Below are 492,684 nucleotides of genomic sequence, written 5' to 3'. Positions count from 1 at the left end.
ATTTTCATGTGAGTGCTCACAGGGGGTATTGGTCTCTATTTTTCTTGTGATATCTTTATCTTGCGTTGGTGAAAGGGTAATACTGGTCTCAGAATGAGTTGGAACGTTCCCTTGCCTCTATTTTCTGAAAGAGTTTGTGTAAGATTGGTTCTTTTATAGCCCTTTTAATTTGGCTGGTTATTATGTCCCTTCTTTCATCCCTGATTTTGGTATTCTGTGTCATCTTTTGTTTTTTTCTAAGTCTAGCTAAAGACTTAGCAATTTTGTTATTTTTCCCAAAGAACTTTTGGTTTCTTTGTTTTTCTTTATTTTTCTGTTTGCTATTTCATTGATTTCTTTCCCCTCTGATCTTTATTTCCTTCCTTCTGCTTACTTCAGGTTTGATTTGCTCTTGTCTACTCTTAAAGTAGGGGGTTAGATTATTGATGAGAAACCTTTCATATCTAGTATAGGTATTTAAACTTCTGAATTTCCCACTAAGCACTGAATAAGCTATACCTCATAAATTTTGATATGTTTTTTGTTTTCACTTAATCAAAATATTTTCTAATTTCTCATTCCTTCTTTGAAACCATGGGTTATTTAGGAAATTGTCACTTCATTTCCAAGTATTGGGTATTTTCTGAATTTCTTTATTTTTAATTTATTTGTTGGAGAATATACTTTGAATGATTTGAGTCCTTTCAAGAAATTTCTTGACACTTGTTTTACGTCTTGCATATGGTCTATGCTGGAGAATGTTTCACATGCATCTGAAAAGAATGCATATTCTTCTCCCATTTGATGGAGTGTTAAAAAAATGTCAGGTCACGTTGGTGACAGTGTTACTCAAGTCTACTATCTTCTTGCTGATTTTTTGCCTGTTCTGTTAGCTATTGAGTAGAACATTGTAATTTCTAACTGTAATTGTTAAATTGTCTATTTTTCCTTTCAATTCTGTCAGTTTTTACTTCATGTATCTTGGGGCTCTGTTTTTAGGCATATATACCTTTATATTTGTTATGTCTTTCTAATGTATTGACCTTTTATTATTATAAAATGTCTTGCTATGTCTCTAGTGATATTTCTTAAAGTCCAGTTTGTCTGAAATTAATACAGCCATTTCAACTCTCTCATTATAACAGTTTATGTGGCATATATTTTTCTGTCCTTTTTCTTTTAACTTACATGTGTCTTTTAATTTGAAGTGGGTTTCTGGTAGTCAACATCTTTTTGGATCTTGATTTTTGTTTTCCTATACAATACAGCTTTGCTCTTGGATTGGAGTTTTTAGTCAATAAAATTTAATAAAATTATGGTTGGATTTATGTCTGCCATTTTGCTATTTGCTTTCTCTGTATCTTTTTTTTTTTTTTTTAAGATTTTATTTATTTACTTGAGAGAGGGTGAGCACAATGAGGGGTTCAATCTCAGGACCTGCTAAGCATGGAGCCTGACTGACACGGGGCTCAATCCCAGGACCCTGGGACCATGACCTGAGCTGAAGGCAGATGCTTAACCAACTGAGCCACCCAGGTGCCCCTGCTTTCTCTATATTGTATGTCCTTTTATTATTGGGTTATTCCTTTACTCCTTATTTTGTATTAAACATGTTTATCAGGGTACTGTTTTAATTGCTCTTAAGTTTTTACTATTTTTAAAGTCATTTTCTAAGTCGTTCTGAGTATTATTAGGCATCTTAACTTATTGCAGACTACTTCAGGTTAATATTAACTAACTTCTGGTACAATATAGCAACTTTGTTCCAGCATACCTTTATTTCCTTCCCCTTCCCTTGTGCTATTAATTGTCATATATATTACATTTGTGTTTTATTTTATATATATCTACACACATATTTACCTACATAATACTGTTATTATTACTTTATACAATGTCTTTCAAAGAATTTAAGAGAAGAAAAGAAGATATATAAGGGAATGTATATACATTTTAAAATGTTTACTATTGCTGCTGGTTTTCATTTTTTTCCCATGGATTCAAGTTACTGAGTCTATTTTTATTTCTCTCATCCTAAGGGACTTTTTTTTTTTTTTTTTAAGCATTCCTTGTAAGGTAAGTATGCCAGCAATAAATTCTCTCAGTCTTTATTTTGGAATATACTTCAAATTAGTTTTTGTGGGATAGAGTTTGATGGATTTAGAATTTTTGGTTGTCACCCCTCTACCCCCATCCCTTTGAATATGTCTTTCCACTGTCTTATGACCACCATTGTTTTTGATGAAAAGTTAGCTGTTAATCGTATTGTTCTCCTGTTTGTGATGAGTTGTTTTTCTCCTGCTGCTTTTAAGATTTTTCTCTTTTGCTTTCAACCGTTTGAGCGTAGTGTGTCTAGGTGTTTGTGTTTATCCTACTTGGGATCTGTTGAGATTCAGGGATTTGTGGATTAATATTTTTTTTTCAAATTAGGAGGTTTTTTTGACCGTTATTCTTTCCATTATTTTTTTCTGCCCCTTTCTGGGGCTCATATGTATATTGATATATTTGCTGTTGTGCCATAGGTCTTTGAGGCTCTGTACATATTCCTTTAAAATTTTAAACAAATTTATAATGGCTGCCTTATAGTCCTCTTTTTTTATTGTAGTATGAATACTAACATGAGATCTATTCTCTTAACAGTTAAACTGCACAATACAGTATTGTTAGCTATAGGCACAGTGTTTTACAGCAGATCTCTAGAACTTAATCATCTTGCATAACTAAAATTTTATATCTCTTGAACAGCAACTCCCATTTCTTCCTCCTGTCAATTACCATTCTACTCTGTTTCAATGAGTATTGCTGTTTTAGATCCCTCGTATATGTAGTATCATGCAGTATCTGTTCTGTGAGTTGTAGTTTTTGTTTATTAAATTCAACATCTGAACACAAACATAGTTTCTCTTGATAGCTTTTTTCTTCAGTATGGGTCACACTCTACAATTTCTTTATGTGCTTCACAAATTTGTTGAAGACTGGAGATATTATGTAAGATATTATAGCAACTCTGAATTTGACATTTGTTCCGCTGAGTGTTGTTGCTCCTTCTGTTGTTATTGTTGTTAATTTGTTTGCTTTGTAATTTGCCTGGACTTAATCTGAAAAATCTCTCTCCTGCAGTGTGTCTGCTGATTCCTCTGCTCAGTTATTTTAGTTTGTGTTTTTATTTTTTAAGCCTGGCTTTTAGAGGATGCCCCTGCATATATATAGTTTCATGGTCATCCAATGATTAGTCAGAGATTGTACTCAAAAACCTTGAGTCAGTAGCTCTTCCACCCTCCGCTGATACATCCGCAGGGGTGTGGAGATATGCATTCTAAGTTCAGACAAGTTTTTTGTCTTCCTCCACTTTTACTTCCTCCTGAGCTTTTCCAGGTCTTCTGTGCACATGTGTACATCCTCTTTGTCAGCCAAAGGATATGCGGAGAGCTTGGGCCCTTTACGTCTTCCCTGTATATACATGCAGCCTCCCACTCAGGCACAGATGCATAGAGAGCATATTTAGCCCCTCATTTGCAGTCTTCTTGCCGATTTTTTCATTAGTCTGCTAGATTCTTGTCTCAAATGGGACCACAGGCAAGCAGAACTATACACCTTCCTTGTTTTTGTCCCTCTAACTTTGCTGTTTTTTTTACTAACAATACCGCTGGGTATGAGCTTCTTGCCTTCCGCTCCAGATTAAGTCAGCCCCACTCTGGAAGAGAAGCTATTAATTTTCACTACCATCCTTGTCCTGTTAGCACTACCTAACTCATCAAGGTGGAGAGGAGAATGGGAGTAGCCCCAGGTAACAATGCTTCAGAGTCCTCTTTCCAAGTTATTTCATTTGGGTTTATTTCCAGAGCCCTGAAATGGTGGTTTTTGATAGTTTTTTTTTTTCCTACTGTTATAGTTGTTTTGTGGGGAGGAGAGGAACTGCTGACCTCTTACACTACCAGAAGTTCTCTTATTTTTATCTATTCTCCTAAATTCTTTTCTGTGTACTAATTTTTCCTTTATTTTATCCTGAAAATTTTTTATCTTGACAAACTATAATCTATAGAAAGTAAACACCTGCATACTCTTCATTTAGATTTACCAATTGTTAAATTTCTATATTTGCTCTATATTTATTTGGAAATAGACACATACATGCATATACGTAATATATAAGTTTTTTCTCTGAAAAGTTAGTTGCAGACACCATGGTAATTCATCCTTAAAAACTCCAACATGCATCTCCTAAGAACAAAAACATTTTCCTACATAAGTACAATTGTCATATTTAGGAAATTGTAGATTGATAAACATATACATAGTCTATATTCAGATTGCTCTAATTATCACAATAATGTATTATAACTTTTTTTTTTTTTTGGATTTGTGCTGTCCACCTTCAGACTGAGGACCCACTGCTTTTCTTCCATTATGAAAAATATTCAGCCATTAATTTTCATTCACTAAATATTTATGATGTGTAACAATTGCTTTTTGCTGTTCTAGGGGGTTATAGCACTTATCAAAACATATGAGTTCCTATCTTCATAGCTCTCACATTCTAGTCAGGGGAGACAATAAATACACATAATTTATGTAGTATGTTAGAAACTGGTTAAGTGCTATGGAGATAAATAAGGTCAAGTAAGGGGAAGAAGGAGTGATAGGAGAGAGGTGATCACAAGTTTAAATGGCATACTGGGGGTAGATCACACTGAGAGGCTAACATTTGGGAAAAGATTTGAAGGAATTGAATATAGCTTCACTGTTCCTTATATTCTCTACTTCAGGAACTCTTATTAATCATAACCCCATCCTCTGTGTCTTTTAATTGTTTTTTTGTATATTTTTAGCTGTTTCGTGGAATTCCTCAGTGTGGACTTCCAGTTTGCTAATTCTGTCTTTGTTTATTCCATTTATGGAGTTTTTTTATTTTACTTTCAGGATTTCTAGTTGATGTGTTTATACCTGTATTTTTTGTATAATTTCTGCTTGTTTGGTAATTTAAAAAATAGATTCTATTTATATATTTAGAGACTTAAAAATACTTTAAGTTACTTCTAGAGTAATTATTGATGTCACTTGGGAGTGAGGTCATACCCAAATTGTTACTTCTATTGCATTGCATAGAATTAGTTTCCCCCTGTGTATGGAATTTTAGCTTGCAGTGCAACAATGAAGAGGACTTTTTTTTTTCCTTATGAATTTTCTCCATCCACCCTGTCTAGATTTTTGTGGTTGCCTCTGCCTGGACCCTTGGGTCCCCAGTTCCAGAGCAGGTCTTACGTAGGTGGTTTCTGATCCATTAGGGATATCTTAAATCTGGTCACTGAGCCAGCAGGCAACTTGGCCCAGGTCCTGGCTGCAAGGCTGTGTCTGTATCCTCCAGGCTCTCTAGGTACATAGTTTTTATATAAGCTGTGGCCTCAGGCAGTGATTGTTGTTCTCAGTCACCCTGGGGTAAGGAAGCTCTACCTGGGTGACTAGTTTAAACAGTTAGTTTTTCCTTTATCTCCTTTAGGTAGGACACTTTTAATCCTTGATATTCTGAAGAACTCCTGGCTGCCTGTACTGCTTTTGGATCCAGACCAGGTAGTATCTTACTTTTCAAGTTCTCAGAAATCTCTTGTTTTTTAATGTCTTATCTTTCGATTTTATCCCCCCCCCCCGATCACTGCTATATGTTAGCAGATGTTGGGTACTCCCCAAGTGTTAACTTAAAATGCCATCAGTGACCGAAAATCTGCTTTACTGTTAACTCTGTGGCCTTTGGCTATTTTCTTAGCGTCTCTGGTCCTCAGTGTCTGCTGTTATTAAGATTTAGGCATGTCTCACAACTAGTTAATGACTCAGGTAAACTAGATCTAAGAGTATATGAAGGGGAGTAGTGGGAAATACAGCTGGAAAGGTAAATTGAGGCTACATCGTGGGTGGCTTTGAATGCAAAGCAAAGAATGAGAAGTTTGGTTCATAGAAAATGGAGAGTTATTGGAGGTCAGATAGCATGATGTGGAGAGATTAGTGAGACTGTGCTGCAGGAGGCCTTGGAGGAGCAGAGAAAACAGGCAGAGAAGCCAGGGGGATGATGTTCTGGCACAGTTTAGGCCAGAGCCCAGGTGCAAGTGGTCAGAATGAAGAGGTGACAAGATTGAGAATGGTACAACAGTAGGTTTAACAGGACTTGCTGCCTGATTGAATTTAAGATCAAGGAAAAGAGAAGCACCAGAAGGGATTTTAGAACCCGGGTGATTGTGAAGGTGATTGTTCCAATCTATAGGTATTGAGAAATCAGGAAGAAACTAGGACATGGTGATTTTAAGTGGTTTTGCCTTCCGTTGAATACTGCAACGTGCAGGCCTTTGGTGGGCACACATTAGTGGTTACAGCTGCTTCACACACATTAACTTCATGCCGGGCGTTGTGGCAGGCACTTCATTAGCTCATTGAATCCTCGTGGTAGGCTTTTGAAGTAGGCTTCATACGGGCACTTTTTGGATGGATGAAATTGAGGCTTAGAGGGGTTAAATTATTTGCTCAAGGTTAACACAACTAACACTGGAAGAGTCAGAAGTCACACCCAGGTCTGTTTTTGTTTTTGTTTTTCTAATAAACTTCACTTAATAGTTCTAGATTTACAAAATTTGCAAGTATAGTACAGAGAGTCGCCATACACCTTTCACCCAGATTCCCCTATTGTTAGCATGTTCCATTTGCCACAACTAAGGAACCGATTTCATCCAGGGTTTTTTTTTTTTTTTTTTTTTTTACTCGAGAGCCTACGGTCCTAATCCCTATACTGTCTTTATTTGACTTGGCTTATAGGTGAGCTGGAATTTATTTTAAAGGAGAGTTCTTTCCTTTTCCCTCTCCTTCCACTTCTCCCCATATGCTCCCAAGAAGGAAAATGAGTTCAGCAGACTCCTGCACATGTGAAATCAGTTTAACTTGCTTTCTTGGTAGGATGTAGGGGAAAAAAAACAGGTCTTACTCTTTGGTGAAGGTTTATGGAATAGAACATTATGTGGAGGCTATTTTGAAACTATGAATTTACCAACACAAGCGAAGAGCCTATAATATAATAGGACCATATTTTGTAATTTTAAAATTCAACCAGTAATGGTTCATCTAAAAAGAAAAATTAAAAGACATTTAGAAATTTCTTAGCAGTAAATAGGCCATTCTAAAACTTCTTGATATTATTATAACAACATTTTTCCTTAAGGACCGGATAGCAAATTAATTAGAAATCAAACTGGTAAATGTCATTAAAAAGAAACTTTATTTTTAAAGATAATAGAAATGGAATGGCTTCTTCCTTAAAGTTCAACAATAATATGGAAACTTTGAAATCAAATTAAATTTCGTATTAAAAATGCTGTCTGATGAGTAAGTTGAATAAAACCAACAAAAATGTGGTTTTTAAAATTATTTTGTTTTGGTCCAGGCATAGTCGTCATCTGAAAATTTTGTTTCCTCACAAATTTGGTTTCACAGTTTTATTAATCGTGTTGTGTACATAATGTACTAGATGGCCTTCTTCCTGTGTTTCCCCAACCCTGTAAATCGCAGAAACAGTTCATTTGTGTACGAACATTGGGTGAACCCAGTTGATGCATTATATGGCATATAGGTGTTAATGGTTTCGTTCGCTACCAGTTAGTTTTTCTGAAGATTTTTTTAAAAATGTGGCGCAGTGTCACAATCTACCCTGCAAAGTATCCAAGACTTTGTTCATTAAATAGTTACTTTGATTCTGATCTTCCCATGAATTCAGATTTCTGCTGCAATTGGTTAAAAGTTTTTCAAAATTCTTACCTGTTAGATTTCTTAAGGTTTGGGCTATGCCTAGTAATAGCATATGGTTTTTGGGTTATCTCTAATGGGCCAATTACAGTATTAAACTCCATTTTTCACTTTGGTCCCATCCTTCCAAAGTAGGTTTTTAATCCTCATCTTACAGAAGAGAAAGTGCTGAAGGGACTTACGCAAGGATTCTCGTGCAGCTGATAAAGTATCCAGAGTGACCATGGGGTTATAGCAAGGTGACTGTGAACCCAGATATTCACCAAGCATTGTCCATAAACCCAAACCATATATCTCTAACATTGATTCCGCTTCTTTTCCCCCCAAATATATGTAGATGCTACTGTATCATTGATAAGAGGCCTTCACGCTAAAAACAGTTAGGAGTTGCTGCACTGTCCCAACGAAATGCCTTTTTAAAATCCGATCAGGTCTACGCTGCATGGCTCAAATCCAGTTAGTACAAACCGTACTTTTCTCAGGTGAGAATACTGAGGTAGTGATTAGGGTAGACTTTGGAATCAAGTATGGTTTGAATCTATTACATCACTGAACAGTGAGCCCAAATTCCACCTCTGAAAAATGGGGATACGTGGCTATTGCTTGTGTACACAATGTTATCACCTACTTCTTTTTGGCAGAGCAACGAGGTGGCGCCTGTACCCTCCTCTCGTAACTGTGTTCCAGCTCAAGAGCTAACTCATGTTTAGCATGAGCTAAGCACAGTGGCTCCAATTCCTATTGCCCGTGATTGGTTTAGTGTGGGCATAAGACTCGGTTCTGGACGGTGCGATATAAGGGAAGGGCTGGAGGGCTTCTGGAAAATGTTCCTTCCTAAATAGTATCTGCTACACTGAATAGAACTGATGTACAATGACGAGTGTGTAACTTCTAGATCAAAGGTGAGAGCTACTTTCTAGATGTCTTACATATTAAAAGCAAATTATCTCCTTCAAGTCACCTCCTCCTGAATAAATATTCTATGAAGTTTATTTTCAAAGGTCTTTTCCTTGGAGCAAATAAAATTATTTACATCTGTTTGACCACTCAGAAGCAAAAATAGATACCAGTAAAAATGCTGAACGTGCCCAAATCAGATTATGTAAGGTTAACCAAAGAGGCCTCCTTAGAAGAAATGAAAAGTTTTGTTGTCCTTAAAAGAAGTCTTCAGAAATTTTAGAGCCAGATGCATATGGATATGGGCAGTGTTGTGGGGTTGTGGAGCGCAATGGTCAAGAAAAAATTCTTGAGACATTATATAAACTTAGTTAAGTTTAAGTAGCGCAGGGACAGGACCTGTGGGCAGAAAGAGCTGCACTTTTGCTGTATGAAGCTGGTGGTTATATGCTTAGTGTTCAAGGGGAAGGGGATGTGCAGGAAGTATTAGATCATAAATGTCTTCTTTGAATTTCTACTCTTTTTTTTAATTTAAAATTTTATTATGCTAGTCACCATACAGTACATCCCCAGTTTTTGATGTAGAGTTCCATGATTCATTAGTTGCGTATAACACCCAGTGCACCATGCAGTATGTGCCCTCCTTACTACCCATCACCAGCCTATCCCATTCCCCCACCCCCTCCCCTCTGAAGCCCTCAGTTTGTTTCCCAGAGTCCATAGTCTCTCATGCTTCATTCCCCCTTCTGATTACCCCCCCTTTCTTTATCCCTTTCTTCTCCTACCGATCTTCCTACTTCTTATGTTCCATAAATGAGTGAAACCATATGATAATTGTCTTTCTCTGCTTGACTTATTTCACTTAGCATTATCTCCTCCAGTGCCGTCCATGTCACAGCAAATGTTGAGAAATCGTTCTTTTTGATACCTGAGTAATATTCCATTGTATATATGGACCACATCTTCTTAATCCAGTCATCTGTTGAAGGGCATCTGGCTCCTTCCATGATTCAGCTATTGTGGACAATGCTGCTATGAACATTGGGGTGCATATGGCCCTTCTTTTCGCTATGTCTGTATCTTTGGGGTAAATACCCAGTAGTGCAATTGCTGGATCATAGGGTAGCTCAATTTTTAACTTTTTTTTTTTAAAGTATTTATTTATTTGACAGAGAGAGAGACAGCCAGTGAGAGAGGGAACACAAGCAGGGGGAGTGGGAGAGGAAGAAGCAGGCTCATAGCAGAGGAGCCTGATGCGGGGCTCAATCCCTGAACCGGGATCACACCCTGAGCCGAAGGCAGACGCTTAACGACTGCGCCACCCAGGCGCCCTTCAATTTTTAACTTTTTAAGGGACCTCCACACTGTTTTCCAGAGTGGCTGTACCAACTTGCATTCCCACCAACAATGTAGGAGGGATCCCCTTTCTCTACATCCTCTCCAGCAATTGTTGTTTCTTGCCTTGTCAATTTTTGCCATTCTAACTGGCGTAAGGTGGTATCTTAGTGTGGTTTTGATTTGAATTTCCCTGATGGCTAATGATTTTGAACATTTTTTCATGTGTCTGTTAGCCATTTGTATGTCTTCATTGGAAAAGTGTCTGTTCATATCCTCTGCCCATTTTATGATTTATTTGTTTCTTGTGTATTGAGTTTGAGAAGTTCTTTGTAGATCTTGGATACCAGTCTTTTATCTGTACCATCATTTGCAAATATATTCTCCCATTCTATGGGCTGCCTCTTAGTTTTTTTGACTGTTTCCTTGGCTGTGCAGAAGTTTTTTATCTTGCTGAAGTCCCACAAGTTCATTTTTTCTTTTGTTTCTCTTGCCTTTGGAGATGTGTCATGAAAAAAGTTGCCGTGGCCGATGTAGAGGTTGCTGTCTATGTTCTCTAGGATTTTGATGGATTCCTGTCTCACATCGAGGTCTTTCATCCATTTGGAGTTTATCTTTGTGTATGGTGTGAGAGAGTGGTCAAGTTTCATTCTTTTGCATGTAGCTGTCCACTTTTCCCAGCACCATTTATTGAAGAGACTGTCTTTTTTCCACCGGATGTTTTTTCCTGCTTTATCAAAGATTAGTTGCCCAAAGAGCCGAGGGTCCATTTTGGGTTCTCTATTCTGTTCCATTGGTCTATGTGTCTGTTTTTGTGCCAGTACCATGCTGTCTTTGTGATCACAGCTTTGTAGTACAGCTCGAAATCCGGCAATGTGATGCCCCCAGCTTTGTTTTTCCTTTTCAACAGTTCCTTGGTGATTTGGGGCCTTTTCTGTTTCCATACAAATTTAAGGGCTGTTTGTTCCAGTTCTTTGAAAAATGTCATTGGTATTTTGATCGGGATGGCATTGAAAGTGTCGATTGCTCTGGGTAGCCTGGACATTTTAACTATGTTAATTCTTCCAATCCATAAGTATGGAATATTTTTCCATCTTTTTGTGTCTTCTTCAATGTCTTTCAAGAGTGATTTGTAGTTTCTAGAATATAGATCCTTTACGTCTCTGGTTAAGTTAATTCCGAGATAACGTATGATTTTTGGTGCTATTGTAAATGGAATGGATTCCCTAATTTCTCTTTCTTCAGTCTCATTGTTCGTGTATAGAAATGCGACTGATTTCTGAGCATTGATTTTGTATCCCGCCACATTACTGAATTGCTCTATAACTTCTAGTAGTTTGGGGGTGAAGTCTTTTGGGTTTTCTATATAGAGTATCATGTCATCTGCGAAGAGAGACAGTTTGACTTCTTCTTTGCCAATTTGGATACCTTTTATCCCTTTTCGTTGTCTGATTGCTGTTGCCAGGACTTCTAGTACTATGTTGAATAATAGTGGCGAGAGTGGGCATCCTTGTTGTGTTCCTGATCTTAAGGGAAAGGCTTCCAGCTTATCCCTATTGAGGATGATATTTGCTGTAGGCTTTTCATAGATGGTTTTTATGAGATTGAGGAATGTACCCTGTATCCCTACACTCTGAAGGGTTTTAATCAGGAAAGGATGCTGTATTTTGTCAAATGCTTTTTCTACATCTATTGAGAGAATCATATGATTTTTGGCTTTTTCCTTCTGGAGAAAATCTAAGACACCGATCGATTTGCGAATGTTGAACCACCCTTGCATCCCAGGGATGAATCCCACTTGGTCTTGATGGATAATCCTTTTAATGTACTGTTGGATCCTATTAGCTAGGATCTTGTTAAGAATTTTGGCATCCATATTCATCAGGGAAATCTGTTTGTAATTCTCCTTTTTGATGGGGTCTTTGCCTGGTTTGGGGATCAAGGTAATACTGGCCTCATAGAATGAGTTTGGTAGTTTTCCTTCTGTTTCTATTTTTTGAAACAGCTTCAGGAGAATAAATATTATTTCGTCTTTGAATGTTTGGTAGATTTCCCTGGGGAATCCATCAGTCCCTGGAGTTTTGTTTTTTGGAAGGTTTTTAATCACTGCTTCAATCTCTTCATAATTAATTGGTCTGTTTAAGAAATCAATTTCTTCCTGTTTCAGTCTTGGTAGTTTATAGGTTTCCAGGAAGGCATCCATCTCTTCCAAGTTGCTTATTTATTGGCATAAAGCTGTTGATAAAAGTTTCTAATGATCCTTCCTATTTCATTGGTGTTGGTTGTGACCTCTCCCTTTTCATTCATAATTTTGTTAATTTGGGTCCTTTCTCTATTCTTTTGGATAAGTCTTGCCAGTGGCTTATCTATTTTATTTATTCTTTCAAAGAACCAGCTTCTGGTTCTGTTGATCTGCTCTACTGTGCTCCTGGTTTCTAATTCATTGATCTCTGCTCTAATCTTGATCAACTGCTTTCTTGTGTGTGGATTAGGCCTGTCCTTCTGTTGCTGTTCCAGCTTCTTGAGGTGAGAATATAAAAACTGCATTTTAGATTTTTCTGTTCTTCTGAGTGAGGCTTGGATGGCTATGTATTTCCCCCTTAGGACTGCCTTTGCAGTGTCCCATAGGTTTTGGACCGTTGTGTTTTCATTCTCGTTGGTCTCCATAAATTGTTTAAATTGATTTTTGATTTCCTGGTTTTTCAAATCATTCTTGAGCAGGATGGTTCTTAGTTTCCAAGTGTTTGAGTTTCTTCTAAATTTTTCCCTGTGATTGAGTTCCAATATCAAAGCATTGTGATCTGAGAATATGCAGGGAATAATTTCAGTCTTTTGGTATCGGTTGAGACCTGTTTTGTGACCCAGTACGTGATCTATTCTGGAGAATGTTCCATAGGCATTCGAATAGAATGAGTATTCTTTTGTTCTGGGGTGTAGTGTTCTATATATATCTATGAGGTCCATTCAGAGCTCTTGTTTCTTTGTTGATTTTCTGCTTAGGTGATCTATCTATTGCTGATAGTGGAGTGTTGAGGTTCCCTACTATTAATGTATTTTTATCTATATGTCTCTTTATTCTGGTTAAGAGTTGGCTTGTGTGGGGCGCCTGGGTGACTCAGTCGTTAAGCGTCTGCCTTCAGCTCAGGGCGTGATCCCAGCATTCTGGGATCAAGACCCCCATCAGGCTCCTCTGCTGGGAGCCTGCTTCTTCCTCTCCCACTCCCCCTGCTTGTGTTCCCTCTCTCGCTGGCTGTCTCTCTCTCTGTCAAATAAATAAATAAAATGTTAAAAAAAAAAAAAAAAAGGAAAAAGCTTTTTTTAAAAAAAAAAGAGTTGGCTTGTGTATCTTGCTGCTCCCCTGTTGGGGGCATAGATATTTATAATTGTCATATCCCCTTGTTGGATGCATCCTTTAAGAATAATATGGTGTCCTTCTGTATCTCTAACTACAGTCTTTAAAATCCAATCTGTCTGATATGAGAATTGCTACCCCAGCTTTCTTTTGAGGTCCATTGGCATGAAAAATGGTTTTCCATCCCTTTACTTTCAGTCTGCATGTATCTTTAGGTTCAAAATGAGTCTCTTGTAGACAGCAAATGGATGGGTCATGTCTTTTTATCCAATCTGCAACCCTGTGTCGTTTATGGGAGCATTTAGGCCATTTACATTGAGACTGATTATTGAGAGAGATGATTTTAATGATGCCATGTTGCCAGTAAAGTCTTTGTTTCTATCGATTGTGACTTTCTGTTCTGTATCACTCTTGGGGCCTTTTTACCTTTATAGAACCCCCCCTTAATATCTCCTGTAGGGCTGGTTTCGTGGTTACGAAATTGGTCAGTGACTAGCGATTCTGGAAGGTCCTTATTTCTCCATCAATTCTGAATGACAGCCTTGCTGAATAAAGGATCCTTGGCTGCATGTTTTTCTCTGAAAGAGCTTTAAAAATGCCCCCGCCCCAACCTGTTCTCTCATTCCAGGTCTGTGTAGACAGGTCTGATGTAATCCTGATACTTTTGCCTTGGTACGTGAGAAATTTCTTTGCCCTGGCCGCTTTCGATACTGTATCCTTGGATCTAATATTTGCGAATTGCGCTATGACGTGATGTGGTCTAGGTTTGTCGTTGAATTTGGGAGGGGTCCTCACTGCTTCTTGGACATGAATGCTTGTTTCCCTTGGTAGATTAGGGAAGTTTTCAGCTACAATTTGTTCAAGTATCTCTTCTAGACCACTCTTTTTCTCCACCCCTCGGGGATGCTGATGATTCTGATATTGGAACGTTTCATTGAGTCAGTAATCTCCTGTAACCTACGTTCTTGAGGTTGGATTTTTTTGAGCCAAGTTTCTGTTTTAGCTTTCTCTTCTACCATCCTATCCTCCAATTCGCTGATTTATTCTTCTGCCTCATTGACCCTGGCCATCAGATCATCTAGTTTTGACTGCATTTGATTCATAGCATTTTTAATTTTGCCAGGTTCCCTCTTATTTCCACCCTTAGAGATTCTATATTCTTGTTAATATTTTCATTAATATTTTTTTCAAGTCTGCACACCATCTTGACCATTGTTACTCTGAACTCCATTTCTGACAATTTGGTTATATCCATATCCGTTAGTTCTGTGGCAGAGGCCACAGACTCATTGTCTTTTCTTTGCTGGGGGGGATTTCTCCTTCTCGTCATTCTGATGAGGACAGGTTGCGGGGTTGTCCAGAGCCCAAATTATTGACTAGGACCCAGGCAGTGCGCACTTGTTTTATAGGGATCTTAGGGATGTGGGCTTCTTGATTTTTAGCCTGCCTTCGGGGGGAGGGGCCTGCCGCTCTGATACTTAGGCAACCCTGTTTGGGTAGAGTCTCCGTGTCCCCTGCGAGGGGGGATGGGGAAGGGCACCCTGTGAGCCGGCGTTTCCAGGCTTTTGTTCTCTGGCGGCTTTCCCTGGCGGTTTGCTGTGCCTCTTCTGAGAGTCAGAGCAGCAGCGGCCGAATCTCAGCCTCTTGTCTCAGAACAGAGGGATTGCAGACCGTTCTCCACTGATGTTCTGGCCACTTTAACTCTGTTACTGTTGGTGCTGCTCAACCCTGCAGCATCCCGGGATGTGCGCCCCACACCCGGCATCGCAGCCCTCACTTCCAGGGCCGGCGTGTCTCTGTCCTTTGTGTTTCTAACACCGCCGGCCGCCAGCCACCCCCGCGCGCACTCTGGAGCTCCATTTCAGTGTGGTTTGCGAGCACTCCGGAGCTCCCATTTTTAGTCTAGTCGTGCGTGCCCGCGGTCCCCAGCTCACGGTCTCAGTCTGCTCTCTCGCGGGTGCCGTCCGCGAGTCCGCCCGCTCCCCCGTGCAGGTGGCTACCGCTTCCCGGCGTCCTAACGTGGAGGCTCCCTCCCCCTTCCGTTTATCTTCTGATATCTGTGCGCGGATTCACAGCTCCCCGCTTCGTACCTCAATAGTCAGTGCTGAAGATGTTCATTTTTAGAGATCCAGGTGCATCTTCCTGCGTCTCAGGCTGATTCCGTGGGTGCTCAGGATGGTCTGGTACCTATCCAGCTCGACTTGGGACCAGCTGAAAAAGGGGACCCCTACTCCTTTGCCATCTTAACTCCTCCCGTCTGAATTTCTACTCTTAAAACGTGCCCAAGATTTCTTTGGTGCTTATCATTCAGCTGGATATTCACTAGCGGTGAGATGTATAGACAGTCATGAGACCCTTTAAGAAAGTAGCAGCTAGCCCCTATTTGATCTTTAATTGAAACTGTGCAGGCTATAGGTCAGCCTTCTGGACTAAACGGGAACATTTGTTCTGTCCCTCATCAGGCACCACAAGATTAAAACAAAACTCAAAAAATGAAAATGTTTTGTCTGTAAGTCCCTCAGAATAATTAACATGTTGTTGTAGCTGATGAATTCAATGGCCAGATAGAATCTTGCAAGTAGAAAAATTTGGAATCCTCTGACTTCCCACCTCTGCCTAAGATCATGAGCAAACGGCTGCTCTCCTCCCCCTTCCCATCAGCCTTTCTGGAGTGATGGGGTCATAGTCTCCCAGAAAAGGTGCAAAGTCGGTGGCAAAGGGGCCAAAACTCAATGCCAGACTTAACTTTCAAAATGTTCCTGATGATGGAGGCTCAATTCAGAAGACTCAGCTGGCCAGAGAAAGGCTTTTGGACATGGCAGAGTGATTGGCATTCTTCAGTGCACGTTTTCCAGCAAGGACGAATATTTGATTATATAATGAAGAAGTTATGTCTCCTGGCACCCAAAGAACTGACCTACAATGACAAATGTGCAACTTATTAAGCAAATTCCACTGAGCCTGCAACACGTACTAGTTGTTTTCTCAAGACACGTAGTTGCTTTACCACGAAGAGCCCTTTCTTCAATAGTTCCAGCTGGCAAATCTCACTCTCATTCGGATCTGTTACTTTGTAATCACACAGAGCTTCTCTGTGGGTTTTTTTAAATGTCAAATAATTTGATGTACTCTCATTCCCCTTTGCTGCCATGATCCTAGAGACCATGGATAATTGTTGAAGCTCCAAACCCATAATGCGAGTTTCTACTGGAGAAAGACTGGAGAGTCCCTCCACATCTCATACACTGCCTCCTCTGCGATGGGTGCAGCTTTGTTTTCTTAAGATGCACGTCCTAAGCAGAGATGCCTGCTTTCCATTTAAATGGGTATAAAATGCACTCCCTTTGTTCTGGAGTGCTCACTTAAGTTCATCCAGAAAACTTGGCTCTGTCTGTTATTGGAGTTTCTCCTTTTTCCATAAGGCACATGGGGTGGATGGTTGTGCCAATGGTGAGCATAATCACTGCAGTCGATTAGATTAACTGGCACAAATTGTGTGTTTGCTGAGGAGGGATAGAATCACAAGTGGAAATACCTCCATGGAGAGTATCACATCGCTGTCATAATAGGTTAAGCTTTGGAGAGGCTTAGGAAAGAGATGAAGGCTAGCAGTGGCTGCCTACTCTATGCATTTTACTTAACACCTGAAGACAGTTCGCAGTGTACCAGATAGAATGATCAACATCTATGGTGAAAATTTGTGAGTTTATATTGTTTTTGAATTGTTAATGTATACAAATAGTAAGCTAAACAGTATAAGAAGATGTGCTGTGAAAAGCCTCTTCCCTGTTCTGATCCCCAGATCCTAGTTCTCTAACCTTGAAGCAGAACTGTTACTCTGAATCTGTGCACACAGGTAGAGAAGTACATATAGCCCTTATTTTACGTAAGTGGTAGCATATTTTACCTGTTATTCTGTCCCTTAACTTTTTCATCAAAAAATTTAAAGCAAGTGTGTGAGCCACAAGTTGGCATTTTTTTAATAGTCAAAAGTAGTGAAAACTGAATAAAAAATGGTCAGTCACGTAAGTATGGGGTGGTCTTTCATAGATAATTTATAACTGAAGTGTGAGGTGACCTTCTAGTGGGGACAACCTTCCTTACCCCAAGGAGAAGATGGAGGCAACCTATCAAAAAAGGACAAAGCTAAACACAGGTGTCCCCTGCTACCCTCTCCTCCCTACTGTCTGACTCTGTCCCTTCCTCCAGATCTTCCCCTCTGTGCTATCTTCCCAGACCACCCACCCTGCCTTTCCAACCCTCTTCTTCCTCTTTCTTCTTCTGTAAATCACTCCCAGTTCTTTTCATCCATTCTTTCCACCTCCATCCTTTCCACCCTTTCTGGATTCCCTGACTACTACCCTTCCTTACCTTTGAGTTCTTCCTTCTTTAGCTGGAATGGAGGAACTACCTATGTATTGAACAGTAAGGGTAATAACAGGCGGGGTCTGAAGAGGATGACACTGAGCGGGTGATGGAAGTAGCCCAGGGGCTGGAGTCAAGACTGCCTTCCACTGCATTCCTACCTGCTCAGCCGTAAGAAGTTAGAAGTAGTAGGGTTCAACCAGAGAGGCAGAATCAGTAGGAGGTATAGGTAGATAGGTAGATATTAAGAGATTTATTACAAGGAATTTGCTTATGCAATTGTGGAAGCTGGATAAGCAAGTCCGAAGTCTATAGAATAGGCAATCAAGAAGGGAAGAACACAGATGGGGCTAGATCCCCATGGGCACAGGTTAAAGCTATTGTCCACAGGCAAAGTCTCTGTTTCTTGTAAGGCTTTCCAAACCATTAAGTCAGGCCCGCCCAGGATAATCTCCCTAATTTACATTTTCTCATTAGGGACTTCACTTAAATTTGCAAAATTCATAGCAGCACCTAGATTAGTGTTTGATAGAATAACTGGAAGGAGACATGTGAATGCCAGAAAATGGCTACCATTTTCTTTTCATTCTCCAATTCTTTTTTTTTTAATAATTTTTTATTATGTTAGTCACCATATCATCCTTAGTTTTTGATGTAGTATTCCATGATTCATTATTTGCATATAACACCCAGTGCTCCATGCAATATGTGCCCTCCTTAATACCCATCACTGGCCTATCCCAATCCCCCACCCCCCTCCCCTCTGAAGCCCTCGGTTTGTTTCCCAGAGTCCATAGTCTCTCGTGGTTCATTCCCCCTTCTGTTTACCCCCCTTCATTCTTCCCTTCCTTCTCCTACCAATCTCCCTGCTATTTCTTATGTTCCATAAATGAGTGAAACCATATGATAATTCTTTCTCTGCTTGACTTATTTCACTTAGCATAATCTCCTCCAGTCCCGTCCATGTTGCTGCAAATGTTGGGTAATCGTTCTTTCTGATGGCTGAGTAATATTCCATTGTATATATGGACCACATCTTCTTTATCCATTCGTCTGTTGAAGGGCATCTTGGCTCCTTCCACAATTTAGCTATTTTGGACAAAGCTTCTATGAACATTGGGGTGCATATGGCCCTTCTCTTCACTACGTCTGTATCTTTGGGGTAAATAGCCAGTAGTGCAATTGCTGGATCATAGGGTAGCTCCAATTCTTGTGAGAAAATATGTATTAGAGTCTACCTTATCCAGAAACATACTAGAGAGGGAATTCTGGCTAACACTGTTTAACCCAAACAAGTTGAAACACTACAAAGTCATCACAAATAGTTAATATACTGGGCGGTTGCTGGACAAATGCCCCAGGTCTTGCCGGCCAGATTCATCCTGGAAGAACTCATAGCTAATTACTGTTCCACTGCTGCTTTTGTAATGTCCTTAAAATGGTACAAGCAGAAGTAGGACATTCAGTATGCCCTTTACCCTGCCTCAGAGAGCTCCTCAACCCTTCAGCATAGTTCAAGGGCCATTTATTGAAGGGGAGGAGACTTCTGCTAAAAATACCTATTTTCTTTTCCATGCCAGAATTGGGATATAAGCCAAAGCAGAGATGTTACAGAAATAACTTCAAGTTTCCTTATACTAGACATCTTTGATTTGCTCCTTCAGACCCTCCCTTCATCCTTTTCCACCTGTTCTACCTTGGGGTTCTGACAGGTTTTGGCAGATTTGGACTGTATCAACAGTGCTTCCTTCCAAACCCTTTCTGGCTTCCAGTTGGGTTTGGCCAGTGGATGGCATTTGCAGGAGATTGGGAAAAGAAGAGTGACGTCCAAGTGTTTAATTCCTGGATCCAGCCCTTAGTTTACCCCAGGCTGCCTGTGTCCCTTAACTAAAGGGAATGCTCACCTCAAGGCAGTCTTCTCTATCGAGTGCTTCTCAAACCATACATGGCAAAGGACCAGGTATGGGACAATTAGAATTTAAATTTGAATTTCAGATCGACAATACTTTTTTAGTATAAGTATGTCCCAAATATTGCATGAGACTCACACTAAACCTGTGTTTGTTGTTCATTGGAAATTCAAATTTAGCAGGGCATCCTGTATTTTAACTGGCAATCCTGGTCATTAATCTTTCTTTCTGGCCAAGACTCAAGCTAGGGCAATCAGAGTCTCTCACTAGGATTTTATATATAGTAGTTGAAAGAAAGAGTTGTCTTTCTGGGATGATGTCAGTTTTAAGGTCCTTCATTAGCCAAGTGAAAGAAACAGTGTGGTATTAGAATGAAATACAGGGACTCTGGACTCAAAACATAGATAGACCTGATGATGTTGTATACTTAACCCAATTTGAGTTGGATTTCTGTCTCTTGTAACCAGAGTCCTGTTTCATATATTGTAACTTAGGAAAGTTTACATAAATAGCTGCAGGTCATACAGAAGTCAATTCATTGATCTAGGATTGGTCCAACTGACTCTACAATCAATACTCTTCATACTATATCATTCTCCAACTACTAGGAAACTAAAAAATTATGAAACCCTCAAGATACAGAACTCAAAGTACAAGTATGTGACTGGGTTCTCCTAATACCTGGCCCTCTGACCTGATTTCTCCAGTGGAGCCCTGCCAGGGCACCACCTCCTTTCTCTTGCCTCTGTCTCTCCTTCCCTTCCCCTGAGACTGGTTCCCTGAGAATAGGAACCAGAGGCTCAGATCTCTTTTTAGAACTTAACTCTGAAAGAGAAGAACACGAACTAATTATATTAAATTGTATTTCTTCAAAGTAGTAAACCATTGGGGCAGGGGTCTGTAATCATCTTCTACCCCCACTGAAGGAAACTTTTCTTCAGCCTTCAGGGTACAAAGAACTTGGAAGACAGACAAGATTCTGAGGTCTCTTTAAATATTGAACTACCGAAGGGATGAGAACACAGGAGTTGCTCTGGCCTTGAAGTAAGAATTAGTTGTCAGGATGAAGCATCTCTTCCAATTAAGGTTTAGGGAATCCTTGGTCACTGTAACTCAGTTGTGAATGAGAAGAAAACTAGAAATGGAATGGGCGTGTTTGTTCTAAGGAACTGCTTTTGTTCCATTAGTGAGTGGCCTTAAAGAGTACAAAGACTCTCTAGCCCCAGGCTTGGGCTTTATCCCACAGAGCAGAGGATTTCCACATGGAAATGGTGATTCCCTCACATCTTTGTATTTTAAAGCGATTAAGTGGGATTGATTGGAAACAATAGATATTAGGCAACAGTTGCAAATATAATTTATGCAGGATACCCAAGTTGAGCTGTGGTATACTCTCATCTAATGCTTTACTCCCCTCTAGTGGATTTTTTTTTTTTAATAGTACACGATACCCCAAGTATGATATAGAACAGCAGGTTTTAAATGAAAGAGAATTTAAAAAGATACTTAAAGCATGTTCATGTTCTGTAGAATTTCTGTGCAGTTTTGTAGAATATCAAAGATTAAAAAAAATAAAGTTTGTCAGTTCCCTAATTTTTAGGTGAAGAAACTAAGAGCCAAAAGAGGGAAATGACTCATCCAAGATCACACAGTTGATTTCTAATAGATCATTTCATTACTAGTGGCAATTTTGAATATATAAACCTGTGGTTCTCGGGGAAATAGAAAGCCTATACCTGTCCACTCAGATGCTTATCAAATGAGGAAAGACTTATGCTTTGGAGGAAATTGGAAACAAATTCAGTAAGTGTATTATTGACTAGATACTCTGGGAGGGAAGAGATTTGCACTGGGAAAGGAAGGCTAAGTGTTAATAAGAATACCTCCTGATGAAAATCATGAATAGGTAAGCTCTGGTTTGGCTTCCTCTTGGTGCTGCTAATGGGTGCAATAACTGCTCAGAGGTGTCCTTCGGCCAAGAGATTTTACTGTTTTATATTCTGAATTCTTGCTGTGTAATTTTCAGCTCTGCTTCATTCTCCTAAAATGTTCACTATCATTCTCCAAATCATTTCTACTTCCCTTTATTTTCCGTATAAATTTGAAGTTACGTGTTTTGTATGAAAAGTTTTAATTTGGGATACCTTGCTAATAACAAATCTTTTCTTATTAAAGTAACTCTTGTTCAATATGGACAATATAGGAATGTGTTAAAAGAAAATAATTTCCCACAATGGTTATTCATCTCAGGAGTGTCTGATTAAGCACTTACTAGACTGATTCTCCCACAGATAACCACTATAAACTATGGGCAAAATAAAACAAACAAAAAACAACTACCTGGAGGCAATCAAGCCTGAATAAAATTAAACAGATTATGGAGAGAAGTTGGCATTTGGAAGGAGAAAATGGCAAAGTGTGAGTTTTCTTTGTTTTTTTATAGCTTTTATCCTCAAGGCAGACCACATTTGGCTATATGTGGCAACATAAATGACTACAAAAAATGAATAATTTTTCTGGCCTGAAGAATCAGAACAGAGTTTAAGGCAGCCAAAGCCACTGGAAAGCGAGGGAAGAATCCTTGCAATGAGAAAGCCAGAGAAGGGAACCAAAAATTCTGGTAAAATTCTGTTAAAATCTTTGCTGATTCCTAAACTCTGTATATGTGGGTCAGATTCTAAGGACGAAATAACTAAATTGAGATTTGGGCTAGTGCCCAAGAGACTAGAGTTTAGAGTTTAAGTCCAAATAAATTACTTACCTACTAAACCAGAACAAAAAAACCAAAAAGTAATACTCTTCAGAGGAATGTAACAGAATACAGTCTCACCAGATAATGTTCACAACCAGGATGCAATCCACAATTACTCAACATAATAGAAACAAAAAAAATTATAATCTATTCTGGAGAGAAAATGATAATAAACAAAGGCAAACCCCCATATGATCCAGCTGTTAGAATTGGACAAGAATTTTAAAGCGGTTATTATAGTTATGCACAATGATGTAAAAGAAAATATGCTTACAATGAATGAAAAGATAGGAAATTTCAGCAAGGAAAGAAACCATGAAAAGACTCAAACAAATTATTGAACTGAAAATTGAATTACCTGAAATATAAAATTTACCTGGTGGGCTTAACAGCAGAAAGAGATGAGAGAAGAAAGAACCACTGAACTCGAGGACACATCAATGGAATTGTCTAATCTGAAGTACAGTTAGCAAGAACACTTAAAAATAAAAGAAATAGAATTTCAGGGATTTGTGGTACAATATCAAAAGGTTTAACACATGTATTATTGAAAGCCCAGAAGAGAGAGGAAGAAACAAATGGGACACAAATATTTTTAAAAATAATGGCCCAAATCCTGCCAATTTGGTGTAAATTATAAATTTACAGTTTAGAAAAGCTCAACAAATCCCAAGTCAGGGAACAGTGAAACTGCTGAAAACTAAGGATAAAGACAAAATCCTGAAAGCAGCCAGAAAAAAAAAATTACATATAAGGGAACAATGATTTGATGAGCACTGTAGTCTCAGAAACAATGACAGAAGACAGTTAAGTGACATCTTTAAAGAACTGTAAGAAAAAAAAGCAAGCATAACCTGTGAGCCCCAAATTCTATGTCAACAAAAATATTCTTCAAGAAATGAAGGCAAATAAAGACATTTTCAGACAAAAGAAAACTAAGGAAATTTAAGACTAGATGTATGCATTTTTCAAAATTCAATGAATGTACATTTTAGATATGTACATTTTACTGTATATGAATTTTACCTCAAAAAGTATTACAAATAGTTTTAAGCTCTAGTTAATAACATGTATGTTGAAACATTTAAAGAGAAGTGTACCAATGTCTGCTATTTATTGGGAAAGACATAAAAAAATAAGAGAGATTAATGTATGACTAGAGGAATGGGTAGATAGATATGTGATAAAGCAAGTATAATAAAATGTTATTGGTATAATTTAAATAATAGGTATATCGTTCACTGAAAAATTATTTTAACTTTGCATACATTAGAAAGTGTTTACTAAAAATATTGGAAATAGATTAAAATGCAGTTATAAAGATTTGCATTAATATGCTCTTTTATTTTTTTCAATGTAAAGATGATTATGATTTTAAAGAGGACTTTGCTCATGGCATTCAAACACTATTCCGAACCCAACTCTAAAAATACAGTTTCCAGAAATATACTTGACATAGAAATGTCTCAGCTTGGGTTGCTGTAACAAAATACCATAGACTAAGTGGCTTAAGCAATAGACATTTATTTCTCACTGTTCTGGAGACTGGGAAATCCAAGATTAAGGTCCTGGAAGATTTGGTTCCTGGTTTACAGACAGCTGCCTTTCCCTGTGTTCTCACGTGATGTGGAGAGAATGAACTTTAGTCCCCCTTCTTACAAGAATACTAATGCCATTACGGGGACCCTAGCCTCCTGATCTCATCTAAACCTGATTACCTCCCAAAGACCCTAACTCCACATAGATCACCCTGGGGTTAAAGATTGAACATATGAATTTGGGGGTGGGGGGGGAGACACAAGCATTCAGTCCAGAACAAGAAATTACTAAAAAAGGAGACTCCCAAAATTTTATCATACATCAAATGTCATTTTGCTATTTTGGCAAATTATCTTTCAATATCTTAAAACATTCATATACCATTTTATCAATGTGACCTTATTATAACATTACATGTTTTTCTAAAATATGATTTTAATGGCTAAATTGTATGAAGATGTCAAAATTAAATTAAGTTTTCCTATTATTTGACATACAAGTTTTCGAATTTTCACAGAAATGTTCACATATCAGAGATCACAGAATAAGAATCAAGAGCCAGAAGGACATCAGACCTCCCAGTTGCAATAAAATTAGAAGACAGTGGAATAGTGCTTTTAAAATTATGATGAAAAAAAGGTTTTCAATTCATACTTCAATACTCAGCCTGTCAATATGAATAATGCGATATCTTTTAAAATTTACTTTTTTAAAGGAAAACTATGATGGGATGTGCTTCACCAAAACAAGGTGGCAAATGAAGGAAGTGGAAGACACAGGACCCAGAGAATGAGGATGCAATGCATCACAGAAGAGAAGGAAGGAAATTCCCAGGAAAGAAAGGAAATTCCCAGAATGGTTATGAAGGGAAGTCCCACTGGTACCATAAGCCGAGAGTGCAGCTAATGGAAAATAATGGAAAAGGATAGAAATACCCAAGACAGGTCATTCTTTAAGAAAAACTAAACTTGTAGAGTACCCGATGAGTTTAGACTTGACAGAGTATTTTTAGTTTTGCTGAAGAATAGTGGATGAAGTAGTAAGGTATATAAAAAATGAGAAAATGTTTAAAAAGACAGTATTTCCTCTAGAGAAGACAGAAAGTTGAATGTGGAAATTAATGTTATGATATTATACTATACACTCACCACTAAATAATATTTATTTTGTTATAATAGTATAAACAATTTATACTGATTTAAGCAAAGAAGAATAAAAAGCTATACTGAGATTACAGGCTGGGAAAGTATATAAATGTAAGGGCAGGCAGGTTGTACAGGAGCTAAATCTTAGTTTCTATAGTTGGAAATAAAGAGATGAGATATAAAACTTAAAAAATTAAGAAAAATTAGTGTGAACACATTACTTAGAAATTCAGAGGTAATACTGGCAGACTACAGCTAAAGTAATTGAAAGTTGCTGCTGAAATTGGGAATAGGAAAAGATGGGGCAGAATTGTGCTGTTTTTCATTATGTGTTTTTCTGTATAAGTTTTTTTTTTTTTTTAAGATTATTTATTTATTTATTTATTTATTTATTTATTTATTTATTCGACAGAGATAGAGACAACCAGCGAGGGAGGGAACACAAGCAGGGGGAGTGGGAGAGGAAGAAGCAGGCTCATAGCGGAGGAGCCTGATGTGGGGCTCGATCCCATAACGCCGGGATCACACCCTGAGCCGAAGGCAGACGCTTAACCGCTGTGCCACCCAGGCGCCCCTCTGTATAAGTTTTTAAAACTCTAAATGGGGGATGTATATATATTCCGCTGGTCCAAGCTGGGGTACCTCAAGGTTGCAAGAAGCTCTGAGTGGGGGCTTACAAAGTCTAATTACATTATTCTGAAACTCCACATAATTGCCTTGCATGGGTATACAACTGCTTTTAGTAAGCCTTATCTCCTAGATCTAAGATCTGGGTTCTTGGTAGAATTGTTTACATCATCGCCAGACCTATCCTGGGACACAGACTGTAAGATAATGACTAGTTCGAGGTACAGTTGAATTGCTTTGTGAAAAATGACCCCCTTGCAGACATGCGAGTTGGGGAAAGGCTGGGTAGGGCTGGACATGATAGGGCTTCTCAGGGACCATCACAGTTCCGCATCATGGAGAAATTTAAAGAGAAGCTAGATTAAGGTTTTAGGGGTATGTTGTGGAAACTTTTATATTAGGCATAGGGTTAGAGTAGATGACTCTGAAGTCCCTCCATTCTGAGATTCTCTGAAGGAGTTTCATTCTTACCTAGAATGGCTGCTAGTTAATATTTAGGGCAAGGATTAGACCTCAGGAAGAGGTGTTAATTATCTCTTTTTTTTTTTCTATCAGCATGATTCACACTCAATATTTTCCCAATTTTTGTCAAATATATTATCCATTTTGGAGGTCCACATTCCATTGTGATCATTTGATTAAGACTGACAAATGTGTGTTTAAATTTTTTATGTTCTTACAATTTCTTGTTCACTCATTCTGCTAGCTTAAGAGGTATGTGAGATCTTTGAATAAAACAGTGAATGCATCCATTTCTCATTGTAGCCATTTCCATTTTTCTTTATGTTTTTTGAAGCTGTCTTATGATGTTCAAACACATTTAGAATTCTTATTCCTTCCTGGTTTATTAAAACTTTAAAAAAAAAAGCTACCTAGTGGCCTTTATTATCTTTAGTAAAAATTTCCCTGTCCATTTAAAATTAATATAGCTATTCCAGATTTTTTCATTTCTATTTCCTTGGTATCTTTCATCCTTCTACATTTAACCTTTCTATTTTATGCTTTTTGGTGTACAGAATTTTAATTTACTTAAAAGGTAATTCCACAAGTTATATATTATTGTTTATGCAGTTATTGTTTGTTGAGATTTACCCATATTCTTATTATTTTTCTCATTAGTTCTTCTTTTTGTATTTCAGAACTTTCTTTTGAGATTTTTTTTCTTCCTGATGCAGTCACTTTAGAATTTCCCTTAGTGAAGGTATGTTGGATGGTGCCTGGGTGGCTTAGTCGGTTAAGCGGTTGCCTTCAGGTCAGGTCATGATCCCAGGGTCCTGGGATCAAGTCCCACATTGGGCTCCTTGCTCAGCGGGGAGCCTGCTTCTCCCTCTGCCCCTCCCCCTACTCATGCTTCCCACCCCCAATAGATAAATAAAATCTTTAAAAAAAAAAGATGTGTTGGAAGTTAATTCTTTAGTTTGAAAATGTCTTCCTTTTCTTTTTTATTTCAGTATTAAAAGAGAAGATTTCTGAATTCGTAAATTGATGATTAATTTCATTCAACACTTTGAGACACTATTCCATTGTCTTGCTGTTATTGTTCTTGAGAAATCATCCTTTGGTCTAATCCATGTTCTTTTGAAAGGAATCTGTTCTTTTTTTTTTTTTTTTTTTTCTAGCTGCTCTTTTTAATGTTCTACAGTCTCACTACAGGGAAGCTAGGTGACTTGTTTGTATTTATTCTGCTTGAGATTCATTGGAGGTTCCTGAATATGACATTTCATGAGTTTAATAGATTCTGGAAAAGTCTTGGCCATAAGCTCTACAAAATATTACTTCTCCCGTTATCTCCTTCTGGAAGTCTAGTTTAGGTGTAGTTCAAACTTCTCAAACCATGATCTATGGCTCATGATTTCTTTTTCATATTTTCTATTTCTCTGTTTATTAGAGTTGCATTCTAATCAATTCCTTCAGCTCTATTATTCACTTCACAAAATCTCTTTTCAGCTGTGTTTAATCTGCTGTTTAACCTGTCACTGAATTTCTAATTTCAGTTTCTAAATATTTTATGTATTTTTCAAAAAAATGATTTCTAGCTATTTTTGATAAACTTGTTCTTTGCCAAATGTTTGATAGCCTTCCATTTTCCTTAAGCATATTAAACAAATCTTTTTTTATGTTAATTTTCGATTATTCTAACATAACCAGTCTTTAAAGGTATAGTTCTTTCTTCTTATTTTGTTTTAATTTTTTTATTATATTATGTTAGTCACCATACAGTACATCCCTGGTTTCTGATGTAAAGTTCGATGATTCATTAGTTGCGTATAACACCCAGTGCACCATGCAATACGTGCCCTCCTTACTACCCATCACCAGTCTATCCCAGTCCCCCACCCCCCTCCCCTCTGAAGCCCTCAGTTTGTTTCTCAGAGTCCATAGTCTCTCATGCTTCATTCCCCCTTCTGATTACCCCCCCTTTAAAGGTATAGTTCTGAAGTGTATTGTTCTGCCTCTGCCTCATGGTATTTTGTTTCCTTATGAGTTTGGTGATTTTTTTTTTTTTTTTTGATGAGACCCCAAGTGCCTTCACACTTCATCCTTAGGGATTCACCAAAGCTGGGCTTAATTAAGATTTGCTACTCTGCAAAGAATTCTGTTTTCTTCTGCCAAATGTCTGGGGAGACTTTACAACCTGAGACAAGTTTAAATAAAAAAATAATTTTGGGGGCACCTAATAGAAATTCAACCACAAACCATGATTTTGGTTAGAAATTTCAGGAGACAGTTTCTATTTTCTTTTACCTGGAGCAAGAATGAAATAAGATCCTTTACAATTTCCCTCTTTGGGGCTTTTATATGTTGATTTTCTATTTCACTCACTAAGAGTGCTACCTTCCAGGGGTTTTACTTTATGTGGGAGAGTCTGATCTGACTCACCTTGCATGGGTCCTGGGTTTTTTCTTCTCTGCCCCTTTCCCATACGCTACCAGGGCTTGAGATGTTTTTCAAGCAAATTTTGGCTTCAGTGCTGGCTTACCCTCCAGTTCATCCCTTCTTGTGATCTGGGGCGTTTAAGGATTTTTCTAACTCTCTTGCCATGTCGACTCTTCATTTTATGACTTGTGAGTTAAAAGTAATAATAATAAATAAATAACCTTTTATTCAGTGTTTTAAAGTATATCGTACTAGGAAAAAATTAGGGTTTATATAGTTGAGCATATTGAAATAGAAATAACTTACTTCCTTTCACTCTTGATTTCTTTCTTTTTCTCTCTCTCCCTCTCTTTCTTCTTTGTTGCCTTTGTTTTTTAATTGCTTTTTCATTATTCCATTTTTCTTTCTGTCATTCTATGTTTCTTTTCACTTGTCCTTGATATTTTTTCTTTTTTGTCTCTTTAGTCTTATATTTCTTTACTTTTTTGTTATCTTTCTTGCCCTTCCTTTCCTTTTTCTTTCTGTCATTCATGTAATTTTTTTAACAAACACCAAAAAATTATTCTTGGCCTATGAATAATATTTTAATCTCTTTTTAGAAAATTAGCTTAGCTATCACTAATTAGAACAATGAGGTTTCATGTCATTGGAATGAAATCAAATTTATAATGCCTTTCACATAGTAAGCACTCAATAAATGTTTTTGTTTTTGAATGAAACTTCATTAAAGGTTCTAACTCTACTATGGTGAGCACATTGTGAGATCAGAATATTGCCAAGTAGACTGTACCTGTGACTCAGTCAAGCCTAACCCAAACTGACAGAGAAATTGATGGAATGTTAATTGATAGCAGCTGGATGACTGGCATGAATACAGCCACAGGAAAGGGCCAAGGATCTCTCAGGGAGTATAAAATTTACATTTACTTAAGACCCCAGAGGCTTTTTAATGAGAATGACCTCTGGCTAAAATTAGAGTGAAGGGGGAAATAAAGATAGTAATTTGGAGACTTTGGGTCTTAGCATATTTTCCACTTAATAGCCACTGACTTAGAAAATGAAACTCATGGAATTCTCATAATAGTAATGACTTGGCCTTAATGATTTAAAAAACCCCATTAGGTGGAGAAAACAGGGGATAAGTCCTCAAATTTAAAACACTTATCAGTGTCTCGGCTGATAGAAAACAGGCTGTGTTGATCAGGTCTTGTAACGTAGGCTGAGAGGGTTTGTTTACTCATCGGAATTGAAGGATGCTCCAGATGAACTTGAGGGGAATACGATCAGAATTTTTTGAATCAGCAGCTGACTGTACATCTGTAAAGACGTCCCACTATATGAAGATTCCTGAGTTGATATCTGAATGAAGTGACAAGACCAAACCTTACTTCAGGTTCTAAGATGTTTTAGTGGAAGACCCAGTCACCTTTTGAGCTTTGAGATCTGCCCAAGAGAAATTGGTAATCATCCTGTCCACTAAATGAGGCATCCGGTTTGGTCATATGAAGCTGATAGATGCAACTAGATTGAAAACCACTCGTTTGACTTTGGGAATGTTTGAAATGTTAACTCATCTATACTGATGAGTTGTTTTATTTATTTTTTCCTCTCAATACACATCTTTATTTCCTAGGGCATTTTAAAGCAAATTCCTGACATTATAGTATTTCATCTGTAATGCTTTAGAATCCTGGCTACTCCTGAAAACAGGGTCAAGGTTATACCTAGCTGGTCCAATACATAAAGGAAACCACAAGACATGAACCTGCTCCATGATACTTCCTCCTCACTTACTGATGCTAACATGTGCATAGTAATTTCTATTTGTCTATATGTGAGTTGACACTGGAGGACTTTAGGAAGAAAAAGGAAGAAAAAGCAAATATTCAACTTATATTGGTATATACCTCTGGAGAAGATTAAATTTAGAGCAGTGATATACCCTTGTTGCGCTGTTTCCCTAAACTCTTCTGTGTGGGAAGATTATTGTCCTGGGGTGCGGTGGGGCTGAGGGAGGAGATACTATATATAAAATGTGGAATTTTCTGTAAACAGGTGGATATCAGACGGTTCTGGAATGGGTAAGGCCATCTTGAAGAAAACACAAGTGAGAGTTTGGCATGGAGTTGGCAAGCAACCACACAAAAGAGTAAGTCTTTTCTAAAATGTTCAAGAAAAATTAAACAGGAGCCTGGATCTCTTACAATTACCTGAGAAGGATGTTTCAATTATTTTATTTGCACATCTTAAAAAATATCTTAGGTATTTATCCATTTGTCATATGTATTACAAATATTTTCCTCAATATGTTGTATACATTTTTAATATTTATGGTGGCTCTAGTTTTTTGTTCTTTTCTTTTATGGTTTCTACCTTTGGTGCGTGGTTACTATTTGTATTTTTTCTAGATGAAATTTTTAATCATTTGGTTACATTTTAAAGATGACATTGGAATTCTGTGGGGTTTGTGATTAATTTAGGTAAAATTGACATTTTTGCAGCATTGAATTTTTCACTTTGAGACATACTACATCTGTCCTTTTAATTTTTATGTTTTTCAGAAAATTTTTCTGGTTGTATTGCTTTTGTTTTCTTTACATAGGTCCTGCATATTCCTTAAGTTTCTTTTCTAGATATTTTATATTTCTTGTTCTGTATTTTAATTTCCAATGAACTAATATTGGAATAGAAGGAACTTGTTGGTTTTTATGTATTAATTAGTAAAAGGATGGTTTCTTATTAGTTTTAATATTCTTCCAGTTATTTTCCTTGGTCTTCCAGAAAGACAATCATCAGTAAATAATAATGTTTTTGCCATTTCCTTTTCCAAATATATATCTCCCGTTTTGTTAGCTTCTCTGATTTTACTGGTTAGCACTTCTAGAGTGATTTAAAATCACAATGGTGACAGGATCCATGCTTACCTTATAAACTACTTGAAAAGAGAATCCTTGTTGCAGTATTTCTCAGAGTCCCTTCTGATATTCTTCAAAAAAAAAAAAAAGCGCAGTTGTCAAATACATTTTACAAACACATTAATATATTAAAGGCTCTGAAATATCTGTAGTAAATACACTTATTTAAATTCATTTAATATATGCTTACCATGTCCTAAAAGTATTTAGTAATGAACTGTAAATGTCTCATCCCCTTTTTCTTTCTTTTTTTTTTTAACACAATAACTATAATCTTATCTAACTAGTGCTTTACATGTTTAAGCATGCTCTTGAGTGTTGGCTTGAAACAATTTTTAAAAAGGCTACTTTACATAAATTTCTTTGATTTCTATTTTATTAGTAAGTAAAGAATCTTACCAAATTCATTTTAGTATTTAATTCAGATGATTGAAATGCATTTTTCCTTTGAACAATGTGATAAATTATATTACTAGATATAGAATTATAGATATTGAGCTATCTCTGTGTTCCTAAAATAAACCAGGACCATGGAGTTTCTTTTTGGTGTTCTTCTGTATTTTACTTGCTAATATTTTATTTAATATTTTTCGGATCTATCGTCACAAATGATATTGATCTCTAGTTTTCTTTGACATGATTGGTATCCACCTTATGCCTATTTCATAAAATGAATTAAAGTTTTTTCCACTTTCTCTGCACCGCAGGCCAGTATTGTAGCATAGAAATTTTCTCTTCCTCAAAATCATATCCAGATTTTCTCTTCAGTCGGTTTTTGTGGTAGGTTGATTGCATCGATGGACACAATTAATGACCCTCTCATATTCATGTCCTTTGCAGTGTGGTTTTACAGCTCCTCCCACCAAGATGTAGATTTATTTTCTCTGCATCTTGAATCTGGGTTGACCTCATGTCTTGCTTTGGCCAATAGAATCTGATAGAAATGACAATATATCACTTCTTTTTTTCTTTTTATTTTAGAGAGAGAGAATTTGCATGGGGAGAGGGACAGAAGGAGAGGGCTCGGGAGAATCTCAAGCAGGCTCCCCACTAAGCATGGAGCCTGATGTGGGTCTTGATCTCACGACCCTGAGATCAAAACCTGAGCTGAAACCAAGAGTCAGATACTTAACCAACTGAGCCACCCAGGTGCCTGGACAATGTGTCATTTCTAACCTTGGGCCTTAAGTGGACATGTGTAATTCTACTTTTGTTCTTGGAACCCTGCCACCACTATGTGAATAAGCCTAGGTTAGCCTGCTTGTGAGAGAATACATGGAGGAAACTGCAGTGTCCCATCCAAGATCATCCTAGACAAGCCTGTAGCCAGTCATGTGCAATATCCCAATTAAGATTAGCAGCACTGCCTAATCAACTTGCAGCTGACTGTAAACTAATGAGCAAACCATCCAGCTGACACACAGACTCATGAATAATAATAAATGTTTATTGTCTTAAAATACTGAGTTTGTTATGCTGTGTTAGTTAACGGAACAATCATATTTCCTTAGAAAGTCATCCTTTACAAGATATTTAAATTTATTACAATAGGTTTTTTATTGCAATAGTTTTATTTGGCATTCTCTTATGAAATTTCTATTTCTTCTTATATGTAGTAATACCTTCTTTCTTAATCCTAGTGTTTTTACTTATTACCTGTTGTAAGTGTATGTTTAATTAGTTTTGACAAAATTTTGTCTATTTTATTGGTCCTTTCAAATAATTCACTTCTAAATATACTATAATGCTATTTTAGTGTATGATTCTCTTATTTCTTCTTGTTTTCTTTGTACTTTCCTGGAATTTATTGTGTTGCTTTTTTTCTCTAGATTTTGGGGTTAAATGCTTACTTCGTTTTTGTTATTTTTTTATTTTATGCTATTAAGACTATGAATTTTCCTCTCAGTTCAGTGTTGGCAGAATCTCATGTTTTCCGATGTAACACTGTCATCCTTGTTAGATCTTATTGTATCTAAACTGTTAGTTATAACTACTTTTATTTCTTGTTTTACCAAAAAATTACGTAGAAAATGAATTTTTAGTTTTTAAGTATCTTTGATTTTTTCTACTTATCCTTCAGTTATAAACTTCCAATTTTATGGCACTGTGATCAAAGAATATGATCTTTATCGTTTTGAGAACTTGAGATCTTTTGTGTGTGTGTGTATGACCCGAGATAGTATTACTTTCTGGAAATAAACCCCTTGATTTTTAACCAAAACAAATCCCTTGATTTTGTTTATGGATCAGAATGTGAGACTCTTTATAGGTTGGGTGTTTAGAAATTCTTTGGGTAGTTAATATAATACTATATAGGAAAAGTACACAACAAGAAAGGGATAATGGGAAATGAGCACAAGAAACGTTAATGGAATTGCCAACATGAGCAGAAAGAGAAAAGAAATCCTGGGTAGTCTTAGTCTTGGTTGATAATGTTTTCTTACTGTTTTAGTTTAGTTTAGTTAAAGAAGAAAGTGAGAGCAGGCTTTTCCCCCCCAGTAAGTGGCCTTTTATGCAGAGAGCAAAGACAGGATTGTGTAGATCAAGATACCCTGTATGTTGTTCCATCCCCCACCCCACTTCTATTCATTCCTAGTCCTTGGAAATATATGGAATATAGTTTTTATCACTTGGGGGAAGACAACAATTTTGCCACTAGGTACCAATAGGTATAAAAGTCATGGAATGGACCTGCATATGGGTTCTGTCACCTGCGTAGAAAACTATGGGATTCCCTAATTGGATGACTAACTGGAAAGTCAGAGTTTATAGTGAGAACAGCCAGGCATTAATGATCTAGGATGCATAGGTACAAGTAACCTGTCAACCCCTTCTAATGGCATTACCAACAATAAATAAGATATCTATGCCTAAATTCAAACTACTATATTATATTCAAGTTGTATTCTTGATATATGCTGTGATCCCAGTTAATATATTTGTTTCTATTCACATCTTTTTAAGCAAAAGACTTGATGTGAACTTGATCCAAAAATCAAAAGGAATTTCAGTTCTTTTCACTATCAAAAATACAATTGCTTTTATTTTTAGCTTTGCCATTAAAAAAAATTTTTTTATCTAGTTTCTTTTGCTTTTAAAATTGAAGGTTAGGAGAAGAGAAGGGAATTAGTTATTGTTTGTTAATAAGCATGGGGAAAATCATGCTTGTCAGATTGATGATTTAAAGAAGGAAAAGTACTGGGGCACCCGGGTGGCTCAGTCAGTTAAGTGTCTGCCTTCGGCTCAGGTCATGATCTCAGGGTCCTGGGATTGAGCCCCGCATCAGGCTCCCTGCTCCGCTGGGAGCCTGCTTCTTCCTCTCCCACTTCCCCTGCTTGTGTTCCCTCTCTTGCTGGCTGTCTCTCTCTGTCAAATAAATAAATAAAATCTTAAAAAAAAAATAAAGGAAAAGTACTTTAGGAGAAATAAGTATTGTATAACAGTAAATCCTGACAAGACTCTGAAATAGGTAAACAAAATAAAATTATTCGGATTTCTTTTTTGGAGGAAGAAACACTTTTTTGAACAATCATGGAGGAAACCACCAGGGGGCCCACTGGTGTACAGGCTTGGTAAGTTGGAGTTGGAGGTTAATATGGCTGCATCCTTCCACCATGGCTAGGATGCTAAGATCCCTTAACAACTGTAGATGTTAGGTTTTTTTTTTTTTTTTTTTTTATGGTTTTCTTTTTTCTTGCTAAATGTTTGTGAAAATGAAAAATAACCAAAAGTCAAGGCATTTCAACAAATTCCTTTATCTGAGGTAGCAAATCTAAAGTCCAAAGGGCTGAATCAAGGCCTGTGTCATAATGATTACATAAATGATGGCAACTCTACAAACAGACCTGCTTTAGTTGCAGGTTCAACTTTGATAACACTTTTAGCACAGGTAATTACAACCTACATGACAATGAGCATAAGTAACTAGTAACTTGTGAGCTTTGTTGCTAATTATATTTGTCAGGGTTTGGTGCAAATTACAGAAATCACTCTATAGAGGACCTGTCCTCCATGAACCTTCTATAGGGGTCCCTTCTATAGGGGTCCCTGTGGATCCCTTTTAATGTTTCTGTGTGCTCTTCCCCCACTTTCGATAGGCCTTTGCTTTTAACCACTGAGACCTCTCCAGAGGACTACCCTCATGTTCCTGGAGTCACTTTGTCTATGATCATAGGACATCCCCTATACTGGCCCATAGTCAGTGACAGACCTTATGAGGGTTTGAAAGCCCAGATGCCTTGCCTCAACTTAGATCAACCTCTGAGGTATAATTTATTCCCTGAACACCTCCGGGGGACCTGGCCTAAGACTGGAAATATGCCTAAAATTACACCCTTACTTGGCTTCTTCCCTTTCCCAGTCCCACTTCCCCTGCCACCTTAATGGTTTCTCCTGGAAGCACTTCCTTTATAAATCACTTGCACATAAATCCTCATCTCAGGGCCTGCTTTTGGGAAACCTGACCCACGCTTAAGTATCCTAGGAAAAAAGAGATTAATACAGGGAACTAGGTGCTTTCAAAATCATTGAAAGGGAGTAGAAATCAGAGGCCACCACCATTAAGTTTAAAAATATACCACCATTGTCACAATCCAAGGGAAGCTGCTGTAGCCACAGACACAACTACCTCTCAGCAGCCAAAACTAGTGACTAGACAGTAGAACACTGTACCTGGCTACTATCATGTAGATGCCACATCTTTAAGACCTTGTTCCAGCTGGAACCATCTGAAATCTACAGCCAAGGTGGGTCTGATTCAATTTCAACCTCCTAATCATGATACTGCATCTTACTTGCAGAACTTAGTTCAAATGTAGAACCTAGCTGCAAGGGAGTCTGGGAAACATAGTTTTTATTTCCTAGTCTCTGCAGTATAGGAAGACACCCTAGAAAGAGGTGGAAACAGAAGCTGGTTGCCAGTTGATCATAATCACAACACTAGGGGTGAGAGGAAATAAATTGGTATACATTCATTTCAGGGACATTGTGCATTATATTTTTTTGCCTGGAACATGTGTCTTCTCCTCTCAATCCCTACTCTATCGAGAGTTGGCTAATTGATACTTGTTTTTGGTTTTCACTGTAGATCAGTGTTTTTCAAACTGTGGGTTATCACTAATTAAAGGGTCATAAAATCAATGTAGTAGGTATTTATGAGCAAGGGGGGAAAGCATAGAATTAAGTGAAATGGAATAGAAAAATGTGCTGTTTCATGAAATGTCTGTTTTGGTTTTGTGTTCATATGTATGTGTGTTGCATTGCACTGTAAATTTTATTTCTTAGTGTGGGTCGTGGTCAAAAGGCTTGAAAAATATTTCCTAAATATAACTCCCTCAGTTCCCTGGTATTTTAAGTCAGAGAACTCTGTAATGTAATTCACTTATTATAGCTCTTATTACACACACACACACACACACACACACACTCACTCAATATCTGTGCTCCTCATTAGACTTCAGCTTCCAGAGGAGAGGTCAGATACTGTGCTTCTCTTGCTTTCTGTTACCTTGGCATGAGGTTGGTCACATGGTAGCTTTTTTACACATCTGTTGAATGAATAAAGGGAAAGGGGTTATTATGGACTCTTGTGTCACTTAGTCACTCCTGGGATTAATAAGAAGACTCAAGACTCAGAAAAAACTTGAAGAAGTACATAAGCTAGAAATAAAATTAACAGGAGAACTGAAGCAAAGTAAAAGATATCCTAGCACAAATCAACCAGTAATATAGAACAAGAGCACCATGGAACCCACAGAGGAGAGACTCTGACCATCAGAGCCAGAGATTCCTCCTCTAGACTCGCTGCAAAGGCTTGTCACCAGCTTCTTAATGCAGGGGAATAGGAAACATGTGGGAATCACATTCCAAAAGGGGGGGTGTATACTTCATTGTACAGAGATCTCATCTGAGCGTGGGTTCAGTTATTCTCAACAAGTGTTTACGTACTCCTCAGCAGGTCTTGAATTAATGAACCCCTTGATGGTATTGTACGTAGATTCTGTGCTGGGTGTACCTATGTAACCATAGAGTGAAGAATCTTGTGAGTAGAGCCAATAACCAGTCCCTTACCCCTTAGAGAATTCTGTTGAAGGACGTGTATGTGCAACTGATGATGAGTTGAGTAGTAGTATAATAATATTAAAAATAATAAACAAATAAAGCCAGCATATATTAAATGTTATTATGTGCCTGGGACTATGCTAAGAACATTATGTCATGTAATTTTTACAACTTTGGGAGGCTTTAGCCATATTTTACAGATCAGAAAACTCAGAGAGAGTAACTAACTTGCTCAAGATGGTAGAGCAAGTGCATGGCAGTGAGGACTCAAACCCAGATCTGTCTCACCCCTGAGCCTATGCTCTCAACCACTCTGGCAAAGCAAGTGGTGACTAATTGTCTAATCCTTTTTCTAGCCCTTAATTATTGCTTTCTGCTTCTTTGTGGCCTGAAATTTATTTTAATTTTTCCTGTGGTTGATGGCCCATGGCATAAGATTTCACATTCATATACTATCATTGCAAAAAGCTTATGTGGATGGCCAAGAAAAACTTCCTTTTCAGATTGCAATCACTTGGAAATATTTGCCTTTACTCTCTAAGCTTGCATTTACAGTTGGAATGCATAAGCATTTCTAGTTATTCTGCTTGTCCATTTTTTAAAAAAAATTTGTTGGGTACTTACTATGTGTCAGGCAGAATTGTAGACATTGGGGAAATTGACCAAGTTCCTGCTCTGACAGACTTTTTATTCTGTATAGATATTATCTCACTGGAGGAGATAGACAATTTAAATTTGACATATATAGTATAAAAAGTAATAAAGTGCCAATAAGAGCAATATTGGGAGATAGACAGTGACAGATGTGTGTGTGTATAATGTATTTTTTTCTAGGATTCTCAGGGTAGGCTTTTATGATGACATTTGAGCAAGGACATGAAGAAAATGAGGGAGAGAGTTCTGCAGATATGTGGGGTAGCACTTTCTAGGCAGAGGACCAGCAAGTATAAAGGCCTTGGGGTAGAAGTGCACTTGGCTTGTTTGAGGAACAGCAAGTATGACTTGTGTGTGACTATAATTGAGTGAATGAGGAGAAAATGGTAGAGGTAAGAATAAGGTAATACAGGGTCTTACAGGCTCTTGTAAGGACTTTAATTTTATTTAAAGTGAAACATAGAACGTTGATCAGAGGAGTAACATGATCTCAATTACTTTTCAGAAGGATCACTCCAGTAGCTGGATGGAGTTTGTGATAAAGTGAGGCAGCAATGCAGACTCAAAGCCAGACAAAAGAGGAAGCTCTGGCAGTACCCGAGGTATGACATGGATTAGATTCATATGGTAGTGGCGAGGCTGGAGAAAAGAGCTGGGAACCGAATATAGTTTGAAGATAAGTTTATAAGATACAGAATCCAGATGAGTGGAGAGGGCTGGAGATATTTCAGGGGAGTTGTCAACGTAGAGATGGGATTGACTGAGATATCTGAAGAGGGAATGTAGTTAGAGGGCAGAAGAGGTCCTAGGATTGAACTCTGGGACACCATGGTGTTTAAAGGTTGGAAACAGGAGGAACCAGCCAAAACAGTGGAGACGGAGTGAACAGTGCTGGACCCAAAAGTGTGGCATCCTGGCCAGAGCCAAGCGAAGGAAGTGTTTCATGAAGGAGTATGGGATCAGCCACCTCAAATGCTGTGAGAGATTGAGTAGCATGGGTCGGATGATTGAGGGTTAACCACTGGATCTGACAACTTTGAAATTGTTGACAATTTTGGCAAGAGCTGTTTAGGGGAATAATAGCATTGGATGAACAAGAAAAGAGGGTGTGGAGATAGCAGGCAGAGCCAACTTTCTAGAGGTTGGCTTTCTAGAGCCAACTTTACAGAGAAGTAGGCTGGAGAAGGATATTGATAAAGAAAATTCGCTTTTCATTTTTAAATATGGAAGAAATGACAGTATGTGTGTTGATGTGAATGATCCAGTAGAGAAGAAAATTAGCCTTAAATAGGAGTGTGATTATCCCCCTTTGAAATGGGAGGGAGACAATGTATAAGGACATAGATGCAGGTTAGTGGAGGGGGTGCATGTAGATTTACCCCTCTGATTGCTCCTATTCTCTCAGTAAAATAATAACCAAAGTTAGCGAATTAGAGTTAGGAGGAGAGCAGAGTTTTGGGAATTTGAGAAGGGAGGAGAAAGGGTGAAATTGAATTGAACAGGAAATGTGCCAGGCAGTATGAGGGTTCACTCAAGTTTTGTGGCTGTGAATTCAAATGGAGACAAGTCAATATGGTGGTGGAATTTTCTCCAGCTGTCCTCAGATGCTTGGGTGCAGGCCTGGGGGAGTAGGTGGGGAACTGGATTTGCCAGGATTGTGGTCAGCCGGGCAAGCACAAGAAATTTTTTCCAGGCAGAAAACTTATAGAGGAACAGAAGGGGAAGGGAGTTGGGTGAACGTAAAGGAGTAGTTATAATGATTATTCAAGGTGTCTAAGCTGGGTAAGAGCGGAAATAATAGTTAACAAGCTTTATGGACAAGCAAAGGCTGCCAAGGTTGGATGTCCTGTCCTAGTCCTAGAGAACTAACAGAGTTGAGGTTGTAAAGAGAGGTAGCTGGCTATATGGTTATGTGGTGGTCAAAGAGTAGAATGCTGAAGGCTGAGTTTATAAAAAAGGCTCAATTATTGGCAATGACACATCCTTGTATAAATTGCAACCTGGTGATTCTTGAACAATGGCCCTATAATGTGGGAAGTCGTCAAGCATTCCTTGGTTGCAGATAACCTACCATTTGGTTATTAAAAACTGCTATTTTGTGAAATATTATATTATTGAAATAATGTTAAAAGAACATGAACTTAATATTATTGTATTACTGAGTCTTTTTTTCAAAAAGAATTTTACTTAAAATAATTAAGAAAATATGATGACTCCCTTCAGCCCCAGGAATTCCACATCTAGAAGATAATTAGAGATGTATACTAAATGTGTTTTCATTCTGTTCACCACAAAATTAATTATAATAGCAAAATTGGGGGAAAAGTCTATTGGGCATATATTGATTAAATATGTTATGGAATATTCATATAATGGAATGCTATACAGATATTAAAATATGACCTGGAAAAATATTTTTTGGCATGGAAATATAGTCATCACACATTGCCAAGAGAAAAGCAGTATCTATATTATGATATTTTTGGTAAATAGCATAGGTCTGTTTGAATGAAAGATACTGCACAAAAATAGAGCAGTAATTAACTTTGGTTGGTCATTGTAGATATTCCTTCCTCTTTGTGGAAGAGGTTTTCTCTGGTTTTCAAGGTGTTTTAATTGAGCATGCACTGCTCTTGAAGATAAAGCAAACAATAGTTGCTATATTAAAAATTCTACCTTTTGTAGTAACCTGTATCTGTTAACAATTATTGTCTGTTTATAACTTGGTTCTTTCCTTAAACTTGAGCAGAAGAATTCATCCCAAGTTATTCTTAGTTTGATTAAGGTTCCTAGGCCTATAGGTAGCTAAATTTGACTTTCTTAGAATAGCTATTCAGCTTCTGTTTCATCTGAGAGATTTTTAATGGCTATAAACTTTTTCATTCTTTTAACTGTATCTGTTTCCATCTATCACTTCACATGTAGCCTGAAAAAAATAAGAAAGCAAGAACGATTTCAAGTCAATTCTAAAGGCATATCTAAAGTAAGAAATAATCTTGCTCCTTTTGTAGTCATAAAAAGATGTTTTTTCTTCTTAAAAAAAAAAAACAAAACGTTTCCCTCTATCATCAGATATTTAGCTGATCAGTGTTTACTGATTAATTGCTCAAATATGAATACAACTGGCATCCCTTGCCAACCATGACTACAGGCTTCCAGATCACTTCCAAATCAGGCTCTTAACTTAAGAGATCTGTCCCATTGTCTTTTCTGGAAACAAGCACTTAAAAACCATGTTTAATCAAAACCAACCATAGTTTTATTTTCCATTTAAAGAAAATCTAACAATCTCTTAACATTCTCATTGGGTTGTCATAAGGATCTAGTGCTTTTTGTTAATGGCCTGGTTTGTTTCTGATTTCTCTGTTGCTTAATCTCCTGGGGCGTAGAGCCAAGTCATGTTTTCAACATTCAGCTATTTTCTCTACACCCCAGGAAATGTGAAATGTGTGTCACATTCAATGAAAGCTTGTGCTTCCACCATGGAGTCTTCTTCATTTGAACACCGACTTTTGTTTGTCAGTGTTAAAATTCTAGTTTTTTGCACAATCTGAGGCAATTAAGTAGTTCTTCGGAGTCTCTTACTCTAATACTGGATATTTCCACACCAAATTTCCTCTCACCAATGCACATTTCTAGATTCAAATATAATGGAAAAATTTTACTATCTTTATGGCTTCGTTTGATATTTTTCCTGTTTTATAAGCAAGATTGAAATAGATAATGGCTCGATGGACAAAGAATGAAATTAAATTTGCAGAACATTTACTGGAAAGCCATCCACAATAAGATACTGAACTTTTTATGAAGACGATGTCATATTAATAATTATTTGTTTTGACAGTCTAACTTTTAACTCTGTGTGTGTGTGTGTGTGTGTGTGTGTGTGTGATCTCTACCACCAGCTGTACATGCTCCTATTTTTTTACTTATAAAAAGAATTCCTCACCAACAACCATTTCATTTGTCTGAATTCCCTTCCAATATTTACCCGGATGTATTAACTTTAGCAGAGCTATAATCATACACATATACCTTTTCAATTAAATGTACAGTATGTCATCACTAAACGAAAACAAATTGTGGAAAACACAATTCTGAATGAGAAGAAGGTTTGAATTGCAGGATATTTATGGAACTCATTTCAGAGGCATTGAATCAAGGCAGCTTAGTGTTGGTCCCCAGAGGTTTTGCTTTACTGAACAACCAAGATGGTTATTTATAATCAGTTTCTCAAAGGGCTTGTTAATTGTTGAAAGGTGCTTTAAAAGGCTGTATTTCTTCAGTTGGGATCTGTTGGATCTCTGAAGTATTTATTAAAATGCTGCATGTATTTTCAGTTTTAGTTCTGACATGTAAAGAGCTTGAAAGTTGTCACTCCTGCCTTTACAAAAGGAAAAGCTGAACAAACTGAAAATTAGCATCATTTCTTGGACCCATCAGAGAATTGAGGTTGCAGAATAAATCACCACCCTGAAATCTGGAAAGACCTGCAAATCTAGAGTCATAGCCGAGATCTGCTTACTTGGGAAAGAACTACTAGAATCATAGACTGGTATGGACACGTAAGTGGTCATTTTGACAAATTAGCTGGAGGCTGATTTTGTATTAGCTTGAGAGTGAAAACCTCCTCGGGGCTATAGTCTAGGAAGTGGTGGGGCATCTCTGCATTGCATGGGTTTACCTCTAGGAACCTTACCATGTTCTCATGGTAAAGAACAAAGAAAGATCCCTTCATAGCTCTGGCAGGGAAAAGGGAAAAGCAATTATTATGAAATGTGACTAAGCATCCTCTATCACAAAAGCCTGCTTTCTGTGGGGGAAACGATATAGTCTTAGCCCACCTCCAGGAAGGGCATTTCTCTGATAATAGCCCCCTCTACACTTCCTGTCTCACGTAAGCAGGATGGGGGGAGATAGGAAGCCAACACTGGTGAAGGTTCTAGCCCAGAGATGCAGGCCCACTAAAAGACAGTTTAATCACCTGGCCATCACACCAATGGGGCTCCAGTGCCTCCAGCTAGATTATAGCTTAAAGATCTGCAAGATGCAGACTCCCAGTGGGAGTTCTTAGGGAAACCCAAAGACACCAGGGGAGACATAAATGAGGCACTAGAGGATTTTGAAGCCATTGACACCTATAGTTACAGTACACATTGAACACAGCCCAGATAAAAACCTCACACTGGGCTTGTTTACCTTAGTTCCTATTAATCAGTGTAGCATACTTTCATCAGAAAATTACAACGCATGGTAAAAGTTTAAAAAAAATCACTATCTGAAGAGACAAAGCAGGCATCAGAACAAGACTAAGATATGACAGATTTGAAATGATCAGATAGGACATTTTATTTTTTTAGAGGGGGCGAGGGGGAGAAGGATAGGGAGAAAGAAAATCTTAAGCAGGCCCCATGCACAGCACAGAGTCTGATGTGGGGCTCGATCTCAGGACCCTGAGATCATGACCTGAGCTGAGATCAAGAGTCAGACAGACGCTTAACCGACTAAGCCACCCAGGGATCCCTCAGGTAGGAAATTTTAAATAACCATGACTAATATATTAAGGACTACAATGGTAAAAGTAGAAAACATGCAGGAACAGATGGATAATGTAAGCAGAGAGAAGAAAACTTTAAGGAAGAATCAAAAAGACATGTTTGAAATCAAAAATATTGTATCAAAAGAAGAATGCCTTTTGTGGACTTACCAGTTACTAGACACAGCTAAGGAGAGTCATTGAAAGGGGATGGCAATAGAAAGTTTTCAAACTGATGTGCAGAGAGAAAAAAGAATGGAAAACAAAAACCCAACCAGAACAGAATATCCAAAAACTGTGGGACAATTTCAAAAGGTGTAACATACATGTAACTGGAATATCAGGAAAAAAAAAACACGGAATAAATATTTGAATTAATAATGGCCAAGAATTTTCCAAAACTAATTACAGACAACAAACCACAGAATCAGAAGTCCAGAGAGCAAGTGCGATAAGTAACAAATGACTACACTTATACATATTATATTCAAACTGCAGACAGAGAGGAAAAGAATTCTTACCTATAGAGGAACGAGGATAAGAATTACAACAGCCTTCTCATCAGAAACCATCAAAAGAAGAGTGAAGTACTTAAAGTGATGAAAGAAAAAACTCTACCAACCTAGATTCTCTATCCAGTGAAATTATCCTTCAAAAGTGAAAGAGAAATAAAGCTTTCTTGGGAAATCAAAACTGAGGGAATTCATTGCCAACAGACCTGTCCTGCAAGAAATGTTACAGGAAGTTCTTTAGGGAGAAGGAAATTGATACCGTCAGCAACCGGAATCTACATAAAGAAAGGAAGAGCATCAGAGAAGGAGTAAATAAGGGTATATTAAAATTATTTATTTTTCTTAATTGATCCGAAAGATAGCTGTTTGTTTTAATTAGTAATAGTAACAGTGCACTTATAATTATACCATACAGTAAGTGAAATGAAGGATAGGGGTGTCATAAAGGACAGGCTGGAGGCAGTGGGGTACTTTGTTAAAAGGGACCTGTGTTACATGTGAAGTGCAATAGTGATTTTTAAAGGTGGACTTAGGGGCGCCTGGGCGGCTCAGATGGTTAAGCATCTGTCTTCGGCTCAGGTCATGATTTCCAGGTCCTGGGATTGAGTCCCATGTCAGGCTCCCAGCTCAGTGGGGAGTATGTTTCTCCCTCTCCCTCTGCCTCTTCCCCTGCTTGTGCTCTGTCTCTCTCTCTCATTTATTATGAATAAATAAAATCTTAAAAATAAAAAAATAAAGGTGGACTTAGATTAATTGTAAATGCATATCACAAACTCTAGGTCATATGCTAAAATTGCTTTTTAAAGAGGTATAATTGATAGGTTAAGAAAAGAGATAAAATGGAATTACATAAAGCCTTCAATTAATACCAGAGAAGGCAGGAAAGAAAAGGGAAAAAGGAACAAAGAACAAATACAATGAATCGAAAATAGTTAGAAGTGGTAAATAAGTTTTTACATTGTGCATCTTTGGTTCAAGTAAAATGTTTCAGACTTGGGCCTGCCATGGCCGGTTGGAGACATTTTCGCTAGCTTCCAATTCAGGTGTGAGGGCAGTCGCTGCATTTGTGGGACACTGGGCAACAGTGTCCTCAGTTTGGATTCCTTTGCCTATTCCTGGGCCTCTTTCTCCTTTGCTGCCTTCTTTGTGCAATTGACTTGCATGGAACCCATGGAATGTTAGAACAGAGGAAAACCCTGGACCAGAAGAAGTTTTCTGCCAAGAGGGACCCTGAGCTGGTTGTTCTGCTCATTTCTTTGCCCTGTGGAGCTCTCAGGAAAGATGTCTCGCTCAGAATTTTTGGAAAAGCAAATGTAGGCAGCAATGACAATAAACCCTTGGGGAAATAATCGTACAATTCATGTTCTGGAATTCCATGATACCATCAAATCATGAGAATAACAAGCAAGGTCTGGCTGCCACCTCCCCGACTGGAATAGTCTAACTCCCAGGTGGATTTATCAAATGTCAGTTTTGTAATAAGGCAAATACCATAAAACTTCAAGACTTGGTCTAATAAGTAGTCACTGGATATAGTCAGCTGACATAATATTAAGTTTGGGGATTCTATAGAGTAAGTAAAAGGGCTCTCACCAGTGCATGGCCTTGGAAATATCTCTATGCTTTTACTTACCAAGCATGTCCTTCCCATCATGCCTTTCCACCTCATCTTCCTCTATTAAAATTCTATTTTAATCTTTATTTTTACTGTGAAATTCACATGCTCATTCTGTCACATTAAAATATGCAAATGATTCACTCATGTTTATTTGTCACTGATTTGGGTCCCTTCTGTGTGTCCTATAGAGAATTAGCATTTAACTTGATCATAATAAATATGCTTTCTAGTACTGAAAGACAGTTGCCTAGGGTTACAGCATTCCTGAGTGACAAACAATCAGTTTTCATCGTTCAGTTTTTTCTAGGAATTCCAAGAGACAAAAAATAGGATCTGCCTTTCTTTTCCACACTCAACAAATACTGGCCAGTTTATTTGCCTTCAGAGGTCCATTAGATATTTATATTGTAAATTATCATTGTATATTACTACAGCTTTAAGTTCCTAAGAGGACCTTTAAAATATTTTCCATATTTTAATGTACTCAGAGGCTTTCATACAATTAGACTAACATTTCCTAAATTGACGTTGCATGGATGTTGATAGATTGCCACAAAAGTTTTTTGCTGAAATACTTTTGAAAGAATGTATTAAAGTCACTTTAAAAGGTTTTTAACACACTAATATACATAATGAATTGCTAGAGAGTGGTTTGTTGTTAAATATTTGGACAGTGTTCATTAGGACACTTCCTAGAAATCCCTGCATGACGAATTTAGCAGTTAACAGTCATTTTTATTATTAATTTTGAGTAAACATTTTTCAAGAGAAACCATGAGAAGTCTGAACACACACAAAAAAACTGTAGAACCTTGTTTGTGTTGCTTTGCTTTTGTGCATTGAACCAGTCACTTATCACGTAGGGACTGAGCTTGAGGACGAAATGTTTATGATACAACCAATATACTGGTTTATTAGAAGAGAGGAAGAGATTCTTAGGACAGATCAAGTACTTAAGTAGGAAGCCAGGGGTGGAGGTGAGGGTGGGGGATTCTTGATAAAGAACCTGGAAGTTGGAAATAGGTTAAGGGGTTGGGTAAAGGAAGAAAAGAAGAGATGACATCCTTGAAGCTATGCAAAAGAGAAGCTATGCAGAGAAGCTGGATCTATAGAGAGAACATCCAGGAATGAAGTGCAGCATTCCCTTGCTACAAAAGATTAAGGAGCCTTCCCAGGGGTTGGCAGTTTACGGAATTCTATTTTACCAGCCTAAGGAGGAAGAGACACATCCACGGGAACTGGAGCAGACTTCTTACTGAGAAGGATGGAGGCAGCCCGAGACAGCACACACATAGTAAATAGGGAAGAAAGCATTTCTCCTGGATTACATTTCCAAAACAAGATGGTCAGTGCTAAACCAAGTTACTGCTCTGTGCTTCTGCAGGTTCACGTGGAATGAATTACGTCGCCTCAGGAGACATGGACTGTTTATCTAGTGGTTGCATTCCTGAGAAGGAAGCTAAAGGACATGTAGCAGAAAATAATGAGCTTTGGAGTAAAAAATCTGGATTCAAATCCTAAAACTGTTGCTCACAAGTAGTGTGATTTGGGACACGTTAGCCTTCCTAAATCTTAGTTTCTTTTTTCATTTCTAAAACAAGAATGACCTCCGCTTCTCCAGAACATATTAATATGTGTAGAATAGATCTTGCACATAGAAGCAGAAGCATTTTTTAAAGTTCCGAATCTATTTAATTCAGCTTTGATTAGAGTGAAAACTAGAGGTCCACAAGTTATTTCAAGAAAGAACTTTAGAGACCAAGAGGCAATATTTAAAAAAAAAAAAAAAATCAAAACATGACCTTCTGGAAAAGGGAAAACTATGGAGACAGTTAAAAGAGCAGTGGTTTCCAGGGGTGGAGAGGAAGGAAAGATGAATAAGAGGAGCACAGATGATTTTTAGGGCAGTGAGGATACTCTGTATGACACCACAATGACGGCTACATGCCATCACATGTTTGTCCAGACCCATAGAATGTACAACACCAAGAGTGCACTGGAATGTAACCTATGGAATTCTGGCGATGGTGTGTCCAATGTAGGTTTGTCAATTGTAACAAACATACCACTTGGGCGGGGGGGGGGGGGGGAATGTTGATAGTGGGGAAGGCCACATGTGTCAGCGTAGGGGGCATATGGGAAGTCTCTGTACCTTCCTCTTGATTTTGCCATGAACCTAAAACTGCTCAAAAAAAATTGTCTTAATTTAAAAAATCAAAGTGCTAGGTTAGTCATTAAACTTTAAATGGAGAAAAGATAGCAATTACTTATAAACCAATTACCTTAGAATTTGTGTTAAATCTATAACTTGTCATCATAACGTTGGGTTTCCATTTAAATCTATTTGCAAAAATATTTTTGTTTTAATAATTTAAGGACTATTGTGTTGTGACTATGAGTGCTTGTTATAAGAGACTACAGTTGTTAAACTGTACAGGTGGAAAATATTCTCTTAAAATGATAACCATCTCTTAAGAGGTTGATTTCACCCACCAACCTAGTGAAAATTAATCCATTAACTATTCTTTGAGGGATTTATGGTATGAACTACCAATATAAAAAGACTGTACAGACTCAAAATTATGAACAGATCTAAAGGGTTTTCCTTTCTTGAAAAATGTATCTTACATATAATAAAAAAGTGGCTAAAATGCATTAAGTTTAAAATACAATGCAGAAACTGAATTTTCCTTGACACATACAAATATTTTTCTTAATCAGCTAGGTCTGCAACTGTTCCCTATTCCTTGAAAGCTCATATTCCACATAGCCCACAGTCTGGCCAAACCTCAAGAATTCTAAATTAAATATTTTAAGTTAGAGATTGAGGACAACCCTACCTTTCCTCACTATGACCTTGCTTCCAAGGAGTTCTAACCTACCTGGCTGGCATGCTTGCTGGCTTAAGAGTCATTCTCACTTAGTTGGGAGATGAAGGACAGGGGAGATATGCAAATTCCAGGCAGTCATAGCCATCCTACCCTTTCATAAAGTTTTCATTATCTCTGGGTTGGCTGCCAAGTCTGTTTTGATAGCAGTCTTCTATATTGGCGGGGGGGGGGGGCAGTATATGTGTATACAGCAAGAGAGAGAAAGAGAATATTAAAGCAAATTGGCCAAAATGTTTGCAATTAGTAAATCTAAGGAATATAGGTGTTCTTGATACTATTCTTACAATTTTTTAACATTTAAAACTATTTCAAATCAGAAGTTAAAAATAAAAAAGAAGCATGCCCGGAGTTCTACGGAAGAATCTCTTCACACGTCTCATGCTGGTTGGGAAGTTGGTGTGCACATAGAAAACCTCTAGGAGATGGTGCTGCCTGACTTCCTTTTGTCAGCTCTGACTCAGTTGACACACTGTGTTATATGTAGATGGAGAATTAGTAACCTAGAGGGAAAGATGATTGGCCTAAGGAGGCATACTACATCTCTGGTTTTCAAAAAGGTTGGGTACATAATCTAGGCTTCCTGACCCTGACTCTCTGAAGGTGTAATAACTGACTAGAAAGGTCTGAGAAAGCCAAATGGCCTTTGCCATTCAAATTCAAACCCTAGTGAAATTGTCTTACAGGATAGAGAAAAGTGTGTGTGTGTGTGTGTGTGTGTGTGTGTGTGTGTGTGTGTGTGTGTTGGGGCAGAGGGCAGGGAAGGGGATGGTCTGGAATATCTTTCCACAACAAGCCCAGCCTTGTTCTCTTAGGTTGTAGTCCCAGTGCTCACGTTTCTTCCTGACCTCCCTCATCCCTGCCATACTCTTCTTTTAGAAATGCTTCCTGGCTCTAGAGGATTCCCCACCAACGTGGCTCAGGTCCTTATACTCTGAATGCCATGAAATGTCACTTAGGAGCCAGAGTAAGCCAGGGCCCGGACAAGGACACATGTTGCAGCAGCCCTGATGCTGGAGTGTGGGTGCAATGCAGGGAGTGAGACAGCAGCATGGCAGCAGTGGCCTGATGGGCTGTGTGGATGTTCTGTGTGTGCACACCCGTCTCAGCACCTTGCCAGGGGAGCTCTGGGCAGGACTGCCTCCTTTCTTGGGATGAGTTCCTTGACTGGCAACCAAACTTGGGCTCAAATTTGACCAATGCTTTTAAATATAGTGTATTTGTAGAAAATCTGGGGTATGATAAGACCAATATATCAGGAAGTGATGGCCGTAGAAAAGATAGTTTATTACCCACAGTTCCCAAGAGGAGGGGCCAAGCCATGCCACGGGGTGAGGACACTTGGGGAAGCACCAGGGCCATTTAAGAGGCAGAGGGAAAGGGAGGAACTGTTGTTGGCAAGAACCTTTATTGTGGTTTCTGTAGGGATAGATTTAAAATTTGCATCAAAAGCATTATCACATTCTCCATCTAACTGGACAGTTTGTGTTATATTCCCATTATATCTTGGCTTCTTGGGGCAGCATAATATTAAAAGATAATGTAAAAGATTCTAATGAAAATAGAGTTAGCAACAAACCCAGAGGGAATGGAAACTTTAATGTAAAGGTAAGATGGCTTTGACTGTTCAGAATTGGCATAAAAGCTGACTATGAAGAGAACTCGGAGCTTTCTGTGAAGTTCAAAGCAGGTAGAGTTCAGACTTAAGATGGTAGACTTGATACGTTTGTGGTCCCCAGAGAGTAAAGCTAGATGTGAATGAGAGTTTGAACCAAATGAACTCTATACCCTGTCTAGCTCTAGGGACCATAAGATAATAAATGGAGCAGTTCAAGGAGAGAAGACAATAGGCTAGCAGGATCCCCAGTCCAAGTCTTGGTTTCCATCTCCTGAGTCCCAGGCCACAAAGAGCTAGGCACCACTTCTGGTCACAGTAGAGCCAGAATACTTGCTGTCTTCTCCAAAGAGATAAGTTGCTCCTGACGTCAACCCCAGCATGTCTTAAATCGGGTGCTCAAAGGCATCCAGGACAAGGCTAGGTGGAAAACTGTATGTGAAATGAGCTGCACCGGAAGGCACAGAGGCAATAGAGGAATGCTGTAATAGAACAGAGCATCCCCAAACGATGAGGGAGATGGTTATGTTGGTGTCCCTAACATGGGACATATACTGTGGCTTACTGTCATTTGTGTTACTGCTGCTCTTTCTGCAGCATTTTATAATGAAGAGAAGGCTGAATGGAGTGGTGAGTACCAGCCTAAGCATTTGCAGGCATGACTCTTACTTCTGAGTTTGTGAATCCTTGGCTTAGATCCTTGCCATTTTGCCTTCCTAGGCTGCCTCCTAATGCTTCCCAGTTCCTCATATTTCCCTAATAATGTCTGACTCATAACTGGCTCTCTGGAGAGTTTGAAATGCATTTTATATTGAGTGCCTGCATTGGTCACCTCTGTGAAATCAGTTGGGGGCTTTGCACTATTGGATCATTTGTTTTTATGTTGGGTCACTTTAGAGGGCACTGACTATCCTGAGATTTAAATTTTCCTTTTCTGCTGTGATGTCTGGTTTCAACCTTCTTATGGTACCTCAGGGTGTATCTCCCTTACATGCGTTTTGACCACCCAACTGCCAGCTTGAACCGGGGCTTAGATATCCTGGGTGGCAAGATTTAATGAGTAGCTTTTATTAATTCCTAGGTAATAAAATTTAAAAATAAGTCTTCAGATGCATTTAAAAATGTGTCATGTATTATTTTAGGCATGTGAGCTATGAAATAATGGCAATAATGATGTGTTTAAGCCCATTAAATCATGTAGCTGGCTGAAAGTGTTCCATAAAATAGAGTAGGAGTAATAACTGTGGGTCAAATTGAATTCTGAAAGATGACCACACAGGGACCAGGCAGGCTCAGGAATATGAATATACTTGGAGGCAGAAATCATTTTAATGGAATTTCCTGAGTTTCACAGAGAACACATGCAGTTCATAAGACAAAGATAGCACAAAGGTATAGCTATTCAATGATTGATTCAGACATCAAATAGGACGACCTGCTGGGATAGTCCTCCCACAAGTGCATCAGTGTTCAACAAGTCGTGTGTGTAAAGGAATCTGGGAGGCACTGGGGAATTCACAGTTGATTTGTGCTAAGGTGCTTTTTTATGCATCTCATTGAGTTCTCTCATGAACCCTAGTGAGGCAGGCAGAGCAAATAGTTGTCTCCCCATCTCACAGATGAAGCACTTGAACCTGTTTTTAATGCACGTATGAAGCAACTGGAGCTTCTGTTCAAATGCAGAGTCTGCTACAGTAAGCCTAGAGTGGAGCCTGAAGTGTTGTATTTCTAACAGATTTCCTGATGATACTGATGCTGCTATGTGTGGTGAGATCTTATAGGACATGAACAATTCCATCTGGTCTGGCTAGGAAAAAGCAGTTCAAGGCATAAATAAATGGGCATCACATGTTTGATGAGTTATTTTCCGGATGCTCTTGGCTAATAGTTGAAAAAATATTTAGTGCAGCTCGCCATAATAGAACTTACCATGATGAATTTGTGTTTTACTGCACACTGATCTACTTCCTCAAGCAACCTGTAGGTTCCTTGAGGAGAAGTAATGGTGGTAGTGGTGGTAAGGGGGTGAGGTGTGAATAAGTAATGACGAAGATGATGATCCTGAAAGTAATAGCTGAAATTTATTGAGCACTTACTTTGTGTCCGGCATTGCACTAAGTCCTTCACATTACTGTCCTTAATCTTTACCACCATCTTCCCCATGGGATAAGTACAGTCCTATCCCTAACCTACAAAAGAGGTGTTTAAGGGCTAGAGAAGATAAGTAGCTTAGAGCTGGTTTTCAAACCCAGATCTCTCTTGTTCAGGACAGGGCCCTTATCTTCCTGGTCTTTGTCTTTTGACAGCTGGCATAGAGCTGGTGAGGGGTGGCTTTTGTTTTTGTGAAATGGATATTTTGGACCAAGAAGAGGTTGGGCTTCCTCATAAGTGCCACAGTAACAGAATGGGCTGTCCCAGTGGAGTGACTGTCCTTTAATCTTTAAAAAATAAATAAAAATAAAGTGGTGATACAGAGAATAAAAAGCAGATTGGTAAGCAAGATAATTTCTTTTTTTTTTTTTTTAAAGATTTTATTCATTTATTCGACAGAGATAGAGACAGCCAGCGAGAGAGGGAACACAAGCAGGGGGAGTGGGAGAGGAAGAAGCAGGCTCATAGCAGAGGAACCTGATGTGGGCTCGATCCCATAACGCCGGGACCACGCCCTGAGCCGAAGGCAGACGCTCAACCGCTATGCCACCCAGGTGCCCCAGCAAGATAATTTCTAATAAGAACCACCACACAGGTGGAAAAAAAGTAAAATGGTGAGATCGGACAGGGGAGTGAGAGCTGTGGAACGAGGATCTACCTTGGGCTATAACAGGGGCCCTTGATAAACAGCTCTTTACTTTTCTACCTTCCAACAGGAGGAAAAATTCCCTAAAAAAAAAAAAAAAAAAAAAAAACAAACCCCAAAAAACAAAAACAAGAAACTGAAACAAAACAAGGAGATCCATGTCTCTTCCCAGTTGGAGCCATCCTTTGGTGTTGGGTGACCTGTACTCACTGGGAAGGAGCAGACATATGTCTGTCTTCTGAGACTCCCATCTTCAGAAGTCTTGCCTGGGACACGTAGGCACTCAGCACATGCTTCCGTAGGAAAAAGAAAGCCCCACATGTGGTACCAAGGTGTTCCAGGTCTCCCTCCCCTTTGGTTTTCACGGTCTGCCCAAGCAGTGAGCAAATGTCATAAGAAGCCAACATGGGTTCCCAGGTGTTTTTGCTGTTTCCTCCTTCTGTCTTGTCTTGGCAGGCAGTTTGCATTAGTGAAAAGAAAGAAAGAACACTCTACCAGGAAATCTGAGCTCTCCAGTTAGAGATTTGTCACTAATCAGTCAGGTGACCTTGGGGAGTCTTAGAATTTTAGAGCACAAAAAGATCTTAGGGAAATTCTTCATTTTACAGACAAGGAAATGAGATTCCAGGAGGTCAACCTTAATTCAAGGTCATTTGGTGTATGCGGACAGGTCTAGAACTTCAGGTCTCATGATTTCCAGTGCAGTGCTCTTTCTGTAGAAAAATGTTCTCACTCCATCTCTGGGCCTCAGGTACCTCACATAAAATGAAGGGATTGACATGGCTCAGGGACCTAATCAGTGCACAGATGTGCTTTGTCCGGCTAGCATGGGGCTGTCAAGTCCTTCAATGTGAGTCCATGGGGTGGGTCATCAAGTCTCTGGTTTGACACAGACCCTGTCACTCCCATTCACCATTCTCTGTCATCTACTCGGCTCCTGTTTGCATGAGTTTAGAACCCTGGGCTAGAGGGTCTCTTAGATCCCTTCCAGTCTTGAACACGTCTGATCCTGAGTCTTCTCCCTTCATGCTTTTAGACAGCAGACAAAATTTCTAATGGGAACAGAGAATCTTTTGGACCGACTTTGTCCCTTTCTGGCAGGAATACCACCCATCAGATCAGAGAGGAGTGAGAAATTACAAAAGTTTAGTCATCTCAACCCAAAGAGGCCAAAATCTGACTAAAGGCAGCCTCAGCTTATTATAAATTTAACTCATAGAAAACCACCCGGCAAGATCAAGAGGTGAACCCCTTTGGGCTTAGGAATAAAGGGCCCCTTGTAGCTAAAACTCCACCCTTTCAGGGAGACCCCTGCATCACACATGCAGAAAGTATGTGAGGCTGGAACACCATGTTTTCTGGGATGGCGGTGTCCCAGTGGATCCAGTCTGAAGCTTAGGGCTGGGAGGAGCAATGTTGGCTACAGATATTGGCCTCAAATGAAACAATGACTATGCATGCTTCAGGGAATTTTACTAAGTATGAGATCACCCTGGCTGTGCTGGGCTTTCTTCACACAGCCTGTTATCTATAATTGGGGAGTTAGAAAAGGCAAGGACTTTAAATATCCCAGGGAGCCTATCCCCTGCCCTGCAGAGTGAAGCTCCTTCTCTCACTGTTCTATCCCCCTGCCCACAGAACACTGGCCTCAGATTCAGGGAGGCCTTTACCTCAAGTCATTCTGCAGCAGAAATGCACCTTGCTGCATGGTTTCCTCTGTCAAAGGATGTGTGTGGCTCAAGTGACAAAACATCAATTTTATTATACCTCATCTTCCTGATCTCTTCATTCCCCTATTTGCCCACTTATTCAACAAATATTTATTGAATATTTGCCTACCATGTACCAGACATTATTCTAGTGCGTAGGGTATGTGAATGAACAAATCAAGAAGTTCTTGTGCTTACGGTGCTTACATTCTATCTGTGCAATAGGTGATTTTTCTGGACGGATCCTAAAAAGATCTAAGGTTTTATGAGTACCTTCTTAGTTACCTGACAATCTCTTCAATGGCATTTTAAGGGATGCTGAGGGTCTGAGACACGTTTTCTTCACTCACTTTTCTCCTCACGTCCACAGTGGCTGTGCAGAGCAAAAATATGATTTCTCAGATTCTATGGCTCTTTTTTTCCCTCCAATCCTATAACCAATAGAGAGCCTCAAGGCTTAATTATCATAGCCTGAGCTCCCACTTTAGAATTCTGAATGCTGAAAATGAGCATTTTCAACCCATGCTTAAATCTAGTTTAAAGGCACTTCTTGGATCCCCATGTGAAAACTCAAGATGTCTATAAATGAAATGATCTTTCCACAACTAGCTATCCATCCTGGTTTTGATATCTCTGTCATCAATACCAGTTTTTTTTTTCTTTTCCTCTCATGTTCTCAGTGTAAAACCTTGTCTTCACTCACTTCTGATATCTCTGACACTCAGCTTATCTACTGACTTCTTTCGTCTTATTCCCCATGTCTGTTCATGTCTCTTCACTGTCACTCCCCCCCCCCCCCGCTCATTCTTGGGTGGGTACATCAGCCCCTGCCCCAATCTCTCCTGCAGGTGCACTCCAGACAAATGTACCTCAAACACAGCTTTCAGCTCCCCACTCCTGCTCCTATCAGACATCTAAATCCCTTGCCAGATTTCTGAGGCCCTTCATGACTCCCCTCTACTGATCCAACAGCTTTTTCCATTTTCCTATACATGTACTCTCTGCTTTTAGTCAGGTGAGTCTCTTAACGTTCCTCAAATGCACAAACTCATTCTGTTTATGTTCATGCTTTTTATTCTCAGCCAGGACAGCCTTCTCTTCTTTCCTCCCTTAGCCTAAATGGATCACACACCTGTTATTTGGAAAAACTCAAGTGTTACTTCCTCCATGGAACCTTCGCTGGCCAACGAAGAACCTTCTTCCTGTGGGCTTCCACAGGTCTATAGTTTGCCCATGGCATTTAGCAGTCATTTACATTAGTTGTTAAATGGTTTGTCCATTGTTTCTTATACTAAGATCATCTCTCCAATGAACCAAAGCTCCTTCGTGAGGAACTATAGACTGTGCTGTAACATATAGTCTATTGTACTATACTAGACCACACCACACTATACTATAAAATTTTGTGCCCAAGCTTTTAAGCCTAAGCTTTTTGGTTGATTGTATTTTGGGAGACTCTACCCACATTTCCCCCGTGAAATAGGATGCTATTGCACTTCATGGTCCCTTACACCATTTTGTGTCAAAGATAAATAAAAGTTGGTTTTTATTAAGAAAAAATAACTAGCCATGTTTAGCCTATCTTTGAAAATCCTTATTTATGTCCACAGTTATATGTTTTCAGGCACAGGGTTTATTCTGATTTCTTGGCCATTACTTTTATATTAAATTAAATCCCTCACTTTTTTTTTAATCCCCTACTTACCTGATCTCAAAGGAGACAAAAAATGTTAAGGGATATTAGAGAGGTTCGCGCACCTTCAAGGTAGGTGTTTTTTCTTTCAAAGAGCTAAGGTTTTATAACCATTTACATAGAAGAGAAGTCACTTTATGCCTGTCAACATGAAAAATAATTTGCTTCAAAGAAATGGGAATATGGTTGTTTATCCTCTGGCAATGTATGCAACTTTGAACTCAGTGAGCTAAAAATCTGTTCTTTTCAGAATATAAATCGACTGTCAAGAATCTGTGTACCAAATGATTATGCATTGCATATTTCTCTTAATTCATGCACACCATGCATTGTGTAACATTACCTCATATGCCGTAATCATGTGTCACATGCAAGATACATAAAATACATCATGAATGTCCCACTAGATATCAAAGCCATCCAAGTCTAATTAACTTATTTTACAGACTCTTTCTAGTTCTTGTCCCAGAACATACCAACATCAGAAATCAGAAGTCAGTCTAAATGTTTTAATACCTTACTGTAGTAAATCATTATATCTTCATTTGTTGTTCTTTGGCTATCTGTACATTTAGTCTGGATTTCTTTCAAGTGTACTTCTTGTTTTTTAATGTCATTTTAATGTGATTTAAAAAATGTTATAAACAGGGACCCCTTTTCATATTGAGTAAGTTCATGAACTGTGAATTATGCCATGTGGCTCATTTACCATTTTAATCATCTGTAGGTTTTTCAAGAGTCAGAAGTTTCTATCTTGTTTTACAACAGAGCAAAAATTATAGTCCTTTTAATTCAAGAGAATCCATAGGCCATAGGAAAATCTGCAGAAGAGAATAGAGTTGATTTTCTTCACAAGCCCCATGGACATATTGAAGTTCCTAGGCGTTTGGGATCTGCACTACCTCACAGAAAGGTAATACCCAGAATGTGGAGGGCACAGAAGGAAAGTACGTGGTGCAGCCTGGCCTCTGTTGCCTTTTCGGTGCAGGGTATTGTATCCACAGAGCTCAGACAAAAGAGAATATGAATTCGTGAATGTGCACTCTTCATCAAGGGCACAAGCCTTATGACCATGTGTCAAGAACAGTTATGTACCCCTCGCCTGCCTTGGAAGAAAGAGGAATTTTTCCTCTCAAGAAAACTTGCCACATTCAAACAAAAAGAGGTAAGAGTAAGAAGTAATCCTTACTCCTTAGAGGCCCTCATCCATTAATATTTTTAAAAGCAAGACCTTGTGCTTATTGAAACAGAACCCTCAGTAATGGGTTAAAACTTGTGGGTTCCAGCAATCCAAAGTTCTCAAGTTCGCTTGGATACCTGTTGCCATCAAGGAATCAGTGGCTGTGTCTCAGGGCTCCCCAGTCATCTTCCCTGGGGCAGCTGGCCGTTTCCATATTCATCCTGGTCAGGCCTGCTGGTAAGATCCCCAATCTCAGGGTGGAGGAAGCCCTGAGCCTTCCCAGAAGACCACAAAGGAAAGGAAAATGCTAAGAAATCTTGCCAACTTGGATTGTAATTTCAGCACTTTTATGACAAATTCTTGTAATGTTTACTCATTTTCCCATTTTTTTTTCCCAGAAAAGGGTATATCTCTGCCTCCCAGGGTTTGCAAGTAACGATGACACATTTTTGTAGCAGCTGTCATTAAACAATGCTTACTTTTCTCCTAGTTTTCATCATGAAGTTAGAATTCATTGAAGTGGGACATATGAAATATTGTTTTTCTGTGGTTTTAAGACCATATTGAAGCAGCGGCAATAAAGGAAATGGGTGGGGAATTGCTATTAACTCTATTGGACTTGAGTGTTCCCAAATTGAACACATTATCTTTCTAGAAAATTACTCTGAGCTCCCTAAATACTAAATTCCTTCTTTTTGCTCTCTCCAACTTTATCTCCTCTCTTTTGAACTCATCTGAAATGTGAATTATTTTTCCTGCTAAATGGCATAGAATAACTATGCTTTGCAAATAATAAGTAGTCAATAAATGTTCCAGAATGAAAGAAAATCAATTGTGGTTTTAACGGTCATGCCTAGGAGTGATGAATTCCAACAAATCATTCTTTTCCTACCCTTTAAAATAATGTTTACTTCTTTCTAATGCATATATGGTATAAATGAGAAAATAAAAGATCACTCAAAATTCCCTCATTACAATGATAATATTTTTTTGAAGATTTATTTATATTAGGGATGGGCGTGGAGGGGCAAATGGAGCGAATCCCAAGCAGACTCCCCACAGAGTGCAGAGCCCAGTGTGGGGCTCGATCCCAAGACCCCAAGACCACAGCCTGAGCCAAACTGAGAGTTGGGTGCCCAACCGACTGAGCCACCCAGGCGCCCCTACAATGATAATAATTTGATGTGTATTTTCTTTTGGCATATATATATTTACGTATATATATGTATATATAGAATTTATATATTTAACTTTCTATTATATAGTCAGTATTTTCCAAATTATTAAGGACATGATTTTTAATAGAAATATCATATAATAAATTCATATGATTCTGTCACCATGTGTTTAACTATTACCCTTTTGTTAGTCAACAAGATTGTTTTTAATATTTCAATATTGAGATGAGGATCCTGTGAATATTCTGATACAAAAAATCTGTTTTTTAGTTCTGAATGTTTCCTTAGGGTTGATTTTTGGAACTGAAATCACTAGGTAAAGGTAGATTGGCATGTTAAGACATTTTTATCATGGACAATTTAGAGCATGAGGAAAAGGGATAGAATGGCAAAGTGAACCTCATGCACCCGTCACTCAGCTTCACAATGATCAGTTTATGGTCAGTCTTGCTTCTCCACCACTGCCACCCACACTCCCCTTCCCCTCGGGGGGTATTCTGAAGCAGATACCAGGCATCTGGCCATTTGGTCCCAGAACTCACCTTTGACTTTTTCTCCTGGTCCCCCACAGCCAACTATCAGCAGCAAGTCACACTGCTTTTATCTCCCCAATATACTTTGTGCCTACTCCTCTCCATCTCTGTTGGCATCACTCCAGTTCAGGCCACCACTCTTTCTCACCTGGACAACCCCAATAATCTCCTGATTGGTTTCCCTGCTTCTACTCTTGCCCACTTATTCTAAAGGAAAGATCTAATACTTCTAATAATTATTTTAAGACCAATTAACAACTCATAATAAATTTGTCTAATTCTTTAAGTTTTTGTGTTGAACATGTTCTTTTTTCAAAGGATTGCAAAAAGTGTTCAACCTGTTTCAAAGAGATCATTCTTGGTGTAACACCAACACGTAATCTCTTCATAGAGGAGGTGGGGGAAGGAGGGAGGGAGAGATGTAGGTATAGATACAGATATATTCAGGAATATATAGATGTAATTAAAATTATATATATATGTAAATTATGGAAACAGATATATAGTTAAAATCAGTCACTAAGTGACATCTAAAATTGGTATGTCTGGACATCTTCTAAAAAATCATATATATATATATTTTGATTTCAGTGGTTGAGGGATAGTTCTGCCTGGAGAGAAGAAGTTAAAGTAAATGAATTTTAATTAAAGTTTCTTCTAGCTAATAAGTTCTTTGAGTCTATGAGTTTTTTGTTTTTTTTTTTTTTTTTTAAGTAGGCTCCACACCCAGCATGGAGTCCAGTGCACGGCCTGAACTCATGACCCTGAGATTAAGACTTGAGCCTGAGATGAAGAGTCAGACACTTAACTGACTGAGCCACCCAGGAGCCCCTATGGCATTTCTCAATGTAATATAAACACCCAGGTGAAAATTGAACAGGAAGAAGTGTATTGCTTTTGAAGACATGACAAAGATGAGCTATCAGGTTAAAGTCCAAGAAGAATTTAATAAAGTAAATAATAGTGATGCTTACCTACTTATTAAATACAATATGTCCACTTATATCTTGTCTGTCCTTCAGTTACTGAAGCCACTGTTGTCATGGAAAGTATTGGGGGACTGGGATATGGTAATTTATAACAGTCTGGAAATTTGATTATGCTGAGTCCTCAAGCTAGAAGATCCAGTCCGTCCATCCGTCCCTCCCTCCCTCCCTCCCTCCATTACTTCCTTGATCTCTTTCTCTCTCTCTCCCTCTCTCTTTCTGTGTTTCTGAGATAGAAAGCAGGAGTGAGGATGGGCAGAGGGAGAGAGAATCTTAAGCAGGCTCTACGTCTGGCACAGAGCCTGCTTCTTACAGGGCACTTCTGATCTCTCGGTCTCACCAGTCTGGGGCAACCCACTCCATGCAGACTCCTCCAGCTTCATGCAGATGTCGTGGCACAGCCTCTCCCTCAAGGCGGTCCCAGGGCTGCTTCATGCACCTCTCACCTCCTGCATACACTTTCTTCCCAGGAAAGCCCGTCCTAAGCCTGTACTTGGAGGAATGAGAGTTATTGCCTTGTGGGGCAAAACTTAATGGATCTATGCTCCTTCCTTTCCTTTCCTTTCCTAGGTCCGGCAGCCTCTACACGCCCCCTGGGTTCCTGCCTCATAGTATTCACACCCTCAGGTAATCCTCTCTCCTTGATTGTGGGCTGGACATAGTGACTATTCTAGAAACAGAATATGGCAATGGTGATAGAATGTCACTTCTGAGACTAGATTATAAAGAGACTGACTTCCATCTTGTTTGCCCTCTGTTGCTCTCTTTCTCCCTCTGGGTGTTTGGTTCTGGAGAAAGCAACCTGCCGTGTTGTGAGCCCTGTGGAGAGGCTCATATGGCAAGAACAGATGTCATCGACCAATAGCCAGTGAGGACATGAAGGCTGCAAACACCCGCCTGAGTGAAGATGGAGCAGATCCTCCCCCAATCCACCCCCAAGGGACCTTCATTGCACCTTGTCCCACCACTGCCCCAGCAGATATCTTGTTGCAGCCCTGCAGGGGACTCTGCCTGAGAGGCACTGGGCTCAGCTGCTCCTGGATTCCTGATCCACAGAAACTGTGCGATAATGAACGTGTTCTTTTAAATGGTGAATTTTTGGAGTGTAATGGAGCATCTGTAACAGAGCAATAGATAACAAATGCATCCTACACCCTACATCACCGCTCTTTCACTTCTGCTCCCTGGGCTCACATTCCCCACTGAAGTGCTCACAAATAGGATTTTGTCTCACGTGGCTTTCTGGGGAAACTTGGCTAGGACATATCTTCTTCATGTTCTCTGGTATTTACTTACTCGTTCTCTCTGTGATGTAGCAAGCCTCCTCTTATTTATTTATTTAGCCTAGAATAAGGTAGAGCCTTTTGATTTGCTCACTCCCCTCTTTTTTCAGCTCAGGATAATTTTCCTCAGTGGTATTTTTGGCTGTTATTTCTGTACCAGGTTTTCTCATTTCTCTCTTGGGAGCAGTAACAAGTTTTTGGCATCCATCTCCCTTTCCTGTCCTCCCTGCTTGTTATCTTCTCTCTCATCTCTCTCTCTCTGAAAATTTTCTCCCTTTGCATTCTGAAGTATGTTCTCATGTTGGTTTTTCACATTTCTGAATCAGTTTTCAATTAAGGTATTTCCATTACCAACTCCAAACAATAGTGACTTCTCGAACTGATGAAGACACCTTTTATGAAAAACGCTTAGATATTTTTAATTAAGTTTTACATTGCCCTTTGGTTGATAAATCTATTTTTGAGTTATAGAAGGTTCTGGTAATAGTCTAGAACCCTGAGGGACTCAGGAAACGGACAAATCAGTGCAGGACCAGGGGTGTGGTTATGACTTGCGGACAAGGTAAAGAGAGTGAAGTGGGGAGTGTCTTACCTTGCTTTAGTAACAAGCCCAACTGTATTATAATCAGCCTACATGTTTCCCATGAGAAGTGCCTGCCAGACAATACCATGCGCTCATGTGTTCCCCCGAGGCCGTACATTGCCTTTCTCTGATTTCTTATCTCCTTCAAAGCTACACTTAATATTCATTTGAATTAGGTTTCATCTATATCAGAATATTTAGGGTGGGACCACACTACCATGATTTATTCCAGGAATGGCCTTGGCAGTAAGCAAGCAGTGTCTTTATTTCACAGCTGGGAAAAACTGGTTCACAGAGAAGTTAAATAATTTATCCAAGATCAGAAATCTGGGGAAAGAGCAGAGAACTTTATAACATTCTCCAGTTTTCAGAAATTCATTTTAACAATTGCACTGCTTTGAAATCAGATAGTTACGAATTTTTTTTAAATTTAAATTCTGTCTTATTTTGGTGAAATTCTCAAAATTGGTCTTCAGTACATACAGTCTTCTATTTCTGTGATCTTTTTCTCCTTCCCTCTTCTTTCCATTTCTGCTTATCTGTAATATTTCAGCCAAGGATCCCTTATCAAAACCTGGTCTTAGCAAAGGAGCTGAATCTATACCCTTATACAAGAAAGGTATTTATTAATGTTTAAGATATTACTTCTCCCTATGAATTACAAATAAATGAATCATGTGGAATTTGGGGGACACAAAAAGTTAGAATGGAGGGTTGGAGAAACTGAAGTGAAGAGTAGGGAAACAAGTGTGGAAAAATTTCTTTTCTTGGCCCTTACAACTCAACATCTAGGTTCTACTTACTTCTCCTGTTGTTGGAATGTGCCTTGCAGTGACTAGCAGAATGTGCCAGGCAGAGTACATCAGGAATAGTTATCTTGCTTGCATATTAAAAAAAAAAGATTTTAAAAATTTTATTGTAATTTATTTATTTTTAGTAGGCTCCATTCTCAACGTGGAGCTCAATGCAGGGCTTGAACTCACGACCTTGAGATCAAGACTTGAGCTGATATCAAGAGTTGGACGCTTAACCGACTGAGCCACCCAGGTACCCATAAGACTTTATTTTTGGCAGCAGTTGTTTTTTTTTTTAAGATTTTATTTTTATTTATTTGAAGAGATAGAGACAGCCAGCAAGAGAGGGAACAGAAGCAGGGGAGTGGGAGAGGAAGAAGCACGCTCCCAGCAGAGGAGCCTGATGTGGGGCTCGATCCCAGACTGCCGGGATCACTCCCTGAGCCGAAGGCAGACGCTTAACGACTGCACCACCCAGGCGCCCCTGGCAGCAGTTTTAGATTCATAGAAAATTGAATGAGAAGCCCAGTTTCCATGTACCTCCTAACCCCCCAACTCCCCACAGCCTCCCTTACTACCAATATCCTATACCAAATTGAGATATTTGTTACAATTGATGAGCCTACATTGACATAATGATAATCCGCATAATAATTCTCCAAAGTCCATAGGTTATGTGAGGGTTCACTCTTCGTGTCATACATTCTCTGGGACTGGACAAATGTACAATGACGTGTATCCATCATTATAGTATCACAAAGAATAGTTTCACTGCCCTAAAATTCCTCTATGCTCCACCTATTCATCTCTCTTTCCTCTCTAAACCCTGGAAACCAGTGATCTTTTTACTGTCTCCATAGTTTTGCCTTTTCCAGAATGCCATATAGTTCGAATCCTATAGAATATAGCCTTTTCAGATTGACTTCTTTAACTCAGTAATAACATTGAAGATTTCTCCATGTCTTTCAATGGCTTGTAGCTTATTTCAATTTAGTGATAAATAATAATCCATTGTCTGGATGTACCATGGTTTATCCATTCACCCACCAAAGGACATTTGGTTGCTTCCAAGTTTTGGCCATTATGAATAAAGTTGCTGTAAACATTCATGTGCAGGTTTTTGTGTGGAGTAATGTTCCAAGTGGAGCATGATTGCTGCACTGTATGGTAAGAGTATGTTTAATTTCGTAAGGAACTGCCAAAACATCTTCCAAAGTGGCTGTACCATTTTACATTCCTACCAGCAATGAATGCAAGTTCCTGTTGCTCCACATCCTTAGCATTTGGTGTTGTCAGTGTTTTGGCCAGTCTGAGAGGTGGGTAGCTGTATCCTGTTGTTTTGACTTGCAATTCCCTAATGACAAATGATGTTTAGCATCTTTTCATTACGCTTATTTGCCATCCGTATATCTACTTTGGTGAGATGTCTGTTCAGGACTTACACCTATTTTTTAATTTGTTTGTATGTTTTCTTGCTGTGAAACTTTAGGAGTCTTTTGTATATTTTGGATAACAGTCTTCTATCAGATAGGACATATTTTCTCCTAGTTTGTGGCTTGTCTTCTCATTTTCTTGAGTCTTACCTTCTATACAGGTATCTTCCACTTTTTGAAAGTTTACATTACCCCACTTCACCTTTAGAAAAGACCAACATTAGTACCCACTTTCACTAACTGAAAGAAATCTTAGGATTTTTGCTCTTTTTTTTTTTAAGATTTATTCATTTATTTTAGCACACGAGTGTTGGGTGGAGGGGCAGAAGGAGAAAATCTTCAAGCAGACCCTCCCCACCCCCGGCTGAGCATGGAGCCCATCTTGGGGCTTGATCCCATGACCCATGACATCATGACCTGAGCTGAAACCAAGAGTTGGTCACTCAACAGACTGAGCTACCCAGGCACCCCTTAGGATTTTCGCTTTTATGAAAAAAGGCGAAAAACAAAAACAGTGTTCAGCGTTTGCTTTGTAGTAAGCCATTATAGAGGCAGCACACCCCCAGCAGCAACAGTGGTACTGCCAAACTCCTTTCCTGGGAACTACACCCAGCATCTCAGCATCAAGCTGCCGTAGCTTTGAAATGTGTCTGTGAGCATCTGTGCTTTATCTCAATTTATTTTGTGCATCTGCTAGCAAGATGTGTCCTGAAATATCAGAAAAGCCTAAGAAGTTATTTTTTGGGTCTGGGAATGCTCAATTTTTTTTCTGTATAAGTTAATGGTGATTGCTTCTTTGTTGTACACCATTTCAGCTTTGGAGAAGTTTCATAGGAATACTCTACTTTCAGAGAAGGAGGGCAGCCTGTATATGAAAAAAATAGTTTCTTTTTCATGTTCATTTACTTATTGGTTTCTGAGAAGCAGCCAAAAGAGCTGAAGTGATGAGAAAAGAACATTATGTTCTGGTATCCATGGAGTAGGCAGGTCTAAAAAGGACAGTTAATTTCTGTTTCAGCTGCTGGATTGTATATATCTCATCACTAGAAGCTCTACAGAGATTAAGGAGTGGAGTATGTGCCATCTGGAACTGAGGCTTACCTAGATATTTCTTCTATATTCTTTGGAGCTTTCCGGCCTTGTTGGTCTTGGAAGTTACAGATCCCAAATCTGTGTCGATGTATCATATTGGCTGCAGGATTAGCCCTGTCTCACAGGGTTGCTTATCAATAAAACTAATTAGGTCCTCCAGTGTATAGTGATCTCATTGCGGTTCTAATTTGCATTTCTTTGATAACTAATGATATTGAACATATTTGCATGTGCTATTTATATAATCCTTTGTGAAATTTAAATATCGTGTTCATTTTTAAAAAATGGGTTGTTTTCTTATTGAGTTGTAGAAGTTCATTATATATTTTGATATAAGTCCAATGTCAGGTATCTGTTACGATTTCTCCCTTTGCCTTTTCTTAATAGTGTCTTTGATGTTTTTAGTTTTGATGAAGTCAACTCATCATTTTTTTTCCTTTGCTTTTGTTTTCCCTGTCTAAAAAGATCTTTGCCTAGCCAAAGATCACAGATATATTTCTCTATATTTTTAATCTAAAATTTTTAAATTTTTATCTTTTACATAGGTCCCTTTTAAGATTTTTATGTAGTGTTAGATAAAGTTCAAAGCTTACTTTTATCATATGGCTATCAGTTTTACAGCATCATTTATTGAGAAGACTGTCCTTTCTTCATTGATTTACCTTGGCACTTAGATAAAAAATCAATGGCTTGTATACAAGTGGGTCTGCTTCTGGACTCTCTAATTTATTTCATTGATCCATGAACTATCCTGTCACCAGGACCACAGTGTCTTGATTACTTAGTTATAGTGTAAGTCCTTTAACTTTGTGATTTGTTTCAAATGAACTGGTTCACCTAAATGTGTAGCTCCATTCCTCCCAGCTCCTTCCTCTTACAACTAAAAATTCTTTATCTGTATCCTTTAGGTTAAATCCTTGTGCATTTAACAGAACCATGAGCTTAGGAAGTCTCCGGAAGGTAGAAAAAAGAAGATGGGCTTCCTAGGGACCTCAGGACTTAAGGAAGAATAAGGTGGTGAGTTTCTGGGTTTCCCTACAGCCTCTCCTATATCTTGAACCAGGAGCTGCAGAAATCTCCAACCCAGACAGTCAGCAGGTACAGAAACAAACAGCTCCCAACCTTCCCCTGGCAAGTAAATAACAAGTAACTCTGTTCCCCCTGGCCAAAGTTTGGGAAAAGGATGGCCTAACAACAAAATATTTTAGGCAATGCCAGCCCTACTCCAAACACCAATGGAAAATACACACCTCTCTCCCCTACCCCACGAAAACACACTGTGTTCTTCAGTCCCTGCACTGGGTGTCAGCAGGGCCGAGTAGGAAGCTATTCTTCCATTTCCTGCCCAGTGGAAGCGCATGGTGCTCTGATTTCTACACCAGGGTAGTGTCTACAGAGTACAGTGGTCACCTGCGTCCGCATGCCCACCCAGAAGCCACAAGAAATAAGGAGGCAGTGCCAGTGACCACTAGGCTGAAAGGAGAGTTGGGGATTTCAATACCCCACTCTCAGCAATTGATAAAATTACTGAACAGGTAATTCCTTTGGCTATTCTTAGTCCTTTGTATTTTCCCTAAAAATTTGGAATCAGTCTTTCAATTTTTGAATAAAACTCTATTAGAATTTTAATTGGGATTATGTTTATAGGCTGTACATATCTAGGCCAACTTAAGAAGCACTGACTTACCAATATGGAGTCTTTCAATATATAAATTGATATCTTCCCATTTATTCAGGTCTTTAATTTATTTTAGTAATATTTTATGATTTTAGTGTATGGATATTTCACATTTTATTCAGTTTATTCCTAGTATTTCATATTTTTGATAGTTTTTTAAATGATTTATTTAACAAAAATGTGTTTATTTGGCCTCGGAAAGTATTTTTGTGGATATAGACTTTGGGACTAATGATTTTATTTGTTTCAGCACTCTAAAGATATTATTCCATATTTTTCTTGCCTTCATTGTTTCTGATAAGAGGTCAATATTCACTTGTGTCATTGTTTCCTGGTACATGATGTGTCATTTCTGTATCTCCTTTTAAGATTTTCTCTTCAGCCACCTGGGTGGCTCAGTCATTTAAGCGTCTGCCTTCGGCTCAGGTCATGATCTCAGGGTCCTGGGATCAAGGCCTGCATCAGGCTCCCCGCTCAGCGGGGAGCCTGCTTCTCCCTCTCCCTCTGCCTGCTGCTCCCCCTGCTCAGGTTCTCTCTCTCTGTAATATATTATAAAGATATATATAAATAAATAAAATCTTTTAGAAAATTTAGAAAATATATTTTCTCTTTATCTTTGCTTTTCAGCAGTATCAGCATAGTTTTCTTCATATTTATTCTTCTTGAGATTTTCTGATTACCTTCAATCAGTAAATATTACCTTCTCCAAAATAGGAAAATTTGTGGTCACTATTATTCAAAAATTTTTCTGGTCTCTTCTCTCTCTCTTCTCCTTACATAATTTCAAATACATGCATGTTAGACATTGATAAGGTAAATTCTTCAGGCTCTGTTAATTTTTTTCCAGTCTTTTTTCCTGTGATTTTTATATTGGATGAATTTCTACTGATTAATATTCAAGTTTCTTGACTCTATTCTCTGTCATCTCAATTCTGTTGTTAACCTCATCCAGTACATTTTTAGTTTCATATATATTTACCAGTTTTCAATTTTTTTTTTGGTTCTTTGTTATAGTTTCTATTTCTCTGCCTTTTCATTATGGGCATGTTTTCCTTTACTTCACTGATCAGAATTAAAATACCTGCTTTAAAATTTCTTGTCTGCTAATTCCAACATCTGGAACATCTCAGGGTTTATCTCTACTGATTGTCTTTTCTCTTGAAAATTGCTTGCATTTTTCTGTTTCTTTGTGTTGAATATTTTGGATTGTATCCTGGACACTGTGAATTTTAAGTTGTGAAGACTTTCAATTTTATTGTATTTCTCCAGAGAGAGTTGTGATTTGTTTGATTTAACAGGCAATTAACTTTGCTGGGCTCAAACTATGGACTCCGTCTCTTGGGTAGTAGTTCAAATTGCAGCTCAGTTCCTGTATCCTTAACTGCGTTGGTTGCAGTCTGTCCACCTATGCAAATTGAAGGGTTTGGTAGATATATGGGATGAGTATATACACAAAATTTGTAGCTCCCCACCTCTGTGCTCTCCTTTTGGGATTCCACTCTCATTTCTTGCAACTGAGTTGCTCCAGACTTTGTATTCTTTTCTTTAGTCCTAAAAGACTGACTTTTCTCTTAAAGGTTTAGTCACCCTACACAATGCTGGTTGCAGTCTGTCTTCAGACTCAGAGTTGTAAGAAACAGAATATACACCGTGTGCCATTTTCTTCATTTAGGTGTCATTTTCCCTCCAGAACCTGCTTTTGTTCACGTTCCAGTCATTTAGATAATTTTGTTGTTATTATTGTTTGTTTAGTTTTTATGTTTTTTTTTTCCCTCCAGAGTTTATTGTTATGGTAGAAGGGTCCAATAAGAGGTTATTCAGCCAAACTAAAGGTAGAGTTCCCAACAGCATTGTTTAAAAAATTTTTTTAATCCATTTTACAATATTTTATTGTTTGCAAGTAGAATTATAATGATCTTTTTGTATAATGACCTGTGCCCTGTGCCCTTGCTGAATTTACTTTATTGTTGTAGTCACTTATTTGTGAATTTTTAGTATATTTTATATACACGATCATTTTGTCTGTGGCAGTTTTACTTCTCTATCTCCAGTCTGTATGTCTTTCATTTCTTTTTCTTACCTAATAACATTGGTTGCAACTCCCAGCACAATGTTGAATACAAATGGTGAGATCAATTATTCTCCCCTTGTTTGTTATTTAAAGGTAATGGTATTTTGTTTTTCACCATTAAAGGTGATGTTAGTGTAGTTTTTTTCATAGATCCCCTTCATCAGGACATTCCCTTATATTCCTAGTTTGCTGAAAGCTTTTATAATAGTTTGGTGTTTAATTTTGTTAAATGCTTTTTCTGTATCTCTTGAGACAAGCATATGGGTGTTATCTTTTAATCTATTAATATGGAGATTTACAGGGGCGCCTGGGTGGCTCAGTCATTAAGCGTCTGCCTTCAGCTCAGGGTGTGGGTGATCCCAGCGTTCTGGGATCGAGCCCTGCATCAGGCTCCTTTGCTGGGAGCCTGCTTCTTCCTCTCCCACTCCCCCTGTTTGTGTTCCCTCTCTCGCTGGCTGTCTCTATCTCTGTCAAATAAATAAATAAAATCTTTAAAAAAATAATTAAAAAAATAATGGAGATTTACAATGATTTTTCAAAAATATTTATTTATTTATTTATTTATGTATTTATTTATTTATTTATTATGAGAGAAAGAGAGTGGGGGTAGGAGCACAGGGAGAGAAACTCAAGCGGGCTCCATGCTGAGTGCAGAGCCCAATGTGGGGCTTGATCTCATGACTCTGAGGTAAGAACCTGAGCCTAAATCAAGAGTTGGATGCTCAACTGACTGAGCCACCCAGTTGCCCCTACATTGATTCTTTGAATGTCAAACCAACTTTACATTCTTGGGACAAACTCCACTTGTTCATAATACATTTTCCCTTCTATATATTGCTTGGTTCAATTTACTAAAATTTTCTTGAAGATTATTGTCCCCACAATTCTAAAGAATCTTGACCTGTCCTATATTTTCTTGTAATGTGTTTGTTTGGTATTTGCTCCTCTTTTTTTTTTTTTTCTGAATGAGTTTTTGTAGGATTGTTAATATTTCTCTCATAAATGTTTGATAAAATATACCAATGAAGCTATTTGTACATGACATTTTCCTTGTGGGAATATTTTTAATTGTGAATTTAATTTATTTAATAGCTGTAAAGTCTCTTTAAGTTTTCTATTACTTACATATCAGTTTCATAATTTATGCCTTTCAAGAAATTTTTCCATTTCATTTACGTTGTCAAATTCATCGGCATGAATTTATTCATGATTACCTTTTAATGTCTGTAGGATTTTTAATAATATCCCCTCTTTTATTCCTGATAGTGGTAATTTGTGTCTTCTTTCCTTTTATCTTGGAATGCTGAATTTATCTTATCCATAACAGGCTTTTAGGAATGTGGAAAATATTGGACTATATCCTGGGAAGGATGTGTCACCTTGGGCTGCGTGCTTCTCTGTGGCCAAGGTAATGTTAGTTATGAATACAGCTATGCACTGTTAGCAGTTAACATTCCCAGCAACTGGAGGATGGGTGCATAAGTGCAGAAGAGAAGCTCTTGGCATAGAATAGTATTATCCACTTTGGAAGAGAAAACACATTTTTTAAAAATTTTAATTAAAAAAAGTTTTTAAGTAATCTCTACACCCAGCCATAAAGAGAGTAATTCTAAAGTATTCTCAAATCTTAAGTCAAGAGCTGCAGATTTAACTCTGGAAATGTAAATTTGTTATTGCAGATTATAAACAGGTTTTATTTTGATTTTTTTTTAAGATTTTATTTATTTATGTGACAGAGAGACAGCCAGTGAGAGAGGGAACACAAGCAGGGGGAGTGGGAGAGGAAGAAGCAGGCTCCCAGCCGAGGAGCCCGATGTGGGACTTGATCCCGGAACGCCAGGATCACTCCCTGAGCCGAAGGCAGACGCCTAATGACTGCGCTATCCAGGCGCCCTTATTTTGATTTTTTAAGATTTTTATTTTTTTTCCAAATTTTTATTTAAATTCCAGTTAGTTAATATACAGTATATGTATTCGTTTCAGGTGTAGAATTTAGTGATTCAGCACTTACATACAACATTCAGTGCTCATCACAAGTGCCCTTCTTAATCCCCATCATCTGTTTGACCCATCTCCTAACCCACCTCCCCTCCAGGGACCCTCAGTTTGTTCTCTATAGTTAGGAGTCTGTTTCTTGGTTTGCCTCTCTTCCCCCTCCCCCCATATTCATTTGTGTTGTTTTTTAAATTCCACACGAGTGAAATCATATGGTCTTTTTTTTTTTTTAAAGATTTTATTTATTTGACACAGAGAGAGAGAGACAATGAGAGAGGGAACACAAGCGGGGGGAGTGGAGAGGGAGAAGCAGGCTTCCTGCCGAGCAGGGAGCCCGATGTGGGGCTCGATCCCAGGACCCTGGGATCATGACCTGAGCTGAAGGCAGACGCTTAACAACTGAGCCACCCAGGTGCCCCTGAAATCATATGGTCTTCGTCTTTCTCTGACTGACTAATTTCACTCAGCATAATGCTCTCTAGCTCCATTACATTGTTGCAAATAGCAAGATTTCATTCTTTTTGATGGCTGAGTAATATTACACTGTGTATATATATTTACCACATCTTTATCCATTTATTAGTCAACGGGCATTGGGCTCTTCTCATAACTTGGTTATTGTTGATAATGCTGCTATAAACACTGGAGACAGGTTTTAAATAATTGTCCTCTCTTAAAAAAATAAAAAAAAATTTGCAAAGCTTTCTTTAATCGATGTCATTTGAATATCCACATGCAGTTATAATATTTATCATTCACAAATCATCCAGAAGTAAATGCAATACATGAGTGTAGTTTCTTAGTCATTCCCAAAATTCTGACCACAAATGGAGGTTTGAAGGTCTTTTTTCTCCTCGTATTTGCCAGGAGCAGAGTTTGTTTCTGGTATTTAGAGGGTATCCCTCCTTTCCTCTTTAGTTACTCGAAATTCCTATCAGAATCTGTTCCCAAGAATATATCTGAAACTCAAAGGACAAAAGCTGGTTAACAATAGGGTTATCCCTTCCAGGTCGATTTGCATGTTTATTAGGAATCAAAACTCTATAGGAAAGTGCAATTTTAATTACCTGGTAAATATAATTTCTTACAGGCGCTCACCAGTCTAAACCCCCAGTCTCTCCAAAACAATCCTCTGCATTTCCTTTGCCTACTGGCTACTCCAGCTCAGCTGAGCTGCCTTTAGAACTGCCACACGTAACAAGCATCAAACTCACCACCTTCTTCATACACACACACACACACACACACACACACACACATACCCTCTCATCTTGCCTGTAAGTTCTTTTGGGCCAATATCTTTTACTTCTGATGATTCCATGCAATACCAAGCAGTACTGTGAATATAAGAAACCCACCTGCTAACCTGTTTGTCTTTGGTATTCCTGGACCTTTGTGCCTCTCTTCACCCAATTCCAATAGACTTGTCATAGTCTCCAGTGGGTATCCCAATAAGGTGCATGTGTCCCTGTCACTATGCAAGGAGATCCAGTAGGGTTTTGGAAGAAGATACAATGGGAGAAAGTGGGATTTCATGATTTATAGGAAATATATATTTTGTCATGCAGGTTACCAAAATATATTTCTTATATATATATATATATTTGGTCTTTGTCCACAGTTCCTGGCTCATTGCTTCCAAAACTCTCGGAATTTCCTGAGTGATGAGAGCAGTGGGAGCATCTTCTTTTGTAATATTTGGCCTCTTCTCCTCAGTTCCTGAAAAGCTTCAGAGCCAAAAAGGTAAATGGGTGTCTTGTTACTCATAACAGGTCCTTTTCCACCACAGTTGGGTTTATGTTAATAAGATGACTTTCAGAAATCACCTAAGGATGGGAGCTGGTGGAACCAACCATGAATAGAGGGGTAGAAATGCCAGTCCCACCCCCTGATTCCTGGGGGAGAGGAAATGGGCTGGAGGTTGAATCAATCACCAGTGGCCAATGAATTAATCACTCATGCCTATGTAATGAAGCTTCCATAAAAAGACAAAAAATGGAGAGGATTTGGAGAGGTTCCAGACTGGTGAACATGTTTAGATTTAGGGAGAGTGGTGCACTCTGAAATAGCATAGAAGCTCTGCCCCCTGTCCCACGCATCTCTTCTATCTGGCTGTCCCCAAGTTATCTGTTTTTATAATAAACCTGTCATCTAGTAAGTAGACTGTTTCTCTGAGTTGTGAGCTACTGTAGCAGGTTAATTATACCCAAGGAGGGTAATGGGAACGTCTGATTGATAGCTGTTAGGTCAGAGATACAGGTGACAACCTGGACTTGCGATTGGCACCTGAAGGGGAGGGGCAGTCTTGTAGGAGTGAGCCCTTAACCTGTAACCCAAAAGGGGGGTCGTGGGAATCTCCTGTCTGTAGTTGGTTGGTCAGAAGCACAGATAACAAAGCGGGCGTGTGATTGGTGTCTGAAATGGAGGGCGACCTCATGAGACTGAGTCCTTAGACTGTGGAATATGAGGCTATACCAATAAATAGTGTCAGAACTGAGTTGAATGATGGGACACCTAGCTGGTGTCTAAGAACTGCTCCTTGGTGTTGTGGGGAAACCCCGACCCCACACACCTCGGAAATTGTGCATAGAACCCCTTTATGCATATATGCACATACACAAAGTCATCCTATACATTTTTAATTTTTTGTATGTTTTATAAAGTACATACAAAGTAGAACTGGCATAAAACAGAAACTACTTGGCAATTACAGCACTAGAATTGTAAATTTCCTTTGAGAGGGTAAAGTTAAGGATTTCTTTACCTGGATATACTTCAGGGAGCTGGTCACTTTAGAAATACAGATTCCTAGGCCACATCTCAGACCTACTGAATCAGCATGGTGTGAGTGTTAGGGATGGGAATCTGAAACTTGACAAGCTTCTTAGTTCATCTTGAAGCAACCCACCCACGGCTCTGCTTTCCGCTGAAATTTATCCCCCTCATTTTCTTGAAGAGGCAACTGAGGCTCCTAGAAATAAAGCGAGTTGCCAAGAACACAGCAGATTAGGAGTGAAGCCCAGACCAGGACCCACATGGGTCTTCTAATCCCATGCTTGTCCCATCCCTATTTCTGTCGTTGACGTGCAAGCTACAGGCATTGTTTTCTAGAGTTTCCCAGACTCTCCTTTCTCCCATTCTATCACACTAGACACTTCCCAGGGGCTGATTATCTGTGGAAAGTTACCTAGTATGATGCCATTAATGTTGTTGCTAGCAGAAAATCATGTAGAAATAGAGGCATTTCCTGCTACAGCATGTTAGGTCGCACAAACGGCTTGATTTCCAGATGGGACTCCCAGGAGTCAAATTTTAAGCTTACTAAGTCATGTTGATTGTGATTGAAAAATACAAAAACATTTGAGCTTCTGTAGATATAAGAAACACAAATGAAGGGTGTTTAGTAAACCCATTGTCAGCATAGGTGAGTGGATGCATGGCAGTCCTGTCAATAGAAATAGAGAATTCAGGGGAAGGAACAGGTTTAGGGAGTTTGCTGATATATCAGTTATCTATTTCTCTGGAATGAATTAGCTCAAAATTTAGTGGCTGCAAGCACCACACGTTTATTATCTCCATTTCTGTGGGTCTCTGTAGGCACTGCTCAGCTGTGTGCCTTGTGCTCTGGGTCTCTTGAAGCTGCAATCAAGTTGTTGGCTGGAGTTGTGGTCTCAGTGGAAGGCTTCCAGGCTCACCCATTGTTGTTAGCAGAAGTGGGTTCATCCAGGACTGTTGTACTGAGGGCCTTACGTCTTTGCTGGCTGTTGGGCTCTCTCGGTTCGTTACTGCAGGGCCTCTCTCTAGGGCAGTTCAGAACACAGCAGCTGCTTCCAGCAATGTGAGCAAGCAGGAGAACAGGAAAGGGCAAGCAAGATGGAATCCAGGAGTCTTTCTGTAACTTAATATCACAAGTGACATCTCAGCACCTCTGCCACCCTCTAGCTGCTAGAAGTGAGTCACTAGGTCGAGCCCACACTCAAGGGGAGGAGATTACCCAAGGGCATGAGTATCAAGAGGTGGAGATCTTTGGGGATGATCTTGGAGGCTGCTGCCCAGCTTGTGGGAGGGTGAGGTGGAGACCGAGCAGGAACTTGGGCAGCTAAATTTGAACCTCTAAGGAGATATCTGGCCTGGAGATACAGATCTGGGAGTTAGTAGCATTTTATGAGCAGGAGGTGAAATCATTGGGATAGATAAAGTCAGCCAGGAAGAACATTTTTTTCATAAGGTATCCACTATTTACTAACTTCTTAGAGAAAATGCAGATTGAAAGTAAAAACAAAAACCTGTAGGAAAAAATAAATGTCACTAAGCAAAGCTACTTGTCATTCCTAACTCAATTCAAACCTTGAGATTGGCCATGAAAATTTGGGTTAGGGCATGTGGCATTTATTGGTATGATTAGAATATTATTAAGATCCTGAGAAAAGTTGGTTGTCCACAGAAATTCCTTAAAATAGGTGACTAATTGAAACCTGAACCGTCTCCTGATGAAGAAAAATAAAGTCTAGTTTGTCCTCTATCAATTTTAAACTACCGATCCGATGGATCTCAGTGTTTCCAAAAAGTTTGGGTGATGAATATTGTAAATACTCATACAACATGATTAATCAGGGTCATTTAAAGCCCTCTTCCCACAAGCCCATAGGACCCCTCCCCTCCATCAGTACCCGGACCAGGGCGTGTCACAAAGCCTTGGAGAGCTCAGAGGTATGTCACAGTGAAGGATGGGGAAACACCTCATAGTCTCCTTTGGCCCATGATCTTTCCTCCCTGTGTGCCTTTGTCTCATGCTCTTCGGTTCCGCTGGAATGTTCTCCCAGACTGTCTCAGGCAGCCAAATCCTACCCTCCCTTCAAGGCTCTGCTCAAATCCCATCTCTTCCATTAAGTCTTCCTGACTGGACAAGCCCACCGCACCCCACCCCACCTCTCTCCTCCCCCGACTTCTGTCTTGGTGCCGCCCATTTTGCAGGCTAATCCCCAGCCGTTTTCTGTGCATGCTTTTGTCTTATTCATCAGGGGTTGGCAAACCAAGGCGGCCCATGGGCCTAATCTCATCCCACTGCCTGTTTTTATACAGCCTGCAGGCTGAGAATGGTTATTGAACTTTTAAATTATTGAAAAACTCACGAGAGGACTAGTATTTTGTTTCATGTGAATATTACGTGATATTTAAATTCAGTGTTCATAAATATTAATTTTTGTCAGTAAATTTTGTGGAAATTTGCTTTCTTTCAGCGCTCTGCCCACAAAGCCTAAAATATTTAGTGACTACAATTTTATGGAAAGTTTGCTGGCCTTTGCTATAGACAGTTGATGTCTCTCTCTTGAGAGAGGGTGTAACCCTTCCGGGAGGACCCAGTGCTGACACTTTATGGTGACTCCTGCGGGGTCTACCGTAGTGTGGAGCACGGAGCTGGTGTTTGGCAAATGCTGTTGAATGGAGCTGAGAGAGAAGGTGTTTTTAATTTGTGATGGATACAATGTTCTGTCCTTTCTTGTTGTCCAGGCCTTTTCTCTATTCCCCTCTGCTTTGGGGCTGGTATCCGTTACGTCTGGTAGAAAGAAAAAAATGACAGGGAATACCAGGGTGGGTCACAGAACTCGTGGCAAACACAGATGAAATGAAGTCTGGGAAGCAGAGCTTTTGTTTTGGGTGGGGAGGAACTGTTTGCTTTGGGGGATTGAGGTAATGAAAATTATTTCAGTAACATAATGTAACAGTTGTACATGCTTTCTGCCTGAAGTACAGCTCGGCAAACCTCACCCAGGAACCTCATCTGCAAAATGTGAAGATTAAACACTGCAGTGCTGAACAAATTCTCTTCCCTGCTCGGCAGAACACAAAACTATACACACACACACACACACACACACACACACACACACACCTTGGTTAGACTGTGTAAATTACACCATATGGACACAGACTAGAGAGGGAAGCAAAAAATAAAAATAAAAACAATTGTGTGAGTGTGGTGGGATTATGGGAAAATACTTACAAAAAATGCCTTTTTCTTTAAATAGCTCAAATATTTCTACAATAAAACCTCTGAAAATAATTAAAATGAAAAAAAATCACATTCCTTCTCTAGCATGCATACATTTTAAAGTTTTTTTTTTTCTTTTTCACTTTTCCCCCTCACAAAGCCAGAATTTTACATTGAAGCAGGAATTTTTAGGAGCCCGAGTGTAAATACAGACACAAACATGTACAAATTTTCCTTAAAAGGAGTTATCTATGTCAACTTAAACCGCCCTTCCCTAAACTCAAACTCTCTAAAACTGTAAAATGGGAAGAACATTACTAACTTCCCACTGAACACAGTGCTTCATAACCCAGGCTTACGAAAGGGTAGCTGTCACTAAAGGGGTCTCTTCCAATGCTCTAGACCTTGTGATTCTCACAGGCAGATATGGCAGCTCCTTCAGAGTCAAATCCTCAGCTTCTGGCCATGGCTGGCATACTGTGCCTGACTTTCAACTGAATTTGGTTAAATGAATACATGAACTAAACAACAACAACAAAACAATAATAATAACAAATGGGACATATATAGAAGTACTCTGCTAGCAAGCAGGCAACTTAACTCTACCTTAGTTCTTTTTCAAAGCCAAGACCCTCTCATTTTTATTACCTCCCAAGACAGAAGGCCTAAAGCACAGCCAGGCAATGTGACGTGGCAGGGCTCCATCACTAGCTGGGAGCCTTAAGGCTTTCCTCAACACACAGAGTGCTAAGGGAGAATGGGTAAGGTTTTAAGTTGCCATCGTAACACCATCTTCAAAGGAAGTTAACGTATTCATTTGTGCATTCAACAACTATTCACTGAACACCTGCTGTGTTCACCTGATGTGAGTAGGAACTAGAAACTGAAGCAGAGACACAGGGAAGTTGACTAGAGCGGCTGTTATGATCCCTTCGTTTCCTGGGGAGATCTTAGTGACTGTAGCATGGAGCAAATGGAGCTCTCACATAGGAAGCGGGGTACATTCAGACTGCAGTGAAGCGCAAGGAATGAATTATCTGTAGTAATACCATGTGTTATGGGTTAGTGGGAGTGGCTCCCATCTCCACGAACCCTAGAACTTGACTGGCATTTTTGTGGCAGATGGGCAAGGTAGTGGTGATGAAATGAAAGTACCCTTGACTTGTTGTCAAAGGCATGGTTCTGAACCTAGCCCTGCCTCTAGTACTAGCTTTATGAATGTAAGCGAGTTTCTTGACTTTCCTGAATGTGAATTTATTTATCTATTAAAATCGAGACAACATTTTCCCTCCTAAGTTTGTATTAGTTATCTATTCCTATACAATATACCACCCTAATGATTAAGAGGCTTAAACCTACAATGATATTTTTATTCTGTGCGTTCACTGGGCAATTCTTCTGCTGATCTACTGGACTCACACGCGTAGCTGCGTTTAACTGGCAGCTTGGTGAGGGTCTCCGCTTAGCTGAGACATAGTTTCTCATCCTGGACTTTTTCTTTCTTTTTTTTTTTAAGGTTTTATTTATTTATGTGTGTGTGTGTGTGTGAGAGAGAGAGAGAGAGAGAGATTGAGAGAGTAAGTGGGAAGAGAGGCAGAGGGAGGGGCAGACTCCCTGCTGAGCAAGGAGCTCAACGTGGAACTCAATCCCGGGACCCCAGGATCACGACCTGAGCTGAAGGCAGTTGCTTAACCAACTGAGCCACCCAGGTTACCCCATCCTGGACCTTTTCAAGGCATGGCCATCTTAGGGCCTAACATCTTCAGGCCAACGTTTACCCTCACATCTCAAGGCAAAAGAAAGGGAAGCTTCGACACCTCTTAAGGCCTAGCCTTGGAAGTCGTACAGTGTTACTTCCACATATATCTCTTGGTTAAGGAAAGCCTCAAGACCAACTCAGATTCAAAGGGAAACAGTTGGGAAATGGTCTCCACTTCCTCCTCCTCTTCTTCTTCTTCCTTTTCCTCTTCCTCTTCCTCTTCTTTTTTTTTTTTTTTAAAGATTTTATTTATTTGAGAGGGAGAGAGAAAACGAGCGAGTGAGAGCACTAGAGTGGGGGAAGGAGAAGCAGACTCCCTGCCGAGCAGGGAGCCCTATGCGGGGCTTGATCCCAGGACACTAGGATCACAACCTGAGCTGAAGGCAGACGTTTAACCGACTGAGTCACCCAGGTGCCCAACAGTCTCCACTTCTTGATGGAAGATGATAAGAATTATTGTGCTTATATTTTTCAATCTACCATAAAAGTTGTGGTGACGATTAAATGAGATGATGTATGTGATTTGGTATTGTTTTTCTGATATAAGTGGGTATGGTTTCTGGTAGCTGTCATATATGCATTTTCTTTTTGTAACTTCAAAATTCTACAATGTGAGCGGTATTCCACTCTGAGGCCAAAGCTAGTTTTGGGTTTTTTTTTAAAGATTTTATTTATTTATTTGACAGAGACAGAGACAGCCAGCAAGACAGGGAACACAGGCAGGGGGAGTGGGAGAGGAAGAAGCAGGCTCCCAGCAGAGGAGCCTGATGTGGGGCTCAATCCCAGGACTCTGGGATCACGCTCTGAGCCAAAGGCAGACGCTTAACAACTGAGCCACCCAGGTGCCCCCAAGGCTAGTTTTTGATACTATGACTGATTGCATTATGAAGGATCTATTTGCCACCATCAATGGAGAGAATTGGGGCTTCATGAGAGTCTAGTTAACTCATTTTACAAAGTAATGCTTTAGTTTTCAATAAGAGACCTAGAATCTAATTTTAAAGTATTCTTCTTAGGCTCTTGGAAATGCTTTATCTCAGTAAACTCTAAACATCCTTGAAAGCTCTTGAAGTGGTGGTACAGGGGACATTCAGACATTTTGTGTGTGTGTGTGTGTGTGAGAGAGAGAGAGAGAGAGAGACAGACAGACAGACAGACAAGCATCAATGCCCCCAGTTTTGGGTAATAGTGTTGTGGTCATCCTTTATGGAGTAACCAGTCTCCCATGGCATGCTTGTTAGGACCAAGCATCAGGATTCTCCATCATCCCCTGAGTAGGATTGTGGGCCAGTTCCTTAAACTAGCCAGGCAATTAGACCCTAGCCTTTGAATTCGAACCCTAAGAGAGGTGGCGGAAGGACTAAAATGGTTGGAATTGATTCACGTACACTGTATTACCTGGAAGAGGTTCTCCATTTGTTTTTGCTGCCTCTACCCAGAACTGTATTAGTTCCATTTTATTCCAGAATCAGGTTCAATGAGCCATCTCATAACCTGATAATACATTAAGCAATTTTTTGTTTGTTTAAATTATCCAGAGTCAGTTTTCTTATAGACAGAGACTGCTGACACAGATATTTATTCAGTAGATACAGACTAATGAGAGTGGTCTGGAAGCAAAAATGCCAGAAGATTAAATGATCAAACAGCAGCCAACAAAGTAGTTATCTTTTGTAACAGTTTTCAGGACACTGTACAAATTTCCTTGAATAAGGAATACAGCCTTGTCCTTAAGGATCCATAATCCAGCTAGGGAGAATAAGTACAATAATTACAGAAAAAAATTATAGCTCACCCAAACAATATGTAAATATTCTAATTGTCAGTGCCTGTCATAGTGCTGACACACAGTAAGCATACTATAATTATATATTACAATTAATACTTATTAATTGAAAGATTCAGTTAGGTGCAATGAAGTTTAAACAAGAGAGAGCAAAAATTCCTCACGAACAAGGAGGAATTTGATACAATGGGTAGAATCTTTTGAAGAGGAGGAACAAGGGAATTCTATCTAGCCTGTGGACTTATTTTACAAACAGTGTTATAAACTGTGATAAGTTTAAAGAGAGGTGGCTCCTGGATTAGCTGGCATCAAGAAAATCTTATTGCAAAGACATGATTTTCTGTATTTGTTACCAAATTTTGTGATTGTTAACATGCTGCTTCAGATAATGGGACTATTTCTTACATATTTCTTACATATTTAAAAGTGCATATCTCTTCCAGTGATCAGGTTTTTTTTCCCCTCTTATGTCCTATGGTTAAGCCATGAGACTTATTGCCCAAAAAGGGCAGTTTGTGGGGTGTAGAGCTCCCAACCAATATGAAGAGGTCATAGAAAGTCTTTGCTCTACTGAAGGAGGGGGCCAAGGGAAAAAGAGGAGGAAAAAAAGGGCAAAGGTCAGAAGCGAGCTTTAATCTAAATCTCCCCCTTAGGGGTAAAACCCGGGAAGGCAGTTTGGAGTTCTAATAGAAATGTTCAGAAATGTTAGAAGGGGGGGCACCAAGTTTTGCTCTTTGTTTTGTGGGCAAAAGCCTTAGAAAAGCCTGTGTTTAGCTGCTGCTGTGCAACATGTCTCCGAGTGGAAGAGTCTAAGAGAGATTACTGTGTCTCACATGCTGCTGGAGTGTAGGGAAAGCGGGCAGAGTTTCCAGATTCCTCAGAGGGTGAAGAACAGTCCAGAATACTGTGGGACCTTCCTGGATCTCCAACTACCCTGCTTCTCCTGAGCCACGATTCCTCTGCTTAGATGCTTTTCCTGGTCTGAACAACTCTCTTACCTTTCCGTACATGGAGAGCTTTTTTTAAAAAAAATGCCCACATCCAGGTTCTACCCAAGGCTATTTAAATCAGAACTCCGGGGGCTGGTTCATGCTGTCAGATTTTTTTTTTTTTTTAAGGTTCCAGGTCATTCTGTATGGCCAGGGTTGAGAGCCACTACCATAAGTTAAGTCTAGTTACGTGTTTGGACGTAAGTTAAATATCACTTCCTTCCAGGGAAGGAAAGCCTTCCCTGATCAGTCCCAACCTAAGTCAAATATGCCTGTTATATACCCTCTAAGCAAGCATCCAATATTCCTTCCTCTTGGCATTTAACAATTGGGTCATTATTTTTTCAAGTCAAGTTTCCCTATAGACTATCTGTTGTGTTAGGGAAAACACACTTCTGTCTTGCTCACCAAGGAGCCAGGTTCAATCATGTACCAATTGGTACACAAGTAAATTACATCTTGGATGAATGTCAACCAAGAGTGTGTGACCAAGCCTCCAATTCATAAATCTGCTAAGAGAAGTTTTACAGGTGAGACCTTAAGCTACCACATACTTCTAAGAACTATGACTTTAAATGGGCTCATATTTTTGACACTTTCACTGTTTTCATCTTTCACTTGTCATTGTTCATCAGACTCATCATTGCCATGATAACTCTGTGTGGTCAACATTATTATTTCCATCTGGCAATTGGAAAGAGGTTAAATAACTTGCCCAGGTCCCTATACCCTATTATCTAGGCACAAACAATTGCAAATAAGGAAAGCCCCCTTCAACAGGATTCCTGTTTGTGCTGAGCTCTTACTTCTGGCTTGACAGCTGTGGCTGCTAAACGGGGATTTTCTGGGGTCTCCAGTTCCAGTAGCTGGGGCCAGGGTGTGATTTCCTGCCCTCCTAAGCCTTTGTAGAGTATAAGCAGCACTGGGCCTTATCCACATAGGGATGCCATAAATGCTGTATTCTCCAAAGTTACTGTGCCTTGGTTGTCCTGGAGAGGCAGTCTGTGGGGTGTGTGTGTGTGTGTGTGTGTGTGTGTGTGTGTGTGTGTGTGTGTTTGGGGAAGTGAACTAGAATTGTCTAGGAGAAGCCCAATCTTAGTTAGCTGTAGGCTGGGCAGGAGGACCATGCCTTCACCACCCCCATCCCAAATCTCAGCTTCCAACATTCACAGGCCTCTGAGTCAGATGGATCCCACTCAGGCACTTGCAGCATCTTGGATCAGCCGGGTGGCTTGACCTCTGAGCCTCAGAAGAGCAGTGCCTCGAGTGGGCACTCGACGCCCAAGGGGCAAGTGGCAGTGGTGGAGACCTCTTCCACACCCTCACACCAGCCCCTGCAGCTACCCGTGCCGCGGCCCGCGACGCGCCCTGCCCCAGCCTCCGGGGCTCCGGTCTCCGCTGCGTGCCTGGCCGGAGAGGCGCAGTGAGGCGGCGCCGGGGAGGCGCGGGGAGCGAGGACGCCTCTCCCCTTGCGCTGGGGTCGCCGGGGCCTCTGGGGCCACCGTCTCCAACGCGCATTCTTGGTGCAGGTGGCACAGCTTTCCGCGTCCGCCGGGCTTCCCAGATCACGGGAGAGGCTAATCTCGGGTCTAGACCTCCCAGCGGCAGAGAGAGCTAAACCGCTACTCCACCTCTTCCCATTCCCCCAGCTCCTCACCCCAAAACGAAAAATCCCAGGCCGGGCAGAACCTGATCACCTCTGCCTCCTCCCAACTGCGCTAATCCTGCGAGCGAGGGAGGCCCCAGCTCCGAGGCGGCGGCTGGCAAAGGGGAGTGGAAAGGGAGGATGGATGGGGCCGAGGGGTGGGGTGGCGATGAGGGGGATGTAGGAGGGGGTGTCATTTTCTTTTTCTTTCTTTTTTTTAAAAAAGTATTTCTCTCGCGAGAAACCGCTGCGCAGACGATACTTGAAGAGGTGGGGAAAGGAGGGGGCCGCGGGAGCCGCGGCAGAGACTGTGGGTGCCACAGGCGGACAGGCGGCCACAGCTGGGACAGTTGCGGGCGGAGCGGGGCAGCGGCTGCCGCGGCCAAGACCGAGGAACAGCCGCCGCCGCCTCGGGAGCCGGAGCTGCTACTTCTCCAGTGGGTGCAGCCAGGGTCCCGACAGGGGTCGGGCGGCCACCGGGGCTGGAGCTGCAGCCACGGAGGCTTTTGCGTTTGCGCCGCGCTGAGGGCAGGGACAGGGACTGGGTGAGGGGCTGTCCCGGAACGTCCACAGCTGGCGCTGGCCCTCCCCTGCCTGACAGCTTCCTGGCCCGGGACTCCCGGTGCCGGGCTCCGCGTCAGATGCTCGGGGGGCGGTGGCAGCGCCCGGAGCCGGCCGGGGACGGCGCGGCGGGCTTCCAGCCCCGCGGCTTGGCGGAGAGGACAGTCAGGGAAGCTGGGGCGTTCAAGCGCGCACTGCGCGCATTTCGTGCCATTAAAAAAAATAAACCTAGCGAACTGGCCCCGGGGTTTAGAACCTCTCGGGACATGGGTACTCTGCGGCGCGCTTTTCAGGCGGCGTCCGGGAGGCCGAGAGGTTGGCTGGAGCCGCGGCCGGTGGGGGCCTGGGCTTTTCCGCCAGCTGTGGACCAAACGGTCTTCACTTACCCAAAGTAACTGCGCCACGCTCAGGCGGCGCTCGGGCTGGGCTCGGGAATGGGGACCCCAAGGCTTCAGCATCCCGATGCCCTGAATGTCTCCCCCGCCTCGGCGATTTGTCTGTTGCAGCTGGCAGGGGCCGCCTGAAGTGGGAGCAGCGCCTGGAGAAGGCGGGAGGAGCCCGGCCCGGGGGACGGGCGGCGGGAGAGCGGGACCCCGGCGGCGCGGCGCGCTTCAGGGTGCAGCGGCGACCGCGGATTGAGCCCGGGGCGCAGCAAGAGGCGGCGGGAGCCGGCGGCCGCTCGGCATCATGCGGCGAGGAGGGCTGCTGGAGGTCGTCCTGGGATTTACCGTGCTCTTAGCGTCCTACACGAGCCATGGGGCGGACGCCAATTTGGAGGCTGGGAACGTGAAGGAAACCAGAGCCAGCCGGGCCAAGAGAAGAGGTGGCGGAGGACACGACGCGCTTAAAGGGTAATGGAACGGGCCAGCTCCTTTGGTGTGGGTCTACCTTCCCTATTCTCTCGAGTATCAAGATCCAGAGGGAACTGACAGGGTCTATTCTCCACACCGGAAGAATCCTTGACAAGATCTCCTGGGGGCACTTTAGAAGTGCGAGGGGTGTCCAGCCCTCGCCCCGTTTGAGGCTACACCACTTTGCTTCTGCTCTTTAAAGATTTCTGCTTTAGAGGCTATGTCATGGTTAAAAGGAATCTTGGGCCATTGTCGAGGCCGAATTTTGGAGGCGAGAAGGGTTCTTTGAGGAAGAAGGGGAGGAGCTGCGACTGAGAGACGGAGAGAAGCCCTTTCCTTTCCTTTCATACCAATTCCGGTTGTGTTCAGGGGAAAGTGCTTGCCTTGTGGGCACCTTTGCAGATGCTCTATTGGTAAGGCAGCAAGGAAAGAAAGGAATTCTAATGACAGAGTCAGGGAATACAGAGTCAAGGGTTGGCTCTCCTCTGCGTTATGCTTATTAAAATTGGGGACTGAGTTTTCGGTTGATACTGCCTTTCTGATGTCTACCCTGGAGGCAAAGCAGGGCAAATTTTTTGAGAACTTGGGTTCTTTCGGGTTGTAAGGGGCTCTTCATTTCATTGCGGCAGTAATGCTTCTGTGGCCGGCCGTAAAACGGGTGTTTTTAACCAGTGGTGTATGTGTTACGTACATGCAATTGAGCATTTCACTGGCTTCCCAAGTCCCTATTACAGGAAATGTTTCAGCAGGATATATTTAAATTAGGCAGGTTGACTGTATAAGGACTGTCAGTTCCCTGAATTGAAGAAGGATGAGAATGCATTTTCCTTAAAATTGTTCAGATTGAAAGAAAAATCTGTCTTTGTGAGATTGTTTAAATTCAAGCCTCTGTAGAAGCAGCAGGATAAACTGTAAATGATCCGTTTTATCTCCTTGGAGGAGTCTGTTAAATGGACCCAGACAGTATGCATTCACAGAGGTTTTCTATTAAGTTCTTTTCATTCTCATTGTTGCTCCTTTTTGAGTAGTTCTGTAGCTTGATTATATGATCCTGAGTCACCAGGGGTTGGTGTCCAATCTGATTTTGTGGCTGAACATTTCCTTTATTCCTTTTTGTTATAGGCTGTTTTAACCATATATATGGAGTAGAATTTGTGTGTGTATGGCCCAGGTACAGGAAGAAAAAGTGCAGTAAACTGAATGGACCAGTTTTTGAGTCTTGGTCTAGACCAGGGAGGGACAAGGTGATGGTCAGGGCCAAGTGCTTGGGCTGTGGTTAAATATGCATGATTTTCTGGCCCCAGGAAATAGTTATGATTAATTTAGTTCCATCTTGGCCTTTGTGGAAAATAAATCCAGTACTCCAACAGTGTTGGAAAGGAAATTTGCTTATCATGTTAAGTCTGATTCTGATCAGGCAGCAGACATTCATTGTGTGCAAGGCCCATGCAAGCAAGTTCAACAGATGAACGGAGACCCTGATTTTCATATGTTCTTCAAAGGACCTGAGTTGGTCTAGCATTTTTCCTTAAAAAATATATATTTCTGCTATGTATATTATCTTAATAGCTAAGCTTGATGGCATTGCCCCTATAGAAAGAGTGGAAGTGGGATTTAATTTTGTGGATGAAAGTCTGCAGGGAGACGTTAGGCCCCGCCAGACATTTGTCTCATCTCTGTGTGCTATCACCAACCAGTGTTGTTTCCTCGGGAGGCACCAACTCAATGTGAAAACAGAAACTAAGCTTTACTTTGTTGCTTACAGAATGTCCCTAATTTTACTTACACCAGCATTCATTTCTCTTGGGTTTTACTTTTCTTATGATTATAGGGAAACACCTCTGTGTTCTTCATAGTTTTTGGTCACGAACACATATGTTACGCTATTGCAAACTATTCCTAAAAAGGTGTTATTAGTAGAACAGTAATTATGAGTGTGCCTCACTCACATTATCTGTAAGATTTTACATATATATAAAGATTTAAAAAATAATTATAAACATTTACAGTGTAATATATCATATACTAATATAGTAATGAATTTTTACAATATAAAAGTTTTTATTTTTAGAATTCTCATGTTATCTATAAGGTCATATATACATATATATATGGGGAGATAAAAATATAATAATTTAAAAGGATATGCAATTAAAAAATTTCCCTCTTACCTCTCAGACACCATTTTCATATATATTTTTGTAGACATATTATAGGCATCTATATGTATATGCGAATACATATAATATATACATATACATGTGTATGTGTACGTATAGCATGTGTCCTATTTAATACATGCAATATACTGTACATACTGTTCTGAACTTTGCTCACTTCTATGTATCTTTCATGCATCCAACTTTTAATTCTTATGGATATAACGTGTACATTTTCTTGGTGTATAGAATCCCACAATGTGGCTAGAATAGTTCCCTAATGATGGCTCTCTTGATTATATTAATTTTTTTTTGCTATTCCCAAATTCTACATGCCTGTGTGTGTACATGTGCAAATTTATATGTGGCACAAATTAATAAATGTGGACTCTCTGAATGAAAGGTTTTCCATAGATTTTAAACAAGTACCAATTCTGATTTTGAATTTGAATAGCATTTAAAAGGTATTCTCTCTGCTTATTGCTATTACAGTCTCACATGAATAAGTCTTTTAGCCATGCCCTGCTGTATAAATCATCAGGAAAAGCAGTTGTGTGTAACGTTTTTCCAGTTATTGCTTAAAATTTCTATTTTTTTGCTAGTTAAAATATTACCAGCTTCAAAACTAACCTCTCTGACTATAGTAAAACCTGTTTACCATTTTGATGGAAATGCACAGTTTATGAAGTGAAAGTGATTTGTAACCCCAAGTCTGCCTGATGCCCAGTTGGTGGCAGCAACTTTCAGCGCCTCACTAATATTCCCTCTAGTTAAAAGGTACTCTAAACTCACCAGTGTCCGCCGTGCACTGGTCTCATCTCTTCCACAAATACTGCCTTCTTGTCTTTCTCTGATGTGACAGGTAACTGCAGAGTTTGCCTTGATATTATCCTTCTTGGGATATATATTCCTTTCCCGTCAGCACCCTTGCTTCACAAAGTAGGGACCTGCCTCATTTTTCCCTCTCTGGGAGTGTAGTCCTAGCTTGTCTTCTCCTCCCATCCTGTTGCAGGTGTTTTTTTTTTTCCCTTCCCACTGGGCAGCAGAAGTTGTTCCACAGTGGAAATTTAAGCATCCTCAAGTTTCTTCCCAGCTTTCGCTGTGTTTTCTTAGACTAAATTGCCAATTTCTGTTTTTACAGGAAATCCTTTTTTTATGGAATGAGTGTGGTCCCCATTCACTCTGCAAAAATTGCATTTTTCTGTATTTTGAAATGAAAATTTTGCAAGTTTCAAAAATGTTTTCAAATAATAAATGTATAGTAGTTTTCCTTTGACTGGGCACTGCTTAACATGTGTGAAATGACTTTATGAGAAATAATAAAATCCTAGCTCTACTGTTCAAATTTCAGTTCACAGGAATTTTTCTCAGCTGAATTCTTAACTTCTGTGATTAGGCAAAAACTGTGGGATATAATTCAATTGAAAAACAAACAAATAAACAAACAAACGGCTCTACTTGAATAGCAGTAGTTAGGAATCATTTATTTAAGATAGCCTTAATGCTTTACCTCCCAAATAAGGAAATATTACAGTTTTCTGTCAAAGAGAAAAAATTCTTTGGAGTGAAACCCCTTTTCCCAAAATCTCTGATAAGATGGAGTGAGAATTTCTGTCCTTGTTGCCTGGTTTATAAGTGTATGAGATGGGGTATATTTCACACAATTTGTGTCCTTGTGTGTGATTTTCTTTTTGGTCTTTGTTTATTTGTTTATTTTTCCCAGAGGTCTTGTTACCAGAAAAATACACGTGGAACCGTTCGTACACAGGGTAGATTATATGACGGCAAACTCCAAGGGATTAATTACACAGAAGTCTGTTATTAAAATAAAGAGCTTTAACAGGGAACACAGAAAAAGTTCTGTAGAGTTTATGAAGTCCATTTATTTTACAAAGAGGACTTTAAGACTTCATCTGAAGTCAGGTAGGTTAATAATTAAATACGGGGAAAAGACTCCTGCAGTGGTATGGTTTGTCCTTGTATTTAGTGAAAAGATTAGGCTAAAATATTGCAAAATCATTTTAAAAAAGGTACTCTTTTTTAAAAAGATTTTATTTATTTATTAGAGAGTGAGAGAGAGTGCGAGCGTGTGTGAGTGAGTGGGAAAAGGGGCAGAGGGAGAGGGAGCAGCAGACTCCCTGTGGAGCAGGGAGCCTGAGGCAGGGCTGGTCCTCAGGACCTCAAGATCATGACCTGAGCTGAAGGCAGATACTTAACTGACTGAGCCATCCAGGTGCCCCCCCTCAAAAGATATTCTTAAATGGAAGTTTTTAGCAATTGCACGTTTTAAATGAGAAGATGGAGACAAAGTATATATTTATATGACTCATTTTGTAGCATTTAAGAGAGAGGTTGTTTACAAAAATGCCTAAGTTGTTGGTATCACAAATTAATTAAAACATACATCAGCCTACGGTGAGATGAGGTTGAAGCTGATGGAAATGGATGTACAGACATCCTTCCAAGCTTATTAGACATTTTAAAGAACATTGAAACATTCTTTGTTGTCTTGTGTAGCTGATGCTTAAAAAGATTAGAGTATTATGCCAATGACGCTTATCAAGCAAAATACTGAAGAAGCATTTACAGAGAGTTTGCTTTTTCTTACAATAAACCAAACAACCAATTTCTGAAGTTTAGCCTTTGTTTATAATGTGAAAATAAGATTTTAAATGTTTTCTTGAAATAGAAATAAACTCTACTAATTTCTTAGCTTCTAGAAACTAACCCAACAAATGGGCCTATTCAAGCAACTTAGAATTTTTTTCCATGAAATTTTTTTTTGAGAAAGCTGAGATCAATTAATATAGCAGGCCTGGATTATATGGCAGGCCTTGTTAAGTTTGATATTCCCATTAGATTACAAAATCATCAAAGGCAAGAATCCTATCAAAAGCATTTTCACATTAACTGATCATTAGATGGGATTTCAAAGAGTTCATTAATTCAGGAAGCCTTGATTGAATGCCAGCCCGAATTCAGCTCTGTGGAATGCCAGGGACATCCAGCCTGTAGCCTGTGGGAGCTTCATATTTGGTGGGAGAATCAGATGCATCATGGGAACCAGGAGTCAGTGGAAAGGTAGCAGATGGCATGGGGTGTAGGATTAAGTAAGAACAAATAACAGCAATAATTGTAGCAGCGTTAGGTACTTTTAGATGACATTTATGTGCCAGGTGCTACTCTAGGCGTTTTATATATGATAACTCATTTGAGGTTCACAACATCTCTATGGGATGGGTCTTTTATTAGCTTTTACAGCTAAGAGCTGAGGCGCACAGAGGTTGAGTTTTAAAGACAAATTCCTCATATTAAATTTTCTTTCTCTAGTAATTTTAGTTATGGCTTTGGTTTTTCATTCCACTGGTCAAGAATGCAGGACTAAGACTTTGGTAAACTCCGCTTAAAAGTCCTAATTTTCCTTCATGCTAGTTCACACATCCCAAGTATGGTTAATAATATACTAATATTAGTCAAACAAGAAAATTTCTCTAACATTTCTACAAAGACACTAATAAAACACAGAAGGAATTATAGAATGTCAGTGTTGGTGGGGTCTTTGGATGGCACGTATATTATATTTTAGCATTATACCTTGAACTTTCACTGAGAGTGGCAGGTAACCATCACAGGTACCCTCCTTCTGCATTGCCCATGTCTCTGAGTGGGACGTGTCATTCCTCGTGATGTCATTCAGAATCTCTTGTTGTCATGTCCCGTGTGAAAACTTACTCTCAGACTAGAGTTGCAAGAGATGTTTCTCTTTTCAGGGGAAACCAGTCTGTGTGTTAAGTTTTTACCAACATGCCAAGTTATTTAATTCTTCCTGTTTCATTTTTTTTTTTACCTCAGAGCCATTAATATAATGTAATTTTTACATAATTGCAATAATGATGGTAAAGATTAGCAAGCTCTGATATATCACTCAGTGGTACACTTTACATACATTAATTCATTTAATGTATTACTTCTTTATGAGGAAGATTATACCTGCTTGCCCGTTTAATATGTGAGGAGAGTGAGGGATGCAGAGTTTCAGTAATTCCTGTGGGGACATACACTAGTAAGCATTGGGAAATCTGGTCTCATAATCTGTGCTCTTAAACAATATATCTTACTGCTTCCCAATTATAGTAAATCTTACACCTGGTAAGTTTATTTCTTTCTCCCATACTCTTGGTATCTTCATTTCCCCAGAATCCTCTCCCATAGCTGCTGTGCGAAAAACTCAACATCTTTTGAAGGCAAATGCAGTCACATGACAAGGGAAGCCGCACTGTGGGGATAGGATTCTTCAGAAAAGACTTCATAGTGAAAGTCTATTAGGGTTGGCAAACTGGACCAAGCTGCCTGTTCTTGTAAATGAGGTTTTACTGAAACAAAGCCATGCCCATTGGTTTATATATTATCTGTTTCTGTTTTCATACTGCAGCGGCAGCGTGGAGTAGTTGAGACAAAGTATGGTTGGAGAAACTAAACTATTTGCTACTTGGCCACTACAAAAAATGTTTGCCGATCTCTGGTTTATGTAATAAATAAGTGACCATCTACTAGGACTGAGAACTTGAAGACACAGCTCATGTTTTATTTATCACTAGGGATACTGAGGAACTGGGCACATAGTAATTGTTCAATAGACAATTTTTGGTTGACCAATTTTGGTTGGGTAAGGTAAACGATATAAATTAGAGTTTGGAGGAAATAGAGGAGAGAAATAAGGAAAAATTTGAGTGGAAAAAGCATGAGGCAAAATGTATGAAGGCATTGAGGGCCACTGAGTACAGTTGGGCAGGGTTTGCACTGCACAACTCCAAGTGGAACAGTTCATAATGTAGCCTAGGAATGTAGTGCCCCCTGAGGTTGTGCAATATGCAACTGTGTGTGCCTGTCTATAGATCGTGACACTCTCAGGGGTCGGAGAGGGACTGAAGGACACAGAACATTACTATCTGATTGTTGTGAAAGGTGAGGATGATGATCTCGAAAAGAATTCTAAGGTGGGAACATATTAGACCTTTGCAGCTCTGGCGAAAGGTGTGTGGTTTTAGAGGGTAGGGAGGCCAGAGGCAGGGAGATTGGGAGGCTAATAGAGGAGTCAGGGTGAGAGTGGATGTGACCTGAGCGGTGGAGGGGGTGAAAAGGAGGTTCAAGTAGTGTTCCAGAGGTAACACAAGCAGTACTTGACCACTTGGTTGGTCAAGAGGAGAGACAAAGCAGAGGGTTCACCTAGGATGCCCCCACCCCCATGTACCTTAAATCTTATTATACCTAAAAACATTACAACACCGTGAATGAGAAACTATAGAGAAACAAACCATTCCTAGTCCCTCTACTACAAGGAAACAAGCTATTTTCATTTGTGAGTGTTTTGATTTTCTTATTGCTACGTAACGAATTACCCCAAACTTAGTGGCTTAAAACAACAACAATTTTATTATTTCTTACGATTCTGCAGGCCAGGAATTTGGACAGGGAACAGTGGGGAATCTTGTCTCTGCTTCCCACAATGTATGATGGGGCTGGAGTGAGCAAGATGACTTCTTCACGTGTATTTCTGGTTCCATGGACTGGCGCCTGCAGCCCTGTTTACTTTGGTGTGGTTATTCTTAATGGATGGACAGAGGAGGGGAATAAAGGAAGCAAAGAGCCACTTGTCAGGCTCTGCTGGGCACTTTCCAGGTTTTAAAGCTCTCCTATGCAATCTCTTGCCTGGGCCTGTCCCTGGGGGTGGAGCCAGTGAGTGTTTTTTCAAATGGAGAAACTGAGCCCTGGGTACAGCTACCAGGCCTTGCTCAGGTTAAGTGTCTATTGGAGCAGGATTTTGAACAATAGCCTCTTAACCCCTGGGCACATGCTTTAACCCCATATGTTGACTACAGGACTGACTCAAATGGCTGACGGCTAGCTGGAAGGGCTCAAATGGGCTCCTGTGTTATCAGTGTTGGCTGGGTTCCTCGTTTCTCCTCCATATGTCTCCTCCATATGTCTCAGATTGTCTCTCTCTCCGCGTACGGCCTCCCCACATGGACTCTCCAGCAGTATAGCCACACTTTGTACATGTACATTAGGATCCCAAGAGTGCAAAAGTGGAAGCTACCAGACTTTCTTCCAACATAGCCTGGAGTGGCACGACCTGAAATCCCATGCAAGTCACAGGCCGTCCAGATTCAAGGGCATGGACTAATAAACCCTACCTCTTGCTGTGTGGAGCAGCGTGTGTCTGCAGGGAGGGGAGGCATTTTGAGGGGGACACCTTTGGAGACTAGCTACTACAGTAAGGGGATAGTTTTTTGAGGATAATCAGATGTTTCAGTTCTACCTTGATCCAGTCAGATCGATTTCTGCATTGAAGATGCTGCATTGTATTTTGCTACTGTAACTTCAGAATGAAAAATGCCACATGAACAATGTGTCTTCACGATCTGTTAGGTTAATGTTAAGGACATGGTTCTTGTCCACAGTCCTACATTTAAAGGACTCACAAACCCCATGAATAAGATTATAGTCCCTAAAAACTAGCAAATTTTGTTTTTTCAAATATAAGAATTAGAAAACTCCTAACATTTACCCCCCCTCCCCTTTTTCCTTTAGCTTCTAAGACAGGGACTAGTTTAATGCACAGTCACTTTAATTTATTAACTTAAATATTTGGTGTGTTTTGCCTTCCTTCTGTATGGGATTTTGCTTTCAACTTCTATTAATAGCCTCATATATTTGTTGGTGTAATTTGCCTCAAAAATATTTTGGGGCAGTCAGGGCTTATAATTGATCAATAAAAATAGATATGCAATTGCCAATAGTCAGTATTGTAGTGAACTGAACTCTTTTATTTCTGCCGTAAATGGAGTAGCCACATTGTTAATAGGATAAAACTGGATTAGGAATACAGTCAAAGTGGACTGTGGAGCCAATGCTCTACTGTAACGAATCCTAGTTTTAAGTTCTTGTGACTTTACCACTTCCTCAAGTGGCTTTTTTTTTTTTTTTTTTTTTGGTTGTTGTTGTTGAAATTATCACTGAGTCTATTTATTCAGCCCTTCAGAGTGGAAGGGAGAGAGGAAAATTCCCTATGTCCACCATTCCCAGCCGGAGATGTATTCCAGACGGCAAGCAGGCTCCGAGTTAGGAGAGCTGCTCCATTAGACAAGTGATTTGGTTCAGTGTTTTGAAGGGTTGTGAATTCCTAGACCATCAGTCATACTTACATTCATATATAAGTATCCAAACACATCTAAGTCCAAATATAGTATAACCATTTTATGATGTTGGTGTTGGGAGGCAGGATTTATGGGGGCCCTATGGACACATTATGTCTACTGTTAAGTTCATGGTTTTGAACTGAAGAATAGGAATATCTCTATTAATCAAGGGAATGTATTCCAGGGACGGGGCTTTGTTTTCTTTTGTTTTGTTTTTCTGTTTCCTCTCCTTTTCCTCCTTCCTCTTCCACTTTTTCTTCTCTCTCATCACCATTTTCTCCTTTTTCTTCTTCATCATCATCATCTCATCTTCCTTTTCTTCGTTTTGCAAGTAACTTCAGAAGCTGAGCTATAAATAAAATAGGGATAATAGGAATACCAAATAAGAGTTAAAACATTAAGAAAAATAAATTCTAAGTAAAATGTTAAATTCTTACTTGGCAGTCTCAGGATGTTGGAAAAGGAGAGTGAAAGTAAGGATTTTATTAGGAGAGGGAAGGAGAAAGATTCAAGGAGGTGGGAGGAGAGAATTGGGAGAAAGTTCTAGGGTGGAGAGTCTTATCAGCCAGGGATCTAGGATGGACAGAGCAGGTGATGGGTTCTGACAGATACAAATGACTACCCCCTCAGTCCAGGGGACCTGTAGCCTTAACTAACCTCTTCAGGGAACTGAGGGCTTTTGGAGGAGTCAGGGCACAAAAGAAAGACACTTGGATGTCAGAAAAGATTCCTACAACAACATTTAGAGGAATGCACTGGAAAAGCAGGTGAATCCATAGTGTGTGATGAACCTGTGCATATGGTGCCACGTGAAGTTTAGTGAGTCCCCCTCTTCTCATGGGTAATGGTTTGTTGTCCACCATTTCTCCTACCCACTGGTACTAATTTATAAGATTGTGTAATCAGACCCTAATAGGTTGGTGCCTTTGATGAATTACTTTTAGAGACTCTCCTTATTTGAGTTTTTTTTTTTTTTGCATATGTAATCATGACTCAGATCTTCCTTTATAGTCAGACCATCTATCTTTACAAAAATATTATGCATTAGCATTATAGTGGGACAGACTTCAGAAACTTACAGATGCTGAAACCAAGGCCCAGAAAAAGTTCTTTCAGAAGTGTTCAGGGTACTTATTTTCTTCCACCGTGTGGAAGCTGAGCCACACACAGTGACAAAAGACAATTTAAGTAGAAGTGTGTCGTTGGGCATAAGATTATACCTCCACTTTGTCTTCATTTCTTAGAAAGGGTGACTAGTATTTCCAAGTCCTCACTTGTGCTTCAAATAAGCAAACCCCCTGTACCACGTGGGCACGGACATTTGTCTTGTTCTTGTTTATTTGGTCTCAGGCAGTGCTACCGGCCTCTCAGCGGTCAACCCTGGTGGGAAGCTGGGCATTAGAGTTTTAGCTCTTCAGTGCCACCTTGGTGTCCGCGGAAGCCTCCATATTAGGTGCCATTGAGTAGGATGGAGCTTTCCAAGGGATGTAGTTGCCAGTGAGAGTAGCGGGGAATGAGTGGTAAAATGAGAAGGGGGAATCTTCTCTGAGTGTCTGAAGGGTAACATCCCCTCCCACGATCACCATCACCACCACCACACTCATACTTGTAATTGGCAATTAGAGCGTCAAATGTCCTGGAATAGGCCATGGCAATTCTAGGCGTGGAAGCTCAGACTCTTATAATTGCCTGACTCAGTTATCCACACCACTAATTTATACATTTAGATTCCATGTAAGAAGCATGCCAATGAAGAAAAAAATCTTAAATTCTTGTCTTTTCTTCCATAGCATCTATCCCAATAATTTTGTGGAACATCTGCCTTATCCAAATGACAGCTATTTATTGAGCATTAACTGTGTTTGAGTTGGACCTAATGTCTAACTCTCAGAACGAACTTGATATGATTATATTCTTTCCAGTGGTTTGAGGCAGAACTACATTTGGAGTATGTTTCTCTCCTTTTACGGATGGGGTTAATGTCCAAGGTGATGCGGACAAGTGCTCTGGAAGGAAGGACTTGATATGCAGCGTTCAAGTCGACACATAGTTTTTAATCTTTCACGGGCTGCTGCTGCTTCACACCCCAGAGTTTAGGCCACTGACCTCAAGTTTGCAAATTTTATATCCCATTACCACCCTGTGCGCTCTGTACTCCCCAGGGCCACATAGTTGATGTTTCAGCTGGAATCTGAGAAAGTGTCTGAACATTTCCTGAAGAGTTGGCTAGGAGTGATTTGGCAGTGCAGTCATAAAAACCCGGAGCGAGTGGCTGGGGTATACGTTATAATTACCTCACACTGTTTCCTATTTGAGCCTGGTTGTGGGTAGCTGGGTACAGTGGTATTGCTTGTGAGACTCTATTTTAAAGGACTGAAGAGTCATTTTCAATGAACACTAATAACCATTGGCCATGTTTTTAGGGAGGCTTGGAAGCTGGGATGTAGACATGCCTGGAGGCAAATCCTGGCTTCACCACCTGTTAGGAAGGAACCTCAGACAAGTGGTTTGACCTGTTTGACTGTCAGTTTCTCCACTTGTAAAATGAGATTATAATACTCGCCTTTCTGGGTTGTTCTAAGATTCAAGGAGATAATACATTTCAAGTTCCTAGTATAGCACCTGATGTGTTTAGCTACGGTGATGAGGATGATTAGAATTCTGTTAGGGATAAGGATGAAGAGGGGGTAGAGCCATACAAAGAGGCTGGATTTTTATGGCCAAAGCAAAAAGTTAGATAACCATTAGTATCGGGAGACCGTGGTCTCAATTTTCTCATTTTGGAACTGATTATTTTCAGAAACAGAGGCAGTAAACTTGAACTGCAAACATTTAAAAAATTTAATTTTAATGGAAACTGACTTTGTCTGTGGAGATCTGGTTATATCTAAAGATAGTGTGCTGATAAGACTTTAATTTTTAATTTCCCCTTCCCTCAAATTGTGTTACCTTTATTGGGAAATAAAGTTACCGAATGCGATTCCTTACTTATACACCCCCTCCCCCCACCAACCGCCCCCTCAACTCCTCCAGAGAAGTTTGTACTTTTTTACTGGTAGCTTTGGCAAACAGGCCTTGTCTTCTTCCTGCTCGTCCCGTCTTTTGGCGCTGCTCCTGTCACTGTGCCTATTATCACTGTGGCCAAAGAAATGGGGCACTTGGATGGCCAGGCCTGAGTATGTGGAATGGGTTTAAAGAAGTAGAGGGGTGCTAGATGGTTGAACACAGCATCTGCACCCAAACTGAGAAAGCTCCCTTTCCATCCACACAGAACTCCTTCAACTCACTCTCTCATTACTGTTCCCTCTGGGCGCTTTGTGGGCAGGCCATCTTACGTGATTTGGGGCTGGGCTGACTCACATTGGCCACCTCTGTGAAGAGCCATGGCCTTTGCTCTCCAGCTGAGCGTTCCCTTCCTTTGGCTTCATGCCCTGCAGCAACGTAATGCTCATTCAGTACAAAGGCTTCTTATTTGTTGTTTCTCTTCTGTGCCCAATTTCTCTTGAGAAATTGAAAATCTTCTTATTTTTTCATTTTCTTTTAATGATTCCCATTTCAATTCTAGTGAGAGTTGACTTTTAAGAGATATTAAACTATTGAACATCTGGGAAAATGGAACAAAAACATACATTATCTTAGTTTAGGCAGTGCTTTGGTAGAGTTCCTATACACTGCACCCTTACATACCAACCTCTCATTAACGGATTGGCAATAAACCCTAGGAAGTTGTGGTTGCTTCAAGTTCATTCACAGGCTATAAAAATAAGAGTGCCTTAAATAAGGAATGGTTTAAACAGATAATAGTTATTTTTCTGTTTGTCATTAAAAATGTTCAAATTACCTAATATCTCTCATCTCCTTAGGGTAAGTCACACCATCACCAATACAGTCAACATTTATAAAAAAATGAAAATGCAAAAACAAACGAACAAACAACCAGGTACTTACTCTGCTCTATTAACTTCCCAGAAAAGAAAGAAACCCCAAATAATGAAATAAAATTTTCTTTTTAAACTTTTGAAAACGTTTCAGGAATTTTACAAGAATATGTGAGCCATTTTTTCCTTTTTTTTTTTTTTTTGTCTGCAGTTCTGATTTTGTGTAGACATTTTTGAACAGCTGACCGTTCTAGACAACAGAGTCTAAAATGGGGTTATTTTCTTATTTTTGAGGGTTTCTTTTTTTAAGATTTTGTATTTATATGAGAGAGAGAGAACCTGAGAAGGGGGAGAGGCAGAAGGAGAGAGAGAAGCAGACTCCCTGCTGAGCGGGGAGCCTGACTTGGGGCTCAGTCCCAGATCCCAGGACCCCGAGATCATGACCTGAGCTGAAGGCAGATGTTTAACCAGCTGAGCCACCCAGGCGCCTCTAGACAATAGAGTCTAATTTGACCTTGGACTGACTCCTCTGCCGTTTGCATTTGGGCCCCTCCTTGAAAGTAGGTTAACACACGTTCTCACATTTTGAGGAGTCAGGAAACATACCAGGATTCCTTGTTAAATGATTTTCTCCTTCTGTCTCATATTTCCCATGACTATAAGAATTCTTCCATTTGTGAACCGAAAAGCCAACATTCAGCCCTTTGACTAATCAGATACAAATTAATCCCTTTTCCCTCAAACTCATCTTTTGTTAACTGAAGGGTTTATGTTGCTCATAAGGAAAGACAAGGTATACTTATGAAAATGGATCATGTCAAAAAGCAGTTGTCATGCCCAGGGAAACCCATCCCCTGGGGCTAACATGATAAGTTATTTGCACAAGTGTGGTTAAGTCTTTTGTTCTTGGATTCCTTGTCTAAGGAACATTAACTTTCTTTAGTAGCTGCATAGAAACATTTCGGTTAGTTCTTGCTGCTTGTTTAAGATAATAAACATCTTGGGATTGGACTGTTATTATTTCCAAATGGGGATCCCCATCCCACTCAAGAATGTTGAGTTGCATAATAGTTAAAATTGGGTCTTCAAGTCAATGAAAAAAGAAAGCAACGTGTGTTATTAGGGTGGCATTGTAGGAGAGGATGGTTATCAGAATGAGCTAGACCACATGCTGCTGCAGAGTTGTTTTAACTTTTTTTTTTTTTTAAGATTTTATTTATTTATTTGACAGAGAGACAGCCAGTGGGAGAGGGAACACAAGCAAGGGGAGTGGGAGAGGAAGGAGCAGGCTCCCAGCGGAGGAGCCTGATGTGGGGCTCGATCCCAGAGCACCGGGATCATGTCCTGAGCCGAAGGCAGACGCTTAACGACTGAGCCACCCAGGCACCCCTGTTTTAACTCTTTAATGTGGACAATTTCAAATATGGACAAAACTAGAGAGAATAATGCTGTGAAGCTCCAGGTTTAGCCCTTATCAGTTAATGGTCAATCTTATTTTATACTTCTTTCCCCTGCCACGGATTATTTTGAAGTAAAACCATGAAAGACTAATTTGTTGTGAACATCTCAATATGTACCTCTAAAAAATAAGGACTCTTTAAGAAACATAAGCACAGTACCACTATTACATTGAAAATTAGTGTTCACTTTTTTAATATCCTCAAATATCCAGTGAGCATCCTTTCCTTCTTAGAGGTTGTCACTATGTTGAAGTTTTGTGCTGGCATTGAGATCCCAGTCTGCTTAATTACAGCTTGCAACACGAATACTGTCACAACTTCTCCAGAGCTCAGAAAGTTTGGAGAGGACAGTGCTTGGCATCACTGAGGCTGAGAGGGAAATCTTTTGGGTTGGATTTCAGGGAAGAGATGTGCTGGCAGTTGAAATATGAGTTGCCACGTTCTCCATGTAATGGACAGCATGTCGACTCTGAAGTAAGTCATAGAGACCTGAAATTGGAAGGTTTTTCAGAGCATTGTCTGGGTCACCCAGGCCTTTGTGCAGCTCGTTGTCTTCCTGAGCCAGGCCAGACAGTTGCCTGCATGATCTGACGGTTTTGCTTGAACTGACTTTTAAAAAGACAAGTCACACCCATATTCAATTACATGGCTAAAGTATATTCCAGTGGCAGCTTTGAGTAGGTTTTGAATTGTCTACATTTTGAATCTCTACCTTGCCTCCCACCCACCCGCTCCCCAAACACTGAACATAACAGCTGACTCATATTTTTGCTAGAGGCAATGAGATAGGATTCTCACCAAACAGAAACCCCAGTCTATAGGAATGTTTCCTAAATGTGTTCCTTTTACCATTGCTTTCTTTTTCTAATATGCTTTGGAAGATCTGTATTAAAATGTTTGTTTTTGCAGATCTAAGAAAACCAAAATACAAAAAATTATGCATAAACTAGTTTATATAAATGAACACATTCTTGTTTGGGTATTTATGGAAACATCTTTCTAATCTCTAATCTAAAAATCTCTAGTACTGACTTTGGAATGTTTTAATAATAAATTCTTTTGGTTTTTAATTAGTGATTTATGAAATGTTTCCATTGTGTGACCTTTGAGCAATTACTTCACTTCTCTGAATTTCAGTTTCCTCATCTGAAAATGGGCACAGCAATATATTTTCTTGATAGGATTTGGGGGAAGAGTCACATGATCACTTTGTAAATTATAAAGCTCTCTGAAAATTGCTAATTATTATTTTTAGTCTACAGTGTATCTTCACATGGACTAGATAAATTCCTGATTTAGTAAAATTTCCTCAAATTTAAGTTAGACTATTCTTGTTAAAAATTTTCCAGAGATCTGGGGCACCTGGGTGGCACAGTTGTTAAGCGTCTGCCTTCGGCTCAGGGCATGATCCCAGCGTTCTGGGATGGAGCCCCACATCAGGCTCCTCCGCTGGGAGCCTGCTTCTTCCTCTTCCACTCCCCCTGCTTGTGTTCCCTCTCTCTCTGGCTGTCTCTGTCAAATAAATAAATAAAATCTTAAAAAAAATTTTTTTTTCCAGAGATTTAAATGTTTGGAAATAAATGCTTACAACTTTGCCTCAGTTGCAAAGTTAAAAAAAAGTTATCAAGTTCTTTATCCCTAATACTGTGAATCGTTAATTTCAATGAAAGAATGTCAACGACTTCATGCTTTCAGCTACCTTCTGACTTTTTAGAAACTTAAATTCTATCACTGATTTATTTTCTATTTTTTTGTTCCTTAGCAACAATGTTGCTTCTGTTCTGATGAAGTAGTTTGGCAGATAAATGTTTTAAAAGACCCATTGCCTGTTGACTCCTATGAAATAAAGTTTGAGGCACAAGGTTTCTGAAACTTTTTTTTTTATTATTATGTTCAGTTAGCCAACATATAGTACCTCATTAGTTTTTGATGTAGTGTTCAAGGATTCATTATTTGCACATAACACCCAGTGCTTATGACAACACGTGCCCTCCTTAGTACCCATCACTCGGTTACCCTGTCCCCCCAACCCCCTCCCTTTTGTAACCCTCAGTTTGTTTCCCGGAGTCCAGAGTCTCTCATTATTTGTCTCCCTCTCTGATTTCTTCCCATTCAGTTTTCTCTCCCTCCCCTATGGTCCTCTGTGCTATTCCTTTTGTTCCACATATGAGTGAAACCACATGAGAATTGTCTTTCTCTGCTTGACTTATTTCACTTAGCATAATCCCCTCCTGTTCCATCCATGTCGATGCACATTGTGGGTATTCATCCTTTCTGATGGCTGAGTAATATTCCACTGTATATATGGACCACATCTTCTTTATCCATTCGTCTGTTGAAGGGCATCTCAGCTCCTTCCAGCTTGGCTATTTCTGAAACGTTTGTAGCTGTAGAATGTTTTTAAGTGATTCATCTGAAACATGGAAAAATTTCACTCTCAGACCCCGTGAATTCTATTTATGGGTATCTTATGTATTTTACTTTTCATTTTCAGTTTTTAAAATTAAAGTAGATGAAATGATATTGATTTCTTAGTAGTAATTATCTTTTTCATCACTTTATTTTGTTATTAAATTTCTTATAAACATTTACCTTTTCAACAAATTAAATGCTCACTACTCTGACAGAATTCTCCCCCATTTTTGTCTCAGTCAGGGGTACATTTAAACCCTAAACCTTCATTTACCATTTAAGATTCAGGTCTTTTCCTAGGTGCTGGGTTGTAAAGATAGATCTGAATTTTCTATCTTTAGAAAACTCACATTGCAAAAGAGAGGGTAATTATTGGATTCCAGGGCATCTGAAATGCTTGAGTAACCTGAGTATGAGATTGAGGCCACCAAATAGACTTCAAAACTGACCTGCTTCTTTACTTCATCTGGAAGCCAGTCTTTCTGGAAATGGCTCACGGAACTCTTGGTCTGTGATCTCATGTTATAGTTGCTGGCGGGGTGGAACCTTCTGGTCTCTAAAGAAATCAGGTATATTAAGGTTTAGAATATCCAATTACTCCCCAGTTGTTGTTGTTTTTATTTGAGTATAGTCGACACAAAATGTTACACTAGTTTCAGGTGTATACTCAGTTTTTAAATCCCTGACTTATTGACTTACTGGATCTGCCCTGTTGGCCCTGACAGTCTCATGCAGGGGTGGGGGATGGCACTGGGCCTGGGGCTGGGCAAGCTCCCATCCCAGCTGCCCTCTCAGGACTGTGGAGTGGACTGGGTTTAAGGTGTTCGGTTCTCACAGCTCACTGGGCAGCTTACTGTAGCTGCAGGGACCATGAGTTTGAGTAGCCAAGTTTCCTTCTGGTTGCCTGCCGTGGAATGTGTTTTCCCATAGAAACAACATTTTAAGTTGTGGTCAGGTTCCCAGACCAGCCTACAATAGCCTATTTAGCTGATAGAGACTGCTGTTTGACTAGCCTGGACCCCAAACCACCACCTATTAACATTGTTTCTATTGGAAAAGCCATTCCGAGTTTTAAATACCAATAGAGAAATGACATGTTGGAGCTCTACCTGTTTGTCCAATTGGGAGCTGCCAGTCCTCGGAACTAGAGTATGGGGTCACTGTGCCCTACCAGTTCCTGAAGGACCCCTTTCTTTCCCCTAAGCCTGACCCCATTGGCTGGTTTTCCTGTCTTTCGTGGGATTGCCAGGACATTCAGAAGATATTATTATCTCCCTGGACAGAGTTCTTGGTTTGAGAATTTCTGGGAAGTGGTGAGAATCATGGTTTTTTTCTGTTGGTGGTGAAGACGAGGGAAGGGAGCAGTTGGAACTGAAGGGAGCAGTGAATTCCCCAGACACCACCCGGCTCTGCCTTTCACCATATGGTTTTTAATTAGTAAAATCATAATTTTACTAATTATAGTAGTAAACTAACATAGTATAAACTAATAAACTAATATAGTAGTAAAATCAATATAGTAGGCCTTTCACCATGCCAGGTTCTGGATCACCTCCTTAGTTTACTTGTTTTAGTTGCAGTCATTTCTATAATTTCATCTACCGTTTGGAAAAGTACAACATGACTTTGGCTTGAGTAAATGGAGTAAGAGCCCAGTCAAAGAAAATGTCACCATAATCCTTGAACTCACAGGTAAAGTCAAGGGGTTGCAGAGTTCTGGGAAGCAGTTTTCTGGAAGCACCATGTGTTTTCATGGTGTCATTGGTCAAACCCTCTCAGATGGCTGGCGACATACAAATTTGAAACAGGCTCATTTTTCTGTTTCGAGGCAATCCCTTCTTGTCGTTTTGGAGTCAAATAGTAAAGTTCCAACTTCAGAAACAAATACATCTCTCCCCATGGTAGATGGGAGCACCTTTTATACCACCAGCCAGGGGTTCAGTGATGCCAGCCGGCCAGACACAGCTCTCCCTTCCTTAGAGAGCGGTAGGTTCAGTGCAGACTATGATAGCAAGTTATCCAGCCATTGCCTTTAGAAGCTTGGAGGCCACTTGGGTGGTTTAGTAGCTGTTCAGGCTTCTGTGTTCTAGGGTTGTTTAATCCAGAGGACCAGAAGCAGAAAGTACTTAGTGCATCAGCAGGATTAGGACCTGCTGTGCATAGTGACGCTTCTGGTCTTCATGGTTCAATATCTAGTTTCCTGTTACAGTGTACCCTGTGGCTTTAAATTCTTATTCTTCTCTTTCGCCTTCCTCTCCTTCCTCTTCTTCCTCTTCCTTTCCTTCTTCTAAGAAAACCACACACTCACATACACACACGTTCCAGTCACCTATAAAAGATTCCAACAGGATTTAAGTTGGCTGCCAGTCTAAAATGACCTCCCCGATTTGGGGAACTATCTTTGCACCTTTCTGTTTCCTCAGTTTTCGTAGGCTGTGTGTGTGTGTGTGTGTGTGTGTGTGTGTGTGTGTGTCCCTGTTATGGTGACCTAAATTCTGTGGCTTTTAAGTTCTTGGACTGTTGCTTTTGATCAACACAAAATCCCCACAAAAATACAGTTTAGGGTGCAGAGCAAATTAAACTGTAGTTGCAGCACCCTCTCTGTTGTGCCCATGCTGTGAGTTACCCCACTGAGCAGTGAGGAAAGTGATCCTCCAAGTAGCACCTTCAGGCAGATCTTTCAATGCTGCCCCGAGAACTTCGTGGCGGTTGTCTTTAGGAATTGGCCACATATGGCTCGCGCCGTCTCTGGCCCTGGTCATTTGCAACAACCTGCCACAGTGAAACGTGCACCAATCTGTGAGCTGAAAACCTTTGTTTTGTTGCTTTGGACTTTTTGTTTTCCTTTGCTAAAGAAATAAATAGATATTCATATTTGAGTGTTTTGTCTACATTGAGTTTTTGAAGGAAATATAGTGATCCCTGAACTGTAAATATTGATAACTTCACTGATCACAATAAATTAATGATCAGCACATCAGCAAAATAACCAAGGCGTGAAACCATTATACATTACTGTTTAGCTAATGATAGCCTTTCAAATAGGTATGAAAGATTTTTCTTTTAAATGGATTAATTTGTAAGAAATAGTTCCATTAGGGGCGCCTGGGTGGCTCAGTCATTAGGCGTCTGCGTTCGGCTCAGGGCGTGATCCTGGCGTTCTGGGATCAAGCCCCACATCAGGCTCCTCTGCTGGGAGCCTGCTTCTTTCTCTCCCACTCCCCCTGCTTGTGTTCCCTCTCTCGCTGGCTGTCTCTCTCTCTGTCAAATAAATAAATAAAATCTTAAAAAAAAGGAAATAGTTCTATTATATAGTTTCCATGTTAGTGGCATTTACAGATGACCTATTTAGGACATCAGAGACATAGTATGAATCTTTGTTAATTGTACTTTGTACTTACTAAGGCACTCAATCAATGTTATCTTGTATATTTCTAAATAGACTCCAGGATAGTCTAGGCATGACAGACATTGTTTCTCTGCCTGAAGTTTTGGAACAGAGGGGGTAGGGGCAGGTTTCAGGGGTGAGAATCTAGACATATAATTATTTAAAATATATAATTACAATATAGCATATGTGGGTTTTTGAGAGAGATGTCTGGAATTGTGTTGGTAGGTTGAAAGGTGGTTGGAATTAATTGAGGAGGAGGAAGGATTACCAGTATAGGGGGAAATGAAATTATACACTAAAAAGGAAACATGGAAGAAGCATCTAGATTTAGCATGTGTGTCCTGGAGGAGAAGTGAATGCATGAGTGAGAGCTGAGATGACGAAGGGAAGGAGCGGGACAGGAGGGTGTAATTGAAGGTGTAGGTGAAGATGAGGGTAGGCCGGTTAGACCTACCTGGCAGAGACCTGAAGCTGATAGTGAGATGTTTCACATCTTAGGGAGGGTGAAGGTCTGTGTTTGGAACATAGGAGAACAGAACTTAACATGGTGAATGTGAAGAGATACTTGGCTGCGTTGTCCTAACAAAGTAAAGAGGAAGGAGGAAGGCAGGAAAAAAAGAATGTGATATCAGGCCAGCAGTGAAACACCAAGATTGAAACAAGGGATTTGCCTGAGTGTTGCCGGAAGGAGGTGAACGAGAGATGGGCTAACTGGGTGATGGGCACTAAGGAGGGACCTGTTCTGATGATCACTGAGTGTTATATGTGAGTGATGAATCACTGAATTCTACGCTGAACCAATTTTACTATATGTGTTAACCAGAATTTAAATAAAAACTTGAAATAAAATAATGAGCAAGGGGTTTGCTAGTGGAATTAGAGAATTTAAGAGGAATTTCAGCAGTGGGATGGAATAAAATGAATGAGTCCTCTTATCACGTGGGATACATCAAGTCATAGCTCAGAGAGGTTTCTGCTGAGCCTACCATGGATGATGGGCAAAAGCACCGTTGTTCTGGACTTCTAGCTCTCCAGGCTGACCTTGATGTTCGTGTTTTAACTGCTGTAGTGACACTCTTTGCAGACATGCCTGTCTTCTTCCGAGAGCAAAGGCTGTGTCTTAATCACTATCAAAACCTGGAAGAGTATATTTATAATTTCATGGTTGCAGTATTATTATTTTACTTTTTAAGAAACTTTTCACTGTGGAACAGTTTCAGATTTACAAAAAATCAGGAGGCTAATACTTCATGAAGTAGGTTGGAGAGGTTGGCCGGCATATGCCTTCAAAGGAGAGAACCAGAATTGTCCGGGTCCCAGCCATTGTTGACCCAGACAATCCAGAAAGGAGTCCCTGGGTCTGAAGAGCCCCCACGGAAGCTTGAGGAGGACATGGAAGCCGTTTTCTTTACCAGGGTTTGAAGTTTCATTACTTGAGATGTTGTGACTGGCAGATGGGTTGGAATAGTCGCATGTGGTATTCAAATCACTGCTGGTAGATGTGACATCTGTCTTTAGCAAGAAGGGCCAGAGTAAAGGCACCTAAGGAAGGGGGCAGCTCTTGCAAAGTTTATTGGAGTAGTAGTGGGTCCCCTCATCAGATAGTACTCATAGTTTTTCTTTTGCTTTTTTCTTTTTACTTTGATAACAAAAAAACTGTCAAAAAACTATTAAAGTCATGATGTATCGTTCACAATATATGTAGCTCATTTGTGGATCATAGTTTTTTCATGATCTTTCACATTTTTTGACAGTGAAAATTATTACTTTTAAAAACTGGAACATTGGAATGTTAGGATATTACCTTGAGGCATGTTACATGGACAGTTGGGCACCCTTTATTTTGTGGGGGCATATGCCTTTGATACCCCTCCACACTTAAGAGGACTAAGTCATTATTTTTCCCCTCACAGTTCAAAAAAAGCAGGCAACACATACATGGAGCAGGGTCAGCCTCATTAACCTTAACCTAATGCTTAGTATTCTTCTTGCCCAAGGATTTAATCACGTCACATGCGTATGAAATAAGAGCCCCCTGAACTTGTTTTTATTACCCCAGTCTTGTCTGAAAGGGAATTTGAACTTGGGATAGGAAGCAGAAAGGCTATCTTGCCTGTAAGGGAGGCCAGACTTGCAGAAGTGGATTCTGGCTAAGGAATGTGGACACGCTGCAGACATCTTGCACAGAGGCCAATTCCTGCAGTGATGTGGTCAGACATGGCAAAGCCCAGCTGTTTGCTCCGTTGAGAGGGGCTTTTGCTAGCCCACACAATCTCTGAGTGCTGTCTGAACCAGATCCGAATATTCAGCCTGCTGAGGCTCACCTAGTCCCCAGAGAGACTGGAGGTGGGTTGTTGGAGAGCACTGTATTCAAAGCAATTGGTAAGAGAAGTTACAGATGAAGACTTAGCAATTAAAACAATGTAATACACAGTGCCGAAGTGGACTCTAAATGTATTTTCCTCCTCCCCACGCCCCCCAAACTACTAGAATACAGGTAAAAACAATTTATGCTTAATTGGTGGTTTATTGATGGACATTTTGTAGGCTTTTTTACTCATACTCTCATGAATGCTATTGGGTGGAATTCGATCTTGCCCCCAAATGCATCTCTCCTAACATAGGGGTTAAAAGAGTATACTCTGGCGTCAGGCTTCCTGAGTTTAAATCCCCATTCTTTACTTTCAAGCTGTGGGACCTTGCTGGTTTGTTTAACCTTCCTAAGCCATAGTTTCCTTAGTGTTAAAGACAATAATAATAGAACTTAGCTCAAAGCATTGCTATGAGAATGAAATAAAGCAATGTATCTCTAGCACTTAGCATAAATCTATTTTCTCTTTGAATTTTATTTTTGATTTGCCACATGCTACTGCCACTTGCTCTAAGCTTTAACTTTTGGCTTGTTTTGGTGGTGGGTTGGTGGGTATGGCTGATGAAGTGAAAAGGAAGAGAAAGGTAAGAATTCTGCATTTTCATTTACATACAAAAAAGTTCATTAAAGATTTATCTTCTTCGTTAATGCTTTTTGTGCTGAAACCTTAGAATAAAATCTTTTATAATGGAAATAATCCAGCGTGTCTACTTTAGATTTTACATATCTTTGTGCTTTCCAACTTAAATAAGACATTCATTTATTTCTAGAATTAGAGCTGTTTTTCCTGTGTGTAGGTAGAATAAATGCCACCCAGCTTGTTTGAATGAGTGCTGTTAGTTTGCAGTTCTCAAGATCAAAGTTAGCAGAGGAGAAATCTTGCATCTTTCTACTACCTTGCATTAAGCCACATAACCTGGTAGTATTTAATGGCAACGACATTAGAACAGTCATTGTTTGAGGAGGTTGGTTGAAACACTTGAAATGATATATTACGTACTATAAAGTTATTAAACTCAAAAAAGAGCAGGCAAACAAAAATAAATCACAAGTAGACATTATGTAGAATTTTAGTAGTGCAGTGAAGTAAAAATGTGATCACTAATGAAATGGAACAGTGAATGAACGAAACCATTCATACAATGAAGCAGAAAGTACCCCGTTTATGAGAGAAGTTGTTTATACTTTTAAAGTTATTGCTTTAAATAAAAGAGGATGAGCAAAGTATAACAGCACATATTTTAAAAAATGAGCGTTATGAATGAGTATTAGGTGAGAATGCAAAAGATTTCTCTTCATTTCCCCAGATCCTCATCTCTTGAGGCAACCAATTTTAACCATTTTTGGTTTTGGTTCTTCTCATGTTTATCTTCATGACACCATGCATTGTGCTTGTACCTCTGTTTCTAGATTTACACAGTATCCATTGGCTCCTTGCCATGAAAGATGGGGCCATAGTTTACTGAGATATCGATACCTTTTCTCTCTCTTTTCCTTCCTGCTTTTTTGTTTTTTGTAATAATAGTATGACTTACAGTTATTGGTTATCTTAAAACATTATATAATATACTTCAGCTTCTATTTCTTGGGTCAACTATTTTATTTCTCTCCACGCCTTTCTTCCCAGCTTGTTTTCTGATTTATATTATCTATACCATTACTTTTATAGGCGCAGGTTTAAAACATTTACATTTTGTTTTGTAATCATTGTAAATCATAATGTCTTCCATGTTTTGTCTGTAGGTTGATTGTAAACATTGAAAAAACAATGAGGAATGTTTATATTACTGTGATTTTTCAAACACCTTGGAAAATCTTTGGAATATCTTGTTTTGTAGATACTGGTTCTGGACTCTTCTTTTTTTTTCTTAGTTTTTTTCACCATGTTATGTGTGTTATTACTTCATAAATACACTCATTCTTGTCAGACAATATGTCCTGATTTTTGTTTGAAAACATAGTTACTCTGACCACAGGACACCTACAAAGGCTCAGGGGTCCTCTGAAGCAATTCCAGGATTTGGCTTGGGGTTGGACTGGATCCAGTGGAGTTGTTGTAATGAGCTGTTACTGCGGAAGGTTTGAGGTGGTTGACTCTGGCTTGGATTATCATTTTCAATATAGAGAACTTTTATGGAGTTGGGAGGTTCGATTGCTGCCCCGACCCTAGCTCCTATCCTAACTTCTCATCTCACTCCCCTTGCCAAGATTCTGACTTGCTCTAGGAAGTTCTGGGTACTCTGAACTGAAGTTTGGGGCACTACTTTGTCACAGGTTGGGCACAGGATTGAGAACCCTGGCTTAGAATTTGTGATAAACTCTCTCTTCCTTAACCTTTTATAGTTCCTTTGGTTGAGTCACTAATTTAGGTCAGAAGATAATGCGGCATTGCGTTCATGTCCATTATTTCATCTGATAGATAGACACACATGATGTGTGGCCAAGGCAGACACTTCATTATCCCAATGTGTAGAGACATCAACTGAGGCTCAGAGAGCCCTTCGCATCAGGCACATAGTAAGCCTCTATCCAATCATTTTCTGAGTAGCTTTGGAGATACCTGGGGCTATTGGGTATGGATTTAGGGCCCTTTCCCGAGTTCCTTTAACTTTCTTCCTACTTCTCTCTCTGACTTTGGCATCCGTCAGTCTGCAGTATGCATTTTGCCCTGCAGTGCTCCAGGTCCTCTGGGGCTGTGAGAAGAGCACAGGACAGGGCAAAGACCTTACCTTGGTTCCCTGTCCTGCTTGTGCTTGAAGTAGTGAGTTCAGAGGAGATGCAGGAAGCTTCCGTGCTGTTACACATGGTCTGCACAAACAGGGAAAACGTGCGTGTGCACCCCAACCAGAAGTACATTTTATTTACGCAGTTGTTGTTAAAGGTTTATGCTGATGGGACTGCAGAATTTATACCAGCGAGCCTTGGAATAGCCACTGTTTGTGAAATTGATTGCAAAACATTTGACCTTATTCATCAGCCCCTGAACTTGACGAAGGAGTATCAGTGTTTAGGCCCTAGGATGTGGCATAGTGAAACGCATGGTTTCTTTGGGGTCACTGCGTGTTCAATCCTTGCCTTCATTTCCAGTATAGAACTATTTAGATCCTTACCCTGTGGCTCCCTTAAATTGTTAAATATGGATCATCTGGATTCTGAATGGAGGCTTTGCTCCAGGAAACCTGATGAAATATCTGTAAACAAGAAACCCAAAGTTACATTGACTTTATTTTCCTGTAACTGCCGGTGTCAACTACTGTGTTTCTAAACTTTGGCTAAAGAAATATTTACATTTTTTGGCATTTATTTTTTCTGACTAATGTCAGAGTTTGTATTCCCGTAATTCTAGTGAAAGGAAGAATATGGTCACATTTGAGGGGTGAGTTGGGTCATTGTAAAAAAAAAATACACAGCTTCAATGAGTAGAAATTTAAAACTTTATATGCAGATTTTATAATGACCTTTCTTAACTTGATTGGTAGGAATTTTATTGTTTAAATTAGACTCATTTAGCCCCATAGATTTTTATATCTATGCAGTGCAGTGATAGAACACACTGCATTTGGGATCTCTGGTTTTTATTTTTCTGTGTATGGGTAAGGGATATTAAGGGATATCCTTATTGGTATCATTACGTTAAAGAGTCCTAAACTACTAAGCCAGTGTTAAGTCCCATGAGTTTACCTTTTTTTTTTTTTTTTTTTTTGGTCTGCAAAACTTCATACTGTTCTTGTAACTCAGAGATTTTTTTTTTCCTTTTATTTGGTCATATACATATATTTTTAAAGTATGGAATTCTTGTGATTGGATTTTTTTTTTTTTCCAGACCCAATGTCTGTGGATCCCGTTATAATGCTTACTGTTGCCCTGGATGGAAAACCTTACCTGGTGGAAATCAGTGTATTGTCCGTAAGTAAATAGACGATCTGTCTTTCTTTCATGTTCTTCTTTTGTTGTTTTGGTTGCATGGTCATTCTTAGTACTTGTTTCTTTGTAACTGCATACCATTAATATGTTTATAGCAGAGCCTTCCAGCTCTAAGATTTTCCTACTTCCTCTGAATCCAGATTGGGAAATACGCTAATTTGGTCAAACCACTGTTACACTTTAGTTCAGTGACTTCCTGTAGAATATTTCTGACATAAAGGGAATAGAGCCACAGGGATACTTTGCTCAAGGGTACATGTGACCTGGCTTCATAGACTGTGTAATTACTTTGATGGGATTTTGAAAAAAGGATACCATTGCTGCTTTCCTTATTGTAATCTCTAACTCTGTTGGCCTCCCACAAACCTACTCAAACTTTGTACACTGAATTTGGGTGGTCGAGGCCAAAGACAGACCTAGCTCTTAGAGAGGATAGGAAGTGGATAGAGCATCGGATGCAGATGAGTGGAAAGATGAGGAAAGAACTCAAACGGTACCAGATATTCCTCCATTGACTCAGTGGCCACAGCAAACCTCCAGATTCTCATCATTTCCCACAAATGTGGAGTGACAGACCACGTGCCAGAAAAGGTGCTATTTAATGGAGATACTACGGCAAATTGGTTTTGGCTCTGTCATTTATGAACTTTTACTGTCATCATACCTTTGAAGTAATTTCCAGTTTTCAGGAAACTCTATCCATGTAATGGGGAAATTTAGAGCTGAAAGGACATTAGGGAATCACTTACTCCATTTTCTTTCTTGGCTTAGAGTGGTCTGTAGAAGAATGGAGTATTTCAACCAGCGCTCTCTTGGTGATCTCAAAAAGTTAATTTATTTCCCAATTCTTGATTTTGACCAAAAGTGTCTTATTCATTTGGCTCATTGTGCTTTATTGAAGGATCAAAACTTAATCACTAAGGAGGTATTTAATGGTGTTTGGAGTTTTCTAAATGAACTTGACAATAGAACACTTTCCGGTATTCTATAGAATCTCTGAGAAATGCTGTCTTCAGGTATTTAAATAGATGTTTATAGGATCCTTTGACAGTTTATTTCTTAATAGTTTTCAATCTCTATCCTAAGCTTTTTTGATGTTTGAATGCACTTTCCATCATGGGTATTACTTTTAGCCTTGCACATCTCACTTGCCTCTTGCAAAGTTATGCAGGCATTTGAGGAAGGGATCATGCCTTTGAGTATGGAAAGTAGTGACCTGCTAATATATATAAATCATTTGCCATTTAAACTTATTCTCTTGGCCACCAGCAGAGCATTTGGTACCAGTATATTAGTCTCTCAGTAGCATGAAAGTGTTAATATTTCTCTAAAGGATGAATAGCTTCTTGATAGTAGACTCAGTGCTATGGCAGTGGATTCCAAACTTCTTCTCTCAGACTGTTGGTATCACTGAGAATGGGACTTAAATGTAGGATCAAAGTTGCTCCATTGATTGTACGTTCCCGGTGGGCAGGATCTGATATAGAAAATTAGTCTTGGGGCGCCTGGGTGGCTCAGTCGTTAAGTGTCTACCTTTGGCTCAGGGCGTGATCCCAGAGTCCTGGGATCGAGCCCTGCCTGCATCAGGCTCCCTGCTCCACTGGGAGCCTGCTTCTTCCTCTCCCACTCTCCCTGCTTGTGTTCCCTCTCTTGCTGGCTGTCTCTCTGTCAAATAAATAAATAAAATCTTAAAAAAAAAAAAAAAAAGAAAATTAGTCTTAGCAGGACTCAGGATTTTTATAAAAATTATTAAGCAACAAGGATTTATAATAAAATGGGCTCCCAAGAATCCTGCTGCAATTTTTATATCATTAAATGTTAAAGTTAATATAAACACAAAATGCCTGTAGGCATTTAAATTTATTTAAGTGCAGGACTTTTGTTTGTGCTCTTTTCTCTCTCTCTCTCTTTTTTTTTCTTAAAGATTTTATTTATTTATTTGACAGAGAGAGAGGGACAGCCAGTGAGAGAGGGAACACAAGCAGGGGGAGTGGGAGAGGAAGAAGCAGGCTCCTAGCGGAAGAGCCTGATGTGGGGCTCGATCCCAGAACACCGGGATCACACCCTGAGCCAGAGGCAGACGCTTAAGGACTACGCCACCCAGGCGCCCCTGTGCTCTTTTCTCTCAATAGGATGTCCTGGGCTTTTGATAGATTGGGTGCTGTGTGGTATAAGCAGAGGGAGGTTGAGAAGCCCTGATAGGCAGAAGGGAATTATTGTCTTTTACATCCAGAGCTTATTTAGGCCAACACATTTGCTTTGTAAATGCATAAACCCGAGACCTAAGGGCACATAAGTCATGATGGCAAAAGTAACGAGGAAGCGGAGAGTCCAGATTTCCTCATTTGAGGGTTGGGTTCCTGTAAAGCACCATGCTCTGAAGCCATGTACTAACAGACCTCTGATTTTATTCACAGCCATTTGTCGGCATTCCTGTGGGGATGGATTTTGTTCTAGGCCAAATATGTGCACTTGCCCATCTGGTCAGATATCTCCTTCCTGTGGCTCCAGATCCAGTGAGTATAACATGTTATTATATATAATATTCTTTTATGTGGTTATGCCCTATTTTCTCCTAAATTTGTTTTTGGCTTTTCTCTTGCCTGCAATATATATATATATTTTCTTTCACTAGAACATCTGCCTTCTCTGTTCTGCCCAAAACACTTGGAATGGCTTTCCTCAATCTGGCCTCCCATTTTCCTTCTTCGTTCTTTACAAGGAAATCACCTGTGGGACGTAGTTACTATGAGTAATGTAAAGATTACGACCTCCTTTGTAGGTACTGCCTTATCTATCTTTGTATCTCCAATGTAAACGCCATAAAAGATGCATGGTGGAATGATTGCTAAATGAACATTTTTGGCTCAAGAAAACTAGGCATGTTTCCTTGTGGTACTGAAATATAAGTCTGATTAAACACTTTTTAAAAACCGAAGACCCCTGCCTTTGCAAGAGGAAATGTGAGAAGTCATTATGGCAGTTTTGGAGGTGATTTTTCATGAAGCACAAACGTATTTTCCCTTTCACAATTTTACCACTTCCTTCTGTGATGCCAAATAAACACCCACAGTTCATTCTCCAGAGCCTTTGCTTGCTTGTTCTATTGGTTTTTTATACTTTTTTGGGGAGGGGGTCATTCTTTAAATGTGGGGTCCTCGGCAATGAATTAGGGGAAATACAGGGGTTGGGAAGAAGGTGAGTCATTATTGGTCTTTAAAAAAGTTGACGTTCACACCTATATAAACAGCCCCTCAACACCTTGACCATTATTAAAACAGAAAACTCAGGTTCCTTTTCCATTTCCCATTTCCAGTGAGAAAATGAGTTCCCCATGTAGTGTGTTCCGTTTCTGACAAGGTTTTCAAAAAACGTATTGCGGAATAAATGCATTCTCTTTCGTCTGTTGCAGGTAGAAACTTCAGTATGTTTGAGGTTCATTACCTGTTAAGGGTCCTAATACTAGCCATGGCTCTCAGGAGCTGATTAACAGGGTAGGCCAAGTAGTCCTCATAGACCCTCTTGGTGTCTGCTCACGTACCTTGGCATTCACGGGTGAACATGGGTAACTGTGCCTTAGAGCTCTGTAAAATATTTCTGACAGGGAGCATGCCAGGTCTTCATGCAAGGTGAGCTGGAAGTGCTGGAGGGCGGATGGCCCTAGAAGCAACTATTAACTAGTGACAGACAGCGAGTGTTGAATAAGGGCCCCAGCTTCCTTGCCTCTCAGTTTACAGAGCTATGGAGTGTGTTCTGAACTGTCTGTCGGAGTTGCCTAGTGGACTGAGCCCCAGCTGCACATAATGGTAATAGGCTTGATCTTGTATTAATCATCTTGATCATCTTCCTCGTCTCACCTCCTCACTCTCCTACCAGTGTTTCCTGAGGTTACTTCTAAAACAGACTACTTGCATTTCAGTTATTGTCTCAGAATCTGCTTCTGGTGGAACCCAAACAAACACAGTCTACTACTAAATATAGTCAGTTGTGGATTGGGATAGAAACTTCCCCACGGGCTGGGAGTCATTTGCTTATTGCACTGAGAATAGCATTTTCTTATTTGATCTCAGCTTCATTTTGAATGTGCATCTTCCAAGCAACAGCAGGTTCGTTGCACAAGTCAAGGGCACCTAAGCTGGAGGAAGAGAGAAAGGTAGAGAAGTCAACTGGTGGCACTTCCAGGAGCATGTTGGACATCTCCATCTCCATCAGGCTGCTACTGAGAACTGCCTAAGGGATGGGAAGGAGTCTAGATATCAAGTTGGGAACAGACCCCATCGCTCAGATTGGCCCTTGAGCCAACCAACAACAGTGTACTCCTCTGGAGGGGATAAGATATAGCTGGATGGTAAAACTAGGTATCCAGCTGGGAAGGTCTTCAGTGTGATAGAGCTGCTGCTGATTTCTCTGTCAAGTAAAAATCATCAGATGTAAAGATAGGATGTTAACAGGTTGGTTCTAGTAGATTTCAAGCTCGCCTCGAGACGGCAGTATAGTGGTAGGTGCTGTGGGCCAGATTTAGGTTAGAGACTGATGTCCAAGACTTACGGGTGATGCTCTCTGAAGAGGTTTGGGTCCGCCTATGGTACCCGGACATTGGGCCTGAGTAGCTTGTGGATAAGAGTGGTATGAGGAGGACAGTCTGGTTTCATCAGGATCTTTGAGGCACTTGGAGCCTTTAAAATCATTGGCTTGGACTCTACCTCAATCAATATTTGTCTAAACAGCTTGCAAAATTGAAGATGGCAGAATATTTTAAATTCAGGGTAGCTGCGATAATCAGAATTCATTTCTGATCTTTTGAAGTATTGTTCTAGGGAATAGCTGTTCTGTTGTATAGAACTTCCTGGCCACGGTGTGGTTGACAATAAATATGGAGAGATCACTTTGCTAACTTTCCTGCTAGTAGAGGGATAACTCAACACAGCAAAATATTTGCATTTAGTACCCGTGGTTCTACCAAAAGGGGAGAAATTTAGATCATTTCACCAATATTTCCTATGAGAAATTTTATACTTGTTATGTGATAGGGATCAAGGAGGCCTGGGAAAGTTGTAGAGCCTCTGAGGTCTTACTTTTCTCATTTGAAAATGAAAAGAATGAAAGGAGGATTGTTCTTTCAGGTTGTTTTTTACTTTTGAGTGTCCTGGGACTCCGAGAATCGGAAATGATCTCTTAGTGGACTGAAGGGGAGATTGCATTTCCAGAAGGTGCAGACTGCCGGCCAGCAATTCCTTTGGGCACTAGGAAGACAGATCTTCTATTAACCTATTGGAACTCTTGCCACTGGTAATAGGGGCACCAGGGCAAAAGAGATTGGCTAACCAGAGTCAGAAAAATGGGTTTTCTGGACTTTTTTTTTTTTTTTTTTTTGAGAAAGAGAGAGAGAGAGAAAGAGCAGGGAGGAGGGACAGAGGGAGAGGGAGAGAGAGAGAGAGAATCTTAAGCTGGCTCCACATTGAGCCCGGCACGGGGCTCAGTCTCACCACCTTGAGGTCATGACCTGAACCAAAATCAAGGGTGGGGTTGGGTGTTTAACCCAGGTGCCCCAGGACTTCTGGACTTTAATTTTAGTTCTATTTGGACTGTTCTCAGCTCCATCCATCTCTGAGACTGATGATGGACCCTTAGTAATCCTAATTCTCCTAATTAGGTTATGGTAGACTGATTCATGAATTTACTCAAACTCTTCTTTAAATATATCCATATATATATATATTATGTGTGTGTCTCTCTCTCTATATATATAATATATACATATAATATGAAATATATTATTGTCTTCTTTAATAACATATATTATTATAAAAGTTGTTCCCTGAATTTTATATTTGAGTTTGTAAATCAATTTCATACTCATGTTTTATTTTCCATGCCTTTTTAAAGGATTTTAAAAACTAAACTTCTTTTTAAGATAATTATAGATTCATATTCAGCTGTAAGAAATAATACGGAGAGATCCTGGGTACCCTTCATCCAGTTTTCCCATGTTAACATCCTGTGAAACTATAGCACGATATCACCACCAGGATATTGACATTGATACAGTCAAGATACGGAAGAGGTCTGTCACTACAAGGATCCCTCATGTTGCCCTTTTATAGGCATTTTCCTCCTGTCCCTATGCTCCCCTTAATCCTGGCAACCACTAATCTGTTCTCCATTTCTACGATTTTGTCATTTCAAGAATGTTATATAAATGGAATCACATGACAGGGAACATTTTGGGATTGACTTCTTCCACTCAACGTAATTCTCTGGAGAGTCATCCACGTCATCACATGTATCAACTGTCTGTTCCCTTTTGTGGTTGACTAGTAATACCTGCTGTGGATGTACCACAGTTTGTTTAGCCATTCACCAGTGGAAGGACATCCAGTCTGTCTCCAGTTTTTTTGTTACTAGAGCTGCTCTGAGCATTCGTGTACAGGTTTTGGGGGGTTTTAAAAATATTCTATTTATTTATTTTAGAGAGAGAGAGTGTGTGAGCAGGGAAGGGACAGAGGGAGAGGGAGAGAATCTTAAGCAGATTCCACGCTGAGCGTGGAGTCTGATGTGGGGCTCGATCCCATGACCCTGAGATCATGACCTGAGCTGAAACCAAGAGGTGGATGCTTAACTGACTAAGCCACCCAGATACCCCTCATGTACAGGTTTTTATGTGAACATAAGTTCTTCATTTCTCTGAGATAAAAGCCCAGGAATGGAATTGATGGGTAGTATGGTAGTTGCATGTTTAGTGTTTTAAGAAACTTCCAGACTGTTTTTGGAGTGGCTGTTTCCTTTTATATTCTCACTAGCGGTGCATGAATGATCTAGTTTCTCTGCATCCTTACCAGGTTTTGGTGTTTTCACTATTTTTAATTTTAACTATTCTGATAGGTATGTAGTTGTTATATCTCATTGTGATTTTAATTTGCATTTTTGGCCTGATTTATGATGTTGAACCTCTTTGCCTGTGCTTATTTGCCACCTGTGTATCTTCTTCAGTGAAATTTCTCTTTATGTCTTTTGCCCAGATTCTAATTTGATCGTTTGCTATTTTGAGAGTTCTTTGTATGTTCTAACTCCTAGTCCTTTGCTAGATATATGAGATGCAAACGTTTTCTCCCACTCTGTAACTTGCTCTTTCATGTTCTTAGTTTTTACAGAGCAAATATTTTAAAATTTGATGAAAATCCCCTTTTTCAATTTTTCCTTTAATGGATCATGCTTTTAGTATCAACTCTAAGAGCTCTTTCCCTACCCCTAGATCCTGAAGATTTTCTCCAATTAAAAAAAAAAAGTTACATAGTTTTACATTCTACATTTATATCTGTGATTTAACGTTGAGACCCTTTTTTTTTTTAAATGGGGTATGAGGTTGAGTTCTAGATTCTTTCGTTACTTATAGATGTCCAGCACCATCTGTTTTTGAAAAGATTATCCTTCACCCATTGAATTACTTTTGCACCTTTGTCAAAAATCATATTTGGATAGGACTATTTCTGGGTCTTCGTTTCATTCTGTTGATCTGTAAATCTATCCCTTCTCCAATACTATAGTCTTGATTACTGCAGCTATATGAAAAGTCTTAAAAATTGAGTAGAGTAATTCTTTTCAATTTATTCTTCTTTTTCAAAATCATTTTAGCTGTTCTAGTTCCTTTGCCTTTCCATATATATTTTAGATTAATCTTGTCTATATCTACAAAAAAAATATTTCTAGGATTTTGATAGGAACTATAGTAAGTAAGCCTGTCAGTCAGTTTGGGGAGTATTAACATCTTCCCTATGTGGAATCCCTTACACTTTGAAAATTTTTTTTTCATTTTCAGTGTACTTCAGTTCAGTGAGATTTGGAAGGAGCTTGTATTCCCAACACAAATCCAAGCTCCGAGGGTAGAAGGCGGCCAGGGGAACAATTCTAGAGCAGTGTGTGAGCAAGTTTGGAACAACCACATGCTGAAAGTGTGAGGACACTCAGGATAGGAAGGTGGTGTTATCGCTAGTCTAGAAGAAGTGACCCTTGGAAAGGTTTTTCAGGGAAGTGTGGAATTTATATGAACAGGGAGGAGAGGAGTGGGTGGAACCTGCTCAGACTTTAGAAATAGTTGAGTCCTTCGCTTTCTAATCTGTTCTCAATGAAAGTGCCTTTATCACTGCTATCATTTAACCTTTCTCTGAACTTTTTCCAGCTATGCTAGGGTTTTGTTTTTGCTTTTGTTTCGGGTAGTTCAGTGAAGTTGCTCTTCTGAGTGGTACATCTTTAGGCACCACAGGACATTTATGCACTTAGGGAAAAATGTCATTGCTGTTACCTCTCTGAATGGAAACTATTTTTGTCCTTCAGTGACTCTCCTTGCCCCTGTGGACCTGTCTCAGGTGTAAAGTCCAGGAGTTAGTCTCGCTCTCTAATTTGTCTCTGTGCTTTTCCTAGCCTAAATTAAAATTGCATGCTTGCCGTATAGATGCTTATTTGCAAATTCTTCTCAATGTTCTTCCTGTCCCTTGTGCTTGCCAAGACAATGGCAGGTCTGTAGAATCATTTCCAACCTCATGCATCCCAAAGAAAATGGTTCCTTAGCCCTGCATCTCTTTCATTCCCGTAGCATGCTCAAATTGTTCTCTTCTGGTGCATCATTTTAGGAACTAATTTGTACTGGGCTAAAGGGAGTTTCTTCTTCTCGTCCTGGTGTCTGGCAAATGAAAGATATTCGGTATTTATCGAATGACCAAAATGATTGACTGAATCTGGAAAAAAAACATAACATTTACTTAGAATCCTATATAAATACAGGTAAATGGCAACATTTTCTGCTAGTTCTAGAATGTTGAGCCTTGCTTGAAACCCTTTGAGCCTGTTTGCTCGTTTTCAAGGGGAAGTCCTCATCGGGTCTTAGGACTCTCAGAATTACCTGCATGTAGCAGCTTGGGCGCTGACACTTGAACTCCCCTAGTATTGTCAGTTTCTGGTAAAATCTTAACACAGATTGAGTTTAGGAATATATTCTGACTTGAAGTATTTAGAGCATGTAACAAACTTACAGAATCCTTATGGGTTTAAGTGCAGCTTTGGCTTTTTCTAGAGATATAGAACTTGGTCTTGTAATCATCGGACATCTGGGATGCTTGTTCAAATCAGTGTAAATTTACAATATGCACTAATGGCAGGACTCAAAAAAATAAAGCCAATTTATGTATGTATACTCTCTTGTTCTTGCTGTAGTGAAGCTGTATATCTAGTTCCTTTATTTCCGCACAGAAATCCTGAGTGATTATTCTAAAGAAGTATGTTTCTCCCCTGAGCATCGAAGACTCACAAAGAATGTGAAATTTCTTTGGCAAACGTATTTGTGGCAAAACAGATGGTTAAGATCCAATTATCTGTTGTTAAGGGTGATCCCCCATCCCAAAGATTCATAGTCATTGGTTTATTGGAACCACTGGACTAACTATGCTTTACTGTTTCACAAGTCTGACCAAGGTTTTTATTTTTTTAAAGGAGACCTAATATTTCATGGAAATATTTTAGACCTGGAAAAGGTTTACCTGAAAGGGTAGAAAAAATATAAAAGCATATCAGATAAATTTTTATCATATTGCACTTAAATGTAAACTTATCATTTTTCCTGAAAGAATTCATTCTATTTTTCAATTTGAACAAATAATGTAAAGTCACTATTTGAAATACTGTTAGCTTTTTATCTCAAAGTAGCTAAATGGCTTTGTTGCTCATGTGGGAATGGAAATTAGCTCTTGGCATGAACCGCTTTAATTGAAATCAGTTTGTGGGTTGAGTTCCTATGCTGCTTGACACATGACATCATTTCCTGTGCTTTTCCCAATCCTCTCTGTTTTTCTAAGATAGGACGAAGCTAAGTTTAACTTCACATTTTAAAGCAACTATACACCTTTTCCTGACCTACTTAGAATATTATCCAAATTTTCACCAAATCGTTCCTTTTGTATATTTGTAGATAGTTTTTTAATTCGAAAGCATTTTGGCTGAGACATTTTAATAGAATCAGAGGAGCCTAAAATAACTGTTCTAATCAGTTTCCTGGGTTGCTTGACTTCTGTAACAATGCTCCAACAAGGGATTTATTTCTGCTTTTATAGATGGGGAAATGAAGATAAAATATTTTTAATAGCAACATACTTAGAGCTGTATAATAGCTTAGGGCATAATGGGCAATTTCTCAGTCTTAGTTTTTGAGGATAGCTTTTGATGTCATTATCTGGTGGTGTGAGTTAAGTAAATGGAAATTACCTTAGTAAAGTTTTAAACCACACCTGCAAGTAGGCAAGGTACCACTCTAGGCACTTAGGGGGTGTAATTAATAAGCATGATGCTTTCCACTCAAATGAAGCTTTTAGACAAATGGGTTGGGGATAGGAGAAATAACTTAAAAAAATAGGTTAGGTTATATAATATACATTTCAAAAGAGAATAAAGTACTCTGGAGTCAGAGAAAAGAGGGCTCATATCTAGTGGAAGAAGGAAGAGAGAAGAGAAATCAGGAAAGATTAAAGAAAAGAAAATACATTTGCGGTGGGTCTTAGAGATAGGTAGGGTTTCAGTATTTGGTAACAGCTGTGTGCGACGTATGTTGGGGATTAAGGGTAAGGGGAAAAGATCAGGTTAAAGAGGAGATTCCACCAAGAGACTAGAACAATGTCTTTGGCATTTTGCATGGCACACAGTAGACACTCAGGAATATTTGTTGAGTGAATACTCAGGAATATTTGTTGAGTGAATGAATGAATGAATGAATGATAAGTTGAACGGGGACTGAGCCACAGGGCATACTAGAAGTATGCAGAGGAGCCCTGAAAGGCCCGTGGACATGCTGAGAAAGGGAGCAAGTTCTTAGCATACTAGAGATAGGGAGCCTATCTCTAGACATGTTCTTGAGAAAGTGTGTCACTTTCAGCTTGACTCAATTAACTCTTTGGTCCTCCATGAGGGCATAGAAAGTATTCAGTTCTGACATCTCTTCCCCATTGTCATGCTGAGATTTGTGTAGCTCCTTATGAAAATGGCCCTTTCTCCTGAGGTCCACAGCCACTCAAGAGAATCCTAACCAGGGCTACCAAAGAAGATGGCTGCTGCGAGGCGTCTTCTCTCTACTCATAGCAGATTTGTCCCCTATGCTCCAGGAAGACTGAGCCTAAGAGCAAAGCTGAGCAGCTGATTGCTGTTCTTACACAGAAGGAGGGGCTGTCTTCTCCCTATGTAAAATTGTGGAGCCTTTTTCTATAGGAAATTTCTCCCACAGCTTGGAGGACAGGTTGAAGTAAGCCAACTTCCAGTGCCCAATCCTGGTCTCCCTGTGCAGGGATGCGTCAACAAGGATTAATGACAAATTCAGTCAAGCCTCTTGTCTTCTCCAAGTAGGGTAGTTATTGTTTCCAGAGGACGAAGGGACAGCCTGGGATTCTGAACACTTTGTTTTAGCATCCTAAATTATTCAACTAAAGACAGCCTACATACTAGAGAAAGGAGCCCCCTCACATGCGTCTATTACTCCAGTTTCTTCTAGTGTCTCGTCTCACGTCCAAGGCTGCCCCCCACGGTCCTTTTGCCCCGACCTCCGAAGTCACACTTCGGTAGGTGACAATGTGACACAAAGTAGATTTCAAACACCGTGGGTCTTATTTAGTTTAAGGTTAAAGTTTAAGCAAGCAGCTCTTTCTGAGCCAAAGCTGGCCTCCTCCATTATCAGGCAGCCTTGTTATTAAATGCTCTTGTAGGTATTTTTCTTCTTTTTGCTGCCTCCAGAATTTCTTTTAACAAAATTCCTTGGAATTTCTCACTCAGACCATTTTCCTGGCCACCTACAGTGGGACTCTAAATCTTGTAACAGGAAAACTATTGCCGTTGTAATCTTGTCTCATGTGGTTGCTCAAGGCATTATTTTCTTGTTGGTATAAATTAGAGAAATGACATTGAGTGGGAAGTCCTGCAAAGTTAGGCAAGTCATTTAGCACCATTAAAGTAAATATCAAAGAAACAATTGCATTGTAATCGATTTTATACTCACAAAAAGTAGCACGTTCAGTGTTGTCAATCAGGTTATTTCTGCACAAGTATGTGTATCTTGAGAACCCATTTTATTTTCTCTCCAGATTACTACAAGTCAATTTCTGTGAAGTGTTGCAATCTACCTACTTAAACTGCAAAAGTAAATCATTCTTTTTTTTTTTTTCTTTTCAAGTCCAACACTGTAACATCCGCTGTATGAACGGAGGTAGCTGTAGTGATGATCACTGTCTGTGCCAGAAAGGATACATAGGGACCCACTGTGGACAACGTAAGTAAACCGTACTTACAAGTATCCTGCATGCTCAACTATGTAGACAAATGTCTAGACAGATACGTAGACAAAAAGAATACAGGGATCAGTGCTGATGGATTAATCCTCTTTGGTTGTCTGGGATGTGGCATTTTTACAGATGTCCGGTGAGTCTTATGGATGGTCAGATCACTCACCTAATGCACTTTACACGAGATTTCTTTTTTTCTTTCTTTCTTTCTTTCTTTCTTTCTTTCTTTCTTTCTTTCTTTCTTTCTTTCTTTTTTTCTTTTCTTTTCTTTCTTTCTTTCTTTCTTTCTTTCTTTCTTTCTTTCTTTCTTTCTTTCAAGATTTCATTTATTTATTTGACAGAGAGAATGCACACAAGCAGGGGGAGCCACAGGTAGGGGGAGAGGGAGAAGCAGGCTCCCTGCCAAGCAGGGAGCCCGATGTGGGGCTCAAGCCCAGGACCCTGGGATCATGACCTGAGCTGAAGGCAGATGCTTAACCAACTGAGCCACCCAGGCGCCCCTGCACCAAATTTCTGATTGAAATCTTGGGAGTGCTGGTTTGACTTCTTTTTTTCTCATTTATCTTCAGCAGCCCTGCTTACCTCATCCCCTTACCGTATGATCAGAACCCAAGGTGCAGAATTCTTGTTTTGTTTTTTCCAGATGTATATCTTCCATTTGACTGCTGAATATGTCCACCTGGCTTTTTAAGAAGCATCTCAAAGTATTTCAAAACTCAGCCTCATCTTTCTCCCCAAACATGTCCTTTTTCTCAATTAATGGTATCTGCATCTCTCTAGTTTCCCAACCTAGATTCTGCTACCGTAATACTTACCACATGGTGTTTAGTTTGCCAGTTCATTCATGAACCCTGTTTATTGTGTGTCTACTCTCAGTCAGTCCCTGCAGAAGAAAATTCCTTTAAGAAAGCTTACTTTTTATTACACTATGATGAATATATACACCCCACAGAAAACTTGGAAAAGTTCAAAAAGACAAAACAATAAAATTCTCCATGATCTTGTCATTCTAGATATTACCCTCTCATCTTTTAATGCATATTTGGTACATGAGATCTTATTGTATGCATAATGTCTCATACTCCTTCTTAATATTTTATTAGAAGTATGTTCCACGTTATTAAACATTTTAAATGTCTTAATGGTTGCAGAATACTCCATTACGTAGATGGTTTATTATTTATTTAATGCATCTTTAACGATGAGCATTTATTTGTATTGTTTCCTGTCTTTGCCATTGTATATATATTTGCTATGATGAATAATGTTATTAAAAATAAACCAAAACTTATATAATGCCCCCGTGACTGTCCATGCACTGCAGTGTGGTAAGAATAACGACGGAGCTTTGGGTAGCCCACAACAGCAGCATGAAGAGAGGAGACACAGGACAGCTGCCCAGTGTGGAAGACCCTTAAGCTGAGTCTTGAAGGATGGAGTGGAGTTCACTTGTCAGATGATGGGAGATGGGCCTGTCATACAGCTGCCACAGCTTGGACCAAAGCACGAGATCAGGGCGTAGGATGAGATGTCCGACATAGCACGTGTTTTGGTGCTGCTGAGGGAGGTGATGGGAAGGGAGATAAGGTCAGAATGAAAGTCGTGGGCCAGGGTTTGAGTGCCTTGATGCATACCATGTTTGCATCCACAACAGAGCCAAGGGAGAGGAGTGAGAAGACAACAACAAAGAACACTCCTCAGTTGAATTATTGACTGGACGTTTACCATGTGCTAGGCACATTTTCAAACTCTGCACATGCATTAACTCATTGAATAAAACTGTAGCCTCCTGAGTTAGAGGCTTTTTTACCTCTAACAGATGAGGAGAATGGGGCACAGGGACATCAGTAACTTGTCTAAAGTTATATGGGGAGGGATTGGCAGAGTTAGGATTTGCACCCAAGCAGTCGGACTTTATGGCCCATGCATTTAATGCTATGAAATGCTGGCCTCAGACACTTCACTTACAATGGTTTACAGTGAGAAAGATTGTGGTGACCATAGTGTAGAGGTGTAACTGCAGGAGAAAGAAACAGGAAGCAGGAAGACTGGTACCAAGGCTGTGGCTATAGAGCTGGTGGGAGGGAGTGGAGTCAAAGGCATTTTTGGAAAGGGAATCAGGAGGAGCTGCTGGGAATCGTCCCTTTCCCTTTGGTGCTCCTTCAGGGAGTTTAGCCCCAGATCTACCACACAACGGTCATTTAGTTAACACTTGCAGAGTTAGAAAAACTTCCCTAGACCTCACTTTCCTAATCTATACAATGGGATGGTTGGCTTAGGCCATCTCAAAATTTCTTTTCTGCTTAAAATCTTTTCCTTCTTCCTGACTGTAAATTAAGAGGCAAATCAGAACAATTAATATACATAAGCCTCTCTAATTTTATGATGAGAAATGGGCTCTTGCCATAGTTTTGGCTATAAGGGGTCGTGTCAGTTCAAGTCTTCTGATCCCAAGTGAATGCCAAGACAGAATTGGATATTCAAGAGATTTATTGTGGAAAAAACCTGTAAAAAATAAAGGGAGGAGAAAGCAGGCATAGGAGGGGAGGGCCTTCAGACCACTCAGACCATTCAGAGATGCAGGTCTCACCCTTGTGCAAAGAGAGGGGGACTGTAGATTGTGTAGAAGCTGCCTCAGACTAGAATGCAGCTCTAAGAAAGCCTTGCGCAGGCTGATGGGGAGCCCAGAGCAGAGCTTTCCCATCAGGAGAGTTCCATGATGGGCAGAAATGGCCAGTCTCTGGTACCCCACGAAGCTTGGTCATTGGGTGGCAGCAGCCAGGAGATCTGTGTCCACGGTCTGATCGTGAAGCAGATCTGAAGATGCGGCGGCTGGGGGCTGTCGGCCAGTGAAGTTCCTTACCATAGGTTTTCTGGGAGGGAGATCCGAGTGGCTGAACTCCACGACTGCCGCAAGGATACAGATAAGGTGTGCAGGAAATAGGGAGGAATTAACTCAAAAGAAGGTATTAGGGAAGCCTCATGGAGGAATGAGATGGGAGCTGGGCGTTGAAGAGTGAGTGATACTGGCAAATTTGGCTCAGAAGAGCCCACCACCTGTGGATAAAGATGCCTAGAAAGAGGCCATGCATGAAAGAATCGCAGGAAATCGTACAGAGAAGAGTTGTTCAGGGCATGAGCTCTCAGTTCTTACTTTAATGCCTTTTCTGGCAAGTAGAATGACCCCCCTTCAAGCATCACTGCCCTTATCTCACCAATAGATTCTGTTATAACAGTCAGCTGGGTCTTCATTACGGTCCATAAATATGGTCAGAATTAACGTGTTATTGTTTGCAGTTAACTGTGTGATTTAACATGCCGTATTTCTGTAACGTTGACAGAGGCCAATGTTTTCCCTCATGGGAGCCCTCAAATCGTAAGCAAAAGAGTCAGCTTTGCTAAAATGCAGTTCTCATCCAGTGACATCTCTTATAAACCACCATTTTAGACACAGAACTGAAATCATTGCTCAGATACTTCCCAGAAGGAAACTAGCAGCATTGACACGGGTGTAGACTCACTTATTCCAGGCAATTTAACCTGAGTTGACTGAGGAACACAGGCAGAGCTGGACCTGGAGCGTAACTGTTTTTTGGTTTTTTTTTTTTTTTTTTTATGTCATATTAGTCACCATACAGTACATCCTTAGTTTTTGAGGTAGTGTTCCATGATTCATTGTTTGCGTATAACACCCAGTGCTCCATGCAATATGTGCCCTCCTTAATACCCATCACCAGGCTAGTGCATCCCCCCACCCCCTCCCCTCTAAACCCCTCAGTTTGTTAAAAACGAATAGCAGGATGGTTGTTTAGACTTTTTATTGTTGTCCCCTCAGGGGATGGTGAGTGTAAGTAAAGCCTCTCAGCTTCTGTCTCCTTCCCTTCCAGCTGTCTGTGAGAGTGGCTGTCTCAATGGAGGCAGGTGTGTGGCCCCGAATCGATGTGCCTGCACTTACGGCTTTACTGGACCCCAGTGTGAAAGAGGTAATTTTTGTTTAATGAATAGTATAAATATGTTCTGGTGGCTAAAGCTATTCCTGATTTAAGCCAGCCTTGGGTTTATACCGCTCCTTCATGAATTTTGCTGAGTTTTCAGGGGGTTACTGATTTGTCACTTGGAAGTTTCCTGTGATGACAAGACAGTGGCCCTAAGCCTAGGCATGTTATTCAATAATTCTTGCCAGTGGACTGCAGGACTCACTAGTGAGCCTATGCATAAAAAGAGGCATTAAGATAAAAAGAGAATTTTCCACAAGGGTAAGGATTGAGTTCATTATTGTCCTAGTAAATTAGAGAAGTGGCTCCAGAGGAAACATCTGTATGGAAAGGAAAAAAATTTAGGGTGAAGTAAAATACTCTCAAAGATCTGTGAGAACCTAGTGGGGGGCCGTGTGGCATACAAGCGTAGCTTCCAGAATGCACTAGAAACGTCGATTGCGGAGGAACTGGGCTTTCACGTAGGTGGTTTCTCCAATACTCAGTGCAGCCCTCTGACGTGTGTATACTCCTCACTTTTCCATACAGAAAGACCAAGGCGCGGGGAGGGCAAGGGATCTGCCTAAGTTCACACGCCTAATAATGTGCTTTAATCAGAATGTGGGTTTTCTGTGTTTAAGTCTGATGCTCACTGCTGCTCCTAATTAAAAGAGATGTCCTACCTGATTTGCCTACTTGTAAATGCAAATACAATACTGAGATATATTTAGATGTGTAATATTGTTGAGTTTTTCCTCCAACCCCCTGAACTTTGCTTTATCGATTGTCCTGTCTCTACATTCATACCCCTTTCTCATCATTCCTAGTTTTGTGGTGAAGGTTTGGGAGTTTTATTTCATACAAAACTGTACAAATAGTCATGAAAACACTCATTAAAAATACTCATGGATCTTTTAAACTACAATCATCACTTTTTATCCAAAGTCGTATAAAGATTTTTTTGTATTCTGAGATGGAAAGCTAAGATTCAAGTAGCAGATGTTGAATATATGTTATGTTAAAAACAAAGAGCTGAGATTGGTATGGGAGAAATTATTTTCTGCTTCTATTTTTACAAGTTCATTTAAATTCAGTTATTTGCTGATAAAGCAATAATACCTATTTTAGTAGGTAGTAACTAGGTCAGTAGTAATTGTAACAAGGGTTACAAGGGTGACCTAGAGTTCCTAGGTCAATTACTATTATTACTGGATAGATTATATTGTATCTTAGTTCAGTACACTACAAGGTTTTGATGAGGAATGCCTCATGGGCTCTTGGCATCATTCTGGAGTCCCCCTTTAAAACTGTTTCTCTTTATAACCTTAAGTATTTTTATTGATTTGGAGATAATATATCTCTAATGGTATTCAGAATAATAAAGGTACCTCTTTCGATTAGGTAGTATCATTCTGTGGCCTTATTATTACTCAGTGAAGATGATGTGGGATTTGAATTGCTGAGATCAAAATTGCTAGTGTGTAACTTGGACAGTGGTGTGTGAAAATAGTTCCTCAGATGATAATCCTGGGTTTAATTTATTTTAGAAAAATCACGAATAGGAGGAAGTTACAGGGCATTTTACCTCTAAGAGAGTGGTTAATGATTTACTGTAAAGAATATTGATGCCCATAGTTTCACACAGTCTAAAATAAAGGGGGGGCAGGATGTTTAAGCATTCCACATTTATTTCTTCAAAGACTTCACCTTTGACCAAGATTAAGAAATGAAGTGAATGCATTGAGTTACTGTACTTCTCATCAAGACTGGCATATTTTTCAAGGATTTCTCTACATTTGGAGTGTCTTTAACTGCTCCCTTTCAGATAATGCTGTCCTGAAATTTGCACTAAGGTATAAATGTATTTTGGTCCCATAGATCTTCACGGTGGTGAATATCTAAATAAAATTAGTCTCCAAATGGCAGATTTTCAGGCAAGTGCAGTAGTGGAGGTTGGGGAGGAAGCAGGCTCTCTTTCATTGTTACCCTTTGCTCGTTCTACCCATGAATACCGTCCCAGACCTTCAGTGGGAGAAGGGAAGTACAGGTGCAATTTCCCTCACCACATGGGAGAGGGGAGTCTTTTTGATTCCAGAATTGTATTTCTACTTATAGAGTCTTCACTGTTTCCTGCTTTTATGGAAGTCATCTGCTTACCTCTTTAAAGAACTAGAGGCAATATACCTCTTTACTCAAATGCATGCTCGTGATTTCAAGAATGATTAATAAAAATGTGGGACCGAGTCAGGACAAATCCATCCTGAAGCATAGGGAAATGTTCACTGTGACTTCTGATGGTGGGTTAATATATTGATTAAGTTGTTTATTACCTAGGCTGGTTTATTAAGTTGTTTAACTACCTAGGCTAGTTGTTGCATTACGTTTTAATTCGAATATGGCTTTTTATTTTTAAAAAGAACTTCCAGGAGGTCTTTATTAATCTCCTTCCTCCCTTCCAGGAGGCTGAGCCAAGTGCTCCTGCAATCTCCCTTAGCACACTCTCCACGCATGTTTTGATAGTACTTACCACATTATATTGAAACAGCAGGTTCCCATGCCTCTCTCCCCGACCAGGATATAAGCTCCTCAGCAGCAACTGTGGTTTCATCAGCTTTTTATTTTTTATTTTTTTAATGTCTTATGTTCTCTGGCAATCTTTTTTTAAATGTTTTTTTATTATATTATGTTAGTCACCATACAGTACATCAGCTTTTTAATTCCCACACCAAGTTCAACGCCTCATGCATAGCAATGGCCAATAAATGTTGAACTGGACTTATTTTAAAGCACCAGAAAATCTGGAGATATGATTATCAGATATGAACAAGTGTCTCCTAGAATTGCTGTTTACCTACTTGTGGATACTTTTCACCGGTTTCATTTCAAGCAGAGTTTACAGTGTTGATGACTAATTGAATTTGGCCCCGTCTTTCACAAGTCTGGTCTTTTAGGGCCACAAGACTGTCATTTTTCAGTTGGAAAGGATGCAGAAAGAAAGGTATATTTTGACTAAAACCAGGTGGCAATAAGCAAATAAACAACTTCTGATCATGATGTAACACACATGGAAAGGACCATTTCAAGTGTCAGTTACAAGTACTTCTCAGGGTAAGCAGCTTTGTTCCCGGCAGACCCTGGAACTTCTGTACAACTGTAACTACCTCAGCCAGTGCGAGTGTGGAATACACTTTGGGGGTGACACTGGCAGTATTTGGATCACTTTGAGCCAGTAAGTGAATCTTAATAATCCATGAACATAGTGTTTGGCTTTGTGGTGGTGACAAGCAGTGGATCCACGCTTGAATTGCAAATTAGAACATTCATTCAACAAATGCAACCAGAACATGAAGCAAATTGGTCTCACTTGTAGCTTTTATTTTATTTTATTTTTTTATATTATTACTTTCACCTGCTTTATCACTTGTAGCTTTTAACCAGTAAAACAAATAATGTTCTTAAAGAATATCTTGGCTTATTAGCCTCATCGGGCAGGTGGCAGTGATACTCTTGCCTGGCTCTCTGTACTAAAAGGAAGAAAAGTAGCAACTTAACGATTTGCTTGGCCTGCAGTGTTTACTTTTTAAAAACCGGATGTGAATACGTCTAGTTACATGTTCCAGTTTGTCACAGTCTTTACCACTCCCTATTGTGATGCATTCTGCTCACTTCATTCATTTTTAGTTTGCTTCCATTTAGTTTGCTGCTCAGCCCCTGCAGGCACTTCAGTCTGCCACCTCCTACTACATTTACGTGGAGTGTAAATTTATACTTACGGTTTTTTGGATAGCCTCCTTCCCCTACTCCCCTTCATTTTTGCCTTCACTCTGCTGGGGCCTTGAGCAACTTTGTAAAACTTATCTTGCCTACCCTCAGTGGTATAGTATTTTAAAATTTTCTTTCTTTCTTTCTTTCTTTCTTTGGATTTCTTATTAGAGTATTAAAATGAGATCAGTGCCTATTTTGGCAGTGACAGCACAAGCTAGTTGTGTATTGCATAGTTATTGCCAACAAGAGTATGTGGAATCACATTTTCTCTTGCTGTCTTGCCTCAGAATGCTGACTACTTAAAATCTTGTTAAATGCTCTTCTATTAAACACAGTGAATCATGTGAGGGGATAAGACTTCTCCAGATAATGATAAAAGAGAGAATAATAGGGATAGAGCTGAAGTTGGAGATGGGGAAGGGATAATGATGAATAGGCTTGGGGAAGAAGAGAACAGAAGGTAGATACTGAGAAAACTTGAGGAGAAGCAAGAGAACCGGGGAGCACTGAGCCAAAGAAACTAAAGGCAAGCAGTTCAAGAAATAGCCTGACAATTGTTAGGCTCTTCAAAGGGTCAAGAAAGAATGAGAATCACAAAAGGGCCTTTGACGGAGCAACAGGTGAGTGTACTGTGTAGTTGGAGTGTGCCAGGCAGCGAGCTGAACATTTTACTTGGGCAATTTGCAACAAACTTGTGAGTAAAGTCCTGTAATGAGTCCTGCTTTACAGAGGAGTGAACAGAGGCAGAGGTCAAAGAGCTTGCCCAAGGTCAGACAGCTCGTAAGAGGTGCAATCAAAAACCTGAAACCAGCTAGACTGGCTTAAAAGCCTATGCACATAACCACTGTGCTATGTTTGGGTTTCCCTGGGAAGAGCTCATTAGTAACCAGAGAGAATTTTTCTGAGGAATCATAGAAAGAAATCCAGAACTATGAGTTTTAGCATGGAAGTAATAGATTAAAAAAGAAAAGAAAAGAAAAAAGCACTTCAAGAAATTCATCTAGGTAAGTAGTTTCCCTCCCTGGGAGAGTTGAGCTAAGTTGCTTTTAAGTACCAAGGGAAAGGAGTCTTGAGTATTGCTTGGGTGTATCTAATGTGGAGACTTGGACTATTTCTCTGTTTGCTTGATTTTAATATTTTAAACATAACCCACTCTTGGAGAAGGGATGATTCCTGTCTGTTTATAGTACATGCAGATTGACTCCAAAGGACTGAACCAACATTCTGAAATGTGAACATACAAAATGAATATTGTTGTTTGTGCAGTTACCATGGAAGGTGATATAGTTGTCCTATGATATTACAATTCTTCAGATCATGTTTGGAAACTCTTTTTTGGAATTATCTTTACAGAGTTAGCAAAACGTTCGAATGAGTGTGTGAACATTTTGCTCTCCTCTCTGGGAGGCATTTAAATTTTTTAGAAACAGCCTAAGAAAGGGTCCATTTTAGTGACTGTAGGATAGTCAAACACTTTAGTTGTTTGGGGTAAAAAATGGACTTAGATTAAAAAAGCAGTGAAAAGAATTGGCTTGTGTGACTCTTAAAGCACATGGAATTGGATTAATGTTTTAATGTTAAACTTTGTGCAAGCCAGATGAACCCTTTTGGAAGCATAAATGCTAATAACAAGATATTTTCTATCATTACGCCATCTGGAGATCTTCATTATGTACCGTCTGAATGTAAGCATGGACATGAATTCTTCCCTGTCCCAAATCATTTGTTCAATATTAAATTCCTACCCAAGTCTAAACCGTGAAGACAATGCTTGGATTTTTGCCAAATCAAGAAAGTCTACTGGCTGTTCTGCTGGTTATTATTTAAGTATAGGGGAAAGTATTATAGAACTGAAAGCTCTAAGAAGAAAGAACAATGGGGGGCAAATGAGTAGAATAAAAACGAAAGTGTGGTGGGGCTCCTGGGTGGCTCAGTTGGTTAAGCATCTGCCTTTGGCTCAGGTCATGATCGCAGGGTCCTGAGATCAAGTCCCATATCAGGCTCCCTGCTCAGCTTAAATAAATAAAATCCCTGCTTAAATAAATAAAATCTTTAAAAAAGTTATTAAAAAAGTGAAAGTGTGGCAATAATTCATAGTCCATGAGGAAGTGTGACCAGAGAAGGTGAAATAATCTTTGTTCATCATACTTGCCTCCTTTAGGGAATTCCAGTGTTAATGGAGCCAGGAAAGATGTTTAGTTTTTGTTTGTTTGTTTGTTTGTTTGTTTGTTTGTTTGTTTGGGTCTTTTGTTTGTTTTGAAAACAGTGGAAGAATAGAACAGAAGGCACATAGGTTGGTTGTAATTCCCCTTCGTTCTATTATGTGCAGTTTCTCTGATGATACAAAAATGATGGTTTTGCACAGAGATTGTTTTTAATGATTTCACTGAACAATTTTCAAAAAAACGATCCTGAAAACAGGCCTTTATTTTGTAAATCCAGGAAAGCAGTGCCTGTAGTGTGTTTAGTGAATGGAAAGGACTAACATATAATGACCCAAATACCTAGTAACCAGGTAGTGTATTTTGGATACATTTGCCTTATAACAAGAAAGTAGAAGCATGACCTACTCTTAGAGGATTGCCTAGAATGCTTCACAGAATCAAGAGCTGATTTTCCTGTGCTTTTTCTCCTGGAGTTTTTCTGGAAAGTACTGATGAAATCTAGAGTCTTTTTTTCCCTTCTGTCTCTCTGTTTGGACATATGGTTAACACTGCATTTCTGGCCCTAATTTTACATGTTAGGTGGCTATTATTAAAGTCCCCAGAATAAATGCCACAAGCTAACTCCCATTCTCAAAGTGCCTTTGGAATGCAAAGCTCTGTGAACTATGAATTTCTTTATTCTAAAAGGTAACAGGCAATAAACAGCTCTTACTGAAATATGTTGAGGCCCTTGTGAGCTTTGCCTTTGGGATTTACTCTAAATGGAAAGTAAATACCTATGTGTAGATAGCAGGGGCCAAATGCCCTAAATGTTACTAGGCATCTGAAGTGGTATTGCAATATTTGACAGTTGGTGGATCATTGAATAAACTTGATCTTCCTAGAACATTTCCAGGAAATGCATCTGTTGAGCTAGACATTCAGCTTTTGTGGTTGCGCATAGGGAACGTATGCTCCCGTGCCTCTGGATGCTACATGTGTCTGCTGTGACTGGTGGGGGGCCATCACAAAGCAGTTTAATTTTTGTCTCCCACTTACTGTCCCTCTCAGCCCACTTTATGGGCTAGTTTTCCCCCAGCTGATAGGTGACATTTTCTGGTCCCTTTCAGAATGTCTCCCCTGTGGCCCCCTTATGTGAGCAACGATGTCTGTATTCTTATTGATTGCTTACATTTCCTTCCTCAAGCCCTGGATGTTCAGTGGTCCCTGCAGCCATCTGGGGCCTCTTTGCCACTCCACTCCAGGCAGCCCTCTGAGAGGGATCTAAGCCCAATCCACACCAGCTTTCTCTTGAAGTAGTCCACAGCTACCTGGTGGAAAACACTCATGAGCTTTTTGCCACAACACATTTTCAGAGGGCAGACCAACTTCAACAAGATAGCAACCTCCCCCTTAAACCACATCAAGCATCTGGCCAGCCAGTTGCCAGGCATTAGACGGTTCCCAAGCCACGGTGTCCTCCAAACTGCAGTGGTTACATATCTTGCAGTCTGAGCAGTCTCCTTGAAGCCCCTCTCATGACTTATCATCATACTGTGGTCTTCCACCAGCCTCCTAGAGAGCTAGTGACAGTCCAGCTCTCTCCCAAGTAATCCCCTTCCCATCTCTGACTACCTCAGACATGTTTATATTCCTGTTAGGCATGAGGGTTTAAGAGCCCTATGACCAGATTGTCATTACCTCCTTTGCAAATTCTGCATCATCGTGTCACACTTGACTTAGAATGTGGCATCTTTTATCTTGGTGCTTCAACTGAAATGTTCATTGTAACGCCTGGGTGGCTCAGTTGTTAAGTGTCTGCCTTCGGCTCAGGGCATGATTCCAGCGTTCTGGGATTGAGCCCCACATTAGGCTCCTCTGCTGGGAGCCTGCTTCTTCCTCTCCCACTCCCCCTGCTTGTGTTCCCTCTCTCACTGGCTGTCTCTCTCTCTCTGTCAAATGAATAAATAAAATCTTTAAAAAAATGAATCATTTAATACAGCTCTTAAATTTGAAAAAAATAGTTATGAAACTTGATATAAAGTTTGGTATCATGGTTTCATCTTCCAAGACAGTTTGTTTTCAAATTTAATGTTTTTTTTTCTTTTTTAAAGCTCTTATGAACTTTTAAAAAAGATGAAACTAGTTTTTATAAGTTAGTAGCCACACTTAATAGTTGGATCACTTTTCAGTCTTGGGTACTCAAAATACTATTGCAACACTGACCAGTAGAAATATAATGTGAGCCATATATAGAATTTTAACTTTTCTAGTAGCCACATGAAAAAGTAAAAAGAAACAGATAAAACCAATTTTAATAATATATTTTGTTTAATCCAGTGTATCTAAAAGTTGTATTTTAATAGATACTCAGCACTACAAATTATTGAGATATTTTTGCATTTTTTTTTCTGTACTGAGACTTTGAACCCTGATGCATATTATGCCACATCTCAGTTTGGGCCAGCTAAGAGCCAGATCTAGCTAGTGCTTACCACATTGGACAGCTCAGCTGTAGAGCTTTGCTTCTAATATTACACATCAACACTTCCCCTAAGGTCTCTATTAGGTCTCCAGTTTTCCTTCTTTCCACTGCTTCTTCTTCAACTTTTAAGAAAGCAGCATCTTAGAGAGTCAGAGCCTGTACCGATATTTAAAAATAAACCGATGTTAAAAAAAGTTAGACATTTTAGGTTAGAGTCTAATTTCTCAGGAGTTTCTAAGTTGAATTTTGTTCAAATATAAGTGGATGAGCAAAATCTCTTGTCGTCATGTCAGTTAGGTATAGCAACTATAGCAAATATTTCCTAAAAGCTCAGCCCTAAGCTAGGCACTATGATGGAGTCAGAAGGAAATTTATGCTTCTTGTCATCAGGGACTAAAAATCATTTTTTGAAAAGATAGAAATGCATATAGGAAATGGTAAAATAACCAAGCAGGGCAAATATTTAGTGAGGTAAAGTAAATGAGAAATACTACAGAGGAAGGGAAGAGATAGTATAAAGATGCAGAGACTGAAATTGACCAGGGGAGAATGGAGGGCAAGTCCTTCCTTAGGAAGTCCTTGCTATGCTAGCTTTCTCAGTGTTAGAGACCTCCTATGAGAATAGAGGAGGGGGCATGATGTCAACTTGCTCAGCTCCAAAGAAGGGAAAGTCTACTTCAAGTCTCTCTGTGGTACCTTCCTGTTCTACTGAGCTATGGCTTCTGCACCATTTCTGTATAAGGCAGGGTATTGGGATTTCAAAAAATTCTTTGTATTTATAAATTAGTGGGTGGACTGCTCTATTTCTGAAAATGTCTTCGCTTAATCCCATGGATCGCAGCCTGGAGACCCTTACCAATTTTATATGCTCAATTGAGAGTCCTTGAGAACGCTTGGTGTTTATGTTCCCTAGTAGTTATGGCCTCTAGAGAGTCTGTGCTGTTTTTGGTTTATGAATGTATATTGGACAAATACATGGGACTTCGTGGTGTGGATGATGTGCCAAAGTACTTTTTGTAGAACATTAGTCCCATGGGGGTGCCATGAAATGAAGTTTCCATGGTCAATAGCATTTTGGAAATTCTATACCATGTCCTCTTTTGGAGAGGCAGTGGGTGTCTTAGCATGTTAGCTCTTGGGAGTACTTCAAGAAGGTAACTGTTTTTACTTAGTTTAACGCAGCACTTCTAAATCCCTGAATTTTAGAATCCCCATCCTCCCCCTCTTTTCTCCATTAACACCTTTAGCATCTTTATCCTGAGGATCTAGATTCTGATTCTTTTAGCAATTATTTTGCAAGCCACTTGACATCTCTGACACCTTTGTGTTCGGCATAGGTATTTTAAATCCATAGATGATCCTTATCTGAAGATGAATATTGGTTTACTCCATGTCTAGAGGTTCTTGGAGGAAGATTTTCAACGTGCAGTAACTCACCTTTTGTGTACCTAAGAGGATTCATTTGGCCATAAATCCAAGTGCAGTATAAAACACCCATTCCCAGGGATTTGGTTTTCAAACATTCTAAAGTATTACCTAGGCGAGGGGTGGGTGGGATACTCCCATTAAGTAGGGATAAATACCTGGTTCGTAAAGGTTTGGTGTGATCAGCGTGTACGCCATTTGGTTTTTATCAGCACTTGAGGGTTCTCCTTACCGGAACTGGGAGTATCAGATATTCTTGAAACCAGAGCTTCTTTTTCTAGATTGGTTAAATTTTTTTCTTTCAAGGTCAACTTTAAGGCTTATTCCTTCAGTCCTTTCCTGACCATAGGGAGCGCCACCTCCCAACTCCATCAATTACCATGCAACTTCACTGACATCACTCTCTCGGCAGCCCAGACCTCCTCCATACTTCCACTTGGTGGTTAATGTGCGCATTAAATGTTTGGTCTTTGTCATTCACTTTAAGCCACATTAGCCATTTTAGTATTTTTGTTCCTCTAATGAATTCTTATTTTTCTTGTACTTCATTATATTTTTAAATAATTGGGCGACCCAGCCCTTGTCTTTGGAGATATATATGGTTTTTAATGATGTTTATTAAGAAGTAAGGAATGTGCATGTTTTTCATCTTGTCAGAAACTTTTTTCTCTGTCCATTTATTGATTCCTGTGTTGAGATACTTATATCAGCATAAAAACATCTAGAATCCTGTTCATGCCTTTTAGGAGGCCTTATAAATAAGTTATAATATTTCAAGTTTTCTTAAAATTATTTTCTTCACTGAATGAAACATAAATGACATTAATTTAAAAATATGAATATATATATATATAGGCATGATTATATATGTGAATATACACACACACATTTTTTAACTAGTTATTTTTTTAAATTAAATTTGGCCTATCAGATCCCATGATTTGGAAGTTATCAAATTTGCTGATCTCGTTCTAGTTTGGGGGCTAATAAAATGCCGATTTATGTATAGTGTTCTAGCTGGGCTATGGTGCTTACCGTAGACCAAAGAACAAAAATGATGTCTCATAGAGTACCAAGCCCAGTGCTGTGAGGAGAGTAGGTTTTTATTAAATCTTGGTTGTTTTACTTAATATAACTGTGGGATCTTGAAGTTGATGGGTGATAGCATTTAAATCTTAAATATATTTGTTTACTACAACATTTTTTAAAAAGGTATTCTGAACAATAGCACCTACAAATGCATCTGTGTTTCATGTGGAACTATGAGTACAGATATTGATAATTGAAATGTGTGGGAAGTGAATTATTCTGTGGCACACATGAAAGGAAATGTTCTCCAACTTTCCTACCCTATTCCCTCAGCAGCAATCCCTTTTCTCTGAACTGTTTCAGAAGAGCTTTGTAAGTAAACAGTAGATTGGGATATTTATTTCCTCAGGAAATAAAGAATGTTCTAATGGTGCAAATCATAAAACAGGCCCATTTCTCTCTTTGTCCCTGGAGAGCCCTTACCCTCTTGTCTGCCTCCTCTTAGGATAGATACATTGCTGACCTTCACTGTCTCAGGACACTCAACTAGGTGGAAGAGAAGGCTTACGGGTTTGGGGGCAAATTTTACCCAAATTGAAAATGGTTTTATAAATATGCATTAGCTCTTAGGGATCATTTCTTTCCTAAAGTCCTAATGGAAAATGTCTTACCTTCTGTTAGGGATTCCAGTGATTTATTCTTTAAATTCAAACCAGTGAACTTTAAAAGACAAAGACAAAACCATGGCTCTCCAGAAGTAAATTTTGATTCATTCTTTGTATAATGATTTGTAAGCTTCGTTTGCAAAGTGGGAAATATTTTGGAACTTTCTTGTTGTACTACGGGAAAGATACAAGGCAGAGGCATACATACATTTTAATGATATAAAACTGGCTGTGGATAGCAGTGTGTAATAGAAGTTTGAATTGCCCTCTTTGAGGAAAACAACCCTTAAACACCATAGAAACTTCTTTAAATAAAAAAAAAAAAACCACAATTTGGAGTTGAATAGAGCTATTTCTTTTCAGACCTTATTTAGGCTTCATTTCTTTCAACAGTGTTTTTCCACACTGCCAAGAGAACAAGCTATCAGAAACCCAAACAAAAGGCAATGACTCTGAGAAGTCCTTACAGCCCCTTACTGAGCCAACCTGAAGTGTGCACAGGGCTAGCATGTTCTCATGACTCCTAGATTGTTATTCTTTATTTTTTATGAATGAGAGAAAATGATAGGAAAATTATTTTCAAAACTAAATTTTCTTCCAAAGGAGCCCTCATTCCAACTTGTCAATATCCCATGACAATAATTTCAGTGTTTTAATTTAAGATGCCTAATTAGGAGATGTTATGTTTTTTCAATTGCTTGAGCATTCCTAGAAAACTGGTTAAGAGCTCAGACTCTGGAAAAAATCCTGTTCTCTATTTTTACAGGTCTGATTCTGCTTTTTGTTTGTTTATTCATTTGTTTTGTTTTTTAGATTCCACATTTAAGTGGAATCATAACCATTTGTCTTTCTCTGTCTGACTTATTTCACTTAGCATAACACCCTCTAGGTCTATCCAGGTTGTCTCAAATGGCAAGATTTTATTCCTTCTTATGGCTCAGTAATATTCCATTTTATATACTTGTCACATCTTCTTTATCCATTCATCTGTTGATGGACACTGAGTTGTTTCTATATCTTGGCTATTGTAAATAATGCTGTAATGTTAGGGGCCTGATGGCTCAGGTCATCCCTGAGAATCTGCCCTAAAGAGCCCCCAAATACTGACTCAGTTAAGGTGGGAGACTGCTTTTTGTAGGTTTTCCAATACCCTTTGAAAACAAGGGAATCTTGAGTTTTATGTTACTTATATTGCTTTTCCTCTAATCCTTGTGTTTCTGTTAGAACTCTCATCCCTAGCATTCCCCTAGGAAGTGATTAAACTGGAACTTAGATGCATTTAAAATACATAAAACAAGTACACCATGAAAATGGTTTGCTGAGGCATCAAGCACGTTGAGATAATTCATGCTATTGAGTGGATTTCTCCCCGGGGAACGCCTTTGGATGTCCTAATAGTAGTTCTGGTATCAATAAATCATTTACTGTTTAGACAAGTCATGGCCACCACCTCAGTCACTAGATACATTTGTAATGGTTTATGTGAACAATAACAATAACCACCTAGCAACATACTGTTTGGTCATGTCATTCTTATAATACCACATGTGGTTTTGCCAGCTTTTGATGGATAAAGTCTTGCTGTGTCTAAAATATATATTGCAAATTAAACAGCAAATATTGTTGGAGGCTTACTGTGTACTAAACATGAACTCATGCTTCATGGTGTATGGCTTTACATAAGAATGACACATTGGTGTTTTTTGCTAGTTTTTAAAATACTTTTTCTGCTCCATGAGAGAAGGGGCTGTATCTGTCTTGTTTATCATTTTACCTCCAGTGTTAGACACCTAGTAACTTAGTAAGTATTTACTGACTGGATGAATGACTAAAGGAATAGTTTTTAGGCACATTTTATTTCTCATAACACAAGTAAGAAATGAGTGATGTACCATCTCTACGTTTAATGGATAGTTTTCCACTCGACCTTTTTAAACCATGAACAGTGTCAGCTAGCTAAGTGAGTTCTCTGAAGTGTTAATACCTCAGAAAAGCCAAAGTTATGTGATCTCTTCCACACATGCAGTACTTTATAGACATACACACAGCCTCACTTGGTCCTTGGAGCAATCTTGGGAGAATACTCATGTTTTATAATCAAGGAAATAGATTGGAAGGACCCTCTGTGTCTCATCTAAGGCATGTGTCAAAGAAAGAGATCTTTGTTTTCCACCTCAGCCCAGACTGTGGTGCATCCATATTTTCCAACAAATATTTGCCTGAATTTTAGAATTACAGTTATCTGTAGGATTACGTTTAGCTATTATTAATCATCTTTATTTTAGCTCTACCTTTCTTCCTTTCTCTCCATCCCATGTACCTCTTTGATTCTCAGTTGGCCTGCTGATCCTTGGCTATTTCCATTCTGTCTGTCTCTCAGCCTTTAGATCAAGTTTTAAAATACTAAATTTTATGGGACTAAGCAAATCTTTGTGATTCAATTTGTTGGGGAGAGCTGCTCTTTAATTATAAGCCGATGCTGTGTGATGAAAACATTTTTGCCTAGGCCAAAGACAAATATAGTGATGGATGTGGGAGTTTAGCTGCAACTGAGCTGTGAATGGAATAGGAAGAGACTGTGGTCCCAGTGGAGCCTGTGAACACACAGACGGAGAGAATCTGAATGTATGAATGAATTGCTCTGCTCTGGTGTAATTTATGTAAGCGTGAAATTAGACTAGGTGTAGTGGAGTGTGTGTTCAGGAAGGGCTGAGAATTGGTTTTCTTTTATGATCAGTTTGTTTTCTTCATGCTCATGTCAGGGGATTTGCAGTTTTGTTCTTGTAAAAATAACCGGGGATTTAGAGTAGGAGAATGGTCTCCTCTCTAAGCAGGAGCTCCATGAGAACGGGGATTTCTGCCTGTTTTATCACAATGCCTAGAATAATGGCTGACACATAATAGATGCTCACTAAATATTTGTTGAATAAAAGAATGGATCTGGCATACATCAAGCCTCTCACGTTTAACAATAGGACTGGGTTCAGAGTGGACTGAATGATTTGCAGGAGTGTTGCCGTAACAATGTCTGAACTAACTTAACCCAGTGACAGCTCAAGCTGAATCAGGGTTGGTATTTGATTCTTGTCTGCCCCACTGTACGAGTGCAGGCAGTTTTATTCACTGTTTCCAAGGGGTAGCTTCCTTCCCCTCTGACTCACTGTATTTGATTTTGAAATTATAATTAGCTGTAATTTAACTCTATAGGACAGAATGGTAACTTTAGCTAATCTGTGGCTGAAAATAGGGGGATAAGAATGAAAAGAATTAAAATAGATTGCTTTGGATAGTCTAAAGTGACATGGATTAATATGCTATCAATTTTCTTCCCCTGAGAAACATTTGGTCACAAGGAGACCTGGCTTTCAGAAGAAATTCAAATTTGGGTGTGTGGCTTTTGGCATAGTCTAGAATCACTGGAATGGTCTAAGTAGATTTTGTTTCTTTTTTCCCATGCCTTGCCATAGTTGCTCAAAAAGGCCCAATCCAACGTCTTGACTGTAAGGTTATTTGTCAGCCATAGGCTGAGCATTATCTTGCCAAGTCTCATTGAAAAGCCAGTTAAGAGAGTGCACTTGGGCAGTATATAATACTATGTGAAGCATCTCAGAAAGCTTGAAAAGCTAATGTTAGTGGGGATATAATGTGGAACTCCCATGGAGAAGCTGAGAGAGAAAAAGATTGATTTATTGATTGATAGATTGATCTCCAAAAAACAGGGATATATTTCATGTTTCATAGCTCTAGGAAACTACAGACTTTTAACAGATGCCTTTCGATTGCCCCCAAGAAATATGAATGTCGTGTTTGTTAGATTTTCAGGAACTAATGATCCAGAAGACTCTGTGTTTTCTTTTAGCCATGGTGCATGCATAGTGGCCGTATGTTCTTCTTTGATAGCGTCACGGTATGGGTAGGTTTGAGGATCTGTTGGCTGAAAAGCAACAGGAAAAAATGGAAAGGAAGGAAAAGAAAATTAAAATAAGATGTTGGATTGAGAAATACCAAGAATGGTGGATATTTAAGGCTTTCTTTTTTAACTTCAGTAACTGCCAAAAAAAAAAAAGGAGAAACATGTCATAATCTATCTCTTCAATTTCAAAATTTGTATTTTGTAGCTATTCACTGATTCCTGTTTCTTCTTCAAACTCTATACAATATTAAACATATTTCAGAAACTTCCTCTCCACTAAATAAATGTAAAATGTTAACATGAGATTATGCTATCAAAGCAAGTATTCTCATCCAAAATATTTTAAAGAAATTACAGGGCAAGCCAATTACTGTCTTGAGAAACAAGGAAGAACTTATTCCTTTATCCATCCCAGATTTACCCTTTGATTCTTATTATTTGGGCTCTTTTCTCCTGTTATCTTTTAATTCATTCCATCTTAGAATATCATTCATCTCAATATAGAACTGATTTTAGAATAAATAAATAATTTATTTAATGAGTTCCTTTTTTAACTTCAGGAAGTTAATATGAATGATAACTCTTAGTCCTGATGGTTGTTCAAAGACATATGCACCTTGCCACCCTTAGGGCATTCAGATGAATTGGATCTAAATGTGCATGGGTTTCATTAAGTATGGAAGAGGTACTCATTGATTAGGAGTACTTCCTAGGACAAGGAGCCTGAAAGGACCTGATTTATAACTGAATTTTTCTTTCCCTGACAGTTTGTGAAGGGACAGGACAAAGCATGCTCTTTGCATATGTAGTTCTCTGGATCCATGTGGACTGAGATAAGAGGTAGAGTTAAAAGAACTCTAATGTGTTGTTGAACGCTACATCAAAAACTAATGATGTATTCTATGCTGGCTAACTGAACATAATAAAAAAATAGTTAAAAAAGAACTCTACATCTCAGTCAGAAGATTGCTGAAGTATTCTCCTTGTTCATGTTCTGAGCTGTTCCAAGCATCCATAGCTTTCAGAAAGCTAGCTCCAGGCAACTTGAGACTTAATAGAATATAAAAAATGAAAAAAATACCAACTCTCTTCCTTCCCCTGCTTTTTTGAGAGGGTGGTAGAAATATATGTTCAACTGTATGTAGTTGAAACCCCAATATAAAAAGAAAAAAAGTAGAGCTGTCGTTGTTTTTATTCTTTCTACAAATTTTTATTTAAATTCCAGTTAGTTAACATACAGTGTAATATTAGTTTCGGGGGTAGAATTTAGTGATTCATCACTTACACGCAACACCAGTACTCATCACAACAAGTGCTTTCTTAATAGCCATCACCCATTTAGCTCATCCCCCACCCACCTCCCCTCCAATAACCCTCAGTTTGTTCTCTATAGTTAAGAGTCTGTTTCTTGGTTTGCCTTCCTTCCCCCCTGCCCACCATGTTCATTTGTTTTGTTTCTTAAATTCCACACATGAGTGAAATCATATGGTATTTGTCTTTCTTGGACTGACTTATTTTGCTTAACATAATATTTTCTAGCTCTAGCTATGTCATTGCAAGTGGTAAGATTTCATTCTTTTTGATGGCCGAGTAATATTCCATTGTTTATATACCACATCTTCTTCTTCTTCCATTCATCAGTCAACAGGCACTTGGGCTGTTTCCATCATTTGGCTATTGTAAATAATGCTGCTTTGAACATCAGGGTGCATGTATCCCTTTGAATTAGTATTTTTGTGTTCTCTGGGTAAATTTCTAGTGGTGTAATTGCTGGAGCATAGGGTAGCTTTATTTTCAACTTTTTGAGGAATCTCCATCGTGTTTTCCAGAGAGGCTGCACATGTTTGCATTCCCACTAACAGTGTAAGAGGGTTCCCCTTTCTCCCTGTCCTTGCCAACACCTGTTTTTCCCTGTGTTGTTAATTTTAGCCATTCTGACAGGTGTGAGGTGATATCTCATTGTGGTTTTGATTTGTATTTCCCTGATGATGAATGATGTTGAGCATCTTTTCATGTGTCTGTTAGCCATCTACACATCAAAAAGGGCCATTGTTAAAATTAAGCAATAGACCATTGTTAAAATTAAGCAATAGACTGGTTTGCTTCATACATGGAATTAGCCCAGAGTTCAATGAATATGGTATTTCTAAGAATTTATTTTTGCCAGAAAATTATTCATTATAAGCATGTAAAGAAAAACTTCTCATTCTCTGATATAATTGCTACATTCAGGCATTTATCATGACACCCAACAATACGTTCTAGTGCTCCGGGTGCCATCTCTGGTCCTTACATTGCATTTGCCTTGCCTGCCCTCCCTTCAAAGCTGTGTTCACCACTCAGGTACATAGTCACCGTAAGTGTCTACAAGCTTTAACAAGTTGGAGATGCATTTTTGCAGCTGGCATTTTTCACTTAAAAATAAATCACAGGATGCACTTTGGAGAGCACAGGTCTAGGAATGGAACATTAACAAAGGGTACATCAAACCACAGACACTTTTAGTTGGTCCAGTTCACCGTGTTTCCACACAGCCTGAAAAAATAACATTATTACCAGCCGAGGTATTGTTTTGTCCATAATGTTTAGTCATTATTTCTGTGAACATACTTTTTGAGCACACATGCGGAGGCAGGTACCCTATGCTTCTTAACCTTGGAGATTTGAATTTTCTTCCTTATTTTTCTCTTTTAACAAATGAGCTAAAAATGAATTTGAATCATTTGCCAACCTTAGAAGGTTTGGTTTAAATTTTCTTTTTTTTCTCAAAAACTTGAACCAATAGAATGGCTCTTGATTCTCTGCTCCATCCCTGGCCAAAAATATATACTCTAACCTTCAAGTTCTTCTAGTAAACAGTGTGTTCTAAGTTTGTTTATTGGTATAAAGAGCAATAATATTTTAGTAACAACTACATAATAACAGCTTAATTTTTTAAATTTGAATTGTTAAGCTGCCTAAATCAGTCATTTGGTATCAAATGAAGACTGCTTTTACAGCAAAATATATGTCATAAACATACTAGTTTTAGTGATGTATGCCATCTCAGACCTTATGGGAAGGGGTTGCAAATAGGATGGCCATGCTGTATTAGCCAGCTCACTTCCTAACTTTTATTCATTAATTCATGCATTATGGAGAGTCATCAACACATGAAATATTAAAGTAAAAATGACACTGATGAGTAATCAAAACTGTTGACTGTAGAATCTCCAGGGAAGGAGGGGCAATGGGCATTTTTGGGACCACTTAATTCAAGAAAGTACAGGCTTTGTTTATTTAAGAGGCTAGTTCATCTGTTTCCTGATTGCATTCTTATTGTGAAAATGCCAGAGTATATTATAATGGATAAAATGGGAGAAAAAATAAAGTATAATTTAAGTGGGCCAGGAAAGAGTGGTGGTAGATGTTTGAATGTTCCCTTGGAATTAATCAGTGGTTCATAAACCTAAAATACTTTATCTCAAGAACTGAGTTCCTGACTCAAGTTACACAGGAGAAAATACTAGTTGGATTGAGAATGGAAAAACCTTGGTTCACATAAATTTGTACACAGATTCCTTTATCATGGGAGAATTGTAATTGGGGATTCAAATCTTGAGAACATGATTGTGACCTAGTTATTCCTGTACTGCAAGTGCTCATAGGAGGTACTGGCTAGACCTGAAAATAAAGAATTAAGAGATTCCAGCTGGGATATGATGAAAGCATTTTTGGGAATCTCTGTATCTTGGCTGGACCACATGGGTTATAACTTGGAGAGGCCTAAACTAGTAGTGTAGTATATGACAGATTTATAGCCCAATTGATGCTGGGCATCAGAAAAAAAGACTGAGGTTAAAAACAACGACTTGAAAATTATGAGCTTTAAAAGAATTGCTATTGGAAGAGAGGCTGAAGAAGGAAGCATGCATTCCTTATAAGAAGGAAAATAAAAATAATAAAGGTTGAGGGTGAGGCATTGAATGGGAAGCATGGTGGTTTGTTTTTCATAGCAACCTCCTCTTGTAGGACCCCTCATCCACCTTCTCTGCTTCATGGCTCTCCAGGCCACTCCTTCTACCTAACATATCATATAACTATTTATGCTCTAGCTTTCCCACTATGCTACAGAACTTCATGAGGACAGGGATTACTTTTCTGCGCCACTCCCCCCAGCAACATTGTTGTATCCTCAGCTACCAGAGTGGTGTCTGACACATAGTAGGCTTTCAATGAAAATATACTGAATGAATGAAAGAATGCATGGTGTAACTCTAAGCCAAAAATTCATTCTAGTCTGTCTTTCCTTCATCCCTTCCTCTTTCCCTCCTTCTCTTCCTTCTTCCAGCAAGTACTTATTAGGATGTACCAGTGCACAAAGACCAAGAAAACAAGATTCCTGCATGCCTGGAGCTTACAGTCTGTGGGCACAAATCCAGACATGCAAACGAGGGTGTAAATGAGCAAACAAGGAGGTCCAGTACAGGGTAATGGTGTTGTGATAGACGTATGCCCGAGGTATGATGAGGGTGGAGGAAAAAATGCATATCAACTGAGAGCTCAAGGAACATTTTTTTGGAGGAAGGGAAAGTTAAGGATTTGTAGAACCTAGAAAGATTTGTATGAGTTGATGGGAGGAAAAAAAAAAAAAAGACTTGGCCTACAAGAAAAAAAACCCAGCATTTTCAGGGAAACTGGAGCTAGCTCATTGTGAATGCAGACATGATACCAGAGCAAAGGGAGTTTGGAGGTAAGCAAAATAGGTAATAATTTAAAAATCATTGTCTTTACAAGGTGTTTTGGTGTTTTCACTGGTTAAATATACTGGGACGTCAGAATACTTTAGACAAATAGGTGAGATCGTTTACTCTGATCATGGTGTCTTTTCTATCTCCTAGCTTCCTATTTGATATCGTAGGCTAAGAATGAAGCAGAGCTCTAAAGCAGGGTCCTCGTTTCCCTGCCAGCACGTTCTTTGGCGTGCGGAGACTTCATTTGAACGTAATTACCGGTTGCAAGGCTGTCAAGTCTGTTAGGACAATGGCCCTTTCAGACTAATCTTGTTATCTGTGATTGTGGGCAGGAGCTGTTCTGAGAGAATACTCTTGCCTCCCCTGTTCTTTACACACGAGCTATTTCCAATCTCTGATCTGCAAGTGTTCTCTTCTGGAACCTGTTTTTATGGTTACCTCTAGGAATGCTTACCTGTTGAGTAAAGTGGTAGTTCTGTGTTAATTTGATCTACTGTAACCTCCAAGTTTTAGTAGTTTTAGTATTAATATCTTTACATCTGGTGGATTTGTCATTTAAGTTGGTATTTAGGGGCACCTGGGTGGCTCAGTTAAGCATCTGATTTCAGCTCAGGTCATGATCTCGGGGTCCTGGGATCGACATCTCCCTCTCCCCTTCCCTCTGCTCGTGCTCTTTCTGTCTCTCTGTCTCTCAAATAAATAAATAAAATCTTCAAAAATAAATAAATAAATTGATATTTAAATTAAATTAATAACACAACATAAACTTTTCATAAAATTGGATGCTATTTTGTGTCTTACTTGAGTTTCCAAATGGGAGACTCCTAATTGTCCTGATCTGATGTCATATGGAAACCATTGCATGCTCTTGACCTTTTTCATGTTCTTAATCATGTTAGCATTTCTTAGAATATTTTCTAGCTCACTACATTTATATTTTTCTTATTTTATAATAAAAAGAATGGGAGATGTTTAGGCCATAGATATATCTGTACATGGGGCCTGCACAAAGTAGATGCTTAGTACATATTTGTTGAATGAGTGAATAAGAGATCATTTTAAAACCTACGTCTACTCATGAGCAGCTTCTACTGTCTTTAGGAAAAAGTCCAGGTTCTTTTTTGCAAGAGCTCGAAGGCCATTTGCAATCTGGAGCTGGTAGACCTTTTGGCTTTATCTCTTGCTGTCACAACCAACAGTTCATGTTGTGCATTATGCATTCACCACCCCATGTCTTTACTCATTCTGTCCCATCTGTCTGACACATTCTTGCTGATCCACCAGATGTGAAAGTTTCCCCTAGCTCTTCTGCAGGAGAATGACTTCTTCAGCATTTCCGGAACATCTCATATGTACTTCCATGAGAACCCCCATCATGTCATTTCACTTGATGTACTGGGCTCTTCATCTGGGGTGTGCACTCAAGACAGAGGCTCTATATTATTTACCTTTGTGTCTAAAGGTCTAATATTGTGCTTCTGACCATAGTGAGGACTCAGTAATGTGTTTTAAATGAATAACTGGGGGATTGGGCCAGGGCCAGGGTTTGAAGATCCCCTAGTTCTACAGCCCGCACTCCACACCATGAGGATGGGAGCCCTGTGGTCGGGACAAGGCAGAGGGGCTAGCAGGCTGAAGAGGCCTAACCCCTCGCCAGGGCATCTGCAGGGAGGAGTGACCACGGCCAGCTTCTAGAAAGCTGTGGATTCTGGCCTGTCTGCCCAGCTGGCCCTCCTCAGGGAAGAGTCCTTGAATGGTGCTGCCCTTGCTGCCTTGCCGGCAAAGCCTTTCCCGAGAGATCTGGATCAGTCAGAAGCCTCAAGTCTGGTTCACAGAGTTTCTTTAGTTGTTTGCCAGGCATCTGGTTAAAGGAAGCATGACAGACTTCAAGGGACTGACAAGAATCCGAGATCTCCTTGTTGGGCCACAAAGTGTAATCGAGAGCCATATCTTAGGAGCATAGTAGAGATTATTTTCCTTAGAACGATGATTTTACATTTGCTGACGCTTATTTCATAGTTAACTTTCCATCCTCTTAGCCTTATAACAGCTTTCTGTTTTATAATAATAGGCATTGTGCTTTTTATTTTTATTACATAGTAAGCCACATTGTTTAATTTACGACTCATTGGATTCTGTTAGCATATAATGAGTAATAGTGATGTTTAGTACAGAAATGTAATTAGGTGTCGTTCATTGTGCCATATGAGATAAATGTGCTTCATCATATGAGCCTCAGCTGTGCACTTCCAACATATAATTTGAATTGCTTTGTGTATTCTGGACCATAACTGAGACTTAGATATAAATGTGAAAAATACAAACTTCCAAAAATCATTTGAGACAATCCCAAAAGATAGATCTCAAAGGAGATTCCTTTTTCAGTTGAAATGCTTTGTTAACTTTTGTTTTCAGGTGGTATTCAACACTCCTTACCCTGGCACACAGGCCTCTTTTGACCTGGCCCCTCCCTACCTCCCCAGCTCCTTTAACATTTTATGTATTTTGCTTCTATGTGAAACAAACCATAACATTTTAGATAAAGCTGATGTCTCTCTCCTTTTTTCCTTCCTGGTTCCTTTGCCATTCCTCTCTCCAGAGGCTCCTGTCATTATGAATTTGTCATGTATTTTTTCATCTCTACATTTCAGTATACAGAAGAGCTCTTGGCCATTTGTAAAGGTGTAGATTTTGCTGTACACTTTCCCAGATTTTTAAATGAATGCTAATTAAGACAATCCCAGTGTTACCCCCTGGGATCTCTTTGCTCCCTGTGGTTTGAAGGTTCTTTGGTATGTTTTGTTAGTTGTCTAACAAATTCAATTGTTGCTTTTTTTTTTTTTTTAAGTTTTCTAACATTTCTGGTCTGGTGCTTTTTCAGAGATTTTGTGAAAGTCTTATAAATTTTGAATTTGATTTGTTACTGTATAGGATGGTTGGTTGATCTTTCCACTTACAATCTTTCTGTCCCCACACCACAAAAATGGATATTAATTATGCATAATTTCTTTTTACAGAAATCATATTACCTTTTCATTAACTTGGTAGCCTTAGCAGTGAGAATCTTTCATTTACAATGTTCAGAATTTTTCTTGAAGACCTTTTAAAATTTTAATTCTTTACTTAAAAAATATCCTGGTCTCAAAGTAATACATGTCCATAATACACAATGTGAAAGGTATTTTTTTTTTTTTGAAGTCAGAAAAGTGCAAAGTATTTGGAAAAAAAATACTCATAGGCCCCTGGGCAATTACTATTAGTATTTAATATGCTCATTTAAGAAAATTTGGGAAGTAGGGTCAAAAACTACCTACCATACTAATATAATCATGGTTAATATTTTCTTGATGTTATTTTCTTCTAATTTTATTTTTTTTTACATAGCCATTTATTTTGCAATCAGGACATAAATGCAGTTTGCCTTATATGTTTATTGCACATAAACTTTTAAAAAATATCATATAACCTTGTGTTCCCATTTTGTTGGGCATTTGGGCTCTACCTTTATTTTTTATTTTTTTTTCCTATATCACCATGTGTAACATTTTGTGCATGGAGCTTTTTCTGTATTTGGAGGAAAGTGGAATTATTGAAGCTCTTGAAACTTATTGCCAGTGTGGTCAACATGTGCTTCTGATTGTTTCAGTCCCGCTTTCTCCTTCTTCTTACCATTCTTTCTTTTTGAAATAATCAGAAAGAAAATAAGTTTTTGCTCATCCCTATCAATAGCCATCACCTCTTTATAGAATTAAGTTCTTAAATCTTTATCTTATCTACTTTAGATATTTTTTCAGATATTTCTCTTTTTTATTAGCATACAAATATTTTTGTTTAATATTACCCAGGGATCTTTTCCTTATGGTTTCATCTATGGCTTTGAGATTAAGGAGCCCCCCTACTTCCAAAGATTTGATAAATATTTTCATTTATATTCTTTCAATTTTTTTATGGTTTGATTTTTAAATACATTTAATGCGTTAGTCCAATTTGGACTTGTTGCAGGCTTAGAAGAGACACTACTGAAGTACCGTTGTTCTGCCATGCCTAGTTTAAACCAGGGATAAATGCAGTGGTAGTTAGACACATTCCAGGATTCATCTTGTATTTTTGTTTTGTTTTGTGTCCGACTGACTCTTGTTCGAAGTATTACTTAAATAGATGGGTGTTCCTGAAATGTTGGCCAGCCTTGGACTTCCTCGACTCATGCTGCCCCTCTGTGGCTCAGTGGGGATCTGGCAGTTGTCCCTGAAGGATGCATTGCTCTTACTTTCTGATTGTCCTCCAGCTAGTTCATGCTAGGTCTTCTTGGCCTTTCATTTGGGCTTGTGACTCTGCCTTTCAGCGTTACTCAACAAACCCATTTTCCTTAGACTCTGGAAGGCCTAAAACACAGGGTCATTCATCTGGCGGCAGGATCCTTTCCAATCACCTTCCCCTCCAGGATCTGCTCGCCCATCTCCTGCAGACTGGCCAGCAGATGCAGTTTGCCTGGCCTGACCAGCACACTTGGGCCAGCTCTTCCTTCTTACTGGCTGAAAGGCTTTCTTTTCTAGCTCCCCTGCTTCAGAGTAAACAAACATTCTGTTGATAGCAACAACATTGTGTGTTTTTAAAAGGAATGAGTGCGGAGCAAGTGATTCAATAACTGATCAAAAATTGACTTTAAAATAAGCTAGACTTTGTGGGTAAGACAGCTTTTGCAACTCCGCAGTTTAAATGTGGTGAGCTCCTTATCACTCAAAGTGCTCGACAGAGATGGGAAAACATTTAAGAAATGGTGTATAGGGGAGGCCAGCAGTTCATGAGGAGAACCTCAAGAACCTTCTCACCCTAGGATTCTAAAGTTATATGAGCATCTCACGTCCCACCTCCGCTGTTTTTCTCAAAGTTTTCCCAACATTTATAGTAGCAAAAGCACAAAACAAAATTTTCAGTTCTAGGACCGGCTTGGAAAATACGAAGTTTGAGAAATATAGGAAAAATATTTAAAGATGGGTTCGTTATCTGCCCCAGGTGGTTAAAATTTACGAAGCTTACTTACCTCATAGGTAAAACAAACGACATATACACAAAAAGAGTAGATGCCTGTATAAAGAGTGGTAAGCCTGTATAGCTAAGAAAGAACTAGAACATCTAACCGCAGATTTGTAAGGTTCAATATGTGGAGGTATCAGGTGATACGTGCGTCTTTTAGGTAAAAGTAAGAATTGATGAACCAGTTGGGTTTTTTTTTTTTTTAAAGATTTTATTTATTTATTTGACAGAGATAGAGACAGCCAGCGAGAGAGGGAACACAAGCAGGGGGAGTGGGAGAGGAAGAAGCAGGCTCATAGCAGAGGAGCCTGATGTGGGGCTCGATCCCAGAACGCCGGGATCACGCCCTGAGCCGAAGGCAGGCGCTTAACCGCTGTGCCACCCAGGCGCCCCTGAACCAGTTGGGTTTTTAAAAAACTTTATGGAGGTTTATTTTACATACCATAAAATTCACCTGTTCTTAAATGTACAATGCAATACTTTCTCAAGTTTAGAATTATGCAGCTATTACCACAATCTGTGTTTTAGGACGTTTAGAACATTTCCATTGAAAGATTCCCGTAAAAGATCCTTTGTGCTTATTTGTAGACAGTCCCTTGCTTCCACCCCAACCCCACCCCAGCAACCACGAATCTACTTTATGTCTCTGTAGATTGGCCTTTTCTGGACCTCTTATATAAATGGAATCTTATGTACATAAGACTTATACATAGTCTTTTCTATCTGGTTTTCTTTACTCTGCTTAACATTGTAGTATGTGTAGTACGTATGAGTAGTTTGTTCCTTTTTATTGCTTAAAAATATTCCATTGCATGAATAGACTACATTTTGTTCATCCATTTGCCAGTTAGTTGATGGACATTTGGATTGCTTCCAGGTTGGGGCTATTGTAATAACTCTGCTATGAATATTCATGTACAGGTCTTCATGTGACTGTATGTATTCATTTCTTTTGGGTAGATACCTGGGTATGGAATTGCTGGATTGTATGCTAAGTTTATGTTTAACTATTTATGGAACTGCCAAATTGTTTTCCAAAGTGGTTGTACCATCGCTTCTCGGCCTTTTGGCTAAGATCAAGTGCAAAGTGGTTGTACCATTCTACACTCTCATCCGCAATGTATGAGGGTTTTAGTTTCTCCATACTCTTACCACCATGTTTTATTGTCTTTTACATTGTGGCCATTCTAGTGGGTATGAAATGGTGTCTTACTGCAGTTTTAATTTATAATTTCCTAGTGACTAATGATGTTGAGTACCTTTTCATGTGCTTATTCATATATCTTCTTTGGTGAAATGCCTATTCAGATCTTTTGCCAATTTTAAATTTGGGCTATTTTTTTTCCTCATTATTGAGTTGTAAGAGTTCCTTGTGGGTTTTGATGCAAGTCCTTTATCAGATATTGCAAATATTTTCTCTGTCTACAGCTTGTCTTTATTTTCTTGATGGTGTCTCTTGAAGTATAAGTTGTTTATTTTGATGGTGTCCATTTATCCATCTTTTTCTTTAATGAACTGTGCCTTCGGAATTGTATGTAAGAACTCCTTGCCTAACCCAAGAACCTAAATTTTTTCTTTAATATTTTCTTCTAGCAGCTGCATAGTTTTAGCTTTTATATTTAAATTTTGATCCATTTTGAATTAATTTTTGTGAATGGTGTTAAGTAAGGATCAATTTTGTGAGGGGAGGCATTTGGATATCCAATTTTCTTAGTACCATTTGTTGAAAAACCATTCTTTTCTTGATTTCCTCAGCACTTTTGTTGAAACATCAATTGACCATAATTGGGATTATTTCTGGCCTTACTGTTCTGTCCCATTCATCTATATATCTATTCTTACTCTAATACCACAGTCTATTGATTACTGTAGCTTTATAAGAAAGTTTTATAGTCCTCCAACTTTATTCTTTTTCCAAATTGTTTTGTCTATTCTGGGTCCTTTGTATTTCCATATATATTTAGCTTCAGCTTGTTAAGTTCTGCAAAAAGTCCCGGGATTTTGATAGAAGTTGCATTGAATCTGTGATCAATTTGTGGAGAAATGTTATTTTAACGGCATTAAGGTTTTGATTCCATGAACATGGAATGTCTCTTCAATCTTCAATTTCTTTTAGAAAGGTTTTGTAGTTTTCAGTGTGAAAATTTTGCACTTAAGTTGTTAAATTTATTACTATAAATTTTATTTTTAATATAATTGTAAATGGAATTGTTTTTTAAATTTCATTGTTAGATTGTTCATTGTTAGTATATGGAAGTATGACTGCTCCTCCTATACTGATTTTGTATTCTATGACCTTGCTGAACTTGTTTATTATAGTAATTTTTTTTGTAGATTCTTCAGGATTTCCTACATACAAGATTATGTTGTTGGTGAATAGAGAGAATTTTACTTCTTCCTTTTCAAACTGTATGCTCTTAATTTCTTTTCTTTGCATTACTGGCTAGAAATCCCAATACAGATTGAAAAGAAGACATCCTTGCCTTGTTTCTAATCTCAGGAAGAATATATTTATTATTTCACTGTTATTTATGATGTTAACTGTAGGTTGAGGAAGTTCACTTATATTATTTATATTTTGTTAAGAATGTTATCATGAATGGACAAAGAATCTTGTCAAATTCTTTTCCTGCATTTAGTGAGATCATGATTTTTGTCCTTCATTTTATTAATATGGCATTTATATCAATTGATTTTTCAGATGTTTTAAGCCAAACTTGCATTCCTGGGATAAATCCTACTCGGTCATAGTAGATAATCTTTTTTATATATTGTTAGATTCAGTTTGTTAGTATTGTGTTGAGGGATTTTGTGTCTCTGTTCATAAGGGATATTGGTCTGTAGTGTTCTTTTTTTCTGGTATCTTTGTTTGGCTTTGTGACCAGGGTAATACTGGCTCATAGAATATGTTGAGAAGTGAGCCAAGTGATGTTTGTTTTTTTTTTTTTTTCAATTACAGTCAAGAGGAGGGAAGGATGGTGTAGTGGTGTTTCTTTATCTGTGGTGGAATTTCATCTAAATGTCATTTTTAATCTGTTGTGAACTAACACTTTTATAAAATATAATCAAGTATATCACTAGAAAAATTATACAAAAATATACAGACACAAACTTCATTTATAAAATAGATTTAGCTTATATAAAATAATTGTGTCAAATTGATACAACAGTTTCTAGAGGCTTATTATTTTTTAAAATTGCAATATAATGGACATATAGCTTTATACTGGTTATAGGTGTACAACATAATGATTTGATATTTGTATATATTGCAAAATGATCACAAAAAGCCCAGTAAACATCCCTCACCATGCATAGTTACCATGTTTTTTTCTTGTGATAAGAATTTAAGATTTACTATCTTAGTAACTTTCTCTTCTCTTTTTTTTTTTAAAGATTTTATATGTATTTTTGAGAGAGACAGAGATAGCAAGAGAGAAAGCAGGGAGGAGGGGGAGAAGCAGGCTCCCCACTGAGCAGCGAGCCCGACATGGGGCTCCATGTGGGGCTCCATGTGGGGCTTGATCCCAGGACCCTGGGATCCAAAGGCAGACGCTCAACTGACTGAGCCACCCAGGCACCCCTCTCTTAGTAACTTTTAAGAAGCTTACTGCTACTCTTAATTTCTGTACTTACTACATCACATTCTGGATACAAACAGTTCTCACCAATATGTCAGCCACCTTTGAGTAGCACTTGGGTAGACTTATGCTTCTCAAACATTAATGTGCACAGCAATCACCTGAAGATTCTGGAAAGATGCAGATTCTGATCCAGTAGGTCTGGGACAGAGCCTGAGATTCTTCATTTCTCTCAAGCTCCTAGGTAATGCTGATGCTGCTGGTTCACAGACCACACTTTGAGTACTAAAGCTCTGAAACAGAATGCAGATTGTAAAATAGATGTGATTTTTTTTTATAACCCTGTCATAAATTGCTTTGGGACATATTTTGGTTTTTCACAGACAGTTGGATTGTTGTTCAGTGGTCGTGATACTCTAGAAATCAGTTGTTTTTCTTGGCCTCTAACCTCGAACTGCTCATCTATAAATCGAGGGGGTTGAAGTAGAAGATCTCTGAAGTCCCTTCCAGATCTCACAGTCCGTGACGTTAAGCATGCATGTCAAGGGAAAGTTATGGCTGCATTTGCATTTTCTTTTTATATAAATCTAATAAAACAGGAACCCCGAATCTTATTTTACCACAGTTCTTAACATGATGTTAAAAACTAGCAATAAACATGCTTTCCTAAATTTTGGATGATACAGAAAGATTAATAACATTCAAGGATTTTTCCATGTTGAAGTCTTCAAAAAAGTGGGTGGGGGTCTAGTTTAACCTTATAGTTGGAAATCAAATTAAAAAATAATTGACTTGCCTCAATGGTGGAGAGACAAGTAAAATAGGTGTTTATATTATGAAATTCAAGTTGACACAAAATAGCTGAGAGGCTTCAATTTCAGCCAAGTTGAAATGATCTCATCTTCCTTTATATTTCATTTTATTTACTGAGATACTTGAAACATTTCCCCCTGTTGCTTAAAAGCAAATGGAAAGGGTGCTAAATCAGTGGTAGAAATATGTTGTCAAAGCCTCCAGGGGCTGTATCCTCAGTCTTCAGCACATATTAGTGTGATTCTGCTATTCTTACTACAGATGATTACAGCAAACTCTGCAATGAAGGGTGGAGACACTTGGTCAGCATCCAAAGAAAGTGACTAATAATTGACCTAATGTACAGAGCACTTGAATAACATATTCTTTGGGTAAAAAAAAAAAAAAATATATATATATGGTTTACGGGGTGTGCGAGAGTTCACATCCCTCTTTCAGTTCTTCCAAAAGATTTAAGATACTAAGCTGCTTTATTAAATTTTTAATCCCTCAGTCAAATGCAGATTATGGCACTCAGCAATTCAAGAACACACTCCTGCCCCCAGGGTTTTCTTCAAGTAGTTACTTAGAATTTTGAAGAGAAATAGTATCGATTTTGTTACATTAAAGTTTGCCATGGCCTTACACTGTAAAACAAATTTATTTTAGTTTTACATACCATTAAGCAATCGTTTCCTTTGGTGAAGAGATTTGAAGTCTCTAAAATATATAGGAGTTTTTATTTGCTGAGGAGATGAGTGGAAAGTTTAGAATTTTCCTTTTCTCTTTTCATTTAACACATGAACATCACTTGAATAATATACTTACCGTATTTGTTATTTTTGGCTTGGTTGCAAGATATTTTATTCGGTGGATTTCCTTTTATTCATTTAGTAATAATGGGGTCAGCTCAGCAGACCTTTTTATTTTTAATTAACTAACCCTTGATTGTGTTATGTGCTAAGACACATCCATTAATGTTAGGAAGGACACAGATCAAAACATTTTACAGTGGTTCTTTCTGGGTGGTGAGGTTATAGTTGAATTTTATTTTCTGCATTCCAATTTTTTTAATATTCTACAAAGGCCATTTTTTTTAAAATTAAGAGACCACAAATATAAAAAATTAACAAAACCTAGGGATTTCTAACTTTATTTCTCTAGCAAGAGAACTTTTTGTGTATGTGTTTAACATACGTTGTGCCCCTACTAGATGCCAGGCACTTTGGTGAGTTTGGGGCGATAATGCCGCTGAGACTCCAGTGTTATCCTGGAGGAGCTCAGGCTGTAGTCATCGTCTCACCAAAGTGTGGTCAGGGGGACTGATAAATGGCACCCCCAGTGTATTATTACCACCTATACAGGCGTTAATAATGCCGTGCCTGTCCTCTGGGACTTTAAAGAGGATTAACTGAGATTGTGTATCTTGGGTATTTGGTCTAGTAGCTGGCACATAGGAAGCTTTGGTTATGATTATTGTGCTTTGAACATTCAGTGTGGTGGGAAACTTGTTACCTCTGGAGGCAGCCCAGCCTATGCTTGGACATGGTGGGGAGAAAGTGAGACCCTACACGCAGGTGAAATCAGTCTCTGGAGGGCCTTCACCATTCCTGTAGCCACTGTTCCAAGTGGCATCCCCTTAAATATCACAACTAGCATTTTGGGTTATTACATTAGTTCAAGCCACGTTGTGGCTGTGATTTTTCTGAGAAGTCATCTCTTTTCCTATCGCAGGGGATAGTGAGAAACTAGGATTTATTCTGTTGTTATGCAACTATAGATATTTTATAGATATGTGAGGACTACCTGGGGTTTTTGCTTTTTACTTAACTAAATTAGCTTTGTGTTATTAGTGGAAAATAAGTGTTTGAGAAGACAAAGCTGTAACTGGGAAAAAAATAGGTGCTGGACGTCTGAAGCAGTTCAGCTGAAGACACTGAGTCCAAAGACTTCAACTCTGTTCCCTCCAAAAATATCTTTTCTCTGACCTCACAACAAAGCACACATAAAACCCCATTGGCTTTGCATCACAGAAATGCTTCTCTGTCCCTGCAGATGATTTAATAAGTTTGCCTTATTGATCTGGTTGCAAGGGGTGCTGCCCAACAAATAATCTGACACAATAAAAAGCCTCTGGGGATCATTTAATAGCCAGGGTGGTGTTGGTGTCTGCATGATGACGAGGATTATGGGTGAGCGAAGTTCAGCTAATCACAGGTTTATTGTTCTATAGTAAAGCAGCCACAGTGTCACTTGCGAGCTTTCTGTATGCCTGCCTCCCATACCAAACATTACAGTCTTTCCCTAAAATTTCCAGACCACCCACTGTAACAATATAGTATATAAAAGGATCCAGATGCTCGGAAAGAGAACGGGTGAAGTGTAGAGCACGCGTGATACCTTCTAGATTGTGAGCACTGTTTTTACATAGCTGGCTCACTAAAGATATCAAGCTTCATCTGTAAGTCTCCTTTCCAGAGCATTTACAAATATATATCAGGAGGAAATGTATCACAAAGATATGCATTTTAAGCTTGTACTTGATTCAGGGGTCTCTGTGCCTTTCCCACTTTGCCCCTCTTTTTCAGCATTTCCTGGAGAACAAGGGAGACGCGAATTGTAGGGTGTGCACACACACTGAGTTCTGAAGACAGATAGGACATGGCCAGTAGGATGTAAGAGCGATAACCCTGAGGAAAGTGTACCAGATACCTGTGGAGCATATTACCTGCAGAATGGGAGAAGAGAACTAGCTACATACGGATAACTTGTTACAGTTTAAGGCCTGATTGCTTGCAAGGTTTAGACATGCTTTTATTCTGTATCTGTTTTGGAAATGAATATACATTTGGAACTTAGGCAGCTTTGCAGCCGTTCAGTGGTGGTCTGTGGCTTTGCAAACCTGGTCTGTTCAAAACAGGTTTAATAGATGTGGCTCACCCAGCCCCCAAACACTCCATTCAGGACAGGTGACTTGAAAGAATGAATCTTCACATTGGAGACTCGTGAATTAATTTATTTGTCCTAAACCCCTTATTTCCTCTCACCATTCTGTCTAATGTTTCCCCCATCCCTCGTTATCACATTACTGTATTAAAAAAAAAATACTTACCTAGATTTTTATCTCTTCTTCTAGAAAGGTAGCTTCAGGAAGGCAGGAGCTGGCTGCCTATTTTCTGCTGTATCTTTAGGGCCTATAAAAGTGCCTGATATACAGTAAGTAGGTTCTCAATAAGGACTGATGATAAAACTTGGTCCATCAAGGAACTCTGGACAGGACTATGAGAAAAAGATCTTCTTGGTTCATTTGTTCCTTCATTTATTCCTCAAGCATTTATCGAGGACCTGGTATATGCCAAAGACTGTAGTGCTAACTAACCAGGTAAAGCTTATTCTAAAGGAATTTATAAATAGATAAAAACACATCTATAATGCAGTACAACCTCTTCATTAAAGAAAGCACAAACTAATGAACATGGATTTAAATGTTTCATTAAGAATTTTAGAGTCTTCAAAATCTTTATTAAAACAACAAGTAGGGGCGCCTGGGTGGCACAGCGGTTAAGCGTCTGCCTTCGGCTCAGGGCATGATCCCAGCGTTATGGGATCGAGCCCCACGTCAGGCTCCTCCGCTATGAGCCTGCTTCTTCCTCTCCCACTCCCCCTGCTTGTGTTCCCTCTCTCGCTGGCTGTCTCTATCTCTGTCAAATAAATAAATAAAATCTTTAAAAAAAAAAAAAGTAAAATTTCCCCTTCTAACTTAAATGCTGTAGTCAGATTATGAGCATAGGGCTTGTGTGGGCTGCTCTCTGCCTGATTTAGGTTAGGGGCCCCCACTTGCAGGCAAGATGCTTTCCCCAAACCATGGGCAGAGATTTTCTGCCTTTTTGCAAGTTGGCATGCCAGTGTTTGAGTGGTGATCCACCAGTGGGCCATCACTAAGTGCCATCTCTAAAAATAGCAGAACTTTATCCTTGAAAATGAAAATGCTTTGGTTTTAAAAATATGTTTCTGTTTCTAATGAATCCAAGGCTTGGGTTTGTTTAAAGGCACGCATATTTCCCTTTGCTGATGGCAAAAACCAAAACATTCATGCCCAAGCATGAAGGGCTGTTCCACAAAGAGTCTCCTGACATTGACCCAGTTCCCCATTTGTAATACACAGCCCACCCACCATTTGACAAAATGTGTTATCTGTGGGGGTTGTGTTCCAAGCCCTCCAGTAGATGCCTGAAACCACGGAGAGTACCAATCCCTATACATACTATGTTTTTTTCCTATACATACATACATACATATGATAAAGTTTAATTTAAAAATTAGGCACAAAAAGAGAATAACAACAATAATTATAAACTAGAATAGTTATAACAATATGCTGTAATAAGTTATGTGAATGTAGTCTTTCTCTCTCAAAATATTGTACTGTCCTCACCCTTCTTCTTGTGATGATATCACATGATAAAATGCTTATTTGATGGGATGAAGTGAGAATAGTGATGTAGCATTAGGTTACTAATGACAGAGGAGAATGTGCTTCTGAACCACGCTGACCTTGGGTAAGAGAAGCTGTGGAAAGTGAAACCATAGATGAGGGGGTCTACTGTACGTAAAGTTTCTCCGAAGTCGATGCATCACAGTATCCCTGTCTCTTTGTGCCCTACTGTCCATCCAAGTTGCCCGAGATGTCATAGTATCACAGCATGGGCCTCTACGGAGGAATTTTACGACCACCTGACTCAGGCTCTGCCTTTGTGGGGATGCTATGAAGGCCCAGTGAACCCAAGTTACGAACCAGGGGAGCTAATTGATGGGACTACAGACATAGACTCATTCCCCTAACTTCCAGTTCAACGTTTCCCAAATGTGGTCTGCTGAGCACTTGCATCAGAATTACTAGGGTTGCTTAGTAACAATGTGATTCCCATTCCCCAAAGGAATCAGAATCACTGGGGCTTTGTTCCAGGAATTTGCATTTTAATAAGCTCCTCAGTTGTTCTTATGTACACTAAAGTTTGGGCTTAAACCAAGCAGGCTGCTTGTCCAGAATGACCTGCCTTCATATTTTCACCTGCTCAGTAGGTTAACTGTATCAACCGTTTGAATATTAGTTCTTTTTTTTTTTAAGATTTATTTTAGAGAGAGAGAGAGAGAGAGCAAGCAAGGGGAGGAGTGGAGGGAGAGAGAGAGAGAAAGACTCTCCAGCACACTCCCTGCTGAGCACAGAGCCCTACGTGGGGCTCAATCTCACAACCCTGAGATCATGACCTGAGCTGAAATCAAGAATTGGATGTGTAACCAACTGAGCCACCCAGGTGCCCCAAATATTAATTCTGATAACCTAAGAACATGACTCTAGTTGGTGAGGTAACCCCTAATGTAGAGATTCTTTTTTCATCATGTTATAGTAAGAAAATTTTCATTGGAGGGTTGTTGATTCAGTGGCCCAATTGGAAATTGTTAGTGAAGTCTCTAAAAAGATAAATGTAATGCTTTAAAATTTTGAATTGAATCTGATGAAGCTTGAGTTGACCTTTAATATATTCATATCTGCTTGTGTTTCCATTAAAACCTTCCTGGGTGAATGTTGAGGGCACTAATAAATTGGTTACCTATTTGGTGGGAGAAACTGGGCACAAGGGAAGTGAAAGAGGAAGGAGAAGTGAATACTCTCTGCACTTCTTGAGTTTTGAATCCTGTGACTGTGTTGCCTATTCTGAACTTTAAAATTATATAAAGCTTTAGAGCACTGGCATTTACTGTAGGACCTTAGCCTGGTTCTACCCAGGCTACGTGAACACATGCTCAGGAATCTAGATCTCCCTGTAGCAGAAGGTAATGAACATTCTAAAGGTCAAGGCCAGGAAGGGAAAAACTGCAGATTCAGCTAGTTTAAGGAAATCACTAATTGGCTTGAAAAGATATGTCACTGTGATTGCTCACGTATACCCATGATCTCAAAACCTCTCTCCGCAACAGACCATCCATCCCTGGGAATTTGGATGACCTTGGGAAAATCACTTACCCTCTTGAGATTTTATTTTCTAGTCTGTAATAATAGTGATGAAAACTCATTGCTTTTCAATTTGCCAACTGTTTCTGACTACATTCTTTTATTTAGCCCTTCATGACAAGCTTGTGGGGCGGGTGGTGTGGTGCCATCTCTATTGTTCGGATGAGGAAATTATGGCTCAGAGAGGTTAGTTGGTTTAGGAAGGGTCACATAAGGGTGGGACGTTTAACTTCCATTACTGGATTCCTTTTACTGTTACATGAAGTGGCATGGATTGGACAATTTCTAAGGCCTCTTCCAGCTTTAAAGTCTTTGAGTATATTAGCTATTCGGGCATCAGGCAACTTTTGTTGAAGTATTTTGGAGAAATAAAAAAAAAAAAATCCTGAAGCCATGGGCCTTCAATTGTGGGAACTCCCATTGTGATTAGAGTATCAGAACATGCTCATATGAAGAAGACCAAGGAATACTTACAAATCTAGTATATATCAATTGTAAATTATAAATATACTAGAAGTTCTCATATCACATAGCATACAGTGTGCACCTAACTACCAAGAGGGTTGGGAATTCCAGTTCCCAGGGAATAACATCCAAGTCTCTCATCTCCTCCAATAATAATAATAATAATAATAATAATAATAATAATAATAATATAATAATAATAATAATAATAATGGCAACTGCTCTTTGGTCACCTAGTGGGGTAAGCATTTGCTATGTATTATCTCATTTAATCCTCACCACAGCTCTCTGAGAAAAATGTTATTATCCAGCTTCTATAAATAAGGAAACCAAAACTTAGAGGTCAAGTGATTTGAACATTCATCTTGTAGATGGCAGAGCCAGGTCATTAACCAAGGTCCTTTACTGGTTTTAGGTATGTGAACTTCACCTCATGGCTGTTTAATCTTTATGATTGGGAATGCATGTAGGATGGTTTCAGATAAGGATATATTATAGAGGAAATTTAACTGACCCCTGCCCATACCAAGCAGGCTTGGTTTGAGCCTCACCTCTTCTGCATAGCATCTGTTACCTTGTTTTGCCTCCTACATACATGAAGTAGGAATAGACAAACCTACCCTTGCAGATAATAGATGACTGGAGGCAAATGACAAGCATACTAAACCATTTGACGGGCTTTGTCTCTATAAAAGAAGGGTTTTGTGGACAAAGTACTTGCAGTGTTTCTCTTCAGTAAATTTTGTTCATTATTTTTCTGCTATTAGATATGAAAACTTTACTCTGTCATTCTCACCTTCCTATCTGCCATCATCTCTTTCAGTCCCTCCTTGGCCAGAGCAAATCCATTCTGTAGTTGAATGCTGTGGAAACCTCTTGGCAGTTCAAAGTCTTAGCACTTACCCAGTCATTCTGGGAACCAGGGAGAGTTTACATTGTTTCCTTAGTTCACATGGACGCAGGCAAGGTTCATAGCTTGCCTGGGTTGGCAGACAGTTTTTCAAGATTGTAAAAATTGTGCTTTGCTCGGGACCCTGGCTGCTCACAGAGGTCTGCCTGCCTGTCCTTGGTCTGTGTCCTCGGCAGGCCTTTTACTCAGTCAGACTCCTCTAATGAGAGAGTTCTTGGATTTCAGTCTGGGGGAACCCAGCCTCCACCCACCAGACTTCCTGGAGAGCTCTCTGCCGATGCTGAAAGTGCCTGGGGCCTTGAGGATTGCATCAAGCTCCCTTTCGAAGGGGTCTCAAAATTCCTTAGACATAATTTATTTGTGGCTACACTTTGTTACGAAAGGAACCACGCTATTCCGGCCAATAAATTGTCAAAGGAGCACATACCTAAGATAGAGAAAATGGCTTGCAGTGCAGAATGCTTATTCCCTTTTCTAGTGCTCTGTATTCAGTATTTCCAGTAACTTTAAGTACAGCTTATTTCTGAGTAGACCCTGGTTTCTGCTCTTCGCATTTACCAAACCCCTCGGGGCATATGTTGAGTCAGGGCGGGCCTTTTTACTCACCTGTTTTCCTAGTCTCAACTTCAGATAATCAGCACTTATTTCCAGTGTGAATTCAGAGAGCTCTGAGACAGCTCTCTTTATGGAAAATCAAATAAGTGGATATGTCTCTGCAGTACTCCAAGCTCGCAGAGTAAGCTCTCACCAGGAAGGCGGAGCTGTGTAGCACCTATAGCTGCTCCCACATCACATCAACCATCATCCTGGCTTTGTTTTTTTGTAAAACTAGCTATCAGAAAAACAGACCCAGCTCACAGGCTTTGCTTCCTTGAAAATACATTTGATGTCCATTCTTATTAAGCTTCTCTCTGAATCAGCCTTCTGCTATTCATATATCTGTTTTTGCATTAGTATATACTGTAGCCAGATACTTTGTATGGGTTCTTTGGGATTTTCTTTTTTTTTTTTTTTTTTTGCCTTTTTGTAAAATTTCCTTACCTACTTCTGTGGTATAGAATTAGGTATAGAATTTCCAAAGCTAATTGTCAATGTGCCCAAATCACCTTTACTTTAGCAAAATAGCTTTGTGCTTTGCTTGACTGGGCTATAAGATGACTTAGGTAATTTATACTTCTCTTTACCACACGTTAGGGAGTACCTGCTTAGAAAGGGTTTTATATCCCAGCTTGGAATAGATCTAATAATTAAAACCCTCCTTTCTGGAATTACTAAGATATCAAAAAACTAAACCTTATGGGAGGAATGTTGAAATAATGTTCAAAATGATACTCAAGTATTTACAATTCTTTATATCCTGAACTACGTTATTTAGATTAGCTGGGAGGAGATATTTTGGAATGGGAAATAGTTGAACAAAACAAAGGTGTGTGCATAGAAATACATGAAATGTGTGGTAAGATCAAAGCTTGAGCGGTTTCTTTGGAGCAAAGAGAATTCCAGTAGGGAGGTGAGAAATGAGGTTGGATGCCAACTTAGCCTCACTGAGAGCTTGGGGTGCTATTATTTGTGTCCAGCCTATTTAAGAGTTTTTCTTATAAGAAAGCATATTTGAATGGGGGGGGTGGGGTACCATCCTAACTTGTGACTTAGCCACTGAAAGGGAAGCCTGGCTATTCAGATCTCAAAGCCTTAAAACTAGCAAATTCATGTCCAGGTGGTGGCTTAATTGTATTTTAGGCATAGTGTGTCAGGTGAGTGTTACGTTTTATTTTCAAGTGAGAACCTTGCAAACGCAAGCATATCAAATGACGGTCAATGTTATAAGGACCCACCACAAATAACCGATTATGCTCAGAGCAGCCCCAGTGGAAGAAAGTTGCTGTAGATGCAAACCCAGTTGTCTGGTACCTTTCCTTAAACCTTCACCTGATTCTTTTCTTTTCCCTTCCCCAACCTAGACCCATCTTGCCTAGCCTTCTCAATGAATACTTGGCTTGAGCTTAGTTCACTCAACTTTGTCGCTGACACACCCGTTGTTCTGACGGAATCCTGGCTTGAATGGAGCTTGCTCAGCTGTGCGTTAGACAAACCCTTCTGGCTGACCTGGTTTAAACCTGGCTTTCTTGACGCCATCTCTGGCATGTTCCAAGGTGAAAAAGGACTCTACTGCCCTTTCCATTGCTCCCCTGGAGGGGAAACCAATTGCCACTTGGCACCAGCATTTATCAGGCCCACATCCAGAGTAGTAACATGATTTAGTGAGAATAGTACCGGGCTAGAAGGCAGGAAACTGGAGTTCTAGTGCTGGCTCTGCTTTTTGGTAGCCGTGTGACCTTGGGCAAATCATTTCCCTGCCCCAGCTCAGTTTTTTCATCTGTAAAGAAAAGTCAGGACCTTTCTGATCCTAGGAATCAGGGATGCATGTAACATTAACAAACTCTTGAATGAATGGAGATTTTGGTTCCACATGCTAATTAATCTTTCTGCCTTCCACACTGCCTCTTTGCCCCAAATGCGGGTCCTCTCTATTGTAGTTTTGTAGTGCGCACTCAACTCCCTCTTAGTCTTGGGCTTGGGAACCTCAAGCCCTTCCTTCCTAAGGTGAAAACTATCTACTTGGGACACTTCCAGCTATTTCACATGCAATAGTTTACCTCAACCTTCCTCAACAACGCTGTAAGGGACTGTTATTACCTCCACATGACATATGTAGGAATTGAGGCTCTTTGAGGTTATACAACAGCACAGTGTTGGTAATGGGTGGGATCGGAATTCAGATCAGGCTCTCCTGTTTCCACAGCCTGAGCTCAACCACTATCTTTTCTATGAGAAGTACCTGCCATTGATATACGAAGTACCCAGCATTTTGTGCAAGAGATCTCTGGGAACCCCTCTTGTGAAGGTCTCAAAGAAAATGATTTCTAGCTGCATTTCAGATGCTTGGAATTTATGCTTTGCCAAGCACTTTTCCACTTAATTTTAAATCCATGGGTATTTCAAGGGGAATTTAACCCATATGTTTCTGTTTCCCTTGTACTTAACTCATCAAAGAGGATTGTTTTGTAAACCTTAGCCTCTTCTTATGAGCACTATTGAGCTCATATTTGGCTGGCATTGGCTGGATTTTGAATCTGCCATGGTTGAAGCTTGATGTTAAATCCTTCTTTCCAACCACTATTTCATGGTGGTTTCACCCTGCGAATGGTTAGAAATTGAAGGTGAATTATAAAGACTCTTCCACAACTGCACCAAGATTCCACTGATATAAAAAGAGAGTCACTAACGTTTGAAGTTTGTTGAGCTCACCTAAAACCTCACCACGTTAAGCTGTTGAATTTTGCATGAATATGTTCTATGAGGGTAAAAAATTAAATTCATAGATGTTGCATTTTCTCCTGAAATGATGTAGAGCAAAATTGTCTTTGAGAGATAAGATATTTGAGAAGCTTAGGTGTATTACTGCCTTGGAAAAGCCTCTTAGCTTAGACTCTCCTATTTGGAAATATTTGAGATATACAGCTCGTGCAGAGTTTCTTTCAGAGACCACCATTAGGCAAAAGCCTGTTTATTATCTTAGCATGTAGATTAGTTGGGTACATTCAGTTCTGATATCCTGCTGAGTTGGAGAATTAATTAACTTCACATAAGCTCATCTAAGGAATGTGTATAATTGTTGGTAGTTGTGCATGACCCAAAGGGAAGCAAGAAAAATTTTTGTACCTGGTTAAAAGTTCAGTTCGACAGACGTATATATTGAGTGTCTTCCGTCCCTGGCATTTGGGGATAGAGGTTGAGCGGTCAGAGGCAAACGGGGGACTGTCCCTTCTCCTAGGGAATTTACCATTCAATAGGCTATGACCTGTTTGCTTCTGTCTGTACCATGGGCCAAATGGTGTGAGTGCTAAATAGACAGTGTAAAGGCACTGCACCATAGAAGATGTTGTTCATTTTGACTGATGAAGTTGGACAGGCTCCCTCCAAGATGAAGTGTTTAAGTTTGGGCTTGAAGGATGAGGTCTTTGAAGGGGGAAAGACATTCTGGGATGAGATAACCAGACATGTTCTTGGACAATATAGACAATGCCAAATAGTTTTCCCAGATTTCTGCCCTGTGTGTAGATGTGGGGTGGGGTGAGTCTGGGGAGGTGGATCAGAGCTCTAGAAACTCAGGCTGGGCTAATGGGGATTGTGCACGTTTCTCATTAATGAGCACCTAGGATTAGCATGACAGCCTTTAACTGGGCACAGATTTTCAGTGCTGGGAGCCTTTAGTCGTAGATCAAGGAGAGAACATGAGAAAGTGGTAAGGAAAGGAACAAGACAGTGAAGAAACAATATGTGAAATTTACATAAAATTAACGTAAATACCATGTATAAATGAAATTAGCATAGCACATTAAGTATGGCCATATGTTTGAATAGTGCACAAATGAGGGTCGATTCTTTCTGAGGGAGGAGAAACCAATCAAATGATGTATGTTATGTGAAAAGATCTCTTCTATTCATGGTATCATTGTCATAGAACTATTAGACTCAAGATTAAATATTTTATGTATTTTTTCTCCTATCATTCTTACAAACACCCTATTATTATCCCTATGTATAATTAAGAAAACTTAAGATCAGAGAGTAAATAATTTGCTGATGGCCACATAGGTATATAAGATACAGCCATCTCAGTTTGCAGATAGTTACAAAGGTAATAGAAGAATATACACCACTTAGCATAAGCACTAGAACAATGCTAATACCTATTTGGACTTTCCCATCCCAACTCCTGGAGCTAATTACCTCTGTTGTAAATTTTAACACATGTGTTTTTCAACTGACAGCAAAGTTGCTTTTGTGTTTTCATGGTTTAGGGCGGATATATTTTCAAAAACAAAATTGGAATAATTTGCATTTCATGCAAACACTCCAACACTGCCCTGAGGGTTTACATATAGCTCCAGATTTAGGAGTAGAAGTAGGATCACTGACGCTAATACAAACATTGCTCAAATCTTGAGGGTTGGGATTTAATCCTGATATACAGAAAGACAGAAAAATGGGACCGAAGAGGAGGTGTGAATACGAGGGCCTGAACTAAGGTTTGAGAAGTCTGAGTTCTAATTCCATCTGCTGTTAATTTGATTTGTGACATTGAGAAGAGGACTTCACCTCTCTGAGTTTTAGTTGACCCTTGTAAGTTGTATGATCTCTTTGAGGAAGGCAGAGTAGTATGGGGAAAACACAGATTTTAGAATGAGGAACACCAAAATCAGAATTTTCATTCTGCCACTTAGCCTGTGTATGGCCTTGGGCAAGTGTCTTAACTTTACTTTGAGCCCCAGTTTCCTCTTCTGTAAAATGGGGGGGGGGGGAGGAGAGTCTCCCTCGGAAATGCTGTGAGAGTTAGGTGAGCCAGCATGTGAAAGTAGCCAGCACAATGCTCTATCACTGTGTGCTTTCTTTCCTTCGTCTATAAGCTTCTTTCCAGTTCTAAAATGAGAGATTCCAATGCTCATCTTATACATAAACTTTCGAAGCACAACCAGCTCATAATTATGGAATTTCCTGTATTAAGGGGCTAAGCACTTCTCTCAAATCAGACTTGTCATCAGAAAACTTTCCAAGGTCTGAATGAATCTTTTCTTTTCACATTAACAACAACATCTGGGATTTAAAACAAACAAATAAAAAACCAGCTCCTCTCACACAAGCGTTAGGGGCAGGGAATGGAAAGAAAAGTGTGATAAAGTTCATTTACCACCCTTTTCCTTCCCCTTCTTTGAGCCAAAACAGATTAGAAGGCTAAGACTTTGTTTTTATTGGTCGTAGAGACCATCTGTGTCTGCAGAGGGGATCAGCACTGCTACCCTTTGTAAAGATTGAATAATTCCTCACGTTGATGCAAATGCGGTAATACCGTCCAGTGCCCTTGCAGTCTCTCCCTACCCACGGGCCTCCCTGGCATTTACATCGTCCTTTGCTTTTCAGTACATTCTTATTGACACATAGTTTGAAACTGCCACTGTTTGGCGATAGCTCCAGAATTCCATTAGTTCCAGATGTCCACTGTGTTTGTGTATATTTTTATGATTGTTATGGTAACAAATCAAATACATATAACAATTGGGAACCTGGGGGGGAGGGGCGAGTGGTCTTTATTTTCAGTGAAGGGCAGTATGTGGGACATACCACATTAAAAAATAGCTCCACTGTTTTCGAAAATAGAGAAACAAAGGTATTGGTGACCCTATTTTAAAAAATGGAATGTACTTCACAAATGAGAACTGGCAGTCATGTCGATGCATGTGACTATTTCTATGTTAGTTCATTTAAAAATGTGTATGCATTAAGAGCAGAGTGTTAAGGCCAGTTAGCAGAGGCTAGTCACGTCCCAACATTAGACACCTTATCCAGTTGCCAGGAAGGAAAATTAAGTTGATTTTTAGAAGATGAGTTCATGAAGGAATAATATCTGGAATTCTCCTTTGAATTTGGGTGAAATTTATTTGTTTGTTTATGTTTTTCCTTTTAAAGTTTTTATTATGTTATGTTCGTCACCATACAGTATATCCTTAGTTTTTAATGTAATGTTCCATGATTCATTATTTGCATATAACACCCAGTGCACCATGCAATATGTGCCCTCCTTAATACCCATCACCGGCCTATCCCAATGCCCCACCCCCCTCCCCTCTGAAGCCCTCAGTTTGTTTCCCAGAGTCCATAGTCTCTCGTGGTTCAATTTATGCACTTGATTTGCTTTGCTCGATCTTTTTGCTCTTGATTTTAAAAATACATGCTACATAAAAATTTCAGAAATGCAATATCTTACTCTTGGATCATTCACTGACATATATATCAAATGATAACAAAATCCATGTATTTGGTGTTTCAGTTAGGAATGAGTTTGGATAAAGTAACAGAAACCCCACCACGGGAGCTTGAACAAGTAGGGATTAATTTTTCTTATGTTACAAATGAATTTGGAGATATCAAAAATGTCATCAAGGGCCGACCATTGGCTCTTCTTTCTTAATGCTTTACCATCCTTAGTGCATGGGTTTTTGTCCTTATGACTGCAGGTTGGCTGATGGACTTCCAGGCATCACATCTTTCTAGAAGGACAAAAGAATAAAGGACAAGGGGGTAATCCAGGTGACTGTGTCTCATTTTATCAGAAAATGAAAAGCTTTCCTTGACTCTCCATCTTGTAGGCCTCCACTCGCATCTTATTGACAGACCTGGGCACATGTCTACTACTGACTGGAAGGTAGCTAAGGACAAAGGGACTGTAGAGAGGGGTGAGGCAGCTGTCCACCTGTGCCTTTCACCTTGCTCAGAGCAAGAATCCAGGCTTGACTTGATCTTCATGGTAGCCTTTACTCTTACTCTATTGTGCAAATCCCAACTATTATTCACAAGAGGAGGCCAAGCCAGAGAATAGAGCTGATTCAGAGCAAATCTGTCGGCCCTGCAGAACAGACACATGTCCTGTGGTCTATGGGTCAGTGGCATCATCTGTTTTAAAGAATATCAGAATATCTCAGTAATCTGTTACCATGGTATTTGTGGGAGTAAGGGGAAAAAATGGGGAAAAAATAGGAACTCTGGTAGGTATTTTATATACATGCTTTCATGTACTACTCATTCTGCCTGCCTGGGAAGGCAACCCCAGGGGGGCAGAAGAAACTGACTCAAGGGTAACTGCTCACTGCCACACTGGTCATCGTAGTTTTAGGATTCGAATCAGATGGGATAGATTCAGGGACTCACAAGTAGTTACTTATGGCTTGGCCAAAGGGAATGAATAGTGCGCAAGATTATGGGTTTAGACTAACTTGGGAGATACGTAATTTTTCATATTCATTCATTCATAAATTCTTGAGAACTTATTATGGACCCACAAACTAGTCTAAGCCCTAGGGATACAAAGTTTAATGAGATAAAATATTTATCTTTAAGGGTCACAGTCTGATGAAAAATAATCATATAAATCAGTGATTCTGATGGAGCTTAATTAGTACAACAGAGGAAGGAAGAGGGGAGTGGTCAGGGTAAGACTTCCCGAGGAGGGATTTGCTGGCAAAATAGGGGGAGGAAGAGCAATCCAAGCAGAAGGGACATGAGTTGAGGAGCTACAGTCCCCTTGGTGTCACTAGGCAGGGACTGCACCGAGGGGAATGGCAAGAGATGAAGCTCATAGGAACCATTCCACGGAGTGCCCTAGGTTCTAACCCAGTGAAGTTCACTATTATGTGGTTAGGGGAAATGGGGATCCATGGCAAAGCAGAGACGGTTGGGTTATAGAGGAGGGGCAGATTCAGAAGCTGTCAGGGTGGTAAATTTTACGGGCTTTGCAGGGCTGTCTGAGTGTGGGGTGAGAGGACTTGTATAACACCTCCTCCTAGGTTTGCGGACTAGGTGATCTGAGCCATGGCGATGCCCTTCACCAAAATAAGAAGGATGGGAGGGGCAAGTCTGGTGGAAAAATGAGCTTCTATCAGACACATCTTTCTACTCACACTGCCTTTCTTGGGGGATGAAAGTGACCTTCTCTCCCTAACCTGGCTGCTGTGTCCTGGCTCAGGCCAGCAGAGAGGCCACAAGGGCATCTGAATGGTTCACCGCTTGGCCACTTAAAGTCCATCAGACAGCTGGAGCGTCTGCCCAAGATGCACAGTAGATTAGTTGCTAAACTGAGGCTGAAAAGCAGGCCTCTTGACTGTTTAAGCCGCCTGACTTTCAATCCTACCCCTAGGGTGTATTCTGCTTAAATAGGCAAGGTAAAAGCCTTAGTAAATGCCTGCTGGCATTTGGGGAAAATCGGCTAGAACTTTGTGTGTCACTAAGAATTAGCTACTGACTTATATATGGCTGCGGTAACTTGTCTGCAAGTTTATTTGTTCTTATATGGCCCCTCTCGAGTTACAGTCGAGGTTCGAGGGTAGCTGCTACAAGGGCTGTGTTTGTTTGGGCGTGTGTTCCTACTGGGAAGGGTTTTATATTTTCACTTCTCTTTGAGAATGACAAGTTACGTATTTTATAAAACTCTTTCTGGCTAATCTGGACAAGTTACCTAAATAGTCCCACAGTCTTATTCATTACTTATTAAATGGTGCAGAGGTTTAAGCCTTTTTGGAGCCACAAATGCTTTTAAGAATCTGATGAAAACTGTGGACTCTCTTCCTCCAAAAAGGTATAAATGCACACCGTATATGGGTCAGATCCAATGGGTTGCAAGTAACGAAACTAGTTGAAGCAGAAAGGGAGATTTGTTCCCGGGATGTCCCAGGAACTCGAGGGCAGCAGCGCACCAGAGCTTAATCGAGGCTCTCTCGACCTCTCCCTGAGGCTACATGGTCTCTCTCCTTGCTCCTCTCCTCAGACGTAGTCCTTCCTCCACACAAATGACCTGCTCTGTACTTCTTCAAATACCTACTGGCCTAGAACCCTGGAGGTAACATCACCTGAGGGTCCTGCCCCCTGCAGGGGGGAAGACCAGTACTTCCCAATCCCAGTTCCAGTCCCAGTTCTTGAAGAGAAGATGTGGTTGCCCCACTTGGATCAGGCACTTAGAGACTAGGGCCACTTTACCGTGTCCAGCTGTCAGACACATGACTTACGTGCAATGTTAACTGCGATCGTCAAGTTAAGAATTACGGACCAGAGAAATTGGAATGCTGATAACCCCGAGGCACTCCCTTTTAGCCATAAAACTACCGCAGAAAATGGAACATGCATTTGAGTAGAGGATGTTTGCATGAGCGTAAGACCTGAGAACACTTGCCCCGTGCAGGAGTTGTGGGTTTTGAATATCAGTAGTTAAGTCCCAGGATGGTGAATGTGATGTAGATTGAATTATAACACTCTTCAAGGTCATTGATATTATATTCCTAACTTTTACCCTTAAAGGTTTGGAAATTCAATTTTAATTATTGTTAACATGCTTCGTAAATATCCAAGGGAATACAATATAGACCTGTTCATACTTCCAGAGAGCCAAAATCTGGCTCAAGTTGTTTTTTCTTCCACAGTCGGAGAAAATTGTGGTGTTCGGCTTGCCTCTTGGGGCATGTTAAACCACTTTTAATGCTGTCTCTTATTATTTTCTGACCATATGCACTTTCCACACATATCTAACTAGCTGCCTCCGATGAAACCCAACGTCTGGCCAAGTTGATGTAAATCTTTAGTAAGTGGTAAGAGAGAACAGAGTGACACAGTGCCCCTTTAGTGTTCAGACAGTACACGATTTAATAGTTGTAGACCTCATAGTTTCAGGAGCAACTTGAGATTTTCTTTCCAGTTCTAGAGAATGGAAATTTCCGAGCTGTCTTCCCACTGGCTGCGTGAGGTAGAACTTAGACACAACTGGATTGACCTGTTTGCCTGTATAGCATAGTGTTCCTCCTTAGCTCTTCGGATTACTTACCTGGGGTGTCTGGAACATAATTTTTACTTCCAAAGAGCATGCTGCATGCTGTGCAATTGCTATGTGATGCTTTAAAATCGTTGTCACCTACGAAACATACGTGTCCCAGAACATCCAAACATGTATGTTACCAGTGAAGCTGCCAAGAGGCCAGAAGCTACCATGATTGTCCAGTTGGTAACATGTTCTCAGTCCATGTGGTAGATCTTAAAAATGGATGACTGTGAAATAACAGCAAAAGTGCAGTTCTAAGGTTCTAATACTTTTAGTCTGTGGTTTCTCAGAAAATCAGTGTTCTGCCATGTTTTGATATCTGAGCATGCACAGATTTTTGTCAGGAATCTTCTTTTGTTGATTAATTAAACCAACCTGACTGGGTTTGGAACTGTGGCCTCTCCCATTCCCTCAGCTTCCATGCCTGTCTTCAGCACAGTTCACTCACGTGTTCTGAGTAATGCTCATACTTTCTTCCAACTTGTCTTTCTTCAGTTGAGTTTAGCGCCAGACCCGAGCTGGAAATAGTCTCAGGAAGTTTTCATTCATCAGATATTTTCTTCCAAAGAAAAATTCTGAGACTAAGAAGGTCACCTTGAGAACTACTTGATAATATAGTGTCATAGTTCAGTGATTGTGTGTGTGTGTGTGTGTGAGAGAGAGAGAGAGAGAGAGAAAGAGTCAGAGACAAAGAGAGAGACAAGGGTGGAGGGGATGAGCAACCTGTGTAATCAGTACCCATAAACAAATGCATATTTGGTAAAAAGCCAGTTCTAGAAATAATACTTCTCAACCAATGTATCTAAACTATCTCATAGTCATATATCTGTCTTGATGGTACAGAAAGTCCATATTTATATGAGGTATTTCTCAGTTGTGGTTAAATAGCTGAACTTTTGTGCTCGCCTTAAGTTTTTCACCAGATCTCTAAGAATTGATAATATCATTGGAGTGTGGTATGTATCAATTTCCTGTAGAACGAACTTAGGGCTGGCAGCGAGCTGCTAGTGGTCTTGGATTCCCTTGCCCTGTCATTTCGTAGAAGCAGCAGTGAAGTTCCTCTGGAGGAAATCCCACCCACATGCCAGGATTCCGTCACATATTGTTGGTCTGAGCCATGTGTACTTAACACTCGGATTTCTGTGAGAATTGGCCAAACGTGTTTGAAGGAAGAATTTCAACCATATAGTTTATACATAAATATGTGAATATGATATGACTACATGCTTCTCAAAAAGAGGAAGGGAAGGGCAAGAAATTAAGTGAAAAAGCTGAAATGCACAGACCAAGATTCAATTTCATTATACATAGGTTTTATAGCATCAAGATGTGCAGATAATATTGTTTTATGCAGGGCCAGCCTCATCCATTCAAATCACCTGTACTATACATGGTACTTTGTAAAAGTGTGAAGACCTTTCATACTGGTTATTGATAGTTCGAGCCTAATCTTCTGTCAGATTCCCCATTCTGGTGAGTCGCTGGCCACTTATCCAGATACTGGAGCCAGAAACCCAAAGTCATCCTTGTCTTTTCAGTTTTCCACACCCTTCACATGCAAACCATCTTTAAGTGCTGTTGGTTCTTCCCTGCCCCCCCCCCCCCCCGGGATACCCCTCACCTGCTGGCTGCTCTCCACTTCTGTGCCACCACCTTTGTCTAGCCACCGCCATCTTTCCTCAGATCCTTCAGTAGCCTCCTTGCAAGCCTTCCCATTTCCACTCTTGAACCCTCTACGCAGTACACGTTAAAAATAACACGTTGCGTTTTCAGTGGCTTCCTCTTGAGCTTCGAGCCAAATCCAAACTCTTTACCATGGCCTGGAGTGTGCTGTGTAATCCAGTCCCTGCCCAATGTTCCAGCCCCATGGTATGCCCCTTTCCCCTTGCTCTCTGAGCTCTACTCATAGTGGCCTTCTCTCATTACTGGAGAAGCCAGGCCCTCTCCCAGATCAGAGCCACTGCTCTTGCTGTGTCTTAAACCTTGGAAGCACTTACTCTCACTTTGCACAGCTGACTTGCTCTCATCCTTTAGGCCTCTGTATAAATAACCGCCTTCTCCAAGAAGTCTTCCACGGTGGGTATCCCCAATTATTCTCTATCCTGGCAGCGTGCTTACTTCATTTGTAGACTAAATCACAGCCTCAAATCTAAAATGATTTTAAATGTATTCACCTGTAGGAGGGCACGTATTGCATGGTGCACTGGGTGTTATATGCAAGTAATGAATCATGGAACTTTACATCAAAAACTAGGGATGTACTGTATGGTGACTAACATAACATAATAAAAAATATTATTAAATAAAAAAAAATGTATTCACCTGTTTGCTGACTGCTTCCCCTGCCAGATGGTAAGTTCCATGTGGTCAGGGACTGTTTCTCATGCTGCTCACTGATACAGCACAGTAGCTTGATAAATATTTGTTGAATGAAGTAATTCTTGATTACATTTTACAACTGTAAAGTTTATTCATTGAACCTGATCACTGAAGTCAAAATGTCCGATTTTATTTTATGCAGTAGGATTTTTTAGTTGTAGTAAAATATACATAACACACGATTTATCATTTTAGCCATCTTTAGATGTGTAGTTCAGTGGCACTAAGTGCGTTCATATAGTGTGCAACCATCACCACCATCCGTCTCCAGAACTTTCCACCTTCTTGAACTGAAACTGTACCCATTAAACAATAACTCCCCTCTCCTCCCTTTCCTCAGCCCCTGGCAACCACCATTCTACTTTCTGTCTCTGTAAGTTTGGCTAGTCTAGCTATCTTATATTAGTGGAATCTTCATTGGAATAACACCAGTTAATTTTTATTGCCCCTTTACAAGTATAGGCCTTTATTCTCTGTATGTGAAAATCTCATTTATAATAACGATTTTCCAGTTTTAACAATAAACATTCCATTGGAATCCTTCAGGAACTTAATTCCTTTTGGATAGAATTTGTATTTTAGAAATTAAGCAATATGACAAGGCACTTTTAAGATACATGAGTTGATCTAAGAATATGTTGGCCCTGGAAAGTTTTATGTTTAATATCATTGATCGCAGGGCCCTTTACTCTTATGTTATTAGTCTTGCTTTTGGAATGTAGGGAATGTTTTATACTTGGTGGCTAGGAAGAAAATATAAAAGAACAAATAAGTCAAATTGTTATATAATACTATTGTTTTTGTCTTGCTGTTCAGTAGTTGATGCTCTGTGGTGAAACTGCAGTTTGGTTTTACACGGCATTCATGCGAGCCATTTTCAACGTGCATAAATCAGTGCCAGCTGGTTCTTTAACATGCAATTTGCAGACCATGAAAAATGAAGACCCTGTATAATTTTATTATCTTGATGGTAAATATGTCACCCAACCCAGAATTTGACTTCTATACACTCACCACCCATTTTTTTTTTTCTAGTAAAGGTACTTTGGAGATAATGTTGGGGGAAAGTGAAAATCAGTCATGACTTTTAGGATGTACAGTGAAGGAACAAATAGTGTCAGGTCAACGATTATTCAGACATGAGATATTCTCTTCTCTGGACAAGATTGCTTACTGTTTTCTTCATCATGGAACAGAATAAAATGTGATCACAGTATTTTGTGGTTGAGTTGCTGCTGCACATTATCAGATTCCACAGAACTATGGGCTGCATTTGGTCAACTACTTAGTCTGCATGTTAGAATTAAAAGGTGTACATCACCTTGTTTCTGTAGTTTTGAATGATATTTATATTAAAATTTATAATAGTAATACTTTCATGAATTAAAGAAGGTAAAAGTCAGCAAAATGTTAATAGAAAGAATTTTGTGCTTATTCTTGTGCCCTGTTTCCAAAATGTTTTTTTTTAATTAGTTAGCAGTGAAGCTGTGTCTCAGATACAGTTACTAAAAGGTAAACATTTTGCATAACGTAATTTAGTAAATTTTGCCAAAAGGTCATATTCTTTAAATAACATTGTGGAGGCCATATTCACACTCATATCTTACGTGTAGTATTTTGTAAAAATGTATGGATTGGAAAGTATATTTGAAATTTATTGTGTCATTTAAGAAAAAAAATACGTAGCTTGGATGAGATGGAAGAGACAATATCGCATAGTAAAAGTAGTCCAGGAAGGAATTCTCACCCCCTTAGAACTTTTATTATTAAACATTTCAAACTTACATTTAAGTTGAAATAATAATGTAAAGTGTACCCAGATTCCTTCCACCTACATTAAATATTTGTTCACATTTTTCCACTTTTATACACATAATTCTCTATGTGCTTATTTGTATATGTGTATATATATAATATATATTATTAATATTATGTGCCATATATTAAATATTAGTGTATAATATATATAAATGCAGTTACATATTCATAGCATATAGGTATATATTTTTATATATTTGTTGTCTGTTTGTTTTGTTGAATCATTTGAAAATTAATTTGTATATATCACGACACTTTACCTCATAGATACCAAAATACCATGGCCATATCTAAGAGAACAATTCCACAATATTATGTAATATACAGCCCACATAAAATTTCCCTGGTGTGTCTCTTTTTGAAACAGAATCCAACTAAGGTTTGGTTATTCTGTCTTTAAATAATCACTCTACCATTTTGGGGGGGTCTTTTATTTTTGGAAAAGTTCAGGGCAGTTGCCTTTGAAAATCACACATTCTGGGTTTTCTGAGTGTTTTCTTGTGGTGTCATTTGTCTTGTTCTTCTACCCCATATGTTCTCTCTGCTACAGGTTAGGTCTGGAAGCTTCATTTGATTAAGGTTTGACTATTTTTGACATAAACTTCATGGAGGATGTTTAGTACTTTATATTTAATCAAATCGGGAGTCATAGAGGTATTTCAAGGTGGCCTGTGATAGTGCAATTCTTGAGGAAATTAAATGTTAACTTTTGGTGTTACTGATGCTAAGTTTGATCAATGTGTTTGGAACCTGGGTGGATAATCTCTCTGGCATTTCTCTCAGGTACCACATCTAGCACCGGGCAGGGCAGTTGGAAGTGGGAGTTCATGGTAGTGGAGTGATGTCATGTATATAGATGTGCTTTGTAACACTGGGAGGGGAGAGCTTAGAATCATGATTTCAGTTGACTATTAAGACAGTGAAGGTGATTAGCCTTCTTAAAATTTAATTTGTTGTTTGGTTTAGTGAGCTTGTGGTTCCAGGGGGTGGGAGTGGGGGAGGGAGGAGAAGGGCTGAGGGAGGATGGGGTGAGACCAAGGCATTAGTATTTTGCAAAACTTCCCCAGGTGATTTGGTTATGTCCTAAGGTTAAGAGTAATTGGAGTTAGAAGAAATGGCAGCGGTTATGAGACTAATTATGATCATAGAACTTCTTTGCTTTGATTTTCCCCAGACTGAAAGTTCTCTGAACTCTTTCCTCAGGAGGTTGTATTGAAATTCCGCATGTTAGGAGTCTAATGTGTCCCAGGCCAACCTACCTGAAAGGAAGAAGCATGCTGTGACCCTGTCATGGATAAACTGATATCTCATTCTTTTGTTTGTAATTTTTATGAAAAGAAGCATTTAAAATAATTGGAGCCTACTGCCCCAAATTATATCCTTGTGCCTTCCCTGCAGTTTGTGGTTTAGTGACTGGGCAGGAGTGACAAGAATTCATTGTACCACAGAATAGTCTTTCTCTGTGCATGATGCTTTTGCTTCAGGGTGAAGTCTGATTACAAATGAAAGTGAAGTATTCTCAACATTTGCAGCAACATGGATGGGACTGGAGGAGATAATGCTAAGCGAAAGAAGTCAAGCAGAGAAACACAATTATCATATGGTTTCACTCATCTATGGAACATAAGAAGTAGGAAGATCGGTAGGAGAAGAAAAGGAAGAAGAAGGGGGGGGTAAACAGAAGGGGGAATGAACCATGAGAGACTATGGACTCTGGGAAACAAACTGAGGGCTTCAGAGGGGAGGGGGGTGGGGGAATGGGATAAGCCGGTGATGGGTAGTAAGGAGGGCACGAATCGCATGGTGCACTGGGTGTTATACGCAAGTAATGAACCATGGAACTTTACATCAAAAACTAGGGGTGGACTGTATGGTGACTAACATAATAAAAAATTTTTATAAAAAAAAAAAAAAAGGAAAAGTGAAGTAACACTGTGGGTCACAGCATTCTGAGCTGCAGATCTGGAAAGGGGCCGAGGATCCGGAACTACATGTACACGTTGGTTAGATCCCAAGTCTTGAGTCTAAATCTGTGGGGACTGTGGAACAGTCCTGGAGCCTCACCACTCAGAATGGGGACATGTAGATGGAGAATTTCTCATGAACAAGCCACACTAAAGTGAGCCAGTTAAAAACAATTAAAATTGCATTTTAATTTGGGAAGGGCTTGGCCTCTTGTCCTAGCTCATGGCGTTCTTATAAGGGAATGATTGTGGAGCAATTTGCAAACAGAAAGTATTTTTAATATTGTATTTTAGTTGTATTAGGAGTAACGATTTACGTTGAGGGAAGGAGTCAGACATTACCCAAGCACTGAATTAAGCACCTTCCCGGTCTCGTGCTGGGACTATCTGAAAAAAAGAGTATGTAAATTTAGCCTGGTATCACATAAGTGCTATGGGAATAATTGTAAATAATTGGATTATCAGTAAGGAATTGGGAGTGTGGGCAGATTTTTTCCTGTGGTTAAAATCTTGGACAAAAACCAGCATAACTTTGGCAATCTGATGAAGCACAGGACAAAAGGCACATGCTGCCAAATCAGAATGACCTTTGAAAACCACGTTAATAGAGCATTTACCTTCCAAGGGATTTTTAGATCCAATTCGGTTTCATCCAGATTTTGCCTCTCCCTCCGCACTCAGCAATTTTTATTGAAAATGCGGCCCTACAAATACATTTTATGTCCACTTCCTAATCTGCACTGCCAATGGTTTGGTTCTTTGTCCATAGTGATACGTATTTAGTGTGGAAATGGGTTAAGTCTATAGATTCTGTTACACATACTCCAACTATTTGCAAAATATCCAGTGTATTTAATAAAGACGGGTCCCTATGTCCTCTAGAGATGCCTAATGAAAATTGTCAGAATTAACGGTTGCCATTTCTATTCCATGTGTTTCATATTGAAATGAGGGTAGGAAGTTGCTGACCCTGGAAGAGTCTAAGGATTATTTTCTTTTTACGAGGTCTTCCAATGAGGAATTCATGTCTGAAGTCATGAGGCAGTGTCAGACAGGACTGAATCAGATTGTCTTAGTATTTTGCAGTATGCCTTGATTTTGCTGGTGTCACTCTCAAAACACGTGTTTGCACCTACCCTGAATCTTTGCGATTCATATACAAGACCTTTCCGTAAGGTACCTTGACAAAATGAGCAGCAAAACCAAATCCAAGCAGTGTCGAAGAGAGGATTATAAATTCAAATTCACGTTCCATTATGTTTTTTTAAAGATAGAAAATGACACACCAACATGAATCTATTTGATTTAAGTATTTGCAGTAATTAAGAAGAGAAACAAACCTAAATTTCTTTGTTTACCTAACATAGAAGCTTTTATTTATTTTTCAAATAGAAGATTATGTTGCTGTGATCTTTCTAGTCTCAGAAGTAAAATAAATCTTTTTTTTTTTAAGATTTTATTTATTTATTCGACAGAGATAGAGACAGCCAGCGAGAGAGGGAACACAAGCAGGGGGAGTGGGAGAGGAAGAAGCAGTCTCCTAGCAGAGGAGCCTGACGTGGGGCTCGATCCCAGAACGCCGGGATCACACCCTGAGCCGAAGGCAGACGCTTAACCGCTGTGCCACCCAGGCACCCCAGAAGTAAAATAAATCTTGGTGGCTATTATATAAGACCAAACGTTTTTCAACCTCAAGGAGTTCATCAGTAATGTATGGCGAATGTTGTATGTAATAATGAAGAATCGGAAGCAATTTAAATGACACACAGTAAGGAAATTATTGAATAAATTATGTTATAACTCGATGGAAAATTATCCATCATGTACATCAATTAATGTAGCAATTAAAATCATATTTTGGATTAGTAGTTACATGGGAAAATGCTTTTGGCAATGTTAAGATTCAAAATTATAGATTTAATATAGTTCCTATTTTGTGATAAAGAAAAAGACACATGTAGGGGCACCTGGGTGGCGCAGTCATTAAGCGTCTGCCTTCGGCTCAGGGCGTGATCCCAGCGTTCTGGGATCGAGCCCCACGTCAGGCTCCTCCGCTGGGAGCCTGCTTCTTTCTCTCCCACTCCCCCTGCTTGTGTTCCCTCTCTCGCTGGCTGTCTCTGTCAGATAAATAAATAAAATCATTAAAAAAAAAAAAAAGAAAAAGACACACATAAAATTAGGTTAAGATAATATAACCAATTTGTATCAAAGATTTCTTTAGGTGCAATTACATGTGATTTTTATTTTCTTATGTTGCTACCTTTTCCTTATTATTTGAAATAATTATTTTCAAATCACAAAAATATATTTAATAAAGTGTTAAAATAGAAAGAAAATGCCATATGTTAGGGAAGTATTTATTAAATGCCTATGGGTAATATTTGGAAGAATTGAGCCAAATAATGAACAATTGCAGCCTTTGACTTTGTCCATGCATTTACTGCGTTTAAGAGCACTTCTGCTGCGAACTGTCATGGTGCTGTCATTTTTCTTTGACAGAATGAAATGAGGGTGGAGATCTTATTCAAGAACATTTAATTTTTATGTTCTTGTTTGAATTCAATACTATGGAAGAAGATAGCAGATTTTGAATAGATCTGGTATACTGTGAAAAATATAAATATTGAAACATACCTAAATTTGGCAATATAAAACTAAAAAATAGTAGGGTAAAAAAAATGCATGAACAAAGTAAAAAGACAATAAACTGAGGAAGGGACAGGAGATGAGGCTGGAAAGGTGGGTGGGGCCAGAGCATTAGAGACTTGAGGGGAACAAAGGTAAAAGGTTAGTCTTTTGGAATGGTAACACTGGTGGTGTTTACGTACAATCTAAACAATTTTTCGGACTTTTTGTGTATCCTGAACTAGTATTTACTTAATAGTTTTCTTTAAATTGAATTAAACTTTTTTTTTATTCATCCTCATTACATAGCAAACATAATTGTGAAATCACGAGTCTGTTATGGTTATACTTTTTAATAATACAAATTAGAATTAATAAATGACAATTAAAACCAGACAATCTAAAGCCATCTCGCGTCCCATCAGCGATACACATAGCACACTTTGACAAGCACTTGCGTGGAGAGGGAGATGTGGAGGTGTGGGGACTCGACGTTTAAGCCATCCTGTCCATCTCTCAAGTGCTACCATAATTTGGGCCTAGTCCTTTTGCTGAACTTGACTGGGTGACATTTTGTTTTAGGAACTCCTCAGAAGGCTCATCTTTCCACATGGACATTAGGACAGCGTGGGCCTTAGGGTGGTGCCGTTGAGCACAGGTGGCTCATTCCAGCAAGATAGAAGGAAGAGTGAGGAAGAACGTTTAGTGATAGGGAGCTGCTGGGGTCATAACTGCACCAGAGAAAGCAGGAGAGAATACACAGAACAGAGCATGCCTGCAGGTTGGATACAGCTATTGCCCAAATGTGGTCACGCTCCATCCTGGTCGCCCTTGCTGGTCCTGTAAACGAAGAGTTGTCCTTGGTAAACTGCATATCTATGTCTCCTGAGCTACCTTGAGAAAGAAAGAAGAAAAGAAAGGAAAGAAAGTGAAAAGTGAAAAATGAAAACCTAACCCAGAGGTTTCATCAGCATACACAGTGATTCTCATAAACCGTAGAATTCAGTGGTGAAAGGAACTTACTGGAGTTATTCAGTTATTTATTATTTATTTACTCCATCCCTGGACTCACAGTAAACTATCTATGCACTTCTGAAAATGACATGGGGAAGCATGCAGTTTTGGGTAGTGGGTAGAAGCCCATGGGTCTTGCCACAGCCCAGCCTCCCTTATACATCAAGGTCACTGTAGAACAGAAAGGGATATTATGGTCTCAATGTCTCTCATAGAGAGACGGAGGATAGCCTGACTTTGGTCCTCTGTGCTCAGTACATGTTAATCTTTCTTGTTTTTTGGCTGCTGAATCCAGATTGACTTTCTCCCTTTAGCAAAACAAAACAAAACAGAACAAAAACGGAGGCAGATTTTTGTATCCAGTGAGAGTACTTGGAAATTCTCCTGTGGCCTTCGCTTAGCCCCGTCTGCTTGAAGATGGACTTTTGCCCAAGGGTTACAGTGATTTCAGACCAATGTCCTTACTCTTTTTCTTAAATACCTAATGTCTTTGCATGGGTAGATATTTTAAAATGCTCGCTTATTTGTTTGCTTGCTTGTTTTTTGTAATTGAAATAAGATGGACCCAATCCAAAAGAAATGAGTAATCCATTTCTTTTGTTCAAGGAACTCCCAGGAAGAAGGTGCCATGACTTGCCTCCTTGCAAACTTTGAAATTTTTTGCTTTGTCCAGCCTGAATAATGATAGACTGTAAGCTCCGTGAGGGCAGAGATTTGATCTATTTTAATCATTTAAACATCTACATCAATTGATGTATTGAATTCAATATATATTGAATTCAATGAATCCAATGATGGATTGAATTCAATCCACTTCTATGTATAGCATACAGCACAGGGGCAGAGTCCTAGTAGCCACTGATCCTTTTTTTGGTGAATGAATATATATGAATATCATAACGTTATGTATGTAGAGGACATCACAGTTGTAAAGTGTTTTCCATTATCTCATTTGATCCTTACAACGGTGTCTTCACGGTGGGTAGGAACTGGTGTTTTTATCCCCGTGTCCTAGGGGAGGAGCATGGAGCGGTAGCATGGTCTGCCCAAGGCTTCCCACAGAGTCACTAATGTGTGGTTCCATCCCTGAAGACTGTTTCCCAATTGGGAGTCAAGCAAGATGGGGCACAGCTGTTCCTCTGCGTGATGGTTCCTGCTTTTCCGGACCTTCATGGAATTCTCCTTCTTTCTTTTCAGATTACAGGACAGGCCCTTGTTTTACTGTGGTCAGCAACCAGATGTGCCAGGGACAGCTCAGCGGGATCGTCTGCACAAAAACGCTCTGCTGTGCCACAGTCGGCAGAGCCTGGGGCCACCCCTGCGAGATGTGCCCCGCCCAGCCCCACCCCTGTCGCCGAGGCTTCATTCCAAATATCCGTACAGGAGCCTGTCAAGGTAAGTCTCTGGCCGATGGAGTTATTAATGGATTCATCTTATTTGCTCTGGAGAGCCATTCTCCAGTGAAGTTGGAAAGAATGGAAAAGCGGTGTCAGAGACATAACTTCACGATTTCGCTGACGGCATGATATCCAACTTAGGCATTAGGAGCGTGGCTCAGGAGAGAGCAGCTGGTCTCCCTGGAGTTTTCCTTGCCAGCAGTCCCCCTCCGACCCCAGAGGTGTTTCTAGGGGGTGGTATGGTTCTGTTTGCAGCAATGCTATGCATCGTAGCAGTGCTGTGTGTAAACACTAAGCAAAATTTGTGAACTAGGTAGTTTGTTTTTCTCAATGTTTTCCCTTCGTTTGATATTGTTGGAGTTCCTCTGTCTCATAGGTTGTACTTAGTTGACCTCAAGAAAATTGTTCCTCTCTCCATTTTACATGCTACATTATGCTTTTTTTTTTTTACAAGTCAGAAATAAATTAAGATTTGTTTCACAGTTTTAAATATCCCCAGATGTCGCCTGCTCGCTTCTTCTCCTGCCTCCCATAGAAGCCCTTACTCTGTTTTTTGGCTTTCACTCCTGTTCTTCCAGCTGTACAAATTCTTTTATTGTCTGGATGTCTGGCAGGAAACAGGAGGAAGTGAACGGAGGCAGTTCACCACTAAACTGATGGGATTGAAAACTCCCAGGCTGTATCTGTTTCCTTTAGACATCTTCAGGGCTTTTTTAGCAAGTTGCAATATTTTCAGAAAATTCAGGGTATGCTTTTCTGAGGCAAACAGATGCTAGTTTGGTTTTGTTCTATATGTTAATTCTAAGGCTAATATGCAGTAAAACAGAATTTGAGCTTAATCCCACAGGTCTGTGGGTCTCCATTAAATTACACTTCCACAAATTCCACTTGTGATAAACACTGTTGGTCCTGGCTCCCGACTTCTATGTATAACATACAGCTCCTTTATGTGCCCTTCAACTTGTCCTTCTGAATGTCAGGAGCAGCAAGAAGTCACTTTGAAACAAAGGAATTACAGAGGAGTCTAGTGTGATTTTATGAAATAAAAAGTAAGTTTAGTTCTCCCTTTCTTGGGTATCTTCTTTATTTTTTCTCATCCTTAGGCAGTCCCAGGGAGTTTTGGAAGAAATTCTTGTTCTTGGTGTTCTGAAATAGCTACTGCCCATGAACTTACCAACAGAGACCAGAAAGCCAGATGTGGTGTCCATGAGTCCTTGTCAAAGGCTGAGGCACGAAGAGAATTGGGGTTCAGAGAATGAAGAGGGAAAGGGAAGAGCAACTGCTCTGTGACTTTGCTATGCATTTTATACAATCTAGGCTTTATCAGCATTTTCTTTCTGTCCCTTCCTGACTCTGCTATTAGACATCTGAGGGGGGGGGGGATAAAAAGATTTCTATCAGAAATTTTGTGAAACCCATGAAATCAAAATGGCAGTCATGTTGCCACTTTGAGAATGAAATTCCTCATGTTTGGTTGTGTTTTTTTCCGAGTGATTCTGCTATCGGCTTGGGGCTGTGTCTCTTTGCTGGTGTTTTCAGGCCTTGGGCCAGAAGTGAGGGGCTGGGGGCAAATGGGTTCATAAAAGAGCTTATTCTGTCTTCAGTCTTGGAAGGTATGGCCAGCAGAGAAGTGCCTTCATATATTTCCTCTCGGCCAAAAATTATGACCAACAAGACTATCAAGTTTTGCTTATATGTACCATCAATTTCAAATAGCATTTTAATAACTTATTCAGCGTATCAAGAGAATGGAAACTTCTGGTCTAAGACAAAATTGAGATCAGCTATAAAACATAATCTAATTATACTTCACATATAGTGATTCATTTGTGGGCCAGGATATTCCATTTAAGACAGCGACACTTTTATAGCAAAATAAATTGTTGCTCCTTTAGTAGCTTTTCCTTCCTGCCAACTTTCCGCAAGAACACAGGTTATTGGAGATCTAAAAATTGGTGATTGCTCTCTTGCTTCATACAATGAAGAGTAAAACAAGACAATACACTAAGTTTCCAGATTTCGAAAAGAATATCCAAAGTGAGAGAAAGAAAAGTTAGACTGCCACTCTGGGGGTTCCTTTACTAAAGTAGATTTTTGTGTGTTATATATGAAGAGATGGAAAGAATGTACATGTATTTTTTTTTACAATCTAACTGAACATAATGAGCCTGGAATGATTAATTTTATTCCTAGGAGATTCATATTTGGGACTACATGTGGGACCACAGTTATTAGGTGCCAGGGATACAGCAGTGAACAAGACAGACAAAGAAACTGCTCTCTGAAATTTGCATTGAAGACCATGAATTTATGAAACAAAACAAACAAACATTTAACAGGTCGGCTGGTGATTCATTCTATGGAAAAAATGTAGTGTGGTGAATGACGGGGGGCTGGCTGTTGCTATTAGATTGGCCAGGGAAAGATCCACTGCCAGAGTGGAACAGAGACCGGTGGAGGGACAACATGAACCTCTGTGCAGCTTTATAGAGGGAGAATAGGGCAGGGAGAGGGACCACTACTACAAAACCCCAGGCAGGTGCGTCCTTGGTATCTTTAAGGAACGACAAGGAAGCCAGTGTGGAAGGAGAGGAGTGAGAGAGGGACGAGGCCAGAAGACGAGGTTAGAGAGTAGAGGGGGCAGATAGAATCTTCTAAGATATGGGCTTGAGTTTTGAGCTGGGACGGACACACTCTGACTTACCTTTAAAAAGGTTCCCTCTGGTGGCTGTTCTGCCAGCAAGGTGAGTCTGCAGCTGAGACTGCACATTCATCTAGCGTGTCTCTCACTTCTCAGTCCAGTTTCCTGGGTTGTTTAATTTTTACTGCACAAGACAATTCTACAGAATGGAAGGTGAACATTTCCCATTTCATTTGCATAAAAACATTCACTGTCTCGTGTAGTCCAAGTGATCGTAAGTAAATTCTGCTTTAACCGAACCATTCAATATAAGTCTTAGAGACAGTTTTATTATAGAAATGTGTTGTTCTTTTGATTCTAAGGGTTTCTTGAATAACTCTAGTTATTACTGTCAGCCTTTTAATCATTGTGTCCCTGTAATTTGCAGCATGCATAATAAAACCTGCAAAAATCAGTATAAATACTCCCCTCTACACAAGGGAAGATGAAAGGTGGGAAAATTAACAATATTTGTGACTTCTTATAGAACATTATTGACCAAGTTAAATCACTCAATTTATTTTACATGAAGTAATTGCGAGAAATAGTTTCTCTCATCATATTCCGAATATCATGATGGACAAATAACTCACTGACATAAATATGGTAATATAATTGTAGACAAACTATCACATTTTCTTCTGCAATGACTTATATGAATCTCTCCCTCTCCTCTCTCTGTCTCCTAAAATCTGACAGATGTGGATGAATGCCAGGCCATCCCCGGGCTCTGTCAAGGAGGAAATTGCATTAATACTGTTGGGTCTTTTGAGTGCAAATGCCCTGCTGGACACAAATTTAATGAAGCATCACAAAAATGTGAAGGTAAGAAATATCATGCTTTGCAGTTAAGGGGTGAAAGGGCAGGCAAAACCCAAATCAATGACAAGCTTTATTGCAAATTGTTCCAAAATCCTTCTGTCTTTGTCATTCCTGTGAATGTGTAAATATAAGATTCTTACCAGAAATAATATGCCTTTGTGCTATTGAACCAGAAAAACCCTGCAGCTTTTTCCACTTTTATAGACCCAAAATAAGAGATCCATCTGAATCAAATTAAATATTAAAACATGAAATATTTTTGAACCAATATTTGGGTTAAAACATTCAAGACACATGTTTTTACATAGTTCTAGAGACACGAATTTAAATTTAATCATTACATATCATTCAGAAAGACATATCTTCTGATGTTTTTCTACTTAAAATATATGTTTGATTTTTTTTGAGAGATTAACTCTTATATTTATGCTCCTAGTACAAGTTTAGTATTTTCTTTTCTGCCTGTCAAATGGAATTCTTTTAATGTTAATCAAACAGAAAAATAACTGGAGATAAATTTATATATTTGCATTTAGTTTATAGATTGAACTCCTGAAAATGTGTGTAGAGAGAATGTGTTCATATTCACCACTACTGCTACTTGCCAAAAAGGGGCCTGGCATCCAAGGCCATAATAACTGCTTTTTCCATGAGAGGGAAATAAGTAGGCAGCATCAAAGTCTCTTTTCTTTGATGAGTGCACATATGATGTCTGACAATAATGTAGCCAGGTAGTGCTCATTAGACTCAGCAGAGCAAACTTCTCCCTTCCTTTTCAGCTCTACCTGGCGTGATACAAAGTTTCATTTCGACACATGCACTGCTGTTGTGTCAATAAACCCCAGCAATGAGGAATAGTTCGCTCTAAGTCATTCTTTTGGGATTGGGTCTGGGTTGTTAATCTTCTTTGTAGATAGCCACAGTATATCATATGTGGGAAAGACAGCATCAGATTGGAGGTGGGATTCATAAATTACATAAGAGAAGTTTAGTATCTACTTGCCCTGAAAGTGAACAATCTGAAATTTGACTCTGCTAGAATTATCTTTATGGGTGAGAGTTGTTTTTAAGTTATTAGTCATCGTAGAATTTATGATGATATGTTCTTGAAGATGCTATATACACAGTTGAGGTAGCTGTGAAAAACTCAGGTTCTAAGGAAGTAGGACTTCTTAAAAACATTTTAAGTTTCAAAGAACAATAAAGTTGACTTGTACAGCCCAATGTATTCTAGAGGTTATATTGTAGATCTAAGAAGCTGAGAATGTTGATACTGAACAGGGTAAAGAACTTACCTAGTTGCACCCTTTCACGTTATAAATTAAGGAGCTGGCTATGTTAAGTGCCCTGTTTGAAGTCATTTAGATAGTGCTAGAATTTACTTCTTTTAATTCACGCTCTGGTACTTGTATCATATTATATTGTCTCCTTTCCTGGATCTAAGCCTCTAATGTTAATATTTAATAATTATATTTCCTAATATTTTGAAAATTTTAAAATATGATAGTATGGATTTTCAGGTACCATTGTATGTGTCTCATTTTATGCCATTAAATAAGCTGTTAGGTTTATAATAGCATGCAAAATCCACATCAGCAGTGGGTTGCATCTTATATTTTCAGGCTTTCTCAGCTTGATATATTTAGCTTAGATATAGTCAGCTTTAAGATTTAGGGCAGTATGGTCCATATGATTTGTCCAGTCCTCATCGTTTTCTGGAATTCAGTAGCTTCCAGCTTGGAGCAAGATTGTTTCCCTATGTTCTTTGCCTTTCCCTCAGACCTGTCAGTTAATGTGGGTCAGGATCGATCACTTTGTGTGGTTGTGAACAAGACAGAAGATGCACAGATTCCATACTCAGACTGAAAGGAAACTCATTCAAAATCCTTCTGTTAATGCTAAGAAGCCTATTAGGGTGGTGTGTCCAATGGACAAAAAATTCAGTCTGAGAATTACTTAATCCTTTTTCACAAATATTTTTTTTTCCAGCTGCATATTGAAATCAGTAGCAAGATAAAAACAGCATACTTTTGGCTAGACCTTTTTTTTTTTCCTTAGCCATCTACGGTTACATTAAATTCAGATGATGGGGTTTTTCCCCCTCCCTTTTTATTTTTTTATGCAAAATTGATACTGGAAGAAAATGTCCTGTTAGTACTACATGTACTCTGGCCTGGAAGCTGGTTTGGGCATTGTTGCCCTGTCTTACTGGAGTAGGAGAATAATGAGAAAGTCCTCCAAGAATGCTTGGTGAGCTGAGTCCCCTCCTTCAGCTCTCCCTTGCTTTTCTCTAGCTCCATGCCTCATTATGGGAATGTCGTAACTCTGGGCATAGGATGATTGATAGGGAGGTCAATAGAAGGCATTCCAGAAAATCTAGCCCACACCACTGAAAGGATGAAGAGAACATCTGTGTGCCCTGGGAAGATGGTCAGGCCACAGTGGGATTCTGTGCCCTTGTGAAAATCAGTCTGGCAACTTTGCCATTACTTTGAGTGGCTTTTTGAAATGCATCTTCCTCTTGACTTGGAAAGGAAGGGATTGGGTACCTGGAAGCCCACAGTAATTTATTTAAAAAACCAATTCAATCAAAAATGGGCTTTAGCAAATTTACAAGATGCTAACCTTCACTCCCTCAGTGATGGAAAGAGCAGTTTTTTGTGAGATCTTCCTTTTGCAGAATTCTCCCTTCTTAAAATATCCCCCTTCCCTGAAACTTAAAAAAGTCATGAACCAAGTTTTATATCAATACATGCAATTTAGATTCATTTGAAATGTAAATTAACAAGCTGAAGTGATTAAATAACAATTATTACATTTTCATAAATTTAAGAAGAAAAGATGGAGATTTATAGCTGTGATTTGAGAGAAAGGGAAACAGAGTTCATGCCCACCTTCCTTGTTGATTTTTCCAATGACTCTCGAGTGTGCACACTAAAAGAACACATGAGCCTTTTCTTTTCGGAAACCAAGGCCATATTTGCATAGGTTACTGTGGGAGGAAATTAAGAAATAAAAAGTGTAATTAAAGGATTAAGTTTTATTTCTGGAAGAAGTCCCTTGGATTCCTAATTAACCACTAATATTTTGGGATTTAGATTATCGCCAGCCCAGCCTTTAGCAATTATAATAGCACTGCGTGATGCAAAGGACTTTTTAAAAATGTAGCTCTTAAGTCTGTGCACTCCCTAGTACATGGCCAAAAGCCTTAAGACTTCTCCTTTCTAAAATAATGACATATTTATCTGATGGCTACTTGCTCTTAGGGCTCTTATCCTCTCAAGCACCAAGGAGAATTCCTGGGGCTACTTAACCCACTGCTGTAGACGGGGCTCCGTCCTCTGCAGCTGGTTGTAAGCCCTTGACTCCCGCTGTTCAGGGTCGCCAGCTCCCTACATGTTGCTGAACAAAATCCCTGTGGTTTAGGCATAAGAGCATAGGAGCGAGGTAGACTCGGCCCTAGTCCCATCTTCTGTGTGATCTTGGATAAGTTAGTTACCAGCTGTGAGTGACTTCAGCTTTCAAATGAGGAGCTGAACAGGAGATGATCTCTGGGACTCCTTTCCAGTTCTGCAGTCCAGACTCCATCTTCACATTTCTCATTTGTGCCCAGCTATGATCAGATAGCAGGTGCTGCTTGAGTAGGAAACCACGCAAGCTGGCCTCTGTGGCATGACTATAAAATAGTATGGCTGATGTTTTGTCAACATGACTTGAAGAATTAGCTTGTTTACTTTTTAGTCACATATTTTACACTGGATTTCATGTGCCCAGTAAAGCAAAGTTCATCTCACAGATGAACAAGGGCACCAAAGCTGGAGAGAAAGGGCGTGCCATTCGTGTCCCTTCTTGGGCTCACAGCAAGAGGCCAGTGAGACCACAGGCATGGCAACTTCCCAGCAGGTCTGCCTCTCCCTCCTGCCCCAAGGATCCAGGGAAAAGTATCCAGAGCACAGAAGCAGCTCTTTCCAGGCAAGCCTTACTTCCCACCAGTCCCCCCCCCCCCCGCCCACCAAACTGATTTACTTTTATGACTGGCACGTGATATAGACTAATTTACAGAAATGCTAAGAAATCCACTCATCTCAAATTCTCTTTGTCATGGGATCCCTGAAAGTCTATTAAAAGGAGATAAATACAGTGTGCTAAGAGCGTGGGAAAAATAATAGATTGGTATGAATGGGTTTCCGAGCGTAAGTGGTTTCGATTCCAGTGCTTTATTCTGGCCTTTTACTATTGAGGGACTTCACCCCAACCTGGTCACGAAATCAGAACGGCTACCCCCACCGTTGTTGAAGCAACAGGACTGAGAAGCAAAAAGGCTCAGGAAAGTAGAAGGGCTCTAGACACATGGAGAAAAAGGGGTGTCACTGAGGAGAGAACAGTAAAGGGAATTCACAGCCATTTAAGCTCCTTCAAATTGAGCCATTTAAGCCAGTCCAGTTTCATCTTTATCTGGGTGAAAACTAGAGTGGTGCACGCAACGCTGTGGTTCCTGACTTACTGAACTTTGAGGGGGGACAGGCACGTAAGTGGGATCCCTGCCCTTCTCCCCGCTGCCCAGCCCTGGCACTTGGAGACTCGGATCCACGTCACTTTGTAAATGAGCCTCTTGCTCTTACTTTGAGTTTTACTCTTGCCGGTTTTCTGAAGGCCTCAGTGTAACGCAACAGCTATGCCTGGGCACCAAGATTACAGAAATCAGTCCTGTGCTTATACCTAACTGTGACAGTTAGATGAGCTGACACACATGAAACCTTTAATCAATGCCTGGTGCTCAATACCTGTCAACTCTCATCATTATTATTGTTGCTGTCATCTCAGTAAAGGGGCCAAATCTAACGTAGCCAGCATGGGAAAGGTGTCTCCTCAGTCCTGCCAGTTCATTCTGTTTTTTGAAATAACTTTTTCTGATACATTTTGTGACTTAAATAACCTCTTTGGTTATTGATATAAATGGCATTAATAAGGATGGTAGCAGTCATTTATACTAACAGGTAGAAAAATATTTCTTTTAATAGACACTCTTTCCTCATATGATCTTTGATAGGAGTTCAGTGACCCAGACATTAACTCTTGGGGACACTTTGAGGAGGATAGGTTCTTTTTCATACCTTTGTGTTACAGGAACACATCCTCTTCTATCCTTAAATGAGGTTGTTGAATCCTCTAGGCTGAACTTGTTTGGGTTTTTTGTTGTTGTTTGAGAGAGAGACAGCGTGTGCATGCTGGGGGAGGAGCAGAGGTTAGGAGAGAGAGCATCTTGAGCGGGTTCCACACTCAGCACAGAGCCCAACAAGGGGCTATATCCCAGGAGCCTGAGGTCACGATCTGAGCTGAAATCAAGAGTCCGACACTTACCTGACTGAGCCACGAGGTGCCCCGTGCTAGTTTTTAGTAGGAGTGTGGCTGATCAATGCAGGAGGATTGATGGTAAAGAACTGTCTTAAAATGTGTATGCTGATATTATGTTAGTTCTAGAACCTTAAGCTCCATCCTTGGCTGTTTCTCAGCCTGACTTTCACCAACTCCGGTAAAATGTCTGTCTGTCGGAATAGAATATACATCTTTACCATTATATAACTTCACAAAGACAATGCTGTTTATGTTAGCATTGACTCTAATATAAGCAGGGGAATATTGTTTGCTTTAGCCTCTAGCCTAGCATAGAAGAATGAGGATTTTGCTTTTAAAAAGGTTAAACTGCACATAAACAATGTCACTGTTGCCTTTTTGACTAACAGGGTGAACTTGAATCAGAAGACCCTTGAATCTGGTCCACTCAGAACTCTATTTTGTTTTACAAGTAAAGAGCAGTACTTAAACTGGAGAAGAAATAGTCTTTGTTTTTTTAAATTTAGGGCTTTCCGAGTGCCAACAGTATAGTCTGGTCATTGCAATACTCCCAGGGGGCTTGGGTCAAAACACACCTGTCTCTAGGTGAGTGCAGAAAGCCCACTCCTCTTGGAGTCAAGGTCATGCAGATACCCTGTGCTCTGAGTTTACTGTTAGCCTAAGCAGGAAGGTCTTAATTTCTTTTCTCCCCTCACTGGTGCCACATCTATTGATAAGTGTCAGGGTCTGAAGCTGGGTCTTGAAATGTTCCCCTTGAAGGAAATGGTTGGATTTATCCTAAGGAATCTTTACTACTTCCTTGGAGGAGACCAGTGACCTCAGGCCCTCAGGGCTAACCCTGATTATGGCCTCCACTGACCTCCAGGCTATTTGGGAATTGGAGTGGTTTTCAGAGTTGTCACCACTGGGGCAGATGACCAGACCATTCTCTCTCCTCCACGATCAGTCACTGGGTGTAGTCTCCAGGTGATGTGGCTCTCTGCAGCTCAAGCAGTTCCAGAAGGAGCTGAGAACCAAAGGCTGTCTATCGATAGCACCCCTAATGCTAGGGCAACAAGTCCTCCCTTGAGAGGGATCTGGGTAGAGCATCCCAGTGTCCCCCATGAGTTACCGAACCCACAGAAAACCATCATCATGGCCACTTGGGTGCCCCTGAGAACACCACAATGGCCGAGTCTTGGTCAGCACTCAGACCACATGCTCCTCACTATAGGATTTCAGGATCTGCTTGTGGAAAATCAGATTGAAAAGAAATGCAGGAACTGATGCGGAATATAAAGTAAGCATAAAGGGAGCCTCACTCAATGCGAAACATGGAGAGAACAGGGAAATTAAAATTTTAAACCAAATGACATTTGGAATATTAGCATGCTATCCTTACTTGGTAAAACAGTACATAGTTTTAGATTTTACAGGGGAAGTTTCTATTATTTTGCTCTAATCTCTTGAGCTTTGTAAGTTCTTTGGGTAAGCCTGTGTTGAGAGAAGCAGCACTCACTTTCTGAACTATTTTATATGCAGCTTTTGTTCTGTAGAGATTGGGTTGACTGGCGTTCCATCTGAACCTTGTGATGAGGAACGGTTTTATACTGTGTGCTCTGAATACTAAACTCTTCTTCATGTTCCAGATATTGATGAATGCAGCACCATCCCTGGAATCTGTGAAGGGGGCGAGTGTACAAACACAGTCAGCAGTTACTTTTGCAAATGTCCTCCCGGTTTTTACCCCTCTCCTGACGGTACCAGATGCGTAGGTAGGTTTAATTCTAAACAGCATGCTTATTTCTGTAAATCAGTTCCGTAACAAACAGCTTTCGAAACACATTTGTTCAGGGCTACTAATGATTTCTCACTTGATGTAAAATGTACATTTACATCTTTTTTTTTTAAGATTTTATTTATTTATTCGACAGAGATAGAAACAGCCAGCGAGAGAGGGAACACAAGCAGGGGGAGTGGGAGAGGAAGAAGCAGGCTCCTAGCGGAGGAGCCTGATGTGGGGCTCGATCCCACAACGCCGGGATCACGCCCTGAGCCGAAGGCAGACGCTTAACCGCTGTGCCACCCAGGCGTCCCTGTACATTTATATCTTATTAAACACGCGAGCCCTCTCCTCAAGAAGAGAGGCACCTTGTGGTCTTGTATTAGGATTTTTACCTCCCAGAAAAAGGGATGATCCAAGAGCCCATACAGTTATCCTCAGTCTTTAAATTAACTTTGCAGTTACGCGAGTGTCAAACCTTCCGTCATTTCCTGGGACCTGCGTTAATTTAGGTCTGAAATTTTGCAATAATCTCTTAATTGGTCTCCCTGCTTCCTGGCTTCTCTACGATCCATCTTGTCAGATTTATCTTCCTAAAATAATGCTTTGATTAAATGACTCTCTTGCTCAAAAACCTCTGGTAGTTTTCCATTAGGATTTGGAAATCAGTGGTTTTCAGTCCGTGTCATGTGGATCCTTCAGGTACAGCAGAGGTCTCCAGAGCTGCTGGGGTGGGAGAGGGAAACAGTGAGAAGGGGGAGGCTGAGGGGGGAAAGGACCCCTCCCTCCCACTCCCTGCCCCTCGCATGCACACACTCTAGGCAACTCTGCTTTTACCTGGTGGTGTGTTAGCTTCTATGTAAAGTATCAATTAAAGGAGGGATTTTGTTGTTTAAAAAAAAATAGGTTTGATAACTGCTGGATTTAATGATTGCTAAGACTTCCTTCAAAGTCCGGTTCCCTAGAGTAAAGTTCAAGGTCCACAGTGTGCAGCCTAATAGTTGAAGACCTTCACTCTCTGATCTCTCGCAACCTTGCTGACTTACCAGCACACGCCCTGCTTCTCACCCTCAACCAGCTCCTTTGTTTCAATTCCTTCCTGCCTTGACTCATACCTGTGGTACCACTCAAGATATTCTTCTTCCCAGCTCAAGACCCCTTTCATGCTTCTACTCAGGTTCTCTGTCTTTGAAGATGTCCCAGATCAGCCTACCTGAAAGCAGTTTCTCCCCTACCTGGGATATGCTTCTCGTAAATGGTCTTGTAGGGAAATTTTATGTCTGTATGTTTTTTAACTCCCTAATTAAGTAATAAGCTCTCCTTAAAGGCTAAGTAACTGCTATCCTCCTATATCCCTGGTGGTTCTCGGCATGATTCCTTACATGTCATGGACACTCCATAAGTATTTGTTGAATATGAAAATGAGCACTTCCTTATTATTTGGGCAAAGCTAGGGAAGCCTGTGGCACATGGCCTGGGAGAAAAATGAACACTGTCTTTTGATGTTTGTTTCTGGCCCATATTTTCAAAGACACTCGGCTTCACATCCTCACCACAAGCCATGAATTTCAGACCCAAACGGAGTTGCACTTGAAATTCTGAATTCCTTTGTACTTAGTCACATATAATAAAGCTGAGGGCTGTCTCTTAAGTTGACATTTGAATAAGTACAACCAGTGAGGGAAGTGTATCTGGACTTTTCCTTAGAAACAACGGTGATGCCCTAGTTGCCTGATTTTCCAGGATCTCTCCATACATACTGGCTCTGCAGGGAAAGACTGGCCAGTGCAATTCACGGAGCTCCTTTTTCTCCCCAAACTGTCCCAATTCTCACTTGACATCCTGTGATCATGCTTAGCAGAGAGGTAGATCAGAAGTTCTTTCCTGGCCAAATAATAGGTAATTTTTTTTTTTTAACTTTCAAAGAGAGCTCTGGATTAAAGTGATTAAAACACCTTTATATATCAGATGGTTAACATTTTTATCAGTCTTTTGCCAAATATATCCATTTACAAAGAAAGGGGGTGGGGGGGACTAGGATTCAGGGGTGACGTCCTGCGTGTGAGGTGTTTTGTGGAAATCATCTGACTTCGTGTTCACAACCACACTGTAGATGGGAAGAAGCTGAGGTTTACAGAGCTCAGATAAGTAATTTGGTTCAATTGTTAAAGCAGCTGAGAAGTGAAGGAGCTGGGATCCCAACTTGGGCCTGAGCCCACAGCCCCAAACCCTCTCATTGCTCCCTCCCCAATGACCACCGGGCACAGTAAACCCTTTCTTAGCATACACCTAGGCCAGTACAGTTTCTTCTTCTTTGGAACTTTATTGTACCCATAATTAGGAACTTGTTATATAAAATGCCCCAAGTGACATGTCTGCCTTCCCTAAAAAGCTGATATCTCCTGCCGTGGTAAACCACAGAGACCCCCCAAATTATCCCTAGTGAAAAGAAAATACATATAATCTCCAACTTCTAAACAAATCTAGGATTTGTTGGTAAGTTGGCTGTTTGGAATTAGTCAATCTAACCAATTGAAAACCCCACCTGTAGCTAGGGGTATGTCGTATCTCCTTATACATCTCTTCTAAGCACAAGATTCCACCTGCCATCTTTGGTCACACATTCTGAGGCTCTCAGACCTTCCTGTCCCCAGTATCCCCTTTGATCTATAAGCTCTTGAAGTATTATTTTACTTTATTTTTTTTTTGTTCTATGATCTTCCTTAGGTACTTTATAATATCTTGTGTACGGTGGTCTTTTCACGTTAGTGTGTTCTGTCTCATCAATTCCCAGGAATCCTGACAACCATCCTGTACCTAGTTTGGGCCTCACAGCTCTTAGCTCCTGGTTGGACACAACGATGTTAGTGATTGATTAGGAGAGGCCTATTGATGGGCTAGGAAGACCTGCAAACACTTGTTTAATCCATAATATATATTTTTTGATATGGTATAGTTCCTGGGTTCTGCAAGGAAGGGGGCCAAGGGATTCAGAAGGGGGGAAAGGAGGAAAGCTTCCTACTCCTTTTCTGCCAGATGTCTTGGCCAAAGCAGATTCAAAATAGAGGAAGGTGTCTATGCTTCCTCTTACCTCCACTTACCTCTTACAAATCCTAACATTTTCCCCCCTCAGCTTCCATAGGAAATTAGCAAAATGCTTACGTAGGTGCAGGTGCCATTTTTATACCAGAGCCTGCCTGCAGCCCAAACGTGGCTGGTAAGATTTTTAGCCCCAACATTCGCCATTTTGATCAAGAATTTTCTAACCTACCGATGTAACATGTAAGTACAGCCAGCTGGGCAGTAAACCAGTATCATGGTTAATGTGCAAAATAATAGACATTAGCCCATGAAGAGTTTGTGACTGGCAGCTGTAGGTCCCAGTTTTGCTCTGAAAGATAGCCCACATGGAAAATTATATATACAAATTTTGGTCAAGTGTTTATACTGAGTTTTGACCGCCAAATTCATTTGAAACTGGGATATAAGCCAGTTTTGAACATTTCTTCCCACTCTTAACAGCCTTTGGTTTCCATGCCCCAAACATTTACTAATCGCTGAGGATATAAATTATTAGTGGCTTTAAAGCCACGAAAAGTAGAAAGTGGCAAGTTCTGTTGTTCTTTTCTCTTCATAGGGAAGGTGCCACCTGTGGCTTCACAGAGCCTATCTTGTCTGCACTCCTCCCTCCAGCCATTTACGCTGGACCAAGCTGGAAGGAAACTCGTTCTGCCTCTCTGCTGAGACTAGTAGTCTAACTGGAGGTGTAGGAATGGGGCCACAAAAAGTCTCTAGAAAGCACATTTGTACCTGCTAGTGGTTTTAAGTATTTTTCAGAAATAGTCTTGTATTCTTTAAAGCTGATCCATAATTTTATTTTGTGGTTTGTTTGGGTTTTTTTTTTTTGTAACCTTCTTCATGAGATATTAATAATTTATATGTTTCTAAGTGTCTTATTTTTTATTTCATTTTATTTTATTAATTTATTGCAACCTTCAAGATCCAAGAGCTTCGTGTTCTTAAGAATGATGTAGGTGAAAACAGTCATAGGGGTGACCTTCTCTGATCAAAGTTGAAGTTTAGTGTTTAGACTTACAGGAAATATAAGGATGAGATTTTACTTGTAAAAAAAAATTCGTCATTTTTTGAAAGAATTTACAACTTATATTTCTTCAAATGACAAGCATATTTAAAGTATTATTTACTTTTTACTTTATTATATATGGACTATGCAGTGATATACGTTCCTTAAAGAGAGTTACATCGTCAACATGTCAGGGAGATCAAGGTATTCTGTACTTAGCCACCTGTGTCCCCTATTTCATGGTACTTCCTCAAAGGCCCATGAAGCAGTTAGGTTTCTACTATGTCACAGGCCCTTTTTTGATAGCCTAGACTTGTGCTTCATTGTGTCAATGTTGTCATGACAGTCAGACATGATGTAACCCAATAAAAGTGGTATATAGAAATATGTCTTCCTCTGTTGCTTTGAGAAGATATCCTTCTGCCAAAAAAGAAAAAAAAAAAGGCTTCAGGAACCATTGCATCTTATAGGTCTAAGAACTTGGAATCATATACATTTTGAACTTGTAAATAATTAGCGCCTTATAAAATCTGTTAGGGCCCCAGGACAAAAGGAAATCTCGATTAACAAGCATTGGCTCTGACTGCAAAGTGGTTCACTCCTTTAAAAAAAAAAATCGCAGAAGTCTGACTCACAGTTACAGTCTGAAAAGTAAGAAAGATCTTTTAGAAATGTAGACTATAGTGCAGACTTAATGTTGTTTTAAAATAGATTTATATCAATATTTGCCTAAAGTGGCTTGAATTAAGTAGGTGGAAACCAAGGACAACACAGTCTCCCTTCAGTATAGAGACATGTCTTTATAACTAATTAACTGTCACTGCCAGTGATTTTCTTAGTCTCTCTTTTCCTATGGCACATATGGTTGTAATCATTCGTTCCCACCTTGGGGATGGAATGTGGGACTTTGGCCAAGTGCACCAGCTCGCAGGGGCGAAAGGTGTGAGACGAAGGGAGTTCTGACCGAGCATTGTTCCTGAGCAGCACACGCTGCTTCCCTTCCAGGGCGCGAGAGTGTCCGTGCATCCTGCCAGAGCCCAAGTGTGAAGCATAGAGGCGCTGGGGCAGGAAGGTGTTGTGACGACTTCCATCTCAGTGATGCGTGTGTGGGTGTGTTTCTCTGTGCTCTCAGATGTTCGCCCAGGATACTGTTACACGGCTCTGGCAAATGGGCGTTGTTCTAACCAGCTGCCGCAGTCCATCACGAAAATGCAGTGCTGCTGTGATGCTGGCCGGTGCTGGTCTCCAGGGGTCACCATCGCCCCTGAGATGTGTCCCATCAGAGCAACAGGTAAGAGCCCTTCTGGTTATCTGCAGCATATCCCAGCTCCCCCCGCACAAGCCCAGTGGCAATGTGCGTGAGGCACATCTAGGGGAAGTCCAGGTAAGTGAACAAGATTCTGGAAAATGAAAGAGACGACTCCCAGGGAGATTTCCCCAGACAATGACTTGGGAAACTACAGAGGTCCATACAAATGATACCGTTTTCTGGTACTGCCTCTTATTGAGCTTGCTTATTACCGCCGAATAGCAACCTTCTCAGGAGGGCTTGTCCTCTCTTACTCTCATGTATTTCTGTTGGCTCTCAAGGAGTCCTCAAAAGCTCCACTGAATCAGACTCACTTCTCAGCCTTTCTGAGTTATGCTGGATACATGTTTTCTCCTTCCCTAACGTTTGACACTTTGTTCTTCCTTGGTGCCAAATCTTAACTGACTTTTTTTTTCTTTGTTATACCTCTCGCATCCGTCAGATTCCTTCCGTTTTCACATAAAGCTCCTTGTCTCTTGTCTGCCCTATTGCAGTGGCCTCCTAACTCGTCTCTATGAAATCCACAGCTGCCATATACATTTCCCAAAGCATAATTCATCTGAAGCTTGGTTAAAAAAATTATGGTCGGGGGAAAAGGTAGGGAAAGATAATCCAGAAGAACTTTCCCAAGATGAATTCAGGTGGTATCTAGTGGTCCAAGTCACTCCATTTCTTTTTTTTTTTTTAAAGATTTTATTTAGTTATTTAACAGAGAGAGAGACAGCCAGTGAGAGAGGGAACACAAGCAGGGGAGTGGGAGAGGAAGAAGCAGGCTCATAGCGGAGGAGCCTGATGTGGGGCTCGATCCCAGAACACCGGGATCACGCCCTGAGCCGAAGGCAGATGCTTAACCGCTGTGCCACCCAGGCGCCCCCAAGTCACTCCATTTCTTAAAAATAAAATTTTACTACTTGGCAGAGAATCTAGCATCCTGATACCTGACCCCAGTTCATCTTTTTAATCCTTCTTCTTTACGGTGGCTTTATTTTTCCAGTTAAATTATACAATCAAGCTTTCCTCGAAGCCAGTCTGAAAAATCTCTAAATTCAACTCTTCCCTTTTTTCCTAAAACTTCTCCTCAGTTCATGTTCTTCCCCCTACTTCCTACCCCCTGCCACTTTGCTTGTTACATGCCCTCTTGTCCGGTAGGATCCTAACATGATTCCCGACAGGACCTAATTCCTGGATGTCCCGAGATAACCACAGCTGGAAACTCTGCCTTCTGTCTTGGGCTCCAGGTATTTACTGTTCTTTGGCACAAATCCCATCTACTCTGTTTTGTGCCAATGTGTGTTCATGTATTGCTTTATGACTAGTTGATAAATCTCATTGGGAGATCTCATTCATTCTTCTAGTCCCATATTCCTTATGCTTTCTTACCACTTCCACAGTAGTTAGCAAAATCTGGCTCATAGGAGGCATTCAGGTGGAGGGAACAATTTATTAAGTGACATCTTTCCCACCAGTTCTAAGTGAAAACTGGGGTTATAGCTCCTTCTTAATCTGATTCCTGAACATGTGTTTGACTTAGAGAACTGTAGCAGAGCGAATCAAGGTGAGGAAGGATAAACACAGAGTTAATGGAATACTGCGGAGTGTTATTCGCAGAATGTGAATTTCCCATTATCCTGGGTTCTACACCTGCTCACAGATGTTACTATAAAATTTCTGTTTATGGCTGAGAATTATCTGTGTGGATTAAAGAAGCAATAAAAATCTTTCAATACATTTTAACATATAACAAGTCATATATTTTGTCTGATTTGCTTCGTGTCTTGACCTAAAACTATAACTCACCATCCTTAGTGCACTAGGGGGACCTTTTAGTAGGTCACTGTTTAGAAGTACATGACATCCCACTAAGACACGTGGCTTGGCTACTAGGAGAATGGCTTTTTAAATACATAGCTAATTTAGTAATCAGCAGCATTGATGCAGATTGCTTTCTGTGCTGAGGCCTTGAATAGATGGCAGAGGGACAGCAGGTTGAAGTGCCTGAAGACTGGCCTTGGGATGCATGGAGCGGAAGACCCTGTTTCCCTGTGTGGCTTTGCAGGGAGCTGCTCTCTCGTGTACCACTGAAATACCCGCAATCTAAGATAGGCCCAGGGCAAAGCAGACTGACAAAGAAAAGCTAATTTGCAGATGGGTCTGTTTGCTCACATGTTCTGGTAGCAGTGCTATAGAACTCTGGGCTCTTAACTTATGGAGAGTGATACACACACACACACACACACACATACACACACGAAGGATTATTTTGGACTGGTCAGGTTTTCACCGTGTAAAATAAATCAGTATCATCTCTGGATTAAATGGAAATAGGAAAGATGGACATCAGTTGAACAAAACTAGTCCGTTTGCTGATCCTGAATGTAAATGGGTTCATGGGAAAGTTATGGAGCTGAAGAGAGTAGAAAAAAGTATAGGACCCACTCTGATACACTTTCCTACGGAGGTTAAGATGAATTTAATGGCATGCTTAAAGTCATATACCAACCTGATTAGCAGAAATCCTGATAAGCTATTCAACTTCTTTTATACAAATCCTAAAAGACTAAGGAAAAAGAAAGGCTGAATTGCTTGGAAGCAAAATGAGTCCCGTAATATAATTGCTGTCCAGTTAAATCCAACACATGGTTAATGAGTTCCTCTTATGTGCAATTTGCAGGGCTAGGCTCAGAATGGGAATTAGTCATGAGTTAGATATGATCGTTGACTTCAAAGACGATGCACAGTCTTGGTGATAGAAATTTGGTGGAAAGCAAATAGCCAGGAAATGATAGATATGGCACCTCCAGGTGATACTTCTGTAGGAAGGATCACTGTGGTTTCATAAGAGGGATTGTAGCATCCTGGTTCAGGGAAGCATAAACAATATATAAATCCTTTCCAGATGCAGTCAAGTGCTACAGAATCTGTGTGGGTTAAAATTACACATAAATAATAATTAAAATTCAGTAATAGAATTCTCTGAATACATAATGTTAACCTGAGTTGGAAATGCCAAATATGATTGAAGAAGTTTTAGTAATGGACCAACAAGTAACAACAAGGTACATGGTAGCTAGGTGTATTTAACCACATGTAAATTGGCAGATTTTCCCTATGAGGTTGAATGTGAATGTATTTCTATAAGACCTATTACAGTGCCTTAGAATAAGTCAGATTTAGTGCACAAAGAAAAGAGTAATATTAGCCTAATTTCTACTAGTGGATAAAACTAGTATTGAAAGTATCTGTGGAAGAATCCCTGTGTGGCAGTGATGATAAAATTATCAATATTCTGACAAGAAGGAGAAAAAGAAATTTTAAAAAATCACATGATTAGTTTACATATAGAAGGAACTGTAACAAGATGTGGCTATCTGCAGGAAACATGAAAATGTGCTAGTAGTTAAGTAAATACATCCCTGGCAACCTGGATACTGTCTTAAAACACCTTTTTGGAAGCCCAGGAAAAAACGTGTCTCAAAGGTAAAGATGATTTTTTCTAATACGGACCTGACATGAAAAATAGTAATTGGCCTAGATATGAGGTCGGAGGGAAATCCTTGATTAATTCAGGTGCACAAGTTCAGGGAATCATTGTGCAGCATTAACAACAGACCCACCACCCCCTGGTATTCCTTCTGCCCCATGGGGTGCTGCTTCTCCAACACTTTGTTGTCTTTTTACAAATAGGTATTCCGCAGGGCTCTGTCTCTGCACAGCCTTCTCTTCACTTTCCACACCTTCACTAGGTGAGCTTGTTCATTCTCGTGACTTTAAATACCACCCACCTACTCATTAGTCCAAAACTTACATCCAGACCCTCACTTCTCTGTCAGGCTTCAAACTCTTACATAGCTGCTATGTGGCAAATCTGCTTGGATATCTCCTATCTCAAAATTCACTTATTCAGCATGGAACTTGGCTTCTACCCACCAAACCTGCTCCCATTGCAGTTTTTCCCATTTGGTAAGTGTCACCAACATCTACCCAGTTGCGAAACCAGAAGACTATGTCATTCTTGATTTCCTGTTCCCTCTGCTCTGACATTTACTCCTTCATGAAGCACTACGCACTTATCTCTAAAATATGCTTCAAATTCGTCCACTTCTGCCCAGTTCCATCGCTGCCTCCCTTGTCCAGCCAATGCTTTCTTGCCCTTGGTCTTCTGTAATAGCCTTGTGTCCCTTCACATTCTCCTTGTGTCAGCAAGACTGATCTTCTGAAAATGTTCGGTTGATTACATCCCACATTAGTCTGCTGAAGACTTCCAGTGGCTTAAAATAAAATCCAGGCTTTTTAATGTGCTCTTTAGAGCTCTGTGGGATCCACAAATGGGACTGAATTGAGAAAGTGGGAATGATTCTTCCTTGAGGTAAATCGTGACATAGGTAAAGGCTTCCTAAATTTGGGGAGAGGCGTGTGGTATACACTCTGGGGAGTTTGGTTTTGGCTTTGAATTACTGTTCCAGTATGGTTGCTACTGTAGCTATTAGGATGGGAATGAAGTCAGTTGGCTTTTTCCCTTCTCTCCAATTGATCTAATGTGGTTTGATGATTGATTTTAGTCAAAGTTTCTTTGAAATGTAAGGGTGACTTCCACAGGCATATGAGTTACGCTGTGGCTCAACTTTTGTGTTCTGTTGTGTCGTGTTTTTCCAGAGGATTTCAACAAGCTGTGCTCCGTCCCTTTGGTAATTCCTGAGAGACCAGGCTATCCTCCCCCACCCCTTGGCCCCATTCCTCCAGTTCACCCTGTTCCTCCTGGCTTTCCTCCTGGACCTCCAGTTCCAGTCCCTCGACCACCAGTGGAATATCCATACCCGTCTCGGGAACCACCAAGTAAGGATTGAAAAGTCATCTGGTTATTATTATTATTATTTTTTACATTAATCAGGTTGAGGTTTTGTTGTTGTTTATGCTGCTTTAGTTATTAAATCAGTATATCAATTCTTAGATAAACTGGTTTACATAGTGTTATATGTAAGTTTCTCAATTTGCCTATTGCTTAGAGAAAAATAGGAGGTTTCATATTCTCCAGATTGATGTCCTCTGGTTATTGACAACTGTGGGAGAGTTATGGGAGAGCTTTAAATCTTATTCATAGGATGAAGTCATAGAGGAGGTATAAAATTACACTTTGAGTTTTATATAATGCGAAGCAGTTTTGCAAGTAATTACCAAGAACTCATTGCCTCTGTCATTTACCCAAACTGGAGGCTTGAGTGTGGGGCAGAAAAGAGGTAGGGAGCAGGCCACAGCGAGGCTGCAAGACCTGGCTGCTGGTGATCTCTCCCAGCGGACATGGAAATAGACTTTACTGGGCCCAGATGACCTGCGCCCAAAGAGAGTCTTCCTTCCTTTATGATTTAGCATCTTGCCCATTATTTTAATGGGGTTTAATGTTATTCCTTTAGGGGTGCTCCCAGTCAATGTCACTGATTACTGCCAGTTGTTTCGCTATCTCTGTCAAAATGGACGCTGCATTCCAACTCCTGGAAGCTACCGGTGTGAATGCAACAAAGGATTCCAGCTGGACCTCCGTGGGGAGTGCATCGGTATGTGACGTCTATGGTCGGGTTGGCATGAGAGGCTACGGCCATTCTGTCCCATGACTAGATGGGTTTTCTGTTGCCACCGTAATAAATCACCTCAAACCTAGTGGCTTAAAACAACACAAATCTGTAGTTCTGTGGGTTAGAAGTCCAACACAGGTCTCAGTGGGCTAAAATCAAGGTGTCAGCAGGACTGTGTTCCTTTCGGAGGTTTCCATTTCTTTGCCTTTTCCAGTGTCTAGAGGCTGTCTGTATTCCTTGGCTGATGGTCCCCCCTCTATCTTCAAAGCCAGCAGCATAGCATCTGCAAGTCTCTCTCTAATTCTTTGGTTCTCCCAATTTCCTCTTCCACTTTTAAGGGCCTTTTTGATTACGTAGGGTCCATCTGAATAACCCTGGAGATGCTCCCCACAGGGTCCACTGATTAACAACCTTGATTCCCCTCTGCCGCGTAGCATATCCAGAGGTTCTGGGGATTAGGATGTGAATATATTTGGGGAGGGGCATTATTCTGCCTACTCTCATAACTTAACTTTCATCGTAAATACATTAAAGTCGTTGCTGATAACTTTCACGTAAGTTATCTTATCAAAAATCTGACCATTCAAATAAAGCATTAAAACTGTCCCCAAAATTATGAAATTTTGCACATTTTACTCATTTAAATGGATAACTCACCAGTTGTCTCTAGTTAGTCATTAAGAACTGACGAGAGAAACTTTGAGCTGTTGACAGGTCATGTAAGCTAGCAAAAGGAGGAAATGTAACACAAGAATAATTCCCTTGTTAATTGGCAAAGAACACCCAGTTGCCATCTAACTTTTTAAAAATCAATTCCTTCCTTAGTTCAGTTAATACAATGCAATTCTGTAATTATGAATCAGGCAGAAGTAAGGAGCTCTTAGTTTCTCACACTGTGTGGTTGCCTGGTGATACGAATCCCCTTCTAGCACACGCTGAGACAGAGTCAGTCAGTCTGTAGAGGTCATCCGGAGCTGGCTGGAAGAGGGGACATCCGGCTCACGGTGGGGGAGTGTACCTGCAGCAAGAAACCTGTGACTCTGGATAAGTGGGTTATCTTCCAAAAGCCTTAGTTTCCTCATCTTTACAAACAGGGGAATATAAACCAGTTTGCTGTTAAATAGACTGATAGTTCTAAACAACTGTAAAACCAATGGAGGCCCATCTGGGGATGAGGGTTTTGGGGTGGACTTTGTGGTAGGTGAGAACAGCTCTTGAAATGAAAACTGTTTCACGTCTCGTTCTGACGGTCTTAGTGGAACTCAGGAGGGGATGCTTAGATAAGGTTAGGCCCCCTTTTTATTGAAACAGAGAGCTCCAAGAGATACTCGGAATTCTACCTAGAAGCTATTTCTGAAATGGTAGTCTGTTTGAATCCCTTAGGCCAGATTCGAGGAAGAGAAAATGTTTATTAGCTTGGAGTGTGACGTTGCTACATGTTTGGCATTTTTCTCTGAGAAAGAACACGGGGAAAATAATACACTTTAACGTCTAGACCGGTTTTCCAGTGGCTGGTGACACAGTACGTTGTAGCAGAAAGAGGAAAGATCCTTTTCGTTATGCTATTTATTTCTCGAAAGCGTTTTAACATGTAAAGGAGACCGATAAACTGATCTTAAAGTTATGAGTTATTGCTGTCTAGTTTCTTCCTAAAATATACTGTATTTTGCAGATGTTGATGAATGTGAGAAAAACCCTTGTGCTGGAGGAGAGTGTATTAATAACCAGGGCTCGTACACCTGTCAGTGCCGACCAGGCTATCAGAGCACGCTCACCCGGACAGAGTGCCGAGGTATGGTCCGAGCTCGGAAGATACTAAGTAAGAGGACACACGTATGCTAAGGAAGAGGTTTGCTTCGAAGGAATTTAATGGAGTTTGAATAACCCTCACCAGGAGAGGCTAATAGGCCCTTGTTGCTTTTTGCACGTCATTCCACGTATTGTCACTCTGAAGGACAGCGTCATAAAAGCCGGCGGACATGCAGATCATTTTAAAGGATGCTCCTGTTCCTGTGGGAATATCTTATTTTTGCTACTTTTTTGCCTCATCACTATTGCTCTCAATTTTTAATCTGGGAGCTAGGGAATGGGGTTTTCCTTCGTTGACACAGAAACTGAGGAAAGTTTCAGGTGAAATTGTATTGAATTAATTTCTTAGTGGAAAGGTCTATAGTGTAAGGAAGGAGCCACAATGGTCACAGCAGCATTGCCCGGGAGCTGGTGGGAAATGCAGAATCTCAGGTCCCACCTCAGGCCTACTAAACCACAGTCAGTATTTTAACAAGACCCCCCAGTGATCCATAAGCACACTGAGGTTTGAGAAGCACTCCTATCAATGCTCACAAAATTTTCTCCTCGGGTTTATTAATTAGCCTATTACATCATCCTATATGCCTTTTATCAGACGACTGATATATCGAGTTTCTGGGACAGAAATAAGATGTGCTTTTAACCCGCAGGGAACTCAAATATCTATGTCTCTATAAATCTGGCACAGAATGAGGTATTTCACTGATCCAGTAAAGCCAGATAAAAGCAAGAGAATTCTGTGTTAAAATTAAATACAAGGAAATTTCAAAAGGTTTCTTTTTTTTATGTTTTTTTTTTTATTATATTATGTTAGTCGCCATACAGTACATCCCTTGGCAAAAGGTTTCTATCACTTTAAAAAAAAATGTCAGCTATTAACAGGAGTTAATTTTATTTGCCTTTTTCTTTTTTAAGCAAAAGCTCTTCATATGAGTTGAAGACATATAGTTTTTATTTTTATCAGTGACTAGTTGCAGAGGCTTTGAATGTGGTCGGGCTTAGAGATTTCTTGCCGTATTGGTCTATTAGCACACGACCTGTGAATGGCGGTGTTGAGCAGAAGAAACTGGGGCGCAGTATGTCAGCCTGCTAGTATTACTATTAATGGCCTACGTACTGCATGTAAGTATAGATAGTTGAATGTTTAACTGAGTTTAGAACACTATTAATATTATAACTATTGTTGACAGTACTTAGCACGTATGGTGTATTAGGCATTTCGCAGTAGTAGAGAATAACCTGACACCAGTGTCCAGAATTCTGCACTATTAAATACGCAAATAGAAGAGACTCTTGAACGTACTCAGCTGGGGCGAGGGCCAGCCAGTATAGACGAGTGGTGGTGTTATCACTCTGAGACTTAATTTATTGGAGACTGAGGATTACCTAAAAGCCTCAAATACTGTCTTTTTTAAGAGCTCGTGCTAAGCTTATCTCAAACATAAGGAGTTGATGACATATTCACATTTTGGGGAAGATGAAAGTGGCCACAAAACAGAAAGACTGTGTACTTAGCTGAGGAGAAGTACATGACAGGCTGAAGAGAAGGGGACAGAAGAGGCAGACAGAGACCCGGTAAAGAACTTTGAATGGCAGGCTTCCAATTTATCTTGTGAGGCAGTGGGCAGACGGATGGTGCTCTGAAGTTAGAGAGAAAATGCCGAACTCTTTATACTGTTTATTTTATCCTTGGGCCTCAAGAGATTATAGAATCCTTAAAAAAAAAAAATTCTGCTCAAGAGTATGAGGCTTTTACTATTTTTTGGAGTGTGGAGCAAGTCAGATTTTTGCAAGGATTAAGAAATAAATGAGAGAGAAAAAGAGCGTAGGTTGTTGGCACAAAGATCAGACAGAAGAAAAGCCCAGACTGCCTCAGCTAGTCCAATGACTCGTGTGGAAACCACTGCTGGATCTGCCCAGAAAGAAAGTGCGTCTGAGGGTCAACCACAAGACACCGTGCAGACGCAGGGTAGACAGAGTAACCAATGTGCCATGAATGCACATTCTTGTCGTCCAGAGCATGTTTCGGGGGCTTCTACTCAGGCACATGTGGCCTCAGCTCTGCACAGATAGCTCTGCCCCCAGGCACAACTCCACAGTTCCCTGATCTCTCTCTTCTGGGGAACAGGCCCTGGCAGAGATCGTATGCTATGTAGGCAAGGCAGCATGTACTCACCGTCTTTGGTGTTCATCCAGGTATCTAGCCTAGAAAGAGGGGGACAGATAATCCAGGGTACCATGTTGGCCAATTTGAGGTAACCATTGATCTTTAAATGAGAGATCAGATATAGGTTATTCGAGTTATTGTCCTTTGTTAACACTTCTGTATCGAACTCTGTTGTTGACTTTGGCATAGCATGAAATACAGCATTAAGAAGGGGAAATGCCCCCATATTTTATTTGGTAGATAGAATACTTATGAAGTTATAAAAGAAACTAAGAATATATAAACAATAAAACTGTACTTAGACCAGAACTGCCATAAGGAAGGTAAACATTTCATGTGATTGCTGGTTTTCAGATGGAATTAAATTTTTTAATAGGATTTTTGTTTTATTGTTCTGATGTAGCTATGAGATCTGCCTTTTTGAGCATGTGTTGAAAGATGCCAGCCGAAGTTTAATATAAACAATGATATATACTGGCTCATTAAATTAGCTAGGAAAATGAGGAAGAATCTGTTTTGTGTATACAGCTGAGATATAAGGGGTCTTATTAGAAATTAGAGTTAGATCAAATGCTCTTATATTGGCATTCTTTTTCTGTCATATGTCTTGCAAACTCTAGTTAGTCATCTAAAATCTCACATTACTGGATGTCACGTTTATGTTGAAGAATATTTGGTAATTAAACCCTGAGACTACCATCATGGGTTTGGAGATGGAGGGAGGGAGATATAAAATAATTGTAAATCCACCAAGTAAAGCTATTTCTTCTGTTTTAACTTCAATTTTAGACATCGACGAATGTTTACAGAATGGCCGTATCTGCAATAATGGACGTTGCATCAACACGGACGGCAGTTTCCACTGTGTGTGTAACGCGGGCTTTCACGTGACACGAGATGGGAAGAACTGTGAAGGTAAGTGGTAGCAAGATGGTAGTCAGGGCAGCAGGATAATATTCATCCCCGTCCTCATCATGTTTTCAATATCAGAAGTCTTTAACAAGGGATGCCTGGATGGCTCAGTTGGCTAAGTGTCTGCCTTCAGCTCATGTTATGGTCCCAGGGTCCTGGGATCGAGTCCTGCATCGGGCTCCTTGGTCAGTGGGGAGCCTGCTTCTCCCTCTGCCTGCTACTCCCCCTGTTTGTGCTCTCTCTCTCTCTCTTTCGCTGACAAATAAATAAATAAAATCTTAAAAACAAAAAAAAGTATTTAACAAGACCAAGCCAAATATGGAGTGAAAAGTCAAAGTAGCAAATATATTTCACATATTGTTATGGGGGAGGTGAGCATACTTTTCAACAATATTCATGTCTTTAATTACGTTTCTGTGAGTCAAATAACATTTCAAATATATGAGGAGAGTTTGTCCTTTAAAGATCCCTGGTGATGATGAAACTTCTATCATAGATCATTACTTCCTAATTTCATGCCATTGGAATTTGTACGTTGTTTTTTTTAATGTGACACACCTAATCTCCTTTATTTCTTTTTTAAATTTTTAATTGAAGTATAGGTGACTTGTGCCATATATTCTTTCAACATTTATAATCCTTCTGTTTAAAGTGTCTGTCTAGTAAGAAAACACTGCTGAGTACCTGGAAATGTAAAATTTGTTTGAGACATTGACTATTGAGAAGCCGCTATCTTGCCTCTTGAATTAATCACCTCATTTTGAATTGGGCTGTTTCAAACATTTTGTCTTTTTCCCCTGCCATTTTTTCCTGAATTGAAAATATGACCATTATTGATGAGTTTCCACTTCTTAGACCTTTAGCAAAAAATGAAGAATGCTTCTTATCGTCTTTCCCAACGTCTTTGGGAAAGATCCCAAGAATCTATTCATACATTAAAAGAATTTCAAAATTGTTCTTAGAAACATTTTTGGCAGAATATTATCTCAGTGATTCAATTCAAAGACTTAATGCCAGAATTCTCGGTTGGGATAGAATCCTGTTTAAAAAAAAGAAAAAAAATCGTAAATTACATTGGTCTGACTAAAGCCTGTAAGTGAAAACACACCATGTCTAGAAGAGCAAGTGCCTCTCAAGACAGCTGTAGTATTGAATAAAATAACATATTGATGAATTTAAAGAAATAACCCTATGATCAAGGAATCCTAAAGGTTAGCTAACATGGCTATACTCCGTAGTCCAGTCTTGCATTTTAAAAATACATTTTTTCCTACCCCTATTTAAAACTGCTTCAGGGGAATGAAACATGAGAGACTATGGACTATGAGAAACAAACTGAGGACTTCAGAGGGGAGGGGGGTGGGGGAATGGGATAGACCGGTGATGGGTAGTAAGGAGGGCACGTATTGCATGGTGCACTGGGTGTTATACACAACTAATGAATCATCGAGCCTTACATCGAAAACCGGGGATGTACTGTATGGTGACTAACATAATATAATAAAAAATCATTTAAAAAAAAAATAAAACTGCTTCAAACTTCAAGCTGTCCTTTGGTTTCTACTTTATGAAGAATTGGGAAGTGGCCTAAGTACATTTTAAGTTACATCCTTCTCGGTTTTGATTTTTGTTTTTATTTTTCAGTGTATTGGAAGTAATATCAGTGAAGTAAATATAACTATCAGGCTTTCAACACACTTTTCAGTTTGTACACTGGTGTTTTTTTAAAAAAAGTCCTGGTAGCTTTCACTGAGTCAAATTTCATATGCATACACACACACACGAAGTTTGATATATATGATTATATATGAATTTAATTTCTGTATACACATGCATATATGTGTCTACATGTATACATAAGCATATATACAGTATGTCATAAAATAAATTTAGCCCTAGAGTTTGCATGCACAGATCAAAAACTGAGAACTTAAGAATACATATTTTATATGACCCTTCTTCTTGTATGCTATAGTTTGGAAGAAAATTAGCCTTAGACTATAATCACACACAAAAAACAAACAAACAAAAAAACAAGAAATGTGAAGACAAAGAATTATATTCATTCAGATTGGCTTCCTCTGTAAGCTTACTCTTCTGGTCATACAAGAATGTATCTCTTTTGTGTTTTTCAGATATGGATGAATGCAGCATAAGGAACATGTGCCTTAATGGAATGTGTATCAATGAAGATGGCAGTTTTAAATGTATTTGCAAACCTGGATTTCAGCTGGCATCAGATGGACGTTATTGCAAAGGTTTGTGCTATAAAACTTGAAAGTCATATTCTCCCCTTGCCTTTTCTCCTTTCTATATGGTTTAGAGGTACCACTTTTCCTTATTGATTCTCCCCATTTAAAGTCCTCCTAATTCGGTTTAGGAAACCTCAGTGGACCTCCTTCTTAAGTCCAGCCACCCAGAGAGCTATGGTGTATGCTCAAGAGGCTGTTCTGATTTCAGAAAGGGTGTTTGGGGTCTTCTAAAGGAACCTGAAAGGCTATGTAGCGAATGAGAAGCTGAACTAACAGTTGGTCCACCAACAAATGTAAGCATCTTTTTAAAGAAGCTGAATTCTACCTCTTCCTTGTATTTGGGGAATAATGGTAGTTAGGTCTTTTGACGGCTGTCATCTGCTACCTCTTACATCTTCATCTGGACAGATGCTTATTTCAGTGATCTCTTCTCCATAATTTCCTCCAGATATCTTAAGAAACAGAAAGTTTTTCATGGACGATTTATTTAGGCATTATCAAGTCACATAAGCATAAGGGGAAATTGAATTATGCAGAAGAAATAAACCAACTAAGAGCCGTTGTTTAATTTGGTAGCTTTTGAAATAACCGCATTGCTCCAGGTATTGAAACAGAAATGAAGATTTTTATTTGTGCTATTGAAAATTGGGGTTCTAAGAAGAGTCATCGAGATAAATTTGTGCTTGTGTCTCTTATGTAGTCAGGGATGAGGGATTATTGCCCTTGGGTCCAAGATCTAAGTTAAAACCATACTTCTCAAGGAACCTTTTATCCAAAACTGGTCCAAGAAATCGCTAAAATACAGCAGTCAAAGCCTTCTGCTCATAGTTTCAGATGGAGAAGTGCAGAGTGTCAAGCTATTCAGAATTAAAAAAACAGAATAAAATCCTATGATGCCTCTTCTCCAGGTGCCCCTGGTAGACAGTTTTGGTAAAGGTGCTATGGAAGAAAGCCTCGTATTAAGTTGTTGGCAAGACATTCATTTTTCTCTAGGCTTAAAAGAGCTTCTATCCCTTGGTTGTGTACCTATATTCTCCATGATCTTCACATCAACGGCTTTTAATATTGTGCTAATCTGTCTTCATAGCAAGAGAAAACGTTCAAGTTTTTACAATTTGAAATAGGAAAAAAGTTTCTGTACTTCTGAGCCCTGTGCTGGGAGGAACTTATTGTTTGGAAGATAAGATTAACACGTGGAAGTATTCTACAATGTAAGACAGAATACAACAAAGTGCCAAATTGTGCAGATTAAGTGCTGCACAAGTAAAAAGAAAGGGGAAGAGAATGATTGCTGGAATATTTGGAATCAGGCTTCCAAACAAAATAACAGAAGGAAATGTGAAAGCCCCTTTGTGTGCGGAACTTTTGCAAGAACACATACTCCTCTTGCCTATACACAGGGCATACTGAGATTCACTTCCAGTGCCTATAGGTTGCTGGTGACCCAGGTCACACTCTTTCAGCGTTAAGTATGACAGATAGATAATACTGATGTAATTATTTCAGACGACATTATGACTTCATAGATGAAACTAGGTTTTGCAACTGTCTGCAGCCAGTGAAATAGATGAAATACACACATTAGACTAAGAATAAAGAAAAAAGAAATTTCTCATGTGCTGAATTTCTTCTTTTCTGTAACTTTTCTCTTGACATCATTGGATAAGATTTTCTCTTAGCGCGGAGTACTTAGTTCTGAGACCACAAAGATGTGACTGTTCAAAGCTAGAATAAACAATGATAATTTAATCTCTGCAGTTAACTAATCTGATGACCAGCATGGCCTCCCTGATCACTCTCTGAAAGTTGGGGCCACTCACATTGAATCATGCCCTCTAGATCTATGTTAAATCTCCGTCCCCATTAAAAAGCCTGTGCGTCACTTTTCAGGCATAGTTGTCACTGTTTTATGGTAGATCTCAACTTGAACAAAAAGGTGACCTGAACAGCTGAACCAGTTTGAGTTCATGTATTTAAATATAACTGCTGTTTTAAAATACAATCTGTATATGGAATCTTGGACCATCTGAATAGATCTTGTGCCAAATAACACAAGCTAAGTAAAATATAGAGGTGTTTCAATCTCAATTTGCCTTTTTAAGGTCAGAAGAAAGGAAATAGTTGCATACACTAGTTATATATTATAAAAGGGGTTGTTATAAAATGACTTGCTTTTAAGTGTTCTATGTTTTCCAAAACACAATTTTCGTACCATTTCTACTTCCCTATATTAAAGGGAAAAAATCTTTGCTATTATTAGTATGTGCCTAATAAAGTTTTTTACCAGACCTCCCTAAGTATATACATATGATACTATAAAATATCTGTAATACTTAATAAAGATTTTTCTTTGCTGGGTTCCAGTTGCATACAGTGCTGTTGTTGGCCAGAAATAGTCATCAAAATCTCCTGTGTTCATTTTCCATTTCTTTCCTATCGTGTTCTGTCAGGGTTTTGTTCTATATCTCTTGATGCCACGCTAGTCATCTCAGAGAGCTAAGACATGAGTGATATTGGAATGGACACCTGTCTGAGTGTTAGATGCCAAATGGAGCAGCTGCCTGCCCAGGTCAAAGTTACAGTCTATTATCAAGCTAGATTTCTGACAGTCCTGTAGGAATTGCCATGTGAAATGTTCAGTAAGACCCTTTGTCTGGTAGCTGTCACTTCCCTTCTTCTTCCAATTATGTTTTTGCTTTTGTGATTCTTTTTTGGATGAAAAGATCTCAGGAGAATATGATTGAAATAGCTTTCTCTGTGGTAAAAAAAAAAAAAACATAGTTTATGTCAATTTTTGTTACTCTTCTCTCAAAGGACAATGAAATGCATCTCAATGAGCTTTTATTGTTGGTGCTGCATATTCTTTTCCATCTTCCCCATTTTCAAGTGTTGTAAAAGAATTATAAACATGTTTTGGTTTCATATAAATGTCGCTCCATTGTTAATAAGAGCTTTTCCCCACCACAGATATTAATGAGTGTGAAACACCTGGAATCTGCATGAATGGGCGCTGTGTCAACACTGATGGCTCCTACAGATGTGAATGCTTTCCTGGACTGGCCGTGGGTCTGGATGGACGTGTGTGTGTTGGTAAGATAAAGCCATGACTCAATCTACCCTCTGTCGACCAATAAATCCCACCAATAACAAATACACTCTCCTGTAACAGACAGAATATTTGTGGGGGAACAAACCAACAGTATCAGTTCTCTTCTTGAATAAATTGGATATTAATCTAAGAGAAAGATGAGCTGAGATAAATGAAAACCAGAGGAATTCCCATCTCTCCTTCCCCCTGTTCTTTTCTAATCATGTAGATGTCCTCAGTTTTCTCCAACTCTCCTTTGTTGATAATTGTCTTTGAAATTGGCCTATATACACTCATTACCTCATAGTGAACATTTTCATATAGGAAATTAAATGTCCAAAAGGAAGTATAAAATGAGGAGGAGGATATGGATAATCAAGGACTTTATGTAATATTTTTATGTGGCTTTATAAGAAGTTTGAAATTTGTTGTGAAATACATATTAATTTTAGCCAAATTATTTTTAAGAAAGGTAGTCAGTAAACCTTTGAATTGGACATGGCTGTATAGTCCCTCCCTGGTGGCAAAGATGACACTAGTTAGTAGACCAATGTCTACAGACTTATCTAATGAACCATTTATAGATTAAACTTCCTCCTTTTTGAAAGTATATCTAATTCAAAGATTCAATAATTGCATGTTTATTTTGAGGTAGGCCACACTTCTTAAGAAAGATCTTATTTATCGTAGGGTGAGAGTCACCAGTCATCCATCATTCATTTAACTTGTATTAAGTGCTTGCTCTGTACAGGTCTGGGGAAGACCAAAATGAAGGAGATAGAATCTCGGCACTTAAGAATCTCACAGTTGGGTAACCCATGGTAGTCTCTAGAAAACTGAAAGAGCCTGGCAATTGGTTTCCAGTTCGTGGAAGCTGAATGTAGTTTGTTTTGTTTTGTCTTTTTCTGTTGAAATCTAAGACCAGAGGCATCTTCCGTGAGTTAGAACAGGAATGATGATTAAATAAAACCAGCTTCAACTTTGACCTGGGGAGTTCTCTTCTGTTTGAAGTGATAGTGTGATGACCGATGCTTCTTCCTATTTAGACACACACATGCGGAGCACATGCTATGGCGGATACAAGAGAGGCCAGTGTGTCAAACCCTTGTTTGGTGCCGTGACTAAATCTGAATGCTGTTGTGCCAACACCGAGTATGCGTTTGGGGAACCTTGCCAGCCGTGTCCTGTGCAGAATTCAGGTATGTGGTGTCATGGGAATGCCCTCGTACTCTCAGCCTCCAGCCACCATCTGCAGTCCTTGCATTTATGCAAGTCACAGAGAGAGATGATGCTATGCTCTCCAGACACATCATACACCTTCCTGGGGTCTTGGCAGGGCTACTCAGGATCTGATCACACATTACTCACCCCGTCCTAATGGTCATTGGGAATCGGCAGCACGTTTGGAACCCCATCCCAACTCCTCCACCTTAGTAATACTCATGCTCTTTGGAATTCACGCAACTTGCCTTGTTTTCTAAAGTAGTTTCACAGTGTTTGCATTTTGCAGGAACTATTACAAATCAGAATTTTACAGATTGTAAAAGTAAATAATTTTCAGATTACCTGAATATTTCCAACTTTTTTCCAAAAGGCCGTGTGTGAATTTTGTTCAAATCCCTCATGTTGATTTAGGTGTGTTTCTCCTAAATGATTTTATTCAACCCTAGGGAAAAAGTATTTTTCTCAATTTGAAGTGACATGGCATAATGAAAAGAAAACTGGTTGGTGAGTCAGAATTCTTCCCAGCCACAGGCAGACAAATTACTTAATTAGGGGGTTTAGTTCGTTGTAGGTTTTTTTTTAATTTAGGAATTTTGCTCACCTACTTTCAAAAGGATTTGAGATGGCTTATAATAGTAAACAACTGTAAAATAGAATAATATGGAAAAGGGATCCTTAGTTTTCTCATCTACAGAATGAATTATCTTAGGTAATCCTCTCCAGTTATAAATTATTTCTACTTGTAAGGCAAAAATAGTTAATTGAAACTAAGGTAATAAACTGTCAGCATTTGGAAGCGTGACCGTTTCTCTTCAGTGTCCAAAATAGAGTTAGATCTAATATTGAAAATATGTAGCTCTGATTGGTTGATTTTCATCTAAGATCCCGTTCATTTCCACTCTAGATACAATCAATTAAAGATTAACTCACAATTTTTAAATATTTGCTATTTGAACGTGATAATATTTAAAATTAGAGAGTTGGAAAGTAAAATATGAGAAGTTAGAGAAAATTAAATGGAAAACTTTCAAAGAAGTGAGGGATGCCGCTTAAAGAAGGAAGCTTTTTTCTGGCTGATTACTTCACAAATTACCATTTTATGTATGATTACCAATCAGCTCAATTCATGCTCACAGTAATATTTCGATTATATAGCATCAAATATAATCCTGTCCAACAAAGATACCTCCATGTAACTTTATAGTTGCATATCATTAATACTTTTTGTATGTTACTTTAACTTTTCAAAGTACTTTTCCTATATACTTTGAATTTACAAGATGAATGAGTATCACGAGAACTGGCGCACAGGAGTATAGGTGATCTGTTTACATCTTCAGTAAGTGGAAGAACCAAAACTTAGAATCTAGGACCCTTGGTGCATAGAGTTCTTTGTTTTTACCTTTTCCTCTGGACCAAGTACATCTCCAAAGAATTCTGATGATACCTCAGAAAATGAAGTAATCTTATAAAAAAGGTGACTAAAAGAGACCAGATTTCTTTAAGCAGTAAAGCTTAAGGGGGTTAAATCTGAAGCCCGGCCCCACTAGCTTCTATTTTGTATTTGAAAGCACTTGCACAGAAGAGGTCCGCATGTGGATGGTTTCATTCCGTTTGGTTTCTCCACCTCTTTGGTAGAAGAAAATGTCAATTTGTGAAGGATCTAAGTGTAGAGTATCCCTTATTTCAGGAGAGAGGGGAGACTTTAAAAGGTACTGAAAATATTGGGAAGATTCCTTCTTTAGTCAATTTAATGAGAAACTCCAACCACATCACATCTAAAGGCCATCTCTGTGCTCTGGAAGGAAGCCAAGGGAGCTATCTTTGAAGATATTTCTTCCTGGCTGCTGAATATTTACTCCTTGCAGGAGTCAGTCAGGTAAGCCCACAGAAGTGTAAGTATTAGGAATTTTCTCATGTGTCCCCATACCAGTGTCTCTGGGGAACGACATTGAATTACCTCAGCAGCACTTACCATTTATTAAATGCATGAGCTGTGCGAGGAGCTGTGTCGAGCACTCTCCATATTTTCTTGTGAAATCCATAGAAATGTCATGTGAGTTGGGTTCCTCGTCTCCAGTTTCTAGAAGGGGAAACTAACAGAGGGAAAGGGCTTGCTCCCAATAAGCATTGTCATCAGCCTCCAAACCAATGCTGACCTGAATTCACTGATTGCAGAGGATAGTCTAGGACCAGATTCTACCCAAATGGAAAAGAACAGTGACAATAATTTGCTTCCCCTTAGGCCGGGCATCAACTAATTTAGGACTAACTGTAAAATTGCTTTTTGCAAAACTGGCATGATATTATTTTTCCTATTTTGTTACTTACAGTCAAAAGTGTTTTAATTAATTGCTGATGTGAGAGAATAATGACGTTGCATTTCTTTTTGTTTCCAGTTCCAGGCTTTCAAACACACAATGGCAGCCACTTTCCCAGTTGTTCCTTTTTTGGTCCCATTTAGCAGGATTTAAAATTTAAGGAATTTCACCACTTTTCTCAAATTTTCATTTGCATGAAGGCAGGGGCTCTGAGGGATCCAACCTTCCTTTTTTTTAAATCTGTGTAACTCCTTTGCATCCACTGTCATCAGGAATACAATTTTCTAGCATGCAGGAGTATAGGAGCTATTTGCTTCCGCAGTGAGGTGGGTTGGCCTCAGTAAAAAAGCCCGTCTATAATATCCAGTTCCCCTGCCACTTAAGCACAAATGATTTGCGTTTGACCATGAGACTCTGGTTGCCGGAAACTGTGGGCAACTAAAGGGACACTTCAGTTAGTTTTCCTTGGATAAAGTATGATTCCCATTAGTTCTCCATTTTCATCATTCACTCTTATGTTCTTCTAAATATTGTTGGAAACATTGCATCAGTTTTAGGAAATAGAAATCTGATTCCATCAGAATTGGGGAACGTATTCTGTATACCTCAATTTCTTCGTAAGATCTCAGTTTTAACATTAGGCAATACTTTGCCTATGGATTTATCACATAGAATGAATCTAGTATCCCGATGAATACGAACTTTAAATATACACTTAAATGCAAGTACAGATACTTTTGTTTTTCTTCTGAGTGGAGGCTAGAGAATTTGCAGAGAGAAATGAGAAAATTGATTGTACTAAAAAAAAAAAAAAGAAAGAAAAACCAGTTCACACTAAGAAACAAAATTATTCCCAAGATGGTAGGAGAAAGTTTTATTAACAGTTAAGAAACCACATTTTAACAGGCACATTTCACTGTAAGTGTAAAGTGTTCCCTGGTGAATGAAATCAAATTATAGGAAAAACACCTTTTCCGAAAGTGCTTTGCACAAGGAATTGCTATAACTTGCCTGTGTCCTTCAAAGTCATTCTCCACAGTGATGTGGAGCCTTGAAAATGGGAGCCGGGTGTACCAGTGAGACTCTCGGGAGATGCCTCCTTTTCTGTTACCACTTTATGCCAGTTCCACTCACTTAGGAGGAAATGATGTGTGCAAAGCCAAGTACAGGATCGGCCTGTTCTGCAATCAACGGACTCATTTACTATCTGTTAATTTATTGCAGCGGAATATCAGGCACTCTGCAGCAGTGGGCCGGGAATGACGTCAGCAGGCAGTGGTAAGAACTTGTTTGGAATTCACTTCCTTCAGCGTGTGCAGAAGAGCGGTGCTGGGCCTTCCTGTGGGTTCCCAGTTGATCCATTTACACCAGATTGAGGAGGTCTGACCCCTTCTCTGGCCATCACTGCATGATGTACCTGGGACCCCTAGAAACCCCCAGGGGCAGAGCAACTGTGGTACACCGGGTCCTGGGATTGCTGGGTTTGGGTGTGGGGCTTGGTACTCGGGGGTGAGTGCTCTCCCAGGGTGGTCGATGGAGGACTGCAGATAAGATACAGTGACTGTGATCTCTCATTCATGAGAAGAGGCTCTCTGATCCTCCTTTGGCTCTTCCACAATTAAGTACAATTCAGGGTTACGGGCTCAGTTGCATTGTTATCCATTCACATTTTGAATGATTTATTGACTGTCAAGTGTTCAGTCAATATAAGATGGCAATAGGGAGCTATCTTGTATTTTGCAGCAAGCAGTGATAGTAATTAACGGAGTTGGAAGACAATGAAATATTTAAGTGTAGGGCTTAGAACTAGAGAAATACTGGTACCATAAAAGAATTAGAGTTAAAAGGGAGAATTGGAACAAGTGTAAAAATAGGTGACAGGAAAGATGAAGGGATTATTTTATTAATACAAAACCAAATGATTCAATTCGGGACAGTTCTGGGGAAAAAAAGGTGCACAAAATTGGTTGTCAGTTCATTCTCATGATTAATTTCATCATTATGTGTGGATGAAGGTGAAGAGGAGATATTTGGGGGAAAGAGGAGTAGTAAAGAAATTTATAATGAATAAAGAGTTAGTGGGAATAAATAAGTTGTGGTAGGGACCTGGAGAAGGACAAACATGTCAACCCTGACTTAGCCATCCGCTGATTGTCATTCTGCATCACCCTTGACTATAGAGCTCTCTTCAGTCTGGGCACATGGAAGAGGGAGGACCCAGCCTCATCCGGGCTGAGCAGCAGAGGCTTTTCCAGATCAGGTGGTGTTTGAATGGGCTTTGGACCAATGAATAGACCTGGCTCCAGACATTCCTGACACAGAGCAAAAGGGCATTATATCATGGAAGAATGAGAAATTCAAAGTAAATAAACAGCGTTCATATTTTAATTTAATCTTGAAGATATTTTTGAACTTATGAAAGTTTGAACCATGAGAATGACACAGTCATCTTGTTTTTAAGCTAAGTGTGATGGCACTGTGGAAGGTACATTGAAGAGGGATGGGCTGATGGCAGGGAGACCAGCTGTAGGTACTGGGGCTCTGTGGTGATCCACTTTTCCCTCTTGATGTTTGAGCCAGAAGAAGGCGAGGGGTTCTCCTTCAGCCTGACTAAAGATCTGTAATCTCGTAGTTCCAGCTCAAATGCCAAGTTCCTCTCAAGGATTGGTGGAAGGAAGATTTGAGTCAGAACATCTTGTAGTAAGAAACAGCGATCAAGCTTTCTCATCTAAGTGAAACTTTATTTTTACCAGGTCCTAAAGTTGTTACATTTCCTGTAATGTTATTTTTTTTTTTTTGACAGTTCTTTGACCTTTATTTTAAGAATGTTATTGATACTGAACTTTTTTCTGGTGGTGCAGATATAAATGAATGTGCATTAGATCCAGATATCTGTCCAAATGGAATTTGTGAAAATCTCCGTGGGACTTACAAATGCATATGCAATTCAGGATATGAAGTGGATTCATCTGGGAAGAACTGTGTTGGTAAGAAGTTTCACCTGTTTCCTAAGACATCTCATGCATCATGCATTCTTTCTTTGTTGCTTGGAGGAAACTGCTGTCACATAGCCTAAAGGACTGGGCAAATGCATGGCCTTCACTTTGGGTGTCAGCATGGCATATACATATCGTGATTAACTAAACTTTACATACCTGAATCCTAATAGTTTATAAGTAGTCACGTATCATGTTCACTCCAGAAAAAAGAAGCTCCTTAGATGTATAAAATACAGATTGTGAGCTGTTCTCACGTGTCTACAAAGGCATCCCTATTTTTACCGAGAGAAGCAACTCTTCTCCAACCACTTATTAATCAAAGAAAACCCAGCTTATTTTCAGTAATAACTGTTCTCTGTTAAGTTTAGCAAACATCATATTTTTTTAAAGATTTTATTTATTTTAGAGAGAGAGAGACAGAGCATGAGAGACAGCAAGCATGAGTGTGGAGGGCAGAAGGAGAGGGAGTGGCAGGCTCCCCACTGAGCGGGAAACCCTAAGACCAAGATGCAGGGCTCTATCCCAGGACCCTGGGATCATGACTTGAGCCAAAGGCAGACACTAAACCAGCTGAGCCACCCAGGTGCCCCCAAGCAAACACCATATTTGATGCTTTAACAAACCTTAATGAAAGCACCAGCCAGTAACTAAAAAAAAAAAAAAAAAAACTTGGGGAATAAAATGGTCAACATGGGACCATTTTTTTTTTCAACTTTCTCCAGTCACCTAGACTAGTATTTTCTAAAACGTACTGTCCATTCTATAGTGCAGTGACATACTGACTTTCGAGAAATGAATTCTTCTTCTCTCACACCCTTAATTTTAGGGCTTCTTTTTTGGGGGTACAGTTATGATTTGACTGCACATGGTATTTTCAAACTAGGTTAAACTCAAAACAAGTTTTACTATTTCATTTTTCTGTAAGAGCCTTTCCTCTTCGGCAGACAGAAATCATCATTTATCTGTACAGGCCCAGAAGGACACAGAGATATTTTAGCTTCATCCAAAAATCACCCCATTTGAAGCAAAAGAGAGAGTTTGGGAGGCAGTAGGGACTCTTCCTTCAATGCACTAGTATGTACTCCAAAGTCGACCCGATTATCATCAGGTCAGAAGTATGTTCATAGTCCAGATTATGTTTAGAGATATAAAGTGAGGAATCAAAGATCCACCACCGCCATAGGGTTAGGACGTGGCTAGTTTTTATCTTCATCAGCAATTCCTCACTTTAAGGTTCCATATCCTTCTGACATCATCAAAGCTTAAGGATTGCAATATTAACACTTCTGGGAAGTGTTAGCATTCCCTGTGTCATTTTGAGAGAATTCTTGCCATGTTGTTTGCTCATACAGTAATGTAATTTTATTAAATTTCCGTATTTTAAGTACTTTTTAAGTATATTGCTAATTTAAGTGGATTTACTACTGTGAAGCTAAGCGGCTCTCCAGCGCTGAATTTGTGTATCCTTTATTTTAGGGCTACTAGGTTGTCAAATAATGATCTAAGCAGAATTTCTCGATGTGTAAAAAATTCCCTGTGGACATGGGGCCTCTTCTGTGGGTTGTGTGATCTAGTTTAGCCCAACTGTATATAATAAGCTGTTAAAGTTCCACACTTCCTGAATTACCTTAGTAACACATATCAAAACTTAGATTTTGCACCAGACAGACCAATTATTCACCTGAAAGTAAGGAGTTTTTCCGAGCTCTCTGAATCTCAAGTCTGAAATTCTCATGAGAATTATGAATTCTACAGATTGCTTCCTACTCTATAAACAGAAACCAGAGGCCATTTCCGTTATTCTAAAGAAGAAACATCTATCCTGGAACTAACACATATCAAAGATGGGCCATACTTTCTAAATATTTATTTAGTCCCTTAAATCAATAGGGTTAGTTCTTTTAATTCTGGCACAAGGAACAGTTATATGAAGATTAATGATTTCCAGAAAATCCAGGTTTCTTCTTGTTAAAGAAAGTGAATTGCACAGTATCTGGTGACTTTAGACTTTGTAGACACCTAGTAAAAATAATCAGATGAAACCTCTATTTTCCTCAAGTTAGGTAAGTTAGGCAAAAACCAATGGTAGAGGAGTTTTGCCTGTTTGCTTGAGTTAATCATGCCATGTGACCTTAAAAACTTAACCTGAAAAAGCAGAGGAATTGCATGCAAGAAATGAGCTCCTCTAAAAGTTCATGTTTGTCGGTTTTCCAGATATTAATGAATGTGTATTGAACAGTCTACTTTGTGACAATGGACAATGTAGAAATACTCCGGGAAGTTTTGTCTGTACCTGCCCCAAGGGATTTATCTACAAACCTGACTTAAAAACCTGTGAAGGTAAACTGTGGTTTTCTTCTCATATTATGTACTTTAATGTCTTTTGGTAACTGAAAACTACTGAAAAACCGTGACAGTAAGTTAGAGTTACCTATTTTAGACAATTATGTCATTGTAATTGAGATTCTGTGGCCCTAAATGACACTTGCATGCACTTTGAAAGCTACTGATGGTACTTACCTACAGTTGGCATTTTATTTGCCATCATTTAAAAGATGAAGAAGATATCACATAGTAAGTAATTTGGAGATCACGTTTAATGTTTGCTCCAGATTTTCTGAATAAAAAAAAATCAGCCATATGCTAGATTCTGTGCTATAGAGATATGCTCAATTATTATTTTTGACATTCCATCTAGTCCAGAAAAAAATCATCTAGGCCAGCTCTACTATCTAATAAAGAATATATGGTAGAAATTGAAGCCAACGTTTAAATATTCTTTCAAGCCCAAGGCTAGTTTTTTAGCAGTAACATGGACCTGCTTTTGTTTTAGACATTGATGAATGTGAATCGAGTCCTTGCATTAATGGAGTCTGCAAGAACAGCCCAGGTTCTTTTATTTGTGAGTGTTCTTCTGAAAGTACTCTGGATCCAACAAAAACCATCTGCATAGGTATTTATCCTGCTGATCAGTACTGTGTTTAATGTCCACTTTTAATGCAAAAGAGTTTATTGCAAAATAGTTTAAGTACGGATGAACAAAATTGTAAGTGACCATTATCACGTGTTTCACGTGATAATTCTTGATGTAATTCCAACGCATGTTTGAATTTTTTATATAGATTCTATTAAGTATCCATTAAACATCATCTCCCACCTCCCTGCAGAAACCATCAAGGGCACTTGCTGGCAGACGGTCATCGATGGGCGATGTGAGATCAACATCAATGGAGCCACCTTGAAGTCCCAGTGCTGTTCCTCCCTCGGTGCTGCCTGGGGGAGCCCGTGCACCTTATGCCAAGTCGGTAAGAGAGACAGGCACTGTGGCTCTGGGCCCATCCCATTGGTCACTTAGCTTGGGAAGGGGAAACCCAGCACTTTGTTTATTTAGGTTCACCTAGGAATTCTAGATTTAATTCTGATGACCTCAATGGAACATATTGCTGAATAGGAAACTAAGAGAAGTGTCGAGAACAGTAATTTCATGTGATTTGGCGATTAGGTTATTGTTTTCTACCACCACACTGTGATCTGGTTACCCTGGTGTTGCTTTCCTAGATCAGCAACTCCTATGGGCTCTCTTGGAACCTCATGATTAGGGTTCCTGAGCTTCTTACAGGCACAGATTATCTTCCAAAAAATGGATTGATGTAAAGGAGCCAGTTTTCATGCTTTAACTTCTAAATCTGTTGCAAAGCTGAGGTTTGAGAGCCGTGCCGATGATTTTGTTGATTCAGTGTTTGGGTAAATGAATACATAGTCTGAATGCTGCAGGACAGGAGATCTTCAAATTCTAGACTTCGTTTTCCATGTTCATGTTCTAGGAATCATATAATGTGATTCCTATTGTAGAGCTGATAGCAAAAGAGAGATCTAGCCAATTTCCTTTTTAGTCATCACCTTAGCATGATATTTAGGGGACCTTTGGGTCTTTCAGGACCTCTCAGAGGAATTGAGCTTAATTCAAGGAGACATTTCATTCTTCTTCTTCATCTATGCAATTGCAGAAACACTTTGTCATCTTAGACTTATTCATAGCCACAAAACCTAACTCATGTCCAGGTCCTCTTTCGTGTTTCTTATACTATGTCATACAAAGTCTGGATATTGTTATCTCAAATTTGTTTTTTGTTTTTTGTTTGTTTGTTTTTTTACAGATCCCATATGTGGCAAAGGCTATTCAAGAATTAAAGGAACACAGTGTGAAGGTATTTATGTGTATTTATAAGCCATATATTCTGGTGTGCATGAAGAATGCCTGTGTGAACTTGGATTGGATAAAGTTGTCATGTAACTTCCCAGTGAGAAATATGCAGCAGAGAGGAAAATAATGAGAACTGCAGAACATAACAGATGTTAATTTCACAAGCATATATATGCTGTTGCCAGTGTTGGATCACCATGGCCACAAGGCAGGGTGACTGAAAATGGTTTAGGCTGACCATGGTTTCGAGTGACTGCACTTTCAAAATACTATCAGAAAAAGAAAAATGGAAGTTTTCGATGAGGCTATAAAATTTCCATTTTTTTTTCTTGGTTTGTCCTGGCTTTTGTTTGTTTGTTTGTTTCATGGTCATGGAGGATTCAGAAGGACATACTCTATTGTCTAGTTTTTGAAAGTCTACACGGATTGTTTCCAGTTTTGTGATTCTTTCTCACGGAGTCCCAGATAGACGTAGGTCAGGGTGACTAACACAACCTGACATGACACAGCAGCTGAAAAATTTTAAAAACAGCAATTAGTCCCATATGTGGAATGAAATGAAGTTTTTTTTTTCTTTCCTGCTAAAATAAAGAGGAACGCTACAACCCCCACCCAAGCTCTTGCTTTCCAAATTATGACTGAATCCTTTGGCCTTTCTCTGGTCCAGACCCACTGTTAATAACTTATCTGACCTCAGCAGCACATTTTGATGTACAAGTGGCCAGAACAAAAAACCCAAAAAGGTAAATTTCCCCCTCCCCACTTACATCTCTCAGAAGGAAAGATTTCAAATATTTTTTTTCAACATCCCTGGCTTGGAAAGTTATTTTTCTAAATGGAGACACAGTATGCTAATGCTCCCCTTTTTTTGGCATTGGCAAGCACCTTTCTTTGAATTAACTTGATGGTGAATATTTTTCCAAATTAAGTGCGGAGAACATACTACTTTCTATTTAGCAAACCGGGAAGGACTGGTGCGTTTGCGAGTGGGTGGGTGAATGACGAATGAATGAACACGAGCATCTTTTGACTCTCCCTCACTCACACTGGGACCACCAAAGCTCTGGCAAACAGCCCGAGACTCTTGCTGAGGTAGAACTAGTTATATGCTTTCTGGGGACATCTCAGCATTTCTCAGAAGACACTCTTTTAATGGCCCCAGGTTGTTCTCAGTGGGATTTTTTTTTTCTTTAAGCTATTTCTTCTTTGCTACTCTGAAAGGCCAGGTTTCTGTTATTCCCAGACATCTGGTCTCATAAAGCTAACTATGTGTCTCCTGGGAGCCTTACTTGAGATGTCCATAGTATCCAGAGCTGTCCCCAAGAACTCTTACCAACTCCCAACCTCTCTAATTCAAAAATTACTCCTCAAGACCAGTGGAGAAACTCATACCTTTGGGAAACGGTGGACTCAGTCTTGTTGCTATTCCAATTTCCCAGAAATTCTACACGAGCTATTTGGAAGCAAACTGGTTTTATGAACTTATTTGGTTCAAAGTGGCCTTTTCTGTTGTGAGAATAATTGTGACTCCATGAATGGAATAAAGTAGAATGATGTTACACAGATATTTTAACTTCCTGGTTTTTTTCTCTTCATAGATATAAATGAGTGTGAAGTATTCCCAGGAGTATGCAAAAACGGCTTATGTGTGAACTCTAAAGGATCGTTTAAATGTCAGTGTCCCAGTGGGATGACTTTGGATGCCACAGGGAGGATCTGCCTAGGTAATCCTGAGCTCATTACTTTTCTAATGGTCATCTCTTAAAGATTATCAAAAACTCAGTTAGTAAGATGAAGCTGAATATTTGGTTCCAAGTACAGTTATACATATCCCAAATTCAGCATTTCCATTAGGACCCATAATAGTTTCCTTGACAAATAGCCTTCCTCACTCAAATTCTTCATTTATTCTTTATAAAAAGAGTAGAGAACATGTTAGTGAAGAGAAACATTAGTTCCTTATTGATGTGTAAGTACTCCTTAAATCATTACTATCACAATCATTATTCTAGAACTCTTAAATCTTCCTCCGTATGCCACCCACTATAGGATACAAGGTGAATGGTGGGGAGAACAATTTTGCTTGATTAGAAACTGCAGCCCATGCCTGCTAGGCATGTCCTGCCATTGGCCAAATGGACAGGTCCTTGCAGGAAACCCTAGTGGGTGTGAGCGAAGAATGCCACATTCCTGAATAGTGAACCTAAAGGAGCCCAGGGCCACTGTTACTTCTAATCACGGTGGGATTCTCCATGCCAACTGTGAGAGCCCAAGTGGCATTGATAGGAAAGAGACCGGACCCTGAGTTCTCAGAAAGCTGCCTTGTGGGCTCTTACTGGCAGCAGGTTGGAGATCCCACAGTCATGTGTGTGGCATCTGGCAGACATAGTCTGACCCTGCTTCTGTGGCTTCTCACTGCCGGGAATATGTACCTTGGATCACTTGTTTCTGAGTCCATGGCTCCGAAAATGTACTTTGTGTATCTGAAACCATATTTCTCTGAAGATTATCCTTAGTGAAGGGTAGGTGGTTAAAAGAGTAGTATGAGGTTAAGGGATTTGGATCATTTATGAATTAGAACTAACAAACCTTAAATATAGAACTTTATGGTTTATAATGTAAGCAATATGGAGTAGAAAAGCTGGAATCCAGAGGGGAGAGTCTTTTTGTAACCACGGATGTCAGTTAATCTCATTTTGAGTCTGCTTTTTTTGTTTAGGAGGAATCGGCATTTAATGAGAACCTTCTTCCAGGTTCTTCAGTTGAAAGATGCTTCAGTGTTTAATTTGGAAACCATTTTAAAAGTATCCATCCATCTCATTAGAGGCAACCTGAATGTAAAGTTGCCCAGGAGGCTTCAGAAGCTTTCTAACATTAAAGGAAGATCAGGCACGTAGGTGAATGGTCAATGACCACTTTGTGAAGGAGAGAGAGGGGGAAGATAATGGCTTAGGTTTTAATTACACTTTACAGTTCCCAGACACGGAATCTCATCTGAGCTTCACGGTAGCCCCTCAGAGATGGGCGCAACATCTCTTTATGGATGTAGAAATTCAGGGTCAGGGTTAATAATTTGTTTCAAATAAGCAACTTCTTAGTTGCAGAACAGGACTAAGTTCCAGGTCTTTTGACATCTGGCATATCACTTCTTCTACTCTTCCTCATGATTCCACGAATTTGGCGTTGGGGTTAGATGTGTCCCCACGTGTACCCAGAAGAATGTACACATAAGCACATGTAGAAGTGAAAGAAATACTTGAGAAGCAGAGCAAATGGCTTTTCTTTGCTGTTTTTCCTCTTCAGTCTCAAATAGGGCATTCTTCATTTTGGAACTTAACATTGTACCTCTCCAAAAATGAAGTGGATGTGAGGAAAAAGTGCTGAAGCTAGCTTAGATGTTCTCCAATGAGAAAGAGTAGGTTTCCTTTTAGCTAGAGAGGAGGTCAAGGCATGATGGAGTGCATGTATTGATAGTAAGCTTGCCTGTACAGGGAGAAAACGTCTCCCCAAAGAGCACTGCGGGATTTCTCCGAATACCGTTCTTTATGTAGAATTATCAGAAAATGCCTAAAATTGAAAGGAAAGTTTCCAGAAATAGGAGGTGAAAATAAATAGGAGCTGCCAAAGAAAAGAAAGCCTTTTATTAGGTGGGAATACTCATCAGAAAGCCTGGACTCCTTTTGAGGAAAATAATTAATTCCAGCCAATAAGTACATAGCAAATTATTGTGGACATTGTATTTTGCCTAACCCGGCTGGTCGGCAGTTTGGGGCAGTGGAAGGAGGTAGCTCTCCTCAGCCTCTCTGTGTTCCGTCTGGCAGATATCCGCCTGGAAACCTGCTTCCTGAGGTACGAGGACGAGGAATGTACTCTGCCTGTTGCTGGCCGCCACCGCATGGACGCCTGTTGCTGCTCCGTTGGGGCCGCCTGGGGGACTGAGGAATGCGAGGAGTGTCCTGTGAGAAACACGCCCGAGTACGATGAGCTCTGTCCCAGAGGGCCCGGATTTGCCACCAAAGAAATTACAAATGGAAAACCTTTCTTCAAAGGTACCATGGTTTCAGTGGCTGAGGCTCTTCTTTTTAGACCCCAGTAGGATGTTCTGCTAACAGGAGAATTACAGCGAATATCATCAGCGAGCCATCCCTTGGTCATCTCCGCAGACGGGCTTCACTTTCTGAGTCACAGACAGCGGATGTTCCCTCTAGAACGGGTTTCTTTTTCCCACCTTTCAAGACTTCCTGAGGCCAGTTGCCTCTCCCATTAGCCCCTTGCTAAGTGTTTTAAAGTAGATTTTAATACTGCCCTAAGCCAGATATCAACAAAAAGGACATCTTCTTGGGGAATTTTTATTCTGTCTGCTGAAGCTGTAGTGTTTGCCCTCCTCTCTGCTGGTTTAATCCAGGTCACTGCAGCTCGTCTGAGTGTACCATAGTGGAGGGAATGGCATGACAAACCCAGTTGGCAGAGCCTCTTTGTCCAAAAACAGTGAAAGTCATTCTGATGGCAAGCACATTCCAGTGACTTCTGATATTTCAAACATTATTTCAGTTTATTATGCTATCATCTAAAATTCATGTAAAAAATGAGAAGTTGCAAATTTAATCTAATTCCAAAATTGATTTAACTTTTTATGCACAAGGTACAGAACTTGTTTACTTTAGCATATGGAAAAATCATGACTGGTTTCTGAGAATTCCAGTTTTTCAGAGAGGCCCAGCTTACGTTCCTGGTATAGATTTTTGTCTTCATTGCCCATTGTGTCTGGGCCTGGTTATTATACTTCATAACCAAATCAACTTACAAGAATGGGAAATGAGTATATAAATAGTGCTTAATTATCCTTATATAAAGTCCAAGAAGCCCCAGGAATTAAAATTCTGTCTAGAGAGACAGTTTCTAGATGACCTTCTTATAAATGTCTCTTAAGTAAATTCAAAGGAATGTGAATGATTTGCTTCCAAAGGCTGTGGCGATCCATTGCCACAGAACTTGTTCTTGAGATTTAATCTGCTACTTCTGTCTTTCATGACTCTTTGTAGCAATGATCTTGTATTTCTTGAGCTTTAGGTCTTGCTTTGGAAAGGCCCCTGAAAGGAGATCACCCATTACATTTTGCAGTCTCCTAGTGTACAAGAAACTCTTTAAATTATATTAATGAAAACTTAATATTAATTGAGAAAATATTTTAAAATTGTATACATATTTGAGAAAATATTTTAAATAGTATGCATTTATTTACAAATCATTTACATTTTAAATGACATCCTTTTTGAGGTTCTTATATTTCAGGTGCATTGAAAAGCGTAGAGGAGTATCTCATTCCACTGTACTCTCAATTGGTTGCTGTGGGGCAATATATTCCAATCATCTTCTGTGTGCTTTAAGTATAGAGTCTAATGGTTTAGAATATTTGTTCACTCATTCAAGCAAATACTGAAGTGCTTGGTATGCATCAGGCAGGGTGCTGGGCTCTAGAAATCCAAGTAAACACACCCTTTATTTCCCTAATAATGCTTTCTAAAATGTAGAGGCTTAAAAGACTAGAAATGTTTACAAAGTCACAGTTTTCATGGGTCATTACACATTCTTTAAAATGCATTTTCCCCAGACCTTTATTCAAGACCCTCCAGCCTCCTGGGTTTAAAATAGAGGCACTGAGAACTCCTTACAGGATGCTCAGGAACTTTCTGCACATTTTCTTTTTCTTGAAGATATCAACGAGTGCAAGATGATCCCCAGCCTCTGCACCCATGGCAAGTGCAGAAACACCATTGGCAGCTTTAAGTGCAGGTGTGACAGTGGCTTTGCTCTTGACTCTGAAGAAAGGAACTGCACAGGTCAGTGACGGGCTCCCCATTGTGGGGCACCCTGTGGAACTCTTCCCCTTTCCCACATTGCCACAAGAATGAAAACTGTCCTGTTACTCACGTGCTGCTGCTTACTGCTTGCACTCAGACATCGACGAATGCCGAATCTCTCCTGACCTCTGCGGCCGTGGCCAGTGTGTGAACACCCCTGGGGACTTTGAATGCAAGTGTGATGAAGGCTACGAAAGCGGATTCATGATGATGAAGAACTGCATGGGTAAGAGTGTGACCATCTGGTCCGCACGGGCAAAAAGGGATTCCCCGAAGCTGTGATGACTCAGAGCCTCCCTCCCAGGCCCCCCGTGCTCCTCAGTGCAGGGGTCTCCTGACCAGCATGTCCAGAATCAGTCTGTGGCAGAGGGAGATGACATGCAGGAAGCATGAGGGCTTTCTTGCTGTGGGTTGGCAGTGGCCTAGGACACCAGTTATTGAGTCCCAGAGAAGTGAGTTTAACACCTGGAAGAGACACCCCAGGGAAGAGAAACAGTTCAAACATTAGCAGTGTTAGAGGTCACATTATTATAGTGTTTCTGTCCAACATTTCTAGAAAAAGAGATTGATTAAGCTGGCTGCATTAGATCAGGTTCCCTAGAAAGAAGCCCGAGATGGGGATTTTTTTAAGGAAGAAGCTGTAACGAAGTGAGGAAAGTAACTTAGGGCGGGGGAAGAGGCCTCTTAGCCTTAACCCAATTGCACAGGGGATCCTGGAATGTTCATGGTATCAAAGAGCTATCCCGCCTTCACGCCAGACCAGATCGTATACTCCCTTGTCAGCCATGGGCAGCCCCCAACATTTGAGGGGGATGTAATTCTTCCCTCTCGGGCATTTCTGAGTAAGGTGGACAGCCGTTCTTCAAGAAGGGAGCTTGTGAGCCCCGAGCAGCCAGGACTCCCAGCAACTAGGGGCACTGAGGCGTGCACTGGCTTGGGGTCCTGGGCAGGACACCACTACCGTCTTCCACATGAGTTGTCACCATTTTGCAGATATCGATGAGTGTCAGAGAGATCCTCTCCTATGCCGGGGAGGCGTCTGCCTAAACACCGAGGGAAGTTTCCGCTGCGAATGTCCTCCTGGGCATCAGCTGTCCCCCAACATCTCAGCATGTATAGGTAAGGAGGAAGACTTTCAGACGTTGTTCTGCCCACGTCTCTGCCATAGTCAGAAGAGCCTCTGGCTGGCTGTTTACTATTTTTATTTTCCAAACAGACATCAACGAGTGTGAACTGAGTGCGAACCTCTGCCCCCATGGCCGTTGTGTGAACCTCATAGGGAAGTATCAGTGCGCCTGCAACCCCGGCTATCATTCAACCCCCGACAGGCTGTTTTGCGTGGGTAAGTGCTCTCTTTTCTTTTATATTTTCTTTCATTTAGTCTCTTTCTAAAAACACTCCCAACAATGTTCTCTGAGTTCTGTTTCATCACTGGTTACTTTTCCTTCATCTTCCTTGTTTTCATGTAAGTAAAATTCTTTTCATAGTGGCTCACGATCTTTGGATCTCACCTCCCTTGTCTGTTTAAAGAACCATATAAATGAAGGATCTGAAAGGTTTTAGCTCTAACAAGTCTGATTAGAGCCATGCTGCTTGGAAGAGTGAACAGTAGCACAGGCTTTGTTTATGCACGTGCATAACCAGGCAAATCAGCAAGTGAGTGCTAACCACCTGCAATTAATGAAGCGTGGATTCGGTGAGAAAGACAAAAAACAGCGGGTACGGTATCTGCCCTTAGGTGGCTTGATCCGCTAGGAGATTTCAAAGAATAATTATTGGCAAGAAGACCATGTTCTGTTCATACCTTACACTGAAATGGAGGCCAGGTCTGGCACTCCTTAAAGATGGGGTTTTGTGGGACAAGCATTTTGCTTTGTGGCTGGCCCTCTGTAGGTTTAGGCATGCTGGGAAGAGTGGCACAGAAAGCCCTCTGGGTTTATTGTGCCCAAACTCAAAGTGAAACTTTGTAAAAACTGCCAGTTTTTGCCTGGTTTGGGGTGTACATCATGTGGAACTGCCAAGTCTTACATGGTTTCCACCCAAAGCCATAAATCAGCCCAAATTTTTCTGAAACATGGCCCAGGACAACTCAGAATTCCAACTCAGGTTCTTGAAAAGGATTGGAACCTCAGCCAATCACACTGAATGTCAAGTTTATAACTGAATATGGGACCCAGAGAATTTCATCCACGTGCTCATTATCGTAACTGGGATTGTTCCTTTAGCCCTAACATTTCTCCTACCTGGCATGGGTCACCCCGTGTATCGTGTAACTCATTGTTAGTTTAACTTCCAGGCTGCAACATAAGCATTGTGAAGGTAGGGATAGGGTCTGTCTCATTCACGATTAGATTCTTATCTCTAGCACCCAGTAGGTTTGTACTTTATATTCATTGAAGGAATAGAATGATGCAATGACTTCCATTTGCCCGAGGATGTTTTTGTTTTGTTTTACTTTGGAAACTTTAAACCGGTGCTATGATCATAGACACAAAGAAAGGTGATTTTCTTTTTCTTTTTCTTAGACATCGACGAATGCAACATAATGAACGGTGGTTGTGAGACCTTCTGTACAAACTCTGAAGGCAGCTATGAGTGTAGTTGTCAGCCAGGATTTGCACTAATGCCCGACCAGAGGTCATGCACCGGTGAGTAGGTGAAATTCTTAATGACGGGTCCACACCTAGAGCGGTTCAGGGCCCAGACTTTGTAGTCAGACCGTCCTGAGTTCAAATTTTGTTTTGTTACACATTTTAGCTGTGCGTCCTTGATAAAGATCCTAAGCATCAGATTCCTCATCTATAAGACGGGATTCAGATTGCCTGTGTGGGAGAATGCATATAGCACTTTGCACAGTTCCTGGCGCATGGAGTATAAGATATAGTCTTGAAGAATCTGAGCTTTTGGCTCACTTCAGGGCTGCTCTTGACCAGCAGCATCACCTAAGAATGTGTTAGAAATGCAAAATCTTGGGCCCCACCCAGACCTACTGAATCAGAAACTTCTGGGGATAGATCCCAATAATCTATTTTCACAAGTTCTCCAAGTGATTCGGATATGTGCCAAAACTTGAGAACTGCTGCTCTAATTCACACTTCCTGTTGTGTCATCTTGGGCTGGAAGAGCCATGTCTCTAGCGAGAGACAAGAAAGGAGGTGGGTGAAACAGGTTTTCATTTTGGGTTTCGGTTAAGAAGAGAACTTGGGTTTAGGGATCAAAATTACTTTATCAGATCTAGAAAAATGTCCCCCCAAAACCTTAGATATAAATTTGACTATAAAAGTCAAATGTTGAAAATAATATAAATGTTTTTCTTAAAAGTGCATCTAGGTGGATATGCTTATTTTAATAAGCAAGTTTCACCTTTACAATATCAGTAAACCAGAGGATGATCGACCTTAGGCATTTAAATTTGACAATGAGAAAAATAAAATAAAATTCACAATCACTGTTAAACGATAAAATCATGTCAGGGATAAAATTGCTAATTAAATAATGGATTTCTAAGACGATGTGGAGCTTGACCCTGAACAGTATGTTCTAGTTCTTGAAAATGGTTCTCTGCTTTTTTTACCCAGGATAAATTGATGGGATAATTTAAAGCTTCATTTGGATTTGAGAGCTAATTCTCTTATGCAAATAGGCTGAGTTTATTTGACCTGAGTCAGTTGACTTTTTCGCCACCTAGTAATAGATCTACTATTAACAACATGCTATTGTTGGTTTTCTTCTCTGCAGACATTGATGAGTGTGAAGATAACCCCAATATCTGTGATGGCGGTCAGTGTACAAACATACCCGGGGAGTACAGGTGCTTGTGTTATGATGGATTCATGGCGTCTGAAGACATGAAGACTTGTGTAGGTAAGCAAAGAACACAGAATTTCCCATTTTGTCTGGTTATTCACAAGCACTGCTAAATTACACAAACATGGGTTTGGGAAGTTGATAAATGGATCCTATGGGAAAAGTAAGGATATTTAGGGGCATCTTACTAATATTCCAAAGCCAGCATTCCAGAGAGCAACTTTCTTGCGACTGCGAGATGATGTTCTTGTCAGATACGTTATGTGGACCGAGCTGACCATTGGTCAACCCACATGGACATTTGTTTTATGTCTGTGCGTTATTTCTGTCCACTTAGCCCTTCTGTGGCTAGAATTTAGGCCTTTTAAGTATTTTATTAAAGGCAAACAAAATTTATTTCTGACCAGAATGCAGTAGACTCTAGAATGATTGCATTGACGTACTCTATTGCTATGTCTTCACATCTGTTGTACTTTTCTCCCGCAATATCTAATCCCATTCAGTATCTTTGTAATCTAAGATGTTGTAATTTCATCTCTAAAAATTTGATTTGGGTCATTTTTCACATCTTCCCTGTCTCTACTTGATAGGTCCACTCATCCTCTAGCTTTTTGAGCCTATGAAATAGAGTTATAATAACTGCTTTAATGTCCTTGTTTACTAATTCCATCATCTGTGTCAGTTCTGAGTCATTTCAGTAAATTGATTTTCTTCCTCATTACGGGTCATATTTTCCTGCCTCATTGAATGCCTGGTAATTTTTGATTGGATGCTGGCATCCATGATAAATTTTGACTTACTAGTTGCTAGATATTTTTGTATCCCTAGAAATATTCTTGGGCTTTATTCTGGAACCCAGATTTGGAAACAGATGGGTCCTTTTAAAGTCTTGCTTTTATGCTTTTAAGCAGCGGTTACTCTGAGGCTTATTTTGTGCCATGACTGAGGCAAGACCCTTCTGAATTATGAGATTTTCCAGTCTGACCAGTAGGAACAGGTACAATTGCAGGCCTTCTGTGAGCTCTGATGATTGTTCCCTCTAATTCTTTTGGGTGGCACTTCCCCTAGCCTTGAGTAGTTTCTTTACATGATTGCATTGATCTTTCTAAGATCTGAACATGTGACAGGGACCCTTTGCAGGTCCCCAGAGCTCTCTCTCTATGCAGCTTTCTTCTGTCCTTTACTCTGCCCTGTGAACTCTGGCTACCTTGGGCTTCCAGGACTTCCAGCATTTTCCCCTCAACTCTGGGACTACCCAACTATACCTGCTGTCCTCTCCCCTATGTCATGGCCTTAAAACTATCCCTACACCGTAATCTGGGACATTCATTGAACTCACCTAGCTTGTTTTCTTTCTGTCAGGCATCACTATCTTCTGTTGCCTCTGTGGTCCTTTTGCTGGTGTTTCACATGGGAAAATAAATTCCATCTCTATTACTCCATCTTGGCCAGAAACAAGAGTCTAGAATTGAAAATATTTAAATCCTGTCACATTTTTATCTTCAGGAAACCTTTACCGAATATTTTTGAAGTCCTATAAATTAAAGTGCATGTCGTAAAAAGTAGATAATTTTTAATTTGGGAAAGAAGTGGAGTTTGTAACTATCTGCATGAAGACTATTAGTTCATCTATTCTTTTAAATATTGGAAACTAAAATGTTGGCAGTTGCAGACTGAATTAAAATTTTTATCTTGCAACAGAATATGCTGCTTTAAAAGGTTTTCTAGACTGTCACATAAACAGGCTCTAAAAGCACCCTAGAGTCCATCAGTTTATTTGCTTACTTGACCCAGATAAAGAGCCAGCGGCCTGGTTAGCCTACAGGATAGAAGGCAAGTGTGAATTGAGCTCTGTAAATATGACACTTTTTGGCGGGGGGGGGTGCGAAAGCACTTCACCTTTTCTAATTTATTTGTCATCATTGTTTTATCTCAGGAAAAAAGTTTTCAGTGGTATCGAACAAATAGTTATATGTATTAATAATATCTATATTTTACAGATGTCAATGAATGTGACCTGAATCCGAATATCTGCCTAAGTGGAACCTGTGAAAACACTAAAGGCTCATTTATCTGCCACTGTGATATGGGATATTCAGGCAAAAAAGGAAAAACTGGCTGTACAGGTATGTTTTTTTCAATTTGAACAAAAAACGCTTGATGGCTAAGAGATGACTACCAGAGTAATGCAAGTTTTAAAACTACTAACGTTTTAAGTGCTTTATAAAGCATTTTGTGGACCATTTTTCATTAACTTAGCCTGCCCTGCTTTGAAACATGTCATACTTTAGATCTACGCTCAAGCTTTTTTCTTTACCTGTGAAAAAAGGCATAATGGATGAATTACCACTATAACTAACACCGTAAATATCATATTTTTATGAGGTTTCAACCACATTTTTATATCAGAGTGCTTAACATGCTAATTACTAAACATTCCTATCCCTTTATTAAAGCAAGCCTGCCTTGTCAACGTTTCATTTAAGGTTTTGTAACTAAGGTTTTAAAGAAACAACCTACAATTCGTATTTTTCATCAATTCCCATCAGTCTTCCAGTTCCTTAAATTAGTGTGCTTTTGATGTATCCAGTTGCTTTAGCCCAAATAATTCCTGGGGATTAGCAAATCTTCTGAGGTGATAATTAAACCATTAGTAATTTTGTTTGCCTAATACCAATAGTCCATAAGAAAATCTTTTCACAATATTTGGAGAAGTTTATTTTATTAAACATCAAATAAAAGAAGTCATTCTGTGTGGATGATATTGTTATTAAGTATTTAGTTGGTGGTTTCAAATTTGAGGCCATGATGGTAAGTATGTGGAATAATATATTACAGTTTCACTATAGTGACTTGTAGTAATATGACAGATTATGGGATATAACATAATTTAAAACATAACGGAGATCATGGTGAGCTTGAATTAGGTAATGGCGTAATTTCTTTACAAATAACAGACTTTAATTCCAAAAGCCAGTTTGGCAAGCCCTTGCGACTTGAAACGAACATTAAAATATTTGCAGATTGGCAGTGTGGTAAATGTCCTTTTCTTAATTATATCAACATTTTTTCAAGAAAGTTTGCAAGGATATTTATTATCATTCCAAACTGTCCAATAATGCTAAGTTTCAAATTTATAGATATACGAGATAATGCCAATAATATTACTATTGGTTCAAAAATGACAAATTCTAGCCAAATTATAAAGAGAAGCATGAAGCTAGAATGCTTTCACGCTCACTATATTACTCTTCATATGAAGCATGGCTAGGGGTCCGTTCTAGTAAGTGGAACGGCATTTAAAATCGCAACTACTGGTCTCTGGGGTACAAAGGATGCTTAGCTCAGTATGTCTGTGGCTCATTCTTTACTGGAAGCTTTCAGGATAAATACAGGACTTGAGGTAAGGGGTGGTGGTCCGGCACTGATGTAGGGGAAGGTAAGAGAGTTCCATATTGCATTTTACCTAATAGAGGCTAATACCATTGTTCGGGTCCGTTGACCTCACTGAAATTCAGCCCAGAGAACCAAGAGGCTTACAGAGGGAGAATTTAATCGAAGGGGACAGTCTTCATTCCCTATAAGAAAAGGATCTCTAGAATTTCATGCTCCAAATTCCAGCTAACAGAGGCATGTACAGAGGCTGATCATTTTAGGCCTTTCACCATGAAGAAAGCTTAAGATTTTATACAATAGTAATATCATTTTAGATAAATGAGATATGATGTGTATAGTGCCCTTGGCACAGTGCTTGGTGCACAATAGCTGGTCAATAAATAGGAGCTATTGTTGTCATCATAAAATGAGACCTACAGACACAGTACCCAGCAGTCATTGTAAAGACACAACTTCTAGTTCAGCAAACGTCTATACTACTAGTTACTGATACATGCTTGAAATGAGTTTAAACTCAGTATATGAAAAGGCTTGTTTTTCATAATTGAGTTTGCACCGTGGTGATGAGAGCCTTATGCTTCATAGTAGATGAGATGACTCCAGTTTTACATTACGAACAGCAGTCTTTTGGTAAATCGCATGAACAGAAACTTAGATTTGAGGTCCAAGAAATAATCTGTTCTTTCCTAAGGGCCAACATCCCTCTACTTTTAAATGGTAGCCTAAAATGACTTTTCAGTTTCATCGAATCCAGCCAGCACTGTCGGGAGAAGACCGGAGTTTCACAGCCCCGTTGATATCAGAGCAGCGCGGCATGTGATATTCTCAACGCGAAGCTGTAGAACTCGGGATTTTATTGCTAGTTCTCCCACTGGTTCTCGAGCTTGAACAACTCACCAGGGTGCCTTGTAGTTATGCAAGTGTTCCTCTTGGGTAAGCACCCCTGCAGTGAGGTATGGAAAGAGGGGGTGCATCAGTGAGGGAAGAGAAAGAGGTCCTCTGTAAATACTGTTATTCAACCAAAAGGATCACGTTTGATTGGAAATGACTTACACAAACAGGAGTTGGCAGTGAGTTGGTATACTTGAAAACAAGTTTTAAAAAATCTGAGCCAGGGTGTATTTTTAATCCCATGTAACTAGGGCTCTTTTAGCCTGCTTTTAGTTTGAAATTAGTGTCACTCCCAACTTAGAATACCGTCAGGTTACCCTGGTGATAGTCATGTTAAAGGCAAGTGTTTATAATGTCCCAGGCAACTAACGTAAATAGAGATATGTATCTTGCCTAATGGGATAAGCAAGCCACACCACAAATAGCAGTGAAGAACAAACCTGGAACAATGTTTTTGATGATATATGTAAATATATTTTTTACATATATAATATATATACAGACACATAATGTGTATACTTATAATATATATAATATATGTGTGTGTGTGTGTATATATATATATATATATGTATATATATTTGAGTACCCTGTAAAGGAATTATAAAAATATGTATGGTATTTCATAGGGAAGAACTTTGTTTCATGAGAACTCAAAAAATGTCCTCTGGGTTCCATTACAGCTTTGTCTAAATATTTCAGCTCCCTTGTCATTACTGATTGTTTCCATTTTAACAAATAAACATGTTTTTTTCTCCCAATCACTTTAGCAGCGCTCAGAATCCACCCACTGACTTACATTCCCAGCCCACACAGATGTTAAGGGTTTCTTTTTTCTCCTTCAGCTTTGTTCAAATCATGGGTGTTTCTGAGGAGAACGTTTAATTAAATGGAGAGAGAATGTACATTTGCTTAAAATCTAGAACATGGCTCTTCTGTCCTAGCTTAAGGGTGCTGGGTTACAGTTTTTCTGCGGCCCACATGCAAGGCTTCTGCTGCTCATTCTACATCATTGTAATCAGACCACAAATTGGAAGAAGGAGAACCAGGTTGCTGCTAGGTGCCATCTCTGGTGGGTCCTGGCTTTCACAAACTAATTCGTAAGACCCTACCTCCCATCATGGGCTCACTCAGTCAGTTAGTGAGCAAGCACGCCATTAAAATCAGAATTGTTTCTAGTTAAAATAGCAGCATATCTGGGTAATTCCATTTCTCAAACTCTCTGCTGCTTTTCACACGAGAAATGTTACTCATAGGTCTTAGTCCATGACAGAGAATCGTATACTTCAAAACCATCAGGACTCAGGGAGAATTTGTGCCCGTTTCCTTCTAGCTTCTTATCACTGCTAATTGTCCTCTACTGGCTGTCAGCCTGTGAAAACTCCGTGGGTGTTCAGTTAAATAGTCTTGGCTCGCATCTGGGTCCAAATTGAGAAACCCAAGCCTTCATGTTTGGCCTCTCCATTTATTCTAATGTCCTCTTCCCCAATGCCCCATCAAGGAGATCTCGCGGTGTGCCAGCTCTGCTGCTACTGATGTCCACATGGCAGGAGGGCAGGTGTGTGGGGCTGATAGAGCCTCGCCTTGTAGGACTGTCAGAGGAGGCCAGAGCAGCTCAGAGCACAAGCCCTTACTCGAGTGTCGGGGGACACACCCAGCACCTGTGCACGGGGTCTGCTCAGACCACACCCTGGCCCATCAAGACAGCCATGCAAGGAGGACCTCTGAGTCTTTGTGAGGAAACTTTGGTGGGGTTAAGGAGGTTGCAGTGTCAGCCCTAAATTTGAATTTCCTTGCTTTTCTTGGCTTGGGCTTATTCTTAATCTTAAAAAAGGAATTTTCTGTCTGGAGCAAACTTGTGGGGGAAAGAGAACATTTGTACAGAAAGAGATGTTCTTGGCAAGCATGTGCTATGTTTCCTTCACACTTATTGAGGAGTAGATGTTTGAATACAGCATTTTGTTTGCTTGTTTTCCTTATGGCTCAGTTTCCCCTTCTGTTTGCTTTTATAATGAAGTGCGTGCAGTCTTAGGTCCAAGTGTGCCATAGAAATAATTAATAAATAATAGTGGACAATAGTATGCGTGCACATATACACACGTGCAAAGAGCTTTTCCTCAAAGGTGCCTTTGCACCTTAGGACCAACTCACTTGTTGCATACTGACGGGAAGTCATTGAGATAATGACTTAAACAAATATTCATGAAATGGAGACTTGAATATTGTCTCCTGAGTATCATCTCCTGGTATCCTAAAGCCTATGATACATGGCTTCTTGCAGATGGAATTTCTTTTCACCTTGAAAACATTGCAGTAAAACTACATGTATTGTCTTGAATTATAAATTTATATTAGCATATTATTGATTAAAAAAAGGGAGGGAGACTCCTTTTCAAAAAAATAGCTCTTAATTGCAAGATTAAGTGTGAAAGGTTAAAAAAACTCATATGCAAATCAGGGTACATTTGGTCCTTAGAAAATTTGGAAAGAAAAAGATTGACAGGCTAGATTGACAGGCTATGATCATCTCTGAAAATTGTACTTAGTAGAAAAGATTAGTGAAATTTTCTGTAAGTCTGTTAATACAAAGATTTTGAAAACTCCAGAAAGTGGGGCTTAGAGTAAAGTTCTTATGTGACTGAAGAAATCAGCACGATTAGGCTGCCATGGCCCAAGGGAAAGTGCCGAGCAGCAGACAGGGAAAATGAGTTCAAGTGGACTCAGAAATGAGTTCTGCCACTTACTGACCTTGGGGCCCTTGAAAGTCCCCATGTTCTTGGGGACCACGGTATTCTCCTCTGAGTAACTGAGAATTAGGAAAGTCAAATTCTGAGTTTTTTCCACTTAGAAAATGCCTTGACTTTATAACATTAAAAAGCTTCAATACTTAGGCAGTGGAAGCTTATCATTTCTACCAAACTCAGAGATCGGGACAAATAAAGGAGGGAAATGAAGACAGGACTCTGCAAAAGTGGTCCTTAACTCTGAGGGGAGTGATTACCTGAGGACGAAGTGTCAATGGTCCTGCTTGGAGCCCGTGAGGTCAGGCTTACTTTCTTGAATTCCCGAGCATACTTACCACTATTATCCCTGGGCTGGCCTTCCTCCTCATTTCCTTGGAATGTGCCGTGCTCAATTAGTCAGTTGGTTAAAGCTTCCAGTCACAAGTCTAAAGCTGCCTGGTATGTGCCTCCCTTGACCTGCTTTAATAACTCAATAGACTCATGTGGCTGCCAAGGCTACATTAAAATTCACCCATACAATACATTGTGATTGTAAGAACTTTCTTCCAGGCGTGTTTTCATTTTACGATTGTTAGTGATGTTACGAAGTATTTTTGTAGGAAAAATGTCATTATTTTATTTTGTGTTTGCTCTAGAAGTTATGAAGAAGCCAGAGATCCCAGGACCATTTCAGGGCTTCAGATGGAACATTTGGCAAACAGTGTGTTTCCAAACACTTTCAAAAATCATTTAATTGGGCTTCTTAAGTAAACAAAAGGGTAAACACAAGTTGCTTGCCCAGTTTCTTTTTCATGCCACTTTTCAAATGATCACTGAAAATTCTTGCAACATTTCACATGCCCAAACTATCCTTCTTGACCTAAGCTTTGTGTTAGACGTTGGTTTCCATATAGAGTCATAGTATCCGTATTTCCGAGTTCTTAGTTAATGAAAAAGTTGTTATAAAGTGAAATACCTGTCTTTCATTATGGATTCATTTTGGGGAATAAAGATTCTGGTACTGATTTCAATTCTGATCACCAACAGGGTATCTTAAAATTCAACTCAATTCTGATGACAATATCTACCCGGAGATAGTGAAAAATGCCACAGGTTAAGGGCTCAGTTATACAGACTATCCTCATTTCAGATGCCAATCACAAGTCCAGGTTGTTACCTGTGCTTTGGAATGACTGGCTATTAATCCTATAAATCAGAGGTTCTCACCACCCTCTGTCCCATCACAGAACCCAGGAAACCAGTTTCCTTGCTAGATTACCAGTTTATTATAAAAGGATATAACCCAGGAACAGCCAGAGAGAAGGGATGCACAGGGCAAGGCATGGGGCAGGGGTTTGGAGCTTTGAGGCCCTCTCTGAGCAAGCCATTCTCCCGGAATCTCCGCATGTTCACCAATCCAGAAGCTCTCCGAACCCATCTTTTTCTGTTTTATGGAGGCTTCATAACATAGGCATGATTGATCAAATCATTGGCCATTGGCTGTTGATTCAACTCCCAGCCTCTCTCCCATGGAGGTCAGGGGGGTGGAACTGAAAGTTCTAACCCTCTAATCACATGTTTGATTCTCCTGGCAGTGAACCCCATCCTTAGGTGAAGTCCAAAATTAACCTCGTCAATATAAAAAGACACCTTTTGTGCTCTCATCACTGAAGTAATTCCAAGGGTTTAAGAGCTCTGTACCAGAATCAGGGACAAAGACCAAATGTTTATTTCTTATTATAAGTCCCAATATCACAGAAAACAACACATTTCACTTTATATTTTATGGCACTTTTAGATTATAGAATCTGTCTTGGCTAAATTTGGAAATGGAATTTTGGAGAATGGAGAACTTTCAAGAATTTGGGGTCTTTTAGTAATGTTAAAAAATGAAATTGAACTGAGTAAAATTTGAAGATTTTATTGGCTTTATTCCATGATTTATGCTTCCAGCAGCATCCCATCTGGCAAATACAAAGGAGCTCCAAGGAGCTGTACAAAACGGAAGGTTTTTCTGGTAGAGAGGGGGAGAGAAGCAAGGAAAGAGGAGATTGTTTCAGTCAAGGTCTCCTTCCTATGGGGACAGGAGAGGTCTATCAGGTAGATTACCTCTTAGTGCTAACCTTAGTTACCAGGTAACTCCAGATTAACTGGTTAAAAGTTTCATTCCTGGAAGAGGCTGCAATTAGATTAGGTATTAAGCCATGGTTGGCTGATATGGGGCTTAGCACAAGTGACTGCGTTTTAGGCCTGTTGTCTCTTTTTGACAGTAATGTGACCTTAATCTGGTACTCCTTTTACAGAAAAATCTCCATTGGATTGATTTGAGTTTTACATGAAATATACAAGAAGGCTTGGGTCTCCAACGTGCTAGAACTCTGAGAAGCTAGAGGAAAGATGGTTCACTCACTGCCTTAAGGAAAATTCCCTGCAAATGTTTGAATTAGCAATGCCTAAAGTAAAACCTTTATAAAAATAAAGCGTAATTAATTAATCTAGTACTTCCATTTAAGAATAAACTATATTTAATATATAGCATATGAGTGAAAAATTTTTCTAGTATGCCAACATTGTATTCCTTTGTCTGTATGAGATATGATAACAATGTACACCATTACTCTATAGTTAATAAAAATATTGGGAATAGAAACATGTGACCATGCATGTTAATGCCATAGGACGTTAGGCAAATCGCTTTTTAAGGTCTTCAACGAGAAAGAGGTTCATTTTGTTTTGCAGTGACTAGACACTTACCTTAAAATAATGGGAGATAATTAAAATTAATAGCAAGTAGCATCGTATTGTCCTTTCTTTCTAAATTAAAACGTAAAGCTGTTCAATGTATGTAGAGTTATATATGTGAATGCTAAACCAATCTATGTTATATTATGGAAAGTGTGAAAGTGAGTCAACTTTTGAAGTTGCTCGTTGCTATTGCTAAGTTATTTCAAAGACCAAAAAGGCATCCGTGCTAACCTTTTTTTAAACCACTGGTGATTTTTCCAGACATCAACGAATGTGAAATTGGAGCGCACAACTGCGACAGGCATGCTGTATGTACCAACACGGCAGGAAGCTTCAAATGTAGCTGCAGCCCTGGATGGATTGGAGATGGCATCAAGTGCACCGGTGGGTTGAAAAATAATTGCTTCTCATGAGCTGCGTAGATTATAAATATGATACTATTTAAAATTCTGTAAAGAAAAATGTGCATACTACTGACTTTAAATGTGATGCTTTTTGCTCATAATGATGTGACTTTTTTCCATAAGATCTGGATGAATGCTCCAACGGGACACACATGTGCAGCCAACATGCGGACTGCAAGAACACCATGGGCTCCTATCGCTGCCTCTGTAAAGAAGGCTACACGGGTGATGGCTTCACTTGTACAGGTAGGCTCGTGTTGGGAGCAACTGTGGAAATGGCAATCAGAGAAGCCAGGTGTTGGACCATCTTTCAGACTGTTCGTTCTTCAGGCTCATTACAGTCAACTTTTAACAGAGAAGATTAGGTATTTGAAACAACATCCCCGTGGAATGGAAATTTGGAGTCAGGTCAGTTAGGGAGACCTCAGAAGCTAAATGTAGTTACATAGTTGATATGGGTATCACCGTACGCAATGATGTCATTACTTTAAAAAAAAATCACACTCCCTTTTATGATCCTTAGCCTTTCTATTTTTGTGCCTATTTCTCACTGAAAACATTGACTTGTTTTCTGTACCAAACCCGAGGGTGAGCTTGCTGTAGAAAGCTATGTAGGGAAAAGGGGTTCAGACGTTCTAGATCATGATAAGATATTGAGATCCATTTCATATGACTTGAAAGCATGAATGTATCCTGAGCACTTTGCTCACAAGTTGCCATTTAAACATAAAGGAGACTAAGGTCCAGTCAGTTGATTTGCCTGGAATTTTTTCAAGTCGCTGAAAATTTTTATTACATTTGAAATTGTTTTTGTCCAACCCAGTGAAGTTTTGTCATCATAACCCCCCTGTTACTCCTTAGAAAATATTCGGAGTGTCATGTACTAGGCATATATCGTTCATCTGTTTGATATTTAGTGCCTGTGGTTATTAGCAAAGCTCGGTAGAGATCGAGCAGACAGGAAGTTTGGCCTCCTTCATCGCTGATGCTCTAGGTCTTTTGCTGCCCATCTGAGCCGAGTCAGAAACCTGAGAAATGGGTACAAATCACAGCACATCATTTCCTGTCATAGATGTGTCCTTCTGTGCACAACCCTGCTCACGAAGGCTTTAATTCGAATGATTCATTTGACTTAGTCTTCATTTTACATCATTAGGGATAATTTAGCATTCAGGATTCCGAATCTGAGCCCCATATTCGTGGACTATTCAATACTAACATTCAAAGGAGAGGAAATAATGGGTTTAAAGGTGTCAAATAGAAACTATGATGAGACCCCGCTACACTCAGGAGGTTGACAATGATAAAAAATGAAAGGCCTGAGGAACTGGAAAGCTCCTAACTGAGGAAGAGTAACTTGTGTGTCTTTCTGGCTGTAGATCTTGATGAGTGCTCGGAGAACCTCAACCTGTGTGGCAATGGCCAGTGCCTGAACGCCCCGGGAGGGTACCGCTGTGAATGTGACATGGGCTTTGTGCCCAGTGCTGATGGGAAAGCCTGTGAAGGTAACTGACGGGGAAGCTGCCGGGGTCCTTGCAGGGCCAGACAAGGTTAGGTCATTTAAACATTCCTGATTTTTTTTTTTTTTTTAACTGAGGTGTGTTTTGGCTTCACATCTGAGCTGGTCAGTTCAGTCTGTGGAGGTATTGGGTCTCCAGCTGGACCATTTCTCTTTGTGCAGAGAGAAATCTCAGCTTTCTGGCCACAAGCTGCACATCCAGCCTTGGCCAGGTGGTCAGCATGAGTACACCGTTGGTCATGGGAGAGGGAGGCTAACCAAGTGTGGTTAGCTCAGTGCAACCCGTTTATCCCCATCGCTAGGGGAAGGAGCTAAAGTACCAGTCCCCCGATCATGTCCCATGGAAGGATTCTCCTTAAATATGCTTTTAATCTCTGTTATGGTTTGCTTTCTAGAAATAAAAGCGTTAATAACAGAGCAGATAATCTTCTCCATATGTAGAATAATGTACTGGGCATGTCTCACATGGTCTCTAAATATCTACTCTATGTGAACATGGGGCAGTGTTTTGCAAATCCATTCAGTAGGGGGCCCCTAGGGATAATGTTATACGTCATGCTGTCTCTCAGCGCGAGGCTCTGTCTTCCTGAGGTGTTGGTCGGACAAGAAGAATCCTGGGAGCCTGCTGGCTCAGGATGGCTCCCACTAGGAAACACAAGGTTCTTCTCTTTCCCCACACTTGTCAGATTTAAGTGCATTATCCCTCATGGAGAAGAATTAGTGTCTACAGTGAACTAAAAAGATTTCAGTAGAAATAAACAAATGATAACCATTGACAGTAGAAGTTTAAACAAGACCCTGATTAATGTCTTAACTAATAATTGTTGCTTGTTAATAGGACATTAACTCAAAATCAGTCTGTAGCTATGACATGTATACTGATTCTCTCATACAGTTCTATGTAAATACTTTTCTTTGTTATGGAACCATTAGGTGTTCTTTATACAGTTTATATTAACTATGCAGAGTTCGATATAAAATTCCTCTGAGGCAAGAAACCAGATTATGCTCTTGACCATGTGCCTAATGCCTTGTTTACTCTTGTTACTCTGAACATCCAACCAAAACAGGTACTCTGCCACCTCTGGTGACATAAATAGTCACAGTCCGAGTTTTGCTTCTCTTAATGCTATAAGGGAAGGTTGTGTGTGTTTGTTCGTTCTTCGTATAAATCATTGCCGGCAGAGGGGTTGTGGCTATTTAAAGCCAGTCTCAAGGCAGTGAATGTGCCTGCATGTCAATTACACAAGCAGGCGGTTAGCACGAGGTGGGGACCAGAGCCTGAAAGAAGCATCTGCAGTTTTTAGACCTCCGTCAACAATAGCGAGCACCCAACAGAGCTCTGGGCGTGTAGACAATTATAAAACTGACCATAAAAGTTACCACAAAGCCTTTGTGGTTTGTAAAATTTTAACCCACGATAAAAACAGTAACAGTGTAGATAAGAACAACCAAAAAACTGGGTCACAGATAGCCTTTTGGACTGTTACTTCACAAAAGGGACATGGGCCTGTGTGAAACACCAGAAACTGTATATAGATAATGCTTAGCCTACTGCTTGGCACGTAGTGGGGGCTGAAAAAAAGTGAGTTCTCACCCAAGAGGCTTCACCTACGTGGCAGCTGGTCTAACAGGCTACAGGAGAAGCATCTAGGTTGATGTCAGATAGTCTTCATTTTCTTAATAACATCAGGTGATGGCATTAGGCAGTTCCTTTAGCACGAAAATAAATTTCCTTTCTCCCCCTTTGCATCCCTCCCCAAGATATCGATGAGTGCTCCCTTCCGAACATCTGTGTTTTTGGAACTTGCCACAACCTTCCCGGCCTGTTCCGTTGTGAGTGCGAGATAGGCTACGAACTGGACAGAAGTGGCGGCAACTGCACAGGTAAGACATGCGTTCACGTCAGAATCTGCTCTCGGCTTTCCCGGGGATCTGGCTGTTGGGGCCTCACTGGGACCTCGTAAGATTATTCAGAGTCACAAAAGAAAAGCAGAGATGAAGCAACAGGAATCCTGGAATAAATTCCCGGGAACGAGTTACATGTGAGGATACAGAGGGAAGAGTGGCAGGCAGTTGAAGGAGCAGGGGCTGTAGCCTTACAGTCAAGCTCGTGGCTGCAGAAGAAGGGTTCCAGGGGTGCGCTGGCTGTAAGGCTTCCCAGCTATTCCTTTTCTCCTTAGGCACATTTGCAGAGAGTTTCCTTTTGAAGGCCACGCACTGTGCTGGGATCATGACGTTTCTCCTTGCACTTCTCCACTGTAACACCCACTCCTTGCCACCCTGGCCTGTCTGTGGTCACCAAAGAATGTGTTTCAGAGAACTCGCCTACCAATTTCTAGCAGGGTGATCATTTTCCTGTAGAGCAAGGAACTCTCGGGGAGCATAAGAAAAAGCATGAGAAAAGCTATAGGCCCTCAGTAGACCGTCACTTGGTTCACTTTGGCACTGAGTTAAGACTTCGCAAGACATGTGCAATTCTCTTTCCCAGGCCACCCGTCCATTCCAGGATATTGAGGAAACATGTTCCTTTCTGGATAGGCCCAGGATTTCAGGGGGAAAATGGGTTTTTCCAGCTACCTAAACAAGCTATGATTCAGTGGCTCTGCAGATTATGACCATCATCGGCACCATCACAACCACGTCCCTGAATTAAGTTTGGACCAGTACTCCTCCCCAGGCTTTCTTCTCCTGTTTTTTCTGAAAACTGTTATGACACCAAGCTAAGCCTCTAGCATGCTCAGGAAGTTTCCTCTCCATGGCCCATACTCCTTCCTCGGGGCCCCATCAGCATGTCTGACCTCATCTCCGTTAGTCTGCCCTGTCCCTCCAGGTTCACATGCAATCTGAACAAATGAACTGTCTGCAGAGGAACCTACAGGAGGGTTACCAGGTCCGAGGTGGGGTAGGAGGGAAGCCCAAGGAGAAGGTATCAGCCTCATTCCCCATTCCCTTCTGTCTGAGTCAGCTTGTCTGTTCTTGAGTATTTCATGAGTGTTCAAAACAGACAAAAGAATTACACAGGGTGCAATGTGCCAAAACCCATGTCCTAAATCTGGAATTCTGCGTATATTTTTGGAATAGAAACTGAAAGGGAAATATTCCACACAGCACCAGTGATGGGAGAGTGGCTCTTAGCAGGCTGGAAGGACCATGCTCAGCCTTGTGCGTGCATCTGCACTCATACTCAGCGGGAAGGCAGGCATGCCCGGTTGGGGAGGCGGCAGAAGTTGCCTGCTCTTAAGGGTTCCCTGGGACATCTTGCTCTAATTTGGTGAAATAACAAGCCACACATATTAAATATATCTTCTTAAAACCAGTGTCTGAATTTTCGGTTGACCGAGGTCACAGTAGTGTTTTGCTTTCAGTTACCTTGACTGGAATATTTTTCCTAGTTCCAAAGTTATATTTTCTCCTGATGACGAATTTGAATGCTAAATGTGTTCCAGGGGAAAAAGACCAAAGACCATGACATATTTCCTTCCTGAGGGGTTTTATTTCAGAAGTGGAAGACTGTATTTCTAGGTGTAATTATAACTAGTAACTCTTAAAATTCTTGTTGGGAGCCCCAGACTCGGTGCTACCGTTTCATGGTGATGTGTGCCCCCACACTGGCTGACAACTGTGCCCCTTGCTGTTCGGTTTTAGATGTTAACGAGTGTCTGGATCCAACCACATGCATCAGTGGGAACTGTGTCAACACCCCAGGCAGCTATACGTGCGATTGTCCCCCCGACTTTGAGCTGAACCCAACTCGAGTTGGCTGTGTTGGTAAGAACTTAAAACTTTTTTTTTTTAATTATTTAACAAAATTCATTAATGTATCAACCAGTAAGATGTACCAGTTCAAAGGAGAATTCCAAGTACCACACATACACAATCAGGAATGCTAGAATGAATTTACAAATAGATACAAAGCTGGTAACCACAGGGAAACAAACAGTTGCATAATACAGGACAATTCATTTGCATTTCTATGGGGAGGAATTATTTGTATTATTATCAGTTTCTTACAACTTACAGTTTTACAAAATAACTCGAAGACAGCAACCAGCATAGATAATCCAAAAACATGCCTTAGACAGAACACCCAGGAATTTTTGTTGCCAAAGTCTTTCACAATTTTTCCTAATATTACTAAGTGAGATAAAGATTATAGTTTCACATCACTTCAGGTCAGACTTAGTTCCAAGCTAGTCCACTATAAATTTATTTCTAAATCTTCATTTTCAGAACTTTGGGATTTTTGTCAATTTCTCATGAAGATCAAAGGGTTTCTTACCCCTTTAACCACAGAAGCTTATGATGATTCCAGCATGAAGAACTGACATATAGTGGAGGCAAATGTTAATGAATGAGGACCCTACCTCCTGCCAATGTCATGGCATGTTAGAATGGATAGAACACCAGTGTATACCACACCAGCTGACTGGGTTGCAGTCCCACCTGTCACATTACTCAGCTCGGACACAGACCTTAAAATTTCTTAGAGAAGTGTACTTTTCTTTTTAAAGCAGCCTTGAACATTTCACTCTCAAATTTTAAAAAAGTAATAATGTAACAATTTCAACATTTCCTAAATCTGGTGTATACTTTCAGTTATTTTTTTCTATAGGTGAAGTCCCAGTATATGTGTTTGGGCACTTTTCCGTTTCCTAGTAAAAGTAAATTATGGTTTTTAAGCAGTCTCTGAGATGGATTTGAATTTTCAGTCCTCACCTAGAGAGAATCTTCCTGACACTCTTTTGTTCATATATGGTAAATAGATACCCGCTCTGGGAATTGCTATCTGGATATTCGACCTCGAGGAGACAATGGAGATACAGCCTGTAGCAATGAAATTGGAGTTGGTGTCTCCAAGGCTTCCTGCTGTTGTTCTTTGGGGAAAGCCTGGGGCACACCTTGTGAGCTGTGCCCTCCTGTGAACACATGTAAGTGTACATCCTCCTGTTTATTATTATTACTCCTGTTCAGGTCAGCTCTCCTTTCTAGATCCACAGGAAAGAAGCCACAGAGGGAGAGAGCTGCCACCAGTCTCTCCTCTTTGGTCAGGGAAGGGAGATCAAAACTCTCAGACCTGTTGAGGGACCCCACGCCCACTTTGGGTGTCAGAAGTGTCCCCAGTTGACTCGCACTAAAAGGTCAGGTGGGGCAGGCCACATTTCACTTCTGAGTGAGAAGTAGATAGCATTATTTTAAGGAAGATTTTCCAGGCTAGGTTACTTATAGAATATGGCTTACCTTCCAGGAACACATTGATTGACCTCTCCTATCATCTACTGGCTAATTTTCAAAGGCTCTAGGACAGACTGGAGTGTCCCTGGGTGAAAGAGAAGCAATTAGTCAAGTAAATATGAAAGGGCAGACTATTTCCATTCTTATGATATGGCTTGAAAGAAAGCTTTAGAATGTGATTGTATGAACATAAAGAAGTCTTCTAAAAAATCTAAAAGGCTTCTCATTTTTCTAAGTGGCTCCTATGTTAGGGTTCAGAGTCAGATACAGCTTCTTAGGCAAAGGTTAGTGGTGCTGCTAATAGTGTATATTGGGATAGCTACGGATTCTTTCCTCGCTGAAGGGTCATTTGTTCACTTGTTCTAAATTTATTTGTCGAGTACCTAGAGGGTGTACTTTGGGTGTGCAAAGATGAAGTAGACTAGATTCCGCCCTCCGGAAGTGTACGGTCTAGCTAACTACGATCCAGAAAGAAAAGCTATGATTCAGTGTAGGTCTCAATAAGGGAAGAAAGAACAGACACGTGCCATGAGCGGGAGAAGGAGCACGCCTGCTTCCAGTTAGGACTCTCACTTGCCATCCATGTCACTTTGGGCAAGTGACTTAGCAAGATTGAGTTTCCTCATTCATTGAATGCGTTATAGGATGAAAAGAAGCGATTCCTGTTGAGCATTCGGCACCGGGATGAATGCTTACGTAGCGGGCACCTCCTTCTCTCTTCTCTTAAGAAGGGAAAGTCAGTTCTGAATGGCAGAGGTACCGATGACTTGGGGTGTTTTTTAATTGTCCTTGAAGGAAGGGTGTGACCTGAAAGAGGAGGCTTAAAAAAAGTGGATGATTGCAGGAAGAGGAGGAGAGAGCAAATGAAAGAGGGGGTAGTTAATTTCATCGATGTTGAAAGAAGCAAGCCAAGATGTTTAAGTAGGAGAGTCAGCTCTATTGATACATAGTGAATAGCAGGGCAGTGCAGGTCCACACTCCCCCAAACTGGATCAGAGCTAGGACTGTATACATGTTGGCATACACACTTAGCATTTCGGAAAGCCAGGAGAGGGATTATCAGATTTGGAAAGACCGTGATGATTATGAAAGAGCCGATTCTTTTCGAAGCTAACCAGGAAGACACAGCAGATTAGGTTCATTCTTATTCACATGTTCCTGTATGTATGACACGGCTGGTGCATGGCACTGGAATAAATGTTTTTGAGTGAAATACTTGAATGACAGAATTCATGGCGGGAATCAAAGGACACTGTAGAAAGTTGGTTTGGGAAATCAGGGAAATCAGTACTGCCCTTGGTAGAAACAGAGGGGCAAGAAAGACCTCTAGGCATTAAAGAGAAGAGTGGGATGGAAGGGGTGCCTCCGTGGCTCAGTTGGTTAAGCATCTGCCTTTGGCTCAGGTTATAATCTTAGGGTCCTGGAATCAAGCCCCACATTGGGCTCCCTGCTCAGTGGGAAAGTCTGCTTCTCCCTCTGCCCCTCCCCCCAGCTTGTGTTCTCTCTCTTTCTCTCTCTCTCTCTCAAACAAAGAAATGAAATCTTTAAAAAGAAAGGAAGGGAGAAAGAAAGGAAGGAAGGAAGAAGGAAAGAAGGAAAAGTGGGATGGGAACCAAGAAAGAAGAGATTTTCCCAAGGTTCTGTTTGCAAAGGGTTTTGGAGACAGGCTGATTACCATTATTAAGGAAGGAATTACAGCCTTACAGAAGAAGTAAGCCTGAACAAAACATAAAAATGGAGGAGTTTGTTAGAAAATAAAAAGGGGAAGATAATCTTTACAAAGAAAGAGTGACAGCGATTGGGAATAAAATAGTTCCCAAGAACACGAGGCCAGGCGAGTGGGTGGAGGGTCCAAAGACTAGGGACAGTGGGTTTACACTTATTTGGCACACAGATTAAAAGCCATTTGAAAATAACACGTATACACAAAGTTGTTAACTTGCTTAAGATGGGTGGAGTAACTGCTAAAGATTCCTGAAAATGAATATTTTCAGTTGGATACGTCAGTCTTTCTCTTGAGAACACAATTTCTAGAAATTTTCAATTCAAAAGAACTCAATTTGATTTTTTGTTTCAATAGCTGAGTACAAAATCCTTTGTCCCGGAGGAGAAGGTTTTCGGCCCAATCCTATCACTGTTATATTGGAAGGTAATTCTGTATCCCTGATCTTAAAGTATGCACGTTTTGAACTTCCTTGGGTTTATTGACAATGCTGAAGAAATGCCGTTGTTTTCATTGTGATAGACATTGACGAGTGCCAGGAGCTCCCGGGGCTGTGCCAAGGCGGGAAATGTATCAACACATTTGGCAGTTTCCAGTGCCGCTGTCCAACTGGTTACTACCTGAACGAAGATACCCGAGTGTGTGATGGTAAGTGGTCCTTACAGGATGATGAGTTCTCTCAACTATTGAAACCCGACCTCAAAAACCAGCATAGAGTCACCAGTAAAACTAAGAACTTAGCAGTATAGCCAATGGTCTAAACATGAACACAGCCAGCTGCACACAGGGCAGCTTGCATTAATGTCACTGACATGCTATCATTTCCAATATACCCCACATCTTCCTCCTTTTCTAAGAAAAGTGGAGTTTTCGTATCTTGGGCTATAGTCCCACTTATGTCTGCAATTTTCTGGGCACTTTAGAAAAGCCATTTCTATTAGAGTGGCAGAAGACTCATTTCAGTGACTTATGAATTCTGGGAAGTTCTGAGTTCCTCTTCTTCCTGTTCTTCACCACTTACCATCTGCACTGATGCACTGAAATGAGCTTCCCTTAAAAAGGCAGCCTCTTTGGTTTTATGATGGAGGTGATCACTCCTGTTCGTCCTGTGTTATTGGAAAGATGGAGACGATTGGCCACTTTTGGCTTTCAGAGCCCTTGGACCATAGACCGGGGTGGGAGAGATGGTTTTCATCCATATGCAGGAGTCACACAACAGGTTTTGAGAACATATGAAATATTAGCTGTCTTTCTGAAGGATAGTTGAGAATTATAATTTGTCCACATTTCCATCTCCACATGCCTTTGAGGATATTACGGACTCATTTATTAGGAACTCCTATCAGAAGGCAAAACCTCTTTTTCTGGAACTTCCTTTCCTGAACACACACATGAGCATAGACAAAGGACACTGATGAATTAAACATCTATTTTTCTTATCCAGATATCCAAATGCCCCTGGGGATTTTCTCCTCCATTGTCAGCATTTATAAGGACGCTGAGTCTCAGACAATTCCACAGAGTGAAGTTTTCATATTCATGTGTCACTTTCTCTTTGGATTCCAGACGTGAATGAATGTGAAACCCCTGGAATTTGTGGTCCAGGAACATGTTACAACACTGTGGGCAACTACACCTGTATCTGCCCTCCAGACTACATGCAAGTGAATGGGGGGAATAACTGCATGGGTAAGTCCAAACTTTTCTGAATCATGCATGTTTGGTCCTCATCTGCGAAGAGAAAAGGAGCTTGTAACCTCAGCAATTGGTCCTTAGTGTTAGTTACTCATCAGACCGAGTGCTGCCTGCCACCCTTTCACTGTCTTTGTAAGAGCCTCCTCCCTTGTAAACCATAAGCTTGGCCTTTTTTCCCCCACCTTGTGTGGGTGGTTGGGAGTTTTCTTTAAAATGTAATGTTGGAAAATCCCAAACAACAGTTTCATAGTACTTCTTTTGTTTGACTTTGGGTGTATCTTTATACAATTATATTTACAGCACTGACCTACAGTATTAAAACATCATGAGTCGGAAATGAGAAAATTGCTGCCAAATAGCAGTGGAGAATTGTTACTAAGAGATTGGGTGGAGAGTCGTGTAAAGTTTATTAATGCTGCAGCTCCAAAATGACTTCGTTCTGTGGCACAAAATACGAGGGAATACATTTCTCAAAGTCCCCTTTCTTACGGCAGCATATGTGGGTAGAAAATTGTGTGTCAAGTTGCAATAAAATACAAAAGAAGTGCACTGCTTGAGTACCCCTCTAGAAATCTGTTGTGCTTTCCCCACGCTATCACCAACCCCTTCCCTCTAGATATGAGAAGAAGTTTGTGCTACAGAAACTATTATGCTGACAACCAGACCTGTGACGGAGAACTTTTGTTCAATATGACCAAGAAGATGTGCTGCTGTTCCTACAACATTGGCCGGGCCTGGAATAAGCCCTGTGAACAGTGTCCCATCCCAAGCACAGGTGAGTTGCACCATTACCAAAAATCTAGGTTGATAAATTACCCATGGACTGTGGGGGAAATGAGTCTCAGCAAGAGAAGAGAAGGGTTCATTGTTTATCTTCCTAAGCAAAAATCCACTCACAAAGGCGAATGTTTAAACTCACAGTTGATTCTGGGCCTTCCGGCTGAAAATTGAGTCACAGAACAGACTTTCTAGCTTGTACACTGGTTCACTCATCAGACTTATAGACTCAGCATATCATAAAAATATAAACATTGTTATTGTTATGGCGTTCACCACGTAGCTAAAAGACTGGAAACGTTACACAAAGCAGTAGGACAGGTAGGTGAGCCATATTCTTATTATTCTTACTTATTTGTAATTGGTCTTGTTCCAAAAAGAATTTAAGGCAGCCAACAAAAATTTGAATGTAAAATAAGGCCTAAGGCAAATGGCGAACAGGGGTAAGTAACTTGGAGCAAGGAGAGAGGCTAATATGCAAAAATCCAAGCTGGGAATTTCTACACACTTGCCAAAGATGAGCAATAAGTTTGGCTCCAAACTTCCTAGCAGTTCGTATAAAAAGGGAGCGCTAATCAAGTCTAAGAGTCTCAATGACTATAAAGCAAACTTAACACCATGCGAAAGCACAACTCTTCTTGAGAGAAATTTTTTCTTATATCCTCATAGAGAAAAATCTCTGTGATGTTATTTGTTTTAAAAAAGTCTAACCCATGTCCTTGGAGTAAAAGAAGTGAATTGGTGCATGGTTCTTATATCAGCCGGTAAATGATGACATCATCATTTAGAGTGAATGAACTGTGATGCAGGTATTGATTAGAACATTCTCTAGTACCTACTCCATTCCCCATAGTGATCTGGAAGATATTAAATCTCTTGTCTGGTGCTGACAATGCAGAAAACACAATATTCTTTTTTAGTGAAATATACCAGTTCATCCGTTGTTTACTCCAGAAATAATATAATCATCGTCACTTAGAATTACCAAGAGTCATCTCCAGTCTGCAAGATGTCTCTAGACCAGGGGTTGGCAAGCTACAGCCCATGGACCAAATCCAGCCCACCACCAATTTTTGTATGGCCCAAAAGCTAAGAATGGTTTTTACATTTTTTAAATGGTTGGAAAATACCAAAAGAATAGTAGGTCATGACCTGAAAAGCATATGAACTTCAAATTTTCATGTCTGTAAATAAAATTACATTAGAACACAGCCATACTAATTTGTTTACTTATTTTCTATGGCAGCTTTCATGGAATGGTTGAGCAATTTTAATAGAAACTGCACAGCCTGCAAAACCTAAAATATTTACTCTTTAGCCCTTTAAGAAAAAAATTGCTAACCCCTACTTTTGACCAATGGTCTTCGAATCTGTTGATTACACATACCTATTAGTAAAAAAGCTGGAGGTTACATGTACTTGGTGCGTGTATTTCATGTAAAACAACATGTGTATATGTCCATATGTGTGTTTTTTCAGTTAGATTGAAAAATGCATTTATTATTGCATGCATTATTTTCACAAAGTGTTCTATTAGAAAATATGCACAAAAATTTTTGAATTAGATTTTACAAAGAGAAATAGAAGTCTTAGAATTTTTTCTTAATCTCAATGGATCATTATTCTCCCTACAGACAGCCTTGGAAACCCCGAATAAAGACTGTCATTTACTTTCAGAAATACCTGAGTTTTTAAGAACTTAAGTATTTTCTAAATATAAAATGCAAGATTTCTTCTTCATGCTGAATCTTGGCCAAATCGAGTCATGGCCTTTCTTTAGGTATATAGTCTGCACGCGTTTTGGGAGCTCCTGAAGTTTGTCCGGATGACCAGTGTCAGCCGGCACTGTACTCGTTAGAAGCAGGCACTCACATATCAAGGAAATAAAGCACTAGGGAGAGAACATGCTACATTTTGATTAAAACACTTCCAGAAACCTTTTATAATTTTCAGCGGGTTTGACCAGTAGGGCAATGGCCACCTTGAGCTTAGATCGAAGCCATGCTTTATCAGTTAGAGTCGGGATCTGGAATTACGGGACCTCCGAGTTAAAAGGGACTGCAGATGACACTTCATTCATCCTTTATTATCAACTCTGATGAATTCTGGGCGCGCGAGAGGAAGATAGAGGGTCGGGGGAGGGAGAGAGAAAGAACGAGAGAGCTGTACCAAAATCCATCTCCCCAAATTGAAGTAATGACATAAGCTGGTTGTTTGAACTGAATTAGTCATTAATAGACCTGATGTCAAGCACTTGGCTAGATTTGCTACGGTCTCCCCCGATCTGCTGCGGAAATGGCTTTTGTAAGCATTCCTCAAATCCTAGATCCCTTAATGCGAGTGGAAAGAGGCACTCTTGCCAGTCCCTGGGTTCAGAGCTGAACAACATCCTTCTGGAAACCCAAATTCCTACAGGCAAGCTCATACGAATGCGTGGGCTCTGATGTGGAGACCTCTGCTTCTTCCTCAGTAATACGTCAACATGAGCTCACTTTTCATTCAGTGTTTGCCTTAAGGGCAAGGTTACAACATCTGGGGGAACTTTCAGATTTATTTCTTATTTGAAATTCTTCAAAATACAGATAAATATTTTTGAAGACATTTACGAAGTAAGTTCTTTCAGCCCAGTCATCGCTCTTTGTTGACACTTATTCTCGCCCCTCCTTCCCCATCTTTGTTTAATCATCACAGATGAATTTGCTACACTTTGTGGAAGTCAAAGGCCGGGCTTCGTCATTGACATTTACACCGGGTTACCTGTTGGTGAGTTACAGTGCCATTGTTGGAATTTTCTGTTTTTGCTTTTGTGTTTAAAGACGGGAAACACACCCTTATTTTCTCAGTTTGGTTTTTTTTTTTTTTCCTAGAAGGAAAAAATAGTTACACAATGCCATTTAGCTTTATTGAAACACGGATTCTTAGTCCGAAACAAAGTGCAAACACCCCGCGTAGCTCTGCCTGATTGGCGGCAACAGTTGTGGCTCGTGAGTGAGGGGGCTGGAAACCTTTTCACAAAAGTACAATCCAGCTTAGTTCAACCAACCCTAGGCATCAACAGAGAGAGAGATTCTGGGAGTAGGGCCAGTTGATGTTTGATTTGACTGTAATCCCCAATCTTTCCTTCTGACTCAGACATGAGTTTAATGTGACTTTGCATACCAATCTTTATGTGTAGGTTGTTCACATAAAGCCTTTTTGGGGATCGGTTTTATCTCACATGGAATCTCCTCAGGTCATCTGCTTTGGGAATTGCAGATGTGAAATTTAAAAAAAAAGAAAATCTTTCCAACCGGAGGCCCCGTCCGGTAACTGGAGCAGAGACCACTACAGTGCTAGAGACGCTTGTGCAAGATTCAGAAGTATTGCACAGCGTCCGGCCAACGGAGGCAAGGCCTTTGTGGTTTAAAAGCAAATAACATAAAAGTAGACGGAAAGCTATTGCATTCTCAGACTCTCTCCCCAGTGTGATTTATATGCATCCTTAGATGCCCCTCTTAAGTCTGAGCAGTTGTGTCTAGTAGCAAACATCACCACTTGCTTTGTTCCACCTTATTCTAATAAGTAAACTGAAATCCACATCAGCCTTTCCAATGACCTTGTTTAAGAAAACAAGGGTCTGGTCCAGCAATCAGCCTGGCTCCCTTAGTGCCAAATCCATATGGCTCCACAGTCTAGTCAACGTCCAAAGAAACTTCATGGTTTGGAAGGAAAAGCTGCTAAATGACATTGGCATGAAACACCTGGCCCTCGCTGCTTTGTTTTTCCCCTTCCCAAAACAGATCTTTTCATCTCCCTAGAATCTCTGATCCAAAGATAAGTGGTCTTTAACAGTAATGGTTCTCCATGGACAGATGCAGCATGTCCCCCTCAAGGCCTGCCCTCCAAGGTTGGCAGCAGCAGGCAAAGATTCGAAACAGCATCAACATCATCCACCAGTCGAGCTGGAGACGGCTCAGACATCATGTAGTCCAAATGCATTGCTTTACAGCTGAGGGGACAGAGGCCCAGAGAAGGGAAGGGACTCGGCTGGGGTCACCCAGCTAATTAATAACAGAGCCAGGACCCAAATCCAGTCCTGACTCACAGCTTGCTTTGCCTCAAGCTCTTGAAAGCTGGAAATGTGATAGTTAGCAATATACTTATTGTTACCAAATTCCACCATGACAAAATATTTAGATGACTGAGAAACTTTGTTTTATTTGAGCTTTATACTCTCCTTCTGAAAGGTCTTAAGATTGTTGGCATATAGAACCCATTCGTATGGGGTTAAAACTATAGCAAGTTTATTAATCTTGTCTTAAAATATAAACTTCTCCAAGTTGAGGTTCAAATGAGATCCAGACAGGAAAAGAAAATATAATTTTTAATATATCCTTTTGCTATTTTATGCCTAACAATGGCTAGAAATTTGACCCAGTCTGTTATTGTTAAACTTGATAATACATCACTCATATTTAAAATAAATGAATGTGAATATAATGTTTCATGTTTGAACTAAAAGAACGTCATCTGAATTGTTTTTCTGTTTGCTAATGGTACACAGTTGTGATGTTACTTTGCATAAGCTTTTAAGAACATGAATGACAAATGGGTGAAAAATTCAAACACATAATCACCTGTATTCAAAATAACAATATACACTAAGCTGTTTTTTCCATTAAAGAGATCAGTTTGCCTTCAAACAAAATTAAACCCTTTAGCAAAGGGTCTAAAATAAACCTGCGGTCTGTCAAATTTCTCCTTCAAAGCAGGCTGGCTTTAGAGTGGGATTGTTCTGAGACTGTGGCAGCTCTCACAGGCTCCACATACAACTGTGCCTGTCTTCTGACCACTGAGGCAAACAGAGTACCTTGCAGAGGCTCCCGACTAGAACATGTCAATGGAAGTATCTCAACAGCGTGGTAACAGACCTTTTCCAAACCTAGTGGTTTGGAAAGACCAGAGCTTTACATCCCCTCCCAGCTTCTGAAGTGCTCTGTGAGACTCCAGCGAGGGATGGTGGAGGGGTCCTCCAGGATAACAAGTAATTGGATTATGGTTTTGTGAAACTGTGACGTGGAAAAGCCTGAGGGAGGCAGGATAGCCTGTTAGCAGATTCCTGGTATCAAATCCTGACTCTGCCTCTTCTTAGCTGTGTGGTCTTCGGCAAGTTCCATCCCCTGGCTTGGCCTCAGTTCCATCATCTGCACAGTGCTGATAGTCGGTACCTGGAGACCATCTCATAGAGTGGTTGTGATGATTCAGTGAGTAAATCCAGGTTGAATGGTGACAAATAGGCCAGGTATATAGCAAGTGAGACACTGTTAACACTCCTACTACTATTATCAGAGCAGAGTCAGACAGAGAGTGGACCACCATGCCCATGAGGAGGTGAGACCTGCCCAGAAGGCCACCCCGCCAGTGGCCAGCCCTGCTTTAGCAGCCTGTGTTCTGGCTCTGCTGTCAATCCTACTTTGGTCCTGTCTTAATGCTCACCAATCCAACTTCCAGATACTGGTTTTTAATTTGCCAAATTATAATTGACCCAGACGGCATGCTAGGGACTGGTAAAACAGTGGTGTCACAGCCAGCCCCAGCCCCTGGCCTTAGGAAGCCACAATCTATGGCAACAGTCCTTCCTCAGTGCTGGCCCCACAATCACCTGGGGCCCAGCTTATACTCCCAGACCTAACTTACCCACTTTTCAAAGCCATGTGAAGCAGGAAAGGGGTGTTGAAGGGGAATTTGAAAGATCCAAGTTGTCCATGACCATGGGCTCCTCTGTGCTTCACCAGCTCTCCTTTCCCATGCTAGCCAAACACCACCACACACTTTGGGCAGATAGACCACTTATTCTCAGAGGCCCCTTTATTCTACTCATCTGGTACATAGTGCCCAGTGGGTACCAAGATGCTCTTACCTGGACAAAGCTGATTTCTTGAAACAAAACCAAAAGACAGACCCTACATCTAGATACTAAATCCAGAGTGTCTGAAAAGCCGTTTATTATTTTAATTTGATATTGCTTGATGTTCCCCATTTCCATCACCACCGAACACACACACTGCCACCCAAACACCCATGCACTTTCTCTTTTTTGGTTTTGGACCTTACGTAAACACTGAGTTAGAAGCTGCCGGCTTTCAGAGCCCATTTATCCTGCACAGAGATCATGCACCATGCCGTCACTCATGCGTGGCTGCTCTCTTTCCAGATATTGATGAATGCCGGGAGATCCCAGGGGTCTGTGAGAATGGAGTGTGTATCAACATGGTTGGCAGCTTCAGATGTGAATGCCCAGTGGGCTTCTTCTATAATGACAAGTTGTTGGTTTGTGAAGGTAAGTGATGTCACTATATCATGTCCAGAAATGAGCCAGCTGACGAGCTGCTTAAAGGCTTGGCCAAATTCACAACATTGGAATTTCAGAAATCCATCAAGCTCTAGCAGGACTGTAGGGCACCATGCAGAACATCATTTTTCATGCAAAAAAAATTCCCTAACTCCCCGTGGAAAAAGCAGGACGTACATTCCCCAGCCTGTTCCCCACCCCCCCACACACACAATGTGTTAGATTTCCCAGCTGATATAGGAAAGCCTTGAGTTCCTGGGTGTGTCACGTAGATTGCTTTTGTTTCACATTGCTTGAAAGTGAGCATGGGTGGTGGGCGGCCATCTTTACTCGCATCTCAGAATTAGTGTTCTCTTCCAAACGGAGCCTGTGCTACTCCCAAGTGAAAACAAGGTTAGTGCAAATATTCCATGCATGAGAGAATTCCAAATGGCAGGAGCAGCAAATTCGATTTTATATGAAGAATGTTGGCATGCGTGCAAGTGGTACTTTTTTCGTTTCCAAATTACCTCCCCTTGCCATGTGTACGTACTGTGATTCTGTGCATTCCTCACAGCACTTCATATTTTCCCTACATCTGGGGAAGATAGTGTACTTTTACGTTTTAGTAAAAGGGACATTACTGGTTATTAAATATACCATGTGCCCTCGGATAGCTGGAATAATTGTCTATTTAATACTTAAACTTGGGGCCTCTTGCAGAGTTTTTGTTCATGTCAGAAAGGGTTATTACCCCTCAGAGCATGTGTTAGAGCACATGTGTCAACATTTTAATGTTAAAAAACCTTTTTTTTCCCCTGAACTAGGGACAACTCACAGACCATGAGTAAAGTTATGGTCCTCAGCACATGCTTGTTAAATTCTCCTCACCAGGCTTTCAGTTACTGTGGCCAAGTGGGCACATGGCCCTGACTCTGCCTGCTGTGGTTGGGGGGGGGGGCGGGGAATGGGGTGAGAGCCATTCACAGCCTTCCTCGGGAGACAGTCATCTCAGGCCTTGGCCCTGGCGCCTGTGCTTTGGAAGGCCATCAAGGATCAGGTGTCTAGAGAGGAAGCACGAGAGGAAGCGTGATGCAGAAGAAAAGAAAGGAGGCCACAGCAGATGAGCAGATAATCTAACATTGGCTGTCTTCCTCATAGCCAGTCTTCCCCTTTCATACATGCCTAGGATGCCTGCCACCTTCCTGGGGCCTCTTTTGTTCTCTTCCATTTAGAGATCCCAACCTATAGGCATGGCTCCCCATGACTGCCAAGTCAACCTAGCCCTTGCTATCCACAGAAGATTGAAAACCCACAGCTGTACCAACGGAAGACACTTTGCTGTCAGGGTAACAGTCAGTGGATATTGAGATTACAAAGCACTCCAACTTTTGGGTTCCGTTTCCCAGGTTATCCATCGTCAGGATGAATGTTTCGTCCAGGGTCAACTGCTTCCCAGCACACTCTAAGCTCTCAGAATCAGAAAACAAAGGTTGATTTAATACACGCCTCAGTAACCCTGAAATTAGAATGGATTCCAGAAGTGATTTAGGGAACATCCATGCATCTGTTCCTCCCAAGTATGCACATAATCCCAAGCAAGGCATCTGATGCCCCACAGAAGTGCTTGTCCGTGATACCATTTGGCTTCTCCAGAGACGGGCTGCCCTCTATGTTTCTGTACGCTCGTAAGACCGGGGCAGACCTGCTCGGTGAGGTGGTGCTGGTCTTGGGTCCATTGTAACTCAAGGCAGGCAGGCTTCTGCTGTTGCCCAGAGAGGCACACCCCACCCGACGTAGGAAAGAAACTCCCACTGACTAACAGTAGTCCTGAGGTTGCCCCGCCGCAAAAGCGTACACCTGTGAGGCATCAGTTGCTGTATTTGCCGCCCTCTTGTGGGAACGTCTTTGGCTGAGCCCACTTTGTAGAACCCCGGTACTGGTGCCAAGGGCCAGCTTCCATCTGTGTTCTAGGCTGTTCGTTTCTCACTTAGCCGGAGTTAGACTGTTTCGTAGGTGCTGGGGCAGGGAACAGGTATTGTGCCCATGGCATAGCCTGCACTGTGCAGTAACTCTCCCGGGGCCATGAACTTGAACTAGATTAACTACCTGGGTAAAACGAAGATAAGCAAATAACCCCCCGAGTATAGTCAGAGCTCTGAAGCACGCAATACCCATTTGTTCTTTTCTCTGATAGTGAGAGTTGGGTTGTTCTCAGGAGTTTTACGTGCAACCTCTCATACTAAGTTTCCTCGATTAGAGTGCCATGTGGCAGTAATTTCAGCAGGAGCTTCTGCAGCCCTGGGTTCAACACGCTGTCTGTGGATCAGCATCATCTGCGAGCTTACTGGAAATGTAGACTCTCGAGCCATCCCCAGACACACCGAATCCGAGCCTGCCCTGCAGCAAGATCCCAAGTGACTCACACGTCTCGAGATGCCTTCTTACAGAACCCAGAACCTTCTGGACAAAAGCAACCTGATAGAATCATAAAATCCTGGGGGCTTTGAGCAAAATACGACATTTCCTAGGATATATAGTCTAGACCATGCCAAGTCCTGGTCCCAGCAGCTGAGTTTCGTGACTTTTTTTTTTTTTTTTTTAAGACTCAGCATCATTAGAGTCCATATGTGGCCATAAACCAAGTACTCGCATTTATGAAAAATGTTAGCAAGGCAGGAAAACTAGAAAATAAGTCTTCAATGCTCCTTTGTCTGTTCAACAGAAGTGATCAAGATAAGAAAATAGAAATCTAGTTTCTGTGAGAGGCTTTATCACCTTGACCCCCCCATTCTGTTCTCCTTCTAATGAAATTCTCTTCTGCTTGGAGATATCGACGAGTGTCAGAACGGCCCCGTGTGCCAGCGCAATGCCGAGTGCATCAACACGGCGGGCAGCTTCCGCTGCGACTGCAAGCCCGGCTACCGCTTCACCTCCACGGGCCAGTGCAACGGTGAGTGGCTCCCCGCAGGCTGCCTGGGCCCGCCAGCAGCCGCCCTTCATCACGCTTCACACACCTGCAGGTTTTTTGAGACGGTCAGGTTGAAGAGTACGTGAGTTATGGTTTGGACCGCTGAGTTCTAAGAGCTAGACTAGCAAAAAGGAAAATTGTTGAAATGTCTAAACACTTACAGAGGCGATGTTTTCAAAACAAAAACTATATCATGTGCGTACACACATTTCATATTTGCCTATCTCCTGCCCTGCTGCAAAGCCCCCGTCCCACAAATACACACACACATAGTCCCCTGACCAGTATTCAGGGCCAAATAGTTTTTTGGTTTCCTTTTACATAATCCCCCTTAGGGCGGGACGTTGTCCACCTTTCCAGCCACACTCCCCAGTTCTAGACAGTGAACCTCTCCTGAGCGGAGTTAGAATAACCTGCATCAACCAAGCAAAAAGAACCAACAGCACCACTTTCGCTCCTAAACATCTAACAGAACTGAGGGCAGCAAACCTCAACAGCCTTTTATGGGCCATAAGTCACCCGCAGTAAAATGAGAACCTGTCCCCTAGAGGATAGATCATTTCATTGTTCACTTTTGTCATGGATGCGGTAGAAATAAGAAGGATGAGTTAGCGTAAATGAATGGTAAAGTTTTAAGTATCTGATGGCGTCTTCTCACCAGTGGCACAAAATTAAAACAAGAGTGTTTCAGCCCAGAAGCAAAATTACACCTCAGAATGATTTTCATGTGAGTTTCGAGTAATTATAAATCATTGTACATTTAGCATGGAGGTCAGGAAGAATGTGTTATTTTGCTATGGTTCATTTCCCAAGGAGTTTCCTGGATATTTTATGCATTTGTGAATGAAACAACACAAGGGAACGTGGTCAGATTTTCCTTGGATTTCCTTGCCTACCAGTGATTAAGTGGTAGGAAGCGTACTGTTCTCCGTAGGGTATTTTGCATTGTTTTATTAGACCTTGGTGGGAAGAGGGTGTAATAGCAGAACAAAAACTCACTTTGAGAATCAAGGCTTGTTTTGTTGGGTTTAAAGGAACATGTGCAAGTGTTTAGCATTTTGTCAACAAAGCAGTTGTTATCCGTGTATTAAAAAAACAGGACAGGAAAAGTGGGGACGTCTCTGATATGAGTCACAATACCCTAGTGTAACTTGGCATTTCTACCACTTCCCTGCATTTTGCTCTTAATTTATATTTCTTTGAAACTGGGCAGAATAATTCCAATCAAAATAAGGAATTGCTGATAATGTAGAACGTATCGTTTCACACCATTTCACGCTCAGGCAAGAAGTGGGACGAGCTATTTATACATCAAGACAACACGTCCAACCAGGGCCTGCTGGGGCTTAAGCCCTGCCATATTTTCTTGTAGAACATTAGCACAAATAAAACTCATCCAGCACTAACCAGGGATAAGTACTGTGAGTGAGTGTTGTTTGTAGCCAAAGCTCCCTTTCCCTCATTCACTGGAATCCTCAGAAGAAAGGGAATGTACTTGAGTTTTGCAATTATTCAGCCTCTAGGGCTGAAGACCTCACTCTGGAATTATCGTCATTTATATCTTTTAAAATCTGTTAAAATGTCTTCAGTGCTATCCTATGCATGGCATTTTTTCAAGCACACTGCAGAAATTCTCCTCTTGTCCTGTGTTTGAGTTAAAAGGAACCAAAATTTCCTTTCCATCATTGGATTTTTATTTGAATTTATAAGTACATCATTTCAAACCCCAAGTCACAGATGGCCATGTTACCCACATTGTTGAGAGTGAGTAGGTATCTAAGCCCAGGATACTAGTCCGACCCGAGGAGCTGTATATTTAGAGCAAATGCAGCCCCCTTCTGAAATGTCTTGCCCAGCTAAAGGCAAAAGACGTGTTCTTCCCCACGAATTCCTTGTGATCTCTGTCCGATGTGTTTTTTCCCCTAAAACCCTGTTTAAACCTCCTATCTCTCCCAGAGACATAATTTCCTGGGAGCTCAAATCCTAGTGCTCGTAGAAATCTAGTTTTCTGCTCTCCAGATAAAGTGAACGTCACAGTTAAGTTCTCTAAAATTGTAACTTTCTATTTTACCATTAGAACCTCAACGTGCTCCATGTTTCCTTTTCTTAAAACCAACATGAAATGGCAATGTGGGAAAGAAAATTCCTAATTAGAATTTTCCTAATTCCTTCTCTAGGAAGATCCTTAGTGTAGTCCGTTTCCTGGGGGCCCCAGAGATAATACAGACGTAGTGCCTTGCATACTTGGAGACCCAGTACTACCTGAGAGCACCCAAGGTTTGGTCCAACTCTGGTAGGCTCTGAGACACCCTTCCTCAACACCAGCTCCCTTTATAGAGCTTAGCAATGGAACTAAATTCCTTCTGCCTATCCAGTTTGCTCGTTTTAAACCCATTGTCTCCAATGGGAATGATCATAATTTGTTCGATTAACAAGCACTTCTAGATAAGCTAGCAGGAGCCCCTAAGCGGCTGTATCCCAACGTCTCCATTAAGATAATATATTCAGGCTCACTTGAGAGACTTAAATTGTATGGTGATTCATCAAGTCTAATGTGCTGCGTATTGGAAGGAGGTAGTCATAAAAATGGCAGCCCGAGCACATGAAATCGAGGCAGGTCTTCTCTCCTGGCATGAGCACAACTGCTCTGGGCAGCAAAAAGTGCCCATTCCCAGTCGCTGTCTTCTCGGTAGACAAGACAGGCCAACAGCAAGTTTGGATTATTCAGACAGAGGTAGGGTAATTGCTGTGTTTTACAGAATCCATACTCAAGTTGGCATTCTGCTGTTGGCTCTCTTTTATGACAGTAGGAAAACAAGGATGTTACAGTGCTCTTCGGATGACATGTGTCCTAAACATAGAGTCTTCAGAGCTTTAAAAAAAATTAAATGAGAGACGTAAGTAGGCATGTAATTATGTCATTTGTAGATTCATCTAATAAATTCTGCCCCTCGGATCATCAGATTTCAGGAGAGCAACAATTCAGTTGATGATAAATATAATTTAGAGCTTCAAGACTGGCATAGGCAAGATGACAGGGCTTTCCTCTGAATGAATATGAATAAAAAGGAACATCATTACAATTGTCAAGGGCTAAAAGGAGCCATAAAGACTTGGGTGAGATGGAACAGAAGGTTATAGGAGTAAGACAAAACAATAAAGTGAAACTTGAACAGGGACAGTGTGGGTTGTCCATCAGGAAAACCTATCTTAGCAATGGGATTTGTTTGACTTTGATATAAATTTCCAAAGGAAGCCATGAAGGGTCCTTGACTTGAGGCACCGAATCTTGACTAGACAAAATACTTAACTCATTCCACAGTCTATGGTATTGCTGAGACACGTAATCAAACGGATTATCTCCCAGCATGGATTCTTCTTCCCCTTTCTACTTCTAAATTTTCTCACCTTTCAGAACATTTTTTTCATCTCTTCATGAATTGTTAACGTACTCTGAATGTGCCCAGTAAACGAGAGTACGTTTTAACTAATGTTGAGGTAAAAATAAATACAATGCCAGTGTCTGTTCCACCGGCTTGGTTTAGGGCTAGGATCAGTCCCTAGCATGATACCTAGAAGTAAGTTATTTAATGCAGTATCGTCTCTTAAACTCTACCTAAGATACTTAATGATGCTTTTTATCCACAGATCGCAATGAATGTCAAGAAATCCCCAATATTTGCAGCCATGGACAGTGTATTGACACAGTTGGAAGTTTTTATTGCCTTTGCCACACTGGTTTTAAAACAAATGCTGATCAAACCATGTGTTTGGGTGAGTGTGTGATTATTGTTTTATTTTTAACTCATAGCCTATTGAGAAATTCATTTGCATCTAAACACATAGAAAAGTTAACACTAAACCTCCAGTATTAGTTTTGCTGTTTGTAAAATACAAACACAAGCAGACTGTCGCATTAACATCCTCTGGTATTTCGTCTGTGGCGATCTGAACCTAATAAAGCTCTTCCTTGATACTCATTTGGCTGTGAGGTCAGAAAAACTTTTGACTAAGGGAAAAACAGAAAAATGTTAAGACAAAAAATATTTTTTATTAATGTTAATAGCCTATTATTTTATGAAGTCAGAAAAACTTTTTTTTTTTTAAAGATTTTATTTATTTATTCGACAGAGAGACAGCCAGCGAGAGCGGGAACACAAGCAGGGGGAGTGGGAGAGGAAGAAGCAGGCTCATAGCAGAAGAGCCTGATGTGGGGCTCGATCCCACAACGCCGGGATCATGCCCTGAGCCGAAGGCAGACGCTTAACCGCTGTGCCACCCAGGCGCCCCAGAAAAACTTTTGACTAAGGGAAAAACAGAAAAATGTTAAGACAAAAAATACTTTTTATTAATGTTAATAGCCTATTATTTTACGAAGCCTATTTTACAAAGTTTGCCTTATTGGAATACAGTGCAGCTTTTGAGTGTTTGAGCATTTTTTGAGAAGCGTCTGTAGTTTGTACCAGATCTTCAAAGGCAAATTTATGGATCCCACAAAAGCAAAAAACACCCACCTTTTTCTAGGGAAAAAGAGCTCAAGACTTTAAATCTCTTCCCCCTTGCGTTCAGTACTAAATCAGCATGCTGATTTAGAATAAATACCAAATACTAATCAATCATTTTCTCTCTTTTCCTCCTTCCTTTTTCTGTTTTCAAGCAACATCCATTAAGTCTTTTGGGGACTTCATGAACATGATTCAGTTTCACAGCCGGAAAAAGAAGAATCAATAGAGTAATGTTTTAAGAGCTTAGCTTTCACTGTAATTGGGTTCATCCATTAGGGAATATTCTTATAGAGTTTTGTCTTCTTCGGAACAGATAGCAGGTTTTAAATTAAAGGAGTACCATCGGCCCTCCCTGTTCCTGGGAAACTTACCCCTGCATAGCAATGGCACCCTGCGTAACAGTCTTTTTTCCTCTTCCATCTGGATTATCTGGAACCCTCTACCAAAGAGCCTGCCCTACAGAAGAATTTCACTAGCTTGGCTAAAAAATGAATCAAAGCAGCAGCTCTTGATTGCTGGCAGTGTGACTCATCTGAATGCGGTCTTCAACCACAGACACACACATTGGATCACCTCGGGGTCAGCAATAGCTTTCTGATTTAGGATCACAGATAACTTGTCTTCATGTCCAAAATTTGCAAGGAAAGGAAATCCTAAGTCTAAACACTGTGTTTTGCTAACCCGAGGTGTTGTCTTTCACTCCCAGCATCTCCCTCGCTGTGCCCTCACCCTCCTCGTTCTGCCTCAGTCCCTCAAACCAGCAAGAGCAACTTTCTTTCATTTTAATTTTTTATTTCCTTCTTAATATAATGTACACCTGCCCTATAAGAAAGATGTCAGTTGCTGTGGCGCAATGCAAAGACGAAAAAGATGCCAAAATAGCTTTACAAAATAGTCAAAGAAGTCATAGACCAATAAAAAGACAATAACTCAAGAGTGTATCAGGAGAGCCCAACTCAGTGCCGTCACTTTGGGACAGTTTAGAAGGGTGAGATAAGTCACCAGTAGTGGGAGTAGTCATGGGCTTTTAGGGGTGGACTGGGAAGAAGGAAGAGATGTCAAAAATATCAGGTGAGTTAGAAACCTAATTTATTTTGTTGCTGATTTCAGGGTAATATCAGGTGACTCACTGCTTCTTGGTAAACTGGAGTGAGAATCTGAAAGGCTGCAGTTTGCCAAAGGTGGCAGCAAATCAAGACCCAGATGCGCCCAGAATTTTCCATTTCCAAGTGAAAATATTTGAGAAAAGTGGCAAGGGTGGAGAATTCTAGAAGTAAATAGAGTAAAATACTTCTTGTCCAGTTCTCATGTCCTTAGCTTGCCTCCTTCCACATGCCAACCGAGGAAACGGTTTATTCCCAGGGTTCAGATCCTTGGCTCTTCCCGATGGCTCACAGGGAGCTGCCACTGATCAAGATGTTCTTAGCCTACGCCGGACGCACTGTGAACCCCACAAGGCCCTTAACCCCCAGGTAACCACTCACCTCTTCTTCTGCTAATGGCCATGTTTCTCTCTGCCCATTGTTCCCACTAGACATAAATGAGTGTGAGCGAGACGCCTGTGGGAATGGAACTTGCCGCAACACGATCGGGTCCTTCAACTGCCGCTGCAACCACGGCTTCATCCTTTCCCACAACAACGACTGCATAGGTGCGTATGCAAACCGGCGGGCACCGAAGGAAGGCCGTTTCATGTGCGTTCTTTGCAAATAGCAGCCTCTCCGGGGTGCCAGCCGGTTTTCTTAAATATATGCCCTCTAATGCCCAACACTTGGTTAAAGGAGTTGTCAAATATAATGTCCTAAGTAAATGTCAAAGAGAGTAACTACAGCCATGACTTTTATTAAAATCCCTCATTAGCAGCAATAATTTTTATATGTACCATACTGTGAATTCAATACATTTTTAAATGAATTGATGACGTCTTACAACGTACAAAAGTGATTCTTTGTATAGAAATTGCATAATTCAGGACTAATGTGGACTGACTTGTCTCAATGTTTTATTATAGCCTCTCTTAAAAGAAGTCAATTATTGAATCTATAAAATCCTCACTATAAAACATGCTATGTTATTTATAAGTGAGATTAATGATCCAAATTGTTTATCATGCTAGAGGCTAATTTTATATACTTCTGATTACGAGAATACTTAATAAAACCCTCAGCCATATTGTGTATTAGGAATTCAGTTTTAGCTTTTAAAAATGAAACATAAAGGAAGATCAGGGTGAAACTCACATAAAGTTCTAATATAGATCACCAATCTCTAATTAATAGAATAGTGTAATCTTGTTAGGTCTTGATAGGTGAGTGTATTGCCAGGTGTATTGTTACAAACTAGATCCTTATTGGAATTTTCAATGCTTGGCTGAGCCAGCAAAGGCCACTGAAATTAAGAATAAGTATTTTTCCCTTTAAAGGTTTTGATCATTGCTGGAATTATGACATTTTCTTTGGAATATATCAAAGGATATTTTTTTGGCAGATGTTGATGAATGTGCAACTGGCAATGGGAACCTTTGCAGAAATGGCCAATGCATCAATACGGTGGGGTCCTTCCAGTGTCAGTGCAATGAAGGCTATGAGGTGGCCCCAGATGGCAGGACCTGTGTGGGTAAGTGCTACCTCTGAGAGGTCCTCCAAACAGGGCTCTCAGAGGTGAGACAATCCTGGAGTCCCTGTCACCTTCTATCTTTCAGAGCCTGGAAGGAAAGAGATCAGAGTAGAATTACACTAATCCTACCTGCAGACTCTGTGTGTGTGTGTGTGTGTGTGTGTAAAATAACACACTTCTCTGTTACGTTTTAAAGTTAAGTTATTGTATTTGCAGGGAACAGTTAAATTGTTAAATTTAACAGAAAGTTAAATTGTTCCAGAAGCAACTGTAATTTGTTTCCTTATATATATTTTTTTCTTTAAAATAGCTTTGTGGAAAGTTCTTATACAATCTTTTGGGTGCCCTTAAAAATCTTCATTCCCATTGACTTTTCACATGCTACACTTTTCTGGAAATATTTAATTCGGGATAGATCACATAAAATATGGTTGTTCTGCACACTTCTTAAAGCTGATAAAGCTTCTTTTTATTGACTCATTAATTTTTCTCTATGGTAGTTTCATGTATTTCTTTGATTTGATTCCAGCTTCTTGAAATTTTAATTGCTTGAGGGAAATCACGCCAATGGGAACCTCTTCTTTTTCCCTTTTCTTTGCAGATATCAACGAATGTCTTCTAGAACCTGGAAAATGTGCACCAGGCACCTGTCAAAACTTGGATGGGTCCTACAGATGCATTTGTCCACCTGGATACAGTCTACAGAATGACAAGTGCGAAGGTAGGAGGAAGAGGACTATCAGTGTTTAGAAGCCAGCAGCATTTGTTCCTGCACTGGCATTCTCAAAGTCATGTGATGGTGTGCCGGTGTCTCCATTTTGGAATACTTTATCAGAAACAAATCCAAGAGCAGAGGGTCTGACTTAACGTTCTCGCACTCAGATGATGAGACAAGAACATCCAGTTCTCATGCTAATATCTGATGACACTGCTTTGCTCTGTGCATATGGGTGGTCATATGACCCTGACTTTCTTCCAATGTCCTTTTATGCAACTTGTAAAAAATCCTGGATTACATGTTTTTAAGTGCCAATAGGTTGCAACTAAAAATAGCTTCCTGAGTCCAGCTCAAATCTTTAAGTGACCACATTCAAGGTTGGATGAATGTGGCTATATAATTTGTCCATGTTGTTTTGACCTATAGAGCAGTGAAAATGTGTTACTACAAATAAATTCTCAGCAAATTTTATAGTACTGCATTCCCCAGTACATATGTCATTGAATTAAATGGAAGACATTAATTGCCAGAACTTTATAAATAACTAGGCTGAAAGGATTTTTAAGACGTCACCAAGTCATGCTCCCACGTTCAAATAGGTTTGTATCTAATCCATAATGAGTAAGAATTTTCTCCACTTTTAATACCATGGAGAAAGTGACAATATTCTAAATGGAAACGGTTTATCAAAATTAGGCCTAAATGCAAATTATTCTAAGTGTTATTTTACTTTTACTAAAGATCAACTTTATTTACTCCATGAGTAATGCAAAATTCCCCTAAGGTGAACAGAATGGAAATGTATAGACAGAAAAACGACTTCCCGAATACTGAATAATGTGCCCATTCCACCATCCTTGTCCGCATCCTTACGAAGTCATCACCTATAGGTTAATTCCTACCATAAGAGAAAGAAGCCTAAAGACAATGATAAAAACAACAACAAAAAGAAATACTTCAGCAGTTTCACAAAAGTTGGCTTTTCTCTTAAGAAAAGATTGGATGTGGGAGCGGAGGGCACGTGGGAATGGAGCCAGTCATTCAGCGGCAGCAGCTCCGATGCATGAACACGCCACAAGCAACGTATAAAGGCAACGTACTGACATCAGAGTGATGAAGAGACTGGTTTTGTCCGAAACAGGAAGATAATCGCTTTGAGTTGCACATTTCGAGAATACCTATTGTGTGGTATTTACAATATTAAATCAAGATAATGGAATTAATTTCCTAATTTCCTCTTAGTTGGACCTTGTGGGAGGGAACTCATATAATACGAATACATCTTGAGGTAGGTAGAACTCTTTCCACAAATGCAAAAATAAAGAGCCCCATGATATAAGAGATACATGTCTTGTTGGGAAAAAAAAAAAGGTATTTCCATAAAAATAGCATGGCTCAGAGTTAAGACTTACCTTTTTTTTAACTACAAATTCCTGCTGAAAATCAGGGGAAAAGATAGATAAGTCTGTTGGGAAGAGTGGCCACACTTTTCCCATACGTAGGGTAATCATGTAATTTATTGACCAAACCAAGACAGTTTTAAGGAGGGCGGTATTAGCAATGAGGCCAGGACAACAAGCGTGAGCAAGGACTCTCCTAGGAAAACGAGGGCATAAGGTTACCCAAGCCATCAAACTTCACTGTAGACCACCTTAAATCAGCCCTTCCTAGGGTTACGGTATATTAATATGCTAAAGGAAACATCACAATTATAAGTGTATCAAATTCCTATTATCTATATGATGAAAGAAAAACTAGCCTGTACAAGAAAGACATTTTTGTGTCTTGGGAAAAATTAACCTGCAAATGAGAGTTAGGAACCCTGTCTTCTGTGATATCTTTAGTTTACGCTGCACAAGATTATTTTCATGAGTGCTATTATTCTTGTAAAATTCATAGTTTTAGGGCTATAGCACAGGGTGTTGGGGAAAACACTGCAGATGGACGGAGGGGAATAAATTTTTGGTTCAAAGGCCTAGATCTCTCACTAGCTTATTGTCAACACAATTAAAATTTCAAGGTTGTGCTTTCTATGCAGTGGTGAAGTCGGACCCTGGAGTTTCTTGTTCCTTTCCTAGCTTAGGGTGGTAGAAAATTACTCTACCTTTTCTAATTAGCCAGGCAACAGAATCTGGGTAAGAGATGTTTCTCATTGCATCCCTTAGAAGGCACTTGCAGATTCCATTTTCACAACAAGAATTTTCAAGTTTAATTTTTAAAAAGATATCACAGCCTAGAGGTCCACTCACAGCATGATGATACAGGAAAAGTCTTCATTATTGGAAGAGTTTTGAAACTCACTTGCACTTTGTGCTTCCACACTTTGCATTTGGTATCTGATGGTGTCTCCATTGTGTTTTGACTTTGACACATGTAATTCTTTCAGATATTGATGAGTGTGTTGAAGAGCCAGAAATCTGTGCCCTGGGCACATGCAGTAACACTGAAGGCAGCTTCAAATGTCTGTGTCCAGATGGGTTCTCCTTGTCGTCCACTGGAAGAAGGTGCCAAGGTAAGTGCCTTTGAACAAGGCTTTAGACTTTCATTACTCTGTGTTTATTTGTTGTGGTTTCGTTTTCTTAAACATGGCAAAGCTTTGATTCTTTGTGAAAGAGAAGATGGAGAGTTTTCATTCACCCAGAGGTCTAATGATTACCATATGTCAGAAAGTTCATTTTTACTTTTAAGGTTGAAAACTCATCCATCAAGTTCTGGTTGCTTGTATAACAACTACCCTGGCACTTCGCCTAGCTCTCCCTCTAAGAACACAGATGCTGATAGGTCAGTGGGGGATCAGCCATGAGCCACTGAATTCTGCGAAGCCTTGGGGGAAGTTCGGCTCCCTGGTCTCTGCCTCTGAAGAGGTAACTCGGTATAAATGTGGACCAAAATCTAGGCTCTCAGTCAGAAAAATGCAGATTAATCCATATGCTTCCAGGTTATAGTGCCCAGCCCTCACGTCACAAATTTTCTAAGAAAACAGAAAAATAAATTTGACCTGGACGCTTGCTGGGACATATTCTGTTTTTCAGGACTAATACTTGTGAACTTAAAAAACAAAAAAAAAAGGGAGCCTGAACTTAATCCTAACTCAGTATATTATATCCCAGAAAACTGTTTAGATTTTAGTAAACAATGCACTGGTGGGTGGCTATCCATTTATACATACTAGTTTAATGAATTTAGAACAAAAAAACCCCCACAAACACACATATTTCTCCCCTCTCCCTCTGTGTTCCGTTGTTGTTTGTCATTTTATTGTGCAGGTTTTTTTCTTGGTTATTTTGTTTTGGTTTAGTTTGGTTTGGTTCCGTGTACTAAATAAGAGGCAATGGATAGCATTTCGAATCCCCAAAATTGGGTTTTGGGGTCTCAGCTCTGCCATCTGTAGCCTAGGGCAAGTCATTTGATCTTTTGGAAGTTCAATTTCTTCATTTTAAACAACCATAATAATACCTGCCCAACCAATCATATTGACTAGGTAACAAAGCTTTGTTAGTTTCTCAGTTACTCTTGTTATTCTATTGATTGACTGTTGCCTTCCTTTCAACTGCCCCTTTTGTTACCCAACATTAGAAGTGTGAAGGGGGAGTTGAGAATTCTCTGGTTGGTCTGATCTCGTAGGTTGGTCGCTGTCAGAAGCCCATGTGGATTTCAGGCTTGCGGATGGGGTGGTTCTTGATTCAAGCAGATGGTCTGTTATGGTACCGACCAAGCCAGATACATTCTAAGTCCTACTCCCTTGTTTTTGTGTGCCTTTGGCTTGGCCCACGTTCGGAAAGAAAGCAGTGAGAAACCAGGTGTGAATCTGCCGATGTGGCAGGCCAGAGGAGACTCATAGGCTATTAATTCAATTTGCACTGGCCTGTCACAGGGCAAGCTAGCGCTGCAGGAAGGGTCAGCCCAGCGGTGAGCGGCCTTGCCACATGCTCAGCTCCAAGAGGCAGAGCCAGAATTGAGGAATGCGAGCAGGGAAAGTGACTTTTGTAGTTCTGGTGAAATTTCAAAGGTCATTAAGGGCTCTTTGCAGATGGACTGGTAAACAGGCATCCTAGTGAGTCCTAGTTAAAGTGTGTGGGCAAGCACAGCTCTCTTTCCCATTGTGAGCACCTTTGACTAAAAACCAAATCTAGAGAATCACCACAAGCAAATGTAAATCCCCCAGAGGGCACAAATTTTCCCGAAGCCAGGGAATGAAAAGCTAGGTTTTACTTATAAGATGACAAATTAGGAGTCAGGCTTCTACTGCCCATGAAATGAGAAAATTCCACAGACCCACAGATAATGTTTTTGAAGGAACAGTTTTGTGATAAGACTCAGGTGAACAGATCTGGGTACCTGCAGGCCACAGATATAAATGGGCCACTCCCACTTACAAAATTCAGTGAAGGGAATTTGTCACTTCGGCTCACTGTAAACTTCATGTGTTTGAGCCCGTGTAATGGCTAGATTTTTTTCTTTTTCAGGAAGCAGGAGGGTAGAGTGGTAGTGGGGAGACAAGGCTGGTTTATGGAACGATTGATGATAGAAGGAAAAGAGAATGTATCTAGATTTAAAAGAAACATAAGCTTGAAGACAACAGAGACAATTGAATTTTAACATATTTGTTGAGACATTTTTTGTGAGTAGTCACTAAATTATACCTTAAGATATAAATAATATAAATAATAAACAGAACATTGTATGTGAAAATAAACTTGAAGAATAAAGCAAATCAAAGAGTGTCCTTCAAGAAACTATAATCTGTTAAATCTTAAAACTTCTCAGCAAAGCAAGTATTTGGATGGCAGACATGCCACAGGACAACACTTGACTTTCAGAAGAGTAGTTCACTGAAAGGTACCTGTTAGGTCCTAGCTGTCACAGGTGTGGAAGGAGAGTAAGAACTAGCAAGAAAATGTATCTGGAAGAGTTGGCTGAAGAAGGTGAACAAATTCGTTGGGGAGAAGGCCAACTGAATTTGACTTACTAGAGCCTGGTAAATAGGAGTGAGTGATTGACTGTTATTTTTACTTTAATGCATGAAAATTTTTCTTCTGTGATCTTTGGCAAGTCCGTTATTCTTGCATTGTCTCCTGTGTCATGGAATAAGAGCTCTGAAATTGTCTTAGCAGAAATGCATCGGTGGCTGTAATCATATGTCATAATATGCCACCTTGGGTTGAGAAACAGTGACAGGAGAGAGCATACCTGCTCATAAAGAAAAAAAAGGGGAATTGCACAAAATTTCCTTAAAACCTGCAGATTTTAGCCTCTGCGTAACTAGAGAGGAGTCTGCAATGCTTTGGATGTCAAATTTGAGGGAGAACACTCCAGGCTTTTGGAGGAGCTCAGTTTTTTACAGCCACCCAGTTTGCTCTATAAGAAATGGAAGAGTCCATTTCCAAAATTATGTCAAGCAATGTTGGACAATTTTGAAGCAACTAGATCCCATCTTCCATGTTGTCCCCCCCCCCAAAATAATTGCTATTAAAGAAATACATCCTTTCAAAGAAAGGTTATCCTGCCTCCTATCCACCCATCTCCCTGTCCTCCTCTTTCCTTCCCTCTCTCTGTTGAGCTAAACAGCCTTCTGTAGCTTGCCTTCGTGTGTGTGTGTGCACGCACGCTCACACACACGCACGTGTAAAATCTACAGAAAGCATCACGTGCATTTCATAGACGGCAACTACATCAGTAGCTGCTTCAGCGAATGACCATTATTGTCGTATTTTTGCCAGCCCACAAAACTGCCACATCTTTATTTACTCTATGCCTGGAATCAGGGGTTTGATTTTGGTTTCCGGCCTTAGGGGACCCAGAATAAACAACACAGTGTGATGGCACAGTAAGTACCAGGACTGGGGGGTCTACCTTAACCTAGTACACTCACTAAATGCCATCCCAAACACATAAACACAGCTGTCAATGCAGGGTCCTGTGATGATTCCACTTCTGCATGTCCCCACCCTGAAGTCACTGTTGATGTCAGTTCTGAAATAGGATAGTGTTGGATTTTGTTATTCACCTCAGGTTATTTTGGAAAATTGGCTGAAATGAGAAATAAAGTGAAAGCCACGTAGATGTATCCATCAGATCTTACTACGAAAGTCACCTACAACTTTAAAGATCTAGCCCAATTTCTGTCATAATCACTTATGTTACGGAGCCTTCGTATTATAATGAAAAAGGAGTATGTTTGACAGGATAGGTTGTTTCTTATTCACTGTTACGCAGTAATGATGTAGGAGGAAAGCATCTAAAGGGTCTCCTGGATTTATGCTGCAGATTTGCGAATGAGCTACTGTTATGCAAAGTTTGAAGGAGGAAAGTGTTCATCACCGAAATCCAGAAATCACTCCAAACAGGAATGCTGCTGTGCCTTGAAGGGAGAAGGTTGGGGTGATCCCTGTGAGCTGTGCCCCACTGAGCCTGATGGTAGGTCCACCGTCTGCATTTCTCTTTGGGCCCTTCATAGGGCGGCCTGGCTATGAAATATGAAAGATTGTACGTAGGCCTTCAGGAAAGATAAGACAATTTAATTTAATTGTAAGTCTACCTAAAATATTCATTAAGATGATTTTAACTCAGAAGCTGGGTAGTTATTTTCTTCTGAAATGTGCTATGAATCGGGGCTACCTAAGTAGTCGGCACCCCAGCTCTGGGAGCCTTGTTCACTTTCCCTGGTACCGGGGCTTTTCTCGTTCATTGTTTCCTGATATGTGCAGTGTGTGGCAATCTGGCTACCACGCGTTGTGTGGGAAGATGCCCGTAGCTAACTGCCATCGGTCTGTCTACTAACAAGTGCTCATCTCTACCGCAGAGGCCTTCCGCCAGATCTGTCCCTATGGAAGTGGCATCATTGTGGGGCCTGATGATTCAGCAGTTGGTAAGTGACCTGTGCTGGATTCTCAGCATTGCTTCATATTCGTATCCAGCCTCTTCCCTGCCCTTTCTCCAGCTGTTCTTCCTTTTTTTTTAAAAAAAGATTTATTTATTTGAGAGAGAGAGAGCATGAGCAGGAGGAGAGGTAGAGGGAGAAGGAGAAAGGAATCTCCAGCGGACTCCCTGCTGAGCGCAAAGCCTGACACAGGGCTTGATCTCACGGTCCTAAGATCATGACCTGAGCCAAAATCAAGAGCTGGGTGCTCAACCACCTGAGCACCCAGGTGCCCCTCCAGCTGTTCTTAGTTCTGCACATTTATCTTGTAAAATAAAGCTCTACTTTTCAATTAGATACCAATTGTATTATTGTATGGTAATATTGTATTATAATATTAGATATTTCATTGATTAGATGCTGAAACACCTTTGTGTTTAAAAAAAAAGTACCTTGTTATTCATTATTTTTTTTTCTCCTTTGCACAAGATATGGATGAGTGCAAAGAACCCGATGTCTGTAAACATGGGCAGTGCATCAATACGGATGGCTCCTACCGCTGCGAGTGTCCCTTTGGCTACATTCTGGAAGGGAATGAATGCGTAGGTGAGTAACAGATCGGTTTCTTCCATAGGGATTTTCCAAATTAGAAATTAGGCCATAGAGCATTCACACTAGGAAGTGTAAGTATCAGGATTGGGACAGAAGTAAGTTTCGTGCATTCATTCATGCATCATTCATCTCAGTACTAGTTGAACACCCCATGTCCCAGGCTCTGTGACCCAAGCCAACATGTTTCTTCCTTGCATGGACCTTACATTCTATTGGGGAAGACACTGGACACATCTGAAGACATGGTGGAAAGGAAAACATTATCATGTATTTTTTAAATTTTTTAAAAAATTAATGGTCATAATTTTATTCTTTCAATATGTAAAATACAACATTTATCCAGATTTTATTACATTTAGTAATGTGAAAGGCTATGTACACAGTGTAAACTCCACTTGTTTTTGCTCTCTCATTAAAATTTCGAAGAATGGCTGTACCTGACCTTTGACCTCTCCATCCATACTAACACAAAACTGAATGCAAGTATTATGTCTGTTCCTCTAAAATTTCACCCACAACTATGACCATGAAGCGTAAGCAAGTTCCTTAGTCTTCCTAGGCCTCAGGATGTCATATTACGCAAACAGACCAGCTTATTCCTAATTACCTTGCAGCTCTAAAAATCAATGCTACTGTGATTTTTATGAACTCAAAAGAGATGTAATATTCTGGACAGTGAAATGCAACTTCATAGCAGAACAAAAGCAAAGCTGTCGATGTTTTCTCTCCAGACTCTTCAGTTAGTGCTCCTGTGTGGGTGCTAAATGAGCCTGCTCGCCCAGTCTCTCCACCACAGCCTCTCGCCTTCACTGTTGGACGCAGAACCCAACAGAAGATGTAGCCCTGGAGATAGTCCATTACTATTCCGTGTCCTACAGAACTAAGATAACAATGTTATTTCTCAAAAGTTTCCTTTTCCCAAAGGAAGATACTCTCCCCCCAAGAGATGTTATTAGAAGAACAGTCAGGATTCTAGGTGGCTGGGTTGGGAACATAGGTATTTTTTAGACCTCCTTGGTAAGACTTGTTCTCTCTCCACGGTTGTTTACAGAGATCATACCCTAAACATATTTCTTTCTAGCTTTTCTTCTGCCTAATGTAAACCATCTGGTTTCAACAGAATCAACAACAACAAAAAAATCTTCTTGAATCTTGATTTTATCCAGTGTATTAATTTTGCTTAACCTCTGGTCTCTCGTTTTGTGTAAGCTTTGTCTTCTATTTTATATCTGGCAAAAATCCATCATGTTTAAGACTTCTTGGAGAATGATGTAATGTAAGGCCAGACCGGAGATGTATTTCCAGCTTTATGTGAGTGAAAACTTTTGACTCGTGAGAACAGCCTTGTTTTAACCCTTGGAGCATCTATTTCCGGTTGATTTAGCTCTTCGTACATAATACGGGAGGCGGGAGAAGCTCAGGAGAAAAGCACCAGGAGGGCTGGAAGCCCAGATACTGTCACTGTTAGTGCCACTGCCACTTAGCAGGTCAAATTTCACAGCTGTAAATCCGTGGAGATAAGACACGTGCACTCCTTTCTTGTAAAGGCAGACCGAGGATAAGACAAGATGCCACAGATCGAAGTACCCCAATAAAGTAAGAGGGGTTATTTGAGTCCAAGCCCATTTTTGTCTTCATTCATCATGTTTTCAATGCACTCTTGGTCACTTGCAGATACTGATGAATGTTCTGTGGGCAATCCTTGTGGAAATGGAACCTGCAAGAATGTGATTGGAGGTTTTGAATGTACCTGTGAGGAGGGATTTGAGCCTGGTCCAATGATGACTTGTGAAGGTAAGCCTCTTTGCAGAATTACATGTTCTGATCATGGAGACAGTAGTTGGCTGATTATAGTTCTTGATATTAAATACCGCTCAGGGTGTACAGAATAAAGAAACATGTAGGCCTCATGGCCCATACCATCATTCTCTTGGTTCATGGCACAAATTACGCTGTATAATATGCAGATTTCTTGTTGGCGTCTCCCCACTACAAGTATTTAGACGCAACTCCCGTCTTGTTTGCTACCTCCTTTCTTCTTTTCCATTTTCTCCTTCTTTCTCTTTCTTCATCTCCCATGCTCCCTCTCTTTTTCTTTTTTCTACTCATAGAAACACCTGCACAGTGACATAACCACCAACATCCTATAGCCATCTGGGGCAATCGCAGCAAAAGAGGTTTTGTCTATACTCTGTAAGCATCTGCCAATATGCCTAGTAGGATAGTAGGATAGATGTATGGAGAGAAGGGAAGGAGAGGAAGTATCTAGAACAGTGGATCTCAAAGGGTGTTCCCTGGATCACCTGGGAACTTGTAAGAAATACATATTTTCAGGCCTTATCCCAGACCTCCTGAATCAGAAACTAGAAGAGTGGAGTCTAGCAGTCCTCTGGGTAATTCTGATAGACTCTGGGTAATTACCTCTGGGTAATTCTGATAGGCAGTGGAGACCACTGGTCACAGAAGAGAATGAAGGTGAGGTAATAGTACAGGATAAAAATGGTATGAAAGCGAGCTTTTCATTAGAGACATGTCCTATCAATACCCACTGTCCTAGTTGTTGCTGAATCTTTAAAGGCCATGACTAAATATGATCTGGGGTCTCCCCGATAGTCAGCATCGCTGGACTTAGAAAGAAACATGATAATCAAGACGGTCTGTTTTAACCCTGCTTTTCCCAAACATATTCTGCTGGTTCCAAACTATGGAATCTATAGAAATCCCTTCCACCTGCTAATGGTAAAGTCCCTCCTATGTGAGGTTATAACTTGGGCATCAGTGTGAGCTCTCCAAAGTGTAAAGTTATTCAGAACACCATTTGCTTGGGCACAAGAATCACTGTGATTTCACAGGAGCCTCTTCTCTATGGGGAAGGGGAGGTGGTTAGCAATAGTGGATGGGGCTGCGTCTGTTCTGACTGCCATGGACTTGGCAGTTGTTTTGACTGAATGGGGTAAAACTGATTCGCGCTCTATGTGACTTTAGGGAATGGCAAGTGGTCAGCTTGAGACTTCAAAGCCAGAATTTCAGAAATGCTCTCCTATATGTAGGGTGGTCTATAATTTCTCATCCACCCAAATAACATTAATAATCATACCAGGACAATAAGCCAGAACTGGGACTGTGCTAGGAGAACCAGGACCCGCGATCACCTTGCCTATACCAAGTATAAAATAACCAACTCATTTTATGATTCTTTGAAAACCAGAGATTGCTTGGTGCATCCATGTTGATGACAATGAAGCATTTCAACTTTTGATAAAAACAGATATTTTTTTTGGTTGATGCCCATGATCCATTATTTTCTTGCTCCCTTCTGCTGCAGATATAAACGAGTGTGCCCAGAATCCTCTGCTCTGTGCTTTCCGGTGTGTAAACACTTATGGGTCGTATGAATGCAAATGTCCTGCTGGATATGTTCTGAGAGAGGATAGAAGGATGTGCAAAGGTGAGACATCCATGTTAAAGGTCATCTAAACTGGGGGGCTCTCACTCTATCTATGATGGGAAACGTCTCACCAAAGCTTCTATCAGTAGAGAAAAGCTGGGAATCAGGGAAATCTGCTATAGTCCACGGACAATATGGGGGTCATCATTGCCCATAGTATGATAGTATTAAGTCAAATAATATTTTTAAAAATCCCCATCACTAAGGGATGTTATATTCCAAGAGTGGGGGTAGCATATGGAATCTACTTCAGTTAAATAATTTCCATTAAAAATGCTTACCAAACACCCGCAATTACTGTGGCTCTGGACTAGGCTGTGCTACACAAAGTTAGGTAAATCACGGGGCTCCTTGAAGAGCACTCATTTGCTCCTCCAAGGTCTTAAATGAGCTGCTACTTGTTCTCTTCAGATGACTTAAATAGGATTTTTCTTGAAGGTGAACAGATTTCCTAACGAAGAGCTCTACATCACATGCAGGATTAAGTCCAGATCTCTCAGCTCAGCCCACGTAAAGGAGAAAGATAAAGAAAGGGAAATGCAATAGACCAATAAGGGATGAGGAAGAACCAGGAGAGGATATGATATCTGTCAATGTTTGTCTTTTCCTCAAAGTGTACAAACTGAAGTTGTCATTATACAATGATTATTCTAGTTATATTAATAATAACTTAATCATATATTAATATTACATAAATTCATACTATGTTATTATAGCTGTTATATAATGGAAGCTTTGGCTTATTGTACTATATTGTAATTATAGTGCTGTCATAATTATTATATTATGAAAGTTTTATAGAAGATCTTTTTAGGTGAATTCATCAAAAAGAATTAACAATCACACTTCCTGCCTTTGAAGAGGTTATCAGCTAGTTAGGGAATAATTTCTTCATCAAGTTCAAAGGTGGTAAGAAGACTCCTTCCCAATCTTAAGAGGCCAGTGCCCACTGTACAAAAGGAAACAGGTTAACACTGAAATAAGTGTAAATGAAAATCGATTACTTGATACCATCTCACGCTTCAAAGGCAGGAAATTAATGCAGCTTCTTTTATAATTCACGCCGCACATTCCTTCCAGATGAGGATGAGTGTGAAGAGGGCAAACACGACTGTGCTGAAAAGCAGATGGAGTGCAAGAACCTCATCGGCACCTACATCTGCATCTGTGGGCCCGGCTATCAGCGGAGACCCGACGGAGAGGGATGCGTAGGTAAGCGAGTCCCAGCCCAAGGAGCTTCGAGCGAGTCGAGTGACAAGGGACAGAAGGGACTTGGAGTCTGAGTCCCTGGGGGCAATGTGTTCTTGGACAGAGCCATCTTCCTCTCTTGTCTCATGTCACAGTTTCCCTTGGAGAGCCCCTGGCCTCTTGCTTATCTCTGAGTTCCAGGCGCACCGTTGTTCTCTGCCTCCGAGCAGGCCTTTGTCTACCTGCTTAGCCCATGTTGCTGCCAGGATTCGGCACCAAGTGTTTCCCCTATTGCTTTCCTTTACTCCTTATACTTTTTGTTGTTTCAGGGTAAGTTCTCTTTACCACATTGGAATGTCTTTCTGTTGTCCCAACTTTGCTGTTAGTACCCTGACACTGAATGACAGGTGCCTGGTCCCTCTGAACCAGGAGTAGCGTGAAACCAGTGGGATCTTCCTCCAGAGAGTCCATTCTTGTCTAGAGCGGGGTCCAGGCACTGGCATTTTTCCAAACTTCCTAGGCGATTGTAATGTGGCTCCTCCACCGAAAACCACAGCTCCAGACCAGAGATGGGCAAACCCGAGGGCCAAATCCAGCCTGCCAGCCGGCCGCCTATTTCTGTAAATTAAGTCATGTTGCAGCATAGCTATAACCATTCATTTAGACATTGTCCTTGGCTCTTTCATGCCACAATGGCAGAGCTGAATAGAGTGAAGGCAACAGAGACCATATGGCCTGCAAAACCTAAAACAGTTATTATATGTAATATAGTAATACTATAATATTACTACAATTTAGAGTAAAAGTTTCCCGACCTCTGGTTTGAAGTCGATACCGGGGAAAATTATTAGAAAGTTCCCACATGCTTCTTTTTCATTTTTAATAATCAGTGACGCCAGAAAAAGAAATCTTATGTTGTCAGTCAAGAAGCTTAAGAATCTCATCGTCTCCTTACTCGGTAAAACACAGAATTAAACAGTAATTGAAGAGCAGACTTTAAAAGCACAGAAAAAGTATTTGATGTAGGAGCACACACTAGCTCGGGGGTTCTCAACCTCAGCTGCCCACTGGAATCACTTGGAGAATTCAGGTCCCACCCCAGATGCTCTAATTTAATCGTTCTGGGGATGGTGTGGGTATCAGGAGTTTTAGCCTGTTTCAACAGTACTGTAGCTGTCACCTTCCAACTCTGCCTAATGAGATCCCTGCCTCCGGGGCTCGGAGCTATTCGGCGTGGGGTGCACCTAAGCAAGTCTATTTATGATCTTTCTAAAAAATCATCAGATAATTCTAAGAATCTCCAGTTTGTTTTAACGCTTTTTTTTTTTAAAACCGGGAGACTAGATTATTTCTCAATAATATTGTTGAAGTATTACGTAATCTATGTTGAATTGGAAGATTACGTGTAGACCAATTCTCAGGTCAAAGTGACCCATCACAGACATTATTCTGATGAAGTATTATAATATTTCTTTAATGTGCGATGTCCTTTTTTTTCCCTTCACTTAAAACAATCCTTTGGGAATTCTTTTTATGGACAGATAAAGAAAACTGTATAATTTTATTAAGTGACAAATGTATGTGTACACACAATGCCATCGTCTACGTTTAATTATATCAAAATGCCGTCAAGTATGTTTCTTAAAGGACAGAGGTACACACACACACACAATGTATTTGCTTGTATGTGCCGAATCCATTTCTAGAATACATGGGAAACTGGCAGTAACACAGGGTTGTCTCCCAGGACGGGAGTTAGGTGGCCAAGGAAGAGGGGCGGAAGGGGCACTTTGGCCGAATACTCCTTTATACCTTTTGAATTGGGAACCACATGAGAAGGTTATCTATTCATGGACAAAATTTAAAAAAGAAAGACTCCGTCCTTGTGCAAAGGGGTCGGATGACTGCTCTTGTGTTTGCTCTTCCCACGAAACCCCACAGATGAGAATGAGTGTCAGACCAAGCCCGGCATCTGCGAGAACGGGCGCTGCCTCAACACCCGGGGCAGCTACACTTGCGAGTGCAATGACGGCTTCACCGCCAGCCCTACTCAGGACGAGTGCCTTGGTGAGTACACACGACGGGATGCTTTCGCAGCCCCGACCATCACGCTGGGATGCTTGTCACCAGATCTCTGATCTGAAATAACAGAAACTGTTAAAATTTGAGGCGGGTTCCTATTTTGGAAATGACCTAATGACTGATTGTCCTTGGGGCTCAGCACCAGCCTGCAGCTGAATTCTTCCTTTGCTAAATGTATCAATGAATCACTTGTTTGGAATTTCTTTCTCCGCTGCCTTTTAAAGCCCTTGGTGCTGAGGATCCGTTTCCATGTGTTTTTCTGCTCCTCTCTCTCGATAGCATGACTACTCCTCCGTATTTCTGGGAGCAGAGAGAGTTGTAACCTTGCGTGGGCCACTTACTGAATTTCTTGTCTTGTTTCCCTCAGACGTCATCCTTTCTCTCTTACTGCTGCTTCCAGCTTTCCCTTCTCGCTTCTTCTCACCCAGGGTAAAGTGTTACATCCTTTTTGGGTTTTATATTTGACCAAATTCTTAATACCTTCTTATGCTCATAAAATGCCCTAAAATCCTCTTTGCAACATAATGTCCCTTCCAGACAACCGGGAAGGGTACTGCTTCACGGAGGTGCTCCAAAACTTGTGTCAGATCGGCTCGAGCAACAGGAACCCGGTCACCAAGTCTGAGTGCTGCTGTGATGGCGGGAGAGGCTGGGGCCCCCACTGTGAGATCTGCCCTTTCCAGGGCACTGTGGCCTTCAAAAAACTCTGCCCCCATGGCCGAGGATTTATGACCAATGGAGCAGGTATTTCCCTTCGTTCTGATTTATGAACAGTAGAGCAGGTAATTCGCTTATGGTCCAAAAATACTTGCAGGGAATCTGCTTGTTTGTTTTATGAAAAACAGTTGAGAATATGGAATCTAGAGTACGGGCTTAGGCTGAGTTGCCTGGTTTATGTCAACCGAAACCCTTTATTATGGTATTTTAGACGTTCGAGGCCAGGTGGCCAAAGCTGTGTGTGCTTGGGTTCCTGCCTCTGCATCACAAGGGGTCCCCAAAATTTTAAACAGAAGTTATAAGTCAGTTATTGGTTACTCTGAATGTAAATTTTTTAGATAAACTGTGGGATATACGATCACTAAATTCCTAGACTAGTCCATTAATATGCATTTTAACTTGTAAAACTGGCTGAAATATGCTGCATGAAGGAAGTACAGACAATGCTGATATCCTGGCAATTAAAACACAGTTGCCTCTGGAAAAGCGCCAGCTGCTTCCGCTGGGAGACGCAGGAGGCCGTGCGGTGTGCGAGGCCGCTCTGGAGAAGACCTCCGGGCTGTGCTCCGCAGCAGCAGCCGCCCTGGTTGCCAGCCTCATAAACGACGAGGGAGAGAGACTTCTCCAGCTCCTTGCGAAGGAACTGGAAGTGAGAGGGGAGGAAGGAGAATTAGCAGATTTGTGTGGATATTAGAAAGATGTGGCTAAAGGTAGAATAACAGAACTGGATGGGACGGAGTGACCAAAAGCAACTGATGTTTCTTCCAAGGATGTGAAAATGAGATGGTGGAAAAGACTCGCTTCTCGAGACCAGGAAGGGCAGGCAAAATTGCATTTCAGAGAAAACAGGAAAGAATTAGGATAGATAACATCTGTTGGTATAAAATGATTGGCAATCGAAGGCTAAGAACTCATTTGGTATTGGCACTAAGGAGATAGATGGGTCACAATGTGGAAGGACAGCGGCTTTAGTGCTCAACAGTGCATAGCGACCAGATCTTTCTCCCTGGGGTGGAGCTGTGATTAAGGGTCTCTCTTCCTTATCAGGCTGCAAAAACCCAACCCTGGGGATCCACCCCAGAGCCCTAGTGCTTCCCTCACCAAAGGAAGTCTGGTCCCATTTCCCCAGTATTATGCAGTTTGAGATTTTTCAGAATTAACTCTAAATACAGCAAAAAGAATGGAAGGAAACCTTCCTCCTTATTTTGGACATGCACTGTTAGAAAAAAAAAAGGGATTTTCTTGTTAAAAGAGTCTACTGCTATGAGCCAGTTGTGAGATGTCAGCAGGAGGCAGGCTTGATGGCATGAGGCAGAGCAAGGAGCTGAATATGTCTGGATGAGATAGGTGTCCATGGACCCAGAGGGGACTATGCATTTAGAAAACCAATGAAAGTGTTCCCCTGGGCTGATTAGTCATTATACTGTCATCCATCGCAGCTATTCATTCGCCTTTCAGTATCGTTACCATGACCTACGAAATGTATCCTGTCGTCCCTTTGCTTTAATTTCTTAGGTGCATGAGATAGTTTATTAGTATTTATAGTAAGGTCACCCCTATATATTGATGTTGCCCATTTTATAATGTCTTTCTTATTTTAACCTCCTTTTGTTAAATTAACAGATATCGATGAATGCAAGGTTATTCATGACGTTTGTCGAAATGGGGAGTGTGTCAATGACAGAGGATCCTATCATTGCCTGTGTAAAAATGGCTATACTCCAGATATAACTGGAACTTCCTGTGTAGGTAAGTGCTCTGTTTTTGATGTTCCGGTTTATTCTGAGTGGAAATTGTACATTATGGGAAAAAATAAAGAATCCTCAAATTGAGCTTCTAAAAAGTTTCTGTAATTTCATAGGAAAACATAAGACAATGATCAAAGACTACACAGAGTATACCTTTTCTTTCCTCAAAGCTAAAGTTCTTTGTTAGACCCTGTGGGTACTGAGCATTTTAGATGGACAGTCACACGGTATCTTTTTGATCATAGATCTGAACGAGTGCAACCAGGCCCCCAAACCCTGCAATTTTATCTGCAAAAACACAGAGGGGAGTTTCCAGTGTTCCTGCCCGAAAGGCTACATTCTGCAGGAGGATGGAAGGAGCTGCAAAGGTAAAGTAGAATTTGCCTACAGCCACTCACCTGCCTCCTGGGCACGTTGTTGTCTTCCCTGTGCATTCGGGGAATCCATAGGCAAGCTCTTCACAGACAAGAGGTGCTTCCCTGGGGTTAGTGCCTCCCTGGGATCTCCCTGCCACCCACCTTGTATGGTGGATGGATAGATGGAGGCTGAGGCCAGGGAGATTGCAGGGGAAGGGGAGGGGCAGTGACAGCAGCAGCCATCCACACTGCCTGTCCCTTGGGCATCCATGGGGGCTTCTCTTGAGGGTCTCAGAGACCGTGGGGCCAGTGTCTAAGGCTCAGGTGGGACAGATTCCTAATCGATTACTTCTTTTCTGCTTTCTCTTTATTCTATGTAGTCAATCTGTTCAGTAACTCTAAAGCCCAGGTCTCTGGCATTGTCCTGCCTCAGATTAACTGGTACCTAGAAGACACTGTGCCTAATTAAGTAAACACTTTGTCTAGGTTTTTGTTCTGCTAACGAGGGCCATTCCTGCCCTCCATGACCTTATTTGAACCATAAATATCCCAAAGAATTAAGAAACAGAACTCTCTGTAGAAATCCCTCCTCAACCAGAAGTTATCCTTTGCAAAAGTCTGTTGGTGTAAATTTACTCCTAAAAACATCTTCCTCAATAGTAAGAACTTCACACATTGAGTGAATAGCACAAGTAAATGAAACTTAAGGGTAATTTTTAAAAGGAGGGATTTGGGAGAAGGAAAGGTAGACCAGATGGCAGAAGAAGAGTTAGAGCATTTCTACCATGAAGCCTTGACAGAGAAAAAGGAAAGTAAGGGAAGTTAAATACTGGGATGGAGTGTGAGTGGAGAGCAGAGGGAAGTAGGACCCTCAACTATGAGACTTGTAACATAGGATGACAGAATGAACAATGCCTGAGGTTTCCCTATGCAGCTCAAATCCTACATAATTTGGGGAGAGGAAGTTGAGAGACCTATTTAAAAATTCTGACTATCTTAATAAAAGAGTCGTTTACAGCTTTGTTCTCCTCAAACATAGCACTTATTCTCCATTTGTGGCTCACAGTGAGCTCTGGGCAGTGTGAGGCTATAACTCAGAGCCATAGACTTATTCCTGTAAATAGAGAACCAAACTAAAGAGAAAATCTCTCTCGGTGTGTATATTATCTGCACCGAGCAAAACAAATTTACAGCATTTTTCCAGCCTGTGGGGGCAGAAAATCCTCAAAAATGTCTAGCAATAAGAGACGGAAAATGGGAATTAAATGTATAGTGGTAACAATTTTTTTCATAATGTGTCAGATGCACCAGTGATGTTCTCTTTATGGTTTTAGGCGTGCGCAGGGCAGCACCACCACCCTTACAGATCCCCTCACGACACAAGTCCTTTCTCCCGTTCTCATGAGGGCTAGATTCTTCCACATACTTAGCATGTATGACTAAAGATCAAACCCAGTGGTGCAGATACATGTACTATTGAAACTGACAGGAAAGAGAAGGATGGCTCGGGGGGAGATGTGGGACCGGCACGTCCCCCGTGAGAGCTGGGCAGGACCCAGATAAGAGGAGAGAAGGAGAGACGAGATGTTCTTGGAGGCGAGAACAGCAAGTGTTGCTGTTCTGAAGGTGTTGTAGTTAGAAGACAGTGTTAAGAAATCGCTCCGCTGTCTCCCACACCTGTGTGCAGGTAAGCTTCAGCAACCGTGGGACGGTGCTCTAGCGAGGCCCCTTGGGTCAGAGGAAGGGGAGGCCACCCCACTGGCAGGAGGCGCAGAGCTGCCAATAATGCAGAAACCAGTAAAGCCGGAACAGCAGGCCCCGCGGTGGTGGAAAGAGCACAGGATTGGCTGCATTTTAAGAGAAGTCAGCGCTGGGAGAAATACTGGGGGCCTGGGGGGGTTCTTTCCGTAGAGGTTCACTCTAGATGCTAGTCCAGCCAGCCACAGGTTCTCCTCTGCAGCTGCGAGCACAGCTCTGCATGCGGGGACCAGACAAGGCCACGAGGAAGCAAGGGAGAGAGGGAGGGAGGGAGGAAGGTACATCGGTTCCTGAATACACCGTGATTTTGTTGATGTTGATGTTATTGTCGTTGTTAAAATTCAACGAAAAGCTGGAACATACTTTTTATCTCTTGAGGTCTTTAAATAGCAATGGAGTTGAGAATGAGCCTAAAAGTTCCGGCAATGACGAAAGAAGTCTGGTAAAAGCGGAGGATTTTATTGAGATATGGAAAACAATGTTGGATAAATACTGTAGGCTGTTTTGAAATGTGCTATTAGTTTATCAGAGTGAGGTTTTTTTTCTCCCCTTTGTTTCCTTCTTGATCGCTCAATTTTGTTTTAACCAAAGGAGACTCTGAAGAAGAGAACTCTCTATCGGTTTGAACACCTCATTTGAGCAGATTCAAAACAGTGAATTGAAAAGAACTATAAAGAAGAAGAAGAAAAGAACTGGGCAAACAAATTAATTTCCAGCCTCAACATTTCTTTTTGCATTTCAACTTGAATAGATCTTTTCAGTGCTTTGGAAAATTTTGAGAATCCCTAATCTTTTACTTCATTTTATAGTTTATTTAAAATGTCACGATTTATTTGAAATGCCTTTGTTGATAAATTCCTGTATTCCTCTAGCGAAAGGGAATCGGGATTTCCTTGGATCCCCCAAAGAGCTGCATTTTTTGGTCTACATGGCGAGCACATTTCATCTTCCAAACCCTTATCTCCTAGGTTCCTTCCAGCCATGTGCCGCGTGTCTATTCCGGCCAGGGTTATTTGACATGTACAGGTCAGAACTCAGAACTCCTTCCTAGGAGTATCGTTCGACCCTGATACTCATCTTAACATTTTTTTATAGATCTTGACGAGTGTGCCACCAAGCAGCACAACTGCCAGTTCCTGTGTGTGAACACCATCGGCAGCTTCACATGTAAATGTCCTCCTGGATTTACCCAGCACCATACTGCCTGCATCGGTAAGTGGGAGAGGAAGTTGTCTTTCTCTGCTTGACTTGGTGGGGGAATGGGATAGGCTGGTGATGGGTAGTAAGGAGGGCACGTATTGCGTGGTGCACTGAGTGTTATACGCAAGTAATGAATCATCGAGCCCTACATCGGAAACTGGGGATGTACTGTATGGTGACTAACATAATAAAAAATCATTAAAAAAAAAAAAAAAAGGAAGATACCCTATAGGAAATGTAGCTATTCCTTTGAGGAATTGTTTTCTAGTTCCTCTACTGTTGGAATAAGACAAGTCAGCATATGTGAGCACGTGTGTGTGCCTGTGCACACCTGTACGTGGAAAGTTATTGGCCTTATTTGGCCTTTTCTGAGTGAATCATTCCACTCTCCTCCTTTTAAACACCACAGAGAGAGCTTCAGTGAATTTTAATTATTTTCCCTCACCGCGTCTTCTAGATAACAACGAATGCACTTCCGACATCAACTTGTGTGGGTCTAAGGGTATTTGCCAGAACACTCCTGGGAGCTTCACCTGCGAATGCCAGCGCGGATTCTCACTGGATCAGACTGGCGCCAGCTGCGAAGGTGGGTGGGGTCCGCAGCCTGATGCAGCTGCTAGGTCCTGGGGGAGGGAGGCTGGGTGACTTTCAGACTCTTCATCCTCCTCCTCTACGAGATCTTGGAACAGCACAGGGAGAACAGCCGACCGCGGGTGGGAAATACTTCGCCGGGTCGGCACAGGTGTCATAGTTTAGAGATCCATCTTTTGTCTCAGGCTTGATCATGTCTATACCATGTGCCTTTCCTCAATAGTCAAGGCTTTTCTGCTGAGTAGCATAACCTACGAGGGCATGAACTAGTCAAGAAAAATAGCTAGGTTCCTGAATTTGAGTCATTGACGTTCCAGTCATTGGACCCAGAGTCCTAAAAGGATTCCCCTAAGGTGGATTAAATATATGAAGAATGACCCCTTTGATAATACATAATTAAAATTTTAAATTATTTTAGGATTTCCTTTCTGTATTGACATCTTTTAGTTTCTGGTCCTGGCACAAATAAGCTAACACAAATGCTTTTCACAGCTATCCCCTAGAATGGTCTTGGGCCTTACATTAATTTCTTCATCATTTTCATTTGTCAACATTACCAGGAATATCCGAATGTTTTCCTCCTGGCACTTACTTACCAAAAGCTCCGGAGCACACAGTCTTGACATTCTGGTGGTAGAATAATCTTTTCGGGGTCAGATTTCTTAGTAAAATTGCCTCTCCCTTTGGCACTCATATAAATGTTGCTTCAGAGAACGACTCGGAGACAAATGTTCACGTGGCTTCAAGGCGGCTCTCCCTTCCTTTTCAGATGTGGACGAGTGTGAAGGAAACCACCGCTGCCAGCACGGCTGCCAGAACATCATCGGGGGCTACAGGTGCAGCTGCCCCCAGGGCTACCTCCAGCACTACCAGTGGAACCAGTGTGTGGGCAAGTAGTCTTTCCTTGGTACCCAGACAAATCGCTCCTGGCTTCTGTGAATCCAAATAGTGCTTGCTTTCTGAAAACTTTAAACGAGTCATTTAAAATCGCCCTAGCCTGGTTGAAACCAGAGGAAAGTTACAGCCTTTGCAAAACAGCAAACAGAAAAAAAATGATAACAGATACTTTGAGAACATCGGAAATGAAATGCCCCTTGAATTCCTTCACTCTCAGCATCCCCCTGCTCTTCTGCTGCATGTTGTCACTGGCCCACGCTGGAGTTCTGTTTGCAGGAGGGCCGACAAAATCCTACCTCTGGCTGAAAAATATGAGCCAGCCAGAGGCTATTTTGAGTGACTTTTGGCCTGCAGACGCAGAAGTGGCTCCATTCAGCTCTACGCAGCCTTTGGGGCAGAGTGTAGTTTTTTCAGGTTGCTAAATTCTTTTGAAAATTAAGGGAGACCCACAGACTCATTAAACTGAGATTATGTCATTTTTGATTCCATAATGTCATGGGAATATAACTCTAAATGCACATCAGATCAGGACTTTCCCAAAATTGAAGTTGTGAGTCTTCTCACTGAAAGAAAATACTGAGTCTGGTTCATGAGTTAAAAAAAAAAAAAATCTCGACCAGAATACATTATAATGAAATAATAACTCTAGGGACAAGGAAAACAAACATAGAAGCTTTGTTAGGCAGAATTCTAGATCACTTCCTAAGATCTCCATTCCTTGGTTATTCAAACACTCTTCTGAGTACTTAAAAGATTTTGCAAGTGTAATTGCAGCTGCAGATCAATTGACCTTAAAATACAAAGATTATTTTGGTGGGTCTGACCCAATCAGGTGAGCCTTCAAAAGTAGAGTATTCTGCTGCTGACAGAAAAGGAAGTAAGAGGAAGTCAAAGCCTAAGGAAGACCTGAATGCCCTTTTTTCTTTGAAAATGAAGGGAGGCACATGAGAAACAATGCAGGCAGGCTTTGGGAGTGGGAAGGGTCCCCTAGCAGACAGCCAGTAAGGAAATAAGTAGCTCAGACCCATAGTTGCAAGAAATTAGATTCTGCTTACAACCCGAATGAGCTAGGAACACAACCTGGCCTTCGGGCCTTCTGGTCAGGCTTGTGACAACGCAGCCAAATCCACCTGATTCCTTCCTTGATTCCTTCCTTCCTTCTTTTCCTTTTCTTTCTTTCTTTCTTTCTTTCTTTCTTTCTTTCTTTCTTCCTTCCTTCCTTCCTTCCTTCCTTCCTTTCTCTCTCTCTCTCTCTCTCTCTTTCTTTTCTTTCTTTCTTTCTTTCTTTCTTTCTTCTTTCTTTCTTTCTTTCTTTCTTTCTTTCCTTTCTTTCTTTCTTTCTTTCTTTCTTTCTTTCTTTCTTTCTTTCTTTCTTTCTTTCTTTCTTTCTTTCTTTCTTTCTTTCTTTCTTTCTTTTTCTTTCTGGAGAGCGCCTGCATGCATGTGCAAGTAGGGGGAAGAGCAGAGGGAGAGAAAGAGAATCTCAAACAGACTCCCTCCTGAGTGCAGAGCCCAACCCAGGGCTTGATTTCACAACCCTGAGATCACGACCTGAGCTGAAATCAAGAGTCCCACGCTTTACTGACCAAATCACCCATGCACCCCATCCACCGGGATTTCAAATTTACAGATCTTTGAGAGAATAAATGAATATCGTTTTAAGTCAAAAAATAAAAAATAATTTAAAAAAATAAATGCACAACAGAGAATTGAAACACTGTGAGTTTAGAGCGATGCCACATCCATCTAGCCCAAGCTCATGGTTTTACTAGAAGGACCTGGAAACCCAAGGAAGAGAAAGTAATCTGTCCTTAACCCAGTTCCTTTGTGACACACCTGGGGCTAGAACCTTAGGCTCTTAACTTCCTGATTGAGGGCTGCATTTCAAGGGTCGAGTTCCCTCATTTCTTTTCATTCACCAAGTATCCACGCAGCACCGTGGTACGCTTGGTGCTGGAGCGACCTGTTCTAGCTGCCACACTCTTGGATACAGAGCCCTCCTTAGCAAAGACACAAGGATTACTGCTTCCCAGGTGCTGTTCCACAGCTCAATGCTCTGCTTTACTCCAAATGAAGATATGTTTGGGGTGTTTTCATTTATCAAAATTGCATCCCTCTCATTTGGTTTGATTCTTTTCAAGACACAGTTTTGGAGGGGTGAGTAGGGTTGGCTAAAATGATGCCAGCGCTGGAAGAGTTTAGACTACACCACTTGCTGACCAGCCCGCCTCTCCTCTTCCTACCTTCAGTCCGGGGACAGGTCATGTCATCATTGCCTGGAGATTCCACTTTGGCCCCGTGAAGATCGTCTCCTGGCTGGGAGTTCTAGAATAAATTGATTTAGAAGTTGGAAGAGGTTTGGGGGGTTTCAGTGCCCAAAAGATACTAGCCCAAACTGAGCTCATTACTCTTAAGAATTATAGCTATCCAGAATGAGCATTGCCTTGGGCCAGAATGGCTTACCCGGAGCCATGCAGAGCAGAGCAGATCTTTTGGACCAGCCCTCTCTGGATCCTCACTCCTGGGCAGCCAGAATTTCACTCTTAGAAGATGGATGGGCTTGGGGTCAGGGGCCACTGGATCTCATTGTTTTGTGGAATATATCAAGCTCGCAGCTGCAGTTGGAGTTAAGCCATGTTGACCTAGAGAAAAATTTGTAAAAGAAAGCCCATCCTACATTTTGGAATTCTCCTAGCGGTTCTCCCTTCACACCATTGCTAACACATGCTAGGCAAGCCTAATGCTGCAACCTTTGATTTTAGAGGACAGAGGGGATAGGTTTCAGTCTAAGTTTAAGGAGGGTTTTTTGAAGAATCTAAGCCTGTTTCAATAAAATGTCTCTCTTTATAAAAAGGATAAAACCCTCCCCAATTTCAAGTATTGACTGAGAGTAAAACAAAGATTTTGAAAACTGTACTTGGAGCCATTTGCTCCAGAGTGCACAGGATGAAAAAGGTCAGGAGAGCACAAAGCATGGGAAACAAATCGTGCTTGTATACTGATGAACAGGGTGAGTGCAGACACTCTTTTTAAGCTGTAAACATTGAACATTTGCCAATTTCTTATCTTAATCCCTATTCTGCTTGACCCTAGCTCTCTACGGCAGATAAGTTTAATTTAAACTTTGTTAGATTTTCAGGGAGTTAAAAAAAAAAAAAAAGCAAAGTAAAGTAAAATAGAAAAGAATGTGAAAGGGGAGGAGAGAGTTCTTGACTGGGATGGATATTTATAGTAACACAGATAGATGCTCAAAGCTAGAAAGAGCCTTAGAGATTATCTGGTCTGACCTCATTCCTAAAATATAAATCCTTCCCCAGCCTCCCCTGTTGTCCACGTTTGACTTGAATACCATCTTGAAGGGCATTCACTTTCTCCCAAGATAGCCCAATTTATGTATAGAAAACTTTAATTCTTAGAGATGTTTTTTTCATAGAAAATAAACTGTTCCTCCCTCTACTTCTAACCTATTTCTGTCCTTTGGAACAATACAGAATAAATCTGTGTTTTATATTGATGGGTCCTGTCCTCCATATACAGACCTGGGCCTTAGAGGTTTTATCTATCAGAGTCCCATCAGGAAACCAATGGCTGAGCCCAACCCAAAAGCACAGGACAAAGGAGAGGAGGTGAAAAGTCCAGAGGTAACATGGAGGAACAAGGAGAAAACATCCCGCCCAGGGATAGTCTTTCCACCAAAGTAATAACCCTCAGTTCCTCGTTCACTCTTTGGTGCCCGTGGTCTCCACTGGTATCTATCACACACTCCATCTGTGATTTAAAGTAAAGGCAAAAGCAAAAGACAATGGCATATTTAATTATTTTTGTTGTAGGAACCCTGAAGCCTAAATGACCTTGGGTGGATATTTGAGAGTCCTTGGATATAAAGAATCCTCAAACACATCTGTAGCTAGGCACTGAGCAGTAGCAGGGCAGCTCAGCGAATGGCTTTCTTATTGTGTATCTATTCCTTCCACACAGGAAAGGAGGAAGAAAGGGAGAGAGAGAAGGAAGGAAAGGAGAGAGGGAGAATATTATACATATGCAACCACCCTGCCCCCACCATTTTACCCACCTGTTTTTCTAATTTTAGAACAGATATTTTCAGGGCGCCTGCATGGCTCAAGTCAGTTAAGCGTCCGACTCGATCTCAGCTCAGGTCTTAATGTCAGGGTCATGAGTTCAAGCATCACACTGGCTCCATGCTGGTCGTGAAGCCTACTTAAAAAAAAAAAATCAATAAATACAAATAAATTTTCTTAGAAACACTTCTGTTTTTTATAAAGGAATCTAAAAAGGTGAAACCAACTAAAAAACAAAGGAAGTACCCGTTTAAATGGTGCTGAATCTGTTGAGAGACACTGGCATGAAGGCAAGCACGTGGCTTCTGCGATCAGACAGACCTGGGCGTGCATGTCTGCCCGGCTGCTGCTGCTGGGAGATCTCAGACGGGCTCTCGGAGCCTTGCTTTCATCATCTGTAAGACAGGGATTATAACACCTACTGCCCGTGGTTGTTGGGAAGGTCAAGTAAACGTGAAGCACCTCGCGCTCTGCCGCGCAATGGGCGTCTAATAAACCACAGTTACATTTCCCCTCCTCCCTTGCACTGGAAGCGTTTGCTCAGTGAGGCGAAGGCCAATCTGTGTCCATTCAAATGAACATATGTCTGAAAATGGGCTATGGCGATTAAGGAATGTTTTACCAGCAAGCTTCCAGCCTGCCCTACAAAGGCAGGCCTACAAAAATATATTCGAGATTTCAAAAAGGTATAAATTAGACATAGTGAGATGCTCAAGGTTTTCTCCCTCAAGTTGATTTTTTAAAGTTAGATTTCTTTTTTCCTGCTTTTTACTGTCAGACTTGGCAGGTCCCTGTGGGTAGCCAGTCCTGCAGCATCTGTCTCTATTGTGGGTTTTTTCCAATTATTGCTTGTGAAGTCTGCACTGAATCTCTTCCAGCCATACTTTGCTTTAGACACGGCCCAGACACTCTGGGCAGGAGGCTGGTTTGGATAAGGGGGGGCCCATTCAGAGATGGGAGCAGACATACCAGAAGGCACTATTCATCCCCAGGACAAGCACCTGGGGGCTTTTGCAGATTTTTGAAAAGGAAGTGCAAGTGGGGCAGACACTTCCTGCAGGATGGTGGCCCTTGCCAGCCCCGCACGTCCTGAAAGAGGAGGACTGGGAAAGCAGTCTCCGAGAGTATGGCTGGTCCCTGCTGTGCAGACGGCTGTCCGGCTCATGGAGAACTGCAGGACTCCTTCCCTCCCACCCCGAACCTTGAACCTCAGCTACGAACCAGCCCTGCGTGCTTCACGGGAGGCTCGTGTGGCGCGGAACATACTAGTGCTGGCTTCAAATGAGACCTGGACTCTGTCGGTGCTCCGAATGCCATCCTCTAATGCACTCCACCTGGTGCGTTTGACCTCATCGAGCACGTTTGCTCACCACGTGGCAAGAGGCCACATCCATTTCCACAGCTCGCTCGCTCGCTCTCTCTCTAGTCCTTCTCCCCACCCCAGGCACCTCGGCCTGCCCTACCTTCCCGAGTGCTAAAGGAGGGCCAGCTGGCCGGCAGTCCCCAGTGGAAATGCCTGGCCAGTGTCACACATGCGGTGTGTTCTGGTTTTCCCTGCAGATGAGAACGAGTGCCTCAGCGCACACATTTGTGGAGGAGCCTCCTGTCACAACACGCTGGGCAGCTACAAGTGCATGTGCCCCGCCGGCTTCCAGTACGAACAGTTCAGCGGAGGGTGCCAAGACATCAACGAATGTGGCTCTGCGCAGGCGCCCTGCAGCTACGGCTGCTCCAACACGGAGGGCGGCTACCTGTGCGGCTGTCCGCCCGGTTACTTCCGGATAGGCCAAGGGTAAGCGCGGCTGTGCCTGCTCCTGGTCGGAGGCGCTCTTGCTCCCGACCTCATGAAGCAGAGGCAGCTCCCAGTGACCCCTCCTAGCTGAGGAGAATCAGCCTTTTTATAATCCTAGAGTTCGTTCCAGTTACCTCTGCAAAGGGCTTAGGCTCTTTCATTTGAAAGGAGGCATCAAGATTTCTGCAAACTCATAGACTATGAAACGAGTTATAAATACCTTTGTAGATGTTTTTTCTGTCTCATTCTCTTGATCTTCCTGTTGAACACGGCTTCATTTCTCCAGAAATGCAGGGGCCGACCCAGGCCAGAGCAGGACTCACACTGCACATTGCTGATCCGCCCTTCTCCTGGGGCAAGCAGGATTCGGCCTTGGCTTCAAATGCCTTGTCATTAGAGAACGTTATGTGTTAGGATAAATCACCAAGATACCTGGCTTTAAAGTATACGTTACACCTCCGACTTAAGTTCACATTAAGAATTACCAAAAGAGCGTGAAACAGGAGTTAAATGATTATTGTATTCTCCAGGTAGAGTACTTCGCCACATTGTAGGTGTGAGTGTTGGAGAAGGAAGACATATTTTTATTTTACTCAGTAATTTGAAAGTTTAGTGGTAAGTTTTCAAATGTAGGTCTTTGTCCCTGCTGTCCATCTACTTTTGTCTGTCCTGTTAAGGATTTCAATTTTTACCTTTTTAATTAGGAACACACAGACATGAAATAGACATACACACATATGCAACTGCACATACACATAGACACACCCCACAAAATCACACATTCCATCACACACACATGCGTGTATATGTCAAATTAACTTAATTGAGTGGCCTTTGATTTCTTGACACACAAACATCAAGCGATTCTTTTTGGGTCTGTGTGGACTTGAAGGTAAAAGAATGTTTCACGGGAAGCACACAGAATGCCAGCAATAGGACACAAATTCCCAGATGTTTGTGTCTGGCTCTCAGTAGACTCATTCTTTATAAGCTGAATGCCAGAACCATTTTCCCAGCAAAAATTGTGACACTCCAAACTGGCTTCTGGCCAGTGGGACTTTGTAGTCACACTTCTTGTAAGTGGTGTTCCAGGGATATGAAAATACTGGAAAGGAGTTCTGAGAAAAGAACCAAAGCCTACAAATTTGGGGTTTTCCTTCCAATAACTCAATCATTATGCGAATGTATACACACACGGTGAGCATTCATCATTTCATCCATTGTATTGTTTCTGCACGTTTCATGCTGCAAGATAGAAGAAGGGGAAAGGAAATGTATTGGGCTCTGGCAGGATTGCAGAAAATAGAAGGAGCCCATAAATGGCTGCAAAACACACAAAAAAGATTCTGCTTATTGGCATTATATTTTGAATCTTAAAGGCGTAAAGAAAACTGGGTTATAAAAAATAGGCCAACTAATACAGATCAATAATCGGTCTTCATTATGACCCATTAGTAGAGCTCTGCCCGTTTATAACAGTTTGGGCTTCTCCGTGAATCACTAGAGTGGACCCTGCCCCAAAATAAAGACTTAGGGTCATTCAGATATTTCAACACATTTTGAAAGAGGAGCCTGGTAAATACATTCCAAGAGGCCTATGAAATAGTAAGCAGAATAACAAAACAAGGTACTTGTGAAACATGCAAGCCTCCCTCTGTAACTTGGCTTTGATAACTGAAAGGCAAAGAAAAACAGCTGAACTAGTTCTCTCTTGGGCATGGGTTTGTTTATCCAGCCTCACATGAGTCAGAGCCAGTGGCCCTAGTGGTTTTGAATGACTTGAAACAATTTCCCACAGTTGGGCAAGCTCTGAAACTTGCATCTTATATGTTACACGTCTTCACGGTTCGCTTCTAAGTCAACTTCAGTTCTACCTAGAACTTTCTTTACAGCTTCAGTAGCTTCAGCCAAAGCGAGTGGTCAAATAATAGGAGAAATTGCTCAAAAGCTAGAATGGTGAAGGCTCGTGACAGTGGGGGTGGAGGGGAGGCGGCAGTGATGGGGTCAGTGAAGGGAGAGGGCAAGGAGCGTGACGGTGGCGGCTCATACCTTTCTCACTTTCTGGTTCATAAAAGGGAGACATTTTCCTTTAACCTTCCAAGTCACGTGGTCTCCCCCTCACCCCCATCTTTCCCCCGTTTCCACTCCATGTTCCCTTCCCCGGCGTAAGTGCAGCAAAACACCTGCCACAGTCGGGTTCAGAAAGGAAAGGGTGAATCAGTATGCGACACAGGACCTGGAGCGATAGTAGAAAGAAATCCACCAAGCCTGGGAACTGAGACTCAGAGCCTAAACCCAGAGGACTTCATTGTACCTTTCAGAACCAGCCAGCACCTAATGGACAAATAATCAGTGGCTTGATGTCACTAGGTGGGGTCCATGCTTCACAGGAACTCTTACACCTCCTCCGCCCTTATCTCCTCGTTCTAATGTAAAAGGGCTGTCCCTCCTTCCTCCACAGGCACTGTGTTTCTGGAATCGGCATGGGCCGAGGAGGCCCAGAGCCACCTGCCAGCGGTGAAATGGATGACAATTCTCTCTCCCCGGAGGCTTGCTATGAATGTAAGATCAACGGCTACCCCAAACGGGGCAGGAAACGGAGAAGTGCAAACGAAACAGATGCCTCCAACATCGAGGTGGGTCAGAAGGTGGTTTCTCCCGATGTCTCCTGTTGCAGAAGGGCCTTCCAGATGCCTGTGGTTTCCTCCAAGGATGTTCCAAAGTGTGAAAAAGCTCCCTGGGGAGAAAATCCAGACATTCCCTGAGCTCTAGGCTGCATTTTACAAGAGTCTGTGGGACTCTCTGGAGTTTCTTGCTGCTTTTAGGGAGTGGCCATTCGAAGGTTTTCACATACTTGCTCATTTCCTCTGTCTCGCCAAAGAGAAAGTCAAACACCCACCCAAAGTCTGCTGAAAGGAAAGGTCTGAGATCCAGGACAGCAAGTGGGCAGAATAGTGAAGTGACACAGTGCTCTCTCCACGGGGACGCCAAGTTCTGAAAGCTAGAGGCTCCTCCACTGAAAAGAGCCATGTGGAGTGTGAGGGAACTTGGATTCTAGACAAAAACAACATGGAGCTCAAGCAGCCTGGTTTTCTTTGCCTACGGCTGCTGCAGCCTTTCAGTCAACTCAGAAATGCACAGATATTCACCCAGACCTCTGGCTCCAGGCCCGGAGAATCCGGCACATGTGGTCCCAGAGAGGCCAGCAAGCAGCCAGGTGAAAAGCATTGAATATTAGCAGATCATCAGAGTCAGGAAGTAGGTTCAGAGGCGTGTCCTTCAGAGGGGATGGTTTTGCGTCAGTGAGCAAAATTGAAATAGACGGGTTCTTTCTTAGCACGGGTGCTGCAACCCATCCACTGTGGTTTGGGAAATGAGGTAAGTCCAGGGGAAGAGAACAGCCTATGAAAACAGTGGTTTCGAACTTGAGCGTGCATCTGAATCATCTGGAAGACTTGTTAAGATGGAGAGACGCTGGGAGACACCCCAGGGCTGGGTTTCTGATTCAGTAGGTCTCAGGTGGCGCTGAGAATTTGCGTTTCGGACAGATTCCCAGGGGACGCCGATGCTGCCGGTCTGGGGACCACACTTTGAAACCCACTGCATTAGAAGACCTGCAACAGCTTGACTTCCGTCTTGACAGCAGTTTAATATTTTTTAAATATTATAAACACGTGCCAATTTAACAGATTTGCGATTTAAATGGTGTTTTGTGAAAATAGGCATTTTCAACACGGTGTATACAACATGAGCAGACGGTGGTATTAGTGGGAGATTCGAGTCACTTTTTCTTTGAGATGAGAAATAAGTGGCATATTTGCATTTTATTTAACACGTTGCCATGTGTCTTTCTAGGACCAGCCTGAGAGAGACACCAACAACGTGAGTCTCGCAAGTTGGGACATTGAGAAGACAGCCGTTTTCGCTTTCAATATTTCCCACATCAGCAACAAGGTCCGAATCCTAGAGCTCCTCCCCGCCCTGACGACTCTGACGAATCACAACAAATACTTGATCGAATCCGGAAACGAAAATGGCTTCTTTAAAATCAACCAAAAGGAAGGGATCAGCTACCTCCACTTCACCAAGAAGAAGCCAGTGGCTGGAACCTACTCATTACAAATCAGCAGTACTCCACTTTATAAACAGAAAGAGCGTAATCAGCTAGAAGATAAATATGACAAAGACTACCTCAGTGGTGAACTGGGTGATAATCTGAAGATGAAAATTCAGATTTTGCTTCATTAATTCACCATACAGAGACCAAATAATTAAAAAACAAAGATAGATAGGTAGAACGGAATCGTCCCCCCATCAGAATCTTCATATCATAGGTACAATCTTTCACCGAGTAAACTTCTATAAATAAGCACTATTCTTGTATTACAAAAAGCAAGGTACAGGTGACTACCCTAGTTCAAAACAACCACTTTCTCAGGCTTCTCATGTGTGTAGCACAGCTACCTTGTCATCTGGGTTGATTCTTGAAAACTGGGACACGATATTTTCGTTGGGGGTCAGCCATTCATGCTGACACGCCATCCTTCTAGCAGATGTACAGGAATGTGCTTTCCATCGATGGACTGTTCTGTATTTTCAAATTTTTAAACTTTGCTTCTCCAAATACAAGTACTAGGTTGGCCAATTATAATATCTATTTGGTGCTAGTAAATTCTCAAACTAGATTTATAAATGCACTGTAATATTTACACAACTTAGAAACCAAATTACAAGTATTCAGTTCAAATACTTCATTAATTTCAATCAACCAAAGTTAGTTCAGTAGCTTATCTCAGTTATGAGTTATAATACATTACATGTAAATTAAGTGTGTGTATACTGTAATCGTGCTTTTTTTATCATTGAAACATTTATAAACTAGAATAATAATGCCCTTAATGTGAGGGTTTGTAATGGTGCTTATTAAGACCAAAGACTTGTTAAACGTATACACCAAGTGGTAAGGAAATTTCTGTGACTGGCCCACACGTGCATGGAGGTCTGGGAGGACCAAGAACCAGCCTCAGCAGCCAGAGGATCACCTGTGCATCCTTCATCACACCTGTGCAATATGCCAAGATCACCCTCGGTCATTCCTGTCAACAAGGGGTCCATGTCATAAATGTCACAATAAAACAGTCTCTCTTTTTTTAGTGTACCCTTGGCTTTGTGTTCTTGCATGGATGTGGGATTTGGGGGGGGGGGGCGTTCTGGAAGCTAAATAAAGTTTCCTGAATTTAAATCATCCTGGGTGTGGTAGTTACAGCTCCGAAAGGTGCCAAACGTGTAACGGCTAGCAAACAATTAACACGTTCGAGTTAGCCCCTTGTTCTGTTCATTAAAGCCATCGGAGTTATTTCTCACCAAGAAGAAATTTAGATTGTAGCCTCATTTCTAAAACATGACCTAAGTAATCCTGTGACTTCTCGACCACTAGATTTAAGTATTATAAGATACCAAGTTCGGTCATTGTCTTAGAGCACATGGGTTTCATCATAAAAGATTGCTCACGCCCTCTCCCCTCAAATACACAGTGTTGGCAAGGCTTAGGTGCGCCATCCTTTCCCCCCAAACATCTGTTGTTAGTCAGTGCTCGTCTAATTACAAAAGGATAATCCCAAATTGAATCCAATTGAATGCTATCTAGCTCTTGTTTTTGGACTGTCATAATGTGAAAATGCAGTTTTAAGTGCAATATTGAATATTTAACAGTTAAGCTCACTGAACTGATATAAAATAATTCTTACAATCCCCAAGGACAGTAAAGTGAAGGGTGGTGAAAATAAAAGGTGAAATAAAATTGCTGCCTGCAGGGGAAAGAAACCATGTAGGACAAAGGAAAGTCCTCTCAACAGCTTCAAAAAGCTACACTAAAGACGGTGGAGTGGGTCCGTTCCATCTTATTCCAGAAGACAAAACGAAGGTTAGTTGCCATGAAGTTAGGGGAACACACACCTTCCTAACCGTCGAGCTACCCAGTGAGGGATGGACTTCCTTGTGATGTGGTGAGCTCCCTGTCACTCTTCAGAGGGTCCCAGGCTAGGCATGATGGCAGCCAGCGGACAAGGATGCTTTCTTCTACCTAACAGGCCACGCACATCTTGAAGTATTTTTTTGTATCTCTTATTTTGCCATCCAAAAAATCTTGCTTGTAATAGGTGCTAAATAGAAATGAATCAAATGACTATTTTGGAAGCAATTTGTACCTTGGTTAGGAAGTTAAAATATGACTCAAAATTTCCCTCTAACTCTGCGCCTGTGGGTCTATGATGGAAGTGTACTAAAATTGTTAGACAAGAATATATAGCACATGGTAAACAACAGTTTGCATTCGGAAAATGTCTTTGATAATTTAACCAGAACTGTATTATATTCAATAATGGATTTTCTTTATAACAAACAACAGAAGAATATAGAGTTGGCACACGGTAGGTCACTTTGATATTTTTAATAGTCTCAGTCTGGATTTTATTTATTTCAGAGCCAACAATTTTCAACAGCATATTTTCCATGTTTCTGTCTGTAACAAAACATTTTCCTCATTGTTCCATTGTAAATATTCCTCTTGTTGGAACCCTTTGGAATCCTGAGATTTAAACCTGTACCTTTTAATTGTCTGTGACCTTTCAATTTTACTTCCAGTGGTGGACGAACTTGGTTTTGTAAATCTCTCAGAAGCTAGAAAACGTCTTGTCTCTACCCCCCAGCCCATTTCATTTGCCAATAATTATTTTGTAAGTAGGGTTGAAATGAACTCAGCTGGCCTTGTGAAATGTTTAAACTTGCACAAACAACTACATTTTTGTTCAACAAATAGCACTTTACTCAGCCAAAATTGCTTTGGACGTTGCCATCACAAATACTGTTAAACTTCAGAAATCATGTTTGTAAATTAGATGAGCCAAACTCAAGGACAATTCGGTTGGTACTATACTAGTATACTTCAGAGTTATACACCCATAAACTGTCAGAGATTTCTAGATCACTGCTTTGTCCACAGAATGTACTTTATTCTGATTTTAACTATAGTTCTCAGAGATATTTCGGAAATGTCATTATTGCATGGCTCAAGGACCTTGTTTTTAACTGCTAGAAGACTGTTGCTAGGAGGATTAGTTTTCACATACAGAGCTGAAGACAAAGTTATTTCCCCCTTGCCAATTTTAAATAACACTTTGTAAAAAGAAAAAAAGCAGCAGCAGCAAACCAATTTACTTCATTAAACGTTTTGAAACCCAGTGTGAGTCTAACACTATCTGGTTAGGAATGGATTCTCAGTACTCTGAGTTTAGGGTTAGACAGAAACAAGAAGGCCGTGAATTTGATTTTGCAAATTTCCATGTGTATCCATGACTGGGCTCACTGACAGGTCTGGGTCTCGATGAAAGGTTCTGACATTCTCAAAAATGTCTGTATAAACATGAGGGTCCTGTACATTTGACACCCGACGTACATTTGACAGGACCTGGCAATTTCACAAAATCTGTTATTTCAGCTAACTGCTAATGAATCCAAAATGGTTTTTCTGGCACACAAAATCATAAACCTCTTTTTAGGACATGGGCTGTTTTGCATCCTCGAGCCAAGCCTGAATCATGACCTCTACGAACGGATGTCAATTTCATTTTTACTATTGGACAGTGGAAGGTGCATTCTTTTTAAACGAATGAAGCAGGGAAGTGGGTCTGATTTCATGCTAGCTCAGCTCTCTGCATTCTGTCCACTCTTGTTTTCTTCCGCAGAAAGTAATATCCATTGTTACTTTGAATCCCTGTGACTAGTCCCATTTCATAAATAAATGCAGCATTACCCGCTCTGCTCCCTCTGGCCCCTCGTGGTTTGGTTGTAGTGTCAGTCAGCAGGCTTCACGCTCGCTATTTTGAGAACCTGTAGCTTGGGTTGGAAGTAAAAAGCTGCTCGAAGGCAGCGAGGCTTGGGAGAGCCACAGCTCTGTGCAGCAGTCGCTGCTGACCTTCCATCGTCCGCCGGAGCTGTTCCTCGCAGCTGAGCTCTGACGTGCAGAAATCAGAAGCGTTCTGTTTCCTTTCAAACGTAAAATTCTCTCTGGGAGAAAATTAAGTCAAACCTCAATGTTTCAGTTTCTTCTTCTCTTCGAAGTAGAGATACTGAAAACATCCTGGTGATAATCGCACATCCCATCGATCCCACCAACCGTGGACAGAAAGTGGTCACACGGTCACACGCCCATGTGCCTGTATCTGCACGGTGAGCTCTGCTCCGGGGGTCCCCAACAGCTCTGCGAGGTGGGGAAAGATTAATGGGACCTTGATAGAGCAGAATTTCAAAAGCACGAAAAGCTGTGTATTGTTGTCACCACATGAGACCAGCGGGATCAGCGGTTGGCCTTTCTGTCTTCGGTCACACCAAGGTTATCCCTCAGTGTCTTCACTGCATCTCTCTCAGGCAGTGTCCTGATCCAATCCAGTAACTCTGTGCCTCGGGCAGCACTGCAAGCTCCCCGGAGGCCTGCTGCTTCCTACTCGTTTGACCGTAGCAGGCTGTCCTGTGGGTCCTTCACCGCCGGCACTGAGCCCGGGAGTCAGTCTGCAGCAGAACCAGCTCGGTGGGGAAGACGGAAGACGGGAAGACGGCTCCTGATCAGGCCAGCTCCGGCCACGCCCACCCACACCGGCCTCACTCCCACGGGGAGGGGACGGGGAAGCCAGGGCAGCTATCCCTACAGGCTGAGCTCTCAGTCTCCAGTTGTTCTCCCAGGGTCTGTGATCCTTGGTTCAGAGCTTTGACCTTTCTTTGGCGTATAAGGTTCACCGAGAGCGCAGTTCAGACCTGGCCCGGGGGCCTGACACTGCACGAAATCTGAGGTCAGGAAGCCCCCTTCAAATCTCAGTTCCCTTTCCAAGTTATTCAGCCAGGGGAACTCCTTGACCTCTCTGAGCCTCGTTTCCATCATAGATAGAGATAGACAGACAGACAGTGAGATAGAGATACAGAGATATAGATGTATGTATAACTTTTTTTTTACTCTAATACCGCTAGTTTAAAATGCTCTTGTGAATGATGTCCCTCTGAACCTCGACTCAATCCTGAGTAATTATCCTTGTGTACAAATTCAGGTGTCTTACCAAAAGTCTCTCACCTTGGGGTGCCTGGGTGGTTCAGTCAGTTAAGTGTCCAACTCTTGATCTCAGGTCAGGTCTTGGTCTCAGGGTCATGAGATCGAGTCCCACATCGGGCTCCGCACTGGATGTGGAGGCTACTTAAAAAAAAATAAAGTCTTTCACCTTATAGACGTAGAACTGAGATTAAAACCCCCACACTTGCTGACAACATAGCACGTACCCAATTCACTGTGCATGCCAAATGAAGAGGAACTCAAACACGGTATATGAAATCACAACAGGAATCTACGAAGCTACAAATTCCGTTTGTGATTCAAGATCTAGGTTCCCCTCTGCTCTTCCAGCAACCCAGGGAAGACAGGAGAGGTGAGCAACACCTTGCATGGCCCTCCTTCTTCCCTGCACCCCTTCCCTGGACCCTCATAAATGTTCATCATGACCCTGTAACCCACTGCTGCCTCCCCTGTGTCATGGGAGACTTCTGATGGCAAAGATGCTGCTTTGTCCTCGTAGCTCGAGGCCTGGCACACAGTGGGCACTAAATATGTGGTGAATGGATCAATGAGCGAGACTGGAAGAAGTAAAAATACAAGCGAGAGAGGGAAAAACCCATGCAGAAAAACAACCCATTTCCTCTGTCTCTCCTCCTCTTCCTCTCCTTCTTTTTCTTTGTTTTTCTCAACAAATATTTTTTGAACACTTGCCTCTTGCCACTTGCGTGAAGCACTATAGACAAAGGATGAAGGAAGCCATGTTCCTAACCCACTGAAATTTCAAAACAAGAACTGACAGGGCAGCTCTCTCCCCACTGCTCTTTAGTGAGGGTATGGTTAGACTTTGCAGGCTCCTGAAGGAAGCTGCAGGGTGTAGGGGTCCCCATTCCCCACAGTCCTAGAAGGCAGGAGGCAAAATAAGATTCCCTAGTAAATTCACCTTTGACCTCTGCAAGGCCCCAGGTCTAGATCTTTATGAATCACCAAAATTAGAAACCACCATTCTAGCATATCTCCCCCAACGTAATGCTGAAAAGTGATGATTTTCAGTAGAATTTATGGTTGGAGTTAGATTCCCAAGTTTACATGAAACTTATCCTGAAACCTAGCACATAAAATCAGGCAGAGCTGTTTGGATTAAAGCAGACCTAGATAGCCTGGGGTCTCCCCACGCACTCCCGTCAAGACGATTCTTACGGAACGTTGTTAACAGGAAGGGCAGTTAGAGGCTGACTGATTCTACAAATGTTAAGACAAATATCTTTTATAAACTTAATTTTAGGGGCGCCTGGGTGGCACAGCGGTTAAGCGTCTGCCTTCGGCTCAGGGTGTGATCCTGGAGTTATGGGATCGAGCCCCACATCAGGCTCCTCCGCTATGAGCCTGCTTCTTCCTCTCCCACTCCCCCTGCTTGTGTTCCCTCTCTCACTGGCTGTCTCTATCTCTGTCAAATAAATAAATAAAAATCTTTAAAAAAAAAAAACTTAATTTTAAATGTTGACAAAAACTCTAAGCCCATTAAATAAATAAATAGGGGCATTATAGACACCATGTCAGATAAGGAAGCTATACACATTTTCATTGTACTGATACGTGGCAGAAACTGACTAGATGCTCCCCGACCATTTTTTTCCCCTCCTGGGCCCACACAAAGACTGTTAGATTGGCGCTGTGTGATGGATTCTAACCAGTGGGATATCAGAAGTGACATATGCCATTTCCAAGTCTAGCAAAAAAATACATATGCAATCGTCCACACTCACAAGAAATAAACTTTACTGCATGAAGCCACTGATATTTTAGGATTATTTGTTATAGCAGCAACCATTAATTACCCCAACTAGTGCAAGTATGCCTGCATAAATATGAATATATATGCATATATGTATAATTATATTAGTCAGGGTAATTAATATATGCATTGATATTATGGTAATTTTTTACACACACACACACACACACACACACATCAATGGCTCCCACCCTTGGCTGCAACATTAGAATGACTCAGGGATTTTTTTTTTTTTTTTAAATCCCAAAGTCCAGGCTGCACGCCAGATCCATCAATTCAGAATCTCTGGAGTTGGGACCCAGATAGTAACAATTTTAAAAGCTCTCCAGGTGGCACCCAAGGTTGCAAAGCACCGCTCTAACTCTTCAGGCCCATTGTAAAGGCAGGCAACTTGGGAAAATCCAGCAGGTAATTCCGATATGCGTCCCATCCACTATTAACACGGCTAGTCGACGGGACATGCATCATCACAGAAGAACCTTAAGCATGGCGTTCCCTGGCTCTGCAAACTGTGTCTTGTCCCTGGAGTCTGGGGTGCAGCGTCAGTAGGGGAACAATCAAGCAGCGACGCAGTGTGTCTCTTGCAAGGTAGTTGCTTAGACTCATTAATGGGCCACAGGACTGTCACCCGCACTGGCCTAGGGGCGAGAGGGCAATTCTTGCCTCCACCCCGGGACGTTCTCAGGGAGTCAGCATCTCCAAGGTGAAGTCGTTCATAACAAAATGTTGGGGAAATCCCCTAAAAATATTTAAATCCGGAAATATGGTCTAGTGAGCTTGAGTTTATTCATACTGCTCTTTACATTATAAAACTGGAAAATATAAATTAGTTCTTTTGAAGGAGACAGTTCTCTGGCCTGAAAATAGAAACTTTCTTTTCAAGAAGCGATCAGCTTCTGCGAAGAGCCTGCGAGTTATGTGGTGGGAGACGGGTCCAGCCACCACCCAGCCCACCTACCGCCTCCAGGCTCACGTCGCTCAACCTTGAAATGCTGACGTGAAAACATGGGGCCATTTGCCAGGAACGGGTGATGCATTCTGTTACCTAAATTTAAACCTTTACTATGCTTCCCACAAGCTTTTTGGTTTCAGACAACCACAAAAGAAAGACCGAAGACAAAACAAGAACGCCAGAAAAGTAGGAAGTTGCTGCCAATTTGGGAGTCAGAAAAAGAAAATTCAAAATATATTTCAAAGAAGAACGCTCAGTTATATTGCTATGTACTTCATGTGTGAGGGAATATCCAATTATAGATAAGAAAAATGTGAAATAAGAGATCATTTCAAATAAGTTTAAATGTTATGGTGCATTCAATGCATATAATAAATTCTCTATGTTGAATATGAAGAAATCCATTTTAATTCAGAAAAAATCAATCTCTGCCTAGGTCTAACTAAATGTTAAATAGTATTTAAACAATAGCTACTTGACGACACCAAATGAGCCTGCCTGGAGCAGCCAGGTGTCAGTCCAACGTGCCCTAAAATCTCCTACATCTTTGATGTTTCTCAGACTTTCATGGTCACATACACCAACTGTGGGTCTTGTTAAAACACAGATTACGATTTTGGAGGTCTGGGGTGGGGTCTGAGAGTCTGTCCCTCTAATAAACACTTACATCATGCCCATACTTCTCCAATAAAACTTTACTTACAAAAGCGGGGGAACAGCTCATGGTTTGTAGTTTGCAATTTGCATCTTTTTAAATATTATTTATCTTGGTTACTGAGTGTTTGGGGGGCCTGCGAGAAGTGTGCCTCACTTACCTGGCCTCCGTCCCAGCCCTTTCTGCAGCCTGCAGACCACACTCCCCAAAGTGACACCCTGGTGGGCTGCCCCGTGGTTTACTGTTCCCGGCCTGTGACGGATCCACACCTCACATTCACATGCACAGCTGTGCCTCCCAGCCGGCTTTCCAGGCTACACGACCCGTTCCCATCTCACACAGGAGGTCTTCCAAAGCCTGATTTCAAGAAGATCGCGGAATGTGTAATCACATACGTCGCTTTGGAAATTTTAGCTCTCCCTAAATGAAATTCCTATATCAAGGAAATAATTTTGTTAAAGATTTTATTTATTTATTTGACAGAGATAGAGACAGGCAGCGAGAGAGGGAACACAAGCAGGGGGAGTGGGAGAGGAAGAAGCAGGCTCCTAGCGGAGGAGCCCGATGTGGGGCTCGATCCCAGAACGCCGGGATCACGCCCTGAGCCGAAGGCAGACGCTTAACCGCTGTGCCACCCAGGCACCCCCAGGAAATAATTTTAAATTGCTTTGCTATAGTTCTAGACGTCACATTTCCTGATGCTGTGCGTGGATGCACATATGTGTGTACATCTACCCCCTTTTAAAACAAAGGTCTGACATCGTAAATTTTTTCTTGAATGAGACTCAGGAAAAAAGTTCGCCTCCCACTGGTTGGGCATTAATCGCCATCGTCAGAACACACTGGCCTAACTCTCCTTCTCTTAGGGAGCTTTTGTCTGAAGAGGTTAGGAATAGATTCTTATGTAAGAAGTATGTCAAACACTGTCAGATTTAAAAGGAGCTTCAACCGCATCTTCAATGGTGGAGGATAGAGCCTGATTTATTTAAGATACGTGAAACCGTGTTGGCTCAAAATGACTTCAGATAATCCATCATTGCTTCGTTGCTCTTATTCTTTAAATATGTGTCCTCCTCTTAAAAACGCATTGACACAATTCCCAAAGTTTCAACATACCAATATGATGAGATGGTTAACCCTCAGCCACTTGGTATTTTATACTAGGCAGGGGTGCTTAGCAACATCCTCCAACTTGCAGATTTCATCATGCAACTCGTGTCTACGGCTCGTTTATAAAACTATGAAACAAGGTCACCTCCAGTGTGGTTTCTTCACTATCTGTTTCCAAAGAGCTTAATAATTGGCCCCCTCCCTTCCCCGTCGGGCCTCCGCTCCATTGGTCGCAAACCACAAAAGCACTTTTATCCAAACAGATACACCCATTTACTCATATACTGAGCAACAAGTATACACAAAAATACACTTTAATGGGTGGGTCCGTGGGAAGCCAAGGAAACTGGCCATGGAGGGGAGGGTCATACAGAGAAGAGAATAAAAGAGGTGTGTGATGGGCTGCGTGGTGGGTGACCTCCAGAGAAGATCATCAAAGATGTAACACATGAATTAGTCTTGCTGATGTTTTAAACCAAGATGGTTTTTGCCTCTTAGTGAACATTTATTGAGATTTCCTATGTGCTCTGCGCTGTGCCAGACTTCACAGCGAAGAGAGACAGGGTCTACTACATTGAGCCATTACGCAAGGGATTTACAATCTACTGACAAAATGAACACAAACGAAGCCACTGTGTGGGACAGCTTATACATACACACAGAGGTGCCGAAAATATTTGGTTCTACAGTGTCCTAAGCATTTCAGAAATATCTCAACTATCCCTCACAACCATCCTGCAAAGTTAGGTACTATTGATTCCTTCTTACGGATGGAGAATCCGAGGCCCGGGAAGGGTAAGTCATCCCACCGTCACACAGCTAATAGCTGGCAGAGATGGAATTCAGTCCTACATTTATATCACTGTTTCAGTCAAGGAAGGCCTCAGTAGTTTAACCTAATAAAAGGGTATTTCTTGCCCCAAGTCTGCAAATGTTCTTGGTTCTCTGGGCTTTTGTGGGAGGTTAATCTCCAGGTGGACACTCGGGAATCCAGGCCCCTTCCATAGCGCAGCTCTGCTATTTCCAGTATCCGGAAGTATCCAAAAGTGTCAACGAAGGGCGAGAGCAAGTGATGATGGCCGTGAGATACTGAAACGGCCTCCACCCAAAAGCAATATAAGTCACTTTTATTTCACTGACCATGATTAGTTTCATAGCCCCAGTAAGATGCCAAGGGGGTGGGAAACTGACCGGCTGGGTAGCTGGGTCCCAGAAACCACCTGACCTAATGGAAGGAGAGCAGCTATCTTTGGCGGCTGGCTAGCCATCTCTGCTACAAACTCCAAAGCCATCCAACGTCATGCTTCTGAACCATACAAGGAAGAGCTAAATTATGTGGTGCTAAATTACAGTTCCTGAAAGAAGTTCAAAGAAATGGGAGATCATAAGGTTGGAGCAGAAAGAAGGGAACCTGAGGAAGGTGCTGAAAAGTGGGGATGAGGAAGACATTTCTGGCTGACAAGAACCAGAGTCGTCGATGCAAAGTTGGGAAGATAACAGTCATGTTACCAGATGTATTTATGAGGCGCGTCACAGGCTGTGACATGGATCAGAGGCTGAGCTCCCAGAGCTTAGGGAGTGCTTTTTAGAAAAGACAGACCATAGCCTTCCCAGGGACTTCTGAAAATGTAAACGCAAGGGGGCCAGGGACCATGTTGTGCATGCTGCATTTGGCTCTTGGTGCAATTGCCCAGAACTCGGCAATTACTCAGAAAAGATGAATTGTGAATGTCCCACGAATAAGGGTGGGCTTTCAAAAAATGTGCTGAGAAGTAGGTAATCCAAGGTCCTCCATTCCCCTTGTCTACTGTCGGGCTTTTCAGTGCCTAAAAGGAGTTGTAAATTCCTCAAATCTTGTAGCATTTATCTTTTCCACAAAAGAAGTCCTAAAACCTGGTAAGGAAGTACATAGTGGAAGTGGTGAAAGATCATTTCCATCAGAGGTGTTGGCGAGAGCTTCTTGGAGGTGCGGTGGCCACGCTGGGCCTTTACATTGAGAGGATATCCTGACTGCAGGCCCTGAGGTGGGCAGGAACAGGGTGGGCAGCAGGACCAGCTGGCACGCGCAGGGCGGAAAGGGAGTACAGCCATGCGGTTGTGGTCATAGAGGGGCTAGAACGGCTGCCTAGAGTAGTTTGGAATACAGTGGGTTGCTTTGGGAATACTGGGAACGTTAATCCAGGAGTGTACAGGATTGACTGAGAGCCTGGACACGGATGTGGTGGAAAAGATCTGGAAGACTGACTTTCTTTCCTGATCTCTCAGCCAGTGCCCACTTATCTCATTGGGCATTTAGGCATGAGGGCAGGGGCTGTTCACGTCTCAGTCGTTCAGTGAAAGGATGAAATCCTGCATGAGTCCAGACAAGAGTCCTCGGCAAGGTGGTGGTTGGGAGAATGGAAGGGAGGGAGGGGACTCAAAACCACACATGAGGCAAGACATCCTCTTCCCTGCTCGGCTGAATGACCTAGGAAAGGTCACTCGTCTCCTTGTCTCCATTTTTTCACCTTTACCTGGTCCCCTGCATATGAATACTAAGGAGACACGATTATAGAAGAGGTTACAGAAGACTGAACTAAGCATAAAAGGGCTGGTATACGACATTGTTGTTAGAAGAAATGAAAGGTGAAGCAAGTGTGACCAGGGCAAGTGTGACCTTGAAGTCTCTGGAATGGGTGACGACCCCTGTTGGTGGGTGCCTTAGGGGGCAATTGGATCAAGGACTCCATGGGAAGATGGAAGAAATGAAAAACAAACAACTGAGTTCATGATGTGTAAGTGAAATTTGCATTTCTAGAATGTGATTTCGCTCTGGAGACTGGAAAAGAAGAGTAACTATAAGAAGTAAAACTCTTTTGAGCTTGTAAAAAGGCCACCAGAGCAAAAGTTAGGGAGCCAGTGAGGCAGGAAGAGGCAGCAGTTTGGGTGGTGGGTCTGGGTGAGTGGGTAAGCCTTTCTACGCTTCAGCTCGCACCTCCGGATGGAAGATGCCATGGTGATGCCTGAAAGCTGTCCAGGACGACCTCCTGAGTCCCCTTGCTCCCCTAGCTCCCTCCTCGGAGCCCACCCTCTGTGCTCCCAGCTCTCAGATTCTCTGAGAATCCGTGCATGGGATGGCCCAGCCCGCGTCACTCTCCATGCGTCTTATTTCTTTGCAGATACGGAAAGCTTCCTGGCAAGAATACGGAGCCCAAGACCTGTAAACCAGACTGGCTAACATGACATCTCCACCCCAATGTGACTTAAGTGAGGTGAAGCCCCTTTTGGGAGAATTGACAGAGGGTGCTGCGCTCCAAGCTTCGAATGCCAGGCTGAAGTCTTGTACATTTGGAAAGTACTTTCCAGCTCGCAAAGTGCTGTCCCGCGGGCATGTTCTCGCTGAGACTGAGGATGAGAAACAACCCGATGAGCCCATGAGCTGGCTGCTGTGTGTTCCAAGGGAGTGGAGGCCTTCCTGACCACGCAAGGTGCCCCACGCCCTCTCCCCTCCCTTTCTCACAGCCTTCTGACCCCCGGAGAGGGTCGGAGGAGATGAGCTAGTGCTCAAGGCTCCCAACCCTGGGCGAGCTCTGGCCACCCCCTCCGCCTCCCAACCGCAGCCATCCGAGAGGAAGGATGCTCCGCGCTCAGATCTGTGGCTGGAACCGGAGAGTCTCGGGAGAAGGGCTGAGCAAATTGGGTCAGACTTCTGTGCCGGAATGGGAGATTCCTTGGAGTGACGGGGTATGTGTCAGCAGCTAAATGATTCCACTCTCCTCTCCCGGCTCCTAAGCCTCCGCCCTCCCCTCAGGGAGCTCCGGCTGCCAAGGAGCGCGGCTCTGCCCTCTGGCTGCTGTGGCACGTGTGCTCAATAATCATGAGCGTTGTGTATGGAGCCCTTCAAATGTGCCGGGCAGCACGCTAACCACTTTACAAATGTAACCGACTCGCCCGCCTGGAACAGAAAATGAGGTCACGTTCTCTCAAACATGAGCGTTAAATGTTTGTCTAAGAGCTCCAAGACCCCAGGAAGTCTTCCCTCCAAAGCATCAGTGCAGGTCAGTACTGCCTTAAAGCCTTGACCCCAAAACCTTGCCTAGTCTGCCAGGGAACCTCACTCTCTTCGGCTGTGCTTGCCACTGCCAGCAGTCACTGTTAAGTGACTTCGATTCCACAAAGTGCCCCTGCGGACAGCGGCTCAGTGAAACTGATGACCCGGCACGAGGTAACCCCTGCCCATTCCAGGAGTCAGATCCATTCAAAGAGGCATTTCCAGCGATGGGAACAAGTCTGAAAGCACAGTGGCTATCAGAACGTGCACCTGCTACGTTCCGCCGTCCTCTGCCCGTGTCCCCTCAACTCAGGACCCTTAGACGCCAAACACCAAGAGCCAGGACACAACTCTGCTCTTTATACACAGTGCTCAGAGTTCACACACAAAGTTATGTTTCCCAACTCAGCCACCCACCGTACTTTCTATTGAGCTATGGATGTCATTCCTGAAACGGTGAAGAGGGGACCCCTCTCCATAGGTAACATCAATCCTATTCCCTTAGTATGACTAGCATATTTTTCAGAGAATCATCCACCTTATTATTTATGGGTTATCTCTTTGCATTATTAGTTCCGTTTCACACACGAGGAAACAGGTAGACTGACGTTAAGGGAATTGCTCAAGGTCGCACAGCTGAAAAACGGCAGAACTGGGATTTGAACTCACACTCTTATTCACAAGCAGCACTGTTCCACTTCCCTAAAATGCTCCTGGTTGGTACATTCATCTAAGTCAAAGTCAAGGAAAGAGGCTCGTTAAGTAGGGAAATGGTTTGTTTGTGGAGTGCCTGGATCTGGGGAAAATCATGAGGAGGCAGCCAAGCTGAAAGCCCTTATCTGAACTCCACTGGAGGAGACAAACGCTCACGTAGTCTGCGAGTAGCCGGACGAGCCTGCCACATGTGGGGTGTGGCCGTTTAGCACACGTGTTGGCGTTGGACTGTGGCCTGGCCTGGCACTCTTACTAGGCCAGCAGCCTGGGTTAAGAAGACCCAGGAGAGTAAATATGTGAGAATCTAAAGGCATGCGTGCCAGCTAGGAGCCTCTGTCCATTCCTAGGCTGGTTTTTGGCCTCAAACTCAGCACTAGTCTCCTTGGCTGTAATCATCTCTGCACTGGGCCTGAGGCTTTTTGGACAGAGGCCCATGGGAAGAAGGGCTTTATCAGGTCTCACTTAAAAGCCATTTGGATATATGAACTTGACTTTTCCAGCACCATCCCTGATCACCCTCTTCTGTCCCAGGAAAGGCCTACCACGGCGAAACACTATCTGCTCCAAACAAGAAGTTCAGATGGAAAATATTTGGACAGAAGTTAGGTTTGAGTTGCAGGCAAGAGCCAAGCAGCTGATGGAGAAATCAGAGAGCGGGAGTCTATGGGTACAGAGAAGAGAAGGAGCAGGTGGCTCTGAGAGAGACCCATATTCTGGGGTAAGGGTAGAGGAATGTTAACAGGAAGTAAGTGGCAAACCACCAAGCCCAAGCAAATACGGAATCCAAAGCTGCCCATATGGCTTATCCATAAGGAATATTGCCAAGAAAGAACACAGCAGGGAGGAGAAGAGGAGTGGAAGATTCCCAGCACCTCGTCTAGCAGCCAACCACGGGGACGGGGAGCCAGCAATGCATTCTGGGCTCCGCCTCTTAAGTAACTCAGATCAGGTGTTTTTGCCCCCTAGATCTGGGTACAATAGGCTTGAATCCTATCCCCACCCCACCCAGATTTTTCTATGAATTCTCCGCTGCCACTTAAGCTTCTACTTTCCAGTATGTTGTGTCTGTTGTGTACCCTCTTGGCCCCCTTCTAAAGTAGACTTCAAAGGCTTTTGGTTTGAGGAGAGATGGAGGAGAGAATTCATCAAGGTGATGTAAAGCCATAGATGGCACAGTTTTATTATTATATCTGCTTGGTTTGGATTTGTTCAAGGAGAGGACACTTTGCTACTACATGCGCCTCAATATATGATCTCTCTTTCATGATAGTGGGTGGATGAATTTTTTTTATATAAGCATCAGATAATAACCATAAATATGGCTAATATTTATTGAGAATGTACTATGTCCCAGGCACTATTATATATTATACACATATCGCCAAAGATATATATTACCAAATACTTAGCTATCTCCTTATTGAAAACATGAAGATTTTGTCAATACGCTCTCATTCATACTTCTCGCCTCTTGTAATGAGTAGTTATTTCAAGAAATTCTAACCCATACTTTCGTACCCAGGCTTCATTTGGGTGATAGGAAAAGAATGAACAATCTGTTTAAAGTTCCATCTGACCCTCAGTCTACGTTCTATCTCCCTACGATCGGTCCTTGCCACCAACTTCACTTGTCTTTGATGCCATTTGTCATCACTGTATGTAGTTTAAGCAGTTATCCGTGCACTTACTTGTTTAATGGCTATCTCCCCAGAGTGACCTACAGGTGCCGGAGGGCAGAGACCGCATCTGTTTGGTTGACCTTGGTCCTCAGAGCCAACACAAAGCCTGACTGGTGTGCAGATGACTTTGTATGTAGTCTGTCTGTCCCACTCATCTTTGAAAATGAGTCCATCTCTTCCAGAAAGTAGCCTCACAAAATAGAGAGACCGGTGGGTGTTTAAACAGAGGCTTCGTGACCAATTGGGAGGGATGGGGTGTGGACGGGCTCTCTTCACCAGGTGTGTTTTGGAGAGTCTCTGAGGTCCTCTGCACTCCCCGGTTCCTGGGACTCGGTCACATGGCCAAAGCTAGGACTCAAGGCAGGAAGAGTGGAACCCTACATCTGAACAGAAAGGATTCAAGTGACAGAAGAGTTCTTGGAAGCCATTTTCTTTCTTACTGACAAAAAAGTAATTTTTTGAAACTCATTTTTCTGGTTGCACAGGTAAATGAAGTTCCGGGGATGACAAAAAAACAGAACCTAAACTTCTTAAGTGGGGGAAAAAAAAAAAGCATTACCAAAATGTGGCAAGCCTTAAATCAAAGATGCACTTTTCAGTGGTCTGTCTCCAAACACCAGGCCCCTAACTGTCCATGGCTCGTGCCATTTTACACTTTGAGAAGCATTCAAAACACTGTGAATTTCCCCCCTTTATTGGAATTAGGAATAAGTAACATTTCTTGTTAGAATATAAAACAGTGAAACATAGTTCACATATGTTACATAAAATTATTTTTTTTAAAAAAGACTTCTCTGGGAAGAGACAGAACTGTGTACAATGGAAAATTGAAAATTCTCCAATTTCAAGATGAATCAGCAAATAACTTCTCCATGACAGCGACCTGGGAACCCTGCTGAACAGACAGACCTACTTTAATGGGAAATCAGCTCTATTTCCTGGCTTGCAGGAACGATTATCATTTGAAGACCTTTTCTAGGCGATATGTCTATGTCTTTGCCTATTGAAATTTATTAGGAACAGAGCATGATACCCCAGGACAATATTTACCCACAGGAAAGGATTTGTGTCCAATGGAATGTGATTGCATCAGGCCTCCTCATCCCACCCAACCTTTCAGTGCTGGCTTTCCCACAGGGTGCAAGCTATTTGGTGTGGCTGCCAGCTTTTAATTACAAATTTTTTTATTAAAGATTTTATTTTTAAGTAATCTCCACACCCAACGTGTGGCTTGAACTTACAACACCGAGATCAAAAGTCACACGCTCTATGGACTGAGATCACCAGGCACCATATTGGCAGGAAAATCATCAACACCTGGTTTCATGCTTACACATCCCCAATCTCCCCAGCCCCAAAATATTAATTTCCCCTTGCTCCATAGGGAAATGCTTTTGCCAAGCATTCCTAATCCTTCACAACTTATTCAAAGAAGGGAGGTGGGGAAGGCAAAAGAAAAAGAATGAAGAGATGGTAAGTTCTCTCCTTTCAGCTCAGGTCATCCAACAATTTTGGTATTTCCTGGTGCTACTTTGGTGCCCTCTCATTTCTGAGATGACACTGCCCAATATGTCAATTACCTCTATGTTCTTTTTTTTTTAATTATGTTAGTCACCATACAGTACATCCCTGGTTTCTGATGTAAAGTTCGATGATTCATTAGTTGCGTATAACACCCAGTGCACCATGCAATACGTGCCCTCCTTAATACCCATCACCAGCCTATCCCACTCCCTTCCCCCCTCCCCTCTGAATCCCTCAGTCTATTTCTCAGAGTCCATAGTCTCTCATGCTTCATTCCCCCTTCTGATTACCCCCCCTTTCTTTATCCCTTTCTTCCCCTACCGATCTTCCTAGTTCTTATGTTCCATAGATGAGAGAAATCATATTGTCTTTCTCTGCTTGACTTATTTCACTTAGCATTATCTCCTCCAGTGCCGTCCATGTTGCAGCAAATGTTGAGAACTCGTTCTTTCTGATAGCTGAGTAATATTCCACTGTATATATGGACAACTTCTTAATCCAGTCATCTGTTGAAGGGCATCTCGGTTCCTTCCATGATTTAGCTATTGTGGACAATGCTGCTATGAACATTGGGGTGCATATGGCCCTTCTCTTCACTACGTCTGTATCTTTGGGGTAAATACCCAGTAGTGCAATGGCTGAGTCCTAGGGTAGCTCAATTTTTAACTTTTTAAAGGACCTCCACGCTGTTTTCCAAAGTGGCTGTACCAACTTGCATTCCCACCAACAATGTAGGAGGGATCCCCTTTCTCCACATCCTCTCCAGCAATTGTTGTTTCTTGCCTTGTCAATTTTTGCCATTCTAACTGGCGTAAGGTGGTATCTTAGTGTGGTTTTGATTTGAATTTCCCTGATGGCTAATGATTTTGAACATTTTTTCATGTGTCTGTTAGCCATTTTTATATCTTCATTGGAAAAGTGTCTGTTCATATCTTCTGCCCATTTTATGATTTGTTTGTTTCTTGTGTACTGAGTTTGAGAAGTTCTTTGCAGATCTTGGATACCAGTCTTTTATCTGTAGCATCATTTGCAAATATCTTCTCCCATTCCGTGGGCTGCCTCTTAGTTTTTTTTACTGTTTCCTTGGCTGTGCAGAAGCTTTTTATCTTGATGAAGTCCCACAAGTTCATTTTATCTTTTGTTTCTCTTGCCTTTGGGGATGTGTCATGAAAAAGGTTGCTGTGGCCGATGTCGTAGAGGGTGTTGCCTATGTTCTCCTCTAGGATTTTGATGGATTCCTGTCTCACATCGAGGCCTTTCATCCATTTGGAGTTTATCTTTGTGTATGGTGTGAGAGAGTGGTCAAGTTTCATTCTTTTGCATGTCGCTGTCCAATTTTCCCAGCACCGTTTATTGAAGAGACTGTCTTTTTTTCTACCAGATGTTTTTTCCTGCTTTATCAAAGATTAGTTGCCCAAAGAGCCGAGGGTCCATTTCTGGGTTCTCTATTCTGTGCCATTGGTCTATGGGTCTGTTTTTGTGCCAGTACCATACTGTCTTTGTGATCACAGCTTTGTAGTACAGCTCAAAATCCAGCATTGTGATGCCCCCAGCTTTGTTTTTCTATGTTCTTAACTGATGGACTAGATGGCTCTCTACTCCCAGTGGAGTACTTAAGGATTTGAGATCCTGAGGCAGTGACACCAACCTTTGTTTAGTAATTCCCTAGCTTCCTCCTAACTCTGAATCCATATAGTTATCATAAATTTTATTCAGCTCAAAATTAATTGTCCCGTAAAAATGACATAAATGACGGACAATACCTCATTTTCTGCAATGAGAACAGGATCAGCTAGATTTGAAAAGAGGTTTTCTTCCCCCTCTCCCAAGTCCAGAGCCAACCAGCCCAGATATATTTTTATATGTCTTGGTCCCCTTCCATCTGTCTGTCCAACAGCTCTCTCTTCTTCTGGGAATAGCAATGCCCTCTCTCTGGGGAACTGCATCTCCACTTCTACCAGGTAGATCTTACTGGGTCAGAGAGGCTGGATCCACCCGGGAGTCTGCCCAAGGTTCTGATAGCCTGAGAAGGATGAAGCATAAAAAATAGCAAGATAAACTGCCAACAGTTTTTATGCCTAGGTAGATACGGAAAGTCACCCTAGGACACAGGATCCTTGATGTTTCCCTGTAACATTTGCATGGTCTCAGTTAAGCAGACTCGGCTGCTCTCCAGGGAGAGGGGTATGTTACACACACGTGTCTCAGAACTATTGAGAAGCATATGGGGTTCAGCAGGATCAAAGCCTCTCCCATGGGTGGAGATGGTCCTAACAGACATTCACTGTGACGTCAGGAGCCCCAAAGAGGAACTTCTTGGGCAGAAAGGAGTCTGGATCACTAAACAGGGCTATTGTTTTGTGGGAAGAACTAGTTCCAGGAGTATAGCTGGGGTTAGGATCTTACTGGCTCATCCCAGACCAGCCGTGTTGGTGTGGTTGCTGTGTTTGGGAAGCAATAGTTGATCTTCTGCATGTAACCAAAGAGAACCTTGAAGCCCAAGGGTGAGGTCTATCCAGAGCCAGGGCAGGGCTCACGAGGGGCCCATCACCACAGTGGACAAGAACACGATGGGCTCCCGCTAACAGGGGTAGGTGGAGGAGGTCGTCAAACAACTAACAGGAAAAATAAAAATGTAGGGGCCAGGTCTCTATCTAAACTGGCAAAATGGGTTGCACTAGCGACATTTTCCACATTCACCTTTACACCTAAATATTCACTCAAAAGTTCTTTAAAAAAAAAAAGATTCACTTTTCTGTCAATGGTGCAAGAATTGGAAAAGAGAGGCTGCCTTCGTAGGAAGGGCTTATCAGCCAGGAAGTACTTGGAGTAGGGCACTGAACACAAGTGACTGGGAAGTGTTTATACATCCCCACCCCCGGCACATAATCAAGTATTGTCTATTCCTTCAGGGTTAAGGCTGAGTCGTCTTTATTTCTATTTCGGTGGAGACATACTCTATAAATGAGAAATTGAGACCTAGAAGAACAAAACACCTGAAATCAAAACTGAATAAAGTCGTGATACTTCATGGTATTGGTGTCCTAGCAGAGGGCTTCGTGAGCTTAGACCCTACAACTAAACTGTCTTGGTTCATATCCAGCTTGACCACTTACTGGCCGTGTGACTTTGGGAACGTTCCTAAACTTTCTGTGCCTCTCTTCTTCATATAGGGATAATAATAGTACCTGTTTCACAGGCCTGTAGCAAGGATGAAATGAGTGAAACAGACAAAATTCGGAGAGCGGTGGCTGACACACAGCAAGCAATCAATCAAGGTGAGCCGGTATTATTACTACCAAACACAGTCGCCTCCACAAGATAAATAACCCAGTCAAACTGTGGCATCCGTGCTGCAGATCCAACAGAAAGCAGAGGCCAACCAGTCATCCATCACCAAGCCGAGAGGTGCCTTTGGTTTCTGATCCCAGTAATTGAGGACATGTGTTACTCTGCAGACAGCCCTGATGGGAGGTGGCTGATGGTCCTCCTCCTCCGAAGCTCGGGAAAGGAGAAGGACGAGGAGATGGGAAAGGGGAGGAGGCCAAACATTTTCATTTTCTTATGTTAACAACTCTAACTGACGAAGGGTAAGCAGGGAATGGCAGGAGAATATAAAACTGCTCTGTGGAAGGTTCACATTAGCTCGTACTTTTAACTCCACTGCGGCTGATTAGTTCATGGGAAAAAATGACAAAAAGGAATAAAAACCTGACCAGGAATCCAGTATCAACAATTTGCAGCCATAGTAACAAAGAAGGTGCAACTCATGAATTGAAAAAAGAAGAAAAAAAAAAGCGTGTGTGTGAGAGTGTGTCATCGGGAAGATGTCAGGAAATGGTTACCGAGGGAAGAATGCAGTTAACCCCTGGCGGCTCAGCAGGCCGGCTCTGGATAGGTCATGTGCACCCCGGCTAACATGGACATCAAGGGTTGTCAAAGATGTTCTAAACTCTATTTGACAGAGTTTCCAACTCAGCTTAAAAATTCACTCAAGGATAGAACGACATAAAAATTCTCCGCCTAACAAGAATTTCCTGATTTTTTTTTTTTTGTTGTTGTTGTTGGTTTAAATCAAATTTGGTTTGCATTAGTTCAGCCCAGCTTCATTGCAGAAAGACAATAGGGTGTGTGGCTCGTTGTGTGTTTCCGCAGCTAGCTCTGGAATGACTTGGAACTGCCTTGTGAATACAATTCTGGATCAAGTACAGCAACCCAGGGCTCATAATCACACCCCATCTCCTTCACTTTTGGAATATAAGTCATCGGTTTCCTATTTGTGTAGACAAGCCCCAACAATGTATGGTCCAGGACCCTAGAAGGAAGTCTAAGCAAGTGTCAGTGGTTTGGAGGGCCTGGGGCAATCACCCAGCTGGGAGTTATGGGCAACTTAGGAACCATCCGATTATCAAATTTGGGTCTGGGAGCATTTTAAGGGTCATCTAGTCCAATGAGCCATATGATGCTTGAATTTTTTCTTTTCCTTCCTTTTGTGCCAGAGGAAGTTCATTCCATGCTCAGACCCCACCCTTGAGAGGGACCTTCCCTCACCATGGGACAATTCATATAGCTTTGACTGCAAAAGACTCTTAAATTGAGCAGAAATCCTTCTCCCTGCAAATTACCACTCACGGCCCATTAAAGCAAATCAAATATTAAGATATCTGAGGATGAATGGCTATTCGCCCTCAGAAGACTTTTCCAGTCTGAACATAGAGTTGTTGATCATTCAACATTTTGCTCTTCTCTCACACCCCCAGAGGACCTCTTAAAATATAGTCCCCTCAATAAGCACAATACTCAATGAATATTCTGTCCAGGGAAGGGAAGTAACCCCATTATTAGCTCCATCATTCTGAGATTTTACTATTATCAATGTAGCCTCTTTACATAATTCTAACAGTCTAATGATATTTTGGACTCATAATGAATTTACTTCCCACTAAAATTTGTGTGATAGGGAAATTAATGATACATCTGGTCATTAGTGGGCAATTCTGCTCTATTCCCCAGGCACTTAGGAGGAGTACATGTCCCCACCCCTTGAAGTCAGCTGACCACGTGACCATCTTTGACCAATGAAAAATAAACAGAGGCCCATATGTCAATTCAAAGTTGAGATATTTAAGTACTCATTCTCAACTTTCCGCCCTCTTTTTCCCATCATAGCAATTGTCAACGCATGTGTTGATTAGGAAGTGTCAGGGATAAAATCAAGCTGGAATGCTCAGCCAACACACGGAGGACAGATGCCCTGGCACATTGCCTGGACATGCAGCACACTTTGACTAAAAAATAAACTTTTGTTGCATTATGCACATGATTTGGGGGTTATTTGTTATTGCAATATAAACTAAACTTTCCTGACTCAATGTATAAGTTATTTTTCATAAGTAGAATCAGATTTCCCACCCCACACATACCCCTATACTACCTTTTCATATTTTAATAATTGCTTTTGAGGTCTCTGATTCAGGAACTTATATTTGCTTTTGTTCTCATGAAAATTAGTTTTAATTATTTTAGCCCAATGGCCAGTTCTGTTACAATTTTTTAAATTTCGATTCCATCAAACAAAGGTATTCACTCTTCCTACTACCTCCTTTACATTTGAAACTGTTAAGAATATATTTAAAGACCAGAAAGAATACATTTCTGATGACATGTCTTTCTTAGCTCTCCACCTTCTAGTCTTACAAGAATGTTCAAACCTAATGAAGTCAATTCTGAGCTTTCTTAATTCAGTGTTTAAAAAACTTAATTCAGAGGTTTAAAAAAAAAGTCACTGGAGGACCAGTAACCATTGGAGATCTTGTTTTTGGCTTGATGAGTTCTCAAGTTCCCATAATAAAAATGAGACATAACTATAGGGAAAATATATGATTGCTTCACATTATTCAACTACAAAATCATTCCATTTTGACTCTATTACTGTTCTCAAGGAGTAAAAAACATAGACTTGTGAAAAATTCAGGCTGAAATCAGGTTGCTTACATTGAGGGACAGTTCCAGCCACATCCTTGTGGCTGACACTGTCAATGGCCATCCCCTGATTTCTTTCACATTAATCAAACCCTGACTTTGTTCAGGTATCAAAGGTGCATGGATTTAGGAAGCACAGGCCACTCCCCCCCCCACACACCAGTTATGGGGACTATATTTCCCTTTGCCAGTCATTGCTTTGGGAATGGCCATACAACATAATTCTGGCCATTGAGACGAAGGTAAAGACTGCAGAGAAGTTTCTGAAAATTTCTTCTCACTCTTAAAAAGAGGCACAGTGAAGGAGGGCTCTCTCTTCCAACCTTAAATATGGATGCATGAGAATATGATGCTTGGAGCTGCCTCCACCATCTCTCACCATTAGGGGATAAGCATGAGGACAAAAACTAACACAGTTAGCCTGGCAGGTCAAAGATGGAAAGAACTAGGGACTTTATTACATAGCTGGGCGCTGAATTCACTGGTCCAGGAACTGCCTCACCACTAGACTTATTAGATAATCTCTTTACACTTACGCCATGTTGAGTAGGTCTTTTGTTACTTGCCATCAAAAGAATCCTGACTGATACTATCATTAAGAAGTATTTCATTATAAACATCATTATGCTGTTTTATTAAAAGTAGAATCATTAGAGGAGGAGGAGGGAAAGGAAGAGGAGGAGGAGAAGGGGGTGGGGGAGCGGCAGCAGTAGTCACAGTACTGGTAGCAGTAATGATAATACGGTCTTACAATTATGAGCCCCTGCTTTGCGTGAGGTACTATGGGAAGCATTTTAGAGAGTTTATTCCAAAATTCAAGACCATACTTTTACTCTTCCAATTTAAGACCATAACTCATCCATTCTGGGCTCACCGTGTCACTCTATTCTCGACCCTGATATTCAAAGAAACCAAGAAATTGGGTCAGCATTAGTGCAACTTGCCACTAGTGCCCATCCCTTCACAGAGAAGGTACAATGATGCCCTTTCTGCCTTCCACTGGGGCTGTCATCGTGTGGTTGCTACAGCAAGATCTGCTACTTCAGGTGTCTGACGGAGGAAGATGGGACACAATGGCAATACGGTTTTTCGTGGTCACCTCACGTGTCCCAGATGCTCACTGAGCTATTAGCTGGCAAGAGTCTCAGAGCAGGGAGTGACCAACAAGGAACTCAGTCAGTGGCTATCCAGCTCTCAGATGGTCATTGCTGGCACTGACAGACATTAGGGAGGCTAAGAAGATGGACAAGACACAACGGTGCCTTTACTGAAAAGAGTGCAGTTGTTAAAAACATGGGTTCAGAAGTTAGATGACTACAGTATCAAGTTTCACTATCAGCCCTGCCACTTGCTAGCTCTGTTAGAGGGATTTCATTATCTCCCTAAAATACCTTAGGGTATCTGATGCTTGCTTTCCTCATCTATAAAATAAATGTGCCTGACACCTAGTAAAGGCTCAATAAATCATAGTTATTATTATTCAATATCCTATCCACAAAGAAAATGTACAAACATGCTGCCTTGGTCATGTTAAGGAAAACCTTCCCTAGTCTATCTTTGTCTAAACACAAAGCGAAAGGAAAGACTAACTTCTGATTACTGCATCTAGCTGTGCCTGAAGATAGATGCTCTCTGGACGCACAGGTCCTTCTTTAAGGGAATTTGAATTGGGTTTCTGTCACTTACAGCCGAGACACCTGACCAACACAGCATTAGTTAGGTTCCAGCTCAAGTCTTTCCCCTACAAGCTTTCCCAAGACGATTCACAATCTTCCAATTTCTGAATGCGCATTTCAGTAATTTCCCCTATTTCACTTGGCTTTGTTACTTAACCATATTATGTGCATATTGGTTTTTCCCAACATACTTTTAAACTTCTGAAGGCAGAAGCAACGTACTCTTATTTTCTGCCACAAAACCAGGTACAGTTCTGGGCACATACCAGATCCATAATAAACACAAACAGCAGGGTAGTTTTCACTGGAACCTAAGCCAGGTTCCCTGCTGAAGTTAGGTATTTCTGAGCCTGTCTGGTAACCTGGCATGATGAATCTTCTAGGAAAGAACCACCCGAAAAGAGGACAGAGTCAGGCACACAAGCTCCGTCCAGCAAAAATGCTTCAGTCAACATAGAGACAGGGGGAATCTAAGCATGAAGTACTCGTAAGATGCTGAGAACATCAGGCAGAGCTGTAGGGGGGTCACGTTAGGACAGTGCAGTCTCCCAGTGGCGAGGGGGAGCGGTCAGCTTCACGGTGCTGTAGACTGAATGTGTGTTTCCCCCGCCCCCGTTCATATGTTGAAACTTAATCCCCACTGTGATGGTATGTGGAGGTGGGGCCTTTGGGAGGGCTCCCCCCTCATGAATATAATTAGTGCCCTCATAAAGGAGACCTCGAAATGCTTCCTTGCCCCCTTCGCCATATGGGAACACGGCGAGAAGATGGCCAGGTAGGAATCAGGAAGCAGGCGCTCGTGAAACACTGAATCTGCCAGTGCCTTCCTCTGCCCCAGAATTGTGAAAAACAAATGTTTGTTGTTCGTAAACCACCCCGTCTATGGTATTTCTGTGATAGCAGCCAAACGGACTAAGACGCGAGGCCAGCTTCAACACTGGTGGTGGCAGAGAGTAGCCCCCAGTAGCAATGCTCATAACACGAGGCACAGAGATCCAGGTGGTGGTGTGGGCACTCACAAGCCCCATGCTGGTGGGTCGCGGCTGGAGGACAAGCCCTGGCATGTGATCAGTGATGACAATCCTGTCGCTCAGAGGGCACCACTCAAGACATTCTTTGAGGTTTCCCAGAAATGTTAGGGAGAATTTTCTGGAGTCTGAACACTGTACATTGCACAGCATCTTGTGGTACCCTCGAGTGTCATTCTCCAGGGAAACATGACTTGCACTTGCAAATTAAATTATCAAGGACAAGAGTCCAGTGCCATGGCCAGACCACCATCTGGCCGGGGAGGAGCAGCTGGAGCAGACCCGCCCTCCTCTTGCCACTCCGGCATGTCCTGCTCTCTGGTGGAGCTCTCACCCGAGCTGCTGTTCCTCTGAGTGGCCCCCAGATCGGCAGGAACTCCATCACACTGGGATTCCACCTGCCCAGTTGCCCCTGCCCTTGGGAGGCCCCGGAGTCATATATTACTTTTTGGCTCCAATTCAGTTTAATTTTTAGAAACTGGATTCCTACTTCGTCTGCGTAATTTCTCTTAGAATTTTTTTTTTTAATCAGTCTCTTAAACATCTTGTTTCTCACCTCTCCTCTCCGAATGGGTTTAACTTTCAAGGTCTGAAGTCATTTGATATAAAATGCAGTCTGTGGTGTTCCAAGTTCTTTGGCCAACAGGTATCCTTCAACGCGAGGTGACTGAGAACTTTGTGATGGCATCAAAGGGAACAAGACCCGGTTACTTAATCCTGCATACCTCATTCTGTGGTTTGTGAAGTACTGAACTACGTGTAGAACCAATTCCTTTAGAGGAAGTTAGGGGTTCATGGAAGCAATGTTCATACTTCAGAGCGACTAGGGTCCCAGTGACTAAATCCTTGTTTCAGAGTTTTGAAAAGTGCCTGCCCGTCTTCCGCCTGTCCCCTCACTTCCTAAGGCTGTGCTGATGCCCAGTCCAGCTCACTGCCTTAGTTCATGGGTGAGGCGGCTGTCAGTACTTGGGTTCTGGTCACACCCGGTGCAGGGGTGTTATGCAATGTGGTCACTTATGAGCTTCAGTTGCCCGGGAGGGTTGCCGGACTCTCTGACGCTCCTGGATTGTTCTGGGCACCCGAAACTGAGGCTAGCAGTCACTGGCCAGCATGAGAGTCTCACCTCCACCCTTCCAAGTTGGTCCCTGGGAGTGAGAAGAGGGAAGCCATCCCCACTGGTTCCTATAGTCTTCTCTAGGCAGACAGAGCTGCAAGGGTACTATGGCACAGAGCAACGTGTGTCCACAGGGTGCAAATTGCTGTTTACAGTTTTCTTTTCACATTTTAGCAAGGAGGCCATCTGTGAGAACAGAACGTTCTCAGGGTCATCGCCCACAAAGAGAAAATGCAGCCATATGGGCATTTGGGACAATGCTTTCTGGCCCTCTTGCCCAGTTTTAGCCGCACTGGACCCAGTGAAGAGACTGCTTTTCCAAGGGCAACAAAAGCAGAAGTAAACAAAGGGGACTACGTCAAACTAGACAACTTTTACACAGTGAAGGAAACCAACAACAAAACAAAAGGCAACCTACTGAATGGGAGAAGATATTTGTAAAGGATATAACAAATAAGGCATTAATATTCAAGATACATAAGGAATTCACACAACGCAGTATCAAAAAATAATCCAATTTAAAGTGGGTTGAGGACCTGAATCGACATTTTTCCAAAGAAGACATCCAGATGGCCAACAGGCACATGACAAGATGCTCAACATCACTCATTATCAGGAAAATACAACTCAAAACCACAATAAGATATCACCTCACACCTGACAGAATGGCTAGAATGAAAAAGAAGAAATAACAAGTGTTGGTGAGAATGTGGAAAAAAGGGAACCTTCATGCCCTGTTGGTGGGAATGCAAAACAGAACAGCCACTATGGAAAACAGTATGGGACTTCCTCAAGAAATTAAAAATAGAACTATCCAGCAATTCCACTCCTGGGTATTTATCATAAGAAAATAAAACACTCATTCGCAAAGATAAATGGAATGCACCTCTATGCTCACTGCAGGCCTATATACAAGGCCAAGATACAGAAGCGACCCAAGCGTCCATCGGTAGATAAATGGATGAAGAAGGTGTGTGCGTGTGTGTGTGTGTGTGTACACACACAGCTGTACACACACACACACACACAATGGTATATTACTCGGGCCATTTGCAACAACACGAATGGACTTTGAGGGTATTATGACAAGTGAAATAAGTTGGACAAAGAAAAAATACTGTGTGATTTCACTTTTATGTGGAATCTAAAAATATTAAACAAATAAACAAAACAGAAACAGACTCATAGACACAGAGAACAATCTAGTGGTTGCCAGATGGGAGGGGAGGTTGGGGGATGGGTAAAATAGGGGAAGGGGATGAAGAGGTATGAACTTCCAGGTATTAAATCGGTAAGATAGGATATAAAGTACAACATAGAGAATATAGTTAATAACAGGTAACAACTTTGAATGGTGACAGAGGGGAGCTAGATTTATCGTGGTGATCACTTCATCGTGTCTATAAATGTTGCATCACTTGAAACTAATATTGTATGTCACATACACTTCAATTTTAAAAAATTACATAAATACATAAATAAATAAAACTGCTTTTCTAGTCGGTCATAAAACCCCGGCTTGGAATCAGTCATGTTTGTTTTCTAAGAAATGACATTCTAGTGCCAGAAGTCACCAACTCAGTCATTTTATTCTTTTTTAAAAAAAATATTTATATATTAGAGTGAGCATGAGCGGGGGGAGGTGCTGAGGGAGAGGGAGAAGCAGATTCCCTGCTGAGCGGGCAGCCCGACATGGGGCTCAATTCCAGGCCCCCAGGATCATGACGTGAGCCTAAGTCAGATGTTTAACTGGCTGAGCCACCCAGGCGCCCCAGTCATTTTATTCTGAGGGAAACAGGGGTAAGAAAAAAAATGTAGCATGTGGCAAATATAAATGTAAAAATTAATCCCTGGTGGGTGCTGAGAACTCCCTGTCCCGAATAGGCACAAATACATACAGTGGGGCAGGATTTAATTTTAATTTCAGGTTGAAGTAAAATAAGAATGAGCTCTTTTAAAAAAATAGGAAACTTTAAAGCAGTTCTCTAGACACCCTTTCCAGCCTACCCCCATGCCGTGCCCTGGAGGCAGCCACTCTGCCACGTGTAATCCCGGACCATAAACATAGATATCTATTTCTCCACCTATCAGCTTTAAATGATACCAGTTTACTCTTAAAATGGTGACTTAGCTCTTTCTTTCTTTCTTTCTTTTTTTTTTTTTTTTTTAAGACACGGGAGGGACGAAGGGCCCGGGAGAGAATCTTAAGCCCAGTGTGCAGCCTGACTCCGAACCCGGCATGACCTGAGCTGAAATCAAGAGTCCAATGCTTACCCAACTGAGCCACCCAGGTGCCCCCATCTAGCTTTTTGGTATTATCCCTCACCTTCCCTCCTCCTCCTCCTTTGGAGCTTTTATATTACAGCTTTCAGTTCTTCCCCTGGTTACCTCTGTGACTGTAAATAACACATTCACATCACTATTTCATCCTCCATCAACCTTGGTCAACATTTCCATTCCTTTTTTCACAGAATAAACTACAACTATAGACATAATCTTTGCATTACCAAAGCTGTTAACATTTATTTATGCTATAGTTCCAGGTGTGTGTGCTTTGTCTATGTAATTTTAAAAAGGTAAAAGTGAATACATGGCATTTATATGTTGAGTAATATGGCTCACTGCCGAACCAAGTAGGTACTAGGGTTATATTTTCTTCCCAACAGGTTTTTGGGGCTGTGTAGGCTCAGATCATGATTCCCAGTCCTGAGATCGATGTTGGGCTCTGTGCTCAGCAGGGAGTCTGCTTGTCCCTCTCCCTCTGCTCCTCCCCCCTACACACACTCTATCTCTAAAATAAATAAAAGAAAAATAAATAAAGAAAATCTTTAAAAATAAATAAAAAGAGCAAAGTGGCTAGAGAAAGAAATACAAAAGACGACAACTGGGTGTGACTAGGGAAGGGTGGAACTCAGGAAAGGAACAAATGGAAGGAGACAGATTATGGCAAAGAGAGGGGGAGTGAGAACAGAGGGGCCGGGGAGGAGAAAAGCTCTTCTGGGCGAGGAGGGAGGAAATACCCAAAGGGCGGGTCAAGGCAGGCACCCGCGGCCTGGGAAAGGGGAAGCAAGCGCAGGAGTGGAGACAGGCAGGGAGTGGACGAGCGAAGGGACGCAACAATCCATCTGGGCAGAGGCTGGGAGAGGAGAGAGCATGGCCCCGGTCCAGCAGCCTCACACGGGGGCCCTCTGAGCAGTGACTCACGGAAACTGGCTGCACAGCCCCTGGCTTGAACCACGACTCCAAATCACCAAGAAGCTTAGCAAACTAAGAAGTTATCAAAAATATTAAGGGTAGAGCCAGCAGTTGTTGCCGACCTTATACAGTATTGTAAGAGTCACTTGTCCGCCCTCCCCAGTCCGTCATGTCATTGACAATCCCGTGTGTCGAGTCGTCCTGTTTTCCTTCCCCTCTAAAGCCCTGCGGTTTCCTGTCCTTGCCATGGCCCTCCGTGGAACTGGGGACCTCCCTGCACCTCACCTCACAGTCATCTGACCACGTGCTCAGTGACTTCAGCGTGGGCAGAGTGAGTGTACCCAAGTCTTAGCAGACGGCATCTCTGCCTTGAAGGAAGACGTAAAAGGAAGGGAAGATGCCTTACAGGAACACTCTGGAAAGCAGATGTGCTGATGGGTTTCCAGCCCCGACGAGTCCCCAGAGGCAGCACAGCTCAGGGGACAGGCTTCTCCCGCTCCCTGGGTTTCCATTTCCTCAGTCACAGGGCGATGGTGGGGCGAGGATGGCAGCAGGGATTGATCTAGATCGGAAATGGCTCATATGTCTCCTCTCAGCGCTGGGAAGCGTTTTCCTATAATGCTGCGGTGAGAGAGATGCTGAGGCTGCCTCGCAGCTGTGTGGGAAAGCACTAACACGGCTCCGCGGGATTAATACGTGACTTAGATTACCGTCCTAGCACGTGTCCCTTTTTGCCACTGCCAGTCCCCTTCACCCTTCTCTCCAGGATCCTAAGAGCTTCTGCTTAAATTCATTGAGGCAGACAAGGGTTCTACTGCAACTTCACACTGCTGACCCAGGAGAGATGCGGAAACTTGCCTCGCTCTGTCTGCAGCCTACACGTGTGCTTGCCCAAACATGCGACACTAGTTGTCCTGAAATGCCGTCTCCCGGTGCTGCCAGAGACCTGAGTCTGGCGACCATCCTCTGCTCTGTGGCACATCACCAGAAAAGAGGTCCATCTTTCTTAAATTTCCCTCTAGCACGCGCCGAGATGTGGGACCGCCGTTTGTAGGTCAATTCCGTGGCCATAACACTGGGAGGGGACGCTGGGGAAAAAAGCAGGTCATTTCCTCCTAAATTTCTGTCCTCTACGTGTAGCTTCAGAACTGTTAAGGTTTGAAGAATGATTGCAGTCCGGCCAAATCTCTCTGGCGATCCATCTCTGATCTCCAGCAGTCTATGTGCATGTATTCTATATAACTTCAAAAGTATATGCAAGACATAGTTCACACAATTCTTTTACACCATTAGCTCTGATTTTCATCCTAACAGGAAAAGTAGGTGTTTTTATCTCTATCAACCAGGACGAAATCAAGTCTCCGGGAATGCACAGCTGAAAGGGCAGAACTAGAACTGGAATCTAGATCCTTTGACGAGAGGCTCACAGGGTTTACAAGAGCAGGAAGTTGGGGAAAAACTTGGAGAAGAAACTGAGCGAAGGGATGGGCAGCCAGCTCTACTATAGGTCACCCCCATCCATGGCTCTGAATGGGATCCAGGAAGCTCAGGTTCAGAGGCAGGCCATGGGAATAAAGTTATAATTACTGAGGGAAACAGCTGTTGAAATGAGCCGCAAACATTTTGGCTTCCTCTTCCCTTTTAGAATCCTGTATGTTAGTGGTTTCCAGTCCATGTCCTGAGGAGGCTTGGAGTTCGTGAAGGTTCCTGAGGATGATCGCGACGGCGTGATGGAACATCTCCACAGTGACACGTTCATCCGCTTTAGATATTGGGCATCTCCATAAGATTTAATTTGAAGAAAGGACATTCTGCTACTTAGAAAAAATGTTTGAAAACCATCATCTTACAGGACTATTTAACCTCTTGCCCGTTTAGTTCTCTAGGACATCTGGATAATTTTCAGCCAAGGAATTTGCCATTCGAAGAGGTAAACCGTGACCCATACTGACACAGAGGGAGCTAGGAGCTGGGGTAATGATCAGGCTTAAGACATCGGATTTAGAAGCCGCAGGGATGTGGTCAACTAGGGTCAGAGGAGGTAGCCCACCAAGGCTGTGAGGGTGGGGACTCGGGGCCACGCAGGACCACATTAGCGAACGCGTGTGGTGCAAAGAGGAGCTAGAAATAGATGTAGAGGACTGAAATCCCAGGTTTTTCTCATACATGCATCAGAGTTCCTTTCCCTCCTGGGAGCCTCGATACACTAAGTTCAACTGGAAACACCACCAGCCACGGTAAACAGAATTGGGTCTTGTCTTCTATTTCTACCTGTTGCTTTCATAAACGGGTGAAATCGATATTCAACCCTGTCATCCAGCTAGACTTCCTGAATTCCATGAATTCTACTAGTGAGCCTGGCTCGTTTCACGTCAGGATCCAGGACTGGGTAAAGAGGAACAAGAATGGGCACAGGTTCAAACTGTATATGAAAATGACTAAATTTAATCATAAGCCATCATCATCATCATCACCATCCCAAACCTCTTATAGAAAAATCAACCGTTTTTTGTTTTTGTTTTGTTTTGTTTTTCACCGCAAAAGAAAGATCAAAGGTGTTGTCAGAAATCATTCTGGGGATTCTGAAATAAAGACATTTCGGAAGCATGGAAACGTGGTCATGCAAGCAAGACTAGCAATGCAATTAAACGCTATCCTTTCCCTGACCTCTGTGTCACAGAAACAGCAGCTGATATGCAATATGACCTCGGAGAGCAGGGAAAGACCTTGGGAAGTTTAATCCTGGATATCCGTGGGGTTGAAGATTGAGGTGGAGCACTGGCCTGCCCGTGAGTCGTGCACGTGAGTTCCTGAGTACTGCAACCACTCAGGCTGAGCCGTCCCCCTGGTAATGACACCTCCCCACGGCAGCGCCCCGAACTCAATGTTACATTAGGCAATTGTGGCAGGCCTGTAACCTGATAGCAGCATATTATGTAGTTATGTGGGAACTCTGGTTTCTGGAACACATCGAGGTTCCCAAGCTCTGGTCTTATGCTTGTTGGGCGTGTCTTTCACGAAACACTCTTTATGTAGAAAACAGACTAAAACACCAACATGGTCTTGGGGATGTTTTTCAACGGCAGTATGAAACTGACCCATTTCTTTCATAGAATTCTTGCCAGAAAGGAGAAAAGTTGCTAAAAACAATAAGTGACCCTCTTCTGCGTCTCACATTTGTTACCTAGCTTGCTTAACTACTGTGCTTTGGGGGCAAGTTATTTTTTTTAATAAACTAAAATGGAGTAAAACAATGCTTTATCATTGATGATAGAGGTACTTTTCAGAACCCACTGAACTTGATAGGAAGGCTAAATGTAACATGTCAGATTTAATAAATGAAAATGGTGGGGTAAGGAATGAGGGTAGAAGGCCCAGTTTTCATGCTCGTAATGAGAAGCAAACCGCCGGTGCCCAGTCATCCTCCCTTTAGGAAAGCCGGCTTCGAGAAATGGGAACGGATGGAGAAGCAGCAGAGTAGAGCCCCCCGCGTCATTCAAACTGAGGGACTTGTCATTAGGCACTTAGAGAAGAAAAAGGGGAAATTGGGTGTCCCATCCCAGGGGCAGCCACCTTGACAGTTTGGGCCTTACAAGCCGCTCTCTCCCACATTCTCAGCGGGAGGATTCGGATGACGGACGGGGATGTGGCTCCACCACCCAGATACGCTTGCGGGTTACTTCCAAAGTCACACTGGGGGAGTCAGAGGACACGGAATTATCATAGAGCAGGCAGAAGTGGGAGCCTGGGGCAGAGGAGATAGGAGGGTGGAGAGATGAAGAGGGACAGGGTCACTGGCAGACCATGGAGGGGAGGACAAGGACTCGGAAAGCACGTGAGTTTTACATCTCTCTCCCGGGTGTATGCAGGATAATTTTAGGCACGATGTGACACGAGACACACCATCTGAGAAGAGAGAATTTCGGACAATATATCTAACGTCTGTGTCAATGATTTGGCTCCGTCACATGCATGAGTAAATGCCAGGTCCCTAGCGTAGCGAGCAAGACCCCCTCTTGGCCTGCTGCCCTCGGGAGCTCCCTTGTCAAGCATGACTGTGCCAGTGTGTGGGATGTGTGCTGGGGACACACTTGAAGGCCGGTTTCCCATCAAACTCTATGGGCAGGTATGCTGACTCAGTTCCGGCACACCCCCCCTTGGCCGCTCCCTCTTAAAGGGACCGGGAAACCAGCTGGGAGGTTTTAAAGTCGGCGATGACGTCACTTCAGAATGATTTGCCAACAACTTCCCCATAAAGGAATTCTTCCAAAGGAAGGAGAGTGATCCCTCAGGTGGGCAAATTCTTATTAGAGGACTAGATTTCCGAGCATGCTTCATATCATAGGATATTAGAGTTTTCTTATGTATTAGTTGTATTTTTAAAAATTCTCACTTCAAACCAGCATCCCAATATTGATATTTTTATCAAATCCAGTGCACTGCTATAGCCCCACTCTTTCCTAAGAGACTTACGCTTCAGCTGGGACGGATTCAGGAAGGCACAGTGGTTCCAAGCGGCGCTGCACCCCCGACAACGTGCAGTTGGACTCTGATTAAGGACACCCCAACTGTAGGCAGGCCGGTGACCTAGGGTCTGGTGAAAAAGGAGAACGGTCCAATGAGATTTCCTTCTTGAAATGTTTGGGTTTGGGCAACTGAGATATTGACTTAATCTTAAGAAGGTCGTGGAGAGGCAGCTGGGATGGCCATCAGGGGGCACGGGCTAAATGAGAGAACAGAACACATGTGGGGGAAGGGAAGGAGGAGGGAGAGAACAGGAGAGGAGAATACCCCTAAAAAGAGTGGTTTGGGTTCCTGGCAACACTGAAAGGTCCATGAGCTGTCGTGGGGCTTCATTTCCTGTTTTTGAATTTCTGTGACTCTTCTTTGTTTCCTAACCCTCGCATCTCCCTATCATCACTCCCCTTCCAGAATACCACCTCTCCAGTGAGCGAACTCCTCCGGCTCTCTGTCCTTCCAACCATGAACAGGAATGCCTCAAGAAAAGGTCTCTCAAACTCCACCCAGAATTACCTCTAAAGCCTCCAAACCAAGACAAATACAAACTTTCAGACAAAAAGAAGAAAGAAAACTTAGGTGAAAAAGAAACCGTCACAAACTAGATGTTAAGAGATCTGACCAAAATATAACACATTTTGTTAAATTTAAAACATTGAAAGTTACAGTTTAAACTAAAAAGTGTGCATCCCGAAGAAAAGAAAGAATGAAAGAGGGCAACCAGCAAGCAGATTTTTTTTTTTTTTAAAAAGAGTGAAGAGGGGCGCCTGGGTGGCACAGCGGTTAAGCATCTGCCTTCGGCTCAGGGCGTGATCCCGGTGTTATGGGATCGAGCCCCACATCAGGCTCCTCCGCTATGAGCCTGCTTCTTCCTCTCCCACTCGCCCTGCTTGTGTTCCCTCTCTCGCTGGCTGTCTCTATCTCTGTCAAATAAATAAATAAAATCTTTAAAAAAAAAAAAGAGTGAAGAGAAGAAAAAAACGAGAGAGAACTCGGACACACTTCCCACAGGAGAAATGCCAAAAGGGGACACCTACTGTGTGCTACTTGCTTTACACACACTATCTTGGTGGATTCTCGCAACCGGAACTATTTTTACGGGCGTGCAAACGTGAACCCAAAATAGGTAAACTGCCCAAAGCTAGCAAACAAAAAAGAACAAAATCCCCTGGCCGGCTGGCTAGAGAGCTGAAGCTCTGGAAGAACGCTCTGAAGGAAGAACACGCCTGTCCAAAGAGTCTCTAGGCAGGCATTTGAGAACGAGCTCACGGTCGTGAAATGCCGTGAGAGAGCGCGATCTTTCACAAGTTTTCTCACCTGAAAGTCTCAGCCACAAATGTTGAGGATTCCACTGAGTGTTTGCAATTGTTGGGACTTTCCATGCAGCTGGATCTCTTACAAAACAAATCCTGGCCTGAGACGTGATTACAGAGAGAGACAGCTGTGGGGTGCGGACTTGTGTGTAGCCTCATCTGAGGTCAGCATTGAGCAAACAAGATCAGGCAAAAGGGTGCATCTTGTAAAAAGCCTGGGTGATATTTGCCAGAGGAGGTAACTCGCAGGGAGGACAGCACTGACCCAGTAGCAGGTGGTTTATAGCGTGTAGATGTACGACATTCACCAGTGGGGGGGGGGGGGGTCTTGCATTCCCGGCATGCGGAAGGAAGACTTTATCTAGCACAATTGGGAAACAATTCAGCTACAGAGTTTGAAACAGACTTGCCCATGACTTTGTTAGAGCTGGCCCAAAAGCTTTGAGCTCAAAGGAGTTCCTTAGCCCTTCTCCAGAAAGCGAAGCCATTCTGGGAGAGATCCCTATTCTACAAGGAAGCACATTTGAGAGCAGAAAGACGAGTGAGTTATGCTAGATTATATGCTGCAAGCCCAAGTCAGGCAAAAATCAGGACTTGAAAATGCTGACTCCCAGGTGAAGGGTTTGTGCTTTGGTGCCCTTGTTTTATAACACCCAGGGGGTCTGCTATTATCTCTTCCTTATTCACTCGTGGGTCATAGATCTATTGAAGTACATGTGCCTGAGATATGGAAGACACTGCCAAGTGCTAAAAAATTCAAAGGAGAAGACACAATCTCAGTTTTTGAGAGCTGATAGTATTTATGTAGGGCATTCCTCCATCGTGGGACTGGGAAATACTACCGCTAAATTGTCCATTGTAAAGTTGGGAAAATAGAAATTATTTTATACAAGTATATTAAGTGCTATGTGAACACATAGGAAGAAAATTACTTTGGTCTGGAGGAGCCAAAGAACGCTTCATAGGGGAGGCAATAAATAAGTAGATGTTTCATAGGAGGAAGAAAAGTAGATTCTAAGTAATGGAAATGGTCTGTGCATGGCTTTGAAAATAAGAAAAAACAGTCATGTTTGAAAAATAGCATATAACCTGCTATGCTGGATTGTTGGGTTAAGACTGGAAAAGTTCCCGAGTCAAATCATGAAAAATTTTGTGTGCTAACATAAGGTTAGAATTAAAGCTGTAGGTGTTACAGTTCTATGAACAGATTTCAGAAAGGGGAGTGATAGGATTATATTTTAGCCTTAAAAAATAATTATGACTCAAAATAAACATGGAAAATTAAGAGTAAGCATTTATATAAACTCTCTGTACAACCTACTGAAAATGACAGGGAATTAATGAAGGTAAAAACTCCAAAGACAAAAACGCTGTAGAGGAGACACCAGACAAGAATTGCCAACTGCACTGTAGAAGATGGGAAGCCGAAAGAAGAGGAGCAAAGTGGAGAAATCTAAAAACCTAATAAAATCTAAGGGGAAGATAAGAAGAAGCTGGGTAAGTTGCTCTAAAAAATTTTGGAGAGGTCACAAATTGATGGTCCCTGATATTTGGAAGATGAAGGGAATGGAGAGGGGGCAAGAAACAAAGGTTTTGTTGAAATCTGCGTAAGTTACAGACTCTTCCCTGTGCCCCACAGCTAGCTATCTCTCTCCTATTCTGGTAAAAAGCAAGATGTTTGCTCTCTAGAGATGCTGAACCAGCATGGTTCCGGACTCAGTGATGGCTCGGAGCCAAACAGAAATAGGATTAAGTAAAGTCCATTATTCTGAAGCATAAGGCTTCTCCAACTCCCATGGACTTAGCTTCTTCAGTCTCCTTCCCTTACCTCCATGAATGTTGACGTTCAAGCTTATGCTCCCCAGGGAGGACACTGGCAAGTTCCCCTGTGGAGAAAGTGAGCAGCCCGAAAAGAAAACACCTACCAATACTGACATGGTAATCACCCAACAAAATGCCTGGGTCCCACTTCATGGATCTACAGGAAAGCTCAGCAGTCAGAGTCCTACAGAGGGCTTCCAATCAATCTTTTATTCCTTGACACCTACATGTAAATAGGCAGCCAAAGATCTCCAGATATATGAGGAAATTCTCTAATATGAAAGATTTAAAAACGCAAAGCAACTACAAATAAACAGGAGAAAATAAACCTTGGAGAAAAGAGATGTGATCCAGAGAAGAAAACTTCAAAAAAACTTTTATTAATTAGCCATTACTGCATCCATAAAACTACAGGATGCAATAGATGGGAAATAATGAGTGAGCAAGAAAAATCTAAAAATTACAAATAAAAAGTAGAATTTTTTTATTTTTTATTTTTACTTTTTATTTTTTTAAGATTTTATTTATTCGACAGAGATAGAGACAGCCAGCGAGAGAGGGAACACAAGCAGGGGGAGTGGGAGAGGAAGAAGCAGGCTCATAGCGGAGGAGCCTGATGTGGGGCTCGATCCCAGAACGCCGGGATCACGCCCTGAGCCGAGGGCAGGCGCTTAACCGCTGTGCCACTCAGGCGCCCCTAAAAAGTAGAATTTTTTTAAATCAGTAAAAGAATGGGAAGTTGAGAAAGCCTTGCAGAAAGCAGTGGGAAAACATAGTGATGAAAAATAAGAAAGTAAAATATCCACACCAAGCATATCATTAGGAACTGTCCAGATACTAGGATATACTAGGATTAAAGAGAAAAACAGTTCCCACATAAAGAACCACAATGGCATTGGATTTCTTAAAAGTAACACGGGGAGCTCAAAGACCATGGAGAAACTACTTCAAAATTGCAAGGAAAATAAGTTCTTTCTACCTAGGATTTAATACCTGGCCAGACTTTCATTTCAGTACGACATTAGAACAGAGGTATTGACAGATCTGTGAAGTGTCGTAGACATTACTTATGCTCACCAAGATTTGTTTCTCCTTTCCTTCCTGGTACACGGAACACTATACTTCCCAGACCTCTCCAAGTGAGGTGGGATCGTGAGTTCTTTTTTTTTTTTTTAAAGATTTTATTTTATTTATTCATTCAACAGAGATAGAGACAGCCAGCGAGAGAGGGAACACAAGCAGGGGGAGTGGGAGAGGAAGAAGCAGGCTCATAGCGGAGGAGCCTGATGTGGGGCTCGATCCCAGAACGCCGGGATCACGCCCTGAGCCGAAGGCAGACGCTTAACCGCTGTGCCACCCAGGCGCCCCTGGGATCGTGAGTTCTGATCAAGTAGGTGCACCCAGAAGTGACATGTCATTTCCTGGCCAAAGCATTGAAGGGAGATGCATGAGTTCTACTCTTTCTAAAGAGGTCTCCTGTTGAGATAGTGTAGCCATAAGATGGGAGCATTTTGTATCACTCAATTACCTCATGAACGAGAACTGCCCCGGAGGGTCGCCTGACCTTCAGCAGACTTGTGTGAGCAAGAAGAGACTTCATACAGTAAACCATAAAGATGTGAGGCTTATTGTTACTGTGGTGTAGTTTAGGCTAACCTAATACACAACCTACCATAAATAGTTTCAACTGCACCATTTCTCAAGAAGTTAATGGCTACCCCATGGCCCAGCAATTCCACTCCTAGGTGACATACCCACGAAAAATGAGTGCATGTGTCCAACGAAAAGATGGAACAAGACTATTCGTGGCAGCTGTGTTTATAACATCTAAATACTTTACATTCACACCACACACCACAGCAAAAAACAAACAAAAGAACAAACTACTGGTACAGGCAACAACATGGATGACTCTCCCACGTATATAATAAAGAGCAAAAGAGAGTCAGATATAAAAGAGTACATACTTCCTATTTATTTACATAAAGTTCAACAACAGGCAGAACTAACCGATGGTGATAAAAGTCAGAATAGTGATTACCTCACTGGGGACAGTGTGATGGTGGAGGGTATTGACAGGGAAGAGACATGAGCAAACCCTGTCAAGTGCCGGAGATATTCAGTTTCTCTCTCTCTCTTTTTTTTTTAAGATTTTATTTATTTATATATTTACTTATTTAGAGCATGCGAGTGGGGGTAGGGGTAGAGGGGGAGGGAGACAGAAAATCTCAAGCCGACTCCGTGCTCAGTGCAGAGCCCAACATGGGGCTCGATCTGATGACCTTGAGATCATGACCTGAGTTGAAATCAAGAGTCAGACGCTTAACCAACTGAACCACCCAGGCGCCCTGATATTCAGCATCTTGATGGTGGTTATTTGTATATGTATACAAAAATTAATTGGGCTGCGGGGTGCCTGGGTGGCTCGGTCATTAAGCTTCTGCCTTCAGCTCAGGTCCTGATCCCAGGGTCCTGGGATCGAGCCCCACATCGGGCTCCCTGATCAGCAGGAAGCCTGCTTCTCCCTCTCTCACTTCCCCTGCTTGTGTTCCCTCTCTCGCTGGCTGTCTCTCTGTCAAATAAATAAATAAAATCTTTAAAAAAAATTAATTGGGCTGGACACAAGTTGAGTATACTTTACTATATGTTTGTTGCACCCTAACTACAAAACAAAATTTTTAAGAAACTATTGGAGACTGTGATTCACCAAAATGAGGACATAAGCCAAAAGTAGGAAATTATGGGATCCAGGCATAGAAAATCCCCCAAGGGACAGAGAGGAAGGGAATTCCTAAGAAGATGGTGAGTCCCAGGATGGCAGCTGAACAGCTGATTGAGGCTAGAGACAGAGGGGATTAAAGATAGAAGAATCTAGAAAAAAAGGAAAAAGAAAAAGAAATGGATAGGTTATCTTGTGTTCATTTCCATTCAAGGGAGTTTTACTAGTCTATCAAACAATTGGTGAGAAATTAATGATAAACGCACACAAAATTAAGCAACAAAAAAAGAGGCTATTATTAATGAAGTTACAAAAATATGCTACCATAGTATATTGTGTGGCTGAGCCATAAATTTGGCCAAAATATTGCATTGGGAGGATAAGAAGAAGGAAAGCAAGGTGGGAGGAGTGTGCCACAAAGGAGTATGCTGCGAAAGCTGAATTCTCATCAACTGTAGAAGAAAACTAGTAAAGGGGCACCTGGGTGGCTCAGATGGTTAAGCGTCTGACCCTTAATTTAGGCTCAAGTCATGATCTCAGGGTCCTGGGATCGAGCCCCACATAGTGCTCCCCGCTCAGCGGGGAGTCTGCTTATCTCCTTCTTCCCCTGCCCCTCCCCTGCTTGCGTGCATGCTCTCTCTCTCTCTCTAGAATAAATAAATCTTAAAAAAAAAAAAAGAAAAGAAAAGAAAAAAGAAAACCAGTACAGAGAGCCTACATTAAAAAAAAAAAAAAAAAAAAAAGGAAATAGCTGCATGCATATTATTTGGAAACATGAAAGCAAAGAAAATAAGCAGTTGAAAGTGTTTTGACTTAAGATGGAGAAGGGTAGGCAGAGGACTGCTATTTTCACTGTACACCTTGTTGTATCGTTGACTTCTAAAGCTACATGCATAAAGTATTTCACCACCATGCTGAAGCAATTAGAAGATATTTCAGAAAACTCTAAGAGATCTAACATAAAATCAAATAACTCATTTCAAAGCACATTTTGATTCCCATTAATTTTTTGTAAAGACAGATTTATAGTACCTAGCAATTTTCATTGGTAGAGGAGGGGTTTGTGAGAGGTTGTAAAATCATGCTGTAATCCTTTTAGGGATCCAAAAAGCTGGAACATCAAACTCTGTCAGCCCCAGGTGTTTACTTCAAACAAACTAAGAGTCATGAGAAAAATACATTCTATCAGCTTACCAGCTCTTTCACAGCTCATAGCCTGATAATATTGGACCGGGGTTGAGAATTTTTAGACGTAAGCACTTTTGGTCACTATTTTAAATCCTGATTCTGCAATTTAAATGTGTGTTGTTTTTTTTTTTTTAAATCAGGTTCTCTTAAAAGGAGCATGGTCCCATTAAAACAAGACAACCTGTGCCTAGAAGGGGCTGGTCCTGCTAGCTCTGCGGGGCTGGTAGAGTCACCAATTGTGAGAAAACATAGGTAGTGCTGTGTAAGTTAAGATGGCTAAGAGCAGCAAGTGGCCAAAAACGTCAACTCGAAGTTGCTTAAACCATAAGAAGGGAATGTATTTAATCATCTAAAATGCTCAGAGTAGAGAGATACCAGACAAGGCTGCATCAAGGAGGTCCCCAAGTACCCAATTCTTTGTTGTTTTCCGCTTTGCACACCATGACGTCAGCTCCATCCTGAGGCTGGCATCTTTCTTGGTTTTAAGATGGCTGCCACTTCCTGCTGGGGCTAACGCTTCCTCTTTGAAGTCGGCTGGGAAAGAGTGAGCATCTTTGAGAATTCCCAGCAGCAGTCTCAAAGTTGCTTGCATCGGATAGGCTTAGGTCACGTGCCTACTATTGAACCAATCACTGGCCAGGAGATAAGACGCACTGGAGCCCCAGGCGAACTCAACCTCCCTAGAACCACGCTGATGCTTAAGTGGAGGAGGGGAGATAGATGGAGAAACAACCATAAATGTCCCGAAAGGTACTTAAAAAGTAAGAAAGCTCAGAATGTGTTGGCAGTTGTAGACTATTTTAGGATTATCTTGAAGTTTATATATTGTTACCTTAAAATTCTTATTTTTAAAATTTTTGTTGAAACTCCAGGAGAGAACATCAAGGAGAGCAGGATATTTGGAAAAGCAAATGGGGACTTTTCCATAATAAGCTGTATGTAGGGAAAGCATGTTTCTCCTACTAGAATAAAAAGTAGGAAAAGGTAATGCTATGGTGATATAAAGGGTTTAGGGTTTTTGACTAGATCTAGTGATCTCAGAAAAAAAAAAAAGGCAAACCCTTAGGAAGTGCCTAAACCAACTCAAGCCTGGGGGGAAACCATAGCATATCAAGCTGAAACTGGGGAGTAGTTGTACATTTGAAAGGATTTGTTCAAAAAGGTCAAACCATGCAGGATGGATTCTCCGGAGATTCCTAGATTATTTATATTCAAAAAAGGATAATAATGTCCACCTTACCTGGTGGTCAGGAGGATTAAAGCAGGTACTATTTGTTTAAGTATGCATGAGGCGTGAAGGAGGAGGCAGTGTATGACGAGAGCATGAATAACTCTTACCCAAGTTCATAATGTAAGATCTGTCTCAACTTTTGGTGTAGTAGTAAGTCTGATATACTTACACTTGGCTGTAAGTATAAGGCACTGAAAATGTAAAAATGTGTAATTGAGTGGAAGATTACACTACCTTTGGCTCCTTTCATTACAACCTGTGTGAACACTGACACGTTATTTTACCATTGCATCTATCCGAGGTCCATTAAAATTGCAACCCAGGAGGGAATAAACTGCATCTATAACGCTGGCCTTGAAAACTCCAATCAATTGGTGATGGAAAATGCTGCTCAGTGGAAGAAAAAACACACAAGGATTCCATAATTTCAACAAATGTGAATAAACAGTATTCTGGTGTGCATATGTGTTCAAGAGAGATTGAGTGATCATTTTAAGATGTCTGAATTTTGTCATTTTCATTCTGTTTGTATTACTTTGGTCAATATGTTTGTTGTAAATACTGGAGCTCAGTATTGGATGAGCATTCTTATTTAGGCCGGACTGCTGCCACAGTGGAACCATATAGTACTTAATTTGCTCTATTATTAATCAGGTTATTTATATTAATCATATGACCTTTTAATTTATTGGCATTAAGAATGTTAAACAATCTCAGCTTTGGTAGTAGTGAACAAGACTGTTCTGTGAGCATGGATTACATTTGTCACTAGTCAATGCTCTGCAGAATACCAGGTATAGGGGCACCTGGGTGGCTCAGTCAGTTAAGCGTCTGCCTTCAGCTCAGATCATGGTCCCAGGGTCCTGAGATCGAGCCCTGCATTGGGCTCCCTGCTCAGCTGGAAGCCTGCTTCTCCCTCTCCCTCTGCTCCTCCCTCTCTTCGTGCTCTCTCTCTCTCCCTTTCTCAAATAAACAAATAAAATCTTAAAAAAAAAAAGAAAAAAGAAAAAAAAAAAGAAAGGAAACTACAGTAGTCTTAATTTAAAAAAAAGAATACTGGGTATATTTTAGACTAATTTTTAGAAAGGAGAGAACAGTGGCAAATGAATATATTTCATATTGCCTAATATCGCATTGTATTCTCTCTTAAATGGGTAAATATTTAACGATTATTTTGCCAAGTATTCTCTAGATTAATAGATGCTCCGAAGCAATTTTTAAATATTTTATAGCTATTAGAAATATGAAGAATTTATAACAAGCAAGCTCAATGATTCTTGTGTTTGTATTAAATAGGTGGTAAAACTAATCACAAACTAAATTCAAGGTGTACTGCGGGCGCTTTAGTGACATAGCAAATTTGACCCCAATCACTCAATTCTTTGCAAAGTTCTCATCAGATAAATACAACGGATGACATAAAAATGGCCAAAGTTTGTAAGGACATTATTATCTAGCTTCGTAGTAATGATTATGATAGTGGATCTGAAACACTTCTCAGGGACCAGGCCCTGAGCTAAGCATTTTGCAAATAGAATTTATTGACTCTTCCAAAAAAGGAACCTAAGCCGTATCATTGCTCCCATTTTACTGTAAGAGGATATTGCAGGTTGGAGAGGATCGTTAACTTGCCCAAATCCACAGCTAGTGGGTGATGGAGCTGAGGTTGAACCCAGGCAGTCTGAATTCCAAGTTCACACCCGCAACGACCCTACAGTAGAGCAAAGACTGCCAATAACTCATGGGTTTTATTCTGGGCTTTCATCTTTTTTACTTGAAGGGGGTTTCTTTAAAACATGCCAGTTTTTAACTTTTAAATCCTTTTCGTTTTATTATGGCATATTATAGTTTTATATTAAAAAGTGGAAAAGGTAATAAATCCATTGTACAGATGGCCCTGACTTACAATGGTTTCCTTGGAATTTTTCAACTTTACGATGGTGTGAAAGCAATACGAATTTGGGAAACTCTGAATTCTGATCTCTTCCCCCGCCAGTGATGTGCAGTCTGCGATTCTCAGGCGATGCTGGGCAGGGTCCCGGTCAGCCACAGGGTCAGGAGAGCGAACAACCGATACCCTTACAACCATTCTGTTGCTCACTTTCTGAACAGTACTCAATAAATTCTATGAGATAGTCAACACTTCATTATAAAATAGGCTTTGGCTTATGATTTTGCCCAACTGTAGGCTAATGAAAGTGTTCTGAGGATGCCTAAGGTAGGCTAGGCTAATTAGTGATGATGTTTGGTAGTTTAGGGGAATTGAATGCTCACCTAACTTACGGTGGACGGCTCAGGGAGTAACCCCATTGTCAGCTGCAGAAGATCTGTATGTCGTCTTTATTTTTACAAAAGGAAGACAATAAAAGAGTGTTTTGGACTACAGTGTGGGAGAGGATATGTGTGTGGTATGAATGCAATAAATTTTGATAATATTATTTAAATCTCTTCAGATTCAGCTCTGGAAAAGAAGGACTACCTAATGACAATGAACAATAGAGGGAAGTTTGATGACAAGACGAAGACAGTCTTAAACTGAGTTTATAGCTCTGTGTTCCAGGCCTTTAGAGAAAAAAGCTGTCCAGACGAGGATGAAGAGTGTGTCTTCGGTCCTCAATTCTCGATTCGTTACTCCTATCACAGACTCGTTACTAGAATGGTATTTCTAGAGCAAAGATACGAGACAGAGAACTGCTTTATAACATTTTTTTATCAAATCCCACCTACTTCAGATATTTAGAAAATTTTTGTTAGCTGAGATGTTCAGAAAATTACCAGATTTATTGCTATGTGATTAGAACAGTTAATTCTATGACGTCTTCAGATCAACCCGATCTACTTTCTTCATGTTCCAATTAGTTTGCAATATTTCAAGATAAATATTTAGCAGTCGCCAATTTTTAAAAGCAAAAGATGTTCACCACAGTTTTTATCCTCGTAACGTCTACATTATTGAAAAATAGAAGATAAACCAAAAGATAGGAAAAATGCTATCAAATAGCCACCTTAAAAAAAAAATGCCCCTTGGTTGATACTTGATTTGGGTGGTTCCTGCATTTATAGAATCCACTGGACAAGCACTTAGGTCTGGATTCGTAAAGATGAGGCAACAAAAACATTTCTTCTCTTCTTCTTCTTGGAAGAGCAATACCACCTCTGCCATGCAGTGCATGCTGGTTTGAAAATGTTTTTTAAAATATGAACTATTTGGATAAAACACAGTAAATAAAAGCACTACATCTTTGTTTGGCTAGGTCAATTTGAGGAATTAGGTAGGTTGAGTAGCAAGAAAATGTTCGCGTATTCTCTGGTTTAATAATTTCAGTAACTTAGTAAAAAACTGATTCCCATTTATTATTTGTAATGTTTGGGGAATAAATATGCTGATAATTCTTTTGCAACTCTAACATGCATGCAACAGGACCCTTTTTACGTTTGGGACCCTGCGAGGTACTAAAGCAAGCATTCACTTCTCTCACGCTTGAGGTCACAAGTTTTTGCAAGTCAAAAAGGTTGAGCATGCCAAAAACATCACGCCGCACACTACCAAGTAAAAGAACACTGTTATTCTTACAGGGAAAGGTTTGACAAGACAGGAAATAGGCAGGGTCAGAGAAGTTTACGTAATACTGAGACTTATTTAACCATCGTGAAGCCAAAATACAATGACAGTTAAAAAAATAAACAAATAGCCCTTACACAAAACAAAACCCCAGGATACATGGTCTCTACTGGAACTGATTATTAGATTTTTAGCAAGTACGGGAAGTGGGTATCCCCAGAGAATCCTCGCAAAATTTCTAGACATCTTCGCCATTGACTTTGGTCGCATGTTTTCACTGAGATAATGCGGATTAAAATGGTTTTATTCAGTGGGTAGAAATTTGAACAAAGAAAAATCAGTCTTAAAATGCTGCAAAAGAACTTCATTGAAGGGGATCGTTTTAAAAGTTGCGTTCTCTTAAAAATGGGGAGGGAGGAGGAGGAGGAAAACAGAAAATGGAAGATAGGAAAAATCTAGCTGTTCGTTACAATTTTCCATTTTTTGTTTAAACACAGCAGGAGGGCAAAGCTGCTGGCTTCCCTTCATCCTTGCGAATGCCAGGAGGGATTATGCAAACCCCACAACCACCCAAATCTTATTTAAAGTTATAATCATTGTTCTCATTTAATGACTTTTGCCTGCTTTCACTCAAATATTGCTGCATCTTGTTTTCTGCCAGTTTGGACCCACTGGGAGTTGTCAATTCATAATTGCAGATAAACCTTTTTAAAAAAGAAAATGCTACCTTCATAAAAAAAGCAAACATCAAGTGACATCTAGTGGATATCTGCATATTATTTTCTAAGGCCTCTGAATAGCAGTATTCTCAACAATATATTGTCTTAACATTGCTTATGATTTTTGTTTCTCAGGTGAAAGCCTCTGTCTTTTCCTAAGACAGAAGGACGAGTTATCAGATAGGGAAGTGGCCATTTTCCTATCTCAAAGAAAAAAAAAAACTCTTTTCATTAGCATATGAATAGCAATTCTCAAAATAAGCCATCCTGGAAGTAACTCACCTGTAACTTACATCATAAAATGTGCAAAAAAAAGAAGTCATGGTATAGCCAACGTTGGACGATTGTTTGGGCAATTATCAACTGTGTAGACGGTTCTTAAGATGACATTTCAGGTCCCCAATTCCTCTGTTTATCTATAAACCTAAAAAGCGTTATTAATTTGACAAATCTGTATTTAGTCCAACTATGGTCCCCATTTTTCTTCCCCTCTCCCCCCGTGGGAGAATTGTGCAGGTATCTAGGTCCATTTTCCATAAATGAGTAACATTGGCTTGTTCTTCATAAATTATTAAAGACCAGTGACTTAAGCAAGAGAGCAGCTGAAAACTTAATTGGGATTGGGATTGCTTAACAACTCCTCCCCAGCGATGTCATGTGTCCAAAAGGCTTCGTGGAGAATAAATGCCTTGCACTGGTTGTCTAAAGACTGCATTTGTTAAAGAGACAGAAAGGGAAATTATAGAGGAATTAAAAGATGGTGTCTAAATTTAGTATTTTCTTTCCTTTCAAGGAAAGGAAACTTGGAATATGCAGCTGTAACCCGAAAGCCAGCTGTCTGGCTGTCCCCAAGATTTGCGGTCTTTTAGAGTCACTTTTCATTTTAATAATAACACACACACAGAGTCCTGCATGAAGACCTCCTCTGACTTCCTGTAGAAAATCTAGCATTCCCTCCTTCCCTTCCATTCCCCCAATCATTTCAGGAATTCTTGAGAGTTCTGCTCTCGCTCTCTCTTTTTTTTTTTTTTTTTTTTTTTGAGAGAGTTCCACTCACAGTTACTCTCCGCTCTGCATCAAACTTCATAGCACTGTCTTGTTCTTTACCTACTTGGCCCATATGCAAACTTTTCGGCTTTCTGTCCTCCTCCCCAGCACCATTGACACTAAAGCTGTGTGTGCCATCAGCTTTATTGAAGTCGGGGTAAGGGGAGGGAAGCTGCAGCACAGATGGCTCAGCAAACAGATGAAGGGACTTGGTGCAGTGATACAATGTCTGGGATTTGTTTCAAAATAATTCAGTGGGGTTGGGCATGGGGGAGTAGGTGGGGTTATAGAAGAAACAAAATCTGCTATGAGTTGATAAGTGTTGAAGCTGAGTGATGACTGCATGGGGTTCATGCATTCTACTGGTGTATATGATGGAAATGTGCATAATAAATATTTAAAAGAGCAAGTTCCTTGGCGATCCTCGATGCAAGTTTTTCTCCCTGACTCTGGTCTCTTCTCCCATTAGCCTCCACCTCATTTGGGGGCCCCTTCCCACCTGAGTCTCACTGCCTCTCCTCCTTCTCAGGCTGCCCAAGCAAGCTTTGAGCTCTGGGACCCACTCTAATACTTAGTGGTCCCATCAGAATGGCTTCGTGACTCCCTAAAAATAAAGAAACCAGGTTTTGCCCTAAGAGGAATTCTGCCCTGGCTTTATGACAAACTTGGCTCAGGCAAAAGTGACGCAGCTAGCATGCTACCTGGAGTATGCAGCGTTTTAAAAGGTGAGTTCCCTTCCTCCTACGATTTCTATTCTAATTGAAGTTCTCGCAGTTGATTCTAACAAAAGTTGACACAGATAATATATCAGGACAAAGCAGTTTAAAAGATAATATTCTGTGCCTACAAATAAGTCTTGGAGAGAAAGCACAGGTAAAATGTGGCAATGGGGTGATTGTTTTTGCCTTCTGACCAAAAGATGTTCAATGTAGACATTGTGCCACATATAAATAGAACTATCTTTAGAAATAAACAATGTATGTCTCTCTACCACTCGGCTACACTGCAGTAGCCAAGGGCTACGTAGCGATCCCAGCGGGCTGGGCAGAGACGCACTGGAAGCCTGAGAAATTGAAACACCCTGTCCGTGAACTTGGTGGGAGAGGAGGGAGGCACACTGGCCTGGAGCCCATGTAATTAACCAGTTTCCCTCCCATCTTAATCAGCATCAACTGGCCACTGGCTCCTTTCACTTAATTTTGTCTGTTTTAGCCTAGAAAATGCAGGTTTTGCTTCGTGCAGCTCTGAAGTCACCTGAGATTAATGTTCAACCCCCACCCCCAAAAAACCCATGCTTACGAAGAGAGGAAACGAAGTTTATGTGAGGAAGAAGAGTTTTCACATCAACGTGTGTGTGCAGGCAGAATAAGAGAATTCACTTTGGATAATCATGGTAATAATACAAAGGGGGAAACTGTGTCTGTTGTGCCCAAGAGGGAGGAAAGGGGTTCAGAAATGTGGGGATGGGGAGGGAGAAGTAGCTATGACTTCTGCGGCCACTTGCCAAACGCCTCCGAGCAAGGGACTTGGGAAACTGAACGTGTTCCCAGTGGTATGTGCCATTGTCCCCAAACACATGGGAGACGATGTCAGCACTTACTTCTGGCACTAAATTGAAAAAATACTTCCTCTCTTTCTGCCAGCACCATTTTTTTCTCCCACTCACCCCCGGAGTTTGACACAGTTTCCATTCCAAGGAGACCCGGCAATGATTCCAAGGAGACTGGCTAACATATTGCAGTGAGAGAGCTGGCGGACCGCGTGAGACAGGCTCGGGGATCAGTTTAGGCTGAAATGAATTAGGAAACATTTTTAAGTTACCCTTTGAAGTTTTTATTGCCTTATCATCAAACAGCTTCTCTTCTTCGGCTGTATATTGATTTTTCTAACTATGAAAAAGTGTTTCATCTCTTCTATGATAATCAAACCCAGTCTCGGTGCAACGGGCACCTTCTTTTTTCTGAACTGTATTATTCCACATATCATGGAATTATTCTACACTCCCCCCATCTGACAGGACCTTCAGAGAGCATTAGTCTTCTTCCAATATTATTTTTTCCTATCATTCCCAACAATATGATGTTTCCATTCCAAACACATAGCTGCAGGGGATTATATCATTATTTGCCTTTGTTCTAGTGAAAGTATATTTTTGAGAGCTTCCTCTCATTTGTCAATGAGCTAGGCTACTATTTGTCAAAACATCACCTCTGAAATGGCCTGCTTCTGTAAGGTGCCAGAAAAAAAAAAAAAATTCATGTCAAGTGAAAGCTAAGCCCTTATAAATCCCACAGGGGTTTCAAAATGCAACACACTTGGGATTTCATCTCCCTCTAAGTATAATGCCCTTTCTAATACTCAAAGTGAATGGACTTGCAGAAGAGTATTTTGTCACAGTATTCCCCTCCAGCTGCTGGCGCGTTAGAAAATAGTCACAAAGTTTCTTTCTTCCCTAGGCACCTGTACGTATTGGTTTAGTGTTCATACCTGATGGGAAAGTTGTATTAAACTCCTCCCTGGGTGGAGAAGGGGTATGGGATCCTGACTCAGGAGCCCTGAAGTCTCGTCCTACAACTGCTGGTTGGGTTGGTTTCACGGCCCCAAGCCCATTTTAGCTTCCCTTAGTCTCGGAGAGTTCGTTTGTAATCTAACAATGTCTCAAGGCTTAGAAAGGCTCATTTTCCACGTCGCTTTTATAGTTTCTCAGTGCTGTTTCTATCCATCCTTCCTCCCTGTCCTCTGTTCTTAGTGCCTGCCTATCCTGTCGATGGTCTCTTAACCTCATTGTCACAGACATTAGATTAATATCAATCTTCCTGAGACTCAGCTCTGGGAATGTTACCCTGCCATGGCTGGCCATTGCTTCCCTGGCACGTAGGACCCTCAACCCCCTCATTCCTGGGCAGTTATCAGCAACTCCTAGATGTTCTTTGTACCCAGTCTGTTTGCATTTTGGTTTTGCCATTTTGCTGAATGTGCCTTGGGCCTTCTTTGTATTTTCAAGGCACATCACATATTGCAACGATTTCCATATTTGTCTTACTTCCCTTTCTAGATGGTAACCTCCCTGAGGATAATTGCTACCATTTATTGACTAAATATTCTTTGATGTAAACTGTGTGAGATACTCTACACCCATCACTCCCAGATTTTCTTTTCTTTTTTTATTTTTTTTAAAGATTTTATTTATTTATGTGACAGAGAGACAGCCAGCGAGAGAGGGAACACAAGCAGGGGGAGCGGGAGAGGAAGAAGCAGGCTCATAGCAGAGGAGCCCGATGTGGGACTCGATCCCAGTACGCCGGGATCACGCCCTGAGCCGAAGGCAGACGCTTTAACGACTGCGCTACCCAGGCGCCCCCACTCCCAGATTTTCTAATCATGTAAGGTGGATATTATTATCTCTATTTTTCAGATTTTGAAGACAGAGACACAGAAGTGGTTAAATAACGTCCTTAAAGGCATACAGCTAGCATGTGACAGCTCACGTCTAGAAAGTATCACCTAGAAAAACACTATATTGAATGAACCATGATGCTGGCACCTGCCCAGCACACAGATGCTAGGCAAATACTGTATAAGCACGAAAGAATGAATGATGATTTTATGCCTTAAATACAAGCCCCTCACTTTAGATAACTGCCACCAGGTGGCAGTAGTTTGCCACAGCCATACAGTCTGGACTCCAAATTTCACTGAATGCAATATGAGAGCCCGAAGGGCTGAGGATTACCTAAGGACTCTTCTTACTTTACCCTAAAAAAATTGAGCAGCCATAAGGTTACTTTATTCAAGATCTTTTAGTTGATAAAGGAGCAGACCTTAAACTCGAGTCCAAAACACACCAAAGCTAGCTAGCACCTTTCTATCATACCAACTTGTATGTTTTTTCTTCAAAACCTGTGGTTTATAATCATAATCTTCCCATATATTTTCAATATTAAAAATATTCATTAAACTAGTAAATATGATCAAAATTAAACAAAGATGTTTCACCATACAATTTTAAGCTCTTTTCTTAAGCAAATAATATAGTTTTCATGTTTAAAATGTTGAAATAGAGAAAATGCAAAAAGGAAAAAATTACTAGCAATTTCAAAAGCCAGAGATAATCATTATTTTGCTACTATTCCACCAGAGGTTGCTTTAGTCATCTGTAAAATCCATTTTTGAAAATTAGGAGCAAACCAGGACATAATTTAGTAACTTGTCAATCTTAGGTTTTCTCTATAATCTTACTTTCATAAAAAGTTATTAGATATTTTCCTTAGGAGACCTCTTGGATCTTTAAAAATTTTTCCAATTTAATCATGTTTAGTTGCTAGTAAGGGGAGACCATTTCTAATTTACTTCTCTCTCTCTCTTTCTTTTTCTTATACAATATTCCTGAGAAGATTCCCTCAGTGAGAATTCCGGCTTCATTTATGTTTCCCTTTTCTCATTCTTTTCAGTAAGGAAAAGAAAAAGCACTGTCAAAACAGTGTGTCCATAATCCATCTCCAAAGGGAGAGGTAACTTCTCAGCAAAGGGCATTTTATTTTCACCTTTGCTAAGTTATTTCTCCCCACCTCACCTCTCTTCTCGGAATGATGATACAATACTAGAGGGTATTGCCCAGCTAACAGGATCGGGTCAGTTACATAAAATAGTAAATTTTACACTAATGAACAGAGATACGATGGCTTTAAATGCGTGATCAAAGATCACGCTATCATCTTTACTAGAATGATTACATGCCTCTTAGCATGGGTTTTGCATGTAAAGCTCTCGCTGTATCTAGGGATGCTTTCTGAATCTATAAATATTACTAAAAATACCATCGAATCTTGGTGCATGGTTTCTATCGTTCTCTGCAATCTGTGGTTCTTACGACCGACAGTTTACCACTGCTACCTTGAAGGCATGCAGCAGGGGTTACCAGGAGGGAAAGGAAGTTGGGGAGCAGAGACACATTTGACCTATTGGTAACTCTCCTAACAGGGACCATTATGGGTGTTGAAGTTGCAGGGAAAAGAAATAAGAAACTGGACTAAGAGTGATTTGGGGATGGTCCAAGCAAGATGCTGGCAGTAGGAGCCCTGCTGAGAATGCTCTAAATGACAGCTTGGCCTCACTACTCCCCTAACCACGCCATTAACTGCCAACCCCGATATATTCACTTCACCACACTCCACCGTTCTTCCACCGATAAGATGGAAAATGAATTTGAGGAAATAATTATCTGGTATGTCCTGCAAGGGGGGGTATGGAGAGGGTCCCGTGGCAGAAAGTTCTGTGGAGGGAAGGTGCTCTGAAACCCCAGTCTTGGGCCTTGGCCTCCCTATCCACCGAGGCCAATGGTTCAAGTACTAACTAGTACGCGGCTTTGTCTGCTGATACCACCCAGGGGCGTTAGCTGGTGGAGCAGCGGATGCTTGCGGGTGTCTCCCTGATTCTCTTCTGAGTGTCCGGCACCGAGCACGGGACTGGACAGTGGGCACCATGACGGAGTGAGGCAGAATCGTCAAGGAAGAGGCTTCTGCCTGGGAAGTCAGTGAACCGAGAGTGTGGTTACTATTCAATTTGTAGTTCATCTAAAGATCGTAAGGTGCAGTCCTACGTGTGAAAACGAGGCTCGTCTTTGGCCATCGGTAAAAAAAAATTTGGTTGCCTTTCTGCTGGGGAGAAAGAACATGCCCTTATAAATGGGCGCTACCGGGTTTCCCTTCTCCTGCCAACTGAATCCACCGGGTTGGAATCAAGCGAATCTGATGCGAGCTTGGGAACCAAGCTTGATTAGCATAGGGCTTTCACCTCCTGGAAAACGGGTCCAGACTACTATTCAGGTGTTCTATCTTGTAATGATTCACTATCTGGTACACTTTTGTTTTATACACTTTTCTGGATGTTGTATTTCACAATAAAACAAAGTAAAGACAGTGTAAAATATCCAAACTTCACAATGTAGCATATAAAATTAGTCGCCAGTGAGCCCAACCCAACTGACCGGTAGGATACGGCTCTTGCGTAGGTTCTTCGCTTTTTTTCATTTCAACTTAGCCAAGTTCCAGGAGTCTGCCCTTATGCCCTGTAAAGAAAAAAACGCAAATCGTTTCCTTCCTATGTAGGGAACAACCCAGGGCTGCCGTCCTATGTCTTTCTTCCCTGTTTGTCACCTTTACTACTCACATTAAACACCTCACTTCGGGTCACTAAATGTGTGGAGGGGTTTTCCACACACCCAACAATTCTCCCTAATACCAGCAGGGTGTCCTACAATTTAACTCAGTTCTGACACAGTCTACCCAGAGACAGCATCAGATCCCACAGGTTAAGGGTTCTCAGTCCCATGAGACTGCCGCCCCCCACACACACTTCAGATGCATCACAAGCCCAGGCTGTCACCCATGCTGCTGAGCAACCAGCTACGCTCTGGAGTTCCAGCGACCCCCTCCCCAGTTCGATTTGCTGGAGTGTCTCACAGAATTCTGGGAACACGTTCTTCTACCAGTTGGTTAAACGACGTGATCGAAGATCCAGATGGAAGAGATGAGGGCAAGGTATGTGGGAAGGGTCTCGGAGCTTCGCCGCCCTCTCCAGGCGCGCCACTCTCCCAGCACCTCCACGTCATCACCAACCCGGAAGCTCTTCTAACCTCTTACTTTTGGGATTTTATGGAGGCCCCATCACACGGGCATGATCCATTATTAATTCCAGTTCTAGCCCATCTCCCTTCTCGGGGGGGGCGGGGGCGGCGGGCTGGAAGTTCTAAGCTTCTAATCATGGCTTGGTCTTTCTGGTGACCAGCCCTCACCCAGGAGCCATAGGAAGCCACCCAGAGTCACCTCATTTGACCAAGACAGTCATCACCCAGGAAATGACGAGGGTTTCAGGAGTTCTGTGTCAGCACCTGGGGTCAAAGACCAATACTAGAACAAGAAATGATCCTAGTGCTTGTCTCACTTAGGAAATGACAAGGGCTTGTGAGCTCCATGCCAGGAACTGGGGGCAGGGACCAATACGTATTTTCTCTTGTAGCCACCATCTTCTATAGATTAAATGCACTGATCTTAGTTCCAGTCTCCCGGTTCACATAGGACAAACCTAATTCCCTTTCTGAGTCTTTAAAATTGAAGATCTATCATACCCCAGGGACCTTCTCTAGCCCCCCCTCCTTCCATAGTCCCCCCACGCCCAACACACAAACTTTTTCTCCAAACACCTCGCCCCCCTCCCCGAATCTTCCATCTATCCCTCATGAACATGGTTCCAAGTCTCTAACTTTCAAAGCAGCTTCAGATCTGAACAACTCCCCCCTAAGTATGGGTGCCCAGAGGGAACCAGATGCCTGGTACGAATAACCTAGAGGACTGTCATTAGCTCTCTTCCATTCTGTATTCTACCGCTTGGAAGACTGAAGATGCTGCAAAGAACATGGGCTTTGAAGACACAGGACCCGAGTTTTAATAGTGGTCGTTAGCTCTAACACTAAGAAGCTCTGTGCCTATTTTTGTCGTCTGTAAGAGTGTTTTATCTACTCTCACAGGTATGCACGGAGAAAAACAAACAAGCAGTTTGTAGAAGTAAAGCCAACTTTCAGTAAGTGGGAATGAACAGTGAAGCTAAGCCCGAATCCCTTGGCAGTCACATCACACCATTTGTTCTTACTCAGCTGTTACTATGTATTGGTCAGGGTTCAGAGAATAGAATCCACTAGTTTAGCAGAAAGAGATTTATTTAAATTTTATTGACTGCAGAAATAATTTATATCATGACCCAGTATACACATGAACACACAAATACGTAATTCAAACAATGTTCACAATATTTACCCGTCTGACATGTGTTGTCCTCTGCTGTCTCTCTATTTAATTTTTAAAAATGCATTCGAGGAGTTGATTTCATGACTCACTAATGAATTGTGACCCACAGCTGGAAAATACTACATGGCAGGTTATATATAACATGGCCTAAAGAATCACTGGGAGGACGGAAGAAACAAAGTCTAGCCTATGCTTCCAAGAACCGGGCAGCTGAGAGCTGCCAGCTCCAGAAACACCCCATCTGCGTGGCCTGCACTCACAAAACGATGTCTCGTGACTCCGACCCTAGGACATCTGTCCGGCAAAGCCTAGCTGACACCCAAAGGCCTGGTGCAAAGGGGTCTGGGCGTACAGCACAGGAAACACGCCCGCAAGGTTGCCAACAGTGTCCATCAAGCTGAAGCACGGACGCAGCCCCAACCTGCAGTGACCTGCTGCTTACACATAGGACTCAAAAGTACCCGGGACGGACAAACCCAGTGGCCTCAACACACCCCATTATGTATTTTATCCCTATTGAATTGCCTCTTTTCTTGGCTATGGCCTATTATCACTATTCTACTGAGGGAAACTCACACAACTTGTACACTTTATTTGATGGAATGAAATCGGAAGAACAAACCATCTGGAAATCCCCAGGTTCCACCTCCTTTCACAAACATAGCTCTACCCAGCCAAACCGGGGCCTACCAAAAGGATGATTAAAAAATAATAATAGGGGCACCTGGATGGCGCAGTCGGTTAAGCGTCCAACTCTTGGTTTCAGCTCAGGTCATGATCTCAGGGTCGTGAGATCAAGCCCGATGTCAGCTCCGTGCTGAGTATGGAGCCTGCTTACGATTCTCTCCGCCCCCCGCCAAATAATAATAATTTAAAAATAACCTGAGGATTCTCTTCTCCCCAATGTCACAAAGAATCTTAAGATCAAAAACACTTTTTTTAATGACTTTATTTCTTTGACAGAGAGAGAGCACAAGCAGGGAAGGAGGCTCCCCACTGAGCCGGGAGTCTGACCCGGGGCTCGATCCCAGGACCCCGGCATCACGACCTGAGCCGAAGGCAGCGCTTACCTGACTGAGCCACCCAGGTAACCCCAAGATCAACAACATTTTTGAGAGCAATGAAGAGAAGGTACGAACAAGGAATAACTTCAACTTCTTTTTTATTATCTTTTTGGTTCACTTTATACAATAATTTGTATCTGTAAAAGAATTCAAATTTATTGAATAAAAGGCACTGCTTATGATTTACAAAGCAATTAAATAAGTTGAAGAGGAAGCATTTAGTGAATTAAATAATACAGGGTTTTCTGGATCTGTAACTGATATACATTTGATTAAAAAATAAAGAGTTTGTATTAGGTCACCACACAGATTTATACAACAATCAGATGTGTAAAAACATAAGGAATTGAGGTCTTATGGGAACCCAACAGAGGTATCTTTTCCTTAATCCTATGAGAACCAAACAGTTTTAGAAGCTAAGCCTATTATGTTTACAGATATGCAAAACACCACAAGCAAAAACTCTTTAAGAAAAAAGTATGTTTTCTCATTTTCTATTCTTGGCATAAATGTTAGTTCTTCCCAGTGGAACCAAAACCTCCTGAACCCCTCTCAGTGTCATCTAAAACCTGCAAAGACATAAAGGTGGTCGCCAGGTAGTTAATTTCAGTTCTCTTTCCGTTCTCTCTAGCTCCTAACCTCTAAGACTTTTATTCTTGCTCTACCATCCTTTCAAAAAGGAGATTACAAAAAGAAAATTAAATTTTTAAAAAGCTCCATAAATAAAATATTGGGCAATTTTCAAAAAAGCTAGAGAAATAGAATTTCAGGGTATATTTAAATGATTTATTACCCAAAGCAATGCTATATAGTAGCTATGAAAAACATTTCACGAAATTCTAAAACTAAGCTTTTAATTTTGCTTTAAATAGGACTATTATATGTATTACTGTTTAGTTACAAATAGCATATGAACCCTCGAAATTATACTTTTCCCTTCACTGAAGATGTTACATCATTTATTCCCTGCTCAGTTTTTATGATACTTACCTGAACTTCCTCTATTTCTGGATAAAAAATCCGTTCACAAATGAGCTGTGCAATCCGATCACCCTTTTTGACTTGAAAGGAAAAAAGTTTATTACTGATATTTTATTGATGCATTCTCTATATCTTGCCTGTACAGTGAGAATTAGAGGAGAGAGCATGTGTTATCTAGACCCTCAGAACACTCCCTGCATTTATGTGATTATACGCCTTTAACGTACCTTCAAACTTTTCTTTGCCAAAATTAAAGAGTACGACACCCACATTTCCTCTATAATCTTCATCTATGACGCCAGCTAAGGAAAAGAAAAATAACATGAGCACGGTGTATGCTACCAAAACACTGAGGGTGTAGGATTACCTTGAAATCATCCTTATGTAGCTCCAAGGTTTTATTTTTTCATTTATTTATTTTTAAGATTTTATTCATTTATTCGACAGAGATAGAGACAGCCAGCGAGAGAGGGAACACAAGCAGGGGGAGTGGGAGAGGAAGAAGCAGGCTCATAGCGGAAGAGCCCGATGTGGGGCTCGATCCCACAACGCCGGGATCACGCCCTGAGCCGAAGGCAGACGCTTAACCGCTGTGCTACCCAGGCGCCCCAGCTCCAAGGTTTTAATCCTTACAAATGCATAAGTGAATCTTGCTTTGGAACTAGGTAAAGTCTCAAAACTAAGCAATGAGTCTCACTAAAATGCAAATACATAGAATTTATAGAACGGCCCTCCTTTTCCCACCTGTCACCCTCACATACGGTGACCATTTCCCATCCTAAACTGGGAGTAGGTCCTTAGCACCTCAGATGGGTCATCCTGAATTGCTCACTCCAAAGCCACTGGTCATCCACTGCACACCTGCTAAAGAGACTAGAAGAAAACTACAACCTGAGTTTTAAAGGCTTTTCCTGGTAGCAGCTTCCCACTAATATCCAGACTGAAATATGATTGGGTCATAAATAAAAAGTCAAACAGCCTGAAGATCGGCAGTGGAGTAAGTCAATGCTGACATTGTTAAGCCACAGTCTAGCACATATCCGAACGTTCATTTTATAATAAAAATGAAGGTGAATCCTTCCGTTCGTACTCCACCTCTCCTTCTAATCAGAGCCACCATCCCTTCTTAGAGCGTGATCTCTCAGAAGACATTAGCACATCAGCTTCACAAGGAGTACACTTTTCCATAACACCGTGTGTCATCAGTACCTGTTTGAGGTTATGAACACAGGGACAACCACCCTTTGCAGGAGAGGACTTGAGCCAGGGCCCTGCCTTGGCCCAGAGAGGTACATTTACCAGGCTCGTTAGAATTTAACTTGGAGCCAAGAACTTAAAATGTTTCCCAAGACACAAGCACAGATGATGCAGGTGTAGCAGGCCTTCCCGCTTCCTCTTTCGAAACTGAGACTAATTCACAACTCAACGGTTTTTAGCGTATTCAGAATTATGCAACCATCAGTACAATCGGTTTGGGGAACCATTTTCATTACCCCGAAACAAAATCCCCTACCTATTAGGACTCACTTCTCTTCCTCCTCATCCTCCCCACTGCCAATTTCCTTTTATACATGTTCACTCCTTCCCCTCAGTTTGTAAAATGACGGACTGAATTCACGGGACCCTAATTAAATGTAATTCCATGTTACAGCTTGCATATTAGTAACACCCCACCTCCTAAAAACCAAACACACAAAACTCTTATTTAAGAAAAAAAAGAAAAAGAATCAGGAATGTAGCTCAATGGGTATTAAAGCTGGTTGGCCAGACTCATAATTATTTGAATGTCAACTGAAAAAAAAAATTTTTTTTTTTTTAAGAACAAAGGTAAGCATTCCCCTTCGATTTTCTTACAGGGAGAAAAATACTCAGAAAAACCAACATTTTAGATTTTTCCAGAGGATTATAGACGTATAAATGAATCCCTGTGCTTTATGAATGATTTACTAGGGATAAATGAAACTGAATCGAAGCATTCTTACACAACAAGTGTTCTGAAGTCTGAATTAAAGGTAAGTAATTTTTAACAGTGAGAAGGAGGGGTAGGTAAGTAGCAGAAAGGCAGCAGAGGTGGTTCATAGCACGTCTAGACTGAAGGAAACACTCTTCTTTTCTAGCTACACAAAACAAAACCTTGACCAATTCAAAGAATTCTGAAGCCTGGCTTCTTTCCCCACTGCCACTTGACCATTAAATTAGTCCTTACTGTGTAATTGGTAGAACGATGGGACCAGCTGTTTTCTATATTATCTATATACAGAAAGTTCCGGCTGTAGGAACAGCCTGGATCGGATTCAGTGGAGAAACCCCTGCGGAGAACATGCTATTCCACGCTGGCTAGAACGAATGACCCCAAAAGCCCATGGACTCTCCGAGCTGGAGATCTCAAGCACAGGCTAGCACTCATTTGTCTGGAAGGGGTTCAATGGAGACAATGTGGACCGACTTCTGAACTCTTCGTTTCTACTTTTTAAGAAAAATGTTAGATTACCCGAATAGTACACATACATGTAAAATAAACCTAATCATGTTCCCCTACCGTCCCTCAGGTAGCCAATGTTACAGTAATGGACTTGACACATTACTTTCTTGTATATTAGATGTCAGATGTCCTTGTGTATTAGTGATTTCCAGTCTCATTAAAAAGTTTCCAAAAAGCACTTTCCTGACCAAAGGGTGTGTACATTTTAAATTTTAACGGATATTTCTAGATTACTTTGCAAAAAATGTGTGGCAATTCAAACTTCTATCGGCGATATTTAAGAATACCCATTTCCAAAGTCCTTGCCAGTACCAAATGACAGCAATTTTTTTTTTTTTAAGATTTATTTATCTGAGAGAGAGCGTGTGTGTGGATGGGGGAGGCGCAAGGGGAAAAGGAGAGAGAATTTCAAGCAGACTCTGCGGAGCATGGAGCCCGGAGCCCGTCACAGGGCCTGATCTCACGACCCTGAGATCATGACCTGAGCTGAAACCAAGAGTTGGACGCTTAACCCACTGAGCCACACAGACACCCCCAGACGGCAGCAATTAAAAAAAAAAAAAAAAAAAAAAAAAGTCTGGCCAATGTGATAAGTGAAAAATGGTATCTCATGGCTTTACTTTGCATTTCCCTGATGACTAATGAGGCTAGAATGCTTATCCTCTGTATGTTTGTTGCACATTTGTATGGCCTCTTCCATATCTTGTTTACGGTATTTCCCGTATTTGTTTGGGTATTTAACTCTTTCACCTATGACCTGCAAGTATTTTTACTTTACGGTATCTTCTCCCATATAAAAACACTCCCTTCTTGTAAAGGCCTTTGTTATATATCTATAAAGTAGTCTGATCAAACTCAAAATGGTTGGGTGTCTTGAATTCTGTAAAGCCAGACACCTACCAAGATTTTATGCTTGACACATAGAGATGTGAAAAGTCTTTTAACCAACAAAAAGAAATGAAGTTGTTTGAAGTCAATTAAAATATATAGCAGAAAAAAAAGGACGCTCAATAATACTTTTTTTTTTTTTTAGCATGAATGCCAACAGTATGAAAAATCCAATTGTTCCAAGATTATTTATTACTCAAAGGCAATCTGACCTTCGAGAAAAACCCAAGACATTCTTTTTCTACATAAGGAACATAAGCATCAGGGATATTTCTCTTCATGAGAAAGCAGAAAGTATTTTGAAGTTATCACTGGAAAAATCATACATTGGAACTGGCAGAGTAATTAACTGACTTCAGGCAAAAGTTTTACTGTGTCAAGACTTTGGCATGTCATTTGTTGGAAACCTTCTTTAGTGAAAACTACCCACACCTACCAGATGTGAATTCTGAACAGATTCCTGCGTACTCAACTTTTCCCTTTGACCCTTATTTACAGCCTGGGATTTCGAACATCTCTCTTCTGAAGTAAAAACTCTGGCCAACTACGATAAACGTGTGCCTGAGAGACATTTTTAAGATACTCTACATCCAAGAACACACCGCCCTGTCATTTTATGAATAATACCACACCAACCACCAGGCAAACTAACTTTCCATTTCTTTTACGTGAATGTTTTTCAGAAGGTTGTTTTAAACAGAGCAAAAATTAGTAACAAAGTCAGAAAAAAGAAAGTTGCCACATTAAAAAAAAAATCTATGAGATCTCTAGGGGACAAGAAGTATTTCTTACAGGGTCTAGTATGTATCAAACAGCGTGAGATGCTCTGCATATAGTATCCCTCAATCCTCCTATCCTGGTGAGGCAGGCACACTAATTTTCATTTTATGGAGGAGCAAGCCGAGGCGCAGAAAGTAATAACTAGCTAATTAATGACAAAGCTGGGACCCAAGTCTGGTTGTTACTCCAAAGCCCATGTTCCTTTCACAACCGTTTGAAATTTCTTTAAAAATATATGCAATCTTTTATATCCTGAAGTTACAGTCCTAAATTACCATACTTGACGCTGTGAAAGTATTTTTGGAAAGCAAGCATAACTTAGCCCAGGCAATTCTCAACCCAAGCAGGCTGTTCATCCCTGCTGTGTCAAACTTGGCTCCTCTTCAGTCCCTAAAAGAAAGGACTCCTTTGGGGATCCTGGCTTGCCCCACAGCGCCACCTAGTGACTCCAAGGGCAGACTGAGGGGCAGGCCAGAGACAAGCCGGGACAGGCCTCCTTCCTCACTAAGGGCCTGCCAGGCAGGTTCACAGTGAGCTAATTCAGGACAGTGCTTGGTTGGAGCAGGGATGGGGTGAGGTGATACCCAGCACTTAATTGCAGTGTAAACAACAGAGGGACTGGAATCAGGAATGAAGATTCCAGGGTTTAACATGTCAGCTTGGGCTCCTCTCTGAGCCAGTTCTTCATCTGTTAAAAAGTAGCTTTGAAAAATGGCTGGATTTGGAGAAATCTAGCAGACCCATTAATTGGAGGGCCAAGATGTCTAGTTAGGTGAAGCACTCTGCTCATTAAGATGGGAATGCAAGTCAGGACAAAGGTCAGTGAGGTCTCCCCTGGAAAGGGGGAGCTCCAACGTAAGGAAACCATCCTAGAAAGGTGAGAATTTCCTTACGGTGAGGGTGGTTAGGGAGCCTATAGCAAGAGGGCCAGCAGAGACTGGAGCTCTGCATGAAAGGGGCTCCATGACGAAGTTATTGACTTTGGGAGACATGAGTAAGGCTTTATCATAAGGGAAATGAGTTACAGAGTACTTGTTTGACAACAAATGTAGATAGGGAAGCATAGTGTTTTCTCTTCTCACTTAGGGAGGACCCCTTTTTCTATTTTGCCAAATGTGGACGGCTCTCTTATACAGGTACGAAAATTCTTACAGACTGACCTGCATTTTCTATAACCTTCTGCTTAAATAATTTCTTATTGCTGCTTAATTTGTTAGTTATTTAAGCAAAACATACTTGCTTTAAAAATGACATAAAAGCTTTTCCTATCCTTATAAAACTACCTTCCTTCTAAGAACAGAGTCATTTTTGGACTAAATGCAGATTATCACTAAGCCAAGGCAAAAATCCTATCCATCGGATAATGTCTAGTTAGCCTATTAGTAAAATAACATGCATTTCACATCATGGTCATTTTAAAACTAGACATAATCAAATAATATCTGAAACTGCATCATGATTATTTCAGAGGTGGAAATTTCTGAAGAGACAAAACACAACAAAAATCATTTCCTTTTCTTGAAGGTAAAAATCTGTCATTTGATTACTACTCTCAAGGAAGGGCCAAGCAAACACACACACGTACATATACAGAATAAAAAGGTAAACGTATTACCTCCTACGTCAATGAAGTGTTTCGCAGCCAAGCCAGAACGGGGAGCTGAAAAACAAAAAAAGGAGAAGTTGGCTTCCTTGCAGGGGGAGGGGTGATACTGGATGTAATTTACACAATTTAAGCCGCTCTCATCTCCTAGGACATCTACCTCTTCACCTTAACTTTAGCAGATGGTTCTGGATTCAAGAATATATTTATTATACTGTATTATGAAAGTAGGAAAGAATTTTTTTTTGAAAAAGTTTAATTCAAAAGCAGCTTAAACCACTCCCACACGACTCCAGTCCATTGAGGATCTGCGGTGGCGTGGCACCGGACCGTGGCAGTGGACCACTGGGGTAGACTGAGAGGCGAGCAAGTGGGGGCAACCGCGGACAACGCTGTCATGCAGTCTGGCCACAAAGGGAGGACCGTAGCTGGCAGCGACACAGGACTGAGGAAGGAGACTTGTGTTTTAAGATGGGAGATCTGAGCATGATGCAGTCTAGATGGGAAGAGGGCAGAGGAGAGACAGGCATAAATTTAACCAATGAGTAGCAGAGTTTGGCCTAGAACTTGGGAATCTTACTCATGATTCAAATGCCAAACGAGGTGTCTGTAAAAACAAATGAACCTGAGTAAGATAAAAGGCCTGGTATCAGTCAGGCACATGGTCAAAAACTTAACCTTAAAAATTCAATTCCAATGTTGTTTATTCTCAAATGAAAACATAAAAAGCAAACTGTATACCTTAGACTTGCTGACTTGAGCACCAGGCCTACCGTTAATTAGTCTGGCTTCTAGTTTTCTATTCCAGAATAGCTTAAATCAAGGCACTTTGTCAATAAATGCTGCTTCTTCCTGCTCTTCCTTTTATTTCATTCCATCTCCTGATCCCCACCCCCCAAAATATTCTCAAAATGAAGTGCTGCCAAAAGGAGATGAAGAAAGAGCCCATTTCGTTTTTCTTCAAAAGGCCGAAGTCTTAGCGGCTCTCACACTCAGGGCTAACAGGACAGTGGTGGTCTAGCCCCTCCCCACCCACAGTGCCATTTGTTCCTTTACATTTACTCTGAAATTAGAAAGTGATGATGCATCTGAAGAAAATGTTGCTCTCTCTCCAGTGACAGGGCACTTGCTCTTCGTTTTGTCATAGCTCCTCCCCCTCTAAGGAGTTCGCTCCCCTCTAGTGCCCTGAAGGGTATGTATCCCTGACCCCAACAGACCCCATGGAAGGACAGCCAAAGCGGGAAAGGCTTAACGGTCTGATGGACTCGGGTGAACAGGAGTCAGGAGTTTTACTCTCAGGATAAGAGATGCTGTGTATCATTAGCCCAAGCCTCACTCTATTTTCTTATATAACAAGTATTAGTCATTCTCATCATCGTCTTCACAAAGACACCTGAGCTCAGATGCAATCTGATCCTTGAAGGGGGAGCTCCAGTTAAAAGTCATCTGTATTTTCAGTTTCTCAGTGAGGAGTTGAGAGAAAAACTCCTGGGCCAATGTGAGCCTCCTACGAGCTCAAGGAATCAGAAAAAAAAAGAAGGAGAGGGTGGGAGAGTGTGTGTGAGCGTGAGTGTGTGTGTGCGCACGCAAAAAGCAGATTCGTGAACAAAATGTAGTTTTCAAATGGCTGTATTTGCCATCACAGTTGGCACTTATTTTAGGACACATGCCAATCAATATCCCTTCCCTCATTTATACCCTAAGTGAGACTAAGACGAAGGAACAGATCATAAAGGAAGAGCCTGACAAATTGTCACGATGTCTTCAATCACTTACCTACTCTTCCATAGCACCCAGAAGGAAGAGCTACCTGAATGTCCGTTTTCACCAGGGCTTTCTCCATAGGTGGTAGTGTATAATCATAGGCACTAGGAAAATAATGAAAGAAAATAACCAGTACTGATGCGTAAAATTGCTTTTATATTTTCTTCCTTGTGACTAAGTATACGGAATTGCTTTAAATACATCTCATAAAATAATCACAAAATAATTCATGCAATCTTAAATTTCAATAACCCATCTAAGAGTTCAGTACTCCAAATTTCCAATTCAGATTAAAAAAGTTTAGGGGTGTCCACCTGGCTCAGTCGGTGGAGGTGGAGCGTGCAATTTTTTTTTTTTTTTTTTAAGAGAGGGAGAGAGAGGGGGCGCCTGGGTGGCACAGCGGTTAAGCGTCTGCCTTCGGCTCAGGGCGTGATTCCGGCGTTATGGGATTGAGCCCCACATCAGGCTCCTCCGCTAGGAGCCTGCTTCTTCCTCTCCCACTCCCCTTGCTTGTGTTCCCTCTCTCGCTGGCTGTCTCTCTCTCTGTCAAATAAATAAATAAAATCTTTAAAAAAAAAAAAAAAAAAGAGAGGGAGAGAGAGATAGAAAAGTGGGGGGGGAGAGGGGAGAGGAGGAGGGAAAGAATCTTAACAGGGGGCTTGAACTCACAACCCTGATGTCATGACCTAAGCTGTCAAGGGTTGGATGCTTAACCAACTGAGCCACCGGGGGGCCCCAAGTGTGTGACTCTTGATCTCAGGGTTGTGAGTTGGAGCCCCACGTTGGGTGTAGAGATTACTTAAAAAGAAAAATTTATTTAGAAGGTAGTGGTAGACATGTCCTTTTAGTCCATTATTAAAATGGTGCTGCTTGAGATACAGTCATTCCGGTGAATTTTTTTGGTTTAAGAGATTATCCACATGTAATCTTGTTCTCTCCTGGACAAAATTCTGTTGGGAAACTGCAGTGCATATTAGCAGGAGGGGGCAGAAAGGCAGACTTTTAAAAGATGTATGCTTCACTAACATGATATAAAAAGAGGAAGAGAAAGAAAAAAACCAGGGGCAGATGTGCAAAGATGGTAGTGTAGGAAGATGCTGAACTCACCCGCTCCCACAGACACATCAAACCTATAGCTATCTGTGGACCATTCCCCTCTGAAAAAGAACCAAGAAAGAAGGGCAAATACTTGCTAATAGCTAACATTTACTAAGCCCTTACTCTGTGCCAGGTACAGTCCTAAATGCTTTATAGAACTCATTTTATTCTCACAACAATACAATGATTAGGGAAGACCCGCAGAGGAAAGGGGAAAGTGGGTGGACACCATGAGAGGAGGGGGAGTAGAGCTGTGCTCTATCTGTTCTGCTGGCCTTACCAAGCAGACACAGTGAACCTCACTGGCGGGGGGACAGAGCTGCCCACTGTGAAGAGGCCCTGGAGAAGGCCACTGCTGAGGACCTGATTCTCTAAGATCCAGATCCACCCAGCATATGCTGCTACTGTGGCTACTACTGTAGCCCCCTTCGGGACAGAAATGGGAGATTTGACAATGAGCAAGACTGTGCGTTACTTTGGAGACCTTAATGAAGACTAGTAAAGCAATATTACATTTTCACTTCTTTCATTGGCATTTCCTCTCTTTCAATAATCAGACTTTAATTTATTAAAGAGAGAAGCTATTTCCATGTCTATTTCCATATACAGTCATCTTTGTTCATTAGGAGGATATTTTAAGTATCTTAAAGCTCAGTCTCTCATATGACTCACAACAATGCCCAGACATGGTAAGCATCACTCCACTTTTATCCATGAAAACTAAGGGACTGATTACGCCCCTTTTAGCTACAACAGACCATACCTCACTTTTTCTTTCCTTTCTTCATTACTATCATCACACACTCCTTTCTCCCGTTCTCCTATACCTGTAAGACTTAGACCAGTAGTTTTTATGTTAGAATTATCTGGGATGCTTTACAATAAATCCTAAAGATTTAGTCATGTAGTAAACACTCATTTCCCCTAGTATCACTGTTCACCCATCTTAATGGTTCTATGACCGGCACACAGTAGTCAAGGGCGGGCGGGGGAAAGCAGTGAACTAAGGGTCAGAAATTGTATTACCCTTGGGCAATCAATTCAGCTCTTCACAAAGTCCCTCACCTGTAAAAAGGTTAAGTAACACTTACCTACTTCAGGATCGTTGTGAGAATTAAATAAAATCGCACACGTAGTTTTTAGTAGAGGTAAAAAGTGCTGAACCAATGGAAAGGTGGTAGTATTACTGACATTCCCAGTCCTTGGGATAACTTAAATACCGACATACAGTGAAATTTCATGATTCCTTTAAGGCAGAAGCACCCTTCATTAATCCTCCCCAGGTATTTTCACTCAGCACTTGAACTTCCCCCATGGCTTCTCTTTCTATTGTGCACTGCATCACCCTCAGGCCACGCTTTGAAGCCAAGGTGGGCCTTATTGGTCGCTACCTTCCACTTGGAGAGGGTACAATAAATGTTGCAAAACAAATAATGGCTTGGTGGACATTTATATGTAGTTACCATTCTGCACACTAGCCCCAAATCCTTACTGAATTTATGCTAAAGAAGAAAGCTAAAATTTTCAACGCTAGAAAAAGACAAAAATCTTTCATATTGATGAGGGAGCAGAGGGCTGGCTGATGACAAAGCATAACCTCCCTCCATCCCCCACTCCTGGGTGGGACAAGCCTGACATTCTTCCAGGAATCTCCAACTATCTTAATGCTAATGCCTTGCTCTAGGGAAAAACCTTAACTTGACAATGGCAAGGCCTCAGGTACCCTGTGAGTCTTTAACATATGAAAGTCCTTTTGAAACCTCTCTTTCTCCACACCTCCCCCAACCCCATAGTATATAATCAGCCACCCCTCAAAACCCTGGGGCAGCAGCTCTTTCTGCCTATGGGTCCTATCCTCTTGCTTTAACAAACCACCATTCTGCACCAAAGACATCTCAAGAATTCTTTCATAGTCCGGACTCTACCCCACTGAACCTCACCGATATTCCAAAACCCTATCAATATATGCAAAAACGGTTTCTGTAATCTTTTAGGTTAAAGTTTCAAGCTGTGGCAGCAGACGGCAGGAATATAAGCGAACATGACTGAGAGCTCTAGAACTGCACAGCCGGACCCTCTCTGCGTGGGGAAGAGACGACGCGGGGAGAAGGCGGCCGAAGTCCCCGCTCACCTGTACAGGTCGTAGCCCGCAGCCCGAGCCGACCCCTTGGTGGGGGCGGTGGCGTGCTCCGAGAGCCGGACAAAGCGGAGCCGCATGCTGCCCTCCGCAGGCCGGGGCCGCTTGCTGGGGGAGATGGCGGGTGTCGCTTCAGAGCAGGGCATGGCAGGACAGAACGTGAGAAAACACAGCAGCGGAGGGAACAAGCGGATACAGAATTAGCGCGCCCACCAGAATTTAAATCTCCCGCCAGCAACTCCTCGCCCCGCCTCGCTCCTGGACGAGCCCACAATTCTGGCACAGCGGGGAGGCGAGATTCAAATTTGGGGCTGGAAACCCCTCTTGGAAAACGGATTTGGGATAGGAAACCACTGCGCCTTCTCAAGCTTTTCCAGCTCGGGTACAGGGCCAACTTGTGCTGGGACAGCTTCGGGGGCCTCCCGCTCACACAACAGAAAGCAACCACTTTCCCCCTTTAGGGGCCCTAATGGACTCGCGCGCGCGCGAATAGGGGCTGCGCGCCCTCCGCGTGCCCACCCCGCCCAGAGGCGGAGGGCTTGCTGGTCGGATCCGCCCCCCGCCTCCTCCCTCTCCTCCCCCTCCTCCCCCTCCTTCCCCTCCTCCCCCAGCGGCTGCGGGGAGGGTCGGCCGGGCTCCCAGCCTCCCCACGCCCTTCTAGGCAGCGTGTCCTTCCAGCCTGGGCCCCGACATGTCTGGTACCGCGGCAGCCCCGGCTCAGGCTGCGAGTGCTGGACAGCGGCCGGAAGAGAGGCCCCGCGGCTTCAGCTCTCCGCCCGGCGCTGCACGCGTCTTTAAACCCTGGGCGGAACAGGGACGTAAAGAAATGGTGGCGGAGCGCGGGGCGAGGGCACAGGGGAGTCATTTGTCTCGAGGTATGGGCGCTGGTTGGCTTGTCCGCTCCCGCAGGCGCGCGCCGCGTCTGCTCTCTAAAGACGCGTCTGGGTAGGATGACCTCGGAAGCAGTAACGGCTGCCGTCTGACGAGGAGCGCACGGAGGCGGCGCGTGGGCCTCCCTCCGGCTGGCGCAGGCGCTGGACCCCCAGGAACGGCGTCTCTGCCTCGCTCCTGAGACCCGCATCTTTTTTGTGGCCCCTGTTTTCCAAGACTATCCTCGAGGCTCAGGGCCTGGCCCCTGCGCCCTGCTGAGTTACCTGGGGCGGCGCCGCGCTCGGCCATGGCTCCTCAGGTTCTAATCTCAGGGACCCCCAAAGCAGCGGAACCGCATCACGATGCAGGTGGTAGTCGCCGCGCGCAGTGATGCGTCCTAGGCTGTGGGCAAGGCAGCGTGTCCCATTTCCTAAGAGCACCCGCAGTGCACCGAATGCCATTTACCTTTAAAGGGGGGGGGGCGGGGGGTATGGTCTCAGGAAGATCCCAACAACAGCTCAGTTGCTAGCGCTGTTTCATAGGACCCACAGAAGCACAGAGGAGGGGGACCCCCCGTGGCTATGATTCGAACAAAGATCCTGAGCTACCCTGGAATAACAGTAGGGACGAGTAAATAACTTTCTAGGTAATCGTAAATTGGGTTTTCTAGGATATAAATATGTCCAGTCATTTCCAGAACTGATGCAAAAAGCTGAAAACCAAAATATAACGCAGCTTGTCAAAATAAATGCGAACTACAGGGCAGTTTTTGGAAAATGACAAAAATGTTAAGGTATTGTTGAGGAAGTTTCCAGACTTTCCTGCTGTGCCTTGTGGAGGCCCACCTCTGCAGTTTCTTACTGGCTCATTTTAAATGTTGGAATTCCTCTGGATGAGGTTATGGATTATACACTATTTATACTCTCTTCCGATGCCTTTAAACATCTACCAACCTGATGGGGTACCTGGGTGATGCCTAAGGTTAAGCATCTGACTCTTGATTTCTGCTGGGGTCTTGATCTCAGGGTCTTCAGTTGGGCCCTGCCTTACTAAAAACAAAACTAACCAAACAAACAAAACATCTACCAACTGAGGACTCCCTTAGCTTGCCTGTGGCAATATGGTCTGGGTGGGCCCTTCTGGGTCTCCAAACTCATCAGAGCCATCCTCCTGCTCACCTCTGGTGCTTCTGGCGGCAGTGGCTTTCTAACAAGTTTCTGGACCCACCGGACTTTCCTGCCTGGGGGTCTACACATATCCTTCCTTGTTTTGTGCCAGCTCATCTCAGAAGGAAATCTTCAGTTAACTTTGTCAGGGAAGGACCTCACTACCATTTTCTATCACAATAATCTTTTCTAATCACACCATGTATTATTACAATCTGTACTTCTTTCATTATTTATTTATTTATTTATTTATTTATTTATTTATTTATTTACCTACCTACCTACCTACCTACCTATCTATCGCATTGTCTATTTGCTCTAGTAAACTAGGCTCCAGAGGGCAGGGACCATGTCTTCATTCACTGTCGTATTCCTGGGGCCTAGTTTAGCACCTGGTTCAGGAGAATGCTTGATAAATGTTTGTTGTATGAATGAAAGAGATCTATCAGGCCCCTGTGTAGAATCACTTTGCAAAATCTTGATTTTCCTGTCCACCCGTTTAATTTTTTTTTTTTCTTTAAGAGAGGTAGAGAGAGAAGGGGCAGAGGGAGAGAGAGAAAAGCTTAAGCAGGCTGCACACCCAGTGTGGAGCCCAGTGCAGGGATTGGCCTGGCAATCCTGAGATCATGACTTGAGCCAAAATGAAGAGTCGGTTGCTTAACTGACTGAGCCACCCAGGTGCCCCATGTCCTTTAATTTAATTTTTAAACAATGTGTTTTGTTTTGCTTTTCTGTATAATGCCTTTTCAAGGCCTGCAATGAAATAAATACTGGCCTACCCCTCCACCAGAACCGTCCCCCAAATCTCCCTCCTCGGGGAAATACTTTCAACTTTTTTTGGCTCTTCCTGGAGTGCACCTCCCTATTTCTAAATTATATGTTGCTATTTTTTTAATGGCATAGAAACTATCTTCAGAATTAGGGTAGTTGAGGATTAAGTCTCTTAACTGCTCTTTCCACCCCATTCTGCAAATAGCTTTGTAATAATTTTTGGTTAAGTGAGCAGTACTTATCATGACTGTAAATATTATTCACTGTTAAGATGAGTAACGTGATATGATTATTTTTTAACACTGTCCTCAAGTTAGTAAGGATGTTCTCCCACTTGTCTTTGTTGGTAGTGGTGGTTTTGATTCACCTATTGCTTGTTTTTTGTTTTTGTTTTTTCCCAAATGCTCCAGGGAATCCAGATACCTCCCATCTGTCACATCAAATGAAACACGAAACATATCAAATCCCCCATCCATTCCATTTCCCCTCTCCCTCCCTCCTCTGTTCTCTTGCTCCAATCTGTGCATGTGACTCTCTAGTCCTGCTCAATAGCTATCATCCCAGCACTTCCCTTTGCCCTTCTCTTACACTGAAGCCTTGGTTTTACGAATCCAGTGTCTTCCTTTTAGTTTATTCCTTCATTTTGCTGAAGCACTTCCTCTAGCAGTTACCTAAGGAAGCTCACATCAGAGATAAATTGAGTCCTTGCAAATCCTAAAATATAATCATTGTAATGACTCCCTTTACCCAGACCCAAATAAAAACCTCACTTCATTCATGAAACTTTTTTACAACCAGTAGTGAGCTCTGCCGTGTCTTATCTCTGAAAATCCTTCCCATATCATTCATTAGCCATATACTCCCATTGTGTAATCGCCTCATTTTACGCATTTTATCTTTCACATTAATAAGAGCCAGAAACTTGTCTGAACCTTCAAAGCACCTACTTCAGTGTGTTATACAAAAGTTATTTGTTTGACTCTTTGTAATACCTACTACCAAGAAAGGATTCTATTTCTTCTCTTAATGCGGATAAAGTGTTTATTACTGTCACTTTTCATCTGAGTTTATTTTAGATTGGAAGGAGAAAAGGGTATAATCCAGCTGCAAAAGAGTAATAGGTTAGCGCTCTGAACCAGTAAGCATTTAATAGTACACTCTTATGACAACTGAAATATAACTTGATATGAAAATACATCCTAAATTCAGTACTCTACAGCAAAGAACTAGACATGTTCCAACCATAGTTTATTTCCTGCTGTTTTTTTATCAGAATATAATTATCCTATCAGTCATGCTGATTAATTCAATTACATAAGTCTAGTGCCAACTTGAACCTGTTGAGAATGCAAGCCGGTACTTTAGGAGCCAAGTTGTCCTTCCTGTCTTTACCATTATAGGGAGATTTCTTTTTAACAAAGACTTAATGTGATGGTTACTTTCTGTCAAGTATATTTTAAGTACTTTATGAATATTAACTCAACTAATCGTGACAACCAGGGAAGCAAGTGCTGTTATTATCCCCATATTACAGATGGGAAGACCAAGTCACAGGTTAAATGATTTGCCCACGATCACACAGCTCACGACCAGAAAGAGATGGAGCCAACATTCAGCCTGAGGTAGTCTGGCCCCAGAGTCCTTACACTTAGCTGCTGTGCTCTGTAGGGTTAATTGTGCCTGCCCAGTCTGTGATGAACTCTTCCTGATGCTGAGCCTGCTACTGGCCGTGTTCCCCAGGGCTGGGGAAGATGTGGGGAGTAAATTAACCGGGCATTCCTAGTTTCACAGTGGATCATGCCCTCCTTGTTGAGACACTTCCTCACCAGGCTGTACTCTGGTTTTCCTCTTACCTCACTGGCTGTCTCCTGTCTTCTCGACCTCTCTTCTTACCCAAGATAAAAAGCCTTGGAGGGGTGTCTGGGTGGCTCAATCAATTAAGCATCAGCCTTTGGCTCTGGTCATGAACCCAGGGTCCTGAGATTGAACCTGAAACCTCTGGCTCCCTGCTCAGCGGAGACTGTGCTTCCCTCTGCTCCTCCCTGTCCCCTCCCCCTCCCCCTGACTCTCCCCCTGCTTGTGCTCTCTCGCTCTCAAATAAATAAAATCTTAAAATTAAAAAAAAAGGCTTGGAGTCTTGCTTCCTCTTTCTCTTTCTGTCAGATCTTCCCTTATCTAAAAAGAGTTTCCTCATGGGTACCACATGCTGCTTTACCTTATTTGGTTTTTCTTCACAGCGTGTACTGTTACGTGCTATTACATATTTACTCATTTCACTTGCCAGTGGTATGTTTTCTCCTCTAGCATGTAAGCTCCATGGTGGACTTGAATCTATCTTAATTTGGGTTCCTTTCAGATGTTCTGTTTCTTTTTATCCTTCTTTCCAATTTTATTATTATTAATTTTATTTTAATTAATTTAATTATTTTACTGTTTCACATTTCCCTTTACTACTTTAGGGATTTTGCTCTCTGATTCTATTTGTTTTAGATAAGACATGCGTGCTTAATTCATCAGTGTTTAAAATCTAAAACAAAATTTCTGTCTTTCTCCCGGATAACATAAGGACCTTCGAAGGCTTTAACTCTATTCATTAACCCTTCTTTTGACATAGATTCAATTATTGCCTAGTGCTTTAAGTATACTTTTTCTTTGAATATCAATAAATATTACTATTATCACTATTTTTAGAGTCATTTTAAAAAATGTTTACCCAGACTTGTATCACTTTCTTTGCTTTTCTTTCTGCATCTCAGATCTCCTTCTGGGATCACCGTCCTTTTGCCCAAACTTCCTGTGGAGAGGTTCTCCAGTAGATGAACTTTCTCAGTTTTTGTCAGAACAAAACCCTTGAACTCTTCCTCAGGGGTAGTGCATTCTTTGACAATCATGCATGAATGGAAGAGGTGAGAACATTAAAGGAAAATTATCATAATTCCCCATAACTGCATGGTTCTGCTGTATTCGGATTCAGAACACTCCACCATGGGCAACAATACTTCATTTAGCATGCCACGGTTCACCTTTACCAGAAACCTGTGTAAGCCAAGAAAAGGCAGAAGCCATACTTTGGGTCCCAGTACCAAAATACAGAAGTTCTTTGGTTCAAGCCCAGAGTTTTTTACACCAGAATAAGGCTGAGGATGATTGAAATGTGTACGTATCTTTTAGAGAAGGGCAATTGAAATAAGGGAGTTGAGGAAGAAGAAGTAGTATACCAGCAGATCAGTTTCAATAAAAAGTACATATGTGTGTTAACTATCTGGAAGTTTGTCCTTTGGTCCAGAATACCTCCTAGAATATATTGTGTGTCCCTGGGAGTATCTATGGCCCAATTTGAAAACACTAAACTAGCATATAACTTCTGAACCCACAAGAATATTCCTGCCAGGCTCTTAGGAAGAATACAAAAATCAAATAAATGTAGTCTTTCAGTTTCATAAGAGCAGCACATGGATCTGAAGCATATAAGTAGCTCAGGAGATCAACAGTACATTGAGTGGCAGTTCAATAAACAGATAAGGAGGTAGCAGATAGTTAACAAAATAAGCATTCATTGCTACAAAACTACTTTGGACTAAATTCACAAGTGGCTGCTGCGTGGTCTACAAAAGTTCAAAGGGATCAGAAGAGTTAACATACAAACTCAGAACTGCACTTTTCACTAATACACTGAATGCCCAATCTCTTAACATAATCATCATGAAAAGCTGACTCCGAATTATGCCAGTGTGTGTAGAAGTCCAAGAAGGTAAAATTTCTGTAACTACAGCCCAGAGAAGGACTGTTATTATGACATTTTAAAACATCACTGAGTTTTCAGGAAGTAAAGAAAATAAAAGCAGATAGCTTGAGAGCCAGGATACACATGAAAATCACCCAGAAACCTTGGTCAAATGCCCATGTCCTAACCGTACTGCAAATGGACTACTCGGAATCTCCAGGGTGATTCTTGTTGGCCACCTCTGGTTAAGGACCACTGTGTTAGGAGATTTATATCTAGGGAATCTGCTGGATCAAGACATGCTAGAAAGAATTCCTCTGCATTTAACCAGTATCACGAGCTTCACCCAAATCCCTGTACTCTGGACTGTTTTGATAGAGACTTCATTACTTTAAATATACAGTCCTTTGCTCTTAGCAATACATTTGTAGTATAATTTTACTAAGAATCATTGTAGCCCAGCCTGCCTTCAGAACAGTGCTTGTTTCTTGGATAAACCAAATGGAGACCATTCAAGCAAGTCACAAAAGGTGCCCCAACCATAAAGTAGACCTAAAAGGCTGAAACTTACGGTAGTATGTAAACTGAAAATTTGAACAATACAAAACTTGATATATTTGACAGTTTGACTTGTAAGACTAGACAAAGGGGAAAGGGCCAGGGGAAGGGGGATTATATGGACTAAACTAGAAAGCTTTTAAACAACTAAGTCACCTCTAGACTTCAACTGTCTCTCCTGGCTCATATGACCTCTTTCAAATGACATCTCCCTCTTTCATCTTTGAAGAGCATCTGATGGGACTGGAAAATTAGCCTTATCGTGTTTTATAATGTAACCCCCCTACTGACTAGTTTCCTGGTTCAGAGATTAATTCCTTGATCCACTCTGGCCAGAGTAGCCGAGGTGGTTTCACTCCAGCACACGGACACTTTTTGTCAACAGGGCAGCATAACTGGCCAATACAGTGAGACTGCAAACTGTCCAGTGTATCCCTTTCATTAAACAGGTTTAGTGATGAAACCCCTGGAAAATTCTGACCACTGTCTCCAGGGAATCTTTTCAGGTCATCTTCAGCAATACTCCTAACCTTCCAGCCTGACCTATGGCAGGTCCAGAGGACACACTTCGGATCTGACATAAAGAGGAGCTTAGTTGGAAACAACTGCCACCTGTAGCCTTTGGAACCGGGGAGTTTAGTGAGTAGAGTGACATTTGACAAGGGTTTGGTGGAACAGGAGTTTCTAAGATGACTTGGAGACTAGAGAGGCTGGAGAAATTGGCAATTTTATATCGTGCTACTCTGAGCTTGAAGTGATGAAGACGGCATAAGTCTTCTACTGCTGCTTAGCAAATTACCGTGGTGGCTTAAACAATGCAAATGTATTATCTTATAGTTTTAAGTTGAAAGTCTGCCACATGTCTCACTGAGCTAAAGTCAAGGTGTTGGCACCGCTGCAATCCTTTTTAGCGTCTCCAAGGGAGAATCCATTTGCTTGCCTTTTCCAGCTTCTCGAGGCTGACCTCCATCCTTCACCTTGAAAGACAGTGACAACAGATTGAGTTCTTCTTATGCTGTTGTTTCTCTAGTTCTCTGATTACAGCTGGGAAAGATTCTTTGCTTTTAAAGACTTGTGTGATTAGATTGGGCCTACCCAGATAATCCAGAATAATCTATCTCAAGGGCAATAATCTTAATCACATCTGCAAATCCCTTTTGCCATATAAGGTAATATAATCTTGGGTTAGGGGCGCCTGGGTGGCTCAGTCAGTTAAGCATCTGCCTTTGGCTCAGGTCATGATTCCAGGGTCCTGGGATTGAGGCCTGCATCAGGCTCCCTGCTTGAGAAGTCTGCTTCTCCCTCTCCTCCTCACGCGTGCTCACTGCCACTGTCTTTGTCTCTCTAAATAAAATCTTAAAAAATATATATATACATATATATATATATTTATATATATATATATACACACACACACACACACACACACACACATAAATATATAATCTCCTTGGGTTCTAGGGATCAAGGTGTGGATGTCTTTGGGGGCCATTACTATGTTTACCATAAACCACCAGGACAGATATTTTAAGCAATCAATAAGATTTACCCTCAGTTGGGTCAATGGCCCATAAGTCAATTTGGTATACAAATGCAAATGGAAGAGGGAGAAGAAGATATTGAGATCAAGCACTAGTCATTTGGGTAATTTTATCCCTTTTTAATCATTCTAAGATATGTAAAGTTCTGTCTGCCTGCTGCCTTTAACAGGAACAACTTGGTAGTCACAAAAGCATGGGTGTCTTGGGGAAGCTTCTAGATCTGGTATCAAAAAGCCTTAAAAACGCAGGCCTGGTCTGTTCTTGAGTGTTCTTGAGGATGGGTTTATTTTCTCACCCTCCCTGAGAGCACTGGTGCCTTTCCTGTTGACTCCTAGTTGCTGGGCGCCATCTGCCTCCTTCTGCTCCTCTTCCCCAGCATGGGCCCCATTTTGGTTAGGCCCATTTCCTGGTTGAAGCAAATGGGTCCAGGGAGCAGGTGTGGAGAATGAATGTGGAAAAAGAAGACGATGTTAGGGCCACACTGGACAGTTCCAGCGTGAGTGGAAACCCACTGGATGGTTGGTTTGGGACAAGCGAACGTGTGACAATCATTCTGAGCAGAAAGCGAGCAGGAAGGCCTTCCTATAGCAGTGCGGGTGGCTCCAGGAGAAGGGTGTCTGGTTAAAACACTACAGCAGACAGTTTTGATCTCTCTATTTCTCAGGTCTTGTTGGTTGCACCTGATTTCCTCCATGACATTAAACAACTGTTGTATGATTTTTCTGTTGGTAGCACACAGTTTTTCCAAATTAAAAAAAAAAAAAAAAGACAGGAACAAAAAGGTTATGCTTTTCATCTATGTCTGTGTAAACAAAGCCGGTAATTACCATAACTCAAATTGCTGCTGAAATTCTCCATATTTTAATGTGCACACTGTCGCTCTTGCTACTAAATCTCTGTATATATCCTGGGAAGTTAATCCTGACTTAGGAAACAGAAAAACTGATTAAAATAAAATTGGGCCAAGTCCATGATTTTTATATTCATAAGATTCAAAATTTCTGTGAGGAAATGTGCAATGCAAATTGGATTATCTTCCAGAGTAATAACAAAAAAAAAAAAAAGAAAAAAAAGAAAAAAAAGAAACAATGGTAAAATATGGGTATCCATGCAGAGAGATGTATGAATTAGGCTTGCTAAGGTTTCAGTTGATTGTGATTCAATATTCTGCCCCTCTGAAACAACCTTTACTTACTAGGCTGCACAAACTCAATTCTCTTCAGTCTTTAGTGGATATTATCCAGTTTTCACGTAGCAACATTTTGTCAAATTTTACACTCTGATCAAAAGAGGTTTTTCGCTGAACTTTGAAGCTAGCATTATTAATCCTTACAAGCGTTTTAATCACTGTCCTTCCTGATCGCCTTTAGGACAAAAGGGTAGTTGTAAATGTTCAAAGAAAAGTCAGGAAAGTAAAAGAGCATTGTTTTTGTGCCTATAGGCATGGGCTAGGTGACACTGAGTATTAAGGAAATAATGTAAGAAATCCAAGTCTCCACATTTTCTTTCAATAAATTGGACTAATTGGAATGTTTTTACTACATCTTTCTTTTCCCCTCCAGACCCCCTCTCTGTCCCTCTCTGCTCTCTGCCCCAGGAGGATGAGCTCTTTGGACCTCATCGGTGAGCTCTCTTGTCTTCTGGCTTGCCTTGGGGTTTGACAACAGAGAGCCCCAGCAGCAGGTCAGAGGGAGAGGAGAGGGTAAATTCTGGGTCCCCTCTGGATGGCCATGTCCCTCCACTGAAGACCACTGCTCTTGCCAAGGTTGCCCCTTCTTCTAAGCTCTGGAAACTACTTTCTCCCCTTCCCTTCAGGACTGGCACTGTTTTAAGCCTCAGGGTACCACACTCTCCTTTGTAGTTTTGATTTCCCACAACTTGGCCCACACCTTTATAAATACCCTCTCCAGACAGGAGTCCCACACCGGCCCGGAAGCCCAGTAGCTAGGCTCTAGCACACCTGGCGTGAGCACCGGAAGACTGCCTTCTATGTGGGACCACATGTGTCTGCCGTCACAGGTCGGCTGACCTGTGTGTGTGTGTGGCCATCAGGATCAGTCCCACCACCCTCCATTCACCACAGGGAAGTCCCGGCCTCCCCCTCACCCCAAGAGCCTCCATCTCTTCTCTGTGTCACATGCCTCCCCACCCCCCAATAAAAAAATAGCCCCTTTAGAAAACTCTGCTCAAATTATCCTGATTTGACTGTGCTCTGTTTCATACTGCAACCCTTACAGAGACAGACTCTGGTTTCTCCAGTCCTGTATTTAAATTCTTCTCACATTCTGGGGCCACCATCATCTCTTACCAGAACTGCTAAGAGATCTCTCTACTTCTACTCTTTACGCTCAAAATCTTCTAAAGGTTTCCCATCGCAAATGTGAAATCCAAATTCCCTTCCATGGGCCAAGGCCCTGTATGGTCAGGCTCTTACTCAACTTCATCTTGAGTCGTATTCATCTCCTAGGTTCTAGAACACACCGACTTCTCTTTGGCCTGAGGATCTTTGTCCATATTATTCTCTCTGCCCAGACTGTTCTGTACTTTGCTCTTTGTGTGGTTAACACGATCAAAGACAAAAACTGAGTAAGGAAGGAGGTGGATTTTATTCAGTCTGTTGCAATAGGGAAAGCACCCCAGATCCAAAGATTAGAGTGTGTATCAGTTTTGTATGGTTGCTGTAACAAATTACCACAAAATTAGTGGCTTAAAATGATAGAAAGTTAAGAGATTACAGTTCTGGAGGCCAGAATTCCAAAATAAATCTTTTTTTTTTTTTAAAGATTTTATTTATTTATTTGACAGAGAGAGGGAGAGCCAGCGAGAGAGGGAACACAGGCAGGGGGAGTGGGAGAGGAAGAAGCAGGCTCATAGCGGAGGAGCCTGATGTGGGGCTCGATCCCATAACACCAGGATCACGCCCTGAGCCGAAGGCAGACACTTAACCGCTGTGTCACCCAGGCGCCCCTCCAAAATAAATCTTAATGGCTAAAACTGAGGTATGGACATGGCTGTGCTGCCTCTGGAGAGTCTAGGGGAGAATCGGTTTCCTTGCTTTTTCCCACATCTAGGGCTGAATTTCTTGGCTTGTGGTCCCTTCCTCTATCTCTATAACCAGTGGTGTAGCAACTTCTCTCTGATTCTGATTCTCTCTGCTTCTGTCACGTGGCTACCTTCTGTCTGTGGTCAAGTCTTCTGCATCCCTCTTACAGGGACATTTGTGATTATATATAAGGTTGACCCAGATAATCCAGGATAATTGCCCCATCTTGAGCTCCTTAATCACATCTTCAAGCCCCCCTTTTTCAAAGATGGTAACGTTTATAGATTCTAGGGATTAAGACCTACATATCTTTCAGGAGTCATTATTAGCCTGCTATACTGTATCCTAGCACCGTGGTGCCTTGGATCTTTATAGGGAGTTGAAACAGGGAACAGGAAATGTTTATTTCTGTGTCTACCTAGTTTTAGGGAGATAATTCTAATATCAGCTAATTATTCAGGAGCCAAAGAACAGAGAGTCTATGTCTGACTTTGTCAGCAGATGTAGGCAAAAGGGGAATGGTTTAGGTTTGCTCTTGTCACAGTCTTAGGGGACTTATGAAAAAGGGTAGACAGCAAGTCTTATCTAAGCCATGTGAGGAATGTTGGTTCATTGTAGTGAGCCATTTTCTAGAATACAAAAGGGTAGGAGATTTGAGGGGGATAAAAAGGTTGGGAGATTTCTTAACCATCACTGTCTTCCAGGAGCATAGAATTCAGGTGATGTTCAACACTGTCAGCACCTTCTCACTCTTAAATATTTTTTTGTAGATGCCCTCCCTGATCAAGTGCTGCCTTCCCATTATTCTCTGTCACAGTTTCCTCTTTATTTCTTTCTGGTATTTTCCATAGTCCATAATTATTTTGTGTATTTGTTTGCTTGTCTATCAAGACCATAAATGTCTTGAGGACAGGGAACATGGTTGTCTTATATTTGAAGAGCTTAGAACAATGTATCCTTATATCTTTAGAACATTTTTGTTGAATTGGCCAAAGAAGAAATACCAGATGGCCAATAAACTCAGGAAAAACTGTCTAGTAATTACCTCATTGGTAGTAAAAAAAAAAAAAAAAAAAAGCAAGGATGAAAATAACAAAAGAGAGTCAGAAATCCCAGACAGGAGGACCCACATGTTCTCAGAGACACACAGAGGTGTGTGTGTGAAATGTGAGTCACAGCTGGTGTGGGATGGGTTCTGAGTGGGGTGGGGTGAGGCTCCACAGCTAGTCAGAGACCAAACCCCAAGGGAGCTTGGGATTTATACTTCCTGTTTCTCTCAGTGCCCTGCATTCATTCATCCTTTCAACAAATATTTGTTGAATGTGTTTCATGTGCAGAATTAGTCTAGACTTTGGGGACACGGCAGGGAACAGAACAGACAAAAATAAGTCTGACAGTAAGTAGAAGTGGTTGAAATAAACAGTTCTGAGTATTAGGGAGAAGAGTAAAGCGGGAGAGTAAGATGTGGAATGTAGGCTTGTGATTTATAAAAGAGTGACCAGGAAAGGCCTCAGTGAGAATATACTATGTGCCAGGTGTAGAGTTGGTGGGGGGAAGGGGCCCTTAACCACACTTCTAGGAAGTGATATCCTGGAGAAGGGCATTCCAGGCAAGGGGCACAGCAAACACTCAGATCCTGAGGCATAAACTCACCTGTAAGATGGCCGGTGTGGTCCAAAGAGAGTGACAGAGGGTCTTACAGTTGTAGGCGATGAGATTACAGGAGTGGGGAGCAGCGTGCAGTTGTAGGGCCTTGTAAGCTTCTGTAAGGACTGTGGCTTTTCCACAGAGTGAAATGGGAAGCCATTGGAAGATTTTGATAAGAGGAGTGACATACTCTCTTTCATTTAACAAGATTATTTGGGCTGCTATGCGGAATGAGACAGGAAATGATCAAGACCTGATGCAGGAACACCCCCTAGGAGGCTGCTCAGTGATCCAGGGGAGAAAGGACAGTGGTAGCATGGATCAGGGAGGTCACAGTGATGATGGTGAGAAGTGGCTAGACTCTGGGTATATTCTGAAAGTGGGTCTGATGTGAGGTGAGAGAGAGAAGTCAACGATAAAACCAAGATTCATGGCAAGGATGGGGTTGCCATTTATTGAGATCTGGAAGAGTGCTAAATGAGCAGCTTTGGGAAGGAAGGTCAAGAGCTCTGTTTGGGACAAATTAAGTCCAAAATGCAGAAGTAATATTTTTTCAAAAGAGAATTCATTTCATAAATGTTCCTGTGAGCATTAGGAAACCATGGAACTGGCGGTCATCTCTGTCCAATGCGCTGCCTTAGTGGCTGACTAGTTGCATACCTTTCGAGACCTGTCATTGCTTTCTTTCCTGAACCTCCCACCTTCCTTGAGAATGTTTCTACCTCTCCTTCGTTGGGAGATAAGTACAATAGGAGAATTAGAAAATCCAAGTATATAATTGCTTTGGAAATAGTAACAGCAAAGTCCATCTGTTGAAATAACTCCTTTTCTTGACTTCTTGGGCATCCAGAAGAGCAGGTGAACTGTATTCAGAAGCTTAGGAAAGCCACCAGTTTGGGGAAAGGGCCACATCAGAATAGAGGCCCATGCTGTGGCGCCCAGGGCTCTGCAGTTGGGTCCACAGCTTGGCGTGTCTTTTTCCAATAAGTCAAGTGTTTAGCTTTGGCCCCAAACAGCCCTCCGCTGAGAAGTCATCCGGGCTGAGAAAGCAAGCAAAGGCTCTTTGCTCCAGATGTCATTGCCCTCACCTTCTCTGAAGCAATGACATTCATAACCTGGATCTTGGCCTCAACCTCTGAGTTCCCTTTCCACATTCCTAATCTTGGGCTACCCAACCTGAAAAGACACTCTTTAAGTCTTATGCCAGAGCGCCATGCATTCTGCTTCACTGCAGTCATTCCATGTAAATTAATTTTCCAGATAACTGAAGCTTAGCTATCCCCTGACATCAACTATATGAAGGAGAATTTTTCTGAGGATGCAGTGCACCTATTCTTACTGTCTCAACCGGAGTACGTGCAACAAAATCCAACTTTTCTGCCATAAGGCTGTCCTCTCACAAGTGATGATGTCCTCAGGCTCCCGTGAGGTATGGAGGGTCTGTGTCTGCTACACTTAATGATCTCAGCCTGCCATGTTTTTGAGGTGTGTATTTTCCTCTTAAAAAAGTGTTTTTGATGTTTTGCTGCATTATCTCTGCTGACATTTGTTGTTTACTCGCTGCTCATTTAACGTGCTGGAAAACACTGGAAAAACCATGTAATCAGAATTGTGCATGAATATTCTGTCCGAGAAGCTGGATTTAGTGCTAGAGGATCTCTGAGGTCTTTTTCAGCTTTATAACTGATTTTTGTGGCACTAGATTTCCTAAAAAATGGGCATAATTATGCATAGATAGCAAGCTTTTATTTGGAGACAACTCAGGGCATTTTTAACTTATTATCTAACTGTCAACTCAGCTCTTAGTGGCTGATACGTATATCTTCAGAAATGTGAGATAACATTTGTGCTGGAATTCTAAGATGGCCCCTTCGTGGTCACCCTGTGTCAGCTCCTTCTCTTGAGTTTGGGCAAGACCTGTGAGTATGAGGGGACAGCACTCCAGTGATTAGGTTACCTTATATGTTTGGCAAAGGTGAAGGAATTTTTGTTTTTTTAAATGTGAAGGGATTTTGAATATGTAATTAAAGTTTCCAATCAGCCAGCTTTAACTTCATGTAAAGGGAGATTGACCCAGGTCTGGCTTAATGAGGTGAGCCCTTTAAAAAAGGGTCTAGAGGGAAGAGGTTTTCTCCCCTGCCAGCCTTGAAGAAGCTAGCTGCCATGAGTTCTGCAGTTGCAAGGAAATTAATTTAGCCAACAACCATGTGAATCTGAAGGACCTTGAACCTCAGATGAGACCACAGCCCCCGCCAACGCCTTGACTGCAGTGTTGGGAAACCCTGAGCAGAGAGGACTCAGTTAAGCTAGGTCTGTACTTTCCACCCACGGGAGCTATGAGATAATAAATGGGTATTGTTTTAACCCGATAAATTTGTGACAGTTTATTATAGAGGAACAGAAAATAAAGACAGCATCCTAGCTGGATTTTGTGTTTAAAATAGTAAAAGAGCCTACTACACTTACCATGCATGGGTTCATACAAACTTAACCACTTTATTATAATGACCTCATCCTACTATGGATAATATCAATTCTGAGTTTTATTCAGTCCAGGAAATAAAACCCAAGAATTTATTAAGATTATACTTGTCCTCTTCTAAGCTTCAGTAAATAAAATCGGCAGGGTTATAGTGAGTGGTAAGTCCAAGCCAACCATTTCTCTATCACTGTTTTCACCCAGGAGAGAATCATAAGTTGTTTTTTTAAAAAAGATCTCACATTAAAAATAAATAAATAAATAAATAAATAAATAAATAAATAAATAAACTAAACTAAACTTGGTAGGAGGTGGGATCAAAAATTTTTTGCAGTGATGTTTTGTTGCTTACTTACAGATAAATGCAACAGAATCTAATGATGGTATGATACCTTACATATTTTTATGCTGTTTTTTTTTTTTAAGATTTTATTTATTTATTTGACAGAGAGAGAGACAGCCAGCGAGAGAGGGAACACAAGCAGGGGGAGTGGGAGAGGAAGAAGCAGGCTCCCAGCGGAGGAGCCTGATGTGGGACTCGATCCCAGGACTCTGGGATCACGCCCTGGGCTGAAGGCAGATGCTTAACGACTAAGCCACCCAGGCGCCCCCTATTTTTGTGCTTTATAAAACTTTTTAAAGCTTGTTACATAGGACCCTCAAGATATATGTCACTGCAACATGAGTTAATTAAATACAACCTGGCAGGCAAATAGTTTAGTTATTTATGGATTTCATTTCTAACATTTTAATTCCAGTATGGTTAACATACAGTGTTATATTGGTTTTCGGTGTACAGGATAGTGACTCAACAATTCCATTCATTCTGGATTTCATTTTAAAATATTATTTTTGTGTAGTCAGTATGATATAGTAAAAATCAGATCGCTCTCTCACACACCTGTCCTTCATTCATCTTGTTTTCTTCTTCAGCGTCGACTCTACCAGTTATCTGAGCATTCTTCTAGAGGAATTCTATGCTGTAATAACGAAATATTCAAATATGTATGCATAAATAAATGGTAGCTAACGCTCACAAAGTGTGATTAATTTAACTGATTTTCTGACATAAGGTATATCTGTATTCCTGATTATGGCGAATTATTACTTGAATATATTGATAAAATTGAGTTGTTAGTGTTTTGGGGGGGATTTTTCCATGTTTATTCATACAAGAAAGTTATTTGTCCTTTCCAGTCTTTATGGTCTGTCATCTTTTGGTATTGAGTTCATGAGAGTGTCCCAGAATAACTGAGGAAGAGAAAGACCTTCATCTTGCTCCATTCTGCAACAGCTTAAATAGGATTGTAATGATCTTTTCTTCGGAAATTTAAACGGCGTCACCTAGAAAAAAAATCCTTTGGGTTGATACCTTTCTGCAGCTAATTATTTGACAATCTTTGAATTTCATTCCAAAGTATTAGATTTTGCCAGGTATTTTGTCTTATGTTAATTTTCATAAACAATGTAAATTTTACTGGAAATTGATATATTTCACTGGAATTAAAAAAAATTATCAGGCTAGAGTTTTAGAGAGCATTCTTCTTCAAAGTTGTACCAATAGTCTCTCGCCCATTTGTAAATTTGGATGCATTTTTATCTTTTATGCTTCGATGTTCTTTTTGTTTGTTTGTTTTAGCAATAATAGCAACAAACAGCACTTGAGTTTATCAGCTGTACTGTTTTTGTCTTTTCTGAAAATAATAACGTCTAACACTCAGCTAAGTATTTACCATCAAGGGCTCAGCTATTTATACACATGATCTCTTCTCTTCGCAACAACCCTCCAGGGTAGATTTTTTAATAATCCTCAAGTTACACATGAGAGAATGGATTATTCAAGAGGCTAGTGGTGTTCCCTCCACTACTAAGTAGGGAAACTGAGACTCAGCTCCTCTCTCTCTGACTCCAGACCCTGAGCTTTTGATTTTACTTCCCTGCTTTTCTTCCTTAATTTTTTCTTCATGCTCTCCTGTAGTTACTTGGCACAACTTCTAACTTCTTGAGTTGAATGTTAACTTTCATTTTTTCTTGTTTATGAATGAATCTATTCATAGGTATAAATCTGCCTTCCAGTCCCACTTTCCCAGCATACATTTTGTTATGTGCAATTATCAATGTTTTTGGCTAATATTCTAAAATTGCATTATTTCTTTTTTTGAATAGAATTTAGAAGAATTTTCTTTTCCCAATGAGTAAGGTTTTTGATGTCGCTGTTTACATATTTGTAAATAATGTTAGTTGGATTGTGATAAAAATATATTTACTATTTCCATATTTGGCATTTACTGATTATCTAACATATAATTTGTTTTTATAAACACCCTATAGATTTCTAAAAGGCAGTGTATCGTCTGTGCATAAGTACGATAGTACCTATTAAATCCATTTTTAAATGTAGTTTGAATTCTATCCTTGGTCTGTCAAAGGTTATGATATAGGTGAACTGTTTCCCAAGAAAATTGACTTTCTGTGACTTTCTCTTTTTGTTTCCAACAACTCTTATATTATTTACATCAGTGTTATGCTATTTATTGACATAAAGCTCCATTATTACTATGGCTATCTTGTGGCTACATATTTTTTGGAAGTGTAAAATGATCCTCTCTTTTTCTTCCTAATTCTTTTAGTCTTAAACTTTGAATAATATTGTCAACTCTACTTTCTTGTTTAAATGTTTCTGTATATTTCTGTTTATTCTTTTGTTTTTAGCCTCTTTGATAGATAATTTAGAATATGGTGCTGGCAGATTGAATAGAGGTTGATTTTATTTTCATTAAATTTGAGAGTCTTTATTAAGAAAGATAAACACATTTATGGTTTCTGTTTATTTCTTGTATGTGTGATTTTCTATTCTAGTGTATGAGCCTATGACACGATTTCTCTTTTCTAATGAGAATTTTGACTTTTCTCTTATAGATTTTTTCCCAGTTGTTGTGCTCTTTATGTATTCAAATTTACACATAATGTTTTAAATTCCATTAGAAGACACGTTTAAGTTATTTTTTAAACAATCACACTTAGATTTATAGTTATCCAAAATATTAATGCCATAACAAAACAGTGTCTATTGGTTTTCCCTTGTAAGAACTGCATTGCTAGCTCTCCTGGTGGCACTGAAGTCTTGTGATGTGGAAAAATGGGGACATCAACTCTGAGTGGAAAGATGAATAAAAGAGTAAGACCCTGAAGTGGAACCAAATTTATTTTACTTCTGTTTCCCTTATTTTTATATGCATAAGAATGGCATATGATTTAAAATGCTATACTTACATGAGCCTTAAAAAGGTATCTCAATTAAAATATAATTAATATATAATAATTAATATATAAGATATTTTTCTTCCTTAGTGGAAACTAAAATAATGGTGTGTTTAGGATGGTGTCATAGATGAGAAGGAATCTTGTATATTTTTGAAAACACTTTTTCTGCCCAAAAAGGAAGGTTGAGATCATTGTTTCAACATCAGAAATCCTAAAAGAGGTAAGTAAGATTGGCCACGGCTCGCTGCGGAGAGGAGACTGCACCTGGTGACAGGCTGCTGGGGTGTGGGAGAGCTGGGGCCTCTGCAAGAGCCCCTGGGCCACACGCTGGGGCTGGAGCAAGGGGCTGACTCCTGGGCCGTTCCTGCCATTGATGGGGGTGTCATGATCTGTCAGCAGTTGGGACAGAGTAGCACTAAAGTGAGTCACACCCAAAGAGAAATTTCTCCTCTTCTCCTCTTGTGGAGCCCAGACAGATCTCATCCTTATGTCAGCGTGTCCCTAAATCTCTGCAGAAGAAAGCATTAGAAATACATGTCTAGGTGACCCGGGCGGCAATACCCAGTCAGCAAGGACCCCAGGAGGCACTGAGTCTTTTAAACCGCGCTCATGACAAGCAGATGTGGCGGGACTTGTGCTGGCCACAGGGACCTCTACCACACCACCCGGTTACTGGGACAACCTTCCTATTTCATCTGAGCCAGAGGCCTGCTTGATAGCACCTTACAGTTGCCAGGTTCGTAACCCAGCAGCTGAGAACAGAGACCAGAGGACAGAGATCAAGGGCCAGGATTGTCCACCTCTGTGCATTTTCTTCTTCGCGTTAGGAGAAGCTGTGGACTGAAAGTTGATTTTTCTCTTTGGCTCAGCCTCGATGGCAAGCACGTATCTTTCTGGTAGCTTTCAAGGGCATTCATGAGATGCCCCATGACAATAGCCATGACTGCTTCAAGTGCTGGGGGGGGCCCTCTGGGTGGTCTTTTCTGAATACTCTCTGTATCCAGCAAAACAGATCCCACTCGGTGCTATTCTCTGTGCTATCTCCAGCTTCTCCTCTCCAGATGCAAACTGCGGGAGGAGGTTGGTGGAACTCTTTCAGGGTCTTCCGGTGATTTTTCTTCTCTGGACTATTGGTTGCAAGCTGACCGATCCTTTGATCGGTCCCAAGTAAACTATAGCTTGATTGTTTTTTTTTTTAAATGTTAGCATACGGATGGCATCCTTCCTTAGTTTCCTACTGTGATGTAGGGCTTTCCTATTTTTATGTTTCTTTGGTCATTTCAGGGGGGAGCTGATAGACAATGGAGCAAGCCTTTGTTCTAGTTGTGTGTTTTGGGTGCTATTTTTTTTTCTTTTTGAACAGAAGTCTGGTCTTCCTGCATCTGTAGGACTTACAAAGAGAAACACTGTGAACATAAGTAGTTGACTATTTGGATCTGAGACCCTGGGGAGATGTGGGTGAGAAATGTATATTTGAGGGACATCAGCCTGTGGTGGCAGTCAGGTCACAGGAATAGCAGAGACTGCCTAGAGGAGGTTTCCGAAGCCTTGCAGATCATTGGTCCCTCTCCCAGATTCTAATTTAGCAGGCCTATGGGTCCCAAGAATCCACACTTTTTTTTTAAAGCTTCCAAATAAAGATTTCTAGAATTGGGTATTAAGAGAACTTATAAGACAACGCTCTCAGGATGGTCCTATTTTGATAAGAAAGCTTTATGTCTATTGCACATGGATATGTGGTAGGGATAGTGGCAGGGTAATCAACTGAAAAAGTGCTGGAGATTTTGAGAAGTCAATGTGAGGAAGTAGAAGGGATGCTGGTGGGAAATGGAAACAAAGCGAGAAGGCAGAGAAAGTTTGACACCAACGCACATGATCGTGCAACTTTCTCCGTCCTGCTCTGAAAGCTGAGGGTAGACACTGAGGTGATGAGTGGTTGGCGTAGTTGAGTTGGGTGAAGCAAGGGACAAGGGCAGGACACCGAGGGCTACAAGAATCTGCTGACGTCTGACCACAGCCTCCAACCATTCAATTTCCTGTGACCCTAACCTGTTCCCAGTACAGCTGCTCTGGACCTCAAAACCGCCAGTCCCTACTGCCACCTGTCCCTCTTCTCTCCGGCCATGTCCCACTCCCTCGTTAACCCAGAACCTAGGGACATACATCACTTCAGTCACTCTCTTGCCATGAGCCTGCAGGAAATTAAATAACTAGTTTAAGGTCAAACCACTAATAAATGGTGAGACTAAAATTTGAACTCAGGCCAGTCCAAGATTTTTGGTTTTTTGGGGTATTTTTGTCTTGTTTTATTTTAGACCACTACTTTCTATGACCGCTGTGGCGGGCATGGTGATGTCCCACCAGACCCTGTTTAATGAAGGACTCATGGCCCCCAGCTGGGAGTGCGATCAGCAGGCAGACTTCAGCTCTCAGGCCCCCCGGGGATGCCTCCACTGCAGAGCTCTGCCTCACCCAAGGGCACACCCCCCCTGAGCAGCATAATCCAGTGATGGATGGATGCAGGAGTATAGAGGCTGGGCCTTCTCAGCCCTGCTTGGGACTACTCTGAAGGAGCTTTCTGTCTCCAGAGCTCCCTGTGCGGTCAGCTGAGGCTGTCCTTGGGCCCACATCGCTGCTTACCTTGTCCTTCTCCCTTCCTGCTTCCTTCCCCTCCCTCCCTTGCACAGGTATTGATCCCAAAGGCGCTCCTTAATAAACATGCTCCATGTTAAATGCTCTTTCAGAGTCTGTTTTCCAAGGAACCCAGTGTACGACAGCCTCTCAAGGATACAAGAGCCAGACTTTCCTAGTACAGAAGTCCTATGACTTCCCACCTTTTCCGGAGACCCTCTGAAGTTTCCGAGAATTGTCAGGTCCGGATGAAGCTGGGTGTTCCTTCCCCTGATCACCGGGACCACATCTAGTCTAGTCTTTGGATTTCAGGTATATAGGGCTCAAGAGAGGTGGTTTAATCTGGGGCTCAGGGAGGCACATGGTCCGGGATTTGGGGAGAGGCTAGCCTGCTGCTTCAGTTTTACGGACTGTTTTCCCTTTCCTCCCTTGTCATCCTCCTGAGCTGAGTTGGGCTTGGAATTCCGAATCTTGATTGCCAGTTTTAGACAAGCGTCAAACGAGGCAACTGATTGAATTTTTAATGCTCACATCTGATGTGCCATTGCACTGTGATCTTACTGACTTAAAGGTAAAAACATGACCTGGGCCGAAGCAAGCAAATTTCAGGGCTTTTATTTCAGGTTCATTGTTTCCCTTGTATTTTATCAGTTAGAATAAACAGTCAAAACATGTTAAGAAAAAAAAAAATCAAGTCATCCATCAGAAAAGAAATTTGTTGGTTTTTCAATGTGATTAAGTATTATAGGAATATTAACAAAAATGACAAAAATCAATACTTGTACCTTGTATACAACACACAATTTTGTAACTTTGTCAGTTTCTCCCTTCACATGTTAATTATTCCTTTCAATCCATACAATCAGTATATAGAGTAACTAAGTATATGATTCAGGATATATTTCTTTATAATGGCTTGAAGATTTGTGGTGTTCGGTTTTCAATTAGGTATCTACGAAGATCTCATCTGTGCTAACCACTTCATTAGAAACAAATATTCAAAGTAATACTATGATGGAGATTTCAAACTATTTCGCAGGCAAAACAAAGTTTATATGTTAAAAAAGGAATCTAGTTCATCGAATTGGAATGTTGTGGCCTTCTAATCCAGCTGACGTACTCTTCAGTCAGCAGCAAATCGAAGCCCTATGTTATCAATGTCCGCTCAGGTCACTCTAAGTATATATGCTGTGTTACATTAAATAACCTTATTTAGGTCACTGCTTTAAACATTTTGTAGACTCAAGTACTTCTTAAAGTTTTCAGTTATTGATTTTCAAATCTTCTTTGTACGTATAAGCCTCTCAGAAGGCCAAGCATAATGGCGGCTCTGCCTAGCCGGTCTTTCTCTTTGATAACCACCTATCGTTACTCTACCAGCCTGTCAATAAGCATTTAATGAGCACCTGCTGTGGGGCTGCAGGCTCTACTGAGGTCTAGCGGCGAACACAAGATTAGGGTTGCCTGGAGAAGCCTACAACCAAGTTCGTGGTTTTCAGGAGAAGCCAGCATGGTTTCCTTAATTTCCTTGTTTATCAACAACAACAGCAACAATAAAGATGTTTTTTTAGGGGGTGGCATTGTCTTAAGCTGATAGAAAAAAAATAGCCCCCAGTAACTAATAAAAAAAATAATGACATGGTTTATATGGAATCCTGTCCGACTGTCTCAGAGGTTTGCATATCCATAGATCAGATTTACAACACAAAGCACTAGACCTGTTTCTTTAATTATTCGTACATTAAGTTAAGACGTGTTCTAATCTTTCATGTATTAAGAGTAAAATGTCAGGACATTTTTGTGGTTTCCTCTAACTAGTAAAACAGGAGGGAGGTTCTTCGTGAGGATTTCCAACCAAGCCATGTACAACCAATCTGATATAAATCCTTTTCTTGCCACTGGAAGGCTCCTGACAGCATGGAAGAAAAATTTTAAAAGTGACAATTACTACAGGCAGTAACATCACTAGTCATCTGAGCTATTTCATAACCAGTGGCCTGAAACTTTGGTAACCCTCCTCCCACACGTGAAAGCACTCAAATTATTTCGAATATAGGTATTCAACTGATGTATTTCTCAGATAAGACAAATTATCTGTAAGCCAGAAAAATAGGCTTAGGCATTGTAGAGTAAACCAAACATAACTATGAATTTTCACTCCTCTTTAAATAGAAAATTTGATAGACCAATCTCTCTCCTCCTTTTCCGATGGAAACGATTTTCCCAATAGTTTAAAGCTCTTATATTTGGCAGAAACCTCAGAAAACAGCTAGGTGAAACCTCCTTCCCAATTCGGGAGACGGTTCTAGGTCTCAGGTGGCAGACCTGTGCAGACCTTGAAGACATATTACTCTTCATACATAGGAATCACGTCACGAGGCATCAGTGTGAAATAGCTGTTTTTCATGTTTAGCTGTCAATCGTTACGTAAACTTTCCTACTTCCAACAGGTACACCTCTAACATTTGTAGGGTGAAGGGCGAGAGTAGAAATGGAAGAATCCCCTCCCTTTTTCTCCTACGTTGGCCTCTTTCGACACAGCGGGGAGCCCGCTGAACTTGCTGTCGGCTGGCTCTCTACCCCAGGAGCACCACGCTGGGAAGGAGCCCGTGAGCCTCAGTGGCTCACTTGAGGCTTGTTAGGCAGGGGATTCCGGGGCATGCTCTGAAGGGGGAGCCGAGATTCTATGGGTGGGGTGCACCAGACACAAAGTCCAAGTGGCAGGGTCCCAGGTGGCATTTATTTTCCTTCACTGTCTAAAATCCCACATGTTCCAATTTTTTAAACTTTCCACCTGAATAGTCAAGACTTTTTAAGTCGATTAGCCCATTTACCTAAGATTCCTCTGTAACATTCTTAAATGTCTGCAGTGATACTCACAGGACGATGAGATTAGCGGCTCTCGAGTGCTCCTGTAAGAGTTCGTTCAGGCGAACTTGGCGGTAACTCTGTGGACAACATTCAGATTTTGTTGAGGGCAGTTCTACCAGAATTACAGATGAGAATCTGTCTCCTTACCTCAAGTTATGGAGAAGTAGAAAAACCTCACTTAAAAAACAATTACAATTATTTCCTTCAGGTCTGGAAACTAATTTTTAAAAACTCACGAGAAATTCTAGAAATATAAAGAATAAGACCAGGTGCTTGTTGTGCTAGATTATTAAATTCTAAGGGAAAAAAACAAGCGAGCAGGAAACATGGATAATAGTAAAGAGAAGGTGAGAACGGTCAGATCTGGGAACAGGTTTGAGGTGGAAGAAGTAATCTTGATAGCAATTTGATATCCTAAGAACATAAATTATATCCTAGTCTACGTTGTTTAGGCTCTTCGAATATTTTATCAGCACAAGGGACTGGTTTCAACTAAAAAGTCATCCAAGACTCACCTGGAAAAATAACTACATCGACAATTTTGCAGTGATGACAATAATACTTACTGTGTTTCATTGGTTCAGAAACCAAGGCTTAGATGTATGATTTGCTCAATTATGTGAACAATCTTTGTTAAAAAAAATGAGAGAGAGGCAAACCAAAAAGCAGACTCTTTATAGAGAATAAACTGAGGGTTGCTGGAGGGAGGTAGGTGGGTGGGGCATGGGCAAAGTGTGTGATGGGCTCTAAGGAGGGCACTTGTGAGGAGCACCGGGAGTTGTATGGAAGTGATGAATCACTAAATTCTACACCTGAAACTGATAACATACTGTATGTTAAGTAACTGGAATTTAAATTAAAATGTGAAATTAGGGGCACCTGCGTGGCTCCGCTGATATAACGACTCTTGATTTGGGCTCAGCTCAAGATCTCAGGGCCGTGAGATCGAGCCCCACACTGGGCTCTGTGCTGAGCATGGAGCCTGCTTAAGATTCGCTCTCTCCCTCTGCCCTTCTGCCAGCTCTCTCTCTCCCTCTCTTAAAAAAAAAAAAAAAAAAGTCTTCCCAACCTCCCCAGTAAACCAACAAGCAAGCAAACAAACAAAGAACTGGGCAGTTTATTATACACAGTTCATAAATCTTAGCTCAGTATTTTCTCCACTAAATTTGAAAGGCTTTAGTATCTCTTGTTCTAAATTGTTTCAAGTTCAGCTCCTAATGTTTTTTGTTTTTTTATTTATTATATCCCTCCTACAACTTGTGCCTAATCCAACTTTCATAATCATTGTTCCAATTACGTATTTTCCCAGATCACTTTGTTAGTTTTCATAACCTCATCAGGTTAAAATTCTTTGTTACTGTGTTGAATTGTGAGTCAATTACCTTTATCTACTTTGCACATATATTGACTTAACTTAAATTATTTTAGACCCATGGATCTGTCTCCTGTTCTATAAAATTAAATTTGAAAGGAGACTTCACAATATATATCAATAATCTGGGGTTTTTTAAAAATCTTTTAAAAAAAGAATTGATTTCATATTAAGAAATGAAAACCAGTTTCTAAATTCTCCGAACCAGTAATATGATTGAAAAGCATTTGAAAAATGCAGAAACCCTAGATCCTGAATAATGAAATTCTATAACGGATACATTACTCCTTGATCTTTGAATCAAGCACTGTTTTCTTTTTCAGCTAGTTAGACAGTAAAGTAAAAATTAAGGAAGACAAGCCCTTACCTTTTCCTTGACCGCTTCCAGCTCTGCATCTGTAATTTTCCACGGGGTTTCTCTCTTTAATTTCTCAGCAGTTGTTAAATCTTTGCAGCTTTCATGGAGACGATATGGTTCAATCATCTCTTCAAAGACTTTCCAGCTGAAATTGGAATTATAAAGGAGGGCTCACAGTGGGAAACTAGCTCATTATTTCAGAGATACTCCAGGTATGACTGGCTCTCTGGCTGCAGAATCAGAGCTGAATGTCATGCAAATCTTTTAAGAATTATCTTTGCAGGGGACTTACTGTGAGTAAAGCCATGGATATAGTATTGCCTCCCTACGCAAGGAAAGGCCTTGACATGTTGAAGCCTTGTTAGCCTGCTGTGTATTAGATCCTCAATATAAACGCACCAACACACAGGTAGTAATTATTCTGCAGATACATTTTCGACACGATATAGTCAAAGGCACCATTGTAATGGAGACACTTTAGCCCATAAATAAATTTCCACGCGCTTAAATGAGTTTCCATCTGCTTGTTGGACAGACAGGAGACATTCACGAATTAATGTGGAAGATGAACTAGGTTGCTTGGGACGGGAGTTGGCTAGGCCTGCCCTCTCCTTTAGTCCACATGGCCCACCCCGTGCTGGCGGGGGCCATCGGTGGGCTGCTAGAAGAATAGCAAATTCAATGGTTATAGAGCAATTTGGATGTTTGCTGCAAAAAAAGCAGCCTTTGTCCTTCTGATGACTACTGTTGCTGCCTGAGATTTTTAAATGACTATTTTTCAGGTGCGTGTTAGAGGAAAGAACAAAAATCAATAATATCTTAATGTCTACAAATCTGAGGCCATTTTAGAGCAATTAAGAAGAAGGCATTGAGTAGAAAACTAGCGGCAGGATCTCACAGCTGTGGAACATTTTAAAAAGTACTAGAAAATCTCCTTCTTGTCTTTCATAAGAACCTCAAAGATTTTTTTTGAACAGTAGTACAGAACAAAGCTTATAGTTTATGAGAACAGTTGTCTTCAGTGTGCGACTAGAAGACGATGCCAGATATAAACAATGTCTTTTGGTTTTGTATAATGTGGCTTACTTATAACTCGGTAACTTTGGAGTGAGGAGTAACTGGAATCTAAGGAATTAAAATATGATGGCACGTGTTCAATGATCTCATCGGTTGCCCTGATTCAGGATTTGCAGATCAAAGTGCAGATATCATAAAGGAGCCTACCAGTGCCTTTGTTAAGGAATTGAAGAGATACTTAAAGTAGTAGATTTCTGACACTTTGATTTATTGAGAATGCTGGACAGCAACGGGGAACCACTGATATGCCCTATTATTCTTTCAACTATATAATACTTTCATTTGCTACTCCTTCCAACAGGGCCAAGCCTTCAGAGACCTTTGGCAGTAATCTGTGCAATGGAAAGGTGCCAGACTAGGAGAGCCTTGGTTCTTGTGCTCGCTCTTCCATTGTCCTCCTGGACCTGGATAACCTTGCCTATAAAAGGAGGTAATGGCTGCTCAGAACTGGCCTGAAGATTGGTGTGATGGTTCGATGATGATTTGGGTGACAGTGCTCTGAAAGTGTAGAGTGCCCTGTAAAACCAAGGCGTTGATTTTACTGAACAACCGCGGGACTGAGGTTAGCTATTGAGAGGCTCTCTGTTTAAGCTCTACATATACTTATTTTTAAAAAAAGATTTTATTTATTAATTTGACAGAGAGAGACAGCCAGTGAGAGAGGGAACACAGCAGGGGGAGTGGGAGAGGAAGAAGCAGGCTCGTAGCGGAGAAGCCTGATGTGGGGCTCGATCCCAGAACACTGGGATCACGCCCTGAGCCGAAGGCAGACGCTTAAGGACTGAGCCACCCAGGCGCCCCTACATATACTTATTTTGATCGGGATAAAAGTTTTCTTTGCATCTCAGCCCAGGTGCTTATTAGAAAGACCAGTTCAAAAATAGTTCCCTAAGAAACGGAAATAGAGTGGAGTTTGTTCGTTGTCTCCCCAGCATCCACTGTAGTTTGGGTGGGAGTGACTCCATTCCCAGCATCAGCTAATCAGCACAATTCTATTCCATCTGCCAGAGTGTTTGGCCAGGGTAGCCACACAGCCCAGGCAAGCTTGACCAAGAGGCACCTAGCATTCCACTGACCAAGTAAGTGGCTCAGTGGCTTAGGTTGGCACAAACTGGAGCCCATGACCTGGCTTCAATGACTACAGAAGAGACAAACTTTCTCTCCCACTGAACATAAATGAGCAAGTATGTAGTCCTGGTTGCTGTCATCTTGTTTTTATGACCTAAATCGACCTTGATTGAAGATTTCATAATGGAAGGTAGAGTAGAGGTAATAGGAAAGAATTAGTCCTTGATTATATATAAAATTAACCTTCTAGATCAAGCTTTGCCTGAAAGCCAGAACATAATTGGATTTTTCAGTTATGTTTGCCAGTAATTTTATTATTTAAGTCATTATAAGTTTTCTTTTCCTTGCACTGAAACACGCTAAGTGACATAATAGGTTATAATGGGAATGTGTTTGCCTATTTATTTTCCCTCAACTCTTACTGTTCTTTGTCTATGCTCATCTTTGACTTCATCTTAAGGTTCATCCCTGAACAGGCCATTTTTCATTCTCCTAGCTAGGTGATGCAAAGGTGGCGCAAGATTTCTATCCTGATTCTCATTAAATCTTATTTTTCATATAAATGTTTTTTAATTGACTCTAGAATAGGCCAAGTTGACTCCAGAATAGGCCAAATAGACCATGATAATAAATATAAATGACAATTGATTCAATTTAAAAATTAACTTATACCCGCCCTGCCTTCCCCATCCTTGTTCTTCATGATAACAAAGTTTAAAAATTTTATAATTGTAAAAAATTGTTTCCCTAAGTTCCTGTAAGATTTCCTTTCTCAAATTAATGTATTAGTTGTTTTGTGACCACTCCAGTATCTTTTTTTTTTTTTTAAGATTTTATTTATTTATTTGAGAGAGAGATTGCAAGGAGAAAGGGCTGAGGGGGAGGGAGAGGGACAAGCAGACTCTGTGCTGAGCACAGAGCCCTGCACAGGGCTGGATCACATGACCCTGAGATTATGACCTGAGCCAAAATCAAGAGTTGGCTGCTTAATGGACTGGACCACCCCGGTGTCCCACCACTCTAGTGTCTTTAAGTTATCCAGTTAATTACTTCTACTTTCTCTTTAATTTCTGTATAAAGATTGTTGTCTTTTTGGCCTATGACTCTTAATTCAGTATATTCAATAAAAAATGAAATTTAACCACAAGAGATTTTCAGTTTCTCCAGGCTCAATTATTTTCTCATTAGCTTTGCTTTTGCACTCCCTTTCACCCTTGCCCAGCCGTATTTATGATGTGTCTATGGTAAAATATCTCCATCAACACTTACTGATGTTTTATGAGTAGTTGAAAGATTTATTAGAGGCAATTTAGGTACATTTAACATTAGCCTCCAACATGGAAATAGTTGACAAACTATTTTTGACATTTTGTGTCACCTGATGACCAAGAAAAAACAACGATGAGGAGATAATTGTTAATGGTAGGTAGGGGCTGCCTGGCCAAGAAGAGCTGAAATTGAACTGGTGCTCTAAGCATTGGACACTGGGACGGGGCTTGCATCAGCCCAGAGGAAGAGTCTTCTTTCTCTAATTCAACGCAGAGGAATTGCCTTTTAAAAATCATCACAAAGGCCTCAACAAAGTAGGTTAGAGGGAATATACCTCAACATAATAAAGGCCATATATGAAGAATCTACAGCTCATCATACTCAATGGTGAAAAACTGATAACTTCCCCCTAAGATCAGGCACAACACAAGGATGTCCACTCCTACCACTTTTATTCAACACAGCACTGAAAGTCCTAGCCATAGCAATCAGACAAGAAAAAGAAACAAAAGTCATTCAAATTGGTAAGGAAGAAGTAAACTTTCAGTACTTGCAGCTGACATGATACCACATATCAAATACCCTAAAAATTCCATCCAAAACTACTAGAACCGATAAATGAATTCAGTAAGGTCACAGGATTCAAAAATCAATGTGCAGAAATCCATTGCATTTCTATACACTAATTGGGAAGCGACAGAAAGGGAAATTAAGAAAGCAATCCCTTTTACAATTGCACCAAAAATAATAAAATATCTGGGAATAAACTTAATCGAGGAGGTGAAACACGTGTACTGAAAAGTATAAAACATTAATGAAAGAAATTGAAGATGACACAAACAAATGGAAAGATATTTCATGCTCATAAATCGGAAGAACAAATATTGTTAAAATGTCTATACTACTTAGAGCAATCTACATATTTAATGCAATCCCTGTGAAAATACCAACAGCATTTTTCACAATACTCAAAAAACTAATCCTAAAATTTGTATAGAACCACGAAAGACCCCAAATAGCCAAAACAATCTGGAAAAAGAAAAACAAAGCTAGAGATATCACAAGTCTAGATTTCAAGTTAAACTGCAAAGCTGTAGTAATCAAAACAGTATGGTACTGGCACAAAAATAGATCAATGGAACGGGATAGAAAGCCCAGAAATAAACCCATGATTATCTAGTCAATTAATCTGTAACAAAGGGGGCAAGAATATGCAATGGGAAAAAGACAGTCTCTTCAACAAATGGTGTTGGGAAAACTGGGCAACTACATGCAAAAGAATAAAGCTGGACCACTTTCTTAGATCATACACAAAAAATAAACTCAAAATAGATTAAAGATGTCAAGGTGAGATCTGAAACCATAAAAATCCTAGAAGAGAACACAGGCAGTAATTTCTCTGACATCGGCCATAGCAACACTTTTTTAAATACGTCTCTTAAGGCAGGGGACGTAAAAGCAAAAATCAACTATTGATACCACATCAAAATAAAAAGCTTGTGCACAGTGAAGGAAATAATCAACAAAACCACCTACTGAAGGGAAGAAGATATTTGCAAATGACATATCTGATAAAGGGTTAGTATCAAAAAATAAAGAACTTACACAACTCAACACCCCAAAAACAAATTATCCAATTAAAAAATGTGCAGAAGACATGAACAGACATTTCTCCAAAGAAGACATACAGATGGACACATGAAAAGATGCTCAACATCAGTCGTCATCAGGGAAATGCAAATCAAAACCACAATGAGATATCACCTCACGCCCTTCGGAATGGCTAAAATCAACAACACAAGAAACAGCAAGTGTGATGAGGATATGGAGAAAAAGGACCATTGTGAACTGTTGGTGGGAATGCAAACTGGTGCCGCTACCCTGGAAAATAATACGGGGTGGGTTCCTCAAAAAATTTAAGCTAAAACTACCCTATGATCTAGTAATTGCACTACTGGGTATTTACCCAAAGCATACAAAAACACTAACTCAAAAGTATACATGCATCCCTATGTTTATTGCAGCATTATTTACAATAGCCAAATTATCGAAGTAGCAGCCCAAGTGTCCATTGACTGATGAATGGATAAAGATGATGTGGGGGGTGTGTGTGTGTGTATATATATATATATACACACACACACAATATACAATATATTATACAATATATTATATTTAGAATATATATTGTATTACATATATAATATATACAATCTATTACTCAGCCATAAAAAAGAATGAAATCTTGTCACTTGCAGCAACAGGGACGGAGCTAGAGAGTGTAATGCTATGTGAAATAAAACAGAGAAAGACAAATACCATACGATTTCACTCCTATGTGGAATTTAAGAAACAAAACAAATGGACAAAGGAAAAAGAGAGAGAAATAAACTAAGAAATCGATTCTTAACTATAGAGAAAAGCCTGATGGTTATCAGAGGGGAGGGGGGTGGGGGGATGGGTGAAATAGGTGAAGGGGATTAAGAGCACACTTAGCACAATGAGCACTGAGTAATGCATAGAATTGTTGAATCACTATACTGGACACCTGAAACTAATATCACACGGTTAACTAGAGTGGAATTAAAATAAAAACACTTAATAAAAAAATTATCACAAAGGTACCAGATGTGTTACCAATGGCCATCTGTGAGATTTACTGAGTGATCATTCTCTGTTTTAAAATAGGGTTGCCAGGGCGCCTGGGTGGCACGGCGGTTGAGTGTCTGCCTTCGGCTCAGGGCGTGATCCTGGCGTTATGGGATCGAGCCCCACATCAGGATCCTCCACTGTGAGCCTGCTTCTTCCTCTCCCACTCCCCCTGCTTGTGTTCCCTCTCTCGCTGGCTGTCTCTATCTCTGTCGAATGAATAAATAAATAAAATCTTTAAAAAAATAAATAAAATAAAATAGGGTTGCCTTTATATATTCGGTCATCATTGCCGACACCAGACGCGTGACTCTCTTACAAAGCAATATGGTATCAGTGACAGTGGAGAGCCGAAGGCAGGAGAATGGCACTTCCAGCACCTCTCTTCTTGGTGCTATTTTGTCTTCACACCAGGGGACGTTAGCCGCAAAGATTCTTTTATTCCAGTAAAAATGGATTTTGTTTTTTGGCATCTTCCTCAAGACCTTGAACTATCAAAAAAAAAAAATCCCCCAAATTGTGAGATCTAATCATTTTTTTCCTGAGAAAGGGAAATAGATCTCTTCATTGCAGGATGATGAGGATATGTAAGAAACAGCCAATTAAAATAGTGTCTAAAAGCGAAGTTAGATACCAGGACAAAAGCAAAAATGCCTGGTCCTTCGTTTTTTACTCCTCTCCATAATGTTGGCTGCCTGAAAAGAGAAAAACATGGCCCAAAGTTCAGGGTTAGTCAAAGAAATTGTGTCTAGCCTATGATGGGCACTCAGACAATGGAGAGGCACTAGTGGAAGAGGTATGTCCTATCCTTGGTGATAGGACAGATAGGACAGGAATGCAGGGGGGAACCGTGGCATCTGGGCAGAGACTAGCATGAAAGAAAGGGAAAGAAACTTGTGTAGAGAAAGCCAGGTCGATCCATAAAGAGGCAAAGGATATAGGAACAAATGAATCAGCAAGCACACACAGTCCTTAGCTGCTGTTAAGACAAACAACAGCAAGAAGAATTCGGCTACGAGAAGTAGATGACTAATTTGTGCCCAGCACTGAGCCAGAGCTCATAGAAAATCTGAAGTCAGTAGGGACGCCATGACTACCCTCCAGACAACAGTAAATGGCCCTGCGCTTGCAGAGCTCTGGCAGGCTCCGGCCTCTTACGAGGGGGCACATGCTAGGAAATCATTGTACCTGCTGTGTTATGAAATAGAAGGTCTTTCCGCCAATTAGAGACATAAGAGGAGCCTGTTTGATCGCATCACTGCAAATGCCAAAGAGGCAATGAGTTAGGAATTAAAATTCTTCAAATGAAATGTGGAAGGCTACCAGAGATTACTACACGACCACCCAGCTCATAGCAGAATGTTAATTACTTTTACCGAGGAGTATTATAAACTCATCTTAATTTACTTTTAAAGTACTTAAAACTGTAGAAATATAGGAATGTAAGGCATTAGTGGTTTATACGATGTGAAGAAATATTGCATAGTAATAACCCAGGTGAACTCTGTCGATCACAGCTTTCTTATCACAATGAGGATGTTTTGTAAAGTCGTTTTGACTGACGTGTAGCCTTGGAGGAATCATGCATACACTCAAATGACATGAAATTCAAGGTCGCTGTGTGGTCAATAAGATTGCATCTTTTTTTTTTTTTTAAAGATTTTATTTATTTATTCGACAGAGTCAGAGACAGCCAGTGAGAGAGGGAACACAAGCAGGGGGAGTGGGAGAGGAAGAAGCAGGCTCACAGCGGAGGAGCCTGATGTGGGGCTCGATCCCAGAACGCCGGGATCACGCCCTGAGCCGAAGGCAGACGCTTAACCGCTGTGCCACCCAGGCGCCCCAATAAGATTGCATCTTAAATCTGGATGATCTTCTGTTAGGTATTAAGCTCATACAGGATAGCACTGAATCAAAAGAAGGGAAGAACAAGGAGATTTGAGTGTGGAATTGGAAGCTCTCAGGAGCTGCAGGAGGAAGCAGAAATGACGGCGAAGAGAAGTGAGACCAGGTCCGGCAGTCCAGGGAGAGCCGAAGCCACACTGAGATCCTTGTGCCCCTGTGTCTCTCAACCTCGAAGGCCCCACTCCACACCAACTCACGTGTATTAAATCGCATCCAGGTGCGACAGTAAATATGATTTTGGACTGTCAACAATTGCAAAATCTTATAATTGGTAAGTTATCACTCTAAGAAGTAAAGTTAATATCGGCTATAATTTCCAGACCATCTTCTTGCACCTCTGGGAATTCCTGTGAGGATCTAACCTACAAGCTGTTTTCCAATATCATGGACTTGACAAATTTAACAATTAACGAGGATTAAAATGATGTGTGATTTGAAGACATTCAAACAATTATTTCAATTTCGGCATTTAAAAAATTTTGGAGCCAATACATTTCCTTGCCAGGCTTCAGATAGTTTTATCTGAATTTATACCCCCCCCCCCCCGCCCCAAATTCCATAGCTCTAAGTGTTGGGTCTTTAGTGCCTAAAAGTGAAAATGGCCATGGAGGGTCGGTTCTGTCATTGTGCCAGGAAGACTCACTCTGTTTCTAGCTTCCCTATCACAGCTCCCCATCCACAGGACGCACCACCAGTGACTTTAAAAAATAAAAATTTTTTAAGATTTATTTATTTATTTTAGAGGGAGGGGACGGGCCGAGAGAGAGAAGGAGACAAAGAAAAATGTCAAGTAGACTCCCCGCTGAACAAGCACAGGGCGGGGCTCAATCTCACAACCCTGAGATCATGACCTGAGCTGAAATCAAGAGCGGACGCTTAACCGACCGCGCCACCCAGCCACCCCAGCAGTCACTTTAAATAAAGAAAACTTGCCCTGAGTGCCCAGTCCAGAACAGTCTGCTCTGGCCACCATACAAGCCAAGAACAAGACAGGCAATCCTAACATGCTGACTAGCCTGTGTTTCAACAATTCTCCCCTCTCAGGCTCTGCTTTACCGTAAAACCGTTTCCTTCCATTATAATTTATTCGATCGTTCTGCATGGTTATTCGAAGTCCCTTTTTATTATATCTTATTAGGAGGTCACTGCAGTCGATAGATAACATTTTTACCCTTTAATAATCAGCACAAAAGAAAATGAGAGAGTACCAGGGGCAAACAATGGATCTTGTTAATGCTTCATACCTCTCTTTGTTTGGCTTAATGTTGATGTCACCAATGATATGGATATCTGCAAATTTTATCCTAAACTTGCTCAGAAGAGAAGCCATTCTGGAAATATAAGAGAGAGATACTTCATCATTGCATATGTAACTATTTTCAGGCAAAGAGTTCACGACTTATTTCAGCTTCACATTCAGACAAAGGCTATGTTTAGTTCAATGTCCTTCACCGTATACTAAATGTGGACCAAGCTATTCCACTGAAGGCAAAGACAAATTCATGCAGGTGCAGACCCTAGGAAGAGCAAAGCCGCTTCCGCATTCACATTCCAGGGAAGATAATATAGAGCTGTACATGCTTCCTTACCATTTGGGGGAAAAGAGAACCAGTTTTCATATTATTGACTACGATCTTGTTGAGAATTTTTACAGTTACCGACAACGTATTGACAAACCAATAATTATGATATATCATTACATATTGGAGGTTCTTTCCCTGGCAACTGAAATTTTTGATACAATTTCAAAGTTACAGAAAAATTGCAAGGACAGCACACACACACACACACACACACACACACACACACACACACACACACAAATCCCAGACTCACCAATTGTTCATACCTTGCCCCATTTAACGTAACACCTTTTTCTCTTTCTACACAGCAGCGTCTATCGACATCTTCCTTCTTTCCTTCTTGCTTTCTACTCACCTACCCCCTGCCCAGCTGCAGCTGTCAGGCCCCTTTACCTATAAATACTTCAGTATTTCCTAAGAATACGAACACTCTCGTATACGAACAAAGTACACTTTTTGAAATCAGGAAATTTAACATTGATGCCATGCTATCATCTAATCCACGAACCGCTTTTAAATTTCATCACTTGCCCCAGTAAGTTACTGGAGGCTTTAAGAAAATATAAATTATTATAGCCATCATGTTAGTTTCCATTATAATAGGACTCTCTTTAAGGGGAATTAAATATATATATATATTTAATACATACAGTTTATATTATATATGAATATATATAATATAATGTGTGTGTGTGTATTATAATCCTCCCAGATGGAAGGGAAAATGTGAAAAATTACAGAGTAAAAGCCTGTCATTATTTCGTGATTTCTGGAAGGGCTTGGGACTTAGGCCTGCCATGAGGGACCCAGGGCTGCTGAAGGTCGCTCTCCAGATTTCCACCAGAGACCTTTGGCTGCACGGCATTCCTAACGTGCTTGCTGCTTCCACAACTGCACATCAGGCTCTCCATGACTAAATCAATGACTAAGATGCAAATTTACACTCTGGAGACTGATTTATTTTTTTAATTATAAGAGTGTTCAACCGTCATCCATTTAAACTGTTCCAGGCTACAGATGAGAAACTGGAGACCCAGGTCTGGGCCGTGGTGACTGTTGCAAAGTCCTGCAGCTCGTTGAGGGCAGGGCTGGGACAAGGACCAGGTTCAGTCTCCTGGTCCTATTTTTCAAGTGTACTGTGCTAGAATGCCCACCACAAATCAACAGGTTTGACCCAGCCCAGGGAAGCTACTGGACACAAATTCCTTCGGGCTTTTCCTTTCTTGGATCCATTCACTGGTCAAATCAAAGCAAACATTATACAAGATAATGATAGTCCCGTTCAAGACTTGAGATGGGGTTTCTGTGTCAAATTCCTTTTCGAAAGCATTTGTGGCAAGGGATCAAGGGACGTGAAGACAGTGCTTACAAGAAGTACGCAGATAATTTAATGACCAGAAAACCAAGGAAACATGAGGCCCCTTATGGCGGTTTTGTCTTTAAATCTCTTGGGTCTCAAAAACACTTGAAGTTCCTAAAATTAAAGCATTAAAGCAGCAGACATCCAAAGTCCTCTAACACAGGAGGGATGAGTTACTTACGCAATTTTTTCTTCTTCAATGCGGTTGATCTTCCCTCCAACATAGATTCTTAATTTACAGTCTTTCCACTTTTTTCTGAGAGTCAAGATATAGGGGATAAGGAGTGTTAACCCTGAAAAGAGAATAAATTATGACAGAAAGAATGAATAGATCCTGCTGAAAGGAAACGAATAGCTTTACATCTTTATTCATTCCCACATTCATTGCTCCTAAATAATTAAAAATCTTGGGAAGACACAGATATATTCTCCTTCAACTGATATCGTTTTCATGTACCTTCCCCCGCAGTTTGTTAACTCGATCAACATAGTGATTCTGCTCCCCAGTGTACATTCTGGAACTGTCTTTACCTCCATCGTCAAACAACCACCACACATCAATTGTGCCTTTTCCTTGCTTCTGTTTAAATTGGGTGCTGGCTTCTACCAGCTTCTGGTTGAACTCCCCCACATGCATCGACTGGATTGTGTTCACGCTGCTGTCTGTAACGAAAGAAAACGTAGTAGACCTACTTGTCTTTTGAGGAAAGAAACAGAAGAACGTGCCAATAAATCTACTCCGGAAAATAGAGGAAGGGTCATGAATCTGTAAGCTTTTTCATCTTTATGGGCAAACAGTGAGCTAGGAAAAGGGGTGATAAAGGTCAAGTCCCACAGTGAATTAGATCACCTTTAATAGCTCAAAAGAATTTGATACTGATTTCATGATTACAGTTGTCATGACAAAGCAGTAGACTATTTTCAGGTCTCCAGTAATCTCGGGGCGGGGTTATTATCTCGGCAGGTAAAAATGCTAAACGACCTGACAGAATAGCCAAGATATCCTCATTTTTCAAAATTCCAGCTATAACGCAACTTAATCCTATTTTCAAATTTACTTGAAAGTAGAAAGTGTGGTGATTGGTTTTCTAGAGATAAGCAATAGAATCAGAAGTATTTCTTCATTAGAGCATTCATTTGAGCGCAATTGGTGTAAATTCCATGAATGTCTGGATTATAAAGGTGGCTAGGGACCAGATGCATCTTGACTCTATGACCCTTTGGTCCTAATGTCAGCCTAATGTCAGCTTGGCTTGCTTTTCTGTTTTCAAGGAGCCTTGTAAGAGAAGGGAAAGCCACTGAGCTCTTTGAATCTCTGTGAATGAGATGGAAAAGCCAGGAAATAGGGAGAGACAAAATTCCTTTACTTGAGGTAGAGATAAGGGTGCACAGAAAGTACTTGGTTGTTTTTTTTTAAAATGCACTTTCCACGCTATCAAGGGTCCAGTGAGAGTATATTAGGGAACTAGGCCAGTGTTTGAGCAGGACCCTGGCTCCTTTTTGCCAGTAGAGGTTTTCTTTGCTACACCGTCGATATTTCTCATTTCCACACCTTTTAAAGTTGTGACTTCATTGCTCCATTTCAAAGAGATGGTGTCAGCAAAGTGCTTAGAGTAGAGCTGACAGCTGCTTCAGACCTTCCTCTCTGATCTGAGAGGTTCTGAAGATGCTTTGTTCTGTCTTTTGCCGTTGCCATGTTTAGGGCCTGTCGGTTCTGAAGCGATTATCTTACATGGCTTCTATCTCCCCAGGACTGCTGAGGGAGAAAGTAAATATCTTTACAAAATGGACCAAACCCTGCCCCCACTTACATGCAAATCAAAGCTCCCAGAGGACTCAGGCATTAGTGCCTGGAGGTGGGGTTTGTCCTGATCTAGAACTCCGAAGAGTTGTCAACCAGTGAAACCCCAGAGCGGTGAAGGGGCCTCCTTTAGGGCTGCATTTGAAATTTGAGGTGTTGGAAATAAAACGTAACATCATTTTGCTTTTGTGAGCAATGAGACGTGTTTGACTTTTGCCAAAAGATTTGTCATACAGAAACAGGCTTCCAGAATAAATAATAAGTCTCTTTTCATTAATAAGAACACTCATGCTTCCGTCCTCCCTCATCAGCTAAAGAACAGTATTGCGCTATGACTTCTGAATTTTCCATTGCTTTTCCAGACTGTAACTAACATTGAATGATTGACTGGTAGAGCAGATTCAATGAATAGTTAACATTTCTCATGAATAAACCAAATAATTGAAAAGGAAAGAAGACAGTTAGCATCCAGATGGTCTTATTCTAATATTTACACCCTGAAGGTCCTGGTGTACCTCCAACTTTAGATTCAAACACATCATTTTCCTAGACAATGTCATGTTAAGGTGGGGGACTCTTAATAGGCTATCCTATAGCCCATGGAATATTCCGGGAACCCGAGGGTACTTCTAGTATTTGAAGAGGGGCAGTGTTTATATTTCATGTTAGTCTATGGAAATACGTAAAAATATTGTATTGCAGGTGAAGCTTTGTCCTTGGACTACAGTAGGAAAACAAACAGAACCAAAACTTTCCCAAGGTGTTAGAGGGCCTCACTGAAGGACCTCTTTGAAAGGTTGGGTCCCATTAAACTAGACCAGAAGCCTGCTAAGTCTCATTTTGGATCTTGCTGTTTGACTTGAAGACTGTCCCAGAGGAATGATCTTTTCTGGGGCTCACACCAAGTGACTTCAATAAGCATAGGATTATTTGTGTATGTTAACATTCTAATTTTCTACCAGCAGAGGTCGTTGTGGACCTCATTAAAAAACCTGCGGTGTTTTGGAAAGAAAGCAATTTTCAATTTTCAAAAAAAGTCAGACGTTTGAATCATTTGTTTACAAGTTTTATAAAAAGCTCTCATTCTCTCCCATTCCTGGGGTGCATACTGGATATTCAAACGTAAGTGTACCACTCAGCTGAAATCTACGGGTAATTAGCATCCGTGAAGCTCCAAGCCCAGGATTCTGGTTCATGTTAAAGATAGATGCTTTTTCAAAATTAGGGTTCTCATTTACCTGTCCTAGTCAACTTTTCGTCTCCTGAAATGTCTGTAAGGGGCATTAAGGTGTGTGTGTGTGTGTGTGTGTGTGTGTGTGTGTGTAGATAAATCCATTTGGGTATTGGTTCTTAAATTTCTATCTCCTTTCCATCTTAACTAAGAAATGTCCATTTTATGGCACTCAAATCGGTGTAAGCATTATAGGACTCCCATACCAAATACTATTATTTTAAAATTAAGTTTTTACAGTGAGATGGCACAAAAGGCTTATTGTTACTGATAAATAACTTATACATTTCATCTGTGCTACTTTCTTGAAAGAAGCGTCTTTCAGTCCTTCATTAACACAATGCTCCCAACATCTTGGATGCTGACTTCTGATCCCTATCGATACTCAAGCAATGGCTCATTTTGTAACTTTCTTGTGAATTTTAAAAGTACTTACCTTTCTTAGGAGCTGGCTTAGTAATGTTCAACTTGCTAGCTTTTTTAAATAAGCCTCGGATGCCACGACTTCCTTCTTCACATTCGTTATCTTTGAGAGTGGCTTCCAAAGCCAGCCTTTCCTGTTCCAATTTCTCTAATTCATCTAATGCAGGAAGACAAAAATCACTTAATTAACTCAGAGTGACCAAGTTTCTAGGAGCAACCTTATAAACTATTTTAATATAAAAAATGGTGTCGCATTTGCAACAACGTGGATGGAGCTAGAGTGTATTATACTAAGTGAAATAAGTCAGTCAGAGAAAGACAAATACCATATGATCTCACTCACATGTGAACTTTAAGAATGAAAACAGATGAGCATATAGGAAGGGGGGGAAAAGGAGAGAAGGAAACAAACCATAGGAGACTCTTAATGATAGAGAACAAACCGAGGGTTGATGGAGGGACGTGCGTGGGGGATGGGCTGGATGGGTGATGGGTATTAAGGAGGGCACTTTGGATGAGCACTGGGTGTTGTACATAGGTGATGAACCACTTCTACTCCAGAAACCAATATTGCACCGTATGTTAACTAAGATTAAAATAAAAATAAAATTAAAAAAAGTGGTGTCTATGCAATAAAATTATTATACATCGTATGATTTTTTCCAAATGGTTATTAAAAAGTAATAAATATCAGCAAATTGTATTCGGAAAGTAATAACTAGCTCAGGAAAGTAGCTCTGTGTGTTGTCATAATCCATGAAGTCACTCGGTTTTTAGTTGCGAAGGTAAGGGAGTCTATTTAATGATATCTTCCTTCACTTCCGGCAAAACCTAAAAAGCCAGATCCTCTGTACATGAGATCTCGAGCACTGCACGCCACTGATTTGCTGACCTAAACTACTGGGTTGGATATCTGACAAGCGGAAGTGCCAAAATTACCAAAGTACACCGGGTACGTATCAGGCACACGACAATGCCTCCTGAATTGCAGCATAAAACTAGACAGCAATAATTACGGAAAGGTCACCAAACCTTATATGAAGCTGTATGGGCTCCGAATAGAAATTACAGTGAAAAACGTCCACTAATAATTCTCTTTTTTTTTTTTTTTTTTTTGAGAGAGAGAGAACACACACGGGGCGGGGGGGGGGGGGGGCAGGGAGGGAGCAGAGGGAGAGGGAGAGAATCTTAGACAGGCTTCACACCCAGCGCAGAGCCCTCACGACCCTGAGACCACGACCTGAGCTGAAATCAAAAGTTAAACGCTTGACCGACTGGGCCACCCAGGCGCCCCAACAATTCTTTCTGATAAGCAACATACTTTCTGGAATGAGTGACCAAAGTGAAAGAAAGAAAAGTTGAGGTTTCTGTGTGCCTGTCGGAGTTCAAATTGCTAAGAAGGGTCTCACGACACTCAAGTCTGGGGCAAGAGTCAGGCCGTGCAGCTTCCTGTCCAGGCCCTGAGACCCACTATCCAAGCTTTGGTGTTGCATCTGGCTGTCTTTTAGCTTTTCTGGATTCTGATTGTGACGAAAAATTCCTAACTGCTATGTAACACCTTGCTTCCTTCTCTGACGTCAACCCACATTGGATCAGGGTGAGTAAGACTTTGAAAGCAGTCAGGGGACAGTGCTCAAGAATGATAGGCATTCTTGCTTACAGTGGGCAAGGTGGCCTCTTGTTAGATCCCCTCATCTTTTTGCTTGCTGGGAACAGAGACTTAGAAAACGAGCAATGTTCTGAGGAACAGAGTAGGAAACCTAGCTTCAGTGTTACAAAACACTGGTAGGGCTTCTGTAAATGTCAGCCCTTGGAGCCTGTTGCCTTATCTATCTGGGAAGCGAAGCTATGCAAACTCTAGATTTATCAATTATGTACTAACTAAATCTGTCAGGACAGTCACATCCCTAGACGGTGCTGTTATTCAGCTCCACAGAATTGTCTGGCCTCTTTCCAGGTCTTAGCAATTAATCTTTTGCCAGTGGCATGAGATTTAAGGTCAAATCACCCATGTGATTTCCCCAAAGCTTCAAAGGTTCTCCAGATCAGCAACTATAGAAAATCTGAGAAATTAGACTGATGGCATTAAAGCTCAGACAGGAGTGGCTTACCCCTGACTTTCGAAAGGTGAACACAGGCTGCATTGCAGGGGAGGTCGTGGCCGATGACAGCTCTGCGGCGGGCTTTGTGCGACACGAAGCGAGTCATTTACTTTTCCTATGCCTCTGATTTCCTATCTGTGAAATGGAAAATTGTAACCCTTCCCCTTTCCAACTCTCCCAGCTTTGCAAAAAGAACAAACAACAGTTTCTGCACGGTGCTTTGCGGCGCCTTAAAGAACAAAGCAACGAGCGTGTCCTATAGGCAGTGTATTTATGCAGCCCCTGGAAACGGGCTTAGTCATGCAAAGCCAACTGAGTATTCTGAGAAGCCTGGGAGTTATTTTAGCAGTTACTATTTATTGCACACTCTCTGGGTGCCCGGGACTGTGCTGCATATTATTCCTTCCCAAAGGACTCCGAAAGAGTTACTATTATTACTCTCCTTTTGTAGGTGAAGAAACTGAGGCTCAGAAAGGTTAAGTAATTTGTCTGAGGTCACCCAGAAAATAACAGGGTTCAAATGCAAAGAGGCCGGCTTCGCTCCAGACCCTGCACGCTTCCCACTCTGAAGACATTTTGCTTTCTGCTCGTTACTCTTCTCTCAGGGTTGTTCCATTAACCTCCAACACTTCATCGTCAGGCGAACCTAAACACTCTCGGGCATACGGTGTAATGTTAGCTCCCCCGAATGATGGCTCCTCCCACATGTCATTTTAACGGGAGGACCCTCAAGACACAGGTACTGATGACAGGCTGTCCCAGGGCAGCAACCGCCTCGGAGATATCACTGGCCCCGGGGGATGGCCCCCGAGCTATTATCTACTGTTTGGGATGCGGCAGGGGTCCAGCTGTGGGGTAACCTCCTGTTTGAGGTCGTCCGGAAGATGTATATTTGCCAGCTTCTTTGGGGGGGGCAGTGGCAAGGGCCACGCTGGGGAAGGGCCTCTTTTGCTTTCCTTTTTTGGCAGGCTCCCGCACACCCCGTGATGAGGCGCTAGTTGCCACGTTCTTTGTCCTCGAGTTTGGACAAAGGAGGAAAAAAGATAAATCCTCCTTTGACACAGAGTCAGCTGGCTGAGTGAGCCGGGAGCTACTCCAACTATTTGCTCAAAGGTATGTACACAGCCCATCCTGGACAGAGCAGACTGCAAAATCCCAGGCCCCAGAGACAAAACCAGACTTCACCGGAATGTGAAAGATTCAGCAGTCCCCTCAAAGACAACAGACGGAGGCCAGCAGAGAGAGGTCTGTTCCATGGGCTAAGATCTGCTTGCTTGGCCATCTTGGATTTTCACATCCACCCAGTGGTCTCATGCCTTGCACCGTGATTTTGCAAATTCTTATTAGAGCTAATTCATAATTATACACTTTGTGGGTGATCTAAGGCCTCCTCCTGTGCCATCTATCGTTCCTAAGTGCTAAGCAGAAGTGACAGCCTGATGATCTGTTCTGAATGATCTATCTGGTGTACTGCTCGCCTCTGTATGCGTACGAGTCCAGAGTAGACTTCGTCAAAACATTTCTTTCAACTAGAGTACTGGCTAGCCGACTTGCAAAAGCATACCACTGGCCACAAGGTGGTGAGCCCAGGGAGTAAGGATGGATAGGCATCAGCCTATTTCCACGAGGCTGACCGTAACAATTACTCATTCCATCGCAACTGCACGTGTGATGTTCCGGATTCACAAAGCCCTTTCCACAAAGATCTTATTTGATCCCAACGCCAGTCCTGGGATCCAGGCAGAGCTGGCGGCATTCTCCCCATTTTACTGAGAAGGAAACGGGCTCAGACCATTCAAGGTTGCACAGCTGGGGATGCAAGCTCCTGCTTCCAATTCTAGCATCTCCCTTGTTACCATCCTTCCTCAGCGATATGCTCTGACTGCCAATATCTGCCTGCTGAAGAAATACACACTCTGCATGTTTTTGAAGAAGCCATCCCCCAATTTCCCAAATGGAGAAATTTTTATATGGCTTTACGTTTCCATGATACTCTGCTTCAACCTTTATTCCAGTAACTACACCTGTGTAGGGAATAGAGTTTTAAGACACATGTTTACTTTACGCCCTCTGGACTGCAAATTCCTGGAGGGTAGCTTCTGTCATATTTCATTGCCCCCCATTTGTCGGGGGTTTCTTTTGTGTCACGGACAATGCCAAACATTTTGTGGCCATAATATCCTTTAATCCAAGACAGTAAATCTGTGAGCTAGGTGCTATAACGATTTCCATCCGAAAATGTGAAAAGTGAAACAGAGAAGATGAGTAATTTGACTAAGGCTACACAGCCAAAAAGCTTCGAGCTGGAATTTGAAACCAGGTCTGACCGATTTCAGAGCCTATGCTTAGACTTCTCACATTCTTAGTTGCGCCCACGCCTCCCTACTCGTGCCTACCACCATGACAAACACTCAAGAACAGTCTGTCGGAATTAAAGAACAAGTCAGTGCTATTCAACACAGTTCAATGCATTTGAAAGTATCTCTCTAAAGAAAGGAAAACAAAAGGATAGTTGTCAGGGATGAGCACGTGTAAAGTACCGCGTGGAGGGGGGCGTCAAAAGACAGTGTTGAAAAGAAGCAGGATTAATGCCGTATACAGAATTATAAAAAGAGGGCCTAAAAGGGGCTGATGGTACAAAGCAAGATGGAATGTGACGGAAGGTAGGACAGGCAGGACTGAGCAGAAGAATGAGAGGCAAGGGAAGGGATCCTTCCCCTGGAAAGATCCACCACCTGGGCCTCAGGTGGGAACTTGAAGCTTCCATAGCAGATAATTCTATAGCCTATCCTGATTTACAAAACCACAGTGCTAGAAAAGAGAGGGAGAGAGAGAGAGAGAGAGAGAACAAAAGCCCTGCCTGTCTCTCATTCCGAGAGTAAGGGAATCCCTGAAGTTCTCATGGGGGAAGAAAAAGCTTAGACCTTTCTGTTCTCTCAGTTGAGTGGGTTTCTAACCAATTCTTCAGACGTACCCTCGAACAGTTCTCATGGTAAGAACCCTGAGCCTTCTTCATACAAATACCCACTTGAAGAACCGTTCCCCATTCTCCAGTGTTTTATAAACTGATTGTATGGTAACCAACTGGAGTGACCATAGTTTGAAATTCAACTTACTTATCAAGATTGCCTCAAATGCTCTATGCCCGGTCTTTTTTTTTTTTTTTGAAGATGTTTTTTAGAAATAGGCATTACGATTCACTTTGAATCCCAAGGATGGAGAGCAGTCAATTATCTGACCGCAGAAGAGGGAGCAGGGAAACCCACCAAGGAATCATGTCCCCTCCCATTTCACAGCAACCTTTCTCTTTATTAATTATTAAATTATGATTCTTTCCTGGGTCAATCAGCTCAAAGCTGTAAATGCTTACATGAATCAATGTGACTTACCCTAGGTGAAGGCTGGCTAAATTGAAGGCAGGAAGCCATCCTGCAGTGGTCGTCTTCCAATCAAGTAATTATTTACTACACTGCCATCTGTCTTTATTTTGCTAAGCCACTCCATCAGAGCCACCAGAATCCCCGTGCTCTGAGATGGTCATAAATCGTGTAGTACTTACATGGAACACTTGACCGCAATATATTGCAGATCACGTTTCATCACTTTATTCCTACCAGTACAATTTGGACTCTTTGTTGTAGTTGGCAAACTTGCTAAGTACCTCTGGGAAGTGAACAATATGAAATAGTGCATTTTTGGTGTTGTCAGGCAATAAATTAATTTATTAAGAGAAACTATCAGCCATCGGTATTGGAAGAGTCGCTGCGGTACACAAGTTAGAATGTTACGAGCATCGATCTTATTTATATACAAAAGTTATTCTCCTCACGTAAGCCTGTGACACAGCATAGAAATAATTGTCATTAGGTGGTAAATTACCTATAAAGCTGATTTCTATTCACTGCTTTATTAACTACAGTATATGGGCACTCTGAATTGCTAATATTTCCTTTAAATTATAATCTGTGATGACACTGTGGTGCCTGTGTTGGAAAAGCTATGATGATAATCATTAACATAGTGTAATGCAATACGTAAGATTTATCAGGCTCTTATTAAGCCCTATCTTACGGTATAATATAATGAAACACAAGCTTATTTCTTCCAGTTCAAAATCTAATATGAGGGTGGCGCCTTGAATTACAGAAACTTCAAAACAATGCATGGAAACGTGGCATAAAGTTCATTTCTATCATTATGCTGTTGTTCTCCTGCACATTCTTCATGTATTTGTATAACACTGTTTTTTTGTTTACCGTAGATAATCGGTACTTATAATTATTTTATTAGCATCCAACTCTATTTTCCCTTTCTTGACTAAGAATCAGAAAGATTTCAAACATCCAAGTTGATATAAATTGGATACATCCCTTGGGAAATTAAAAGGGGATGCAGTTCACTGCCAGGATTCTTTCAGAAATACTACGAAATTTGCTTGCTGTATTGCCTTACAGGACTGAATTGATGGTGCATTTTGGCGGAAGGAGCAGTAAAGGTGGGAGCAGTATTTTCCAGCTACACCACATCTCTCGGCTCGAAGAGATCAACATAACATATAAAGCAAACGTATAATCGAAGTGCAAACTGTATTTTGTATTCTCATTTTTTAGATGGGAAAACATTATAGCACAAAAGGCAAACAAGTTAAAGCAAAATGTAGAAAGTTAGCAACAGAACAGGTCTCTTAATATTCGATTTTTGTAATTGTCCTTAACGTCATGTCTGTCTTATCATAGACAGGCACCCCCCCACCCCCACACAAAGGAATTGTTCTACTCCCATATCTCAGATTTCACCATTGGCTCTCCTTACCTTAGTCATTGTCCTCTCTAGATCTCCTTCTTACAGGATAGAATGTTGGTTTCAAACAGACATAGGTCTGAATCTTACTTCTACCAATTGCTACCCTTGTGAATCTTGGGTAAACCTCAATTCATTAGCTGTAAAATGAGGACAAAGATAGTGCTTTCTCTATAGGGTAGTTGGGATGACAAGTGTTATATGTGAAAATGAAGCATATACATGGCACATAAAAATGCTCAAAAATGGTTAAGGGCTCCTGGCTGGGCGCAGAGCGTGCGACTATTGATCCTGGGGTTGTGAGTTTAACCCCATGTTGGGCATGGAGCCTTAGTTTAAAAAAATGCTAGCTGTTGTTGCTGCTAACGTATTGAGTTCTACTGGAAAGAACTATAAATGAATCATGAACACTGAGTGGGAATTAGAATATCCATCTGGAGATGTAAAATGTCCATAAAAGAGAATAGGGGCATAAAAAAGGAAGCCTGAAGGCACCAGAGTATCCTCTTTGCTACGGTTTTGCACTGGATAGACTCTCAGTCTTATTTCTTAAGCTCTTCCTACATAATCACGGAGTATACATATCACACAGTGGTTCTCTAGCCTATGTAAACACTTGATCTCCAATTTCGTCTTCTTTCTGCTCCCTTACAACACACCAGATTGGCTGCATCAGGAAGTTCACCGAATCCTCTCACACTGCCTTCTGTTATGACGAAGTCAACCCTACATGGCCAAATAGAATCTGGACCGTCAGGCACCGGCACTCTCAGATCTCTTGCAGGCTTTTCCTTTCTGCTGAACCGATCCCGCAAAATCCTGAGTCTCCTCTACCTGGAGACCAAACGCCACTAGACAAAAACTAGACAACCAGCGGGACTGCTCCACCTTCAAGGAGAATTGAGAGCACTGTGCAAAATCCTCAATCTACCACTCCACCCTTACAAATCTACACTCCTCATCAATCCTCACCTCTTTTGCTCTAATTTTAGAGGATGAAGCATTTTTATTTGTTTGTTTCAAGCCCCCTCTTCCATCCGTGCCCTTCCCTTGATTCATCCTGTTCCTCCAGAATCTTACTCCAGGGGTTGCCCCCCCCCTTTTTTTAATACCTTCACCTTCAATCTCCCACATTCTCTTGGGTCCATTGCCTCAGTCTGAAAACATCCCCCTCTCTTCCATTCTAAGGTCGAGGGGTCTTCCTATGGTAAATCTCCTCAATCTCATTCCTCTCCGTTGCATCCAAACTTCTCAAGGTGGGGAGGGCCACACCCATATTCTCTGCTTGGTCATCTCATACTTCGTCCTCAACCCACCGCAATCTGGATCCTGTCCACCTGCTCTACAGATACTAGATTCACTAAGATTACCTGTGCCTTGTCAGTTGCATTTCATTCACAATCTTACTGGTAGGTCCTGCTGTATTTGACAATAGTGGTGATTCTTATTTTGAGCCCGCTGCTCCCGTGGCTTCCATGACACCACAGACTCCTGATTCCTTTACCTTTCTGAACGCTCCTTTCCTGCTCTTCTTTGGGGCTCCTTCCCTGTGTCTTAGGGCTCTTGACTACATGCACTCTTTGGATGATTTTTTCCAGTGTTGTTGTTTCGATTTTCACCTAAACTAGGATACCTTCTGTATCAGTCCACTCGGCGTGCCATAACACATACCGCAGACCGGGTGCTTAAACAACAGACATTTATTCTCTCACAGTTCTGGACACTAGACGTCCAAGATCAAGGTGTTGGCAGGGTGGTTTCATTCTGAAGCCTCATTCCTTGGACTGTAGATGGTTGTCTTCTCCCTTTCCTCCATGCTTCTCTGTGTCCTAATCTCTTTTCATAGTGACACCAGCCATATTGGATTAAGGGCTACCCTAGTGATCTTATTTTATCTGACTTACCTCTTCAAGGACCCTGTCTCCAAATACAGTCACATTCTGAGGTTAGGACTTCGCCATAGAATTCATAGAAAATAGTTTGGCCCATAACATCTCCTAAATCTGCATCTCCAGCTCACACTTCTCCTTTAAGACCAGGACTGTTTAACTGCCTGTTGGATCTTTCTGGTAGAATTTCCCACAGGAGATTATTTAAACCTACTCTTCCTCCGTATTTCCCATTTCCACAGACAACACCACCATTCATGTAGTCAGCCAATGGGTCTTTTTTCGTTCCTCCGTCTCTCATATCCCACACATCCAACCAGCCCCCAGATGTTGCTCTCTGTGCCTCCAAAGCACTCCTGTCCTTTTGTCTCCATCCCTGGCTCTAGTTCAGGCTGTCACCTTCTCTGCCTTTGATTATCGTAGAAATCCTTTTGATTTTTGATTTGTCTCCCTGTTTCCATTCTAGTCCCCTTTGAGTCCATTTCCCCCCACTTAAATCTCTTCAATCGTTCCTCACTGTCTGCAGAATATTCCCACACTTCTTAATATGGTAAATGAGGCTTTTAAAATCGGGATCTTCTATCAGCAGCCTCAAATTTCACTATTGTCTGCTTCATACTTTCTACTTCAGTAACGTGAATCTGCTTTGGGTAGCCTATTTTTCCATAATCTCATGTATCCACACCTTTGCTGATGCTTTCCTCTTTGCTAGAAATGATGTTCCCCAAACTCATTCATTTCTCTCTCGCCCAATATCACCTAGTTAACTCTACTCATTCCTAGTAGAGGAATGAGTCTTTCCTCCAGAAAGACTTCTTGGAGTAAGACGCTCCTCTCTCTTTCCCATTATACTCTATTAATATTCTTATCAGCACATGAATGATATACCCATTCCGATTTCTGGGCTGTGAGTCTCTTGAGGATACAGACTTTTATTAGCCTTGGTTTACCCAGCACTGTCATTCACACCATGCCTGGTACACGAGATACCCAAGAAAATACTCCTTCGTTTTAGTGTCAGGCATCAATGGATTCTATTTTGAAGTTCGTCTGAAGAGAGAAGTCACGAATGAATGCCCTGTCCTAATATTTCAATGACTCTTTAGATGTGCCCTTTATTTCATACGTAAGAGGGCATGTTTAAACTCTTACAATTAAACAAGTGTAATAAATCCTCTATAGGGAAAAGCAGAATCACTAATCTGAATTAGTGTTTCTGCCTTGGACTTGGACGAGTGATTCACAGCATGATACATTCAGGCTCATTTCCATGTTAGCTGCAAACCAGATCATAGACTCTTAAAAACAGAATACGTGCTTTTTCAAGGAAAGAATTAATCTTTATTTTCTCAAACATCTTGCAGAAATTAATTTGGCAGTTACTTCACCAAAGGGGTTTATTTTCAGCGATGCTGGCTTTGTGGTTTTGTGATAAGAAGAGTAATTTATGACTTTCCTGGATTATTCTCTAGTTCTGTTTAGCAGGACAAAGGCCTTTTGTGTTAGCAATGGGGAAAGCACTGGGGAAGTGGACACTTCAGGTCAGCACAAGAATAAGCAAGCGCCATCATTGGGGGTTTTGTCTGTATTGTACACTACTCTATCCCCAGCACTTAGAAAAAGGCCAGGCATGGAGTAGGTGCTCAATAAATATTTGTCGTTTGAATAAAGAAAGTACATACCTTGCACTTGAAGAACCTGAGAGATGTCAAATCCGTGGCTGATTCTGACTATGACCACACCAATCTCAAAGTCAAACGCATCACTAAAAGTGGAAGCAAAATGGTTACTGATTGAAAAGACTCCTTTAATCCCGAGGATTTGTACTGATAATAAGAAGAATTGCAGATGTGATTAAGCTAGGGACCTTGAGATGAGGAGATTAGCCTAGATTATCTGTCAGGGCCCAGGGTCATCACCAGGATCCTTAAAGAGTATTCTGGAAGTAGGAGAGGCGCTCAGAGTAATAATGGGAAGGATTTGACCCATCAAGAGCTTTGAAGATGGAAGAAGAGGGCCCTGTGCAGTGGGCTGCCTCTAGAATTTACAAAGGCAAGGCTGGGGATTCTTTGCTAGAGCTTCCAGAAGAGAATAGAGGCTAGCCCACACCTTGATTTTAGCCCAGTGAATTAGTGTCAGACTTTTAGCCTACACATCTGTAGGCTATGAAATTTGTGTTGTTTTAAACCACTAAGTTTGGGGTAATTTTTTTTACAGCAGCCAGTGAAAACTAGTACATATTCTAATTAAAATTAAGACATACCTAAACACTTAAAATCTTTTATTCAAAGAAAAATGAGAAAATACTATATTATGGTAATAATACCCCTATGGTAACAATAATACCATGCTTTAAGTCATAAAACAAAAGAAAAGAAAAAGAAAAAAAAATAGAAAAGGAAATATAATCAGTATGGATGTATGATTGTCTTCCTTCCATATTGGCCTCACTGCTATGATAGTAAAGTCATTTAATTTTACTAAGCCAGCTAAGTGTTATACTGGTACAAATTCGAGCCACCTTAACATTGAACTTTACTACCGAGAAGACCAATTATTAATTTGGTATAAAAACCAGAAGTCTCCTTGGCCTCATATTACCAGGTTTGATTATTTTGGTCCCTTTGAATTTCTAGAATGTTTGGGATGGTGGGGAGGTTGGAAGACAACCCCAGATAATTTTGTATCAACTAATGGATGCTTAGTGACTAAAGGTTTACATATGTCTTCCTGTTTGCTCCAGCCCTTTTCTTCCAAAGATGAGGATTAAATTTCTTTCCTCTCCACCCCCTCTTCTCCCCGCAATGGTAAAGACGACATTTTCCTGAAGAATCTGGATTACAGAGAGCAGATCTGATCTATTTCCAAGGGTGACCAGCAATGGACTGTGATTTTAAATATATCAAAATGCTGGTTGCTGAGCTTGGTAAAATTCTGATCACCTGCTTTGGCCTTAACCTACTGAACCCAGGGCACCGACGGGGGCCACACCGTAGCAGGTGGTATCCAGGCTTCATACCTTTAGGGATCACAATTTGGGAGAATGCATTTACATGTGTTCCCTATGTTAGATTTAATACACATTTTCCCTATGTTAGGAAGATTATGGAGTGAATTTCTGTTTGGTCAGTAACACATATAAATTTCAGAAGATGAAAATTATCTTCTTATACTTCTTTTCAATCAACTGATACTAGAATGCTTTTGTAATGTTCCCCAGATCTCCCCCAGATAATGACAATTGTGATGCTTTTTCTAGCAGGGCCAGCGACATAGCCTCGTATGAGAAGCACCGCGTGTGTATATGCTTGTTTGGAAGGGGTGAGGATTTCTTTCCTGTGTATTACGGATTTTTAAAGTGCAGCAGGACTTCTCAGGGCACACTCTCTGCCCCGAGGTGTGGAATCAGAGCAAAGCCAGACTCCGCACAGGAAATCTTCCATTTTCAGAGCTGTTGACAAAAGATGGCTGTTAGAATAGCTAACATTGCCCCCCCAGTAAGACAAATCCGCTTAAATATTATCAAGCCTGAAGAAAGGCTCTGTTTTCTAGAATGGTCACTGAGGACACTCTGAGCCTTTCCGTATGGGAAGAATTTGTTTTCTCTTATTCAGAAGAAGGAACCAAGCCAGATAATACTTTGGCTCTCCATGTACTTTCGAAGGCAGCAGAACATTGTGGTCACGAGCCTAAACTTGCAGTTCGAGAGTTCTGGAGTAGTTGGAATAGTTGGAATTCCCGCTCTGTCACAATACTGTCATTTTCTGCAGGTTTCTTAATTTTTAACATCGTACCTCTACTTATAAAACGGAAACAGTATTAGTTCTACAAAGGCTTCTTGTGAGAATTGAATGGGATAATGCATGTCGAGGACACCAGCCGGCTACCTGCTAGTCTTTTCCGGACTATCATTATTGCCCTTGTCCCAAGACTTCCCCAGTATTTAGATAGGAGATGTCACGTCCCCTTTTAAACTCACTTTTTGTTCTTAAACCAACACAGAGGCACTGATACATGACAGCCTCATATCAGCAAAGGGGGAGCCGAGGCTCTTGGGTAATAAACTCCTGACCCGAGGCTCGGGAGATGACAATGACTGAACTGGGCACACCAGCCAACCCAAGATTCCCGGTGTTTTGAAAGACCATTTCTCTCCTCACCTAGCAGTCCTTTGCTCTTAATCTTGTGAATAGGTTTCCCTATGTTAGGAAGGGCCACACCGTAGCAGGTGGTATCCAGGCTTCATACCTTTGGGGATCACAATTTGGGAGAATGCATGTAATATGTGTGTTCCCTATGTATTTTTTTTTTTTTTTTGATATCGAGTTCCCTCCACCCTGCCTCCTCTGACACTATGATTCCACGCAGTTCTACTAGTGGCAGTGTTTTTTTCACTTTGGTAGAGAACTCAGGGGACCTGGGGAACGTCGTCTTTTCGGCAGTTTAATCTGGTAGAACAGCGCTGTTATGTCCTGCCCAGGTTAGCGCTTTGTAAACAAGAACACGTCTCGAAAGGCATCACTTACTGTATGATTCCCACATAGTTCTCAATCTCTGTCAAGGGAGCTTTCCTCCAGTTCTTTTTATATCCAATCACCAGAGTGTTTGGTTTCATTCTTCCTAAGCCCGAGGCCTAAACAGAGGAGATAAACACATGGGCAATCCTCTCCATACCAGGAAACTACCACTGCAAATGAAAAATAATGTCCACAAGAGCACCGAAGTAATGTCCGGAAGATTCTGAAGACGAGATTACATTTTAGTGCATGTCCTTCATGCCCGTACCCAAGCATAAAATAGAAAGATTAGTTCTAAATCATCTCAGCCATAAATGGATTTTAGATGATAGAAATGTAGCTTTTCTAAATTAGCAGTCATTTGCATTTCTTCTGACACACTCATTAAAATGGTTCAATAATTTAAAATCAAGTGAGGGTCGGCTTAACCGTTGGCATGCGTGTTGTAACTTAGTGATTCAAAGCTCATTTCCACCTGTTTTATCCATAATGTCATTAGCAGTAAAATCCATGCTTGCAAAATGCTTAGATGCAAGGATCACTGAAACTTCGACTTACAGTATTGCGTGAAGAGGAAGTGAGCTATGTCTCTAAGACCTAATCCTCTCGCAGGACAGTATCGTGCATAGTCGTCTTCCACTTCAGGTTTCACTCCCCCCCCCCCCCCCCGTTAGATGGCAGGATATGGCTTCCGGTTAATTAAACCTCACTCAGCAATGTTATTGAGCACCTGTTAATTGCAAAGTGTTATGGTAGAGCAGTGAGGCCTCTTCTTTGGCCCTAAAGAGCGCAGAATGATGTGAAGGAGGCAGGATATACACAGATAATTATAATTCAAGCGCACATGCAGTAGGAACTCGTATGGAAGCATAACGGAAGAAACCTTGAATTCCAGCTGTGGGTTCATGGCTGGCTTCAAGGGAGAGGTGACATCTGTTCCAGGTCTTACAGATTGATTCGAGGTTGACAAGCATAGAAAGGAGAGCAGCGGGAGTGAAGAAACGACTCTCTGGGTCACAGGAAGAGTGAAATCAGTGACCAGAGCGGGACAAGTTAAAGGGGACGGTAGCAAGCAGGAGGAGATGGGCATCAGTGGGAGGGTTCTTGCCTCCACATCTGTTGTGTTTCTCCTAGAATTGTACAGGTAGCAGGACAACTCCTTAGAGCTCTCATTTGGTGCTTGGCAGGACGCAGCTCGTCTTTTCTGTGACTACAGTTTGGGGATGTTGTCATTCTCATGCCATTAATTCTTAGATGCATAGGAGGCTTTATCCAAAATGGCGTAATGGCCCCAGTCTTTCCCTTTAACACCGCCCCGTCCTGCCCTTTTGTCCTGATCCCTCTGTATTCCACTTTTGTTTGAGCAAATTCAAAATGAACAAGCTTTCTGCATTGTCAAAAAAAATTTTTTTACAGTTTCTTCCAGATTCATATAACAATCGTTTTCCAGACCTGTCTTTTCTCTCCCTGCTTATTCCATGTCAGTCCACCCATTCCTCACTGAAAATTTTATTTACCAATCTTTTGTGATAATTTTACCTGAAATGTGTAACCTTCTCAACATATTTCACCAAAGAGCTACTGAAAAGTAACTCACTACAAAAACTCAACCTCTTAAAATGGCGCCTATTTCCATGGCTTAGCAAATTCGTAACAGATGAAAAGATGCTCATTGGGGGTAATAGGTCTTTCAGAAATGGTTTCTCCGTAATGTGCAGCTACTTTGCAAGAGTTCTTCAGGAATATTAGAGACAGGAATGCACCAAATAGTCTTAATCTCCAAAATGTTACAGTTTAATCAGTATTTTTTCTTTCCTGCGTGCACAAGCATTGGAGTTCCTGGACGCTGTTCTGAACTTTGACACTGCTGGAAATGGTAACTCGGAAAGTGAATATGTGTAATTTGGTATATGGAGAATCAGGGCTTTCCAACCATATCAAAGCCAAATGATTCGAAAGCCAAGCCCTACAGTTTCTCGGAGTCTCTTGGATTGTTTTAAGGATACTTGACCATTCTAAGTTATGATCAGAACTCGGCAAAGAGTCTATGTACTTATTAAGGAAGGGGAGGAAAAAGGTAAGAATAAGGGAGAAAAGATAGAACTGTGGGCTTTAGCGTGGAGCCACAGAGATTATTACATTTTATTCAACATTCTGGAAATAATTTGGGGGAATAGGGAGATTTTACGCCCAGATCACCACGCATTTATTTAGTCGAATCTAGCAGCTTGCCCTCACGCCATTTGCAGAAGAAGAAAGGAGCAGAATGCCTGACTCGAACGTTGCTGTATGCCGTATGAGATGCAAAAAATAGTTTGAAGTTTTAATAGGATCCTGAACGTAGTCAACCATCAGAACAAATTTGCATTTCAATAAGTGTGGGGACAGAATGTATGCTGGTGGCCAAAGGCAACCTCATTTTCCATTTCCAGCATATCGTCCATAGTTCATTGTAATAGAAACTCTCTGCTTTTGTTTTAGCTTTGCCTCTCCTCAGGAATTCAAAATGAATTCCTTAACCATCTGCATGGATCTCTGGGGCTGTGCCCTTAGCTGGAGCCTTGCACTTTGGGAGATTCATTAACAGGGGAGTGCTAATTGTCTTTTGCCTCTGAGCTCATTCCCTCAACGCCGGCCTTACCTGAAGGAGACTTCGGACACCATCTCTGAAACAATCTGCAGCCACTGCAGCATAAAAAGCCTTGATTTTGTTCTTTATAAGCCAGGCCTGCTTTTTTGCCATGCCACTGTTCATCTCTTTCACACACAGCTTGCGCGGTCCCTGTACGACACGATGAAATATTGGTTAGAAGCCCAGCTATTACCCATTGCGCTGCTGCTGTTTTCTAAAGGACAAAAATAGCCAGCAATGCCCCACCGAGTTAAGAAATGGGAAAGAGGGGAAAACACCTCACTAAACAGGGTTCACGCAGATTCAACCTCTTGGCCTGGGCCTGTGCTGCTCCCATCATTCACTTGCCACCCAGAACGTCCAGATGCATTAACACCTGCTTAATGAACTGCCTCATGCCAATGCAAGAAAGAGCCGAGGACGTCATAGCACAGGAAAGAAATACTGCAAATGTGACTGAAGAAATTCAGGATAAATACACAGCCGGCCTTTGACTCAACAGCAAGAGGCATGTTTAGGAACGCTAAGGAAATCTCAGCTAGAGCCCCGTTGGAAGAAATGAACCAAGCTCCTAGGAGCCAGGACGTGGTAGGCTGTAAGTCCTGCCACAAGCTACCACATCTTGACAATTCTAGTAGGCCCATTCATTGCTTTCTGTATGTGGCAAAAACACCCTTGCATCACTTTTCCTTGTGAATGTTGACTTAATCCCATCCAAATAAATTAAGATTTCCCTCTCACTCAATGAACTTGGTGGGAACAGAAGTTCACATACCTACGGCATAGGACGGATTGGAGAGCTTAAGAGAGAAGGGGGCAGGTGTCATGGTGGTAGATGAAACAGCTCATAATTTTAAGATTTGAGTTCTGGAAACTCAATTTACCTAAAATTTTCATTCTTTTCCTTCTTCCCTGAAGGTCCGAGCTAGCTCTTTTCTTTGCAAGTTTCAAATCAAACCCAAAAAGTGTTTCTGATGATCTATATAATATGGCTGAGAAGGTACAAATCTACTATTTTCCTAGGAAGATTCTTTCAGCTCATGGAGAGATTAGGTATGTTGTTGAATTGTCTTAGATTTCTTACAAGCCAGCTGGAATCTTAATGAAATGCAGTGTGGAAGTCTGGAATGAGGCTTAAGATTCTGCATGCCTAACAAACCCCCAGGTGACATGGATGCTACTGGCCTTCAGGCCATGCTTAGGGTCACAGTCTTAGAGGGGCTTAGATGGGAGAGGAAGGGCTTGAGATGTATGAGAAAGATGCCAGGCTTTGTGGTCTGCAGAACTGGTTTCAAATCTAAGCTTGGCCACTTCGTAAGTGACTGATTATTTCTGAGCTCTGATAGATTTTTCTGAAAACAGGGGTAAAATCTCTATCCTGCAAGGTTGTTTTGAATAGTAAGGATAAAGTGCCTAGTCTGGTGTCTGGAAGAGAGTAGGTACTCATCCAAAGCTGGATGATTTTTATTATTGTAAATGAGCACCTACGATCTCGCTGAAGCCCTAGACCTATTTCCCCCACTGTGTTTGCTCTACGACAGAGAGCTCAGCTGGAAGCCGGAGCGCTGGGTGTAGATCTGGCTCTCACACTGACTGGCTGACACGCCGCTGCCATGTGTCCTATCTTGGTGTGGGTTTTACATCTATAAAAATAAGGGCATTGTCCAGTTCATCACCATCCAGTATGATAGGCCTTATCCATTTGCTGTTAAGCATTTGAAATGTGTCTGGTCCACATTGAGATATACTGGAAATGGAAAACACACACTGGATTTTGCAGCCTTAGGATGCAAAAAAATAGGAATGTAAAATATTAATATTTTTGTAGTGTGCATATTGAAATAATAACATTTAGGATGCATGACATTAAATAAAATCTATTAAAATTAACTGTTCTTGTCTCCTTTTACTTTTTTCAATGGCTACTAGAAAATTTTAAATTACACATGTGACACGTACTCTGTTGCCATTCCACAACACTACATGATCTGTGGTCGCGTCCATTTTAATGTTCTATTTGGATTGGATCAGATTCTTTATGTACTTGTTTTTACCAGTATATTTTCTAGAACCTGCCAGCTTTCCAAAAGACTTTTCAAAAACAGTTTGGATGACTTACAATAAAGTTAAAATACAAGAGCCTTCAATGAAGATAGGGTAGGTCAAGTTATAGGGGACGGGAGTTATTAAACCAGAAGACCTAACCTCAAGAAACAGGCCATTATGGATCAGATTTTGCTCAGGGTTCTAGAATGTCCATGCATTTTGAACCATTTGTTCTCCTTGGGCATTCTAGACTCTTCAATTGCAAAGAAAGAAGAAATATTTTATTCAGGGAAGTTCAATGGTAACCCCGAGACAGAAGAATAACCAATAGCTAGAAAACGTATTGGGCCATCAGTATATTGAGTTGTACCACAATGACTACGAACCCCTGGGGAAAGTGGCATTTATTTAAATAAATACAGTCTAATGTATGTCTATTATTGCTACAAAAATCCAGATTAAGCATTAATTGTGACAGAAAGATTTACTTTAATGCCTAAATTTGCCATATTGAGAAGTCATAAAAATATTTCAGACAGCATCTCTCTTTGCTAAAAGCGATTATAATATCTTTGCAGCACACTTATTAGTGTGAGGCAAGGCTGCAATACAAATGTGGTAGGGAAAAACAAACTAACAAAGAGGGAAGACATACTGGAATATAATTATTCACAATTCAAATATATCATAGTCACCAAAATGGGTTTTACCACTCAATTAAAATATTACAGAGATTAGCTCAGTGAGGATCCAAAATATGGATGCATAACTTAATTCAGGATTTGAACAAAGAAGCTCTAAAAATCTTGTATATATAATAACTTCGACATTGATTGAGAAAAGGGTAAAGAGATTCTAATTATTTAGTCTGGAGAAGTAGCTGATGTGATACTGCTTCGAATAAATGAGTATTATGAAAAGAATTTGCAAAGGAGTTCCAATACCATTAGGATCCAATAGAGAAATTGGCTCCAAAAGCAATGTGCTTTCCAGCTTTCATTTTTCAAGACACCGAGAGTCTTACTGCTCCGTCTTTGCTTTCGTTGCCGCTCTGATTGGAATGGTGGGAACGAGAAATTTTCCTTTCTGATTTGGTCCGTATTTCATCTCACCCTGCGCCTAGTGCCCATTCATGGGTCATTTCGTTTTTCCTGCGCTGGGCCATGCCACTATCTTATGCACGTTGTGACAGAGACTCGATGACTAAGGAAGAATAGACTCATCTCGAAAAATGCATCCACTTGGTGGCTGTGCACATTGAGATTAAGAAGAGGTTGAAAATAGAAGAAGAAAATGAGAATCGTCGTTTCCCCTGGGTCGTCCGTGCTTCAACAGCGCAGAAGGCGGCTGCGTTCCCCGAGTTTTCCGAAGAGCAACTTTGAATTCAAATAGAGCTTTAGGTTTTATGAAGGTATTTTATAAATTTTAAGAAAAAAGAGAAAGAGAAACAGTAAGGGTGAAATTTTGCTAAAAGGGGATCTACGTGACGGAGCTGGTCAAAAACTGTCATGTCCTTTACCGTGAGAGGAAACAACAGGACTATCAAGGTTTAAAGGATGTGAAAGAGGAGGAAACGTTCATCAAAATAGATCTACATCTTTGTACGCTTCGGTGAAATGAGTAGGAGAATGCCAGTAAGCCTCAGAGAACGTTGCCTTTGGAGAGGGACGGGGCCATGAGCGAAGGGTTATACCAGGGACTTGAGCGATGATGGTCTATTTCATTTTAAGGGTGAGTAGGAACATCTCTGACAAAAATGTTAACAGTCATTAATTGAAATACATAGAATATGGGTGTCATTTAATTTTATATCGTTTAATCATATGACATTGCCAGTGTTCCACAGTTTTGACTGACAAAAATGTAAATTTCATATGATTCAACCTAATATTTTTCTTAATGTTTCAAAATAAAAAAAATAGAAGCAATCTAAAAAAAAATCCTTATGTTTCAGCCACCAGGACCAAAAAAAAAAAATGTACTTAATACAAGATGCCACTGCACACTTGAAAGCCTTTTGCAATTTTAAGACAAGCAAAATTTAGAAAAGAGGTAAGTGTTGCATTTGGGGGACAATAAAGCTTTATCTGATTTGCATTCTACGTCTCCGATCAATTGGATCAAGTCTCCATCTTTAAGGTATATTTGTCTTTGATTTGTTTTAATAAAAAATACCCTGCCTCTAAACTAAAACTGAGAAGTATATGAGTGAGGGACTACTGATGCGTGGACGATGCCTTCCCACATGGGGTAGAGAAATGTGAGCTGGCACCTTACGATTTTTAGAACCAAACATAGCGTAGCCAGAGAAAGAAGGCTCCATAAGCCCAGACTAAGTTATTGCAATGGTTGGTTTTATTGTCTTCCTGACACCTATAAATAAATGAGGAAACTGATGGACAAAGAAAAGCAGTGTGTTTTTACGTCATGGTACAGAGGGTAGAATCGGGGGAGATTGCAACTCCTGACTTAATACCTGCCTGTGGCTAAAGCCCCCAAACTGGACCATGCTTGACAATCTGAGAAGATACTAGAAAGGTGGAGTCCTACTCCTTCTGATCTTTCCGTGATGATAGCAACGAAGCACAGAAGAAGAAGAAAATTACTTTTGTTCAATATAAAGCCTCTTGGGATCTAAGTATGTTGATGATTTATCCCATGGTAATTCGAAGGAGAAGAGTAGACAATATTGTAAGCTGGGTTCCTTAAAAAGGAAGGTGCCCATATCTGAATGACAGAGGGTACGTCTGAAATGTTCAGGCTGGGTAGGAAAGAAGCAAGAAGGAGAAGAGGCTCTGATGGGTGAGTATAAGAGTTAGTGGGAGAGTTGGAAGGACACAGTGGGGGCTTGGGGTCCAGCAAAAAGAATAACTCTTTCCATTCAATTTCAGCGGCTCTGAGGGCTATGATGTCTAGTCCTTTAAAAACACCTTTGCTATAGAAAATGGCAGCTGTAGCCACATGCTTTCCATCTACCCACCAGCAATGAAATTCCAGTGAGCTCTGGGTCTGGCTCCTTTCTTGCAGTGTAACCTCATTTCAAGTTAGCACCGAAATAACCGAAGGCCACCAGAGGGACGGAGCACATAGCCTGCCGTCCTTTGATTAATCAGCGGGAATACGTAGCTCACGGTTCTTTTTTTTTTTTTTTTTTTTAAGATTTTATTTATTTATTCGACAGAGATAGAGACAGCCAGCGAGAGAGGGAACACAAGCAGGGGGAGTGGGAGAGGAAGAAGCAGGCTCATAGCGGAGGAGCCTAATGTGGGGCTCGATCCCATAACGCCGGGATCACGCCCTGAGCCGAAGGCAGGAGCCTAACCGCTGTGCCACCCAGGCGCCCCATAGCTCACGGTTCTATTGTGATCACGTCGGACGCCTAAAAAAGTCCAAGATCCAGTGTCGGGATCTGGTTTCCCTAAGAAAGGATGTTTCTGGTTTTTGTTGAAAGGGATCTATTTTTGGAGTGAAAACGGCAACTACGCTATATCAAAAATAATGGTGATGAAATAGCAGTTCCAACAGTAACAAGCACAATTAGTTGAGGAAATTACTATTTGAGAGGTGCTGTGCCGAGCCCTGAAAAGCTCACCTGATAGAATTCTCACAACGGCTCTACAACGTAGGTGCTGTTATTATTGTGATTCCCATTTTATAAAGAAAGAGAGAAAACTGAAGCCCAGAAAGACTAAATTCTGTACCTAAGGGACTCACAGCTAACCGGTGGCAAAGAGTGATTCAGAACTTGACCGTGTGTCTCAGAAGGCCGTGAGCACCAGCTTCCCAGAGTTAAGACCTGCCTCGTCACCTCTCAAGATCGTCACTCCTATTTAACCTTCCAATAAGGTTGGCCCAATACCAACGACCGCGCTCTTGGAAAAAGTTTTCTAAGGGTATGCAGCTGACTTCCCCCACGCCCCCTTCCATCTGTTTCTTTACAAAGCTGATTGACGACTGAGCCTAGAGTTGGAAAATGCTGACGGATCTGCAGCCCCAGGGGCACAGAGAGTAACTAACTGGAAAGTCATTAACTGAGGCAGTAACTATTTCCTGTCCCCAGGAGAACCTCAGAACCTGGGAGCATAACTCGCGGGCCTTACTCCGAGACCAGCACAGTGATGTACAATGTGGTCCAATATACACGTCCAACAAGGGGCCATCAGAGGCGCAGACATAGGTTCCTCCGTCGTATGATATTTCACAATCACGCTCTTTTATTAGAGTGAAAGCAGCAAAGGGTTAATTAAAAGCAATATCTCCTGTCTCCGCGAAAAGACCTTTTCTCCCTTGCCAATATATGACTCTTTATACTCTCAGTTCATTCCTCCTGTCCTACAGATATTTTATTGCCTGCTAAACTAAGTTTTCTCTAAATTGCTGGAGAAGAAAAACACCCCAAACTGCTTATTCCATCAAAACCAGCTCCTGTATTATATTGGCCAAAATGAAATTCAGTAATCCAGGGCACCAAAGTTGATAATATGAGAGAAGGGTGTTTGATAAGATTTTTAAAAATCCTCTGGAGTCACAGTTGGTCATTACTTAACCTGTCAATCTCATGCAGTCAGTAGGGTTCCTTCCACTCCCTTCCGGATAATTGTGTTGAATTATATTGTCTCAGTTACTAGCATATAAGCACTGAGAGGAAGGAGAATATGACCAATCGCTTCATATAGCATTTAGAGTATTGCCAAGTGTGAGAAGAGGCTTAAGTGCTGGTCGTGATGATGTGTGGTAAATTTGTCTGCGCATGATGGCACAGCCGAATGGCCCCATAATTGCAAGGCTTCCTGTCAGCCCTATTCCCTGGCAGGTACTGGAAGTTTGGGTAGTGGCACCTGATTTTATCAGCACTCCCAGGCACACAGGTCTGCTAAGATTTTCTCCTCATGAGGTAACACAGCACAGTCGGGGGCCCTGGATTGACATCCTGGTTCTGGCACTTTCTTGTCACGTGACCCTGTGCAAGAATTTAATTTTCTTAAATCTCACTTTTCCAACCAGTGAAAGGAAAACAGAGATTCTTTTTCCTTTCTGCCTCACTAGGCTGTAATATAGGTCAAATAAGAAAAATTGTAGGAAAATGCTTCGAGGAATAGGTATGTACTAAAAAAAATACATTGTAGCAGCTACGGATTTTGAGTGGTGTGTGTGTGCGTGTGAGAGAGACAGACAGAGACAGAGAGAGTGAGATTGTTACGGTAATACAGCAGAGATAGACTGGTTTGGAGGACCTAGCCTTACTATTTTGTTATAATTTTAATGCTTTCTCCTCACTTTAGAGATTGGCAATTGGTCAATAATTATGGGCAAACTCTTAGCACCTACTTGGAATGCCTCCTGGGAAAACCACCAGTAAGTTACCATTAGTCTACCACATACTTCCTGAAAAAAAGGAACTCATTCATCTCTGAATGTTTATCCAAGACACGGGAAACTTGGTTTAATTCCCTAGATATCTGTAGTATCATCAATTTTATCCAAATATTTAATCTAAATTCTATGTGCTGTCATTTGAGGACATTATGTCTGCTTTTCTCCTCATCGGTTAATCTATATAATAGCACTCTCTGGCTCGTTCCATCCTTTTATATTTCTGTGGACAGTTACCACCCCAAATACCTTCATTTTATTTCAGAGCCAGTTCTCTTTTTCTTGTCTCAAAGGCCATCATTTGGAAATATTTATCACTTTTAGTTGGTCTCCTATGAAATCTGAAACACTTTTTATCCACTCGTTTAAATTCGGGATCACGGCCCTTGCTAGTCCTTGCTCTATGAATCAAGGAAAAGGGCCCTTGTCCAAACTGCCTTGCCATTTTCCTATCGCTGCCTGTACCCGCCTGGCTTGCCTAAAACAACACGAGGTGAGCAGGGAGGAAAGCACCTTCCCCGGACGAAGTGGCTCTTACCACAAAGACCTCACAGCAGATGCAAAGGCCACTGTTCTTGGTAAAGGCATGAGTAATATCCAAGAGAGCAGGTCTCGTCATAGGTCCCCCTGTTAAGACAATGCACTGGGGCCTGGAAAGGGAGAAAAGGAGATGTGAGAACTGGCCATTGCAAGAAGCCTATGACAGAACAACCCCATGGCAAAGGCAGGAATGGAGGGTTTGGCAAAATGGGACCACCTCTCCCCTAAATATTTCTTGGGTTTCTCATCAGAATTCCTGAATCATCCTACCTGTTCATCTTGCCATCTTTGTATTCTCAGTTCATTAGTGATAGCAAAAATATGAAGTAAGGAAAAGGTGCTCTTGGGTTCCCCCTGTCTTTTTCTCTCCAGGCACTACCCTATCCTAAATCCCCAATACAACCTGTCACTCTCCAGCTGGTATCTTCATGCTGCTTTCCTTTATCTTCCCTGCAAAGTTTGTGTATTTTTTGGAGGGTGGGGTCCCATTCAAAATAAGATATAATTAATGAAGTGTTAAAATGTTACTTTTCCTAAGAGAATTCAGTAAGCCACAGAACCTTAAGCTGAATGGAGACAGTACCAAGGATTAAGATATTTGGGGGCATCTCTCTGAAATCACCCCTGAGATCCCCTCTCTATCTCTGTTCGTGGACAGTGACACCCAGCATTACGATGGTTTACAGCTGGGAATGCGCGTAGCTCAGAGTGGAGGAGAAGAAGCACTCATTCACGGAGATGTTGTCATGAAAATGAGGCAGTTTTATACGACTCCCTAGTCTTAGAATGAACCCAGAAAGTGTATCAATACTCTAATACACCTGTCTCCCCTAAAGGAAAGCCACCTCTAACGTGGAACGACACCAGGATGCCTGAGAAGCCAACTTTACCTGAAATTTTTCACATGGTCTTCCACGGTAGTTAATTCCAGGGCATTGTCCAGCGCGCTGACATAGGAAAGGGCCTGTGTGGAGGAGCCCCAGTTCACATCTACGGACAACAGAGGATGTAGCATTAAAGTATTGACCTTCCCTCTGTATACTGTGAATACTTATATAAGCCATTGCCTTCTATGATTTTCCTTGGCTATGTCATCAGTGAGAAGTGCCCAAATTAGAGAAAACACAATGCAGTATTTCCTAGAACGAGCATTGTGTCCTTCTATTAACACTTCATGAATTCTTAGAAGCGAGATCGCTCTTTCCAGGTAAGGATCAGACTCTAAAGCTGCAGCCCCAGAAATTTTGCTTGGTGGGAGAGGCTATGTGATAACCACATTGCAAGTGGATAGACTTGGGAAAATGGTTCGCCACTAAATAAATTCAAAAGGTCTTCACAAATTCTTGAATTGAAAAGAGGCATTTCTGTAGACAAGGATCGTGTGCAGCAATCTTCCTATTTTGAATAGTAAAACTGAATAACTCAGGAATTCTTACTTTTTTGGGTATCCATGAAGAGGGTTCAGCAAGCATTTTAATTTGATCTTTTAGCACCTAATCTTCGTAATGAGGGACGTAAGTATTACCATCTTCTACCTTTTTTTTTTCTAGCCGTTTTTGAAAAAAAAAAATAAATGAAATATTAGATGGAACCTCCCATTAGGAAGTCCCTGGTGGGAATATACAGACTTACTCCAAATGGGAGATTGAGTCATCTCCCTAGTCTTGCTTGGAAGAGTCAGGGAAATGGTGGGGAATAATTATCTGGAGACAAAAAGGATTAATATTGCCTAAGTGTTGACTATGCATCAGGTATTTAGCATACCTTAGGCTATTTTATTCTAATAAAAATCCTACCAGTCAATTAGATATTTGTAAGTAAAAAATGAACCTTGAACCATTCCTCACACCATATATATAAATTAACTCAAATTGGATAATGGACATAGATTTAAAATCTAAAGCTTTAAACTTCTAGAAGAATTTGTGGCCTTCAGGGCGCCTGGGTGGCGCAGGCGTTAGGCGTCTGCCTTCGGCTCAGGGTGTGATCCCGGTGTTCTGGGATTGAGCCCCACATCGGGCTTCTCCGCTATGAGCCTGCTTCTTCCTCTCCCACTCCCCCTGCTTGTGTTCCCTCTCTCGCTGGCTGTCTCTCTGTCAAATAAATAAATAAAATCTTAAAAAAAAAAAAAGAATTTGTGGCCTTGGATTAGGGAAAGATATCTTAGATTAGAAGCAAAAAACCAAATCATAAAAGCAAAAAATGATAAATTAGACTTCATAGAAATTCAGAATATCTGCTCTTCAAAACAAACTGTAAGGAAAATGAAAAGGCAAGTTATAGTCCTGTAGAAAATATCTGCAAAACACATACTGCTAAAGGATTTGCATCTAGAATACATAAAGAACTCTTATAACTAAATAATAAGAAAACAACTCAAAAAAATGGGCAAAAGATTTAAAAAGCATTTGACGGAAGAAGATATATGGATGGAAAATAAGATGGTCATCATTAGTCATTAGGAAAATGCAAAGCAAAGCAAAATGATAGTACTTTACAACTATTAGAACTTTTTTTTTAACCAACTGACAATACTAAGTACTGACAAGGATGTGGAGCAATGAGGACTTTCATTCATTGCTGGTAGGAGTAGAAGATAACACTGCTTTTGTGGAAAACAGTTTGGAAATTTCTTATGAAGATATATATAGATATCAATATAGAGATAGAGATAGAGATACTCTTATTATATAATCAGAAATCCCACTCTTAGATATCCCACTCCTAGAGAAATGAAAATAGAGGTCCACATTAAAGTCCTGTGTGTGCATGTTTATAACAGCTTTGCATTTAATCATCCCAAGCTGGAAACAACCCAGATGTCCATTAGCTGGCAAATACATTTTTTAAAACTTTGAGATATATTCATACAATGAAATACTACTCAACACAAATGAACAAACGACTTACACATGTCACAACATGGATGCATCTAAAAACATCATGTTAAGTGAAAAGAAGCATACACAAAGGCTACTTACTGTATATAATATTCTGAAAAGGCAAAGGTATAGTGACAGAAATCAGAACAGTGGTTACCAGGGGCTAAGCTGAGGGGAAGAGATCGACTACCTAGGAGTGTAACGGGAACTTTTAGCGATGATGGAAATGTCCTCTGTCTTGATTGTGACGGTGGTTACAAGAATGTTTAAGTTTGTCAAAACCCATAGACTGTACGTCTAAAGGGGATGAATTTTACCATACGTAAGTTATGCCTGATGCATAAAGTAATAAAGAAAAACAACAACAAAAAATCCCTCCAAGGTAGTTGCTTTCTCCCTTCTTCTCTATTTTCTTCTCTACTTTCCTGTGCAGTATGGGTAAGGGACATATAGGGTGGCTTGGGGCTGTCCAGCTCCTGAGACTGGGCCTCCCTGTACCACACTCTGTGCTCTCTAGACTCTCCCAGCTCAGTCCATCCTTCTTGTTGATTCTAAAGTTAACTAACATCCAAAGCTCAGGTATAATTGAGTGATCAATGGCAGCCTCTTGTTGTTCACAGATTCCTTAGCATGACATTTATGTTTCTTATTTATCTGGCCCCAACCTACTCTTCCAGGCTCATCGCATGCCCCTTCTCCTTAGCACCCAAGAACTCCATCCACGTTACAAGCCTTGAAGTTTCCTACATATGCCATGTCCTTGCACGCCTCCTAACACCACTCATGCTTTTCCTTCTGCCCAGAATAATCTTCTCTGGCTCTTTCTGATTAACCAATCCCTAGTCTCTTGTCCTTTTTTTTTTTTTTTAAAATAGCTCATTTGCTCATTTAACAAATGTTTATTAAGTATCTACTGAGTGTTGGCCCTGGGAATACAAGCCATGAAGCAGAAGAGTCTTCCTGGACAAGTTTAATCAGAGCTAATCACTCCCTCTCCTCTTCTCAGTAATTTTCTTATGACATTGCATGGTACTTACTTTATTGCTTTATGGTTAGTCGCTTGTGTGTGGGTCCGTGATCCCCTTGAGGACAGGGACTATATCTTATTTATCAGGATTTTTAGAAGGAGATATAATGGAAAGTGTGTGTGGGGGGGTTGGTATCATATACTCTACTTAAAATGTCAGCTCCATCATATCCTGTTACCTTGGCAAGTGGTCAACTCTTTGAACTCCAGTTTCTTCACCTGTAAAATGGGTCGAATAATACCTAATGTACAGCCTTCTTGTGAGGATTCAGCGAGTGCATGGTGTATCACAGGTGCTCAACATGGTTAACCATTATTATGCTGTATTTCATTATTAATATCCACCGTTCACATGGCACACCCAAGCACACAGGGGCTGCTCCATAAACGTTTGTTGAGTGAATGGTGAGTTAGAGAGCACTTCCAAGATCTCCTCCCACACAGTCCTTATCTTACCTGGCTTCTTATAAGTCACGTAGATATAGAGGAAGAACTCGATGACGTAGGTGATGACAGCGGCCCACCAGTTGATCACAAACATAACTGCACAGCACAAAATAGCTCCAAAAAGAGACACCCACATGTTGTAAATTCCGTATGCAGGTCTCCATCCTGAAAAAAACAATCTCGGTGCATAAGAAAAACTTCCACACTCCTGCTTTATACCACCGCCTAGGATTAGCATGCAGGCAACAGTTTTTCCTAGCATAAAAATCAGAACTTTCGGGTCAAGCTCCCAATTCTGTTATTAGTTTTCTGTGATCTCGGGCGTCTGGCTGAGGAAGGTATACCAAATAAGAACGCTGTGAAATACAGAAAACGTGTCACTTATGGCCTCTTCGTATGCCCTGCACGTCCCAGTTGTCTTCCCCAACTGTGAGACCTTAAGCCTCTGCTATCTCTACCATCAGGAGCTGAAAGGAGGCAGGAGAGATGAAAAGAGCGGGGGTCTAGTGGGAAGGAGGGGGGAAACTCCTTGGTGGCCCCAAGAAAAGAGGAAGTGAAGACAATGGGCTTATTGTTCCCACGGAGAAGGCAGAGCATCATCGAAAGTCAAGCCACGAACTTCCTGCTAGCTCTGGCTTTACCTTAAGAGGACAGCACTTGCCTTTTCAGAAATAATCATCTATGGGAAAAGACGGAGACATTTTTCGGCAATGTCTTCTTACACCTGATGCATTAATAAGATTTTGCATTTCACATGGTGCATACATGCATGGGAGCGCCCGTGTTCTATGAGTTCCCTGCCATGCAGAAGCGGGGGGACAGCAGGGTCAGGCTGGGGAAGCTCTGACTTGAAGGGCCTTTGAACGGTGGGGGAAGTACGCTTTCAATTGGGAGTTGCCAAAATACAACAGAGCTTTCCAAGTCTTCAGGAGCAATTTCTGAAATGGCCACAAGATGGAAATAGCACTTTGAGAGCATCGCTGGAAACGCCCTTATTTTTCTGAGTTGGGCTGTGTGTGTGCACAGGGGCACTGTGGGTGTCATTTCATGGGTTTGTGTATCGACCTGTCTCAATGTGGTCTGCTATTTTTCTTCTCTCTCTTTTTCTCTCGTCCTCTTTCGCTCCTTCCCTTCCACTCTTCCCCTTACCTACTCTATTATTTCACCTCGTTTTTCAAAGATGAACATAACATGACACAGAAGCTCACATTTCTATGACTTGTATTCACTAACTAGAACTTTCTGTTCTCTGCTTAAAAGAAGACAGCACAACAGAAATAAAAATTCCTCCGTTATCTTCTGGAGCCTAGTGGCCTTGGGTGGAAGCTCCCCTTCGATCCATATTTTGTCTTGCTGGCAGCAGGTTTTCTGAAGGAGGCTCGAGACCACAGCAGGCCCTAACAGAGTGGAAATGTGTTTATATCCCTGATAAAGGCCCTCGTGGTGAAGAACTTTCTGAAGGTCAATAGTGATGAGTATCTATTCTAGTGGAAAGGGAGAAGGAATTCTAATAGCCAATGAAAGCGAGGAAGAGGTGAGAGGTGGCGAGATAGGGAAGGTTCTTTGGTGTGAAATTCTGCACCTCCTTCGACCACGGTCTGCGGAGGGCAGGGATGTCACTGGCTTCAGCACGAATCTGCATTGACTGTGACTCAGCAGGTAATTATGGGAACTACTCATTCTTCTCTTCTGCACCATGGGCAGGAAACAAATTGGTAGTAAGGAAGTTTCAAATATATACATTTATTCCACTTCTGTGGTCACTTTCACCCTGGAAATAAATAGTGGTGTTTCTCGACTGCTGAAATAAATGTGGTTTCTCTTGCAATGAATAATTTATTGCCGCAGGAGAAAATTGACTTTACGGTTGGTCAAAAAGGCCATTGCTCAAATGATTCTTTTTCTATTTCAGAAATCACCCCCCTCCCCAACTCACCAAAATAAAGTGGATTACGTTGCCCACTAGGATATAAAGATACATATAAACACAGATTGAGCACTTTTCACGGACTTATTTCATCTTATTGAGACAAACTAACTGTCTGCCTAGGCTTCTTTTAGCTTCCAAGAGTCAACTTACCCGGAGATTTGGCATACGAGGCATGGAAGCAGGAGAAATTAATAAGTGCGTATGAGGCCAGGAAGAAGTTGGAGATGATGGGGGCGATGGTGTTCAGCTCGGCTGTGAACGAAGCAGAAGTGAGCATGTCCGTGTGAGTGATGAGACCAGGGGCTGAACAGCTGTCAGAGCCTAGAAGCTTGACTTTATTTGGAAATTGAAAACATAGCTAGCTTCTGTCAAAGTTTAAGAAGTTAGTGATTTCTCTTTGGGATTGCATTCATTTAAAGATATGTTCTCAGTCAGGGTTTCCATAAAGCAAGGAGCAAGAAAAACCTCCCAATGAGAAAATAGACAATAGACAAGACCTCAACCTAGCAAATATTCAAATGGGAGTGGGTAGAGGGTTTGGCCACTGGACAGATGATAAACTCCCCTGCCGCTCTACCAGAGGTCCCAAATCCTGCACTCTTTCTCTGCTGTGGATACAAGCGAAAAGCTCTGCAGGGCGACAGATTAGTTAAATACCGGGGCACCCGCAACGCCTAATTGGAAATCTCTATGCCCAACTTGCTCTCCCTGACTCTCAGAACTCTTGCTAGTCCTTTGCCCTTTTCTTAACATTTCTAGAGAGTTCTGGCTCTCAATGTTTGCCAAAAAAATGTTTACCCCAGTAGCTAAAGATCCAGTATAATTTAATCCTAGCCGAATGGTTTGCTGTATAAGAAATAATTTAGAAACATTCTCATTTATCAGCCTCAGGGATGCAGATGCAGGTGGCAGCTGGGTATGATTCTAGATCATGGATGCCAGCAAGGAAGTAGGCAAAAATAGCCGCCGTGAAGCTTGTGCCATGAAGCTCATCTATGTTGTTTGGAGTAATTTTTAAGGATAATATTTAATTTATACAATTTTTTAAATTTTGGCTATTTAATCACACAAATGCATTGTAGGGCAATGATCTGAGGTCTTTATGTCATGGAAACATTTCTGCACATAATCGTTTTTTGTTTAATTTTTTAAAAAATCTACCAGACACAGTCATATCGTCCCCCTCTTCAACCTTGTAGAAATCTTACGAGGATTCAGGCATTCCAGTCACTCTGAGTTTATGATGATGAGGAGCCTTTATTGTTTGGCCCCACTGCGCTGAGGAAGGCTCTGCCCTTCTAGACAGAGTTAGCATGGCCTTGCCTTTGGCTTCTTTTCCTCTGATCTGTTCCCCAGCAAAGGTGGCACCTTAGCAAGGAATGAGGAATGTGCAGGCTAACGCTGATAAATGTGCTCTCCACGATTATGCAGCTGTTTCTCTATTGCTCAGGGAGAGGGAGCCGAGATGACAGTCTGGGCAAGTGGTTTTCTAACCTCAGTGGTCTACAAATCTCTTGAGGAGCTTGTATACATGCAGACTCCTTATCCCCAGGGACCCGGATTCTACTCCAGGGCTGGGTCTGAAAAAACCAGCACGTTAACAAACCCCAAGTGATTCTGATTCTGATATAGGCGGTCACTGGACCACGTTTTGTAAACGACACTTCAATTCTCCTGCTAGCTGCCAGGCCAGGAGATGTAGAGACAGGTGGCAGCTGGGGAAAGCTTTGGAAGGAGAGGATACCGGGCAGCTTGGAGGAAGGATTCGGTTGCACTTAGCTGCATGGATTTCCAACATTCAGATTGAAAGAAGAGATTAAAGTCCAAAGTCAACCTCAAGTCCTCAAAGGCCCTCTACGCACAAGGATTCCTCATTTCCTTCTTAAACAGACTCCAGTATTCCCAATAGGGATATTAAACAGAAAACAGGTAATTCTTCAAGCTAAAGGAAAACCCTATCAGTAATCAGAATTCTTTAGCTTCCAGTAAGCACAAGAAAACTACGAACCAATGAGAATGAACGCCATGGCTATAACGAAAGTGAGGAAGTATCCCCTCAGGGGTTCATTGTTTTTTCCATATCCTTTTGCAAAGAACTGCAGGGCTTTGTAGATGTTGTCCTTGCACAGAGCCTAATGGAAAAGAAGAGGAGAAATTCGTCATTTATATCTATGCCCAGTCATTCTCCCTGGGTGATTCAAACAAGAAGATTCGGAGAAAGATGAAGTGACACACAGCATGGGCACAAGTCAACACTGCACTCCATCATTCTTTGTATTATTTCACTCGATCTCCACTGCGTGGCAGACAGCATTCGAACAGATGCAAACGTTAAACTGTTTCAGAAAATGATGGACAGTGATTGCTGGTGAGAACAAATATTTCAGCTTGATCCACCACCAGTGGAAACAGACGTAGGGAGAAGCAACGTGCTCTTGGCCCGTATCACCTGGAACACTTTGGGTGCGCTGACGAGGGAGGCCAAGGCTGAGGAGAGCGTTGCAGAAAAGATACCAGCCGTGATGAGGGGGCCGAACCCGGACACCATGCTCATGACCTTGAGAAAAGACGTTCGAGTGAGGAGACTCATCCAACAGACAGTTCAAAAACAAACAAACAAAGCCAACATCTCGTGCAAATGTTTCCCTTCCACTTTCCGTGATTTGGAATCTCCTTTATAAGCTAATTGCTTCTGACCGGGTTCCCGCCCCTGCTTCATTCTCAAGTTCTTTAGTATTTGGTTTTTTTTTTTTTTAATGGAAATGGCCATTTTGTCGTTGTTTATAAAAATAGGAAATGCTCACCACAATACATCCAAAAGATACTGGAAAGACTAAAGAAGGAAACGGTTTCAAGGACTTTGACATTTCCCCCCTTCGTTGTGGGCATATGTCTCTTTGATGATGGGAAATTCTATTGAGCAGAAAGTGGTATTTTAATAAGGTTTGGGGAGGGCTCAGCTGTTTACCAGTCTTTTGAAAAGCTTTTGCCTTTCTTCCTCCTGCACATAGAGCCTTTTCAAACCTTTGCTTTCTCTGTGCTCATTAAATATAATTCTAGATCTGAGACATCATGAGATTCTATCAATTTAAGCCATGTTTTGGAATAATAACTTCAGCTGAGTTAATTTCTCTTGGCTGGTTGTTAAAATAGATGAATGAAGCCTTCATGACAAATTTACCTCTCCCTCCGCTCGCCAATCATTCGGACAAATTGATGTTTCAAGTTCCAAGTTTTCCCAACTTCCCTTGTTCCATCCCCCTCATTTACCTCCCCGTCTGCCACTCACAATTTCCCTCTTGGCCTTGTTTTCCAGTCACTCCAGGACCATATCAGGGGCTTTCCCAAAACTGAGATCCATGCACAAAGTACATTCCAAATACTAACACTCTAAGTCTCTCCTTTTTGCTACCATGAAATCTTGCACCAATGATTAGAAGATGCAATATGTCAGGTGATCATCTTTCCCTGGTGATGCAATTCATACAACCGCCTATTCTCTCCCCACCACAGTAAATGTGACCCCAGGATTTGCCGCCCAGTAATGTCTACAGGGCTCCCTTCCGTCATGCATGAATTGTTCCTTGCTGAATTCAAATGGACCAATAATCAATGAGTTTCAAAGTCAGAAGTTTCATTATTCTACATGTGACATTCTACAAATGAAAACAATAGCAATACACATTTTTTTTTCTCTTCAAACCTGGAAATTGTTCATCAGCCCATATTGACATGGTTCATGTCGACATCTTGAGAAGTCATAGCCCAACCCACAGGCTGCTGAACCATTGCAGTTCATTCCAGAAATGATGGTGTCATTCATGTTCCCGGTGGCGTCTCGGACCACACAGGCCCCTGGGGAAACAACCGTGGCTCATCAGTTCTTTAAAAGGGTTCTGCTCCATGGGGTTTTCTCCCGAAAACATAGCTTACTTTGAGTCTGAGTAGGTCTACTGCCATCCTCTCTTCCCATCCTGGGGACATGGTGCCTGGAGGTTCCCATCCTCAGAGGCTCGAGAGCGCCCCCTGTCTCTGACAGTCTGCCACTACCACTGCCTTGGGGAGTTTAGGTCCAAGCTCTCACCTACAACTTTGTAATACAGACACTTGGGGGTTGGAACTCTCCATCCCTGACTTTCTGAAATGCTCACGGCAGTGCTTTGCACATAATATTTAAATCATATAGCTGGCTTGGTGTTACTGACTAGGTATTTTTCAGGTAGAAGGATTTATTTCCTCATCTGTGAGAGAACTAAGGGATGGCATTATTGAATTCCGACAATTAAGAGAACTGAGCCCTTGTTTTCAACTGATGGTAGTCCTTGCATAATTTTTTAAACAGTTATAATTCCACTTTCTATAGAATTTTAAGGGTTTAAATAATAAAGAAAATGGGGATAAAATATTGAGATTTCCTTGGTAATATTAATGGTCAAATAATATTCTATCAAATATCAGTTTATTCCATTACTTTTATCCATTTTGCTATTTCTGTTATTTTACATTATAAACATTCTATGATGAACATCTTTGTGCACAATTTTTTTCTTCTCTATTTCGAAATATTTCTCTGGGATAGATTCCTAGAAATGGAGTTATGAACTTTTTAAAGATCCTAGATATATATATATTTTTTTTAAACAGACTTTCCTTATGAAGTTTGTAACCATAATCTCTGCCACTATGTATTTGATAGGACTACTGAAATATATGAATATATGTGGGAAATATGTAGGAACTTTTCTGAATTACCTTCAGGATAAATATTTCACAAACTAAATCCCAATAAAACTGTTCACTTTGCTTTTCAAACTTCGGCTGGTCTGAGTTTTCATTCCTTGCTAATAACTTTAAGAGAGGTCCCAGTGACAGGTACTAATGGGAACCCTCAGTTTTATCCATGGAATTCATATCCTGTGAATCTGTAAAAGACTTAAAAACAATAGGATCTTCGAGTTGGAAGAGTCATTTAAGATAATCAGTACAGGAATCCTGCTTACATAGCCTTGAGGCCTCCTAGCCTCTGCTTAAACAGTTGAAATTATGAATGTTGGTCACCAAGCAAAACCATCTGCTCCAGATTTTACCTTTTGCATTGTTCATTTCTGTTGAGCTGACTTTTTGGAATCATATATTTTGGCTTCTGCATAATACAACTCCCTCAATTTCCATGAAGCCAAGCCATGAGCCATAACTTGCACTAATGACAGGCCATGGACCCCATGACTATTCTCCTCGCCAGGGAAAAATACAGAAACAGAATTTTCCCCCAGGCAAAAACTGGAAGAATCTCTGAAATCAGGTCTATAACTTTACTCATTCCTTCATTTTTACATTGTATGAGATAGGAAACCATTTGGGAAATTTTCCTTAAGGTGATTTCAATGTCATTTAAAAATGTGTCAATTTTCTAAAGTATTGGAATAAAATCTTTTTACATGTAACTAAACTTGGAAATGCCACAGCAATATAGCTAACATTATCCAATTTCCTCAAATAAGAGACAGTGAGAGAAACGAGAATCTAAGTTAACTGTCTTTGCTTTTCTCTCCAGAAACCAAGGTAAGATAAATGCACTTCCCGATTTCCTTTAAGCAGAGTACAATTGGGATGTGCCCTTCGGTAAAATGGTCATTCGGGCTTCAGCAGTGGGGAGCTATATTCCCTAGTGTGCACAGAAAAGAGTTTTCTTCTCCGAATGTTCCACGTTTCTTCCTCTCCTACTATGGCATAAGCAGGAGGTGACCCCCAGCCAGGAGGAGGTGTGGCTGCAGGTAGCAGGTGGAACGCAAGTCAGCTTAGGAACAGCAGGTGCAGCCCCGTATTTTCTGCTTCCTGAGCAATGTGGGGGCTGACCACCCACCCTGCTGGCAGCTGAGTCTTGTTCTGATTTCTTGCCAACTGGTGACAGTGACATTTCCCTATTACGGACAGTTGTGCAAGGAGGAGATAGAGCCATCAATTCTATGCCTTTCATACATACCTAAGGCTTTTGTTTTTGTTTTTGTTTTGTTTCTGGCTTCTTTTCTCTTGCTCTGTTTCTCACCTGCCTCCCAGGGCAAGGGAGGTGGATGCTGGGAGTGGTGGCTTCTTTGGCAGTGGGATTATCACCTAGTGTAGCCAACTGGGATTCTCTTTGTGTTCAGGTAGAATGACAGTCCAATGAACTCTACCCTAGCCCTGACCCAGAGACACCTGTATTACAGCTTACCTGCATTCGAACCCCTAAAGCACCCAGGAAGGGAATTAAAAATGTTGTCTTTTGAAAAAACTTTCTACTTACGATGCACTAAAAGCTCACTGGACATGAAGGACAATCAGACTCCTTGTAATTCTGGCATTCTGACACCAGAGACATACAACTTACCTACACAAATAGCAACTCCTATGTAGGCGACGGTGGTGATGAAAATGGCCAGCATGGTTCCTCTGGGGATGGCGTCTTGGGGATCCTTTGAAGAAATAACATGGTGGGATGAAGAGACAGGGTGGTGTAAGAAACAGAAATGACTTGGCGCTGTTACCGTATTTCAAATGTTTGGGCTACCCTTCCTGAGGCAGGTTCGGAAGAAAAGATTAAGCAATGGCAAAGTGGTTTGCCTGAGTTTTTTTTGGACAAATAACAGGTGTTCGGGGTAAGCCTGAGTTCTTTTTGGACAAATAACAGGTGTTCGGGGTAAATAAAGAAATTTCTAGAACTTTGCGCTGAATAGAAGAGATCTCTAACTGTCCAGGACAGAGTTCTTATAGAAAAGTAGACCAGTTAGCTCACTCATTAATGCATCGCCCTCCCCTTTATCTCCTGTGAATTTCATGCGGGTATATCAAATCTTAAAGCATTAGGGGAAAGACACAAACACGCCCTACACATTGATGCACCTTGAAAATATCCGTGTGTGGGTATAGTTTTGTACTGAGCTTAGGCTTGCCTTAAAAAAAAATAACTTTGAAGCAAAAAGGATGATCTACTAAGTTCTCCAATCCCTCAAATTTCCCGTTTGGAATCTAGTTCAGGAATGACTGCAGTGAGAGATCGTTAATTTCCATAAGTAGGCATAAAGAAAGAGGCAAATTTAAGCTAATACCAGAAAATGGGCTTTTCTTTTCCTTATGCATGTATATAAATTCACTGGGCTGAGCTCACATCATATATAATATACCATTTTATATCCTACAATGGGGCTAAATCATAGCATAATCAATTTCCAAGCAGCATAACTGCTTAATAATTGAATTCAGCTTAACAGGGATTATTAAATGAAGATTTCAATGTATTCTTGCTTATACAAGACAGTGCCTGGCATATAGTAGGAGTCAATAAATATTGAATCGAGGGAGGCACAATCTCAGTAGATATTAGTTCCCCCAGCAGAGGACCTGAGATGTATCAATACAAATAAGCCATAGATGCAGTCAAAGTTTGAGCTTTTTTGTTTCTGTTTTTAACTTAAATCTGCTGATCAAATCCATCAGAGAGGCCAACTTATGATAAATTTCCACCCCAACAGCTGGAAATTACTATACAAGCGAATCTGCCCTTAATGGGGGTAAGTCAGCCCTATGGAGCCACTCTGTGGTCATTGATTCCTTCCCACTCTTCTAGGAATATTTGCATATAGGGTGGTTCTGCTGCATACATAACTAGCCTCCTCTTCCAAACCATTGTCTGCAGAAGTGATTTTGCCTAATGCGTGCAGTTGAACAGCACATCGAAGGAAGAAGAAGGTAACTGTGGCTGAAATGGGCCCCCCTTAATCTCCCAATTCAAGGTATGTTTCAAGTTTTATTTTATTAACTATTTCTTGTAATCTGAGTGAAATGGGAAGATTAAATTAAATGAGAAGAAAGGAAATATATATAAAGATAAGAGGTGTGAAGGTGGAAGGGAGTCATGTACCTCAAACATGAAAACTTAGTTATTACGTAGAACTGCCTGCTACAAACTCTGAAATTACTTACTCAGAATTTACATGAGGGTCAGACTTGACCCAATATAAATTAGGATGTCAGTATCTCAATGTAGGATCATATATTCACACTGTCTGCTCTGGCTTCCCTTCCCCTAAACAGAGACCAGGACTTTGACAAATTCTTAGGTTTCACTCTAAATGTTAATTTCCATCTCCCCAGCTGTAACCTAAAAATCTAACCTTCCTTCACCTTTCTTTATTAGATGTTATATATTTTTTCTTAAAACAGAATACACAAGCAATCTGTTAGGTTATTGTTTTTTGAGCGTCGACCACATCCTAATCTTGCATCTTGCACATGATTCTGTTCCTGCTTCTCATGAAATCAGAGGGATTAAGCCTGTCTTCGCCTTAGACCGTGAGCAACTGGAAGGGAGGACTGAGCTCTTCCTTGCTTCCCCAGTGCCTGGCGTCAGCAGGCATTCTGTAAGTGTCGGCTGAGCTGAACTGACGACTAAGTATCTAATACGAACTTGTTTCTAAGGAAAGAACAATATTCTTTCATTTAAATGTGTGTTTACAGTTTGCAGAACTTTCGATCAGTGACCTCTGACACTTTTCCAAACCTGAAAAGCCAGCAGCTCCACCTCCATAGCTAAGTTTCGTTAAGCAGTGAAACTTAACTACTAGAATCATTTTGAACAAGTTACTTAGTTTTCTGAGCCTTCGCCTAATCTATTTTATGCCAGATCTCAGCTCAAGAATTTAACATAGCACTGCGGTCCCTAATATGACAAATTGAAGTGCCTTTATTCATTCACTCAATAAATATTTATTGATAGCTTCCTAGCTGTGAGGAGGCATCAGTGAATAGAACCAAAGCCAGGTCCCCACTCTCACGGACTTACATCCCAGGGTAAGCACCTCTTGCTCCGGTCCCACCAATGGAGATTTCCCCTTATAAGGTCATCCGGCCTCGTCAGGGCTTCTCCAGGTAAACTGTGAGGGATCCCTTAGTGGTTCCTGTATCTCCTTGCCTGACTGTTCTTTTGTCTTCTCTACCTGGAATACCCTTATATTTTCTCACCAATAGTCAGCATTGAGCTTTTGCTCTAAGTTCACACTTCAAAGTAACGTCCCTGAGGAAATCATCCCGGACTTAACAATTATCTGTTTATTATGTTTATCTCACAATTTATTTAGACAGTACATATGATTTTCACTTATACATGTCTCTTCATGGCTCTTACAAATATTTCTTGTCTTCCAAATTTGTTTATGAATGTATTGAGGTGAAACCTGTGTCTTCTTTTTTGTATACGGTAGGGACTCTTTACTCTCCCCTAATATCCATTCCCACCTTCCTCCTTTTGACACAAGAATTCCCCAAGATTCTAGGCACATGGCTGCCCAGATAGAGACTACATTTCCCAGCCTTCTTTGCAACTAGGCAAGGTCACAGAGACTAAATTCTGGCCAATGGAATGGCAGCAGAAGTAACACATGCAAGCTCCAGGAATTGCTTGCCCTCTATTCCTTACTCCTCTTCCTGTGGGCCGGAGCATGATCTTGGACGTGACCAGTCATCTTGGACCTTGCAGGTAAGGGCAAATCCCAAGGGAGTGGTAAATCAAGAGAGGTCATATGGGATCCTAGGCTACCATTTGGAGTAGACTTTCCTTATTCCACTGCATGGCCTATGAGCTCAGATTTTTATCCACTAGAAAAATAAACTTCTATTTTGTTTAAGTCACTGCTACCAGTCTTTTATAAAACATTCAAACCAATATTCTAACATAGCGCTCCTTACAGTACTGAACATAAAGTAATATGAATGCAGTGCTAAATAAATACCAATTAAACGAGTGAATGTATCTCTGAATTTAATGACATAAAAATTCACTAATAAATTGATTTTTGGGGGGAGTGAGTGGGGTGTTTAGTTTTGTTTTCTTTTTCCTGGATGTTATGTGGTTTTGTTCCTTAGGTGTTTAAAAAAAGAAAGGTTGGTGCCGATATTTTTTTCACTGAGCTATATTCATTTTGTTGGAAATGTTATACACTGTTAATATTCTCTATCCTTCCCATATCACTGAATAAAACTTTGGAATGGACTATTTGAAGTAGAATGGTCTGGCATTAAAAATTTTGGCATTAAAAGAGAGAACTTTGAAATACTGGGGACCCTTCCAGAAATTTTGGTTTTACCGTCAGTAGAGAACTATGGTCACTGTTGACCTCTATAGCTCGTGGGGCTCACCAACAGCACCACCGCTTCCCGGGATTACAAAAGCAGAGCAAAACGACATACCTCTAAGTCTCCCGAGATGTTGGCACCAGCAAGAATTCCAGTAGCTGCTGGGAAAAAAATGGCAAAGACAGAGAAGAAGCCTTCACCTTTCGTGAAGCTTGGCCCAAAATTTTCTGCAAATATTGATGCTGCAACACAAATAATGAGAATATTATCATGCAGACTTTCTTTACAGAAAAGGAGATACAGTTACCTTTAGCTTCTATCAATGTATCATGGTCCCTATATTCTATATGTATCGAGGTCCCTATATTCAATGTATATTCTATATGTATCAAGGTCCCTATATTCAATGTATCAAGGTCCCTATATTCTAAATGGAATGAGTTTGAAGATGTTGGCATACTCTTGATGAGCCTCGTGTCAATATTTGCCAACAGTATATGTATGTATCACAAGGCTTTGGGTCTCTAGAACAGCTTTGAAAAATTTTTTGTGCCCACAGAGACCCAGGCCTCCTGACTGTTTTGAATCTAGAAGACTGAAAAAGAGGGAAATGGAGAATTTTTCCCATGACCATGCTGGTGTATTCACAAATATACCACACATACACTGCCCTCCTCATACACAACTTCTTTCTTATGTGAATAAATACTCTTACCAACACACAGTTTTTCTTTTTTTTTTTTTTTAAGATTTTATTTATTTATTTGACAGAGATAGAGACAGCCAGCGAGAGAGGGAACACAAGCAGGGGGAATGGGAGAGGAAGAAGCAGGCTCATAGCGGAGGAGCCTGATGTGGGGCTCGATCCCATAACGCCGGGATCACGCTCTGAGCCGAAGGCAGACGCTTAACCGGTGTGCCACCCAGGCGCCCCAACACAGTTTTTCTATGCTTATTTTTTTAAATTGTAGGAGCAACTTGTGGGTGAAACTATCTTAAAATTTTGCTACTTATGTTCTAACTTTCCCACCCCCTTTTTTTAATGAACTTTTTTTTTCTATTTTTTTTTTAAGATTTTATTTATTTATTCGACAGAGATAGAGACAGCCAGCGAGAGAGGGAACACAAGCAGGGGGAGTGGGAGAGGAAGAAGCAGGCTCCCAGCAGAGGAGCCTGATGTGGGGCTGGATCCCAGAACGCCGGGATCACGCCCTGAGCCGAAGGCAGACGCCCAACCTCTGCGCCACCCAGGCGCCCCAACTTTCCCACTCCTTGCTCCCAGTAGATTTTAAATTCTATACCAAATTTTCCTATATAGGAGAATAATAGTAGCAAGGAACTTTAGTCATAAAATAATACTATCCCGTGGGGTCTCAACAAATTACTTAAATGAGAAGGGAACAGTGTCGAAGAAACACAGAACAGGAGGGAAGAAAAACGCAAACAAAAGAATCTGGGATGATGCAAAAACGAGGAAAGAAAATGTAAGTCATCAGAAAACATCCAGTAGGAGCTAGAAGGAGGGAAAAGCACAGAAAGGAAAAGGGTGTTGACATGCAAAGGAAACAAGACAAAATTCACAAAGAAGAAGAATCAGGAAGAAGGAGGTGATCTGATACCAAAAGAAAACAGACACTAACAACTGAATAAATGAGGAAGGGAAATAGTTTTTAAGTCTCAGCAGTGGATTCTTGAGGAAGCTTGAGTGGAAAACTAGGAAGGTGTGCGTACGTGGAGTAGAATTTCATGCTTGGTGACATCCGCTCAGGATGCCATGCCAACTCCTACAATCTTTTGTGCTTGAACACCGGACAGTGATACGTAACTAAGTACTGCTAGAGATAAGCGAGGTGCAGAAAAGTTTATCAGGGGGGCACCTGGCTGGCTCCGGAGGTGGTGCGTATGACTCTTGATCTCCAGATTGTGAGTCTGAGCCCCATGTTGGGTGTAGAGATTACTTAAAAGTAAAATCTTAAAAAAGAAAGAAAGAAAGAAAGAAAGAAAGAAAGAAAGAAAGAAAGAAAGAAAGAGAGGGAGGGAGGGAGGGAGGGAGGGAGGGAGGAAGAAAGAAAGAAAGAAAGAAAGAAAGAAAGAAAGAAAGAAAGAAAGAAAGAAAGAAAGAAAGAAGGAAAGGAAGGAAGGAAGGAAGGAAGGAAGGAAGGAAGGAAGGAAGGAAGAAAGAAAAAAAGAAAAAGTCTAACAGGAAAATGGCCATGTTTGGCTTTAGCGTTCTCAAGGGTTGAACAAATTGTCCGAACTATGTTCTCTTTCCTTGCACGTACAACTCTACTTCTACTATTTGACGGAAACGATTTGTCCCACCCTTGAAGGTTTTCAAAGCACTTTTGGGTTCACTATTTTATTTACTTCTCGAAAATCCCCTCGGGAAGCTGTTATCACCCACACTTCAGCAGGGAAATTTGAGCCCCAAACATGTTCGGTGACCAGTCTAGCTGCCAAGCATCAGGGTTGAGACTTACTCTGGATCTCCTGAGTCCAAACCCAGGCTCATCCCTGGATCACACTGGGATTCAAATGGCTGCCTTGGGGGTCACAGGGGTGGTGATGGAGGAGGGCAGTGGAGAACCATTGATTGCAAAGCAACTCCTTTGTCAGACGTACCTTGGTAGTTAAAGAAACCTCTGGACTTCTTCTCGTTGTTGGATGGAATGACGGTTCCGATGAAGAAGTTTGCAATAGCAATGAGGAGAATGACCAAAAGTATCACCTGAGCCTGGAATGGCAAAGTAAAAGGAGACCAACTTAGAATTACTTAACAACTTTTTACATAATTACAAAAGTCATGTCCACTGAAAGTCCACTGGACAAAGACTCTATCTGGCTATTCTGATTAAAACTACTACCCAGAGGGGCGCCTGGGTGGCACAGCGGTTAAGCGTCTGCCTTCGGCTCAGGGCGTGATCCCGGTGTTATGGGATCGAGCCCCACATCAGGCTCTTCCACTATGAGCCTGCTTCTTCCTCTTCCACTCCCCCTGCTTGTGTTCCCTCTCTCGCTGGCTGTCTCTATCTTCGTCGAATTAATAAATAAAATCTTAAAAAAACAATAACAGACAGATTTCACTTTACCAGTATTCTTTCAGATGAATAATACCACCAATAACAAAGTAGGTAATATTGTTATCATCATTTTAAAGATAAAGAAACTGAGGCACAGAGAGGTTAGGCAACTTTCTCAAGGTCATACAGATGTAAACCAGATTCAAATCCAGGTGCTGTGGCAACAGAGCTTTAAACCTACCCTTACTGCTATGAAGCTACATTGCCTCCTTCAGGAAAAAAGTCCTTATAAGTAGAGCGCCCTTATTTTCTATCTGAGTGCCCTGTTTATATCCATTATAGCACCTTCACAATTTACCATTCTATATTTACTTGTTTATCTACTTGATCATTATTCATATCCCCATGGACCATATGTTCAACTAGGGGCAGGATTGTGCCTGTTTGGGTCATCACTGAATATCCGGTATCTAGCAGAATGCCCAGCACATAATAAGCACTGAATAATTTTTGTTTAATGTGTGAATGCATAATCCACAAATAAACACTGTATAGGAATGTTTCTCATTGCCTCATGGAGGTGGGTGGGTTTGGCCACTTTTCAATCTTTGGTGACCTCTTGAGGTCGAGGTACCGTATCTCCAGGCTCTTAAAACCAGTTGCAATTATACCAGTCACTGTAGAGTTATAAATCAGATAAAAGACACGCTCCTGTCATTCAGAAATTTACTGTATTCCTCCTAGTTAAATTCAGATATTGTCTAGTTCCAGGACTTACTCCCGAAGTACCTCGTCTCGGGGGAGAGTGATAGTTTCTGACTCTATTCCCACTCCCATCACATGTGGGAGAAGCCCATTTCCTATGGGCTTCAGCACCCACAGTCAGCTGGAAAATGGGACACCAGGGGTGGGACTGAGACACACAGGTTTCTAGCATGGACTGTTGCTATGATCTTAAGAGGTCTGGGTGTGAAGATGGCAGCAACCGTGGTGTCTCTGTCACGATGATGACAGCACAAAGAAGGACAAAGTGCAGGCCCAATCATGTGACACATGAGTGGGGAGTCATGACTGCCTGGACCTTGTGTTTGGAGGGCTTGGGGCTCCCCCAGTGCTAACCTGCAACCTTCGCCATAGCAAGTAATAATAGCAATTCCTTTTGAATATGGGGTTTGTTCTATTCCTGCAATTTGGTCAAGACCCGAGCAGCAGTGGTTGATAACATTATTTTCAGAAAATCACCTTTGCTTCCCATTCCATTCCAGCTACTGAAATTCCTAAAAGGATCACCACTGTGATGGAGCCTATTATCCGGATGTCGTTGGTTGGATCCACCATCATTGAATTGCTCTCCTGGAACAACAGCAAAAAGCACTAAAATGGTTAGAGACAGAGCTTTTTCTGGTCTGTATGTCGTATTGTAGAATTGAACAGTAAGACGAAATACTGTGGGGGGCGCCTGGGTGGCACAGCGGTTAAGCGTCTGCCTTCGACCCAGGGCGTGATCCCGGTGTTATGGGATCGAGCCCCACATCAGGCTCCTCCGCTATGAGCCTGCTTCTTCATCTCCCACTCCCCCTGCTTGTGTTCCCTCTCTCGCTGGCTGTCTCTGTCTGTCGAATAAATAAATAAAATCTTTAAAAAAAAAGAAGAAGAAGAAATACTGTGCGCTAATGACCATATGGAATAATAGAAAAACGAGGTGCTCCTAAATCAGAGATTGGCATTCTTTTGTCCTATAATAATAGGCCGTGGGTAGCCAAGGCTAGGAGCTGGAAATTCTAGATGCTCATTCTAGTCACAGCTTTTAAAGCTATTGTGGCACTGAGGTAAGTATGTGCACATGTAAATACAATGTTTTGTTTCAGAAGAATGACTATTTTTGTGTGTCAGGGGGAATCTTAGAGAAATCAAAATGAGTGGTTTTCAATATGAATATCGGAAAATAAGCGTTATTCAATTAAACAACAAACTCCATAAACCAGATCACACATTTCTTGAAGATCACATAGTTTATGAACTGTATAATCCACTCCTTTACTCACCTAATTTTCAAATAAAGATACTGTTACTAATCGAATTCAGGGAATGCTATCACTACCATGAAAGGAGAAGTTAGTTCACGTACCAGCTAGTTAACACGCTCACAGACAGACTGACTAGTCGTGCCTAAACTAGGAAATGCTTAGTTTTCTGCAGTGAGTTGCTCTAATGTTTGAACTGTCTTTCCCTTTGGAAATCTATAACCGCAGTAGTAATCTTGCTGCTGATAATAGCACCCATTATCTTTCGTTTCTTATTTTACACAGTATTTCATGTACATTATTTCATCTGTTCTATACCGCATTTCTATGAAACACATAGAACAGTATTATTAGCCCCTATGATAGATTTGAGAAACAACGTTCGGGTGACCAAAGGGACTGGCCCAGAATCTCTCAGGTGATAAATATGAGAGCCAGGATTCCGGGCCAGTTCTGATGCTAAGCTTAGAGCTCCTTCAACTGTATCCAGCTTCCACATTCTACAGAATAAATCTATTTCCTCTCATCTTGCCATAATGATATCCCCTCGTGCCCTGAAAAGGCAAATTGAACCAAATTATCTTACTTGGCTGAAGAAAAGAAAAACTTTTAATTACCTTAAGGAGATCTACCACTGTTTCAGCAAATCCCACCACATACATAGCAACAGCCACTGCATTGGCAAAAGCAAAGATCAAGCCTATAGACCCACCGAACTCGGGCCCTAAGCTTCTGGAAATAAGGTAGTAGGCCCCACCTAAAACAAAAAATGAACATGCTTTACTCTGAGGAACTGCTACGGGACCTGCGTAAGTTCTACGACCAAATAATTTTGCATAATTTTTATTCTAATAAAAAATTGCAACTTCCTAATAATTTTAAGAATCTTGTATCACTTTAATAAGTTAGCCAGGCTTTCTTTGTACTCTGAGAACGATAATAAAACACAATAGAATTATCCTTAGTAACTTCTGATTTATGGAAACCCAATTGTGTACAAATGTTTCAAATAAGACTACAGGAAACTTTACCAAAACAAAATGCTTTGCCTTCTAAAAAAACTCAGTGGCGAGTTCAAATCCATAACGTAACCAAAGTAAAATTTTATATTTGAAATTTCCAGGAACAGGCGGGCCTAGGAAGAAGATGAAGTAGGTGAAGTTTGATTATCATTGCCATCCTAACTTCCTTTCTGGTATACTTTTCTGGTATATATTTGCTGCATAAAAAGTTATCTGTATATAGGGCCACCGGGTGGTGCAGTCGACTGAGCTCCAACTTTTGGTTTCGGCTCAGGTCCTGGTCTCAGGGTCTTGGGATTGAGCCCCACGTTGGGCTCTGCTCTCAGCTCAGAGTCTGCTTAAGTTTCTCTCTCCCTCTTCCCTTCCCCTCCAAATAAATAAATAAATCTTAAAAAAGAAAAGATATCCGTATAGTGCTACATTATTATCCGCTCTATAAATTGGAATTGGTTCTTTATGTTTTTAGCTCAAGAAGGCATGATTATTGCCAAATACTCATATGTGTATGGGGGTGGCGAATGGAAGAAAGGTAGGGAGGGTTTGGAACAATTGCTTCTCCTTTGGACTTTGAAAAGATAGTTCTCTACGTGGCCGTGAATTTCTTTCTGTGCACATGAAAGACTGAGCCGCCCTGGTTACTCCTAGACGGTAGTGAGAGCAGGTAAAAAAGCCCGGGTGGTGAGAGGCCTAGGTAGCCAGACACTGTGCCAGACCACAGGAAACTAATGACTTCCTGTACTGAGCCAGTCTTAGAGGTGGGCGGAATTGGTAGGGGAATGACACTAAACAAAACATCTCAAAACAAAACAAAACAAAACAACACCTATCTTTACTGAAAAGGAATTTCCCCCACGGTAGTAACTCCTTGGGTTAAAGGGTCAAAGCTCTCCTTAGAAATGTAGCAATTATCTGGGTGGAGCAAATCCCCATTATCTCCTTTGTCCAGACGACATTAAACAAATGAGCTAGCCAGTTACTTCGGCTTGGTCAAAATGAGAGAGGGAGAGGGGAAGCTGGGAGAGGAGGTGTGTCTGTGGGAGGAAGGGTGCTCTTAGAAGGCCCTGGGTAGTATGGTGACTAACATAATACAATAAAAAACATTAAAATAAAAAAATAAAAAGAAGGCCCTGGGTAGGGAAACCTGGATAAGGTACCCACGTTGCGGCCCCAGGAGCCAAAGAGAATGGGAGAGGGAGGACGGGGAATTAGAGCAACGATGATAAACCTCACCCTCTTCATTTTCAGCCTAGACCTGCTTATTCCTGGATGATTTAAAAGTAATTCTTTGTTCTGTTTAGTTGTTTCTATTTTCTTTTAAAGGATCTTCTCAGGCCTGTGGGCCACTGGCAGCGTCGTGTTGGGGTGAACTCTGAGCGCTTACTAAGTGGGAAATGTCAGCTGGGGTGCTGAGTGGGCCTGGGAGAGGGCCAGCAGGGCCCAGCCAAGGCACAAAGAAACCATATATTTTACTGTAATTATTTATGCCTTCTTTCTAGACACCTGGTCACTCTCCATAAACATGTTTAATCACAGGAAATGGGTCAAAGAAAACCTTCTGGAGATCTCTCAATTTTAATTGAGAGAATTTTGCCTTGATGTTTAAATTTGGGTTAGTTCATTTTGCTTTAAGGCTTTGGGGACTAGTCATGAATATGCAAATTTTACTTCCCACATTAAACCAACTATAGACATTACTCTGTAACCCAAGCTTGTAGTCATAAGTAAATGAACGGCTTACCTCCTCTTACTACTCCGTTTGTGCAAATAGCGGACATAGAAATACCTGTGAGTGTTGTCACCACCACACTCAGGCCAATGATGATGACTCCGAGACCTGCAAAATCCCCCAAGAAAGGTGTTTGGCTCCGGTACGTCAAGAAGTCACCAGCCCTTGAGGAGGCCGAGGAGGCAGCAGTCTGAGTCTTGTCACAGAAGGGTCCGTCTCCCCATGAAAAACCTGAAATGTTCTAAAAGATCCCAGTCCATGAAGGTCTCGGAAACACACCTGAAATGTACTAAACTTTAAAACTGAAGCCACGTCCAGGAATTATTTCCCCAGAGACACCAGCAAGGGGCTTGCAGACTGGCCTGAAAAAGGAAACATTCCCCGGAGGAATGTGAACACCTGCAAACCATGAGCTGCCATGTGCCCGAGATGGCCATTAGAGGCGATCCCGCAGCTGAGTGGCGCGGACCAGGGCTGAACTCACGGTACCTGTGGTTTCCTTCTGCATTCGGCTCACTTACACAGTTTACCAGGCGTCAAGAACAGGGGGCTCCTTGCTTGCTCCAGTCAAAAAGAAGTATATAAAAACTTTTCCTACCCGTGGCAAGCGATGAGGGCATTAGGTATCTTAGAAATGTTACCTCCACGAACAAACCCGTTAGTCGCTATTGCAGAAGTTGACAACCCAGTAATAGAAGTTACCATGGTGGAAAGAAGAATTATGAGAACTCCAAGACCTGTTAGCAATGAAAGATAAAAGATAGTACGTTTTACTTTTCTTACTTGGATTCCCTATTGCTGCAAACTATACTGCCCCAGTTTTAAGTTTTCACGTCCATGCCTTGGGCCCCAGTGGAGTTGCTCTGTGCTCGGGAGAAACAGGTTTGCCTGGCATAAAGATCAAGTCCGAGGCCCGCTCATTATGATGAAGGATGGTTTCCAAAAGTAAACACAATCTAAAATGCGGCCCTGGAAAGGAAAAGTTGACTTAGGCGGGTGTCCTGGGAGAGAAACTACCCTGGCTGTGAAAAGAGAAAACATGACATTTGACCTTCTCTCTTGCTTGAGAGGAACCTGCATGAGAAAGTTGGGGGTTTGACGAAGGTTAAATTCTTCCCCATTTTTCTTGCATCTCTCTTGCCTGGAGGAGAAAAAAAGGAACCAACTTGGATTACCTTTGAAAGCACTCCAGAAAGGTCAGTGGTGAACTACCAGCCTGTGTTGCCTTTACCTTACAAACGACCATGCGGGTCACGAGTTTAATTACCTCCTCTGACATATCCATTTGTGGCAATAGCAGAAGTGGATAAACCAGTGATACCAGTCACTGTCACGGCTAAGCCGATGATAATCACACCAAGACCTCAGTTGAGACAGGAGAAATAAAGGCAGTTAAACAGTGGAACAATCCATTAGATCGTTTACATAAAAGCCGGCACATCTGGGGTAATCACCGAAGGACCGCATCGGAATTAACGAGTTGGCCTGGAAATCACCAGAGTAACTGCTCAGCTTTGACGTTTTCTGCCTTTAGCGGCACAGATCCTAGAAACCGAACAGCTAAGATGTGCAGTGAGAATTGCCCACAACTGAACGATGGCTGGTCAAAATTCAATGGGAACCCCACTTTTTATGCCGTTCTAGACACCTACAAACATAATAATTGGCCCATACAATTCCAAGCGGCTCATATAACTGGAGAGTAAATGTTCATCCTTCCATGTAAATATCTTTTTATGTCCATTGGGTTGTGTGGGAGTGGAAAATGACATACAATATAACAAATTGTTCATCCGGCAGGTACGTAAAGTGGGAAGAAGCAAATGGAACTACATTCATTTATGGGCTACGTGACCTCTGGCAAGTTACTTATTCTCTGAGCCAAAAATGGCAATGGAATTAGAAAGAATACATGTGGAAAGTGGCTAGCACAGTGAGTAGAACCCGGTACACAGGGAGTGGCCCTGCTTTTTGGTCCATGTCCACAATAGTTATAAGCGTTGTTGTTTATTGAAAGCCTACTATACATCCAGCCAGGTGTCAGGTAGCAAGAGAAATGCAAGGAACAAATAAAACGAAATGAAAAAAGCTGCCCTCAAGGAAAATTCTACAGGGCAGAAGGTCAATGATTCTAGGAGGGAGAAGGTGGTAACCTGGAATTCAGAGAAAGGAAGGCTGCTTTCAGCTTCAGGAAACACACAGTCAGGAGGATACTGAAGGCTAGCAGCATCTGCCACCCAAAATGTACCACTTTAGCAGAAAAATTAGTGTGAGCTACAGGCAACAGGAAAAAAAAGCAGATACTTCCCCCTATTTGCCTAAAAGCTAGACATAAGTTCGTAAAGTGGCTCCACTTTCCTCTATACCAGGAAGGACAGAAGTTAATCATCAGAGCCAACTCTAGACCCTTATCAGCTGGAGTCACAACACAGGAAACCATGACACACTTCTTTTCTGTTGGTCCCCCACGTTAGTCTGCCTTTCCGCGATCTGCCAGCCTAGAAACTCAGTCCTTTCCTTTTGTCTTGTGACTTCTCTTAAAAAAGTCCTGCTCTCTTGTTAAAATGCTGCGTAAGCCCACTCCTTTGAATTACTCATCACCGAGTCTTCTCACGTGTATACACGATGTGTAAAGTTAATAAGCTTCCGATCGTTTTCTCTTGTTAGGCTGTCTGTTGTCAGTGTTACAGAAAGAAGTTTGGGGTCACAGGCACTAAATCACCCTGGCTGTAGCCAGAATGCTCTCCCCTGGGTCTGTTTGGTGTGCTCCCCCACATCAAGTGGATGCTTCATAATTGTTGTTGGCAGGCTCTCTTGTTCCAGGGATAATTAGAACAGTAGTCGTCTAGAGAGGCCGCGATCCCTCTGGCCATGCCCTGGGAGAAGGGGAAGTAGAAGGAGAGGAAGGACAGACGGAAATGGAAACAAGGCATTGGAGGCTACCTCTCTTGATGCTCCCAGCTATATCCTGGCTCTAAAAGAAGTCTCGAGGCTATTTTACAGTTTGAAGGGCAGCAGGAAGAGGCCAACTGTAGGCATGAGACGGAACTTGGACCGTAGTGCTTCCGTCCCTACAGACACTTAAAGTTTGGTGTTGTAAGAAATAGTTGCACTAAATTCTTCGCATCTACTGCAGGCATCCTGTGGTGAACATCACGTCTACGTCACCATGTGGCCTCAGTTCTTTGCACCCTTACAGGTAATTTCCTCTTTTGCACACTATTTCGCTTCTGATTTTGTTTTGAGGACCTTCGATGTCAAATGTTTAGCTCACCCCAAGAACTATACAGAACCATACAGTTTGCATTTCGGGACATTAAACCTACTCTGATTATTTCCCTACCCTTAGTTTCCCTTTGCTTCTTTTTTCCCAACAATTCTTATTGGTTCTTTTGCATCGTATATATTTCTGTAAACCATTTGAAATCCTGGAACAAAGTTTTTATACATTTAAACAGCAAGAGATTTGCTTTTTTCTCACAATCAAACATAAAATCCCAGGGTAAGAGGCAGCTTCGAGAACATTTAGTTTATAGTTTTCTCCAAGTGAGGTCCTTGAACCACCCACTTCGGGAAAGACGTGAAGTGTTTATTAAAAATGCCCAGACCCACTGAGTTGGAATCTTTCAAAGTGAATGCTAGGACTCTGTGGTTTTGTCACCAACTTCCCAGGTCATTCTTAGGCACCCCACAGTCTAAAGACTACTGCACTGGCCCTAGCCTATCTCAGTTTGTGTCTGCCGAGACAGCAAGGTTCTTTACATTTATCTTCAAAGAATTGATTGGGAAACAATCCAGCTCCTTCATTTTCAGTTGAGAAAATGAAACTCATGGAGTGTAAATGACTTGCTTTAGGTCATACCTGTTTCATACCCTTCTTCCATGCCTGATGTTTATTTGAAACTATCTTGCCCCAGCCAAAGTCTCCGAGACAGAAAAGGACAAGTCAATGGCATTAGTGGCTTATTCTACCATTTGCTTTTGGGGAAAAAATAGCCCAAACTCATGGCCTTAGAATGGTTACCCGAGCGCTGTAGCTACTGTGACTCGTGGCTCCAGCTTCCTTCTGGCTTTGTTCCCAGGATCTCCTCTTGCAAGTGTATTCAGGTTTCTTCCCCAAACTATCCCCACAACAGGGAGAAACTACTTGGATTCGCTTCTTTCCTGACCCAATAAGGGGACTCCAAATAGGACCCAGAAGGCGACATAACTCATTTAGCTTTAAGTTCACAGCAAAGGCCAGGAAAACTGAGCAAGGGTGGTAATAAGTTTCTACAACTCACTAAAGTCTGCTTTCTGAGAACTAAAACAACAGCGACAAACCAACCTTCATTCAAAGGAAAACCCGCTAGACACCCATTGAAAGTAGGGTATGACTACTTAAATAAAACGTCCTTATTAAAACAATACTGATGTCTGAAAGTATAATATGGTTTAGCAGAAGATAGGGTTCTTCATATTTTGCGATTTTGCAATAAGCACAAACCTGAGAAGAATAATGTAAGATCTGATTAAAGTTCAGATTATCGCCCAAACACATGGATGTTAAATAAGTTGCATTAGAAAGAATTACTCTTGCCCTTGGCTACACTCACACCTCCAAACAAACTAATGTTGCTTGATGATCTCAATGAGTTACTAAACTGCCCTTAAAAAACTAATTTTGCATGAAACCCTAGAGCAAACACTTGGCAATATTAAGATGCAGATTTTCCATGGAACAGCATATACTTATTTTGGACCCTGGGGCTATCAGCATTCATCTGATACGCATCATAAAGCTGGCAAGCAGCCCTTCGTCAACAACCCAGCAGTTGCCAAACAGGAAACGTGGACGAATGATGGGAACGGGTTCCCCTGTTTGAATTTACAGATCAGCCCTTCCTTGGTGCGAGTCAGTCTTCTGGTGATGCTCCATATGTTTTGGGGGGCAAAGGCAATAAATAATCACCAAGCACCTTTAAATGTGAATTGAGATACATTCTGGAGCAGTATCTAAGAGCACTTCTGAACCTCTACGTTCTTGATACTAATGATTTATAAGGTCTTCTCCAAAAGTGGCTCTATCATATATTTCCCATATACAGAGTAGAACATCATTAATTTTGATCACATTAAATCAGGCACTTTGATAAAATTCAAACAGATTTTTCATATAAATTTTGCCAATATACTCTCGATTAAAAAAAGGCTTGCCACAGGAAATGATATCTTAAATAAAATATCATCTTTAAAGACATCACATAATCACTCAAAAGAATTGCAACATCATGCATTTTCCATTAGAAAAATTAGTAATAGTTATATATGTTATCTTAGTCATTTTATCTATTATTTTTAAGCCTCTATCTGGCAATATTTTATTAACCTTTGTTTTCTTACCACGGGTACGTGAAAGTGACACAATTATTCTCTTTGGAAAATGTTCAACTCATTCAGCATTAGTCCAGTCACATTGTTACCACTTACCCCACAAGCTATTTTTGTTGAGCGAAATTTTGCCAATAATCATAAGGGGGGATGCACAAATGTCAGTATGTCCCCAAATATGAATAGTACTATTCGTATATATTCATATGTTCATATTTATATATGAATATATATATATCTGTATTTCTGTACATCTAAAATGCAATGAAAAGATAGAAATATTTGCTTGAGTATTTATCTGGTTAGCTAGCGAGCTGGAAAATTCCAGTCTCCCACAAGTTAACGCTTCACCTTTCCTCTCTGACAAACACTGTCAAAGAGGCAAAGTAAAAGAGCCGGAGGGCAGATTATTTCTGTGACCTTCATCTAACCTTCAGCATTAATGGTCAAAACAAGTTGCTTATGGAGTTTATCGTTGACATTGAAAACTATAGACGGGGCGCGGGGAAACATGCTTACCAATTCCAGCTTCTCCAACAATCCAGGACAGGCGAATGAACAGCATGACACCCCAGATGTTCAGCATGCATCTTACCTGTGGGTTGACGGAGCATTGAAAGGGACGTGAGACATGACAATGGGACAAAACCCAGCCCTCTCTGTAACTCTGCTCTCCAGGCTTTGCTAACACCCAGTGCCCGAGGACTCTGAACGAACGGATTCCATTTGGAAACATAGGAGCTTTCTCACCAGCACACCTTTCACCCATCCAAACTTCACGGCGCCGGCTTTATCCTCCCCTTCCTTGGGTTCAGCTTCTTCATCTCCAGGCATCCCATCACCGTTAGCGACCCTGTCAGCCGAACCCGGCGCCACGGCTATGTTCTGCATTTTTACAGGTAGGAAAAACAATATTTGGTCAACACAGGGACCCATAAAACTTTCAAAGGCAAATCAAAACAATTGACATCAGGCGCGCCTGGGTGGCACAGCGGTTAAGCATCTGCCTCCGGCTCAGGGCGTGATCCCGGCGTTATGGGATTGAGCCCCACATCAGGCTCCTCCGCTATGAGCCTGCTTCTTCCTCTCCCACTCCCCCCGCTTGTGTTCCCTCTCTCGCTGGCTGTCTCTATCTCTGTCGAATAAATAAATAAAATCTTTAAAAAAAGAAAAAACAATTGACATCAAATTTTAGACACACTCAAAAAGGAAACACCGTCTAGCCTTTGAATACGGTAATTATTTTTTTGCCCCGGGGAGCTGATGGGTTCGTTCTGTGAGTGATTTCAGGCCCAGCAAGACCGCTAGGGTGGTAAAGGAGCTTGGGCAGTTTTTCTACTGGTGAAAATATTACCTAAAAGAAACCGGTTAGATTTGGGTACGTTTAGAATACAAAAAGAACAAAGGAGAGAAAAAGAAAGTAAAGGCAGGGTGGAAAGCCTATCAAAGTGAATGGGGGTCTTCGAGGCGTGGTGGTAAGAGGTTAAGGTCATTGATGTGGACTCACTGGACTTCTCTCCATTAACCTCCCTGGGCTTTACTTTATTCACTTCAAATAATGATAATGAAACTTCTCTAATCATCATCTTTAAGAAGACTGAATGAAAGAACACGGAGAAGCGCTTTCTTTAAAAACAAGAAGAAAAGGGTTACAGTTCTAAAAAGATTTAGAGATACTATCTGGCGACAAGAATGCTATTCCTATAGATGACGTTTCTTTCAGATTCGATATGTCTTTGCCTGAAAATTGCTGGATGTGCTGGTAGTATTGTACAGAGGGTAGGAAGTCTCATGAGTGACTGACTACTAAAAAGGTAGGCTGAGTAGAAATAAGAAGTAAGTTGTATAAAAAATGTCAAAAGCTTAGTTAGTGGTTTTTGTGACCTGATTTTGAAGACCTTCCTTGTCAGTAGGATAATCTGAATTTAATGGGGGAAGGAAATAGCTCTGTTTCTCTCCAGTTAAGAGCAACTCTAATTTCTCTTTTAGATAGGACTTTGAATAATTTCAGATGCACCCACTTAATTTAGCCCATCTGGCACCTACCTGACTCTAATGGTTAGACTGAGTTACCCACTGAGTTCCCCAAAAACAATCTTTTCCAGTAAGGGGTGGAAACCACTGGGGACGTCTTTTAGATTCAGCGCTTAATTATCATGATTAAAGAACAACTTTATTCTATTTAAGTGGTCTAAATTGGTTTAAGGCTGGGATATTGTGTTCCCACATCACTTGCTAAGAAGGCTCTGACAAGGACAAATTTTTCCCCTCTAAAATGGGACTGGTGGGAAATAGGTATTCGGAATTTATTAAAAGGACTTTATTTGAAGGTGATCAAAGTTCTTGTCCTTGCTATGCTCAAGGTTTATTGCTTCTTTGGGCTTTGATGTATCATTAGCATACCCACCGTAAGCTGCTTCTAATTTGGGCTGTTTGCTCCAAGTGACTGACTTCTTGTCTCCATGTTCCTTTACTTCTCTATGTAAATAAGGATTTCTTCCAACTTTGTTTTCCCACAAGGTTTTTTTCCAGACTAGTATGACACTTGGGTAACCAGTGCAATTCAATGTGGTAAGTCGTGGTATATTAACTGGAGGATGTGGGCTACTTCTCCTCAATGCCAACCAAGAGCCTACCATACAGCAGGTCATCAAAAAATAGTATTGAATCCATAAAGTGGATTTGCAGGCCACCCGATCTCTTTCAGGCAGCAATCATAAAACTTTTAGTCTTTAGACTTTTAGATCTCCTAAGAACAGATGACCTCGTTTCTTATCCATTCTTGCCTCCTATTTCTTTTCTCTTCCATCCCTAGAGGGTATTTCATTTCTCATTGTTTCCTCTGTGTAACCCACATTAAAAAAGAGAGTGGGAAGAGAATGAATCTCAGGTCCGATCATCTAACTATTTTCCTAGAGCACTGGGGGTAAAACTGAGTGAAATTAATAGTTAAAATATAGTCTTCAGGGGCGCCTGGGTGGCACAGTGGTTAAGCATCTGCCTTTGGCTCAGGGCGTGATCCCGGCATTATGGGATCGAGACCCATATCAGGCTCCTCCGCTATGAGCCTGCTTCTTCCTCTCCCACTCCCCCTGCTTGTGTTCCCTCTCTCGCTGGCTGTCTCTATCTCTGTCGAATAAATAAATAAAATCTTTAAAAATAAAATAAAATAAAATAAAGTCTTCAATTACGTAAAGAATATCTTAATTCTAAGTATCCTCAGTCCCTATTTGCTCAAATAATTGAAAGCTGACCTTGTATGTTCACATCAATGTTAAGATACGGATAAACAAAGTCCACAGAAATTGAGGCTGAATGAGCAGGGCAGAAACTGGTCATAGATACCAGCTAGAGAAGCAAGTCACGTATGTGATTCAAAGATTTCCAGTAGCTCCTTTTAAAAAAGTAAAAGGAAATTAATAAAATAACTTGGGTTCAGATTTGGACCCTTAAATTTTAAAAATGTACTTAACTTTTCTACAATACCATATTCTTACTTGCAATCATTCATTACCACCGTGGAGGAGGAACCCGATCATGGACTGTTTTAATAATGTATTTAATAGCATATTTTACTTAATAGACTTCTATAAAATATTATTTCAACATGAAATCAATAAAAATATTACTGAGATATTTTACTTTTTTTTTCACACTATGTCTTTGAGAGCTGGTGTGTAGTTTACACTGATAGCACATCTCAATTTGCACTAGCCACGTTGCAAGGGCTCGAGAGTGGCATGTGGCTGGGGCTCTCCCATTGGAGAGCACCTGTCTATACATTGTAGTCAATTACAGATGGATGAAACATTTGAGGCTTCTCTCCAGGCAATTAAAAATTCTATTTTTTTTCTCTGAACGGATTCTATACTCATAAGGCAGCTGAGTGATTCAGATGTAACTTTTCATTTTCCGTAACTAGAAAATCAATGAGAACACAGAATTGAGGAATGTGTTAAAATGCCCATGAATGTTGAAGAGATTATTTGGTTAAGAAATTCATTTATTTGACTTGATTTGAAAAAAACGTTTAAAATTGTCAATATTCTAGTTAATGAAGAACTCATGGCCAGACTATCAGCAGCTACTCATTCAGGGAGAAGGCAATTTCCTTTTCCTCAGTTAATTGGGGCTCCCGAGAGACAGAGCCCTAGTCACTTGCTTTTTAAAGGCAATCTTGGGAATAAAACCTCTGTTTTCTGATTAAACCTGAACTTGAGGGTTTGGTCCAGGAAATTGCTTTGCTCCTGGCTGAACTCCGGAGGTAACTGTGACCCTTACATCTGAATTAATGAGAATACCAATGATTGTTTAAAAAAAAAAAAATCTTACAAAATAGACTAAAGGATGAATAAGATATTTAAAATGTCCCCTTAAATGGACATTTCTATCTGGTAGATGCTTTTCTGGGCACAGTTTAACAGTTCTTCAATTTATCACTAGGACATCACAATATGAAGCAAAAGGAATATTCTATGAGGGCATGTCAGGGAACTCATCATATGCAGAAGTTAGGAAGGCAATAATTTTTTAAAACTATTCAAAAATAGAATCAGTGTAGGATGTTCAACTCTTTCTTAGGTGAATATGTTCAACCTGCTAGAGTTTCAAAGTTTTTCATATATTTATGCCATAGAGGGGAAAAACCTTTAAATGTGTATTTCTTCTCTTGACTATAAAGGACTGTAGTACATTTGTAAGTACAGAAGCCATTTCCATTGCTTCCTCTCTTACGGGAGCTGAAAAATCACTGTACCATATAAACTAGGAGACTTGGAATCTGGTTTCAGCTCTGCAATTAATTCAGGGTGTGTCCTCCAGCAAGTTACTTAACCTTTCCTGGATACTGCCAAGGAGGAAAAATCCAATGGGTTTTCTGAAAATCTTACTTTGAAGTCATTTACTCTAAGGCAAAATCATTTTTCTATGTTTGTCATCTTCTCTTCTAACATGGCAAAGCAGAACTTGGTTTCACTGTTTAATAAATGCCTCCTTTGTAAGCCCATACAGCAATTATAAAGTCAATTTCATCAAAGTACTGAAAAGACTTGGGTCGAGGGTCTGTGGGCCCTTGATGGCTGTGAGCTATACCTGGTGGCTGGCAGGCTTCTGGCGGGGGCACGTTCTTGAGACCAAAGTCTCAAAGACTAAAAGTTTTATGATTGCTGCCTGAAACCAGTTTTTTCCCTCATAGTTTGAATTAATTTGTTTGTTCACACTCCATTACCATAAATGATGACCCACCACCTTTCGTAAATGCATTTTAAATTGCATAGCTTTAGGGAATGATTAGTTATTTACCAAAAGTTTTACCTGTGCATTAAGTATTCGGAGAAGGTAAAATGAAGTGCATTAGAAAGAAAGAAAGAAAGAAAGAAAGAAAGAAAGAAAGAAAGAAAGAAAGAAAGAAAGAAAGAAAGGCCATCTCTCCCTTTCAATATTGATAAACTAGTGAGGCTTCAGTCACATAAATTTTTTTATTTAATGTAAAATGTGTGATTTTTCAGACCTCAGAAAAATGACAAATACCTTTCTAGCTGTCATCGAAGAAGAAATAAATAAATATATTTATTCTTCGAATTCTAACTGGGTAATATTTGCTATAACACATGTTTTTAGATTTCACCCTTTAATTTCTGGATGGCCCATCATAGAGAAATAGCTCCATAAATATTTAGGACTACATGATTCCCTCCCAGTTGTTTTAAACTTTCTTTTATTATTGAAATATTTAAATATATGGTGTAGTAGGGAGAATAAATAGCTCTCATGTGCCTATCACTCAGCTTCAACAATTATCAACATATGGCCAATATTATTCTACTTCTATCTCTTCAACCCTGGGATTTTTTTTTTTTAAACCAATCCCAGTAAGAATCAGATAATTCCTAAGGTTCATTTCAGAATGAAAAGCACGAGTCTAATCACATGTCTATATCTTATTGATCAATGTTATTATGGTCGTACTTTCCTAGCCCTTGGCAATAAAGGGGAGTATTTTAAATTACGAAAATGAGACTTTTTTCCCCTTGTTTTAACAGTTTCTATAAACCATGCCTCTAGATCACTATCAATGGTCACAATTTACAATCACAGTAATTTTACTGTACCTGAAAACACATAGCTCACACACAAATTGACTTATATTTTTAATAACTGAGGCCAAAAGGAAGCTATGTGTGTAATAAACAGCATAAGAAAATAAAACCAAAAGATTCTTATTATTTTCCACATATACTTCAAGGGAACTCCTACTCTACTCACTAAATACTAAAGACTACAACTAAAACTTCTGGCAAATATTAGAATGAGTCTTTAGTTGCAGATTTTCACTCCAACAAATATTTTAGGGGTGGCCACTGGTCCTTACTGATCTTCAAGAAATTTATTGCCTCAATTTTCATGTCTATTTTATTTGGCTTGATGATATTTCTAATTTTGGATACCCCCAATTTGAGTGCTAAAGTTCCAAATTTGAACTTCAAAGCACGGTAGAAAATGTTATTTTCTAGAGAATGCATTTGTACACTTTTATTTGTCTTTTTACAGAATATAAGCATTTATACATTGGTTTATGTGGTTTAATGTTTGCATATTTGACTACATGTCCTTTATTTCTACCCATAACAATGCCATTTGACATACAAAATAAAATTCTGGAGAGTAGAGGTCAGATCTCTTTAACTCACTTTACACAGCAGCTCTTATAAACAAAAGGCTAATAAATGCTTTTGATGATGACAATGACAATGATTGAGACCTACAATTAATTCTGTAGGAGAAGCAACACGATCTTTTGGCACAGACCCCAAGAAAGGAAACGGAATCTCCTGTTCTGCCCATCGCAACTGAGAGGCAATTTCTTCTTTGAGCCTGAATTCTTCCACTATTTCCTGTAGCTGTCAAGTGAGCTGAGGCAGCGCTGTGGGAGAGCAGGCTGAGGATGGAAAGTACTGATAAAGCACATGGACTCTAGAGTCATGCAGATGTGGGTTCAGCTTATTTGACACATGACCTTGGCTTCTTGACCTTGGAAGCGTATTGACTTCAGTTTTTGTTTTCTCTTCCAAAGGATCCATAAGATTTTATAAAATCTTTGCTATCTATAAAATAGCAATAATAACAGTACGTACCCTGAAGGATTGTTCTAAGGATTGAATGAGAATTTGCCAAGTGTGAGCGCTCCGTCTGATACATAAAAAACTCTCAATAAAAAGTTTGTTTTTACACCAGAGTGTGTGTATTGGTTTTTATTCGCAAATTACTTTTTGTCGATAACAGCCTAATAGCCCCAATGTGAAGTCATTCCATTGTTTTTGTTTTGAGTTTGTAAATGGTTGGTTTCCTTAAAAATAATCTATCTTAGTTTTTATAGTATTTTATACTCTTCATAGACAGTTATTTCAATGATATGAGAATGCTGACTTTGATAGAAAGGCTATATATATTCCTGATTTCTATATTATTATATTTTTCTGAAACGCTAACAACAATGGTGGTTGGTAAGGCTGAAAGGAGTTTCATTTTAGTTAGCCCTGTAGTTAGGAACTGTGTATAAAAAGGTGGCCACAGGATTATACTGGACACTAAAAGTAGAATATTTTTGCAGAGTAAAAATACTAGATTAATCTTTGCCAGATGCCCAACAATCATTATACATGTTTTGAAATGGAAAGAACTCCAATGTATGTTATTTAGTGAGAACAGTGAAGTGCAGGACAATGTGTAAAGTATGTTTCAATATGTGTTTGAAAAAAACTACAGACAAATAATTAGATAGATAGGAATATAGATACTTACAGATCTATTTGTATGTTTGTATAGGCATAGAAAATTTCTGGGAGGATTTATAAGAAACTGCCAGTAATGATTGTCCTACAGAGAATAACTGAAAATCTATATTAGACAAGAGACATTTCATTATACATTTTTTAGTACTTGTGAAATATTTTATCAGTGTATATTTTACTTTTTTAAATAAAAATCAGCTAGTATAAAAATTACCATCATCATCAACAACCATTTATTGAGTTGCTAACCATTGTAGGCAATGTACTAGACTTTACATGCATATAAACTCGTATTCCCAAACATCCTACAATATCAGTTGAAGTTATGTAGCTTGTATAATATTGCAGAGAAAATAAAGGATGGAGTCATTATTTCCCTGCTTTTGACTAGAGTTTTTGGAAATCCACAATTCATAGCCACCCGTACAGGCATTTAGCTCTTTAATACATAGAAAATGAAAAGATTTCTTCAACTATGATCTCAAATCATTGGGATTACAAATTTTGTCAATATGTATCACTCCTAGAGTTTCAGTTAAGGTAGAGATTTGAAATAATGTCTTTCAAACCTATTTTTTATTTCAACTATTAGGAAAACCTTTTTGTGTAATTTTTTTTCTGAGTTGGAAGTTATAACTGGGATTTGCACAGCCTCCAAATAGTTTCTATCTAAATATGTTCTGTCATGTCGTGTGAATGTATCATTCCTATGTGGCTTTTTAAAGCATTAGAATCATGGATACAAAAACATGTCACTTGTACTATGTCAATTGCTTCCCACTTTTAAATCGTTTAAGTAAACATTATCATTTATAATTTTTTGCATACGAAATCTGTGATGTGTCTGAGTATGCTTATACAATGCTTACTCTGTTGATTGTTCCTAGTTGTAGTTTGAGGGACCACCATAAAAATGTCAAGGACCACAAGCAGGGAGCAGCATAGCTACATTCCACTATAGGTCTTCATATATGCTTTTAAGCTTTTAAGCAGGGGAAATAGAATCAAATTCACTGACAAGGAAGAAAGAGATGAATTGAAGAAGGCCTGCATTGTTCATGTCTGATAGTGAAGGATAGCACAGAAGTAGAACACGTGGAGAAGTGAACTGGGCCCTACAATTTTAACAGTACTAGAATGTGGATTCCGTGGTTGTATTTGAATCCTGCTCCCAATTTGGCTCTGTGGCTATTTCTGTACGATTGAAGCAAGTTGAAGTATCTTGGTCAGTAAGGGTCAAATTCGTAAAAAGAGTGCCTTATTACTACACTTATTCATTCAGAATGATTATTCAGGGCATTGGGCCTAAACCTAATATATTTTTTTAAAGATTTATTTATTTATTTTAGAGAGAGAGAGCACCAGCAGGGGGGGCAGAGAGAGAGGGAGAGGGAATCTCAAGCAGATTCTGTGCCGAGTGCAGAGTCTAACACAGGCTCGGTCTCACGATCCTGAGATCAGAGCCTGAGCCTAAACCGAGTCTGATGCTTAATGGACTGTGCCACCCAAGCACCCTGGGCCTAAACTTATTTTTAAACTATTTAATTTGTTATTCCTTTGTAGCTGAGAAAAAAGTGCTGGAAGTCAAAGTTAAGTCCTCTGTCTCATTTGATCTTTTCAAAAAGAACGTGATATGGCGAACAGCTGTGCAATCTGTCAAACACAGCTACTGCATTTCTGCCACGTTCATTCAGATGGCTTTTGAACAACCAACCCGACCGTTGTTCCCTGAGAGTCTTTCTCCCCTAATGTAAAGATTCACATAAACTGTGGCTTTGGGAATTGTAAATAAGCTATGTTTCTCTCAACATCAGTCCAAAGAACAATGTGAGTTTGCTCCATCTCCTTTTTAACGGAATTAGAGTTTTATTTTGTTTTGTTGTAAATTGGGGGAGGAACGTGAATGAGAGTATTTAAATTTTGATGGCAATTTTATGAAGGATGCAGCTTTAAAAATTATCATGTGTCATGAGGTTGGTTATGGTGGGAGAGAATTTCAGGTCTTTTTAAAGAGAACTTCGGCTCATTTTACTTCTTCAGAATAAATTGAAACCTCTTTATAATGCCCTAAATTTCTTTTCCTGCTCTTCCCATATCTTGAAAACTTGTGCTCTCTTCTCGCAATCAACTTCTCCCTCTTTTCCTTCTCCCCTTTCTCTTTTCTTCTTTCCTCCTTCCTACGCAGAGCAAAGCGACACCTCAGTCTGATTTCAGGAGCTTCAAATCAACCCTCATCTCAAAATTCTTAATGGGGGCTGCCATTTTTTTCTCACATTGTCACATTGCTAACTTCTTTTGATGAAAACGTCAAATATCCCAGATACAGTCTAAATCTTATACCTCTAAAGAAACCAGCCCTTCAGTGGAGTGTTGCCAATATGGTACCTGGGACAAGTAAGGCTTGGTGGGGAGAAGGGAGAAGGGCACAGAGTTCACAGCATAGGCTCCCTTCAGGAAGCCTCTCAGTCTCTGGTGGTAGGATGCAGAGTCAGGGACTCTGTGTAGCCAAGGGGAGTAAGTTTTAGAGATGGGTATCCTTGTGGAAAGAAGAATGAACAGAAACCAAAGGGGAATTTTAACCTTAATTAGCATCTTTCTTGAGAGCAATAGTCCTAGACTCCCCAGAGTGGGTAATCATTTGATTAAAAACAATGTTGAATGAATGAATAGGAAAGGAATTGTTTGAGTCAATTTTTTCTTTTACCTCAAAACTTGAGCAAAAGTAAACTGCATTCGGATATGTGATAGCTCATTATTCTTTTAAGCAAGTAGTTATAACCATAAAGAATGATATTCATTCCGAACTGTGTTCCAGAAGAGTAGGAAGACAAAGTGCTTCAGCCTATTTTAGAGCAAGGTGTAGAACGAATCTACTGCGTTTATAACTGATGTGCTTCAAGATTAGAAAAAGTGCTGCCTCGGGGCGCCTGGGTGGCACAGCGGTTAAGCGTCTGCCTTCGGCTCAGGGTGTGATCCCGGTGTTATGGGATCGAGCCCCACGTCAGGCTCCTCCGCTATGAGCCTGCTTCTTCCTCTCCCACTCCCCCTGCTTGTGTTCACTCTCTTGCTGTCTGTCTCTATCTCTGTCGAATAAATAAATAAAATCTTTAAAAAAAAAAGAAAAAAGAAAAAGTGCTGCCTCATGCTTCTAGCAGATTTGGGAACCCTGGCTATATTCCTTAAATAATGAAAAGTTTAGCCACGTCTGTTGCTTCTGTACTTAAATTTAATTTAGTTACTTTTACATGCTTACGTGCATTCGGGAGCCTCAGGCAAAGTTTTGAACGGGAAAGGATAAAATGCTGAATCTTATGAATCTTTGCTCTGTCTTTAAAGAATATAAACTACCCATGTGCTCTAAAGGCTGGCACTACAGTATCAACTACAGTGAGCGCCCGTGAGTTTTTCTTTTTTTACAACTGTAGTGGAGACATTAATAGTAAGGTAAAACCAGCTTAGTATTTAGCTTGACATGATTAACCAAGTGTGCATTGACTAGACGATAGCTGTAAACAAGATACAACAAATTGCATAACTTTCAGAGCTAATTCTTTCATTCTCTGTGCTCAGCCTGTGAACATTCGTGTGTATTTTCTAGTTATCGGGAAATAAGGACAGTCGTGTCAGGAAGAAGGGTGGTTCGGAATAGACCTCTCCACCAGGCACTGTGACATTCAGAGCATTGTTAAAGAGCAGGAGATCGCCTGAAGGAGTAAGGGAGGATACTTGCCTGTGCCTGGAAACTTACCTTTGCAAGTTGCTCGTGAAGATCAAGCAGGCTGGGTCGGTTGACCTTGGGCCCGCTGATGCTACCCGTGTTGCGATAGTACTCAATCTTGGGAACGGCATCCACGGTGTTGTGGCCAAAGGTTTGTAGGTAGTATGTATTTGTGTGAGAATCATAAGCATGAAAACTGGCATCTGTTTTAGCATTTTCTCCATTTTGGAGGAAATTGTCATAGCATTCCCGATTCCCAGGCCTAAAGCTGATTCTGAATCTGTTCTGGGTTTCATCCCCAAAAGAGGTTTCCTCATAATGTGGAGGGTCAGCATTGTCATCCACAGCTGCACTGCTTTCATGGCTCTCATTTATGACATTAACTTGAAAGCGATTGCTATTACCGGGCACTGAATCCAGAAATACAGTGGAAGAGTTGTTCAGAGACATCTTCCAAAGTGGATTTTTTTTTTTTTGGACTAAGCTGTCTACTTTATGGTTGCCTTTCTTTCTTTTTTTTTTTTTTTAATCTATGTCTTTCCTCCCGAAAATAAACACTACGTGTTTACATTAGGGAGCTCCTGGCTTTTGTTTTAGAAGGACTCAATAAGTGGATTCTTGATGCATTGTCTCCTATGCAATCTTCAGAATGTTCTTCAAAGCTGCCATTGAAAAAGAAAAGTAAACTTGTTTCAAGAAATATAAATACATTTAAGTAGGGTTGGGGCTATGAGGGAAGTTTTATGTCACAAGACATAGAATTTTAAATTTGTTTCATTAAAAACTACCTGTCCAAGAACTTTAGTCAGCTGAGCAATTAAACCCCATAATAAATAACTGGGGAACTGCTTCAGCAAACAGAATTTTCAATGCAGTCATTAAACTGTTATCTGTGTTTGCAGTATTTACTTAGACTCAGTGCAGTTGGATTTAATATGATTTTAGGAAAGATATAACTCTGCCAACTGAGTACAGTAAGAGCTGATGAGAGTATTCCTAGTCTGAAACATAGTTCATTGACGGTACTAAATGTTGAAACTGCAAAGCATTTTATTATTGATATGAGTACATATTATGTGATAATGATTTTATTATATGATGATTATAAAATTTTAAAAATAATTTTAAAACTTCTAAACAATACATGCTATTAGTTTATAAAAATACATCCTGTGAAGAAGATAGCTCTGTAAATTCTTGGCTCTTTTACTAGGCTTGCATTTGCCCATACATTTGTATGTCTTACAAATGCTATCATGGAATCTTTAAAAATATATGAATATTCAGGGTAAGGAAATAAATCTCAGTCCTCAATAAAGTTGTATGCTATATTTAGGTAAAATAATCATGCCCTATTGATTCCCTTTAATGAAATAGTCTCAAATTATTGAGAAGCTTATATTTGACCATGAGATAGACTATATAATCGCTTTATAATCCACGAGCCCATCTTAGAACATTCTTTAATTGGAATAATATTTCTTTATTGATGCCTTAAATTTTGGCTTTTTAGAAAAACAGACAAATACAGACAAAAACATGCCTCTCTCCTGAAGTTCTTAGGCTATTTCTTTGAATGAAAAAAAAAAAAAAGAATCTTAACTTCAACTTGCAAGTGAAACTGTCATCTCTTTAGTTTTTATAGAATATACCACTCCTTATCATAGTCCTTGACATCCTTTGCCTTTACTCCACTCCTCAGAATCTACTTTATGACATAATATGAAGTGTGATTTTTTTTTCCCCCACCCAGAAATGTTTAACTTACCCCCAGAAGAAGGAGCCTTCTTCTCAGGAAGCAATACCTGTTTCAACATCACCCAGGCATATATGGGGCACTTAGCTTTCAGCCCAGAATCGTAGGCTTCTTCTTATTGGTTAGAATCTTCCTTGAAAGAGATGACTGAGCAGTGATTGGTGGGGAATAAAACTGTGGGCACTGCCCCGTCATTAGCTCTGAGGAAACTTAAGTACTACCTCGGCTTGTAACGAGTAGTAAACCATTAATCCATTTAGACAGGAAGTCATATAAAGCTTCTTTAATTCATAAGGGGAGTTGGATTGCTCGACAGTAATCACCCAACAAATATACGCAGTGCTTCAGCTGTTTGGTGCTAAATAAATGGAATCCCGTTGTCTTCACAGGATTGCTGGCGACCCCCTATTGTTTAGCATGTGCAGCAAAATCTGGGCTAACAGAGATCGTTTCTACACTTTGTAACTAGAAAATGGTATTTGAGATTTTATCTTGCTTATGGTAGATATTAGCTTAATTCTTCTCTGCATGGAAAGTGAGCAGCTTGAATGCAGAATCAGTGATTTATTGAAAATATTTCTACCTCGTGGGAAAACTGTTTCAAGCAAGAATGAGACTGTGGGTAAGTTTCCCAGTAGCTTTTTTGTCTCTACCTGGCAAAACATTGATATCAAACCCAGTTTTTTTAGTTTTGTTTCTTAGTTTTGTTGAGGGAAAGCTTTTGCTCAAATCTGTGAAGTGGTGATTATTATTTTTTTTGAAGATTTTTTATTTATTTATTTGACAGAGAGAGTGAGAGAGTACAAGCAGGGGGAGCGGCAGAGGGAGAGGGAGAAGCAGGCTCCCTGATGAGCAGAAAGCCCCATGTGGGACTCGATCCTAGGACCCTGAGATCATGACCTGAGCCGAAGGCAGACGCTTAACTAACTGAGCCACCCCATGTGTCCCTGAGGTGGTGATTACTAAGACAGCACAAACAATTCCTCTGTGCAAGTTCTGTCATGGGTTTCCAATCAGGGTGATTGAATGAATCTTCCTTGTCTTTTATAAGAAGCTATCCAAGTGGTTTCCAGCTGCCAGAGCAGCACGGCTGTAGCTTGGCACAGTGGCTAGGAGCAAGACTCTGAAGTCTGTGTACTCAATTCACATCCCAGCTGGGCCACTTCCTGTGTGAGCTCTGCCAAATTCATCAATCTCTCTGTGCCTTGACTTTCTCATCTGTAAAATGCAGTTGTGGATAACAATGTTACCTACCTTGTTGTCAACTTCGCAAGGGGATTAAACAAGTGAATTTGTATGTTGGATTTAGATCAGTACTGGTTTGTACTTAGCACTTTTACTATTTTGGAAATATTTACAATTGACTGATGACTTTTACTTAGTCACATCTAAGATTCCAGGGTGAATCATTAGAGATTGGGAGAGGTACTATGCCTATTAAAGTAGGAGAAAAGGTAGGTCGGTGAACAGATGCTGGATTGTAGAAAAGGGTCTGCAGATACCTAAATAAAACCCCTTAGATGCTCTTAGGCAAATGTCATGCTAATCAATCAGGCTAATGTCATGACGTTGTTTCAGAAATAGAGACAGAATTACAACTATGTACCACTAACTCACTTTGCTCTTAAGTACAAGGCATTTATCTGTTCAACAAAGGGTTCTGATTCTCCACATAGAGGCATAGGAATTATGCCTTTCAGATTCAAATTCATTTCAGATTCATCTGTCTGTTGCTATTACTTAGAACAGCTAAGATGGGGTTGGGACTCAAAACTAGCTCTATTCACTGGCCCTGGATGGGAGCTGTGAACTCACTGGCAGTTACCTAGTCCCCCTTTCCTTCAACCATTCCCTCAATCCCCTTCTTCTTTCAGGAGCCCACTTATTTATTCCTTAACCTTTTTCCTCTGCCAATTACTGTGAATGTCTCCTATATTGGTCAATTTCCTTTTTCCTTGCTGCTTGCCTGCCTGACTACAGTGTCATATGAGTTAGTTTTAGTCTTGGTCTTACATCAACCAGACATTTTCATTCTAAGCCTTTTATCTCTAACTGTGAAATGGAAGTCTTTGTTCTCTATTAAGGGGATTCAGACATTCTGGAGCAGATGGGAGATGGTTTGGGGGATATGGATGAAATTACACCATCCATAAAGCCAACCTTGAAAGGTAAACCCAAGTTAGGCTTTTTAGACATATGGGTAAGTATGCTCCTCTGTTTTTCCTCTTGTCATTCCTGATGGGGCTCTAGGGAAGGGGCAGTTGGAGGATGATCTGACTATCACATTGGACATTCCTAGGAGAATTAGCATTTCATGAAGTTTCCATGATGTATCCATACTGTAACATTCTTCATATTTTTTATATTGTTTTTGGCTCTGAAAATACAGACACTGATCACTCTTTCCTCTCTGCTGCCTCCAAAAAGTTTAAGGTGAACAATAGGTCATGAATAAATGCCATGGATGGAAACACTTTCGGTTAAGAGAATTTCCATTTAGTGGGATTGAAAATAATACTATGGTGGAATCGATGATATCTGAAAAGCTTGTGAGTGTTGAACTTTCAGAAACAATGCTCACACTTCATAAAGTTTTCTCGTGTTTTAGGTTTTAGGGTATTTCTTCTTTTTAAAGTAAAATCTGTCCTTGTTATGTTCTAGTCACCAAAATGGAAGGTCTTGTTGGGTGTCTTCCCTGGGGGACAAATGGTGCATCTCATACTTGGATGTATATCTTAACAAGTACTTTAGAAGCCTGGGTCACAAAGGAGACGCCTAGTGTCCTGGGCACACACATCTTTCAATGTGTCCAGCTGACGTGGCTCAATGAGGTGTTCCTGGACCAAACTACGAACTGGCGATAAGGTGTCCCAGGCCGACACTCCTGTACCTACTGGGGCTCAAAGAGCTCCTTGAGGTGTGGGTTTGGTCCAGAAGAGTAACGACCAACACAGATGTGTTCTAAGTCTTCTAGGAGATAGAAAGTATCAGGAATGAGACAGCTTGTTTTGGAGTGCCATAGACTTGAGCAGTAAGCATATTTGTAAGGTGTATAGAAATGTTGGGGTGCCTGGGTGGCCCAGCGGTTAGGCGTCTGCCTTCAGCTCAGGGCGTGATCCCAGCGTTGATGGGATCGAGCCCCACATCAGGCTCCTCTGCTATGAGCCTGCTTCTTCCTCTCCCACTCCCCCTGCTTGTGTTCCCTCTCTCGCTGGCTGTCTCTATCTCTGTTGAATAAATAAATAAAATCTTAAAAAAAAAAAAGAAATGTTGAGGATAGTGTCTCGGAGTATAACATGATGTTTACAAACAATGTCTCTGACATTAGACTGCCCACGTTCAATTCCTAACACAGCCACTCTCTAGCTCAATGAACGTGGGAAGTTATTTAATGTCTCTGAGCTTCAGTTCCTCAAATATGACATTAAGATAATAAAATGGAAATAGTAGTGTTGAACTCAAAGGATTCATATGGGTATCAAGTCACATAATAAGTGGAAAGCACTCGATTCTGTGCTAACTCTTAGTAAATATTAGTCATTCTTTTTTTCGGTGTGTTTGGCAGTTTTGTGTTCTGGTGACACAAATATTTTTGTATTTATTTATATCCTCTGTATTCCTCCATTTGGTAATCATCAAGAGTCAGAATTTTGTAGTTGGAAAGAATTTTAGAATAATATAATTCTATCTTTTCGTATATCAAATGAAGAGAATGAAGATTGAAGAGGGAATAATTTACATGAAGCCATTGCTTCTTGAGGTTTGAGAATCTCTATTTCTATTGCCAATGAGGGTAATAAATATATAAAATAAAGATAAAGATAAAATAAAAATAAAGATTGCAAGATATGTTCCAACAATGTCTTATGGTTTTCAAATTGCTTTCACATTCATTATACATCACTGGGTCCTCTCAACATCCCTGTAAAATATGCAGGATAGGTTTCTTTATCCTTGTTTTGCAGATGTGGAAAGGTGCCCCTTAGCTAGCTTTCTAGGTCGTAAAGCTAGTTCTTGACTAAGTCAACATTAGAATTCAAATCACAAGAGTTTATATTCCTAAACTGAAAAACTTCTCATGACATCTTAAATCTTCATTCATCCCAGATCTCTGGGTTTCCAGATACGTTCACAGAGTTCATAGGGCACTAGAATTGAAAGGGACATTAAAAATTCTCTGATTAGCCTCCTCACTGAAGTCCATACAGATTAGATGACTTGTCCAACCACACATATTTATTGAATTTACTGAATGAAATGAGCCTCTTCCAGCATGCTCAAGGAAATTACAATCGTATCTTCCATATGTCCCAGTGACATAACCCTAAAAACCATCAAGGTGGAACTCTCACGCAAGTGCATATTCAAATGTCCCTTTATCAAACTCTTCAACTCCATCTTCCCACGTAGAGGAAGGCATGCTACTATACGGGTCTAGCAGGATTTTGAAGCATCTGATAATAAGAAGTCCCAGGAAGATACACAAAATCCCAACAAAAGCAAAGCCAGTTTTTTGCTCCAGAGTCAATGAAAAAGCTGATACTTCGTTGACACTCATCTTAGCTGAAGAGTTGCCACAGTAAGTACTACTCATTATTCACTGTCACATCATTCCGGCTCTTCAGAATTCCTGCTGGAGTCACCTCTTGGCCTAGATACAAAATTAGACTCAGTTTAGTGTTATTCATGTATGGTATTGAGCAGCTAATTGTTTTCTAAAATCTGACAGTTTCAGACCCTCTTGACTTAAGTCACAAAAGACATGTGGAAACATCAGATAGGGATCAGGATCAAATTGGCATTGGAGATGCTACTTCTATTGTAGTCATTACAGAACTGCCTTTGTGGACACCTGAAACTACCTATATGCACTAAATATGAAATCAGGTATGAAAGGGAATATTCAAATAATTAACCCTAGAAGCTTTTGATTCATTGTGAGATGGTCAAGTCACTGCTTCCTTGACCTGAACTGTCATCTAATATTTACTTTCATTTTTGCATGTGTAGATAACATCATAAATAATCATAGAGTGTGAGCTGGTCAAGCTCTCTAAGGTCCATGTTTTAAGGTCTATCTCCAGTGCCATTTTGTCTGATACAGATTCTGATCCTTTTAAATAGGTGTAATGTCTTCTCTCTTTTTCAGTTTCTTAGCTTTTAGACTTATGTACTGGTCTTTTCTTTCCCACTACCACTCCAGATGCTAAATATTAATTTCTTAAAGAGATAAATTGTGTTTTAAAAATTATTTTAATAAGAGCAGCACCCAACGTAGCATCCTGCAAGGAGTAAGCAGCAGTGGTTGTGAATCACTAACCATGTTCCCACCATCGCCATTAGCTTTCAGCACCCTAAATAAACACAAAACCCAAGTTAGACAGTATATTTTCTATAAACTTTCAACTTCAAGATGAGCTTCCCAGTTCTCTTTCCAAACAGATGCCCTTCTGTACTGTGATTCTAAAACTACAGAAAAAATTGTTCAGAAGGTATGTGTTGGATTGAAGCAAAACAGATTTTCCCATTTGAAGTCTTCATGTTAAGTAAATTAAGCAATTAAAACTAAGATTAGTTAATTAAATCAAATGGCTGCTAACCCATTGCCACCCTTCTTGAGGGGACTTTTATCAAATAGCTTGTCATCCAATAACAGAGAGTAATAGATTTTTTTGCGTTTGCATTTTTATTATTGCTTTTTCTAATAATTTTTAAGAATTACTGATTAAAATGGCTGACCCTTCGGATGTTTTTGGATTCAATTTTCAGAAAACAATTGATACAGGAGAGGTAGGGGATGTAAAGAGTAAAGAAAGGAAGTAATTAATAAGAACAAACTCATAGCTTTCAAAGTTATTCACCAATGAATACCAGTTAATACTAAACAATATTTTATTTTATAATAGTTGGGATTACAAAACAGCTTTATCTTCAAACCTTCAGTGTCAGGAATATTTAATACAGGGGCGCCTGGGTGGCACAGCGGTTAAGCATCTGCCTTCGGCTCAGGGCGTGATTCCGGCGTTATGGGATCGAGCCCCACATCAGGCTCCTCCACTATGAGCCTGCTTCTTCCTCTCCCACTCCCCCTGCTTGTGTTCCCTCTCTCGCTGGCTGTCTCTATCTCTGTCGAATAAATAAATAAAATCTTAAAAAAAAAAGGAATATTTAATACATTCTGTGGTATGTTATTACTTGACTTGTTTGTTTAGTAAACAGAAATGCATTGTTTCAAAATTCTCTGTTAAACTTCTTTCCATAAAATCATTTTTTTCTGCCCTAATACGTATGGTATAGTGACTATACTCTGATTTTTTAAAAAATTTCGTACCACTTAGGTGGCTCAGAGTGATTTTTCTGATTGCGCTCTCGCACTATTTATCCTATGGAAGACATGAGACTGGACTGGATATCTAATGACCTTGAGATTTCACAAGAACTTTTTTTCTGACGAAATCTCTACTTTTATTGCTTCTGTCAGTTAAAGGTCTTTTGTTGAGAGTCATATATTCTCTGGTTCATTTGCTTAATGAGCGGAGAAACTGAAAAGCAAGATGTTTCTACATGGAGATGCTGAACCAAACCTTTGTTGGGTAACTGACTGATTCAGCCAAGTAGCTAGTTTGGAGTATTTTTTTCACCAGAGTCATGACTTTGCTAGGCTATACCATTTGAATATTTCAGAGAACATGGGGGTGCGAGGAAGCAATAAACCTGGTTTACTGGCGGACACTGTGGTGCGGTGTGTCTAACAGGCTCCCTTCGATGGGGGACTTGCTGCCCAGCAGCTGGGACTGCTGCCACCAGATAGTCTTCAGCTGTAAGCCCCTTTCACGGGGAGCTGCCTGCCTCGTGCAAGGTCACTTCTGTTCTTAGGGCACACCATTTTTAACGACTGATTGATGTAAGAGTAAAAGACCTGGTCATCTCGACTCAAAGGAGCACAACCCTGAAAGGCCATTCTAGATCAAGAGTTGTACATGGAGTAAACCAAGACTGTCACTGGCTCCACATTACAACTCAACTTCTGCCCACTCCTGCCTAGTTCCCCACTCTTCCACAGGTGTTGAGCCCAAGGGCATTACTTAAATGTCCTCACACTAAACTCTGCCTCAGAGTCCGGTTTCTGAAGAACCAAACTTGCAACAATTGGTAGCACATAAGTGAAAACATTTGGGCAGTTTTAATAATCTGTACGTTTTCCAGCTAGTTTATTTTGCCATTATGTAGAAACAACCTAAACGATGTATAATTATGATGGTAGTTCAATTTATTTATGTTTTTAAAAATCGTAATGCAGACAGAGACACAGGGTCATAGCTGATCCTTAGAAGAGTTAAGTCAGTTAGCTCTCAGTGATTAATCCACTAGTCTCTGTTATTCGTATTAAAACCCATTAACTGACCTAAGAAACAGACAAACAAAAAGAGGCATTTTCTAGCTATAGCAATAAAATGCTCAACTAATTTGTCACTACTAAAATTAAAACACAGGATCTTCCACGTTTGAGATACGAAATCCCTTATTAAATTATGTAACACACCAGATAATGCCTTGTTCTGAGAGTCTCAATCTGTGAATGACTTTCCTTTTTAATGGAAAAATAACTAGTTCTCAAGTACCGATTATAGATCGTTCTCAGCATATCATAGGTATCCAAAAAATATTTGAACTG

The 492,684-nt window shown here is 40.9% G+C and overlaps 4 protein-coding genes and 2 long non-coding RNA genes across 12 annotated transcripts; 1 reads left to right on the top strand and 5 right to left on the bottom strand.

Annotated features, from left to right (window-relative positions):
- Window positions 1-83,813: 83,813 nt before the first annotated feature.
- FBN1 (fibrillin 1) lies at window positions 83,814-309,526 on the top strand. Its single transcript, XM_026518436.4, has 66 exons — window positions 83,814-83,968; window positions 84,599-84,943; window positions 111,637-111,719; window positions 114,155-114,253; window positions 123,937-124,032; window positions 127,933-128,028; window positions 186,391-186,588; window positions 189,970-190,095; window positions 197,076-197,201; window positions 202,426-202,584; window positions 207,256-207,435; window positions 208,011-208,151; window positions 209,842-209,961; window positions 212,935-213,060; window positions 215,193-215,315; window positions 218,277-218,399; window positions 219,444-219,596; window positions 223,167-223,220; window positions 224,804-224,929; window positions 227,156-227,281; window positions 227,775-227,894; window positions 228,109-228,246; window positions 229,099-229,149; window positions 230,744-230,869; window positions 232,967-233,194; window positions 234,860-234,985; window positions 235,104-235,232; window positions 236,000-236,125; window positions 236,223-236,348; window positions 237,532-237,654; window positions 238,745-238,870; window positions 240,814-240,939; window positions 248,830-248,952; window positions 249,096-249,218; window positions 250,352-250,477; window positions 252,256-252,378; window positions 254,140-254,262; window positions 255,258-255,422; window positions 257,807-257,875; window positions 257,972-258,097; window positions 259,016-259,138; window positions 259,761-259,919; window positions 262,613-262,684; window positions 266,115-266,240; window positions 269,062-269,184; window positions 272,851-272,976; window positions 275,242-275,358; window positions 276,195-276,323; window positions 276,925-277,044; window positions 279,428-279,553; window positions 283,309-283,458; window positions 283,844-283,909; window positions 284,390-284,506; window positions 286,187-286,306; window positions 287,838-287,960; window positions 289,041-289,172; window positions 291,090-291,215; window positions 291,768-291,974; window positions 293,571-293,696; window positions 293,941-294,063; window positions 296,905-297,021; window positions 297,467-297,595; window positions 298,370-298,489; window positions 304,137-304,368; window positions 306,830-307,004; window positions 308,224-309,526. Exons 2-66 carry the CDS (start codon window positions 84,780-84,782, stop codon window positions 308,614-308,616), a joined length of 8,619 nt encoding a protein of 2,872 aa, XP_026374221.2. The 5' UTR covers window positions 83,814-83,968; window positions 84,599-84,779; the 3' UTR covers window positions 308,617-309,526.
- Window positions 299,665-345,017, bottom strand: LOC113269594 (uncharacterized). 4 transcript variants are annotated; one of them, XR_008957105.1, is made up of 8 exons: window positions 344,749-345,017; window positions 343,387-343,507; window positions 313,487-313,606; window positions 304,589-304,754; window positions 302,823-302,971; window positions 302,570-302,712; window positions 300,961-301,139; window positions 299,665-300,822 (listed from the first exon to the last, which is right to left on the bottom strand). It is a non-coding gene; the product is annotated as an uncharacterized LOC113269594 (long non-coding RNA). The 4 variants fall into 4 exon arrangements; XR_003321505.4 differs by having other exon boundaries at window positions 302,570-302,715; window positions 343,387-343,500; XR_003321504.4 differs by having other exon boundaries at window positions 343,387-343,500.
- Window positions 345,018-352,975: 7,958 nt separating this feature from the next.
- On the bottom strand, window positions 352,976-364,156 carry LOC130542503 (uncharacterized). Its single transcript, XR_008957104.1, has 3 exons — window positions 363,018-364,156; window positions 358,698-358,820; window positions 352,976-356,408 (listed from the first exon to the last, which is right to left on the bottom strand). It is a non-coding gene; the product is annotated as an uncharacterized LOC130542503 (long non-coding RNA).
- Window positions 364,157-365,978: 1,822 nt separating this feature from the next.
- On the bottom strand, window positions 365,979-378,590 carry DUT (deoxyuridine triphosphatase). Its single transcript, XM_026518435.4, has 7 exons — window positions 378,333-378,590; window positions 377,625-377,760; window positions 374,408-374,499; window positions 372,644-372,688; window positions 367,106-367,180; window positions 366,888-366,958; window positions 365,979-366,466 (listed from the first exon to the last, which is right to left on the bottom strand). The coding sequence occupies exons 1-7, from the start codon at window positions 378,493-378,495 to the stop codon at window positions 366,410-366,412; spliced, it is 639 nt and encodes a 212-aa protein (XP_026374220.1). The 5' UTR covers window positions 378,496-378,590; the 3' UTR covers window positions 365,979-366,409.
- A 15,573-nt stretch (window positions 378,591-394,163) lies between these two features.
- Window positions 394,164-485,098, bottom strand: SLC12A1 (solute carrier family 12 member 1). Of its 4 annotated transcripts, none has more exons than XM_057306291.1 (27): window positions 485,022-485,098; window positions 483,284-483,915; window positions 472,496-472,630; window positions 472,265-472,340; window positions 466,388-466,483; window positions 464,245-464,384; window positions 462,846-462,956; window positions 461,206-461,317; window positions 458,698-458,825; window positions 454,844-454,928; window positions 452,180-452,331; window positions 450,926-451,033; window positions 450,485-450,608; window positions 448,627-448,728; window positions 446,556-446,711; window positions 443,081-443,180; window positions 442,189-442,300; window positions 434,241-434,381; window positions 431,609-431,715; window positions 428,765-428,847; window positions 418,305-418,448; window positions 415,368-415,499; window positions 415,018-415,129; window positions 413,138-413,224; window positions 403,935-404,070; window positions 402,205-402,272; window positions 394,164-394,773 (listed from the first exon to the last, which is right to left on the bottom strand). In XM_057306291.1, exons 2-27 carry the CDS (start codon window positions 483,701-483,703, stop codon window positions 394,770-394,772), a joined length of 3,171 nt encoding a protein of 1,056 aa, XP_057162274.1. In that variant the 5' UTR covers window positions 483,704-483,915; window positions 485,022-485,098; the 3' UTR covers window positions 394,164-394,769. The 4 variants fall into 4 exon arrangements, with proteins under 4 accessions (XP_057162274.1, XP_026374218.3, XP_026374216.3 ...); XM_026518433.4 differs by lacking the exons at window positions 394,164-394,773; window positions 466,388-466,483 and adding exons at window positions 399,904-401,233; window positions 467,643-467,738; XM_026518431.4 differs by lacking the exons at window positions 394,164-394,773; window positions 466,388-466,483 and adding exons at window positions 399,904-401,233; window positions 467,017-467,112.
- A 4,259-nt stretch (window positions 485,099-489,357) lies between these two features.
- CTXN2 (cortexin 2) lies at window positions 489,358-489,603 on the bottom strand. The gene has a single exon (XM_044390998.2). The coding sequence runs from the start codon at window positions 489,601-489,603 to the stop codon at window positions 489,358-489,360; it is 246 nt and encodes an 81-aa protein (XP_044246933.2).
- Between the last annotated feature and the right edge of the window lie 3,081 nt (window positions 489,604-492,684).

The sequence above is a fragment of the Ursus arctos genome, unplaced genomic scaffold (assembly GCF_023065955.2).
Source record: "Ursus arctos isolate Adak ecotype North America unplaced genomic scaffold, UrsArc2.0 scaffold_36, whole genome shotgun sequence".
Classification (NCBI taxonomy): Eukaryota; Metazoa; Chordata; class Mammalia; order Carnivora; family Ursidae; genus Ursus; species Ursus arctos.
Note: the sequence above shows the minus strand (reverse complement) of the source record. Positions and strands in the feature narration are given on the sequence as shown.

Excerpts from the sequence above, each read along its gene's own strand:
- CTXN2 (XM_044390998.2), bottom strand. The coding sequence starts at position 489,603 with ATGAGTAGTACTTACTGTGGCAACTCTTCAGCTAAGATGAGTGTCAAC.
- FBN1 (XM_026518436.4), top strand. The coding sequence starts at position 84,780 with ATGCGGCGAGGAGGGCTGCTGGAGGTCGTCCTGGGATTTACCGTGCTC. Across the intron at positions 254,263-255,257 it reads AACTCGAGTTGGCTGTGTTG|ATACCCGCTCTGGGAATTGC; the intron begins GTAAGAACTTAA and ends TATGGTAAATAG. Across the intron at positions 259,920-262,612 it reads GTGTCCCATCCCAAGCACAG|ATGAATTTGCTACACTTTGT; the intron begins GTGAGTTGCACC and ends TAATCATCACAG.
- SLC12A1 (XM_026518433.4), bottom strand. The coding sequence starts at position 483,703 with ATGTCTCTGAACAACTCTTCCACTGTATTTCTGGATTCAGTGCCCGGT. Across the intron at positions 461,318-462,845 it reads GAATGGAATGGGAAGCAAAG|GCTCAGGTGATACTTTTGGT; the intron begins GTGATTTTCTGA and ends TTGCCATTCCAG. Across the intron at positions 442,301-443,080 it reads GACCATGTGAAAAATTTCAG|GCCCCAGTGCATTGTCTTAA; the intron begins GTAAAGTTGGCT and ends CTCCCTTTCCAG.
- DUT (XM_026518435.4), bottom strand. The coding sequence starts at position 378,495 with ATGACTCCCCTGTGCCCTCGCCCCGCGCTCCGCCACCATTTCTTTACG. Across the intron at positions 366,959-367,105 it reads TGGCAAAGAAAAGTTTGAAG|TCAAAAAGGGTGATCGGATT; the intron begins GTACGTTAAAGG and ends TTTCCTTTCAAG. Across the intron at positions 366,467-366,887 it reads CAGAAATAGAGGAAGTTCAG|GTTTTAGATGACACTGAGAG; the intron begins GTAAGTATCATA and ends ATGTCTTTGCAG.